Here is a 504,869-nt window from a genome sequence, read left to right on the forward strand (position 1 = left end):
TCGGCACATTCATCCTATATTTGCATTGAAAATTGACAATTGTGTGCAAGAATAAATTCATGTGTGTCTACCCTGTAATGGTTATGCAGCCCAATACCGCTTTATCGTATTTCCTGTTGTGCTAGTGAACTCTACACTCATAGAAAAATGTCTGCTAAAAACAGCAGTAGATGTCTGCTGTTATATTTTTGCACTTCATGGCCTAATAACCAACAAATTATAAACTTTTAGGTTATAAATTTTCCCCCAAGGCATATTTAAGAACCAAAAGTAGTTTTTGGTCAAACACTATAGATATTCATAAAATATTGTTTTAATTACATTAGGGGAGCTCCTATTTTGACATTTTTATTTGTATCAACCAAAATAAAACATGTTTTAGTGTAATCGAGCTTAAAAAAAACAGCAGGAAATGTTTGCTATTCCAGCAACCAGTTACTGCTGTCCCTACTAACAAATTTTTTGTGTGTATAAATAAACTTTTGAGAGAATTTATTTTCAATTTCAATAGTTGTACATTATTTTCCATTTGTTGTACTTCCGTGTACAATAGAGTGTCCTAAAAATAGCAATTTATCTTTTCCAAGTTCAAGGAATCAAACAAAAAAAAAAACAAATCAAAACAAATATGTCTCGTGAAATAGGAAACGCATCTATGCACCCAACAAAAAAAAGATTTTCCCGATTCAACACGAAGTTACCTTATCTAATTAATTCCTTTATTTAAAATGTCCTAAATCACAGAAATCGAATTAATCACATTTTTAACTGGGCATAGAAAAATTCTTGACAAAAAAAAAACTATCGCCTGATTTTAAAAGCAAATTGCATTTAATTTTAAATCAAAAACAATTAATTTTTGTTGATTGAAAAACTTCATTACGTCTTTAATCAGAAAAAAAGTAACCATTTTCAATCACTTTCTTGGTTTACAGCTTCCATTCGGATTAACACTTGACTGTTTGAAATACATATTTAATTGAAAGTGCAAAAAAAAAATGTTCATTACTTTTTCCCGACTGACTTAGTCTTGGGTATAGGGTTAAAAAGTTAATTGTATCAACTAATCTGTTAATAAAAAAACAATTCCGATCACCTTTTGATTGGAATTACTCTGGTGATATTCTCTTCCTGTGCGGGGTGTCCGTGATGGTACAACAAAAATTTTTCTATGACCCAATAAATTGACGATGATTACCGTCTCATTAATATTTCAAATGTTGAGCATGAATCGTCCCAACTAATTGACCCTTCATGTTTTCCACCTCGTACAGGTTCTTGCCGATGGGTTTCCGTATTCTACATTTCAGCCATTGTTTGCATAACTTAGAGTTAATGCCTTTCGCAAAGTTGCTCTGTACGAAGTTCTTTCTAAAAACTTCTTGACCAGCTTTGAAATTTATTTCCTTTGCCCTCTTATTGTAGCTTTTCACATTTCTATTGTACGCCTCATGCATCTTATCAGATATCCTCTTATGAATAATTTGCATTTTCGAAGATTTGGGTAGAATAGAAATGTCGCCATCACGCAATGCTCCTAACTTTCTTAAAATTTTATAAGCTTGGGCGTGGGTAATCATGTTATACCCAAATAGGGCAAAGTAGGGCGTTTCACCAGTTGATGCATGGACTGTAGAGCGTAGTGAGCACTCTATCTGGGATAAATTTTCATCCCATCTGTTCTGATTATCATTCAAAAACGTTCTAATGCTACTCAGGATCGACTGGTTCACCCTTTCGCTCGCATTTGACTGCGGTGAATGGATCGCAGTTCTCATGTGATGAATTCCATACAAGTTCATGAGTTCCTTGAAAGCTTCACTGGTGAATTGTTTTCCATTATCGGAATGCAATGTTTCAGGAACCCCGAACTTATGAAATACCTCAGCTGATAGAAATTTATTCACAGCATGCGTAGTAGCCTTAGGCATAGCCTTCAAAAGAACAAATTTTGTACGATGGTCCAAAACAATGAAAATGTGTGTGTTGCCACTTCGAGTCCTCGGATATGGACCCAAGAAGTCAACATACACTTTTTGAAAAGGGCGTTCAGTCTTGACTTCTTGTCCCATAGTAGGTCTTAGAATCTGTTTGCTGTGTTTATTTTCCTTGCAGCTTTGACAATTCAGAATAAACTCACGCACATCAGTGGTCAATGAAGGCCAATAAAAATATTCCCTAATGTTGTGAATTGTTTTTCCAATTCCTCCATGACATGTGTTATGTTGGTGCGAGTTCCTGATGACGCCATCAATGAGGCCCGTTGGTAGCCATATCCTCCAACATTCTTCTTCGTCATCAAGAGTACTTCTATTGAACCTCGTCCTTTTCAACACAATATCATCTTCCACCTTCAAATCGGGCAATCTTTCGCGGTTCTGCGTTATTGTGTCCTTCAATGCTTCATAATCTGGGCTATGGAATTCTGGCGAGTTGAAATCAATAACCATATTGGTTCCAAGGCTCAGCTCTTCCATATCCAGACGTGAGAGCATATCAGGTACCACATTTTTCGACCCTTTGCGATGTTCTATATTGAATTGATATCCTTGCAGCTTAAGACTCCAACGTGCAAGTCTTCCATTAAGGTCTTGCTGCTTCATCAGCCATCGCAGACTGGAATGGTCTGTGATGACTGTGAAGTCCATCAATTCAATATATTGGCGGAACTTTTCTATCGCTAAAACCACTGCAAGACATTCTTTTTCCGTAGTGGAATAATTTTTCTGTGCAGGGTTTAGTTTTTTCGAAAAATATTCAATTGGATGCTCTTCTCCATCATTGTCCCTTTGAAATAGCACTGCGCCAACACCAACATCAGAAGCGTCACATTGGACGAAAAATGGTTTGTCAAAGTCAGGGCTGATAAGTACTGGACTTGAGATCAATCTTTTCTTCAATCTTTCAAATGCTGCTATTGCATCAGGAGTAAAAACAAATTTTGTCGACTTTCTCAAAGTGTCGGTAATTGGGGCAGATAAGGTTGAAAAATCCGGGATAAACCGCCGGTACCAACCCACAGTTCCTAAAAATTTCCGAACATCCCTTGGTGTCCGCGGAGGATTAATTTTGGAAATTGCTTCCACTTTACTTGGGTCTGTCTTCAGCTTGCCATCTCCTACAATATAACCCAGATATCTGAGTTCTTTGTAACAGAACTTGGATTTCTGTAGATTTATTGTCAGGCCAGCTGAAGTCAAACGTCTACCCACAATAGTCAACATTTCAATATGTGATTCAAAATTCGGAGAAACTACAAGCAGGTCATCGAGATATACAAAAACTCGATCCTTCAGAATTGATGGGATGACCTTATCCATCAATCTGCACATGCGTTGGGCAGCATTGCACAGTCCAAAGGGCATTACCTTAAATTGATAATGAGGTCTCCCTTGGACTGTGAATGCTGTCTTCGGCCGGCTAGATTCCTCTAAAGGAATCTGCCAAAAGGCATCCTTTAAATCGATGGCAGAGATGAAGTAAGTGTCACCGAGTCTACTTAGCAAACCATCGATATTCGGCAGGGGATAAGCGTCCTTTTTAGTCACTTTGTTTAGTTCCCTTGCGTCTAAACAAAGTCGATTCTTATTGGGTTTTATGACAAGGGTAACCCTGTTATTCCAAGCTGCGCTGGTAGCTGGTTCAATAACATCAAGAGCTATCATCCTGTCAATTTCAGCATAGGTCAATTTCTGGACAGCAGGTGAGATTGGAAAATAACGCATTTTCCTTGGTTCAGAATCACCTGTGTCTATAATGTGAGTTTCCAAATTGGTTTTACCTAGACCATATTTGCTGAAACATCGAAATTCCAACTTGGCATTTTCGAGTTTAATCGCTTGTTCATAACTAAGATCATGAATTTTGGGTTCTTCATTTTCATGAACTGAAAGTTCATTGATCGTTGGTTTTCGAAATGATATTGAAATACCAAATTTTTCCCAAAAATCACATCCTAGTATCAACTGTTGAGACAAAGATGGAACCAAATAAAATGTCATTGTATGCATTTGATTATTGCATTTTATTTTGGCTCTTATTTTGCCTATTATGCTTTTTCCTCGTCCGTCTGCAGTATGTATGAATGATTTGAAATCAAAAATTTCACATTTCATGTCTTCGACATTTTTAAGACAATCTTTTCCTAGACAGGAAACAGTTGCACCACTATCCATTAGTCCTTTTATTGGAATGTCGTTGATTACAACATCCAAATAAGGTCTAATGTCATTCTCATTGGACAAACCTGAAATGGAGAGTAATTTTCGTTCAGTCTTTCTGTCAGCGTATCTATTTCTTGCCTTCATTATCCGCTTCGAAGGTCCTTGATCAAAATCCTTAAAAATTTCATCCCGTATTCTATTATAATTGGCCAACCTTTCTTCATAAGGGACCAAAGTTCTAAGTTTTGGAATACGATCAGCAATTGCGTTACTATCCCTAATATTGAATATTTCACTGTAACCCTTTTCATTTGTTACATCCGTGTCGTTATTTGTGGTAGATTCAGGTTTTGTAGAGATGTCGCCAGGGACAAACTCTTTGACATGCAATTGAATATTGCAGTCATGGTCACTTATTGGGGCTGTTTCACACTTGAACATGATGGCCCCGTCCTCATCATGCTCTTTGTGTTGTTTCCCGTACAACGAGGACAATTAGGCGAGATTACGTTCTCGAACCCACATCTGTAACAAAATAGTGAACGTTCGTTCGAGTCGCAATCTATAAACGTATGCCCTGGACGCTTGCAGTTCCAGCATACAATAGGTTTATTTGGAGGAGAGTTCATTTTCAAAGCCTCCAACTGAAAATCCTGTGTCATACCTTCTCGTTGTTGTGGTTGTGGTGCATCGTAGAAATAATCAGTTGAATATTCCAACTCATTTACTCTGCGGTGTTGCTGTGGATTCATTTGCCTACTCAAATTCCGTTTCGAAAGATTTCTTTCAGCCCGTCTGCATTCATCAAGAAGATGATTCATATCCATGATATACATGGGAAATATGAGCTGCGATAAACCGTCTTTGAGATTGTCTTTCACCATCTTGACGAGTTCATTCTCGGGAATAGAAACTCTCATTTGATTATTTAGAGATACAATTTCATTTAAGAAAGTGTCAGCACTTTCACCATAATGTTGTCTCCTTTCCATTATTCTTCGTTGTATCTCGAAGTCACTTTCGAAACGTTGGAATTTTCTTTTCAAATTGCATTTCAAATCATCCCATGTGCAATTTGGATTTTGTCGACGAAAATTCCAAAACCATTCGTAAGCGCTTCCAGATAACAAACGATGGAATCCTTTAAGTAAACTTGGCCACGGATAATTTGTGTCCTCCCGAAGAGTCTCAACTCTAAAAATAAAATCTTCAACGCTAACAGATTTATTAGTAGCATCAAAATGTATTCCCCATTTTTCGAGATCTAAATGACTTGGTGGAGCAACATTGAAAGCTGTTGCCGCAGCAAAATTCTGCTGTGGCTGTTGATAAAAACGTCCGTTGTGATAAAAATCATTATCTTGGCCATTTGTCGTTGGAAATTGATTCCCAACTGGCTGTCGTGGAAAATTGCGTCTTTGTCGTTGTGGTGCATTCCGATCCGCACGATAATTTTGTCGATGTCCCACCGAATTTGTTATCGGCTGTTCCTGGGCAGTAGAAAAATTCAATCCAGGAGTATTCGCTGTTGAATTACGAGTCCTGTTGGAATTACTAGGTTGAATAGGATCGGGATTTACTTCCCCTGTAGAAGATAATGCCCTCTCTGACCTAATAGTTTCCCTAACAATCTCGGGTATGATTCTCCGTAGATCCTCATTTATTTCCCTCATTGTCCTAGCTTGATTCGCACCTACTGACGCCGTAATATAGTCCCTTATCGAAATATTATCATCATTCCTAGGTGGACCATTACTCTCCTCGTTAGCCCTTCGCGCCTGAAATTCATTCCTGATCCCTATGGCTGTGATACTACTATAATCGGGTGAAGAAATAGTGTCATCCCCAAGAGATGAGTGAGTGCGAGGACCCAGAGTCATGTCAGGTTGTTCTGCTATGGCTGGAGTCGTAGTACTCGTAGTTAAAGTCGTTGTAGTCGTAGTTGTATTAGTATTTGTAGCTGTATTAGTAGTTGTAGTAGTATTGGTAGTTGCAGTTACAGTGGATGTAGTATTGCTAGCCATAGCAGCATTCCTGGAATTGGACCTTAATTCCATGGTTCAAAAAAAAAAAATCCGAATTGACAAAAAAAAAAATGCTAATTCCAAAATTTTTAATAAAGAAAAAAAAACTATTTCTGGCTCTTAGAGAAATGTTTTAAAATCTGTCTGAATATTAATCCAACTATCAGTGCAGATTTCCAAAAAAAAATTATTATCAAATATCCTCAATTTCCGTTTACTTCTCAAAACTCAACTGATTTAATATTAAAAAAAAAATCCCAAAAACTATTTTCAAAAATCAATTTAAAATTTTTCTAATAAATTTCAATTTTTTCTTTTTCAGAAAATTATTCAATCAAATTGGTTCGGTACTTTCTGTAGCTGCCTGCTGGAGAAGTCTGGAGATACAATATGTCAATTCGCAGATATTTTATATACATATTTTTTCATCTTAATTTAAATTTGATTTGTTAAATTTTTATTTATTATTTTATTTATGTAATTGGATCATTTTCGTTTAATTTATTTACTTTTATTTATTTATTTAGCTGCGTTAAATTTATTAAAAATTATCTTTATTTTTTCCATTTTTATTTATAAAAATAATATTTTGACTTATTTAATTCTTTATATATTTTAGTTTGTTTAATATTTGTGTTTATTTCTATTTGCTTTAGAGTTATTAATGTTTTTTTCCAATTTTGTTAATATATATTTATTTACTTAATTGTTTTCTGTTTTATTTGAAATTTTATTTAGTAAGATTATACTTTTTCCATTTTATTGATTTTTGTTTGATTTATTTTGGTTTTATTCATTTATTTCATTTTTGTGTTATTCTTTTGTTATATATATATATATATATATATATATATATATATATATATATATATATATATATATATATATATATATATATATATATATATATATATATATATATATATATATATATATATACACATACACATATACATATATATATATATATATATATATATATATATATATATATATACACACACATATATATATATATATATATATATACATATATATATATATATATATATATATATATTCTATTTATTTAAATTGTTATTTCTTTTTATTTTATTATGTTTATTTATTATTTAATTTATAGTTATGTTTTTATTTTGAAAATATTTAATGTATTACAATCTTCTCTGTTATATTTATTTATTTGTTTATGTTTCATTAGGATTTTAAATTTTATTTATTTATATTTAATTATTTAATTTATTCCTACCATTATTGGTTTGTTTAAATATTATATTGATTTACATTTAATTTAAAATTTATTAATATGATTATCTAGCGTCTATTTAAATTTTATTATTTCATATTTAAATTCGATTTTTGTTTAAATTTTATCCATTAAGATTGTTCTTTTTTTTTTTTTCTTATTGATTTTTGCTATTTTATCTCTTTTTCATCTATTCATTTCATTTTTGTTTTATGTAATTTGTACTTTAAATTTTTGTTCATATTATTTATAATAATTTATCATTTATTTATTATTATTATTTATATTAATTTATTTAGCTAGTCATTTATTTATCTCTTTGATTTTAATTATTTATTTTATTATTTAATTTATTTATACTTTTTCTTTTATTTTAAAAATATCTACTAATGTAATAAAATTTTCCAGTTTCCAAACAAACTCTCAACTCATGTTTTTGTTATTAAAATCAAATGTAAAGTCGCTTTGAAACATATATTTCTTTTATGAGTTTAGATTGTATTTCTTTTCTAGAATTTTGTCACAGAACATAAAACGAACACATACATGAAGTGAATCAAATCACAATTGGTTACTGAATAGCAAGAGTCGTCGCAAATTAACACGAATCTATTGATCCTTCGGATAATGACTTACGCTCTTTCCATTCAGAACCAAATGTGAATTGATTCTCCAAAGTGTGAAAAATCAAAAGAGACTTGTCGCAACTCAGGCATAGCAAAACGTAATTACTTTCCGGGACTTACATGTCCTTATAGATAATTCAACCTTTGGAATTCAGCCAGATTGTTTTTGATGATTCCATAGTTTGGAAGTCGAAACATATCTGCGTATTTACGTTGGGTATCAAAAAGTGATGTTTTCGGATCTTTTGAATACGAGACAAACAGACAAACACGGTTGAATGTGAAGATGAATCGCCTTCAAAAAATTCGAAGCCAAAACGAAAAGATTGACCCACGTTGCTGGGCGCCAAAATGTAATGGACAGGTTTTGTAAAAAAAAGCGGTGGCACTCTTGGCGTTTTGCTGCGGCTGTAGCTCGCCGGATATGGGGGGTTCTTCCGCTCTATCCATTCATTTAAGAATTTAAGTGCCTGGTGGAAACATTGTTTTTATAAAACGTTGAACAATGGACGGTTACACAAATTGAATTTGAAATTTAAAATAAAACGGACGGACGGACATTCTAGAAAAGAAAAAATACAAGTATTTTGGAATTTGATTATATCCACGAACTGACTTTGCAAACCAGATGCAATTGGTTTGCTGGGCTGCCCTCCCTCTTCATGGTCCCATATGACCATCCTGTGAGATTCTTTCTTGCCCCACTTTTATCAGAATCCCCCTTACAGTAACTCGCGGAACTTCTCTCACATTAGCTACATTCCCGAACCTTTCAGAAAGGAATCAACACATTGTGTTTCAAATTTAAATAAATTCACATATCATACATATATTCGAATGAAAGAAAAGGTAGGTATAAAAAGGTAATATATAGGTAAGTATATAAGGTTGTAAATAAATAAGGTAAGTATGTATATAAAGTAAGTCTAAGGTAAGTATATAAGGTTTGTAAAAATATAAAAAACACAATTAGATGGTGAGTATTCGAGGAGAAATAACCAAAATTTATTTTTTTTTTATAGTTTACCTCTACTCTTTTTAAGCTTTTTTAATTAAATTTTCAAGTTTTCGTTAATTCAGTTATGCTTTGCTAATTTTTAACTTTTTAATTATGATTATTTTTCCTCTCACAACAACAGACTAATTTGTTAACAATTCATAATTTACAATTCAGTTTTTCTCTTCCTCTTTTATGATTTGTACTTATTTTCAGTTTCTTTTTTTTTTTTTCGATTTTGTAATTTTTTAAATTACTATTAATTTTCTTTTAATGATATTCAAAGCCAATATTTTTTCTTGAAATACTTTTGAATCCAATGAATTTTCAGAATTTTGTTTTTTTCTCTTAGCAAATAATTGATTTTACTTGAGATATTTAGTTTGATTTTTGAATGTAATTAATTTTCAGAATTTTAATTCTTTTTTCAGTAAATAATTAATTTTGATTTCACGAAATGATAAATGATTCGTGATCAAATAGAATGGTTCTTGTTTTGTTTTATTTCAAATTTAATAGAGTATTAAAATCAATAACAACTTTTTAGGTAAGTTGAAGCAAATTCGTTTTTCTTTGGTAAGTATGAAATAGTTGAATTTCTCTTCTTAAACTTCTCTTCGAACTTGAGAATTAACATCAACCACGTTTTTTTAGGTTACCATGAATCTAATTGATTATGTAACAAATAATTTCAGACTTCTTTACTTTATAATTTGGTTCCTGGGCTAATTATTTGATTGTGCACCGAAACCAGGGATGGATTACGTCTACCACGAAGATTTCTCTTAATTTTTGTTCCTACTGGGTACTTGTACTCACTCATCTGTTTGGGAATACTTTCCTCTCCCCAGGCTACCATATGGAGGTGCAGTATTGCCAACCTCGGGATAATTGTGGTGCACCTACTGACGTACAGGTGTCTCGGGTCTCATTCGCACACTAACCACTAGATGCATCCGATGACCAATCTCATCCTGGAACTGCATTACCACAAAATCCTTGTACCCAAATAAAATAAAAAGAATTACTTATATGCCCCCACAGAAACAAATGTACGACGGATATAAGATTCTTACCCGAGTTTCTCAATATCACACAAAAAAAAAAAGATAATAATTTCGGTTTCACCAACCAAAAAACTGCCTATGGATTTTCCTCTAAATTTCCTTTAGCTAACCTAAATATACACGAAATATTAATAAAAATCCACTTTAAACCAATAAAACACGAACCGTGAGTACAAAACAACAAAAAAAAACCATATGTCAGAATTCACAAAAACTCTCTTTGTACAAAAATGGACCCGATCACTGCAGTTCACTATTGGCAATGAGCCAAACGTTTTTGCATTGTCATGACAATGTCATCGATCGGTCACGGTGTCCTTTAACAAGGTCATATCCAGTTCTGCCAAATTTAGCAAAACAAAAAGGGTTCATTTGATCCCTTCCAATGTCACCCATGAAATGTCAAAGGCTGGCACTAGATGGCGCTAGTCATTCAGAAGAGCATTACATGATATTACAATATCAGTAGTAAACACTCAACAGAAACTATATCCCGATTTCTTGATCATACATCATTCCACGATCAGTAACACACCAAAACAGTACCTGTAGTTCAATGCCCGAGCGTCACATCCCGTCCAAAGGTTCAAAACAGTACATTTCAAGTCGTTCACACTGTGTGTTTTATTGTCGACAGCCGTCTGGTAAATTCCTGTGAAATAAAAACATTAGTCTGACGTTTGCCGAACATATCTTTCACGCCGAATGCAGTCATCTGTTTCACCGTTGCCATATCGTCGCACATAATCCCAGGCAAGAAGAAGAACATAAATTATATTTCCTATAAATATGAATACAGTGGCCGTCACAAATCTTTTTTTTTTTGCAATATTGTTTCTAGATGTTTAATTGTTTCAGAAGTCTTCTTTTATTAATGCACTTTTTCTCTGGTCACGGTCGCCATGTAGTGTCACTCACTAAGTTAGAGTAGTCAAATGAAACGAACGAGTCCGATGATGAGTGAAGACTGAATTCATTTATTAAAGAAACATTATACGTAGGTAATTTACAAGAGAGTGATTATTGAACATATCTATTGGTACCAATGACAGTTAAAATGATATGATTTAGAGATGGCGCTATACCCTTGTGTCGTCCATATTCCTCGGATTCATGGATAAATGACACATTATCTGCCGGAAGTTTTAGATCCATTAGCATTCTCGGCGGGATTCCGAGCCTGGCTCGGCTTTCCTTTCGAGTCCGCTAATGGACTGGACGCACACAATTACCCTTCTCGGTCTATCTTTCCCCTGACCTGGGAACGAGAAGACGAGCTTGGCTCATTCATCTCGTTTATATTGCGATCCGCTTCAGCTTTGGCTAAATCGGTGCGTTCGGTAGGGCAAAAGTTCAATTTCGAAGAGTTACATTCTCTTAATATTAAGTTACCTTCAATGAGCTCCTTCTTGGTTAACTCTCATTTTTTTATAGTTTCATTTGCTTTGAGGAGGCGCCTCGAGTCATTTTCCGACATATCCTTCTTACCTGTTAATCTCTGCTTCACTTTAAAGGCCTCTTTGACCCTTAAGGTGGGTATTAAGTTCGAGTTTAGCCGCTAAAAACGTCATTTTTTCACGATTACTTTTCTTTAATAATCCATTTTAAGGAACACAAACTTTGTGAAAATTTGCTTTGGGCTTTTCCCCATCAAGTTATAATAAAATTTGCAACAAATATGTATAATTTCATGCATTTTTCTTACTGATTTAGTTTTCACTTTAGCGATTTTAGCGGCTAAACTCGAACTTAATACTCACCTTTAGAAAGAAGAAAGAGTCAGTGGAGGATATGTCATCCGATTTATCCCCAGACACTCCCACATCGCGCATCGCTTCCACCAGCGAACCAGCTTCGCTGATCGGGGTATTCGAAATTGCCTTCTGTTTTTCGTGCTCACCAACAAGAGCCTTTGCATTCCTGAGCCTCATGGCCTCCATCTCCATCAACTGATCCTTCTTCTCCAACCTACGAATACATAGTCTTGCATTTTTCAAGGATGCCCTCGAAAGTGTCGACGATGCATTCGAGGTTAAGTCGTCAGCAACGTAAACATCTGGTTTCACGTTAACGTTATCACTCATATTTCCTAAATCAATTTGCAAAGATTTCCTCTTAAAAAAATTATCTTAATGTCAAGAAAAAACATAGTAAAATACACATCTGTTACTACTGGCGCCATCTATTGGCGTGTGTATATCACTTACCATATTGATATAGAAAAACTACAGCGCCATCTGTCGGCGAGTATATGACAACCACCATCTTTACATATAAATACTATGCAATTTCCATCAGCATTGCCAGATTCAAGAACAGTAAGAGAAGAGATAGTGATCAGGTGATTAAAGTTGAGGAGAAAAACAATTTAAATCTTTCGGTGGTGTCAATAATGTTCATTTTGAATAATTTTTCTACCAGTTTATTATTTTTCGTTTGGAGTGTTGAAGTCCTATGAACTATCAAAATATATTGTGAATATTTGACGAAAGATTCCAAATGTAATGTAATAGACGCAATTGAATTTAAGAATAAAACCAGAAACATTAAGATTGAGGACAATGAAACTATGATTTCGTTCGACCTAATATCTCTTTTTCCAAGCATTCCGGTAAATTTTAGACGATATGTTCTGTATTTTGAATAAAAATGACGTTCAGGCTACTTTATTAGCTTTAAACGCATTTGATAGACAAACTCAATTTACGATGGAAACAGAAGAGGACAACAAGTTACCATACTTAGATACTATAATTCTAAGGCACACAAATGGAATAAAAATTAACTGGTATCAAAAACCAACAGCCACAGGACGATTGATAAATTTCAACTCCAAACATCCTAGACGAATCATAATGAATACGGCTACAAATTTTATAAGAAGAGTACACGATATTAGCGATGAAATATTTCATAAGGACAACGAGGATAAGATAAGGACTATATTACGATTAAATGATTTCCCGAATAAAACGATTGACGACCTAATTCAACATGTCAAAGAACGAAAACACACCAAACATGACGAAATTGAACCCAAAATTTACAAACCCTTGACATATATTCCCGGATTCACAGAAAGATTCAAATTATCAAATATGTTTAATAAGGACTAATTTCACATTTCACAAAGGAATCACAATAATGTAAATAAATTCTTCAGTAAAGGCCGGTATGCACCTCTAGCGAAATTTTCGGTAGCAAAAATTTATTTAAGTCTACAACAAAAAAACAGGGCTGTGTACAAAAATTTTAAACCAGCTAATCGCTTTTAAAAATTGTTAATATATGTTCCAAATATTCCTCAAATAAATTGTTTATTATTTACAGACCTTTTAAAACTTTTACGCACACAATGGTTGCAATAAATTAAATGTTTGCTGCCAAAATATGCTTTTGACAACCCTGTTATTTTCATTAGAGGTGCGTACCAGCTTACGAAATTGAACGCTACCGAAAATTTCGTTAGCATAAATAGCAATGCATTTCTTATGGGAATGAAAATTTTCGCTAGAGGTGCATACCGGCCTTAAGACAAAATCCAAAACCAAGAAAGATGATATGTCGAACGTAGTATATAGGATAAAATGCGATGGGAAAGAATCTGATACTTGCCGAAAAGTATATATTGGTACAACAAAAACTAAATTAAAAACTAGAATCTCAGGGCATAAATCTGATTAGAAAGCCACTGACAAGCCCTTAGAGCAAAAGCCGGCACTTGCAGCACATTGCACTCTAACAGGACATAAGCCAAATCTTAGGGACGTAGATATTTTGACGCAAGAAACCAACTATAAGAGGAGATTTACACTGGAGATGTTACATATTATAAATGTACCTCCAGAAAGACGGATGAATTTTAAGACTGATACAGACCATTGTGCACATATTTATAGAAATATTGTACAAAAATATAAAAATCAAATTAGCCTTTAGTGTAAATTTACTCGTTTGCCAATAAGTTCATTGTTCTTTACTTCTAAAAGTAATTATCAATATTTTTGGATTTTGATATATATTTTTGTTTATTACTGTGTAAAATGTTTTCTGTTATTTGTTTAAAGAAATTTCCCTGAAGACGAACATCGGAGATGTTTCGAAATATTGGATAATTTTAAATAAAAATACAACTCAAAACAACAACAACTGTTTTTATTCATATGACCTCAAGCTGAACTAAACAAATATAAGAATTTCGTGTTTTACTTGACCACAATGATTCTTTTACAACTATAGGCCGGTATGCACCTCTAGCGAAAAATTTCATTCCCATAAGAAATGCATTGCTATTTATGCTAACGAAATTTTCGGTAGCGTTCAATTTCGTAAGCTGGTACGCACCTCTAATGAAAATAACAGGGTTGTCAAAAGCATATTTTGGCAGCAAACATTTAATTTATTACAATCATTGTGTGCGTAAAAGTTTTAAAAGGTCTGTAAATAATAAACAATTTATTTGAGGAATATTTGGAACATATATTAACAATTTTTAAAAGCGATTAGCTGGTTTAAAATTTGTGTACACAGCCCTGTTTTTTTGTTGTAGACTTAAATAAATTTTCTGATAGTTTGAAGGGGCTCTTATTGGCGTCGTTCTATATTTATTGACAAAGACGCCTAATTATTGCACTCATGCGATACTTTTTTGTAGTAACTTGGCGTGGTACACCTTCTCATTATTGATGCCGCTTTTGCGAGGAGTTTTGGATATCGTATACGACTGTTTTCAACGTGGTGGGGATTCTCAGAAGCTCCGTCAAATTCAAAAAATCTTGACAGGGGAATCACATAAACGTGTGATATCCATAGTGTTGTCATCCAGCCACTTCGACAGTGTTTTTCCATTTGGGTTATCTGAACTATCATCACCCCATACCAAATTCCTTGAGTTCAAGTCACCGCCCAGGATCTGATTCGAATGTGTCTGTTACATGGAATGTAAAGCGAACCAAGTATTTGTTGTTTCCATGGTTAGACTATGAATCAATTTGTACTAAACATTATTTAATTCCAACACTATCATGCGTGTGTATTTGTATGAAACCGAACGACAAGCAGCAATATCGATTATGTCTTCGAGCGTAACTTATACGGCATTCTCACCAAGCATTTTTTGGGGTTTGTAACGTATTCCCTTTATAAGCACTTCAAAACGAGTCGTTTTCACCATTCAAGTTCAGAACACATGTTTCCTCAAAAACACGTCAATTTTTTAATGTAAACGGCCCTAATTTGGAATATGCTCTGACAGAACATATCCTTTTCAAGATATATGTCAAATTATTAAAATTAATTTAATAGAAAAAACGAATAAACAAAGGCTTTAAAAACATAGGGATGTGAAAATAATTTAAAAATTTTTTCCCTTTGCGATCGCGTTATTTATTTGAACAAACGGTACGTATATTATATTATATATTAGAGTAAATGGGAATTTCGAATTTCCATGGCAACGGTCAAACTAAAACATCTCAACTCGGAGTGAACGGTGAAATTTTTTGGAAAAACGAATGAGTAAAACGGGTCTGTGGAAACATAGCATTATAGTGTATCCAAAATTTAGGATATGTGCGACACGAACAGCTGATGACAGTGTTGCATATTTTTTTGGAGAAGTCCTGGATACTATTATTTTCTTTCTTTTAGTCCGTGACTGCTTAGGGTATCCTTAGAAAACAGTCTTAGGGCCAGTTTCTCATTGTCTTGTTATTATTTATCGTGTCGATAAAACAGCTGATCCCATACAAACATTTTACTAACAACAACAACTGTTTTTATTCATATGACCTCAAGCTGAACTAAACAAATATAAGAATTTCGTGTTTTACTTGACCACAATGATTCTTTTACAACTATAGGCCGGTATGCACCTCTAGCGAAAAATTTCATTCCCATAAGAAATGCATTGCTATTTATGCTAACGAAATTTTCGGTAGCGTTCAATTTCGTAAGCTGGTACGCACCTCTAATGAAAATAACAGGGTTGTCAAAAGCATATTTTGGCAGCAAACATTTAATTTATTACAATCATTGTGTGCGTAAAAGTTTTAAAAGGTCTGTAAATAATAAACAATTTATTTGAGGAATATTTGGAACATATATTAACAATTTTTAAAAGCGATTAGCTGGTTTAAAATTTGTGTACACAGCCCTGTTTTTTTGTTGTAGACTTAAATAAATTTTCTGATAGTTTGAAGGGGCTCTTATTGGCGTCGTTCTATATTTATTGACAAAGACGCCTAATTATTGCACTCATGCGATACTTTTTTGTAGTAACTTGGCGTGGTACACCTTCTCATTATTGATGCCGCTTTTGCGAGGAGTTTTGGATATCGTATACGACTGTTTTCAACGTGGTGGGGATTCTCAGAAGCTCCGTCAAATTCAAAAAATCTTGACAGGGGAATCACATAAACGTGTGATATCCATAGTGTTGTCATCCAGCCACTTCGACAGTGTTTTTCCATTTGGGTTATCTGAACTATCATCACCCCATACCAAATTCCTTGAGTTCAAGTCACCGCCCAGGATCTGATTCGAATGTGTCTGTTACATGGAATGTAAAGCGAACCAAGTATTTGTTGTTTCCATGGTTAGACTATGAATCAATTTGTACTAAACATTATTTAATTCCAACACTATCATGCGTGTGTATTTGTATGAAACCGAACGACAAGCAGCAATATCGATTATGTCTTCGAGCGTAACTTATACGGCATTCTCACCAAGCATTTTTTGGGGTTTGTAACGTATTCCCTTTATAAGCACTTCAAAACGAGTCGTTTTCACCATTCAAGTTCAGAACACATGTTTCCTCAAAAACACGTCAATTTTTTAATGTAAACGGCCCTAATTTGGAATATGCTCTGACAGAACATATCCTTTTCAAGATATATGTCAAATTATTAAAATTAATTTAATAGAAAAAACGAATAAACAAAGGCTTTAAAAACATAGGGATGTGAAAATAATTTAAAAATTTTTTCCCTTTGCGATCGCGTTATTTATTTGAACAAACGGTACGTATATTATATTATATATTAGAGTAAATGGGAATTTCGAATTTCCATGGCAACGGTCAAACTAAAACATCTCAACTCGGAGTGAACGGTGAAATTTTTTGGAAAAACGAATGAGTAAAACGGGTCTGTGGAAACATAGCATTATAGTGTATCCAAAATTTAGGATATGTGCGACACGAACAGCTGATGACAGTGTTGCATATTTTTTTGGAGAAGTCCTGGATACTATTATTTTCTTTCTTTTAGTCCGTGACTGCTTAGGGTATCCTTAGAAAACAGTCTTAGGGCCAGTTTCTCATTGTCTTGTTATTATTTATCGTGTCGATAAAACAGCTGATCCCATACAAACATTTTACTAACCGGAGGTCTATCCACCGGTTAAAATTAATCGGAGGATGAGAAACTGGCCATTAATGTTCATTTTTAATTTGACTCGAAATTGTTTGAAAAAATATTGAGTAGCGATGCATTTCAATTTGAGGGTAACAGTTGAGCAAATATTGAATGTGTGTTAAATTTTACTGTTGATGGTAATGTCTGTTTTTGTTGAGAACGAGATTTTCTCAACAATTTCTCAACTTGAATATTACCCTAATTCTTTGAAAATATGTTGAAATTTAGCATTTTTCAAACGTTTGTGTTTATTGTGTACCCCGTAAACACAGGATGAGCGTTTTTCAAATTCAACAACTTTCCAGTTTGAGGGTAAATATAATTTGCCAATATGTCAAAATGTTGACGAAATCTTTGAAAAGGTGTTGAAGATAATATGAGAAAACTTTGACAAAACACTACCCTAAAATGCAGCGAAAATACCATGTGGTTTTCAACACGTATTTGTGCAACGAAGTTCATGGTCAATTGGAAGAAATAAAAAAAAATTGGAAAATTTTAGACAAATAACTGAATTTACTCCAAATATTTTATAATAATAGGTAAGTGAAAATAAAAACTGAAATAAACCTTTAAAGAAGTCACTAAATGTAGATCTCTTTGCAGAAAACTAAAATTATGGATTCTACATCTTGCAAACATTAACAAGCTGACCATTGAAAAATGTGTGGCTTATCGACAAGAAAAAGGTTCCAGATACAACAGTTCCATAGATACAACAGTTGTCAAAGTAATCAGACGTGTATATAATGCGCTTTACAGACTATCAGTTATTCCGGACGGAATGTCGGTGTTTGTAAGGAATCGTACAGTGTGTCGGATCGATACGACTTGTCGGACTTAACTTATAATGTGCACAATATATGGGATATATTCGACACGAGCACTGTCGTCCGGAATAACTGATAGTCTGTAAAGCGCATAAAGCACTCTAATACGGTGTTCTCGCCAAGCATGTTTTGGGGTTTGAAATGTTTTCCCTTCAAAACGAGTCGTTTTCGCCATACTAAAAAACAAGTTCAAATCCAAGTTTTCCTCCAAAACACGTCAATTTTAGAATGTGAACCCACCTAATTTGGAATATACCCCGAATAACATACCCTATTCAAAATATATGTCAAAATATTGAAATAAGTTTCATAAAAAAAGAATAAACAAAGGCTTTTAAGAACATGGACATGTGAAAATAACATAAAAACTTGTTTCCCTTTGCGCTCGCGGTAATTATTTGGACATAGGTTGCATATATGGAATTTCGAGTAAATGTGAATTTCTAGTTTCAAGAAATAAACAAAGCAAACAAAAGCGCGGAAAACAGAGAAAGCAAAAAATGAAATTGTCAACAAGATAAAGAGAAACAAAACAAAAGAGAAGGAAACTTACGCAAACAAACTTAAAACAACAAATAGTGTACCTGTTATACTGAAACCAAAGAACAATCAGAACAGTGACATGACAGAGAGAGAGATGTGAGAGAGAAAATTATGCAAGTGAGAAGAATAGCAACGAGAAATGATGGAATTGTAGCAATCAGCTGTGAGAATGAAAACGATCGTAATGCTTTAACGGATGAAATAAATAAGAAGATGGGTGACGAATACGAGGTGCGAGCTCCCAAGATGAGGAATTCAAAGTTAATGATAGTTGGAATTAATAAAAGCTATTAAAACGCAAAATGATATTGAAGTTAAGGTTGAATTACACACCATGCGTCAATCCGTGCGTTGATGGAAAGGTTGATTTTTTCTGTTTGCGGCAGACTATTCGAGCTTTTGATTTCAAAGAGAAAATTCAACTCCTCAATCATCGGACGCATTGAACGCACGGTATGTAATTTTACCTTTAATCACCTGGAGTGTGTTAAGGTATACCAATCACATAAAAATCCAAGAGTGTATAACGCAATAGTTGAAACAGATGGGGAAGGATTTAATCAAATAATTCAAAGGAAAAAGTTAAATATTGAATGGGACAGATGTCCAGTATATGAAAGCTGCAATGTTCTGCGTTGTTTCAAATGTTGGGGATTTAAACATACCTCGAAATTCTGCAAAAATATTGAGCAAGCGTGTGCAAAGTGTGGAGAGAACGGTCATTCGTTTAGAGAATGCCACAGTAACTTAAGTAAATGCGTAAACTGTGAAAAGGTAAAGGAAAGACTGCATTTAACAGATATTAGCACCAATCATGACAGCAGAAGTAACGATTGTCCAATCTTAAAACGGAAAATGAAGTTTGAGGCGGAGAGAGTAGCATATTAGCAACCAATGATAAGGATATTGTTTCTGAATATTGGAGGATTATGTGCGAAATTTACAGAACTAGAAGTTATGTGTTTAGAAGCAAATTTGGATTTCATATGTTTATCGGAAACTCATTTAACTGCTGATATTGACAGCAACGAGTTATATTTAGAAAACATTAATTTACTGTGTTGTGACAGCATTTCTCGACGCACAGGAGGTGTTTGTATTTATTTTCACAAAAAATGGCAAGTTAGGATGATTGATACTAAATCAATAGAAAGAAAAATCTGGTGGATGAGGATCGAAGTTATTTATGAAGGAAAGAAATTGTATTTGGTGGTATTATTTAGATCCCCAAATCTTCAATATTCACAGAAGGTGGATTTCTTAAACTTTTTTGAAGAAGAAATAGAGAGTTTCCAGAGTAATAAAAATTACATAATTATGGGGGATTTCAATATCAACTGGTTTGAAGATAGTAACCATAAAAGAAAACTGAAAGAAATTATAACGGATAATTACTTCAAACAACTTATAAACGAGCCAACCCGAATAACGGATAATTCTTCGACTCTAATTGATTACACTATAACCAATATGAGGGCTGTTTTCTTTTAGCACTGGATGCAACTTTTGTATGGGCTATCCAGAACATCGTTGCACTGGTGTTCTATCCAGAACATCTCATCAGTGCAAGTTGCGCCGATGTTGCCAGATTATATTTTGATAAAGTGACGCTTCTTCGATTCACAATAGCAATTTATTGTGACTAAATTATCGAAAAACATGAAATTCAAAGTGGTACAGTGTCATAAATAATCGCAGCAGTAAATATTTATTACTATTTGAGCTCTTCATACATTAAAAATGCAAGATTTCACCTCTTTTCTGTGATTGCTTTTAACCAGCTGATGACAGTGTTGCATATTTGTGGAGATGTCCTGGATAAACGAGTACTCTGTTTTCTTTTAGTCCTTCACGGCTTAGGGTATCCAGTGCTAAAAGAAAACAGCCCTATGGATAAAATAATCGTTAAAAAATAGAAGCATGAAGGTTAGTGATCACGAGTCATTGCAAATTGATATACCTGTGGAAACTGAAACAAAGTATGCTGGGCGAAATATCATAAAAGTTGTACGTTATAGCAACTCTACTTTGAGGTGGCCGATTATGAATATCGAATTAGCTAAAGCTGACCAAAGACTTCCAATAAATGAATTTGCACACAGAAATAAATAAATGGTTCACAGTTTATTTTAAAGATGGAAAAAATAAGATTATATAACATAGCTTTATGGTTCAATAATGAATTTCACAGGGCCAACTGTCGTGTATTTAGAAATGAATACACCAATCATTTAAGAGTATGTAAAGGAAACTACACCCAAAAAATTTTGTTACGCAAAAATGCTTGCTAAAACAGCAGTTTTTGTTTGCTGAAAAAGGGACAGCAGTAGCATGTAGTTGTTTCAGCAAACATTCGTTAGTTGAAACTGCAAACATTTTTTACAGCTAAGGGTAGGTACTACCAGGGATCCGGAGCGGAGCGGAGCGGAGCGTGGAGCGGAGCGGAGCAAGCCCTTTTTTTGCCGGAGCGGGAGCGGAGCGGTTTCCAAATGAAAAACCGCTCCGCTCCGAATAAAATATTACTTGAATGAAATGTGTAACTTTGAAATTACACTGTGTAGGTAATTTCAAATTTAGCTAGTACTTAGCGTAGTGTGAGTAAACGTTTAAAATGTACGATATGTATTTTTGTACGTACGTACATTGGGGAAAACACAACGTGTTTTTTAGTAATTGTTTTCAAAAACGGCAAATGTCAAAATATATATCTAGTATGTGTTGTAAAAGTAACAACAGTACTTTCGATCAATTTCATCCCGTATTACTACAAAGATGTTTGCAATGAACGTCAAATAAATGCAATTAAACGATCTTATTTATATTTAATTTTTTAGTTTTCTACACTGAAAAAAATATTGTCGTGAAGTCAAAGATTCCATGTCCTTAGAATAAGAATGCAAATTTTGCTTAACATGGAAGACGCATTTCTCTAAAATAAAGTTTTTTATACCCATCACCATAGAATGGTGACGGGGGTATAATAAGTTTGTCATTCCGTTTGTAACACATCGAAATATCGATTTCCGACTATATAAAGTATATATATTCTTGATCAGGGAGAAATTCTAAGACGATATAACGATGTCCGTCTGTCCGTCTGTCTGTTGTAATCACGCTACAGTCTTCAATAATGAAGCAATCGTGCTGAAATTTTGCACAACCTCGTCTTTTGTCTGCAGGCGGGTCAAGTTCGAAGATGGGTTATATCGGTCCAGGTTTTGATATAGTCCCCATATAAACCGACCTCCCGATTTGGGGTCTTGGGCTTATATAAATCGTATTTTCTATCCAATTTGCCTGAAATTTGAAATCTGGAGGTATTTTATGACCGTAAATAGGTGTGCCAAAAATGGTGAGTATCGGTCCATGTTTTGGTATAGCCCCCATATAGACCGATCTCCCGATTTTACTTCTTGGGCTTATAGAAACCGCAGTTTTTATTCAATTTACCTGAAATTGGAAATCTAGAGGTATTGTAGGACCACAAATACGTGTGCCAAAAATTGTAAGTATCGGTCCATATTTTGGTATAGCCCCCATATAGACCGATCTCCCGATTTTACTTCTTGGGCTTATAGAAACCGCAGTTTTTATTCAATTTACCTGAAATTGGAAATCTAGAGGTATTGTAGGACCACAAATACGTGTGCCAAAAATTGTGAGTACCGGTCCATGTTTTGGTATGGTCCCCATATAAAACGACCTCCCGATTTGGGGTCTTGGGATTATAGAAAGCGTATTTTTTATCCAATTTGTCTGAAATTGGAAATCTAGGGGTATTTTCGGACCATAAAGAGGTGTGCTGAAAATGGTGAGTATCGGTCCATATTTTGGTATAGCCCCCATATAGACCGATTTCCCGATTTTACTTCTTGGGCTTCTAGAATCCGAAGTTTTTATCCTATTTGCCTGAAATTGGAAATCTAGAGGTATTTTCGGGTCATAAAGAGGTGTGCCGAAAACGGTGAGTAGCGGTCCATGTTTTAGTATATCCCCCATAAGAACGATCTCCCGATTTAACTCCTTGGGTTTCTAGAAACCGTAATTTTTATCTGATTTGCCTGAAATTGTAAATATTCTGGTATTTTAGGCTCGGTCCATTTGGTAATGCCTCCATATAGACCGACTTCACTTGAATTGCTTGAAACTCAATGTAAAATTTCCAGATTTTACTTCTACATATTTAAGATTTCAAATCAAGACGCTATTTTATAATTTTCTTGCACACTTACAAGAGATGTTAATGATTCCTCTAAAACTCAAACAAAAATGGTTCTTATAAATCCAGAATCTGATATAGTCCTCATAGATGAAATCTTTAAATTTATCTTCGGGAAGTGTCCTCAAGTCCTCAAGCCCTCCTAAAATTTCAAAGGAAACCCTAATATTTGGTTCATGGTGGTGGGTATTTAAGGTTCGGCCCGGCCGAACTTAGTGCTGTATATACTTGTTTTCTTGTCCAAAAGGCAATAAACTTTTGAATGAAGTTGTAATGTCCTTATAATTAAGTGATTTTACTTAAAAATGTGTATCATAACATGAAAGATAAAATTTTTGAGGTAAGGTCAACGTGGCTTTAATAATTAGAAAAATTCTTTAAAATTAATAAAATTGTCTTTAAATTTGTTTCCTTTTTGCATCTTGCCTACAAAGCAAAAAATCGTTAAAAAATAAGACATGTTTTTCAACACTTTATTTTAAAGACGCTTTTTACTTGAAACATAGCATAATTTCTACTGGAAGTCGAGTCTTAATATGGAAAAAAATAACTCGTTAACTCGTTTTTAAAGGATTTTGATAACAACTGACGAAAAAAATCTAAAAAAATGAAAAATTAACATATGCTTCCTAGAATGCTTCCTTTAATGAAGTCAAAATGGATTTAATATTTCTGAAAAAATCTTCAAAATTAATAAAATATTTCAACACATTGTTTTAAAGTCATTATACCCTAAACCACATAGTGGTTAGGGTATAATAAGTTTGATCTGCCATAAAATGTGTCTACAAGAAATATTGATTTTAGACCCCATAAAATATATACCGATCGACTCAGAATCACCTCCTGAGTCGATCTAGCGCTTGGCGTCCGTCCGTCCATCCGTCCGTCTGTCCATGTATTTGTTGTTCACAGGATTTCGGTCGCAATTATTAACCGATTTTGATGAAATTTGGTACAGGGAGTTTCTTTGGGCACAAGGACGAACGTTATTGAATTTGGAAGAAATCGGATCAAATTTAGATATAGCTCCCATATATGTGTATTGCCCGATTTCGACAAATGGGGCCACGTTGCACTTTTTTTACTAACCGATCGTCGTCAAATTTAGCACAAAATAATCTTCTGTATCACCCTTTAAGTCTGAAAATTTCATCGAAATCGGTTCAGATTTAGATATAGGTCCCATATATATGTATCGCCCGATTTTGTCAAATTAGGTCATAAAACCCTTATTTATCAACCGATCTTACTCAAAGTTGGCGAAATGTAATCTTCTATAGCACTAACTATATGTGCAAAAAATCATCGAAATCGGTTCAGATTTAGCTATAGCTCCCATATATGTACCGCCCGATTTTTCTAAATAAAATAAAACTCAATTGAACAAATAATACAATGTTTGTACTAAAATTTTCTCGAAGAGGAGCGGAGCGGAGCGTGGAGCGATTTTTTTTTCTCGGAGCGGAGCGAGGAGCGGAGCGGTTTTTTTTTTCTCCGGAGCGGGAGCGGAGCGGAGCGAAAAAAATGGACCGCTCCGGATCCCTGGGTACTACGTTCGGTTTTCGAGTTGAAAACCACTTTATTTTCGCGATTACTTTTCCTTATATAATCAAAATTATAAATGAAAACAAACTTATTCCTGTAGAGTCTTGCCGAAAACTAATGGAACAAGAAACTACACATCAATTGAGTTAATTTGTCTGCTTTATATTGAACTGTTTTAATAAAGTAACCACCAAAATTTCAACGCGAAAAGCGAACATAGTACTTACCTTAAAATAGCAAACAAATGCTGCTGAATTAGCAAACGTGTTTGCTAAAAGTTTTTGACAAACATCGCTGCTAAAGTAGCAAACTGCGTTAGTTGAAATAGCTAACATGTTTACTGCTATAACAACTACAAATGTTTGTTGTCCCAGCAACACAAATTGTCGTTTTTTAACGATATGTTGAAATGAAACCCGTAAATCATTTAATACTTTAACTTCTACATTTATTAAATGTGTGGAATAAATTGAATTCCATCAAAGTATTGGAAGTTGAGTTGGATTGTTGTCTAGGATTTATTTTCGTTTGTTTTTCTTCTTTGCTCTTATACACGCGGGTAAAACATAACAATTTTAAGACAGTCTGTAATGAAAAGTAAAAAAAAACAATTAGTAATTACACTAGTTTACACTAAAATTTACATTTGATGAGAGTTTGCTTTTTATGTGGTTTAATCTCCTGAATTCGAAAAAAGAGGTTAAAAATAAATTTTAATAAAGCAGTCTCTGAGATATCCTTATATTTTTATAAAGATATCTCAGAAACATGACATAACAAAAAATTTATTTTGTAAACTATTTTTATTTATAGGAATTGTATTGAACGATGTCATCAAATTGATTCATGTCATTATTAGGCTAAAATAGCAACGTTTTAATGTTAAACTGGTTTTAATTCTCACATTTAAGGTGAACTTTGCCAATTATGATAGATTCGGGTACAGTTTAGGTCAGTTATTGTGGCAGCCCGTTATTTCAGGTTCCCTTTGACTATTTAGTCCATTATGATACAGCAGTATTGAACTTCTTTCTTGTCACTGAGTGTTTTAATACTCACATTTAATGTGAACTTTGCCAATTAGGATAGATTCGGGTACAGTTTAGGTTAGTTATAGTGGCAGCCCGTTATTTCAGGTTCCCTTTGACTATTTAGTCCATTATGATACAGCAGTATTGAACTTCTTTCTTGTCAGTCAGTGCCACCCGATTCCATGCAGGAAGCTCAAAGACATGGAATCTCCTTCTTATAGCCGAGCCTGAACATCATTTCCCTTTGCGATGAAAATTTTAGAGTAGCTTTGAAGCACTCAGAAAGGTCACCAACATTACAGAGGAAGTAATCCACTGTTGCAAAACTTTATGGTGTTTGGTCGAAACTAGGATTGAATCCATAACCGTTTGTCTGCACAGCGGGTATGAACAATTGTACGACGGTTGCTCCCATATATCAATGTATAATAGTCATTTTCCAATCTAAAAATTATTAAAAACAAAAGTACTTTAAAAGGGATACAATATTATACAATACTTACCAATTATAATAAAAATAAAAAAAATTGGAAAATATATTCCAAAACAACACAAAATAATTTTTACATTTTCCCGGCTTGTCTCGTGTTTTCGTTTACAAGTGATGCTTTGACGGCGTTTGACATGTCGACGTTGACATTTGTCAAAACCAACAATAGGTCCGTTCGCGTACTTGTCTAGCAATAATTATACAATAAAAACTAGCAAGATAGTAAAAGTGGCAGAGATTTTATTTTTTTAATGGAAACATAGCTGCGCTGCTCCCTTTGTATTCGCGATTCAATAACATATGGAGGAGGTAAGAATAATTTTTGCTGCCACAGAATCCGGACTTTCATCGGAAAATCATCTTGACAAATGAGGCTCATTTCCACCTCAGCGTATATGTCAAAATGCAAAATTGTTTTATCTGAGGGTCCTCTATTCTCAATGTACGACTGTTTAGTTTGGTTAGTGGCCTGGCGGAGTTACTTGATTTTTTTACAAATGAACTTGTTTTATGGTTAGAGCTGGTTGGTGTTGAACTGGACAACGGTAACTTTTAACAGTTACGTGTCACACAAGCAACTCTTTTGCAGGAAACGTTTCTAGCTGGGCAATCCCCAAGATATTGCATTATTAATTACAGCCTCAACCATAGAATTCACATGAATATATTTGGTTGAAATTGTTTTTCATTATCAACTGCAACTGAAAAACAGCAGACAGCGTTTGCTATTAACAACAAACTTTTTTTCTATGAGTGTATATAAACAATAAAATAAACGAATGCAGCAATCAAAAGGATATGTGGAGAGCAATAAAGAAATTTGTTTAAAAAAAAAGAGGATGATTACGTACATGAAATCGAACTGAATGGGAGAATCGTTACACAAGATGTTAAAATAGCAGAAAAATTGAACTCATTCTTTATAAAAAGCATCGAAGATATTTCAAAATCTATACCATACGTTAAATATGAGAACAACATTAATGAAAACTTAAATTCTGTTTTCAAATTTAAGAATGTAACTCTGACTGATATAAAGAATACAATGAAAGCTATGAATAATAAAAAGGATTACAATTCCTTAAATATTAATATGCTATTGAGTAACATTGATTTGTTCGGAAAACATATATACAAGTTGATTAATGGTTCACTGTAGAAAGGATTTTTCCAAATTGTTTAAAAGAGGCATGTGTAGTACCTATAAAGAAGGTGCGAAATACAAAGAATCCAAATGAAATGCGACCGGTAAATATGCTACCTACATTAAGTAAATTAATAGAGAAAATTGTGCACAAACAAATGAATTCTTATTTTGAGAAGAATTTATTACTGTATGAGAAGCAATCGGGATTTAGAAGTAATCACAGCTGCGAAGCTCTTATAAATCTCGTAGTATCAATGTGGAAAATAGATATTGGAAGAAAAAACTTTATAGCTGATGTATTTCTTGATTTAAAGAGAGCACTCGAAATAATATATAGAGAGAATTTATTACTCAAACTAAAAAGCTATATATATGCTGGTTTACATCTTATTAAAATAAGAGATACCAAAAAACCAAATGTGGCGATCAATTTTCTAATCCGAAACTCAATAATTCAGGGGTCCCTCAAGGTGCGTTATTGTGTACCTTACTTTTCCTGATCTATATAAATGATTTGGAATCAGTGGTAAGGAATTCAAACGTTTACATGTTTACTGATGATACACTAATATATGCTGTTGGAAAACCCCTGAGGAATGTGTACGTAAACTGAACGAGGATTTAGCTAGAGTTGATAAGAGAAATTTATTCTAACACGTGATCCACCACGTTCCTAATTCAAATTGCCCACATATTAATAAGTTTTAACATATAATATATAATTTATGACACCAACAGGAAGGATATCAAATTATCTACGCAAAAGTGTTTAAAATAATATTTAAGGTATTTAAAGTATTGTTGTTTTGTTCTTATTTGTTGATACGTTTAATATTGTAGTATTGTAGTGTATTATATAATGTAGAGTATTATTATATATTTTATTTTGACGAAAATTAATAAATTATACAAAATTCATAGAATTTTGGCTTTGACTTTCAATATGAAGTGGGGATATCATTCATACAAATTTTGGGTGAAATGTATTTGCAACGATGTTAATTTTTAATTTGAATCGTATTGAAAATTGTTTAAGAAATTATTGAGTAGCGATGCATTTCAATTTGAGGATAAAGCTGAGTTCTATGTTCAGTTTTCAAGTTTAAAACCATCTAATTTTCACGGTTACTTTTTTTAATCAATTAATTTCGAAATATTAAATGGTTCGCAATCAATACATTGGATATTTTCCATCCATAATTTGAAGAGACTTGATAAAAATGTTATCATCTTCATATATATTTTTGCACTTTTAATTTAGTGTTTTGGTGAAAAACTCGAACATAGTACTCACCTTAACACTTGAGAAGTTATTGCTAAAGGCCGGTATGCACCTCTAGCGAAAAATGTCATTCCCATAAGAAATGCATTGCTATTTATGCTAACGAAATTTTCGGTAGCGTTCAATTTCGTAAGCTGGTACGCACCTCTAATGAAAATAACAGGGTTGTCAAAAGCATATTTTGGCAGCAAACATTTAATTTATTACAATCATTGTGTGCGTAAAAGTTTTAAAAGGTCTGTAAATAATAAACAATTTATTTGAGGAATATTTGGAACATATATTAACAATTTTTAAAAGCGATTAGCTGGTTTAAAATTTGTGTACACAGCCCTGTTTGTTTGTTGTAGACTTAAATAAATTTTTGCTACCGAAAATTTCGCTAGAGGTGCATACCGGCCTTAAAGGTGGGTATTAAGTTCCAGTTTATGCTTAGTACTAAGTTCGTTTCTTCGCAAAACGAATATCGTCATCTATCTCTGTAAATAGGGTCTCAAATCCAGGGATGTTAACTTGTTTATGCGAAATAATATGCCTGCCCATTTTTTCGTGCGAAAAATCCAGGGTTGTATAAATATGTGTCTGAAAATACTCAAAACAAAGATTTCGCGTTTATTCCGCGCTAACGTTTTTTATATGGAGTATAACAGCTGTTTGTTTTCGATGTAGTGGGGATTCTCAGAAGCGCCCCCAAATTCAAAAAATGTTGGCAGGGAAGTAGCAAGTTACATATTGCAGCGTCTATCAGCCAGTTTGTTTATTTTCGATGGAGACAGCGTGCCTGGAAAAATATTTGAAAAACGATCACTTTATTCTATTTGGAAAGTCGAAAATTGTTCACCATATACCTTTCATAATTTTAAGCGTAATATCTATGTTTTCAGAACTTTATTTTCGTTTTTATTTAAATAAAATATAACAAGCTGGTTGCGCTTGGCGTTTCACAAAAAATAAAATGGCTCTTCTAACAGTAGTGATGGCAAAATACTTTCATGTACATTTTGTACTTTTTGATATGCTTCCCCCATCACAGTTCGCGATGGTTGTGGTGACATTTACGAGTCTGTGGTAGCGATGAGGATGAAATGGAACTTTGAAATGCTGGCAGGTTTAAAACTCAACATCATTCTTTTATTAATGCAAAAAATTATGTTAAATGTGATGAGATAAACCGAAAAATGTTATATTTATATGAAATTATAAATGTTTAATCAAATCGATAAACATCTACACAATCGTGTTTTACTTGACCACAATGATTCTTCTACAATTACCTTAAAATGCACTTTTTCTGATAGTTTGCAGGGGTTCTTATTGGCGTCCTTCGAAATTGATCTAAATAGGCACCTAATAATTGCACTTATCAGAAACTTTTTCCTAGTAACTTGGCGTGGTACAACTTCTCAATAGTGACGACGCTTTTCCAACGAGTTTTTGATGTATATGATTGTTTTCGACGTAGTGGGGATTCTCAGAAGCGCCCCCAAATTCAAAAAATGTTGGCAGGGCTATAGTATGTGACCAAAAATCTGAATATTTATCGAATTGAGGCATAACAGCAAACAAAATGTTTGCTGATCGTATTTAGGAGCTTGTAAGTATATTACGATGCAAAAATATATCAAAACTACTTTTGGTTCTTAAATATGCTTTGGGGGAAAATTTATAACCTAAAAATTTTATAAATTGTTGTTCAATTGGACCTGAAGTACAAAAATATAACAGCAGACATCGACTGCTGTTTTTAGCAGACTTTTTTCTATGAGTGTATAATTTTATGCCTTTTTCTTACTGATTTAGTTTTCACTTTAGCGATTTTAGCGGCTAAACTCGAACTTAGTACCCACCTTAATGTGTTGAATTTTCCTGTTGAGGGTAATGTCTGTTTTTGTTGAGAACGCGATTTTCTCAACAATTTATCAACTTGTATATTACACTAATCCTTTGAAAAATGTTGAAATGTAGCATTTTTCAAAAGTTTGTGTTTATTTGGTAGTTGTTATTGCAAGTAGAAGAACGTCTGAACGACCCTTAATATTTGATTAAATACGCGTTGGAACAGTTCGATATATTGAAAGAAACGATATCTGCATAATTCAGTTATCGATAGGTAAAACTGGTAATCGACGCCGCCATCATATTATCTTGCAGGGACGATCCAAATACGAAAAAATTGCATTGCTGAGACGGTTGACATTCGTTAAAGAGGAATTAATTTCGTTTTAAAATTTGTGTGGGTTAAAAAAGGAAGTGCTTTTAAAAGTGGACATACAATTTACACAAAACACAGGTAATTTTTGTCATATCTTGTGTATCCAAAAAGGATATTTTCTGCTATCTCTGCCTAGGATATTAATACAAAAGTTTAGTAAAGAATTGTATTGTTAATCGGTCATACCGGTTTAATATAATTTTGAGTTAAATGCGTTGTTTGTTTGTCGTTTACATCATTTAAAATATTTATTTTGTTTGTGTTTGGAAGTGAATTGAACAAATTGTATTGAATGGTCCTGACACTAATTGTCTTCCTGTTGATTAGTTGAGTTTGGGTGTGCCTGCCGCAGTCACGACGACGCCTTTTCAAAAGCAGCGACTTCTGTAACACAGCTAGCCCTTTGTTTCTTTGTTCGCTTGTATCTGAGATAAATTCGAATAAGATAAAAATGGACATGCAATAAAATATATTTTTTAACAATATTAAAACAGAAATATTTGGATGTTCAACAATTTAAAAGATGTGGGAAATAAGGAACGAAAGTGGTTCTAATTCTGTCATTTCTTTCATTAGGACATCTTGCCAATCGAGCAAACGCTTAAATTTTATGCACATCTTAGAATTTTCCAAATTTTATAAAATATAATTGGCGAATATTAGTAATTTTTAATAATTATACTTGTCTCGCTGTAATGTTCCTATACGTGTAATGTGATTTTAATAAATGTCAATGTCCCCGGTAAAGGAAATCAGCATTCGGTTCCTATTGTGAAACAATCTTAAGATTAATAAAATAATTTAATTTTCAATAAATTGTAGTACGAAGACGAAATTAAGGCCTCCATAATTTATAAATTTTGTATAGCGATTCGCTAACAAATGTATAACATTTCACTCTTCCGGTTTACAAATTCTGAAAGCGCGAAATTTTCTTACCCCCCACCCCAATTAATTCAAACCACACCCTAAGAAATTTGTTAGCAGCCCGCTGTACAAGCGAAAGCAGTCACTGCTTGGTAATAGAGCAAGCTGACAATTTATAAAACACAAAATAAATAAATAGTTACTAATAATAATTAAGTGGTTATTGTAAATGAAGCAGTTTTTCGTAATTACAAGGAAAATAAAAATATTAAAACCAAACTTTCATTGCAATGTTGCTTATTCTTGGGCTAGTCCCATTAAAGCAGTATTAAAATCTGCCACAAAGAAAAATATTACTTTATTTATTTTTTATTCAGTCATCAATACAAAGGAATTCAAGCCTATTATACCTATATTATATTGAACATATGATACAAAAGCTAAAAAAACTAAATAAGTATTTCAGATTATTTATAATTTGGATAGCTCCCTAGTTAGATGAAATTCATACAAGATTAAAAAAAATAATAGATAAATGATCCCATGATACCAGCAAAACCTGATTAATAACGAATGCGCCTCCTCAAAATTAGACATACTGCTCGCAACATTATTATTATGATGATCGAAGCATAGATTCGAATCTAGGGTAATTCCAAGACATCTAAGACAAGGTTAGGTTAGGTTAGGTTAAAGTGGCAGCCCGATTAAGATTCAGGCTCACTTAGACTATTCAGTCCATTGTGATACCACATTAACTAAAAGTACCTATTACATATGGGCACTTCTAGTTTTAACCGTTGAACCTTCTCGATTATTTTCTTCTGTTGAACCAACCAGATTGTTCCAAAAACATTAGCAGACTGCTTAAGTTAACGTTTTCCAGGTCCGCTAGTAATCTGAAGCTATATGCCCCTAAAATTTGCTTACGCCTTACACAAAATGCAGGACACTCACACAAGAGGTGTTTTATTGATTCCTTTTCCTCCGCATCATGACAGCTCATACAATAGTCATTATACTTCGCACCAATAGTTTTTGCAAAATCGCCTATCAGGCAGCGACCCGTTATAGCAGATATCAGGAGTGATATCTGGCGTCTCGAGAACACTAGCATATCTAGTGTGCGGTTTAAGTTTAAATGGGGCCATATTTGCTTGGTGTCGTTACAACCCTTACAATTCTCCCTTCTCACGCAGTAAGAGCTTGCAGGTAGCCAGAGGCACACCAACAGATTCTAGTTCCCCTGGAATATGTAAGGTAGTTCCTAGCCTTGCTAGCTCATCTGCTTCGCAGTTCCCCGGTATGTTCCTGTGGCCAGGCACCCATATTAGGTGAATATTGTGCTGCTCAGCCATCTCATTGAGAGATTTGCGGCAGTCGATGGCCGTTTTCGAGTTGAGGAACACAGAGTCCAAGGATTTTATTGCAGGTTGACTGTCTGAGTATATATTAATGCCAATATTACTTGGAGCATTACTTCTCAGCCAATTCACCACTTCTGTTATTGCTAATATTTCAGCCTGAAAAACACTACAGTGGTCAGGTAATCTTTTCGCTATTCGAAGTTCCAGATCTTTAGAATATACTCCGATACCCACTTGGCCATCCAATTTGGAGCCATCAGTGTAGAAATCTATATATCTTTTATTCTCCGGGGTCCGTGTACACCACGCCTCACTGTTGGAAATTAGAGTCTCAAACTTTTTGTCGAAAAGTGGACTCGCCAAAGTGTAATCCACTACGTTAGGCACATCTGGCATTATTTTGAGGACCGAACTGTGACCGTAACTTTTTTCCGACCACAGCGATAGCTCGCGCAACCGCACAGCCGTTGTTGCAGCTGACTGTTTGGCCAAAATGTCTAAAGGCAATAGATGCAGTATGACATTAAGGGAGTTTGTTCCTGTCTTGCTGAATGCACCTGAGATACACAAGCACGCCATACGCTGAACTTTGTCTAAACTTGTCGGTTTCTGAAGTGCCGGCCACCAGACAACAACACCATATAGCGTTATAGGACTAACCACTGCCGTGTATAGCCGATGCACAATTTTTGGTTTTAGTCCCCACTTTTTCCCTATTGCCGTTGTGCACGAGTATAAAGCTACCGTATCATCCTCGCCCTTTCTTCTATATTAAGCTTAAAGTTCAGCTTCCTGTCCAAAGTAACGCCAAGGTATTTTGCACACTCACCAAAGGGAATTTCAATACCCCCAAAGGAAATGGGCTTAACCGTGGGAGTTTTGCGATCTTTGCAGTACATGACTAATTCTGTCTTTGCAGGATTTACCCAAAGACCATTGTCTTTCGCCCATTTCTCAGTCATCCGGAGAGCCCTCTGAATAACATCACTGATTGCGGATGGGAATTTCCCCCTGACTGCTAGCGCCACATCATCTGCGTATGCAACCACTTTTATCCTTTCTTTTTCTAGGATAATCAGAAGGTTATTTATAGCAACATTCCAAAGAAGAGGTGATAGAACTCCTCCTTGGGGAGTGCCTCTGTTCACATACCTTTGTATGTTTGCTTGTCCTAGTGTGGCTGAAATACGTTTCTTCATTAGCAGTTCGTCTAACAGCCTGAGTATACATGGATCAACATTCAGAGTTGTCAGTCCATTTAATGTCGAGCTCGGATGGACATTATTGAACGCCCCTTCGATTTCTAGAAACGCCACGATTGTGTATTCTTTGACAGATAGTGAGCTTTCAATAAAGCTGACTAGTTCATGTAGTGCGGTCTCAGTAGACCTGCCCTTCGAGTATGCATGCTGTCGTTTCGAGAACAAACTTGAATCGACGCTAGTTCTAAGATAAATATCTATCATCCTCTCCAGAGTCTTAAGTAGGAATGATGATAAGCAGATTGGTCGGAAATCCTTCGCATTCGAGTGAGAGGCTTTTCCCGCTTTAGGTATGAAAACGACTTTTGATTCTCTCCACTTTCGTGGAATATATGCTAAGTTGATACATCCTATATATATCGCCGACAACCAGGGGATAATTCTGTCAGCCACCGCTTTTAACTCCGCCGGAGTAATTCCATCAGGTCCGGGGGATTTGAATGATCCAAAGCTATTTAACGCCCATTTTATTCTAGATTCTGATACAATTTCCTCGATAGGAAATGACCGTTGAGCCACTGTGGCACCGCCAGTGCATGGTTCAACCGTCTGATTTCCGGGAAAATGTGTGTCCAATAGTACCTCCAGCGTCTCCTCACTGGACGTTGTCCAATTGCCCTCCGATGTTTTAATGAAACCTGGAGCGGAGCTCGTGGATGCTAGCACCTTCCGTAGTCTGGAAGCCTCGGACGTATTCTCAATGCTGCTGCAGTAATCATTCCAAGAGTTATGCTGAGCCTTTCTCAGTTCTCGCTTGTATCCTCTCAGATTCTTCTTGTAAGCGTCCCAATCCACAGGAGCTCTGGTGGACTTTGCTTTGTTAAAGAGCTTCCTGCACGATTTCCTCATATTACCTAACTCCGTAGACCACCATGGTGGTCGATTTTTCCCCCTTGGCTTCCCTTTAGGGCATGCAGCTTTCAGTGAAATGTTGAAGGCCTTAGTAATCCTCTCCACTGCGTGTTCGATAACTTGCACAGTGCTCATATTTGTGTCTGGTATTCCCGGTATCATCATATTGAACGATTCCCTATACCTATTCCAGTCAGCTTTCCTAACATTTGGCGGAAATATGGTCTTGGTGGTTTGAACATCAAATTTGAAACTGATGTAGCGATGATCTGAGAAGCTGTGTTCACTTAAAACATGCCACTCAGATATCATTTCATTCAGTTCTTGCGAGGCCAAGGTGATGTCCAAAACCTCTTGCCTGTTTTTAGTGACAAAGGTTGGGGCATCTCCCTTGTTGCAAACTACCAGATTAGTACGCAAAATAAACTCTATTAGCGACTCTCCCCTTGCATTAGTATCACTACTTCCCCATATACTATGATGCGCATTCGCATCGCATCCCATAATGAGTTTCGTCTTTGTTTTCAGTGACTCCTCAACTAAGGTCTTAACGGCAAATGGAGGCATCTCCCTGTCATGTCCCATATAGACCGAAGATACCCAATATTTGCATTTGGCTATTTCTAAATTGGCAACGACAGTGTCTGCATTGCACATTGAAGGAAGCAGAAACAAGTTAAGCTCGTTTTTAGCAATTATACAGGCTCGAATTACATCATTACCAGTATACTGCAATAGTTTGAACCCCGGAGTACTTAATTCACATATTTTGTTTCTATAAACATATGGTTCTTGAATAAGAACTATGTCTATGTCCCCTTTCATCAGGAGAACTTTTAAGGCAGCACATGCAGCCTTACAATGATGAAGATTTATCTGGAGGATTCGTAGGACCATCGAGATTTTCAACAACCGTCACATCAGCCGCTTCAATCGAGTCATCAAGAATGTCCTCTTCAGAGATATCGGTGACTCTCGCAATAACCATAGGTTCAACTTTGGTGAGTTCTGAGGCAGTAGAAGCCTCCTCACGCATACGGTATCTATCCATGTCTTCAACTTTGGTATCTCCCTCGACTTCGCAAGAGGATCCGCTTACTTCTGATTCAGACATTTCTGAATCCTTTAGCTGATCGTTTTTATACACCTTCATTTGGATATAATGAAAGCCATAACATACACGGCCCTGAGACTTTGCTAGATGTGGCAAAGACTGAGTGTTCAATATAAACACTGCATGCCGTCTTGGCCCATCCACTTCATCCAAACGGCCAACCTTCCAATCAGCTGTTGGAAGATCTGGATTGCATTGTTTCAGTCTATTTAAAATAGATTCAGGGTCAGGAGGGTTTGCAGGTATCCACGCATGTGCTCTTGGTCTAGCCGGTATGTCTTTCTTCTCGACTAACTCTAGAGCAGCTCCTTCCCAAACATCACCAATTAGTATCAGAGCAGCTTTAAAACATTCTATAGACCTCTGGTCCTCAAATGCGACTAGCTTAAATCGCCCTTGATACCAACCAGCCTCTTGGTGTCGAGGATCTGGGCCGGGAAACTTTTCCAGCACCTGTGAGTAGACGCCAGACAAAGCATTCTCAATTTCCCCCCATTTTTGCTTTGGAACCATACCGTCCAATGCTCCTTTATTTATGATAGCCATCACAAGGCTGTCTTTAGCAACTGAGGCAAACGATCGTTGATCCCTTTTGGAGGATGGCAGCTGATCCGGTGATCGTTCCCTTTTTCCAGCCTCAAGAATTCCTTGAGCCCATTTTAAGGAATCGCTTTGTTTAGCCGACAACGTGCTTGGGTCGACTGATCCTAATTTCTTTAGGATAAACAAAGCATTTCTGCGTTCCTTGAATCTCTTTCGTGAGGGATTACCTCCTTTTGATGCCGTTACCTTGGAAAAGGTTCGACTTGTCAAATTGTCGCCACCTGTCGACCCGTCTACAGGTCGACTAATTTCGACTAAGTTAATCCTTTGACTATATATTAATATAGAAGGGGTACATTACCACTACTACGAGGGTGGAAATAAATCGCTTTTGTCTTGGTGGGATTAATAACAAGGCCATCAGCTTCAAGGAGACTAAAAACGTAACTTAGATGCAAGTTGATGAAATATTCTGAAGTATTAGAAAAGTAGAAAAATGTCGTCAGCAAAGACAAAAGGTGTGCAAAAATCAGTTTTTATATGTGATATAATGTCATTAATAAACGCCAATAATATAGGACCCAAAACTGACCCTTGGGGAAAATTTTGTCAACATTTTATTTCTATAGAAAATTTTGTCAAAATTGTATTTCTTAGAAAATTTTGTCAAAATTTTATTTCTATAGAAAATTTTGTTAAAATTTTATTTCTATAGAAAATTTTGTTAAAATTTTATTTCTATAGTAAATTTCGTCAAAATTTTATTTCTATAGAAAATTTTGCCAAAATTTTATTTCCATAGAAAATTTTGCCAACATTTTATTTCCATAGAAAATTTTGCAAACATTTTATTTCCCTACAAAATTGTGTTAACATTTTATTTCCATAGAAAATTTAGTCAAAATTTTATTTCTATAGAAAATTTAGTCAAAATTTTATTTCTATAGAAAATTGAGTCAAAAGTTTATTTCTATAGAAAATTTATGAAGAAGTACCTCTTTGCAAAATCTACCACACAGAAAAAATATCACCAAAATATTTCCAAATAAAAAGTTAAATGAAGTTGAAAATTTTTTCAATTAATAAATTAATTGATACAATTAACTTTTTAATCAAATTCGGGAGACTAATTCAGTTAAAAAAAGTGCTGATTTTTTCTTTAATTTTTAATTAAAAATGTATTTCAAACAATCATTTGTTAATCCAAATAAAAACTCTAAGCCAAGTCAGAAAGTAATACAAATAGTTACTTTTTTAATTAATAAATTAATTGAGATTTGCAATCAGCATCAATTAAATTTTTAATTGAATCAATTAAAAAATTAATTGCTGAAAAAAATCAATTAATTTTTTAATCAAGAATTTTTTATATGCCCAATTAAAACTGTGATTGATACTATCATTTTCGTGGTTGAAGACATTTCAATTAAAAAATTTATTGGATCAATTAATTTGGTGATTGAATCAATCTACAAAACAGTAAAAAAATTTACCATTTTTGTAGTAGTATTCTACCAACTGTGGCATCCATGTGTGTACTTCGTCTCCTTCTGGGCGTTTCAAATATATACACATCTTTTGTTATCATTTCAATACTTTTTATTTTTTTATTTATTACTTTTCAATTAGTTAATACTTTTTATTTATAATTAATGGTATACTAAATAATTTGTACAATCATATTTCTACCACTAATATCCACATACTATAATTATAAGATTTAAAATCTTGTCGTATGTGAAAGCAAAACTAAATAAAATACAAATACACATCTTAGAATACTCTGTTCTTCAGTGTGACGGAAAAAAATCACACTTCACGTTTCACACTTGGGGACGAATGTTGTATAGAGTATATAGAGTTGAACCTTATCATTTACTGCGATTTTGAATTAATGAAGACTCTAATTTATTAATAAATAATGATAAAAAGCCACAAATTTAACAAATTCGAATTAGTTTTTCGGGATCCCGAAAAAGCCTGGGATTCAAAATAACAAATCCCGGGATTCGGGATTAGTCACGTCCCGGGATTTATTCCTAATGTGTATTCACTTTCCTCCTAGGAAATGCGTATGTTAATGTAATCCGAAGCTATGCCAATTAATTACGGAGAGAGAGTTTTTGCTGGGATTATTCAGACTCAGCGTTGCCAGAATTGTTTCACCAAAAACCGCTAGATTTGTCCAAAAAACTAGCCAAAAAAAGCTAAAAAATGTTAAAAAATAGCTAGAAAAAAAGCTAAATTTTTTTGTATCAAAAGTCACATTTTTGATTGAAATTTAACAAACTTAAAGGCTTTATTTCACTTAAAATGCATATTATTTTAATTGTATTCATTTTATTTCCATTTCTGTGAGACTGTAAGAAAATCTATGTCATATTAGCTCTGTTTGCGTACTCGATACATTTTGATTAATATCACAAATTTTTACTGGAAGTCCTTCATTTATATTTCCTAGTAAAAATTTTTTCCCGGTAAACTTGCAATTATCAGCTGGTTAATCAACAACAAGTCCAATGTCACATAGAACTGCATTAGAAAATATCAATATCTTTCGTTTTAACTGAATTAATGATAAATTCGTGAACGTGTACACTTCTACTAATATTACCCAAGAGAATAAAACACATTCTAACTGTCTTGCAAGTTTATACTGAATAACTTTTATTCGAAAATTTCCCATACAAACCTAGTGTCCAATTTTCGTAAATGTAAATCCATTCCATTAATAAATAGCAGATTTATTTTGATCCTATCACTACGAATTTTTTATTGCATTTTTTTTATGTTAAAAAAATAATACCACATTCAAAACTTTATTTCCTTAATTATTTCTATGTTCGAAGGATCAAAGATTTTGTACACTAATGATTTTGGTATTGATTCAGAGTCAAATTTGAATATATTCGTTTTTTCAGCTTTTTCTTCATGAGCTATCACAGTGCTTTAAAAACGTGCTAACGCAACTTAAATTTCCAAATTCAGACTCGGCTTTAAGTAGAAATTATTCTGTGTATACGTTTTTAAAATAAAATGTTAAAAAACCTCTTCTATTTTTGAACGCTATTTTGGTTTGTGGTCAAGATACAAAAACTCCACAAATTTAAAGACTATTTAATTAATTTTAAGGATTTTTTAGAATTGACCCTAGCCTTCTTTCATGAAAAGATACCCATTTTTACGTTGAATCACTTAACTATAAGGACAAAACCATTTTATCGGCTTTTGGACAAGGAAAACAGTTTATAACATATAAGAGAAATTCACAAATGCTATTATAACCAAAATTCGCGTTCGTATTTTAAAGACATGAAATCTTTGGCCTCATGACAATATTTTTTCAGTGTACAAAGCAATTCACATCTACTATTTTAATTTAGTAATATCATAATAACTTTAGAATACGTATTAAATATAATAACATAAAAAGGATAAACGAGTCAAATGCTATTATTCCTAATATTCCTAATAATTTACTGACAGTTTATATAAGGAATTTGTATGGTAATAGTAGATTTAAAGTTTACGATAACTTTTATGAATACGAGGAAAAAACTTTACAACAATGTGTATTTGCTGCAAAAATGCCCGCATAATGGCTGGAATAATTATTAAGGCTTCAATTGAGCTTTGAAATATGCGGAAAACCTTATTCTGGCAGCAAGACTTAGATAAAAACGAAGTTTTATCCATATTTCAATAGGAACATGTCGAAAATAAAAAAGCCAAAAATAGCTAAAAGGGTCATGAAAAAAAGCTAAATGCATTTTTTTCCCGCTAAACGTCTTCAAAAAAAGCCAAATCTAGCGGGAAAAGAGCTAAATTGGCAACGCTGTTCAGACTTTAGATTTATTTGGTAAAGTTTTTTATACCCACCACCATAGAATTGTGATGGGGGTATATTAAGTTTGCCATTTAGTTTTTAACATATCGAAATATCGACTATATAAAGTTTATATATTCTTGATCAGGGAGAAATTGTAAGACGATATAAGCATGTCCGTCTGGCCGTCTGTATGTTGTAATCACGCTACATCCTTCAATAATAGCGCTATCGTCCTGAAATATGGCACAGATTTGTCTTTTGTCTGCACGCATATAACAGATGGGATATATCGGTCCATATTTTGATATAGCTCCCATATGAACCGATCCCCCGATTTGGGGTCTTGAGCACACATATACACCGCAATTTTCATGCGATTTGTCTGAAATTGGAAATGTAGACAGATTTTAGGTTCAAAAACTAAATTATCGAGGTTCAAAAATAATCTAAATATTGGGCATATTAACCTTCGTAGCTTTAAGCTTGATAGCAATTCCTTTAAAATACATGAGCTAAGAGCTATAATGGAAACTAAGGATTTTGATGTTCTTGGTATAACGGAGACTTGGTTGAAACCCTGGATTGCAACGAATGCAATAAAGATTTCTAATTATATTTGCTATAGGAACGACCGTTTTGAGGGTGGCGTTGTATATATCGCCGCATGTAAAGCACAAGGTTGTATGCAGGAGTATCTCTCTTGGTGTTGAATTTAAATTTTGTGAATTGACTTTCAATAACAATTCCGTATTAGTGGGAGTAGTTTATTTGCCCCATGGTGATATTTTAGCCATGGAGGAACTTATTTCAGACTTGATGGTAAGTTACGACAATATTATCATCATGGGGGATTTTAACAACGATATGTTCGATGTTTCCAAGAGTGTTGTCGTTCGTAGTGTCTGCAGGAGGTTAAACCTTAGTGTTGTTCATAACTCTATTCCTACTCGTTATGATATAGTGCATGGATCGACTGACTTCGCTATTGGATATGTTTTTATTGTCCTGTCCAGCGTTACTTAAGTTTTCGGACCAATTCTCTTGCCCTGGAATTTCTGACCATTCATTCATTTTTTTATCGATTGAGATATCTTCTCATGTTCGTCAGTTTTATGAATTTCCTGACTATAGTGCTCTTTATCCCATTTCCTTGGAAAGTGCAATAGATTCATGTTTATTTGGTAGTATGTATTTTACGTCTGATGTTGATGTGCAATTGTCTGTGTTGAATGCTAATCTTCGTCAAATTCATGCTATAGTTCCTGTTAGAAGGTGCTTGGTGAAGGATGGAATTGATGATTGGTTCCATTGCGATGAAATACAGTATCATCTTTCACTAAGGGATATGGCCTTTAGGAATTATATGCAGGACAAAAGTTTGGTTAACTGGCAGTGCTATTGTCGTAGTCGGAACCGGGCGAAGCGTGTTATTAGGAGGATAAAAAGGGCGGAACATAATAAAAGGTTTGATAATAAATCCTCGCGGGAGATATGGGGAATTCTCAGGAAGAATGGTGTTTGTGATGATAATGACGATAATAGTGTTATTTGTGATGATGTTGAACGTCTGAATCGAGAATTTGTATATAATGAGTCTAATGATATAGTTGTCTCATGTGTTCCTCGTGATGTTTATGAAGGTTTTTCTTTTCGTACAGTGACTTTCCTGGGGATGACTGAGGCATTTAATATGATTAAGTCTAATGCTGTAGGTCACGATGAATTCAATTTACGTTTTTTGGCATTGTTTTTCGCCTTGTCGGTAAACACATTCTACACCTTGTCAACACATTACTGACAACGTCGAAGTATCCACGGGAATGGAGGATAGGCAAGGTAATTCCTATACCAAAGGGCAAATATGTGAATGAGTTTAGGCCGATCTCTATTATGCCGATTTTATCAAAAATGGTTGAGCATGAAAGTGCAAATTCTTGAGCATGTGGAGAAATTGTCTTTGTTGCATGACAGCCAATGTGGGTTCCGGCGTGGTCGTAGCACAACAGCTCTCCTTGTCGGGTTGACTGATAATGTAAGAGAGAGGGTTAGCAATGGGGGCTGTTGTGTTCTACTATCACTTGATTTGGAAAAGGCATTTGATAAAATCAATTATGGTATAATGATCGAGAAGCTACATGGTGAGTTTGGATTTTCTACGCCTGCTTGTAGACTGATGCTTTCTTATTTAAGTGATCGGACACAGTATGTAAGTTGTAGTGGTTCTGTGTCTAGCGTTTGTCCCGTCTATAGTGGTGTGCCGCAAGGTTCTGTTCTGGGGCCTTTATTGTTCATAATGTACATAAATGATTTGTTTAGTTGTATTAGTTCCAGGAATTACTTAACCTTTGCGTTTGCTGATGATGTCCAGATTTTGTTCAAGGGTGACCCAGTCTTTGTGGATGTTTTACAAAGCACCATTGACTTTGCAGTAAATGTTTTAGTTACCTGGTTGGGGAAAAATAAGCTTTCTATTAATGTCAATAAGACAAAGGCAATGTTCTTTGGTAAGATACCGTCCGATGCTATTAATGTTTCCATTTATAGTGTACCTCTAGATGTTGTAAGCAAAATTAAGTGTTTTGGGGTTTTACTTGATGGGGAACTGAGTTTTGAGGCACATGTAAACTCGTTAATTTCAAGTGTCAACTTTACTTTGAGGAAGTTGTACAATTTGGATTTTGGTTTGCCACGCAGTATAAAGGCTTGTGTGGTACATACCATTGTAATGCCTAGATTTTTGTATGGTCTTGAAGTGTTTTCTATTTCATCGTGTGTTGCGTTATGTGTTTGATGTTAAGTGGTATCAGCATATATCGCATTATGTTCTTGATTTTCTGGGTTGTACTTTTGAGGAGTATATTTGTGTGAGAAGTTTGTTGTTCTTTTATAGGGTCACTAAATCAGGTTCACCAAGATTTTTAGCAGATTTATTTACCTTCTCCAAATCGTCGAGGAATCTGCAGATTATGATTCCGAAACTAACATATGTATTAGAAAGATCATTCCAAGTGAGAATCGCCCGTACATACAACCGCCTACCTAAATCAATTCATTTCATTACATCGGTAAAAGTATTAGTACAAATATAATTAAATTCATTATCTTCAAGAGTAATTGCCATAAATTCTTTAATGTACACAATTGTTATTCATGCCCAATAATTTTTTAAATAAATTTTTAAATTTGTAGTTTTAGTTTTATTAATAATTTAATTGTTTTTTTTTGTTCAATTTTTTATTAGTTTTATAATTTAGTGTCATGTAATCAAAATTTTTGTTTGTACTTTTATTATCATTGTTATTATTTTTACTTTTAGAAATTTAGTAGTTTACATTAACGGTCTCATTACATTTTTTTAAGGTAAAATTGATTTGTCATTAGCATATAGAGATACGTTATAGATATCATATTTATTTAAGTTTTAATTATTATTATTAGTTTTTAAGAAATATTTGAAGTTTAACCAATAATATATTTTGTAACGAATAGGGCCTCTATGAGGCTATGTTACTAATAAAGTTGAAATAAAATAAATTAAAAAGAGGTTTGCCGAATAAAGGTGTGTATCGGTCCATGTTTTGGTATAGACCCATATAGACCGAGATCCCATTTTGGGTTATCCGATTTGGCAGAAATTCAAAAAAAGGTATTTTAGGTCCACAAAGAGTTGTGGCGAATATGATGTGTATTGGCACACGTTTTGGTATAGCCTCCATATAGACCGATCTCCCGATTTGATTTCTTGAGTGTCTTAGACACTCAATTTTTAGACCCCAATTTTTATCGGATTTGTCTGAAATTCAAAGTCTTGACATATTTTAGGTGCACAAAGAGTTATGCCGAATATTGTGTGTACCGGTCCATATTTTGGTATAGCCCCCATGGTTAGGTTAGGTTAAAGTGGCAGCCCGATTAAGTTTCAGGCTCACTTAAACAATTCAGTCCATTGTGATACCACCAGGGCTGTGGAGTCGGAGTCTGAAGATTTTGCTGGAGTCGGAGCCGGAGTCGTATAAATTTTGCTCGACTCTGACTCCGGCGAAACAAAATTAGAAAAACACTTCATATCTTTGTAACTAAATAAATATTTCGACAAATTAGATTCGATTGGGATTTTTAATCGAACAACGAAAAAATAAGTACTGGATTTCAGACCATTCAAAGTGTATTTATATAGGTAAAATTTCACGGTGATATAAAAAGAAAGTTTTACTAGAATATGGGCTGAATTGATCAATTGTAACAGGTTGGCTGATGAGTCCCTGGTCTAACAAAGGAAAACACATTTTTTTGTCAAAATTCATTTTTATTATTCAACATAGTTCCCTTCAAGAGCGATACAACGATTATAACGACCTTCCAATTTTTTTTTTTTGCCTCAAAATAGGCCTCAGTTTCGGCGATCACCTCTTCATTGCGATCATCCTTTTGAGGTCTGAGAACAAGAAAAAGTCGCTGGGGCATGAGGAGAATACGGTGGGTGGGGAAGCAATTCGAATACCAATTCATGAATTTTTGCCATCGTTCTCAATGACTTGTGGCACGGTGCGTTGTCTTGGTGGAACAACACTTCTTTCTGCTTCATATGGGGCCGTTTTGCCGCGATTCCGAGCTTCAAACGTTCCAATAACGCCATATAATAGTCGCTGTTGATGGTTTTTCCCTTCTCAAGATAATCGATAAAAATTATTCCATGCGCATCCCAAAAACAGATGCCATTACTTTGCCAGCGGACTTTTCTTTCCACGCTTCGGAGACGGTTCACCGGTCGCTGTCCACTCAGCCGACGGTCGATTGGACTCAGGAGTGTAGTGATGGAGCCATGTTTCATCCATTGTCACATCGACGGAAAAACTCGTGAGTATTACGAGTTAACAGCTGCAAACACCGCTCAGAATCATCAACACGTTGTTGTTTTTGGTCAAATGTGAGCTCGCGCGGTACCCATTTTGCACAGAGCTTCCGCATATCCAAATATTGATGAATGATATGAACAACACGTTCCTTTGATATCTTTAAGTCCACTGCTATCTCGATCAACTTCATTTTACGGTCATTCAAAATCATTTTGTGGATTTTTTTGATGTTTACTTCGGTAACCACCTCTTTCGGGCGTCCACTGCGTTCACCGTGCTCATTTCACCACGCTTGAATTTTGCATACCAATCAATTATTGTTGATTTCCCTGGGGCATAGTCCGGAAACACATTATCAAGCTAAGTTTTTGCTTCCACCGTATTTTTTCCCTTCAGAAAACAGTATTTTATCAAAACACGAAATTCCTTTTTTTCCATTTTTTTCACAATAACAAAAGTTGCTTCACAAAAGGCGCTCTATCTCACAAAGTAATTGACTTACAGACGTCAAATTTTGACACGAATCATTTGAAGGTTGGTACTATATAAAAATAATATGCATTTGATACTAGCGACGCCATCTATGTGTCAGACAGGGGACTTATCAGCCAACCTGTTATAGTCAATTTTTAACATATTAAACTATTGATCTTTAAACCTATATATGCTCTTGATAAAGGTACAATTTTAAGGCAATATAGCAGTAGAACCTAACGTTCTGAATTTTTGGCAGGCATGTCAAGTTCGAAGATGGTTCATACCGGACAATTTTGTGATATAGCGCCTACATATAAACCCATCTCCGATTTGTTTTAAGAAATTTTTCCCAGTCTAAAATTTTTATAAGATTTGTCAGAATTTTTTAGTTATTTGAGATCCATAAATAAATGCGGAAATTTCCTGTCGGTCAGATTTTGTTTATAGAGATAATTACTTGAAAAATCTCCATATACACACGATGTCCTTGGAAGCTGTAATTTTAAATTAAACCTCTGCCAACATACCATCTGAGGCGGTCTTTTGGGAGAAAGTTTGTTTCCTCTAAGCCACTCGAAATTCTTTACATTAAATTAATGGCATCTAATGTCCATAACTGATGGACCATTTATAAATCTAAGTTTCACCATTTTACTTCTATAGAAACAATATTCGTAACTGTCCAGCTATCCCTGTCATCAGTTGTTTGGTAGTGGTTATTTAAAATTCCGCCCTCCTAATTTATGACAGTTTATGTTTATTTTATATATCCAACACTATCTATCTATCTATCTGATTAGCCCGACATTTTGATTTTTGTGTATTTTTCTTTTTTATATAGATTTATTTTTTACAAAATGCCTATATAGACCATTTTACTTCTTAAACTTCTGGAAGCCTAATTATTTTTTGAAATTTTGCGTTTTTATAAATTCATATTCTGGAGATTGTTATCTACCCATATTTTTTGTGGTCTCTATATAGTCTTGTGTCGTATTTTAATTTATTGGCCTGAAATTAAAATGTAGAGTTCTTTACATCCCTAAAATGCTGAGAACGTCAAGTCGTATCAAAACTTAAAATTATAGTTCTTTTGGATATATAAACACATATGGCAAAATAGAATACTTATATCGGTCTATTTTTGGAACACTACATCTTAACCCTCTCATGCCCCATTTTTTTGCCAGCTGATTAAATTTTCAATGTTAACGACACAAAAGCAAGAAAACTAAACAAGAAAAAATTTTACGGTAAAATTCAGTATATGCTGCATAGCCTCTTGAACAGTTTCAACTAAGTTTTCTTTTTATTTTACTCATTTTTATTATCTTAAGGTGTGTTTTACCAAAAGCTTCCTTATTAAATGAAGCCCGCCTAAAGGCGGGATTGGGCATTAGAGGGTTAAAATTACAATTGGAATAATATTAAAATGAGATTTAGGTACACCACCTGGAGTCGGAGTCGAGGCTAATACGAAATGCTGGAGTCGGAGCCGGAGTCGAGCAAGATTGACTCGACTCCACAGCCGTGGATACCACATTAACTGAAAGTACCTATTACATATGGGCAATTTTGTAAAAAGTGCTGAGCTTCATGTGTGCTCCGGCACTCAAATAAAAAAGGGGGGTTTTCACCTCATTTTTTAGCAAAATTCAAACACTGTGTAAAACAAAGAAAATATGGAAATTTATCCATGTCGAAATATCAAGAAATATGTAACGGTTCACAAGAATAATAGAAGTAATTCTTACCATCAATTATGAGGGTATGGGGAGATGACAAACCCCATCAGCTACGCCTATGCTATTTATAAAATATATTTGAATATAAGCAAATACCGCCAGTCAATCATCAGATAGCATGAATGAACCTTACTATATAATGAACCTTACTGATAAGTCCCCGGTCTGACACATAGATGGCGTCGCTAGTATTAAATGCATGTTATTTTTATATAGTACCAACCTTCAAATGATTCGTGTCAAAATTTGACGTCAGTAAGTCAATTACTTTGTGAGATAGAGCGTCTTTTGTGAAACAACTTTTGTTATTGTGAAAAAATGGAAAAAAGGAATTTAGTGTTTTGATAAAATACTGAAGGGAAAAAATACGGTGGAAGCAACAACTTGGCTTGATAATGAGTTTCCGGACTCTGCCCCAGGGAAATCAACAATAATTGATTGGTATGCAAAATTCAAGCATGGTGAAATGAGCACGGATGACGGTGAACGCAGTGGACGCCCGAAAGACATGGTTACCGACGAAAACATCAAAAAAATCCACAAAATGATTTTGAATGACCGTAAAATGAAGTTGATCGAGATAGCAGAGGCCTTAAAGATATCAAAGGAACGTGTTGGTCATATCATTCATCAATATTTGGATATGCGGAAGCTCTGTGCAAAATGGGTGCCGTGCGAGCTCATATTTGACCAAAAACAACAACGTGTTGATGATTCTGAGCGGTGTTTGCATCTGTTAACTCGTAATACACCCGAGTTTTTCCGTCGATATGTGACAATGGATGAAACATGTCTCCATCACTACACTCCTGAGTCCAATCGACCTTCGGCTGAGTGGACAGCGACCGGTGAACCGTCTCCGAAGCGTGGAAAGAAAAGTCCGCTGGCAAAGTAATGGCCTCTGTTTTTTGGGATGCGCATGGAATAATTTTTATTGATTATCTTGAGAAGGGAAAAACCATCAACAGTGACTATTATATGGCGTTATTGGAGCGTTTATATGGCGTTATTGGAGCGTTTGAAGGTCGAAATCGCGGCAAAATGGCCCCATATGAAGAAGAAAAAAGTGTTGTTCCATCAAGACAACGCACCGTGCCACAAGTCATTGAGAACGATGGCAAAAATTCATGAAGTGGGCTTCAAATTGCTTCCCCACCCAACGTATTCTCCAGATCTGGCCCCAGCGACTTTTTCTTGTTCTCAGACCTCAAAAGGATGCTCGCAGGGAAAATATTATTTGGCTGCAATGAAGAGGTGATCGCCGAAACTGAGGCCTATTTTGAGGCAAAACCGAAGGAGTACTACCAAAATGGTATCAAAAAATTGGAAGGTCGTTATAATCGTTGTATCGCTCTTGAAGGGAACTATGTTGAATAATAAAAACGAATTTTGACAAAAAAAAATGTGTTTTTCTCTGTTAGACCGGCGACTTATCAGCCAACCTGTTATGTGTTTTGAAGAAAACCTGTTTTTGTATGAGGAAAACGACTTGTGTTAAGTCCGAGTGTATTCGGCTCAGTGTTGCCGCTAGTGAAAAATTGAGTCAAGTAGATTTTGGAAAAAAGTGGAGTAGATTGAATAAAATTGAAGTAGTCCGTCTGCTGAAATCACGCTAACTTCCGAACGAAAGAAGCTATCGACTTGAAACTTGGCACAAGTAGTTGTTATTGATGTAGGTTGGATGGTATTGCAAATGGTCCATATCGGTCCACTTTTACGTATAGCCCCCATATAAACGGACCCCAAATTTGGCTTGCGGGGACTCTAAGAGAAGAAAATTTCATCCGATTCAACTGAAACCATGCAAAAATTGGTCCACATCGATCCATAATTATATATAGCCCCCATATTAACTGATCCCCCGATTTGGCTTGCGGAGCCTCTAAGAGAACCAAATTTCATCCGATCCGGCTGAAATTTGGTACATGGTGTAAGTATATGGTCTCTAACAACTATGCAAAAATGGTCCACATCGGTTAATAATTCAATGATTAAAACCGCTATGTTCATCGTAATTAAAGGAATAGGAAAAACAATTAGATAATATGGGGAAAAATTTAAAAATTTGAAGCAGAACAAAAAGTGAAGCAGATTTTTGGAAGAAGGACTGACGAAGTAAATTTTGTGAAAATGAAGCAAAATACTTCGATTAAAGGTAGTAGCGGCAGCACTGATTCTGCTAGTTAGCGTTGTGTTTGGTTATTTGAGCGCGCGTCAAATAGAGGTTAAGCTACACTTGTAGTTTAGTAAATGCATGGTGAAAAGAAAAAACTATTTTACAGTTTTTCTTCTATTAGGGCTAAAACCGCTGACATCTGATGCACGTTTCTTGTTTTGTTTCACTGTCAAACATCTTAAGTTTGTTCTATAAATTAACTATGGCATATTTAGGAAGGTAGTTTCAATCTATAAGGTGATTACAATTTTTTAATTTGAGTAGAACTACACAGTCTCACATAAGTTTACATACCCTTGAGGTTTTTACCTTATAACTAAACATGTTTCTTGTTGTTGTTTATAATCCAGACTAAAAACATCTTCTTGAAAATGGACAAATACTTTGTTTTTCAAATTAATTTACAAAATCTAAAGCAAATATATGCATATTTTATTATATTTTAATAATTAAAGAAAATACAATTTCTTAAACCGTATATAAACTTGTGTAAGACTGTGTATGTCATTAACCAAATACCTACATGGTTAATGGTATAGGCGTAGCTAAAGGGGTTTATGGGTTTGTCATCTCCCTACCAAATAATCATAGTTTCTTCAAGCTATGATTATACGAGGGCGGTTCGGAAACTTCTTAGCCTATCAATGAAAGAGAATAGTTAGTTTTTAAAAAATATATCAAAATAATCTCCTGAAACTTCAATACACTTAGTCCAACGCTTTTCTAGCAATTCTATCCCTTGATTAAAATAGTTTTCCTCAAGGTCTTCAATATGGTGGTTTACAACTGTAATTGCATCTTCATTTGAGGTAAAACGCTTGCCAGCAAGGAACTTCTTTTTTTGTTTTGGGAACAAGTAATAGTCACTGGGAACTAAATCAGGAGAATAAGGTGGGTGGTCAAGCAACTCGTACTTTAATTTGTTGATTTTAGCCATTGTTAAAACACTCTTGTGCGCTGGTGCGTTGTCTTGATGAAAAAATATTTTTTTGTGTTGTAAGCCAGAACGTTTTTCTCGAATTTGTACATTTAATTGATCCAAAAGGTTGCAATAGTACTCTGAATTTATTGTTTTACCCTTTTGCAGATAGTCAATCAATAAAATAACTTTGAAGTCCCAAAAAACCGTTGCCATAACCTTACCAGCCGATTGAATTGTTTTTGCCTTCTTTGGAGTACTTCCTCCAGCTTCAGTCTATTGTTTGGATTGTTCTTTTGTCTCTGGAGTAGAGTTGTGGATCCATGTCTCATCAACAGTTATGAAACGAAGCTTAAAATAAATTTTATTTCGCTTAAAACGATCCAAACAAGCTTGAGAAATGTTCATTCTTATCTTTTGATCAACTGATAACAAATGCGGCACCCATCTTGCAGAAAGCTTTTTCATCTGTAGTTTTTCATGCAAAATTAAATGGACTCGATCATTTGAGATGCCTATGATATTAGCAATTTCACGCACTTTTATTCGTCGATCATTTAATACCATATCATACACTTTGGCTACAATTTGTTGTTGTTGCTGTTTTAGGACGTCCACTACGTGGTTCATCTACAATGCTTGTACGACCACGTTTAAATTCAGCAACCCAATTTTTTACTGTTGCATATGAAGGAGCACTTTCACCTAACACATTCACCATATCATTATTTCTTGTCCCGATAAACCTTTTTTATGTAAATATTTAATAACAGCACGCATTTCTAATTTTTCCATTGTAAACAAATTGCGGATGCGTCTTTTTTGAATACCTGTTTCTATATGAAGGAGTTGCCAGATCGAAACAAGTGTTACATGTGTTCATAACAGAGATGGAAGTTTCCAAAACACTTAACTTTTTTCTGTTTATACCGCGCTTTTTGTGCTAGGCTAAAAAGTTTCCGAGCTGCCCTCGTATATCATTGAATTACATATTCTGGTCCCTTCCCATCTACAAGCCTATAAAGACAAGCCCGCTTCAACTGACACATTAAAGCATTTATTCCTGAGGTTGTTCGCATCCCAAAATTGCGGAATTGAATGAGATTAACTGAAATGTGTTGAAAAGTGATAGATAATGTGCGATAAATTTATGGCGCATCAATTAGTAAATCATAATGTCTGCTTGTTTGTGCTTTGGTCGGCTATACTTGAATTCTCTTAAAAACTCACCCTTTATATTCGACCAAAAAATACATTCTTGATTTAAATGGCTTTTATAGAACGGTGTCAAGTGCTGTTGGTTTTCCAACCCGCTACTACCAAAATGTTTTCTTCCCCCTACCAAATAATCATAGTTTCTTCAAACCATGATTATATCATTGAATTGCATATTCTAGTCCCTTCCCATCTACAAGCATATACAGACAAGCCCGCTTCAATTGACACATTAAAGCATTTATTCGTGAGGTTGTTCGCATCCCAAAATTGCGGAATTGAACGTGATTAACTGAAATATGTGCGGTAAATTTATGGGGCATCAATTAGTAAATCATAATGTCTGCTTGTTTGTACTTTGGTTGGCTATACTTGAATTCTCTTAAAATTTATATTTTTGCAAAATTGGTAATGTGGGGTCAGTATTTTGAACCTGGAAGTTCCGTTTTTGAGTGGATGCGTATTTTTTTTGTAAAATTTTTAATCGTAACTGCATTCCCTATAAAATTCTACGCATTTTAGAAGAAAAAAATGTGTATCCAAGTGCTTTAGATTAAAAGTTGTAAAGTCAACAAGGTAGAATTTCAAAAAATATCGAATTTTGACCTTTTTTGAAAAAGGCACATACAGTAGCGTGCAGAACATACATAATATTTTTTTTTTCAATTCTAAACGAATAGAAAAGCAGCAATAAAGAAACTCAAAATAATTTTATTTTTCCTTTATTCCTTCTTCAATTCTAAATAAAAGAAAATACAAAAAAAAAAAACTCTAAACAAAAAGTAAAGAATTCAGAGGGATTAGGTTAGAATTAGGTTAAAGTGGCAGCCCGATTAAGTTTCAGGCTCACTTAGACTATTCCGTCCATTGTGATACCACATTTAACTAAAAGTACCTATTACATATGGGCACTTCTAGTTTTAACCACTGAACCTTCTCTATTATTTTCTTTTGTTGAACCAACCAGATTGTTCCAAAAACATTAACAGACTGCTTAAGTTAACGTTTTCCAGGTCCGCCAGTAATCTAAAGCTATATGCCCATAACATTTGCTTACGCCTTACACAAAATGCAGGACACTCACACAAGAGGTGTTTAATTGATTCCTTTTCCTCCGCATCATGACAGCTCATACAATAGTCATTATACTTCGCACCAATAGTTTTTGCAAATTCGCCTATCAGGCAGCGACCCGTTATAGCAGTTATCAGGAGTGATATCTGACGTCTTGAGAACACTAGCATATCTAGTGTGCGGTTCAAGGGCCATATTTGCTTGGTGTCGTTACAACCCTTTCTTCGAACGGTCCCATCGCCCACTTTCCCGCCCCTTCCGACCGTGAGGGCCTCGTCCCCATGACGTAGGGACAGCGTACACACCATGATCCGGACCATGGCGGGGTGGAGGCAGAGGGATTTGACCAGCTACAGAGAAGGACTCGTCAGCCGGATATATTAAAACACAAGATAAAATATTAGGTTATTCAATAAAACTTATGTATTAGTTATCCAAATATGCTAAAATTCTAGACTTCATCATCAATACTAAGGTTAGTATCAACTAGATGATAGATTGAATTAAAAATAATGCACATCCTACGAATAGGGTCCACAGAAGCATAATTCGAACGTTGAAAATCAATAAGAAACTGGTAATTCCTAGATGCCCTAAAAGGAACATTTATCCTAATCCTAGATATCAATTTCGAGCATGGAATATCCCCAATAACTAACCTATACATCATCATGGAGCTCAACATCGTCAGTCGGCTCCTAAGAGTAGGCAAATTAATTAGCCTCAATCTAGAAGTGTATGAAGGAAGAAGAAAACACTGTTCCAATGAAGATGTCTCAAAGCGAACAACAAGAACTGCTTCTGAACCGATTCTATCCTATCAATGTAAACTTCATATTGAGGACGGCCCTCTCACGCAGTAAGAGCTTTCAGGTTGCCAGAGACATACCAACAGATTTTAGTTCCCCTGGAATATGTAAGGTAGTTCCTAGCCTTGCTAACACATCTGCGTGATACTTCCCCGGTATGTTCCTATGGCCAGGCACCCATATTAGTTGAATATTGTACTGCTCAGCCATCTCGTTGAGAGATTTGCGGCAGTCGATGGCCGTTTTCGGAACACAGAGTCCAAGGATTTTATTGCAGGTTGACTGTCTGAGTATATATTAATGCCAACATTTTTTGGAACATTACTTCTCAGCCAATTCGCCACCTCTCTTATTGCTAATATTTCAGCCTGAAAAACACTACAGTGATTAGGTAATCTTTTCGCTATTCGAAGTTCCAGATCATTACAATATACTCTGAAACCCACTTGTCCATCCAATTTGGAGCCATCAGTGTAGAAATCTATATATCTTTTATTCCCCGGGGTCTGTGTACACCACGCCTCACTGTTGGGAATTAGAGTTTCAAACTTTTTGTCGAAAAGTGGTTTCGCCAGAGTGTAATCCATCCACTACATTAGGCACATCTGGCATTATTTCGAGGACCGAACTGTGACCGACCACAGCGATAGCTCGCGCAACCACACAGCCGTTGTTGCAGCTGACTGTTTTGCCAAAATGACTAAAGGCAATAGATGCAGCATGACATTAAGGGAATTTGTTCTTGTCTTGCTGAATGCGCCTGAGATACACAAGCACGCCATATGCTGAACTTTGTCTAAATTTGTCGGCTGGTGAAGTTCCGGCCACCAGACTACAACACCATATAGCATTATAGGTCTAACCACTGCCGTCTCTATTCAACCGTCGAACGGAACGGACGTGTTTTTTTAATAGCTGATAAAATCATCGTAATAAGTACCTACTACGAATTTCAAGTGTGGTGGGATATTAGGCCACCATGCAGAGAAATTAAAAGACATCCACTGGGTTGCTAACTTCAGGGCCCAGTGGACGGGTATCGACTGGAGTTATAAATTTGGGCAATGACCAAGAGTTAGGCCCAATTAGTCGACCTGTAGACGGGTCGACTGGTGGCGACAATTTGACAAGTCGAACCTTTTCCAAGGTAGCGGCATCAAAAGGAGGTAATCCATCACGAAAGAGATTCAAGGAACGCAGAAATGCTTTGTTTATCCTAAAGAAATTAGGATCAGTCGACCCAAGCACGTTGTCGGCTAAACAAAGCGATTCCTTAAAATCGGCTCAAGGAATTCTTGAGGCTGGAAAAAGGGAACGATCACCGGATGAGCTGCCATCCTCCAAAAGGGATCAACGATCGTTTGCCTCAGTTGCTAAAGAACGCCTTGTGATGGCTATCATAAATAAAGGTGCATTGGACGGTATGGTTCCAAAGCAAAAATGGGGGGAAATTGAGAATGATTTGTCTGGCGTCTACTCACAGGTGCTGGAAAAGTTTCCCGGCCCAGATCCTCGACACCAAGGCTGGTTGGTTGGTATCAAGGACGATTTAAGCTAGTCGCATTTGAGGACCAGAGGTCTATAGAATGTTTTAAAGCTGCTCTGATACTAATTGGTGAAGTTTGGGAAGGAGCTGCTCTAGAGTTAGTCGAGAAGAAAGACATACCGGCTAGACCTAGAGCACATGCGTGGATACCTGCAAACCCTCCTGACCCTGAATCTATTTTAAATAGACTGAAACAATGCAATCCAGATCTTCCAACAGCTGATTGGAAGGTTGGCCGTTTGGATGAAGTGGATGGACCAAGACGGCATGCAGTGTTTATATTGAACACTCAGTCTTTGCCACATCTAGCAAAATCTCAGGGCCGTGTATGTTATGGCTTTCATTATATCCAAATGAAGGTGTATAAAAACGATCAGCTAAAGGATTCAGGAATGGACAAGCCTCTGTCTGAATCAGAAGTAAGCGGATGCTCTTGCGAAGTCGAGGGAGATACCAAAGTTGAAGACATGGATAGATACCGTATGCGTGAGCAGGCTTCTACTGCCTCAGAACTCACCAAAGTTGAACCTATGGTTATTGCGAGAGTCACCGAGATCTCTGAAGAGGACATTCTTGATGACTCGATTGAAGCGGCTGATGTGACGGTTGTTGAAAATCTCGATGGTCCGACGGATCCTCCAGATAAATCTTCATCATTGTAAGGCTGCATGTGCTGCCTTAAAAGTTCTCCTGATGAAAGGGGACATAGACATAGTTCTTATTCAAGAACCATATGTTTATAGAAACAAAATATGTGAATTAAGTACTCCGGGGTTCAAACTATTGCAGTATACTGGTAATGATGTAATTCGAGCCTGCATGTGCCGTTAAGACCTTAGTTAAGGAGTCACTGAAAACAAAGACGAAACTCATTATGGGATGCGATGCGAATGCGCATCATATTATATGGGGAAGTAGTGATACTAATGCAAGGGGAGAGTCGCTAATAGAGTTTATTTTGCGTACTAATCTGGTAGTTTGCAAGAAGGGAGATGCCCCAACATTTGTCACTAAAAACAGGCAGGCGGTTTGGACATCACCTTGGCCTCGCAAGAACTGAATGAAATGATATCATCGCTACATCAGTTTCAAATTTGATGTTCATACCACCAAGACCATATTTCCGCCAAATGTTAGGAAAGCTGACTGGAATAGGTATAGGGAATCGTTCAATATGATGATACCGGAAATACCAGAGACAAATATGAGCACTGTGCAAGTTATCGAACACGCAGTGGAGAGGATTACTGAGGCCTTCAACATTTCACTGAAAGCTGCATGCCCTAAAGGGAAGCCAAAATCGACCACCATGGTGGTCTACAGAGTTAGGTAATATGAGGAAATCGTCCAGGAAGCTCTTTAACAAAGCAAAGTCCACCAGAGCTCCTGTGGATTGGGACGCTTACAAGAAGAATCTGAGAGGATACAAGCGAGAACTGTGAAAGACTCAGCATAACTGGTTTCCCTAGAAAAAGAAAGGATACAAGTGGTGGCATACGCAGATGATGTGGCGCTAGCAGTCAGGGGAAAATTCCCATCAACAGTTAGAGATATTATACAGAGAGCCCTCCGGATGACTGAGAAATGGGCGAAAGATAATGGTCTTGGGGTAAATCCTGCAAAGACAGAACTAGTCATGTACTGCAAAGATCGCAAAACTCCCACGGTTAGACCCATTTCCTTAGGGGGTATTGAAATTCCCTTTACGGAGTGTGCAAAATACCTTGGCGTTATTTTGGACAGGAAGCTGAACTTTAAGCTTAATATTGAAGAAAGGGCGAGGAAAGCAACGGTAGCTTTATACTCGTGCAAAAAGGCAATAGGGAAAAAGTGGGGACTAAAACCAAAAATTGTACATTGGCTATACACGGCAGTGGTTAGACCTATAATGCTATATGGTGTTGTAGTCTGGTGGCCGGCACTTCACCAGCCGACAAGTTTAGACAAAGTTCAGCGTATGGCGTGCTTGTGTATCTCAGGTGCATTCAGCAAGACAGGAACAAACTCCCTTAATGTCATACTGCATCTATTGCCTTTAGACATTTAGGCCAAGCAGTCAGCTGCAACAACGGCTGTGCGGTTGCGTGAGCTATCGCTGTGGTCGGAAAAAAGTTACGGTCACAGTTCGGTCCCCAAAATAATGCCAGATGTGCCTAACGTAGTGGATTACACTTTGGCGAGTCCACTTTTCGACAAAAAGTTTGAGACTCTAATTCCCAACAGTGAGGCGTGGTGTACACGGACTAGAGGTGTGCACGTGACACGAAATTGTCGTGACTCACGAACATTTTCGTGATTCGTGCGTGAGTCGTGAGTCACGCTCATGACAACAGCGTGAGTGTGCGTGAGCGTGATTAACAAACCAAAATGTCGTGCGTAAGCGTGAGTCACGAAAATAATATCTTCGTGAGTGTGCGTGAGTAAAGAATTACACTCACGAAAATATTCCTGCTCTCCAACATAAAACGCTTAAGAGTTAAATTCAATTAAAATTTTAGTGACACCTGGGATGTTAAGAGTTTAATAGCAATCTCGATTTTAATAATGCTCATGTTTTCAGACACTTCGGTAAGGTAAATTAATCATAAAATTATTCGTGAGTCACGATATTTTTCGTGAGTCACGATATTTTTCGTGAGTCACGGTATTTTTCATGAGTCACGACGTTTTCGTGCGTGAGTGTGCGTGAGTACAAATTTTCTTTTCGTGAGTGTGCGTGAGCGTGAGTCCTACAAAAAATATCGTGCGTGAGTATGATTTTTCAGTCGTGAGTGTGCGTGGGCGTGAGTAAACTATTACTCACGTGCACACCTCTAACACGGACCCCGGGGAATAAAGGATATATAGATTTCTACACTGATGGCTCCAAATTGGATGGCCAAGTGGGTTTCGGAGTATATTCTAAAGATCTGGAACTTCCAATAGCGAAAAGATTACCTGATCACTGCAGTGTTTTTCAGGCTGAAATATTAGCAATAAGAGAAGTGGTGAATGGGTTGAGAAGTAACGCTCCAAGCATTATTGGCATAAATATATAATCAGACAGTCAACCTACAATAAAATCCTTGGACTCGGTGTTCCTCAACTCGAAAACGGCCATCGATTGCCGCAAATCTCTCAATGAGATGGCTGAGCAGCACAATATTCACCTAATATGGGTGCCTGGCCATAGGAACATACCGGGGAACTGCGAAGCAGATGAGCTAGCAAGGCTAGGAACTACCTTACATATTCCAGGGGAACTAGAATCTGTTGGTATGCCTCTGGCTAACTGCAAGCTCTTACTGCTTGAGAAGGCTGTCATGATGGCAAATGTTCGATGGGAGAATTGTAAGGGTTGTAACGACACCAAGCAAATATGGCCCCATTTAAACTTAAACCGCACACTAGATATGCTAGTGTTCTCGAGACGCCAGATATCACCCCTGATATCTGCTATAACGGGTCGGTGCCTGATAGGCGATTTTGCAAAAACTATTGGTGCGAAGTATAATGACTATTGTATGAGCTGTCATTATGCGGAGGAAAAGGAATCAATAAAACACCTCTTGTGTGAGTGTCCTGCATTTTGTGTAAGGCGTAAGCAAATTTTAGGGGCATATAGCTTCAGATTACTGGCGGACCTGGAAAACGTTAACTTAAGCAGTCTGCTAATGTTTTTGGAACAATCTGGTTGGTTCAACAGAATAAAATAATCGAGAAGGTTCAACGGTTAAAACTAGAAGTGCCCATATTTAATAGGTACTTTTAGTTAGTGTGGTATCACAATGGACTGTATAGTCTAAGTGAGCCTGAATCTTAATCGGGCTATCACTTTAACCTAACCTAATAATAATTTTTTTCCACTTCCGATCCTTTTGGACAAGTGCACAAACATTTCTTCTAAAGCGCATCTTGGGATCCCCCAATGATTTTTTTTCTACTTCCAATGCAGTCCTTGTGGACAAGTATTAGAAAGAACGCAATCAGGCTATTTTAAGTGCAAATTTTGTACAGTTAAATAGAAATTAATAAAAAAAGTAAAAAATAATAAAAAAAAGTAAAAAATAATAAAAAAAAATAAATTTCATCCCTACTGGGATTTGAACCTGTCCCGTTTGACTTTTTCGCTTCCATGGAAGTTCTTTTGAGAAGGTTTTGCAAATTACGAGAATTTTTAATTTTTTTTGTTGATTTTTAATGAAAAAATATATACGAAAATATATGCCGAAACCCGGCAAAAAAATTTAGTATAGATCTGGCTGGGAGAGATAACTCAACCATGTTCCTTAATCTATATCTGTCCATAAAGCTCGAAAAATAATTGTATAATTAGATATAATGCATTTGGACGTCAATTGCCTGTTTCATTATCAGGCTAACATGAAATATAATAAGCAACGATGAGCCCGTCGTAAAACTAGGAAAAACACGACTAATGTACGCGTTAGAATTGTTGTTGTATCCTGGAAACCAGTTTCTGTTAATTGTCATATGTTGTAGTTGACTGTAGAAACAATAAGCATTGTTCGACTGTTCACCACTTAGGTGAATTCTAACAAATTAGCTTTCTAAAAATAAATTTCGTGTTGTTGCATTACTATGTAACAAAACGAAATAAAAATAAGATTAAGGGACTTGTAAGTTATATGAAAAGATGACGTACAGTGGGAGAAAAGATGATTCAATTTGTAAGAGGAAATTTCCCAAATGTTTTCTCCATAAGGAGTTAGCATAAAGGGCCCAAAATTGAGTTATCTCTCCCAGCCAGTTATCTTCATTCGCCCGAACCGAAACATGTACAGTCCAGGCGTGTATTGATTGGTATCTGGCGTTTTCTTTTCAATGGCTCTATTAACCATGTTCCTTAATCTATATCTGTCCATAAAGCTCGAAAAATAATTGTATAATTAGAAACAATTTCATTACTTTTTTGGCGACGCTTTTTTTGCTGGGTAATCTACTAATTACAGTATGTGAGTCTAGCTGATTGCTAGTTGACAAGATGATAGTAAACAAGGAATTTAAAAAATAATAATAATAGAAAAAATAAATAAGTATTTAATTAAAATAATTAATTAATTAAAACAAAATTTATGCACAAAAACCAAAAAAGTAAATAAATGAACAAAAAATTAAAAACAAAAATTTTAACAAAAATGTAAAGGTAAAAATAAATAAAATAAATTTTATAAAAGTTAAATTTAAAAACGTTTGTATAAGACGTAAGCGAATTTTAGGGCATATAGCTTTAGATTATTTGCGGACCTGGAAAACGTTAACTTAAGCAGTCTGTTAATGTTTTTGGAACAATCTGGTTTGTTTAACAGAAGGAAATAATCGGGAAGGTTCAGCGGTTAAAACTAGAAGTGCCCATATGTAATAGGTACTTTTAGTTAATGTGGTATCACAATGGACTGAATAATCTAAGTGAGCATGAGCTTAATCGGGCTGCCACTTTAACCTAATCTAATCTAGTATGTGGTATCTAACAACCATGCAAGAATTGGTCCATATCACTCCATAATTATATATAGTAGAGTGATCAAAAAACCGTAGATAAACAATAAAATGTTGGTTCCATTTGCTTTTTGTGAATATTTCTAAAATGTTATATTAAATACGATTTGCTTATATTTCATTGAAATATCTCTGAGATATCTTTAGAAAACCAACGTATTTTATTTGACATCTTGGACAAATACTATGTTGGAAGTGTTCAGAAACGAGTTGGAAGTGCACAGAAAATACATTCGGGATGTTTTCTTATTTCAGTTTATTTTGAAAATAAAAAATCGAAAACCTGTTTTTATGATATTAAATGGTCCACCGAAAATGGGAGTTTATACAAAACCGACAGTCGGTGCAAAACGAAAAACTTGTCCACCGGTTTTCACCGACCGGTTTTGATCACCCTAATATATAGACCTCATATAAACCGATTCCCAGATTTGATTTTGGAGCCTCTTGGAGGAGCAAATTTCATCCGATTCAGTTGAAATTTTGTATAAGTATATGTACACTAACAACCATGCAACAATTAGTTCATATCGGTCCATAATTATATATAGTCCCCATATAAACCGGTCCCCAGATTTGACCTCCTGAGCCTTTTGGAGAAGCAAAATTCACCCTATCAGGTTGAAATTTGGCTCGTGGTGTTAGTATATGGTCTTTAACAACCATGCCAAAATTGGTCCATATCGGTCCATAATCATATATAGCCCCCAAATAACCCGATCCCCGTATTTGGTTTTGGAGCCTCTTGGAGGAGCAACTTTCATCCGATTCAGTTGCAATTTGGTACACTATAGTTATATATAGCCCTCATATAAACCTATCCCCAATCACACAAAAATTGGTCCATATCGGTTCATAATTGTATAAAGGCCCCATATAAAGCGACCCCATATATCAATTGTGGCTCTCTAATTACCGCGCAAAAGTCTATATCGGTTAGTAATTATTTGTAGACTTACCTATATATATCTTTTTTGTCTAATATATACCACGTATGAACTAACTCACAATTTAGAAGACGATTTAAAGTAGTTTTAAAATACCTTGCCATCGGTAAGTATTACCACAACCCAAGTAGTTCGATTGTGGATGAGTCTTTCGTAGAAGTTTCTACGCAATCCATGGTGGAGGGTACATAAGATTCGGCCTGGCCGAACTTACGGCCGTATATACTTGTCATTATAATATCAAACTACTGAATTTTGAATACTGTAAAGTATGTTAGTTCTAAAAGAATGTTATTGTTGTTTTTATGCTAATAATGAACTAAAACACACCAAATTTCTTTAATTACAAATTTGAGGAAAATAATAGGCCGATGTTCGGCTTTGGCTTCGGCCCAAAAAACCCTGCTTCGGTACAGTAACAAACCAGCGCAGTATAATAAAGAGTAATTAATAAAACAATTTCTCCTATTCTAATATATCGCCAAATATAGCGGATATAACTAAACAGAATACGAGTTTATATGATTCCTACCAAGAGTAATCTGCCATCTCGTTTATTTTGGAAATGTCCGAAGGTACAATTATTCAATAAGCCGAACGAAATAGGCTTGAAAAATAAATGGCCTAATAAAAGCTATAAATAAGTAAATAAGTTGATTCGGCCAGTCCTTGTAATCGAGGTGTTTGCCTAAGGTTGATTTTGTAATGTAATCTAACTGAATAAGTTAAGAAAAGTGTACTTGATGACCCTACAAATTATTTAATTGAATTATGAAAAAATATATAGAAGCAAACTATGATCGAATAATGTTATTATAGAATATTCTTTTTTACATTTTAGGAATATAATGGGTAAAGCACAAAGTAAAAGGTCCGTCGATATCACTACGGAAGGAACGAAATCTATTGAGGAGAACCTTACTGAAAAAATGGAAAAAATTGAAGATGTGGACATGAATGGTGTAAACGTAGAGTCATCCGTTAAATCTCTTTCGGAGGTAACTTTAAATGAGCAATATAAATATTATAACTTTTTATATATTTTTTACAATGAAGAAAGATGCGACTCTTGAAAACGAAAAGGATTTGGCAACAGAGAAAACTTCGGACAGGGAGACATCTGGCGAGAATGCTAATGACATTAAATCAACTACATCAGACTCAAAACAAGTCGATGATAACACTGAAGAAATTTCTCCGCTGACTGACGAAAATTCAGTTAAAAAGTCGAAAAAAGAAAAGGTTAAAAAAAAGTGGTCGTTTCGCAGTATTTCGTTTGGTAAAAAGGATAAGCAAAAACCAGGCAAAAGTGAGGACGCCATTGAAAACACTTCTGCTGTAATTAATGGAACTAAAGATAAAGCATCAGCCGTAAATGTTTCTTATTTCGTCAATTTTATTGCAAATATTTAGATTTTCTTTGTTTCTAGGATGATGAAGAATCTTCCACTGAGCAACAGTGTGCAAGTAATACTGATGATGGAACGCCACAAGTGGAGAATCTACAAAACGGCGATGTCACTGAGATAGAAAGCCATTCTAATAAAAAAGATGAAAAATCAGGCGCTGTTAAACAAAGCGAAGATAACTCCAGCACGAATAGTACTAAAAATGATATTGTAACAGACGATGATTCAGCCCCTACAAAATCTCAGGAAGCTGAAAATTCTCCGCCAACTGGCATTTCTGATGATGATTTGCTAAAAAAAGAAAATCAATTTAGCCAAGATGAGTCAAATGCTACGGAGGAAGTAATAGAAGAAGTTGAAGTATCGAAAGAAATTGCGTCTGTTGAAGAAGAGAACAAAGACATCGCAAAAGATGTTCAAACATCATCTGTATCCACAAATGGTGCTGTTGACGAAACTAATATGAACGGTTGCAATGATATAAACGATCTTAACGAAAAAGATTCTACAGAACAAACTGAGGTAAAGATTGCCAGTGATAACAAAACAACAGATGAAACCCATGAAACTATTTCCCATTCTCCATCCAAAAATCTTTCCAAAGACCAGGTCCAATTTCAAAATTTGAATATATCGAGTTCAAAGCTACTAGAAGGGGTGGTGGAGTCCAATGCTCAAGATCATATTCCCTGTCTTTCAAATGAATCTGATAACGAAATTAATGAATTTGCGGTCCGGAAAGTTGAAGATGGATCTTCTCCTCCACCTCTTCCAATTTCCCCACCCCCCTCACAAGTCACTGTATTTGCCTTTACAAATAACGGGGAATTAGCTGACAATTCAATACAAAAGTCTGAACTCAATAATACTGAGTTAGAAGTGGTCAATTTAACAAATAGAAACTCTCCAAATTCTGTTAGTCCCATGGAAGAAACATGTAATACAGAAAAAGAGCAACAAGGGAATTATCAGACCTCAGAACAAAACAACTTGGAATCTTTACATTTGCTTAATAAGGAAGCAGATGAAAAATCTGCAGATGAATATACAGAAATTAAGGAGGAGATAATTAAACAGAGTTCAAAAACTGATTCGAATACGGATGACGAAAAATTTGTGGATGAGAAAAATGAAGTAAAAGGTTTTTCTGAGGAATCGGACAATTCCGTAAATGTTGTATCAGAAGTATTAGTTATGGAAACAAGGGACGAATCATTATTAATTCAAGACAGATGTGGGGAAATTACTTCTAACAAAGAGGATATGGCAAATAAAAATGTAAACATCACGCCAAATAACTCAGTCGAATCGTCCGCGACATCTCCAATGTTTACTTTGAATGATTATGGAGAATGTAAACTCTCTCCAGAGATTGTCAACGACAACGATAATGAAGAACTTAAGACCGATTCCTTAGTAGGAGAAGAACATAAGGTGAATAAAAGCATTGGTTAAAATATCCGCAACCTTCTAGTACTATGCTAACTAAAAGTGCGAAAAAGAGAAATAGATTTGATTATTTATACAAGTTTGCCATTAAACAATATTATATTTGACGATATTTGTCATTCGCATGTTAAATTATAAAAATAGTTTCAACTGACATTAGCTTTGCTGCTCCTACAAAAAATTACTTTTAATTAAAACGACTTACAAATGCATTTGGATAAATATTAGTATCAAATTTCGATGCTTTGATTTGTTTTAAACAACTAATAATTTCAATTTTGCTAATATTACAACTTTTATTTTCCTGCTTCATAAAAATTAAGTATGTCTTTCTCTTCGCAGATTGAGGAATGCTCTAATCCAATCGGTTTAAAGGAAAGTGCCACCACACCAGAAATAAAGGAGGATACTTCCGTGTCATGCGAATAATAAAGCTTACACCGATATAATATATATTTAAAATACATTTGAAACACATATATATTTTAATCATTTTGTACAACTTCATATCCCTAATCCAAGATTATATGCATAATAAAGTAAACACATAATTTCGAAGCAATTCATATCGTACTCGGACTGGGTGCTAATCACGGCATTCGATATCGAATTCATAATCGTATCGAAAAAATTGTCGATACGATTAAAAGTTTGGATCACGGCATTCGATCGAAATTTGATGCAATTTCTCCAGCGTTGCCAATGGTTTTTTTTCGGGAACGTGATCCCGGAATTTGCTATTTTTTCGCTCCCACTTTCCCGGGAATGAAGTCCGGGAATTCCCGGGAAACTTTCTTTACAATATTTTATAAATAATAGAGGGTTTTATATGGAACATGACAGTTGAAATCTAAAAGTGGATTTTGGAAGTGTAATGTGAATGACTACGGTACCAAGCAGTAGTAGTTGCCTTATGGGACATACCATAGTCGTGGGTTCTAGCCCAGATTCTAACGGGCTTAAAAAGAAGATTGCGCTTCCCAATTTATGATTGCCATATTTCTGTAAACCGACATTCTGATAGACTGAGTAAACCTTTATAAACAAAGGGACATTTTAACTTATGTGACACACGTTTGCAATTTCATATTTATTACAAGGAAGTTTTTATGAAATATTAAAATTCCAACTTTTATTATGATTGTCTTTATTTTCAAATCTATACCTCATTCACATTAGGCGAGAAATCCCTTTTTTATAAGGCAAATGACAGTTGAAATCTAGTTAAACCGGGAAATTCGAAAAAAATGCCCGCTTTCCCGGGAATAGAAAAAGTCTGGTTGCCAACAGCAAAAAACGAAGCAGAACAAAATGGAATGACAAAATTGAGTTAGCGGCACAAAACAGAATGTAGAGAAACACATGTTTTTGAAGATTTCAAAGTAAATTTATTGCATTATATCTTATGGACCCATATCTCTTTTTTACATTCCTCCCGAATTCCTTCCTAATTGGAGGATGAGATGAATATAAAACAATTCGGCGACAAATAAGGAATAAAAGTGCACACATTGTTATATGGTTATTTGCCAAGCTAGGATGCTCGCTCCGAACTCGACTATGACCAATTTTTGATTAACTTTTATTGGAGTTGCATTAGTCCTAAATATTCAAAATATGTTCATTTTATGTAAATTTACTACAAATTAGCAACAATTCGAACTAAAACTAATATATTTACTATTAATATATGGCGAAAACAATGTAAAAAACAAGTGAAAATGTTTTACGATTGCAATTTACCAATCGAAAAAAATTGTCGATCCAAAAAACTCGATATCGACTCCCGTGATCCGAAAAATTTAGATTTCGATCAAAAGTTCTCGATATCGAATGCCGTGATTAGCCCCCAGATGTGTTCTTCAATTTAAAACCAATATTTGAAATTTTCGGAATTCAATTAAAAACTATTTTCTTCTATTTTTAAATTATTAAAATTCGAAAGCAAATGTGATATATTTCCTATATCTAAAGTTTATTTTTTGTAAAGATTACTGCCACACATACTCCCCCAGAGGATTTTCCTAGAAAACCACTATTTGAATCGCACAGGTGGCCTTCGGTTTCGTGTATTTTTCGTCAAAGTTGGCTCTGGTGGTGTGGATTGTACATTCGGTACGGGGACAATTGCTGGGTCTTCAGAAATATCAGTAGGGCTGTTTTCTTTTTGCACTGGATATCCTAAGCAGTCACGGACTAAAAGAAAACAGAGTACTCGTTTATCCAGGACATCTCCAAAAAATATGCAACACTGTCATCATCTGTTTAAAAACAATCACAGAAAACAAGTGAATTCTTAAATTTTTAATGTATGAAATGCTCAAATAGTTATAAATATGTACTGCTGCGATTATTCATGACACTGTATCACTTTGAATTTCATGATATTCGATAAATTAGTCACAATAAACTGCTATTGAGAATCTAAAAAGCGTCCCAATAAACACAAGCATTGGTTAAATGCTTATATTCAATACGCTTTCAAACATTTTTTCAAAAAATTCACTTAAAATTCAATTTGAGAAATTGTTGAGAAAATCGCGTTCTCAACAAAAAAACGATGTTGACAGTAGAATGTTAGCAACAATTTCTCAACATAAACTTTTCAAACTAAATTTCATTTTAATGCTTCAAACCTATAGGTATATATTGGAAAATTTGCAAGGCCATTAGATTTAATGTTGAATGTGGGATTCACTATCAAATTGATATGGTGTTACATGTAGGTTAGGTTAGGTTAGGTGGCAGGCCGATGTATCAGGCTCACTTAGACTATTCAGTCCATTGTGATACCACAGTGGTGAACTTCTCTCTTATCACTGAGCCGAGTCCACATTGCAGTGAAACCACTTAGGGAAGCTTTGAAACCCTCAGAACCCTGCCAACATTTTTTGAATTTGGGGGCGCTTCTGAGAATCCCCACTACGTCGAAAACAGTCGTATACGATATCCAAAACTCCTCGGAAAAGCGCCGTCACTATTGAGAAGTTGTACCACGCCAAGTTACTACAAAAAAGTATCGCATGAGTGCAATTATTAGGAGCCCTTCTGGATACATTTAGAAGGACGCCAATAAGAGCCCCTTCAAACAATCAGACCAAGTGCATTTTAAGATAGTTGTAAAAGAATCATTGTGGTCAAGTAAAACACGATTGTTTATATGTTTATTAATTTTATGAAACATTTATAAATTCTCATAAATATAACATTTATACGACTATCACATCACATTTAACACATTTTTATGCATTAATAAGAGATTGATGTTGAGTTACAAGTTGTAAGTTAAATGTTGTAGCGTCTATCAGCCAATACTATTATTCCCAATGGAGGCAGCGTGTCCGGAAAAATATTTGAAAAACTATCACTTCCCAATAAACACAGGATGAGCGTTTTTCAAATGCAACAACTTTTCAGTTTGAGGGTAACTATAATTATCAACATAAATTCAACTTGACTTGAAACAGCTCATATTCAATACATCTTCAAATTGTTTGCGAATTACTTCCAATTTGCCAAAATGTTGACGAAATCTTTGAAAAGGGGTTGAAGATAATCGTGTCTGTTCTGGTACACACATGTACAATTTTCGTGTGGTGTCACACTTACAAGGTGTTCTAGCCAACACTATACACCGTTATAGACCTGGAAAATGTACACGAACATTTCTTTTGTGTAGGCTTAGTGTACAGCCATCGTATGCAAAGTTAGAAGTTTTTATAACAAATAAATAGCAGATTCTGAAACTTTAATATGTTTTTTTATGAATATTTGCAAATTTTATTGGGAAAGTTACTTATATATGGCAGAAACCACGATTTTAAAAATCCATCTAAAGTTTGAACCGAAATTTCCTCTGATTGGTGTATAAATTTTGGGGTTGTTTTAATCAGCTGATTTTCAGTCTGTTCGAAAGTATAATGTTGCCACAATTTTTAAAAGTTAACACAAAAACGTTTTAAGCAAAATTATCTTTGATTTTTGTGAATACTATCCGCTTTCCTAAACAAATCAAAGGTCTTTTTGAAAATGTAAGGTAATTAAATTATAACTTTTACAAAATCAATGGGCTAAGAAAAGTGAATTTTACCAAATTTATTGCATGAAAAATATGGCATCTTCAATTCTGCAAAGTGTTCTTGGTGCACAAATCACTGAGCAAATTAAAAAAAAACTAACGCCGCCAATATCTTTCTGCACATGGAGGCCGCCACGATAGAAAATTTGTTTTCAATATTATTTTAAATATTTAAGCAATACAAATGAGAAAAACCTTAACAGAATAGTTAATTATGCCCACAATAATTAAATTTCCTTTAATGTATGGATGTTAAAAACTGTTTGACCAAAACCAAAATAAAAACTTCTCCGCCGTCAAAAACAAAAACGAGAACGACACGGCGATCGTTTGTTCATGAGTAACATTGAGGAGGGATAGAAAAAAACAAATCAAAACAGAGGTAGAAATCGCCTTATTATTTGTTCTTGATAAATTGCTCTTGTCCTTACATTATTCACTGCTAACAAAAAACCGGCAGGCATTTTATGGCTTTGAATTACGCACTTACTTTTAATTTTTTATGTTTATACCGGCAAAATATGTTTTGTTTATAATTTCTGTCTGCAAATAATATGGCTTGCAGAAAAGATCAGCTGTCACATTTTTCGATTAAAAGTAAAAAAAAAAAGTGTTCACACGTGTGACTCAGAACAACTAACTTTGTGTGTGGTGTGTAGAAAGTGTATAGTGTGGTGCACAATGCGGTGTGACCCAGAACAGGCATGAATATGAGAAAACTTTGACAAAACACTACCCTAAAATGCAACGAAAAAACCATGTGGTTTTCAATACTTGTTTGTGCAACGAAGTTCGTGGTCAATTGAAAGAAATAAAAAACATTTTAGACAAAAAACTGAATTTACTCCAAATAGTTTCTAATAATGCGTAAGTGAAAATAAAAAAATGATATGAAACTTTAAGGGAGACACTAAATTATATCTCTTTGCCGAAAACTAAAATTATGGATTCTACGTTCTTTAAAACATTAAAAAGCTGACCGATGAAAAAATGTTGGACAAGTAACTGGAACTGCTTCAAATAGTTTATAATAATTGGTAAGTCAATATGAAAAATTAAATCAACACTTTAGAGAAGTCACTAAATTTAAATCTCATTGCAGAAAACTAAAATATTTGGATGCTGCATTCTTGGAAACATTAAGAGGTTGACCAATGAAAAATGATGGTGGCTTATCGAAAAGAGAAAGTTTCCATAAATCAAAGTACAATGAATTAAACTTGGTATTTATGCTTTTCCATATCAACTACTGGGTGATAATTCGCATCACGCCTATAGTTTAATTTACATCGCATCATCGGTTTAATTTGATATTTTGTGAATTGAAATTGCTGGAAATTTATTCTAACTCTCTAGTCATCAAGTTCCTTGCTAATTTCCCGAATTTTAATGAGTTTTACAAGAATTTTGTGACACCAACGTTCTTGAGGAATTTTGTGGGTTTCAATACATTTTGTGCCACGAAGTACGTGGTCAGTTATTTTTATTGACATAAAACTGAAATTAATCCAAAACGGTAATTATAATTGGTAAGTCAAAATAAAAAGTGAAATGAAAACGTAATGGAAATCACAAAACTCGATTGTTTTGCAGAAAACTAAAATCATTGGATATTATATTCTTGGAAGATGTTGACCGGTGAAAAAATGATGAAGGAAACAACAAAGAAAAGATTCCAGAAAACTTGCAAAGTGCAACCAATTAAAACAAAGTGCAACAGTTCCTAAATCAAGAACTTCTGGATGAAAATGTGCATTACATCAATTTACATTCCGTCATCAGTTTGATATTTTGTGAATTCCTCTTGATGGAATCTATTCTAACACGCAGGCCAGCAAGTTCCTCGATAGTAATTATTTGAAATTGTCAGCATAGTAATTAATAATTAATTAATTCATAGTTATGTGACACCAACATTATGGGGGAAATTATACATGAAAAATGTTTAAGTTATTTAAAGTTGTATTGATAGTTTTAGTTATTAATACCTTTAATAAGATAATTATGTTTTGATTGGTATTATAACATATTATTATTTTTTATATTGTTAATGTTATTTTTAATATTATTATATTTTTAACGAAAAAAATTAATAAAATGTACAAAATCACTAGAAATTTAGTGTTGACTTTCAGTAAGAACTGGGATTGACTTTCATGCAAATTGTGGTTAGAAAATATTCGCAGCAATATTAGTTTTTAATTTGTCCCACATTGAAAACTGTTTGAGAAATTATTGAGTAGCAATGCATTTCAATTTGAGGATTACAATTGAGAGATTATTGCTATTGTGTTGAATTTTACTGTTGAGGGTAATGTCTGTTTTTTGTTGAGAACGCGATTTTCTCAACAATTTCTCAACTTGAATATTACCCTACTCCTTTGAAAAAATGTTTGAAAAATTATTGCATTTTAGTATTTTTCAAACGTTTGTGTTTATTGGGTTTATTCCATTTGGAAAGTCAAAAATTGTTCACCATATACCTTTCACAATTTTAAGCGTAATATCTATGTTTTTAGAACTTTATTTTCGTTTTTATATAAATAAAATATAGCAAGCTGGTTGCGCTTGGCGTTTCACAAAAAATAAAATGGCTCTTCTAACAGTAGTGATGGCAAAATACTTTCATGTACATTTTGTACTTTTTGATATACTTCCCCCATCACAGTTCGCGATGGTTGTGGTGACATTTACGAGTCTGTGGTAGCGATGAGGATGAAATGGAACTTTGAAATGCTGGCAGGGAAGTGTCACCAGCATTACTGAGGTGGGTAATCCACCGCTGAAAAACTTTTTGGTGTTCGGTCGAAGTAGGAATCGAACCCACGACCTTATGTATGCAAGGCGGGCATGCTAACCATTGCACCACGGTGGCTCCCGTGTAAAAATACCCCAGTAAACACATACGTTTGAAAAATGCTAAATTTCAACAATTTTTCAAAAAATTAGGGTAATATTCAAGTTGCAAAATTGTTGAGAAAATTAACAGTGAAATTCAACACATTAGTAATAATATCTCAAGTGTTACCCTCAAATTGAAATGCATCGCTACTCAATAATTTGTCAAACAATTTTCGATGCGAGTCAAATTAAAAATTAACATCGTTGCAAATACTTTTCAACCTAAATTTTTATGAATGATATCCCCACTTCAAATTGAAAGTCAAAGCCAAAATTCTATGAATTTTGTATAATTTATTCATTTTCATCAAAATAAAATATATAATAATACACTACACTACAATACCAATTGATAAATTATAATCTTATAATCAACAAATAAGAACAAAAAAAAACAACAAAACTTTAAATATCTTAAACATTATTAGTAAACACTTTTGCATTGATAATTCGATTTCCTTCCTTTTGGTGTCATAAAACAGCATTAAAATGTATTAACATGCGGCCAATTTGAAATTAGGAACGTACTGGACCGCGTGTTAGAATTGATTTCTAGCAGAAGGAATTCACAAAATATCCATTTTAAACTGATAATACCATATGAATTAAACTGACGATGTGATGCACATTTTCATCCAGAAGTTGTTGATCTCAACAATTTGTTGTTTTTAACAATTTCAATTGGTTGAACTTGTAATGTTTCTGCAAACTTTTTCTTGTCGATAAGCCACTCATTTTTCATTGGTCAGCTCCTTAATGTTTGCAAGAATGTAGCATCCAAAGATTTTAGTTTTCTGCAAAGAGATTTAAATTTAGTGACTTCTCTAAAGTATTGATTTAATTTTTCATATTGACGTACCAATTATTATAAACTATTTGAAGCAGTTCCAGTTAATTGTCCACCATTTTTTCATCGGTCAGCTTTTTAATGTTTTCAAAAACGTAGAATCCATAATTTTAGTTTTCTGCAAAGAGATATACATTTAGTGACTTCCTTAAAGTTTTATTTCATTTTTTATTTTCACTTACCTATTTTTATAAACTATTTGGTTATTTGTCTAAAATTTTCCATTTTTATACCCTCAATCATAGGATGGGGGTATATTAACTTTGCCATTCCGTTTCTAACACATCGAAATATTGCTCTAAGACCCCATAAAGTATATATATTCTGGGTCGTGGTGAAATTCTGAGTCGATCTAAGCATGTCCGTCCGTCCGTCTGTTGAAATCACGCTAACTTCCGAACGAAACAAGCTATCGACTTGAAACTTGGCACAAGTAGTTGTTATCGATGTAGGTCGGATGGTATTGAAAATGGGCCATATCGGTCCACTTTTACGTATAGCCCCCATATAAAGGGACCTCAGATTTGGCTTGTGGAGCCTCTAACAGAAGCAGATTTCATCCGATCCGGCTGAAATTTGGTATATGGTGTTGGTATATGGTCTCTAACAACTATGCAAAAATTGGTCCACATCGGTCCATAATTATATATAGCCCCCATATAAACTGATCCCCAGATTTGGCTTGCGGAGCCTAAAAGAGAAGCAAAATTCATCCGCTCCGGCTGAAATTTGGTACATGATGTTGGTATATTGTCTCTAACAACCACGCAAAAATTGGTCCATATCGGTCCATAATTATATATAGCCCCCATATAAACCGATCCCCAGATTTGGCTTGTGGAGCCCCTAAGAGAAGCATATTTCATTCGATCCGGCTGAAATTTGGTACATGGTGTTAGTATATGGTCTCTAACAATCATGCAAAAATTGTTCCACATCGGTCCATAATTATATATAGCCCCCATATAAACCGATCCCCAGATTTGGCTTGCGGAGCCTCAAAGAGAAGCAAATTTCATCCGATCCGGCTGAAATTTGGTACATGATGTTAGGTTAGGTTAGGTTAAAGTGGCAGCCCGATTAAGATTCAGGCTCACTTAGACTATTCAGTCCATTGTGATACCACATTAACTAAAAGTACCTATTACATATTCCTTCCTTTTTCCTCCGCATCATGACAGCTCATACAATAGTCATTATACTTCGCACCAATAGTTTTTGCAAAATCGCCTATCAGGCAGCGACCCGTTATAGCAGATATCAGGAGTGATATCTGGCGTCTCGAGAACACTAGCATATCTAGTGTGCGGTTTAAGTTTAAATGGGGTCATATTTGCTTGGTGTCGTTACAACCCTTACAATTCTCCCATCGAACATTTGTCATCATGACAGCCTTCTCACGAAGTAAGAGCTTGCAGGTAGCCAGAGGCACACCAACAGATTCTAGTTCCCCTGGAATATGTCAGGTAGTTCCTAGCCTTGCTAGCTCATCTGCTTCGCAGTTCCCCGGTATGTTCCTGTGGCCAGGCACCCATATTAGGTGAATATTGTGCTGCTCAGCCATCTCATTGAGAGATTTGCGGCAATCGATGGTCGTTTTCGAGTTGAGGAACACAGAGTCCAAGGATTTTATTGCAGGTTGACTGTCTGAGTATATATTAATGCCAATATTGCTTGGAACATTACTTCTCAGCCAATTCCCCACCTCTCTTATTGCTAATATTTCAGCCTGAAAAACACTACAGTGATCAGGTAATCTTTTCGCTATTCGAAGTTCCAGATCTTTAGAATATACTCCGAAACCCACTTGTCCATCCAATTTGGAGCCATCAGTGTAGGAATCTATATATATTTTATTCCCCGGGGTCCGTGTACACCACGCCTCACTGTTGGGAATTAGAGTCTCAAACTTTTTGTCGAAAAGTGGACTCGCCAAAGTGTAATCCACTACGTTAGGCACATCTGGCATTATTTTGAGGACCGAACTGTGACCGTAACTTTTTTCCGACCACAGCGATAGCTCGCGCAACCGCACAGCCGTTGTTGCAGCTGACTGTTTGGCCAAAATGTCTAAAGGCAATAGATGCAGTATGACATTAAGGGAGTTTGTTCCTGTCTTGCTGAATGCACCTATATTTTTAGCTGCATAGAAAAATCTTATCGAAGATGTTGAAGAAAAGCTGGAGGTTTTATTTTGAAAAACGCTTACCTATAAAACTTGCACAAATCATAGAATACTAGTTGAAAAGCCCGTCAAACGACGGTCGAAAAAAAACAAATTATTTTTGTTCTCGCACCACAAATTTTATTTTTGGAAAATGTATTTCTGCTTTTTATGTGTGTTTGTTGTTCTTTTTGTGAACATGACTCGCTTTGTTTGGCCATAGCAACAACAACGAAACAGCCAAAAACACATGTGTAAATGAAATGGCGCAAAACCTCGAAAAGAACCTGCCTAATTCAGCGATGGAAGCAATAAAGAGATTTTTCCAAACGTGCATATTCTTTTAAAAATTTTGGTCACTTTGCCAGTTACTCAGGGATGGAAAATACAATATTTAAGAAAGTACAAAAAAGGTATTTTTTGAGCGGAAAGGTACTTTTTACTAAATTTCAACAAAAATTTCACTGGAAGATTATAGTCAAGAGACTGAATTTTAAAGAATATAAAATTTTGACAAAATTTTCTATAGAAATAAAATTTTGCAAAAATTTCCTATAGAAATAAAATTTTTACAAAATTTTCTATAAAAATAAAATTTTTCAAAAACTCTATATAAAAATAAAATGTTGACAACTATTTCTACCGAAATAAAAAATCGATAATATAGAATCGCATTCTTTTTTCGACTAAAACTTTCTTGAAGTTCAATAAAATCCTGTTTTTGACTATGTCTTTTACAAAATCGAGATTTTCTTCCCACATGAACATGTCTGTTTTGCCATATTTGTAAAAGACTATTAGCAAATAAGGTTGATAAAGACTTTCTCAAAATATTGAAATATTTTGTCAAAGCTATTGTACCATAAATCTGATATCGACTCAAAAATGTCTACACAAAAGGTACTAAATCATTCGCGGGGGTACTACGGTACTGACCGGGGTGAAAAAGGTTTGAAAAAAGTACTATAGTACTGCATTTTCTATCCCTGCAGTTACTACGTGCTCATCCGAACGTTCATTTTCAACAATGAAGAGATTAAAGACGTATCTTAGAAATTCGACTAGCGAGAGTAGACTCAAAGGATTGGCATTAATGTCGGTTCATCGCCGAATAAATGTGCCGACTGAAGAAGTCATTGATTTATTTGCTGCCCAAAAAGCCCGTCGGCTCAATTTAATATTATAACAAGTATATACAGCACTAAGTTCGGCCGGGTCGAATCTTAAATACCCACCACCATGAACCAAATATTAGGGTTTCCTTTGAAATTTCAGGAGGGCTTGAGGACTTGAGGATATTCCCGAAGATAAATTTAAAGATTTCACCTATGAGGACTATAACAGATTCTGGATTTATAAGAACCATTTTTGTATGAGTTTTAGAGGAATCATTAACATCTCTTGTAAGTGTGCAAGAAAATTATAAAATAAAGTCTTGATTTGAAATCTTAAATCTGTAGAAGTAAAATCTGGAAATTTTACATTGAGTTTCAAGCAATTTTCATGATCAGTGCGCCTTCTACATCCTCAAGAAGTGAAGTCGGTCTATATGGAGGCATTACCAAATGGATCGATAAAAACTTAATCCGATACACGTTTTTGTGAGCCTAAAATACCAGAATATTTACAATTTCAGGCAAATCAGATAAAAACTACGGTTTCTAGAAACCCTAGGAGTTAAATCGGGAGATCGTTCTTATGGGGGCTATACTAAAATATGGACCGATACTCACCGTTTTCGGCACACCTCTTTATGACCCGAAAATACCTCTAGATTTCCAATTTCAGGCAAATAGGATAAAAACTTCGGATTCTATAAGCCCAAGACCCCAAATCGGGAGGTCGTTTTATATGGGGACCATACCAAAACATGGACCGATACTCACAATTTTTGGCACACGTATTTTTTGGTCCTACGATACCTCTAGATTTCCAATTTCAGGTAAATTGAATAAAAACTGCGGTTTCTATAAGCCCAAGAAGTAAAATCGGGAGATCGGTCTATATGGGGACTATACCAAAACATGGACCGATATAGCCCATCTTCGAACTTGACCTGCCTGCAGACAAAAGACGAGTTTGTGCAAAATTTCAGTACGATTGCTTCATTATTGAAGACTGTAGCGTGATTACAACAGACAGGCAGACAGACAGACGGACATCGTTATATCGTCTTAGAATTTCTCCCTGATCAAGAATATATATACATTATATAGTCGGAAATCGATATTTCGATGTGTTACAAACGGAATGACAAACTTATACCCCCGTCACCATTCTATGGTGGTGGGTATAAAAATATTGTATACATACCTATGCATAAATAAACTTTTCTACACATGAGATTATATGAATATTTTCTTTTTAAAGTTGAACCCCCCCCCCCCACGAATTAAAATCCTGGCTACGGCCTTGTACACAAGCACGCCATACGCTGAACTTTGTCTAAACTTGTCGGCTGGTGAAGTGCCGGCCACCAGACTACAACACCATATAGCATTACAGGTCTAACCACTGCCGTGTATAGCCAATGTACAATTTTTGGTTTTAGTTCCCACTTTTTCCCTATTGCCTTTTTGCACGAGTATAAAGCTACCGTTGCTTTCCTCGCCCTTTCTTCACTATTAAGCTTAAAGTTCAGCTTCCTGTCCAAAATAACGCCAAGGTATTTTGCACACTCCCTAAAGGGAATTTCAATACCCCCTAACCGTGGGAGTTTTGCGATCTTTGCAGTACATGACTATTTCTGTCTTTGCAGGATTTACCCCAAGACCATTATCTTTCGCCCATTTCTCAGTCATACGGAGGGCTCTCTGTATAATATCTCTAACTGTTGATGGGAATTTTCCCCTGACTGCTAGCGCCACATCATCTGCGTATGCCAGCACTTGTATCCTTTCTTTTTCTAGGGAAACCAGAAGGTCGTTTATAGCAACATTCCAAAGAAGAGGTGATAGAACTCCGCCTTGAGGAGTGCCTCTGTTCACATACCTTTGTATGTTTGCTTGTCCTAGTGTGGCTGAAATGCGTCTCTTCCTTAGAAGTTCGTCTAACAGCCTAAGTATACCTGGATCAACATTCAGAGTTGTCAGTCCGTTTAATATCGAGCTCGGATGGACGTTATTGAACGCCCCTTCGATGTCTAGAAATGCCACGATTGTGTATTCTTTGACAGATAGTGAGCTTTCAATAAAGCTGACTAGTTCATGTAATGCGGTCTCAGTAGACCTGCCTTTCGAGTATGCATGTTGTCGTTTCGAGAGCAAACTTGAATCGACGCTAGTTATAAGATAAATATCTATCATCCTCTCCAGAGTCTTAAGTAGGAATGATGATAAGCTGATTGGTCGGAAATCCTTCGCATTCGAGTGAGAGGCTTTTCCCGCTTTAGGTATGAAAACGACTTTTGATTCTCTCCACTTTCGTGGAATATATGCTAAGTTGATACATCCTATATATATCGCCGACAACCAGGGGATAATTCTGTCAGCCACCGCTTGTAACTCCGCCGGAGTAATTCCATCAGGTCCGGGGGATTTGAATGATCCAAAGCTATTTAACGCCCATTTTATTCTAGATTCTGATACAATTTCCTCGATAGGAAACGACCGCTGAGCCACTGTGGCACCGCCAGTGCATGGTTCAACCGTCTGATTTCCGGGAAAATGTGTGTCCAATAGTACCTCCAGCGTCTCCTCACTGGACGTTGTCCAATTGCCCTCCGATGTTTTAATGAAACCTGGAGCGGAGCTCGTGGATGCTAGCACCTTCCGTAGTCTGGAAGCCTCGGACGTATTCTCAATGCTGCTGCAGTAATCATTCCAAGAGTTATGCTGAGCCTTTCTCAGTTCTCGCTTGTATCCTCTCAGATTCTTCTCGTAAGCGTCCCAATCCACAGGAGCTCTGGTGGACTTTGCTTTGTTAAAGAGCTTCCTGCACGATTTCCTCATATTACCTAACTCCGTAGACCACTATGGTGGTCGATTTTTCCCCCTTGGCTTCCCTTTAGGGCATGCAGCTTTCAGTGAAATGTTGAAGGCCTTAGTAATCCTCTCCACTGCGTGTTCGATAACTTGCACAGTGCTCATATTTGTCTCTGGTATTTCCGGTATCATCATATTGAACAATTCCCTGTACCTATTCCAGTCAGCTTTCCTAACATTTGGCGGAAATATGGTCTTGGTGGTATGAACATCAAATTTGAAACTGATGTAGCGATGATCTGAGAAGCTGTGTTCACTTAAAACGTGCCACTCAGATATCATTTCATTCAGTTCTTGCGAGGCCAAGGTGATATCCAAAACCTCTTGCCTGTTTTTAGTGACAAAGGTTGGGGCATCTCCCTTGTTGCAAACTACCAGATTAGTACGCAAAATAAACTCTATTAGCGACTCTCCCCTTGCATTAGTATCACTACTTCCCCATATACTATTGCGCATTCGCATCGCATCCCATAATGAGTTTCGTCTTTGTTTTCAGTGACTCCTCAACTAAGGTCTTAACGGCACATGGAGGCATCTTCCTGTCATGTCCCATATACACCGAAGATACCCAATATTTGCATTTGGCTATTTCTAAATTGGCAACGACAGTGTCTGCATTGCACATTGAAGGAAGCAGAAACAAGTTAAGCTCGTTTTTAGCAATTATACAGGCTCGAATTACATCATTACCAGTATACTGCAATAGTTTGAACCCCGGAGTACTTAATTCACATATTTTGTTTCTATAAACATATGGTTCTTGAATAAGAACTATGTCTATGTCCCCTTTCATCAGGAGAACTTTTAAGGCAGCACATGCAGCCTTACAATGATGAAGATTTATCTGGAGGATCCGTAGGACCATCGAGATTTTCAACAACCGTCACATCAGCCGCTTCAATCGAGTCATCAAGAATGTCCTCTTCAGAGATATCGGTGACTCTCGCAATAACCATAGGTTCAACTTTGGTGAGTTCTGAGGCAGTAGAAGCCTCCTCACGCATACGGTATCTATCCATGTCTTCAACTTTGGTATCTCCCTCGACTTCGCAAGAGGATCCGCTTACTTCTGATTCAGACATTTCTGAATCCTTTAGCTGATCGTTTTTATACACCTTCATTTGGATATAATGAAAGCCATAACATACACGGCCCTGAGACTTTGCTAGATGTGGCAAAGACTGAGTGTTCAATATAAACACTGCATGCCGTCTTGGCCCATCCACTTCATCCAAACGGCCAACCTTCCAATCAGCTGTTGGAAGATCTGGATTGCATTGTTTCAGTCTATTTAAAATAGATTCATATGGTCTCTAACAACCATGCAAAAATTGGTCCACATCGGTCCATAATTATATATAGACCCCATATAAACCGATCTCCAGATTTGGCTTGCGAAGCCTCAAAGAGAAGCAAATTGCATCCGATCCGGCTGAAATTTGGTACATGGTATTGGTATATGGTCTCTAACAACCGTGCAAAAATTGGTCCACATCGGTCCATAATTATATATAGCGCCCATATAAACCGATCCCCAGATTTGGGTTGCGGAGCCTCAAAAAGAAGCAAATTTCATCCGATCCGCCTGAAATTTGGTACATGATATTGGTATATGGTCTCTAACAACCATACAAAAATTGGTCCATATCGGTTCATAATTATGTACAGCCCCCATATAAACCGATCCCCAGATTTGGCTTGCGAAGTCTCCAAGAGAAGCAAATTTCATCCAATCCGGTTGTAATTTGGAACATGGTGTTAGTATATGATCTTTAACAGCCGTGCCAGAATTGGTCCATATCGGTCCATAATTATATATAGCCCCATATAAAACGTTCTCCAGAGCCTCCGGAGCCTCTTGGAGGACCAAATTTCATCCGATCCGGTTCAAATTAGGAACGTGGTGTTAGTATATGGTCTCTAACAACCCTACTAAAATTGGTCCAATCACACAAAAATTGGTCCATATCGGTTCATAATCATGGTTGCCACTAGAGCCAAAAATAATCTACCAAAATTTTATTTCTATAGAAAATTTTGTCAAAATTTTATTTCTAGAGAAAATTTTGTTAAAATTTTATTCGGTTCATAATAAAATTTTCATCATTGTCAAAATTTTATTTCTATAGAAAATTTTGTCAAAATATTGGATCGATCTTTTTTGATTTAATATATACCACGTATGGACTTACATACAATTTAGAAGATGGTGTTAGGAGGTTTTAAGATACCTTGCCATCGGCAAGCGTTACCGCAACTTAAGTAATTCGATTCTGGATGGCAGTGTTTATAAGAAGTTTCTACGCAATCCATGATGGAGGGTACATAAGCTTCGGCCTGGCCGAACTTACGGCCGTATATACTTGTTTTTATTTCTTGCAATTGACCACGAACTTCGTTGCACAAATAAGTATTGAAAACCACATGGTTTTTTCGTTGCATTTTAGGGTAGTGTTTTGTCAAAGTTTTCTCATATTATCTTCAACACCTTTTCAAAGATTTCGTCAACATTTTGGCAAATTGGAAGTAATTCGCAAACAATTTGAAGGTGTATTGAAGATGAGTTATTTCAAGTCAAGTTGAATTTATGTTGAAAATTATATTTACCCTCAAACTGAAAAGTTGTTGCATTTGAAAAACGCTCATACTGTGTTTATTGGGACTTATCCTTGTGTTTGTTGGTGTCACTTTATCAAAATGCAATCTGGTAACACCGACTCGACTTGCACCAGAGAGAATAAAAAGACAAGAGGACGAAACTGTGAAGCGAAACTGCGTCAATAGGTGTTTATTGGGACTTATCCTTGTGTTTGTTGGGGTCACTTTATCAAAATGCAATCTGGTAACACCGACTCGACTTGCACCAGAGAGAATAAAAAGACAAGAGGACGAAACTGTGAAGCGAAACTGCGTCAATAGGTGGCAGTCATGAGGAAAAATTTTCTAATATCATGCAGTTTTTGTTGGCGCTTCTCTCAAAATCATACAGTTTGCGTCGGCTTCACCCAGTTCAGTTCACCCAATTCAGTCTCTGGCTTTAAGAAACGTAAGGAAAATAGGATTTAGAACCTACTGTGTAGTAATATGTATTATTTATATAAATCATTTCATTCTATTAAATTTTTTGGCAGACAATTTGAAATTATAACAGCCGATGCCTTTATAAATAATTTATCAAAACAGCGCTTCGGCCGCAACGTCGGTAATACTAAAGCTGCAGGCATTGTGCGACATATATACGATGTTGACAGTAGAATGTTAGCAACAATTTCTCAACATAAACTTTTCAAACTAAATTTCATTTTAATGCTTCAAACCTATAGGTATATATTGGAAAATTTGCAAGGCCATTAGATTTAATGTTGAATGTGGGATTCACTATCAAATTGATATGGTGTTACATGTAGGTTAGGTTAGGTTAGGTGGCAGCCCGATGTATCAGGCTCACTTAGACTATTCAGTCCATTGTGATACCACAGTGGTGAACTTCTCTCTTATCACTGAGCCGAGTCCACATTGCAGTGAAACCACTTAGGGAAGCTTTGAAACCCTCAGAACCCTGCCAACATTTTTTGAATTTGGGGGCGCTTCTGAGAATCCCCACTACGTCGAAAACAGTCGTATACGATATCCAAAACTCCTCGGAAAAGCGCCGTCACTATTGAGAAGTTGTACCACGCCAAGTTACTACAAAAAAGTATCGCATGAGTGCAATTATTAGGAGCCCTTCTGGATACATTTAGAAGGACGCCAATAAGAGCCCCTTCAAACAATCAGACCAAGTGCATTTTAAGATAGTTGTAAAAGAATCATTGTGGTCAAGTAAAACACGATTGTTTAGAGCTTTATAAATCTTATTAAACATTTATAAATTCTCATAAATATAACATTTATACGACTATCACATCACATTTAATATATTTTTATGCATTAATAAAAGATTGATGTTGAGTTACAAGTTGCACGTTACATGTTGTAGCGTCTATCAGCCAGTGCTTTTATTCCCAATGGAGGCAGCGTGCCTGGAAAAATATTTGAAAAACTAGCACTTTATTCCATTTGGAAAGTCAAAAATTGTTCACCAATATATCTTTCACAATTTTAAGCGAAATAACTATGTTTTCAGCACTTCATTATCATTTTTATTTAAATAAATTATAAGAAGCTAGTTGTGCTTGGTGTTTGACAACATATAAAATGGCTCTTGTAACAAAAGTGATGGCAAAATACTTTCATGCGAATAGTGATGGCAAAATACTATCACAGTTGGCGATTATTGCAGTGTCACTTACGAGTCTGTGGTAGCGATGAGGATGAAATGAAACTTTGAAATGCTGGCAGGGATGTGACAACATACAGAAACTGGTTTTAAGGAGACAAACACAATTCTAAAGCGTACATAAGTTGTGTTTTTAACTATTTCTTAACATCGACATGGTAAATGGTATGACGCTACAAAATTTGCAAAACGGGGAACAGCATTTACTTGATAATAGTCCGCAATACATTGAATAAAGTTTATCCCATAGAAAAGAAGTTGCCTTCAGGTAAGTAGCGCACCGATTTATAAAAAAGGAATATTACAAAAGTTTCCATAAAAATTGCGGGCTTCATACACCAACAAACACAAATACTTTTTACGGCAAGCGAGCTTTTCTTATTGTATTAAAAATACAGGAAGAGTCTAAGTCGATCTGTATTTATATCTAGAGGCTTAAGGAAGTAATTTCTGGCAAGCATATTGAATTAGGTTCTGTAGTTTGACCACATAATTGAAACCTAATAACCATCTGTCATTGGTATACAAACATTACCTATAAAAAATTTTAAATTGTAATGTAAATTGATCTCACATATATGTAGATCAAAAGCCTTTGTTGTTAGCACCTTTTGTATTTATTTTAGTAATTTATTATGATTGTAAATCTTGTAATAAATTAATAAAATCTCAATATAATCTGCCCTTTCATTTGATATTGGAATTTGGTTAGGATAATACCCAATAAACACAGGATGAGCGTTTTTCAAATGCAACAACTTTTCAGTTTGAGGGTAAATATAATTTTCAACATAAATTCAACTTGACTTGAAATAGCTCATCTTCAATACATCTTCAAATTGTTTGCGAATTACTTCCAATTTGCCAAAATGTTGACAAAATCTTTGAAAAGATGTTGAAGATAATATGAGAAAACTTTGACAAAACACTACCCTAAAATGCAACGAAAAAAACATGTGGTTTTCAATACTTATTTGTGCAACGAAGTTCGTGGTCAATTGCAAGAAATAAAAAAATGGAAAATTTTAGACAAATAACCAAATAGTTTATAAAAATTGGTAAGTGAAAATAAAAAATGAAATAAAACTTTAAGAAAGTCACTAAATGTATATCTCTTTGCAGAAAACTAAAATTATGGATTCTACGTTCTTGAAAACATCAAAAATCTGACCAATGAAAAAATGGTGGACAATTAACTGGAACTGCTTCAAATAGTTTATAAAAATTGGTACGTCAATATGAAAAATTAAATCAACACTTTAGAGAAGTCACTAAATTTAAATCTCTTTGCAGAAAACTAAAATCTTTGGATGCTACATTCTTTCAAACAATAAGAAGCTGACCAATGAAAAATGAGTGGCTTATCGACAAGAAAAATTTTCCAGAAACATTACAAGTGCAACCAATTAAAATTGTTAAAAGCAACAAATTGTTGTAATGAAAAACTTCTGGATGAAAATGTGCATCACATCGTCAGTTTAATTCATATGCTATTATCAGTTTAAAATGGATATTTTGTGAACTGCTTCTGCTGGAAATCAATTCTAACACGCGGTCCAGTACGTTCCTAATTCCAAATTGGCCGCATGTTAATAAATTTTAATGCTTTACAGACTATCAGTTATTCCGGACGGAATGTCGGCGTTTGTTAGGAATCTTATAGTGTGTCGGATCGATACGACATGTCGGCGATGACTAAATTATCGGTAAATGTGTTATCGATCCCATAAACATACAGCTGTATCGATTATGCCTTCGGACTTAACTTATAATGTGCACAATATATGGGATATGTTCGACACGAGCACTTTGGTCCGGAATAACTGATAGAGTACTATGTTCAGTTTTCAAGCTGAAAACCAGCTTATTTTCACGGTTACTTTTTTTAATCAATTAATTTCGAAATATTAAATTGTTCACAATCAATACATTGGACCTTTTCCATCCATAATTTGAAGAGACTTGATGAAAATGTTATCGTCTTCATATATATTTTTGCACTTTTAATTTAGTGTTTTGGTGAAAAATTCGAACATAGTACTCACCTTTACATCAACAGCTGGTTTATTTACCAGTTTTGATAAAAGGTGTCGCGAGACGTTTGGCAAGGATTTCCTTGCATGTGGAAGCGTGTTGCGTCGATGTATGGATGACGTAAAAAGCGTTAATGGAGAAAGGGGACATCTGCGACGCTATGATGTCAGTTGTAGACTCGTTATGCCATGACTACACTCATAGAAAAAAGTCTGTTGTTAATAGCAAACACTGTCTGCTATTTTCAGCAAACAAAATGCTGCTGTTTTAGTACATTTTTTGCTAAAACAGCAAACAATCCGTTATTTTGGAACAGCAGACATACTGCAGAAAAGTCAGTAGTTTGCTGAAATTTTCTGCTGATCCGAATAAAATATAAAGTCTCTCCAGTCAAATGGACAATAGTAAAATGGTACACATTATAAAACTTCAAACGTTAAAAACAATTAGTATTTTTTGATTATGCAATAACATTTGTGAACAAGCAAAACTTTTTAGTAATTTACATTTTAAAGGCTATAGTGAAAACTAAATCAGTAAGAAAAATGCATGAAATTATACATATTTGAGAAATTGCTAGAGATTTTTTCCCAGTAAAATTTTGCAAACCATAGCATACGTTGCCAGCTGGTTATTGATAACAAACAAAGTACCAATACAACCCAATAAACACAGGATGAGCGTTTTTCAAATGCAACAACTTTTCAATTTGAGGGTAAATATAATTTTCAACATAAATTCAATTTGACTTGAAATAGCTCACCTTCAATACATCTTCAAATTATTTGCGAACTACTTCCAATTTGCCAAAACGTTGACGAAATCTTTGAAAAGGTGTTGAAGATAATATGAGAAAACTTTGACAAAATACTACCCTAAAATGCAACGAAAAAACCATGTGGTTTTCAATACTTATTTGTGCAACGAAATTCGTGGTCAATTGCAAGAAATAAAAAAATGGAAAATTTTAGACAAATAACCAACTAGTTTATAAAAATAGGTAAGTGAAAAAAAATGAAATAAAACTTTAAGGAAGTCACTAAATGTATATCTCTTTGCAGAAAACAAAAATTATGGATTCTACGTTCTTGAAAACATTAAAAAGCTGACCGATGAAAAAATGGTGGACAATTAACTGGAACTGCTTCAAATAGTTTATAATAATTTGTACGTCAATATGAAAATTTAAATCAACACTTTAGAGAAGTCACTAAATTTAAATCTCTTTGCAGAAAACTAAAATCTTTGGATACTACATTCTTGCAAACATTAAGAAGCTGACCAATGAAAAATGAGTGGCTTATCGACAAGAAAAAGTTTCCAGAAACATTACAAGTGCAACCAATTAAAATTGTTAAAAACAACAAATTGTTGAAAACAACAACTTCTGGATGATGCTATTATCAGTTTAAAATGGATATTTTGTGAATTCCTTCTCCTGGAAATCAATTCTAACATGCGGTCCAGTACGTTCCTAATTTCAAATTGCCCGCATGTTAATAAATTTTAATGACACCAAAAGGAAGGAAATCGAATTATCAATGCAAAAGTGTTTACTAATAATGTTTAAGATATTTAAAGTTTTGTTGTTTGTTGTTTTTTTGTTCTTATTTGTTGATATGTTTAATAATATTATTATTTATCAATTGGTATTGTAGTGTATTATGTAGTGTAGTGTATTATTACATATTTTATTTTGATGAAAATGAATAAATTATACAAAATTCTAGAATTTTGGCTTTGACTTTCAATTTGAAGTGGGGATATCATTCATACAAATTTAGGTTGAAAAGTATTTGCAACGATGTTAATTTTGAATTTGACTCGCATCGAAAATTGTTTGACAAATTATTGAGTAGCGATGCATTTCAATTTGAGGACAACACTTGAGATATTATTGCTAATGTGTTGAATTTCACTGTTGAGGGTAATGTCTGTTTTTTGTTGAGAACGCGATATTCTCAACAATTTCTCAACTTGAATATTACCCTAATCCTTTGAAAAAATGTTTGAAAAACTGTTGAAATTTAGCATTTTGCAAACGTTTGTGTTTATTGGGAATGTATATGTTCGGCAACTACGATTGGAAGTTAAATATACAGGATTCGTTTTTTTTTTGTTTTCAATATTTTAGCAGCTGAAATTATCAATTTGCAAATAGTTACTGGATACCGTTCGTGTACTTTTTAGCAATTTTAAGCAAAGAGTGTATAATTATTGGTGTTAGTATTTCAAACAGAATAATTTTATTGAAGAAAAATGTGTATCGATATACAAATTAGAAAAAACTATGCACTCTATGTTTTCATGTTACATTTTTACATAAAGTATTTAAAAGCAAAGTAGTATTTCAACACCCCCACTTGAAATGTATTTAGTATAATCCCAAACATTTGCAAAATTTATTAAGTTTCTCCTTGGAAAGAGGTTTTGTTAAAAAATCTGCAACCTGATCATCTGATGGAATTGGACAAAATATAACGTCATTCGATTTTCTCTTTTCCCGGATGAAATGATGTCGTATATCAATGTGCTTTGTTCTTGGGTGATAAGCTTCATTGGATGCTAGATGAACTGCACTTCTGTTGTCACAAAAAATAGTTGTGGGATTTAGATTATTGAAATCGGGGTGTAGTTCCTTCTGTAATGTTCGTATCCATATGACTTCTTGTGTAGCACTTGTTAAAGCCATGTATTCAGCCTCCGTTGTTGATAACGCTATAGTTTGTTGTCTCTTGCTTGCCCAAGATATTGCCCCATCTTGAATTATATTTATATATCCAGTTACTGACCTTCGATCTTCCAAGTCGTTTGCCCAATCAGAATCTGAATATGAAATAAGTTCATGATTGCCTTTAGATTTAAAATGTAGTTTATAATGTGAAGTTCCTTGCAAATAACGAAAAATACGTTTCACAGCATTCCAGTGAATTTTTGAAGGATTGTTGTTAAATTTACTTAAACAATTTACAGCCTGACTTATATCAGGACGAGTACATTGTGCAGCGAAAAGTAAGCTCCCAATGGCTTGTTGGTATGGGACATTTTTTACAGTTTCGTCTTCTTCATTTGTTTTTGATAGCCTTTGATTTATATCAAATGGGGTTGATACAGGATTACAATTTTCCATATTGTAGACATTTAGCATGTGCAAAATGTATTCTTCTTGGTCCAGACATATTGAATCCTTATTCTTGTTTATTCGCATGCCTAAACAACGTTTCGCTTCACCAAGAAATTTCATTTTAAAATTATTCATTAAGTTCAATTTTAATTCGTCACAAAATTGTTTATCGTTGCTGAAGAGTAACATGTCATCTACGTACAAAGCCATGTATGTTAATTTATTTCCATTCGCACGATAATAAATACATGGATCTTGAACAGACCGTAGCATACCAAATTTTTGAAGTGCTTCATTTAACTTATTGTTCCAAACATGACTTGCCTGTTTTAACCCATACAACGCTTTCTTCAGTTTTAGTATATAATTTTCGGGTACAATGACATTTTCTGGCGGTTTTATGTATACATCTTCCTTCAGTTCTCCTTGTAAAAATGCTGTCACTGCATCTAGTTGTTCGATATTTAGATAATATCTAGCAGCTAGAGCCATTAAGAATCGTATAGATGTATACCTTACAACGGGCGAATATGTTTCCTCATAGTCTATACCTTTCTTTTGCGTATAGCCTTTGGCGACCAATCTTGCTTTATAGCGTATTGAATCATCTGGCTCGATTTTCTTCTTGAAAATCCACTTAGTTTTTGTTATGTTGCAGTTATTAGGTTTTTGAACAGCTTCCCATGTTTGATTTTCTTCTAAAGATGATAGTTCACTTCGAATTGCACTTTCCCACTTTTCTTTATCCTCACAAGATAAAGCTTCTTCAATCGTGTTGGGTTCAGTGAATTGTGCTATACATCCAGACCAATTTATTTTGGGTTTTTCGGCCAATCTTTTGCTCTTTCGAATGGCATTCCCGCCCACATTTTCGGATGTGTTTTCGTTTCCTTTCGGTACAGCGACATTGTCCTGGATGGCAGCTTCAACTAAATCATCGCATAATTCCCCCACTTCATTGTTATTTATTGAGTTAAATGATAATGAGTCATCCGATGATGTCTCTGCATTAATTTGATTCACACCTGTGTTGAAAAAGTAATATTTTTCGCAATTGTCTCGAAGAAATGACGCCCCTTTTATGTTCTCATCAAAATGAACATCTCTACTTGTTATAATTTTTCTTGTCTCAATTATATATATGCGGTAACCTTTTGTATTAATACCGTATCCGACAAAAATTCCTCTCTCTGATTTCGAGTCCCATTTTTGACGTTTTTGTTTTGGCACAAGTGACATTGCTAAACAGCCAAATATTCTTAAATTACTCACGTTTGGCTTTTTTTACTCCATAGTTCTTGTGGGGTACATTTCAAAGTTTTGTGGGGTGATCTATTCATCAAATATACTGCCGTCTGAACAGCTTCTGCCCAAAACGTATTTGGAAGTTTTGCATCTTTTAACATTGATCTTGCTTTTTCGACTATTGTCCTATTTGCGCGTTCTGCCAAGCCATTTTGTTGAGGATTGTAAGCAACAGATTTCTCATGAATGATGCCATTTTTCTTTAGAAAATACTTCACATTTTTATTGATGTATTCAGATCCATTGTCACTCCGTAAAATTTTAATTTTTGCATTTGTCTGATTTTGCACCATCTGCACAAATTCGTTTGCATCAAAAATTTTGGCACCATTTTTGTCAAATATAACCCGATTTTCATTTTTGCGCAACTGGCTTACGGATAAAAGGTTTTCTGTAAGATCGGGCACATATAAAACATTTTTCACTGTTATGTCATATTCTCCAAATTTGCCATTTAGTTGTATTTTAACATCTCCTATCGATTTTACTTCTAGACAGTTTTCGCCTGCAGTTTTCACTTCTCCAGTGTAGGGTTTCATTGTTGTAAAGATGGTTTTTTCGCTTGTCATGTGGGCCGATGCACCACTATCTACAAACCAAGATTTCTTCCCGAATCTACCACTGAGAGCCATAAAAGATGTATTTTTCTTTACGTTCTTTTTCTTATTATTCGGACAATCAGCCTTATAATGACCCACTCCATTGCAATTAAAGCATCTCTTTTCAGAATTATAAGACTGCTGCTTCTTTTTATTGAAACCGTTCTTGCTTACCAACGCGTTATTATCTGCTAACGTTTCCATTCTAACATCTTGAAGCAACTTCATTTTTATGGCATCTGCGGTTATTTTATTTCCACAACTTCCTAGAGACATTATCATAGGCCTATATGTGCTGGGCAAACCTTTAAGTAGCAAACAACCCAGCCATTCATCGTCCACCACGAAACCAATGGAACCTAATTTTTGTGCCGTTGATACAATTTGAGATACATAGTCCTCTACAGAGCTACATTCTTCTAATTGAATTGAGCAAAGCTTTTGCAACAGTCCCACCTTTCGATCCAAACCAGAATCTTGAAACAAATCTGTTAAAATTTTCCAGACATCCTTAGCCTTTACACATTCTCGGACATACACATATAAAGATTTATCCAACGCAAGAATAATTTTACATCTGGTCATTTCTTGCTGTTTTTCGTCGCCTTCATCGCTGCTTACAAACTTCCATAATCCTTCGAGTTTCAATTGCGTCTCCATTGCAAAACTCCAAGTGAGCCAATTATCTGACCCAATCAGCTTTTCAAATTTCTCCACTTGACCGTTTTGCATTTTACATAAAGTATTTAAAAGCAAAGTAGTATTTCAACAATAATACACTCTTACTCTCTTGCTAGTTTTTACTGGATATTTTTTACTGGAAAAGTACGCGAACAGATCTATTGCTAGAAAAGTACGCAAACAGACCTAATGTTGGTTTTGACAAATGTCAACGTCGATATGTCAAACGCCTACGCCGTCAAAACATCACTTTTAAACAAAAACACGAGACAAGCCGGGAAACTAGAAAAATTATTTTGTGTTGTTTGTGTTATTTGGTAAGTATTGGATTGTATAATATTGTATTCCTTTTAAAGAATTTTGTTTTAAATAATTTTTAGATTGGAATATTGCTATTATATATTGATATATGGGAGCAACCGTCGTACAATGGTTCAAGCCCGTTTTGCATACAAACGGTTATGGATTCAATCCTAATTTCGACTAAACACTATAAAGTTTTGCAACGGTGGATAGGTGCATTACTCCCTCTAGAATGTTGGTGATATTTCTGAATATATCAAACTTACTCTAAATTTTTCATCGCAATGGGAAATGGTGTTCAGGCTCGGCTATTAAAAGGAGATTCCTTGTCTTTGAGCTTCCTGCATGGAATCGGGTGGCACTCAGTGACAAGAGAGAAGAGCAACACTGCTGTATCATAAGGGACTGAATAGTCAAAGTGGGCCTGAAATAACGGGCTGCCACTATAGCTAACCTAAACTGTATCCGAATGTTTCACAATTGACAAAGTTCACCTTAAATGTGAGTATTAAAACCAAGATAACATTACAACCTTGCTATTTTACTAAATACGGCCTTAAGAGAATAATGTATGCTTTTAGTTTTAACCATTTTAATTTTTGCTAAAGGTACCTATTTGAACTTTGATGACGTCATCCAATACAATACCTATAAATAAAAATAGTTTACAAAATAAAATTTTTGTGAGGTATATTTGATGTGAGGTGATTTTTTAATGTATTTCCATTTCCTGAATTCGAATATAGAAGTTAAATTTTTATATGCAACACGTTTTGAGAAATACCTACATTTTTAGTTTTTTTACTAGACGCGAGAATCATATCTCAAGCTAGAAATGTCCGCTTATATCGTTGAATCTGAGATAAGTTGTTCTAAATATATCGATAAAAATTGAGCACATTTTTATCGTGTTTTACAGTGATTCTGTGCCGGTGGAAAAATGCCAACAGTTGAAATAACGTCCGGTTTCACTTTATGCTTGTAATGGTGATACTTTAACGTAAGAATAAGATTGGAACGAAAATGACAACTTTATAAGCATATTTTTGAAAATGTGCCCTTTTTTAAATATATTTTGAACCACTAACTTATCACAGATCCATATTTGTTCGATATAATCGTACATTTTTAGCTCGAGAAATTATTTTTCTAATGAAAAAAGGACAAAAAATATGAGTACAGTTGAAGCTCGGTTTAACGAACGATATATTGTCAGGCCCTTTCGTTATTTAGAAATATTCGTTAAATCGAACGGGAATATTAAATGTTAACTTTTATTGAAAAACGTAGTTTTTTTACCAGATGAGTAAAAATTCAGATGAATGTGGCAAAATTAAACTACACAGGCATTTAAAAAAATATTACTTTAAATAATCCTTAAAAACTGATGAGCTTGATATACATATCTAGGTTAGGTTAGGTTGAAAAGAGGATCCAAGAGTTGCTGTCTCAGGAGAGCCTGTATACACCCATGAAAATACCTTCCTAGACGAATTCCCTGATTTGTTTCCAGTCCCCAGTTTCAAGATGGGCCAGGCATAACAATTACACTATTACTCTGTTGCTCCTGTCGGCATAGATGTACTCTCAACTCTAGATTACAGTTTCGGCCGAACACCAAGAAAGTATTTCAGCGGTAATTTATCCCTCTATGTAATTATGCTGATACTCCTGTGCATTTCATAGTTTCTCTTCAGCTATAAGAAGGAGGTTCTTTGTCATTGAGATAAATATACAATCGGGTAGCACTCATTAATAAGAGAAAAATTCACCACCTGCCCAACTGGCGATCCTACGAAAATTTGGTGCATATTACCATCTATAACAGGACTAGTACCAGTGCTCCAGTTTGTCGCAGGTTTTAGATTTGCATATAATTTATTGATTTATATTCTCTATTGATTTTAAAATCTTATTGGATCTAGACATTTACCAATGGGTCAGCATATTCCAAATTTTTTCCTTCCTTGTGCAATTGGGATGCGCAAAATAAGGGTTTGTCCCAGACTGGTTAATGAGGACCTGTCTAGTTCTACTAAGTTTTCCTAGGTCATGTCCTTTGGAATGAGTTCAAGCCGTGTCCTACAGTGTAGATGTACACCGTCAATGACAAACCCGTGTTAATGATCGGTCCCGTCCATCCGTTTCGACCAGGTCTGGGACTGGTCCATTCACATCAGGGAGTAGTCCTATACCGGTTCTCGGGTATATCCATTTTCCGTAGCGAAGCTGTCTCTCTATCTAACCTAGTTCTCCAGCCATTGAATTTGTGTTTCCAAACATTTGATGGAATCTAAATATTTTGGGAATGCCATACTTTGTGGACATTTCCGAAGGACTTAAGCCACTCTCACAATCGTGAAATATTGCTGGTTTTTAGTTGTCATTTTTCTTAAGATTAAAAGCGTTTTCGTTAAATCGAACGTAAATTTTGTTCAACCGTTCGTTATTTAGAATACTCAATGTTAGGAATTTGGACGTTCGTTAAATTGGATTTTCGCTAAATGGGATATTCGTTAAACAGAGCTTCGACTGTATATCTCAAAAACTGTTCCATTAAAAAAATTTTAACCACTATTTTCGAATTCACTTGATGAAAATACATAAAAAGCAACATCTATTCAAATGTAAATTGTAGTATAAACTAGTGTAGTTACTAATTGCTTTTTTCTACTTCTTTTCATTACAGATTGTTGTTTTATCCGCGTGTATAAGGCCAAAAAAGAAAAATAAACGTAAATAAATCTTGTACAACATTTCAACTCAACTTCCAATACTTCGATGGAATTAAATTTCTTTCACACATTTAATAAATGTAGACGATATTGTATTACATGATTTACGGGTTTCATTGCAACATATCGTTAAAAACGACCAATTTTGTTGCTGGGACAACAAACATTTGTAGTTGTTATAGCAGTAAAAATGTTAGCTATTTCAACTAACGCAGTTTGCTATTTCAGCAGCGATGTTTGTCAAAAACTTTTAGCAAACAAGTTTACTAATTCAGCAGCATTTGTTTGCTATTTTAGCTGTAAAAAATGTTTGCTGTTTCAACTAACGAATGTTTGCTGAAACAACTACATGCTACTGCTGTCCCTTTTTCAGCAAACAAAACCTGCTGTTTTAGCAAACATTTTTGCTATTATGAGTAACAAAATTTTTTGGGTGTAGGGAAATGAAAATAATTTTTGCAAATGTCAATTCAGTGGTATCACGACTAAAGAGAAACTGTCTTAAATTATTTTTAGATTGTCCTGATGTCATGCTTATGGCCGAACATATGCTGAATAAGCTGACACGTGTTTGATATGGGTGGGTATTCGATATATACTCAGATTATGCGCAATCGTGCAGGGGCTGCACGGCCGTGTTAGTTAGAGACTCGATTAGGAGCGAACAAATTGAAATAGATTTAGGTTCGATAAAGGGAACTTGTGTTAAGATACATAGAATGGAAGGTAACCATCTCTATGTTATCTAGCTATATTGTGCGCCAAATCTTGTTGCATCGAATTTGGACACAATCGCATCATTGGCATCAGCCAATGAAGTTGGCGTCGCGGCTGACCTCAATGCCAGAAACATAACTGAGGAGGAAGGACGACATGCGCTATTCAAGTACCTGGAGATCCCCGATCTTAGCTGAGATAGTACCGACCTGGTTTCTCTAGGAAGCCGTCTCTCATCGTCGCTGATTGGTGGTGGTCTTCCCCCAGTACAACGCTACACTTGTAGGAGTCAATTGCCCTGCCAACATTTTTTGAATTTGGGGGCGCTTCTGAGAATCCCCACTACGTCGAAAACAATCATATACGACATCAAAAACTCGTCGGAAAAGCGCCGTCACTATTGAGAAGTTGTAACACGCCAAGTTACTACGAAAAAGTTTCTCATCAGTGCAATTATTAGGACGCCAATAAGAACCCCTGCAAACTATCAGAAAAAGTGCATTTTAAGGTAATTGTAGAAGAATCATTGTGGTCAAGTAGAACACGATTGTGTAGATGTTTATTAATCTGATTAAACATTTATAATTTCTTATAAATATAACATTTTTCGGTTTATCTCATCACATTTAATATAATATTTTGCATTAATAAAAGAATGATGTTGAGTTTTAAGTAGCAAGTTATATATTGCAGCGTCTATCAGCCAGTTTGTTTATTTTCGATGGAGACAGCGTGCCTGGAAAAATTCTTGAAAAACGATCACTTTATTCTATTTGGAAAGTCGAAAATTGTTCACCATATACCTTTCACAATTTTAAGCGTAATATCTATGTTTTCAGAACTTTATTTTCGTTTTTATTTAAATAAAATATAACAAGCTGGTTGCACTTGGCGTGTCACAAAAAATAAAATGCCTCTTCTAACAGTAGTGATGGCAAATTACTTTCATGTACATTTTGTACTTTTTGATATGCTTCCCCCATCACAGTTCGCGATGGTTGTGGTGACATTTACGAGTCTGTGGTAGCGATGAGGATGAAATGGAACTTTGAAATGCTGGCAGGGATACCGCAAACACCATCTGGAGATTTACTTCTGATATATGCTGACGACATATTTATTGCGGCATCAGGAGCAAATGCAGCGGTTGTCAATGACAGATTGAATCATTACTTGGGAGAACTATTGCGTCGAAAGACGCTCAAATGGCCTGAGTGAGAAGGTGAAACTATTGATTTATCGACAAATCATTAGGCTAATCATCGCCAACGCCTTTCCTGTTAGAGGAGAAGATGGAATATGGCGGAGACCTTCTAGCCAATCTATCTACGAATCTGCAGGAATTGATAGGTTTGATGTATTTCTGATTAGAAATGCATTAAATTTTCTTGATAGGGCATCTTTTGTAGATAACCCGTTAGTCAGGGGTTGCTTGACAGGGACTTCTCTTTAGGGGTGAGAGGCTCGTTTTCTATAACAGACGCTATGGTACGCTAGACGTGGACGACACTGTTTACAGTTTAGCACAATAGTAGCTCTTAGGGAAATTGTAAATATTTTTGAATTTTTAGTTTTAAGGTGGGTATTAAGTTCGAGTTTAGCCGCTAAAATCGTCATTTTTCACAATTATTTTTCCTTAAAGGTGAGTATTAAGTTCGAGTTTAGCCGCTAAAAACGCTAAAGTGAAAACCAAATCAGTAAGAAAAATGCATGAAATTATACATATTTGTTGCAAATTTTATTATAACTTGATGGGGAAAAGCCCAAAGCAAATTTTCACAAAGTTTGTATTCCTTAAAATGGATTATTAAAGAAAAGTAATCGTGAAAAAATGACGTTTTTAGCGGCTAAACTCGAACTTAATACTCACCTTAAAGGTGAGTATTAAGTTCGAGTTTAGCCGCTAATTTTCACTCAAGTGAAAACTAAATGAGTAAAAAATGTCATAAAATTATACATATTCGTCGCAGATTTCATTATAACTTGATGGGGAATATCCCAAAGCAAATTTTCACAAAGTTTGTATTCCTTAAAATGGATTATTAAAGAAAAGTAATCGTGAAAAAATTACGATTTGTGCGGCTAACTCGAACTCAATACCCACCTTAATAATCCATTTTGAGGAATACAAACTTTGTAAAAATTTGCTTAAGACTATTCCCCATCAAGTTATAATAAAATTTGCAACAAATATGTATAATTTTATGCCTTTTTTGCTGATTTAATTTTCACTTTAAGGTAAGTACTATGTTCGCTTTTCGCGTTGACATTTTCGTAGTTACTTTATTAAAACAGTTCAATATATACCAGATAAATTAATTCAATTGATGCGCATTTTCTTGTTCCTCTACATTTCGACAAGACTTTACAGGAATAAGTTTGTTTTCATCTATAATTTTGATTATTTAAGGAAATGTAGTCGCGAAAATAATGTGGTTTTCAACTCGAAAACCGAACATAGTACACACCTTTAGCGGCTAAAATCGAACTTAGTACTCACCTTAAGTATTAGTGAAATAATAATAAAAATGTTATGGCCTCTGTTTTTAGTCATTCTTCAGCGATATAGTGTTTTATATAGAAAATTTGAAATAGTGACTAGCTTAAATAAACAGTTTAAACCGTATCCTGTATTATATAGATAAATTTAGAAAAGAATTATATATACGCTAAATATAGGTTAGGTTAAAGTGGCAGCCCGATTAAGATTCAGGCTCACTTGGACTATTCAGTCCATTGTGATACCACATTAACTAAAAGTACCTATTACATATGGGCACTTCTAGTTTTAACCGCTGAACCTTCTTGATTATTTTTCTTTGTTGAACCAACCAGATTGTTCCAAAAATATTAGCAGACTGCTTAAGTTAACGTTTTCCAGATCCGCCAGTAATCTGAAGCTATATGCTCCTAAAAGCTGCTTGCGCTTTACACAAAATGCAGGACACTCACACAAGAGGTGTTTAATTGATTCTTTTTCCTCCGCATCATGACAGCTCATACAATAGTCATTATACTTCGCGCCAATAGTTTTTGCAAAATCTCCTATCAGGCAGCGACCCGTTATAGCAGATATCAGGAGTGATATCTGACGTCTCGAGAACATTAGCATATCTAGTGTGCGGTTTAAGTTGAAATGGGGCCATATTTGCTTGGTGTCGTTACAACCCTTGCAATTCTCCCATCGAACATTTACCATCATAACAGCCTTCTCACGCAGCATGAGCTTGCAGGTAGCTAGGGGCATACCAACAAATTCTAGTTCCCCTGGAATATGTAAGGTAGTCCCTAGCCTTGCCAACTCATCCGCTTCGCAGTTCCCCGGTATGTTCCTATGGCCAGGCACCCATATTAGGTGAATATTATACTGCTCAGCCATCTCATTGAGAGATTTGCGGCAATCGATGGCCGTTTTCGAGTTGAGGAACACAGAGTCCAAGGATTTTATTGCAGGTTGGCTGTCTGAGTATATATTAATGCCCACATTTTTTGGAACATTACTTCTCAGCCAATTCGCCACCTCTCTTATTGCTAATATTTCAGCCTGAAAAACACTACAGTGATTAGGTAATCTTTTCGCTATTCGAAGTTCCAGATCATTAGAATATACTCCGAACCCCACTTGTCCATCCAATTTGGAGCCATCAGTGTAGAAATCTATATATTCTTTATTCCCCGGGGTCTGTGTGCACCACGCCTCACTGTTGGGGATTAGAGTCTCAAACTTTTTATCGAAAAGTGGACTCGCCAAAGTGTAATCCACTACGTAGGCACATCTGACATTATTTTGAGGACAGAACTGTGACCGTAACCATTTTCCGACCACAGCGATAGTTCGCGCAACCGCACAGCCGTTGTTGCAGCTGACTGTTTGGCCAAAATGTCTAAAGGCAATAGATGCAGCATGACATTAAGGGAATTTGTTCCTGTCTTGCTGAATGCGCCTGAAATACACAAACACGCCATACGCTGAACTTTATCTAAACCAGTCGGTTTCTGAAGTGCCGGCCACCAGACTACAACACCATATAGCATTATAGGTCTAACCACTGCCGTGTATAGCCAATGCACAATATTTGGTTTTAGTCCCCACTTTTTTCCTATTGCCTTTTTGCACGAGTACAAAGCTACAGTTGCCTTCCTCGCCCTTTCTTCAATATTAAGCTTAAAGTTCAGCTTCCTGTCCAAAATAACGCCAAGGTATTTTGCACAATCACCAAAGGGAATTTCAATACCCCCTAAGGAAATAGGCCTAACCGTGGGAGTTTTGCGATCTTTGCAGTACATGACTAATTCTGTCTTTGCAGGATTTACCCCAAGACCATTGTCTTTCGCCCATTGTTCAGTCATCCGGAGGGCCCTCTGAATAATATCTCTGATTGTGGATGGGAATTTTCCCCTGACTGCCAGAGCTACATCATCTGCGTATGCCACCACTTTTATCCTTTCTTTTTCTAGAGTAACCAGAAGGCTATTTATAGCAACATTCCAAAGAAGAGGTGATAGAACTCCTCCTTGGGGAGTGCCTCTGTTCACATACTTTTGTATGTTTGCTTGTCCTAGTGTGGCTGAAATACGTTTCTTCATTAGCAGTTCGTCTAACAGCCTGAGTATGCATGGATCAACATTCAGAGTTGTCAATCCATTTAATATCGAGCTCGGATGGACATTATTGAACGCCCCTTCGATGTCTAGAAACGCCACGATTGTGTATTCTTTGACAGATAGTGAGCTTTCAATAAAGCTGACTAGTTCATGTAGTGCGGTCTCAGTAGACCTGCCCTTCGAGTATGCATGCTGTCGTTTTAAGAACAAACTTGAATCGATGCTAGTTCTAAGATAAATATCTATCATCCTCTCCAGAGTCTTAAGTAGGAATGAGGATAAGCTGATTGGTCGGAAATCCTTCGCCCTCGAGTGAGAGGCTTTTCCCGCTTTAAGGTGGGTACTAAGTTCGAGTTTAGCCGCTAAAATCGCTAAAGTGAAAACTAAATCAGTAAGAAAAAGGCATAAAATTATACATATTTGTTGCAAATGTTTTCATAACTTGATGGGGAAAAGACCAAAGCAAATATTCACATAGTTTGTATTCCTTAAAATAGATTATTAAAGATAAGTAATCGTGAAAAAATGACGATTTTAGCGGCTAAACTCGAACTTAATACCCACCTTTAGGTATGAAAACGACTTTTGTTTCCCTCCACTTTCCTGGGATATATGATAAGTTGATACATCCTTTATATATCACCGACAACCAGGGGATAATTTTGTCAGTTACAGCTTGTAACTCCGCCGGAGTAATTCCATCAGGTCCAGGGGATTTGAATGGTCCAAAGCTATTTAGCGCCCATCTTATTCTAGTTTCCGATACAATTTCCTCGACAGGAAACGACTGGAAGCCTCGGACGTATTCTCAATACTGCTGCAGTAGTCATTCCAAGAGTTATGCTGAGCCTTTCTCAGTTCTCGCTTGTATCCTCTCAGATTCCTCTTGTAAGCGTCCCAGTCCTCAGGGGCTCTGGTGGACTTTGCCTTGTTAAAGAGCTTCCTGCAGGATTTCCTCATATTACTTAATTCCGTAGACCACCTTGGTGGTCAATGTTTCCCCCTTGGCTTTCCTCTAGGGCATGCAGCTTTCAGTGAGATGTTGAAGGCCTTAGTAATCCGCTCCACTGCGTGTTCGATATCTTGCACATTTCTCATATTTGTCTCTGTTATTTCCGGTATCATCATATTGAACGATTCCCTATACCTATTCCAGTCAGCTTTCCTAACATTTGGCGAAAATATGGTCTTGGTGATATGAACATCAAATTTGAAACTGATGTAGCGATGATCTGAGAAGCTGTGTTCACTTAAAACATGCCACTCAGATATCATTTCATTCAGTTCTTGCGAGGCCAAGGTGATGTCCAAAACCTCTTGCCTGTTTTTAGTGACAAAGGTTGGGGCATCTCCCTTGTTGCAAACTACCAGATTAGTACGCAAAATAAACTCTATTAGCGACTCTCCCCTTGCATTAGTATCACTACTTCCCCATATACTATGATGCGCATTCGCATCGCATCCCATAATGAGTTTCGTCTTTGTTTTCAGTGACTCCTCAACTAAGGTCTTAACGGCACATGGAGGCATCTCCCTGTCATGTCCCATATAGACCGAAGATACCCAATATTTGCATTTGGCTATTTCTAAATTGGCAACGACAGTATCTGCATTGCACATTGAAGGAAGCAGAAACAAGTTAAGCTCGTTTTTAGCAATTATACAGGCTCGAATTACATCATTACCAGTATACTGCAATAGTTTGAACCCCGGAGTACTTAATTCACATATTTTGTTTCTATAAACATATGGTTCTTGAATAAGAACTATGTCTATGTCCCCTTTCATCAGGAGAACTTTTAAGGCAGCACATGCAGCCTTACAATGATGAAGATTTATCTGGAGGATCCGTAGGACCATCGAGATTTTCAACAACCGTCACATCAGCCGCTTCAATCGAGTCATCAAGAATGTCCTCTTCAGAGATATCGGTGACTCTCGCAATAACCATAGGTTCGACTTTGGTGAGTTCTGAGGCAATAGAAGCCTCCTCACGCATACGGTATCTATCCATGTCTTCAACTTTGGTATCTCCCTCGACTTCGCAAGAGGATCCGCTTACTTCTGATTCAGACAGAGGCTTGTCCATTTCTGAATCCTTTAGCTGATCGTTTTTATACACCTTCATTTGGATATAATGAAAGCCATAACATACACGGCCCTGGGACTTTGTTAGATGTGGCAAAGACTGAGTGTTCAATATAAACACTGCATGCCGTCTTGGTCCATCCACTTCATCCAAACGGCCAACCTTCCAATCAGTTGTTGGAAGATCTGGATTGCATTGTTTCAGTCTATTTAAAATAGATTCAGGGTCAGGAGGGTTTGCAGGTATCCACGCATGTGCTCTTGGTCTAGCCGGTATGTCTTTCTTCTCGACTAACTCTAGAGCAGCTCCTTCCCAAACTTCACCAATTCGTATCAGAGCAGCTTTAAAACATTCTATAGACCTCTGGTCCTCAAATGCGACTAGCTTAAATCGTCCTTGATACCAACCAGCCTCTTGGTGTCGAGGATCTGGGCCGGGAAACTTTTCCAGCACCTGTGAGTAGACGCCAGACAAAGCATTCTCAATTTCCCCATTTTTGCTTTGGAACCATACCGTCCAATGCTCCTTTATTTATGATAGCCATCACAAGGCTGTCTTTAGCAACTGAGGCAAACGATCGTTGATCCCTTTTGGAGGATGGCAGCTCATCCGGTGATCGTTCCCTTTTTCCAGCCTCAAGAATTCCTTGAGCCCATTTTAAGGAATCGCTTTGTTTAGCCGACAACGTGCTTGGGTCGACTGATCCTAATTTCTTTAGGATAAACAAAGCATTTCTGCGTTCTTTGAATCTCTTTCGTGAGGGATTACCTCCTTTTGATGCCGTTACCTTGGAAAAGGTCCGACTTGTCAAATTGTCGCCACCTGTCGACCCGTCTACAGGTCGACTAATTGGGCCTAACTCTTGGTCATTGCCCAAATTTATAACTCCAGTCGATACCCGTCCACTGGGCCCTGAAGTTAGCAACCCAGTGGATGTCTTTGAATTTCTCTGCATGGTGGCCTAATAACCCACCACACTTGAAATTCGTAGTAGGTACTTATTACGATGATTTTATCCGCTATTAAAAAAAAAACACGTCCGTTCCGTTCGACGGTTGAAATAAAATATAAGTAACTATGTATGTATGTAGTTGTAAGGTTTCAGCTGTATTAGTTTAAGAAAATATTGACCAATAAAACCTAAATTTTGAAATTGAAAAAATTGTACGACTGTTTAGATTGGTTAGTGGTCTTGCGGAGTTACTGTCTTTTTTTCTCAAATGAAATTGTATCACCAATTAACTTGGGATTTTCTTTCTTCCTGTCGAACCATATGAAAGAACGTCTTAAACCCAGTATCGAATAAACACCTCAACGATAGAATCCGTGAGACTATCAAGGACAAAGGGCTACCCACTTTCCGATTTGGTTATGCAATATATTTGGATCATATTGTTTTTCTTTTTTCAACTGCATACTTTCTGCTTTATTATGAAATAAATATACGAATATTCACCCTTATTCCTGAAGTCGCCCTCGCCGTCGCTTTTTGTCGCTTTTCGTCAATCGCCACTAATTGGTATTCCGTTCGTCGATATATTCTGCTATCGAAGAAAATCGGTATTCCTCGTGTCGCTTTTTGTCGCCAACATCGTCGCAACATCGTCGCCTTTAAATTTACCAGCGAAGAGTTTTGTGTTTATTTTTGAAGAAGTTTTTTAGACTTTGTTAATCGAACAATTGAAAAATAAATGTAAAAAATGGAAATTGGTAAGAGGTAAAGTGACTAATCATCAACAATTACAAAAAAATGGAAAAAATCAGTATATATAGCAGTTATGGTCATCACATTCATATCATAGAAAAGAACACTGTATAATTAAAGTAAACGTGTTGATTTTCAATTCCGTTTATTTTTAAAAGAAATCCTTCAAGGCCAATGTATTTTATTTAGCACCAAACTTAGGTAACAATTGTGTCGAACTTTGAATGATCCTTGGACACATAATGTCAACGTCGTTCCAATTGTATATGCCGGATATTGTTATTGTCCTAATGTAGATATCTAAATCATTTCCCGAGTCAAATTTATCATATATTTTGGTTTTCCAAGTCAACATTGGATTACAAACAAACAGCATTTTAAACGCAAATAATTAAAATTCTGTTTGCACATCAGCTGATTGTTTTCTTTCACGATGATCCTTGTGCCATTGATCTCAGCGTCGTCGCCATTTTTGTAGTTTTGGAAGCATTAAATGTCCTCGAATATATATCCACATTTTTCCCGCGTCAAATTAAATATTTTTTCTTGATTTTGCGACTTAGAATTGCGTCAGAATAAAAATATTTTAAACGGAAAATTTAAAATTCTTTTTTGCACATCAGTTGATTTTTTTCTAGTGATATCGGCCTTTTATTACCGAGTATTGTAATTGGTACAAAAAGTAATCGTCGTCGTCGCCACTTCGCAGGAATACCAAATGAATGACGAGACGACTTAAAAGCGACAGACGACAAAAAGCGACGGCGAGAGCGACTTCAGGAATAAGAGTGATTCTCAAAAAATTATATTTTTTCGGACAGAAAATTCCTGCTCGTTTCAAAAATATAGTCCTTCTAGAATATCTTCATCGAGGTTTTGCACGCGACGTGAAAAAGGGTATTTATAGAACGGCAATATATATTTAGGCTAACCACATTTTCATAGAGGTTTGGTGTATAACAATCTCTGTAAAAACCCCGATCCCAATGTGGATCAGTTATTAAATAGGGTGACTTGTTCCTAAATGTTTTCAATGTTTAAAGTTATTTAATGTATGCCATTTGACTATTTTTTGCTTACTGCAATAGTAATTCTACTTTCAAAAAGGCTGCAGTGAATTTATAATTTTATTCGGATCAGCGGAAAATTTCAGCAAACTACTGACTTTTCAGCACTATGTCTGCTGTTCCAAGTTAACAGATTGTTTGCTGATTTAAGGCCGGTACTCTGGGGCCAAATCACCGCATTCGCCATCGAGTTCTGTTTCGTATAGAGAAACATTTCGATCGCATTAAATTTTTGGATCACCGCATTCGATCGTAATTTATTTTGTCTACTACTTTTTTTTACATTGCTGTAAACATATGGTAATAAGAAATTGAAAGAGAGTAGAATTTCAAAATAATGTTTTGTTATCAAATTATGTTATTTCTGAGATATTTATATTGTTTTTGTGTGTTAAAATATATGTGTAAAAATATATTATGAATCCAAGTGTTTTTTTTTCCTCGTTTTCGGATTCAGACGATGAGTACAAAGTGGCAATTATAAGGAAAAATATTCGTGACAAAAGCAGTCCTTTAGCATTGCCTGAAGTAGAGTAATAGTAAATTGTGTTTTTAACATCCATAGATTTAAAAGACGTTTTCATATGTCAAAAGAAGCTTTTAAATATGTTCTTGAAAAAATAGGTTTTTTTGAAGCGGCTACTGAGCATTCCATTCTTTGATCCGATTCCCTAAATGCAAGTAATATTATATTTTCTTAAATGTATTTTGCCAAAATGGAATAATAATTACATTTTCACCAACTTTTTTCTTTTTGTTTACCTTTTTTCTGCTCAAAAATCACTACATACTTCGTTTTCGATAGCATGCTACCTATCGTGCTCAACTTCGAGTAGAAACAATTCGATAACGACTGCGGTGATCCGCGTAAACTACATTACGAAGACGAAGTACTCGATTTCGACTGCGGTGATTTTGCCCCTGTTCGGTTTTCGCGTTGAAACTCCATACGAAACCAAAAAATGCGAAAAATTTGCGAAATTTTTTCCATTTGTGATACTTTGTTTTTTCGTGTTAAAAAACTGACGTTTATAGCACGGCGCCATTTGCAATGTGAATTAAGAAATAATTTATTTATTAAAAACTATTTGTGCGGGTTTATAAATCAAACACGGACCATATTTTTGTTCCGAAACTATACAAAGGATCAAAGGAATAGCAGATCAATTGCCCAAGGAAAAATAAAATGTTATTTTGTAAAAACAAGCAACAACCACCAACTTAATCCAATATCGCTCCCTGTAAAATAGCGCTCCAAGCTACCTAAAAAAACGCCGCTTTCTATGTGCGAAATAATGGTTTCCATAAAAATTTTTCGCAAGAATGAACATAGTACCGGCCTTTAGCAAACAACCCAATAAACACAAACGTTTGAAAAATGCTAAATTTCAACAATTTTTCAAACATTTTTTCAAAGGATTAGGGTAATATTCAAGTTGAGAAATTGTTGAGAAAATCGCGTTCTCAACAAAAAACAGACATTACCCTCAACAGTGAAATTCAACACATTAGCAATAATATCTCAAGTGTTATCCTCAAACTGAAATGCATCGCTACTCAATAATTTGTCAAACAATTTTCGATGCGAGTCAAATTCAAAATTAACATCGTTGAAAATACTTTTCAACCTAAATTTGTATTAATGATATCCCCACTTCAAATTGAAAGTCAAAGCCAAAATTCTATGAATTTTGTATAATTTATTCATTTTCATCAAAATAAAATATATAATAAAACACTACACTACATAATACACTACAATACCAATTGATAAATAATAATCTTATTAAACATATCAACAAATAAGAACAAAAAAACAAACAACAAAACTTTAAATATCTTAAACATTATTAGTAAACACTTTTGCATTGATAATTCGATTTCCTTCTTTTTGGTTCCTTCCTTTTATTAACATGCGGACAATTTGAAATTTGGAACGTACTGGACCGCGTGTTAGAATTGATTTCCAGCAGAAGGAATTCACAAAATATCCATTTTAAACTGATAATAGCATATGAATTAAACTGACGATGTGATGCACATTTTCATCCAGAAGTTGTTGATTTCAACAATTTGTTGTTTAACAATTTTAATTGGTTGCACTTGTAATGTTTCTGGAAACTCTTTCTTGTCGATAAGCCACTCATTTTTCATTGGTCAGCTTCTTATTGTTTGCAAGAATGTAGCGTCCAAAGATATTAGTTTTCTGCAAAGAGATTTAAATTTAGTGACTTCTTTAAAGTGTTGATTTAATTTTTCATATTGACGTACCAATTATTATAAACTATTTGAAGCAGTTCCAGTTAATTGTTCACCATTTTTTCATTGGTCAGCTTTTTAATGTTTTCAAGAACGTAGAATCCATAATTTTAGTTTTCTGCAAAGAGATATGCATTTAGTGACTTCCTTAAAGTTTTATTTCATTTTTTATTTTCACTTACCTATTTTTATAAACTATTTGGTTATTTGTCTAAAATTTTCCATTTTTTTTATTTCTTGCAATTGACCACGAACTTCGTTGCACAAATAAGTATTGAAAACCACATGGTTTTTTCGTTGCATTTTAGGGTAGTGTTTTGTCAAAGTTTTCTCATATTATCTTCAACACCTTTTCAAAGATTTCGTCAACATTTTGGCAAATTGTAAGTAATTCGCAAACAATTTGAAGATGTATTGAAGATGAGCTATTTCAAGTCAAGTTGAATTTATGTTGAAAATTATATTTACCCTCAAACTGAAAAGTTGTTGCATTTGAAAAACGCTCATCATGTGTTTATTGGGAAGCTGCTAAAACAGCAGTATTTTGTTTGCTGAAAAAAACAACAGACAGCGTTTGCTATTAACAGCAGTCTTTTTTCTATGAGTGCATGTTTTGCTATAGCCCCATATTTCCCCGACACGGATCCAGTCAAATTGACCTCGATGTGGGAGATGAAATAAAACTTTTTACCTAAACATCCAAAGATTACAAGCCCGTCTTCTTGATGTTACCAAAATATTATGTAATCTGACAAACTTAGCTTTGTAGAATTGTAGGCTTTTCCCGACGAGTACTTTGAAATTCCTAATTTTACGCTGCTTTCACCACTAGTTTCACCTCGCAATATTCAAAAGTCGAGGAAAAACGTGGTATTTTGAATCGGAAGCAATTTTGCAAAAAGAATGGAGCAAACGGTGAGCATACATTTCAGTACACTGTGCTAAAATTTAAAGAATCATACATTATGATAGTTTAATAAAAGTCATTCATACCCTGAACAACCCTTTCGGTCTATGATGTCTCAAGCCCATAGATGATTTAAAAAAATATAATAGGATCGTCCGAACTTTTTATTCTTGGTCATTTCTATGTCTGCAGAAAAGGAGCCAGTAGCCTGATTGAAAGACAACTACTAACGAAGAGATTTAACTCACTCGCAAATCAAAATGCTATCACAACAAAAAAAAAATGGAACGAATATTGTAGTACCAACAAGCAAAATGTGAAATGAAATGTAATCATAGTTACTATGACGGCATTTTTATAGGATTATAATAATGAGTGTTCAAATAATTTTCATTATAAATAAATATGAGTATATATTAACAAAAATCGAGGAATTTTTCAATAAGCTTCGGCCGGGACGAATTTAATTCTGCACTTATTAGTTTTTATTTAAAATATAAGCATTATCATATTCATACATACTTCGTTGTAATCTAAAAAGCATTAACACATATTCAATTACAAGTTTCAATGCCTTTTCTCAAAATCTTGCAAGACTGTCGTTTCGAACATGCATAAAATCAGCTACTTTTAAGCAACCACCATTTTTGCAGCAAGTGAAAAGGGAATCTTGGACAAATTATGGTATATTTTTAATTCTTGTTTTTAAAGGGCTTTCATGTTATTTTATCACCAAATATTTATCAAGCATATAGAAAACATATGAAAATAAAAGATTTGTTCTGGTTCCAAATCCTTATTTTTGGAATTGAAGAGATTCCCTAATAATTGGTGAAAAATATTCCCGTTTGGAGAGGGGAATAGTAGCTTACAGGCCAACGGGAAAAATTCCCCACTAGTCTTTCATGTGAACCCAGAACATACCCGAATGTGTATTCCTTCGATAAACTAGTTTGTTGTTGAGCTGTAAACCGAAAGGAATAGTTCAGTCTTCAAAATAAATATAAAAACGGACCTGTTTGGAAGTAGAACGCAATTGTGTGAAATTAGGAATATTATTAGCTTGAAAGATTGCAAGTAAACGATTTGAAATTTTAACTTACACTTGCACAAAGTGATTGTAACTGTTCTTCAAAAAAATGCACTAGGAATTATAAACACAATATTTGCCATTTATTTACGCATTTATTTATATTCACTTATCCTCTGGCTTTGTAAATACAAATGTTAAATTACATTTGCCACAGTAATGGCGATCTTCGTGAGCAGCCATGAAAACGCCAGCTCCACAATTCTCCCCAGGGCACTCGCGACGAAGACGGTGAATTTTACCATTTTCATCAACCTGATTTAGGAAAAAGAAGGAATTTAATATTTATTTTACTTTAAGACATATAATTCTAATAAACCCCTAGTATTCCGGTCGGTTTTAAATGCCAACATTTTGGAATAGGGGGTGAATATTCCCAGTCGCATCGAAATGCACAAGATTTACAAGACTCAAGAATTCCACCACAAACAATTTTTTTTTTAAATTCTTAGTGGATATTTCATCTCATCTTTGAAAAGTACCTTATAGTATTTAAGGACAGCAAGCTTGACCTTCTTCCTCTTATGTTTCATTTTCTTTGGAGTAGAGTAATTCTTCTTCTTGCGTTTTTTTGCTCCGCCTCGCAATCTCAAAACCAAATGAAGTGTCGATTCCTTCTGAATATTGTAATCGGAGAGTGTACGACCATCTTCAAGCTGTTTTCCCGCAAATATTAAACGTTGTTGGTCGGGTGGAATTCCCTCTTTGTCCTGAATCTTGGCCTTAACATTTTCGATTGTGTCCGAAGGCTCAACCTCAAGTGTAATGGTTTTACCCGTTAGGGTTTTGACAAATATCTGCATTTTGTCGTGCTTTCAGCCTGGAAGAAATAAAATTGTGATTTGTGAACTATTATGGTATTTCGAAGGAAGTTGTTCAAATGTTAATTAAAACAATATTGTATTATCTTTTTTTTCGTTTTGTTATCATTTTTATTGTATATGAAAGGCTCGCAAATTTAACTTGTTAAACTAAGAGCACGGCATTGATTACACCGTCATTTTCGGGATTGTTAGTAACTTGGGCGTATTTTCCCCAAACAACTCGTCCAGTCTGTGTCACTAGACCCAATTCCGATATGTTAACTTCTATTACAGTACCCTTAGTAATTACACCAAGAGACGTGTACATTGAAGAGTTTGGATTTTTCTTCACCCCAATAATGGGCAATTGAAATGTTGCCTTCAATTCAGGATGTGTTACATGAGCCGATTTCATACGAAGTGCCATGGGTCTCACAAACCGTTCAAATTTCGGAGGCTTGCGAGTAAAATTTTCACCAACAAATGTTACTTTTGTTACCATACGCTTCCATGATTTTCTTCTAGTTTTGCCAGTTTTTAAAATTTTAAAAACTTCCATATCAGATTGTGCGCGAATCTTCGGTATGGGAACGTCCCACTTCCCAGACTTCTCTTTTCGTTTCTGCTTTATCATATTTGAGAGTACTTTTGCACTCCCTTGTTGGCCTCTATCAAGAAGATAATGTGGAACAGCTCCTTCATCATTTTTAACTTGTTTAGAAATGGTTTTCTCCTTGTGAAGCAAGATTTTCTTCTTAATTTGAATTTTCTCATTTCGTCTTTCTTTGTTAAATATTTTAGCTTTGATACCTCGCAATTTTCTTGCTTTTTGTGACCGAATTTTAGGTAGACGAGCTTCTCGTTTTCTTTTGCGGTCTTCATAATCTAGCCGTCTCCCGTAAAGTTTTCGATGGCGTTCCATATATTCATTCTGAGGCATGATTATTTATCTATAAAATTAGAAACTCAAGAAGCATCAATTACTTCCTCATTGCCCAAAATCTATTATGGCAATATTGTAGATGCTATCTGTGAACCAAACAATGCTGGTTAAAACATACTTACAATAAATTTCAGCTGCTGACAAAACACTAAAATATAAAAACAAATTAAATGCAGACACAACCCACCTTCCAATCTCAAAACACGATGTAAAAAGGAAGGAAGTTAAGTGAGATGCAGTAATGTACCCTACCAAATACAAGAGGTTATGATTTTCACACCTATATGATGCAAGTAACCATGTTATCAAAAGCACAGTTTTAAGTAGTTTATTTGATTAGTGCAGATGGCGCCAACATAAAGAAAAACCCTTGAGGCCAGTAATTTGCCGTCCAGATTATAAGTTTATCCGGACGACAGCACTAGTGCACGGGTCGAACATATCACAGATATTGGCCATATTATAAGTTATGCCAGAACCCAACAAACACAAACGTTTGAAAAATAACTGATAATCTGTAAAGCGCATTACCCTCAACAGTAAAATTTTAATTTAAAATTAATTTTAGGGCTGTTTTCTTTTTGCACTGGATACAACATTTGTATGGGCTATCCAGAACATCGTTGCACTGGTGTTCTATCCAGAACATCTCATCAGTGCAAGTCGCGCCGATCTTGCCAGATTGTGTTTTGATAAATTGACGCTTCATCGATTCACAATAGCACTTTATTGTGACTAATTTATCGAAAAACATGTAATTCAAAGTGGTATAGTGTCATAAATAATCGCAGCTGTAAATATTTATTACTAATTGGAGCATTTCATACATTATAAATGCAAAATTTCACTTCTTTTCTGTGATTGTTTTTAAACAGCTGATGACAGTGTTGCATATTTTTGGGGGTGTCCTGGATAAACGAGTACTCTGTTTACTTTTAGTCCCAATAAACACAGGACGAGCGTTTTTCAAATGCAACAACTTTTCAGTTTGAGGGTAAATATAATTTTCAACATAAATTCAACTTGACTTGAAATAGCTCATCTTCAATACATCTTCAAATTGTGAGCGAATTACTTCCAATTTGCCAAAATGTTGACGAAATCTTTGAAATGGTGTTGAAGATAATATGAGAAAACTTTGACAAAACACTACCCTAAAATGGAAAATTTTTGATAAATAACCAAATAATTTATAAAAATAGGTAAGTGCAAATAAAAAATGAAATAAAACTTTAAGGAAGTCACGAAATGTATATCTCTGCAGAAAACTAAAATTATGGATTCTACGTTCTTGAAAAAATTAAAAAGCTGACCGATGAAAAAATGGTGGACAATTAACTGGAACTGCTTCAAATAGTTTATAATAATTGGTACGTCAATATGAAAAATTAAATCAACACTTTAGAGGAGTCACTAAATTTAAATCTCTTTGCAGAAAACTAAAATCTTTGGATGCCACATTCTTGCAAACATTAAGAAGCTGACCAATGAAAATGAGTGGCTTATCGACAAGAAAAAGTTTCCAGAAACATTACAAGTGCAACCAATTAAAATTGTTAAAAACAACAAATTGTTGAAATCAACAACTTCTGGATGAAAATGTGCATCACATCGTCAGTTTAATTCATATGCTATTATCAGTTTAAAATGGATATTTTGTGAACTGCTTCTGCTGGAAATCAATTCTAACACGCGGTCCAGCACGTTCCTAATTTCAAATTGCCCGCATGTTAATAAATTTTAATGCTGTTTTATGACACCAAAAGGAAGGAAAACGAATTATCAATGCAAAAGTGTTTACTAATAATGTTTAAGATATTTAAAGTCAATTGAAAGTCAAAGCTAAAATTCTATGAATTTTGTATAAATTATTTTCGTCAAAATAAAAGGCGCCAACATCCAAACTACATACCCGATGAGTTGTAGACGGCTCAATTTTCTTTGAGTAGTAGTAGGAACAAATAGGTCAAAGAAGGCGAAAGATATGCTCAAAATTGTAAGTGTACCTCCAAAAATTAAAAAAAAAAAGTTCAAAAATTTGTATCTCGAAAACCAATCGACAGAATATTTTTTAAAACTCATTTTCGTGTTTAGTAGGTCAAAATCAATGAGAAAAATTATGCTAGAACCAATTCACAAAACGACTGTTGGCTAGTGTTATTTTCCATAAAATTCAATCTGGCATCGCCGTTTATTTTGCAAATTTTTCTCATTGTTGATATTTGGTTTAGCTTAATATTTTTTTTAAATTAGCCCTCGTAGAGAGATATGTATTTGTATTTCTATATATCTGCAATAATTAGGTTTCGGGTTTCCTTTTAATGAGTGTTTCATTCCAAATATATGCGTTTGTTCGTTTTAGAATTTCCTTTAAACGGTCTATATGGCGGTTATAAAGAGAAATAGATCAATATAAACCATTTTTATCATATATTTGCACCAAAAAGCGTTAATCAATTTATCAATTATTAAGTTTTTCTCTATTTATGAATGCCTTTTTCCACAAAACGAAAGGTTTGTGCAAAGTGAGTGGAATTGACATTTCTGTTCGACAAAATGCGAACGAATTGAGCTAGAGAAATTTAGTGGTAACGTTACGTTTTCGTTCGCATTGATTTTCGTCTCACTTGTCGTTTAGATAGAGCTTAGAGAACCCGAAATCAGCTGATTTTCGTTTTGTATGCGAACGAACAGCAGAATTCGGATATCAGAAATAGAAAACCTCAAACATCAGCGTGTGCATGCTGTTTACAAAATTACTAAAATTACTTTTTTCATAAATCGAAGCAACTATCCAAAACCGCCTTCTTTTAATAAACAACAAACTGCTATTTCTAACATTTTTCGTTCAGCGTCAAAAAAAAAAAAAAAAAAAACATAAATCAACGAAAGGAACATTTTTTTGTATTCCTATGTGTAGATGTCAATCTGGGATCATGGTGGGAAACGAAGACCCACCCCCAATCAAAATATTAGGAGAAATGATGAAATGGACGGGAAACCAGTGCTGAAAAAGTTCAAAAGTTTAATTTCAAAAATGAAAATCCTGGCATTTTCGCAGACCAGCAAAAAGCAGGAACATCCAAAGTCACTGCGGTTGAATACAACTACAACATTTACGGAAATAATGAAATACTGTATCCGGATGATCATCCTGGGCCTTACTATGTATCAGTTGTGTCGGAAAACCAAATCAGCACTAGATCCTGAAATTGCGAAATGCAACTTTTTGAAAAATTAGAAAGAATTAATATTGCGGCAAATTACATATGTAAAAATATTGGTTTAAACACGTTTAGACTCGCCGTCAATAGCTGCAATGAAGCAAATCAATTTGCTAATAACACGAAATTGCAAACGATTGGTTTGAAAGCCTTCATTCCAGATCGATATGTACAACAATTCTATATTATTAAAAATGTACCTGTTGCGTATAGCGGTCAAAAAATTGCTTATGAGATAAAGAAACAAAATTATCTCTCAGTAATCTCTGTCTTTCGCTTTACATACAAAGATGAAAGAGGTGTTTCAAGTCCATCAGGACTATAAAAGTTGGTCTGGTACATAACAATATTATAAAAGAAATAGAAATGGCTCATGTTGAGCTATATATTCCTCCTCTACGCCTACTTACCACAGTACAAATTACTATGAGATCCTCGGGGAAAATGAATATCAGGTACAATTCCCGCCTTTAAACAAAATGGCATCTTCTAAATCAACAACGACATCTGAGGAAATAAACAAAAGAATCACAAAAACTAAATACAATAAAGCTGTAAAATTCACTCCAAAGAGAAATCTTCCTACTGCCAGTCCAATAGCAATAAATCCTACAAAACCAGCCTAAAGGGTGATACGGTCAAAATTTGGTCAATATAAACTTGACGTATTTCTTTCAATTTTGCATTTAAAAAACCTGAACACCCCTCATTTTGAAGGTGTGTGTGTGTAGAATGTTGCTCCAATTTCGATTTTGGAATTCACTCTTCAGTTGTCAAAATGCCGTCCAAGCAAGAAGAGCAGCGTATCAAAATTTTGCTCGCGCATCGCGAAAATCCGAGCTACTCGCACGCAAAGCTGGTAAAATCGCTAAAAGTTGCCAAATCAACCGTTACAAATGTAATTGAAGTGTTTGGGGAACGTTTGTCGACAGCCAGGAAGTCTGGATCGGGGGGAAATCGAAAACCGGAAGCCGCTGAGACGACAAAGAGAGTTGCCGGTAGTAGCGAAACCCTAACCTCTCTCTCCGAGATGCCGCAAATAAGCTGGGTGTATCGTCTACAACCGTGCATCGAGCCAAAAAACGAGCCGGACTATCGACTTACACGAAGGTAGTGACTCCAAATCGCGATGATAAACAAAATACGACGGCCAAAGCGCGATCCCGGAGGCTGTACACGACGATGCTGACGAAGTTTGACTGCGTGGTAATGGACGACGAAACCTACGTCAAAGCCGACTACAAGCAGCTTCCGGGACAGGAGTTTTATACGGCAAAAGGAAGGGGAAAGGTAGCAGATATTTTCAAGCACATAAAACTGTCAAAGTTCGCAAAGAAATATCTGGTTTGGCAAGCCATTTGTACCTGTAGCTTGAAAAACAGCATTTTCATAGCTTCCGGGACTGTCAACCAAGAAATTTATGTGAAAGAGTGTTTGAATAAACGTCTGCTGCTTTTCCTGAAGAAACACGGTTGTTCCGTACTATTTTGGCCGGATTTAGCATCTTGCCATTACGGTAAAAAGGCTATGGAGTGGTACGCCGCCAACAACGTGCAGGTGGTTCCCAAGGACAAGAACCCTCCCAACACGCCAGAGCTCCGCCCAATTGAGAAATACGGAACCTAAAGAAGACCAAAAAAACTGCTAAGGACGAGCAGCAGTTCAAGGCAAACTGGCTTTCTGCGGCGAAGAAGGTGGACAAGGTGGCTGTACAAAATCTGATGGCAGGTGTCAAGCGTGAGGCCCGACAATTCGGATTTGGAAAAGCGAAAGCCTAACTGAATATTTTTCCTGAATTTTATACTAATTGAACAAGAAATGTAATTTGATTTTTTAAATAAACGATTCCGCCGATTTACACGCGTTTTCCCTTGACCAAATTTTGACCGTATCACCCTTTACGAATATTCAAAATATATCCCGGTATTGGTATTTGAGAAAAATTTTAGCCTTTTTGCAATGCAAATGTCAATCTTAAAGTCTCTAAATAGCTCTGAAGGTTTGAACGTTCTTGACAACTTTCAAAAATGTTTCAGTGCGCCAAATACATACAATCAAAGCAAATTAACTTCTAGAACCTCACATGAACATACTGCAACATAACATACAAAGCTTAAACAAAAATAAAGACTTTCTTGATTTTTTCCCAAACAAGTTAAACATTCATATTTGTGTGCTAAGTGAAATCTTTAACTACGAAGACAGTGAAAATAGTTCTGGTCTATCAGGTTACAAAATCATAACAAAAAAACGCAAAGACAACTATGGTGGAGTTGCCATATGTTTCAAAAATCAAATCTCTTTTAAACAACTAAATTTCAAGTCCGAGCTGGACATTCTTGTATGCCAAACAAAAAATCTATCTACAAATTACACTATCGTTTCAGTTTATTTCCCACACTCGGTGAGCTCATCAAACCTCAAAAATGAACTAGAAAAATTATTTGTATTCCTGGAGGGGAACACAATTTTTTTTACATGTGTAGATTTTAATGCCCTGTCGGCTTTTTTCGGTGACTTTCGTGATTCGGTAGGAGGGACTATGATTAAAGATGTTTTTGAAAACTCAGAGTTCTAAATGGCGGCTCTTGGACCTTTAAAAAGTGCTTAACTGACAACTGTCCTGGCTCTGTTCTAGACCTGTCTTTTACAAACACAACGCTCAATTTAATGGAAGTCATCATTTCCCCATTTGCATAAGTGTTAACAAAGAAAATGAAATCAAACAAGTCTCTCTATCTAAACACAGACTTTCCAAAAATCTAAATGAAGCAATTCTTCCAAACAACATAGAAGATATCCAACAAGTCTTCCAAAACGAAATTAAAAAAGCGTCTTTCACAATCACGGACAAAAAAACGCCCAAAAATTGGTGGAACGAAACAACACAAAAGCTCTTCCGTCTCAGACAAGCAGCACAAAAGTCCTTTGATTTGGAGAAAAATAATGAAAATGCAACAAAACTTAGAAAGGACCTAAACAAGAATCCTACATCAAAATCCCTTTTTAAATTTGTACGTGGTTGCCGAAGCGGTTTATCTTCACGTTTTGGCACTAGGTGGTGCAACGAAAATAACAAGTTGTATTTAAATCACCTACAAACTCAAATTCAAAACAACTCGGTATCCAAACCTATAATTAAATCTGATGGCACAAAAAATGTTTTCACTATGAATGAATTTAATGACGTCTTAAGGTAGGTACTATTTTCGGTTTCCGCAGCGAAATCCCATACAAAACCAAAAATGCGAAAAACTACCGAAATATTTTTTCATTTGTGGTACTTTCAGCCTATTTCTGCTATCCGAATTCTAGTCTTCGTTCGCATACAAAACGAAAAACAGCTGATTTTGGTTTCTCTAAGGGGTATCTAAACGAAAATCGAAACGAAAGTCAATGCGAACGAAGACGTAACGTAAGCTCTAAAATTGGGTTTCTCTAACTCGATTCGTTCGCATTTTGACGAACTGAAATGTCAAAACCACTCACTTGGTAAAGACCTTTCGTTTTGTGGAAAAAGGCATTTATAAATAGGAAAAACTTAATAATTGATAAATTTATTAAAGCTTTTATTGTAAATATGTGATGAAAGTTAATTATAGCGATCTATTTTTTCTTTATAACCGCCATAGAGACCGTTTAAGGGAAAGTCTAACACGAGCAAACACATACATTTCGAATGAAACTCTCATTAAAAGGACAACTGAACTGTAATTATTGTAGAAATATGGAAATACAAATCCTTATCTCTCTACACGGGCTAATTTGTTAAAAAAATTATTAAGCTAAACCAAATATCAAAAGCGGGAAATGTTTGCCAAATGAACGGCGATGCCAGATTGAATTTTATGGCAGATTATTTTTAAAATGTATGGGCCTTTTTCAGGAAATTGAAATAATTGAGATCTGGTAATGCTAGCATTTGACAGTAACGTAAGCCATGCGAACGAACGAAAGGAAGTTAGAGAAACCCAAATCTAGACGAAAGTGAGTGACTGCCGTTCGTTCGCAATTGCTTTCGTTCGGATATCAGAAATAGGCTGTTTGTTTTTTTCGAGTTGAAAAACTGACGTAAAGCGCACAGTCCCTAATTAGATCGTGTTAAATCCTTCTATATGTTGAGATTAGTTAGTTTCAAAACATGGCTCCATTTGCAATGTGAATTAAGAAATAATTTATTTATTCAAATGATTTGTGTGAAATTACAATACAAATGTGGTTCGCATTGTTATTTAAAAATGCAATAAGATCGATTGACAAAATAAAAATAACTTGGGGTGGTGTTTTCGTAATAAAGCCACCATCTAGCCGCTCCCTACTACATGATAGAATAGAAATAATGTACATAACATGAAAAGTGTTAACAAAATAAAGTTATATTTAGTGAATTTCATTTTACAATCGTTTCTTTTTACTGGGTAGAACTTCCCTTAACCATTCTTTTGCGTTGAAAAATGAGAGTGTTGACAATAGATTTCGAAGGAAGAAAACAGCCATTTTGGAACTATTCCGCGTTTATTTCTCCGTAATTTAATTGACAACACCGCCAAACGTCATAATATTATTACATATGCATACCACAAAGAACCACAAATGAAAAAATATTTCGGTAGTTTTTCGCATTTTTGGTTTTGTATGGGATTTCGCTGCGGAAATCGAACATAGTACCTACCTTTCGACGGAATAACTTATGAAATGGTTAAAAATCTGACGGAAAATGTAAAACATAAACTTCTAAATGTACTAAACAATAAGTGGAGGATATGTGAGATAAATTATGAATAGCGCAAAATAAAGATTGTTACAATCCCCAAAAAGGTAAGGATTTGGACCCTGCCAGCATTTCAAAGTTCCATTTCATCCTCATCGCTACCACAGACTCGTAAATGTCACCACAACCATCGCGAACTGTGATGGGGGGAAGCATATCAAAAAGTACAAAATGTACATGAAAGTATTTTACCATCACTACTGTTAGAAGAGCCATTTTATTTTTTGTGAAACGCCAAGGGCAACCAGCTTGTTATATTTTATTTAAATAACAACGAAAATAAAGTTCTGAAAACATACACCCAGAAAACAAATTCGTTGCCTCAACCGAATTATTTGCCAACCGAAAGCAGGTGGTTCCATCAACTATCAATGATATCTGTCAGCACAACTAACATTTGGCAATTGTAACTACATGGTAGTATGTTGGATCAACTTTGCATTGGTTGTCGCAATTTCATATTAATTGTTTTGTTTGTTGGTGCAACCGCCCTCGATTTTCTTTACTATTATCCTAACCAAATTCCAATATCAAATGAAAGGGCAGATTATATTGAGATTTTATTAATTTATTACAAGATTTACAATCATAATAAACTACGAAAATAAATACAACAAAGGCTTTTGGGCTAAACTCTAGTTTAGCTATACCTCTCAGATTTTTTTCAAAACTTCACAGATGGTAGTACTCTTTGAGTTGATTACAACAACAACTTTTTTTCTTGGCGGTCGTAACCGGATAACCGGTTATTCGGTTCTAAATATATCCGGTTCTAGAGATCCGATTACTTTTGAAAGTACATCACTAGAAAGGTTTTGAAGAGACCTTTAAAATGATGTATGAACCGTTATATCAGCTTCATCCGTTCCAGCTGTACGGGTAAAAACTTGTATTTTTCGGAACCGGTTTTTTATAAATAAGCTTATATCTCAAAAACTGCTCCATATAAAAGTACTAAATAACGGATTGCATTGTGTAGCTAACACTTCTACCTTTCCGTCAAGGTCAAAGTCAAGCTGCTATCTTTACTATAACCGGTGATATTAACTATTATATATTCATATACGGGTTGAAAAATAAAAAAATTTTTCAAAAAAATCGCGCGATTTTTTTGAAAAAATTTTTGCTTGCGGCGCTTTCTTATTCCTACAATTAGACATATTACCAAGATCCTATCCATATCCGGTTTGAAAAGACAAAATGAAAATTTTTTTCAAAAAAATCGTGCGATTTGAACCTTTACATCGAGTGTTTTTGGATTAAAAGCCGGTTTTTAATCCAAAAACCGGTTCAAAAACACGTATTTTTTCATCTAAAACCTAAACTGATAACCGGATAAACTCGAGTTGTACCTCATTTGAAAGGTCATACCTTTGGCTTTCTAGTGATGTACATTTTAAAGTAATCGGTTCACTAAAACCGGTTTTATTAAGGATAAAAGCAAATTTTACGGTTACAATTAAATTTCAGATCAAATATATCCGGTTCTAACGGAGATATCGGCTTGCAAACGACTTTGACGGATAGGTAGAAGTGTTAGCTACACAATGCAATTAGTAATTTTGAACCTTTACATTGAGCGTTTTTGGATTAAAAGCAGGTTTTGTCAAAAAACCGGTTCAAAAACACGTATTTTTTCATCTAAAACCTAAACTGTACCTCATTTGAAAGGTCGTACCTTTTAAAGTAATCGGTTCACTAAAACCGGTTTTATTAACGATAAATTCAAATTTTACGGTTACAATTAAATTTCAGATCAAATATATCCGGTTCTAACGGAGATATCGGCTTGCAAATGACTTTGGCGATAGGTAGAAGTGTTAGCTACACAATGCAATTAGTAATATTGTACCTTTACATCGAGCGTTTTTGGATTAAAAGCCGGTTTTGTCAAAAAAACAGGTTCAAAAACACGTATTTTTTCATCTAAAACCTAAACTGATAAACTCAAGTTGTACCTCATTTGAAAGGTCGTACCTTTAGCTTTCTAGTGATGTATATTTTAAAGTAATCGGTTCACTAAAACCGGTTTTATTAACGATTATTTGCTTACACTTTAGGCTCGAATAACCGGTTAACCGGTTGCGACCGCCAACCGGTTACTTTTTATTTCGATGTCAAATTTAATTCTCTATCGACCCAAAAAAAAATTTTTTTTTACGAGGTATAGCTAAACTAGAGTTGCTCCCAGTGCTCGTGCCGAACATATCCCATATATTGTGCACATTATAAGTTAAGTCCGAAGGCATAATCGATACTGCTGCATGTTTATGGGATCGATAACACAATTACCGATTATTTAGTCATCGCCGACATGTCGCATCGATCCGACACACTGTAAGATTCTTTACAAACACCGACATTCCGTCCGGAATAACTGATAATCTGTAAAGCGCATTAAAAATGATCACAACCTTAAAATACGGCCTACATCCAGCAATAGCAACGAATATCGCCAAATCTCTAATTTTCTCCAAAACAGAATACTTAATCTCGTCGATGGCACATACTCCCAAATATCTTTGCAAAAAATATACGACTTTCCAAAATCAGATTATCAAGAGGAATCTTGGATTAACAAAAGCTGCTCACACTCATGTGGTATATGCGTTAGCAGGAGTCTTACCTCCACAACAGCGTGCTCAATATTTTTTTTAATATGTGGACACCATGCGTTGGTTAGTGTCCTGACCACCACTTTCAACATTGAAATCTAGAATTTGACTAGGAGCCGAGCTGATTTGGAACAAAATGTTCGTATTGATGTCAGCTATCATGTTCCTTTGTCCAACTTTTCTAGGTTTTTAATATGTGAACACTAGGCTGGATTTAGTGTCCTGGTCACCTAATTCCGATGGAAACCTTCAATGGGTGAACCCCGGAACAAGTTTTTTGAAAAATTTTTTTATGAAAATTATGTCCAACATGATTTCCTAACATTTGGAGAGGTTTTCCTTTCAAAAAATGTACAGCAATTCCGATGGAAACCTTTGCCGTCTCTGTGTCACCCTGTGAACAGACAAATTTTTTTGTTAAAGGCCGGTACGCACCTCTAGCGAAAAATTTCATTCCCATAAGAAATGCATTGCTATTTATGCTAACGAAATTTTCGGTAGCGTTCAATTTCGTAAGCTGGTACGCACCTCTAATGAAAATAACAGGGTTGTCAAAAGCATATTTTGGCAGCAAACATTTAATTTATTACAATCATTGTGTGCGTAAAAGTTTTAAAAGGTCTGTAAATAATAAACAATTTATTTGAAACATATATTAACAATTTTTAAAAGCGATTAGCTGGTTTAAAATTTGTGTACACATCCCTGTTTTTTTGTTGTAGACTTAAATAAATTTTCGGTAGCAAAAATTTATTTAAGTCTACAGGCCGGTATGCACCTCTAGCGAAAAATTCCATTCCCATAAGAAATGAATTGCTATTTATGCTAACGAAATTTTCGGTAGCATTCAATTTCGTAAGCTGATACGCACCTCTAATGAAAATAACAGGGTTGTCAAAAGCATATTTTGGCAGCAAACATTTAATTTATTACCATCATTGTGTGCGTAAAAGTTTTAAAAGGTCTGTAAATAATAAACAATTTATTTGAGGAATATTTGGAACATATATTAACAATTTTTAAAAGCGATTAGCTGGTTTAAGATTTGTGTACACAGCCCTGTGTTTTTGTTGTAGACTTAAGGCCGGTATGCACCTCTAGCGAAAGATTTCATTCCCATAAGAAATGCATTGCTATTTATGCTAACGAAATTTTCGGTAGCGTTCAATTTCGTAAGCTGGTACGCACCTCTAATGAAAATAGCAGGGTTGTCAAAAGCATATTTTGGCAGCAAACATATAATTTATTACAATCATTGTGTGCGTAAAAGTTTTAAAAGGTCTGTAAATAATAAACAATTTATTTGAGGAATATTTGGAACATATATTAACAATTTTTAAAAGCGATTAGCTGGTTTAAAATTTGTGTACACAGCCCTGTTTTTTTTGTTGTAGACTTAAATAAATATTTGCTACCGAAAATTTCGCTAGAGGTGCATACCGGCCTTTAAATAAATTTTTGCTACCGAAAATTTCGCTAGAGGTGCATACCGGCCTTACAACAAAAAAACAGGGCTGTGTACACAAATTTTAAACCAGCTAATCGCTTTTAAAAATTGTTAATATATGTTCCAAATATTCCTCAAATAAATTGTTTATTATTTACAGACCTTTTAAAACTTTTACGCACACAATGATTGTACTAATTAAATGTTTGCTGCCAAAATATGCTTTTGACAACCCTGTTATTTTTTATTAGAGGTGCGTACCAGCTTACGAAATTGAACGCTACCGAAAATTTCGTTAGCATAAATAGCAATGCATTTCTTATGGGAATGAAATTTTTCGCTAGAGGTGCATACCGGACTTAAGGCCGGTACTCTGTTTGTTGGTGTGAAAAAAGTTCCACTCAATCATTGTTTCGCGTTGAAAAATGATAGTGTTGACAATATATTTTGTAGAAAAAAAAACAGCCATTTTGGAACTTTTTCGCGTTTATTTCATCGAAATGTATTGACAACATCGCAAAATGTCACGAAATGATTACATATACATAGGCAACTAGTGGCTCGATTTACACACATACACGCATACATAATAATTAAATTGAAAAAGAAGAAGCAGAAGTTATTTTACAAATAACTTTGGATTTAAAAAATCTAATTTTACAATGCTTTACAATTTTATTTTTTGGACACAGCAATTAATTCTTGTGATTCCATTCATTGCTACCCCGGTACTATACATGTTGGTTAAAGTTCTAATGCTTGGTTGGTTGAAGTCAATTGATGTTCTCCTTTTGTTAACATTTTGTTTTGTGTGTATTATCCCGATGCCCAGTACAAATGAAACGATTGTAAAATATAATTCACAAAATAAAGCTTTTATTTGTTAACATTTTATACATTATTTATGTTCTACAAGCGGCTAGATCTTAGTTGCTAGTTTATTACGGAAATACAACTCCATGTTATACTTTGTTTTCTCAATCGATCAGATTACATTTTTAAATAATAATCCGATCCACTTTTGCATTATAAATTCACCAAAATCAGTTTAATAAATAAATTATTTCTTAATTCACATTGCAAATGGTGCCATGTTATGAAAATACTGACTGATCGATTTACGTCAGTTTTTCAACTCGAAAAAAAAACAAAGTATCACAAATGGAAAAAATTGGCTAGTTTTTCGCATTTTTTGGTTTTGTATGGAGTTTCAACGCGAAAACCGAACAGAGTACCAGCCTTTATCGAAAATTAGCGACGTCGATAACTTCACGGAGGTTCGATCTAAAGGTAAGTACTATGTTCGCTTTTCGCGTTGATATTGTTACGAATTTGATAATTATAGACATAAGTTTATTTAAATTAGTTTCCGTTAATTTAAAATTTCAAATTGTAACGATAAAATTTCTCTATCACTTGTTGGAATCATCTATTCATTTTCTAGTATTTTCCTGAATTTCTTTCATGTTCTTTTGTTTGCTTACCGAAATGTTAGTTCTTACTCTCTTTGCTTTGCTTTGTTATTCTGCATTCTCATTTCATTTCATCTCATTGTCTATTGTCATTGTTGTTGTAGTAATGCGAGCATATATCTATGTGAGTGTGTATGTGTTTGGCAGCCACCAGACGAATAACTTAATGGTCGTAGATACTTCTAGCATTGTCTAAGAATGTTCTGGCGTTGCCAGAATATTGTAGTGCTACCAGAATGTTCTCGTATTGCCACACCGTCATATATAAAAGCGCTCGCATGCGGCTAACGAGTCAGTCTTAATTAAAGCGTCAAACGAATAACTTCAGTGTGAACGAATTGTAAAGTGTGAAGTCATAGTAAATAAATTGTAGATTGTCGTTATTTAAAAGAACCGTGTTTTAATTGTCGGGTAATTAAAAACGCTTAAATATAAAAACGTAACAATTGGTGTCGGAAGTGAAATAACAAAAAAAAAATCTACAATGAAGTTTAATGAGCTTCGTGTGGAAGACTTAAAAAAGGAATTGAGCAAACTGGAGCTGCCGACAACAGGCAATAAGGCCCAGCTTCAAAAGCGTCTACTGGAAGAGTTCGAGCGGCGCAATATTGATATCGAAACACATGAGTTCGATTATAAGGAAGATCTTGACGAATCAGTAGTAGCCAGCGCCTTGGAAACTCCATCTGTAGCTCCTAATGTTGTTGATTACACATCGATGGTCAATATTTTGAGCAAAATGATGGAAGCTAATTCTAGAAAATTGGAAGAAAAATTCGACGAAAATTCAAAAAAGATGGACGAAAATTCTAGAATTCTAAATGAGAATATTCAACAAATTGCTGAAGGCATGGAAAAACGTGTGGACCATATCGAAAGCCAAATTGGGGAGCTGGATAAAAAGATTATTTCTGTGGATGAGAAAATTATGGTTCATGATGAGAGGTTTCTACACATTGAAAGAAAAATGTCAGAGCTGGAAATTAAAGGTGGACCAGTGCGCGTTATCGAGGGCTCGAAAACCAAACCTCCTGTTTTCGATGGCTCAACTTCATTTGATGTATTCAAATTCCAATTTGAAATGGTTGCTTCTAGAAATTTATGGAACGACAATGACAAAGCCATTGAACTTCTATTGGCATTAAAGGGCAACGCCGCTGATGTGATACAAAGCATTCCCGCTGCCTCTAGAAATAATTATAATGAAGTAATAGCGGCACTTCAACGTAAGTACGGCGGAGAACATAAGCAAGACATCTTCAGAATGGAATTAAGAGGAAGAGTCCAGAAGTCAAATGAGACTCTACAAGACTTTGCAACAGAGGTTGAGCGGTTGGTGCTTTTGGCATATCCAGGAGAGAGTCACCCACTTGTGGACCGCATCAAAATTGAGACCTTTGTGAATGGCATTCGGGACCCAGACATAAAATGTGCAACATATGCGTCACAAAAAGCTACATATGTGGAAACTGTAACATTTGCCCTTGCACAAGAGACAGCGAGAGTACTAGCACGTCCTCAAGTTCACAAAGTACGTAAGGTGGAGACTGAGAATGACGAATCAAATTCCGTGATTGATTCAGTGAAAGAAGCCGTTAAGCAGGCAATGCAAGAAATGAAGCAGGAGACAACAAAATCCAGAATGAAGTGCTATAACTGTGATAAGCCTGGACATGTTGCTCGGGAATGTAAAGCACGTCGTAAGCGATCAAGATCGAAATCGCCATCCCCATCAAACAATAGCCATAAGAAGGTGACCCCACAGTCAAGTGAGTCACCTTTAAACTAAATCGAGCTAGTTCAGCGGGGCAAGAGCTGGCTCCCACAGACGATGGCCCCACCATCTCCATAGCAATAGTTCAACAGAAAAATAACAATTTAACTATTGCGGGTGTTATTAATGGCGACAAGCGTACTTTGACGTTGGATACTGGTGCATCAAAGTCTATCATTAGATCTGATTTAGTAAAAGGAAAAGTTACACCACTGATTGGAGTCAAGCTACGCACGGCTACAGGGGAACCCGCAACCGTATATGGAAAGGTCACCGTAAAATTAACTATTGCTAACAAATCCGTTACTAATGATTTCATTGTGGCCGATATAGTAGACGAAGTTATAATTGGAGCGGATTTCATGATTGCTTTTGGTCTCAATTTGGATATGAAGCGCCGTGTAATGACATGGTGCGATGCCGAAATAACGGTAAACGTGGGATACGACGGGAATACACCTGTCAGACGTTTGACAACGAGCCAGTCAGAGTCTATACCACCGAATGCCGAAGCAATTATATGGGTTTCTATGAATGGAGATTGTGAAGTCGGCCAATTGTGGGTTGTTGAACCAGCAGAAAACAAAAGCAACAACATCTTGATAGCAAATGCCCTGGTAACAACGAACGAAGAGAGACTAATACCAGTTCGTGTCTTGAACTTGTCTGACAATCATGAGCAAATTGTAAAATTTTCTGATATTGGAAAATGTACACCAGCCGAGGCAATAGTCAATTTGGAAGGCAACTCATCAAAGACACATGGAGCAGTGAGAAAACATCTGGAAGGGTATTTCGAGGCTTGGACACGTCATCTATCGCCGTCAGAGAGAAATAAAGCCAAGCAATTGTTGTGGAAAAACGCCTCTGCTTTTGCTTCTGAAAAGGGAAATCAAGGAAGAACATCTGTAGTGAAACATGAAATTAAAACCGCAGAAGAAAGGCCCATAAAACAGGCACCACGAAGTGTTCCCCTGGCAAAAAGAGACGAAGTTCAAAAGCTCATAAAGGAAATGGCGGAGAGTGGAGTGATCGAGCCATCATCAAGTCCTTGGTGTTCCCCAGTTGTGCTGGTCAAAAAGAAAGATGGAAGTACCCGATTCTGCGTGGACTACAGAAAACTGAATGATGTCACCAAAAAGGACAGTTATCCGCTTCCACGCATTGATGACACGTTGGACACACTAGCCGGAACAACATGGTTTTCTACGCTTGATTTGCAGAGTGGATATTGGCAAGTAGAGATCGTCGAGAAAGACAAGGAAAAAACGGCTTTTGGCGTTAATGGCGGTCTCTGGCAATTCAATATAATGCCGTTCGGGCTCTGCAACGCTCCGGCTACCTTCGAAAGATTGATGGAGCGGGTACTGAAGGGGTTGCACTGGAAGTCGTGCTTGATATACTTGGACGACATCATAGTGATGGGCAAAACATTTGACGAGCACCTTAAGAACTTGAAAGACGTTATCCAGCAATTGTCAGCCGCTGGTCTACGCCTTAACGCAAAGAAATGCTCCCTTTTCCAGCGGGAAGTTAAATACCTGGGTCATCATGTGACTGCAGAGGGCATATCCACCGATGAAGACAAAATTCAAGCTGTCAGAGATTGGGCACGACCCCGAAATCTCCACGAATTAAGAAGTTTCCTTGGGTTATGTACATATTACCGACGATTCGTCCCAAACTTCGCCAGCATCGCCGCTAGTCTCCATAAATTGACGCAAAAAGGTCAGAAGTTCCAGTGGAGCGACGAACAGGAGGATTCATTCCAACATTTAAAAGAACTTTTATGTTCAGCTCCTGTTCTAGCGTATCCTATTCCGGGCGAAAAATTTGTTTTGGATACAGATGCTAGCGCGCATGGTATTGGAGGTGTGCTATCCCAACAGATAGACGGCAAGGAGAAGGTCATCGGATATTTCAGCCGAACGTTGTCCAAGCCCGAAAAGAACTACTGTGTAACGCGACGAGAGCTGCTAGCCGTCATAGAGAGTGTAAAACATTATCATAAATATTTGTATGGACAACACTTCTTGCTCAGGACTGATCACTCAGCTCTACGATGGTTGCTCCAATTCAAGAATCCGGAAGCTCAACTGGCACGTTGGATCGAGAGGCTCCAAAGCTATGATTTCAGTATCGAGCATAGAAAAGGTGGAAAACACGGTAACGCTGACGCTTTGTCACGTCGACCTTGCAGTATAGAATGTAAGCACTGCTCGAAAGCTGAACATAAGGAGGAGATTGTTGATATTCGGCTGTTACACATCGAATCTGGAGTGGACTGGCCAACAGAACAGCGTAAAGATCCCATTTTGAACAAAATTATTTCGGCAAAGGAAGAGAACGAGAAGCCCAGTAAGAAAGACATCGCAGCCGAAAGTCCACTTATGAAATCATACTGGGCTCAATGGGATAGTTTAGTTCTAGTCAATGGATCCCTGCAACGTAAATGGGAAAGCGAAGATGGCAAGAGCAGCCGAAATTTGATCATCGTTCCAGATTCCAAAATAAGAGACGTTTTGGCGGAGTTCCATAATGGTCCCAGTGGAGGTCATCTGGGAATAATCAAAACCGCCGAGAAAGTGAAGCAACGATTCTACTGGGTTGGATGCCAGAAATCAATTGCTGAATGGGTAGCCAATTGCGAGAAGTGCATGAAGGCGAAAGGTCCAACAAGGAAAAGTCGAGGTCCTATGCAAGAATATAGACCAGGAGCCCCGTTTGAAAGAATAGCAATGGACGTGGCAGGCCCTTTCCCAGTAAGTGATTCTGGAAACCGTTATGTCCTTGTGGTCATGGATTACTTCAGCAAATGGCCGGAGGTGTATGCAATTCCAAACCAAGAAGCAAAAACGATTGTGGATGTTGTCAACAAAAACTGGATATGTCGCTACGGTGTGCCGTCCGAGATTCACTCAGACCAGGGAAGAAATTTTGAATCGGCCATATTCAAAGAGATGTGTGAATCCCTTGGTATCAAGAAAACGAGGACTACACCATTACATCCACAATCCGATGGCATGGTAGAAAGATTTAATCGCACTCTGGAGGAACATCTTCGAAAAGTAGTGGACAACGGCCAGAGGGACTGGGACGAGCATATACCAAATTTTTTGCTGTCGTATAGATCTGCCATTCATGATTCCACCTCTCGAACACCTGCCAATGTTCTATTCGGAACTGAGTTGAAGTTGCCTGGAGATCTGATATTCGGCGCTAAACCTAATGAGCTCGCCATGGAAGAAAACAGAAACGACATCCCAAACACGTTCGGTGAAGTTCACGAATCAGTGCGCAACAAAATAAAAATGGTCAGCAACAGAATGAAGGCGAGATACGATCGTGCTGTAAATACTGAGGGCTTCCAAGAAGAAGAATTGGTTCTGCTATTTAACCCGCAACGAAAGAAAGGATTGTGTCCTAAACTGCAAACACAGTGGGAAGGCCCATACAAAGTCATCAAGAAGATCAATGATGTTGTATACCGGATTCAGAAGGACGACAGCCCTAGATCAAAGATGAAAGTTGTACATCTGGAACGATTGGCTCCTTACGGAACAGGTTCTGTGCCTGTTCGGGACGAACAGGCTTAAGCGGGAGGCAGTGTTACGAATTTGATAATTATAGACATAAGTTTATTTAAATTAGTTTCCGTTAATTTAAAATTTCAAATTGTAACGATAAAATTTCTCTATCACTTGTTGGAATCATCTATTCATTTTCTAGTATTTTCCTGAATTTCTTTCATGTTCTTTTGTTTGCTTACCGAAATGTTAGTTCTTACTCTCTTTGCTTTGCTTTGTTATTCTGCATTCTCATTTCATTTCATCTCATTGTCTATTGTCATTGTTGTTGTAGTAATGCGAGCATATATCTATGTGAGTGTGTATGTGTTTGGCAGCCACCAGACGAATAACTTAATGGTCGTAGATACTTCTAGCATTGTCTAAGAATGTTCTGGCGTTGCCAGAATATTGTAGTGCTACCAGAATGTTCTCGTATTGCCACACCGTCATATATAAAAGCGCTCGCATGCGGCTAACGAGTCAGTCTTAATTAAAGCGTCAAACGAATAACTTCAGTGTGAACGAATTGTAAAATGTGAAGTCATAGTAAATAAATTGTAGATTGTCGTTATTTAAAAGAACCGTGTTTTAATTGTCGGGTAATTAAAAACGCCTAAATATAAAAACGTAACAATATTTTCGCGGTTACTTTATTAAAACAGTTCAATATAAAGCAGATAAATTAACTCAATTGATGTGCAATTTCTTGCACTTTACATTCGGCAAGACTTTACAGGAATATGCCTGTTTTCATTTATAATTTTGATTATTTCAGGAAAAGTATTTGCGAAAATAAAGTGATTTTCAACTCGAAAACCGAACATAGTACACACCTTAATTAGGGATTGTGCGCTTTACGTCAGTTTTTCAACTCTAAAAAAAATGAAAATATATTTCGGTAGTTTTTCGCATATTTGGTTTTGTATGGTATTTCGCTGCGGAAACCGAACATAGTACCTATCTTGATACAAAAAATCGCACGTCGAACAAATCAAAAATATTACAAACAAGAGTACATTGTTTTTGTTTTATTGATTCTACCTTTTAAGTGTACCCTTTCGAAACCCGAGTACCGCCTTTTAATATAGAAAGGTAAGATTGGCAACACTGATTACTTGTCTTTTTTGTCTGTTAATCTTATTACTGTGTTGACGTGTATTGCTTTTTCTTTGCTGTTAAATATGTTTTCATGCGCTGCTTTGGTGAGAATATTTTTTATAGGAAGTTTGTTATCATCGGTGGTATGTCATGGTAGCCATGAAAAACCAAGTTTTAAATATTCTCGTGAAGCCAACGATGACGAGTTTTTGAAAAATAGAGTTGGAAGCTCCAAACCGGACAATCTAAATCTAGGTATTGAATCTATGTCCTTTTTGTTTATTTAATGGTAATGTTGGAATCTTTCGATAGATATGGTATGGATGTATTCCCTCTCTTCTACATTATTAGTAAGTGCTGCTCCATTTTTGTTGTTGTTTATTATACCTCTGGATAACAGCAAGGAAATGAGACCTCGATTGAAAATTATATTGGCATTTGCTTCGGGAGGACTTCTTGGCGACGCTTTTCTTCATTTAATTCCCCATGCTTCTCACTCACATACTCATCACAGCCACGGACACGACCACCAAGAACATGGTCATCACGAACATGACCACGAAGAACATGCTCACCACTCTCATGATATCACCATCGGGCTCTGGGTCCTGGCAGGTATTATCGTTTTTTTAACAGTGGAAAAGCTTGTAAGACATATGAAGGGAAATGGAGCGCATAATCATTGCCATACCAAGGATAAAAGTAAGGTTGTAGAAAAGAAGAGTAAGGATGTTGACATATCGGGCTACTTGAACCTAGCAGCAGATTTCGCACATAACTTTACCGATGGGCTTGCCATTGGTGCATCATACCTGGCTGGAAAAAATATTGGCATTGTTACTACTGTAACCATTCTTTTGCATGAAGTCCCGCACGAAATTGGCGATTTTGCAATACTTATTAAGTCTGGCTGTACAAGAAAAAAGGCAATTGGACTCCAACTGGTTACGGCTTTAGGAGCTCTATCGGGGAATGCATTGGCTTTAATCGGAATCCATGCTGGCTCCAGCGAGGCAGCGCCTTGGGTACTTCCTTTCACAGCTGGTGGCTTCATTTATATTGCTACAGTTAGCGTGCTGCCCGAACTGCTGGAAGAATCAACAAAACTTGCACAGTCCCTTAAAGAAATAACAGCTTTATTGTTAGGAGTTATACTAATGGCCATGATAGCGAATTTCGAATAAAAAACATGTTCCTATAATATGCAGTGACTCACAAAAGTATTCGTTTTTTATTTCTTGAAATCAAATGCATTTTTTGTAAACCGATTAACATTTGTATGAAATAGTTTTATTAAAATGTTTCCATGGACATACATAAAAGCAAAACGTAAACAAAAAATCATGAAATTAATTTCATTGTATTAATCATTAAATCAAAAAACTACAAAAAAATGTTCACAAAAGTATTCGTCGTAACAGTAATCACATAATGAGACAGTCGTCTCATACAATGTGTCGTCTTGGCATCGACTCTACTAATTTTCGACACGTTTCTTGGGAGATTTTACCCCATTCTTCGTGTAACACTTTTTTAATGGTTGTGTAAGTTGAAATTTGGTTTTGTCCGATCCACGATTCCAAATAAGACCCTAGGTTTTAATGGGGTTGGTACCTGGGGTTGGGAATTCGAGATAAAGACTTCTTGTTCCAACAAGTGAACGACCCCAAACACACGGCCTGGGACGTGAAAATGTGGTTTCTCGACAACACCAAATACCTCAAAACGCCACCGAAAAGTCCAGGTACCAACCCTATTGAAAACAAGGGGGCTAATCACGGTATTCGATATCGAAAAATTGCCGATACGATTAAAAGTTTGGATCATGGCATTCGATCGAAATTTGATGCAATTTCTCTAGCATTGCCAACAGCAAAAAATGAAGCAGAACAAAATGAAATGACAAAATTAAGTAAGAGTCACAAAATAGAATGTAGAAAAATACATATGTTTTTGGAAGATTTCAAAGTAAAAAGTAAATTGTATTGGATTATATCTTATCTCTTTTTACATTCCTCCGAATTCCTTCCTAATTGAAGGATGAGATGAATATAAAATAATTTGGCGACAAATAAGGAAAGTGCACATTGTTATTGGTGTAAGTACATGGGTTTGAAGTGGTGTGCACTGTTAGAAAGTCACCTTTTTACAGGATCAATGGACGATTTCGGCTGTCGAAGGAGGCGTTCCAATGGAATATTTCCTCATGTTCTGGTTTACGAATTCGCAAAATTTTCCTCAACCTGTATTTTCCGAACCACAAAGACACTAATATATTTACTATTCCTATATGGCGAAAACAATGTAAACAAGTAAGGAAAGTCTAAAGTCGGGCGGGGCCGACTATATTATACCCACTTGTAGATCTAAATTTTCGATACCATATCACATCCGTCAAATGTGTTGGAAGCTATATATAAAGGTTTGTCCCAAATACATACATTTAAATATCACTCGATCTGGACAGAATTTGATAAACTTCTACAAAATCTATAAACTCAAAATTTAAGTTGGCTAATGCACTAGGGTGGAACACAATTTTAGTAAAAAAATATGGGAAACATTTAAATCTGAAGCAATTTTAAGCAAACTTCGCAAAAGTTTATTTATGATATATCGCTCGATATATATGTATTAGAAGTTTAGGAAAATTAGAGTCATTTTAACAACTTTTCGACTAAGCAGTGGCGATTTTACAAGGAAAATGTTGGTCGAAATCAGAAAAACATATATATGGGAGCTAAATCTAAATCTGAACCGATGTCAACCAAATTTGGCACGCATAGCTACAATGCTAATTCTACTCCCTGTGCAAAATTTCAACTAAATCGGAGCTAAAAATTGGCCTCTGTGGTCATATGAGTGTAAATCGGGCGAAAGCTATATATGGGAGCTAAATCTAAATCTGAACCGATGTCAACCAAATTTGGCACGCATAGCTACAATGCTAATTCTACTCCCTATGCAAAATTTCAACTAAATCGGAGCTAAAAATTGGCCTCTGTGGTCATATGAGTGTAAATCGGCTGAGTGTATTAGTCTTCCTATGTATTGATGTTTGAAATTGAAATCGGGCGAAAGCTATGTATGTGAGATATATCTAAATCTGAACCGATTTCCACCAAATATGACACGCATAGCTATAATACTAATTCTACTCCCTGTGCAAAATTTCAACTAAATCGGAGCAAAAAATTGCCTCTGTGGGCAAATGAGTGTAAATCGGGCGAAAGCTATATATGGAAGCTATATGTAAATCTGAACCGATTTGGCTGATATTTTGCAAGTTTTTCGATACTCATAAAATATTCGGATGTACGGAATTTGAGGAAGATCGGTTGATATACACGCCAATTATAACCAGATCGGTGAAAAATATATATGGCGGCTATATCTAAATCTGAACCGATTTTTTCCAAAATCAATAGGGATCGAAACAGGACCCTATACCAAATTTTAGGACAATCGGACTAAAACTGCGAGCTGTACTTTGCACACAAAAATACATCAACAGACAGACAGACGGACATCGCTAAATCGACTCAGAATTTAATTCTAAGACGATCGGTATACTAAACGATGGGTCTCAGACTTTTCCTTCTTGGCGTTACATACAAATGCACAAACTTATTATACCCTGTACCACAGTGGTGGTGAAGGGTATAAAAACAAGTAAAAAATGTTTTACGATTGCAATTTACCAATCGAAAAAGTTGTCGATCAAAAAAAAAACTCGATATCGATCCGAAAAATTTAGATTTCAACCAAAAGTTACCGATATCGAATACCGTGATTAGCCCCCAGGGTCTCATTTGGAATCGTGGATCGGACAAAACCAAATTTCAAATTAGACAACCATTAAAAAAGTGTTGCACGAAGAATGGGGCAAAATCTTTCAAGAAACGTGTCGAAAATTAGTAGAGTCGATGTCAAGACGACTGGAAGCCATTTGCGCTAACAAAGGGCACCATACCAACTACTAAATAGAGATAAGAGACCTCCCATGGCAGACTAGGGTAGTTTTGGCCCAATTAAGATCTGGCAAGTGCAGCCGCCTCAATTCCTACTTATCGGTGATTGATAGCAGCGTAGCTGACGTTTGTCCAATTTGCAACCAAGGGCCACACGACACGCGTCATCTTTTCTCTTGCCCAGCCAAACCAACCCGACTTACCACCAGATCACTCTGGACACACCCCACCTTAGTCGCAGAGTTCCTTGATCTGCCAACAAGCTGATGTACCAAGCGTATAACATGAAATGGATGAGATCACAATAAACTGTTACAACAACAACAACTAAATAGAGTCTTCATACAATGTGATTACTGTTACGACGAATACTTTATTACAAGAAATTAATTTCATGATTTTTTGTTTACGTTTTGCTTTTATGTATGTCCTTGGAAACATTTTAATAAAACTATTTCCTAAAAATGTTTAATGGTTTACAAAAAAAAAAAAAAAATGCGTCTGAAAGTAGATACCTAGGTTAGGTTAAAGGCTGTAAGTCCAACAAACGTTGTTTTAAGTGCGGCAAAGACGGTTTATGTATGAATGTTGATTCATGCGGCACACCGAGGTGTATTCTCTGTAATGACACTGGGCATTCTGTGAATGAGAAGAAAATCTGTCCCCGATGGGAAGAAGAAAGGAAAATCAATAAAATCATACTATCAAAAAAATTTCGAGAGGCGAGGCAATGGATATGGTGAAGAGCAGAAACCAAGCCCGTTTTTAAATTTTGAGGGACAATGATGAGTTTCCCATATTACCGGCAAACTTACCATGAATAGAGATAATCATGTGAATAAAATCTTAACACCTCTTCCGTATAACACTGTTGCAAAAAACAAGAGTAAAACATCACCTGTCCGACTTCCCATTAGACAAAGTCCGAGAATGTTTGAGGAATCTGGTCCTGTAACACATTTTATTATGCCTGATAAAGATAGTGAAATGGAGAAACTGATGCAAGAAATTGTAAAATTTATGAAGGACTATTTTACAAGTGTTGGAAACAAGACTGGTATTGAATCTGTCCATCATTTTGCCAGCAGAGTCAACAGTTATGTCACCGACAATGATCATCACTCCAACATATTCCCCAAGGCAGTCAGTCAATTGGAAAAATAGAAAGAAAACCTATTAACTCTAAAATTCATTTTAATTTATCTATTCTATTGTTTTTAATTAAAAGAAAAATTAATATACCGGTTATGTACACGAAAACAGTTAAGATTTTACAGTACAATATTCAATAGGGTGGAATGAATTTTTTTTAATTTTAAGTTTCCGGCCTTCTCAAACATTGATCCATAGTAATGGAAATGTGCATGCAAAAGCTTCCTAAATCAATATCTTGAGGTAGCGCATTAGGTATGAAGGTTGATGAATAAGAAAAAATAGACTTACAAATAAACATTTTTTTGACATTATAATCGAATATTTTACTGAATTTATACATAAAACTACAAGTCCAATGAATTATTATATGAAATTACCATAAAAATAAAAGTTTAATGTTCAGTATAAGAAGTCCGAGTGTCTTATTTTTTGACGGAAATACTGAGATTTGATGTCAAAAACAGGTATTTCTTGCCTGGATTTTATTCTAGTACGAATGAAATCATCTCTAGCAACGGGCCCACAAACAGATGCCGAAGCCTCAGTTACAAGTTTAACACACCTTTCGACTGCTTGAGTGTGGCAAGGGTACTTTTCAATATCCAACAATTTACCTCCAGATGCAATTTTTGAAGTAATTTCCGAGTCGCTGTATTTCATTGTTACAGGAGGTTCTGTTATCTTCTCCTTCGACCATTCTATCAAATCATAATAATTTGTCGCATCTGTTTTAAGTTCTGGCAATTAGAATTCACGTACTTCCTTGCCTTTGGACTCTGTTCTTGCCTTTAAAACTCTCCGAAGAGCCAGCTCTCGTACATGCTGAACATCATCTTGCAACATAGCAAGCAATAGATTTTCTGGGTGTATGAATAAATCATTTCTTTGAATAGTATTTAAGACAATACTTTTTAAGTCATCTCGCAAATACAAGCATCTTTTGACCATATTAAAGATGTGAATCGGACCAAACTTACATGAGGATTTTGACTTGATAACAAACCAGTTTGGTGCGTAAACTTTCATGATAAAAGTGGCTAGTTCTTTCAAATTGTTAGTCGGTTTAGCTGTACCAATATACAACCGAAGAATTCTGTTAGCGCAAGTTTACCATCGAGAATCTGCTAGTTTTCCTGGGTCCCTGTAAGCTAAGTTTGGTGGAACTGTACCAGAAGAAATAGCAGAACACATTTAATAAAAGTATATTTGGTCGGTGCTCAACAAATCAATATTCAAATCCGTCAATTCGGTGGAGATGGGTTCGAATGCTTCTATTTTGAAGTCAAGACAATTATCAAGCTGTTTTCCTAACATGCCAGAAAAAGTATTGGGGCCTGTAGTAGTACCGTCGATACTGGAGAACAAATGGCGAAGTGGTAATTCATTTGCATGCAACAAGCACACAAACCATTGCAAAGGACGCTTCAGATGTTTTTCTAATAAAACAATGACTCCATTTTTCCGACCAGTATTAACTGCAGTACCATCGCATCCAATTGCCGCCAAAGAAAAACGGAAGTCATATTTATTTTCAAGAAACTCGAAAATACTTTTCTCAATATCAGCCGCTTTACCCGAACCAATAGAAAGATGACCGATGTATTCAGAATTGGGTTCTGATATGATTGAGATATGTTCTTCAACTCTAATCTTCCTTTGGGATATATTATCAGCCTTAGTTATAGTCAAAGTTTTGTCCTTACGGCCATCAAAATAAATAGCCGTTAAAGGTTCATGTTCTTTTATAGATTGCAATTCTGTACGAACCTTCTGCCGTTCTCTGCGTATTTTGCTTCTGTCTATTACTTTCACTGAGTCCTCAGTACTGATAAAATTTAAGTCATGTAAAGCAGCATTTGCAATTAATGCTGCAGATCGATCAGAAACACCAGTTCTATCATACGTTGTAGCAAGATTTTTCAGCTTATCTCTCATCTGTTGAGTTTTTGGAAGGGATGGTTTAGATACTACTACTTCTGTAGTGCGAAATTCATCATCCTCATCTGATGTTTCAGCAGAAGAACTGTCAGAGGTCCAAACTATAGCTGGGGCAGATGATGATATACTTGGAATGTTCCTGATTTCACGACGTCCTTTCCACTATTCAACTCTAACATCTCGTTTCTTATCCATAAGTAATGTTTGATCACATCACAAAATTTAGGTAACATATTGTCACTGAATTTGGTTGGATCACCAAATAAAGGACACCGCAAATCTTTACGCGTCTTAGGCATTTTTTTATTAAGTTTGACTTAACCCAGATAGCGCCACTGTTCGTTTAGAAGGACACCTGGCAATGGGAAATATGCGAGAGAAAAGCACCGTTATATTTACACAAAAGTACTCACTATTATATTTACACCAAAGAAGTCACTATTATCAAATAAAACACTAAGTAGTTTTTTTTTGATTATTATTTTTGGTCCGTTTATTAGTTTCAAAATTTTCCCATCTAATTAAGCTATCAGACCTAAGGTTGTTTTCCGCAAATAAAAAGACTTTTTTATTGCATTGTTCCCAACGTTTCGACAATTTTTGTTGTCTTCTTCAGGGGAGTTCGTCTATTAAATAAAAACATATTCTAATTTTGTACCTTAACAACACCATAACATATTTCCACTTACAATATTATTTTAACTTAAGTTACATTGAATTACAGTATACACGAAACATATAAAACAACATGAGACATAAATTAAAACTAATATCACAGCCGGGGCTTCAGTATTGCAACACTGTAAGCAGCACTTATGTTGTCAGTATCTTCTTTTAAGTTCATTGTTCGTCTTATATTTTGTTGTATGCTTAAGCTTTCAATTGATATTCGTTTTCTCTCTTTTCTCTTTGTCAAGTATTCTGCAGTTATCAAAGTCAGCTGTATGCCCAGTGTTCATTGTGTTGTGATAATGCTGTTCTTTCTTTACGTTTTTCTGTGTCCGTTTTGTGCTCTCCAATTCTTGTCTCCAGTGTTCTCTTCGTAGTTCCAATGTATATGCGATCACATTTCTCTTTATCACTACCTTTACAGCTGATTTCGTATACCACGTCATGTTGTTGTTCTTTTTGTATTGGTGTTTTAACTTTTGTAAAAACGGCGCTTAATGTATTGTGTGGCTTGAAAGCATAACATATGTTTTTTGTTGATATTGTTTCTCTCAAATTCGCGTTGTCAATTAATCCAGGGATGCATTTTACACCGTGAAAAATCTGTTCATTATTTTCATTTTGGTCGTTGTTGTTCTTTATTGTAAAATTATTGTTATCTTTGCTTATTTTCCTTTTGTTTCTTTTATTAAATGTTCAATTATTTCCCTTGGAAAACTATTGTTATTTAATATCTTATGGATTTCCTTGATATTTTTGTTGTGATAATTTTCGTCACTTAAGGTCAATATTCTATATATTAAGTTTTTAGCTGTGTTTAATATTTGGGATTTAGGTTGTGTGGCGTTGTAATTCATAATTCTCCCGGTTGATATTTCTTTAGCATACAAGTCGAATTTTATGTTCCCATCTATGTTATGTAATTTTTTGTCCAAATATGCAATTTTGTTATCGTTTTCTTTTTCAATGGTGAACTGAATTTTCGGATGGTATTGGTTGAAAGTATTTAATATTGTTTCAGCGTCGTCCTTATGTATTATTGCTAAATTATCATCTACAAACAACCTTAGGTCTGATAGCTTAATTAGATGGGAAAACTAAGTAGTTTGTCCTACTTCAAAGCACGAGTTATGTCTGTCCTTATTGATTAAACTTATGAGATAGGTATGTATTTATACACAAATGATCGACATCTTCTTCTGTTCTAGTGCCTCTTGTTTGGTTGTAGATGAGACGTATTTTCATGTGCTGTTGTGGGTGATCTGGATGTAGTAAATTAGGGGTTGCAAATGTGACGTCATTTAATGTTGTTCTGCTTTAGCCATTACTGTTGCTATGGGTGATGTAGAATCTACATCTAGTTTATTGATAGTTTTTAAGTAACACCAACATATTTATTCTACTATTCCAAAACTAAATATGTATTACAGTTTATTAGATAATACTTTATTTGTGTACGAAATAACACTTAGACGAAGTTAAAAACAGTATATCTAGAGGCAAAGTATGTAAGGATAACTATTTTATGAGGGTAAGCGTATAAGTAAAAATATTAGTTTTTAGAAACAATTTTTTCGATGCGCCACCTGAAGATAAAGTCGTAAGGCTTTGATATTTTGCATGAATTAAGCTTTTTTATAGGGTCATCGATTGGCAATACAGGAGATTTAAAAAAATTAAAAAATTTTTTGTTTGCCATTTTCACTCCACCCTAATATTCAATCCATCAAAACAAATGCTAAAAATATGGAATTTTACTTAAACAAATATGAGTACGACTTTGTGTGTTTATCTGAAACCTTCTGAGAGTGCGATTGTCTTTCTAAGACCAAACTTCTCAATTTTAATCACGTCAAGAAAACCAGACATGATGGCTTGATGGTGTCGCCATTGGTGTCAGAAAATACATAAAATATGTTAAAATTGATTATGAGACTACCTTTGACATTCTCATTATTATAACTACTAACCTATCTCAAAATTTGGTTATTGTTGCGATATATTTCCCCCCATCTATTGACAAATAAACTTTTGAACATCAACTTCGTATGCTGAATGCTTTTCTTGAAGAGTTTGAAAACATCTTCATTCTCGGAGATTTGAATGCAAGAAACATAGTTTGGTGCGACAGAATTACCAACGCTAAAGGAAACCGATTGAAACGTTTGGAGGATTCTCGTTTTGAGTGTCTAAATGTTGGGTCTATCACCTTCAAAAGATATTTGACTGAAGTTTCAGGTCCGGTTCTAGATGTGTCCTTTACAAATGCAAGATGATGTTTGGAGGTAGTCATCATTTCCCCATCTCCCTCGAGTTCAGTGTGGGGAATATTGGTTATGGTGCTTTTCTGTCCAAAAAAATGCTTTTACATTCTTTATCATCACTTGAACTCGAAGCTAATCCGCAAAATATTGAACAAGCCATTAGGGCTAAAATAAAAGCGGCCACGCACAAACTGAACAGAAAAACGTCTCCAAAATTTTGGTGGAATGCTGCGTTGGAAACTACGTACAGGAAATATGTAGCAGCTTTTAAGCGAAGGCTGTAAAAACAGTTCAAAATACATGTGGAATGAAGAGAATAATTTGAGTTATCTTCAATTCCTAAAAAATCAAGTGCCGGACTAGCGCGAATCGCACATCTTCCATGAACACTCCTCTTTTATCGGTTTTGACTTCGAAGAATTTTGTGAATGTCTAAATAAAAAGAACAAAAGATCAGCTGGAGGTCATGACGGCATAACTTACGAGATGATCAAGTCTTTAACTACTTTAGCTCAGAGGGCAATCCTCACAGTTATAAATAACGCCATTTTGGACAACAGCATACCGGATTCTTAGCGGATTGTTAAGATTATACCTCTTCCCAAACCTGGGAAAGATCTTAAGGAAGTAAAAAACTTTAGACCAATATCACTTGTTCAGGTTTTTCTAAATCTAGCCAATCTGATGATAAAGAAACATATTTTGGAATAGACTGAAAAAATTTATTTTCTACCATCGAGAAGTTTCGCATATAGAAGGCATAATTGCACATCGGTATGCATCAACCAATTCATCATTATCATTCAACCGTCGAACGGAACGGACGTGTTTTTAATAGCGGATAAAATCATCGTAATAAGTACCTACTACGAATTTCAAGTGTGGTGGGATATTAGGCCACCATGCAGAGAAATTCAAAGACATCCACTGGGTTGCTAACTTCAGGGCCCAGTGGACGGGTATCGACTGGAGTTATAAATTTGGGCAATGACCAAGAGTTAGGCCCAATTAGTCGACCTGTAGACGGGTCGACAGGTGGCGACACTTTGACAAGTTGTACCTTTTCCAAGGTAACGGCATCAAAAGGAGGTAATCCCTCACGAAAGAGATTCAAGGAACGCAGAAATACTTTGTTTATCCTTAAGAAATTAGGATCAGTCGACCCAAGCACGTTGTCGGCTAAACAAAGCGATTCCTTAAAATGGGCTCAAGGAATTCTTGAGGCTGGAAAAAGGGAACGATTACCGGATGAGCTGCCATCCTCCAAAAGGGATCAACGATCGTCTCAGTTGCTAAAGACAGCCTTGTGATGGCTATCATTAATAAAGGAGCATTGGACGGTATGGTTCCAAAGCAAAAATGGGGGGAAATTTAGAATCAAGGACGATTTAAGCTAGTCGCATTTGAGTACCAGAGGTCTATAGAATGTTTTAAAGCTGCTCTGATACTAATTGGTGAAGTTTGGGAAGGAGCTGCTCTTGAGTTAGTCGAGAAGAAAGACATACCGGCTAGACCTAGAGCACATGCGTGGATACCTGCAAACCCTCCTGACCCTGAATCTATTTTAAATAGACTGAAACAATGCAATCCAGATCTTCCAACAGCTGATTGGAAGGTTGGCCGTTTGGATGAAGTGGATGGACCAAGACGGCATGCAGTTTTTATATTGAACACTCAGCCTTTGCCACATCTAGCAAAGTCTCAGAAATAAGCGGATCCTCTTGCGAAGTCGAGGGAGATACCAAAGATGCAGACTTGGATAGACACCGTATTCAAGAGGAGGTTTCTACTGCCTCAAAACTCTCCAAACTTGAACCTATGGTTATTGCGAGAGTCACCGAGATCTCTGAAGGATATTCTTGATGACTCGATCGGAACGGCTGATGTGACGGTTGTTGAAAATCTCGATGGTCCTACGGATCCTCCAGATAAATCTTCATCATTGTAAGGCTGCATGTGCTGCCTTAAAAGTTCTCCTGATGAAAGGGGACATAGATATAGTTCTTATTCAAGAACCATATGTTCATAGAAACAAAATATGTGAATTAAGTACTCCGGGGTTCAAACTATTGCAGTATACTTGTAATGATGTAAATCGTTGCCAGTTTAGAAATAGCCAAATGCAAATATTGGGTATCTTCGGTCTACATGGGACATGGTAGGGAGATGCCTCCATGTGCCGTTAACACCTTAGTTGAGGAGTCATTGAAAACAAAGACAAAACTAATTATGGGATGCGATGCAAATGCACATCATAGTATATGGGGAAGTGGTGACATTAATACAAGAGGAGAGTCACTCCTAGAGTTTATTTTGCGTACTAATTTGGTAGTTTGCAATAAGGGAGATGCCCCAACCTTTGTTACTAAAAACAGGCAAGAGGTTTTGGACGTCACCTTGGCCTCGCAAGTACTGAATGAAATGATATCTGATTGGCAGGTTTTAAGTGAACATAGCTTTTCAGATCATAGCTACATCAGTTTCAAATTTGATGTTCATACCACAGAGACCATATTTCCGCCAAATGTTAGGAAAGCTGACTGGAATAGGTATAGGGAATCGTTTAATTTGATGATACCGGAAATACCAGAGACAAATATGAGCACTGTGCAAGTTATCGAACACGCAGTGGAGAGGATTCCTAAGGCCTTCAACATTTCACTGAAAGCTGCAAGCCCTAGAGGGAAGCCAAGGGGGAAAATCGACCATCATGGTGGTCTACGGAGTTAGGTAATATGAGGAAATCGTGCAGGAAGCTCTTTAACAAAGCAAAGTCCACCAGATCTTCTGTGGATTGGGACGCTTACAAGAAGAATCTGAGAGGATACAAGCGAGAACTGAGAAAGGCTCAGCATAACTCTTGGAATGATTACTGCAGCAGCATTGAGAATACGTCCGAGGCTTCCAGACTACGGAAGGTGCTAGCATCCACGAACTCCGCTCCAGGTTTCATTAAAACATCGGAGGGCAATTGGACAACGTCCAGTGTGGAGACGTTGGAGGTACTTTTGGACACACACTTCCCAGGAAATCAGACGGTTGAACCATGTACTGGCGGTGCCACAGTGGCTCAGCGGTCGTTTCCTATCGAGGAAATTGTATCGGAATCTAGAATAAAATGGGCGTTAAATAGCTTTGGATCATTCAAATCCCCCGGACCTGATGGAATTACTCCGGCGGAGTTACAAGCGGTTCACCAGCAAACAAGTTTAGACAAAGTTCAGCGTATGGCGTGCTTGTGTATCTCAGGTGCATTCAGCAAGACAGGAACAAATTCACTTAATGTCATACTGCATCTATTGCCTTTAGACATTTTGGCCAAACAGTCAGCTGCAACAACGGTTGCGCGAGCTATCGCTGTGGTCGGAAAAAAGTTACGGTCACAGTTCGGTCCTCAAAATAATGCCAGATGTGCCTAACGTAGTGGATTACACTTTGGCGAGACCACTTTTCAACAATAAGTTTGAGACTCTAATTCCCAACAGTGAGGCGTGGTGAACACAGGCCCCGGGGAATAAAAGATATATAGATTTCTACACTGATGGCTCCAAATTGGATGGCCAAGTGGGTTTCGGAGTATATTCTAAAGATCTGGAACTTCGAATTGCGAAAAGATTACCTGATCACTGTAGTGTTTTTCAGGCTGAAATATTAGCAATAAGAGAAGTGGTGAATTGGCTGAGAAGTAATGCTCCAAGCAATATTGGCATATATACTCAGACAGTCAACCTGCAATAAAATCCTTGGACTCTGTGTTCCTCAACTCGAAAACGGCCATCGACTGCCGCAAATCTCTCAATGAGATGGCTGAGCAGCACAATATTCAACTAATGTAGGTGCTTGGCCATAGGAACATACCGGGGAACATCGAAGCAGATGAGCTAGCAAGGCTAGGAACTACCTTACATATTCCAGGGGAACTAGAATCTGTTGGTATGCCTCTGGCTACCTGCAAGCTCTTACTGCGTGAGAAGGCTGTTATGATGGCAAATGTTCGATGGGAGAATTGCAAGGGTTGTAACGACACCAAGCAAATACGGCCCCATTTAAACCTAAACCGCACACTAGATATGCTAGTGTTCTCGAGGCGCCAGATATCGCTCCTGATATCTGCTATAACGGGTCGCTGTCTGATAGGCGATTTTGCAAAAACTATTGGTGCGAAGTATAATGACTATTGTATGAGCTGTCATGATGCGGAGGAAAAGGAATCAATAAAATACCTCTTGTGTGAGTGTCCCGCATTTTGTGTAAGGCGTAAGCAAATTTTAGGGGCATATAGCTTCAGATTACTGGCGGACCTGGAAAACGTTAACTTAAGCAGTCTGCTAATGTTTTTGGGACAATCTGGTTGGTTCAACAGAAGAAAATAATCGAGAAGGTTCAGCGGTTAAAACTAGAAGTGCCCATATGTAATAGGTACTTTTAGTTAATGTGGTATCACAATGGGCTGAATAGTCTAAGTGAGCCTTAATCTTAATCGGGCTGCCACTTTAACCTAACCTAACGAATTCATACATAACTGTGCGGTCATAAAAAAGAGAGGGTTTAAAGTTGTTATAATGTCCTTAGACATTGGGAATGCATATAACTGCGTAAGGATAGATATACTAGAAGAAGAGGAAGTGATGGTAACAAATGGCCTCCCACAGGGAAGCTGTCTGTCCCCCTTCCTCTTCAATATTTACACGAAAAACCTACATCAAGTTGAGGATGATAATACGATGATATTTTAATATGCCGATGACTTTATAATTGCTACTTTCCATAAAAACTTTGATACTGCCAGAATTATTCTGAAGGATAAGGTAATCTGAGATCTGTCGTTCAAGAAATTTATCTTTCAATCCAAGGAAATCAAATACGATGTATGTGGCCAAAAGAGGAAAGAAACGCATAGATTTGGATATTGATGGTGAATCAATAAAGCAGACGGGAGAGATCACTTTCTTTGGAAGAGTTCTCTCTAATTCCCTCTCACTTAGAGATCACTACAATAAGATTATGAAATCAATGGAACCCCGACTCAACTTGTTTAAGTACCTCACTTCAGTCACAGGTGGGCTAAGTCCCAACGTCGCACTCAACCCATACAAAAGTCTAGTCAGCTCAAAATTAGAGTATGCACGTTCTACAGGTGGAATTACATAACATGCGATCATGCGTGCGTACGTTGTATTCGAATGCGTTGACGAATACGACTCTTCAATTGAGTTAAACAGTATGCGTCGGAATACCAATGAATTTGCTGATTACATTCCTTGCCTCTGCGCTTTTTGTTATGTTTTTGTATTCCACACACTTTTTAAAGTATAGAACTTTATGTATTTTAAATTCAATCAATAATTTCTCGTCAATATTTTAAATTGTTTTTCGTTTCTTGATTTGTTTACATGTTGTTTAATGTTGTCAACGCACCCGACGCATTGAAAAGTTAAAAGTTCGTCAACTTTATGCGTCATATGCATACGTTACTTTTGTCGTGTAACTCAAACAATTGTAGTTATAACATTTTAACTTTTTTTTTGACAAAAGCATATAACGTACGCACGCATGACCGCATGGTATGTAATTCAACCTTACGACTTCTCATTGTCCTGATTATATCAACAAACGCATATCTTCTTTCCAAAACAATTTTCTTCGGAGATGCTTGGGATTACCAAAAACTACACCTGTCAATAACATGTATGCTCTCGCAAATGAGTTGCCCATGGACCAGAGGGGCATTTATCTTACAGCTAAGGAGATTGTCAATATTAAACATTTTAATCCTATAAGTAAATCCAGCATACAACTATGTGTACTATAAGTTTAAACTCCTTTTTGATCGACTAGAATGTGGAAAGAAATATGAAACATCAAAACTTTTTGTACGACCAAACGTCATCAAGGGCAAAAAAGGAATATCTAATGAACAAATTAAACAAACGTATTATAATGAATGTCATGAATATAACGGGACGGTTATACAATCATAGCTACCTAGCCTCAGTGACTACTGAATTTGCTGGTTGTGGCGTTCTGATAGTATCCCGGGATCATAATTTCCTTTTACGGATTGACGCACCCATGTCAGGTACCTTCGGCGAGCTGTAGGCCTTGAATAAAGCTGTGGATATCGCATGTGAGGATGAATACAGAAAGTGTGCAGTTTTCACCGATAGCCTTGCAGCGTGCAAAGTTTTATTTAATGGTGGAAATAACACTACATAGCTTCTGAAATACTTTTGAAGATAGACAGGTCAGATATTGATTCATTTCACATTATTTGGACACCTGGCCATAATGGCATTTCTTTCAATGAAAAAGTCGACCAACTCGCAAAATATGCTGCTGAAATCGGAGCACCCTTGAATGTTATGCTTTCAACCGATGAAATAATGAATAAATTGAAGCAACAACTTAGAGTTGCTTGGAATGAGCGATACAACTACGAATCTAGGCTACCTATTTCAACCGTTGAACTGAACGGACGTGTTTTCTAATAGCGGAGTATTTCATCGTAATAAGTACTTATTTCGAATTTCACGTGTGGTGGAAATAATAAGCCACCATGCAACGAAATTCAAAGTCATCCACTGGGTTGCTATCTTCAGGGCCCAGTGGACGGGTAATGACTGAAGTTATAAATTTGGGCAGCGACCAAGAGTCAGGTCCAATTAGTCGACCTGTAGACGGGTCGACTGGCGGTGACACTTTGGCAAGTCGAGCCTTTTCTAAGGTGACGACATCAAAAGGAGGCAATCCCTCTCGAAAGAGATTCCAGGAACGAAGAAATGTATAAGATATGCCTTCTACATTGAAACACACTTGATGACAGTTGCGTAGAGACTAATCTAACGATTATATTTATTTGATAACTAGAGTGATAAATTACAATAAGATATAAACATTTGCAATGGTTATCGATAATTTATCGCTAGTGATGATCATTATAAATCATAAGGTGTATTCACTACACCTCCGTTTTTCTAGAAAAGGTAAGAATTAAACGAGGGGTACCAAACTCGTTTAATTCTTGCCTTGTATAACTTAAATTACTACTCAAAATTATATGACTTATATAACAATTATATATCTAAGTCTCTCATCTTCTCCTTCTTACTAAAAAAGATTTATCTTTCATACTATATCTTAGGTTTTCTTAAACGATTTTTATGTACAATTTTATTTTTATTTTTTAATCTATCATAAACCGTTACATTAGAGCCGTCAATTTTCTTAACTAAATATGGCCCTTCATAGATACTTTTGAACTTATCATACGGTTGTTTTTCAATTAGTACACTATCATTAACATTTATATTAAGAGGTTTTGCATTTCGGTCATAATAGAATTTGTTTCTCATTTTATGTGATTTTTGTAGTCGAAATTTGACTTCCTTGCAATAGTTATCAATATTGTAAATTGGATCTAATGTTCCCTTTAGTATATCGTTGGGCAAGTTTACGGGCTTACCAAAAATTAGTTCGTATGGACAAAATTTGTTGTCAAAAACTGTGTTCGTTGTTGTGTTGTGGAAAAATGTAAAATACTTTAAATAGGTGTCCCAATCTGAAATGTTGTCGTCAATGTACGACCTAAGATATTCATTAAAAACGCGGTGATTTCGTTCGACAGTTCCCAACGTTTCATGGTGATACGCGGTGGAGAAATTCAAATCGATTTTGCATAGCTTACACAATTCACTAAAAACTTCATTTTTGAATTCGGTTCCCAAATCAGATCTAATAGATTTCATCGCTCCGTATACCAAAATAAAATTTTCGAATATCGATCTGGCCACTGTCCTAGCGGTCTTGTCTGGTATAGCAATTGTAACTAGATATTTAGTCAAGTCACACATTAGTGTAATAGCATACTTATTACCAAAGTTTGATTCCGTAATGGGTCCAATTGTGTCAATCACGACAATGTCAAATGGCTTCGTAGGAGTAGGTGTCACGAATAATTCCTCTTTGTTCCTTTGTCGCACTTTATTTACAGTACATTCACTACAATTTTTTATGAAGGAAGCAATGTCCTTAGTCATATTCTTCCAAAAATATTTAGTTCTTAATTTTGCATATAGCTTTTTACGCCCACAATGTCCTCCTAAGAGCGGATCATTGTGATAAATACGTAAAAGTTTGTCTCGTTTCTCCTTATCGAAAATAGTCTCTATCGGGTCAGTCAATATTACCTCCAAATTCTTCAAGATCTTGGCGCCATGATCTTTAAATTTTCGAATTGGACATAATCTGAATATAACATCATCCTTTGGCCACTCAACTTTATAAATATTGGAATCGATGGCTTGCCTTTCTAGCCTCAAAAGCATTTCGTCTAGATTAAATGTTTCGTTATCAATTTCAATGTTTACTGTGAGTATCGCCTTAAATCGTCTATATATTCTTATCTGTATTACAATTAACTTTCCATCTCTATATATATTTCGTGATCTAATTTTAGGTATTTTAGTATTAAAATCATGCGAAAATTTATCATATATTAGAAGCCTGTCTCTATCATTCTGTGAGGTATTGTCCATCGTTTCCCAATTCCTATCTTTTTTAGTCATTCCTCTAGTTATAGCTAATATTTCATGGTTCGCATTCTTCAATTGATCAATTGAGATTCGTGAGAGAGCGTCGGCAACCCTGTTGCACTTTCCCTTAAGGCCGGTATGCACCTCTAGCGAAAAATTTCATTCCCATAAGAAATGCATTGCTATTTATGCTAACGAAATTTTCGGTAGCGTTCGATTTCGTAAGCTGGTACGCACCTCTAATGAAAATAACAGGGTTGTCAAAAGCATATTTTGGAAGCAAACATTTAATTTATTACAATCATTGTGTGCGTAAAAGTATTAAAAGGTCTGTAAATAATAAACAATTTATTTGAGGAATATTTGGAACATATATTAACAATTTTTAAAAGCGATTAGCTGGTTTAAAATTTGTGTTCACAGCCCTGTTTTTTTGTTGTAGACTTAAATAAATTTTTGCTACCGAAAATTTCGCTAGAGGTGCATACCGGCCTTTAGTGTGTAAATATAACCATAGCGATAGGCGGTAGGCGAAACATTTTTGCCGCAACGGCAAATACAATAAGCTTGACGGCGAATAATTCCCTTTTTCACGTTTCCTAGCGTTTTTGTTGTCATTACAGCATGCTTTGACAATATTAAACAATGAAGTTGAATAAAAACATACAATGGCTTGTTATTTGTTGAGTTATTTCAAGAAAAAATAATCTACACGTGTCCAGGCAACAGCAATTCCTAGCGGTGAGTTAAAAAAATTGATAAGCGATGGCAACACTATACCAGTTTTCGCCAAGGAGTTAGAACAAGTTTTAATTTAGCGACACGCCGCTAGCCGTCACGGTATTCCGTCGCGGATTTTGGGCTTCCCATAAGAAATACACGTAAATAAGTGTTCGCCTACCGCCTATCGCTATGGTTATATTTACACACTTAATGTATTCTACAGTAAAATTATATTCGGATAACTCTAATCGAATCTTAGTTAATTTAGATGACGGGTCTTTTAAGTTGAACAGGTACTGTAAAGGTCTGTGATCAGAACGAACAATAAATTCTGTACCGTATATGTACGGTCTGAACTGGGTAATAGCAAAATGAATGGCTAAAAGCTCCTGTTCAATTGTCGGCTTTTTCTGTTCTGCCTTGTTAAAGGATTTTGAAGCAAAATAAATTGGTAAATCATTACCATCAAAGTTTTGGCTTAAAACCGCTCCACAACCAATTCTGGAAGCATCCACTGTAACTATGAATTTCTTTGAAAAATCTGGATATTGTAAAATATTTGGGGAAATTAAGAAAGATTTTATAGTATCAAAAGCATTCTGACATGTATCATTCCATTCAAAAATAGTTCTCTTCCGTGTGAGATAGTTTAGGGGAATTGCTATTGAAGCGAAATTACGTATAAATCTACGGTAATAGTTTGCGAAAGCTACAAACCGTTTGACATCGTCTTTGTTTTTGGGGACAGTGTAGTCTTGAATTGCTTGAATCTTTGAATCATCGGGTAAAAGTCCACGCGAGGTACATTTATGTCCTAAAAAAAGTATTTCTGGTTTAAAAAATTCGCACTTACGTGGATTTATCTTTAAATTGAATTTCCTAAATACATCGAAAACATTGCACAAATTTTTCAAATGATGTTGGATACTACATCCTACCACAATGATGTCATCGACATACAAAAACGCTTGGTTAGGAGAAAGACCAGAAAATGCAATCGACATCATGCGTGAAAAGGAATTCGGTGCTATATTTAAGCCAAATGGCAACACTTTCCAACGGTATGATCCACGATCCGTACTAAATGATGTTATGTCCCTCGACTCAACATGAAGTGGCACTTGATGAAAACCTGAGAACAAATCTATGATTGAAAAATATTTCGCTCTGCCCAGATTATCCAAAATATCCTCTATTCGAGGCAGAGGGAATCTGTCAGCAATTAGTTTTTTGTTAACGGCCCTGAAATCAACACACATTCTATAACTTTTTTGGTCTCCTACGCTTTTCTTTGGAACTAGTATCAATGGGCTGTTGTAATTTGATTGGCTGGGTTCTATCAAATCGTTATCCAACAATTTTTGGACCTGCTTTTCAATTTCAGCTTTTTGTGAATGTGGAAGACGATAATTCTTAACATAAACGGGTGTAGAGTCCGATAATCTCAACTTCTGTTCATAAAAATTATTAATTGTCATTTTGTCATTATCTAAAGCAAAAATATCCGCATATCTTATACACAATGACATAAGTTCTTCTTTCACATCGTCGGGCATCCTATCGTAAAGGATATCTTTTAAATTCTGTGTTCGGCTGGAATTAGATACTGTTTTATCTATAGAAAAAACATGAAAATTGTGAATGGGTTGAAACTTAATATCTCTTTTAGTCACGTATTTGTAGTCGTCGGTAACATTAACAATTCTCAGTACCGGCCTTTGCGAATTTACAATGCATTTAGCTACAAATACCCCCTCGTCAACTTGTTGCGTATCAACAAAAACAGTTTCGGATTGAGAACATATATTGAAAATACGAAACACCTCACATCTGGGTGGAATAACAACATTGTCGTCATTTTGAATACCATGAACGATGGGAATTACTAATCTTTTAAGTGCATTGCAAATAGATATTGTCATGGTTTCATAATTAATGGTACACTTATTGCTTTTCAGAAAATCTTTCCCCAGAATTCCGTCAGAAGGAATATTAAAATCGTCTGAGACCACGTGAAACCTCTGTTGAATCCAACAGTCCCGAACTATAAGATTTGTTCCTATTGTTCCTAATGTCGAAATAGAATTTGGTGTTATACCAGTTATATTAACAATTTCATCACTGTAAATTTCTAAATCAGGTCTTAAACAAGAAATCTTTATTATTGAAATGTCCGCCTGAGAATCGACTAGAAAACTACAGGGTCGGTTTGAGTGAGTAAACTCTAAACTAATAAAATCAGAGAAATTTAAAGTTAAGGCATACACGTAACGAACTTTTCTACCCTCTTCATCGGTCTTTAGTTCTGATTCGTCTCCCCCAACATTTCCTGCTGAGGGACGTCGGAGTTTAAAGTAAATGTCCTCGAATAACTATTATTCGACTGATTTCGACTATTCGGCCTACCTCTATTATATACTCGGCCCCTTCCACGATAGTTTGAAAATTGGTAGTTGCCAGATTCCGTGTTGCTATCCCTTTGACGGGCAAAACCTCTGCCACGGTAGTTGGAAGAACCTAGATAAAAACCGTATTGACCACTACGATTACCATTGTTGTAATAATTTCCACGATTATGACGATATCTAACAGCATTACTAGTGGTTCTAGATTGAAAAGCGAGAACTTGTCTCTCCTTGGACTCATTGCTATGTTCCACAACTAATTTCGCAACTACATCTTTCGGATCGGAGAATGATGTTGATGCCAAAATTGACTTCACCAAATCCGACTTTGTATTCAACCTACAAACGCTCACCATTTGCTCAACCGCCATTTCATGAGCTTTCGGTCTCGAAATACCTTCTATTATCAATGACCTTTCGAGAGCTTCTGCGAGCTCTTCAGCCTGTTTCGCAAATTCAGCATAATTCCCATTTTTCACCTGTAAAGATGCGAACTTGCCTTTGACCACTTTGGAATTATCAGGTTTTATTTTACATCGTAGGCATTTTTTAATTTCGTCAACGGTGGCAACGCTATCAGGTAACGCCTCACGAGCTCTCCCTTCCAATCTAGATTTAATAAACGTTATGAATGTCGGTATGAGAGAAGATTCTGTCAATTCATGTATGAGGTCGATTTTGTCTAAAAACGATTCCAAAGATAGGGGATTGCCATCATAGTTTTCTCTCATCATCGAAGCACACATACTTATAAATGTTTTCTTTTGTTCAATGGTCGCCATTTTGGAATTTAAATTTGATATTTCCCTATAGTCTTTAATACTCTCAATTAAATCTTTCTCTTCAGAACAACTGTCATCCTCACTATCAGAATCTGATTCTGTTATAATGGCTCTATCGATTTCCAAAAACTTTCCAATTTCAGTTTGGGGCACTTTAATCTTACAGTTTAATTTTCCAAAACACCTGACTAAAATTCCCCGACAGTGTATTAATCTTTTACAAATTACAATTTGTAAGTCATTCGAAACAGTTTTGTAATGTTCATTGGTATATGATATTATTGTATTATAGGCATTAATTAGTAATTCTATGTATTCGGTTCTTTTCGTTTCATTTGATGACACTGGTCGCCTTTGCAAAACTCTTTTCTTGATTATATCGAAATTCAAAATATTTTCTTTAAATATTTCTTCATCAAATTCCGACATCTGAGAGAAAAAAAAAATATTTCTTAAATATTCTTAAATTTGTATAATTAAATGATCTTAAGATTTTTTTTCTTATGAATTTAGATTATCATTTTCATTTCCATTGTTTTGTCCTTATTCCGCTTTATTTTTATTTCGCTTTCTTATATTTATATTCTTACACTCTATTACAAAAAAAAAATATTTTCCTGAAATAATTTTAGAATACTTTAGAATATTTAGAATACTTTTTACATGTAGTTTAGTCTTTTAAATATTTTAAGTTAACATTTTTATCTTTTTTAATCTAAGAAATTCTAAAGGTTAGAAAAGATTTTTAATGCATTTCAAAATACTCCAAAATAAATATATAGATGTTTTCTTCCTATGTAGAAATTATTTTTGTAATAATAATGAAATATATAGGTATTTACAATAATATTACAATAATTTGTTTTAATTTCCGAATATTAATAATACTATGATACAAGTTGTATTCTATTTTCTGAATTCGTTCTCTACTACATATACTCCAGTCTCCAAAACGCCAAGCTGCTGTCTATATTACATGAGTTAATCTATTTTGACTTTTTATTTTGACAATTATTGTTTGTTTTTATATCTGCTAACATCTCTACTGCTTAAGATCCAAACAACAAGAATGAGAGTAAGCAGCAAATTGAACAATGACAGCATGTTGAAAATTGTTGTTGTAAACATACTGCATTAAGTTCCACATCTTGAATATGCTGCATATTATAACGGTTCATTAATGCATTCTTCTTTACAATGTTCTAAATTTTTGCAATTTATTTCTTTATTATTTCTCACAATTTTATGTAGAATATTACTTTGTATGATTATCCGTTATAAAACGGTATTTTTCCTTTTACTTAGAAAATTTTCATAAAATTATGTTCCTCATTGAGTATTTTTAAACATTTATAAATATGTATTTTATTTTGTGTTTTACAATTTTCTTAATGTTTAATTAACAATATTTTATTCAATTTTCTTTTTTCCAAATTGTTTCGTATAGTCTTTAGTTTTATCACTTTTTGTCGAACAATAAACATTATTTCTTTATTGAAATGTCACAGTTATTTGTCGTTTTTTCGTATTTTTTCTGTTTTTAATTTAACAAATGGCACATTGTCTATTAATTTTTTTTAAAATAGCTTTCTTTCTTGCGCCTTTCTCGATTCAACTTCTTTTTATTTTTTCGGCACATTGTCACGGTCGCCATATAAGATATGCCTTCTACATTGAAACACACTTGATGACAGTTGCGTAGAGACTAATCTAACGATTATATTTATTTGATAACTAGAGTGATAAATTACAATAAGATATAAACATTTGCAATGGTTATCGATAATTTATCGCTAGTGATGATCATTATAAATCATAAGGTGTATTCACTACAAATGCTTTGTTTATCCTAAAGAAATTAGGATCAGTCGACCCAAGCACGTTGTCGGCTAAACAAAGCAATTCCTTATAATGGGCTCAAAGAATTCTTGAAGCTGGAAAAAGGGAACGATCACCGGATGAGCTGCCATCCTCTAAACGGGATCAAAGATCGTTTGCCTCAGTTGTGATGGCTATCATTAATAAAGGAGCATTGGACGGTATGATTCCAAGGCAAAAATGGGGGAAAATTGAGAACGCGATGTCTGGCGTCTACTCAGAGGTGCGAAAAAAGTTTCCCGGAACAAGTCCTCGACGGCAAGATGCTGGATAGTATCAAGGACGATATAAGTTAATAGCTTTTGCGGACCAGAGGTCTATGGATTGCTTTAATGCTGCATTGATGCTAATTGGTGAAGTTTGGGAAGGAGCCGCTTTGGGGTTAAGGTAGGTACTATGTTTATCGGCACGAAAAAAGTCCCTAAATCATTCTTTCGCGTTGAAAAATGAGAGTGTTGACAATAGATTTCGAAGGAAGAAAACAGCCATTTTGGAAATATTTCGCGTTTATTTCTCCGAAATTTAATTGACAACATCGCCAAACGTCATAAAAGTATTACATATGTATACGCAGCAGCTGATTAGATTGTTTACACACACGCATTCATGATAATTGTTTTGAAAAGTTTTTTCTACAGGTTTTTAAATTGTTTTGCAACCAAATCTCACACAGCACTGGACACTAATAATTGTTAAGAATAAAACGCCAGCCGCTCTACTCCTGGTGTCTTACCACATTCGGCAACAGCTTTAACGACATGTGGTACATTGTCGTTTTCTTCAGCTTTTCCAAATGGATACCGTCAATTTGTAACGCCCATCTAACAAACATATAATTCCGGTGTTATGCTAACTTTTACATCATGCGCAGCAATGGACTCATTCATCAACAAACTTAATTCGTTGGTGTCCACAATATCTACACAATCGCATTGCAATACCAGCGGACAAGAGTGTACTTATGCCCATGCTGTTGCCGCCTCACTAGCAATTTCAAATCCAGTGGTCGCCACAAAGGATAATAACGCCATTTCATTTGCCAATGTTGTTACCTCGGGGGGAACAACATCATAGGGTGACCAGTTACACCATACAATAGCTATAGTCAAAGTGAAACTTTTTGTTCAATCAACATAAGCCTATAACTCACGTTCAAGGGTAGTTCCTAAGCAAAAGTCACTGTTCCCGACTTATATTTCGCAAGATAATTCGTCACAAAGGGATGTTAGTGTTCTATACCAGGAACACTTCGTTGACTGAAATTAATACATTGAGATGCAAAGTGGCTGGTTTACTGAAGAATGTTTCTTGTTATACTCTCCCAATGTATAATTTTATAACTATTTCAGTCACGTTATAAAATTCAACTAGGGTTTTGAATCGATAAAATGCAAGATATATGCATAATTAATTTTTGCATTTTATTTTTGGAACATAACAATTTATTCCTGTGATTCCATTCGTAGCTACCATAGTACTGCAACATCAATCGCACTGCCTTCTTTATAATTACGATGCACGGCCAGCATTTGTGTTTATTATCCCTATACCCAGTAAAAAGAAACGATTGTAAAATGAAATTCACTAAATAGAACTTAATTTTGTTAACACTTTTCTATAAATTTCATGTTATGTACATTATTTCTATTCTATCGTGTAGTAGGGAGCCGCTAGATGGTGGCTTTATTAGTGCCTCTTGTTTGGTTGTAGATGAGACGTATTTTCATGTGCTGTTGTGGGTGATCTGGATGTAGTAAATTAGGGGTTGCAAATGTGACGTCATTTAATGTTGTTCTGCTTCAGCCATTACTGTTGCTATGGGTGATGTAGAATCTACATCTAGTTTATTGATAGTTTTTAAGTAACACCAACATATTTATTACAAAATATATACATAAAAAACGCGTGTAATGCTGTATTGCAGTGCAAAGTGCTATTCTACTATTCCAAAACTAAATATGTATTACAGTTTATAAGAAAATACTTTATTTGTGTACGAAATAACACTTAGACGAAGTTAAAAACAGTATATCTAGAGGCAAAGTATGTAAGGATAACTATTTTATGAGGGTAAGCGTATAAGTAAAAATATTAGTTTTTAGAAACAATTTTTTCGATGCGCCACCTGAAGATAAAGTCGTAAGGCTTTGATATTTTGCATGAATTAAGCTTTTTTATAGGGTCATCGATTGGCAATACAGGAGATTTAAAAAAATTAAAAAATTTTTTGTTTGCCATTTTCACTCCACCCTAATATTCAATCCATCAAAACAAATGCTAAAAATATGGAATTTTACTTAAACAAATATGAGTACGACTTTGTGTGTTTATCTGAAACCTTCTGAGAGTGCGATTGTCCTTCTAAGACCAAACTTCTCAATTTTAATCACGTCAAGAAAACCAGACATGATGGCTTGATGGTGTCGCCATTGGTGTCAGAAAATACATAAAATATGTTAAAATTGATTATGAGACTACCTTTGACATTCTCATTATTATAACTACTAACCTATCTCAAAATTTGGTTATTGTTGCGATATATTTTCCCCCATCTATTGACAAAGAAACTTTTGAACATCAACTTCGTATGCTGAATGCTTTTCTTGAAGAGTTTGAAAACATCTTCATTCTCGGAGATTTGAATGCAAGAAACATAGTTTGGGGCGACAGAATTACCAACGCTAAAGGAAACCGATTGAAACGTTTGGAGGATTCTCGTTTTGAGTGTCTAAATGTTGGGTCTATCACCTTCAAAAGATATTTGACTGAAGTTTCAGGTCCGGTTCTAGATGTGTCCTTTACAAATGCAAGATGATGTTTGGAGGTAGTCATCATTTCCCCATCTCCCTCGAGTTCAGTGTGGGGAATATTGGTTATGGTGCTTTTCTGTCCAAAAAAATGCTTTTACATTCTTTATCATCACTTGAACTCGAAGCTAATCCGCAAAATATTGAACAAGCCATTTGGGCTAAAATAAAAGCGGCCACGCACAAACTGAACAGAAAAACGTCTCCAAAATTTTGGTGGAATGCTGCGTTGGAAACTACGTACAGGAAATATGTAGCAGCTTTTAAGCGAAGGCTGTAAAAACAGTTCAAAATACATGTGGAATGAAGAGAATAATTTGAGTTATCTTCAATTCCTAAAAAATCAAGTGCCGGGAAGATCTGACTAGCGCGAATCGCACATCTTCCATGAACACTCCTCTTTTATCGGTTTTGACTTCGAAGAATTTTGTGAATGTCTAAATAAAAAGAACAAAAGATCAGCTGGAGGTCATGACGGCATAACTTACGAGATGATCAAGTCTTTAACTACTTTAGCTCAGAGGGCAATCCTCACAGTTATAAATAACGCCATTTTGGACAACAGCATACCGGATTCTTAGCGGATTGTTAAGATTATACCTCTTCCCAAACCTGGGAAAGATCTTAAGGAAGTAAAAAACTTTAGACCAATATCACTTGTTCAGGTTTTTCTAAATCTAGCCAATCTGATGATAAAGAAACATATTTTGGAATAGACGGAAAAAATTTATTTTCTACCATCGAGAAGTTTCGCATATAGAAGGCATAATTGCACATCGGTATGCATCAACCAATTCATCATTATCATTCAACCGTCGAACGGAACGGACGTGTTTTTAATAGCGGATAAAATCATCGTAATAAGTACCTACTACGAATTTCAAGTGTGGTGGGATATTAGGCCACCATGCAGAGAAATTCAAAGACATCCACTGGGTTGCTAACTTCAGGGCCCAGTGGACGGGTATCGACTGGAGTTATAAATTTGGGCAATGACCAAGAGTTAGGCCCAATTAGTCGACCTGTAGACGGGTCGACAGGTGGCGACACTTTGACAAGTTGTACCTTTTCCAAGGTAACGGCATCAAAAGGAGGTAATCCCTCACGAAAGAGATTCAAGGAACGCAGAAATACTTTGTTTATCCTTAAGAAATTAGGATCAGTCGACCCAAGCACGTTGTCGGCTAAACAAAGCGATTCCTTAAAATGGGCTCAAGGAATTCTTGAGGCTGGAAAAAGGGAACGATTACCGGATGAGCTGCCATCCTCCAAAAGGGATCAACGATCGTCTCAGTTGCTAAAGACAGCCTTGTGATGGCTATCATTAATAAAGGAGCATTGGACGGTATGGTTCCAAAGCAAAAATGGGGGGAAATTTAGAATCAAGGACGATTTAAGCTAGTCGCATTTGAGTACCAGAGGTCTATAGAATGTTTTAAAGCTGCTCTGATACTAATTGGTGAAGTTTGGGAAGGAGCTGCTCTTGAGTTAGTCGAGAAGAAAGACATACCGGCTAGACCTAGAGCACATGCGTGGATACCTGCAAACCCTCCTGACCCTGAATCTATTTTAAATAGACTGAAACAATGCAATCCAGATCTTCCAACAGCTGATTGGAAGGTTGGCCGTTTGGATGAAGTGGATGGACCAAGACGGCATGCAGTTTTTATATTGAACACTCAGCCTTTGCCACATCTAGCAAAGTCTCAGAAATAAGCGGATCCTCTTGCGAAGTCGAGGGAGATACCAAAGATGCAGACTTGGATAGACACCGTATTCAAGAGGAGGTTTCTACTGCCTCAAAACTCTCCAAACTTGAACCTATGGTTATTGCGAGAGTCACCGAGATCTCTGAAGGATATTCTTGATGACTCGATCGGAACGGCTGATGTGACGGTTGTTGAAAATCTCGATGGTCCTACGGATCCTCCAGATAAATCTTCATCATTGTAAGGCTGCATGTGCTGCCTTAAAAGTTCTCCTGATGAAAGGGGACATAGATATAGTTCTTATTCAAGAACCATATGTTCATAGAAACAAAATATGTGAATTAAGTACTCCGGGGTTCAAACTATTGCAGTATACTTGTAATGATGTAAATCGTTGCCAGTTTAGAAATAGCCAAATGCAAATATTGGGTATCTTCGGTCTACATGGGACATGGTAGGGAGATGCCTCCATGTGCCGTTAACACCTTAGTTGAGGAGTCATTGAAAACAAAGACAAAACTAATTATGGGATGCGATGCAAATGCACATCATAGTATATGGGGAAGTGGTGACATTAATACAAGAGGAGAGTCACTCCTAGAGTTTATTTTGCGTACTAATTTGGTAGTTTGCAATAAGGGAGATGCCCCAACCTTTGTTACTAAAAACAGGCAAGAGGTTTTGGACGTCACCTTGGCCTCGCAAGTACTGAATGAAATGATATCTGATTGGCAGGTTTTAAGTGAACATAGCTTTTCAGATCATAGCTACATCAGTTTCAAATTTGATGTTCATACCACAGAGACCATATTTCCGCCAAATGTTAGGAAAGCTGACTGGAATAGGTATAGGGAATCGTTTAATTTGATGATACCGGAAATACCAGAGACAAATATGAGCACTGTGCAAGTTATCGAACACGCAGTGGAGAGGATTCCTAAGGCCTTCAACATTTCACTGAAAGCTGCAAGCCCTAGAGGGAAGCCAAGGGGGAAAATCGACCATCATGGTGGTCTACGGAGTTAGGTAATATGAGGAAATCGTGCAGGAAGCTCTTTAACAAAGCAAAGTCCACCAGATCTTCTGTGGATTGGGACGCTTACAAGAAGAATCTGAGAGGATACAAGCGAGAACTGAGAAAGGCTCAGCATAACTCTTGGAATGATTACTGCAGCAGCATTGAGAATACGTCCGAGGCTTCCAGACTACGGAAGGTGCTAGCATCCACGAACTCCGCTCCAGGTTTCATTAAAACATCGGAGGGCAATTGGACAACGTCCAGTGTGGAGACGTTGGAGGTACTTTTGGACACACACTTCCCAGGAAATCAGACGGTTGAACCATGTACTGGCGGTGCCACAGTGGCTCAGCGGTCGTTTCCTATCGAGGAAATTGTATCGGAATCTAGAATAAAATGGGCGTTAAATAGCTTTGGATCATTCAAATCCCCCGGACCTGATGGAATTACTCCGGCGGAGTTACAAGCGGTTCACCAGCAAACAAGTTTAGACAAAGTTCAGCGTATGGCGTGCTTGTGTATCTCAGGTGCATTCAGCAAGACAGGAACAAATTCACTTAATGTCATACTGCATCTATTGCCTTTAGACATTTTGGCCAAACAGTCAGCTGCAACAACGGTTGCGCGAGCTATCGCTGTGGTCGGAAAAAAGTTACGGTCACAGTTCGGTCCTCAAAATAATGCCAGATGTGCCTAACGTAGTGGATTACACTTTGGCGAGACCACTTTTCAACAATAAGTTTGAGACTCTAATTCCCAACAGTGAGGCGTGGTGAACACAGGCCCCGGGGAATAAAAGATATATAGATTTCTACACTGATGGCTCCAAATTGGATGGCCAAGTGGGTTTCGGAGTATATTCTAAAGATCTGGAACTTCGAATTGCGAAAAGATTACCTGATCACTGTAGTGTTTTTCAGGCTGAAATATTAGCAATAAGAGAAGTGGTGAATTGGCTGAGAAGTAATGCTCCAAGCAATATTGGCATATATACTCAGACAGTCAACCTGCAATAAAATCCTTGGACTCTGTGTTCCTCAACTCGAAAACGGCCATCGACTGCCGCAAATCTCTCAATGAGATGGCTGAGCAGCACAATATTCAACTAATGTAGGTGCTTGGCCATAGGAACATACCGGGGAACATCGAAGCAGATGAGCTAGCAAGGCTAGGAACTACCTTACATATTCCAGGGGAACTAGAATCTGTTGGTATGCCTCTGGCTACCTGCAAGCTCTTACTGCGTGAGAAGGCTGTTATGATGGCAAATGTTCGATGGGAGAATTGCAAGGGTTGTAACGACACCAAGCAAATACGGCCCCATTTAAACCTAAACCGCACACTAGATATGCTAGTGTTCTCGAGGCGCCAGATATCGCTCCTGATATCTGCTATAACGGGTCGCTGTCTGATAGGCGATTTTGCAAAAACTATTGGTGCGAAGTATAATGACTATTGTATGAGCTGTCATGATGCGGAGGAAAAGGAATCAATAAAATACCTCTTGTGTGAGTGTCCCGCATTTTGTGTAAGGCGTAAGCAAATTTTAGGGGCATATAGCTTCAGATTACTGGCGGACCTGGAAAACGTTAACTTAAGCAGTCTGCTAATGTTTTTGGGACAATCTGGTTGGTTCAACAGAAGAAAATAATCGAGAAGGTTCAGCGGTTAAAACTAGAAGTGCCCATATGTAATAGGTACTTTTAGTTAATGTGGTATCACAATGGGCTGAATAGTCTAAGTGAGCCTTAATCTTAATCGGGCTGCCACTTTAACCTAACCTAACGAATTCATACATAACTGTGCGGTCATAAAAAAGAGAGGGTTTAAAGTTGTTATAATGTCCTTAGACATTGGGAATGCATATAACTGCGTAAGGATAGATATACTAGAAGAAGAGGAAGTGATGGTAACAAATGGCCTCCCACAGGGAAGCTGTCTGTCCCCCTTCCTCTTCAATATTTACACGAAAAACCTACATCAAGTTGAGGATGATAATACGATGATATTTTAATATGCCGATGACTTTATAATTGCTACTTTCCATAAAAACTTTGATACTGCCAGAATTATTCTGAAGGATAAGGTAATCTGAGATCTGTCGTTCAAGAAATTTATCTTTCAATCCAAGGAAATCAAATACGATGTATGTGGCCAAAAGAGGAAAGAAACGCATAGATTTGGATATTGATGGTGAATCAATAAAGCAGACGGGAGAGATCACTTTCTTTGGAAGAGTTCTCTCTAATTCCCTCTCACTTAGAGATCACTACAATAAGATTATGAAATCAATGGAACCCCGACTCAACTTGTTTAAGTACCTCACTTCAGTCACAGGTGGGCTAAGTCCCAACGTCGCACTCAACCCATACAAAAGTCTAGTCAGCTCAAAATTAGAGTATGCACGTTCTACAGGTGGAATTACATAACATGCGATCATGCGTGCGTACGTTGTATTCGAATGCGTTGACGAATACGACTCTTCAATTGAGTTAAACAGTATGCGTCGGAATACCAATGAATTTGCTGATTACATTCCTTGCCTCTGCGCTTTTTGTTATGTTTTTGTATTCCACACACTTTTTAAAGTATAGAACTTTATGTATTTTAAATTCAATCAATAATTTCTCGTCAATATTTTAAATTGTTTTTCGTTTCTTGATTTGTTTACATGTTGTTTAATGTTGTCAACGCACCCGACGCATTGAAAAGTTAAAAGTTCGTCAACTTTATGCGTCATATGCATACGTTACTTTTGTCGTGTAACTCAAACAATTGTAGTTATAACATTTTAACTTTTTTTTTGACAAAAGCATATAACGTACGCACGCATGACCGCATGGTATGTAATTCAACCTTACGACTTCTCATTGTCCTGATTATATCAACAAACGCATATCTTCTTTCCAAAACAATTTTCTTCGGAGATGCTTGGGATTACCAAAAACTACACCTGTCAATAACATGTATGCTCTCGCAAATGAGTTGCCCATGGACCAGAGGGGCATTTATCTTACAGCTAAGGAGATTGTCAATATTAAACATTTTAATCCTATAAGTAAATCCAGCATACAACTATGTGTACTATAAGTTTAAACTCCTTTTTGATCGACTAGAATGTGGAAAGAAATATGAAACATCAAAACTTTTTGTACGACCAAACGTCATCAAGGGCAAAAAAGGAATATCTAATGAACAAATTAAACAAACGTATTATAATGAATGTCATGAATATAACGGGACGGTTATACAATCATAGCTACCTAGCCTCAGTGACTACTGAATTTGCTGGTTGTGGCGTTCTGATAGTATCCCGGGATCATAATTTCCTTTTACGGATTGACGCACCCATGTCAGGTACCTTCGGCGAGCTGTAGGCCTTGAATAAAGCTGTGGATATCGCATGTGAGGATGAATACAGAAAGTGTGCAGTTTTCACCGATAGCCTTGCAGCGTGCAAAGTTTTATTTAATGGTGGAAATAACACTACATAGCTTCTGAAATACTTTTGAAGATAGACAGGTCAGATATTGATTCATTTCACATTATTTGGACACCTGGCCATAATGGCATTTCTTTCAATGAAAAAGTCGACCAACTCGCAAAATATGCTGCTGAAATCGGAGCACCCTTGAATGTTATGCTTTCAACCGATGAAATAATGAATAAATTGAAGCAACAACTTAGAGTTGCTTGGAATGAGCGATACAACTACGAATCTAGGCTACCTATTTCAACCGTTGAACTGAACGGACGTGTTTTCTAATAGCGGAGTATTTCATCGTAATAAGTACTTATTTCGAATTTCACGTGTGGTGGAAATAATAAGCCACCATGCAACGAAATTCAAAGTCATCCACTGGGTTGCTATCTTCAGGGCCCAGTGGACGGGTAATGACTGAAGTTATAAATTTGGGCAGCGACCAAGAGTCAGGTCCAATTAGTCGACCTGTAGACGGGTCGACTGGCGGTGACACTTTGGCAAGTCGAGCCTTTTCTAAGGTGACGACATCAAAAGGAGGCAATCCCTCTCGAAAGAGATTCCAGGAACGAAGAAATGTATAAGATATGCCTTCTACATTGAAACACACTTGATGACAGTTGCGTAGAGACTAATCTAACGATTATATTTATTTGATAACTAGAGTGATAAATTACAATAAGATATAAACATTTGCAATGGTTATCGATAATTTATCGCTAGTGATGATCATTATAAATCATAAGGTGTATTCACTACACCTCCGTTTTTCTAGAAAAGGTAAGAATTAAACGAGGGGTACCAAACTCGTTTAATTCTTGCCTTGTATAACTTAAATTACTACTCAAAATTATATGACTTATATAACAATTATATATCTAAGTCTCTCATCTTCTCCTTCTTACTAAAAAAGATTTATCTTTCATACTATATCTTAGGTTTTCTTAAACGATTTTTATGTACAATTTTATTTTTATTTTTTAATCTATCATAAACCGTTACATTAGAGCCGTCAATTTTCTTAACTAAATATGGCCCTTCATAGATACTTTTGAACTTATCATACGGTTGTTTTTCAATTAGTACACTATCATTAACATTTATATTAAGAGGTTTTGCATTTCGGTCATAATAGAATTTGTTTCTCATTTTATGTGATTTTTGTAGTCGAAATTTGACTTCCTTGCAATAGTTATCAATATTGTAAATTGGATCTAATGTTCCCTTTAGTATATCGTTGGGCAAGTTTACGGGCTTACCAAAAATTAGTTCGTATGGACAAAATTTGTTGTCAAAAACTGTGTTCGTTGTTGTGTTGTGGAAAAATGTAAAATACTTTAAATAGGTGTCCCAATCTGAAATGTTGTCGTCAATGTACGACCTAAGATATTCATTAAAAACGCGGTGATTTCGTTCGACAGTTCCCAACGTTTCATGGTGATACGCGGTGGAGAAATTCAAATCGATTTTGCATAGCTTACACAATTCACTAAAAACTTCATTTTTGAATTCGGTTCCCAAATCAGATCTAATAGATTTCATCGCTCCGTATACCAAAATAAAATTTTCGAATATCGATCTGGCCACTGTCCTAGCGGTCTTGTCTGGTATAGCAATTGTAACTAGATATTTAGTCAAGTCACACATTAGTGTAATAGCATACTTATTACCAAAGTTTGATTCCGTAATGGGTCCAATTGTGTCAATCACGACAATGTCAAATGGCTTCGTAGGAGTAGGTGTCACGAATAATTCCTCTTTGTTCCTTTGTCGCACTTTATTTACAGTACATTCACTACAATTTTTTATGAAGGAAGCAATGTCCTTAGTCATATTCTTCCAAAAATATTTAGTTCTTAATTTTGCATATAGCTTTTTACGCCCACAATGTCCTCCTAAGAGCGGATCATTGTGATAAATACGTAAAAGTTTGTCTCGTTTCTCCTTATCGAAAATAGTCTCTATCGGGTCAGTCAATATTACCTCCAAATTCTTCAAGATCTTGGCGCCATGATCTTTAAATTTTCGAATTGGACATAATCTGAATATAACATCATCCTTTGGCCACTCAACTTTATAAATATTGGAATCGATGGCTTGCCTTTCTAGCCTCAAAAGCATTTCGTCTAGATTAAATGTTTCGTTATCAATTTCAATGTTTACTGTGAGTATCGCCTTAAATCGTCTATATATTCTTATCTGTATTACAATTAACTTTCCATCTCTATATATATTTCGTGATCTAATTTTAGGTATTTTAGTATTAAAATCATGCGAAAATTTATCATATATTAGAAGCCTGTCTCTATCATTCTGTGAGGTATTGTCCATCGTTTCCCAATTCCTATCTTTTTTAGTCATTCCTCTAGTTATAGCTAATATTTCATGGTTCGCATTCTTCAATTGATCAATTGAGATTCGTGAGAGAGCGTCGGCAACCCTGTTGCACTTTCCCTTAAGGCCGGTATGCACCTCTAGCGAAAAATTTCATTCCCATAAGAAATGCATTGCTATTTATGCTAACGAAATTTTCGGTAGCGTTCGATTTCGTAAGCTGGTACGCACCTCTAATGAAAATAACAGGGTTGTCAAAAGCATATTTTGGAAGCAAACATTTAATTTATTACAATCATTGTGTGCGTAAAAGTATTAAAAGGTCTGTAAATAATAAACAATTTATTTGAGGAATATTTGGAACATATATTAACAATTTTTAAAAGCGATTAGCTGGTTTAAAATTTGTGTTCACAGCCCTGTTTTTTTGTTGTAGACTTAAATAAATTTTTGCTACCGAAAATTTCGCTAGAGGTGCATACCGGCCTTTAGTGTGTAAATATAACCATAGCGATAGGCGGTAGGCGAAACATTTTTGCCGCAACGGCAAATACAATAAGCTTGACGGCGAATAATTCCCTTTTTCACGTTTCCTAGCGTTTTTGTTGTCATTACAGCATGCTTTGACAATATTAAACAATGAAGTTGAATAAAAACATACAATGGCTTGTTATTTGTTGAGTTATTTCAAGAAAAAATAATCTACACGTGTCCAGGCAACAGCAATTCCTAGCGGTGAGTTAAAAAATTGATAAGCGATGGCAACACTATACCAGTTTTCGCCAAGGAGTTAGAATAAGTTTTAATTTAGCGACACGCCGCTAGCCGTCACGGTATTCCGTCGCGGATTTTGGGCTTCCCATAAGAAATACACGTAAATAAGTGTTCGCCTACCGCCTATCGCTATGGTTATATTTACACACTTAATGTATTCTACAGTAAAATTATATTCGGATAACTAATCGAATATTAGTTAATTTAGATGACGGGTCTTTTAAGTTGAACAGGTACTGTAAAGGTCTGTGATCAGAACGAACAATAAATTCTGTACCGTATATGTACGGTCTGAACTGGGTAATAGCAAAATGAATGGCTAAAAGCTCCTGTTCAATTGTCGGCTTTTTCTGTTCTGCCTTGTTAAAGGATTTTGAAGCAAAATAAATTGGTAAATCATTACCATCAAAGTTTTGGCTTAAAACCGCTCCACAACCAATTCTGGAAGCATCCACTGTAACTATGAATTTCTTTGAAAAATCTGGATATTGTAAAATATTTGGGGAAATTAAGAAAGATTTTATAGTATCAAAAGCATTCTGACATGTATCATTCCATTCAAAAATAGTTCTCTTCCGTGTGAGATAGTTTAGGGGAATTGCTATTGAAGCGAAATTACGTATAAATCTACGGTAATAGTTTGCGAAAGCTACAAACCGTTTGACATCGTCTTTGTTTTTGGGGACAGTGTAGTCTTGAATTGCTTGAATCTTTGAATCATCGGGTAAAAGTCCACGCGAGGTACATTTATGTCCTAAAAAAAGTATTTCTGGTTTAAAAAATTCGCACTTACGTGGATTTATCTTTAAATTGAATTTCCTAAATACATCGAAAACATTGCACAAATTTTTCAAATGATGTTGGATACTACATCCTACCACAATGATGTCATCGACATACAAAAACGCTTGGTTAGGAGAAAGACCAGAAAATGCAATCGACATCATGCGTGAAAAGGAATTCGGTGCTATATTTAAGCCAAATGGCAACACTTTCCAACGGTATGATCCACGATCCGTACTAAATGATGTTATGTCCCTCGACTCAACATGAAGTGGCACTTGATGAAAACCTGAGAACAAATCTATGATTGAAAAATATTTCGCTCTGCCCAGATTATCCAAAATATCCTCTATTCGAGGCAGAGGGAATCTGTCAGCAATTAGTTTTTTGTTAACGGCCCTGAAATCAACACACATTCTATAACTTTTTTGGTCTCCTACGCTTTTCTTTGGAACTAGTATCAATGGGCTGTTGTAATTTGATTGGCTGGGTTCTATCAAATCGTTATCCAACAATTTTTGGACCTGCTTTTCAATTTCAGCTTTTTGTGAATGTGGAAGACGATAATTCTTAACATAAACGGGTGTAGAGTCCGATAATCTCAACTTCTGTTCATAAAAATTATTAATTGTCATTTTGTCATTATCTAAAGCAAAAATATCCGCATATCTTATACACAATGACATAAGTTCTTCTTTCACATCGTCGGGCATCCTATCGTAAAGGATATCTTTTAAATTCTGTGTTCGGCTGGAATTAGATACTGTTTTATCTATAGAAAAAACATGAAAATTGTGAATGGGTTGAAACTTAATATCTCTTTTAGTCACGTATTTGTAGTCGTCGGTAACATTAACAATTCTCAGTACCGGCCTTTGCGAATTTACAATGCATTTAGCTACAAATACCCCCTCGTCAACTTGTTGCGTATCAACAAAAACAGTTTCGGATTGAGAACATATATTGAAAATACGAAACACCTCACATCTGGGTGGAATAACAACATTGTCGTCATTTTGAATACCATGAACGATGGGAATTACTAATCTTTTAAGTGCATTGCAAATAGATATTGTCATGGTTTCATAATTAATGGTACACTTATTGCTTTTCAGAAAATCTTTCCCCAGAATTCCGTCAGAAGGAATATTAAAATCGTCTGAGACCACGTGAAACCTCTGTTGAATCCAACAGTCCCGAACTATAAGATTTGTTCCTATTGTTCCTAATGTCGAAATAGAATTTGGTGTTATACCAGTTATATTAACAATTTCATCACTGTAAATTTCTAAATCAGGTCTTAAACAAGAAATCTTTATTATTGAAATGTCCGCCTGAGAATCGACTAGAAAACTACAGGGTCGGTTTGAGTGAGTAAACTCTAAACTAATAAAATCAGAGAAATTTAAAGTTAAGGCATACACGTAACGAACTTTTCTACCCTCTTCATCGGTCTTTAGTTCTGATTCGTCTCCCCCAACATTTCCTGCTGAGGGACGTCGGAGTTTAAAGTAAATGTCCTCGAATAACTATTATTCGACTGATTTCGACTATTCGGCCTACCTCTATTATATACTCGGCCCCTTCCACGATAGTTTGAAAATTGGTAGTTGCCAGATTCCGTGTTGCTATCCCTTTGACGGGCAAAACCTCTGCCACGGTAGTTGGAAGAACCTAGATAAAAACCGTATTGACCACTACGATTACCATTGTTGTAATAATTTCCACGATTATGACGATATCTAACAGCATTACTAGTGGTTCTAGATTGAAAAGCGAGAACTTGTCTCTCCTTGGACTCATTGCTATGTTCCACAACTAATTTCGCAACTACATCTTTCGGATCGGAGAATGATGTTGATGCCAAAATTGACTTCACCAAATCCGACTTTGTATTCAACCTACAAACGCTCACCATTTGCTCAACCGCCATTTCATGAGCTTTCGGTCTCGAAATACCTTCTATTATCAATGACCTTTCGAGAGCTTCTGCGAGCTCTTCAGCCTGTTTCGCAAATTCAGCATAATTCCCATTTTTCACCTGTAAAGATGCGAACTTGCCTTTGACCACTTTGGAATTATCAGGTTTTATTTTACATCGTAGGCATTTTTTAATTTCGTCAACGGTGGCAACGCTATCAGGTAACGCCTCACGAGCTCTCCCTTCCAATCTAGATTTAATAAACGTTATGAATGTCGGTATGAGAGAAGATTCTGTCAATTCATGTATGAGGTCGATTTTGTCTAAAAACGATTCCAAAGATAGGGGATTGCCATCATAGTTTTCTCTCATCATCGAAGCACACATACTTATAAATGTTTTCTTTTGTTCAATGGTCGCCATTTTGGAATTTAAATTTGATATTTCCCTATAGTCTTTAATACTCTCAATTAAATCTTTCTCTTCAGAACAACTGTCATCCTCACTATCAGAATCTGATTCTGTTATAATGGCTCTATCGATTTCCAAAAACTTTCCAATTTCAGTTTGGGGCACTTTAATCTTACAGTTTAATTTTCCAAAACACCTGACTAAAATTTCCCGACAGTGTATTAATCTTTTACAAATTACAATTTGTAAGTCATTCGAAACCGTTTTGTAATGTTCATTGGTATATGATATTATTGTATTATAGGCATTAATTAGTAATTCTATGTATTCGGTTCTTTTCGTTTCATTTGATGACACTGGTCGCCTTTGCAAAACTCTTTTCTTGATTATATCGAAATTCAAAATATTTTCTTTAAATATTTCTTCATCAAATTCCGACATCTGAGAGAAAAAAAAAATATTTCTTAAATATTCTTAAATTTGTATAATTAAATGATCTTAAGATTTTTTTTCTTATGAATTTAGATTATCATTTTCATTTCCATTGTTTTGTCCTTATTTCGCTTTATTTTTATTTCGCTTTCTTATATTTATATTCTTACACTCTATTACAAAAAAAAAAATATTTTCCTGAAATAATTTTAGAATTGTTGTTGTTTTTTTATTTCAGCTTAAAACCATACATTGACTAAACTACAAGAGTAGCTTAACCAACAGAGGAAAAGAATGTTTGTCAAATCTATTTGGGCAAAGCCCTATAGACTGCAAGATGGTTGGATGGACGCACGTTTCGGAATTACCACATTCCTCATCAGCATCCTCTACTTGCAGCAAAACTATCAACCAATTATCAGAATAAATTCAGGCAGTTTATTAAACCCAACAAAAACCACACTTGAACCCTCCGAAAAAAGGTTTTACATTGATAGCCGGCTTATGCCAAATAAATTCGAAACAAACATATCTCTTTTCCTATGCCACTGTCAAATCATCGATTTGAATTCACATGGCTGGGTTTATTTTGAGCGTGCCTCCTCTTCTTTTTCCATTTGTTTTGTTTTGTTATTGTTGGTTTTGTTCTTTAAGCATTGTTGTTGTTTTTTTATTTCAGCTTAAAACCATACATTGACTAAACTACAAGAGTAGCTTAACCAACAGAGGAAAAGAATGTTTGTCAAATCTATTTGGGCAAAGCCCTATAGACTGCAAGATGGTTGGATGGACGCACGTTTCGGAATTACCACATTCCTCATCAGCATCCTCTACTTGCAGCAAAACTATCAACCAATTATCAGAATAAATTCAGGCAGTTTATTAAACCCAACAAAAACCACACTTGAACCCTCCGAAAAAAGGTTTTACATTGATAGCCGGCTTATGCCAAATAAATTCGAAACAAACATATCTCTTTTCCTATGCCACTGTCAAATCATCGATTTGAATTCACATGGCTGGGTTTATTTTGAGCGTGCCTCCTCTTCTTTTTCCATTTGTTTTGTTTTGTTATTGTTGGTTTTGTTCTTTAAGCATTGTTGTTGTTTTTTTTTTTTTTTTATTTCAGCTTAAAACCATACATTGACTAAACTACAAGAGTAGCTTAACCAACAGAGGAAAAGAATGTTTGTCAAATCTATTTGGGCAAAGCCCTATAGACTGCAAGATGGTTGGATGGACGCACGTTTCGGAATTACCACATTCCTCATCAGCATCCTCTACTTGCAGCAAAACTATCAACCAATTATCAGAATAAATTCAGGCAGTTTATTAAACCCAACAAAAACCACACTTGAACCCTCCGAAAAAAGGTTTTACATTGATAGCCGGCTTATGCCAAATAAATTCGAAACAAACATATCTCTTTTCCTATGCCACTGTCAAATCATCGATTTGAATTCACATGGCTGGGTTTATTTTGAGCGTGCCTCCTCTTCTTTTTCCATTTGTTTTGTTTTGTTATTGTTGGTTTTGTTCTTTAAGCATTGTTGTTGTTTTTTTATTTCAGCTTAAAACCATACATTGACTAAACTACAAGAGTAGCTTAACCAACAGAGGAAAAGAATGTTTGTCAAATCTATTTGGGCAAAGCCCTATAGACTGCAAGATGGTTGGATGGACGCACGTTTCGGAATTACCACATTCCTCATCAGCATCCTCTACTTGCAGCAAAACTATCAACCAATTATCAGAATAAATTCAGGCAGTTTATTAAACCCAACAAAAACCACACTTGAACCCTCCGAAAAAAGGTTTTACATTGATAGCCGGCTTATGCCAAATAAATTCGAAACAAACATATCTCTTTTCCTATGCCACTGTCAAATCATCGATTTGAATTCACATGGCTGGGTTTATTTTGAGCGTGCCTCCTCTTCTTTTTCCATTTGTTTTGTTTTGTTATTGTTGGTTTTGTTCTTTAAGCATTGTTGTTGTTTTTTTATTTCAGCTTAAAACCATACATTGACTAAACTACAAGAGTAGCTTAACCAACAGAGGAAAAGAATGTTTGTCAAATCTATTTGGGCAAAGCCCTATAGACTGCAAGATGGTTGGATGGACGCACGTTTCGGAATTACCACATTCCTCATCAGCAGCCATGTGAATTCAAATCGATGATTTGACAGTGGCATAGGAAAAGAGATATGTTTGTTTCGAATTTATTTGGCATAAGCCGGCTATCAATGTAAAACCTTTTTTCGGAGGGTTCAAGTGTGGTTTTTGTTGGGTTTAATAAACTGCCTGAATTTATTCTGATAATTGGTTGATAGTTTTGCTGCAAGTAGAGGATGCTGATGAGGAATGTGGTAATTCCGAAACGTGCGTCCATCCAACCATCTTGCAGTCTATAGGGCTTTGCCCAAATAGATTTGACAAACATTCTTTTCCTCTGTTGGTTAAGCTACTCTTGTAGTTTAGTCAATGTATGGTTTTAAGCTGAAATAAAAAAACAACAACAATGCTTAAAGAACAAAACCAACAATAACAAAACAAAACAAATGGAAAAAGAAGAGGAGGCACGCTCAAAATAAACCCAGCCATGTGAATTCAAATCGATGATTTGACAGTGGCATAGGAAAAGAGATATGTTTGTTTCGAATTTATTTGGCATAAGCCGGCTATCAATGTAAAACCTTTTTTCGGAGGGTTCAAGTGTGGTTTTTGTTGGGTTTAATAAACTGCCTGAATTTATTCTGATAATTGGTTGATAGTTTTGCTGCAAGTAGAGGATGCTGATGAGGAATGTGGTAATTCCGAAACGTGCGTCCATCCAACCATCTTGCAGTCTATAGGGCTTTGCCCAAATAGATTTGACAAACATTCTTTTCCTCTGTTGGTTAAGCTACTCTTGTAGTTTAGTCAATGTATGGTTTTAAGCTGAAATAAAAAAACAACAACAATGCTTAAAGAACAAAACCAACAATAACAAAACAAAACAAATGGAAAAAGAAGAGGAGGCACGCTCAAAATAAACCCAGCCATGTGAATTCAAATCGATGATTTGACAGTGGCATAGGAAAAGAGATATGTTTGTTTCGAATTTATTTGGCATAAGCCGGCTATCAATGTAAAACCTTTTTTCGGAGGGTTCAAGTGTGGTTTTTGTTGGGTTTAATAAACTGCCTGAATTTATTCTGATAATTGGTTGATAGTTTTGCTGCAAGTAGAGGATGCTGATGAGGAATGTGGTAATTCCGAAACGTGCGTCCATCCAACCATCTTGCAGTCTATAGGGCTTTGCCCAAATAGATTTGACAAACATTCTTTTCCTCTGTTGGTTAAGCTACTCTTGTAGTTTAGTCAATGTATGGTTTTAAGCTGAAATAAAAAAACAACAACAATGCTTAAAGAACAAAACCAACAATAACAAAACAAAACAAATGGAAAAAGAAGAGGAGGCACGCTCAAAATAAACCCAGCCATGTGAATTCAAATCGATGATTTGACAGTGGCATAGGAAAAGAGATATGTTTGTTTCGAATTTATTTGGCATAAGCCGGCTATCAATGTAAAACCTTTTTTCGGAGGGTTCAAGTGTGGTTTTTGTTGGGTTTAATAAACTGCCTGAATTTATTCTGATAATTGGTTGATAGTTTTGCTGCAAGTAGAGGATGCTGATGAGGAATGTGGTAATTCCGAAACGTGCGTCCATCCAACCATCTTGCAGTCTATAGGGCTTTGCCCAAATAGATTTGACAAACATTCTTTTCCTCTGTTGGTTAAGCTACTCTTGTAGTTTAGTCAATGTATGGTTTTAAGCTGAAATAAAAAAACAACAACAATGCTTAAAGAACAAAACCAACAATAACAAAACAAAACAAATGGAATTTTAGAATACTTTAGAATATTTAGAATACTTTTTACATGTAGTTTAGTCTTTTAAATATTTTAAGTTAACATTTTTATCTTTTTTAATCTAAGAAATTCTAAAGGTTAGAAAAGATTTTTAATGCATTTCAAAATACTCCAAAATAAATATATAGATGTTTTCTTCCTATGTAGAAATTATTTTTGTAATAATAATGAAATATATAGGTATTTACAATAATATTACAATAATTTGTTTTAATTTCCGAATATTAATAATACTATGATACAAGTTGTATTCTATTTTCTGAATTCGTTCTCTACTACATATACTCCAGTCTCCAAAACGCCAAGCTGCTGTCTATATTACATGAGTTAATCTATTTTGACTTTTTATTTTGACAATTATTGTTTGTTTTAATATCTGCTAACATCTCTACTGCTTAAGATCCAAACAACAAGAATGAGAGTAAGCAGCAAATTGAACAATGACAGCATGTTGAAAATTGTTGTTGTAAACATACTGCATTAAGTTCCACATCTTGAATATGCTGCATATTATAACGGTTCATTAATGCATTCTTCTTTACAATGTTCTAAATTTTTGCAATTTATTTCTTTATTATTTCTCACAATTTTATGTAGAATATTATCGGCACTTTGTATGATTGTCCGTTATAAAACGGTATTTTTCCTTTTACTTAGAAAATTTTCATAAAATTATGTTCCTCATTGAGTATTTTTAAACATTTATAAATATGTATTTTATTTTGTGTTTTACAATTTTCTTAATGTTTAATTAACAATATTTTATTCAATTTTCTTTTTTCCAAATTGTTTCGTATAGTCTTTAGTTTTATCACTTTTTGTCGAACAATAAACATTATTTCTTTATTGAAATGTCACAGTTATTTGTCGTTTTTTCGTATTTTTTCTGTTTTTAATTTAACAAATGGCACATTGTCTATTAATTTTTTTTAAAATAGCTTTCTTTCTTGCGCCTTTCTCGATTCAACTTCTTTTTATTTTTTCGGCACATTGTCACGGTCGCCATATAAGATATGCCTTCTACATTGAAACACACTTGATGACAGTTGCGTAGAGACTAATCTAACGATTATATTTATTTGATAACTAGAGTGATAAATTACAATAAGATATAAACATTTGCAATGGTTATCGATAATTTATCGCTAGTGATGATCATTATAAATCATAAGGTGTATTCACTACAAATGCTTTGTTTATCCTAAAGAAATTAGGATCAGTCGACCCAAGCACGTTGTCGGCTAAACAAAGCAATTCCTTATAATGGGCTCAAAGAATTCTTGAAGCTGGAAAAAGGGAACGATCACCGGATGAGCTGCCATCCTCTAAACGGGATCAAAGATCGTTTGCCTCAGTTGTGATGGCTATCATTAATAAAGGAGCATTGGACGGTATGATTCCAAGGCAAAAATGGGGGAAAATTGAGAACGCGATGTCTGGCGTCTACTCAGAGGTGCGAAAAAAGTTTCCCGGAACAAGTCCTCGACGGCAAGATGCTGGATAGTATCAAGGACGATATAAGTTAATAGCTTTTGCGGACCAGAGGTCTATGGATTGCTTTAATGCTGCATTGATGCTAATTGGTGAAGTTTGGGAAGGAGCCGCTTTGGGGTTAAGGTAGGTACTATGTTTATCGGCACGAAAAAAGTCCCTAAATCATTCTTTCGCGTTGAAAAATGAGAGTGTTGACAATAGATTTCGAAGGAAGAAAACAGCCATTTTGGAAATATTTCGCGTTTATTTCTCCGAAATTTAATTGACAACATCGCCAAACGTCATAAAAGTATTACATATGTATACGCAGCAGCTGATTAGATTGTTTACACACACGCATTCATGATAATTGTTTTGAAAAGTTTTTTCTACCAGTTTTTAAATTGTTTTGCAACCAAACCTCACACAGCACTGGACACTAATAATTGTTAAGAATAAAACGCCAGCCGCTCTACTCCTGGTGTCTTACCACATTCGGCAACAGCTTTAACGACATGTGGTACATTGTCGTTTTCTTCAGCTTTTCCAAATGGATACCGTCAATTTGTAACGCCCATCTAACAAACATATAATTCCGGTGTTATGCTAACTTTTACATCATGCGCAGCAATGGACTCATTCATCAACAAACTTAATTCGTTGGTGTCCACAATATCTACACAATCGCATTGCAATACCAGCGGACAAGAGTGTACTTATGCCCATGCTGTTGCCGCCTCACTAGCAATTTCAAATCCAGTGGTCGCCACAAAGGATAATAACGCCATTTCATTTGCCAATGTTGTTACCTCGGGGGGAACAACATCATAGGGTGACCAGTTACACCATACAATAGCTATAGTCAAAGTGAAACTTTTTGTTCAATCAACATAAGCCTATAACTCACGTTCAAGGGTAGTTCCTAAGCAAAAGTCACTGTTCCCGACTTATATTTCGCAAGATAATTCGTCACAAAGGGATGTTAGTGTTCTATACCAGGAACACTTCGTTGACTGAAATTAATACATTGAGATGCAAAGTGGCTGGTTTACTGAAGAATGTTTCTTGTTATACTCTCCCAATGTATAATTTTATAACTATTTCAGTCACGTTATAAAATTCAACTAGGGTTTTGAATCGATAAAATGCAAGATATATGCATAATTAATTTTTGCATTTTATTTTTGGAACATAACAATTTATTCCTGTGATTCCATTCGTAGCTACCATAGTACTGCAACATCAATCGCACTGCCTTCTTTATAATTACGATGCACGGCCAGCATTTGTGTTTATTATCCCTATACCCAGTAAAAAGAAACGATTGTAAAATGAAATTCACTAAATAGAACTTAATTTTGTTAACACTTTTCTATAAATTTCATGTTATGTACATTATTTCTATTCTATCGTGTAGTAGGGAGCCGCTAGATGGTGGCTTTATTAGTGCCTCCTGTTTGGTTGTAGATGAGACGTATTTTCATGTGCTGTTGTGGGTGATCTGGATGTAGTAAATTAGGGGTTGCAAATGTGACGTCATTTAATGTTGTTCTGCTTCAGCCATTACTGTTGCTATGGGTGATGTAGAATCTACATCTAGTTTATTGATAGTTTTTAAGTAACACCAACATATTTATTACAAAATATATACATAAAAAACGCGTGTAATGCTGTATTGCAGTGCAAAGTGCTATTCTACTATTCCAAAACTAAATATGTATTACAGTTTATAAGAAAATACTTTATTTGTGTACGAAATAACACTTAGACGAAGTTAAAAACAGTATATCTAGAGGCAAAGTATGTAAGGATAACTATTTTATGAGGGTAAGCGTATAAGTAAAAATATTAGTTTTTAGAAACAATTTTTTCGATGCGCCACCTGAAGATAAAGTCGTAAGGCTTTGATATTTTGCATGAATTAAGCTTTTTTATAGGGTCATCGATTGGCAATACAGGAGATTTAAAAAAATTAAAAAATTTTTTGTTTGCCATTTTCACTCCACCCTAATATTCAATCCATCAAAACAAATGCTAAAAATATGGAATTTTACTTAAACAAATATGAGTACGACTTTGTGTGTTTATCTGAAACCTTCTGAGAGTGCGATTGTCTTTCTAAGACCAAACTTCTCAATTTTAATCACGTCAAGAAAACCAGACATGATGGCTTGATGGTGTCGCCATTGGTGTCAGAAAATACATAAAATATGTTAAAATTGATTATGAGACTACCTTTGACATTCTCATTATTATAACTACTAACCTATCTCAAAATTTGGTTATTGTTGCGATATATTTCCCCCCATCTATTGACAAAGAAACTTTTGAACATCAACTTCGTATGCTGAATGCTTTTCTTGAAGAGTTTGAAAACATCTTCATTCTCGGAGATTTGAATGCAAGAAACATAGTTTGGGGCGACAGAATTACCAACGCTAAAGGAAACCGATTGAAACGTTTGGAGGATTCTCGTTTTGAGTGTCTAAATGTTGGGTCTATCACCTTCAAAAGATATTTGACTGAAGTTTCAGGTCCGGTTCTAGATGTGTCCTTTACAAATGCAAGATGATGTTTGGAGGTAGTCATCATTTCCCCATCTCCCTCGAGTTCAGTGTGGGGAATATTGGTTATGGTGCTTTTCTGTCCAAAAAAATGCTTTTACATTCTTTATCATCACTTGAACTCGAAGCTAATCCGCAAAATATTGAACAAGCCATTTGGGCTAAAATAAAAGCGGCCACGCACAAACTGAACAGAAAAACGTCTCCAAAATTTTGGTGGAATGCTGCGTTGGAAACTACGTACAGGAAATATGTAGCAGCTTTTAAGCGAAGGCTGTAAAAACAGTTCAAAATACATGTGGAATGAAGAGAATAATTTGAGTTATCTTCAATTCCTAAAAAATCAAGTGCCGGGAAGATCTGACTAGCGCGAATCGCACATCTTCCATGAACACTCCTCTTTTATCGGTTTTGACTTCGAAGAATTTTGTGAATGTCTAAATAAAAAGAACAAAAGATCAGCTGGAGGTCATGACGGCATAACTTACGAGATGATCAAGTCTTTAACTACTTTAGCTCAGAGGGCAATCCTCACAGTTATAAATAACGCCATTTTGGACAACAGCATACCGGATTCTTAGCGGATTGTTAAGATTATACCTCTTCCCAAACCTGGGAAAGATCTTAAGGAAGTAAAAAACTTTAGACCAATATCACTTGTTCAGGGTTTTCTAAATCTAGCCAATCTGATGATAAAGAAACATATTTTGGAATAGACTGAAAAAATTTATTTTCTACCATCGAGAAGTTTCGCATATAGAAGGCATAATTGCACATCGGTATGCATCAACCAATTCATCATTATCATTCAACCGTCGAACGGAACGGACGTGTTTTTAATAGCGGATAAAATCATCGTAATAAGTACCTACTACGAATTTCAAGTGTGGTGGGATATTAGGCCACCATGCAGAGAAATTCAAAGACATCCACTGGGTTGCTAACTTCAGGGCCCAGTGGACGGGTATCGACTGGAGTTATAAATTTGGGCAATGACCAAGAGTTAGGCCCAATTAGTCGACCTGTAGACGGGTCGACAGGTGGCGACACTTTGACAAGTTGTACCTTTTCCAAGGTAACGGCATCAAAAGGAGGTAATCCCTCACGAAAGAGATTCAAGGAACGCAGAAATACTTTGTTTATCCTTAAGAAATTAGGATCAGTCGACCCAAGCACGTTGTCGGCTAAACAAAGCGATTCCTTAAAATGGGCTCAAGGAATTCTTGAGGCTGGAAAAAGGGAACGATTACCGGATGAGCTGCCATCCTCCAAAAGGGATCAACGATCGTCTCAGTTGCTAAAGACAGCCTTGTGATGGCTATCATTAATAAAGGAGCATTGGACGGTATGGTTCCAAAGCAAAAATGGGGGGAAATTTAGAATCAAGGACGATTTAAGCTAGTCGCATTTGAGTACCAGAGGTCTATAGAATGTTTTAAAGCTGCTCTGATACTAATTGGTGAAGTTTGGGAAGGAGCTGCTCTTGAGTTAGTCGAGAAGAAAGACATACCGGCTAGACCTAGAGCACATGCGTGGATACCTGCAAACCCTCCTGACCCTGAATCTATTTTAAATAGACTGAAACAATGCAATCCAGATCTTCCAACAGCTGATTGGAAGGTTGGCCGTTTGGATGAAGTGGATGGACCAAGACGGCATGCAGTTTTTATATTGAACACTCAGCCTTTGTCACATCTAGCAAAGTCTCAGAAATAAGCGGATCCTCTTGCGAAGTCGAGGGAGATACCAAAGATGCAGACTTGGATAGACACCGTATTCAAGAGGAGGTTTCTACTGCCTCAAAACTCTCCAAACTTGAACCTATGGTTATTGCGAGAGTCACCGAGATCTCTGAAGGATATTCTTGATGACTCGATCGGAACGGCTGATGTGACGGTTGTTGAAAATCTCGATGGTCCTACGGATCCTCCAGATAAATCTTCATCATTGTAAGGCTGCATGTGCTGCCTTAAAAGTTCTCCTGATGAAAGGGGACATAGATATAGTTCTTATTCAAGAACCATATGTTCATAGAAACCAAATATGTGAATTAAGTACTCCGGGGTTCAAACTATTGCAGTATACTTGTAATGATGTAAATCGTTGCCAGTTTAGAAATAGCCAAATGCAAATATTGGGTATCTTCGGTCTACATGGGACATGGTAGGGAGATGCCTCCATGTGCCGTTAACACCTTAGTTGAGGAGTCATTGAAAACAAAGACAAAACTAATTATGGGATGCGATGCAATGCACATCATAGTATATGGGGAAGTGGTGACATTAATACAAGAGGAGAGTCACTCCTAGAGTTTATTTTGCGTACTAATTTGGTAGTTTGCAATAAGGGAGATGCCCCAACCTTTGTTACTAAAAACAGGCAAGAGGTTTTGGACGTCACCTTGGCCTCGCAAGTACTGAATGAAATGATATCTGATTGGCAGGTTTTAAGTGAACATAGCTTTTCAGATCATAGCTACATCAGTTTCAAATTTGATGTTCATACCACAGAGACCATATTTCCGCCAAATGTTAGGAAAGCTGACTGGAATAGGTATAGGGAATCGTTTAATTTGATGATGCCGGAAATACCAGAGACAAATATGAGCACTGTGCAAGTTATCGAACACGCAGTGGAGAGGATTCCTAAGGCCTTCAACATTTCACTGAAAGCTGCAAGCCCTAGAGGGAAGCCAAGGGGGAAAATCGACCATCATGGTGGTCTACGGAGTTAGGTAATATGAGGAAATCGTGCAGGAAGCTCTTTAACAAAGCAAAGTCCACCAGATCTTCTGTGGATTGGGACGCTTACAAGAAGAATCTGAGAGGATACAAGCGAGAACTGAGAAAGGCTCAGCATAACTCTTGGAATGATTACTGCAGCAGCATTGAGAATACGTCCGAGGCTTCCAGACTACGGAAGGTGCTAGCATCCACGAACTCCGCTCCAGGTTTCATTAAAACATCGGAGGGCAATTGGACAACGTCCAGTGTGGAGACGTTGGAGGTACTTTTGGACACACACTTCCCAGGAAATCAGACGGTTGAACCATGTACTGGCGGTGCCACAGTGGCTCAGCGGTCGTTTCCTATCGAGGAAATTGTATCGGAATCTAGAATGAAATGGGCGTTAAATAGCTTTGGATCATTCAAATCCCCCGGACCTGATGGAATTACTCCGGCGGAGTTACAAGCGGTTCACCAGCAAACAAGTTTAGACAAAGTTCAGCGTATGGCGTGCTTGTGTATCTCAGGTGCATTCAGCAAGACAGGAACAAATTCACTTAATGTCATACTGCATCTATTGCCTTTAGACATTTTGGCCAAACAGTCAGCTGCAACAACGGTTGCGCGAGCTATCGCTGTGGTCGGAAAAAAGTTACGGTCACAGTTCGGTCCTCAAAATAATGCCAGATGTGCCTAACGTAGTGGATTACACTTTGGCGAGACCACTTTTCAACAATAAGTTTGAGACTCTAATTCCCAACAGTGAGGCGTGGTGTACACAGGCCCCGGGGAATAAAAGATATATAGATTTCTACACTGATGGCTCCAAATTGGATGGCCAAGTGGGTTTCGGAGTATATTCTAAAGATCTGGAACTTCGAATTGCGAAAAGATTACCTGATCACTGTAGTGTTTTTCAGGCTGAAATATTAGCAATAAGAGAAGTGGTGAATTGGCTGAGAAGTAATGCTCCAAGCAATATTGGCATATATACTCAGACAGTCAACCTGCAATAAAATCCTTGGACTCTGTGTTCCTCAACTCGAAAACGGCCATCGACTGCCGCAAATCTCTCAATGAGATGGCTGAGCAGCACAATATTCAACTAATGTAGGTGCTTGGCCATAGGAACATACCGGGGAACATCGAAGCAGATGAGCTAGCAAGGCTAGGAACTACCTTACATATTCCAGGGGAACTAGAATCTGTTGGTATGCCTCTGGCTACCTGCAAGCTCTTACTGCGTGAGAAGGCTGTTATGATGGCAAATGTTCGATGGGAGAATTGCAAGGGTTGTAACGACACCAAGCAAATACGGCCCCATTTAAACCTAAACCGCACACTAGATATGCTAGTGTTCTCGAGGCGCCAGATATCGCTCCTGATATCTGCTATAACGGGTCGCTGTCTGATAGGCGATTTTGCAAAAACTATTGGTGCGAAGTATAATGACTATTGTATGAGCTGTCATGATGCGGAGGAAAAGGAATCAATAAAATACCTCTTGTGTGAGTGTCCCGCATTTTGTGTAAGGCGTAAGCAAATTTTAGGGGCATATAGCTTCAGATTACTGGCGGACCTGGAAAACGTTAACTTAAGCAGTCTGCTAATGTTTTTGGGACAATCTGGTTGGTTCAACAGAAGAAAATAATCGAGAAGGTTCAGCGGTTAAAACTAGAAGAGCCCATATGTAATAGGTACTTTTAGTTAATGTGGTATCACAATGGGCTGAATAGTCTAAGTGAGCCTTAATCTTAATCGGGCTGCCACTTTAACCTAACCTAACGAATTCATACATAACTGTGCGGTCATAAAAAAGAGAGGGTTTAAAGTTGTTCTAATGTCCTTAGACATTGGGAATGCATATAACTGCGTAAGGATAGATATACTAGAAGAAGAGGAAGTGATGGTAACAAATGGCCTCCCACAGGGAAGCTGTCTGTCCCCCTTCCTCTTCAATATTTACACGAAAAACCTACATCAAGTTGAGGATGATAATACGATGATATTTTAATATGCCGATGACTTTATAATTGCTACTTTCCATAAAAACTTTGATACTGCCAGAATTATTCTGAAGGATAAGGTAATCTGAGATCTGTCGTTCAAGAAATTTATCTTTCAATCCAAGGAAATCAAATACGATGTATGTGGCCAAAAGAGGAAAGAAACGCATAGATTTGGATATTGATGGTGAATCAATAAAGCAGACGGGAGAGATCACTTTCTTTGGAAGAGTTCTCTCTAATTCCCTCTCACTTAGAGATCACTACAATAAGATTATGAAATCAATGGAACCCCGACTCAACTTGTTTAAGTACCTCACTTCAGTCACAGGTGGGCTAAGTCCCAACGTCGCACTCAACCCATACAAAAGTCTAGTCAGCTCAAAATTAGAGTATGCACGTTCTACAGGTGGAATTACATAACATGCGATCATGCGTGCGTACGTTGTATTCGAATTCGTTGACGAATACGACTCTTCAATTGAGTTAAACAGTATGCGTCGGAATACCAATGAATTTGCTGATTACATTCCTTGCCTCTGCGCTTTTTGTTATGTTTTTGTATTCCACACACTTTTTAAAGTATAGAACTTTATGTATTTTAAATTCAATCAATAATTTCTCGTCAATATTTTAAATTGTTTTTCGTTTCTTGATTTGTTTACATGTTGTTTAATGTTGTCAACGCACCCGACGCATTGAAAAGTTAAAAGTTCGTCAACTTTATGCGTCATATGCATACGTTACTTTTGTCGTGTAACTCAAACAATTGTAGTTATAACATTTTAACTTTTTTTTTGACAAAAGCATATAACGTACGCACGCATGACCGCATGGTATGTAATTCAACCTTACGACTTCTCATTGTCCTGATTATATCAACAAACGCATATCTTCTTTCCAAAACAATTTTCTTCGGAGATGCTTGGGATTACCAAAAACTACACCTGTCAATAACATGTATGCTCTCGCAAATGAGTTTCCCATGGACCAGAGGGGCATTTATCTTACAGCTAAGGAGATTGTCAATATTAAACATTTTAATCCTATAAGTAAATCCAGCATACAACTATGTGTACTATAAGTTTAAACTCCTTTTTGATCGACTAGAATGTGGAAAGAAATATGAAACATCAAAACTTTTTGTACGACCAAACGTCATCAAGGGCAAAAAAGGAATATCTAATGAACAAATTAAACAAACGTATTATAATGAATGTCATGAATATAACGGGACGGTTATACAATCATAGCTACCTAGCCTCAGTGACTACTGAATTTGCTGGTTGTGGCGTTCTGATAGTATCCCGGGATCATAATTTCCTTTTACGGATTGACGCACCCATGTCAGGTACCTTCGGCGAGCTGTAGGCCTTGAATAAAGCTGTGGATATCGCATGTGAGGATGAATACAGAAAGTGTGCAGTTTTCACCGATAGCCTTGCAGCGTGCAAAGTTTTATTTAATGGTGGAAATAACACTACATAGCTTCTGAAATACTTTTGAAGATAGACAGGTCAGATATTGATTCATTTCACATTATTTGGACACCTGGCCATAATGGCATTTCTTTCAATGAAAAAGTCGACCAACTCGCAAAATATGCTGCTGAAATCGGAGCACCCTTGAATGTTATGCTTTCAACCGATGAAATAATGAATAAATTGAAGCAACAACTTAGAGTTGCTTGGAATGAGCGATACAACTACGAATCTAGGCTACCTATTTCAACCGTTGAACTGAACGGACGTGTTTTCTAATAGCGGAGTATTTCATCGTAATAAGTACTTATTTCGAATTTCACGTGTGGGGGAAATAATAAGCCACCATGCAACGAAATTCAAAGTCATCCACTGGGTTGCTATCTTCAGGGCCCAGTGGACGGGTAATGACTGAAGTTATAAATTTGGGCAGCGACCAAGAGTCAGGTCCAATTAGTCGACCTGTAGACGGGTCGACTGGCGGTGACACTTTGGCAAGTCGAGCCTTTTCTAAGGTGACGACATCAAAAGGAGGCAATCCCTCTCGAAAGAGATTCCAGGAACGAAGAAATGCTTTGTTTATCCTAAAGAAATTAGGATCAGTCGACCCAAGCACGTTGTCGGCTAAACAAAGCAATTCCTTATAATGGGCTCAAAGAATTCTTGAAGCTGGAAAAAGGGAACGATCACCGGATGAGCTGCCATCCTCTAAACGGGATCAAAGATCGTTTGCCTCAGTTGTGATGGCTATCATTAATAAAGGAGCATTGGACGGTATGATTCCAAGGCAAAAATGGGGGAAAATTGAGAACGCGATGTCTGGCGTCTACTCAGAGGTGCGAAAAAAGTTTCCCGGAACAAGTCCTCGACGGCAAGATGCTGGATAGTATCAAGGACGATATAAGTTAATATCTTTTGCGGACCAGAGGTCTATGGATTGCTTTAATGCTGCATTGATGCTAATTGGTGAAGTTTGGGAAGGAGCCGCTTTGGGGTTAAGGTAGGTACTATGTTTATCGGCACGAAAAAAGTCCCTAAATCATTCTTTCGCGTTGAAAAATGAGAGTGTTGACAATAGATTTCGAAGGAAGAAAACAGCCATTTTGGAAATATTTCGCGTTTATTTCTCCGAAATTTAATTGACAACATCGCCAAACGTCATAAAAGTATTACATATGTATACGCAGCATCTGATTAGATTGTTTACACACACGCATTCATGATAATTGTTTTGAAAAGTTTTTTCTACCAGTTTTTAAATTGTTTTGCAACCAAACCTCACACAGCACTGGACACTAATAATTGTTAAGAATAAAACGCCAGCCGCTCTACTCCTGGTGTCTTACCACATTCGGCAACAGCTTTAACGACATGTGGTACATTGTCGTCTTCTTCAGCTTTTCCAAATGGATACCGTCAATTTGTAACGCCCATCTAACAAACATATAATTCCGGTGTTATGCTAACTTTTACATCATGCGCAGCAATGGACTCATTCATCAACAAACTTAATTCGTTGGTGTCCACAATATCTACACAATCGCATTGCAATACCAGCGGACAAGAGTGTACTTATGCCCATGCTGTTGCCGCCTCACTAGCAATTTAAAATCCAGTGGTCGCCACAAAGGATAATAACGCCATTTCATTTGCCAATGTTGTTACCTCGGGGGGAACAACATCATAGGGTGACCAGTTACACCATACAATAGCTATAGTCAAAGTGAAACTTTTTGTTCAATCAACATAAGCCTATAACTCACGTTCAAGGGTAGTTCCTAAGCAAAAGTCACTGTTCCCGACTTATATTTCGCAAGATAATTCGTCACAAAGGGATGTTAGTGTTCTATACCAGGAACACTTCGTTGACTGAAATTAATACATTGAGATGCAAAGTGGCTGGTTTACTGAAGAATGTTTCTTGTTATACTCTCCCAATGTATAATTTTATAACTATTTCAGTCACGTTATAAAATTCAACTAGGGTTTTGAATCGATAAAATGCAAGATATATGCATAATTAATTTTTGCATTTTATTTTTGGAACATAACAATTTATTCCTGTGATTCCATTCGTAGCTACCATAGTACTGCAACATCAATCGCACTGCCTTCTTTATAATTACGATGCACGGCCAGCATTTGTGTTTATTATCCCTATACCCAGTACAAAGAAACGATTGTAAAATGAAATTCACTAAATAGAACTTTATTTTGTTAACACTTTTCTATAAATTTCATGTTATGTACATTATTTCTATTCTATCGTGTAGTAGGGAGCCGCTAGATGGTGGCTTTATTACGAAAACACCACTCCAAGTTATTTTTATTTTGTCAATCGATCTTATTGCATTTTTAAATAACAATGCGAACCACATTTGTATTGTAATTTCACACAAATCATTTGAATAAATAAATTATTTCTTAATTCACATTGCAAATGGCGCCATGTTTTGAAACTAACTAATGTCAACATATGGAAGGATTTAACACGAGCTAATTAGGGACTGTGCGCTTTACGTCAGTTTTTCAACTCGAAAAAAAACAAAGTACCACAAATGAAAAAATATTTCGGTAGTTTTTCGCATTTTTGGTTTTGTATGGGATTTCGCTGCGGAAACCGAACATAGTACCTACCTTTAGTCGATAAAAAATACATACCGGCTAAACCTAGAGCACATGCATGGATACCGGCAAACCCTCCTGATCCTGAGTCAATACTAGAGAGACTAAAAGAATGTAACACAGATCTTCCAACCGCCGATTGGAAGGTTGGTCGTTTGGATGAGGTGGATGGACCAAGACGACATGCGGTGTTTATATTAAACATAGAGTCGCTGCCACATCTAGCCCAGACCCAAGGACGTGCAAGTTATGGCTTTCATGATATCCATATGAAGGTATTCAAAAGGGATCAGCCAAAGGATTCCGAAACGGACAAGCCTCCGGTAGAGTCAGCAGTGACAAAATCTCCTAGCGAAGCCGAAGGAGACATAAAAACTGCAGACATTGGCGAAAATCGTACGCGGGAAGTTTCTACAGGCTCAAACCTCACAAAAGCTGAACCGCGGATTGTTGCGAGAGTCACCGAGATCTGTGAAGAGGAAGCCCTTGATGACTCAATTGAAGCGGCTGATGTGACGGTGGTTGAAAATTTGGATGGTTCTACGGTTCCTCCAGATAAATCTTCACCATTGTAAGGCCGCTTGTGCTGCCTTAAAAGTTCTCCTGATGAAAGGAGATATAGATAGTTCTTATTCAAGAAACATACATATTGTTATGAATTTGATATTTCTAGATTTAATTTGATTTAAATTAGTTTCCGTTAATTTAAATTTCAAATTGTAAAGATAAAATTACGTCACAACTTCTTAGAGTCATTTCTTTATTTTCTAGTACTTCCTAAACATCTTTTGTGTTCTTAGTTTTCCAATCGTTCATTGTAGAAGTAACGCCTTTTGTTTTACTGTTATAATTATCGGTAATATGACCATAATCCCTTATGGCTGCACGACATCTACCAGATGGTAGAATGCACTAGCCAAGATGAGAATAAGCCTAAAAGTATGTGTCCCATATCACCTGTACAATAACGCCCCATAGAAAGTTCTAGATAGCCGAGACAATGAACATAAGTCGATAAATATGTGCGACGTCGCCCGTGCGACATCTACCAGGTAGTAGATTAATCTAGAAGGTTGTAGGCCAATTAGCGAGAACATTCGAAATCGTCATATCTCGGTATATAAACCCCTAGCGGAGAGAGCAGTCAAGTCAGTAGTAAGCTAAAGTTTATACAGTACCCATCGTAGAGCAAATAAGTGAAACCTGGAGGAGAGTTTGGCAACACTGTTACTGAACAGACGTATATTTTTGTGCGAGAATTTTTACCAAAGTTTATTTGATTTTTATACACAACAAACATCTTATCAGGCATCCTATTTGCATATAACTGCAGCTAAGATGCCTGGTACTTTGCTCCATGACATGAAATTTGATGTCACAGAGGTTGAGGTTTCAACTTCTCAGCATCATTCACCGGCCGTGACTAATGGCAACGCTGAAACAAAATCAACATTTAAATCAATGACCGCAAACGCCAGCGTCTTGAAAGTGCATTGTCACCAATAAACATTTCAATTCCCGATCTTTTAGACAGATTGACGAACCACAACCCCACTGACCAGAATAGATTTGGCATACTAGGTGTTCTGGCAGATATTGACATTGGCCGCGGTGAGCCAGAAAAGAATCATCAAACCCATCAGAGTACGGAGAACAAAAACAACACTAAAATAAAATGGTGTCCCCCAATTTTTCTTTATAATGTTAATATCGCCACTTTGGTTGATAAACTGAAAGCCACAATACCCACTTTTTCGTTTAAAGGGAAGAACATAAACAAAAATTAAAGTAAAATATATTTTTCTGACCCAGCCGTCCACACATCCATGATGTCAATTTTACGAGAGAAGAAGATACACTCCCACTCTTTCACACCGAGGGAACTTAAACAAACATCAGTTGTCCTAAGGGGATTGTTTGCCAATACTGCAATTGATGATATAAAATCAGGGCTGTCTTTGAAGGTACCAAACACAATTGCAGAAGTCACAAAATTTAAGACCCCTAGCTCAATCAAAAAAAATTTCGACATCGGCCTATTTTTGGTATCCCTGCTTCCTGGAAAGGACATCTCACATCTTTCCAATATCCGAGGTCTTTTAAATCAAGTTGTAAATTGGGAAGTTCCAAAGAAAAAGGAATCTGATATACAATGCCGTAGGTGCCATATTTTCGAAAAATTGCAATTCCCTTTACAGGTGCGTAAAATGTAATCTTGACCTTGAGCCAGGTCAGTGCCCCCGTACCAGAGAGGACCAGTCGGAACCATTCTGCAATAACTGTGGTGAAGCTGGTCACCCTGCAAATTGGAGAGGCTGTCTTACTTATAAAAAGTATGTTGCTATCCGTAAGCAACGAATTAACAAATCTTTAGTAGAAAAGGTCATTGCCACAAACAGAGTAAATCGTGCCATATCTTCTTTTTTAGTGTCTCCTGGGCGAACCTTTGCAAAACTTTTCCAACAACAACAACCCACTAAACAAAATACATCAAAAAGCATCATAGATGAATTCATGAACTTAGCTAGTTACGTCATGGAACCCGAAGAGCTTACATTGGAACAAGAAATAAGTATATTTTTATCAAATTACAAAAACATGTCAAAGTCTGATGCAAGAATTGAATTCAAGCGTATTTTTAATAAAATTAAGCATAACAATAATGATCCATAGATCCATTAAATTAATATCATTTAACGTAAGATCCCTTAATGATGCTAGTCGACAATTGGACCTGGCAGATTTGCTGTTCCATAATAGACATTGGCTTCATCCAGGAATGTCACCTGCGAAGAAATAGGAAAGTTAAAATCAATGGATATCAAATAGTCACCGATAAATCATCAGTCGGTACTGCAGTGGTCGTTAAAAATTGTATCAACTTTACTAGAGTTTACCTCAAAAATACTGGAATGAATACTTGCCTTATTCAAATTGACTTTATGACAGATTGTATCCGGAAGCGATATCTTTTTGGTTCTGTTTATATCCCGTGTAACCATCCTTCGCAAACATTGGTATCGGATCTTGAAAAACTGCTGCAATTTTGTAAGACTTTTGATGCCTTTGTCCTAGGGGGTGACTTAAACGCCAAAAATACATCATGGGGCGACTCCATCGAAAATTCAAATGGCACAACACTTTACTCTTGGCTTGGCAACAACGTACTTGATATCACACGCATTTGTGATACTACGCCATCTTACCCTAATGGCTGCTCATTTCTTGATCATTTTCTTGTCAGCACTCAGCTCACAGACGCTGCCAACCAAAACTACCAAATTCAGACTCTTCCAACTTTCTCAGACCATTTCCCGATCAAACTGGGTTTGCAACTTCAACAGCCCGGACCACTCATGAGATTTCCCAGAACTATAACTTCATACGCCACCACAAATTGGGGCAATTTTCGCCACGATTTTGATGACGCCGTTGACCGGTTAACACCTACAACAAATATCAATCTTCAAAATCATAAAATTGATTCACTATTATCAAATTTCAACTTATCTTTCAGCACTATCCATAAAAACCACTCATAGCAGACCGAAATTAAAGATGGAAAATTTCCTCTCTCCGAAAGGTCAAAAAATCTCTTCAGGCTGAAGTATTCATGGCAGAAGGAACTCAAAAAAATATTTCATCGGTCTCGAAACAGGATATCCAGTGAGTATAAAATCCTGTCAAAGCAAATCCAACTCCTAAAAATAATAATTAAAGAATCAGTAGCTATAGAACAAGCTAATAATTTCAGTAATACATTGAGTAAAATAAATCCTGGTCCCTCCGCCTTTAAGAACTTTTACCAAGTCACTGGGAAGAATAAGTTTCCCTTCTGTAACAAGATTAATCATAATGGAAATGATATCACCAATGCAAGTGATATAGCCGAGCACTTCAGAAATTATTATTCTGAAGTATTCCAAGAAACAATACCACAGCATCCTGTATCGGATCTTGATTCTAGAGTGACATCATGCACTGACCCCATTCCACGCCATTTATACTCCTTTGATGACCAATTCACGGCTATTTCCAACCCGGATACACACAATTTTACAAATCCTGAAAAGGTTAAAAACATTGTTTAATTCATAAACAATAAACAATCATCCGGCATGGATGGAATTTCAAATTTCATTCTTAAAAAATTACCTGAATCGGCAATTAATCTGATGGCGTATATTTTTAATAATTGCATAAATAACTGCTACTTTCCTAATGACTGGAAAAAGGCCAAAATATTACCAATTAAGAAAAAATCAGATAGCAGAACTTTGTCTGATTTCCGACCAATATCCCTATTATCCAACATTGGGAAAATGTTTGAAAACGTAACAAAAGAAAAACTTGAAAATAGTTTTCTTGTAGAGCCTATCTCCGATTTCCAATTTGGTTTCAAAAAGGCACACGGCACGCAACACGCTCTTCTTAAGTTCCACAATGATATCGTCGAAAATCTACGGGAAAAAAACTTTCACAGTAGCAATATCCTTGGATATTGAGAAGGCTTTTGGCTCTGCATGTCATAAAGGCATATTGTACAAACTTGCAGTGTTGGGAACACCACCTCACCTGGTTAAATTAATTGAAAGTTTTCTCACAAATCGCCAATTCTCAGTCTTCATCGAAAATGTATCATCCACAATGGGGTCCATCAATAGTGGGGTAGGGCAGGGCAGTGTTTTGGCTCCTTATCTTTTCAACATTTTGCTCAACGATTTTCCACATACAACAGCCGACTCTCAGGCTATTTTTTATGCAGACGATTGTTTGATATACGCACACAGTTTGTCGCCTATTGAGGCCTTACGAAAAGCTGAGCCCCATCTGCGTCTTATAAATGATTTCTATCAAACATGGGGTATCAAAGTAAATGCTGAAAAATCTCAAGCAATTTGCATCAGGAACGCTTTAGGAAAATGTCATAGGTCAGTAGTACCACAAAGCAAAACACTGGAACTCTTTCTGGAAGGCACTCCAATCCCATTCATGGAGTCCATTAAATATCTTGGGGTCAATTTTAACAACTTATTAAAATTCAACGACCACGCCCGGAATTCCCTGCAAAAGGCAAAACGTGTTTTAGGGTCATTTTCTTTTATCAATAGCAGACACTTACCACGGAAAACTAAGCTACTTCTGTATAAAGTAGCTATCAGACCGCTGCTCACCTACGGATTTCCAATTTGGTTCACTATCTCGCCGATAGTGTTCAAGCAATTGGAAATCTTCGAACGTAAAATAATAATAATAATAATTTCTGAAGTGCTCGGTTATATCACTTGCATTGGTGATATCATTTCCATTATGATTAATCTTGTTACAGAAGGGAAACTTATTCTTCCCAGTGACTTGGTAAATTTTCTTAAAGGCGGAGGGACCAGGATTTATTTTACTCAATGTATTACTGAAATTATTAGCTTGTTCTATAGCTACTGATTCTTTAATTATTATTTTTAGGAGTTGGATTTGCTTTGACAGGATTTTATACTCACTGGATATCCTGTTTCGAGACCGATGAAATATTTTTTTGAGTTCCTTCTGCCATGAATACTTCAGCCTGAAGAGATTTTTTGACCTTTCGGAGAGAGGAAATTTTCCATCTTTAATTTCGGTCTGCTATGAGTGGTTTTTATGGATAGTGCTGAAAGATAAGTTGAAATTTGATAATAGTGAATCAATTTTATGATTTTGAAGATTGATATTTGTTGTAGGTGTTAACCGGTCAACGGCGTCATCAAAATCGTGGCGAAAATTGCCCCGATTTGTGGTGGCGTATGAAGTTATAGTTCTGGGAAATCTCATGAGTGGTCCGGGCTGTTGAAGTTGCAAATCCAGTTTGATCGGGAAATGGTCAGAGAAAGTTGGAAGAGTCTGAATTTGGTAGTTTTGGTTGGCAGCGTCTGTGAGCTGAGTGCTGACAAGAAAATGATCAAGAAATGAGCAGCCATTAGGGTAAGATGGCGTAGTATCACAAATGCGTGTGATATCAAGTACGTTGTTGCCAAGCCAAGAGTAAAGTGTTGTGCCATTTGAATTTTCGATGGAGTCGCCCCATGATGTATTTTTGGCGTTTAAGTCACCCCCTAGGACAAAGGCATCAAAAGTCTTACAAAATTGCAGCAGTTTTTCAAGATCCGATACCAATGTTTGCGAAGGATGGTTACACGGGATATAAACAGAACCAAAAAGATATCGCTTCCGGATACAATCTGTCATAAAGTCAATTTGAATAAGGCAAGTATTCCAATACTGGAACGAACGCTGTTCGTCATTTCTTAACAGTCAAATTGTTATTTCGTTTTTAAGTTGTTTGTTATTTATACACACAAAAAAATTTTACGAAAATTTTTCCAATTAAAATTTTAATTGAGTTTTAAAAAATATTCAATTAAAAATTTAATTGATTCAACAAATTTTTTAATTGAAACAAAAATCAATCACAAAAATAATAGTATCAATTAATTTTTTAATTGGATCAATTAACTTTTTAATTGGCCTTCAATTAATTTTTTAATTGATACTATCATTTCTGTGATTGAAGACATTTCAATTAAAAATTAATTGGATCAACTAATTTCGTGATTGAATCAGAAAAATTTTTTTTTGTGTGTAGTTACATAGTTATTTATTTATTTATTTATCGGTAATATCCATTGTATTACCAGCAGTCGATATAGGCCGAGAGCAAGCCTATTCTCACTTTTGTTTTGCTACGTAATTTCCCTTTACGTCTACCAGTCATCATTGCAAGCAAGGAGCTAATGTGCATGACCATCGTGTATTAGAATAAGACAACAATAGTTCTAAGTATAACAACTACTCATTCGCATTCATTCATTGTACCATAAAAAGAAAAGAAGACTCAATAAAAAAAAAATTGAATTGAATTGAATAAGTGAAACCTGTCAGTTAAACAAATAAATTGTAGATTATCGTTATTTGAAAAGAACTGTGTTTTAATTATCGGGTTATTAAACACGCCTCAATATAAAAACGTAACAATTGGTGTCAGAAGTGAAATAACAAAAAACAATCTACAATGAAGTTTAATGAACTTCGAGTGGAAGACTTAAAAAAGGAATTGAGCTACTGGAAGAGTTCGAACGGCGAAAAATGGATATCGAGACGCATGAGTTTGATTATAAGGAAGACATTGACGAATCAATTCTCGCCAACACCAGTACTGTAGAAGCGCAATCTGTGTTATGGACTACATATAAATGCTGAATGTTTTGAGCAAAATGATTGAAGAGAATTCTAGAAAATTGGAAGAAAATTCTCTCAAAATGGAAGCGAATTCTAGAAAAATGCTGGAAGAGAATTCTAGAAAAAATATTGAGGAAAACTCCAGAAAGATGGACGAAAATTCTAGAATTCTAAATGAGAATCTTCAACAAATTGCTGTAGGCATGGAAAAACGTGTGTACCATATCGAAAGCCAAATTGGGGAGCTGGATAAGAAGATTATTTCTGTGAATGAGAAAATTATGGTTCATGATGAGAAGTTTCTACACATTTAAAGAAAAATGTCAGAGCTGGAAATTAAAGGTGGACCAGTGCGCGTTATCGAGGGCTCGAAAACCAAACCTCCTGTTTTCGATGGCTCAACTTCATTTGATGTATTCAAATTCCAATTCGAAATGGTTGCTTCTAGAAATTTATGGAACGACAATGACAAAGCAATTGAACTTCTATTGGCATTAAAGGGCAATGCCTCTGATATGATTCAAAGCATTACCGCTTCCTCTAGAAATAATTATAATGAAGTAATAGCGGCACTTCAACGTAAGTACGGCGGAGAACATAAGAAAAACATCTTCAGAATGGAATTAAGAGGAAGAGTCCAGAAGTCAAATGAGACTCTACAAGACTTTGCAACAGAGGCTGAGCGATTGGTGCTTTTGACATATCCAGGAGAAAGTCATCCACTTGTGGACCGAATCAAGATCGAGACCTTTGTGAATGGAATTAGAGACCCTGATATAAAATGTGCAACATATGCGTCACAAAAGGCTACATTCGCAGAAACAGTAACATTTGCACTTGCACAAGAAACTGAGAGATTGTTGGCACGACCTCAAATTCACAAGGTACGCAGAGTGGAGACCGAGCAGGATGAATCAAATTCCGTGATTGACTCAGTGAAAGAAGCCGTTAGGCAGGCAATGCAAGAAATGAAGCAGGAGACAACTAAATCCAGAATAAAGTGATATAATGTGATAAGCCTGGACATGTTGCTCGTGAATGTAAAGCACGTCGTAAGCGATCAAGATCGAAATCGCCTTCACCACCAAACAATATCCATATGTGGGTGAACCCACAGTCCAGTGATTCACATTTAAACTAAATCGAGCTAGTTCAGCGGGGCAAGAGCTGGCTCCCACATGTGATGGCCTTACAATCTCTATAGCAATAGTTCAACAGAAAAATAACAATTTGACTATTGCGGGTTGTATTAATGGATACAAGCGAACTTTGAAATCTATTATTAGATCCGATTTAGTAAGAGGAAAAGTTACACCTCTAATTGGGGTCATACTACGCATGGCTACAGGTGAACTCGCAACTGTATATGGAAAGGTTCCTGTAAAGTTAACCATTGCAAACAAATCCGTTAATTATGAATTCATTGTGGCCGATATAGTGGACAAAGTTATAATTGGAGCGGATTTTATGATTGCTTTTGGTCTCAACTTGGATATTAAGCGTCGTGTAATGGCCTGGTGCGATATCGAAATACCGTTAAACGTGGGATACAGTGAGAATACACCTGTCAGATGTTTGACAATGAGCCAGCCAGAGTCAATACCACCAAATGCCGAAACAATTGTATGGGTTTCTATGAATGGAGATTGTGAAGTCGGCAAATTGTGGGTTGTTGAACCAGCAGAAAATAAGAGCAACAACATCTTGATAGCAAATGCCCTGGTAATAACAAATGAAGAGGGATTTATACAAGTTCGAGTTTTGAATTTATCTGACCATCAAGAGCAAATTGGAAAATTTTCGGACATTGGCAAATGTACTCCTGCCGAAGCAATAGTCAACTTGGAAAGCAAATCGTCAAAGAAGCATAATGAAGTGATGAAACATCTGGAAGGCTATGTCGAAACTTGGACACGTCATCTATCATCGTCCGAGAAAAATAAAGCCAAGAAATTGTTATGGAAAAATGCCTCTGCCTTTGCCATTGAGAAGAAAAATCAAGGGAGAACGTCTGTGGTGAAGCATGAAATAAATACCACAGAAGAAAGACCCATAAAACAGGCACCACGAAGTGACCCTCTAGCAAAACGAGATGAGGTTCAAAAGCCCGTTAACGAAATGGCGGAAAGTGGTGTGATCGAACCATCATCAAGTCCTTGGTGCTCGCCAGTTGTGCTTGTCAAAAAGAAAGAAAATTGAATGATGTTACCAAAAAGGACAGTTATCCGCTTCCACGCATTGATGACATTGGCCGGAACAACATGGTTTTCCACGCTTGATTTGCAGAGTGGATATTGGCAAGTAGAGATCGCCGAGAAAGACAAAGAAAAGACAGCTTTTGGCGTTAATGGCGGTCTTTGGCAATTCAATGTAATGCGATTCGGGCTTTGCAATGCTCCGGCTACGTTCGAGCGATTGATGGAGAGGGTGCTAAAGGGGTTGCATTGGAAGTCCTGCTTGATATACCTAGACGATATCATAGTTATGGGCAAGACATTTGACGAGCACCTTAAGAACTTGAAGGATGTTATCCAGCAACTGCTAGCCGCTGGTCTACGACTTAAATCTAAGAAGTGCTCGCTTTTGCAGCGAGAAGTTAAGTACCTGGGTCATCATGTTACAGCAGAGGGCATATCCATCGATGAAAACAAAATTCAAGCAGTAGAAGATTGGCCACGTCCACGGAATCTCCACGAGTTGCGCAGCTTCCTTGGTTTATGTACATACTACAGGCGTTTCGTACCAAACTTCGCCAGTATCGCCGCAAGCCTCCATAAATTAACGCAAAAAGGTACGAAGTTCCAGTGGAGTGAAGAACAGGAAGAGTCATTTCATCATCTAAAAGAACTTTTATGTTCCACTCCTGTTCTAGCGTATCCTATTCCTGGCGAAAAATTTGTTTTGGATACAGATGCTAGTGCGTACGGAATTGGTGGTGTACTATCTCAACAGATTGATGGTAAAGAAAAGGTCATCGGATATTTTAGCCGAACGTTATCCAAGCCCGAGAAGAAATATTGCGTAACAAGAAGAGAGCTGCTTGCTGTCATAGAAAGCGTAAAGTATTACCACAAATACTTGCATGGACAGAATTTCTTGCTAAGAACTGACCATTCAGCTCTACGATGGTTGCTTAAATGCAAGAATCCGGAAGCTCAGCTGGCACGGTGGATAGAAAGACTCCAAAGCTATGATTTCAGTATCGAGCATAGGAAAGGTGGCAAACATGGCAACGCGGACGCCTTGTCACGTCGACCTTGTAATGTCGAATGCAAACACTGCTCGAAAGCTGAACATAAGGAAGAAATCGTTGATATCCGAATGTTGCACGTCGAATCTGGAGCGGACTGGCCAACAGAACAGCGCAAAGACCCAACCTTGAGAAAAATTATTTCGGCAAAGAAGGAAGATAAGAAACCTAGCAAGGAAGACATCGCAGCCGAAAGTCCACTAATGAAATCATTCTGGGCTCAATGGGGCAGTCTATGTCTGGTCAACGGAATCCTACAACGTAAGTGAGAAAGTGAAGATGGCAAGAATAGCCGCAACTTGATAATCGTGCCAGATTCCAAGGTAAAGGATGTTTTGACGGAATTCCACAATGGTCCTAGTGGTCACTTAGGAATAACCAAAACAGCCGAGAAAGTGAAGCAACGATTCTACTGTGTTGGATGCCAGAAATCAATTGCTGAATGGGTGGCAAATTGTGATAAGTGCATAAAGGCGAAAGGGCCAAGATGAAAAAGTAGAGGTCTTATACAAGAGTATAAGCCAGGAGCGCCTTTTAAAAGAAAAGCAATGGACGTTGCAGGCCCTTTCCCAGTAAGTGATTCTGGAAATCGATATGTCCTTGTGATCATGGACTACTTCAGCAAGTGGCCAGAAGTTTATGCCATTCCAAACCAAGAGGCGAAGACGATTGTAGACGTAGTCGACAAGAACTGGATATGTCGCTACGGTGTGCAGTCCGAGATACACTCAGACCAAGAAAGAAATTTTGAATCGGCCACATTCCAAGAGATGTGTGACTCCCTTGGTATCAAGAAAACAAGGACTACGCCATTGCATCCGCAGTCTGTTCCTATTAGGAACGGAATTGAAGTTGCCCGGAGATTTGATATTCGGCGCTACACCCAATGAGCTCGCCATGGAAGAAACCAGTAACGACATACCAAACACATTTGGTAAAGTTCAGGAATCAGCGCGAAACAAAATAAAAATGGTCAGCAACAGGATGATCGTGTAGCGAACACTGAGGGCTTTAAAGAAGGACAACTGGTTCTGCTATTCAACCCGCAACGAAAGAAAGGATTAAGTCCTAAACTACAAACGCAGTGGGAAGGGCCATATAAAGTCATCAAGAAGATCAATGATGTTGTATACCGCATTCAAAAGGACGACAGCCCAAGGTCAAAGATGAAAGTTGTTCCCCTGGAACGTTTGGCTCCTTACGGAATGGGTTCTGTGCCTATTCGGGGCGAACAGGCTTAAGCGGGAGGCAGTGTTACGAATTTGATATTTCTAGATTTAAGTTTATTTAAATTAGTTTCCGTTAATTTAAATTTCAAATTGTAACGATAAAATTACGTCATAACTTCTTAGAGTCATTTCTTTATTTTCTAGTACTTTCCTAAACATCTTTTGTGTTCTTAGTTTTCCAATCGTTCATTGTAGAAGTAACGCCTTTTGTTTTACTGTTATAATTATCGGTAATATGACCATAATCCCTTATGCCTGCACGACATCTACCAGATGGTAGAATGCACTAGCCATGATGAGAATAAGCCTAAAAGTATTTGTGCCATATAACCTGTACAATAACGCCCCATAGAAAGTTCTATATAGCCGAGACAATGAACATAAGTCGATAAATATGCGCGAGGTCGCCCGTGCGACATCTACCAGGTAGTAGATTAATCTAGAAGGTTGTAGGCCAATTAGCGCGAACATTCGAAATCGTCATATCTCGGTATATAAACCCCTAGCGGAGAGAGCAGTTAAGTCAGTAGTAAGCTAAAGTTTATACAATACACATCGTATAGCAAATAAGTGAATCCTGTCAGTTAAACAAATAAATTGTAGATTATCGTTATTTGAAAAGAACTGTGTTTTAATTATCGGGTTATTAAACACGCCTCAATATAAAAACCTAACAATATATAAGAACAAGATCTGTGAATTGAGCACTACGGGTTTCAAACTTTGGGTATCTTCGGTCTATATGGGACATGATAGGGAGATGCCACCATGTGCCGTTGAGGCCTTAGTTGAGGAGTCTCTAAAAACAAAGACAAAACTCACTATGGGAAGCGATGCAAATGCACATCAAAGTATTTGGGGAAGTAGTGATACTAATACAAGGGGAGAGTCGCTAATAGATTTTATTTTGCGTACTAACCTGGTAGTTTGCAATAAGGGAGATGCACCAACCTTCGTCACCAGAAACAGGCAAGAGGTTTTGGACGTCACTTTGACCTCTCCGGAACTGAATGATAAGATATCTGAATGAGGGAACATAGCTTCTCAGATCATCGCTACATCAGTTTCAGATTGGCTGTTCGTACTTCAAAGACCATATTTCCGCCAAATGTTAGGAAAGCTGATTGGAATAGGTATAGGGAATCGTTCAATTCGAAACGACACCATGCATACTCGAAGGGCAGGCCTACTGAGTCCGCATTGCATGAAGTAGTCAGCTTTATTGAAAGCTCACTATCTGTCAAAGAATACACAATCGTGGCGTTTCTAGACACAGAAGGGCACTTCAGAAACCGACTGGTTTTAGATAAAGTTCAGCGTATGGCATGGCAGAACGACTTTTCGACAAAAAGTTTGAAACTCTAATTCCCAACAGTGAGGCGTGGTGTACACAGACCCCGGGGAATAAAAGATATACAGATTTCTAAACTGATGGCTCCAAATTGGATGGACAAGTGGGATTCGGAGTATATTCTAAAGATCTGGAAATTCGAAGAGCGAAAAGATTAACTAATCACTGTAGTGTTTTTCAGGCTGAAATATTGGCAACAATATTGAATTGGCTGAGAAGTAATGTTCCAATAAATATTGGCATTAATATATACACAGACGGTCAACCTGCAATAAAATCCTTGGACTCTATGTCCTTTAGCTCGAAAACGGCCATAGACTGCCGCAAATCTCTCAACGAGATGACTGAGCAGTACAATATTCATCTAATATGGGTGCCTGGCCATAGGAACATACCGGGGAACTGCGAAGCGGATGTGTTAGCAAGGCTAGGTTAGGTTAGGTTAGGTTAAAGTGGCAGCCCGATTAAGATTCAGGCTCACTTAGCCTATTCAGTCCATTGTGATACCACACTTACTACAAGTACCTATTACATATGGGCACTTCTAGTTTTAACCGTTGAACCTTTTCGATTATTTTCTTCTGTTGAACCAACCAGATTGTTCCAAAAACATTAGCAGACTGCTTAAGTTAACGTTTTCCAGGCCCGGCAGTAATCTGAAGCTATATGCCCCTAAAATTTGCTTACGCCTTACACAAAATGCAGGACACTCACACAAGAGGTGTTTTATTGATTCCTTTTCCTCCGCATCATGACAGCTCATACAATAGTCATTATACTTCGCACCAATAGTTTTTGCAAAATCGCCTATCAGGCAGCGACCCGTTATAGCAGATATCAGGAGTGATATCTGGCGTCTCGAGAACACTAGCATATCTAGTGTGCGGTTTAAGTTTAAATGGGGCCATATTTGCTTGGTGTCGTTACAACCCTTACAATTCTCCCATCGAACATTTGCCATCATGACAGCCTTCTCACGCAGTAAGAGCTTGCAGGTAGCCAGAGGCATACCAACAGATTCTAGTTCCCCTGGAATATGTAAGGTAGTTCCTAGCCTTGCTAGCTCATCTGCTTCGCAGTTCCCCTGTCTGAGTATATATTAATGCCAATATTGCTTGGAGCATTACTTCTCAGCCAAATTCACCACTTCTCTTATTGCTAATATTTCAGCCTGAAAAACACTACAGTGATCAGGTAATCTTTTCGCTATTCGAAATTCCAGATCTTTAGAATATACTCCGAAACCCACTTGGCCATCCAATTTGGAGCCATCAGTGTAGAAATCTATATATCTTTTATTCCCCGGGGCCGTGTACACCACGCCTCACTGTTGGGAATTAGAGTCTCAAACTTTTTGTCGAAAAGTGGACTCGCCAAAGTGTAATCCACTACGTTAGGCACATCTGGCATTATTTTGAGGACCGAACTGTGACCGTAACTTTTTTCCGACCACAGCTAGAGCTCTCGCAACCGCACAGCCGTTGTTGCAGCTGACTGTTTGGCCAAAATGTCTAAAGGCAATAGATGCAGTATGACATTAAGGAAGTTTGTTCCTGTCTTGCTGAATGCACCTGAGATACACAAGCACGCCATACGCTAAACTTTGTCTAAACTTGTCGGCTGGTGAAGTGCCGGCCACCAGACTACAACACCATATAGCATTATAGGTCTAACCACTGCCGTATATAGTCAATGTACAATTTTTGGTTTTAGTACCCACTTCTTCCCTATTGCCTTTTTGCACGAGTATAAAGCTACCGTTGCTTTCCTCGCCCTTTCTTCAATACACTCCCTAAAGGGAATTTCAATACCCCCTAAGGAAATGGGTCTAACCGTGGGAGTTTTGCGATCTCTGCAGTACATGACTAGTTCTGTCTTTGCAGAATTTATCCCAATACCATTATCTTTCGCCCATTTCTCAGTCACCCGGAGGGCTCTCTGTATAATATATCTAACTGTTGATGGGAATTTCCCCCTGACTGCTAGCGCCACATCATCTGCGTATGCCACCTCTTGTATCCTTTCTTTTTCTAAGGAAACCAGAAGGTCGTTTATAGCAACATTCCAAAGAAGAGGTGATAGAACTCCTCCTTGAGGAGTGCCTCTGTTCACATACCTTTGTATGTTTGCTTGTCCTAGTGTGGCTGAAATGCGTCTCTTCCTTAGAAGTTCGTCCAACAGCCTAAGTATACCTGGGTCAACATTCAGAGTTGTTAGTCCATTTAATATCGAGCTCGGATGGACGTTATTGAACGCCCATTCGATGTCTAGAAATGCCACTATTGTGTATTCTTTTACAGATAGTGAGCTTTCAATAAAGCTGACTAGTTCATGTAATGCGGTCTCAGTAGACCTGCCCTTCGAGTATGCATGTTGTCGTTTCGAGAGCAAACTTGAATCGACGCTAGTTCTAAGAAAAAATATCTATCATCCACTCCAGAGTCTTAAGTAGGAATGATGATAAGCTGATTGGTCGGAAATCCTTCGCATTCGAGTGAGAGGCTTTTCCCGCTTCAGGTATGAAAACGACTTTTGATTCTCTCCACTTTCGTGGAATATATGCTAAATTGATACATCCTATATATATATCGCCGACAACCAGGGGATAATTCTGTCAGCCACCGCTTGTAACTCCGCCGGAGTAATTCCATCAGGTCCGGGGTTTTGAATGATCCAAAGCTATTTCCTCGATAGGAAACGAACGCTGAGCCTCTGTTAGACCGCCAGAACATGGTTCAACCGTCTGATTTCCAGGGGAGTGTGTGTCCAAAAGTACCTCCAACGTCTCCTCATTGGACGTTGTCCAATTTCCCTCCGATGTTTTAATGAAACCTGGAGCGGTGTTAGTGGAAGCTATTACCTTCCGTAGTCTGGAAGCCTCTAACGTATTCTCAATGCTGCTGCAGTAATCATTCCAAGAGTTATGCTGAGCCTTTCTCAGTTCTCGCTTGTATCCTCTCAGATTCTTCTTGTAAGCGTCCCAATCCACAGAAGCTCTGGTGGACTTTGCTTTGTTAAAGAGCTTCCTGCACGATTTCCTCATGTTACCTAACTCCGTAGACCACCATGGTGGTCGATTTTTCCCCTTGGCTTCCCTTTAGGGCATGCAGCTTTCAGTGAAATGTTGAAGGCCTTAGTAATCCTCTCCACTGCGTGTTCGATAACTTGCACAGTGCTCATATTTGTCTCTGGTATTTCCGGTATCATCATATTGAACGATTCCCTATACCTATTCCAGTCAGCTTTCCTAACATTTGGCGGAAATATGGTCTTGGTGGTATGAACATCAAATTTGAAACTGATGTAACGATGATCTGAGAAGCTGTGTTCACTTAAAACATGCCACTCAGATATCATTTCATTCAGTTCTTGCGAGGCCAAGGTGATGTCCAAAACCTCTTGCCTGTTTTAAGTGACAAAGGTTGGGGCATCTCCCTTGTTGCAAACTACCAGATTAGTACGCAAAAAAACTCTATTAGCGACTCTCCCCTTGCATTAGTATCACTACTTCCCCATATACTATGATGCGCATTCGCATCGCATCCCATAATGAGTTTCGTCTTTGTTTTCAGTGACTCCTCAACTAAGGTCTTAACGGCACATGGAGGCATCTCCCTGTCATGTCCCATATAGAACGAAGATACCCAATATTTGCATTTGGCTATTTCTAAATTGGCAACGACAGTGTCTGCATTGCACACTGAAGGAAGCAGAAACAAGTTGAGCTCGTTTTTAGCAATTATACAGGCTCGAATTACATCATTACCAGTATACTGCAATAGTTTGAACCCCGGAGTACTTAATTCACATATTTTGTTTCTATAAACATATAGTTCTTGAATAAGAACTATGTCTATGTCCCCTTTCATCAGGAGAACTTTTAAGGCAGCACATGCAGTGGCATAGACTGAGTGTTCAATATAATCACTGCATGCCGTCTTGGTCCATCCAAACGGCCAACCTTCCAATCAGCTGTTGGAAGATCTGGATTGCAATGTTTCAGTCTATTTAAAATAGATTCAGGGTCAGGAGGGTTTGCAGGTATCTACACATGTGCTCTAGGTCTAGCCGGTATGTCTTTCTTCTCAACTAACTCTAGAGCAGCTCCTTCCCAAACTTCACCAATTAGTATTAAGCAGCTTTAAAACATTCTATAGACCTCTGGTCCTCAAATGCGACTAGCTTAAATCGTCCTTGATACCAACCAGCCTCTTGGTGTCGAGGATCTGGGCCGGGAAACTTTTCCAGCACCTGTGAGTAGACGCCAGACAAAGCATTCTCAATTTCCCCCCATTTTTGCTTTGGAACCATACCGTCCAATGCTCCTTTATTTATGATAGCCATCACCAGGCTGTCGTTAGCAACTGAGGCAAACGATCGTTGATCGCTTTTGGAGGATGGCAGCTCATCCGGTGATCGTTCCCTTTTTCCAGTCTCTAGAATTCCTTGAGCCCATTTTAAGGAATCGCTTTGTTTAGCCGACAACGTGCTTGGGTCGACTGATCCTAATTTCTTTAGGATAAACAAAGCATTTCTGCGTTCCTTGAATCTCATTCGTGATGGATTACCTCCTTTTGATGCCGCTACCTTGGAAAGGTTCGACTTGTCAAATTGTCGCCACCAGTCGACCCGTCTACAGGTCGACTAATTGGGCCTAACTCTTGGTCATTTCCCAAATTTATTACTCCAGTCAATACCCGTCCACTGGGCCCTGAAGTTAGCAACCCAGTGGATGTCTTTGAATTTCTCTGCATGGTGGTCTAATATCCCACCACACTTGAAATTCGTAGTAGGTACTTATTACGATGATTTTATCCGCTATTAAAAAACGCTTCCGTTCCGTTCGACGGTTGAATAAAAGGCTAGGAACTATCTTACATATTCGAGGGGAACTAGAATCTGTTGGTATGCCTCTGACCACCTACAGGCTCTTACTGCGTGAGAAGGTTGTTATGATGGCAAATATTCGATGCAAGTTTATGCGATTCTTTAGGTCTAGGCCTATTGATGTTCGGTATAGTATACGGGGCTCGTTATTGGAAGAGGTAAATTCTTTTGTTGATCTTGGCATTGTTATGGATCGTAGGCTTAATTTTAGTGGTCATATTGATTCGATGGTAAGGCGTATGGGGTTCTAGGATTCATAAATCGTTGGACGAAGGAGTTTTCGGACCCTTATGTTACAAAGAGGCTTTTTACTGCCCTTGTTAGACCCATTCTAGAGTATGGTTCTATCGTGTGGGATCCTCAATATGAAGTTTACATTGATAGGATAGAATCGGTTTAGAAGCAGTTCTTGTTGTTCGCTTTGAGACATCTTCATTGGAACAGTGATTTTGTTCTTCCTTCATACACTTTTAGATTGAGGCTAATTAATTTGCCTACTCTTAGGAGCCGACGGACGACGTTGAGCTCCATGATGATGTATAGGTTAGTTAGTGCGAATATTCCATGCTCGGAATTGATATCTCGGATTAGGATAAATGTTCCTTTTAGGGCATCTAGGAATTACCAGTTTCTTTACATTGATTTTCTACGTTCGAATTATGCTTCTGTGGAGCCTATTCGTAGGATGTGCATTATTTTTAATTCAATTTATCATCTAGTTGACACTAACCTTAGTATTGATGATGAAGTCTAGAATTTTAGCATATTTGGATAACTAATACATAAGTTTTATTGAATAACCTAATATTTGATCTTGTGTTTTAATATATCCGGCTGATGAGTCCTTCTCTGTAGCTGGTCAAATCCCTCTGCCTCCACCCCGCCATGGTCCGGATCATGGTGTGTACGCTGTACCTACGTCATGGGGACGAGTCCCTCACGGTCGGAAGGGGCGGGAAAGTGGACAATGGTACCGTTCGTTCAAAAAAAAAAAAAGAATGCAAGGGTTGTAACGACACCAAGCAAATATGGCCCCATTTAAACTTGAACTGCACACTAGATATGCTAGTGGTCTCAAGACGTCAGATATCACTCCTGATATCTGCTATAACAGGTCGCTGCCTGATAGGCGAATTTGCAAAAACTATTGGTGCGAAGTATAATGACTATTGTATGAGCTGTCATGATGCGGAGGAAAAGGAATCAATTAAACACCTCTTGTGTGAGTGTCCTGCATTTTGTGTAAGGCGTAAGCAAATTTTAGGGGCATATAGCTTTAGATTACTGGCGTAATGGCAGTCTGTTAATGTTTTTGGAACAATCTGGTTGGTTCAACAAAAGAAAATAATAGAGAAGGTTCAGTGGTTAAAACTAGAAGTGCCCATATGTAATAGGTACTTTTAGTTAAATGTGGTATCACAATGAACTGAATAGTCTAAGTGAGCCTGAAATTTAATCGGGCTGCCACTTTAATCTAACCTAACCTAACGAATCTAGGCTTAAAGGAGACACATTTTTAAAATTTTTCCCAACTGTGCTGAAAAAACCGTGGTTTTACAATCACAATACGGACGCTTTCACAATTAAGACGATTAACCGGCTGTTTGTGGGCCATTCGTTTAATACACCCAGAAAACAAATTCATTGCTTCAACCGATTTATTTGCTAACCGGAAGCAGGTGGTTCCACCAACTATCAATGATATCTGTCAGCACAACTAACATTTGGCAATTGTAACTGCATGGTATGTATGTTGGATCAACTTTGCACTGGTTGTCGCAATCTCATATTAATTGTTTTGTTTGTTGGTGCAACCGCCCTCGATTTTCTTTATTATTACCCTAACCAAATTCCAATATTAAATGAAAAGACAGATTATATTGAGATTTTATTAATTGATTACAAGATTTACAATCATAATAAAATACGAAAATAAATACAAAAGGTGCTAACATCAAAGGCTTTTGCTCTATATGTGAGATCAATTTACAAAGGGATGAAATAATGTTTTTCAATTTTGTAGGGATACTTTTGTACACCAATGACAGATGGTTATTAGATTGTTATTATGTGGTCAAACTACAGAACCTAATTCAATATATACTTGCCAGAAATGTCCTTCCTAAGCCGCTAGATATAAATATAGATCGACTTAGAACCGCCGTTGTCCTATGTGCTTAATACAATAAAAAGCTCGCTTGCCGTAAAAAGTATTTGTGTTTGTTGGTGTATGAAGCCTGCAATTTTTATGGAAACTTTTATAATATTATGTTTTTACTAAGTCGATACCATACTTACCTTAAGCCAAATTCTAATTTACACTTGGTAATGCGAACATTATTATTCAATTTATTGCGGACTATTACAAAGTAAATTTAGTGACGCTGTTCCCCGTTTTGCAAATTTTGTAGCGTCATAATATCTAAATTGTCCATGTTGATATTACTATTTACTTGTTGCAACAACTACCTTACGCGCGTCCCATGATTGAACTAAAATTCGTTTAGTATACTCAACTTTGGGTTATACTAACCATTTGTTGATTCCCATGCTGTAGGTCGCACTATGCCGGTGGTTTGCTCAACAACATAAAAAAAATATTGTAACCAATTGAATAGTTATGGGAATTCCTATTTGATTTTGTGAACTTTTTTACAGTTGTATTGGATATATAATGGGAGAAATAATTAAAACATTGTTCTTGTAACAAAAAATAGGTTACTGTTATTATCTCCTTATTGTAATGATCGAATTGCAACCAACTATTTCTCTGGGTGTAAAGAATTTCTGAGGAAAATCGGTTGTACCTGAGACGGAACAAGTATTTTTGATTGCAAGCTGTATGCAGAATTGAGAACAGATTTTGAGATTTTTGTTAAATATATGAACCTGTATGATCTACTTATATCCAAGAATCCTACGGATTTGGAATAACTTGTAAATTTCATTAAGACTGCCAAGATTACGATATAAGTTTTGTATTTATGTTATAAAAATATTTGAGCTTTTGCCCTAGGCGTTGGAGTTTTTTGTTTTAAACACCATGATTAATAGTAAGGAAGTACCACACTGAAAACTAGTGAAACAAAAATCAATATTCTGTCACAACGCTTGAAGATGTAATTATTTCTGAATACCCTGGCAGTATGTGTGTTGTTAAACACCGCCAACAAACACAAAAATAAAAAAAGAATGATATCCCCACTTCAAATTGAAAGTCAAAGCCAAAATTCTATGAATTTTGTATAATTTATTCATTTTCATCAAAATAAAATATATAATAATACACTACACTAGATAATACACTACAATTTCAATTGATAAATAATAATCTTATTAAACATATCAACAAATAAGAAAAAAAACACACAACAAAACGTTAAATATCTTAAACATTATTTGTAAACACTTTTGCATTGATAATTCGATTTCCTTCCTGTTGGTGTCATAAAACAGCATTAAAATTTATTAATATGCGGGCAATTTGAAATTAGGAACATACTAGACCGCGGGTTAGAATTGATTTCCAGCAGAAGGAATTCACAAAATATCCATTTTAAACTGATAATAGCATATAAATTAAACTGACGATGTGATGCACATTTTCATCCAGAAGTTGTTGATTTTAACAATTTTAATTGGTTACACTTGTGATGTTTTCTTGTCGATAAGCCACTCATTTTTCATTGGTCAGCTTCTTAATGTTTGCAAGAATGTAGCATCCAAACATTTTAGTTTTCTGCAATGGGATTTAAATTTAGTGACTTCTCTAAAGTGCTGATTTAATTTTTCATATTGACGTACCAATTATTATAAACTATTTGAAGCAGTTCCAGTTAATTGTCCACCATTTTTTCATCGGTCAGCTTTTTAATATTTTCAAGAACGTAGAATCCATAATAATGACTTCCCTAAAATTTTATTTCATTTTGTATTTTCACTTACCTATTTTTATAAACTATTTGGTTATTTGTCTAAAGTTTTCCATTTTTTTATTTCTTGCAATTGACCACGAACTTTGTTGCACAAATAAGTATTGAAAACCACATGGTTTTTTCGTTGCATTTTAGGATAGTGTTTTGTAAAATTTTTCTCATATAATCTTCAACACCTTTTCAAAGACTTCGTCAATGTTTTGGCAAATTGGAAATAATTCGCAAACAATTTGAAGATGTATTGAAGATGAGCTATTTCAAGACAAGTTGAATTTATGTTGAAAATTATATTTACCCTCAAACTGAAAAGTTGTTGCATTTGAAAAACGTTCATCCTATGTTTATTGGGCAGTCATTGATCCCCATATACACGACATTGTGACAACACGGATGGTGCATGGACCGTGCGGTGCATTAAATCCATTATAGCCTTGCATGACTGATGGAAAGTGCACAAAACGATATACGCGACCGTTAGTTGCTGAAACAGGTACGGGGAGCGATGGATATCCAATTTATCGTCGGCATTCAAAAGAAGATAATGGTCGAACTATCAAAGTTAAAGTCAAAAATCAAGATATTAAGATCGGAAATGAATTCATTGTACCATATTGCCCGCTTCTATCATATTGCCCGCTTCTATCACGTTGAGAGTTGTCATTCGGCCAAATCAATCAAATATTTGTCCAAGTATGTCACAAAAGGCAGTGACATGGATATGTTTGGTATTGCGTCGGAAAATGCGAAAGACGAAATCAGTAATTTCCAAACGGGCAGACACTTTTTCACTACTAATGGATCATTGCGGCGATTATTTTCATTTCAAATTCATGAAGGATATTCCACAGTTGTACACTTAGCAGTGAATTTGGAAAATGGCCAAAGAGTTTACTTCACTGAGGCTAATGCGGAACAACGAGCTGAGAGACCACCATCGACAACATTGACTAGCTTCTTTGCAATGTGTGAAGCAGATCCATTCGCAGCGACGCTGATGTACGTTGAAATGACCAAGTATTACACTTGGAATCAATCAAGAAAGAAATTCTAACGACGCAAACAAGGAACCCCAGTTCCAGATTGGCCACAGGTGTTTTCCATTGATGCACTAGGTCGCATGTCCTAGAAATGATGAATGTTTTTATTTGCGACTGCTGTTGGTAAATGTTCCTGGACCAAAATCCTTAGCGCATTTGAAGACTGTGAATGGGCACCAATGTCAAACATATCGAGAAGCATGGGTTTGCTGGAGAACGATTCTCAATGGGATTTAACACTTGCGGATTCAGTTATTTCATCAAATGCGTACCAAATGCGAACGCTTTTCGCAATTATCATCACCACATGTTTTCCTTTACAACCAATTCAGTTATGGAACAAATACAAAGACGACATATGTGAAGATATTTTGTAACGCTTGCGCCTTCAAACGAGCAAACCTGATATCCAAATAACCAATGAAATCTACAATGAAGGATTGATTCTGATTGAGGATCAATGCTTGACTATTGCAAACAAGCTACTGATTGAAGTAGGAACGATTGCGCCAAATCGAGAGCTTCAATACAATGTTGGAAAACGTTTGTCATTTCATTGATTTTGCCCGCAATTCGATCAAGATGTGACATAGCTTTGGCGTTAGCATCATCTGGAATTGCGGCGACTCCTCTACATGGCGGTTGTACTGCAACTCAATTTAAACACAACCGATACTCCAACATGCAATACTTCCCGATCCAGTGCAATGGGAAAATTGTTGATGCAATGCAAGCTCCTTGTTTGGGCACAATGGCACATAAGAAATCACTTGAAGCACTTAACTTCACACTGAAGGATCTTCGGCGAAGTAACAACATCTTTGGCGGTTTGATGATATTGTTGGCAGGCGATTTCAGGCAGACGTTGCCAGTAATTCCCCGTGGAACGCCTGCAGATGAATTGAATGCTTGGTTGAAGGCATCACCTTTATAGAATGACGTAGAAACATTATCGCCAACCACTAATATGAGAGTTCAACTTCAGAAGGATCAAAGTGCTGCACAATTTTCCAAACAATTTTCCACCATATAACTTGCAACTCAAAGTTGGTACGTTTATTATTATATTGCGTAATTTGAAACCCCGCGACTTTGCAACGGAACTCGACTTTCGGTAAAAAGACTTATGACGAATTTGATTGAGGCAACCATTATTAACGGAAAGTACGCATGTGAAATAAAATTTCTAACAAAAATTTCTATACAAATAAAGTTTTGACACGAAAATTTGGTAACAAGAATTTCCATAGAAACAAAATATTAATAGAATTATCTATAGAAATAACATTAAAAACAAGAATTTTCCAACAAAATATTTGACAAATCTTCTATAGAAACAAAATTTTGAAAAAAAATCTATAGAAGGACAAATTTAAAAAAAAATTAGTAGAAGAAAATTAAAAAAATTTCCGATAGAAATTGTTAGGTTTGGTTGTAGAGGATGACATCAATTTTTGTGTTGAAATTGATGTCCACTTAGACCAGTTAGGTCCATTGTGATTCCTCGATGTGATCTTTCCATCTTCTTCCTTCCGATGCGGTCCGCTTTGTCCCAGAGCTTCCTCCTGCTCGTTCTATTTGAAAGAAATCTCAGAAAAACCAACCAGAGGCCCTGATGAATGCAAGTAGGTTCCTTAAGCTGCACTCACGCAGATCAGTGACAGCCTGAAAGAAAAAGGAGCCCAGTATCTTGTTTCTTGTAAAGGATAAAGCTGGACACTGGCATAGGAAGTAGTACGAGTCGTCCGTAACTTCCGGGTCCAGCCACTATCTACAGATATCATCGTCTTTAAGTCCTATTCTTATCATGTGTTTCCCAAGTGTGTTATGTCCTGTTATGATACCAATCAGTGGCCGCAATTCTTCTCTGTTCATCGACATCAAAATTTCGCAGTTCCTACGTTTCTTTTCGACCCATATCTACTTGGGTTGCTCGTAACCATCCGAGGAAACCCGGTGTCTTCGCCACAGTTCGTCATATTTGACCTCTATCCTGTAGTGATAAGAAGATAGTGGATGAAAAATAGATTCCGCTGCCCGTTCCTTCCTCCATCTTTGACCCGTCCGTATACATGTTCAGGGTTCCGAAGTGTATCCTCCTGTCTTCCCACTCCTCTATACTTGGTATAACGTATGTCGGTTTGTTATGATAAACATGCTCCGTGGCCATATGGTCCGTCTCTCTATACTGCCAGGCCAGAATCTCAGTATGCCTTCAGGCTGTCCTCTCCAGCGTGTTCAAGCTCTTAAATCTCAGAAGTGTCAGTTCCGCCGCCTACCTTACGTGTAAATCGAGTGGAATAAATCCCATCAGTACCTCCAAAGCGGCAGTGGCTATGGTCCTCATAGCGCCTGTCATATAAATAAGTGCAGTCCTATTTATCCTATTTATTCTCGATCCGTAGTATTCTCCATTTAGTTTAGTTTGGATTCCAAAAGAACTCCCAGGTACCTTGCTGTTTTCGAGAGGGCCAGCTTCGTGCCCTGGAATTCAGGCGACTTGTAACCGACAACCTTTCTCCTTCTGGTGAACAGTTCCAGCTCCGTCTTTCCAGGGTTCACCCCTAATCCGCATCCTAGTGTCCACTCCAAGAGATACTACAAAGGCCCGCTCAGCACATCCGAAATAGAGTCCAGGAATTTCCCCGATACTATTATCACAATGTCATCCGCGTATGCCACTACTGTTCAGCCCAATCAATACCTCGTTCACCACCAGTAGCCAAAGCAAAGGTGATATTACCCTATGGCAATCCTCTAGTGGTCCTAGCCCTCCTTGTGGAGTTCGCTAGCTCGACCACCATGTCCCTGCTTAGCAGCATCACCTCGAACCACTTTGTAACGAATTTCTCGACACCATTCTTCCCTAATGCCTGTACTACTTTATCAATTTTCATATAATTAAAAGCACCTTCAATGTCCAGAAACGCCGCCAATGTATATTCGCAATATGTCATGGATCTTTCTATGTGATGCACCACTGAGTGCAGGGCAGATTCTACAGATCTTCCCTTAATGTACGCATGCTGACAGATTGATAGTTTCATGCCTAGCTGGTTCCTTATATGGTTCCTTATATCCATCGTCTTTAGCAAGAAGGATGATAAACTTATTGGTCTAAAATACTTCGCCGTTCCATGTGATATCTTCCCCGCTTTAGGAATGAAGATTACATTAACCTTCCGCCAAACCCTTGGTATATATCCTAGACGCAATGAAGCTCTCATCAAATCCACATAAGATTCACCCAAGAGATCGAAAGACTCCTGAAGCATACATGGGTATACCCCGTCCAAGCCTGGAGATTTATATGGGTCGATCGCACATTTAACGCTCTCCATGGTCACCAAACCTAATATATCCTTCTTCGCTCCTCTGTGGTCCATAGAAATACGAATATCCGTTGTATCTCTGATCTCACCCACTGGGAAGTGCGTTTCCAATAACAGGTCTATAGTCTCATCCGGTGATTCAATCCATGTCCCATTGCTGTCCAATAGAAATAAACATTTTAACAAAAATTTTCATAGAAACAATGTTTAGACAAGATTTACGAAGAACATTTTTTAAACAATTTAATATAGATATCAATTGTTTATTGAAGCACAATTTGAAAATAAAATTTTCTACAGAAAATATATGACAACATTTTCTATAGCAAATATATAAAGACATTTTCGATAAAAACACAATGTTGTTAAAGTTTATAGAAACAATATGACTAAAGTTTATGCAGAAATAACATTTTGGTTAAATTTCTACAAGAAAACAACAAAAGTTTGTGGACAAAAAATTTTTTGACCAAAGAAGAAAACGAATTTCTATAAAACTTTTGACATACATGGAGGAAAAATTTTATATTAAAAAACATTTTGAAACAAAATTTTCTTGAAAAAATTGGTAAAATTTTTTAAAGAAAGAAACTTCGACAAAAAATTCTATAGGAACAAAATGATCTACAGAAGAAAAAAATCTATAGAAGCAAAATGTGACAAAGCTTTTTTTTTAATTTTTGGCCATATTTTTTATGGAATCACCAGTTTGACAAAGTTGCCTATAGAAACACAATTTTCATAAAACCTTCTATAAAAACACAATTTTGCTAAAATTGTCTATAGAAACAATTTTCAAAATATTTTATATTGAAAAAAATCTAAAGAAATTACAAAATTTTGACAACATTTTCTAAATAAATTAAAAATTTTTAAAAATTAAAATTGTGATAAAATGTTCTTAAGAAATAAAATTTTACCAACATTTTACCAACATTACATATTTCAACCGATGAACTGAACGGACGTGTTTTTTAATAGCGGATTATTTCATTGTAATAGGTCCCTATTACGAATTTTACGTGTGGTGGAAAATTAAACCACCAAGCAGCGAAATTCAAAGTCATCCACTGGGTTGCTAACTTCAGAGCCCAGTGGACGCGTATCGACTCAAGTCATAAATTTGGGCAGTGACCAAGAGTAAGGCCCAATTAGTCGACCAGTAGACGGGTCGACAGGTGGCGACACTTTGGCAAGTCGAACTTTTTCTAAGTTAACGACATTAAACGGAGGTAATCCCTCACGAAAGAGATTCAAAGAACACAGAAATGCTTTGTTTATCCTAAAGAAATTAGGATCTGCCGACCAAAGCACGTTGTCGGCTAAGCAAAGCGATTCCTTAAAATGGGCTCAAGGAATTCTTGAAGCTGGCAAAAGGGAGCGATCACCGGATGAACTGCCATCCTCTAAATCAAAGATTTTACCAACATTACATATTTCAACCGTCGAACTGAACGGACGTGTTTTTGAATAGCGGATTATTTCATTGTAATAGGTACCTATTACGAATTTTACGTGTGGTGGAAAATTAAACCACCAAGCAGCGAAATTCAAAGTCATCCACTGGGTTGCTAACTTCAGAGCCCAGTGGACGGGTATCGACTCAATTCATAAATTTGGGCAGTGACCAAGAGTAAGGCCCAATTAGTCGACCTGTAGACGGGTCGACAGGTGGCGACACTTTGGCAAGTCGAACCTTTTCTAAGGTAACGACATTAAACGGAGGTAATCCCTCACGAAAGAGATTCAAAGAACACAGAAATGTTCTTTGAGGTAACGACATTAAACGGAGGTAATCCCTCACGAAAGAGATTCAAAGAACACAGAAATGCTTTGTTTATCCTAAAGAAATTAGGATCTGCCGACCCAAGCACGTTGTCGGCTAAGCAAAGCGATTCCTTAAAATGGACTCAAGGAATTCTTGAAGCTGGCAAAAGGGAGCGATAACCGGATGAACTGCCATCCTCTAAATCAAAGATCGCTTGCCTCAGTTGCAAAAGACAGCCTGGTGATGGCTATCATTAACAAAGGAGCATTGGACGGTATGGTTCCAAAGCAAAAATGAGGGGAAATTGAGAACGCGATGTTTTAGTTTGATAGTAACCATGGAAACTAGAAATTCACATTTACACATATGCAACCTATGTCCAAATAATTACCGCGAGCGCAAAGGGAAAATTTTTTACGTTATTTTCACATGTCCATGTTCTTAAAAGCCTTTGTTTATTCTTTTTTTATGAAACTTACTTCAATATTTTGACATATATTTTGAATATGTATGTTATTCGGGGTATATTCCAAATTAGGTGGGTTCACATTCTAAAATTGACGTGTTTTGGATGAAAACTTGTGTTTTGAACTTGTTTTTTAGTATGGTGAAAACGACTCGTTTTGAAGTGCTTATAAAGGGAAAACATTTCAAACCCCAAAATATGCTTGGTAAGAACACCGTATAAACCTAGAGCACTTGGATGGATACCTACAAATCCTCCTGATCCTGAGTCAATACTAAACAGACTAAAGGCATGTAACACCGATTGGAAGGTTGGTCGTTTGGATGAGGTGGATGGACCAAGACGACATGCGGTGTTTATATTGAACATTGAGACGCTGCCATACCTAGCCCAGACCCAAGGACGTGTAAGTTATGGCTTTTATGATATCCATATGAAGGTATACAAAAGCAATCAGCCAAAGGATTCCGAAACGAACAAGCCTCCGGTAGAGTCAGAAGAAGAAAAACTTTGCGAAGCCGAAGGAGACATAAAAACTGCAGACATTGACGAACATCCTATGCGAGAAGTCCCTACAGGCTCAAACCTCACCAAAGCTGAAACGCTGTTGTTGCGAGTCACCGAGATCTGTGAAGAGGAAGCCCTTGATGACTCAATTGAAGCGGCTGATGTATCGGTGGTTGAAAATTTGGTGACTCCAGATAAATCTTCACCATTGTAAGGCCGTTTGTGCTGCCTTGAAAGTTCTCCTGATGAAAGGAGACATAGATATAGTTCTTACTCAAGAAACATACATATATAAGAACAAGATCTTTGAATTGAGCACTACGGGTTTCAAACTTTGCATAATACCGGTAAAGATATAAATCGAGCATGTATAATTGCTAAAAAAGAACTAAACTTGTTTCTGCTTCCTTCATTGACCAATGCAGACACTGTCGTAGCCAGTCTAGAGCTATCCAAATGCAAATACTGGGTATCTTCGGTCTACATGGGACATGATAGGGATATGTCTCCATGTGCCGTTAAGACCTTAGTTGAGGAGTCACTGAAAACAAAGACAAAACTCATTATGGGATGCGATGCAAATGCACATCATAGTATTTGGGGAAGTAGTGATACTAATGCAAGGGGAGAGTCGCTAATAGAGTTTATTTTGCGTAGTAACCTGGTCGTTTCCAATAAGGGAGATGCACCAACCTTCGCCACCAAAAAGAGGCAAGAGGTGTTGGACGTCACATTGGCCTCTCCGGAACTGAATGATAAGATATCTGAATGACATGTTTTGAGGGAACATAGCTTCTCAGATCATCGCTACATCAGTTTCAGATTGGCTTTCGTACTTCAAAGACCACATTTCCGCCAAATGTTAGGAAAGCTGATTGGAATAGGTATAGGGAATCGTTCGATATGATGATGCCGGAAATACCAGAGAGAAATATGAGCACTGTGCAAGATATCGAACACGCAGTGGAGAGGATTACTAAGGCCTTCAACATCTCACTAAAAGCTTGCCTTAGAGGGAAGCCAAGGGGGAAAAATCGACCACCATGGTGGTCTATGGAGTTATAAAATATGAGGAAATCCTACAAGCAGCTTTTTAACAAAGCAAAGTCCACCAGAGCTCCTGAGGATTTGGACGCTTACGAGAAGAATCTGAGAGGATACAAGCGAGAACTGAAAAAAGGCTAAGCATAACTCTTGGAATGATTACTGCAGCAGTATTAAGAATACGTCCGAGGCTTCTAGATTACGGAAGGTACTAGCATCCACTAACTCCGCTCCAGGTTTCATTAAAACATCGGAGGGCAATTGGACAACGTCCAGTGAGGAGACGCTGGAGGTACTATTGGACACACATTTTCCTGGAAATCAGACGGTTGAACCGTGTACTGGCGGTGCCACTGTGGCTCAACGGTCATTTCCTATCGAGGAAATTGTGTCGGAATCTAGAATAAAATGGGCGTTAAATAGCTTTGTACCATTCAAATCCCCCGGACCTGATGGAATTACTCACGCGGATTTACAAGCAGTGTCTGAAAGGATTATCCCCTGGTTGACGGTGATATATAAACGATGTGTAAACTTAGCATATATTCCAGAAATGTGGAGAGAAACAACAGTCGTCTTCATACCTAAAGCGGGAAAAGCCTCTCATTCGAGTGCGAAGGATTTCCGACCAATCAGCTTATCCTCATTCCTACTTAAGACTCTGGAGAGGATAATAGATATTTATCTCAGAACTATCGTGGATTCAAGTTTGCTCTGGAAACGACAGCATGCATAAAGGTATGTGAACAGAGACACTCCCCAAGGAGTTCTATCACCCTTTCTTTGGAATGTTGCTATAAACAACCTTTTGGTTTCCCAAGAAAATGAAAAGATAAAAGTGGTGGCATACGCAGACGATGTGGCTCTAGCAGTCAGGGGAAAATTCCCATTTACAATCAGAGATGTTATACAGAGAGCCCTCCGGATGACTGAGAATGGGCGAAAGAGAATGGTCTTGGAGTAAATCCTGCAAAGACAGAATTAGTCATATACTGCCAAGATCGCAAAACTCCCACGGTTAAGCCCATATCCTTAGGGGGTATTAAAATTCCCTTTGGTGAGTGTGCAAAGTACATTGGCGTTATTCTAGACATGAAGCTGAACTTTAAGCTTAATATTGAAGAAAGAGCGAGAAAAGCCACGATAGATTTGAACTCGTGCAAAAAGGCAATAGGAAAAAAGTAAAACCGAAAATTGTGTATTGGCTATACACGGTAGTGACTAGACCTATAATGCTATATGGTGTTGTAGTCTGGTGGCCGGCACTTCAGCAACCGAAAGGTTTAGATAAAGTTCAGCGTATGGCGTGCTTGTGTATCTCAGGCGCATTCAGTAAGAAAGGAACAGATTCCCTTAACGTGATGCTGCATCTATTGCCTTTAGACATTTTGGCCAAAGAGTCAGCTGCAACAATGGATGTGGTGTTCCGCGAGCTATCGCTGTGGTCGGAAAAAATGTACGGTCACAGTTCGGTCCTCAAAATAATGCTAGATGTGGCTAACGTAGTGGATTATACTCTGGCGAAACCACTTTTCGACAAAAAGTTTGAAACTCTAATTTCCAACAGTGAGGCGTGTGAGGGTGTGCACAGACCCAGGGGAATAAAAGATATATACATTTCTACACTGATGGCTCCAAATTGGATGGACAAATGGGTTTCGGAGTATATTCCAAAGATCTGGAACTTCGAATAGCGAAAATATTGCCTAATCACTGTAGTGTTTTCAGGCTGAAATATTAGCAATAAGAGAGGTGGCGAATTGGCTGAGAAGTAATGTTCCAAAAAATGTTGGCATTAATATATTCTCAGACAGTCAACCTGCAATAAAATCCTTGGACTCAGTGTTCCTTATTTCGACAACGGCCATCTACTGCCGCAAATCTCTAAACGAAATGGCTGAGCAGTACAATATTCACACTTAAAACTATTGGTGCGAAGTATAATGACTACTGTAAGAGTTGTCATGATGCGGAGGAAAATGTATCAATTAAACACCACTTGTGTGAGTGTACTGCATTTTGTGTAAGGCGTAAGAGAATTTTAGGGGCATATAGCTTTAGATTACTGGCGGGCCTGGAAAACGTTAACTTAAGCAGCCTGTTAATGTTTTTGGAACAATCTGGTTGGTTCAACAAAAGAAAATAATAGTGAAGGTTCAGTGGTTAAAACTAGAAGTGCCCATATGTAATAGGTACTTTTAGTTGAATTTGGTATCACAATGGACTGAATAGCCTAAGTGAGCCTGAAACTCAATCGGGCTGCCACTTTAACCTAACCTAACATTTTCTAAGGAAGGAATTATTCAACCGTCGAACGGAACGGACGTGTTTTTTTTAATAGCGGATAAACTCGTAATAGGTAAAATGGGATATTAAGCCACCATGCAGCGAAATTCAAAGTCATCCACTGGGTTGCTAACTTCAGGGTCCAGTGGAAGGGTATCGACTGGAGTTATAAATTTGGGCAATGATCAAAAGTTAGGCCCAATTAGTCGACCTGTAGACGGGTCAACAGGTGGCGACACTTTGACAAGTCGTACTTTTTCTAAGGTAACGACATCAAAAGGAGGTAATCCCTCACGAAAGAGTTTCAAGGAACGCAGAAATGCTTTGTTTATCCTAAACAAGTTAGGATCAGTCGACCCAAGCACGCTGTCGGCTAAACAAAGCGATTCCTTAAAATGGGCTCAAGGAATTCTTGAGGCTGGAAAAAGGGAACGATCACCGGATGAGCTGCCATCCTCCAAAAGGGATCAAAGATCGTTTGCCTCAGTTGCTAAACACAGACTTGTGATGGCTATCTTTAATAAAGGAGCATTGGACGGTATGGTTCCAAAGCAAAAATGGGGGGAAATTGAGAATGCTCTGTCTGTCGTCTACTCACAGGTGCTGGAAAAGTTTCCCGGTCCAGATCCTCGACACCAAGAGGCTGGTTGGTATCAAGGACGATTTAAGCTAGTCGCATTTGAGGACCAGAGGTCTATAGAATGTTTTAAAGCTGCTCTGATACTAATTGGTGAAGTTTGGGAAGGAGCTGCTCTAGAGTTAGTCGAGAAGAAAGACATACCGGCTAGACCTAGAGCACATGCGTGGATACCTGCAAACCCTTCTGACCCTGAATCTATTTTAAATAGGCTGAAACGATGCAATCCAGATCTTCCAACAGCTGATTGGAAGGTTGGCCGTTTGGATGAAGTGGATGGACCAAGACGGCATGCAGTGTTTATATTGAACACTCAGTCTTTGCCACATCTAGAAAAGTTCCAGGGCCGTGTATGTTATGGCTTTCATTATATCCAAATGAATGTATATAAAAACGATCAGCTAAAGGATTCAGAAATGGACAAGCCTCTGTCTGAATCAGAAGTAAGCGGATCCTCTTGCGAAGTCGAGGGAGATACCAAAGTCAAATACATGGATAGACACCGTATGCGAGAGGAGGTTTCTATTGCCTCAGAACTCACCAAAGTTGAACCTATGGTTATTGCGAGAGTCGCCGAGATCTCTGAAGAGGACATTCTTGATGACTCGATTGAAGCGGCTGATGTGACGGTTGTTGAAAATCTCGATAGTCCTACGGATCCTCCAGATAAACCTTCATCATGGTAAGGCTGCATTTGCTGCCTTAAAAGTTCTCCTGATGCAAGGGGACATAGATATAGTTCTTATTCAAGAACCATATGTTTATAGAAACAAAATATGTGAATTAGGTACTCCGGGTTTCAAACTATTGCAGTATGCTGGTAATGATGTAAATCGAGCCTGTATAATTGCTAAAAACGAGCTCAACTTGTTTCTGCTTCTTTCAATGTGCAATACAGAGACTGTCGTTGCCAGTTTAGAAATAGCCAAATGCAAATATTGGGTATCTTCGGTCTACATGGGACATGACAGGGAGATGCCTCCATGTGCCGTTAAGACCTTAGTGGAGGAGTCACTGAAAACAAAGACGAAACTCATTATGGGATGCGATGCGAATGCGCATCATAGTATATGGGGAAGTAGTGATACTAATGCAAGGGGAGAGTCGCTAATAGAGTTTATTTTGCGTACTATTCTGGTAGTTTGCAACTAGGGAGATGCCCCAACCTTTGTCACTAAAAACAGGCAAGATGTTTTGGACATCACCTTGGCCTCGCAAGAACTGAATGAAATGATATCTGAGTGGCAGGTTTTAAGTGAACACAGCTTCTCAGATCATCGCTACATCAGTTTCAAATTTGATGTTCATATCACCAAGACCATATTTCCGCCAAATGTTAGGAAAGCTGACTGGAATAGGTATAGGGAATCGTTCAATATGATGATACCGGAAATAACAGAGACAAATATGAGAAGTGTGCAAGATCTCGAACACGCAGTGGAGCGGATTACTAAGGCCTTCAACATCTCACTGAAAGCTGCATGCCCTAGAGGGAAGCCAATGGGGAAAAATCGACCACCATGGTGGTCTACAGAATTAAGTAATATGAGGAAATCCTGCAGGAAGCTCTTTAATAAGGCAAAGTCCACCAGAGCCCCTGAGGACTGGGACGCTTACAAGAAGAATCTGAGAGGATACAAGCGAGAACTGAGAAAGGCTCAGCATAACTCTTGGAACGTATTGAGAATACGTCCGAGGCTTCCAGACTACGGAAGGTTCTAGCATCCACCAACTCCGCTCCAGGTTTCATTAAAACATCGGAGGGCAATTGGACAACGTCCAGTGAGGAGACGCTGGAGGTACTATTGGACACACATTTTCCTGGAAATCAGACGGTTGAACCGTGTACTGGCGGTGCCACTGTGGCTCAGCGGTCATTTCCTATCGAGGAAATTGTGTCGGAATCTAGAATAAAATGGGCGTTAAATAGATTTGTACCATTCAAATCCCCCGGACTTGATGGATTACTCCCGCGGATTTACAAGCAGTGTCGGAAAGGATTATCCCCTGGTTGACGGTGATATATAAACGATGTGTAAACTTAGCATATATTCCAGAAAAGTGGAGAGAAACAACAGTCGTCTTCATACCTAAAGCGGGAAAAGCCTCTCATTCGAGTGCGAAGGATTTCCGACCAATCAGCTTATCCTCATTCCTACTTAAGACTCTGGAGAGGATAATAGATATTTATCTCAGAACTATCGTGGATTCAAGTTTGCTCTGGAAACGACAGCATGCATAAAGGTATGTGAACAGAGACACTCCCCAAGGAGTTCTATCACCCTTTCTTTGGAATGTTGCTATAAACAACCTTTTGGTTTCCCAAGAAAATGAAAAGATAAAAGTGGTGGCATACGCAGACGATGTGGCTCTAGCAGCCAGGGGAAAATTCCCATTTACAATCAGAGATGTTATACAGAGAGCCCTCCGGATGACTGAGAAATGGGCGAAAGAGAATGGTCTTGGAGTAAATCCTACAAAGACAGAATTAGTCATATACTGCCAAGATCGCAAAACTCCCACGGTTAAGCCCATATCCTTAGGGGGTATTAAAATTCCCTTTGGTGAGTGTGCAAAGTACCTTGGCGTTATTCTAGACATGAAGCTGAACTTTAAGCTTAATATTGAAGAAAGAGCGAGAAAAGCCACGATAGATTTGAACTCGTGCAAAAAGGCAATAGAAAAAAAGTAAAACCGAAAATTGTGTATTGGCTATACACGGTAGTGACTAGACCTATAATGCTATATGGTGTTGTAGTCTGGTGGCCGGCACTTCAGCAACCGAAAGGTTTAGATAAAGTTCAGCGTATGGCGTGCTTGTGTATCTCAGGCGCATTCAGTAAGAAAGTAACAGATTCCCTTAATGTGATGCTGCATCTATTGCCTTTAGACATTTTGGCCAAAGAGTCAGCTGCAACAATGGATGTGGTGTTCCGCGAGCTATCGCTGTGGTCGGAAAAAATGTACGGTCACAGTTCGGTCCTCAAAATAATGCTAGATGTGGCTAACGTAGTGGATTATACTCTGGCGAAACCACTTTTCGACAAAAAGTTTGAAACTCTAATTCCCAACAGTGAGGCGTGGTGTACACAGACCCAGGGGAATAAAAGATATATACATTTCTATACTGATGGCTCCAAATTGGATGGACAAATGGGTTTCGGAGTATATTCCAAAGATCTGGAACTTCGAATAGCGAAAATATTGCCTAATCACTGTAGTGTTTACAGGCTGAAATATTAGCAATAAGAGAGGTGGCGAATTGGCTGAGAAGTAATGTTCCAAAAAATGTTGGCATTAATATATTCTCAGACAGTCAACCTGCAATAAAATCCTTGGACTCAGTGTTCCTTATTTCGACAACGGCCATCTACTGCCGCAAATCTCTAAACGAAATGGCTGAGCAGTACAATATTCACACTTAAAACTATTGGTGCGAAGTATAATGACTACTGTAAGAGTTGTCATGATGCGGAGGAAAATGTATCAATTAAACACCACTTGAGTGAGTGTACTGCATTTTGTGTAAGGCGTAAGAGAATTTTAGGGGCATATAGCTTTAGATTAATGTTAATGTTTTTGGAACAATCTGGTTGGTTCAACAAAAGAAAATAATAGTGAAGGTTCAGTGGTTAAAACTAGAAGTGCCCATATGTAATAGGTACTTTTAGTTGAATTTGGTATCACAATGGACTAAATAGCCTAAGTGAGCCTGAAACTCAATCGGGCTGCCACTTTAACCTAACCTAACATTTTCTAAGGAAGGAATTATTCAACCGTCGAACGGAACGGACGTGTTTTTTTTAATAGCGGATAAACTCATCGTAATAGGTAAAATGGGATATTAAGCCACCATGCAGCGAAATTCAAAGTCATCCACTGGGTTGCTAACTTCAGGGTCCAGTGGACGGGTATCGATTGGAGTTATAAATTTGGGCAACGATCAAAAGTTAGGCCCAATTAGTCGACCTGTAGACGGGTCAACAGGTGGCGACACTTTGACAAGTCGTACTTTTTCTAAGGTAACGACATCAAAAGGAGATAATCCCTCACGAAAGAGTTTCAAGGAACGCAGAAATGCTTTGTTTATCCTAAACAAGTTAGGATCAGTCGACCCAAGCACGCTGTCGGCTAAACAAAGCGATTCCTTAAAATGGGCTCAAGGAATTCTTGAGGCTGGAAAAAGGGAACGATCACCGGATGAGCTGCCATCCTCCAAAAGGGATCAAAGATCGTTTGCCTCAGTTGCTAAAGACAGACTTGTGATGGCTATCATTAATAAAGGAGCATTGGACGGTATGGTTCCAAAGCAAAAATGGGGGGAAATTGAGAATGCTCTGTCTGTCGTCTACTCACAGGTGCTGGAAAAGTTTCCCGGTCCAGATCCTCGACACCAAGAGGCTGGTTGGTATCAAGGACGATTTAAGCTAGTCGCATTTGAGGACCAGAAGTCTATAGAATGTTTTAAAGCTGCTCTGATTCTAATTGGTGAAGTTTGGGAAGGAGCTGCTCTAGAGTTAGTCGAGAAGAAAGACATACCGGCTAGACCTAGAGCACATGCGTGGATACCTGCAAACCCTTCTGACCCTGAATCTATTTTAAATAGGCTGAAACGATGCAATCCAGATCTTCCAACAGCTGATTGGAAGGTTGGCCGTTTGGATGAAGTGGATGGACCAAGACGGCATGCAGTGTTTATATTGAACACTCAGTCTTTGCCACATCTAGAAAAGTTCCAGGGCCGTGTATGTTATGGCTTTCATTATATCCAAATGAATGTATATAAAAACGATCAGCTAAAGGATTCAGAAATGGACAAGCCTCTGTCTGAATCAGAAGTAAGCGGATCCTCTTGCGAAGTCGAGGGAGATACTAAAGTCAAAGACATGGATAGACACCGTATGCGAGAGGAGGTTTCTATTGCCTCAGAACTCACCAAAGTTGAACCTATGGTTATTGCGAGAGTCGCCGAGATCTCTGAAGAGGACATTCTTGATGACTCGATTGAAGCGGCTGATGTGACGGTTGTTGAAAATCTCGATAGTCCTACGGATCATCCAGATAAATCTTCATCATTGTAAGGCTGCATTTGCTGCCTTAAAAGTTCTCCTGATGCAAGGGGACATAGATATAGTTCTTATTCAAGAACCATATGTTTATAGAAACAAAATATGTGAATTAGGTACTCCGGGTTTCAAACTATTGCAGTATACTGGTAATGATGTAAATCGAGCCTGTATAATTGCTAAAAACGAGCTCAACTTGTTTCTGCTTCCTTCAATGTGCAATACAGAGACTGTCGTTGCCAGTTTAGAAATAGCCAAATGCAAATATTGGGTGTCTTCGGTCTACATGGGACATGACAGGGAGATGCCTCCATGTGCCGTTAAGACCTTAGTGGAGGAGTCACTGAAAACAAAGACGAAACTCATTATGGGATACGATGCGAATGCGCATCATAGTATATGGGGAAGTAGTGATACTAATGGAAGGGGAGAGTCGCTAATAGAGTTTATTTTGCGTACTATTCTGGTAGTTTGTAACTAGGGATATGCCCCAACCTTTGTCACTAAAAACAGGCAAGATGTTTTGGACATCACCTTGGCCTCGCAAGAACTGAATGAAATGATATCTGAGTGGCAGGTTTTAAGTGAACACAGCTTCTCAGATCATCGCTACATCAGTTTCAAATTTGATGTTCATATCACCAAGACCATATTTCCGCCAAATGTTAGGAAAGCTGACTGGAATAGGTATAGGGAATCGTTCAATATGATGATACCGGAAATAACAGAGACAAATATGAGAAATGTGCAAGATCTCGAACACGCAGTGGAGCGGATTACTAAGGCCTTCAACATCTCACTGAAAGCTGCATGCCCTAGAGGGAAGCCAATGGGGAAAAATCGACCACCATGGTGGTCTACAGAATTAAGTAATATGAGGAAATCCTGCAGGAAGCTCTTTAATAAGGCAAAGTCCACCAGAGCCCCTGAGGACTGGGACGCTTACAAGAAGAATCTGAGAGGATACAAGCGAGATCTGAGAAAGGCTCAGCATAACTCTTGGAACGTATTGAGAATACGTCCGAGGCTTCCAGACTACGGAAGGTTCTAGCATCCACCAACTCCGCTCCAGGTTTCATTAAAACATCGGAGGGCAATTGGACAACGTCCAGTGAGGAGACGCTGGAGGTACTATTGGACACACATTTTCCTGGAAATCAGACGGTTGAACCGTGTACTGGCGGTGCCACTGTGGCTCAGCGGTCATTTCCTATCGAGGAAATTGTGTCGGAATCTAGAATAAAATGGGCGTTAAATAGATTTGTACCATTCAAATCCCCCGGACTTGATGGATTACTCCCGCGGATTTACAAGCAGTGTCGGAAAGGATTATCCCCTGGTTGACGGTGATATATAAACGATGTGTAAACTTAGCATATATTCCAGAAAAGTGGAGAGAAACAACAGTCGTCTTCATACCTAAAGCGGGAAAAGCCTCTCATTCGAGTGCGAAGGATTTCCGACCAATCAGCTTATCCTCATTCCTACTTAAGACTCTGGAGAGGATAATAGATATTTATCTCAGAACTATCGTGGATTCAAGTTTGCTCTGGAAACGACAGCATGCATAAAGGTATGTGAACAGAGACACTCCCCAAGGAGTTCTATCACCCTTTCTTTGGAATGTTGCTATAAACAACCTTTTGGTTTCCCAAGAAAATGAAAAGATAAAAGTGGTGGCATACGCAGACGATGTGGCTCTAGCAGCCAGGGGAAAATTCCCATTTACAATCAGAGATGTTATACAGAGAGCCCTCCGGATGACTGAGAAATGGGCGAAAGAGAATGGTCTTGGAGTAAATCCTACAAAGACAGAATTAGTCATATACTGCCAAGATCGCAAAACTCCCACGGTTAAGCCCATATCCTTAGGGGGTATTAAAATTCCCTTTGGTGAGTGTGCAAAGTACCTTGGCGTTATTCTAGACATGAAGCTGAACTTTAAGCTTAATATTGAAGAAAGAGCGAGAAAAGCCACGATAGATTTGAACTCGTGCAAAAAGGCAATAGAAAAAAAGTAAAACCGAAAATTGTGTATTGGCTATACACGGTAGTGACTAGACCTATAATGCTATATGGTGTTGTAGTCTGGTGGCCGGCACTTCAGCAACCGAAAGGTTTAGATAAAGTTCAGCGTATGGCGTGCTTGTGTATCTCAGGCGCATTCAGTAAGAAAGTAACAGATTCCCTTAATGTGATGCTGCATCTATTGCCTTTAGACATTTTGGCCAAAGAGTCAGCTGCAACAATGGATGTGGTGTTCCGCGAGCTATCGCTGTGGTCGGAAAAAATGTACGGTCACAGTTCGGTCCTCAAAATAATGCTAGATGTGGCTAACGTAGTGGATTATACTCTGGCGAAACCACTTTTCGACAAAAAGTTTGAAACTCTAATTCCCAACAGTGAGGCGTGGTGTACACAGACCCAGGGGAATAAAAGATATATACATTTCTACACTGATGGCTCCAAATTGGATGGACAAATGGGTTTCGGAGTATATTCCAAAGATCTGGAACTTCGAATAGCGAAAATATTGCCTAATCACTGTAGTGTTTACAGGCTGAAATATTAGCAATAAGAGAGGTGGCGAATTGGCTGAGAAGTAATGTTCCAAAAAATGTTGGCATTAATATATTCTCAGACAGTCAACCTGCAATAAAATCCTTGGACTCAGTGTTCCTTATTTCGACAACGGCCATCTACTGCCGCAAATCTCTAAACGAAATGGCTGAGCAGTACAATATTCACACTTAAAACTATTGGTGCGAAGTATAATGACTACTGTAAGAGTTGTCATGATGCGGAGGAAAATGTATCAATTAAACACCACTTGAGTGAGTGTACTGCATTTTGTGTAAGGCGTAAGAGAATTTTAGGGGCATATAGCTTTAGATTAATGTTAATGTTTTTGGAACAATCTGGTTGGTTCAACAAAAGAAAATAATAGTGAAGGTTCAGTGGTTAAAACTAGAAGTGCCCATATGTAATAGGTACTTTTAGTTGAATTTGGTATCACAATGGACTAAATAGCCTAAGTGAGCCTGAAACTCAATCGGGCTGCCACTTTAACCTAACCTAACATTTTCTAAGGAAGGAATTATTCAACCGTCGAACGGAACGGACGTGTTTTTTTTAATAGCGGATAAACTCATCGTAATAGGTAAAATGGGATATTAAGCCACCATGCAGCGAAATTCAAAGTCATCCACTGGGTTGCTAACTTCAGGGTCCAGTGGACGGGTATCGATTGGAGTTATAAATTTGGGCAACGATCAAAAGTTAGGCCCAATTAGTCGACCTGTAGACGGGTCAACAGGTGGCGACACTTTGACAAGTCGTACTTTTTCTAAGGTAACGACATCAAAAGGAGATAATCCCTCACGAAAGAGTTTCAAGGAACGCAGAAATGCTTTGTTTATCCTAAACAAGTTAGGATCAGTCTACCCAAGCACGCTGTCGGCTAAACAAAGCGATTCCTTAAAATGGGCTCAAGGAATTCTTGAGGCTGGAAAAAGGGAACGATCACCGGATGAGCTGCCATCCTCCAAAAGGGATCAAAGATCGTTTGCCTCAGTTGCTAAAGACAGACTTGTGATGGCTATCATTAATAAAGGAGCATTGGACGGTATGGTTCCAAAGCAAAAATGGGGGGAAATTGAGAATGCTCTGTCTGTCGTCTACTCACAGGTGCTGGAAAAGTTTCCCGGTCCAGATCCTCGACACCAAGAGGCTGGTTGGTATCAAGGACGATTTAAGCTAGTCGCATTTGAGGACCAGAAGTCTATAGAATGTTTTAAAGCTGCTCTGATTCTAATTGGTGAAGTTTGGGAAGGAGCTGCTCTAGAGTTAGTCGAGAAGAAAGACATACCGGCTAGACCTAGAGCACATGCGTGGATACCTGCAAACCCTTCTGACCCTGAATCTATTTTAAATAGGCTGAAACGATGCAATCCAGATCTTCCAACAGCTGATTGGAAGGTTGGCCGTTTGGATGAAGTGGATGGACCAAGACGGCATGCAGTGTTTATATTGAACACTCAGTCTTTGCCACATCTAGAAAAGTTCCAGGGCCGTGTATGTTATGGCTTTCATTATATCCAAATGAATGTATATAAAAACGATCAGCTAAAGGATTCAGAAATGGACAAGCCTCTGTCTGAATCAGAAGTAAGCGGATCCTCTTGCGAAGTCGAGGGAGATACTAAAGTCAAAGACATGGATAGACACCGTATGCGAGAGGAGGTTTCTATTGCCTCAGAACTCACCAAAGTTGAACCTATGGTTATTGCGAGAGTCGCCGAGATCTCTGAAGAGGACATTCTTGATGACTCGATTGAAGCGGCTGATGTGACGGTTGTTGAAAATCTCGATAGTCCTACGGATCATCCAGATAAATCTTCATCATTGTAAGGCTGCATTTGCTGCCTTAAAAGTTCTCCTGATGCAAGGGGACATAGATATAGTTCTTATTCAAGAACCATATGTTTATAGAAACAAAATATGTGAATTAGGTACTCCGGGTTTCAAACTATTGCAGTATACTGGTAATGATGTAAATCGAGCCTGTATAATTGCTAAAAACGAGCTCAACTTGTTTCTGCTTCCTTCAATGTGCAATACAGAGACTGTCGTTGCCAGTTTAGAAATAGCCAAATGCAAATATTGGGTGTCTTCGGTCTACATGGGACATGACAGGGAGATGCCTCCATGTGCCGTTAAGACCTTAGTGGAGGAGTCACTGAAAACAAAGACGAAACTCATTATGGGATACGATGCGAATGCGCATCATAGTATATGGGGAAGTAGTGATACTAATGGAAGGGGAGAGTCGCTAATAGAGTTTATTTTGCGTACTATTCTGGTAGTTTGTAACTAGGGATATGCCCCAACCTTTGTCACTAAAAACAGGCAAGATGTTTTGGACATCACCTTGGCCTCGCAAGAACTGAATGAAATGATATCTGAGTGGCAGGTTTTAAGTGAACACAGCTTCTCAGATCATCGCTACATCAGTTTCAAATTTGATGTTCATATCACCAAGACCATATTTCCGCCAAATGTTAGGAAAGCTGACTGGAATAGGTATAGGGAATCGTTCAATATGATGATACCGGAAATAACAGAGACAAATATGAGAAATGTGCAAGATCTCGAACACGCAGTGGAGTGGATTACTAAGGTCTTCAACATCTCACTGAAAGCTGCATGCCCTAGAGGGAAGCCAATGGGGAAAAATCGACCACCATGGTGGTCTACAGAATTAAGTAATATGAGGAAATCCTGCAGGAAGCTCTTTAATAAGGCAAAGTCCACCAGAGCCCCTGAGGACTGGGACGCTTACAAGAAGAATCTGAGAGGATACAAGCGAGAACTGAGAAAGGCTCAGCATAACTCTTGGAACGTATTGAGAATACGTCCGAGGCTTCCAGACTACGGAAGGTTCTAGCATCCACCAACTCCGCTCCAGGTTTCATTAAAACATCGGAGGGCAACTGAACAACGTCCAGTGAGGAGACGCTGGAGGTACTATTGGACACACATTTTCCTGGAAATCAGACGGTTGAACCGTGTACTGGCGGTGCCACTGTGGCTCAGCGGTCATTTCCTATCGAGGAAATTGTGTCGGAATCTAGAATAAAATGGGCGTTAAATAGCTTTGTACCATTCAAATCCACCGGACCTGATGGAATTACTCCCGCGGATTTACACGCAGTGTCTGAAAGGATTATCCCCTGGTTGACGGTGATATATAAACGATGTATCAACTTATCATATATCCCAGGAAAGTGGAGGGAAACAAAAGTCGTTTTCATACCTAAAGCGGGAAAAGCCTCTCACTCGAGGGCGAAGGATTTCCGACCAATCAGCTTATCCTCATTCCTACTTAAGACTCTGGAGAGGATGATAGATATTTATCTTAGAACTAGCATCGATTCAAGTTTGTTCCCGAAACGACAGCATGCATACTCGAAGGGCAGGTCTACTGAGACCGCACTACATGAACTAGTCAGCTTTATTGAAAGCTCACTATCTATCAAAGAATACACAATCGTGGCGTTTCTAGACATCGAAGGGGCGTTCAATAATGTCCATCCGAGCTAGATATTAAATGGACTGACAACTCTGAATGTTGATCCATGTATACTCAGGCTGTTAGACGATCTGCTAATGAAGAGACGTATTTCAGCCACACTAGGACAAGCAAACATACAAAGGTATGTGAACAGAGGCACTCCCCACGGAGGAGTTCTATCACCTCTTCTTTGGAATGTTGCTATAAATAACCTTCTGGTTACTCTAGAAAAAAAAAGGATAAAAGTGGTGGCATACGCAGATGATGTGGCTATGGCAGTCAGGGGAAAATTCCCATCCACAATCAGAGATATTATTCAGAGGGCCCTCCGGATGACTGAGAAATGGGCGAAAGGCAATGGTCTTGGGGTAAATCCTGCAAAGACAGAATTAGTCATGTACTGCAAAGATCGCAAAACTCCCACGGTTAGGCCTATTTCCTTAGGGGGTATTGAAATTCCCTTTGGTGAGTGTGCAAAATAAATTGGCGTTATTTTGGACAGGAAGCTGAACTTTAAGCTTAATATTGAAGAAAGGGCGAGAAAAGCAACTGTAGCTTTGTACTCGTGCAAAAAGGCAATAGGGAAAAAGGGGGGACTAAAACCAAAAATTGTGCATTGGCTATACACGGAAGTGGTTAGATCTATAATGCTATATGGTGTTGTAGTCTGGTGGCCAGCACTTCAGAAACCGACTTGTTTAGATAAAGTTCAGCGTATGGCGTGTTTGTGTATTTCAGGCGCATTCAGCAAGACAGGAACAAATTCCCTTAATGTCATGCTGCATCTATTGCCTTTAGACATTTTGGCCAAACAGTCAGCTGCAACAACGGCTGTGCGGTTGCGCGAGCTATCGCTGTGGTCGGAAAAAAGTTACGGTCACAGTTCGGTCCTCAAAATAATGCCAGATGTGCCCAACGTAGTGGATTACACTTTGGCGAGTCCACTTTTCGACAAAAAGTTTGAGTTTGTAATCCACAACAGTGAGGCGTGCTGCACACAGACCCCATACCGCACACAGACCTCATACTGCGTGAGAAGGCTGTTATGATGGCAAATGTTCGATGGGAGAATTGCAAGGGTTGTAACGATACCAAGCAAATATGGCCCCATTTCAACTTAAACCGCACACTAGATATGCTAATGTTCTCGAGACGTCAGATATCACTCCTGATATCTGCTATAACGGGTCGCTGCCTTATAGGCGAGTTTGCAAAAACTATTGGCGCGAAGTATAATGACTATTGTATGAGCTGTCATGATGCGGAGGAAAAAGAATCAATTAAACACCTCTTGTGTGAGTGTCCTGCATTTTGTGTAAAGCGCAAGCAACTTTAAGGAGCATATAGCATCAGATTACTGGCGGATCTGGAAAACGTTAACTTGAGCAGTCTGCTAATGTTTTTAGAACAATCTGGTTGGTTCAGCGAAGAAAAATAATCGAGAAGGTTCAGCGGTTAAAACTAGAAGTGCCCATATGTAATAGGTACTTTTAGTTAATGTGGTATCACAATGGACTGAATAGTCTAATTGAGCCTGAATCTTAATCGGGCTGCCACTTTAACCTAACCTAACCTAACATTTTCTAAATAAATAACTTTTCCTCTGTTGGTTAAGCTACACTTGTAACTTAGTCAATGCATTGTGTTAAGCTGAGATCAAAAACAACAATAATGATTGAAGAGAAACCAACAATAACAAACAAAACGAATGAAGATAGAGGAAGCACGCCCAACTACATTCAAATCGATGATTTGTGTTTGGCAAAGGAAAAGAGATATGCTTGCAAATTTGTTTAGGCAGTAGCCAACTATCAAACCTTTTTTCGGAAGGTTCAAGAGTAGTTCACTTTGGGTTGAGTGAATTACCCGAATTTATTCCGATAATTGGTTGATAGTTTTGCTGCAAGTAGAGGATGCTGATGAGGAATGTGGTAATTCCGAAACAGCTGTACATCTAACCATTTTGCAGTCAATAGGGCTTTACCCAAATAAATTTGACAAGCATACTTTTCCTCTGTTGGTTAAGCTACACTTGTAGTTTAGTCAATGCACGGTTTTAAGTTGAGATCAATAAAAACAATAATAAATAATTAAATTAAAAAAAGTCTGAAAACCACAATTTTGGCAAAATTTTATAAAGAAATCAAATTTTGACAACATTTCTATATATAATTTAAAAACATTACATTTTCCATAAAATATACTTACGAAATAAAGTATTAACAAAATTTTCTATAAAAATAAAATTTTGACAAAATTTTCTAAAGAAATAAAATTTTGAATTTTTTTTAAGAAATAAAATATTGACGAAATTTTCTAAATAGAATGTTGAAAAACTTTTCCAAAGAAATAAAATTTTGACAATATTTTCTGCAGAAATACAATTTTGAAAAAAAAAATATAAAGTGTCCCTGGTGCTTTTCCTAGACGTTCTGGTTTTTTCTTTAAATCCGATTATAATGCGGTGTTTAAATCTGTTTAAGGATATATATTGAACAAATGACTCCTTAAAACTCTTCATTTTGCCGACATCGATAAGTTAACTTAATCCTATATATATTTTCACTTGGTAACACTGGAATGAGATGCTAGTTTGCTAAGTTATACTACGTTCGCACTAGGCATGAAATCTCGCTATTTAGAACCAAAATCTCTTTACAAATCTCAAGTGTTCGGACTGGCGAAATAACGAGATTTCGTAGATTTGAGGATTTAACAGCTGTTTGTTAAATCCTACAAACACAAACCCGTATGTGTACACGCACACACACGATCATCTACAATAAAAATTGGGACAGGGTTGCAAAAAGCGCATTTTTAGTACTAAAACCACAGTTGTACAAAGCAGTATAAGGGATTTTGAAAGATATTTGCCTATTGCAAATCTACTGAGATATAGGAGGATTTCGGCCAAAATCCTCGTTTACGAGGATTTCGTGTCTAGTGCGAAGGTAGTATAATATGAGCATAGCTTTTTAAATTTGGTTGTCTTTTGTACCATAATTCGAATGGTGTTAATTTAAGAGCTTTTGAAGGCAAACGATTTTGACGTATTTATTGCTTCAGCCCAATATTTAAGATCCAGGCCTGACTTAAATAGCATGCACCGCGCCATTTCCGTAAGACTTCTATTCGTTTTTTGGCTATGCCATTTTGTTCCGGGGTGTATGGGGCTGTTAACTGGTGACTTTTACCCTTGCTTTTCAAGAAGGCTTGCATTTCATTGCTGTAATATTCACCGCCTCGGTCTGTACGGAGTACTTTATTTTCCGGATTTATTTTCAGTGTTTGCTATGAACTCCTTAATTTTATCTATTGTTTCGCTTTTATTTTTAAGGAAATAAACTGTACAATAACGACTTTTATCATCGATAAGGGCAAGAAAGTAGCGACTTCCTGAAGGCGATACATTTTGCATAGGACCACATAAGTCGCTATGAGCTAAATCAAGAATATCATCCGATGTAGGTTTGATAGTTTTTTACTTGAATGAAAAATTTTCTTTTTGTTTTAATAATATGTAAATTCCAATAAATCAAACGTACTTGAAAAATAATACCAAGTGTTATTGAAGACAAGTAAAAGAGAAAAACATAAAACTAACACGATTTCCGCTGCAAAATCACAAAACCAAAAAATGCGAAAAACTAGCGAAATTTTTTCCACTTGTGGTACTTTGTTTTTTGTTTCGAGTTGAAAAACTGACTTAACCTTCGTAGTCAGTATTTTCATAACATGGCACAATTTGCAATGTAAAATAAGAAATAATTTATTTATTAAACCGATTTGTGTGACTTTATAAAACAAACATGGATCGCAGTATTATTTAAAAATGTAGACAGATCGACTGATAAAACAAAATATAGCGTGGAGTGGTATTCTCATAATAAATTAGCAACCACCATCTAGCCGCTCCCTACTACATGGTAGAATATAAATAGGGATGCCAGATTTTGAAGAGGCAAAAATACCACATTCAGCACCCAGAGAAATGATTGGTTGGAATTCGATTACGACGCCAATTTGATAGTGGTGACTTACAATTTTTAATTGTGTGGAATAATTGTTAGGTATTTCTTTTGTTAGATAGTTTATATAACCAATATAATAGCGGTGTGACCGAAAGTTGGTACACACGACCAAGTATTGGTCGTTATTTATATGTTGAAGTAAGCAACCATTTCAATCTATTGCACCCCGTTGTGCTAACTGACTTCTTTTGCCAATATGCTTCCATGCCCAACTGAAGGTCTGTTTAACAACTAAGTTGGTTGTGTTAACAGATTTGATAGTTATAAAGGGAATTGGATGCTATGGACTACATATACATATATAACAACAAATATATTGTGTTTTGCCTAATTAATTATCAACTTTAAATTCTTTAAATGTTAATTCAATATTTTGATGACTTTTACTCAAATTTAGAGAACATTCTGTCCATAAAGGATTGCTGTGAGTTATACATATACAGTGAATGGAAGACACAAACGGTCGTCTAACTTTTGTCCACATTTGGCAGGTGTCCAGTTAGAAAACCGTCCACGTTTGGTAGGTGCCGGTTTTCAGAGTGGCCAAGTCTGAGAGATTTTTTGTATACTTTTGACTTGTGTAACTGTATTCTTAAGAGGTAAGTAACTTAAACATCAATTTAAATTAATACAACAACAAATGTGACGACTTCCGATGTATCGACAACATTTCATGATCCATGCTTGAGTTCAGAGTCACGCTGAAAATCGATCCGGTAATTATAACTACCGCAACTGAAACATTTCCATTCAGTTCTAAGCTCTGTAGGTGTTTCGGATACATTGGCTTTACTTCTGCGACTCAAACCGAATGGTATATGTAATCATGCAAGGCGTGTACTTTTAGACAAATTTTGCCATCAGACCACGATCATGCCAAATTAGATATTAACGCAAAAATTTCGTTAGGTATTTTTTTCTTTCAGGCTTTAAAAGCAAAATAGTTTGAGAACTGTCCACCAATAAGATATATGAAATTGGAGATAACAAGTTTAGAAGAATTCTTATAGGCCGAGGACCTCCTTGGGCCTGAAAATTATGCAGATTGGCTTGCAAACATCGCAACTAGCTATTTCGTGAAGTAACTACATGGTAGTATGTTGGATCAACTTTGCATTGGTTGTCGCAATTTCATATTAATTGTTTTGTTTGTTTGTGCAACCGCCCTCGATTATCAAATGAAAGGGCAGCTTATATTGAGATTTTATTAATTTATTACAAGATTTACAATCCTAATAAACTACGAAAATAAATACAAAAGGTGCTAACAACAAAGGCTTTTGATCTACATATATGTGAGATCAATTTACATTACAATTTTTTATAGGTAATGTTTGTATACCAATGACATATGGTTATTATGTTGCAATTATGTGGTCAAACTACAGAACCTAATTCAATATATACATGCCAGAAATTTCTTCCTTAAGCCTCTAGATATAAATACAGATCGACTTAGATTCTTCCTGTATTCTTAATACAATAAAAAAGCTCGCTTGCCGTAAAAAGTATTTGTGTTTGTTGGTGTAGGAAGCCTGCAATTTTTATGGAAACTTTTGTAATATTCCTTTTTTATAAATCGGTTCGATACTTACCTGAAGGCAACTTCTTTTCTATGGGATAAACTTTATTCAATGTATTGCGGACTATTATCAAGTAAATGCTGTCCCCGTTTTGCAAATTTTGTAGTGTCATACCATTTACCATGTCGATGTTGATATAAATATTTATTTGTTGCAACAACTACCTTACGGCCGTCCTATAATTAAACTAAGATTCTATTAGTATACTCAACTTTTGGTTGTATCAACCATTTGTTGATTCCCATGATGTAGGTCTCACTATGCTAGTGGTTAGCTCAACAATTTTATGAAGCATAAAACCAAATTTATCGGCATTGGTTATTGTAACCAATTGAATGGTTAGGGGAATTTCGTTTTGATCCTGTGAACTTTTTTATGGTCGTGTTGAATGTATAATGGAGAAAATAATCAAAACATTGTTCTTGTAAATAAGTTACCGACATCATTTTCTCATTGTAATTATCGAATTGCAACCAACCATTTCTCTGGGTGTACAATACGACGTCGTTGACTATTCGGTTGATGGTTCGGTAGATGATTCGGTGGCGGTGATGGTGGTTTGCTGGTCAGCCGTCGGTGGCTGTCCGGTGTCGATGAGCGGTTGAGTTGGTTTGGTCGGCTGTCGGTGGTTTGCCGATGTTTATGATTCGAGTGATGGGGCGGTAGGTTGATGTTATGGGTGATGCGGCGATATGTTGACGATTCGGGTGATGCGGGATATGTTGATGATTCGGGTGATGCGGCGATTCAGTGTTGATAGTCTATGTCGATAATCCGGGTGATGTGGCTATTCGGTGTTGATTCGTTGTTAGGTTAGTAACAAAACTACAAACTACTTGCCGAACCTACTAGTGGAAGCAAGCTAATAGCCGGAGCTACTAGTGCGGAAGCAAGGTAATTGCCGAAACAATTAGTGCGGAAGCAAGCTCATCGTCAGGAAACGATTAGTGCGGAAGCAAGCTAAAAGCCGAAACTACTAGTGCGGAAGCAAGCTAATCGTTGGGAAACGATTAGTGCGGAAGCAAGATATTAGCCGAAGCTACTAGTGCGGAAGCTATCTAATAGCCGACGCTAATAGTGCGGAAGAAAGCTAATAGCCGAAGGTATTAGTGCGGAAGCAAGCTAATCGTCGGGAAACGATTAGTGCGGAAGCAAGCTAATAGCCGAAGCTACTAGTGCGGAAGCAAGCTAATAGCCGAAGCCATTAGTGCAGAAGCAAGCTAATAGCCGAAGCTACTAGTGTGGAAGCAAGCTAATCGCCGAAGCTCCTAGTGCGGAAGCAAGCTAATAGCCGAAGCTACTAGTGCGGAAGCAAGCTAATAGCCGAAGCTACTAGTGCGGAAGCAAGCTAATAGCCGAAGCTACTGGTGCGGAAGTAAGCTAGTAGCCGAAGCTTTTAGTGCGGAAGCTGTTGAGGAGGTCCTATGGGAAATGGAAAAAGGAAAAGTTCAATGCATATTACATTTTATAGTTTTCTCGACCCACCCTGAGATACTTTAGGACGTGAGCCATACGGGAGGCACAAATACTGTGGCACTTTTAATTTTGTGTGTTTTCAGAATTGACTCCATCCGAGTGAACTCCTCTCTGTCCGTCCATTTGTCACAGTAGATGTTTGCCCGTAAAATGAATGGTGCAGTTTTTCATATTTTTTTGGGGGTCATTACGGGCAACCCTGTTTTATTTACAATAAGTGTAGACAATGGATGCCGCGGACAAAAAGGGAATATATTGGTGTACTACCACAAAGATTGCGATGTTGATATATGTTGTCCCAAATGTGGCTATAAAACAGGAAATTTACATAGACGTGCCGCCCAACTTCAAAGGACAGAGTCATAAGTGCCGCACGTCAATATTGGGAACCACTGGCACGGAGGCCCCACGACACATATTTACAATGGTATGGTGATGTAGGACCATTGGGATGCATTTTTATGTGCAACGGAGGCTCAAGTATCCATGAATAACGATGGTTGGCGTTTGGAGCCCGATATTATGACGGATGGTATGCTTGGCTATGGGTGTGGAGTTTATGTGGTGCGAATAGTTCTTGGTAGTTTTTTTGTTTGATTAAAAGGGCCTATGAGGTGGCGGCCGGTTATGTACTGTTTATTTCTATATTGTAAGCAGCTTAGGCATATGGTTAGTTGAAGTGCGAATGACTTTTATGCCTGTATATTGCTGCGAATTATGTTTTGGTTGAATTCTATGAGTTTGCTTGCGGCGTGGTCTCTAGTTGGTGGTAGAGTGTCAGCTGCTTCAATAGGTGACATGTTAACAAATAGTAAGAGGGCGTTGTTACACCATAGCAAATTACTACGGTAGGGTTGCTAGGAAACCATGAATTCATTCATGAAATCCCACGAAGCATGGGGGATGAATACCATGAAACGTTTAATAGCAAAAATAAGTAAAAATGTAATAAAACAGAATTTAAACTTGGTTTTAGGAGAGAGAGAGAGAGACAGTTATTAGTATAAAATAGGGCGTAGATGCGTTTGACTGGAAGAAAACGAAGGGTATAAATAGCACATAAAGAGATAAAAGTTGCCATTTTTGCAAAGTGTAGTACAAGTGGTTATTTAAGACAATTGGCCGGTGATTTAAATATGAAGCTAGTAAAGTAATGTATGTGTGGAAAATAGTGTCGAGAACCAGTGAATTTATAATGTTTTAATTTTTACATAAACTATAGAATCAATTGTTGAAATCAGGAAACTGAGGGAAAGTTAATTCTGTTTATCTTGGAGTTGTATACAGTGTTAGTGGAATTAATAAAGTAAGTGATTCTAGTGATGGGAATCTAAAGGAATTTTAAGTTAATAAATTGTTTTTGCCAGGTCTGGAATAGCCTCCTGTATAATCGAGAGGCGCAAAACTTTTTACCCAAAAATCATTTTAACCCGGAGAAATCAAGTGGTGAAGACAAGTTTGAAGAAACTCCTTCATTGGTTGCCGTCATCCTGGAGAGATTAATCCTATAGCGCTAGTCCAGCGGGAGCAATTTCCTGAGTAAGAATCGGTGAATCACTACGGAAAATAAATATTTAATAATATATCAAGGTAGGAGTATCTATATAAAATGGGATGAATTAATATAAACCCACCAAAGCGACCAATTATACTTACCGGGGAATACCAAATAAAAAATGAAACAAATGCAAGAATTAACAAAGGTGTTTCAATTTAACAGTTTTAAGAACACTATGAGAGGGATAGAGAGAGCCCGGAAGTGAAGTCTTCTTTTTACAATCTATGAACATATTTATATATTCTATTACGAAAATTTGATCCGAACGACTATTATTGAATTTACATTTTTTATTAATATTTTATTATATGTATATATTTTTTCCTTGTTGTCCGTTTAAATGGACAGTTTTCATTGTCAGGAGCTGTACAAAGTCATAAACATAGTTTCATGAACTTTTTCTTTGAGGTTTATGGTTTTGAATTTTAACCCCCAACAATTCCACTTAACTGAGCTCAATTAGGTAGGAAAGTAGAGTAAAAGTAAATCCCAATTGGATTATGAAATTTAAGGCTTTGTGTGTTCTATATTCATATTCATTCAAAAGTATAAAACATATGTTTAGTTATAGTGAATTTTACACTTTCAATGTTTTTGTGTTTTATTAAATGATAAGGATTAATTTTTTGTGTTTATTTTAATTAGTGACATGAAAAATGAAAAATAAATATGTATCTTGAATTGAATATGTATAAAGAAATTATGTGCTAGTTCTTGATTTAATGAGGGGGAATATGTGAAGGTAAAAAGGAGTGACGTTAGGTTTGTGGGGTTCATAAAAAAATTGGTAAAACAAAGGTATCTGTGTACCACGGTTGGGAGGCAGAGTGGCCGCATTCAACGTATATGTCCCATTGTGTTTGTAAGAGTTTTTGTGTTTGTAAGAGTAAGTTCCTTTTTTCGTGTTATACCTCGGGCTAGGTTGCGGCGGGTTGAGGACCGTCCTGAGATAGGTTGAGTATGCCGGAGGGCCAAGCCTAGCGCTATATGGGATCATAATAGAAATGGCGCTCAATTTAGAATTAATGACTTCTATTATTAGAAGTGGAAGATGAAAGGTAAAAACCATCTAAGTACCTGGCAATAGAATCGAGTTTGTGCAATAGCCCAGATCGAATCTTGTTACAACTAAAAATGTCTTATTTGTATTGCAACCGGACTTATATGTTTAAGTTATTGATGTGCAATATTAAACATAGGTATTTTTAGAATTTATACTAGGTTTAAGATAATTTAGAGGGTATTGTTAGTTTGAGTGTAACAATGAATGTTTTGTGATCGGCCTGTGCAATGTTTCATTTTCTTTGTTCATGTTCAATCAAAATTGTTTTATTTTTGGAAAATTTGAGATATCGATATAGGTGTTAGCCGTTGTGAATAGTGATTCGCCAGAATATTTTTAAATTTTCCAAATTTATTACTTAATTGTTGTAAATTGTCTAGGATACATGCGTTGAAAGCTCGTAAGAGAACACTCTAAGGTTTTGTTAATTCTAATGTGTTTTGAACAATTATACACTATTGAAAAAAAAATTCTTAAATTCGGTTGAATGGTTTGTCTGATATTTGATATATTCTATCAATTCTGACTCGTGAAAGAATTATAGAAAAAAATACAAAAAATAGGATAACTTGATATTCACTCATGAAAATACTATCACATATTCCCCTCAAATATTATGATCATTAAATAACTTAATACAATTTTTGGTTTTATACATTTTGATGATATTTAAATTTTTAATAATTAAATTTTTTATAATTAAACAAATTATTACAGGAGAATAAATTACTTATAAATTATACACCGTGAAACAAAAAAAAAAATTTGGTATTTGATTAGTTGTGAGAAATTTGGGATGAATACAAGGTCCCGATCTAAGACCAAAAGAGATAGGCCAGAATCATTTGATCTTAACAATACCATTACCCATACAGACCCAAAGAGATCTAGGTTAGGTTAGGTGGTAGCCCGATATATCAGAAGGAGATCTAAGATGACAGATCTGGATAATCGAAGATCGAAGGGGGATAAATCTCTCGAGGATAAAATGAAGGCAATGATGTGTAGTGAGTTGACAGATGTTAGGAGCACAATAGAATAACTTGCTAGGACAGTAAAGGAATTGTCCGTTGCGGTAGGTCAAGTTCAGGCCTCTTCAAGGGCCTCATCAACTTCTAGCAATAATTCGATTTTCAATGGCAACTTAGGATTGGGTACTAATCCATCTTCTGACAGACCAGGATCTTCTATGCCATCAGTAAATAGCCATAGCTCGTATCAGAATTCTGTAATGCAAGATAAGATAAGAATTAGAGTAGACAAATTTGGAATAAATTTTGATGGAAACGTACAGAAATTAACTGTTGAAGAATTAATTTTTCGTCTTGAATGTTTACAGTCCCAATATGCTATTCCGTGGGAGGAAATTTTGCGCGATTTTCGTCTTTCGATTTCCGGACCAGCTTTAGAGTGGTTTTGGAATGCGCAAAAGTTAAAGCATTTTGAAAATTGGCCTCATCTGAAGGAAGCTTTATTGTGCCAATATAGGTCGTCCAAATCTGCTTTTGAGGCGATGAGGGAGTTAGTCGACAGGAAACAAATGCATAATGAACCAATTGACGTATATTTCCACAATATGGCTCAACTTCGTGCTAGATTGGTTCAACCCATAAGTGACCTAGATATGGTAAATATACTGAAAGTTAATGTAAGGGGGAATATAAAACTGGTCGTATACCCCATGTCAATTTCAACGGTCGAAATGCTTCGTACTGAATGCAAAGAAGCAGAGCGAAATTTTCCAAGGCGAGACACAAGAGCCGTCCACATGAATCCACCACATGTAAGATATGTGAACGAAACGTATGTAAATGATTATTGGGGAATGGGGAACGAAAGTCAGCCAGAGATGGATGAGGTGGCTGCAATTAGATTTAATCAACAACAAAATAGGCAATTAGTTTGTTGGTATTGCCGGGAGGTTGGCCATGCATTTATGATTGTCCTTCACCCGACAGAGCACTATTTCATTCAAATAGAGAATAGGATTTTGAAAGGGCTATTAGATACTGAGGCAAGTTTTAGTATAATAGGAAAAGGATCTAAGGAGTTTGTTGAGGTTTTGTCAGTCGACATTTTGCCCATTTTTAATAACGTTTCAACTGCCAGTGGTCATAATTATCGAATAATCGGAAAAATTTCGTGCGAAATAAAATATAAAGAAATGGTTAGGGAAATGAATTTATATCTTTGTCCCGATTTAGAACAAGAGATATATTTATGAATCGATTTTTGGCGAAGTTTTGAACTTGCACCAGAGATATTAGGGGTGGGCGAAATAAATGCAGAACAGATTTATAAGGATTTTTCCCAAAACAACTAGAATACAAAGTGAAGCTTCATGAATTGTCTGATGAGCAGAAGTCCAAACTTAAAGAAGCTATTGATATGTTTGATACTTTTGAGAGAAAAGGCTTAGGCTGTACCAGACTCGAGAAACACACAATAAAGTTAATAGATGGCGCTGAACCGGTAAAGGATCGGTATTATCCGATATCGCCACCCGTACCACAAATAACGTATGATGAAATTGATAGAATGCTTAAATTTGATGTAATTGAATTGAAGGAAAGTCCGTGGAGTAACCGGACCACTATTGTAAGGAAACCGGGAAAGAACCGATTTCGCCTTGCCGAAAGAAAACTTAATAAATTAACTGAAAAGGATGCCTATCGCCTTCAAAATATAGATGGGATTCTGAGCAGGATAGATGAAACGTATTACATTAGTAGTGTTGATCTGAAATTCGCATTCTGGCAAATCGAATTAGATGAGGAAAGTAAAAAGTATACGGCGTTTACAGTAGCCGGACGACCATTGTATCAATTTCGCGTGATGCCTTTTGGGCTTTGTAATGCGGCCCAAAGATTGTGCCGATTAATGGACAAGGTCGTCCCCAGTAGATTGAAGGAAAATGTATTCGTATACCTTGACGACTTGCTTGTGATTTCTTCCGATTTTAATGAACATATTGTCCTTTTGAAAGAAGTGGCCCAATGTTTGAGGAATGATTGCCTCACGATTGGTCTGGAAAAATCAAAATTTTGTTTCAGAGAACTTAAATACCTAGGTTTTATCATTGGTGACGGAATGTTAAGAACTGACCGCGATAAATTGGAGGCAATAAGGAAAATACCGATACCGAAAAATACACGGGAAGTTCGTAGATTTCTGGTTACTGTAGGGTGGTACCGTAGATTTATAAGAAATTTTGCTACTATATCTGCTCCTTTAACGGATACCCTCAAGAAAGTTAAAAAGTTTACCATGACTCCGGAGTCGATAAAAGCGTTCGTGAGTTTGAAGAAGGCACTATCTTCGGCCCCTGTTTCACGACACGCCGATTTTACTAAAAGGTTTTTTATTCAGTGCGATGCTTCAGAATATGGTATTGGGGCAGTTTTGTTTCAATTAAATGATCAAGGGGACGAGCATCCGATTGCATTTTATTCGCAGAAGTTGAATCAGTGTCAGCGAAATTACAGTGTGACGGAGAAGGAATGTCTTGCTGCGGTCATGGCAGTAAGAAAATTCCGACCATATGTGGAGCTAATGGACTTCACCGTCTTCACGGACCACGCGAGCCTACAATGGTTAATGAACCTTCAAGATTTGAGCGGAAGACTCGCCCGTTGGTCATTACAATTGCAGGCTTACCGTTTTGACATAGAACATCGGAAAGGGAGAGACAATATAGTGGCGGGCATGTTATCCAGATTGCCTAGTGTAGCTGAAATAGACATGAATCGAATTTTAGATTTTGATACCGATGAGTTTGATTGTGAAGAGTATCAGGAGCTCAGAAGGACGATAGAGGAAAACGGTGAGAAACTACCAGATTTGAAAGTGGATGACGGATTAGTTTTTAAGAGGATGTGCAATCGGAGTAATGAGGAACTGCAAGAACATGAGTGGAGACTTTGAGTTCCTCAGGGAATAACCCATGAGTTAATCCGAAAGGCACATGAACCAACGTCAGCTCATGGAGGAATTTCGAAGACGATACATCATCTTAGGCAAAAATTTTATTGGCCAAATATGGCATCACAGGTTCGACAATATATTTCGAATTGTGTAACATGAAAAGAAACCAAATCGGTAAACTGCCAGACAAGACCAACGATAAGCAATGAAGTATTAACTGAAAGACCATTTCAGAAAATATACGTTGATTAAATCATTAACGGATCAAGAAATTTTGAATTTGGACAAAACTGACCGGATGTCACTAATAAGGGAAAAAATTAAAACGAATATGCATAGGGCCTATGAAGTTAGCTCTAGACGATACAACCAAAGAGCTCGGTTGACAAAATTCCATCCCAGACAGGAAATCTTCCGGCGGAATCATATGCTAAGCGATTTTAGAAAAAATTTCCAAGATGATTGGGAACAATATGTATGAGTTGGAGGATTTGCAAGGGAGACCACTAGGCTTGGCCCATGCGAAAGATCTAAAGGTTTAGACATTTTCGTGTGAAATATTTCCCATTGAGGGAATTTCTCATTGAGATACAGTTTAGTGTGACATCTGATCATGAAAATAGAATCTGTGATACGATATAAATGTGCAATATAATCGCGGTGATATTAGGATAAACTACGTGCAATAAGGATTAAGTAAATGTTATTGTAAAGTCCTGCATGTTAGTAAGTGTCCTTGAATTATTTTGTTTTGATTATTTTTATCAATAATACCTACTCAGGGAGGAATTGTTAAGACTGATTCGTATAGTGAATGATTCTATGTCCCATTAACTGACGATCCTGAAAAAAGAAAATTGAATCAATCAGAAAGTAACTTCATTATCGTTAAGCGAATTGTTTTGACTTCTCTAATTTTGGTTTCAGTGTATTACGAACGATAGCCCGGCGTATGAGACGTCAGGGTGTGGGAGTTCCCCACGTTGACTCTTCGTAGAAGTGGATTAGTACGTTCCTGATTGTATATTAATTTCACACCGAAACGATGAACTGGAGGGAGTGCGACCTCTCGCACACCGTTCATTCTTTCGCCTGCTCAGAATACCCGGAGTTTTGTTGCGGAGGTCCTATGGGAAATGGAAAAACGAAAAGTTTAATGCATATCACATTTTATAGTTTTCTCGACCCACCCTGAGGTACTTTAGGACATTCGGACGTGAGCCATACGGGAGGCACAAATACTGTGGCACTTTTAATTTTATGTGTTTTCAGAATTGACTTCATCCGAGTCAACTCATCTCTGTCTGTCCATTTGTCACAGTAGATGTTTGCCCGTAATATGAATGGTGTAGTTTTTTTATGTGCAGCGGAGGCTCAAGTATCCATGAATAACGATGGTTGGCGTTTGAAGCCCGATATTATGACGGATGGTATGCTTGGCTATGGGTGTGGAGGTTATGTGGTGCGAATAGTTCTTGGTAGTTTTTTTGTTTGATTAAAAGGGCCTATGAAGTGGCGGCCGGCTATGTACTTTTTATTTCTATATTATAAGCAGCTTAGGCAGATGGTTAGTTGAAGTGCGAATGATTTTTATGCCTGAATATTGCTGCGAATTATGTTTTGGTTGAATTCTATGAGTTTGCTTGCGGCGTGGTCTCTGGTTGGTGGTAGAGTGTCAGCTGCTTCAATAGGTGACATGTTAACAAGTAGTAATAGGGCGTTGTTACACCGTAGCAAACTACTACGGTAGGGTTGCTAGGAAACCATGAAATCATTCATGAAATCCCACGAAGCATGGGGGATGAAGACAATGAAACGTTTAATAGCAAAAAGCAAAAATAAGTAAAAATGTAATAAAACAGAATTTAAACTTGGTTTTAAACCGAACACCAAAAAGTTTTTCAGCGGTGGATTATCCCACCTCAGCAATGCTGGTGACATTTCTGAAGGTTTCAAAGCTTCTCTAAGTGGTTTCACTGGAATGTGGAACGCCGTTCGGACTCGGCTATAAAAAGGAGGTCCCTTGTCATTGAGCTTAACATGGAATCGGGCAGCACTCAGTGATAAAAGAGAAGTTCACCAATGTGGTATCACAATGGACTGAATAGTCTAAGTGAGCCTGACTCATCGCGCTCCTACCTAACCTAACCTAGTCTAAAATAGGGCGTAGATGCGTTTGACGGGAAGAAAACGAAGGGTATGAATAGCACATAAAGAGATAAATGTTGCCATTTTTGCAAAGTGTAGTACAAGTGGTTATTTAAGACAATTGGCGGGTGATTTAAGTATAAATCTAGTAAAGTAATTTGTGTGTGGAAAATAGTGTCGAGAACTAGTGAATTTAAAATGTTTTGTTTTTTACATAAACTATAGAATCAATTGTTGAAATCAGGAAACTGAGGGAAAGTTAATTCTGTTTATCTTGGAGTTGTATACAGTGTTATTGGAATTAATAAAGTAAGTGATTCAAGTGATGGGAATCAAAAGGAAGGTATATATATGTATATATGTATATATATATATATATATATATATATATATATATATATATATATATATATATATATATATATATATATATATATATATATATATATATATATATATATATATATATATATATATATATATATATATATATATATATATATATATATATATATACTCGTCGTGTTCAATACCCTTCGGCTGTCGGGACTCCTTGCTCGTTGCCCAAAAATCCCGAGTTTATATTCTCCCACAGCCACGACGTACATGAGAATTAACATATACTCATAGCACGCAAAAATAAATGTTGTCCAAAGTCAGATTGTCTCATAAAGCATTTTCCCATACCCACCCAGACTGCATTGAATGACAGTGGGTATGTGGAGAGTGGAGCAGTGGGCATATGCATAGTGGCTATTCAAGATACACATATACCAAACAACGTGAAGCACAATTAAATAAATTCATGTAAGGACGATTACTTTTTGTATTTCGTTCCGTTACATTGTCCCCTCCTTTCGCAAAAGAAAGCGTGAGTTTTCTTTTTCTTTAAAATGAAACATATTGCGGTCGAGTTTGAGTCCTATGGACGCGCACTACCTTCGAGAGGTATCGTTTACATCCCGAAGGGAGCTCGGCGGGTGGTGGTTCCGGCAGCGGTTGTGACGGGGCTGATGAAATCGCCTGTCGTATTTTCGGCAGTTGTGGTTTCGAGGGTTGTGATTGCAATGTTCGGTTGCCTTAAGAAGACCACTGACTCGTCCAATAGTGGGACTGTATAGGGCTTCGTTCTCTTCGGTAGGAAGGAAGTCTCCCAATGCAAGAGTATTCAAGGAATGTTGTTTTGTAATCGGGTCGGAAACTGGGAGGCTTATGATTTCTTGTCCAAGGTAAGAGTGACATTCCTCTGACATAAAAAAATCCATTCCTAAAATGACGGGTTCGGCTAGAGTAGGTATTACGGCTGCCTTTAAACGTGTAGCCTTGTCGTTATAGATTATGTCGAGAAAAAATATGTCACCGCATGATACCACTCGCTGGTCGACCATTTGTATCTCTCTTCGTAGACATTCGGTCCTAAGCCCTTGGCTACATAAAAACCTTTTCATAATACCGGATATGTAGCTCGATGTAGCCCCTGTGTCAATCAGGGCATCAAACTGCTTGCCACAGAGGAACACTTTTACGAGGTATCGGTTAATCGGTGGCCTATCGACTCTTTTAGCTGGTCGCTTTTCGTGGCATTGGCAATCTATAGTTCGAAGACCCTCCTCACCGCAATAGGAGCAAAACAAAATCGTTCGGGGTTTGCACTGAATACGGAAATGACCCACTTCCTTACATCTCCAGCAGTGGTTCTGCCAATTGTAGCTGGCCGTATTTCCGATAATGAGGTTGTGTGAGGTTGTGTCTGTCGGGATTCATCTTATTTTAGTAACTCGAAATCGTCGGTTAATCCGATGAGTTCGTCCAGAGTGCGGAAATCCAATCATATGCAATATATAGTTCTTAGCTCTTTCCCGATTAAATTGATTACGGTTGTAAATTGACTGTTCAAGCTGTGTTGCATGCCTCTTTGATAGGAAAAATCTTTCTGTTTCTATTCGAAAACCCGCCCAGGTGGAGATATCCCGCCCCCTTAAACACGGAACCACTTTAGGGCATTTCTTTGCAATATCATAAGGAGGGCTGGCAACAACCCTTCTTTTGAGAGGCGATAACATTCGGATAATTCTTCCATCCTTTCCAGGAATTTCAATAAATCGCCCTCTCCAGCATATTTTAGATCCCACTTTTGAACAATACTCATAACCTCGTGGTCAGGAGGTTTGCTTATTTATCCGGAAGCTCTGGGCGTGTGTTTGGGGTACGTCGAGTGGCAATGGTTGTACAACTTCGTTCTCTTCGGCCCTGATTTCCGCTTCGAGATCGCGTACACCCATAGAAAAAAATCGATATGGTACGTTGTTGATAGTTAGCCAACACCGTATGGTACAATATCAATAACAAACGGTACAGGCGGTGCGCAAAGCTTGAAAGTACCATACTGTATTAAGAAAGTACCAATATGGTATTAAACACAAAGCCTAAGCGCTATTAATATTTATACCATAAAGGTATTGATGTATAAACAGTGCGGTATTACCAAATAATACCAAAACGGTATTGGGTTTTAATACAAACACAGTATTAATTATGGCAATAAATATTTAGTTTAATAAAACACAAGTAAAAATCTTTATTTCTTTAATTCATTTAATGTAAAGTTTTTCTACCAATTCAGTTCCATGTCACACCTCAGGCACTGCATTCCACAAGTCTGTTGAGGTATATGGATGGGTTTGGTATGTCACTTGCGCATCTAATTAAAGAACATTCGCATTAATAAACATTAATATTGCTAAAAAATATTATACTTACATATATTTCGCTATATTCACAGAACTAATTTTTTCTGTAGCCATGTTATCCCAAAATATAGTTCTTTACAACCCATATGAAAAAATAAACTACCAAGGCTACCAATTACAATTGGTCGCAACGGCTACATATCATATCTTATGCTGATGTGATTGTTAATACCATAGGTTAGGTTAGGTTAGGTTATGTGGCAGCCCGATGTATCAGGCTCACTTAGACTATTCAGTCCATTGTGATACCACATTCGTGAACTTCTCTCTTATCACTGAGTGCTGCCCGATTCCATGTTAAGCTCAATGACAAGGGACCTCCTTTTTATAGCCGAGTGCGAACGGCGTTCCACATTCCAGTGAAACCACTTAGAGAAGCTGTGAAACCCTCAGAAATGTCACCAGCATTACTGAGGTGGGATAATACACCGCTGAAAAACTTTTTGGTGTTCGGTCGTAGCAGGAATCGAACCCACGACCTTGTGTATGCAAGGCGGGCATGCTAACCATTGCACTACGGTGGCTCCCTATTGTTAATACTATGTTCATTCTTGCGAAAAATTTTTATGGAAACCATTATTTCGCACATAGAAAGCGGCGTTTTTTTAGGTAGCTTGGAGCGCTATTTTACAGGGAGTGATATTGGATTAAGTTGGTGGTTGTTGCTTGTTTTTACAAAATAACATTTTATTTTTCCTTGGGCAATTGATCTGCTATTCCTTTGATCCTTTGTATAGTTTCGGAACAAAAATATGGTCCGTGTTTGATTTATAAACCCGCACAAATAGTTTTTAATAAATAAATTATTTCTTAATTCACATTGCAAATGGCGCCGTGCTATAAACGTCAGTTTTTCAACACGAATTTTTTGGTTTTGTATGGAGTTTCAACGCGAAAACCGAACAGAGTACCGGCCTTAAAATGTGACAATTACAACCAGAAAAACAGAAGTTGAGAAGAAAAAACTGGTGTACGTTGGCATAATAACGGGATTGTCACAAACGGGAACAAAAATGTAAGCTGGTGACAGGAACATTCGAATCCATCAGATTATAGGAATTGGTGAGACAACAATCAGGAAACAGTAAATCAGGAAGCAGTAAATTGAAGAGACAAATAGAACGGTAGAGGCAGGAACAATTTGCTGACAGATGATATAGGTTAGCATGATGGGGATGATGGGGAGTCGGTGATTTATTATGTACCTTCTTAGTAAAGATGCCGGCGGATCGGTTGTTGACGATTTGGTTCGGCTGAAGTCGTTGATACGGTGTCGGTGATTGTTCGGCGACGGTGATTCGGTTGATGGTTCGGGATTGTCGTTGACTATTCGGTTGATGATTCGATGGTGGTGGTTTGTTGGTCAGCCGTCGGTGGCTGTCCGGTGTCGATGAGTCGGTTGTGTTGGTTTGGACGGCTGTAGGTGGTTGGCCGATGTTTATGATTCGAGTGATGCGGCGGTAGGTTGATGTTTCGGGTCATGCGGCGATATGTTGATGATTCGGGTGATGCAGGATATGTTGATGATTCGGGTGATGCGGCGATTCAGTGTTGATAGTGTATGTTGATAATCCGGGTGATGTGGCGATTCGGTTTGATTGTTGATTCGTTGTTAGATTAGTTACAAACTATTTGCCGAACCTACTAGTGGAAGCAAGCTAATAGCCGGAGCTATTAGTGCGGAAGCAAGCTAACCGTCGGGAAACGATTAGTGCGGAAGCAAGCTAATAACCGAAGCTACTAGTGCGGAAGCAAGCTAATAGCCGAAACTACTAGTGCGGAAGTAAGCTAATAGGCGAAGCTATTAGTGCGGATGCAAGCTAATCGTCGGGAAACGATTAGCGCGGAAGCAAGCTAATAGCCGAAGCTACTAGTGCGGAAGCAAGCTAATAGCCGAAGCTATTAGTGAGGAAGCAAGCTAATCGTCGGGAAACTATTAGTGCGGAAGCAAGCTAATTTCCGAAACAATTAGTGCGGAAGCAAGCTAAATTCCGAAACACTTAGTGCGGTGGTAGAGTTCCTGTCGCTTAGTGTGAACTGACTGCGGTCGTGCCACTCGTCGTGTTCTATACCCTTCGGCTGTCGGGATTCCTTGCTCGTTGCCCAAAAACCCCGAGTTTATATTCTCCCACAGCCACGACGTAGACGAGAATTAACATATACTCATAGCACGCAAAAATAAATGTTGTCCAAAGTCAGATTGCCTCATAAAACATTTTTCCCATACCCACCCAGACTGCATTGAATGACAGTGGGTATGTGGAGAGTGGAGCAGTGGGCATATGCATAGTGGCCACAGGAAATACATATATACCAAACAACGTGAAGCACAATTAAATAAATTCATGTAAGGACGAATACGTTTTGTATTTCGTTCCGTTACAAAACATTTAATTTATTGAAATATAATTCATTTAAATATAACAAAAAAGTTCGTAACATAAACATAAATTAACCCACTTTCAATAAAAAATTAATTTCTATGTTCCATAAAATAAAATGAAACATTGTAAAATTAGGTTTTTAAAACCATAGTTATTTGTAAAATAAATGGCCCTGCTTCTTCTTTTTCAAATCAATTAGCATGTATGCGTGTGTGTGTAAACAAGCGAGCCAGTAGTTACTGTAATGATTGTGAACAGGACTAGTATTAAGTAAACGTCAATGAAATATAGGATGTAAACAATTGCGAATAACGGGTGTAAGTATGAAGGATAAGAAATAGATGTAAATGTTATATTTATAAGAATTTATAAATGTTTAATAAAATTAATAATCATCTAAACAATCGGGTTTTACTTGACCACAATGATTCTTTTACAACTATCTTAAAATTCAATTTTTCTGATTGTTTGAAGGGGCTCTTATTGGCGTCGTTCTAAATTTATTAAAAAAGGCACCTAATAATTGCACTCATGCGATACTTTTTTGTAGTAACTTGGCGTAGTACAACTTCTCAATAGTGACGGCGCTTTTCCGAGGAGTTTTGGATATCGTATACGACTGTTTTCGACGTGGTGGGGATTCTCAGAAGCGCCCCCAAATTCAAAAAATGTTGGCAGGGTAATATATTAATAAAACATGTCTTTTATTGAAGAAAAAATGCCTATATAAATAAATAAAACTGTATTTAAAAACGAAGGTAAGCAGTTCTAATTTAAGGCCGGTACTCTGTTCGGTTTTCGCGTTGAAACTCCATACAAAACCAAAAAATGCGAAAAATTTGCGAAATTTATTCCATTTGTGATACTTTGTTTTTTCGTGTTGAAAAACTGACGTTTATAGCACGGCGCCATTTGCAATGTGAATTAAGAAATAATTTATTTATTAAAAACTATTTGTGCGGGTTTATAAATCAAACACGGACCATATTTTTGTTCCGAAACTATACAAAGGATCAAAGGAATAGCAGATCAATTGTCCAAGGAAAAATAAAATGTTATTTTGTAAAAACAAGCAACAACCACCAACTTAATCCAATATCGCTCCCTGTATAATAGCGCTCCAAGCTACCTAAAAAAACGCCGCTTTCTATGTGCGAAATAATGGTTTCCATAAAAATGTTTCGCAAGAATGAACATAGTACCGGCCTTTAGAAGTAAAAGGCTTACCACAAATATGTAAGATATGTCCAAATGAATGAAAAAAGTTCAATAAAATCAATCCATATATGAATTCAATTCAGTTACATTTTTTCATTCTGTAGTATAGTGGTACATAAATATAGGAAACTGCCAACTAATATATTGTTACGTTTTTATATTTAGGCGTTTTTAATTACCCGACAATTAAAACACAGTTCTTTTAAATAACGACAATCTACAATTTATTTACTATGACTTCACACTTTACGATTCGTTCACACTGAAGTTATTCGTTTGACGCTTTAATTAAGACTGACTCGTTAGCCACATGCGAGCGCTTTTATATATGACGGTGTGGCAATACGAGAACATTCTGGTAGCACTACAATATTCTGGCAACGCCAGAACATTCTTAGACAATGCTAGAACCCAATAAACACAAACGTTTGAAAATTGCTAAATTTCAACAATTTTTCAAACATTTTCTCAAAGGATTAGGGTAATATTCAAGTTGAGAAATTGTTGAGAAAATCGCGTTCTCAACAAAAAACAGACATTACCCTCAACAGTAAAATTCAACACATTAACAATAATATCTCAAGTGCTATCCTCAAATTGAAATGCATCGCTACTCAATAACTTGTCAAACAATTTTCGATGCGAGTCAAATTCAAAATTAACATCGTTGCAAATACTTTTCAATCTAAATTTGTATGGATGATATCCCCAATTCAAATAGAAAGTCAAAGCCAAAATTCTATGAATTTTGTATAATTTATTCATTTTCATCAAAATAAAATATATAAAATATATACCAATTGATAAATAATAATCTTATTAAACATATCAACAAATAAGAACCAAAAAAAAACAAACAACAAAACTTTAAATATCTTAAACATTGTTAGTAAACACTTTTGCATTGATAATTCGATTTCCTTCCTTTTGGTGTCATAAAACAGCATTAAAATTTATTAACCTGCGGGCAATTTGAAAATAGGAACGTACTGGACCGCGTGTTAGAATTGATTTCCAGCAGAACGAATTCACAAAATATCCATTTTAAACTGATAATAGCATATGAATTAAACTGACGATGTGATGCACATTTTCATCCAGAAGTTGTTGATTGGTTGCACTTGTAATGTTTCTGGAAACTTTTTCTTGTCGATAAGCCACTCATTTTTCATTGGTCAGCTTCTTAATGTTTGCAAGAATATAGCATCCAAAGATTTTAGTTTTCTGCAAAGAGATTTAAATTTAGTGACTTCTCTAAAATGTTGATTTAATTTTTCATATTGACGTACCAATTATTATAAACTATTTGAAGCAGTTCCAGTTAATTGTCCACCATTTTTTCATCGGTCAGCTTTTTATTGTTTTCAAGAACGTGGAATCCATAATTTTAGTTTTCTACAAAGAGATATACATTTAGTGACTTCCTTAAAGTTTTATTTCATTTTTTCTTACCTATTTTTATAAACTATTTGGTTATTTGTCTTTTTCCATTTTTTTTAATTTCTTGCAATTGACCACGAACTTCGTTGCACAAATAAGTATTGAAAACCACATGGTTTTTTCGTTGCATTTTAGGGTAGTGTTTTGTCAAAGTTTTCTCATATTATCTTCAACACCTTTTCAAAGATTTCGTCAACATTTTGGCAAATTGGAAGTAATTCGCAAACAATTTGAAGATGTATTGAAGATGAGCTCTTTCAAATCAAGTTGAATTTATGTTGAAAATTACATTTACCCTCAAACTGAAAAGTTGTTGCATTTGAAAAACGCTCATCCTGTGTTTATTGGGAAGTATCTACGACCATTAAGTTATTCGTCTGGTGGCTGCCAAACACATACACACTCACATAGATATATGCTCGCATTACTACAACAACAATGACAATAGACAATGAGATGAAATGAAATGAGAATGCAGAATAACAAAGCAAAGCAAAGAGAGTAAGAACTAACATTTCGGTAAGCAAACAAAAGAACATAAAAGAAATTCAGGAAAATACTAGAAAATGAATAGATGATTCCAACAAGTGATAGAGAAATTTTATCGTTACAATTTGAAATTTTAAATTAACGGAAACTAATTTAAATAAACTTATGTCTATAATTATCAAATTCGTAACACTGCCTCCCGCTTAAGCCTGTTCGTCCCGAACAGGCACAGAACCTGTTCCGTAAGGAGCCAATCGTTCCAGATGTACAACTTTCATCTTTGATCTAGGGCTGTCGTCCTTCTGAATCCGGTATACAACATCATTGATCTTCTTGATGACTTTGTATGGACCTTCCCACTGTGTTTGCAGTTTAGGACACAATCCTTTCTTTCGTTGCGGGTTAAATAGCAGAACCAATTCTTCTTCTTGGAAGCCCTCAGTATTTACAGCACGATCGTATCTCGCCTTCATTCTGTTGCTGACCATTTTTATTTTGTTGCGCACTGATTCGTGAACTTCACCGAAAGTGTTTGGGATGTCGTTTCTGTTTTCTTCCATGGCGAGCTCATTAGGTTTAGCGCCGAATATCAGATCTCCAGGCAACTTCAACTCAGTTCCGAATAGAACATTGGCCGGTGTTCGAGAGGTGGAATCATGAATGGCAGATCTATACGACAGCAAAAACTTTGGTATATGCTCGTCCCAGTCCCTCTGGCCGTTGTCCACTACTTTTCGAAGATGTTCCTCCAGAGTGCGATTAAATCTTTCTACCATGCCATCGGATTGTGGATGTAATGGTGTAGTCCTCGTTTTCTTGATACCAAGGGATTCACACATCTCTTTGAATATGGCCGATTCAAAATTTCTTCCCTGGTCTGAGTGAATCTCGGACGGCACACCGTAGCGACATATCCAGTTTTTGTTGACCACATCCACAATCGTTTTTGCCTCTTGGTTTGGAATTGCATACACCTCCGGCCATTTGCTGAAGTAATCCATGACCACAAGGACATAACGGTTTCCAGAATCACTTACTGGGAAAGGGCCTGCCACGTCCATTGCTATTCTTTCAAACGGGGCTCCTGGTCTATACTCTTGCATAGGACCTCGACTTTTCCTTGTTGGACCTTTCACCTTCATGCACTTCTCGCAATTGGCTACCCATTCAGCAATTGATTTCTGGCATCCAACCCAGTAGAATCGTTGCTTCACTTTCTCGGCTGTTTTGGTTATTCCCAGATGACCTCCACTGGGACCATTATGGAACTCCGCCAAAACGTCTCTTATTTTGGAATCCGGTACGATGATCAAATTTCGGCTGCTCTTGCCATCTTCGCTTTCCCATTTACGTTGCAGGGATCCATTGACTAGAACTAAACTATCCCATTGAGCCCAGTATGATTTCATAAGTGGACTTTCGGCTGCGATGTCTTTCTTACTGGGCTTCTTGTTCTCTTCCTTTGCCGAAATAATTTTGTTCAAAATGGGATCTTTACGCTGTTCTGTTGGCCAGTCCACTGCAGATTCGATGTGTAACAGCCGAATATCAACAATCTCCTCCTTATGTTCAGCTTTCGAGCAGTGCTTGCATTCTATATTGCAAGGTCGACGTGACAAAGCGTCAGCGTTACCGTGTTTTCCACCTTTTCTATGCTCGATACTGAAATCATAGCTTTGGAGCCTCTCGATCCAACGTGCCAGTTGAGCTTCCGGATTCTTGAATTGGAGCAACCATCGTAGAGCTGAGTGATCAGTCCTGAGCAAGAAGTGTTGTCCATACAAATATTTATGATAATGTTTTACACTCTCTATGACGGCTAGCAGCTCTCGTCGCGTTACACAGTAGTTCTTTTCGGGCTTGGACAACGTTCGGCTGAAATATCCGATGACCTTCTCCTTGCCGTCTATCTGTTGGGATAGCACACCTCCAATACCATGCGCGCTAGCATCTGTATCCAAAACAAATTTTTCGCCCGGAATAGGATACGCTAGAACAGGAGCTGAACATAAAAGTTCTTTTAAATGTTGGAATGAATCCTCCTGTTCGTCGCTCCACTGGAACTTCTGACCTTTTTGCGTCAATTTATGGAGACTAGCGGCGATGCTGGCGAAGTTTGGGACGAATCGTCGGTAATATGTACATAACCCAAGGAAACTTCTTAATTCGTGGAGATTTCGGGGTCGTGCCCAATCTCTGACAGCTTGGATTTTGTCTTCATCGGTGGATATGCCCTCTGCAGTCACATGATGACCCAGGTATTTAACTTCCCGCTGGAAAAGGGAGCATTTCTTTGCGTTAAGGCGTAGACCAGCGGCTGACAATTGCTGGATAACGTCTTTCAAGTTCTTAAGGTGCTCGTCAAACGTTTTGCCCATCACTATGATGTCGTCCAAGTATATAAAGCACGACTTCCAGTGCAACCCCTTCAGTACCCGCTCCATCAATCTTTCGAAGGTAGCCGGAGCGTTGCAGAGCCCGAACGGCATTACATTGAATTGCCAGAGACCGCCATTAACGCCAAAAGCCGTTTTTTCCTTGTCTTTCTCGGCGATCTCTACTTGCCAATATCCACTCTGCAAATCAAGCGTAGAAAACCATGTTGTTCCGGCTAGTGTGTCCAACGTGTCATCAATGCGTGGAAGCGGATAACTGTCCTTTTTGGTGACATCATGCAGTTTTCTGTAGTCCACGCAGAATCGGCTACTTCCATCTTTCTTTTTGACCAGCACAACTGGGGAACACCAAGGACTTGATGATGGCTCGATCACTCCACTCTCCGCCATTTCCTTTATGAGCTTTTGAACTTCGTCTCTTTTTGCCAGGGGAACACTTCGTGGTGCCTGTTTTATGGGCCTTTCTTCTGCGGTTTTAATTTCATGTTTCACTACAGATATTCTTCCTTGATTTCCCTTTTCAGAAGCAAAAGCAGAGGCGTTTTTCCACAACAATTGCTTGGCTTTATTTCTCTCTGACGGCGATAGATGACGTGTCCAAGCCTCGAAATACCCTTCTAGATGTTTTCTCAATGCTCCATGTGTCTTTGATGAGTTGCCTTCCAAATTGACTATTGCCTCGGCTGGTGTACATTTTCCAATATCAGAAAATTGTACAATTTGCTCATGATTGTCAGACAAGTTCAAGACACGAACTGGTATTAGTCTCTCTTCGTTCGTTGTTACCAGGGCATTTGCTATCAAGATGTTGTTGCTTTTGTTTTCTGCTGGTTCAACAACCCACAATTGGCCGACTTCACAATCTCCATTCATAGAAACCCATATAATTGCTTCGGCATTCGGTGGTATAGACTCTGACTGGCTCGTTGTCAAACGTCTGACAGGTGTATTCCCGTCGTATCCCACGTTTACCGTTATTTCGGCATCGCACCATGTCATTACACGACGCTTCATATCCAAATTGAGACCAAAAGCAATCATGAAATCCGCTCCAATTATAACTTCGTCTACTATATCGGCCACAATGAAATCATAAGTAACGGATTTGTTAGCAATAGTTAATTTTACGGTGACCTTTCCATATAGGGTTGCGGGTTCCCCTGTAGCCGTGCGTAGCTTGACTCCAATCAGTGGTGTAACTTTTCCTTTTACTAAATCAGATCTAATGATAGACTTTGATGCACCAGTATCCAACGTCAAAGTACGCTTGTCGCCATTAATAACACCCGCAATAGTTAAATTGTTATTTTTCTGTTGAACTATTGCTATGGAGATGGTGGGGCCATCGTCTGTGGGAGCCAGCTCTTGCCCCGCTGAACTAGCTCGATTTAGTTTAAAGGTGACTCACTTGACTGTGGGGTCACCTTCTTATGGCTATTGTTTGATGGGGATGGCGATTTCGATCTTGATCGCTTACGACGTGCTTTACATTCCCGAGCAACATGTCCAGGCTTATCACAGTTATAGCACTTCATTCTGGATTTTGTTGTCTCCTGCTTCATTTCTTGCATTGCCTGCTTAACGGCTTCTTTCACTGAATCAATCACGGAATTTGATTCGTCATTCTCAGTCTTACGTACTTTGTGAACTTGAGGACGTGCTAGTACTCTCGCTGTCTCTTGTGCAAGGGCAAATGTTACAGTTTCCACATATGTAGCTTTTTGTGACGCATATGTTGCACATTTTATATCTGGGTCTCGAATGCCATTTACAAAGGTCTCAATTTTGATGCGGTCCACGAGTGGGTGACTCTCTCCTGGATATGCCAAAAGCACCAACCGCTCAACCTCTGTTGCAAAGTCTTGTAGAGTCTCATTTGATTTCTGGATTCTCCCTCTTAATTCCATTCTGAAGATGTCTTGCTTATGTTCTCCGCCGTACTTACGTTGAAGTGCCGCTATTACTTCATTATAATTATTTCTAGAGGCAGCGGGAATGCTTTGTATCACATCAGCGGCGTTGCCCTTTAATGCCAATAGAAGTTCAATGGCTTTGTCATTGTCGTTCCATAAATTTCTAGAAGCAACCATTTCAAATTGGAATTTGAATACATCAAATGAAGTTGAGCCATCGAAAACAGGAGGTTTGGTTTTCGAGCCCTCGATAACGCGCACTGGTCCACCTTTAATTTCCAGCTCTGACATTTTTCTTTCAATGTGTAGAAACCTCTCATCATGAACCATAATTTTCTCATCCACAGAAATAATCTTCTTATCCAGCTCCCCAATTTGGCTTTCGATATGGTCCACACGTTTTTCCATGCCTTCAGCAATTTGTTGAATATTCTCATTTAGAATTCTAGAATTTTCGTCCATCTTTTTTGAATTTTCGTCGAATTTTTCTTCCAATTTTCTAGAATTAGCTTCCATCATTTTGCTCAAAATATTGACCATCGATGTGTAATCAACAACATTAGAAGCTACAGATGGAGTTTCCAGGGCGCTGGCTACTACTGATTCGTCAAGATCTTCCTTATAATCGAACTCATGTGTTTCGATATCAATATTGCGCCGCTCGAACTCTTCCAGTAGACGCTTTTGAAGCTGGGCCTTATTGCCTGTTGTCGGCAGCTCCAGTTTGCTCAATTCCTTTTTTAAGTCTTCCACACGAAGCTCATTAAACTTCATTGTAGATTTTTTTTCGTTATTTCACTTCCGACACCAATTGTTACGTTTTTATATTTAGGCGTTTTTAATTACCCGACAATTAAAACACAGTTCTTTTAAATAACGACAATCTACAATTTATTTACTATGACTTCACACTTTACGATTCGTTCACACTGAAGTTATTCGTTTGACGCTTTAATTAAGACTGACTCGTTAGCCGCATGCGAGCGCTTTTATATATGACGGTGTGGCAATACGAGAACATTCTGGTAGCACTACAATATTCTGGCAACGCCAGAACATTCTTAGACAATGCTAGAAGTATCTACGACCATTAAGTTATTCGTCTGGTGGCTGCCAAACACATACACACTCACATAGATATATGCTCGCATTACTACAACAACAATGACAATAGACAATGAGATGAAATGAAATGAGAATGCAGAATAACAAAGCAAAGCAAAGAGAGTAAGAACTAACATTTCGGTAAGCAAACAAAAGAACATAAAAGAAATTCAGGAAAATACTAGAAAATGAATAGATGATTCCAACAAGTGATAGAGAAATTTTATCGTTACAATTTGAAATTTTAAATTAACGGAAACTAATTTAAATAAACTTATGTCTATAATTATCAAATTCGTAACAATATGTAATATATTCTACCTAATTTCTACAAAAATCACATCGTTCAAACAAATATAAATGTCTTTGGCGCTATACGAAGTTCAACTTTCTTCACAATGAGTTCATTTTAACTTAAAGAAGTGGTCACTTTTTTCTGGGTGAATAAAAAATTGAAAAAATTTCTATAGAAATAAAATTTGGTAGATTATTTTTGGCTCGAGTGGCAACCATGATTATGAATCGATATGGATTCCACTTTAACCTAACATAACTACAAACCGATACGGACCAGTTTTGGTATGGTTGTTAGCGGCCATATACTAACACCACGTTCCAAATTTGAACCGGATCGGATGAATTTTATGGGGGCTATATATAATTATGACCTGATATGTACCAATTTTTGCGGAGTTGTTAGAGACAATATACCAACACCATGTACCAATCAGCCGGATCGGATGAAATTTGCTACTCTTTGAGGCTCCGCAAGCCAAATTTGGCGTGATTTCAACAGACGGACGGACGGACATGCTTAGATCGACTCAGAATTTCACCACGACCCCGCGAAGAAGACGATATCAAGTCATTCATCAAAGGAATCGGTACAGAAGCTTGCGTGGGCTGTTCAGCTACAATACCTGGAACAGGATTACAAGCAATAGGAGCAGTCACAGCCGTTCGGGACATACCCCCAAACGTTGATGGCCCACACCAAATTTCGGCAGACCTGAACCATTCCCAACAACCTTAGTACGACCCTCCTTCGACACGACTTCTTGGAAGACCTCTTCCGTTTCGCCCCCGATACAGGAGAGGCAACAAATGACGAAAGATCCGGAAACCTATCAAACAACGTCGAACATTTAACAAAGTTCGAATACAGCTCCCAGTTATCACGCGACATCGTAGTCACCTCAGACGAAGGCTCCCTAAAAAAGTTATAGAACGCCACACTAATCTTCCTACATCTCACACAACACAATCTAAGACCGTTGTTACCAACGTACAACTCATCTACCACCCTTGCAGCAAGTCCAGCATATTTCGAATGCCAGTGCCCATTACAAAGCCAGCATACAATAACAATATCATCATCAGAAACAATTTTACAATCCTCATTCGAGCATACCATGGTGATTTCAGTAACAAAATAAAATTAAATTGAAATCCAAATACAAATTATAAAACAAACTATAACAAAAATCAAATGAAAATTTCCCACTGCCTCACTATACTAAGATGGCACAAAACAAAAACACACGTATGCGTGTACACATACGGGTTTGTGTTTGTATTGATATATTTACAAACAGCTGTTAAATCCTAAAATCTACGAAATCTCGTTATTTTGCCAGTCCGAACACTTGAGATTTGTAAAGAGATTTTGGTTCTAAAGGCCGGTATGCACCTCTAGCGAAATTTTCGGTAGCAAAAATTTATTTAAGTCTACAACAAAAAAACAGGGCTGTGTACAACAAATTTTAAACCAGCTAATCGCTTTTAAAAATTGTTAATATATGTTCCAAATATTCCTCAAATAAATTTTTTATTATTTACAGACCTTTTAAAACTTGTACGCACACAATGATTGTAATAAATTAAATGTTTGCTGCCAAAATATGCTTTTGACAACCCTGTTATTTTCATTAGAGGTGCGTACCAGCTTACGAAATTGAACGCTACCGAAAATTTCGTTAGCATAAATAGCAATGCATTTGTTATGGGAATGAAATTTTTCGCTAGAGGTGCATACCGGCCTTAATTAGTGAAATTTCGTGTCTAGTGCGAACGTAGTATAACTTAACAAACAGAAAAACAAATCATTGAAAAATGGCGGGAATTTCGCAAAACTAGCATCTCATTCCAGTGTTACCAAGTGAAAATATATAAAGGATTAAGTTACGCTATCGCTGTCGGCAAAATGAAGAGTTTTAACCCTGGATAGTCGTCCTTATTTTTTGTACACTAGCGTCATCCTTCGTCATTTTGAGTACGGCTTATTTCAAGATGCTTTAATTTGCATTGTGAGCAAAAATGTGTACCAAAATTGAATTTATTTTCTTATTCATTTTGTTTTTAATTAGTATACTACAAAAATTCGTAAAATATTTGCATTCGTATAAATTAAATTATTTCCCAATCGACTAAAATGCATTTTACATCGAAAATGAAATTACACGTCGTCATTTTGACGAAGGTTAGGTTGGGTTAGGTTAAAGTGGCAGCCCGATTAAATTTCAGGCTCATATGGGCACTTCTAGTCTTAACCACTGAACCTTCTCTATTATTTACTTTTGTTGAACCAACCAGATTGCTCCAAAAACATAAACAAACTGCTTAGGTTAACGTTTTCCAGGTCCGCCAGTAATCTAAACCTATGTGCTTCTAAAATTCGCTTACGCCTTACACAAAAAGCAGGACACTCACACAAGACGTGTTTAATTGATTCATTTTCCTCCACATCATGACAGCTTATACAATAGTCATTATACTTCGCACCTATAGGCAGGCAGCGACCCGTTATAGCAGATATTTGAAGTGATATCTGACATCTTGAGAACATTGGCATATCTAGTGTGCGGTTTAAGTTTAAATGGGGCCATATTTGCTTGGTGTCGTTACAACCCTTGCAATTCTCCCATTGAACATTTGACATCATGACAGCCTTCTCACGCAGTAAGAGCTTGCAGGTAGGCAAAGACATACCTAGCCTTGCTAACTCATCTGCTTCGCAATTCCCCGGTATGTTCCTATGGCCAGGCACCCAAATTAGGTGAATATTGTACTGCTCAGCCATCTCGTTGAGAGATTTGCCCCAGTAGATGGCCGTTGTCGAGATAAGGAACACTGAGTCCAAGGATTTTATTGCAGGTTGACTGTCTGAGTATATATTAAAGCCAACATTTTTTGGAACATTACTTCTCAGCCAATTCAACTATAACTAAACATATTTTTTATACTTTTGAATGAATATGAATACAGAACCTACAAAGCCTTAAAATTTCATAATCCAATTGGGATTTACTTTTACTCTACTTTCCTACCTATTTGAGCTCAGTTAAGTGGAATTGTTGGGGGTTAGAATTCAAAACCATAACTTTCAAAGAAAAAGTTCATGAAACTATGTTTATGACTTTGTACAGCTCCTCACAATGAAAACTAACCATTTAAAAAAAATGTAAATTCAATAATAGTCGTTCGGATCAAATTTTCGTAATAGAATATATACATATATTTATAGATTGTAAAAAGAAGACTTCACTTCCGGGCTCTCTCTATCCCTCTCATAGTGTTCTTAAACTGTTAAATTGAAACACCCTTGGATTTTTATTTAGGCATCATCTTTCTGGGATTCTGGGGATTTTTAATGCAAAGTGAGTTTACACCATCGGACGGATTTTATGCTTAGTAATTCTTGCAGTTGTTTCTTTTATTATTTGGTATTCCCCGGTAAGTATAATTGGTCGCTTTGGTGGGTTTATATTAATTCATTCCATTTTATATAGATACTCCTACCTTGATATATTATTAAATATTTATTTTCCGTGGTGATTCACCGATTCTTACTCAGGAAATTGCTCCCGCTGAACTAGCACTATAGGATTAATCTCTCCAGGATGACGGCAACCACTGAAGGAGTTTCTTTAAACTTGTCTTCACCACTTGGGTGAAAAAAAATTTCTGGGTAAAAAGTTTTGCGCCTCCTCCTGACAGGAGGCTATTCCAAACCTTGCAAAAACAATTTATTAACTTCAAATTCCTTTAGATTCCCATCACTTGAATCACTTACTTTATTAATTCCAATAACACTGTGTACAACTCCAAGATAAACAGAATTAACTTTCCCTCAGTTTCCTGATTTCAACAATTGATTCTATAGTTTATGTAAAAATTAAAACATTTTAAATTCACTGGTTCTCGACACTATTTTCCACACATACATTACTTTACTAGCTTCATATTTAAATCACCGGCCAATTGTCTTAAATAACCACTTGTACTACACTTTACAAAAATTGCATCTTTTATCTCTTTATGTGCTATTTATATCCTTCGTTTCCTTCCAGTCAAACGCATCTACGCCCTATTTTAGACTAATAACTGTCTCTCTCTCTCCCCTAAAACCAAGTTTAAATTCTGTTTTATTACATTTTTACTTATTTTTGCCTTTTGCTATTAAACGTTTCATTGTCTTCATCCCCCATGCTTCGTGGGATTTCATGAATGAATTCATGGTTTCCTAGCAACCCTACCGTAGTAATTTGCTACGGTGTAACAAAGCCCTCTTACTACTTGTTAAAATGTCACCTATTGAAGCAGGTGACACTCTACCACCAACCACAGACCACGCCGCAAGCAAACTCATAGAATTCAACCAAAAAATAATTCGCAGCAATATTAAGGCATAAAAGTCATTCGCACTTCAACTAACCATCTGCCTAAGCTGTTTACAATATAGAAATAAAAAGTACATAACCGGCCGCCACCTCATAGGCCCTTTTAATCAAACAAAAAAACTACCAATAACTATTCGCACCACATAACCTCCACACCCATAGCCAAGCATACCATCCGTCATAATATCGGGCTCCAAACGCCAACCATCGTTATTCATGGATAGCCTCCGCTGCACATAAAAATGCATCCCAATGGTCCTACATCACCATTATAGCCACATTTGGGACAACATATATCAACATCACAATCTTTGTGGCAGCAGACTAATATATTCCCTTTTTGTCCGCGGCATCCATTATTGTAAATAAAACAGGGTTAGTACGGGCAACCCTGTTTGCTACCTATTAGTTTGCTTCCGCACTAGTAGCTTCGGCTATTAGCTTGCTTCCGCACTAGTAGCTTCGGCTATTAGCTTGCTTCCGCACTAGGAGCTTCGGGTATTAGCTTGCTTCCGCACTAATCGTTTCCCGACGATTAGCTTGCTTCCGCACTAATACCTTCGGCTATTAGCTAGCTTCTGCACTAGTAGCGTCGGCTATTAGATTGCTTCCGCACTAATCGTTTCTCGACGATTAGCTTGCTTCCGCACAAATAGCTTTGGCTATTAGCTTGCTTCCGCACTAGTTGTTTCGGCAATTAGCTTGCTTCCGCACTAATCGTTTCCCGACAATTGGCTTGCTTCCGCACTAATAGCTCCGGCTATTAGCTTACTTCCACTAGTAGGTTCGACAAGTAGTTTGTAGTTTTGTTACTAACCTAAAAACAAATCAACAATCAACACCGAATCGCCACATCACCCGGATTATCGACATACACTATCAACACTGAATCGCCGCATCACCCGAAACATCAACCTATCGCCGCATCACTCGAATCATAAATATTGGCCAACCACCGACAGCCGACCAAACCAACACAACCGACTAATCGACACCGGACAGCCACCGACGGCTGACCAGCAAACCACCATCACCACCACCGAATCATCTACCGAACCATCAACCGAATAGTAAATGACGTCGAATTGTCAACGACAATCCCGAACCATCAACCGAATCACCAACCGATCGTCGCCGAACAATCACCGACACCGTATCAACGACTTTAGCCGAACCAAATCGTCAACAACCGATCCGCCGGCATCTTTACTAAGAAGGTACATAATAAATCACCACATCGGTCCATAATTATATATAGCCCCCATATAAACCGATCCCCCGATTTGGCTTGAGGAGCCTCTACGAGAAGCAAATTTCATCCAATCCGGCTGAAGTTTGGTACATGGTGTTAGTATATGGTCTCTAACAACCACTCAAAAATTGGTTCACATCGGCCCATAATTATATATAGCCCCCATGTAAACCGATCCCCCGATTTGGCTCTAAGAGAAGCAAATTTCATCAGATCCAGCTGAAATTTGGTATATGGTGTAAGTATATGGTATCTAATGACCATGCAAAAATAATTATATATAGCCCCCATATAAACCGATCACCAGATTTGACCTCCGGAGCCTCTTGGAAGACCAAAATTCATCTGATTCAGTTGGTATTTGGTACGTGGTGTTAATATATGGCCTCAAACATCCATGCAAAAATTGGTCGAAATCGGCCCATAATTATATATAGGCCCCATATAAACCGATCCCCAGATTTGACCTCCGGAGCCCTTGGAAGAGCAAAATTCATCCGATACGGTTGAAATTTGTTACGTGATGTTAGTATATGGTATCCACCAACAATGCAGGAATTGGTTCATATCAGTTCATAATTATATACAGCGCCCATATAAACCGATCCCCAGATTTGACCTCCTGTGCCTTTTGGAGAAGCAAAATTCATCCGATATGGTTTAAATTTGGTACGTTGTGGGGGTATATGATATTTAACAACCATGCCAAAAGTGGTCCATATCAGTCCATAATCAAATATAGCCCATATAGACCGATCCCGAGATTTGGTTTTGGAGCCTCTTGGAGGAGCAAATTTCATCCGAGTCAGTTGAAATTTGGTACATTGTGCTAGTATATGGCCGTTAACAACCATACCTAACTAGATGCATATCGGTCTATAGTTATATATAGCCCTCAGATAAATCGATCCCCAATTACACAAAAATTGGTCCATATCAAGTTCATAATACTATATAGCCCTCATATAAGCGACCCCCATATTTCAATTTCCATGTCGATTCGTAATTATTTGTAGTCTTACATATACATAACTTTTTTGTCTAATTATACCACGTATGGACTAACTTAGAGAACGATGTTAAGATGTTTTAAGATACCACAACCCAAGTAATTCGATTGGGGATGACAGTCTTTCGTAGAAGTTTCTACGCAATCCATGGTGGAGGGTACATACGATTCAGACTGGCCGAACTTTCGGCCGTATATACTTGCCCAATAAACACAGGATGAGCGTTTTTCAAATGCAACACCTTTTCAGTTTGAGGGTAAATATCCTTTTCAACATAAATTCAACTTGACTTGAAACAGCTCATCTTCAATACATCTTCAAATTGTTTGCGAATTACAACCAATTTGGCAAAATGTTGACGAAAACTTTGAAAATGTGTTGAAGATAATTGGAGAAAACTTTGACAAAACACTACCCTGAAATGCAACGAAAAAACCACATGGTTTTCAATACTACTTTGAACAACAAAGTTCGTGGAAGAAATACAAAAATGTGGAAATTTTTTAATAATCAATTGAAATTGCTTATAATAATTGGTAAGTAAAACTAAAACACGAAATGAAAACTTTAAGGAAGTCACTTAACTCAAATCTCTTTGCAGACAACTAAAATATTTGGATGCTGATTCTTGGACTCATTAAGAGGCTGGCCGATGAAAAATGATAGTGGCTTATCGAGAAGAGAAAGTTTCCATAAATCAAAGTGCAACCAAAAAAACTCGGTATTTATGCTTATCCATATCAACAACTACTGGATGATAATTCGCATCACATCGATAGTTTAATTTACATCGCATCATCGGTTTAATTTGTTATTTTGTGAATTGAAATTGCTGGAAATTTATTCCAATTATCTGGTCATCAAGTTCCTGAAAATTGCCAGTATTTTAATAACAATTTTGTAACACCAACGTTCTTGAGGAAATCACGAAGTACGTGGTCAGTTGGAAGAAATACAAATTGGTAAGTCAAAATAGAAAGTGAAATGAAAACATAATGGAAATCACAAAACTCGATTGTTTTGCAGAAAACTAAAATCATTGGATGATATATTCTTGGAAGATGTTGGCCGATGAAAAACCGATGAAGGGAACAACAAAGAAAAGTTTTCAAAAAAAAAAAAGTGCAACAATTCCTATATCAAGAACTTCTGGATGAAAATGTGCATTACATCAATTTACATCCCGTCATCAGTTTGATATTTTGTGATTTCCTCTGCTGGAATCTATTCTAACACACAAGTCAGCAAGTTCCTCGATAGTAATTATTTCAAATTGCCAGCATATTATTTAATAGTTATTTGACACCAACATTATGGAGGAAATGGAAATATACATGTAAAATGTTTAAGATATTTAAAGTTGTATTCATAGTTTTATTTATTAATACGTTTAATAAGATAATTACATTTTGATGGGTATTATATTATTATTTTTATATATTATTAATGTTATTTTTAAGATTATTATATTTGTTAACGAAAAAAATAATAAAATTTACAAAATCTCTAGAAATTTAGTATTGACTTTCAGTTAGAACTAGGATTGACTTTCATACAAATTGTGGTTTGAAAGTATTCGCAACAATGCTAATTTTTTATTTTTATCACATTGAAAACTGTTTGAGAAATTATTGAGTAGCGATGCATTTCAATTTGAGGATTACAATTGAGAAATTACTGCTATTGTGTTGAATTTTACTGTTGAGGGTAATGTCTGTTTTTTGTTGAGAACGCGATTTTCTCAACAATTTCTCAACTTGAATATTACCCTAATCCTTTGAAAAAATGTTTGAAAAATTATTGAATTTTAGTATTTTTCAAACGTTTGTGTTTATTGGGTTGTTATAAGCTGAATGAGCTCTTTTTGCCTCTTCAAAATCTGGCATCCCTGTTTATATTATACCGTGTAGTAGGGAGCGGCTAGATGGTGGTTGCTAATTTATTACGAAAATACCACTCCACGCTATATTTTGTTTTATCAGTCGATCTGATTACATTTTTAAATAATACTGCAATCCACGTTTGTATTATAAAGTCACACAAATCGGTTTAATAAATAAATTATTTCTTATTTCACATCGCAAATTGTGCCATGTTATGAAAATACTGACAACGAAGGTTACGTCAGTTTTTCAACTCGAAAAAAAAAGTACCACAAATGGAAAAAATTTCGCTAGTTTTTCGCATTTTTTGGTTTTTTGATTTTGCAGCGGAAATCGTGTTAGTTTTATGTTTACTTGTCTCTTTTACTTGTCTTCAATAACACTTGGCATTTTTTATCAAGTACGTTTGATTTATTGAAATATGAATATTATTAAAACAAAAAGAAAAATGTTCATTCAAAAGCCTAGTACTAAGATCACGTTTTCGCACGAAAAACTGTTATACTCCATATAAAAAACATTAGCGCGGAATAAATGCGAAATCTTTGTTTTGCGAATTTTTAAACAACCCTGGATTTTTCGCACGAAAAAATAGGCAGGCATATTATTTCGAACTTAGTACTAAGCAAAATAAAAAACTATCAAACCTACATCGGATGATATTCTTGATTTAGTTCATAGCGACTTGTGTGGTCCTATGCAAAATGTTTCGCCTTCAGGGAGTTTGACGTTATCATTACCATTATCGATGATAAAAGTCGTTATTGTACAGTTTATACCATTAAAAATAAAAGCGGAACAATAGATAAAATTAAGGAGTGCATAGCATACACTGAAAATAAATTCGGAAAATGTTTTAAAGTTCTCCGTACAGACCGAGGCAGTGAATATTACAGAAATGAAATGCAAGCCTTCTTGAAAAGCAAAGGTATAAGTCACTAGTTATTTACAAAACCGTTTGCCTTCAAAAGCTCTTAAATTAACCCCATTCGAATTATGATACAAAAGAAAACCAAATTTAAAGTACGTAAAACAATTCGGATTATATTGCTATGCTCATATTAATAAGCAAAATCGACGTAAGCTTGAACCAGTATCAAAGAAATACATTTTTGTGGGATACAGTGAAAAATCAAAGGCATACCGATTATTGAACCCAGAAAATGATAAAATTATCATTTCGTGGAAAATATTAAAATAATTTCGTGGAAAATATTAAAACATTAGAAAACTCTGAACTTAATTATGGAAATTTCGCCCAGTTACCAATGTTTGTATAAAAATGTAATGGCAATTGTTGATGACACACCACAAATAAATAACGGTAATCACAATGATCTTACTACTGAAGAAAACACTATCTCAACAGAAGATACCAGCTTTAGGGGATTTGAAAATGAAGAAACATATAATAATGAAAATGAAAATATTATTGAAATGCAGACAATATCTTCCAGATCCATAAAAGGAATTCCACCAAAACGATACGCAAATATGATATCACGGATGAACCTACAACATACAAGGAAGCCATTGAAAGCCCTTATAATAGTAATTGGATATTAGCAATGCAAAGCGAAATTAATTCGAAGTATGCAAATAATACTTGGGAATTGGTTAATTTGCCGAAAGGTAAAAAGTATGTAGGATCCAAATGATTTTTCAAGATAAAACCAACTATTGATGGAAATAAGCGATTCAAAGCGCGTTTGGTTGCGAAGGGGTACTCCCAGAAAGTTGGTGAGGATTATGACGAAATATTTGCTCCTGTTGGAAAAATTATTACGTTACGTACTTTCCCAGTGGTGTTTGTCTACAAGACATCCTAAAGGAATCTTGCACGACCATTTTAAATCCTTGAAGACATGCTGTGGACACTTCATCCAAATCGTTGACGACATTTTCACACAAATGTCGCAAAATGCCTTTACGACTTTCCAAGCGACAAAGTGAACGATCATGTCCTTCACGACAATATCGCTTACAATTTCGTGTACTTTGTCGTCAATGATACTGTGGTAGACACAGTCATCTACGGTTTCGTTGATGACAATGTAAAAGACAGTTTCTTTTACAATCTCATCAATGACACATTAGGAGACACAGTCATCTGCAGCTTCGTTGATGAATCAGTGGGAGACAGAACCTCCATGTTTTCATCAATGACAATATTAAAGTTATTTTTCCTGGTGTTATAGGAAAATTTTTCAAAAAAAAAAAAAGATAAGATTCAGAAAAATACAAGAAATCTTTATTTTAATTGAAAGTACGGTCGATATAATTTAATATCTGATGATTAATTCGGTGCAAATGTTGACCACGACAGCGCTTCAAATAGTCCATCGGCTTAGTCAAATTTTGGCATACTCTTTGCAATATTTTGGTCGGTATCTCACGAATAAAAACTTCAATGTTGTCTTCCTATACGTCAATACAAGCGTGGTTTTCCGGTCCCGAACGTGAAACAAAATGTTCAGTTATGTTTTACCACATCTGAAAAATATAGAATATTTAAAACAACTATTAGATTTTTTGATTCAAACTTTTGTGATACAGGAAAACTATAATCGATTTGCAATATTTGGGTCTCATGCGTTCAACGATCAAAACATAAATGATTAATTTATATTGCAATTCTCTTTTATTCTTCTTTTTTTGTTTATATCCCGTTAACTTTCGTTAAAACAAAATAGAACAAAATTGTTTCCACGGCGATACGCTGGGTGCCGGCAACGAACATGTCGATCATGACATTTGCACAGTCAATCGATTATCTAGTCGACAATAAATATTTTTTCTTAAACCCTGTAATTTTGAAGAAAAAGAGAGAAATGGTTGTCTAGGATACTATGCAAGGCACTGGCAGTGAACATGTCGTTGACGACATTTGAACAGTACATGGATTAAATTGTCGACAAACAAATGTGTTATAGACAACATATAAGACCATGTCGATGAAATTGTCTACAGAAGGCATATTATGTGCAATATTTTCTTCAAGACATCTTTGAAGACAAATCCATTGTAGACAAATTTCCCACTGGGTTATTAGCAATTCCCAATAAACACAGGATGAGCGTTTTTCAAATGCAACAACTTTTCAGTTTGAGGGTAAATATAATTTTCAACATAAATTCAACTTGACTTGAAATGGCTCATCTTCAATACATCTTCAAACTGTTTGCGAATTACTTCCAATTTGCCGAAATGTTGACGAAATCTTTGAAAAAGTGTTGAAGATAATATGAGAAAACTTTGACAAAACACTACCCTAAAATGCAATGAAAAAACCATGTGGTTTTCAATACTTATTTGTGCAACGAAGTTCGTGCCCAATAAACACAAACGTTTGAAAAATGCTAAATTTCAACAATTTTTCAAACATTTTTTCAAAGGATTAGGGTAATATTCAAGTTGAGAAATTGTTGAGAAAATCGCGTTCTCAACAAAAAACAGACATTACCCTCAACAGTGAAATTCAACACATTAGCAATAATATCTCAAGTGTTCTCCTCAAATTGAAATACATCGCTACTCAATAATTTCTCAAACAGTTTTCAACAGTGAGAAAAATAAAAAATTAGCATTGTTGCGAATACTTTCAAACCACAATTTGTATGAAATTCAATCCTAGTTCTAACTGAAAGTCAATACTAAATTTCTAGGGATTTTGTAAATTTTATTATTTTTTCGTTAACAAATATAATAATCTTAAAAATAACATTAATAATATATAAAAATAATAATATAATACCGATCAAAATGTAATTATCTTATTAAACGTATTAATAAATAAAAATATGAATACAACTTTAAATATCTTAAACATTTTTACATGTATAATTCCATTTCCTCCATAATGTTGGTGTCAAATAACTATTAATTAATATGCTGGCAATTTGAAATAATTACTATCGAGGAACTTGCTGGCTTGTGTGTTAGAATAGATTCCAGCAAGAGGAAATCACTAAACCTGATGACGGGATGTAAATTGATGTAATGCACATTTTCATCCAGAAGTTCTTGATATAGGAATTGTTGCACTTTGTTTTAGTTGGTTGCACTTTGTAAGTTTTCTGAAAACTTTTCTTTGTTGTTTCCTTCATTGGTTTTTCTTCGGCCAACATCTTCCAAGAATATACCATCCAATGATTTTAGTTTTCTGCAAAACAATCGAGTTTTGTGATTTCCATTATGTTTTCATTTCACTTTTTATTTTGACTTACCAATTTGTATTTCGTATTTCTTCCAACTGACCACGTACTTCGTGATTTCCTCAAGAACGTTGGAGTTACAAAATTGTTGTTATTAAAATACTGGCAATTTTCAGGAACTTGATGACCAGATAATTGGAATAAATTTCCAGCAATTTCAATTCACAAAATAACAAATTAAACCGATGATGCGATGTAAATTAAACTATCGATGTGATGCGAATTATCATCCAGTAGTTGTTGATATGGAAAAGCATAAATACCAAGTTTGTTTGGTTGCACTTTGATTTATGGAAACTTTCTCTTCTCGATAAGCCACTACCATTGTTCATCGGCCAGCCTCTTAATGAGTCCAAGAACCAGCATCCAAATATTTTAGTCTTCTGCAAAGAGATTTGAGTTTAGTGACTTCCTTAAAGTTTTCATTTCGTGTTTTAGTTTTACTTACCAATTATTATAAGCAATTTCAATTGATTATTAAAAACTTTCCACATTTTTGTATTTCTTCTACGAACTTTGTTGTCCAAAGTAGTATTGAAAACCATGTGGTTTTTTCGTTGCATTTCAGGGTTGTGTTTTGTCAAAGTTTTCTCCAATTATCTTCAACACATTTTCAAAGTTTTCGTCAACATTTTGCCAAATTGGTTGTAATTCGTAAACAACTTGAAGATGTATTGAAGATGAGCTTTTTCAAGTCAAGTTCAATTTATGTTGAAAATTATATTTACCCTCAAACTGAAGAGGTGTTGCATTTGAAAAACGCTCATCCTGTGTTTATTGGGTGGTCAATTGCAAGAAATTAAAAAATGGAAAATTTTAGACAAATAACCAAATAGTTTATAAAAATAGGTAAGTGAAAATTAAAAAATGAAATAAAACTTTAAGGAAATCACTAAATGTATATCACCTTGCAGAAAACTAAAATTATGGATTCTAGGTTCTTGAAAACATTAAAAAGCTGACCGATGAAAAAATTGTGGACAATTAACTGGAACTGCTTCAAATAGTTTATAATAATTGGTACGTCAATATGAAGGTTAGGTTAGGTTAGGTTATGTGGCAGCCCGATGTATCAGGCTCACTTAGACTATTCAGTCCATTGTGATACCACAGTGGTGAACTTCTCTCTTATCACTGAGTGCTGCCCGATTCCATGTTAAGCTCAATGACCAGGGACCTCCTTTTTATAGCCGAGTCCGAACGGCGTTCCACATTGCAGTGAAACCACTTAGAGAAGGTTTGAAACCCTCAGAAATGTCACCAGCATTACTGAGGTGGGATAATCCACCGCTGAAAAACTTTTTGTTGTTCGGTCGTAGCAGGAATCGAACCCACGACCTTGTGTATGCGAGGCGGGCATGCTAACCATTGCAACACGGTGGCTCCCTACGTCAATATGAAAAATTAAATCAACACTTTAGAGAAGTCACTAAATGTAAATCTCTTTGCAGAAAACTAAAATCTTTGGATGCTACATTCTTGCAAACATTAAGAAGCTGACCAATGAAAAATGAGTGGCTTATCGACAAGAAAAAGTTTCCAGAAACATTACAACCAATTAAAATTGTTAAAAACAACAAATTGGAATGAACAACTTCTGGATGAAAATGTGCATCACATCGTCAGTTTAATTCATATGCTATTAATAAATTAAAATGGATATTTTGTGAATTCCTTCTGCTGGAAATCAATTCTAACACGCGGTCCAGTACGTTCCTAATTTCAAATTGCCCGCATGTTAATAAATTTTAATGCTGTTTTATGACACCAAAAGGATGGAAATCGAATTATCAATGCAAAAGTGTTTACTAATAATGTTTAAGATATTTAAAGTTTTGTTGTTTGTTTTTGTTCTTATTTGTTGATATGTTTAATAAGATTATTATTTATCAATTGGTATTGTAGTGTATTATGTAGTGTAGTGTATTATTATATATTTTATTTTGATGAAAATGAATAAATTATACAAAATTCATAGAATTTTGGCTTTGACTTTCAATTTGAAGTGGGTATATCATTCATACAAATTTAAGGTGGGTACTATGTTTGTTGGCACGAAAAAAAATTCACTTAACCATTCTTTCGCGTTGAAAAATGCGAGTGTTGACAATACATTTCGAACGAAGAAAACAGCTATTTTGGAGCTATTCCGCGTTTATTTCTCCGCAATTTAATTGACAACATCGCCAAATGTCATACTATTTTTACTTATACATACGCAGCAGCTGATTGTTTACATACACGCATTCATGATAATTGTTTTGAAAAGTGTTTTTCTACCAGTTTTTGGATTGTTTTGCAAAAAAATCTCATACAGCACTGGACACTAATAATTGTTAAGAATAAAGCTCCAGCCGCTCTACTCCTGGTGTCTTACCACATTCTGCAACAGCTTTTACAACATGTGGTACATTGTCTTCTTCAGCTTTTCCAAATGGATACCGTCAATTTGTAACGCACATCAAAAAAACATATAATTCCGGTGTTATGCAATCTTTTACATCATCCGCAGCAATGGGTTCATAATTCGTTCAGCAACAAACTTAATTCGTTGGTGTCCACAATATCTACATAATCGCATTGCATTAACAGTGGACAAGAGTGTACTTATGCACATGCTGTTGCCGCCTCACTAGCAATTTCAACTCCAGTGGTCACCACCACAGTTCCCACAAAGGATAATAACGCCATTTCATTTGCCAATGTTGTTACATCGGGGGGAACAACCAACTTAAGCCCATAACTCAAGTTCAAGGGTAGTTCCTAAGCCAAAGTCACTGTTCCCGACTTATATTTCGTCACAAAGGGATGTTAGTGTTCTATACCAGACTCTTCGTTGACTGAAATTAATACATTGAGAAGCAATTGGCTGGTTTACTGAAGGATGTTATACTCTCCCAATGTATAAGTTCCAATAACTATTTCAGTCACGTTATGAAATTCAACCAGTGTTTTGAATTGATAAAATGCAAGAATGCCGCTATCGTTTCATTCCAGTATATCGCAATCATTTTGGACAAATGATGAATACAAGAAAAATAAAAATTATTTAATTATTTGCTATAAACATTTATTTTGGATATAACTTTGTTCAGAAAAATTTACTAATTTTATATTAAAAAGTATAAAACGTATAAGAACACCCAATTACCTATACCCCGGTATATAAAAATAAGACAAGTTCGATTATAATTTTATTATGATTTTTTATTAATTTGTACATTTATACACTAATTAAAGACCCTAGAACACAATGTTTTCTTTTCTGGATTATCAGCTTTCTTTCATTAATATTGTTATATTTAAAAATTTTTAATTATCATTTCTCATGTTGTTTCCATTAAAAATTAAAATTGCATTAACATTTCTTTTGTTCAGTTCTCATTCATTTACGCCTCTTACACACAAAAAACGAGCTCGCTTAACAAATAGAAAAGGGAGCAATTACGAGGAGCGGTAAAATAATAAAAAAAAATACAATCCATTTCTTTGTAAAAAATGGGTGTTGAATGTAGAAGCACTGGGTTTACAGAGATAAGACGAAATCGTTTTTAAGCATATTTTAAAAAAGAAATCTTCATCGATTACATCTGCAGTATTATGACAATTAACTTCTTCTACTTCTTCGTGTTCTGTGCAAACATTATGTTGCATAACATTAGTCAATTCTAAATTAGCAGGGGATGATGATAAATGGTGGCCTGGTTGTATCTCTACAATATGACGCTGATGGAATGCTATTGTTGCTGATGGCTGAAGCGATGATGGTACTGTTGTAATAGGCGGAGTTTCCAACGGGCATCGGTCGCCGATTGGAAACTCCTGGAAGACATTCCTTAAGGCCGGTATGCACCTCTAGCGAAAAATTTCATTCCCATAAGAAATGCATTGCTATTTATGCTAACGAAATTTTCGGTAGCGTTCAATTTCGTAAGCTGGTACGCACCTCTAATGAAAATAACAGGGTTGTCAAAAGCATATTTTGGCAGCAAACATTTAATTTATTACAATCATTGTGTGCGTAAAAGTTTTAAAAGGTCTGTAAATAATAAACAATTTATTTGAAGAATATTTGGAACATATATTAACAATTTTTAAAAGCGATTAGCTGGTTTAAAATTTGTGTACACAGCCCTGTTTTTTTTTGTTGTAGACTTAAATAAATTTTTGCTACCGAAAATTTCGCTAGAGGTGCATACCGGCCTTTAGGGGTAAAATTTGACCCAGCCACTTCTTCGCCAGCAAAATCCAATTTAACAACATCACCTGGTAAACATTCCTCCACATCAACTTCATTCTCTGCCGTATTTATACGGTTCAATGTCATTGTAATATCTGGACCAGACTTAAGTCCCACGGTAGCTCCTGCTAAAGCCATTGTAATGGTGGGAACAACAACATTCGATCCAGCTGCTGGTGATACTATTGTGGATGATTGTGAAACCACCATTGCATTAGTATTGCATTTGTATTACTAACGGCAGCAACAGTCGATATTGCATTTGAAGAATTAGTAATAGTGGCTAATGTTGGAGTATTTGCTGCCACCCCAATGGGACCACTCACTACTTGGGCGGCCGTTGTATTTGGTTGTTGCAATACAATATTTGCGGTCACAGCCACTGTGGTCGTGGCAGGTGTTGTGGGTGCTATGTTGGAGTTGTTCACTGTAGCTGATGTAGTCAGAGATGTGAGGGCAGATGCTACTGTGGCAGAAACGGCTACAGAACCAGATGCTGTTATATATGTTATATACATATAGCACTCCGTTATTTTTATTTCGTCAACCGAATTGCATTTTTAAATAACAACGCGAACCACTTTTGTATTCTAATTTAACACAAATCATTTGAATAAATCAATTATTTCTTAATTCACATTACAAATGGCGCCATGTTTTGAAACTAACTAATCTCAACATATGGAAGGATTTAAAGCCGACCTAATTAGGGACTATGCACTTTATGTCAGTTTTTCAACTCGAAAAAAAAAAAACAAAGTACCATAAATGAAAAAATATTTCGGTAGTTTTTCGCATTTTTGGTTTTGTATGGGATTTCGCTTCGGAAACCGAACATAGTACCTACCTTTAGGTTGAAAAGTATTTGCAACGATGTTAATTTTGAAGTTGACTCGCATCGAAAATTGTTTGACAAATTATTGAGTAGCGGTGCATTTCAATTTGAGGATAACACTTGAGATATTATTGCTAATATGTTGAATTTCACTGTTGACGGTAATGTCTGTTTTTTGTTGAGAACGCGATTTTCTCAACAATTTTTCAACTTGAATATTACCCAATCCTCTGAAAAAATGTTTGAAAAATTGTTTAAATTTAGCATTTTTCAAACATTTGTGTTTATTGGGTTGCCTCATACAATGACATGTTTGTACGTCATATTGATATTAAAATGGAGTTTCTTAATGGCGAAATTGATAATGAAGTCTATATAAAACAAGCAGAAGGTTTTGTGGAAGAGGGAAAAGAAAATTTGGTATGCAAACTGAATCGGAGCAAATATGGACTTAAGCAGTCAGCAAGATGTTGGAGTGAACGAATTAATGAAGTAATTATAAAATTCGGATTCAGAAGGGGAGATGTTGACAATTGTCTATACATAAAAGAGGAAAATAACAATTACATTTATATTTTAATATACGTTGATGATATAATTATTGCATCCAAGTATGAACGTGAAATAGAATATGTTATAAAGAATATTGGGAAGTATTTTGATTTAAATGATCTTGGATCGTTAAAACTTTATCTTGGCATAAATTTTACCAGAAATAGAGATGGAATATTTTACATGGATCAAATGACGTATATTGAAAAGAAGAAACACAATATAGAAGACGCAAGGGACTCTAATATTCCTTTGGATCCAGGATACTTCAAGATAAGTTGTGATACCAGATTTTAAAACAATTACCAATACAGAAAGGCAGTTGGATCACCTCTTTACCTTGAAAGCAATTCTAGACCAGATATAGCTTCAGCGATTTCAATTTTATCAAGAAAAGTGAGTAATGCCAGCAAAACAGATTGGAATGAAGTCAAAAGAATAATGAGGTATCTAAAGGCAACTAAAAGCTTAAAGCTGCATGTTGGATTGAAGGAGCAATTGACATGGATAGGATATACTGATGCTGATTGGGCTGGCGATAATACAGATCGAAAATCTACGAGTGGATGTATGTATTTAAACTAGGATCGGCCACCATACATTTTGCTGCTAGAAAACAATCCCTTGTTACGCCTTCATCTACAGAATCGGAGTTAAGGTAGAATTACATACCATGCATTCAATGCGTCCGATGATTGAAGAGTTGAAATTTCTCTTTGAAATCATAAGCTCGAATAGTCTTCCGCAAACAGAAAAAATCAACCCTTCCATCAACGCACGGATTGACGCATGGTGTGTAATTCAACCTTAATTCAACCTTTAGTTGCATTAACAGAAGCCAGTCAAGAAGCTACGTGGCTAATCAACATAATACATGATTTTGGAATTCCATCGACTCCCACACTGTATGTAGATAATCAAAGCAGCTTAAAAATGCTGGAATTAGAAAAGATTAATTCAAGATCGAAACACATAGAAGTTAAATGTTACTATGCAAGAGATCTGAAGCAATCAGGAAATATAATTTACGAATACATATCGACAGAGAATATGCTAGCAGATATATTTACTAAACCATCGTCGAAAATTAAATTTAGAAGAAATCTAGGTTTAATCGACTAAAAACAAAAAAAAAAAAAAAAAAACAAACTATGAAAGTGTACATGGGACAGAATTATTGAAAAAGTTAAACTATTGAGAATATAATGTATAGAGTGACTTCTTAAACGTATTAGCGTTGTGAGTAAATTGTATTGATGCAGGCAAAGAGTTCCATAGACGGCATGCAGAGAGAAAGAAGTGCCATTCAGAAATTAAAAGTTGTTAGTTAGTTTTATGTTTTTCTCTTTTACTTGTCTTCAATAACACTTGGTATTTTTTATCATGTACGTTTGATTTAAGGCCGGTATGCACCTCTAGCGAAAAATTTCATTCCCATAAGAAATGCATTGCTATTTATGCTAACGGAATTTTCGGTAGCGTTCAATTTCGTAAGCTGGTACGCACCTCTAATGAAAATAACAGGGTTGTCAAAAGCATATTTTGGCAGCAAACATTTAATTTATTACAATCATTGTGTGCGTAAAAGTTTTAAAAGGTCTGTAAATAATAAACAATTTATTTGAGGAATATTTGGAACATATATTAACAATTTTTTAAAGCGATTAGCTGGTTTAAAATTTGTGTACACAGCCCTGTTTTTTTGTTGTAGACTTAAATAAATTTTTGCTACCGAAAATTTCGCTAGAGGTTCATACCGGCCTTTATTTGAATTTGAATATTATTAAAACAAAAAGAAAATTTTTCATTCAAATAAACAACTATCAAACCTATCGGTTCAATTTTTGTCTTAAGGCCGGTATGCACCTCTAGCGAAAAATTTCATTCCCATAAGAAATGCATTGCTATTTATGCTAACGAAATTTTCGGTAGCGTTCAATTTCGTAAGCTGGTACGCACCTCTAATGAAAATAACAGGGTTGTCAAAAGCATATTTTGGCAGTAAACGTTTAAAAAAAACTTTTACGCACACAATGATTGTAATAAATTAAATGTTTGCTGCCAAAATCTGATTTTGACAACCCTGTTATTTTCATTAGAGGTGCGTACCAGCTTTCGAAATTGAACGCTACCGAAAATTTCGTTAGCATAAATAGCAATGCATTTCTTATGGGAATGAAATTTTTCGCTAGAGGTGCATACCGGCCTTTAACAATAGTTTTCAATAAATCGAACATAGTACCAGCCTTTATGGTATATTTTTTGACAATTTTTTCTTTGTGTGTCAGCGAACATACCTGTTATATAAGTGCACAATTTTTCCCCTTACACGACTAAGGGCTAAGTCACCCTGTGTTGCTGTGTATAATTTGATATGGCAACTGTGATTGAACACGCCAGAATAATAAAACAAATATTTAGTCGAATCCGTGTTTTTTGAATAAAAAGTATTAGCAAACAATTAAATAAAATCGTCCCGCATGCACTTGTATCTGTTGAATAGATGGAACTCGATAGAAAAAGGTACCGAGATAGTGTGAAGTACAGAAATGTATGTATTATATGCAACTCGGGATTATATACAGTGCCCGGTTAAAAATGGATATGTAACTTCACTTTGTTGTTAAGACCAATGCAATATAATTTGTGAATTAGTGTTTTGAGCAATGGTGAAAAATTGAAATTTCTACGGAAATGGTTTTATTGGCGGTAAAATTAGTTTTATTTTATATGGTCATATTTGTTGTTCTGGGCAGTGTTAAAATATAAATTTAAAATAAAATATAAATTTTTTAATACGAAGTAATTTTAAATTTCTAAAGTAATTTACCAAAAAAATTGAGCTAATATAGATAGTATCTTCCAAAAAAGAAAGAAAAAAAAAAAAACAAAAAACAAAATGCTATCCGGTCGCTTCAGTAAGGGTTATTCTTAAAATTTTATCACGTTTTTTATGTATAGCATATTTGCAAGACAGCATAAAATTGGAAATTTGTCACGCAAGGTTTGGTTACATAGAGTGGCTGTATGTTACATATACATTAAGGATAATAAGCTCATTGCAGCTTGATTCTATATTAAGTTCAATAATTACGGACCTCGGATTCATTTGTAGCCGAATTCAAATCCTGTTACACTATGTGTGAAACCAATCGGGTTTCAAACTATCATAGAGTAGTACGTTATCTATATTCGCTTGGACGGTTCGATCATGTCTCGGACTATGTTCGACGCTTCTTAGGATGTTCCTTCTCAGAATTTGTTGATTTAAGATCGCTGTTGTTATTTTACAAGCTTTTTAAGACACAAACTCTTCTTTTTCAACTTGTCACGTCGCAATCAATTGATTATTCCAACTGCCAGTCGATACATGAATAAATCATTTCATGTGAGAATTGGTAGACTATAATATTCTACCGAATACATTGAAGCATTTTGATCTATCCTACAACACGTACCGAAAGAACCTTCTTCAATATTTTACATCAGCTTGATGAAAAAAGATAAAGATAATTGACTTAAGATGCAAATGCAAATATAATGCAAATATTGTTTAATGAGTATTCTCCTGACTCGCGAATAAAACATATATTTTAATTTCAATGGGATCCAAGAACATTATCAAATTTTGTACATGCGAGGATATAATAATAAAAAGAAAAAACAAAACAAAAAAATGTATATATAACGTTATTGATATAAGATTGCTGGTTCAATTTTTCATATGAGATTGTTGTTTTTTATTAATTGATGCTTTATATTTTCATATAATATCATATGGGGCCGTTTTACAGCGATTTCGACCTTCAAACTCTACAATAACGTGTTGGTCATATCATTGATGTATGATATGACCAACACGTTCCTTTGATATCTTTAAGGCCTCTGATATCTCGATCAACTTCATTTTACGGTCATTCAAAATCATTTTGTGGATTTTTTTGATGTTTTCGTCGGTAATAACCTCTTTCGGGCGTCCACTGCTTTCACCGTCCTCCGTGCTCTTTTCACCACGCTTGAATTTTGCATACCAATCAATTATAGTTGATTTCCCTGGGGCAGAGTCCGGAAACTCATTTTCAAGCCAAGTTTTTGCTTCCACCGTATTTTTTCCCTTCAGAAATCAGTATTTTATCAAAACACGAAATTCCTTTTTTTAATTTTTTTCATGTGTGTGAAGATAAATTCGAATTTGAAATTTGTAGCAAAAACTTAGCCGAGACACAAACCAGCACCAAAAATATTTTTCAAATTCGAATTTGGGATTTCAAATTCGAATTTGGATTTTTGGTATTTGGCTTATTATTTAAAAACTAAGCCGCGTGCGATATAGAGACTAGGCTCATTGGAAAGGGCTTGAGCTCAGCTTTCATAAGCACAAAAGTCTTCATTAGAAAAGTATTTGTGAAAAGCGAAAATTTTAAAACAAAATTTTCATCAAATTTTTACAACGGGCCCACTGTGCCAAAACTAAGCCGCGTGCGATATAGAGACTAGGCTCATTGGAAAGGGCTTGAGCTCAGCTTTCATAATCACAAAAGTCTTCATTAGAAAAGTATTTGTGAAAAGCGAAAATTTGAAAACAAAATTTTGATCAAATTTGAAAACAAAATTGTGATCAAATCTTCAAATTTCCGCTTTTCACAAATACTTTTCTAATGAAGACTTATGTGATTGTGAAAGCTGAGCTCAAGCCCTTTCCAATGAGCCTAGTCTCTATATCGCACGCGGCTTAGTTTTGGCACAGTGGGTCCGTTGTAAAAATTTGTTGAAAATTTTGTTTTCAAATTTTCGCTTTTCACAAATACTTTTCTAATGAAGACTTTTGTGATTATGAAAGCTGAGCTCAAGCCCTTTCCAATGAGCCTACTCTCTACACCGCACGCGGCTTAGTTTTGGCACAGTGGGCTCGGTTGTAAAAATTTCTTGAAAAAGCATTTTCAAATTTCCGCTTTTCACAAATACTTTTCTAATGAAGACTTTTGTGGAAGTGAAAGCTGAGCTCAAGCCCTTTCCAATGAGCCTAGTCTCTATACCGCACGCAGCTTAGTTTTGGCACAGTGGGCTCCGTTGTAAAAATTTGTTGAAAAAGCATTTTCAAATTGTCGCTTTTCACAAATACTTTTCTAATGAAGACTTTTGTGTTTATGAAAGCTGAGCTCAAGCCCTTTCCAATGAGCCTAGTCTCTATATCGCACGCGGCTTAGTGTTGGCACAGTGGGCTCCGTTGTAAAAATTTGTTGAAAATTTTGTTTTCAAATTTTCGCTTTTCACAAATACTTTTCTAATGAAGACTTTTGTGATTATGAAAGCTGAGCTCAAGCCCTTTCCAATGAGCCTACTCTCTATATCGCACGCGGCTCAGTTTTGGCCCAGTGGGCTCCGTTGTAAAAATTTGTTGAAAAAGCATTTTCAAATTTTCGCTTTTCACAAATACTTTTCTAATGAAGACTTTCGTGATTATGAAAGCTGAGCTCAATCCCTTTCCAATGAGCCGAGTCTCTACACCGCACGCGGCTTAGTTTTGGCACAGTGGGCTCCGTTGTAAAAATTTGCTGAAAAACATTTTCAAATTTCCGCTTTTCACAAATACTTTTCTAATGAAGACTTTTGTGGAAATGAAAGCTGAGCTCAAGCCCTTTCCAATGAGCCTAGTCTCTATATCGCACGCGGCTTAGTTTTGGCACAGTGGGCTTCGTTGTAAAAATTTGTTGAAAAAGCATTTTCAAATTTTCGCTTTTCACAAATACTTTTCTAATGAAGACTTTTGTGCTTATGAAAGCTGAGCTCAAGCCCTTTCCAATGAGCCTAGTGTCTATATCGCACGCGGCTTAGTTTTGGCACAGTGGGCTCGGTTGTAAAAATTTCTTGAAAAAGCATTTTCAAATTTCCGCTTTTCACAAATACTTTTCTAATGAAGACTTTTGTGATTATGAAAGCTGAGCTCAAGCCCTTTCCAATGAGCATAGTCTCTATATCGCACGCGGCTTAGTTTTGGCACAGTGGGCTCGGTTGGAAAAAATTCTTGAAAAAGCATTTTCAAATTTTCGCTTTTCACAAATACTTTTCTAATGAAGACTTTTCTGATTATGAAAGCTGAGCTCAAGCCCTTTCCAATGAGCCTAGTCTCTATATCGCACGCGGCTTAGTTTTGGCACAGTGGGCTCGGTTGTAATAATTTCTTGAAAAAGCATTTTCAAATTTCCGCTTTTCACAAATACTTTTCTAATGAAGACTTTTGTGGAAGTGAAAGCTGAGCTCAAGCCCTTTCCAATGAGCCTACTCTCTATATCGCACGCGGCTTAGTTTTGGCACAGTGGGCTCGGTTGTAAAAAATTCTTGAAAAAGCATTTTCAAATTTTCGCTTTTCACAAATACTTTTCTAATGAAGACTTTTGTGGAAGTGAAAGCTGAGCTCAAGCCCTTTCCAATGAGCCTAGTCTCTATATCGCACGCGGCTTAGTTTTGGCACAGTGGGCTCCGTTTTAAAAATTTGTTGAAAAAGCATTTTCAAATTTTCGCTTTTCACAAATACTTTTCTAATGAAGACTTTTGTGATTATGAAAGCTGAGCTCAAGCCCTTTCCAATGAGCCTAGTCTCTATACCGCACGCAGCTTAGTTTTGGCACAGTGGGCTCCGTTGTAAAAATTTGTTGAAAAAGCATTTTCAAATTTTCGCTTTTCACAAATATTTTTCTAATGAAGACTTTTGTGATTATGAAAGCTGAGCTCAAGCCCTTTCCAATGAGCCTAGTCTCTATATCGCACGCGGCTTAGTTTTGGCACAGTGGGCCCGTTGTAAAAATTTGTTGAAAATTTTGTTTTCAAATTTTCGCTTTTCACAAATACTTTTCTAATGAAGACTTTTATGATTATGAAAGCTGAGCTCAAGCCCTTTCCAATGAGCCTACTCTCTATATCGCACGCGGCTTAGTTTTTAAATAATAAGTCAAATACTAAAAATCCAAATTCGAATTTGAAATCCTAAATTCGAATTTAAAAATATTTTTGGTGCTGGTTTGTGTCTCGGCTAAGTTTTTGCTGCAAATTTCAAATTCGAATTTATCTTCACACACATGGAAATCTATTTCTTGGCATTTTCGCCATCAGTTTTAGATCTACCGAGTAATTTTATACGTTTTTCTGCACGAATGCTGTTTTGGGTAGCGCGGTCGTAGTGCTTATTTTTTATCAATATTTCACAAAAAGTTTTCAAAAGTGCTATTTATTTAGCAATTAATATGAAGCTATGAAAATATTTTATGCATTTACTTACTAAAATTTTTCTCCTTAAATCACTACTATACATATAAATATTTTAATTTGGCGATCATATGTTGATCAGTTAGTATCAAACGTGGGAGCCACCGTGGTGCAATGGTTAGCATGCCCGCCTTGCATACACAAGGTCGTGGGTTCGATTCCTGCTTCGACCGAACACCAAAAAGTTTTTCAATGGTGGATTATCCCACCTCAGTAATGCTGGTGACATTTCTGAGGGTTTCAAACCTTCTCTAAGTGGTTTCACTGCAATGTGGAACGCCGTTCAGACTCGGCTATAAAAAGGAGGTCCCTTGTCATTGAGCTTAACATGGAATCGGGTAGCACTCAGTGATAAGAGAGAAGTTCACCAATGTGGTATCACAATGGACTGAATAGTCTAAGTGAGTCTTATACATCGGGCTGCCACCTAACCTAACCTAGTATCAAAACGTGGTTTAGAATTATAAGCAAACGTAAAGTACGGTATCCAATTATCATCTTTACTGAAATTTAGAAAGACGTTTTTACTGAGTTCCATGTTTCGTGATGATATGAAAGCCATCCCAGTTTTGACCGAACAGCAAAACGTTTGTCAGCCACGTTTTACCCCCTCTCAGTAAAGCTGGCAAATCTTCAGTAAAGCTTCCCTAATTGTTTTCAACTTAATATGAAACACTGGATGCTGCTTTAAAATGCTCCTTATCGTTGAGCTACATATGGAATCGGGCAGCCTCGTTGAGAAACTTACTCGGGCAGCCTCAGTTGAGGTTCATCAACTGAGTTTCAAAGTGGCCTGAATAGTCTAAGGGCGTTTTCGTTTCGCAAAAAATATTTTGCCCTGGTGTTACACTACTTTTTTCCTCATGGTATTTTCCCTCAAATTAAAGTGTCATTCCAAAGTTATTGTTAATTCATACAGGATCCAAAATCTATGACAATGTCCTTCATATTTGGCAATCAATTTCGAGAATGTTGCACATTTTTCTCCAATCGAAATCGCCATAAGTGAGTATGACATAACGGGATGCCACTAAACCTAACTTAACGTTTAGAGTACCAAATATGCACTCTGTATTCAATGGACGACATATTTCAGACATCAACTGTTTTGTGAATATTTTGCCTTTATCTAATTATAGAATTTTGAAATTCTCAAAAAAAAAAAAAAAAAGATCAGTGCTTTTTGCAATGTTAAAATGTACATCCATCGTAATTATCCCTTTCATACGCACAATCTTTAATTCATTTTTGATATATTTTTCCATATTTGTGGCGAGTTGTGATAATCTGCTATTATTGTCAATTTTGTACTTGCACAGTTTTTTCTCAATAATATACAATTTCTCCATGAATATAAAACAAATTTGATACTACTTTTATTTTTAATTAATTTATTTTAATTAATAATATTCATAGCTAATCCCTGTATGTAGATTATCGCTGTATATTACAAAAAAGACTGCCATCATTTATCTCAATAATAGATTTTATTTATTTATTTACAAAATTAGACTTACAGTATAATATAAGAATAATATTGGAATAGTAGCATTGGCTACAGAGGCCATCAGCTAACTAACATAAAATTAATTGTAATTGTTTTATATGATCACATTAGATTGCGAAATGAAAATCAATATTTTGTTAATGTTTTCCTCATTAGTGGGTTTTAGCAATGCCTGTATTATTTAGTGTATTCATTTTTAAGTTTACTAGTTTCCGACAGGATTCTAATATATGTTCAATACTCGCTGCATCTCCACAGTTAGGGCAGTTATTGTCTTTATCTTTATTAATTAGGTGTTAATGCGTAGTAATACAGTGTCCCACACGAAGTCTGGAAAAAATACGGTTTTTTATTCTTGTCTATGTTAGTGGGGTATAATAGATTTTATTTTTTTATAAATGCTGTATAAATTTGAATTTTTGATATATTTTGTGGGTAAAGTGCGGAATTATTTCCCTTATTGTATTATATTGACAATGTTCGGGTCATTGTCACATAAATCCTAACGAATACGTGTTATCTTATATAATGAAAGATAATATCGTTATACGGTTGTTTTTTTCAGCTTTTGAATTAGACAATAATGTTGAATTTACCAAATCTATAATAAAATCGCCAAACATCCCAATTTCTCAAATCAACAGAAAACTATAAATATTTCACAACGAGAATCCTTCTAGCCATGCATTTATTATTTCCTATAGGTAGTTGAATGTAATCTGTGTCATATTTGGTTCTATTGGTGGCAGCAGCGTTGCCAGAATTGTTTCACCAAAAACCGCTAGATTTGTCCAAAAAACTAGCCAAAAAAAGCTAAAAAATGTTAAAAAATAGCTAGAAAAAAAGCTAAACTTTTTTATATAAAAAGTCCCATTTTTGATTGAAATTTAACAAACTTAAAGGCTTTATTTCAATTAAAATGCATATTATTTTAATTGTATTCATTTTATTTCCATTGTAAGAGACTGTAAGAAAATCTAAGTCATATTAGCTCTGTTTGCGTACAAATTTTTACTGGAAGTCCTTCATTTATATTTCCTAGTAAAAACTTTTTTTCCCGGTAAACTTGCAATTATCAGCTAGTTATTCATCCACAAGTCCAATGTCACATAGAACTTCATTAGAAAATATCATTATATTTCGTTTTAACTGAATTAATGATAAATTCGTGATCGTGTACACTTCTCCTAATATTACCCAAGAGAATAAAACCCATTCTAACTGTCTTGCAAGTTTATACTGAATAACTTTTATTCGAAAATTTCCCATACAAACCTATTGTTGTCCAATTTTCGTAAATGTAAATCCATTCCATTAGTAAATAGCAGATTTGTTTTGATCCTATCACTACGAATTTTTTTATTGCATTTTTTGATGTTAAAAAAAATAATACCACATTCAAAACTTTATTTCCTTAATTATTTCTATGTTCGGTTCCAAAGATTTTGAACACTAATGATTTTTGTATTGATTCCGTGTCAATTTTGAATTTATTCGCTTTTTCAGCTTTTTCATCATGAGCTATCACAGTGCTTTAAAAACGTGTTAACGATAACTTAAATTTCCAAATTCAGACTCGAATTTAAGTAGAAATTATTCTGTGTATACGTTTTTAAAATAAAATGTTGAAAAACCTCTTCTATTTTTTAACGCTATTTTGGTTTGTGGTCAAGATGATAAAACTCCACAAATTTAAAGACCATTTAATTAATTTTAAGAATTTTTTAGAATTGACCCTAGCCTTCTTTCATGAAAAGATACCCATTTTTAAGTTGAATCACTTAACTATAAGGACAAAACGATTTTATCGGCTTTTGGACAAGGAAAGCAGTTTACATAAGAGAAATGCACAAATGCTATTATAACCAAAATTCGCGTTCGTATTTTAAAGACATGAAATCTTTGGCCTCACGACAATATTTTTTCAGTGTACAAAGCAATTCACATCTACTATTTTAATTTAGTAATATAATAACTTTAGAATACGTATTATAATAACATAAAAAGGATAAACGAGTCAAATGCTTTTATTCCTAATAATTTACTGACAGTTTATATAAGGAATTTGTATAGTAATAGTAGATTTAAAGTTCACGATAACTTTTATGAATACGAGGAAAAGACTTTACCACAAGGTGTATTTGCTGCAAAAATGCCCGCATAATGGCTGGAATAATTATTAAGGCTTCAATTGATCTTTGAAATATGTGGAAAACCTTATTCTGGCAGCAAGACTTTGATAAAAACGAAGTTTTAACCCTATTTCAATTGGAACATGTCGAAACTAAAAAAGCCAAAAATAGCTAAAAGGGTCATGAAAAAAAGCCAAAAAAAAGCTAAAAGCTAAATGCATTTTTTTTCCCGCTAAACGTCTTCAAAAAAAGCCAAATCTAGCGGGAAAAAAGCTAAATTGGCAACGCTGGGTGGCAGCTCCATTTCTTCAAGTAAATCATTTATTTGCTTAACCCAAAAACACGTCCTTCTGCATGATTATTTGTGTAAATCTACAAGGGATTCTATCTTCGCCATATTTGAATAGAGTTCTGCTAATATAGTCCAAATGCAGCCTCAGATTATACAAATGGCCTTCCCCAAGTCCGGTTTCGATAGCTAAGGCGTAATTTGGTGTTGTTGTTGTTGTTGTAGCCCCTGGGAATTTTGTATGAAAAAGTAGACAAACAAAGGAAAGACTAAACAAACAATTATTAGGGATTAGACATTGAAGCGTCAACATCCAGCTCGAGGAAGCTAGCTGCCTCTACTGGATGTGTCCAGAGTGAAGTTGGTGTCAGGTCTGTCGGCTTAGCAGGACACTCGAAGAGATGCCTCGTGATATGAGGCGAATGTCCACAATTCGGACAAACATCCTGGATTGCTGGGTTCAGAAGGGAGAGGTAACTGTTCAAGTACTTGGAGATCCCCGATCTTAGCTGAGATAGCACCGACCTGTTTTCTCTAGGAAGCCGTCTCTCATCGTCACTGACTGGTCGTGGTCTCCCCCCCCAGTACAACGCTGCACTGGTATGAGTTAGTTGCCTTCTGTACCGCTGCCGTGTGCACTGCCCTCAGTGCCGTCCTTATTCCCTCATCACTGTCATCGCCGATCACATGTTCTATTGACTGATCCTTTCTGAAATCGAACCGAATGGGCCTGCCTCTTTCGGTCGTTGTCCTCCTAGATGTGGCATGGTTTGGGTGGTTCACACTCCTGCACTTTATCAGATGCTGTTGGGTGAGGAGGGTGCAGTGTTGCCTCACCGATAGCATTTCGGCCTCATGTTGCAGATGCTGTTCTGGGGTTTTAGAGTGACATCCTGTTGCAATCCACAACGCAGTATTTTGTACCGTCTGAAGATTTCTCCATTGGGTATTGCTAATACTGGGAGTCCAAACGGGGCTGCGTAATCGATAAGGGGACGACCAATACACTGGTAAGTCTGTTGTATCGTCCACCCAGGTGCTACCTGCCAATGCCTCCAGGTGCTACCTGCCAATGCCTTCAGGATCTTGTTTCTGCTTCCAACCTTCTTAGCTACCATTTCCGCATGGTTGTTGTTGTTGTAACAGTTTTTAATGTAGTTTCATCCATTTTGTTCTGTGCTTGTGTAGTTCAGCTGGTAGCCAGATCAAGGAACTCTGCGACAAGGATGGGGTGTGTCCAGAGTGATCTGGTAGTGAGACGGGTAGGCTTAGCTGGGCAAGCAAAAAGGTGACGGTGTCATATGGCCCTTGATTACAGATGGGACACACGTCAGCTACGCTGCTATCAATCACTGATAAGTATGTATTGAGGCGGCTGCACTTGCCTGATTTTAGTTGGGCCAAAACTACCCTTGTCTGCCGTGGGAGGTCTCTCTTCTCGGGGCTATGGGCGGCGGTCGGACTCCGAGAACAGGATTAACCTTGTAGCTTCTCACCGCTTCAGCTACAGTATCCTCATGAATCCTGTTCAGGCCTGTCTGGTATGCTGACTGATCTAGAGGCTCTCTTTTGTAACGCTGGATCTCGGGCTCTAGAAGGTGAAGATCAACCCTTACATTCTGGGTGGAGGTTGTCTATCCACAAGATGGTGATTCAGATGACAACGTCGATGGAAACGCAAGAAGTACTGCTTTGACAACATGTAATTGTGTCGACGCACTCGGATGATGGTCTCCGCATAAAGGTGATCCAGGAGTGTACTGCGGAGACATCCTGTTGCGGTTCTAAGGGCAGCGTTCTGATAGGTCTGTATGTTATTCCACTGCGTATCGCTCATTTGATATGTCCACACTGGTGCTGCATAGTTTATCACTGACAGGCAAATTACCTTATATGTAGTTAACAAGGTTTCTTTGTCCGCACCCCAAGTGCTGCCGGCAAGCGACTTGAGGTCCTTGTTTCTACCGCGGAGCTTATCACAAATTGCAGTGGCATGGGCGGACGACTTAAAAAGGCTGTCGAATGTGACCCCAAGAATCTTGGGGTAATCTGTTGGAATTGTTTCGCCATCGACTCTGAAATTCAACTGCCTGCGTACTTTCGCCGTCCATGTAGTGAATAGTGTGGCTGAGGATTTGGTGGGAGATATCCTCAAATTTCTTGCAGTGAAATAACTGGTAAGATCAGCGAGGTAGACATTCAATCGATCGCAAATGTCATCAACAATGGGCCCGGATGCCATGATTGTGCAATCGTCCGCATATGACACAATCTCGACGCCGTCAGGAGGGGGTGGAATCGAGGACAGGTAGAGGTTAAACAGAGCCGGAGATATCACCCCGCCCTGGGGAACTCCCTGTTTAACTCTACGAGGTTTAGACTTCTTGTCCCTGAATTCCACGTACGACTGGCGTCCACACATATAATTCAGAACCCAACGCTTCGTTCCTGCTGGTAGGGACGTATTCTCGATGTCCTCGAATAATGTGGCATAGTAAGTCCCCTATTGATATGTGTCGAAATGGCATGTAAGGCTGTAGTCGTACTGTGTACCTTACGGAATCTATGTTGATGGTGGGCAGCTGGAAAATTCTCCACAAGGCTGGGGTTCAGAAGGGATATCGGTCTGTACGATTCTCCTTTACACGAATCTGTGTCGTGCTCTAACCAAGTGTTCCGCTTATGCTCGTCGACTATCTTACTAATCTCTAGATTTGGTTCTCTGATTCTAGGATCAGCAGGGTTAGTACGACGGCGTTCATCACGAATGTCAGGTGGGTTTGCAGGTATCCATGCATGTTCTCTAGGTTTAGCCTGTATGGAGACATACAGGCTAAACCTAGAGAACATGCATGGATACCTGCAAACCCACCTGATACTGAGTCAATACTAAACATACTAAAGGAATGTAACCCAGATCTTCCAACCGCCGATTGGAAGGTTCGTCGCTTGGATGAGGTGGATGGACCAAGACATGCCGTGTTTATATTAAACATAGAGTCGCTGCCACATCTAGCCCAGACCCAAGGACGCGTAAGTTATGGCTTTCATGATATCCATATGAAGGTATACAAAAGCGATCAGCCAAAGGATTCCGAAACGGACAAGCCTCCGGTAGTGTCAGCAGTGAAAAAATCTCCTAGCGAAGCCGAAGGAGACATAAAACCTGCAGACTATGGCGAAAATCATATGTGGGAAGTCTCTACAGGCTCAAGCCTCACCAAAGCTGAACCGCGGATTGTTGCGAGAGTCACCGAGATCTGTGAAGAGGAAGCCCTTGATGACTCAATTGAAGCGGCTGATGTGACGGTGGTTGAAAATTTGAATGGTTCTACGGTTCCTCCAGATAAATCTTCACCATTGTAAGGCCGCTTGTGCTGCCTTAAAAGTTCTCCTGATGAAAGGAGACATAGATATAGATCTTATTCAAGAACCATACATATATAAGAACAAGATCTGTGAATTAAGCACTCCGGAGTTCAAACTTTTGCATAATACCGGTAACGATATAAATCGAACATGTATAATTGCTAAAAACGTACTAAACTTTTTTCTGCTTCCTTCATTGAGCAATGCAGACACTGTCGTAGCCAGTCTAGAGATATCCACATGCAAATATTGGGTATCTTCGGTCTACATGGGACATGATAGGGAGATGCCACCCTGTGCCGTTAAGACCTTAGTTGAGGAGTCACTAAAAACAAAGACAAAACTCATTATGGGATGCGATGCAAATGCACATCATAGTATTTGGGGAAGTAGTGATACTAATACAAGGGGAGAGTCGCTAATAGAGTTTGTTTTGCGTACTAACCTGGTAGTTTGCAATAACCTTCGTCACCAGGAACAGACAAGAGGTTTTGGACGTAACGTTGACCTCTCCGGAACTGAATGATAAGATATCTGAGTGGCTACATCAGTTTCAGATTGGCTGTTCGTACTTCAAAGACCATATTTCCGCCAAATGTTAGGAAAGCTGATTGGAATAGGTATAGGGAATCGTTCAATTTGATGATACCGGAAATGCCGGAGACAAATATGAGCACTGTGCAAGATATCGAACACGCAGTGGAGCGGATTACTAAGGCCTTTAACATTTCACTGAAAGCTGCTTGCCCTAGAGGAAAGCCAAGGGGAAAAAATCGGCCGCCATGGTGGACTACGGAGTTAAGTAATATGAGGAAATCCTGCAGGAAGCTCTTTAACAAAGCAAAGTCCACAAGAGCTCCGGAGGATTGGGACATTTACAAGATGAATCTGAGAGCATATAAACGAGAACTGAGAAGGTCTCAACAAAACTCTTGGGATGATTACTGTAGCTGTATTGAGAATACGCCAGAGGCTTCCAGACTACGGGAGGTACTAGCATCCACTAACACCGCTCCAGGTTTCATTAAAACATCGGAGGGAAATTGGACAACGTCCAGTGAGGAGACGTTGGAGGTACTTTTGGACACACACTTCCCTGGAAATCAGACGGTTGAACCATGTTCCGGCGGTGTAACAGAGGCTCAGCGATCATTTCCTATCGAGGAAATTGTGTCGGAATCTAGAATAAAATGGGCTTTAAATAGCTTTGGACCATTCAAATCCCCCGGACCTGATGGAATTACTCCGGCTGAGTTACAGGCAGTTGCTGAAAGAATTATCCCCTGGTTGACGGTGATATATAAACGATGTGTAAACTTAGCATATATTCCAGAAAAGTGGAGGGAAACAAAAGTCGTCTTCATACCTGAAGCAGGAAAAGCCTCTCACTCGAGTGCGAAGGATTTCCGACCAATCAGCTTTTCCTCATTCCTACTTAAGACCCTGGAGAGGATGATAGACATGTATCTTAGAACTAGCGTGGATTCAAGTTTGCTCTCGAAACGACAGCATGCATACTCGAAGGACAGATCTACTGAGACCGCATTGCATGAACTAGTCAGCTTTATTGAAAGCTCACTATCTGTCAAAGAATACACAATCGTGGCGTTTCTAGACATCGAAGGGGCGTTCAATAATGTCCATCTGAGCTCGATATTAAATGGACTGACAACTCTGAATGTTGATCCATGTATACTTAGGCTGTTAGACGAACTTCTAATAAAGAGACGTATTTCAGCCACACTAGGGGAAGCAAACATACAAAGGTATGTGAACAGGGGCACTCCCCAAGGAGGAGTTCTATCACCTCTTCTTTGGAATGTTGCTATAAACAATCTTCTGGTTTCTCTAGAAAAAGAAAGGATAAAAGTGGTGGCATACGCAGATGATGTGGCGCTAGCAGTCAGGGGAAAATTCCCATCCACAATCAGAGATATTATACAGAGAGCTCTCCGGATGACTGAGAAATGGGCGAAAGATAATGGTCTTGGTGTAAATCCAGCAAAGACAGAACTAGTCATGTACTGCAAAGATCGTAAAACTCCCACGGTTAGGCCCATTTCCTTAGGGGGTACTGAAATTCCCTTTGGTGAGTGTGCAAAATACCTTGGCGTTATTTTGGACAGGAAGCTGAATTTTAGGCTTAATATTGAAGAGAGGGCGAGAAAAGCCACGGTAGCTTTGTACTCGTGCAAAAAGGCAATAGAGAAAAAGTGGGGACTAAGACCAAAAATTGTGCATTGGCGATACACGGCTGTGGTTAGACCTATAATGCTATATGGTGTTGTAGTCTGGTGGCCGGCACTTCAAAAACCGACTTGTTTAGATAAAGTTCAGCGTATGGCGAGCTTATGTATCTCAGGCGCATTTAGTAAGACAGGAACAGACTCCCTTAATGTCAGGCTACATCTATTGCCTTTAGACATTTTGGCCAAACAGTCAGCTGCAACAACGGCTGTGCGGTTGCGCGAGCTATCGCTGTGGTCGGAAAAAATGTACGGTCATAGTTCGGTCCTCAAAGTAATGCCAGATGTGCCTAACGTAGTGGATTACACCCTGGCAAAACCACTTTTCGACAAAAAGTTTGAAACTCTAATTCCCAACAGTGAGGCGTGGTGTACACAGACCCCGGGGAATAAAAGATATATAAATTTCTATACTGATGGCTCAAAATTGAATGGACAAGTGGGGTTCGGAGTATATTCTAAAGATCTGGAAATTCGAATAGCGAAAAGATTACCTAATCACTGTAGTGTTTTTCAGGCTGAAATATTGGCAATAAGAGAGGTGGTGAATTGGCTGAGAAGTAATGTTCCAACAAATATTGGCATTAATATATTCAGACAGTCAACCTGCAATAAAATCCTTGGACTCTGTGTTCCTTAACTCAAAAACGGCCATAGACTGCCGCAAATCTCTCAACGAGATGGCTGAGCAGTACAATATTCACCTAATATGGGTGCCTGGTCATAGGAACATACCGGGGAACTGTGAAGCAGATGTGTTAGCAAGGCTAGGAACTACCAGGGGAACTAGAATCTGTTGGTATGCCTCTGGCCACCTGCAAGCTCTTACTGCGTGAGAAGGCTGTTATGATGGCCAATATTCGATGGGAAAATTGCAAGGGTTATAACGACACCAAGCAAATATGGCCCCATTTAAACTTAAACCGCACACTAGATATGCTAGTGTTCTCAAGGCGTCAGATAGCACTCCTAATATCTGCTATAACGGGTCGCTGCCTGATAGGCGAATTTGCAAAAACTATAGGTGCGAAGTATCATGACTATTGTATAAGCTGTCATGACGTGGAGGAAAAGGAATTAATTAAACACCTCTTGTATGAGTGTCCTGCTTTTTGTGTAAGGCGTAAGCGAATTTTAGGAGCATATAGCTGTAGATTACTGGCTGACCTGGAAAACGTTAACTTAAGCAGTTTGTTAATGTTTTTGGAGCAATGTGGTTGGTTCCACAAAAGTAAATAATAGAGAAGGTTCAGTGGTTAAGACTAGAAGTGCCCGTATGTAATAGGTACTTTTAGTTAAATGTGGTATCACAATGGACTGAATAGTCTAAGTGAGCCTGAAATTTAATCGGACTGCCACTTTAACCTAACCTAACCTAACCTAGTCTCCTGCGACGCTTATTCTTTTCCGATTCATAAAGTCCACGATTTCGCTAATATTACCTCGGAGCCCGTTGCAATTAATTTGCAAAAACGATGCACTATCCGGAACTGGAACAACAATATTGGCTGTAAGATGCTGCGGCGGAGAATATTGTTGTACGGAGATGTCGGGGGGGTCGCATAGTCAGACAACCCACTGCTGCTATCGCTGGTACAGCATCCTGCCACGTAGTCAGTATGATTATACTCCCGCAGCGATGTTAAGCTGGAGCAGTTCCGGTAATGAAACCTTTCCAAGCACCGGTTACACCTGACCTAAACCGAACGGTAGTGGATCAGGTTTCGGCAGACTGAACACTACCATGGTCCGGGGTTCTCCTCTATCCCAGCTCGGACCAACAGCAAACGGAGAAGACTCCCCGGGATGCACCTTCTCCAACACAAAAAGACGGACGAAACAACAGGTACAATCATGTGGCAGCCGCTGGCCAATGGATGGGGTCCATCGGGTCAATCCGGTACACAGAACCCGTCGCCGTGGGATTGTAATTTGGTGTAGATTCCGACAATTGCAAGACTTTTTTTTAGGAAATAGTTGTAGTTTATCAACTTCTGCGAAATTTTCATATTCCCAAACTCGAGCTGCTTAGGTTTGATCGATAGACAGACTGATAAAGGTTCTACTTTTGTATCAAACTAATGTTGTCCTTTTGTATAAAGTTTTTCCTAGTTTTTATAGCACTTTTATTCCTATTTTGTATGTGCTTCAAAAATTTCATCTGAGGGGTTATGATCACGCCCAGATATTTGTATTCAGATATTATTTCAATTTGCTTTCCACAAAATGTCCAACAACTTGTTCTGAAAGATCACGATGTCATCTGCATACAACAAAACTCTAATGTTTATATCACTTATTGTAATGCCACCATGTAATGGCATTCATGTACAGTGCAAATAACAATGGGGAAAGAAGACAACCTTGCCTAACACCTGAATTAGTCTCGAAGTAATCGTACAGTTCTACTTCTGTCCAAACAGCCGAATGTGTATTCCGGTAGATATTTTCAATCATTCGCACACACTTTAAAGACAGACCTAGTTGGTGCAGTTTATAAAACAAAAGATTTCGTGAAATCATGTCGAAAGCAGCTCTGACTGAAGTCGACAAACAAAGCGTATATTTTTTCTTCTCAGCCCTTCTTATATTTTCCAACGATGCTAAAGTGTACAAGTTTTCTGCCATGGAATAGATTTCGCCGTTTTTGCTAGCTTCGTTTTACGTAATATTTCGTTTGGTGATTGAAAGACGAAGAAAATTTTTTATTTTGTTTTATATTTCAAAAGATTTTCCCATTGCACTGGATCGATTTGGCGCAATCATTCCTACTTCAATCAGTAGCTTCTTTGCAATAGTCAAACATTGATCCTCTATCAGAATCAATCCTTCATTGTAGATTTCATCGGTTATTTTGATGTCAGGATTATTCGTTTGAATGCGCAAGAGATGCAAAATATCTTCACATTTGTCGGCTTTGTAAAACATGTAGTGATGATAATTGCGAACAGCGTTCGTATTTGGTACGCATTTGATGAACTAACTGAATCCGCAAGTGTTAAATCCCAATGATTTGTAATGATACTCGTTTTCCAGCAAACCCAATAGTTGACATGCTTCTCGATATGTTTGGCATTGGTGTCCATTCACAGATTTCAAATGAGCGAAAGATTTTGGCCCACGTACATTTACCAACAGCAGTCGCAAATAAAAACATTCATCATTTCTAGGATGAACAGTATACATGGGACCTAGTGTATCAGTGGAAAACATCAGTGGGCGATCTAGAACGGGTTCCTTGTTTCTTTGTTGATTGATTCCAAGTGTAATACTTGGGTATTTCAACGTATATCAGCGTCGCTTCGAATGAATATGCTTCACACATTCCAAAGAAGCTAGTAATGTTGTCGATGGTGGTCTCGCAGCTCAGAATATCATCACGCAAATGTATATAGTCCTCAGATCGTAGCTTTACCTGATTGAATCGGATGAACGTTCGGTCTCGACTTTGACATACATATCGACAGCGAATTTCTGGAATAGCCGAGATTTTTATTCGTTTATACGCCTGAAAATGCAAAATTAAATGAATAGTTAATGGAAACAAATAATAATAATTACCCAGAAAAAAGCGTTGCCAAAAACGTAGTGAAAAGTTCTTTTTGGATCAGGAAGTGGTGTCAAATTGACGCCGAAGCGATGAATTTAACATGGTCTTGTCATCGGACGGATGTCCACTATTTCAACAATCGTTGCACTGAATTTGCATCACTTCTTAAGGTGTGATGCGAATTCAGTGTTTCGTATGTGAATTAACAAATTTTGTGATATTTTGACAAATAAATAATTTTTCAAAATTTTTTATGATTTTTACTGATTATAACGCTTGTCTGGAACGTTTGACATCAAATATTTTCAAAAATTCGCAATTTTTCTAGAAAGAAATTAAACACTTTTTCGGACGAAACAACACGTACGGGTGTATTACGAGTTAACAGCTGCAAACACCGCTCAGAATCATCAACACGTTGTTGTTTTTGGTCAAATGTGAGCTCGCGCGGCACCCATTTTGCACAGAGCTTTCGCATATCCAAATATTGATTAATGATATGACCAACACGTTCCTTTGATATCTTTAAGGCCTCTGCTATCTCTATCAACTTCATTTTATGGTCATTCAAAATCATTTTGTGGATTTTTTTGATGTTTTTTTTTTTTTTTTTTTTTTTTATTTAATCCATTATAATCGAGCCAATATTGGCCATATACGATTATTATATTAAAAGTGTAATGATATTTAGTTCATTCATAAATTTCATATTACAAAAAAATATACATACATGTAACAATAATTATTCAATAATCATAAAAAAATATTTTGTTAGTCTATTAAGAAAATATGGTACTATATTGTATGTGACTTTATTGATTGAAGTGGTCCATTAGTTTTTTCCTAAGAAGAGGGTTCGAGAAGTCAAATGCCTTTAAGGAAACCGGAAGAGAGTTCCATAACCTACAAATCCTTACAATAAATGACCGCTCATATATTAACGATGATATTCTCGGCAAAATAATTACTTGATTTCGGGTTAACCTGGAAAAACGAAATGATTGAGCAATATCGAGTGGTGACTGGGTGACGATAATACGATTGAAACATAGTAGATTCCTGATCTTAACAAAGTCCTCAAAGGAACATTGTAGGAATTCCTGAGCAAATGGCGAAACATGATCCCTCATCCTGAGGCCGTAAACATATCTAATAATCCTATTAAAAACAACATGCAGCTTCCTCAGAATGCCTAGACCTGTGCCACAGTATACCTCCAAGCAATACAAAATGTGAGACATTAATAAAGCATGCGAAATCCGTACTTTGACGGGTGTAGGTAAATAACAATCAAGGTTGTATAAACCGCGTAAGGTGCCGCAAATTTTGGAAGAAATCTTTGATATGTGTTCCTCAAACTTTAAGTCACAGTCAAGGTAGACTCCTAAGCACCTTATACTCTGTACAAATTGTACAAGAACACCACTAAAGCGAATATCAAGTCGATAAGGAATGGATCCGAAATTGAGAGCTCTGGTCTTATCCGGGTTAAAGTGAAGGCGATTGACGGATGCCCACTGGGCCACACGAGACAAGGTATTATTAATAATAGCCTCATAAGAGCTCAAGTCAACTCTATCACCTGTAAAGAGTAAATTAATGTCATCCGCGAAAAGATAAATCCTGCAAACATTGGAATCCGCAACCTGGACAAAATCATTTACATAAATTAGAAAAAGTAAAGGCCCAAGAATTGAACCTTGAGGAATGCCACTAACACATTCCAAAATACTCGACTGCCTACCTCCCAGACTTACAAATTGTCGCCTTGCTGACAGATACGAAAATATCAAATTAGACGATGTTAGAGAAAACCCAAACTGATGAACAAGTTTATCTACCAAAATGTGATGGCACACAGTGTCAAAGGCCTTACTCAAATCCAACGCCACCATAGTGGACATTCTATTACTGTTCAAATTTTCCCTTATCTGCTCCGTAAGCGACAATAGTAACGAACAAGTACTACCACCTTCGCGAAAGCCAAAATGCCGATTACTTAACAATCCTTCACCATTCAAGTGACTCAAAATCTGGTCCTTCATGATTATCTCCAATAACTTAGAAAGTGCACACTGAATACTAATGGGCCTGTAGTCTTCTACCGAATTTCCCCCTTTACCTTTTCCAATGGGCGTTACACGTGCAACCTTCCAGTTATCCGGGTAGATGGATGTAGTGAGAATCATGTTAGCCAAAGCGTGAATATAGGGTTCAATATAATTATAAACAACCTTTAAAAATTTCAATGGTATCAAGTCAGGACCAACTGCATTCGATTTCAAGCGCGTAAAGGCCGTCCTAAGTTCAACAAGGTCAATACATCTAAACGTGAACCCACTATAAGGATATAAATCAAACCTAGGTGTATCTTCAATTGCTGCCGATTGGAGGGAGACAAAGTAACTATTCAAAGCATCCGGGTCGTGTTCTACGGCAGTGCCGTTCCTGTTAGCAAGGTTCTTATTAATAGTAGACCACATCTCCTTAGTAGTAGAGTTCAATAGTTTCTCAGACCAAAACCTTCTCTTATGTCTCCGCAAAACTGACTTAACCTTATTCCTGTATTTGCAGTATACTCTCCAATTAACCGGCGTCTTGTCCTCAATAAAGGCCCTAAAAGACAAATCCCTTAAACGACGCATCTCCTTAACATCAGGATAATTGCAAAAGTTTGTACTCTCCTTAGCCCGAATTCTTTTTACAGGGACCTGGTCATGAAGCCTATTAAGAAGAGTATTAAGAATCTCAAGCTGGTAATTCACATCGTTAGTGTAATAAATCTCATTCCACGAATCCTGACATAACACACTGTTAACTGCATCGGAATCAATAGAACTGTAGTCCTTATATTCGATCATCCCATTGCGGCCTCGTACAGATATATCAAAACTAAGGAAAATAAACGCGTGATGAGAAATATAGGGTACACTACACTGACCAGAACATTTTATCAAATCATTATTACTAACTAGCGCGAAATCAATCAATGAAGTAGTATTATGAACTTGGTCATAATGCGTAGGCAACATATTATGATAATAGGTAAGATCACAACTACCACACAGTGATCTAATGGAGGCAGACCTTCTAACATCAAACATGTTAGTGTTGAAATCACCCAACACTACCATGTTCTCGTGCATACACCTAAGATCACCAAGTAGAACATCCAGCCCATCCAGATTACCATGCGGAGCATATATCACTCCCAACACCACTTTACTGCTATTCCCGCCAATCTCTACAAATAATGCCTCATAACTTGACGGATCAGAGTGCCTAAATATCTCCTTAGCTACAATTCCATTCCGAATATAAAATGCCACCCCTCCACCTCTCATGCTCAACCGGTCATTCCGTATGACAAAATAATTGTGAATACCAATAGAGCCATCCGAAATGTGTGGCTTAAGCCAAGTCTCCGAAATCGCCACTATATCAAAAAAGGATTCACTTAATAACAACTTAATCTCATCAAATTTCGATGTTCTGTAACTCGGGCTTAAGCTCTGAACATTAATATGACCAACTTTCAAACAATTACCTGACTGGACGCAAAAATTTCTTAATAAATGGTTGTCACTGACAATAGGACCCAGATTTTCCATCAAGACCAAAAAAAATAAAATAATTATTATAATTTGAAATATAACTAACAACTATGTATAATAAAATATAATTAACAATAAGTACAATAGAATTACAATATGCAATAATTTCAACAAACGATGATATTCAATAGTGCAGCTCAACAAATACTGATTAGCAAAAAATTCATTAGAAAAAGTTTTGAATTCCCTGTCTCAATATCATTAAAAGTTGTGTCACCAGTACACAACTAAAATGATAAGCTTATAGGTAGAATATTTAAAAAGAATTACTAACAAATTCAGACTATCATATTATATCGTAAAATATATTGCTCTACGAGCCTGGAATTTAAAAAATAAATTCTGTATTCTGTTTAACATAATTAAACAGAACAGAATTAAAGATCTTTGTGAAATACTCAATTAAATAAGATTTTTAATACCTTAACTCAAGTACTACATAATGCGGTTTCTATAGATATCCGCTTCCTGTTTAAAATGTAAGTAGAACTGGTCATATCTGAAAGTTTTCTCATTCCCATCCTCAAAAGTGATTTTGACTTTAGCTACATCCGAATTCAGCATACGAAATTTCTTAAAAGTCTTTGATTTCCGAAGTTTACGACATATAAACGCAAGTTTGGCAGCTCTCACCGTCAAATGATCATTGAGAAAAATTCTTTTTTGTATATCAGTCGAGGCAATGTCTGTGAGATGCAGTGACCCTTTTTTAAAATAGTTGCTCATGATAAGATCTCTCTTAATAACCGAATTCATTCTCAATAAAACAGAGTGGCCTTTATTTATGAAAAAGCATGAATCGATGTCAGCTTCTACCACATTCACACCAAGAAACTGCATCATTTTCAATACGATATCCATCAAGTTAGGCTGATTCTTCTCCAGCCCGTTTATCACAATATCTTTCCGATTCAAACGCTTTTGCAGCATTTCATTTTGATCTTCCAAGATCTCAAACTTTTTAATTGTAGTTGTTTCAATTTTTTCGATTTTGGTTATGCATTCATTGATGTCATTCCTAAGCTCCTTGACTTGAGAAGCTAATTCAACCTCGACTTTGGCAAGAATTGAATCAAATTTAAGTTGTATATCTTCCATTCCTTTCCGCAACTCATCAAGTATAGCGTCATTGCCCCTTTTAGGACTTCCAAGGCAATTAGGACAACTGTATCCGAGCATGCCTTTGCTTTTAGAGATTACATTAATTTCATCAATAGTTATGCCAGCACAATTTGCATGGAACCATTTAAGACATACGGTACAACAAACACTCGCTTGAGACTTGCAAATATTTTTCCCACAAGAAGACAGTGCACACGCATCAGTTGGAGCCATGTTTACAGCAGAAGCAATACAGCATATAAATAATAAACAGCCCCAATGTGTTATTTTGAGGTTAAGTAACTGATAATTTTAGACAACTTTTTTCAGGCGTGGAACTTGGGAAAGTCCACTGAATTCCTTTGCATCGAAGTTAAGAAAGCCGTTCTTTGTATTTCACAACTGGTTGTAGATCTTTTTCTACTGTCTTTATTGCATATAATCACAATTTGTTTAGCCGGTCACTAATTTGTTTATCTGATCATTACGACGTTGCCAGGTCGGTAACCACCTCTTTCGGGCGTCCACGGCGTTCACCGTCCTCCGTGCTCGTTTTACCACGCTTGAATTTTGCATACAAATCAATTATTGTTGATTTCCCTGGGGCAGAGTCCGGAAACTCATTATCAAGCCAAGTTTTTGCTTCCACCGTATTTTTTCCCTTCAGAAAACAGTATTTTATCAAAACACGAAATTCCTTTTCCATTTTTTTCACAATAACAAAAGTTGCTTCACAAAAGACGCTCTATCTCACAAACTAATTGACTTACAGACGTCAAATTTTGACACGAATCATTTGAAGGTTGGTACTATATAAAAATAATATCCATTTAATACAAGCGACGCTATCTATATGTCAGACCGGGGACTTATCAGCCAACCTGTTAAGCTGGATAGGATTGGAGTGTTTAGTACACTTTTAGCTTGCATTTCGTCGTATCTTGAGTGCCGTACGCAGATTGGGTATTTTGCTGATTGCTATTCGAGGTGCTTTGATGTCCCATCAGGTGTGCCTCAGGGTAGTCATTTGGGGCAGTGATTTTGTTCTTCCTCCTTACACTTCTAGATTGGGGCTGATTCATTTGCCTACTCTTAGGAATTACCAGTTTCTTTTCACTGATTCTCAACGTTCGAATTATGCTTCTGTGGAGCGCATTCGTAGGATGTGCATTAATTTTAATTCAATATCATCTAATTGACACTAACTTAAGTATTGATATGATGTAGTCCAGGATTTTAGCATATTTGGATAACTATTATTGTTGGTTTTGATTTCAGCTTAAAACCATGCATTGACTAAACTACAAGTGTAGCTTAACCAACAGAGGAAAAGTATGCTTGTCAAATTTATTTGGACAAAGCCCTATAGACTGCAAGATGGTTGGATGTACAGCTGTTTCGGAATTACCACATTCCTCATCAGCATCCTCTACTTGCAGCAAAACTATCAACCAATTATCACAATAAATTCGGGTAATTTACTCAACCCAAAGTGAACTACACTTGAGTCGGCTACTGCCAAAACAAATTTGCAAGCATATCTCTTTTCCTTTGCCAAACAGAAATCATCGATTTGAATGTAGTTGGCTGGGTTTGTTTTTGAGCGTGCTCCCTCTATCTTCGTTCGTTTTGTTTTTTATTGTTTTTTTGATTTCAGCTTAAAACCATGCATTGACTAAACTACAAGTGTAGCTTAACCCACAGAGGAAAATTATGCTTGTCAAATTTATTTGGGCAAATCCCTATAGACTGCAAGATGGTTGGATGTACATTCCCTCAGAATGGTTTTAAGCTGAAATCAAAAACAATAATAATGATTGAAGAATAAATCAACAATAGCAAACAAAACGAATATTTGGATAACTAATACATTTGTTTTGTTGAATAATCTAGTATTTGGTCTTGTGATGCAATATATCCGGCTGATGAGTCCTTCTCTGTAGCTGGTTATATCCCTCTGCCTCCACCCCGCCATGGTCTGGATCATGGTGTGTATGATGTCCCTACGTTATGGGGACGAAGTCCTCACGGTCGGAAGGGGCGGGAAAGTTGGCGATGGGACCGTTTGAAAAATAAAAACAACTTTCTCACGCAATAAGAACTTGGAGGTAGCCAGAGGCATACCATCATAACAGCCTTCCCATGCAGTAAGAGCTTGCAGGTAGCCAGAGGCATACCAACAGATTCTAGTTCCACTCGAATATTTAAGGTAGTCCCTAGCCTTGCTAACTCATCCGCTTTGCAGTTCTCCGGTATGTTCCTATGGCCAGGCACCCATATTAGGTGAATATTGTACTGCTCACAATCTCGTTGAGATTTTTTATTAAAACATAATATTTATACATATAAATAATTCATTTGTATATTGACGCCGATAGGCATTATAGAGGCTTGCTGGCATATTAATACACTGAATATAAAGTATTTGAGAATATACTACATATAATTAATATTGCAAGATTATATTTGGAAGCGAATCGTCTGTAGATACTATCTTAAGTCTTCAGTAAGAGAGTTTAGATAATTCTTTAGGCTATGTTTGAAAACATTAAGACTTCTGGACTCTTATATAATATGTGGAAGGTTATTATATTCGCGACTAACAGAAAATTCAATGCGTTGTTTGGTTGTCTCTGTGCGGCATAATACAATTCTTAGTTGTCGATTATTGCGGGTATTAAAAGCGTTTTGATTCCTAAAAAAAATATTGTATGGTATCCGATATCATACAAACATTTATAGACATAAAGTAGTAATTGTAGTGTGTACGTCCCATGCACTGGAAGCTCAGATGGAAAAATATTCTGGAATAGATTCAAGGGATCTGTTTTGAAGACGTTGTAAGGATTTTAAAGCTGTACTGTGTACATAATTGACAGATAGTTTAAATGACTTTGAATTAAACTTTGATGGAGAAGAAACTTGGTCTGCCGATTAAACTTATATTTAAATTTATATAACAATCCAATTGCAGGTGATATCTTAGTCTTTGAATGGTGAATATGAGCATCCCATGAAAGATTTGATGGCAAATGTAGCCCCAGATATTTTAATGAATGAACTTCCTCTATATCGACACCTCCAATATTCAGGCTGAATTGGGAAGTAAATCTTCCAAGTGGTCGAAAGCGCATAACTTTGGTCTTTGACTCATTTACAAATAATTTATTTATTCGCATGTATTCCAGTACAAGAGAGTCATCTCTTTCTATATAACATTTTAACGAAGTTTCAGACTTATATGGATAAAAAATACAAATGCCGTCCGCGTAAATAAATAACTTTCCCGATAGTTCCAGATTTGCCAGATCGTTTATAGAAGAAATAGATGAGGACCAAGTACACTTCTTTGGGGTACTCCGTGAGCAACTGGAATCAGATCACTCTTAATTTCTTTAATCTGGACAAATTGTCTACGATTCATCAAGTATGATTTAAATAACTCGAGTTCATGACCACAAATGCCGGAAAATAAAGTTTACTTGCCATAACGCTATGAGCGATCATGTCAAATGCCTGAGTTAGATCGAAAAATATTCCAGCTACTCCACTATATCCATCATCAAGTAACTCACATATTTTTCCATTTCAACGGAACGGACGTGTTTTTCAATAGCGGATAAACTCATCGTAATAGGTACCTACTAAGAATTTCAAGTGTGGTGGGATATTAAGCCACCATGCAGCGAAATTCCAAGTCATCCACTGGGTTGCTAACTTCAGGGCCCAGTGGACGGGTATCGACTGGAGTTATAAATCTGGGCACTGACCAAGAGTTAGGCCCAATTAGTCGACCTGTAGACGGGCCGACAGGTGGCGACACTCTGACAAGTCGAACTTTTTCTAAGGTAACGACATCAAAAGGAGGTAATCCCTCACGATAGAGATTCAAGGAACGCAGAAATGCTTTGTTTATCCTAAAGAAGTTAGGATCAGTCGACCCAAGCACGCTGTCGGCTAAACAAAGCGATTTCTTAAAATGGGCTCAAGGAATTCTTGAGACTGCAAAAAGGGAACGATCGCCGGAAGAGCTGCCGTCCTCCAAAAGGGATCAAAGATCGTTAGCCTCAGTTGCTAAAGACAGCCTTGTGATGGCTATCATTAATAAAGGAGAATTGAACGGTATGGTTCCAAAGCAAAAATGGGGGGAAATTGAGAATGCTCTATCTGTCGTCTACTCACAGGTGCTGGAAAAGTTTCCCGGACCAGATCCTCGACACCAAGAGGCTGGTTGGTATCAAGGACAATTTAAGCTAGTCGCATTTGAGGACCAGACGTCTATAGAATGTTTTAAAGCTGCTCTGATACTAATTGGTGAAGTTTGGGAAGGAGCTGCTCTAGAGTTAGTCGAGAAGAAAGACATACCGGCTAGACCTCGAGCACATGCGTGGATACCTGCAAACCCTTCTGACCCTGAATCTATTTTAAATAGGCTGAAACGATGCTATCCACATCTTCCAACAGCTGATTGGAAGGTTGGCCGTTTGGTTGGACCAAGACGGCATGCAGTGTTTATATTGAACACTCAGTCTTTGCCATATCTAGCAAAGTCTCAGGGCCGTGTATGATCTGGGTTTCATTACATCCAAATGAAGGTGTATAAAAACGATCAGCTAAAGGATTCAGAAATGGACAAGCCTCTGTCTGAATCAGAAGTAAGCGGATCCTCTTGCGAAGTCGAGGGAGATACCAAAGTTGAAGACATGGATAGATACCGTATGCGTGAAGAGGTTTCTACTGCCTCAGAACTCACCAAAGTTGAACCTATGGTTATTGCGAGAGTCACCGAGATTTCTGAAGAGGACATTCTTGATGACTCGATTGAAGCGGCTGATGTGACGGTTGTTGAAAATCTTGATGGTCCTACGGATCCTCCAAATAAATCTTCACCGTTGTAAGGCTGCATGTGCTGCCTTAAAAGTTCTCCTAATGAAAGGGGACATAGACATAGTTCTTACTCAAGAACCATATGTTTATAGAAACAAAGTATGTGAATTAAGTACTCCGGGGTTCAAACTATTGCAGTATACTGGTAATGATGTAAATCGAGCCTGTATAATTGCTAAAAACGAGCTTAACTTGTTTCTGCTTCCTTCAATGTGCAATGCAGACACTGTCGTTGCCAATTTAGAAATAGCCAAATGCAAATATTGGGTATCTTCGGTCTACATGAGACATGACAGGGAGATGCCTCCATGTGTCGTTAAGACCTTAGTTGAGGAGTCACTGAAAACAAAGACGAAACTCATTATGGGATGCGATGCGAATGCGCATCATAGTATATGGGGAAGTAGTGATACTAATGCAAGGGGAGAGTCGCTAATAGAGTTTATTTTGCGTACTAATCTGGTAGTTTGAAACAAGGGAGATGCCCCAACCTTTGTCACTAAAAACAGGCAAGAGGTTTTGGACATCACCTTGGCCTCGCAAGAACTGAATGAAATGATATCTGAGTGGCAGGTTTTAAGTTAACATAGCTTCTCAGATCATCGCTACATCAGTTTCAAATTTGATGTTCATACCACCAAGACCATATTTCCGCCAAATGTTAGGAAAGCTGACTGGAATAGGTATAGGGAATCGTTCATTATGATGATACCGGAAATAACAGAGACACATATGAGAAATGTGCAAGATATCGAACACGCAGTGGAGCGGATTACTACTAAGGCCTTCAACATCTCACTGAAAGCTGCATGCCCTAGAGGGAAGCCAAGGGGGAAATCGACCACCATGGTAGTCTACGGAATTAAGTAATATGAGGAAATCCTGCAGGAAGCTCTTTAACAAGGCAAAGTCCACTAGAGCCCCTGAGGATTGGGACGCTTACAAGAAGAATCTGAGAGGATACAAGCGAGAACTGAGAAATGCTCAGCATAACTCTTGGAATGATTACTGCGGCAGTATTGAGAATACGTCCGAGGCTTCCAGACTACGGAAGGTTCTAGTATCCACTAACTCCGCTCCAGGTTTCATTAAAACATCGGAGGGTAATTGGACAACTTCCAGTGAGGAGACGCTGGAGCTACTATTGGACACACATTTTCCTGGAAATCAGTCGGTTGAACCAGGTTCTGGCGGTGCCACAGTGGCTCAGCAGTCGTTTCCTATCGAGGAAATTGGACCGGAATCTAGAATAAGATGGGCGTTAAATAGCTTTGGACCATTCAAATCCCCCGGACCTGATGGAATTACACCGGCGGAGTTACAAGCAGTGACTGACAAAATTATCCCCTGGTTGTCGGCGATATATAAAGGATGTATCAACTTATCATATATCCCAGGAAAGTGGAGGGAAACAAAAGTCGTTTTCATACCTAAAGCGGGAAAAGCCTCTCACTCGAAAGCGAAGGATTTCCGACCAATCAGCTTATCCTCATTCCTACTTAAGACTCTGGAGAGGATGATAGATATTTATCTTAGAACTAGCATCGATTCAACTTTGTTCTCGAAACAACAGCATGCATACTCGAAGGGCAGGTGTACTGAGACCGCATTACATGAACTAATCAGCTTTATTGAAAGCTCACTATCTGTCAAAGAATACACAATCGGGGCGTTTTTAGACATCGAAGGGGCGTTCAATAATGTCCATCCGAGCTCGATATTAAATGGACTGACAACTCTGAATGTTGATCCATGTATACTTAGGCTATTAGACGAACTTCTAATGAAGAGACGTATTTCAGCCACACTAGGACAAGCAAACATACAAAGGTATGTGAACAGGGGCACTCCCCAAGGAGGAGTCCTATCACCTCTTTGGAATGTTGCTATAAATAACCTTCTGGTTACCCTAGAAAAAGAAAGGATAAAAGTGGTGGCATGCGCAGATGATGTGGGTCTAGCAGTAAGGTAAAATTCCCATCCACAATCAGAGATATTATTCAGAGGGCCCTACGGATGACTGAGAAATGGGCGAAAGATGGTCTTGGGGTAAATCCTGCAAAGACAGAACTAGTCATGTACTGCAAAGATCGCAAAACTCCCACGGTTAGGCCCATTTCCTTAGGGGGTATTGAAATTCCCTTTGGTGAGTGTGCAAAATACCTTGGCGTTATTTTGGACAGGAAGCTGAACTTTAAGCTTAATATTGAAGAAAGGGCGAGAAAAGCAACGGTAGCTTTGTACTCGTGCAAAAAAGCAATAGGAAACAAGTATATACGGCCGTAAGTTCGGCCAGGCCGAATCTTATGTACCCTCCACCATGGATTGCGTAGGAACTTCTACTAAAGGCTGTCATCCACAATCGAATTACTTGGGTTGCGATAACACTTGCCGATGGCAAGGTATCGTAAAACTTTTTAACACTGTCTTCTAAATTGTAAGTTAGTCCATAAGGGGTATATATTAAACAAAAAAAAAAAGCCGATTAAACACGTATATAATTCAGTTTGACAAAATTTTCTATAGAAATAAAATTTTGACAAAATTTTCTATAGAAATAAAAACTTGACAAAATTTTCTATAGAAATAAAATGTTGACAAAATTTTCTATGGAAGTAAAATGTTGACAAAATTTTCTATAGCAATAAAATTTTGACAAAATTTTCTATAGAAATAAAATGTTGACAAAATTTTCTACAGAAATAAATTTTTTACAAAATTTTCTATAGAAATAAAATTTTGACAAAATTTTCTATGGAAATAAAATGTTGACAAACATTGCTATAGAAATAAACTTTTTACAAAACTTTCTATAGAAATGAAATTTTGACAAAACTTTCTATAGTAATAAAATTTGACAATTTTTACATGGCTGTTAGAGGCCATATACTAACGAAATGTACCAAATTTCAACCGCATCGGATGACTTTTGCTCCTCCAAGAGGCTCCGGAGGTCAAATCTGGGGATCGGTTTATATGGGAGCTATATATAATTATGGACCGATATGGACCAATTTTTGCATGGTTGTTAGAGACCATATACTAACACCACGTACTAAATTTCAATTGGATCGGATGAATTTTGCTCATCCAAGAGGCTCCAGAGTTCAAATCTGGGGATCGGTTTATATGGGAGCTATATATAATTATGGACCGATATGGACCAATTTTTGCATGCTCGTTAGAGACCGTATACTAACATCAGGAACCCAATTTCAAATGGATCGGATGAATTTTGCCCCTCCAAGAGGCTCCGGAGGTCAAATCTGGGGATCGGTTTATATGGGAGCTATATATAATTATGGACCGATATGGACCAGTTTTTGCATGGTTGTTAGAGACCATATACTAACACCACGTACCAAATTTCAATCGGGTAGGATGAAGTTTGCTCCTCCAAGAGGCTCCGGAGGTCAAATCTGGGGATCGGTTTATATGAGAGCTATATATATTTATGGACCGATATGGACCAATTTTTGCATGGTTGTTAGAGACCGTATACTAACATCAGGTACCAAATTTCAACTGGATCGGATGAATTTTGCCCCTCCAAGAGGCTCCGGAGGTCAAATCTGGGGATCGGTTTATATGGGGGCTATATATAATTATGGACCGATATGGACCAATTTTTGCATGGTTGTTAGAGACCGTATACTTAGACCACGTACCAAATTTCAAGCGGATCGGATGAATTTTGCTGCTCCGGAAGGCTCCGCAAGCCAAATTTGGGGATCGGTTTATATGGGGGCTATACGTAAACGTGGGCCGATATGGCCCATTTTCAATTCCATCCGACCTACATCAATAACAACTACTTGTGCCAAGTTTCAAGTCGATAGCTAGTTTCGTTCGGAAGTTAGCGTGATTTCCACAGACGGACGGACAGCCGGACAGACGGACAGACGGACGGACGGACATGCTTAGATCGACTCAGAATTTCACCACGACCCAGAATATATATACTTTATGGGGTCTTAGAGCAATATTTCGATGTGTTACAAACGGAATGACAAAGTTAATATACCCCCATCCTATGGTGGAGGGTATAAAAAGTGGGGACTAAAACCAAAAATTGTGCATTGGCTATACATGGCAGTGGTTAGACCTATAATGCTGTATGGTGTTGTAGGCCGGCACTTCAGAAACCGACTTGTTTAGATAAAGTTCAGCGTATGGCGTGTTTGTGTATTTCAGGCGCATTCAGCAAGACAGGAACAAATTCCCTTAATGTCATGCTGCATCTATTGCCTTTAGACATTTTGGCCAAACAGTCAGCTGCAACTGACTGTTGCGCGAGCTATCGTTGTGGTCGGAAAAAAGTTACGGTCACAGTTCGGTCCTCAAAATAATGCCAGATGTTCCTAACGTAGTAGAATATGTTGGTATGCCCCTGGCTACCTGCAAGCTCATGCTGCGTGAGAAAGCTATTATGATGGCAAATGTTCGATGGGAGAATTGCAAGGGCTGTAACGACAACAAGCAAATATGGCCCCATTTAAACTTAAACCGCACACTAGATATGCTAGTGTTCTCGAGACGTCAGATATCACTCCTGATATCTGCTATGACGGGTCGCTGCCTAAAAGGCGATTTTGCAAAAACTATAGGCGCGAAGTATAATGACTATTGTATGAGCTGTCATGATGCGGAGGAAAAGTAATCAATTGAATTGCATTTTGTGTAAAGCGCAAGCAACTTTTAGGAGCATATAGCTTCATATTACTAGCGGTTCTGGAAAATGTTAACTTAAACAGTCTGCTAATGTTTTTGGAACAATCTGGTTGGTTCAACAAAGAAAAATAATCAAGAAGGTTCAGCGGTTAAAACTAGAAGTGCCCATATGTAATAGATACTTTTAGTTAATGTGGTATCACAATGGACTGAATAGTCTAAGTGAGCCTGAATCTTAATCGGGCTGCCAACCTAACCTAACCTAACTCACATATGTAATTGATTATGTTGATTGTAGCTTCTTCTGTCCTACATCCTTTCCGAAATCCATATTGATAAGGATAAAGCAAAACATTTCCGTTAATATATTCACACAATTATCTGTGAATAACTTTTTCAAATATGATGTTGATGACTGGCAGAACTGACGAAAATTATGTACCATTGTTGATGTGTTCTCCTTTGGAACCGGTATAATTTTGTGTATCTTTAAAACGTCAGGATATTCGCCGAAGCGTATAATACTATCAACTAAATGAGTGACTATAGTCTCACTACATTCCTTTATTACTTTTGTAGAAATTTTGTCATATCCACAACTTTTCCCGATTGGCAATGACGATATTATGGCGGTTACTTCATCAATTGATGTGGGAGATATTCTAAATTGGATTGGGTACCTGCGCATGGTTCTCATAAAATCGAAGTTTTCCGACAGCGAAGCGTCAATAGTATTCCTGTGCTATTGACGTGTTCCTGTACTGACTGAGAAAATTGTAAATTCAATCGTTCAGCCTTTTCACGGTCATCCACAATTATATCTCCATTAGCATCTCTTACCAATAATTGTCGGTCGAAAGTCCTGCCAAGTATACCATTTAGAAACCTCCATGTTTTCTTAGGATCATTTTGAAAACCTTTTAAACTGCTTTGATAATAATTACTCATTGAATCGTTGCACGATTTCTTGATTATTTTGCTAATTCCCTTTAATTGTTCCCTTATGTTTTCATTACCAGGCGGTTTCCTCTTCTTTTTAGTAGACAATGATTATATACAATTAACTTACGAAAATTTCCGTTAATCCATGGAGTAAGTTTATCCCTCAAATTATCATATATTTTATAGAAGTGCATGCATTAGAAACGAAATTGATTGATCCAATTATTTTTTTTTTATTGAAATGTCTTCAATCACAGAGATGATAGTATCACTTAAGAACTTAAGTGAAGGTCAATTAAAAAATTAATTGATTCTATGTTTGTGATTGATTTTTGTTTCAATGAAAAAATGTGTGAAATCAATTACATTTTTCATTGAATTTTTTTTTAAACTCAATTAAAATTATAATTGGAAAAATTTTCGTAAAGCATAAGCCATTTCGGATAAATAATGATGTGCCACCGTACCCATCCGATCGACAACAATGTATTATCTTATACCCCGAGAAATTATATATTTGAGTAATGTTAAACCACGTTTCTTGCACAGCAATAATTGCAGGTAGAAAAGAAAATTTTGAAATAAAAGCTTTAAATTTGCAGAATATAGAAACGGACGAAATGCTTCTCATATTTACAGATAAAATTTTAAATGAATCTGGATTCAAAAACTGCTATTATTAATTCATTTATATTCCCATAGTAATATTTATTTATCATAATTTAATTTAAATGTAACAAAAGGATTTAAATGCCAAATGATATCAGTTAGAGGGTGATCCATATTCATTGTCAGAGAGTTCTTCAACGTAGTTTTCCTACCGTGAACGATGTAGCTGTTCTCGATACGTTGATGCTTCAGAAAGAATCTTAAAGGGTGATACGGTCAAAATTTGGTCAAGGGAAAACGCGTGTAAATCGGTGAAATCGTTTATTTAAAAAATCAAATTAAATTTCTTTTTCAAGTTCAATTAGTATAAAATTCAGGAAAAATATTCAGTTAGGCTTTCGCTTTTCCAAATCCGAATTGCCGGGCCTCACGCCTCATCAGATTTTGTACAGCCACCTTGTCCACCTTCTTCGCCGCAGAAAGCCAGTTTGCCTTGAACTGCTGCTCGTCCTTAGCAGTTTTTTTGGTCTTCTTTAGGTTCCGCTTGACAATATCCCAGTATTTCTCAATTGGGCGGAGCTCTGGCGTGTTGGGAGGGTTCTTGTCCTTGGGAACCACCTGCACGTTGTTGGCGGCGTACCACTCCATGGCCTTTTTACCGTAATTGCAAGATGCCAAATCCGGCCAAAACAGTACTGAACAACCGTGTTTCTTCAGGAAAGGCAGCAGACATTTATTCAAATACTCTTTCACGTAAATTTCTTGGTTGACAGTCCCGGAAGCTATGAAAATGCTGCTTTTCAAGATGGCTTGCCAAACCAGATATTTCTTTGCGAACTTTGACAGTTTTATGTGCTTGAAAATATCTGCTGCCTTTCCCCTTCCTTTTGCCGTATAAAACTCCTGTCCCGGAAGCTGCTTGTAGTCGGCTTTGACGTAGGTTTCGTCGTCCATTACCACGCAGTCAAACTTCGTCAGCATCGTCGTGTACAGCCTCCGGGATCGCGCTTTGGCCGTCGTATTTTGTTTATCATCGCGATTTGGAGTCACTACCTTCTTGAAAGCCGATAGTCCGGCTCGTTTTTTGGCTCGATGCACGGTTGTAGACGATACACCCAGCTTATTTGCGGCATCTCGGAGAGAGGTTAGGGTTTCGCTTGAAACTACCGGCAACTCTCTTTGTCGTCTCAGCGGCTTCCGGTTTTCGATTTCCCCCCGATCCAGACTTCCTGGCTGTCGACAAACGTTCCCCAAAAACTTTAATTACATTTGTAACGGTTGATCTGGCAACTTTTAGCGATTTTACCAGCTTTGCGTGCGAGTAGCTCGGATTTTCGCGATACGCGAGCAAAATTTTGATACGTTGCTCTTCTTGCTTGGACGGTATTTTTAAAACTGAAGAGTGAATTCCAAAATCAAAATAGGAGCAACATTCTACACACACACACCTTCAAAATAAGGGGTGTTCAGGTTTGTTAAATGCAAAATTGAAAGAAATACGTCAAGTTTATATTGACCAAATTTTGACCGTATCACCCTTTATCGATATCATCCTCGTTTCTTAAAATTCTAGGCCTTGATAGTTCACTTCTCCTGGCATAAACTTTATTTCCGATTGTATAAATGGCACGATATCCAACTTTTTTTTAATGATTGGGCATATTTCAACAAGTTTAATGTCTCCCGAATAGGGTTGCCAGATTGGAAAAAGTTGGCTGGATTTAAAAAAAAATTGGATTTCGTAAATCCCCATATATGAGGAATAAAACTATTTATTAAAATATTTAAATAAATAACAAAAACACTACAAAATATTTATAATTCTGTTTTTTCATAAACATAAATGAAATAAATTTAATTAAATTTAAAAAAATTATAACATATTTTTAATTTAAACTTTTCTTACAAACTAAATTTACATAAAAAGGCAAAACAAAAGGGTGGTAATTCTAATTTTTTTATTTTTCAGTAAAGACAAAAAACTGTAGTAAAAAAGTATTAACTCTGAAGACAAGAAAAGAGACGTAACTTTTTAATGAAAGAAAAGTAAAAAATGGGAGAATTTTGCTGTGTATCGTTTTTTAATGAAAAGTGAAAGTTACTACGCTTTCTCTCTCTCTCTCTCTCTCTCTGGGTGTAATTGAATGCTGGTTAAAAGTAATTAACACTCAAAAATCACCTTATTGAGAATGAAAACGATAAATAACTAAACGTACAGTCTTTTCTATTGAAATATTTTCTCAAAAGTATATTTAGATGGAAATATTGAATAGCTTGTAACTGGACATGACATAGAAAATCTGGAAATTCCAGCCCATTCCAGTCCATCTGGCAACCCTACTCCCGACTAAGGTAATCGTTTACAAAAATTGTATTTGTTTCATACTTCTCCTTCAACTTTGGTTTAATGGCCATTAACTCGGATTTAGCTTTCTTTGAATTAAACTTCACTACTAGTGGCTGACTGTTTGAATTCCTTTTCTTTAGATAGAATGCATCTGCAATACCCTGTGGATTTAACTCAAGACCAACGTTAGTTGAGAGTTTCATTACGGCCTCTGCTGCAGATTCATTCTCATTCACTTTCATACCAGTAAGCACACAATCATTTTGTACTCTCTAATCATTCATATATTTAATAGTTGCCTTCATTACATGTACGAGGGCAGTTCGGAAACTTCTTAGCCTAGCACAAAAAGTGCGGTATAAACAGAAAAAAGTCAAGTGTTTTGGAAACGTTCATCTCTGTTATGAACACATGTTAAATTTTGTTTCGATCTGGCAACTCCTTCATATAGAAACAGGTGTTCAAAAAAGACGCATCCGCAATTTTTTTACAATGGAAAAATTAGAAATGCATGCTGTCATTAACCCTGGAAAGTCATCCTTATTTTTTGTACACTAACGTCATCCTTCGTCATTTTGACTACGGCTTATTTCAAGACGCTATAATTTACATCGTGAGCAAAAATGAGAACCAAAATTGACATTATTTTCTTATTCAATTTGTGTTTAATTAGTATAAAATAAAAATTCACAAAATAGTTCAATTAGTATAACTAAAATTTATGATTTCCCAATCGACTAAAATGCATTTTAAATCGAAAATGAAATTACGCGTTGAATTTTGACGAACGATGACTGTCCAGGGTTAAATATTTACATAAAAAAGGTTTATCGGGATAAGAAATTCATAATGATATTGTGAATGTGTTAGGTGAAAGTGCTCCTTCATATGCAAAAGGAAAAATTGGGTTGCTGAATTTAAACGTGGTCGTACAAGCATTGAAGATAAACCACGTAGTGGACGTCCAAAAACAGCAACAACAACAGGAATTGTAGCCAAAGTGCATGATATGGTATTAAATGAATAAAAGTGCGTGAAATTGCTAATATCATGGGCATCTCAAATGATCGAGTCCATTTAATTTTTCATGAAGAACTACAGATGAAAAAGCTTTCTGCAAGATGGGTGCCGCATTTGTTAACAGTCGATTAAAAACGCATAAGCATGAACATTTCTCAAGCTTGTTTGGATCGTTTTAAGCGAAATAAAATGGATTTTAAGCGTCGTTTCATAACTGTTGATGAGACATGGATCCACCACTATACTCCAGAGACAAAAGAATAATCCAAACAGTGGACTGAAGCTGGAGGAAGTGCCCCAAAGAAGGCAATAACAATTCAATCGGCTGGTAAGGTTATGGCAACGGTTTTTTGGGACTTCAAAGGTATTTGATTGATTGACTATCTGCAAAAGGGTAAAACAATAAATTCAGAGTACTATTGAAACCTTTTGGATCAATTAAATGTACAAATTCGACAAAAACGTCCTGGTTACAACACAAAAAAATAATTTTTCATCAAGACAACGCACCAGCGCTCAAGAGTGTTTTAACAATGGCTAAAATCAACGAATTAAAGTACGAGTTGCCTGACCACCCACCTTATTCTCCTGATTTAGCTCCCAGTGACTTTTACTTGTTCCCAAATCCAAAAAAAAAAATCCTTGCTGGCAAGCGTTTTACCTCAAATGAAGATGCAATTACAGTTGTAAACCACTATTTTGATGACCTTGAGGTAAACTATTTTAATCAAGGGATAAAATTGCTAGCGTTGGACTAAGTGTATTGAAGTTTCAGGAGATTATATTGAAAAATAAAAATATTTTTGAAAAACTAACTATTCTCTTTCATTGATAGGCTAATAAGTTTCCGAACCGCCCTCGTATATATTGTTTTGGTTCCCTTCTTATACATAAGGTTCTTCCGAACAATAAATTTTATCCACATACATAATCTTGCATCCACATGGGTGCATTTCTTTGTCTAGATGGTCGGGCTGAAGAACCAACATCATGAGAAACAAACGCGAATTTTCGGTAGTATTGTGTGGAATATCTAGATTACGGTTACCTATAACGCTTTCTTCTATTACATAGTCTTCATTTGGATTATAGAAATCCTCGGAAATATGGAAATGCTCCGTTTTATGACTTGGAGAGAAACTAAATGTTTTCTATTTTTTCCTTATTTATCTCTTTCGGATTCCACGAGGTACGATCGGATGAAATCTCTTGCCTTGTGTCGTTTATTATAATTTTTTATTTGACTATTTTTAATTGTATTTTCCATTTCCAAAACTTTCTTATCATTTTCACACAATTGAGGCATCATTAGTACTAATGATTTTATTTTCGGCCCATCATTAATTCCGCCGGAGAGAATCCATTCGCTAAAGATGTATTCTATTCTATTCTATTCTATTCTATTCTATTCTATTCTATTCTATTCTATTCTATTCTATTCTATTCTATTCTATTCTATTCTATTCTATTCTATTCTATTCTATTCTATTCTATTCTATTCTATTCTATTCTATTCTATTCTATTCTATTCTATTCTATTCTATTCTATTCTATTCTATTCTATTATATTCTATTCTATTCTATTCTATTCTATTCTATTCTATTCTATTCTATTCTATTCTATTCTATTCTATTCTATTCTATTCTATTCTATTCTATTCTATTCTATTCTATTCTATTCTATTCTATTCTATTCTATTCTATTCTATTCTATTCTATTCTATTCTATTCTATTCTATTCTATTCTATTCTATTCTATTCTATTCTATTCTATTCTATTCTATTCTATTCTATTCTATTCTATTCTATTCTATTCTATTCTATTCTATTCTATTCTATTCTATTCTATTCTATTCTATTCTATTCTATTCTATTCTATTCTATTCTATTCTATTCTATTCTATTCTATTCTATTCTATTCTATTCTATTCTATTCTATTCTATTCTATTCTATTCTATTCTATTCTATTCTATTCTATTCTATTCTATTCTATTCTATTCTATTCTATTCTATTCTATTCTATTCTATTCTATTCTATTCTATTCTATTCTATTCTATTCTATTCTATTCTATTCTATTCTATTCTATTCTATTCTATTCTATTCTATTCTATTCTATTCTATTCTATTCTATTCTATTCTATTCTATTCTATTCTATTCTATTCTATTCTATTCTATTCTATTCTATTCTATTCTATTCTATTCTATTCTATTCTATTCTATTCTATTCTATTCTATTCTATTCTATTCTATTCTATTCTATTCTATTCTATTCTATTCTATTCTATTCTATTCTATTCTATTCTATTCTATTCTATTCTATTCTATTCTATTCTATTCTATTCTATTCTATTCTATTCTATTCTATTCTATTCTATTCAAAAGACTCTCGTAGATATCGTCAGATTTTTTTAAATAATTGTTTGGCGGGTTTAACCGCGGCTACTTGTAATATGTTTAAAATGATATTCGTCAGCTAATTTAAACTTTGATTGGAATGGTGGACCATTGTCACTTCTACATATAGTGCAAATAGCGAAACGTGAAAAAAGGTCTTTAACCTTACAGATTATGTCATATTCTGTCATGGACGAAAGAGGGAAAAATTCAAAGTATAGCGAATAATAGTCCGTTACTATAAGATACCACTTGTCGTATTTAAAAAGGTCCAAACCAATCTTTCCCATTGGTCGGGTTGGAAGTTCCTCAGATCGAAACGTCTCACACTGATTATTTTTTTCCTGTATGCATTTTGAGCAATTTCGAACAATTTCTTCAAATTGTTTGCTAATACGGTGTTCTCACCAAGCTTTGAAATGTTTTCCCTTTATAAGCACTTCAAAACTAGTCGTTTTCGCCATACCAAAAAACAAGTTTTCCTCCAAAACACGTCAATTTTAGAATGTGAACCCACCTAATTTGGAATATACCCCGAATAGCATACCCTATTCAAAATATATGTCAAAATATTGAAATAAGTTTCATAGAAAAAAAGAATAAACAAAGGCTTTTAAGAACATGGACATGTGAAATTAACATAAAAAAATTCCCTTTGCGCTCACAGTAATTATTTGGACATAGGTTGTATATATGTGAATTTCGAGTAAATGTGAATTTCTAGTTTCCATGGTAACTGTCAAACTAAAACATCTCAACCCGGTGTGAACGGTGAAATTTTGGAAAAACGAATGAGGAAAACGAGTCGGTGGGAACATAGCATAAGACCTAACCACCACACTGAGTTTTGAGTCAGTCGACGACATTTGGTAATACCCTGATGGCCCATGCAACTCTGGCAGTATAATAACAATTGTTCCCTTTACTAACAAATTTTTTTTCAAATGAAATATCATACTGGTAGTATGAAATATGGTACTGGTAGTAGGGTAACAAAGATGCTGGCAATTTATCCCGACTGGGCCAGCCATCCGAAGAATACTGAACTAAGCTTTTACAAACCGGATCGTTTTTCTGAGCATCTATGATCTTTGCTATATAATAGTCTCTAACGGAAACGTTATGAACTACAAATCGAACAAAAGCTTCTGTCTCTGTTTCCAACTCCTGAGGTTCATTGGCCCTGGACTGCGGGACACGGCATCAGCCACTTTCAGATCTTTTCCTGGCACATATTTCACCGGGTAATCATATATCTTAAGTCGCATTCCAAAGTGCTGCAGTCTCGGTGTCAACGAATCGAGATTCTTCACTGTAATATTTCAAGTAGCGGCTTATTGTCAGTTTCAAAGATGACATGAACTCCTGTTATATACTCAGACAATTCCTCCGCAGCCCATGTGATTCCTAATGCCTCATGCTCGATTTGTGCATAATGTTTTTCTGCCTTCGTCATGGTTCCAGAAATATATGACACCAATTGTTTATTACTTTGGTCATGTTCCTGGAAAAGGCATGCTCCTATGCCAAAACATGATGCCTCTGAGCTAACACTTATTTTCTGTGATGGGTCGTAAAATGCCAAAATTAGTGTTTTTGTCAAGCTCCTCTTTATTTCCAAAAAACCTTTTCTTGTATTTCGTCCCAAACAAAATCGACATTGCCTCCCGTGTAAAAATTGGGGGATCTGATTTGATATGGTTAGATCTGAGCCAAGATATGGTCAGATCTGAGCAGATCTGAAAAATGGTTATATTTGGTCAGATCTAAATACTATGAAATTGGATCTGATCAGATCTCAAAAATGATCAGATCTAATTTGATATAATTGAATATTATTTGATACATTTGTATCTTTCGAGATCTTTCAACAGCATAGGATACCTGCTCATAATAAAAGCCCATAATTTGTATATAATATGAGATCAATTATTTTATTTAGTAATACAAAAAGTATATGCATTACATACACTCAAAAAATTTTGATATAAATTGAATTCCATCAAAGCCAATTAAGGACGTATTGACAGTTGAGTTGGAGTGTTTCCAAGGGTTTTTTCCTTTGTTTTTTCTTTAAGTCAATCTGTAATGAAATTTTGTAAATAGAATTAGGAATTAAATTGAACTATGTAAGCAAGTACACGCAGAGAAGGAATATGATCACCTCAAACATGTTTCAAGAGCAAAATGTTATTTTTGTATGGTGACCATGTAACATGTTTGTCACTAAAATGTTATTTTCTCGTCAAATATAAACTGCTTGCCGAAATCAGATGCATGATTTCCGAGAAAATAACATGGTTGCGAAAACCATGTTACATGGTCAACACCCAAAAATATCATTGTGCTCTTAAAACATGTTTGAGGTGATCATATTCCTTCTCTGGGAGTATAAGGATTGCTTTGGATCATTCTTCTTTATTTATTTATTTATTCATTATAATACAAAAGCCTATTGGCCAATAACGTTGCAATAAAATTAAAATAAAATTTGCTAAAAAGGTTATAATTTTATGTTGCTTTTAATACTCACATTTAATGAGAATTCGTGAATTCACAGTGATCAACATATCGAGTGATGCCCGATTCAATGTTTAGCTCAATAACATGGGACAGCTTTCTTATAATCGAGTCCGAGCGGCATATCACGTTGCGTTGAGAAAATTTAGAGAATCTTTGAAGCAGTAAGAAATATCACCAGCATTACTGTGAGGAGATAATCCACCGCCGAGATAATTTTTGGTCGGAACTGGGATTGAACGCATGACCTTTTGAACGCAAGGCGGGCATGGTAACCAGTACCACCGTGGTTTCCTTTTTCCTAATCTAGAAAGTATTAAAACATAAATATGAAAATGACTACGAAGGAAATAATAAATACAATCTACTTACCTACATAATATCCGCAATAAAAGAAACTACACTTAACAAATTAAAACAATTATATTGTATTTCTTAACTTTCTCGCTTTTCTAGTGTTTAGTGATGCTCCCGACGGCGTTTACATTTGACATAATGACATTGGGATTTTTGTTGAAACTGATGGGCCGTTCACTCTAAAGGCCGAATTGGTGTGTCGAATTTAATGGAAACATGAAGGACTTTTATAATGTATAGAACCCATTTATTAGAAAATATCGATGTCTCCATTCCAAAGTACGCTAAGTCTAAAAAGTGAATTGTACAGGAAACAAGTTCAAAGTTTTTTTTTTGGAATTTCTCAAATGCCCTATAAGATATAAATTCAGTTTTTTTTTCGGTCTTAAAATCATGTTTATTGTGGATTTTTTAGTATGTACATGGCTAAAAATGATAATCATCTTGACTAATGATTTCATTAACCTTCGGTGCCTGCGTCAATAAGCAAAATTGTCCTATCTGAAGCTCAGAAAACCAAGGAGGTATTGTTGAGAAGCCCCTACATCCTCAAGGTTCGACTGTTTGGTTATCTGGACAACGTTCGCTTTTAACAATTATGTGCCACACAAGCAACCAAACCGTTGCTATTTTACAGAAACGTTTCCGGAAACCAAGATATTGCGATTAAAAAATAAATAAATAAAAGTTATTTTCCATCTGCAACTTTGTGTATATATTATGTATTGATTTTTTTTATATAAAGAGGTGTATTTCATGTATTTTTAACGTGTTCATGATTTTTTATTATTTTTTGGACCGTATTTAACCCCATATATAGTCAGATATGATGTTTTATATAACATATCTTATTGGATATAGTGCTATACATGGTCCTATCCAAGCATATATTATTAGATATGGGAGATATAATTAGATGTTACACTATATATGACGAGATCTGCGATTATATCTAACCAGATCTAGCGCCATTTATAGCATATCTGAGCAGATCTAATTATATCTGAACAGATCCAATTAGATAAAATTTGATATTATTAGATAGGATTGGATCCTCCAATTTTTACACGGGCTGTTAAAATATTGATAAAATATTGATTGCCTGTATTCTATCTGGATCGACAGATATTCCCCTCACAGACAGAACACAATCCAAAGATGTAACTTCATCAACACCGAAACAAGACTTACCTTTGTTAATAGTCACACCTTCCCTATCTAACAGGTTGGCCGATAAGGCCCCGGTCTGACATATATATAGCGTCGCTAGTATTAAATGCATATTATTTTTATATAATACCAACCTTGAAATGATTCGTGTCAAAATTTGACGTCTGTAAGTCAATTAGTTTGTGAGATATATCGTCTTTTGTGAAGCAACTTTTGTTATTGTGAAAAAAATGAAAGGAATTTCGTGTTTTGATAAAATACTGATTTCTGAAGGGAAAAAATACGGTGGAAGCAAAAACTTGGCTTGATAATGAGTTTCCGGACTCTGCCCCAGGGAAATCAACAATAATTGATTTGTATGCAAAATTCAAGCGTGGTGAAATGAGCACGGAGGACGGTGAACGCAGTGGACGCCCGAAAGAGGTGGTTACCGACGAAAGCATCAACAAAATCCACAAAATGATTTTGAATGACCGTAAAATGAAGTTGATCGAGATAGCAGAGGCCTTAAAGATATCAAAGGAACGTGTTGGTCATATCATTCATCAATAGTTGGATATGCGGAAGCTCTGTGCAAAATGGGTGCCGCTCGAGCTCACATTTGACCAAAAACAACAACGTGTTGATGTGACAATGGATGAAACATGGCTCCATCACTACACTCCTGATTCCAATCGACAGTCGGCTGAGTGGACCGACCGGTGAACCGTCTCCGAAGCGTGGAAAGACTCAAAAGTCCGCTGGCAAAGTAATGGCCTCTGTTTTTTGGGATGCGCATGGAATAATTTTTATCGATTATCTTGAGAAGGGAAAAACCATCAACAGTGACTATTATATGGAGTTTTTGGAGCGTTTGAAGGTTGAAATCGCGGCAAAACGACCCCATATGAAGAAGAAAAAAGTGTTGTTCCACCAAGACAACGCACCGTGCCACAAGTCATTGAGAACGATGGGAAAAATTCATGAATTGGGCTTCGAATTGCTTCCCCACCTACCCTATTCTCCAGAGCTGGCCCCCAACGACTTTTTTTGTTCTTAGACCTCAAAAGGATGCTCGCAGGGAAAAAAATTGGCTGCAATGAAGAGGTGATCGCCGAAACTGAGGCCTATTTTGAGGCAAAACCGAAGGAGTACTACCAAAATGGTATCAAAAAATTGGAAGGTCGTTATAATCGTTGTATCGCTCTTGAAGGGAACTATGTTGAATAATAAAAACGAATTTTGACAAAAAAAATGTGTTTTTCTTTGTTAGACCGGGGACTTATCAGCCAACCTGTTAAACATTGCAAAACATTTTCAAGTGCAGCATCATGTCCCGAAGACAAAGATATCATCCATATGTGTGATCAAATTCTCTACACCTTGAAGTATGTTGTTAAATCTTGATACAAAATATTCAGAAGCAAATGATATGCCAAATGGCAATCTTTTGAAAATAAATCATCCAAAGGCTCCAATAAAACAAGTATGTATGACTATCGCGCCTATGTTTAATTTGGTAAAAACCCTTATTTTCATAAATTTTGGAAAAATATTTGGAATCTTTTATATGCTTATATCAGTTTACATTGAAAATAAAAAATGGAAACCCGGTTTTTTGTGTTATTAAAAACAACGGGTCTAACTGTCCACCGAAATTGGGATTTTATACAAAACCGACAATCAGTGCACAATGAAAAACCGATCCACCGGTTTTGATCAGTATACACCCTCAAACAAAATCGCTTCTGTAACATATACCCCAAACACATTTTGCTTCAAACATTTATATTTTCAGGATTGGTCCAAACAAAATATTGTTTGTATTGTTCAAACATAGTATGTTTCACCTTAGGGCATACACTGGTAGAAAAAAATTTTAATGAAATTTTCTTTGTGGGGATATATTTTTAAGGCGCCAATTGGTTACTTCCATTATTTTACTTGCAGCATACTCTCTAGTTCTCTCTTTCGAAACACATATATGTTTATAGGCTATTTCTAAATTAATATATGTTTACATCTAAAACTGTTTGCAAATATAATAACAAACATTTTATGTCCCAAATATAATATGTCCTAACATATTAACATATATGTTCCAAACATATTATGGTAGTTTATGAACATTATATGCTTGCACTTTAAAATATTGTGTTAAAAATTTTGAGTTCCAAACATATAATTTGTACACCCTAACATATGAAAAACAGTATTTTTCGTCCGTATAGTTCAGAGCAGAGCTGTGGAGCCGGAGTCGGAGTCGGAGTCTGAAGATTTTGCTGGAGTCGGAGTCGTAAAAATTTTGCTCGACTCCGACTCCGGCTAAACCAAATTTTTTAAAATACTTCACACTTTTGTAACTAAGCAAGTTTTTACGCAAATTAGTTTCCATTGCGTTATTCATTCGGTCAATGTACAGCATGATTGTAAATGAAAATCAACTTTCAATTACGGCTATCTTTTTATGTTTCCTAGAATGTTAGACTAGCAGATGGGCTGGATTGATCCATTTTAATGCCCATATCAATTTATGTTATTTGAAATATTTCGAACGATCGAAATTATTTTTTTTTTAATTTTATTTTAAGGCCATGTACATATGTGGAATATTGACAGAAATTGTTTTCAAAGTTGTTTTTTATAGAAAATTTTGTCAAAATGTTATATCTATAAAAAGTTTTGTCAACATTTTATTTCTATAGCAAATTTTGTCAAAATTTTATTTCTATAAAAAATTTATTGAAAATTTTATTACTATAGAAATATTTTTTTCTATAGAAAATTTGATCAAAATTTTATTTCTATAGAAATTGAGTCAAAATTTTGTTTCTATAGAATATTTTGCAAAATTTTATTTCTATAGAAAATATTGCCAAAATTTTATAGTAACAGATTTTTTTATTAGAAAATTTGGTCAAAATTTTATTTCTATAGAAAATTTAGTCAAAATTTTATTTCTGTAGAAAATTTGGTCGAAATTTTGTTTCTGTAGAATATTTTGCAGAATTTTATTTACTACACAAAAATTTTTCTAAAATTTTATTTTTATTGATAATTTTTTCAAAATTTTATTTCTATAAGAAAAAATTTTCAAATTTTATTTCTATAGAAAATTTTCTCAAAATTTTTTTTCTTACTGTTGCTCACTCCTATAAAAATGTATTCAAAATTTTATTACTATAGAAATATTTTTATCTATATAAAATTTGGTCAACATTTTATTTCTATAGAAGATTTAGTCAAAATTTTGTTTCTATAGGATATTTTGCAAAATTTTATTTCTATAGAAAATTTTGCAAAATTTTGTTTGCTACACATTTTTTTTTTTGTAATTGTATTTCAATTGATAATTTTTTCAAACTTTTATTTCTATCAAAAATTTTGCCAAATTTTATTTCTATAAAAATTTTATTCAAAATTGTATTTCTATATATTTGGTCAACATTTGATTTCTATAGAAAATTTTGCCAAAATTTTATTTCTATAGAAAATTTAGTCAAATTTTGTTTCTGTAGAAAATTTTTTTTTACTACACAAAAATTTTTCTAAAATTGTATGCTCACTGATACTCACTGCTTAGTCGAAAACTTGTAGAAATGACTCAAATTTTCAAATTTTTCAATGAATGAATCATAACTGCATTTTTGCGAAATTGTCTCAACAATTATAAATATTTCCCAAATATTGCCCAAGATTTTGTAGAAGTCTGATTTGAGATTTTATCAAAATGTAGATCTAAATACAAAGTTGTGTAGAGTATATTATAATCGACCCGCCCGACTTTAGACTTTCCTTGCATTTTTATTTTTTGTTAAAATTGTTTTACGTCCCATAACGTTAGATTTAAATTTTAAGTACATAGATTTTGTAGAAGTATATACAATTTTGTCTAAATCGATTCACATTCAAATTCATGCCTATGGGAATATAAACCTTTATATAGCTCGCAACAAATTTAAAGGATTTGAGATAGTATCAATAAATTTGGTCCACAAATACTGTTGCTATCTTCTCATATTATGATGGGTATTTATATCATTATTTTATTTATTAAACATTGCCCTAAATTTTAAATATAGAGTTCAATTGGCATTTAAAGTGAAATTAAGACCTTTTTTTGCACACATAAATAAATACGATACTTTTTATCGATCCACTTACGGTACCTCCACAATAGAACTTCAAATTAGTGGTATTAAAATGAGATTTAGTTATATTACCCGGAGTCGACTCCGGAGTCGGAGTCGGAGTCGAGCTGATGAAAAATGCTGGAGTCGGAGTCGGAGTCGAGTAAAACTGGCTCGACTCCACAGCCCTGGTTCAGAGCTTTCCAAATGGGGTGGCGCGCCCCCAGGGGGGCGCAGCGTCATTTTTTGTTGAGCAGGTTTTGTATAATTAAATTTGTTAAAACAACACTAATTTTTAAGTTCAACAAAACATCAATAATATACTACAAAAGAGCATACCATTCGTATATTTCGAAATGTTCATTTATAAGCACAGTGAGAAAAGAATAGAAGTTACATGCAATTCTATAATTTGTTGTAGGTTTTCCATTATTAGTCGTTCACTTTATTTGCAACGGCTAAATTTCTTGCTAAAATATCAGAACCAGTACCCACTTTTGTATTCACACATTTTAAAAATTTTGAAGCCAATTTCGTCACTTTTAGACATAAAGTCAAAATATCTGTTGAAACCGAAATTGATACATTTTTTGGGGGGCGCGAAGCAAATTGGGTTGGGAAACTCTGGTATAGTTACTATTGAAGTCGCCAATAATTATAATATTAAAGCACCCCTATTATAAGGCACAAAATATAACAATCGAAATCAATATTTCGTTACGTATCATTTATTCTGAATGACACACGCACATCTTTTAGGCATAGAAGATATTAAGTTATTAATTATTTCCGGAGATATTGCTTCCCAGGTTTTTTTCACGGCTTCAAAAAAGTCGTCTTTGGTTGTGCAATTTTCTCGCTTAATTTTTGAGTTTGAGATCTGGGGATTGAATCCGCGATTTTCGTGATTGAAATCGAATTTTTTTTTGTTTGTACCCTCAGTAAAGTATATACCATAATTATGTAACTTCCTCAGTCCCAAGGCTACTCTCGCTATAGGAAAGAGATATGTTGCCCAAAATCCAAATTTCCATCAATTGTAATACCAAAGCATTAGATAGACTGAAGAAGTTGAATAACTTCACCACATATTCTAATTTGCGGATAACCTATCCGTTATTGCGATAGCTCGACTGAAACATAATTGCCGTAGTTTATAGGAATAAACTGCATCAAGTACAGACTTTATTTACCCCTTCAAACTATCCGGGCCTTCACAGAGTTCGTATCAAAATTTTTTCTATTAAAATTTTCCATATCAAACCTATTATAGTGAAATCTACGACATTTCCTTATGAGTGATTTCAATTTGTTTCTATCAGGGATCCGGAGCATACCATTTTTTTTCGGTCGGAAAAAAAATTTTCGCTCCGCTCCGCTCCCGCTCCTTCTTAGAGAAAATTATTTATTTATTTATCTATTTATAATCAAAAAATATGAAAAAAGGAGCAACTGTACTTTACACACCAAATCGCTTAAATTTCAAGTATATTACGTAATTTGGTGTGTTGATTCCAACAAAATAAAAAATTTGGCCCGGAGGTACCCGGGTCTTGAGAAATAATCTCGTAAAGGACTTTCAAAATTTTGCTATATCTTAGACATTTATGGTTCAATCTGAACACACTGGGATAACTCGAAAGTAGTGACATGGGTGGACAGATTTCGGCCGGGGGTATTTGACCGCCGTTGTCGATGCTATCTCAGTCGTCCAAGGTTCGCACTTCTGATCTATTCTGAACCTTACTATCTGAACACATTTAAACAACCTTGATACTAGAGAGTTTAAAACCTCAACTTTCTCATACACGTTATTCGTAAAATAAAAATAAGAAAAGTAAAAACGTTCAATATAACTCGGAAGACTAACGGTCATTTTCATGTAGCTCCGTTAGACTTTAACTGTCAGTTAACAGAAAAAAAACAATTATGACTGCTTGTTTGGTCCGTATACCTTATTCCACCAATGAATTTTTTACTGACTTGGCTAGTATCTCTAATCGAATTTTGAATACTGAATGTTCAAATGGGTAAATAAAAAAACGTTCCCTCGCGAATGTTAATCTGGTTTTAGAGCTGGGTATTCAATTTCGAGGATTTCAGAACCTCTTCAGGAGTGAGGGAAGGATGTCTATTACCACCTTAGTCTTCACGATTCAACCGTCGAACTGAACGGACGTGTTTTTAATAGCGGATTATTTCATTGTAATAAGTACTTATTACGAATTTCAAGTGCGGTGGTAAATTAAGCCACCATCCAGTTATAAATTTGGGCAATTACCAAGAGTTAAAAAAGTTGTTAAAAAAGATTTGCATCTAAAAAAATGTACCAACAAACTATCAAAAAGTGGCAGAAAAAATTTGTTTTGTTACATTTAAAATGAATTTCAGGAAAAATATTAATTTCTCATCGTCCATTTTACCGAAAACAACACAATACTACATTTTTAATGAAATATATTTTCACGCTAATCGCATTTTTCATCGATGACGCTTGTTTTTTGATAAGTTGATACGACAACGACAACGTAAAGTTTTGTTTTTTCTGAATCTTACGACACACGTTGTGCAAACGTTGGGTAATCCTTAGTATGGGCTGTCGTATATCAAAAACAAACAGATGACACGCCACGCTACGCTTACGACCCGTTTTTGGATGCATAACCAGGTCTTTAGGCCCAATTAGTCGACCTGTAGGCGGGTAGAAGCTCGACCGAAGCGGGGGTTTTTGGCCGAAGCCGATGTTCGGCAAAAAAAGCAATAATCGGCCGAAGCCGATTATTTTCCTCATTAAAGACATTTGGTGTGTTTTAGTTCAATATTAGAATATTTTTTCAACAAATACATAATATAGCAATAAAAGGTAATTCAGTCCAGTAGTTTGATATTATAATGACAAAAAAGTATTTTTTATATTTTTTACGTTTTATTTCTACTGACTGAGACAAATTCAACACTTGGACAATTCAATACGAAATAAATTATTCAAAACGCTTCGGCTTCGGTTAATCGGACTATTGAAATGCTTTGTTTATCCTAAAGAAATTAGGATCTGTTGACCCAGCCAAAAGATCAAAGATCGTTTGTCTCATTTGCAAAAGACATCCTTGTGATGGCTATCATTAACACAGAAGCATTGGACGGACCAAGATGGTAATATGGTATCAAGGACGATTTAAGTTAATCGCATTTGCGGACCAGAAATCTATGGATTGCTTTAAAGCTGCTTTGATGCTAATTGGTGAATTTTGTGATGGAGCCACTTTGGAGTTAGTCGAGAAAAAAAAAATTCTTTCTTGTAAAGAAAGATAAACTCATCGTAATAGGTATCTATTAAGAATTTCAAGTGTGGTGGGATACTAAGCCACCATGCAGCGAAATTCAAAGTCATCCACTGGGTTGCTACCTTCAGGGCCCAGTGGACTGGAGTTATAAATCTGGGCAATGACCAAGAGTTAGGCCCAATTAGTCGACGTGTAGACGGGTCGACAGGTGGCGACACTCTGACAAGTCGAACTTTTTCTAAGGTAACGACATCAAAAGGAGGTAATCCCTCACGAGAGAGATTTAAGGAACGCAGAAATGCTTTGTTTATCCTGAAGAAGTTAGGATCAGTCGACCCAAGCACGCTGTCGGCTAAACAAAGCGATTCCTTAAAATGGGCTCAAGGAATTCTTGAGACTGGAAAAAGGGAACGATCGCCGGATGAGCTGCCATCCTCCAAAAGGGATCAAAGATCGTTTGCCTCAGTTGCTAAAGACAGCCTTGTGATGGCTATCATTAATAAAGGAGCATTGAACGGTATGGTTCCAAAGCAAAAATGGGGGGGGGAAATTGAGAATGCTCTATCTGTCGTCTACTCACAGGTGCTGGAAAAGTTTCCCGAACCAGATCCTCGACACCAAGAGGCTGGTTGGTATCAAGGACGATTTAAGGACCAGAGGTCTATAGAATGTTTTAAAGTTCTCCTGATGAAAGGGGACATAGACATAGTTCTTATTCAAGAACCATATGTTTATAGAAACAAAATATGTGAATTAAGTACTCCGGGGTTCAAACTATTGCAGTATACTGGTAATGATGTAAATCGAGCCTGTATAATTGCTAAAAACGAGCTTAACTTGTTTCTGCTTCATTCAATGTGCAATGCAGACACTGTCGTTGCCAATTTAGAAATAGCCAAATGCAAATATTGGGTATCTTCGGTCTACATGGGACATGATGCCTCCATGTGCCGTTAAGACCTTAGTTGAGGAGTCACTGAAACCAAAGACGAAACTCATTATGGGATGCGATGCGAATGCGCATCATAGTACATGGGGAAGTAGTGATACTAATGCAAGGGGAGAGTCGCTAATAGAGTTTATTTTGCGTACTAATCTGGTACTTTGAAACAAGGGACATTTGTCACTAAAAACAGGCAAGAGGTTTTGGACATCACCTTGGCCTCGCAAGAACTGAATGAAATGATATCTGAGTGGCAGGTATTAAGTGAACACAGCTTCTCAGATCATCGCTACATCGTTTCAAATTTGATGTTCATACCACCAAGACTATATTTCCGCCAAATGTTAGGAAAGCTGACTGGAATAGGTATAGGGAATCGTTCAATATGATGATAACGGAAATAACAGAGACACATATGAGAAATGTGCAAGATATCGAACACGCAGTGGAGCGGATTACTACTAAGGCCTTCAACATCTCACTGAAAGCTGCATGCCCTAGAGGGAAGCCAAGGGGGAAAATCGACCACCATGGTGGTCTACGGAATTAAGTAATATGAGGAAATCCTGCAGGAAGCTCTTTAACAAGGCAAAGTCCACTAGAGCCCCTGAGGATTGGGACGCTTACAAGAAGAATCTGAGAGGATACAAGCGAGAACTGAGAAATGCTCCGCATAACTCTTGGAATGATTACTGCGGCAGTATTGAGAATACCACCAACTCCGCTCCAGGTTTCATTAAAACATCGGAGGGCAATTGGACAACGTCCAGTGAGGAGACGCTGGAGCTACTATTGGACACACACTTCTCTGGAAATAAGACGGTTGAACCATGTTCTGGCGGTGTAACAGAGGCTCAGCGATCGTTTCCTATCGAGGAAATTGTATCGGAATCTAGAATAAGATGGGCGTTAAATAGCTTTGGACCATTCAAATCCCCCGGACCTGATGGAATTACTCCGGCGGAGTTACAAGCAGTGACTGACAAAATTATCCCCTGGTTGTCGGCGATATATAAAGGATGTATCAACTTATCATATATCCCAGGAAAGTGGAGGGTAACAAAAGTCGTTTTCATACCTAAAGCGGGAAAAGCCTCTCACTCGAGGGCGAAGGATTTCCGACCAATCAGCTTATCCTCATTCCTACTTAAGACTATGGAGAGTCTTAAGTAGGAATGACAGGTCTACTGAGACCGCATTACATGAACTAGTCAGCTTTATTGAAAGCTCACTATCTGTCAAAGAATACACAATCGTGTCGTTTCTAGACATCGAAGGGGCGTTCAATAATGTACATCCGAGCTCGATATTAAATTGACTGACAACTCTGAATGTTGATCCATGTATACTCAGGGTGTTAGACGAACTGCTAATGAAGAGACGTATTTCAGCCACACTAGGACAAGCAACCATACAAAGGTATGTGAACAGAGGCTCTCCCCAAGGAGGAGTTCTATCACCTCTTCTTTGGAATGTTGCTATAAATAACTTTCTGGTTACCCTAGAAAAAGAAAGGATAAAAGTGGTGGCATACGCAGATGATGTGGCTCTGGCAGTCAGGGGAAAATTCCCATCCACAATCAGAGATATTATACAGAGAGCTCTTCGGATGACTGAGAAATGGGCGAAAGGCAACGGTTTTGGGGTAAATCCTGCATAGACAGAACTAGTCATGTACTGCAAAGATCACAAAACTCCCACGGTTAGGCCCATTTCCTTAGGAGGTATTGAAATTCCCTTTGGTGAGTGTGCAAAATACCTTGGCGTTATTTTGGACAGGAAGCTGAACTTTAAGCTTAATATTGAAGAAAGGGCGAGAAAAGCAACGGTAGCTTTGTACTCATGCAAAAAGGCAATAGGAAAAAAGTGGGACTAAAACCAAAAATTGTGCATTGGCTATACACGGCAGTGGTTAGATCTATAATGCTATATGGTGTTGTAGTCTGGTTGCCGGCACTTCACCAGCCAACAAGTTTCGACAAATTTCAGCGTATGGCGTGTTTGTGTATCTCAGGCGCATTCAGCAAGACAGGAACAAATTCCCTTAATGCCATGCTGCATCTATTGCCTTTAAACATTTTGGCCAAACAGTCAGCTGCAACAACGGCTGTGTGGTTGCGCGAGCTATCGCTGTGGTCGGAAAAAAAATACGGTCACAGTTCGGTCCTCACAATAATGCCAGATGTGCCTAACGTAGTGGATTACACTTTGGCGAGTCCACTTTTCGACAAAAAGTTTGAGACTCTAGTCCCCAACAGTGAGGCGTGGTGCACACAGACCCCGGGGAATAAAGAATATTTAGATTTGTACATTGATGGCTCCAAATTCGATGGACAAGTGGGAATGACCTGGAAATTCGAATAGCGAAAAGATTACCTAATCACTGTAGTGTTTTCAGGCTGAAATATTAGCAATAAGAGAGGCGGCGAATTGGCTGAGAAGTAATGTTCCAAAAAATGTGGGCATTAATATATACTCAGACAGTCAACCTGCAATAAAATCCTTGGACTCTGTGTTCCTCAACTCGAAAACAGCCATCGACTGCCGCAAATCTCTCAGTGAGATGGCTGAGCAGTACAATATATATAAAAAATATGGGTGCCTGGACATAGGAACATACCGGGGAACTGCGAAGCGGATGGGTTGGCAAGGAGGGACTACCTTACATATTCCAGGGGAACTAGAATCTGTTGGTATGTCCTGGCTACCTGCAAGCTCATGCTGCCTGAGAAGGCTGTTATGATGGCAAATGTTCGATGGGAGAATTGCAAGGGCTGTAACGACACCAAGCAAATATGGCCCCATTTAAACTTAAACCGCAGACTAGATATGCTAGTGTTCTCGAGACGTCAGATATCACTCCTGATATCTGCTATAACGGGTCGCTGCCTGATAGGCGATTTTGCAAAAACTATAGGCGCGAAGTATAATGACTATTGTATGAGCTGTCATGATGCGGAGGAAAAGGAATCAATTAAACACCTCTTGTGTGAGTGTCCTGCATTTTGTGTAAAGCGCAAGCAACTTTTAGGAGCATATAGCTTCAGATTACTGGTGGATCTGGAAAACGTTAACTTAAGCAGTCTGCTAATGTTTTTGGAACAAACTGGTTGGTTCAACAAAGAAAAATAATCAAGAAGGTTCAGCGGTTAAAACTAGAAGTGCCCATATGTAATAGGTACTTTTAGTTAATGTGGTATCACAATGGACTTCATAGTCTAAGTGAGCCTGAATCTTAATCGGGCTGTCACTTTAACTTAACCTAACCTAACTTAACCTAAACCGAGATTTAGCTTGCAGAGCCTCAAAGAGAAGCAAATTTCATCCGATCCGGTTGAAATTTGGAACATGGTATTAGTATATGCCAGAATTGGTCCGTATCGGTCCATAATTATATATAGCTCTCATATAAACCGTTCTCCAGATTTGACCTCCCGACCCCCTTGGAGGAGCAAAATTCATCCGATCCGGTTCAAATTTGGAATGTGGTGTTAGTATATGGCCGCTAACAACCATACCAAAACTGGTCCATATCGGTTTATAGTTTGGTTTAAGTTTCAGACTCACTTATACTATTCAGTCCATTGTTATAACAGGTTGGCTGATAAGTCCCCGGTCTGACACATAGATGGCGTCGCTAGTATTAAATGCATATTATTTTTATATAGTACCAACCTTCAAATGATTCGTGTAAAAATTTAATGTCTGTAAGAAAATTAGTTTGTGAGATAGAGCGTCTTTTGTGAAGCAACTTTTGTTATTGTGAAAAAAATGAAAGGAATTTCGTGTTTTGATAAAATACTGTTTTCTGAAGGGAAAAAATACGGTGGAAGCAAAAACTTGGCTTGATAATGAGTTTCCGGACTCTGCCGCAGGGAAATCAACAATAATTGATTGGTATGCAAAGTTCAAGCGTGGTGAAATGAGCACGGAGGACGGTGAACGCAGTGGACGCCCGAAAGAGGTGGTTACCGACGAAAACATCAAGAAAATCCACAAAATGATTTTGAATGACCGTAAAATGAAGTTGATCGATATAGCAAGGCCTTAAAGATATCAAAGGAACGTGTTGGTCATATCATTCATCAATAGTTGGATATGCGGAAGCTCTGTGCAAAATGGGTGCCGCTCGAGCTCACATTTGACCAAAAACAACAACGTGTTGATGTGACAATGGATGAAACATGGCTCCATCACTACACTCCTGATTCCAATCGACAGTCGGCTGAGTGGACCGACCGGTGAACCGTCTCCGAAGCGTGGAAAGACTCAAAAGTCCGCTGGCAAAGTAATGGCCTCTGTTTTTTGGGATGCGCATGGAATAATTTTTATCGATTATCTTGAGAAGGGAAAAACCATCAACAGTGACTATTATATGGCGTTATTGGAGCGTTTGAAGGTCGAAATCGTGGCAAAACGGCCCCATATGAAGAAGGAAAAAGTGTTGTTCCACCAACACAACGCACCGTGCCACAAGTTATTAAGAACGATGGAAAAAAGTCATGAATTGGGCTTCGAATTGCTACCCCACCCACCGTATTCTCCAGATCTGGCCCCAGCGACTTTTTCTTGTTCTCAGACCTCAAAAGGATGCTGGCAGGCAAAAAATTTGGCTGCAATGAAGAGGTGATCGCCGAAACTGAGGCATATTTTGAGGCAAAACCGAAGGAGTACTACTAAAATGGTATCAAAAATTGGAAGATCGTTATAATCGTTGTATCGCTCTTGAAGGGAACTATGTTGAATAATAAAAACGTATTTTGACAAAAAAATGTGTTTTTCTTTGTTAGACCGGGGACTTATTAGATTAGTTAGATCTCTTTTCGTTCTTTCTTTTTTTTTTTTTTTTTTGGTTGAATCAATTAATATTTTAATTGGAAATGTGACAAATATCAATCATTTATTTAATTGGTTTTTATTCGGATTTGATTAACTAATTAATTGAATCAATTAACATATTAATTGAATCCGTTTCCAAATTCAATTAAGTGTTTGATTGAAACACTTGGGTGAATTTTTTTTTTGTGTAGCAATCAATCAATTAATTTATTAATTGAAAAATTTTTCAACTGTGTAAAAAAACCTGTTTTGTTGCAAATTTTCCAAATACCATATAAGAAAACTGCAGAAATATACCAGCAGATTTCATACCTACGAATATTATGTAAATTTATCGGCATCTTAAACTTCCTTTTGTTATTTTAATGAAACATGCGTTGAAAATTAGCACTAGATATTAAATAGAAGAGTTCCATTAGATTAGTGATGTGTTTTTAACAGCAAACGAAAACAAACAAAACAAACCGTTTCCAATTGTTTCCTTTCGTACAATCCACATATCCAAAACGAAACGAAACCCAAGATAACGGCACTTGCCTTTCGTTTTGTAAACTGAAAAGTACTGCGGTGTTTAGTAAAATATAGAAAACAAACAGTACACATTGAATGCAAACGTTTCATGAAGTCGTTACACACAAAAACAAATTTTCTGGTTCAATCACGAAATTAATTGACCCAATTAATTTTTTAATTGAAATGTCTTCAATCACAGAAATGATAGTATCAATTAAAAAATTAATTGAAGGTCAATTAAAAAAATTAATTGATCCAATTAAAAAATTAATTGATACTATTAATTTTTGTTTCAATTAAAAAAATTGTTGAATCAATTAAATTTTTAATTGAATATTTTTTAAAACTCAATTAAAATTTTAATTGGAAAAATTTTCGTGACATTTTTTCTGTGTACAAGAAGAAAAAACTTGAATGTTATTTATTTTTGTCTTGCATTATTTATTCAATTTATTCCTGGAACAATAACACCTTTTATGTTGGTAAATAAGATTTTTTTAAACATTTTTATCATCGTTTCGCTCAGCAAACGTTTGCAAACGTTTTATTCCCATTTCGTTACCGAACGAAACAACTTGGCGCCGCAAATCCGAAGAGCATAAAAGCAATCGTTTCGTTTCGTCTCTTTTTCTTCTGAAATGTTTGTTTTGTTTTTGTCTGCGTACAAAACGATTGACGAAAATTGAAAAGTTTGTGACTTCAAATTATACGTACCTCAATCGTTTCGTTTGTTTTCGTACACTGGTGTTTACACCCAGAAAAAAGTGCCTTCGAAACTAAAGGAAAAAATGTTTATCAATTTAGTTTAGCCATTTTATTTCCATTAGGTAAAATTTTATTTTATTTATTTGAAATTTATTTATCAGTTTTTATTCAGTAATACTAAGCCTACATGGCCTAAATACATTTGTATTACAAAGTTTTTTATAATCTGAATAGAAGTGGATGTAGTAAATTTAAATACAACTATAAATTATATAAAAAATAAACTAAAAGTATAATCTAATAATTTAATCATGATCGGCTCCCCAGCCATATGTACTGAAAGAAAGATATAAAAACAATAAATCCCATTAGCAATCATGTACCAGCAACACTACGAATCGGAAAAGTGTCTGAAAACTTTAATACGAAACACATTATTCGAGTGTGAGAAAATGCGCAGTTCAGCAGGTAAGGCATTCCAACATCTGGCCAAACGAACAAAAAATGACCTTTCAAAAACAGATTTGTGAATAAGTGGTATAATAATCTGGGTATTCCTACTGGAACGTGAAAAGCTAAACCAATTGTAAAGAGGGACAGGTACACCCCCTTTAACAATCTTGTAGAAAAGAAAAATGCTCTTCCAATCAAGAAATTGCTCAAAATTAACTCCTAAGAAGTCCTTTGTAAACCCCGATATATGTTCCCTCGAGCGCAGGTTATAGACAAATCGAACAACAGAGTTAAGCAAACGCTTCAATCTACTAATGTTGCAGTCCAATGTCCCGGATACTATTTCTAGTCCATAAAGCAACTGTGGTAACAAAAAAGAATGAGCTAGTCTACGTTTAACCCATACAGGTAAATAAATGGAAAGCGAATACAACCTACGCAGTATTCTATAAACTCGAGAGTAAACCATATCAATATGCTCATTAAAACTCAAATTCCTATCCAATATCTCTCCTAAGCACTTATATCGATCCATAAATTCAACGTTAGAAACCCCGAGGAAAACATTTAACTCATGAGAACAAGAACCAAATAAAATAGCCTTCGTCTTAGTTGGATTAATCATAAGATTATTTCTAGATGACTAATTCAGGGTTTGGTTCAAGCATAAATTGATATTATGTTCCAAAAGTGGAATAAATTCACGGGAGCCACTAAAATAGAGGAATACATCATCTGCATACAGAAACACTATACACAGATTAGGATCAAGATATCGAAAAAAATCATTAATATACAGAATAAAAAGGAGAGGCCCTGTGGAACTCCCATTTTCAATGAACGCATAGATGATGAGTCACCATTGAGCACTACAAACTGAAATCTATTTTGCATGTAAGACATCAAAAGCTTACAGGCAGACTTAGAAAATCCAAACTCACTCCTAAGTTTACAAACCATGGTAGCATGACATATCGAATCAAAAGCTTTAGACAAGTCAAGGGAAATTAAAGCACCAATCCTATTATCGTTAAGGTCTTTCCTCACAGTCTCAGTAATATGCAGCAACAGAGATGTGGTACTATGACCACAACGAAAAGCATACTGAGATTCAAAGAGTTTACCCCTAGTATAATACAGAATCTGATCTTTCAAAATGTGTTCAAAAACCTTCGAAAGAATCGGAAGAATGGAAATCGGGCGGAAATCCTCAGGACCGCTAATAGTAGAACATTTAGGAATGGGCACGACTCGAACAGTTTTCCATACATCAGGAAATACAGATGTCATAATTATTGCATTGAATATGTTAAGAATCAAATCAGCCACATAAGGATATATGAGTTTCAAAAATTTAATAGAAATATTGTCCACACCAACCGATTTAGATTTGATTCTACTCAAAGCAATAATAATATCATCTTCACTAACATAATCTAACGAATAATCAAAAGGCAAGTCATGAAACGAATCAAAATCAACATTCTCAGGCACGTTGTCAGAAAAACTAGATGTAAAAAAGTTATTTATCTCATCAACATTACCACTATAATCAACCTCATCACCACCCATGCATCCAGAATTACGAAGTAAACGCCAAAACGATTTGGAATCCAAAGTTCTAAAAGTATTAAGAAAATGTCTACGTCTACATTTACGAATAGCCGCCTTAGCCTTATTCCGATACTTTTTGTATATATTCCAATTCTCCTGAGTTCCATTCAGCTGAAATGCCTTGAAAGACAAGTCTCTCAGAGATTGGGCCAATCTAATTTCTCTCGTCTCCATCCAACTGTCCTCATCAGGTCGAAAATTACGACGCACAACATGCACAAAAGTAAAAAGATCTTGAAATAGCTGAGAAACAAGACAACACATAAGATTAACGTCAGAAGTCGAATAGAAAGATGTGTAATCGAACTGTGACAAACACAACAAAATACTATCCCATTTCACATTATTATAGTCATAAAATTCAATAACCTCAACAGTAGAAGTAACAAGAATATCAAAACAGGCAAAGATCAAAGCATGATGAGATACACCAGGGAGTTGAACCTGACTAGATCTGCGGACAATAAGACCATCACTCACCAAGAAAAAATTAATTAAAGACGTGGAAAGATTAGGAATATCAAAATGAGTAGGCCTAGAGTTGTGCAACACAGACAAATCCATTCTAGAACAAATAGTACGTATCTGATTAGCTCTTGAAAAGTTGAACAAATTACAATTAAAGTCACCAGATATGATTACATTTGAGTAATTAAGAAGAAAATTACAATGAAGTTCCTCAAATGACACAATATCCCCCACTGGTGGCAAGTAAACAACTCCTAACAATATCTTAGAACTACCTGAATAAAGTTCCAAGAACAGCGACTCACATTTTCCTAACACAGAAATTCTAAAGACCACTTTATGTCTAATCCTGGTCGAAATATAAATACACACACCACCACCCCTGGGCCCACGTCGATCATTTCTATAAAATTTAAATCCCTTAACATCCAGAGCCTTAGTGGAAACCTCAGGCTTGAGCCACGTCTCCGAAATACAAAAAGCATCAAATTGGGAGGATAACAAGAAAGACCTCAATTCATCAAATTTCGATGAGTTAGACGATGGCCTTATGCTCTGACAGTTAAGATGACCTACTTTAAAAATGCCTTGGGTACTGTCCAAAAGTGAATGAACGTACATGTTATTGCTAATAACAGGACCTAAATTAGTATTAAAAGACATCATAAGAAGTAATAATAAAAATGGCGGGGAACCAATCAAAAAGAAAATAACACACTTGAAAAATATCCTGAGGCGAAAGTTTAATTTTATAAACATCACCCAAAGCTAGAACAACAGCCTCCAAATTATCCAAATTTTCAGGCAAACCACCAATAATGATATCTGCACGATTAAGTCTACGGTGAAGCACATAGTTCTCAGCCTTCAGTTCAGCATTGGACGGCGATAGTTCATCAATGCGCCTTTTGCAATCTAATATGTCAGTCTTCATTTCACTCAAGGATGAAAGCTTAGATGTAATATCAACTAGAGCTGTCTTAATAGATTTTGATTTATCTTTATACTCAATTAAGAAGCGATCAAACTTTTCATTAAAGCCACAGCAAGGTTCATCAACAGCAGTTTGACATACTTCACCATTGTCAAGCTTGGTTATACAAGATGAGCAAATAAATGTAAAAGCTTTGATAGCTTTTATCGCTGATAAATCTTTTTCAGTAAGATTGGCACACGAAGCATGAATCCAAGAAGAGCAAATTCTGCATTGAATACTTCCATTTTTTGCCACAGTCCCATTGCAGGATCCACAAATAATTTTCGAAGAACCGCCCGGCATATTTGATGTAAACAAACAACAACAGGCAGGCCAACAAAGAACAGAAAGCACAAAGCAGGATAGAAAAATAAGACAGTTATTGCAATTCAGCAATAAGCCCACACAACGATAATGATATTATGTAACCGGGCTGCACTCCAAGAATAAATTTTAATTGATTTTCAGCAAAATAATTGTAACTTTGGTTCAATTTCATGCGATCAGAACAGCTTACAACCAAATAAATAAGCGTCAAACAATGTAATCAGCTGCCAACACAATATAGCAAGGTAAAATGCGATTAGTGATCAGATGCTAGGATAAACACAACTATTCAGGCATAGCGTTGCCACCTAGTTGTGTGAAATAATAAAATTTAGTTGTTTCAGTAAAAAAATCCTAAATTGAAAGCAGTTAGGAATAGTTCATTAACTAGAATAAGGCATGAAATTTTAGTAATACTGTTTTCTTCGCTGGGTATAAGAATTTACTACTGAACAAGAAAATTTTATTCACTGATAACAAAGCATTCGTAAAAATAAAAAAACCGAACTACAACCAAGATTCCTCAAATTTATAAATTTCTTATAAAATGATAATTCTGACTTCCTTTATTATAGAAAGCTTATCATACATACGAATAACACTTAGCATAGAAAAATATTTTAGTTCATTCGAACTAAGAAGTATTTAATCCATTCAAAACTTAAGGAAACACACTTGTTAAAATATAGGAAATTTTTCTATATTTCTTTTATCGATACCTGTCATCGATGTAATCGATATGTTTACGCGTGGGTTGTTTTTTTAGTTGGAATCGCGTTGTTATGGTATAAGGAGAGATTGTTAAAAAATAATATAGTAGAATGACATTATAAATAACAAATAAAATATATATAATATTTGTAATTAGTGAGAAAATTGTTCGTTTTTTCAAAATTATTGAACATAAATAACCAACAATAAGTCTATCAATGTTCGTGATGGTGTATAAAGAAAGCAAACAGCAACAGAAAAACAACCCCTTCATCGTCTTCATTTTAGAATCTTCAATTATCAAGTAACATTCATACAGTGACGCTCACCTTTTGTGAAAAAATTGGTTTATGATTTTTTATATTTGTAGGTATTGAAATTGTCAAAGCAGGACAAAATCGTTACGCATCATCTTATTAAAAGTGAAAGGAACAAGAAGAAGAAAACCATTACGTTTCACAGTTGGTAACATTACATGGAAATTGGAAATAGAGGAATAATAAACTAATATTTCAAGGACAGTCGATGCTGTTGATTCTTAATAAATATATTTAATATATCAACAAAACATGTCTTTTATTGAGGAAAAATTGCCTATATAAATAAATAAAACTCTGTTTAAAAACTAAGGTAAGCAGTTCTAATTTTCAAGTAAAAGGTTTACCACAACTATGTAACATTTATTCAAATGAATGAAAAAAGTTCAATAAAATCATTCCATATATGAATTAAATTCAGTTAAATTTTTTCATTCTGTAGTATAGTGGTGCATAAATATGGGAAAATGTTAAGTAATATATGGAATGCATTCTACCTAATTTCTACGAAATTCACATCGTTCAAACAAATAAAAATGTCTTTGGCGCTATACGGAGTTCAACTTTCTTCACAATGAGTTCATTTTAACTTAATGAAGCGGTCACTTTTTTCTGGGTGTAATAACAACAGATTGGAATACAATCCGGTTTGATTAATACCAATATCGATAACATATTGACTAATTAGTCAATATGTTATCGGTAGTTTCAAGCGAAACCCAAACCTCTCTCTCCGAGATGCCGCAAATAAGCTGGGTGTATCGTCTACAACCGTGCATCGAGCCAAAAAACGAGCCGGACTATCGACTTACAAGAAGGTAGTGACTCCAAATCGCGATGATAAACAAAATACGACGGCCAAAGCGCGATCCCGGAGGCTGTACACGACGATGTTTGACTGCGTGGTAATGGACGACGAAACCTACGCCAACGCCGACTACAAGCAGCTTCCGGGACAGGAGTTTTATACGGCAAAAGGAAGGGGAAAGGTAGCAGATATTTTCAAGCACATAAAACTGTCAAAGTTCGCAAAGAAATATCTGGTTTGGCAAGCCATCTGTACCTGTGGCTTGAAAAGCAGCATTTTCATAGCTTCCGGGACTGTCAACCAAGAAATTTACGTGAAAGAGTGTTTGAATAAACGTCTGCTGCCTTTCCTGAAGAAACACGGTTGTTCCTTACTGTTTTGGCCGGATTTGGCATCTTGCCATTACGGTAAAAAGGCCATGGAGTGGTACGACGCCAACAACGTGCAGGTGGTTCCCAAGGACAAGAACCCTCCCAAAACGCCAAAGCTCCGCCCAATTGAGAAATACTGGGCTATTGTCAAGCGGAACCTAAAAAAGACCAAAAAAACTGCTAAGGACGAGCAGCAGTTCAAGGCAAACTGGCTTTCTGCGGCGAAGAAGGTGGACAAGGTGGCTGTACAAAATCTGATGGCAGGTGTCAAGCGTGAGGCCCGGCAATTCGGATTTGGAAAAGCGAAAGCCAAACTGAATATTTTTCCTGAATTTTATACTAATTGAACTTGAAAAAGAAATTTCATTTGATTTTTTAAATAAACGATTTCACCGATTTACACGCGTTTCCCCTTGACCAAATTTTGACCGTATCACCCTTTATATAAATTAATTTAACATGGAAAATTATGTTTCGCCACAAAATCATTAAAATGTTGAGACTTTATTTTTATTAAGATCAACCGGTTATAATTCGTTCTTTATCATTACGATGAAAATTACTAGATAACATATAACGACGTGTGTTGCCAGCTGATTACTAAAAACGCATGATTACTATATACCTACATTTATATATTTATTTGTTTCGATTTCCTAATACAAAAGATATATATCTTATAATGAGTATTAGAAGGTTTAAAGTGCACGTTAATGATTTTTTATGAATAAGGCCGTTAATAAATAAACCTCAAGTAATCTTTAAACTTGTTTGCAGATAGATATCGACGTAAGCAGCTCAAGTTTGGGGATATGCATGGTTCAAAGAATTAGATTAATACCAGAGTTACTTCCTAAAAAGAATTTTGTACTACATTCTCTCATTAGAGAGATACAAAGTAAATAATCGGTTTTACACACAAATCTGTATTCGAACTTTATTTTCGATACAAACTTCAAATATGAAAACACAGGATTGTCACAGTTTTTTTATACCCTCCACCATAGGAGTATATTAACTTTGTCATTCCGTTTGTAACACATCGAAATATTGCTCTAAGACCCCATAAAGAATATATATTCTGGGTCGTGGTGAAATTCTGAGTCGATCTAAGCATGTCCGTCTGTTGAAATCACGCTAACTTCCGAAAGAAACAAGCTATCGACTTGAAACTTGGCACAAGTAGTTGTTATTGATGTAGGTCGGATGGTATTGCAAATGGGTCATATCGGTCTTTTACGTATAGCCCCCATATAAACGGACCCCCAAATTTGGCTTGCGGAGCCTCAAAGAGAAGCAAATTTCATATCGGTCCATAATTATATATAGCCCCCATATAAACCGATCTCCAGATTTGACCTCCGGAGCCCCTTGGAGGAGCAAAATTCATCCGATCCGGTTCAAATTTGGGACGTGGTATTAGTATATGGCCGCTAACAACCTAACCAAAACTGGTCCATATCGGTTTATAGTTAGGTTAGGTTAAAGTGGCAGCCCGATTAAGTTTCAGACTCAACTTAGACTATTCAGTCCCTTGTTATATATAGCCCATCCCCAATCACACATAAATTGGTCCATATCGATTCATAATCATGGTTGCCACTCGAGCCAAAAATAATCTACCAACATTTTATTTCTGTAGAAAGTTTTGTTAAAATTTTATTTCTATAGAAAATTTTGTTAAAATTTCATTTCTATAGAAAATTATGCCAACATTTTATTTCTACAGTAAATTTTGTCAAAATTTTATTTCTATAAAAAATTTTGTCAAAATTTTATTTCTATAGAAAATTTTATTAAAATTTTATTTCTATAGAAAATTTTGTCAAAATTTTATTTCGTTCGTTCAGCTTAAGCTGAAATCAAAAATCAACAACAATGATTAAAGAAAAAAACCAACAATAACAAAACAAAACGAATGAAAAAAGAGGAAGCACGCTCAAAATAAACCCAGCCAACTGCACTCAAATCGATGATTTGAAGGTGGCAAAGAAAAAGAGATATGTTTGTACGAATTTATTTCGGCAAAAGCCGGCTATCATATAAAACCTTTTTTTCGGAAGGTTCAAGTGTGTTTTACTTTTGGGTTTAGTGAACTGCCTCAATTTATTCTGATAATTGGTTGATAGTTTTGCTGCAAGTAAAGGATGCTGATGAGGAATGTGGTAATACCGAAACGTGCGTCTATCCAACCATCTTGCAGTCTATAGGGCTTTGTCCAAATAAATTTGACAAACATTCTTTTCCTCTGTTAAACTACACTTGTAGTTTAGTCAATGCATGGTTTAAGCTGAAATCAAAAGAACAACAACAATGATTAAAGAAAAAAAAACAACAATAACAAAACAAAAAATGCTATTTCTATAGAAAATTTTGTCAAACTGAATTATATACGTATTTAATCGGTCTTTTTTAATTTAATATATACCACGTATGGACTTACTTACAATTTACAAGACGGTATTAGGAGGTTTTAAGATACCTTGCCATCGGCAAGCATTACGGCAACCCAAGTTATAATAAAATTTGCAACAAATATGTATAATTTTATACCTTTTTAGTGATTTAGTTTTCACTTTAGCGGCTAAACTCGAACTTAGTACTCACCTTAAGTTACGATGTGAAAACACTTACTAAAGCGGTAGTAGATACTACAGATTTCTTAACCCTGATAAAATATCAGTTTTAATGAGCCGAAGAAATGTGTATGGTAATAGTAGGTTTAAAGTTTACGTTAACTTTTATGAATATGGGGGAAAACTTGGGGAAAGTTTATATAATTAGTTAAAATAAGAATTCTGCTATGTTCAAAACATTTGCAACTAATACACATATTCATGCCTGTTCTGGGTCTCACCGCAGTGTACAGCGTTGCCGTTACTCCAACCGTTTCAAGAGCGTAGTTGTGTGCGCTATGAATGAATGTTCTCATGCAAGGCTAATTAAGACTCACTTTTGGCCCTTCGTTATCAGCATCTGTTATCCAAACCATGTAACTTAAGCCTTAATTCTGCTGCTCACACCATTTAAGATATTTTTTTTTGCAAATTGAAGGCGCTCTAAGCTATTTTTCTTAGAAAATTTTTTGAACATTTTCGTATGATCGTACTCCGACTTCTAAAACTCTATGTCTGATCGGTATGGTTGATATATCCATTTGAAATGCATTTTTTGTTTCTTTTAATGTTATCCTATCATTTTTAATGCCATTAAAGAAGAAAATAATACAGGGTGTTAGGTAGTTGCAAATGTTTTTAACCGATGGAGACACATGATTACTTACCCTTCGGGAATTCCAATATTTTACTACAGGGCTGTAAACTATAAAGTTATTATTATGGGAGATTTACCTAGATTATATTCATTGTCGCAAATGCTTTGAACTGCACTGTATATACTTCCATTAAATGCAAATGGTCTCTCTGCAATAAGAATGAAGTAGAAAACCTAAAACATTTAATCACCTCTTGTCCAATATAAAGAGAAGTTTGAATGTTAAATTTTGCAAAATCATCTAGAATCTGGAAGAAAATTACCTTGATAGCAGTTTAAATTGAGAGTTTGAGAATGGATGGGGAAAATTATATTTTTTGTACTTTAGAATATCAATCTTGTATTTTATTTATTTGTATTCACACACAACACGATATAAAACCGTTTTATTTACAGTGTGTGATTTGTAAAGTACAATCATTTCATACACAAACATATTATGAATGAAAACTTAAACAATTTAATGATAACTGGTAAATGAAAAGGAACCGTCTTAATTATAATTTTTAAAGTGACAGACAACATTATGTTGTTGTCATAAATTCGAAATTATATTGTTTTATTAAATTAAGGTTCATTTTATAATTTTATTAATAGACTGTACCATATTCACGAATGTGATCAAAATAAAATAATAAAAATAAATAAATAAAAAACATAAATTATCTTGAATAATGAAAAATGAAAGTGATGAAAACATTACGATATTTCAACAATTTCTTCTGTTATTTTAGTTATTCCTTAACTTTTAAAAGCAAAATATTCTTGCATTTTAACGAGTTATTCATTTTGAAATGTAAAAAATTGGACGAAATATTGCTTATTTCGAATCGGAGCGATGTAGTAAAAAATCTCACTCCACATTCCTATTATGCGTACTATTTCATTGTGCGCCACATTTAATTGTCTCCATACATTACAAGACTTATTTTATTTACGTTTTTTTTATTCCAGATACATAGGTGGAAAGACGCCTCCTACAAGGTTAAGTGATAGACGACGACAACAAACCCTTCCATCATCAATCACTTCACCCCGCGGTTATTTATCTAGATTTGAACCTAGGGACTTTGAACGATTGCGATTGTCTTATAAAGTGGCAGCAGTTGATCAAAGAAGATCTCGCAGTTGTCGTGTTATGAACATGGGTCAAAAAATAAGTGGCAGTGTTAAGACTGTGAACCGTAACGACTCGCAAACTCCGTTTAAACCAATCATACCTAGGGAATTAGCTGTCGATTTTGTTAATCCAGCTCGGATAGATATACTTTTAGACATGCCTCCCCCAAGCAAAGAAATACAATTAAGGCATTCATGGAATTCCGACGACAGGTCACTGAACATTTTTGTTAAAGAAGAGGATAAACTCACATTCCATAGACACCCAGTAGCACAAAGTACTGATTGTATTCGAGGAAAAATTGGAATGACTAAAGGTCTTCATATTTGGGAGATATACTGGCCGACTAGGCAGAGGGGGACACATGCTGTTGTTGGTGTGGCTACATCAGAAGCGCCATTACATTCTGTTGGGTATCAAAGTTTGGTTGGATCTACTGATCAGAGCTGGGGGTGGGATTTAGGAAGGAATAAATTATATCATGATTCCAAAAATCGTGCAGGAGTTACATATCCAAAAATATTAAAGAATGACGAAGCCTTTTTGGTCCCTGACAAGTTTTTGGTTGCACTTGACATGGATGAGGGGACCTTGAGCTTTATTATTGATCATCAATATCTTGGGGTTGCGTTTAAGGGACTAAAAGGAAAGAAGTTATATCCAGTTGTGTCTGCCGTATGGGGTCATTGTGAAGTTACAATACGCTACCTTGGAGGACTTGACCGTAAGTGAACAATTTTTTATATAAGAAATCAACTATATATTAGTATATATCATATAAGTCTGATATCATTCCTTTATTTAATAATACAAAAAGTATATGCATTACGTACACTCAAAAAATTTATAAATTGAATTACATCAAAGCCAATTAAAGAGGTATTGACAGTTGAGTTGGAGTGTTGTCCAGGGTTTTTTCGTTTCTTTTTTCTTTAAGGCAATCAACAATGAAATTTAGTAAATAGTTTTAGGAATTAAATTGAACTATGTAAGCAAGTATAAGTATTGCTTTGGATCATTCTTCTTTAAGATGCTAAAAAGGTTATAATTTTATGTGCTTTAATACTCACATTTAAAGAGATTTCGTGAATTCACAGTGATCGATATGTTGATCACTGTGAATTCACGATTCAATGTTTATCTCAATAACATGGGACCTTTTTCTTATAATCGAGTCCGAACTGCATTTCACGTTGCGTTGAGAAAACTTAAAGGATCTTTGAAGCACTAAGAAATGTCACCAGCATTACTGTGAGGAGATAATCCACCGCCGTGATAATTTTTGGTCGGAACTGGGATTGAACGCATGACCTTTTGAATGCAAGGCGGGCATGGTAACCAGTATCACCGTGGTTTCCTTTTTCCTAATCTAGAAAATATTAAAACAATATATGAAAAGGACTACGAAGGAAATAATAAATACAATCTAATTACCAACATAATCTACGCAATAAAAGAAACTACACTTTACAAAAGGAACACAATTAAAACAATTATATGAAATAATGGCATTGGGGTTTTTTTTTTTGAAACTGATGGGCAGTTCACACTAAAGGCCGAAATCGTTTGTAGAATTTAATGGAAACATGAAGGACTTTTATAATGTATAGAACCCATTTATTAGAACATATGATAGAGGAAAAAAAGAAGAATCTTTTGTTATTTGAAATTTAACAAGTATAATTTACGCAATGATTAAAAGTAAAACGCATTAAATTAAATTTACTATATATAAATAAATTTACTATATAAATAAAATAAAATAATCATTGTTGTAGTCACAGAATCCAGAATTCCATCGGGAAATCATCTTAACTAATGATTTTATGGACCTTAGGTGCCTGCGTCAATAAGCAAAATTGTCCTATCTGAAGCTCAGAAAACCAAGGAGGCCCCTTCATCCTCAAGGTACGACTGTTTGGATATCTGGACAACGTTTGCTTTTAACAATTACGTGCTACACAAGCATCCAAACCGTTGCTATTTTGCAGGAATGATATTGCGTTTAAGAAATGTTTTAATTAAAATGTAAATTACTATCTCCGCCAATTACTTCGGAATGTACTACACGCTCACAAAAAATCGCTTCTGTAACATATACCCCCAAACATATTTTGCTTCAAGCATATATATTTTTGGGTATTGCCCAAACATTTATATGTTTGATCTCTTCCAATATATAATATGTTTGAAAGCATATTGGTCTAAACAATATATGTTTGGGTAGTCTAAGTTCCAAACATTTTGTATTTTTGCATCCAAATTCAATAATGTTGTCTTCCAAAAAACAATATGTTATTATGTGACCATATAATATGTTTGGAAGCAGTTTGCACCCAAAAATATTATATGCTTAAAAAAAATTCTCCAAAACAATATTTTGCTCAAAATTTTATTTATTTATTTATATATTTACAATCATAATGAATTATGAAAATAAACAGGTAATATAGGTTAACAACATAGGTTTTCGACCTGAATGCTCAAAATTTTGTTTCTGCCCAATTGTATATTCCCCGACATCTTTCTCACTTCCACGAGATTTTTTAGTTCTTAGCACCTTTTTCTGTAATACAAACATTGTAGAAGAAATTAATCAATTTTATGATTTTTTTTATTTTAATTTTACCTTTTGCCGGACGGGGACTCGAACAGCGGACCACACAGTTTGTAAGGATCAAAGAAGTAGCTGATCAATTGCCCAAGGAAAAATAAAATGTTAATTTTGTAATAACAAGCAACAACCACCAACTTAATTCAATATCGCTCCCTGTTAAATAGCGCTCCAAGCTACTAAACACATATATGTTAATAGGCTATTTCTAAATTAATATATGTTTGCATTCAAGCATATTATATTTACAAACATTTTATGTCCCAAACATAATATGTTCTAACATATTAACATATATGTCCCAAACATGTTATGCTAGTTTATGAACATTATATGCTTGCACTCAAAAATATTGTGTTTAAAAATTTGTGTTCCAAACATATAAAGTTTATAGCCAAACATATGAAAAACAGTCTTTTTCAACCGTGTACACAAGTTCGTTAAATAGATAAAAGTTATTTTCCATCTGTAACTTTGTGTATATATTACGATAGTTTTTTATATAAAGAGGTGTATTTCAAGTAGTTTTAACGTGTTCATGTTTTTTTATACCCTCCATCATAGGATGGGGGTATATTAACTTTGTCATTCCGTTTGTAACACATCGAAATATTGCTCTAGTATATATATTCTGGGTCGTGGTGAAATTCTGAGTCGATCTAAGCATGTCCGTCCGTCTGTTGAAATCACGCTAACTTCCGAACGAAACAAGCTATCGATTTGAAACTTGGCACAAGTAGTTGTTATCGATGTAGGTCGGATGGTATTGAAAATGGGCCATATCGGTCCACTTTTACGTATAGCCCCCATATAAAGGGACCCTCAGATTTGGCTTGTGGAGCCTCTAACAGAAGGATATTTCATCCGATCCGGCTGAAATTTGGTATATGGTGTTGGTATATGGTCTCTAACAACCATGCAAAAATTGGACCACATCGGTCCATAATTATATATAGCCCCCATATATACCGATCCCCAGATTTGGCTTGCGGAGCCTAAAAGAGAAGCAAATTTCATTCGATCCGGCTGAAATTTGGTACATGGTGTTGGTATATGGTCTCTAACAACCATGCAAAAATTGGTTCACATCGGTCCATAATTATATATAGCCCCCATATAAACTGATCCCCAGATTTGGCTTGCGGAGCCTCAAAGAGAAGAAAATTTCATCCGATCCGGCTGAAATTTGGTACATGGTGTTGGCATATGGTCTCTAACAATCATGCAAAAATTGGTCCACATCGGTCCATAATTATATATAGACCCTATATAAACCGATCTCCAGATTTGGCTTGCGAAGCCTCAAAGAGAAGCAAATTGCATCCGATCCGGCTGAAATTTGGTACATGGTATTGGTATATGGTCTCTAACAACCGTGCAAGAATTGGTCCACATCGGTCCATAATTATATATAGCGCCCACATAAATCGATCCCCAGATTTGGGTTGCGGAGCCGGTTGTAATTTGGAACATGGTGTTAGTATATGATCTTTAATATCGGTCCATATCCATATCGGTCCATAATTATATATAGCCCCCATATAAAACGTTCTCCAGATGTGACCTCCGGAGCCTCTTGGAGGAGCATAATTCATCCGATCCGGTTCAAATTAGGAACGTGGTGTTAGTATATGGTCGCTAACAACCATACCAAAATTGGTCCAATCACACAAAAATTGGTCCATATCGGTTCATAATCATGGTTGCCACTCGAGCCAAAAATAATCTACCAAGATTTTATTTCTATAGAAAATTTTGTCAAAAGTTTATTTCTATAGAAAATTTTGTTAAAATTTTATTTCTGTACAAAATTTTGTCAAAATGTTATGTCTACTTTGTCAAACTGAATTATATACGTATTGGATCGATCTTTTTTGATTTAATATATACCACGTATGGACTTACATAAAATTTAGAAGATGGTGTTAGGAGGTTTTAAGATACCTTGCCATCGGCAAGCGTTGCCGCAACTTAAGTAATTCGATTGTGGATGGCAGTGTTTAGAAGAAGTTTCTACGCAATCCATGATGGAGGGTACATAAGCTTCGGCCTGGCCGAACTTACGGCCGTATATAAAGGGTGATTCTTGTGAGGTTAGGATTTTCATGCATTAGTATTTGACAGATCACGTGGGATTTCAGACATGGTGTCAAAGAGAAAGATGCTCAGTATGCTTTGACATTTCATCATGAATAGACTTACGATCTGCCACAACGTCGAATTTTCAGTGAATGGGCCCTAGAAAAGTTGGCAGAAAATCCGCTTTTTTATCGACAAATTTTGTTCAGCGATGAGGCTCATTTCTGGTTGAATGGCTACGTAAATAAGCGAAATTGCCGCATTTGGAGTGAAGAGCAACCAGAAGCCGTTCAAGAACTGCCCATGCATCCCGAAAAATGCACTGTTTGGTGTGGTTTGTACGCTGGTGGAATCATTGGACCGTATTTTTTCAAAGATGCTGTTGGACGCAACGTTACGGTGAATGGCGATCGCTATCGTTCGATGCTAACAAACTTTTTGTTGCCAAAAATGGAAGAACTGAACTTGGTTGACATGTGGTTTCAACAAGATGGCGCTACATGCCACACAGCTCGCGATTCTATGGCCATTTTGAGGTAAAACTTCGGAGAACAATTCATCTCAAGAAATGGACCGGTAAGTTGGCCACCAAGATCATGCGATTTGACGCCTTTAGACTATTTTTTGTGGGGCTACGTCAAGTCTAAAGTCTACAGAAATAAGCCAGCAACTATTCCAGCTTTGGAAGACAACATTTCCGAAGAAATTCGGGCTATTCCGGCCGAAATGCTCGAAAAAGTTGCCCAAAATTGGACTTTCCGAATGGACCACCTAAGACGCAGCCGCGGTCAACATTTAAATGAAATTATCTTCAAAAAGTAAATGTCATGGACCAATCTAACGTTTCAAATAAAGAACCGATGAGATTTTGCAAATTTTATGCGTTTTTTTTTTTTTTTAAAGTTATCAAGCTCTTAACAAATCACCCTTTACTTGTTTTTATTATATTTTGGACCGCATTTACCCATATATACCCATATATAGCCAGATATGGTGTTATATATACCATATCTTATTAGATATAGGAGATATAATTAGATATTACACTATATATGATGAGATCTGCGATTATATCTAACCAGATCTAGCGCCATATATAGCATATCTGTGCAGATCTAATTATGTCTGAACCAATATCTAAACGGATCCAAATAGATAAAATTTTATAATGTTAGATATGATTGGATCCTCCAAATTTTACACGGGCAGATAGAATTCTGAAGGAATTAGGTCTGACGAGATTTCAAATTTGGCCAACATCTAATTATATCTAAATTGATATAATTAGATGTTAATATATCTAATTATATATAATTAGATATAGATATTAGATTAGATATTAAACACTGTTCTTCAAAAGCTTTAGTTGTCAATCCAAATAAAGGAGTGGTTGATAGTACCGCTATACTTAGAAATATTTTAAAGTGTTACGCTGTTAAATCATATATCGTTACCTTAATATAGAAAGGCCCCAACTCATAATTTTTTGAAATCGTGTTTTTTTTCGATTCTGATAGAGCACCGTCAGATACCGTCCGTAAAAAAATTTACGGAGATGCGTTGAAAAATAGCGAAGTTATAAGTTAATAATGTAAAGCCTCATAAACTCATATCCACACAATATGTACAAAAAAGCCTAACTCAATTATTACTGCAAAAACACATAGTAGGCATAGATTTTCTGATTTTGTTTATATTGCTTTTGTGTTATGTATGTCTGTGAGCGGTTATTGCTGTTGTTGTTGTAACAGTTTTTAATGTGGTCTCATCCATTTTGTTCTATGCTTGTGTAGTTCAACTTCTAGCCAGATCAAGGAACTCTGCGACAAGGATGTCCAGAGTGATCTGGTGGTGAGACGGGTAGGCTTAGCTGGGCAAGCAAAAAGGTGACGAGTGTCATGTGGCCCTTGATTGCAGATGGGACACACGTCAGCTACGCTGCTATCAATCACTGATAAGTATAAATTGAGGCGGCTGCACTTGCCTGATCTTAGTTGGGCCAAAACTACCTTGGTCTGCCGTGGGAGGTCTCTCTCCTCCGGTGCTGTGGGCGGCGGTCGGACTCCGAGAACTGGATTAACTTTGTAGCTTCTCACCGCTTCAGCTACAGTATCCTCATGAATCCTGTTCAGACCTGTCTGGTATGCTGCCTGATCTAGAAGCTCTCTTTTGTAACGCTGGATCTCGGGCTCTAGAAGGTGAAGATCAACCCTTAGATTCCTGGGTGGAGGTTGTCTATCCACAAGATGGTGATTCGGATGACAACTTCGATGACAACCCAAGAGGTACTGCCTTGACAACATGTACCTAATTGTGTCGACGCACTGGGATGATCTTGGTCTCCGTATAAAGGTGATCCAGGGGTGTACTGCGTAGACACAATCTCGACGCCGTCAGGAGGGGGTGGAATCGAGGACAGGTAGTGGTTAAACAGTGCCGGAGATATCACCCCGCCCTGGGGAACTCCCTGTTTAACTCTACGGGGTTTTGACTTCTTGTCCCTGAATTCCACGTACGACTGGCGTCCACACATATAATTTAGAACCCAACGCTTCGTTCCTGTCGGTAGAGACGTATTCTCGATGTCCTCAAATAGTGTGGCATGGTTGACCGTATCGAATGCTTTCGATAGGTCAAGCGTCACCAGGACCGTCCTATGACACGGCTTGGGCTGATTAAGTCCCCATTGATATGTGTCGAAATGGCATGTAAGGCTGTCGTACTGTGTACCTTACGGAATCCATGTTGATGGTGGGCAGCTAGAAAATTCTCCACAAGGCTGGGGAGGAGTGGTGCCTCAAGTGTCTTGGCTACTGGCGAGAGAAGGGATATCGGTCTGTACGATTCACTTTTATGGACAATTACCTTATAAAACCTAAGTTTATATTCTCTTAAAATATAAACTGTTTTATCAATTCCAACATTTGCTTTACTTAAATATGAATTGATATGTTATTTTGTTTTCTTTTAAGTTGTGCAAGAAAAAGCCCTAACTCATGTTTTTCAAAAATTCAAACCCAAAAAGCCCTAAGTCATACAAATTAATTAAAAATGTAAATATTAAAAAAAATTATTATAATTTTGAATTTGTCTGATGTTAATAATAAAAACTGCATGTTAAATGTTTTTGTATCTGGTGTGTTTCTTATTTTATTAAGTTTGTTCCTCCTCCTGTAAACTTCGTTTTTCATGAGTTAGGGCCTTTGTATATTAAGGTAACGATATGTACTTTTTTTTCAAAAGCATCGCATTTTATACAGATTTCAAAAGTGAATGTATTTCATACAACTGCTTTCACATTTGATTTAACAAATTTACTCTTACTTTGAAACCAACTATTATAGAACTAGTATTTCTTTTTACGTGGTACCAACTAGAGGTCTGCATCGAATAACTTTTCACTACATGTATGCAATTCGCTGTCGAATATAGTACATACACTGTCTTTCTCTCAGAGCGCAAGTAGTGAAGTGAAGAGAACACTTGCTTGTCAAATACCACCAAGTACTTATCTGAAACAATATGTGTTCCGAAAAAAAGGAACAATAAAAATGTAAGTACTTGAGAAAAAGTACAACATGGATTCTCTTCACTTCACGTGGTACCACAAGTATTTCTCAGTTATGTGCGAAGCAAAACTTTCCATTATTATTAATCATAGATATGTATGTATGTCACATATTTCATATATTTATGTATGTCGCACACTTACCTTAACGTTTGCCGTTCTTTATAACAAACCAAAACATATATTATGGAGAGTAGCTATTATTTTTGTATTTCTGAAACTGCACGTGGTACATGGAGTACTCTATGAAGTTTTGTTCTCGCAACATACTCGACGTTATCACTCTGAGTACACTTCAATAAGAGAGAAAGAGGAATATGTGTTTGTTGGTAGTGAATACATCAGAGTAGCAACAAGAAGTTACTCGTGGCTTTTGGTGTTCATCAAAATGTGTACCAATAATTTTGCGACTCTCTCGAATAGATGTACTCATGTAGCAAGTACACGTGTACTCTGCATTTACAAATGGAATTGTGCAGACCTCTAGTACCAACTGTTGAAACAAATATGTGGCATTTAGTTCAAGCATTTATATGTTGTCACAAAAACTTTTTTATTTACAGGTTAACAAAAACGAAAAGTACGAGGGCGGTTCGGAAACTTCTTAGCCTATCAATGAAAGAGAATAGTTAGTTTTTCAAAAATATTTTTTATTTTTCAATATAATCTCCTAAAACTTCAATACACTTAGTCCAACGCTTTTCTAGCAATTCTATCTCTTGATTAAAATAGTTTTCCTCAAGGTCTTCAAAATAGTGGTTTTAGGTAAAACGCTTGTCAGCAACGATTTTTTTAGAACATGTACAAGTCACTGGGAGCTACATTAGGAGAATAAGGTGGGTGGTCAGCAACTTGTACTTTAATTCGTTGATTTTAGCCATTGTTAAAACACTCTGTGCGCTGGTGCGTTGTCTTGATGAAAAAATATTTTTTTGTGTTGTACGAGGGCAGTAAGGAGGCTTCTTAGCCTAGCACAAAAAGCGCGGTATAGGTTTATCGCGACAAGAAATTTATAATGATATTGTGAATGTGTTAGGTGAAAGTGCTCCTTTATATGCAACAGTAAAAATTGGGTTGCTGAGTTTAAACGTGGTCGTACAAGCATTGAAGATGAACCACGTAGTGGACGTCCAAAAACAGGAACAACAACAGAAATTGTAGCCAAAGTGCATGATATGGAATTAAATGATCGACGAATAAAAGTGCGTGAAATTGCTAATATCATGAGCATCTCAAATGATTGAGTCCATTTAATTTTGCATGAAGAACTACAGATGAAAAAGCTTTCTGCAATATGTGTGCCGCATTTGTTAACAGTCGATCAAAAACGCATAAGAATGAACATTTCTCAAGCTTGTTTGGATCGTTTTAAGCGAAATAAAATGGATTTTAAGCGTCGTTTCATAATTGTTGATGGGACATGGATCCACCACTATACTCCAGAGACAAAAGAACAATCCAAACATTGCACTATGGGGCCAACGACGGATTTTGAGGCAAAAACTACAAAAATTCACTTATCGGTTTAAAATTTGGAGCACATGTTGTGCATAACTTCAGAAGAGCTCTTAGAAATTTTCAGATAGATCCGCCCACTGAAACATTTAATATTTATACCCTGCACTAGATTGTGGTTTTGTATTCAATGTGTAGGTCGCAATTTTTGACCAATTGAATTTAAATTTTGCACACGTATGTGTATTGGGTCAGGATAGAGCTCTATTGATTTTGGAGGGAATCGGTTAAGATTTAGATATAGCTCACATATATATCTTACGCCTGATACGCACATATAAGGCCCAAGAAGCCATAGTTTCATCCCAATTTTCTTCAAATTTTGCACAAAGGGTACAATTGATAGTATTTGCAAGTGTGCTAAATTCGATTTACACAAATGTGACCACAGAGACCAAAGTTTTACTCCGATTTACGTGAAATTTTGCACAGGGAGCAGAACTAACATTCTAGCAATACATCTAAATTTGGTGGAAATCGGTTCAGATGTAGATATAGCTTTCATATATATCGTTCACCTTATATGCAATTTATTGGTCCCAGAGGCCAGAGTTTCACCCTAATTTGCTTCAAATTGCACACAAAGATGGCTCTATTGAAAAGACCTCTTATTCTGTGAATCCTCGAGTCCTTCTTTGCATGATCAAGTCTTTATTATAACATTTATTTCTATTTAGTGAAGCATTTCCCGCAAACAGCCAATTAGACGCCTCTGCTCTTTGTGTTTCTTCCATTTTTGTTAGGCTCGAGCGAAAATATTATATGTTTTCTTAATTATTGATGTCATGCAAGCTTACTTTGAATTCCTTGAAAATTTGGAATACGACACCAAAGGAATTCCGACCTTTTTGCAGTCAAAATGTTACGAGTTCAATTTTTTATTTTATTTTTAGAAACACTGAATTTTTTTAAATTTTTTAATTATAAGCCGGACGCTGCCGGAATTAAACTTTAAACCACATGAAAGTACAATAACCTTTCTTCCCATACCCAAATGTCGGTGAATACGCATGAATACAGAAAGTACCATTCCACGAAACACAAACATTACATGAAAATTATAAAACAAAAACTTACCACTTTAACACAACACATTTCTTTTCGCACAAACACAAACTAATTTTTAATATTTTTTATATTATTTTACGCACTTGTAGTACTATTTTCCATTTTACACAATGTTCGCTTATTAGTTTATTTTTTACAGCCAATTATGTACAATGTGTTTTTTTGACTAGCGATTCAAAATGTAAACTATCTAAAAACAGCCAACTTTGCCAGCTTGTTTTAAAAGCAATAAGTTGCCATATGTTTCTAATATATGTATTTCGAGCTACTGGGATTTCTGAAACAGAATGACGTTATCGGTTTTTCCAATTTAAACTACCGAAAAACTGACTTTTTGCCGCAGAATCCGGTCATTTGCCCCATAGTGCAATGAACTAAAGCCCCAAAGAAGGCAAAAACAATTCAATCGGCTGGTAAGGTTATGGTAACGGTTTTTTGGGACTTCAAAGGTATTTTATTGTCTGACTATCTGCAAAAAAAACAAATTCAGACTACTATTGCAACCTTTTGGATCAATTAAATGTATAAATTCGAGAAAAACGTCCTGGCTTACAACACAAAAAATAATTTTTCATCAAGACAACGCACCAGCGCACAAGAGTGTTTTAACAATGACTAAAATCATAGATGCCCTAAAAGAAACATTTATCCTAATCCTAGATATCAATTCAGAGCATGGAATATCCATACAAACTAGCTATACATCATCATGGAGCTCAACATCGTCCGTCTGCTCCTAAGAGTAGGCAAATGAATCAGCCTCAATCTAGAAGTGTAAGGAGGAAGAACAAAATCACTGTTCCAATGAAGATAAAAAGACCTCGGATTGCAATGAATGTCATTCCTAACCTTACCAATGTAACGAACATAACACGCCCTTGATTCCATACTATAAATAGACCTAGCGACAGAGTACCGAGCATAATCAAAATCAGATTCCGTCCCCTTATAACGTCTAAAACATGTATTCCTATCATTCCTGAGTCTCGTCAACGCAGGAGAACACCATGGCTGATTCCTAGGGAAATCCACCCGTCGCCTAGGAACAGTCCGAGACACAAAACCCTGTAGAAATTATCAACAGTCACATCGAGATCGGACAAACGATCACACCTACAAACAGAGCCCCAGTCAACACCCGAAAGAAGCGAATTCAACACATCGAAATTCGTCTTCTTAAAATATAGTGAAAATACCTCGTCCCGCGCAGCAACCATTTGAGACCCATGAGCAACATCCAAGAGGGAAAGAGAGAAATCAGGGTGATACCTATCCTCGGGCTAAAAAACGGTATCACATCTGGACAATTCAAAATTATAAGGATCGCCTATGAAAACCAAATCAAGAATCTTCCCAAAGAAATTCAAAACTTCATTGATCTGACCAAAAAAAGATTCAAAAAAGTCACCCATTCCGATCCACCAGAAGTGGTCCGTGGAGTCAACGTCTCCGCATAAGGCAAGGTGAGCCAAGACACCATAGGCAAATTAAAATCGCGCAAAACCACGATACTGTCCGAATCACTCATTGCAGACATAATAATATTTATTGCCACAAAATGACGCTCATAGATAGAATATTCCGAAGCCGGAGAAATATATGAGCATGTGACGAATAACCTAAATCCCAGAACATCTACCCTTACCGCAAGGAATTCAATATCATCAACATCGTCCAGAACAATTCGCTCAGAGGGGAAGGTGCCAAGGACACCAATCAGTACACCACCATCAAACCTACCCATACGATCCTTCCTGAACACCAAGTAACGACCACAAAGAATCTCAGAATCATATACCGTTGGCCTTAGCCAAGTCTCAGTCATAACCAAAACCGCAAACTCAAAATCAAAACTATCAATATACAGCCTCGATAATTTCGTATTCAGCTCTCTAACATTCAGATAAACAATAGAAAAAGAGCAACTCAGTTCTTTGGAGATGGAGGAGGCCTGCTAGGTAATCTAGGTAAGTTATCCGACCGATCAACAAACTCCTTAACGAGTGCCCTAGGAGGCCAAAAATCACGATTACACAGCGTATCGAAGAGATCAGCATCAACAATAATCTTAAATGAAGACCTATTCTCAGAGAACTGAGACTTCAACCTAATAGTTCTAAAACCCGATATACCATTGACCCTGGACCGAATATAACAATCAATATCTAACTACCCTCTTTGAAGCATTCATATTGACTTTCCTCGAGCTTTTCCCATTCGACTGAGGCTGAGGGCAATCCGACAAAGTAGGCGTCGCGAAACTTAGGAGGGACAAACCTGAATCAACCCCATGACCCCGCGAAGAAGACGATATCGAGTCAGCCACCAAAGGAATCGGCACAGGAGCTTGCGTGGGCTGTTCATCTACAATACCTGGAACAGGATGACAAGCAATAGGAGCAGTCATAGCCGTTCGGGGCAGTGATGATACGGCACCACCTTCCGACGTACCGGAAACACTAGGCATCGCATCCTTCGTACCCCTTACACCTGCGGACACACCCCCAACCGTTGATGATCCCATACCAGATTTCGGCAGCCCCGAACCAGTCCCAACAACCTTAGTATGACCCTCCTTCGGCGACGACTTCTTGGAAGACCTCTTCCCGTTTCGTTCCCGATACAGGAGAGTCAACAAATGACGAAAGATCCAGAAACCTATCAAACAACGTCCAAAATTTAACAAAGTTCGAATACAACTCCCAGATGTCACGTGTCATCGTAGTCACTTCAGACGTAGCCTCCCTAAAAAAGTTATAGAACTCCACACTAATCTTCCTACATCTCACACAACACCATCTAAGACCGTTGTTACCAACGTACAACTCATCTACTACCCTTGCAGCAAGTCCAGCACATTTCGAATGTCAGTGCCCATTACAAAGCCAGCATACAATAACAATCTCATCATCAGAAGCAATTTTACAATCCTAATTCGAGCATACCATGGTGAATTCAGTAACAAAATAAAATTAAATTGAAAACCAAATACAAATTATAAAACAAACTGTAACAAAAATCAAATGATAATATCCCACTGCCTCAATATACTAAGATGTCACAAAACTAAAAACGCCAAAACACAAATCAACAATACAAGTATTGACAACACCGCTTGATAAGAATGTATGTGTATCCACAGCCACTGCGAAAATTACATGCACAAAAAAACAGCTGGTACTAGAAAGCAAAGCACACATGTTGTTATTGTAAACTAACAAAAACTAGCAGATAAATAATCCAATGAGAATAAGTGCAATATAGGTTAATTACACGGAGAATCAACCAACATTGAACTATTTCAACAAACTAATCACTTATCTGAATAATTTAAAATACACCGGTACAAATTGAACTTTTCTTTCCATATAAAGGGTGATTCTTTTGAGGTTAGGATTTTCATGCATTAGTATTTGACAGATCACGTGGGATTTCAGACATGGTGTCAAAGAGAAAGATGCTCAGTATGCTTTGACATTTCATCATGAATAGACTTACTAACGAGCAACGCTTGCAAATCATTGAATTTTATTACCAAAATCAGTGTTCGGTTCGAAATGTGTTTATCGACAAATTTTGTTCAGCGATGAGGCTCATTTCTGGTTGAATGGCTACGTAAATAAGCAAAATTGCCGCATTTGGAGTGAAGAGCAACCATAAGCCGTTCAAGAACTGCCCATGCATCCCGAAAAATGCACTGTTTGGTGTGGTTTGTACGCTGGTGGAATCATTGGACCGTATTTTTTCAAAGATGCTGTTGGACGCAACGTTACGGTGAATGGCGATCGCTATCGTTCGATGCTAACAAACTTTTTGTTGCCAAAAATGGAAGAACTGAACTTGGTTGACATGTGGTTTCAACAAGATGGCGCTACATGCCACACAGCTCGCGATTCTATGGCCATTTTGAGGGAAAACTTCGGAGAACAATTCATCTCAAGAAATGGACCGGTAAGTTGGCCACCAAGATCATGCGATTTGACGCCTTTAGACTATTTTTTGTGGGGCTACGTCAAGTCTAAAGTCTACAGAAATAAGCCAGCAACTATTCCAGCTTTGGAAGACAACATTTCCGAAGAAATTCGGGCTATTCCGGCCGAAATGCTCGAAAAAGTTGCCCAAAATTGGACTTTCCGAATGGACCACCTAAGACGCAGCCGCGGTCAACATTTAAATGAAATTATCTTCAAAAAGTAAATGTCATGGACCAATCTAACGTTTCAAATAAAGAACCGATGAGATTTTGCAAATTTTATGCGTTTTTTTTTTAAAAAAAGTTATCAAGCTCTTAACAAATCACCCTTTATTTTATCAAATAATGGTAATAATGCTATATAGAATTGTCCATTCGGCGGCCGATATAGAATTGTCCATTCGGCGGCGTACAATTATCCATTATAAAATCAATTTGAAGTTTTCCGAATTGTAATGAGATTAGTTGTACAACCAATCTTACAATCAAATTTACATAGCATTCAAATTTTAAGTTAAATGTTTGCAAAATTATTACAGCAACTTGATACTGATGGAATTTGGGTGGAAAGTTAAACATTTTGATATAAATCAATATTTTTGATTAATTGGCTGATAAGTTTGAGTCGAGATGAGTCGACATATTCGGCGGCGGCGTCGACTGCCAATAACTGGTCGACGGCTTCATTCTCTGGTCGTAGATTATTCTAGCGTTGTCAAAGAATATTTTTGCGTTGCCAGAATGTTCCAAATCGTCATATGTGGCCATATAAGCACCACACACAGTGTACTGCCAAGTCAGCCGTAAATCTAATACGCCTTGCAGGCTATAAGTTTGTGTGGACGACAGTGCTCGTGTCGAACAGCCCTGCCAGCATTTCAAAGTTCCATTTCATCCTCATCGCTACCAGAGACTCGTAAGTGATACTACAACAATCGCCAACTGTGATGGGGGAAGCTCATCAAAATGTACATGAAAGTATTATTATGCCATCTCTACTTTTACAAGAGCCATTTTATATTTTGTGAAACTACAACCGCAACTAGCTTGTTATAATTTATTAAAAAAAACTGAAAACATAGTTATTACGCTTAAAATTGTGAAAGGTACATTGGTGAACAATTTTCGAATTTTCAAATGGATTAAAGTGATAGTTTTTCAGATATTTTTTCAGACACGCTGCATCCATCAAGAATAAACACTAATAGACGATGAAGCATCTACCGAATAGTAGAATATCAACTTATAAATCAACATAATTCGTATTTAAGGCATTATGTTCAATGTGTTTTTATTCGTATAAATGTTATACCTGGAATAATTTATAAATTGTTATTCAAATTAATAAACATCTAAACAATCGTATTTTACTTGACCACAATGATTCTTTTACAACTATCTTAAAATTCACTTTTTCTAATAGTTTGAAGGGACTCTTATTGGCGTCGTTCTAAATTAATCTAAAAAGAACCTCTTTGGCTACTCGAAATGAAAACTCTGAAAATATAAGATATAAATATACAGCAGAATTGTCAGGTTATTTAAAGATATATTTGCAAATAATACATATACTTACCAATAATGCAAACCAACGCTATATGGCATGATTAGTGCGAAGCCCCAAGTACCATACTACGAATAATTGCACGGGAATATATGCGGTTCACAATGCAAATCATTCACAAATTCTTATTCTATCTTTGGGTATTGGATAATACTACCTTCTACCGCAACTTCGGATATAACATTGGCTACACATCTTCACGTTGCTCCTCGGTATCCTTAATCTTTTCCTGGACTACCACAATTTCATCCTCTTAGAAAAGAGACAATATTAAATATATAATAATAGGAATCAAGCAATAAACTTACCACATCACTGCTTCTCATACTCCTTGATCGTCCTCGAAAAATAAGAAGACAATAAATATTTATATAAATAAAAAATAAAAATATCGAACTGTCACAACAAAAATAAAAATATCGAACTGTCACAACCCGTGTAAAAATTGGTGGATCTGACTAGTTGTTATTAGATCTACCGCCATATCTTATTAGATACAGTAGTATATCTAGGCAGATCTGGTCAGATCCAAAAAATTGTGTTATCTGATCAGATCTAATTCTAAAGGAATTCCAGGTCTCAAATATAGCCCACATCTAATTATATCTAATCTGATTATATATAATTTGTGACGATCTACCGAAAGGTTCCTTCATCTTTTGAACTTGGCTACCTTGTGGCCCTGGCCGTGCTCAGTCTGGGGCAGTTCTTGTCCATCAGAGAAAGGATATGATTGGTCAACATAAAAGAAAAATTATAAAGGTAGCTACGGAAAAAGTGAAAGAATATAGTATAGAAGGTACCAGTGAAATTTTAGGGTAGCATATGATGTAATTTTGCTACCCCTTTTCTGTACCCGCCCACCTTGCTGACGTCTTTGATGATATTATGGTCAGCCCAATATTGGATATCTTTTACTTAGCCTTCATCACCTTTCGATAATTGGATAATGTTTAGTAAGGCATTATAAATTTAAAGTAACATATATTTTATATTAGAAAGTGTCTTACACTCGCGAAGCAAAGGATAAACTAATATAGTATATTGGTTAGAAACAAGTAATGAGAGTTTCAATTCAATTTAGAGGAAATCAATTTTTTAAACAAAGAGGGAAAATATAAATTAAACAATAAATTAATTAAATAATAATTATTAGTGAAGAATAGAAACTAAGTATAATTATCGTTAAGAATGTTGGTAAGGTAAAATAAAAGTTGAGCTTGTACAATTTGGAAGGTAAACAGAATTATTGGAACTTACAGACAGACATCCTCCTTATCCACAGGCCTGTTGATGGGGATTCTGGTCCATTATAATGCTATGGTATAGGAACATTAATTGGCCTCCAAAATGCTTAGCTCAATCAGGGTAAAGTGTGATGATTAAAACTAGTTTGATTAAAATATATCAATGTTTATGAAAAGACGGCAAATTGAGGCTATACTGAGATATTCATAAATTGACGTAAGATAGCTTGCGACCTTAGTATTCTGCTTCACAGTTAGAGATTCCCATTTTCATTAGCTAACATTATCAAATAACTTTTTTTCTTGACTTTTCTTTTTCAGCCCATGTTACTAGATCAAAATTATTATTTTTTTTTTTTTTGTTATTGAACAAGTGGCACTCGCCCGTAAAATTGTAACACAACTTACAAATATACACCACTTACAAAAAAAAAAAATGTTGCGTCCATCCATATGTCTTTCATGTGATATATGCCTGTGCTTTCCAGAGTCACAGTCCTTTACTTTACAATAACAATTACCGATTTTCCTTATAAGTACTGCCTTCACGCCAATTAAATCTGTTAGGGAGTGAGCTTTGTATAAAATTGCATCTTATGACTTCCTGTCCAATCTCAAGATATCTATTCCGTGCTCTCAAATTATATACTCTTTCATTTTTCTCATATGCTTTCCGAACTTTCTCCTGAATAAAATCTCGTAATAAGGTAAATTTATCTGTTCTTTGTAACTGTAAATCTGTGTCCTCGAGACACTTCAACCTTCGCATTAGTTCATAGTCCTTTCCATGTAAAATCATTCCTTGGCCGAACAATATCCTATGTGGCGATTCACCTGTCGTTTGATGTATGCTATTTCTTAGAGCACAGTTAATACTACTAAGATACATATCCCATGGCTTTTGGTCGTCTTTTACAAAAGACCTAAGTGCAGCATTTATGGAGCGATTTACCCTCTCACTCGCGTTAGACTGTGGACTATATACAGCTGTAAATTGGTGTCATACCATATTCTGTTGGAAGAGACTTGAACTCTCTACTTCGAAATTGAGTCCCATTATCGATTACTATTACCTCGGGAACACCATAACAATTAAAAATCTCGTCTCGTAGGAAAGAAATTATAGGTCCTGAGGCTAATGTTATGAAAATGCCTATGCCTATGGGACCGCGGAAACGGTCCCAGAAAATCAAGATATAGCCTTTGGAAAGGTCTATCGGTTTCCGCCATCTGCCCCATCGGTGGTTTTAGAGTGGAAGTAGGATATTTAGATGTTTTACAAATCTCACAGCTGAGGATATATTTCTTTACATCTGTCACAAGCCGCGGCCTCTACGTATCCTCTCGATTGTCTTCGCAATACGACCATGTGCAGCATTTGGGATATCGTGATCTGTTTTTATTACCTTCTCTCGAAGTTCACTGGGTACCAGCAGCTTCCAAACATCCTCATTCATGCTTTCTGAAGGACACTTGACTCTTTTATAAATGAACTTACCAACAATCTTGAAATCAGCAAACTGGGACTCGGAAACCTGCTCTCGCCATGTTTTATATTCCTCCCCCAAAAAGGCATTAGAATCTAGATCTATAGCTGGCCTACCCTCTTCCACTATCTCCGACACCTGTCCTTCAAACGCTCGAGATAATGCATCAGGGACGACGTTTTCCTTGCCCCTTCGATGTTCAATGTTAAACTCGAAAGCTTGAAGCCACCGTGGTGCAATGGTTAGCATGCCCGCCTTGCATACACAAGGTCGTGGGTTCAATTCCTGTTTCGACCAAACACCAAAAAATTTGTTCAGCGGTGGATTATCCTACCTCAGTAATGCTGGTGACATTTCTGAGGGTTTCAAAGATTCTCTAAGTGGTTTCACTGCAATGTGCGAACAGCGACTCGGCTATAAAAAGGAGGTCCCTTGTCATTGAGCTTAGCATGGAATCGAGCAGCACTCAGTGATAAGAGAGAAGTTCACCAATGTGGTATCACAATGGACTGAATAGTCTAAGTGAGCCTGATACAACGGGCTGCCACCTAACCTAACCTTGAAGCTTCAATGCCCATCTTGCCAACCTCCCAGTCAAATCGGATTGCCTCATTAGCCATTTGAGACTGGCATGATCCGTCACCTCCTTGAATTCATGGCCTTCAATGTAGGCCCTAAATTTTTGTATGGCTAACACCACGGTTAAGCATTCCAGTTCAGTAACTGTGTAATTCTTTTGTGTCTTTGTCAATTTTTGTGACATGTACGCTATAGGGCGTTCGATGGCATCGTTGTCTTCTTGAGCTAATACTGCTCCAACTCCAACCGAACTTGCATCGCACTGCACAATAAAAGTTTTAGAAAAATCAGCGTGTGCTAACACTGGTGCACTACACAACTTCCGTTTTAAGAGTTTGAACGACTTTTGGGCATCTTCTGACCATACAAATGATTTCAGAAGTTCTGTAAGTGGAAAAGTCATCTATGAAGCGCCGATACCAACTAACCATACCCATGAACTGTCTTACACCTTTCACTGATGATGGAACTGGAAAATCAGATATGGCATTAACTTTATCGGGGTCTACACTTAAAAATCCTTCTCCGACAATATAACCCAGATACTTCACTCGTTTTATTGCAAAGCTGCTCTTTTTAATGTTAATAGTTAACCCGGCCTTTCGGAATCGATTTGCTACTTCCTGCAGATGATGTAAATGTTCCTCAAAATCCTGGGACATTATTAGTAGGTCGTCTAAATAAACGAATACATGGGATTTCATGTAATATGGTATAACAATGTCCATTAGACGACACATTGTCTGCGGCGCATTACATATTTCATCACCGTTGTCGAAACCGCACGTATTTCATACATGTGGAAAAAGTCATAATTTATATGAACTGAATTTCCATGAGTCAAATATTGAAAAAAACTATTTTCAATTTCAATTGTATTAATACAATACAAAGCCAAATGAGGCCAATAATAGTGTACAGCCACTAAAAAATCTTAAATCTATATAGAAATATAAGAACAAAAGTAAATTCCCAAGCATTGGAGAAATGCTTTATATTCAATACGCATTCAAACATTTTTTCAAAGAATTAGATTAGAATTCAATTTGAGAAATTGTTGAGAAAATCGAGTTCTCAACAAAAAACAGACATTACCCACAACAGTAGAACTCAACACGTTAGCAACAATTTCTCAACATATTAGCAACAACTTTTCAAATTAAATTTCGTTTTAATACTTCAAACCTATTGGAAAATTTGTTGAAAGCATGCAATTTGCAAAGCCATTTGAATTAATGTTGAATATGGGATTCACTATCAAATTGATGTGGCGTTACCTATGGAAAATGCTCATCCTTGTGTTTGTTGGGTTCAGATCACATTAACAGAAAAAATTTATTTATACAGTGCACTCGCGGTAACATGAACACCGCCTAACGTGAACACCGCATAACGTGAGCACGCTTTTGCTGACACAACTATTCCGCAACGCTGAAAAACATGAAATTTGACGTTAAAGGCAGATTCACAATGCCAAATACAATTTCAAATACACCTATGGAATTTTTTAGTGACCTAGTTTGGCTTTGTTTGTGAATTTTAATTATTAATTTAAATTGCTTTATAATTCCATTCCCACTGATATTTTTCCGATCTCTTTTTGTTAAATTTTTCCATGGAATTAAATTAAGTATTTAATATTACTAATAATAAAAATAAAAGACTATCACTCTAGAACGTGTAAAACTCCCGAATATGGCGATGTTTTGTTCTGAAATTCGCTGAAGTTCTCTAACGAGAACATTTTCGCTAACTTGACCTCTTGGTTTTAATTAGTTCACGCCGTTCGGACTCGGCTATAAAAAGGAGGTCCCTCGTCATTGAGCTTAACATGGAATCGGGCAGCACTCAGTGATAAGAGAGAAGTTCACCAATTTGGTATCACAATGGACTGAATAGTCTAAGTGAGCCTGATACATCGGGCTGCCACCTAACCTAACCTAATTATTTCACGTTACCGCGAGTGCACTGTATATTTTTATATATATTTATTTATATGGCTAAATGTTCGAAACATTAACTATATATACTATTTGATAAGACCATTGCTTACTATAAGCGTTACCAAGCAATTATTCATTCTGGATTCTAAGCAACAACTCATTCCTGAACTGAACAACGGTGAAGTTGAAATTCCTAAGCGCTATCGGCAAGGCATTCCACATCCTAGCTATGGACACCACAAAAGACCTCTCGAAAATGGCATAATGAATAGATGGTATAATAATCTGCGGGTTCCATACTGAATGTGAAAACACAAATCTAGTTATCAGATCGGATGGCAACGATCTCTTTACAGCCTTGTAAAAGAATATAACTCTCCGAAGCGAAATATAATCGTCACCACTACATCCCAGAAATTCCTTCACCTTTCCACTCATATGTTCGTACCATTTGACCCCAAATACATATCTAATTATCCTATTCACAACAAGCCTAATTCTATATTTATCAAAATTCTGAGTGCGCACGATACTAATTAAAATTAAATAATTAATTAATAAAAAATTACAATGTATAATGGTCCTTATTATACAGGAAAACAAAAACAACTAATTACAGAATACGCTCAATTCATAAAAATGCTCAAGGAATATATGGCCAAATAAGTTGTTTTTTATATATTGCAATGAATTGTATTATTTTAAATGTTTTTGATGTTAATCGAACTAATCGAATACAACATAAAAAAAGAAAACATTTGTTACACATATTGTTTCTAGTACTAGCACAGTTGAAATAGTTAAACTTTGTGATATAGAAGAAATTGATTATATTATGCAAAATGAAAACTATGTATGTCAAATGCCAAATAATTTAAAAGTGATAGTATAGTAATATGTGAAAAGTAAAAAAATCTATTGCTATAATAAGGTTTTCTGATAAGGTGGGTATTAAGTTCGAGTTTAGCCGCTAAAATCATCATTCGCGATTACTTTTCTTTTATAATCCACTTTAAGGAATACAAACTTTGTGAAAATTAGCTTTGGCCTATTCCCCATCAAGTTATAATAAAATTTACAACAAATATTTATAATTTTATGCCTTTTTTACTGATTTAGTTTTCACTTTAGCTATTTTAGCGGCTAAACTCGAACTTAATACTCAAATTGCTCAATTAATGTGGGTAATAAACCCATATTCGTGAAAATCGGTCAATATTATTATGTAAGAGTTACATGTAAGTCTAAATACGATCGGATAATACATAAAAATATTACACTGGAGTAGCATGGGTTAATAAATAAGAGTATTATGGAATAATTTGGGAATATCGAGCGATGTATGTATATGGGAGCTATATCTAAATCTGAACTGATTTCAATGAAATTCTGCACACATAAAGGGTGGTAAATTAGATTACCTTGTGCTAACTTTGACGACGATCTGTTAGTAAAAAAGTGCAAAGCGACCCCATTTATCGAAATCGGGCGATACATATATATGAGAGCTATATCTAATTTGATCCGATTTCTTCCGCGAAGCAAATTCGGTTGGGAAGCTCTGGTTTAGGGTATAAAAAAGATTTCTTAAAACTGTCACAATATATAAAGATTGTTTAGATGTGTTGTGATGTGCGACCGTTAGCGAATTTCAGAACAAAACATAGCATTATTCGGGAGATGTACACGTTCTGGCGTGATAGTCTTTTATTTTTGTTATTAGTAATATTATGAAAAAATTAAAAAAAAAAATCGGAAAAATATCAGTGGGTATGGAATTATAAAACAATTTAAATTAATAATTAAAATTCACGAAAAAAACCAAACTAGATCAAATTTCATGTTTTTCAGCGTTACGGAGTAGTTGGTTTAAGAAAAAGCGTGTTCACGTTACCGCGAGTGCACTGTAATTAAATATGATCAGAGCCACCGATTTTTACACGGGCGTGTAAAAATTGGTGGATCTGGCCAGATATTATTAGATCTTCTGTCATATTTGATTAGATATAATATTATATGTGGGCAGTTCTATAGTTCAGTTCTCCTTTATATCCTCTCAGATTTATTTTGCAAACATCCTAATCCTCCGGAGCTCTGGTGCAGGTTTTCCTCATATTACTTAACTCCGTAGACCACCATGGCGGCCGATTTCCTACACACCGTTAGTTATGAGGACAGCAGGGTACGCAGCGTGAATTTTGGGGAAGCGTCCCCAAAACTAACGCTAGATACACGGATGAAAAAGACTGTTTTTCATATGTTTGGCTATAAACATTATATGTTTGGAACAGAAATTTTTAAACACAATATTTTTGAGTGCAAGCATATAATGTTCATAAACTAGCATAACATGTTTGGGACATATATGTTAATATGTTAGAACATATTATGTTTGGGACATAAAATGTTTGTAAATATAATATGCTTGGATGCAAACATATATTAATTTAGAAATAGCCTATAAACATATATGTGTTTAGTAGCTTGGAGCGCTATTTAACAGGGAGCGATATCGAATTAAGTTGGTGGTTGTTGCTTGTTATTACAAAATTAACATTTTATTTTTCCTTGGGCAAATGATCAGCTACTTCTTTGATCCTTACAAACTGTGTGGTCCGCTGTTCGAATCCCCGTCCGGCAAAAGGTAAAATTAAAATAAAAAAAATGAATAATTTCTTCTACAATGTTTGTATTACAGAAAAAGGTGCTAAGAACTAAAAAATGTCGTGGAAGTGAGAAAGATGTGGGGGAATATACAATTAGGCAGAAACAAAATTTTGAGCATTCAGGTCGAAAACCTATGTTGTTAGCACCTATATTACCTGTTTATTTTCATAATTCATTATGATTGTAAATATATAAATAAATAAATAAAATTTTGAGCACAATATTGTTTGGGAGAATTTTTTTAAGCATATAATATTTTTGGGTGCAAAATGCTTCCAAACATATTATATGTTCACAAAATAACATATTGTTTTTTGGAAGACAACATTATTGAATTTGGATGCAAAAATACAAAATGTTTGGAACTTAGACTACCCAAACATATATTGTTTAGACCAATATGCTTTCAAACATATTATATATTGGAAGATATCAAACATATAAATGTTTGGGCAATACCCAAAAATGTATATGCTTGAAGCAAAATATGTTTGGGAGTATATGTTACAGAAGCGATTTTTTATGAGGGTGTATATGTCATACAGGATTACCACCATCTCCTTTATAATTTACAATTTTTTATCAACGCCGTTCCCAATGCAATCCTGGCTATGATGTTCTTCTTTACGCATGAAAAGTCTTAAAATAATATTAAGACGTTGTTACGGAAACTCCGACGGTGGTGCAATGTGCTAAGGCGACTGTTAATGCGGGTGGAGCACAAAATCCAGGTTCGAGTCACGGCACACACAATTATTTTTACCAAAAATCATTAGTTTAAAGACAAATGTCCATATGTAAAATAATTTATTGACAGTTTATCGAAGGAATTTATATGGTAAAAGTAGGCTTGAAGTTTTCTTTAACCCTCTATCACTCATGAACTCCGATTTGTATGATTTTTTGTATTGGAGATGATAACAAAAAAATAAAATACACGTATATTTTAATTTTAATTTATTTTTATTATTTGAAGAGAAACTCCCACAAATTGGGTGTGTTGCCATATGTCACCAAAAACAAAAACAACGTAAAAATTGTTCAAAAAGAACATTCTACAATAAAGCTCAAACACTTACCTCTCCAATTAAACAAGATTACACACAAAACACAAGCAATTTTTCGTAAATGCCAATAGTCAATAAAGAAATGTCAATTTCCAGCAAGTAGTGCCACCTAATTGTTCTATTTTTGCAAGTTTATTAGCTCAATATGTAAACCACGGGATACAGTGCGTGATTGAGCTAAAGAAGTTATTTCTATTAATTTTGAGGCATTCGGACGGTATGTTGCCTACAGTCTACACTATGATACAGAGGGTTAACGTTTTTGCATATGGGGGTTAATCTTTGGAACCAGCATTAAATTTCGTCAAAATCCAGCCAATTTATCTCGTTCTTTCACACTTAAAAAAGTGGTTCTAATATTTCGAAAAAATTAGTTAATTTTTTGTTAGTGAAATTAGTAGGTTTTAAGAAAGATTCGATGACTTTAATATTTTTTTGCGCACGTTAGTTAAATTATCTAAAACAGAGGAAAAAATTATACAGAAATGAAGCATAAAGATTAGCTAAATTCGTGTCTCCCATAAAATAGTTCAGAATTTATTAACATTGTTAATTTTACGAAATATGCACCCATCTTTAAATACCTATAACAAAAGACATTTTTGTAATTTTGAACTCCAATTTGTTCTTCAAACTACGAACTATTTTTAATGAGTGAAAAGTAATATTTTGATCTAATAAATTTATTTATTATATGTCGCAAACATGTTATGCTACCCAACAACAAAAGAGTGCCCAAACAAGTAGTAAACATGTTATTTTTGGATCCTGAAGTGGTATTAAATTTGCACAGAAGCGATGATGTTAACATGGGCTTGTCATAGGACACTATTTGTAGAATGGATTTAGCACTTTTTTCAAAAAATTTTAAATAATTTGTACCATTTTATTAATTCTTACTCTTTTCCTAAACAATTTGAAACAAAAAAGTTAAAATTAATCCTTAAAAATATGAAAAAAAATTAATTAAAATAACTTCCTGTGTAGGACATCTTTGGTCGGGCATTTTAGGAAGTGAATTTAAAGCTGTGCGTTTTGAACAACTTCGAAACTTGTTGCTGGGTAGTCTATATGAACATTATATGGTCGCACTTAAAAGTAATATGTTAAATATATATGTTAAATATTTACACCGATATATGTAAACAGTCCATGTACAAATAAAAGAACACTAATAGTTCAAAAAAACTAAAAAGCAATCATTATTTTAACAATACGCACCGTTAGTAGCATTACAAAGGCTGAAATATTAGTAAACTCTATATTATGCAAGTTCAGTGCATCGGCTGTTGAAATGGTCCATCCTATGACAATCCCATGTTAAATACATAGCTTCTGCGCCAATTTCACACCACTTCTGGATCCAAAAATAACATTTTCAATACTTTTTGGGACACTTTTTTGCTGGGGTTTGAAGATGGCCATAAAATGTTAGTATGTCCTGTTTACTTTACAAAAAAATTGCGGACGTAATTAAGTGAAAGATATTTTGAAGGGTCTCGCAATTAACACACAAATTTTTTGATTCTTTGAAATGACGTATTGTTTGTGAATAAAGATCCAATTATTTTTGCAATTACTTTACGATTCCTAAAGTCCATTTTGACGTTTTGTAAGCAAAATTTCATTGAAAAAAAAAAAACAGTGAACAGTGAAAAAAGTGAACCAGGAAGAAAACTTTCGGTTTATTTTAGAAAATTGTGAATATTGAAATTTTAACTAAACAGTATTACAAACGCTGACCTCACGCCGATATCACAAGAATAAGTAAATGTTTTTCGACAAATTCAAGAAAATTGATTAAACATATTAAATTTAAAAAATTTTGTAGTTTGAAGGAAAAATTGGTGTTCAAAATTGCAAGAATGCCTTTAGTACCATAAGTTTAAGTTGATCGCAATTGTAGTAAAATTTACAAATTTAAAGAAATAATGAACTATTATGTGAGAAGTACGAATTTAGAAAATTTTTACGCTTAATTTTATCGCGTTTTTTAGTTCATTCAACTGACGTACACCCTAAAAAAATCGCTTCTTTAATATATGTTCCAAACATATTTTGCAGGAAGCACATATATTATTGGATACTGCCGAAACATTAATATGTTTGTTTTATGTGAACATATTATATGTTTGGAAGCATTTTGAACCCAAAAATATTGTATGCTTGGAAGAATTTTTTCCAAAGACGATTGTTCTCATTCCCTAACATACTCGTAATTTTCACTTCCACGAAATATTTTAGTTCTTGGCACCTTTTTCTGTAATACAAATAATGTTGAAGAAATTATTCACTTTTATACATTTTTTAAATTTTACCTTTCGCCTGCACGGAGAATCGAACCGAGGACCATACAGTTTGTAAGCCAACACACTATCCACTGGGCTACGTAGCTGTTATAGTCACCAGCAGATAAATATCGTTATAAGTTACATTTATATAGCATAGTTTGCAGCGCCCACGAGCCCATGCAAACATTACATTATTTAACAGAAACATACATTTGTTTGCCACGTGGAGCAGTGGTTAGCATGTCTGCCTTGCATGCAAAGGGTCGTGGGTTCAATCCCTGCTCCGACCGAACACTTTTTTTTAATTTACACATTTATATTTATACTATAATAAATTTTTATAATGAAACTTCGAAATGTGGGTTATTAAAGATTTATAGTCAGTAACAGTGCTTGATATAAACGAAATTGACTGATTTTTGGATAAAATATTATTTTTTTATTACAAAAATAACAATTTTGTAACAAAAAACTGGTTTTGGTACAAAACTTTAAAATTTGGAAGGAATTCAAAAACTCTAACAAAAGAAGAACGTGGAGTCGAATATAAACATACATAAATAATTTTATAATATAAACATAAATTTAGTTAGGCGTGAACAGTTTTTTACTAGGATTTAACACCATCGCTCTAAAATGCCTTTTATTTTTTTAATAATTCATTTTAAAGAAAATAAACTTTTTAGATCGTTTTAGCTGCAAAACTCGAACTTAATGCCCGCTTTTATATTTGATGGTGTCCGTCACCTCGTGGACTACTTATTAATAAATAGGAACTAAACTTTGTTTTTATACATTTTACTGTGTAATTTTTCACTATTTCCTCCTTATTTTATTTTACTGACTCAACTCTAAAAAGAGTATAGTACCCTTTCGTTATTTTTATGAAGACCCCTGATTTCTTTTAACGAACCAAGAAAAAAATTGTGCCCATAATGCCAAAATGATAAACAAAACACATGTCCACACATACATAAAATGCTGCTCTCAAGGCGAAAACATATGGTGTTTGTTTTTCAAATGTCTATTCTCTTGGCTCCGAATGTCTATTCTCTTTATTCAAATTAAATAATATTTAGACTTAAGCATATCAAACTTTTGGCCTTATCATAAAACAGTTTTCCGAAACAACATACACAGAAATTGTTCTCTTTTCATTCTTTCGCTGTGTTATATTGATATCTTTTGTCAACCCTCCCGATTTCCATCTCTATTTCTTTCTCTATACTCTCTCTGTCGCTTTGAATAAAATATCACAACATATGTATGTTTAGTCGAAATTTGTAAATTTATATATGTTTGCATTCACACATATGATTTTTATGAAACATTCATGCCCCAAACATAATATATTCTAACATATTAATATAGATGTCCCAAACATTTAGTGTTAGTTTAGGAACATTATATGTTTGCACTTAAATATATTGTGTTTTAAAATTGTGCCAGAAACACATTTTGTTTATATCGGAACATATGAAAAACATATTTTTCTAACAGTGTACGCATTTCCATTAAGTAAAATAAGGTTAAATTGGCTTTAGTGAAATATAGTGTCCACTTAATTTTAAATGTAGGGAATGTTGTAGTCGATCTTACTCAGTTCACCCTCAAGAAAATATTGTCTTGAGGCCAATGATTTCATGTCCTTCAAATCGTTACCTTAATATACAAAGGCCCTAACTCATGAAAAACGAAGTTTACAGGAGGGGGAAAAAACTTAAAATAAGAAACACACCAGATACAAAAACATTTAAAATGCTGTTTTTATTATTAACATCAGACAAATTCAAAATTATAATATTTTTTTTAATATTTATATTTTTAATTAATTTGTATGACTTAGGGCTTTTTGAGTTTGAATTTTTGAAAAAAAAAAATGAGTTGGGGCTTTTTCGTGCACAACTTAAAAGAAAACAAAATAACATATCAATTCATATTTAAGTAAAGCAAATGTTGGAATTGATAAAACAGTTTATATTTTAAGAGAAGGTATAAGGTAATTGTTCATAAAAGTGAATCGTACACACAAAAGTTTTTTTTCTGATTCAATCACGAAATTAATTGATCCAATTAATTTTTAATTGAAATGTCTTCAATCACAGAAATGATAATATCAATTAAAAAATTAATTGAAGGTCAATTAAAAAGTTAATTGATCCAATTAAAAAATTAATTGATACTATTATTTTTGTGATTGATTTTTGTTTCAATTAAAAAATTTGTTGAATCAATTAAATTTTTAATTGAATATTTTTTAAAACTCAATTAAAATTTTTTTGTGTGTACAGACCGATATCCCTTCTCTCGCCAGTAGCCAAGACATTTGAGGCACTACTCCTCCCCAGCCTTGTGGAGAATTTTCTAGCTGCCCACCATCAACATGGATTCCGTAAGGTACGCAGTACGACGACAGCCTTACATGCCATTTCGACACATATCAATTGGGGACTTAATCAGCCCACGCCGTGTCATAGGACGGTCCTGGTGGCGCTTGACCTATCGAAAGCATTCGATGCCACACTATTTGAGGACATCGAGAATACGTCCCTACCGGCAGGAACGAAGCATTGGGTTCTGAATTATATGTGTGGACGCCAGTCGTACGTGGAATTCAGAGACAAGAAGTCAAAACCCCGTAGAGTTAAACAGTGAGTTCCCCAGAGCGGGGTGATATCTCCGGCACTGTTTAACCTCTACCTGTCCTCGATTCCACCCCCTCCTGACGGCGTCGAGGTTATGTCTACGCAGTACACCACTGGATCACCTTTATGCGGAGACCAAGATCATCCCAGTGCGTCGTCACAATTAGGTACATGTTGTCAAGGCAGTACCTCTTGGGTTGCCATCGAAATAAAATTTTGACAAAACTTTCTATAGTAATAATAGTTTATTTTAGAAATAAAATTTTGTCAAACTTTTCTATAGAAATAAAATGTTGACAAAACTTTCTATAATAATAAAATGTTGACAAAATTTTCTATAGAAATAAAATTTTGACAAACTTTTCTATAGTAATAAAATTTTGACAAAACTTTCTATAGAAATAAAATATTGATAAAATTTTCTATAGAAATAAAATTTTGACAAAATTTTCTATAGAAATAAAATTTGTTGTTGTTTTTTTTATTTCAGCTTAAAACCATGCACTGACTAAACTACAAGTGTAGCTTAACCAACAGAGGAAAAGAATGCTTGGCATAAGCCGGCTATCATGTAAAACCTTTTTTCGGAAAGTTCAAGTGTGGTTCATTGTTGGGTTTAATGAACTGCCTGAATTTATTCTGATAATTGGTTGATAGTTTTGCTGCAAGTAGAGGATGCTGATTAGGAATGTGGTAATTCCGAAACGTGCGTCCATCCAACCATCTTGCAGTCTATAGGGCTTTGCCCAAATAAATTTGACAAACATTCTTTTCCTCTGTTGGTTAAGCTACACTTGATGTTTAGTCAATGCATGGTTTTAAGCTGAAATAAAAAAAAAAACAATAACAATGATTAAAGAACACAACCAACAATAACAAAACAAAAAGAAATAAAATTTTGACAAAATTTTCTATAGAAATAACATTTTTACAAAATTTCTATAGAAATAAAGTTTAGGTAGATTATTTTTGGCGATCGGCTATATATAACTAAAGACCGATATGGACCAAGTGTTGCATGGCTGTTTGCGGCCATATACTAACGCCATGTACCAAATTTTAACCCAATCGGATGAATTTTGCTCCTCCAAGAGGTTCCGGAGATCAAATCTGGGGATCGATTTATATGGGGGCTATATGTTATTATAGACCGATATGGACCAATTTTGGCATGGTTGTTAGAGACCATATGCTAACAGCACGTACCAAATTTCAACCGGATCGGATGAATTTTGCCCCTCCAAGAGGCACCGGAGGTCAAATCTGGGGATCGGTTTATATGGGGCTATATATAATTATGGACCGATATAGACCAATCTTTGCATGGTTGTTAGAGACCATATACTAACACGAATCGAATGAATTTTGCTCCTCGATAGCATGTTCCGTTCGGAAGTTAGCGTGATTTGAACAAACGGACGGACATGCTTAGATCGACTCAGAATTTCACCACGACCCAGAATATATATACTTTACGGGGTCTTAGAACAATATTTCGATGTGTTACAAACGGAGTAACAAAGTTATGGGTTATGTGGGTATACATCCTATGGTGGAGGGAATAAAAATGTTCTGACTTCCACGAGGTTTATTTAGTTCTTAGCACCTATTTCTGTAATACAAACTATGTAAAAAACAGTCTATTAGATATTTTTTGTTTGGACGGAGATTCGAACTGCGGTCCATAAAGTTGGTTACCGAACCCACTACCCACTCAGCTATGCAGCTCTTATTCCCATCGCCGTTCAATTAGTACAATACCTATCAATGTCCAAGCAACACATACAGTCAATCAGTTCTATTTCTAGACGAGATTGCTGGCCACGCGCACAGCCGAAGACATTTTGGTAATACGTATTACTAAAATGACTTCGGCTGTGTGCGAAGACAATGCTCGTTAGAGGAATTAAAAAACAAAACCAAAAAGAAACGTTGCCTAATTTCATTTATAGACAAAGTACTGCGAGCTTAAAAGTTGGCAATTTTATGTACTTAAGCGGGTAAATTTTCGAAGTAAAACTTTGGCCATCGTGTTCATACACTCAAAAAAAGTGAACTCTCTATTTCACTAAAGCCAATTTAACTTTATTTTAGTTCATGGAATTATTATGTTTAGAGAAAGTTTCCTTTAAAGACTGATATGGTCTAAATTTGGTCAATATAAACATGACGTATTTCTTTCAATTTTGCATTTAAAAAACCTGAACACCCCTCATTTTGAAGGTGTGTGTGTGTAGAATGTTGCTCCTATTTTGATTTTGGAATTCACTCTTCAGTTGTCAAATCAACCGTTACAAATGTAATTAAAGTGTTTGGGGAACGTTTGTCGACAGCCAGGAAGTCTGGAACGGGGGGAAATCGAAAACCGGAAGCCGCTGAGACGACAAAGAGAGTTGCCGGTAGTTTCAAGCGAAACCCTAACCTCTCTCTCCGAGATGCCGCAAATAAGCTGGGTGTATCGTCTACAACCGTGCATCGAGCCAAAAAACGAGCCGGACTATCGACTTACAAGAAGGTAGTGACTCCAAATCGCGATGATAAACAAAATACGACGGCCAAAGCGCGATCCCGGAGGCTGTACACGACGATGCTGACGAAGTTTGACTGCGTAGTAATGGACGACGAAACCTACGTCAAAGCCGACTGCAAGCAGCTTCCGGGACAGGAGTTTTATACGGCAAAAGGAAGGGGAAAGGTAGCAGATATTTTCAAGCACATAAAACTGTCAAAGTTCGCAAAGAAATATCTGGTTTGGCAAGCTTGAAAAGCAGCTTCCGGGACTGTCAACCAAGAAATTAACGTGAAAGAGTGTTTGAATAAACGTCTGCTGCCTTTCCTGAAGAAACATGGTTGTTCCTTACTGTTTTGGCCGGATTTGGCATCTTGTCATTACGGTAAAAAGGCCATGGAGTGGTTCGCCGCCAACAACGTGCAGGTGGTTCCCAAGGACAAGAACCCTCCCAACACGCCAGAGCTCCGCCCAATTGAGAAATACTGGGCTATTGTCAAGCGGAACCTAAAGAAGACCAAAAAAACTGCTAAGGACGAGCAGCAGTTCAAGGCAAACTGGCTTTCTGCGGCGAAGAAGGTGGACAAGGTGGCTGTACAAAATCTGATGGTGTCAAGCGTGAGGCCCGGCAATTCGGATTTGGAAAAGCGAAAGCCTAACTGAATATTTTTCCTGAATTTTATACTAATTGAACTTGAAAAAGAAATTTAATTTGATTTTTTAAATAAACGATTTCACCGATTTACACGCGTTTTCCCTTGACCAAATTTTGACCGTATCACCCTTTACTCTAATAAGTTTTTGCGTACGTTAGTTAAATTAACTAAAAATGGGAAAAAATTATACACAAACTAAGCATAAAGATTTAATAAATTCGCATTTCTAACAAACTAGTTCATTATTTCTTTAAATTTGCAACTTTTACTAAACTTCGTATGTCAATAAAGACATTCTTCCATTTTTGAACATTTTGAACAAAATTTTCTTGAAAAAAATTAATTATGTCTAATAAATTTTCTTGAATTTGTCGAAAATTATGTACTTATTTTTGTGATATCGGCGTGATGCCAGCGATTGTAATATTGTTTAGTTAAATTTTTCTACAAATATTAAAAATTTTCTTAAATTAACCAAAAGTTTTCTTCCTGGTGGATACGCTGTTATTTCGGTGTATGAATCTAATTTAGAGAATTTTGAGAGAAAGGTATAAAACTTCGGGCTTTGTGGTTATAACAGTGTCAATCAGACGAAAGATATATATGAGAGCTATATTTAAATTTGAACCGATTTCAACCATCATCATTGGCATGAATGGATAGAATACAATCTTCTTCTCTCTGTGTAAAATTTCAATGAATCGGAGTGAAAATATCTTACACTGGAGGGATGTTTACCAACATAAAAAAAAATTAGGTAAATCAAATTGAAACGTTGGCCTTTGTGGTCATATAGGTGTAAATCGGGCGAAATATACATATTGGATATAGAAACTTAACGATGCTACCTATTGCGGGTTTTGTGCAAAATTTGACGTAAATCAGGGCCAGAGTTTTAGGCTTTAGGAGCCGAGCGAACTATAACTTTGAGTACAAAATTGTGTGAGCAAACAGACGGATATAGCTGATAAGTCCCCGGTCTAACAAAGAAAAACACATTTTTTTGTCAAAATTCGTTTTTATTATTCAACATAGTTCCCTTCAAGAGCGATTTTCCATTTTGGTAGTACTCCTTAATACCATTTTGGTAGTACTCCTTCGGTTTTGCCTCAAAATAGGCCTCAGTTTCGGCGATCACCTCTTCATTGCAGCCAAATTTTTTCCCTGCGAGCATCCTTTTGAGATCTGAGAACAAGAAAAAGTCGATGGGGCCAGATCTGGAGAATACGGTGGGTGGGGAAGCAATTCGAAGCCCAATTCATGAATTTTTGCCATCGTTCTCAATGACTTGTGGCACGGTGCGTTGTCTTGGTGGAACAACACTTTTTTCTTCTTCATATGGGGCCGTTTTACCGCGATCTCCACCTTCAAACGCTCCAATAACGCCATATAATAGCCACTGTGGTTGGTTTTTCCCTTCTCAAGATAATCGATAAAAATTATTCCATGCGCATCCCAAAAAACAGTGGCCATTACTTTGCCAGCGGACTTTTGAGTTGTTACACGCTTCGGAGACGGTTCACCGGTCGCTGTCCACTTAGCCGACTGTCGATTGGACTCAGGAGTGTAGTGATGGAGCCATGTTTCATCCATTGTCACATATCGACGGAAAAACTCGGGTGTATTACGAGTTAACAGCTGCAAACACCGCTCAGAATCATCAACACGTTGATTTTGGTCAAATGTGATCTCGCGCGGCACCCATTTTGCACAGAGCTTCCGCATATCCAAATATTGATGAATGATATGACCAACACGTTCCTTTGATATCTTTAAGGCCTCTGATATCTCGATCAACCTCATTTTACGGTCATTCGAAATCATTTTGTGGATTTTGTTGATGCTTTCGTCGGTAACCACCTCTTTCGGGCGTCCACTGCGTTCACCGTCCTCCGTGCTCATTTCACCACGCTTGAATTTTGCATACCAATCAATTATTGTTGATTTCCCTGGGGCAGAGTCCAGAAACTCATTATCAAGCCAAGTTTTTGCTTCCACCGTATTTTTTCCCTTCAGAAAACAGTATTTTATCAAAACACGAAATTCCTTTTTTACCATTTTTTTTCACAATAACAAAAGTTGCTTCACAAAAGACGCTCTGTCTCACAAACTAATTGACTTACAGACGTCAAATTTTGACAAGAATCATTTGAAGGTTGGTACTATATAAAAATAATATGCATTTCATACTAGCGACACCATCTATGTGTCAGACCGGGGACTTATCAGCCAACCTGTTAGATCGACTCAGGAGCAATATTTTCAATCTTGTTTCTTTCTGGGTGTACTAACCTATAATACTGTGTTCCACAATGCTATAAAGGTTATAATAATAATTTACTCCGGAACGAAGCTTTATACAATCGAAATTTCTTATATTTATGAAGTATTATCTTTATTTACTTTTATTACTTTTAAAGAAATTCTCTTTCCATATTTTTTCTTTTCTTTCTGCATATAAATTGGATTTGGTATCCGTCGCACAAAATCTTCCAAAATATACCCCCATGTTCCATTATTCGGAATAGAAAATCCCAAAATATTCTTTCAGTGATATTTGTTTAATCCTAAAATAAATCAACTTAAAATTTAGCATAATAAAATTGGACTTAAGTTTATAAGTATTTCAAATTTCTAGTTAAGAGAATTAAAAATTCTTGCGATTTGCGATTCCGGATAGCGAAACATGGGGGATAATATATGAATCCAAATAAAAGTTAATAAAAAATCTTCTAAGATGCAATTATTTAAAGGATTTTCAAAATGATTCTTTCCCCCAAACGAAATTTTAGTTTGGATATACCAATTTAGAAAATCTGTATGCTTCATTTTTGTATAATTTTGCCTCTTTTTAACGTACATAACAATTTATTAAAGTCGAGAAACTTTCTCAAAACTTAATAATTCCATGACCTAAAATAGAATTAAATTGGTTGGCTTTAGTGTCATATAGCTTCACACTTTTTTGAGTGTACATTTTCATACCAAAAAATTATAAAATTTAATGAAAAATGCTGCCGCACTTACCAAAATTAGAAAAACAACGGAACAATTTTAACAGATCGATATCTCAATATTAGAGATTTTATATAACAGTGTTTCTTTTTAAATTGAATACAAAATGCAGCAATTTCTACCAAAAATTTCCAAAGTACCCATTTTTCTACAAACGACATTTTATTCAAATTGATTTGATATTTTTCTGAAATAATATAATTGATATTGATGCTACACGCAAAAACTAATTCATTCCTCCCAATGGAAATTTAGGCAAACAAAAATCATTTCCGATTTTTGTATAAGAAAGTTTGATTAGAAGAACACACTGAAAAAACAGTGAACCCACCAGAAAGAAAACTTTTGGTTAATTTTAGAAAATTTTGAATATCTTTAGAAAATTTTAACTAAACAATATTACAATCGCTGGCATCACGCCGATATCACAAAAATAAGTAAATAATTTTCGACAAATTCAAGAAAATTTATTAGACATAAATAATTTTTTTCACTGGCTAAAGAAAATTTTGTAGTTTGAAGGAAAAAAATGGAGTTCAAAATTGCAAGAATGTCTTTAGTGGCATACGAAGTTCATGATGAACGCATTTGTAGTAAAATTTACAAATTTAAAGAAATAATGAACTATTTGGTGAGAAATACGAATTTAGTAAATCTTTATGCATAATTTGTGTATAATTTTTTCCCATTTGTTAATTCATTAAACTAACGTTCGCAAAAAATTATTCGAGTAAAGGAAACTTTTCCCATACGTAATAATTCCATGAACTAAAATAAAGTTAAATTAGCTTTAGTGAAATAGAGAGTTCACTTGTTTTTGAGTGCAGTATATACTTTTTGTGATGAACGTTTATGTTTTTACAGGATGCGGAAACAATTTCATAAAGACTAACTCAAAAAAAATTCTCACTTCCACGAGGTTTATTTAGTTCTTAGCACCTGTTTCTGTAATACGAACAGCGTAAAAAAAGTCTATTAAATCTTATATATTTTTAAAAATTATATTGCTTTACGGAGATTCGAACCGCGGACCATAAAGTTGGTAGCCAAACACAATACCCACTGAGCTATGCAGCTCTTATTTTTATCGACGTTATATTAGGGAGCCACCGTGGTGCAATGGTTACCATGCCCGCCTTGCATACACAAGGTCGTGGGTTCGATTCCTGCTACGACCGAACACCAAAAAGTTTTTCAGCGGTGAATTATCCCACCTCAGTAATGCTGGTGACATTTCTGAGGGTTTCAAAGCTTCTCTAAGTGGTTTCACTGGAATGTGGAACGCCGTTCGGACTCGGCTATATAAAGGAGGTCCCGTGTCATTGAGCTTAACATGGAATCGGGCAGCACTCAGTGATAAGAGAGAAGTTCACCACTGTGGTATCACAATGGACTGAATAGTCTAAGTGAGCCTGATACATCGGGCTGTCACATAACCTAACCTAACCTATATTATCACAATAACTATAAACACGCAAGCAACACATACAGTCAATCAGTTCTACTTAACAGGTTGGCTGATAAGTCCCCGGTCTGACACATAGATTGCGTCGCTAGTATTAAATGCATATTATTTGTATATAGTACCAACCTTCAAATGATTCGTGTCAAAATTTGACGTCTGTAAGTCAATTAGTTTGTGAGATAGAGCGTCTTTTGTGAAGCAACTTTTGTTATTGTGAAAAAAATGGAAAAAAAAGGAATTTCGTGTTTTTTTTTAACAATAATTGATTGGTATGCAAAATTCAAGCGTGGTGAAATGAGCACGGAGGACGGTGAACGCAGTGGACGCCCGAAAGAGGTGGTTACCGACGAAAACATCAAAAAAATCCACAAAAGGATTTTGAATGACCGTAAAATGAAGTTGATCGAGATAGCAGAGGCCTCAAAGATATCAAAGGAACGTGTTGGTCATATCATTCATCAATATTTGGATATGCGGAGGCTCTGTGCGAAATGGGGCCGCGCGAGCTCACATTTGACCAAAAACAACAACGTGTTGATGATTCTGAGCGGTGTTTGCAGCTGTTAACTCGTAATACACCCGAGTTTTCCCGTCGATATGTGACAATGGATGAAACATGGCTCCATCACTACACTCCTGAGTCCAATCGACAGTCGGCTGAATGGACAGCGACCGGTCTCCGAAGCGTGGCAAGACTCAAAAGTCCGCTGTCAAAGTAATAGCCTCTGTTTTTTGGGATGCGCATTGGATAATTTTTATCGATTATCTTGAGAAGGGAAAAACCATCAACAGTGACAATTATATGGCGTTATTGGAGCGTTTGAAGGCAGAAATCGCGGCAAAACGGTCCCATATGAGGAAGAAAAAAGTGTTGTTCCACTAAGACAACGCACCGTGGGCTTCGAATTGCTTCCCCACCCACCGTATTCTCCAGATCTGGCCCCCAGTTACTTTTTCTTGTTCTCAGACCTCAAAAGGATACTCGCAGGGAAAAATGTGGCTTCAATGAAGAGGTGATCGGCGAACCTGAGGCCTATTTTGAGGCAAAACCGAAGGAGTACTACCAAAATGGTATCAAAAAATTGGAAGGTCGTTATAATCGTTGTATCGCTCTTGAAGGGAACTATGTTGAATAATAAAAACGAATTTTGACAAAAAAAAATGTGTTTTTCCTTGTTAGACCGGGGACTTAGCCAACCTGTTATAGACGAGATTGCTGAGCACGCACACAGCCGAAGACATTTTGGCAATACGAGAATTGTCAAAGATCAAACATCTTTCATTGATCGTTAATTTCGGGGACATTGTAAGTTCATGGATACTTTTAATAAAACCTCACTTTTTAAATCAAAGCTTCTTACAATGGGTCTGTTAGCATACATACAAGAGGGTAAAACTTGAGTTAGTAATTTTAATTTTATTTATTTGTAAAAATTGGCAGAAATGTACGCGAACGCTTTCCTGTTCCAATTTACAAAGAACTAATTCTCACCTTCTAAACCAACACTCAAAAAAAGTGAACTATCTATTTCACTAAAGCCAATTTAACTTTATTTTAGTGCATGCAATTATTATGTTTGAAGAAAGTTTCCTTTAATAATTTTTTGTGTACGTTTGTTAAATTAACTAAAACCGAGGAACAAATATACACAAATGAAGTATAAAGATTAACTAAATTCGTGTCTTCCACAAAATAGTTCATTATTTCTTTAAATTTGAAAATTGTACTACAAATGCGCCCATCTTGAACATCGTATATCAATAAAGACATTCTTGCAATTTTGAACTACATTTTTTCCCTTCAAATTACAATATTTTCATTTCATTTTTTTTTTTTTCATTTCATTTCATTTATTTCATTAGTACTCAAAAAGCCCTACAGGCCTAAGAGTTAATTCAGAGTAAGATAGGAAATTATGACCATTTACAATAATAATATGTTGCTTAATTTACTGTTAAAAACTATAATCTTAAAGCTAACTTATATCATATTGCACCAACCTATCAAATTTTATTTGGCTTTTGATAATAATAAATAAGAAAAACATTCATGAACAAGTTAAAAAAATTAATTGTGTCTAATAAATTTTCTTGAATTTGTCGAAAATTTTTTACTTATTTTTGTAATATCGGCTTGATACCAACGTTTGTAATACTTAGTTAAATTTGTCTATAAATATTCAAAATTTTCTAAAATTAACCGAAAGTTTTGTTCCTGGTGGGTTCTCTGTTTTTTCAGTGAACAAAAATATATATCACAGTTTTACTACACATCTAATTGATACTGTCAAATATAATACAAATAAGATGAATTTATGCAAGGACTGGCTGACATTCCGAATTTTTCGGGAACCTGAAAAACATAATGCCTATTAATTTTGCGACTTTTTAGGTTTCTTTATTATTCATTCAGTGTAATCGACCACTAGATGTCCAACCCAACAAATTTAGTCAATAAACATTTATGGTATACCTCGCGTAAGAATTTATTATACACACTGAAAACAAACATGATAACATGAACGAAAATTTTTTGGGCTAAGGTCAACTTGATTTTAATAATCCAGAATAATTCTTTAAAAATAATGATATTTTTGATCACAAACCAAAAAATATGTTAAAAAATAAGACATGTTTTCAGCATTTTATTTTAAAGACGTTCTTTATTTATGCTATGTGCATAATTTCTACTGGAAGTCGAGTCTGAATGTGGAAATTAAAGTTGTTGTCAACATGTTTTTAAAGGACTTTGACAGCATATGAAAAAAAAGCTAAAAAACGAAAAATTAAAATTTGCATCAAGTACTCAAAACCTAAATTTAAAAGAGAATTATGTCTTAGGTTAGGTTAGGTTAGGTTAAAGTGGCAGCCCGATTAAGATTCAGGCTCACTTAGACTATTCAGTCCATTGTGATACCACATTAACTAAAAGTACCTATTACATATGGGCACTTCTAGTTTTAACCGCTGAACCTTCTTGATTATTTTTCTTTGTTGAACCAACCAGATTGTTCCAAAAACATTAGCAGACTGCTTAAGTTAACGTTTTCCAGATCCGCCAGTAATCTGAAGCTATATGCTCCTAAAAGTTGCTTGCGCTTTACACAAAATGCAGGACACTCACACAAGAGGTGTTTAATTGATTCTTTTTCCTCCGCATCATGACAGCTCATACAATAGTCATTATACTTCGCGCCAATAGTTTTTGCAAAATCGCCTATCAGGCAGCGACCCGTTATAGCAGATATCAGGAGTGATATCTGACGTCTCGAGAACATTAGCATATCTAGTGTGCGGTTTAAGTTGAAATGGGGCCATATTTGCTTGGTGTCGTTACAACCCTTGCAATTCTCCCATCGAACATTTGCCATCCTAACAGCTTTCTCACGCAGCATGAGCTTGCAGTTAGCTAGGGGCATACCAACAAATTCCAGTTCCCCTGGAATATGTAAGGTAGTCCCTAGCCTTGCCAACTCATCCGCTTCGCAGTTCCCCGGTATGTTCCTATGGCCAGGCACCCATATTAGGTGAATATTGTACTGCTCAGCCATCTCATTGAGAGATTTGCGGCAGTCGATGGCCGTTTTCGAGTTGAGGAACACAGAGTCCAAGGATTTTATTGCAGGTTGACTGTCTGAGTATATATTAATGCCAATATTTGTTGGAACATTACTTCTCAGCCAATTCGCCACCTCTCTTATTGCTAATATTTCAGCCTGAAAAACACTACAGTGATTAGGTAATCTTTTCGCTATTCGAATTTCCAGATCTTTAGAATATACTCCGAACCCCACTTGTCCATTCAATTTGGAGCCATCAGTATAGAAATCTATATATCTTTTATTCCCCGGGGTCTGTGTACACCACGCCTCACTGTTGGGAATTAGAGTTTCAAACTTTTTGTCGAAAAGTGGTTTTGCCAGGGTATAATCCACTACGTTAGGCACATCAGGCATTATTTTGAGGACCGAACTATGACCGTACATTTTTTCCGACCACAGCGATAGCTCGCGCAACCGCACAGCCGTTGTTGCAGCTGACTGTTTGGCCAAAATGTCTAAAGGCAATAGATGCAGCATGACATTAAGGGAGTCTGTTCCTGTCTTACTAAATGCGCCTGAGATACATAAGCTCGCCATACGCTGAACTTTATCTAAACAAGTCGGTTTCTGAAGTGCCGGCCACCAGACTACAACACCATATAGCATTATAGGTCTAACTACTGCAGTGTATAGCCAATGCACAATTTTTGGTTTTAGTCCCCACTTTTTCCCTATTGCCTTTTTGCACGAGTACAAAGCTACCGTGGCTGACTAGTTCATGCAATGCGGTCTCAGTAGACCTGCCCTTCGAGTATGCATGCTGTCGTTTCGAGAGCAAACTTGAATCCACGCTAGTTCTAAGATACATGTCTATCATCCTCTCCAGGGTCTTAAGTAGGAATGAGGATAAGGTGATTGGTCGGAAATCTTTCGCACTCGAGTGAGAGGCTTTTCCTGCTTTAGGTATGAAGACGACTTTTGTTTCCCTCCACTTATCTGGAATATATGCTAAGTTTACACATCGTTTATATATCACCGTCAACCAGGGGATAATTATGTCTTAAAAATATTTTTACTTGAATTCCCCGCTTCTTTGGCTCAGAATCAATACAAAAATCATTAGAGTAAATATATAATCTTTGGAATGGTGTATGCCTTTTTTAGTAGACATTATTAATACACTAGTTTTTTCATTCATTAATAATAATACATTATTTTTTCATTCTCTCTGTGAACTTTTATTCAATAACACTGAAATAACACAAAGCTAAGGACAAAATTCTTTAAAATAATGACATTTTAATTTAAAGAAAGTTTATAATCAAACATTTTTTTCATTAAATTTAGAACACAAATCTCTCTCTGTTGAAGTTGTAGATCTTTGAAGTAAGGCAAATGTTCTATTTTAAGGAACAAGAAAAACAATTTAATTTAAAGAAATCGTCTTTAAACCAACTGACATATTGAATTTTTAAATTTAAGATAAAAACGCGTCAAATATAGGCTAAGACTTATTTTAAGGATTTGCATCTTTGGTTTAAATTTTTTTTTCGCATTAAGAAAACAGTTTTTACTTTGAAGTAGTTAGCATAATTCGGATTTTGAAACTGGAATTTGTTTGTACATGAATACCTTTAATAATATATCGCAAACAGGGTATACAAATTCGATAAATGAGATCTGTATCCAATTTTAATTTCATTGATCCTAGATTTAAAGCCAGGAAAGTCCATAAAAATGTCTTTATTTTAAAGAATCCGCATCTTCGGCTCGGAATCAATACCAAAATCCTTAAAGGAAGGTCAAAATCAAGTAAACTTTTTTTTGAGCGAAAGACGTTTGAAATATTTTTTGTATATCGTGTGTGTTCTTTGTTTTCGATTCCTGGATATCCTCGAACATTTCCTTTAGTTTCGAAGGCACTTTTCATGGGTGTATGAACTTGCTTGATAGAAAAAAAAAATAAATAACCCTAGAAGTAAGCTGATTTTCGACGCAGAAACCGTACATTAAATATGATCAGGTCAATGACCAAATCTATTCTAACACGCGGTCCAGCACGTTTCTAATTTCAAATTGCCTGAATATTAATTGATTTTAATGCAGTTTTATGACACCAACAGGAAGGAAATCGAATAATCTATGCAAAAGTGTTTACAAATAATGTTTAAGATATTGAAACTTATTTGTAGATATGTTAATAAGATTATTATTTTTCAATTAGTATTGTAGTTTATTATGTAGCGTAGTGTATTATTATATATTTTATTTAGACGAAAATGAATAAATTATACAAAATTCATAGAATTTTGGCATTGACTTTCAATTAATGGGGATATCATTTATACAAATTTTGGTTGAAAAGTATTTGCAACAATTTTTTGAGAAAAAATTGTTTGAGTTTTGTTTTTCGGTTGAGAATGTGATTTTCTCAACTTGAATATTACCCTAATCCTTTGAAAAAATGTTTGAAAAATTGTTGAAATTTTGCATTTTTGAAACGTTTGTGTTTGTTGGGTATTGTAAGGCGCTTTGTTTTAAACAGGGAGGTTTTATTAAAAGTATCCCTGAACTTTCAATGTCCCCGAATTTAACGGCCAATGCAAGATGTTTGATCTTTGACATTCCTCGTACTGCCAAAATGTCTTCGGATGTGTGCGCGCGAAGCAAGCTCGTCTATAAATTGACTGCATGTGTTGCATGGGCGTTGATAGTTATTGTTAGTATTTAAACGTCGAGAAAGATAAGAGCTCAGTGGGTAGTGTGTTCGACTACAAACTTTATGGTCCGCGGTTCGAATCTCCGTCTAAACGAAACGTAAAATTTGCAAAATTTATTTATATAAGATCGAAAATTTTTTTTTAAATTGTTTGTATGTCATTATTGAAAGGTGCTACAGCATATAAATACGTGAAAGTGGAAGTGTTTGTTACATCTCTGAGAGGATTCACGTAGCTCATATTAGAATAAAACTAATTCCATTTTTATCACGCAGACACTTTACTGAAGGCTTGACGAATCGTATTGCAAAATGGTTCCGATACCAAGTACCCATATGATCAGCGTTAATTTATTGAACACTTTCTCAACCTTTCGTTAATTCCAAGGACATTATGGAAATATGAGTATTGCGATCTTGCGTTTAGTTCTGGGACAGTTGTTAAATTCAAAGCCATGTGAAATATTGTTTCTTTGACGGCGTCATGTGTGGAAAACTTCATAAACATGGCAACCCTCGAACATTTTGTAGGACCCTCACACTCACCTATTTTTTCAACTTCATATCTATCGTGATTAAATTTTGTTACAACTTTTTAAGGACCTAAATATTTTCCTCTTAACTTCATTCCATTAGCATATTGTGTACGTCTAATCGCAACTAAATCGCCTAATCTATATTGTTTAGCTGGTATTCTATTCTTATCGAAACTTTTCTTATTTTCCCTCTGAATTTTAGAAATATACGCTCTCACTTCTTCGCGAAGCATATCTCTTTCGTCGTTCAGCTCTTCGATAGAGAGCTGCTCTAAAGTACTTGCCAATTGAATACTCTCTATTGTCTTCTTTTCGATTAACGTGGGCACGATTACACGATTTATTCTTTCCACTTGCCCGTTACCCCTAGGTACCCCTGTGACAATTAATAAATGTTGAATACCCTCCTATCTACAATAATCTTCAAATTCACCTGAGGTAAACGCTCTTCCTCTATCGGTAATAACGCGATCAGGATTACCAAACACAACTTATTGTTTCCGTAATTTGTCCACCACTTCGTGACTGGTTGTGCTTTTCGTTGGATAAAGCCAAACGAATTTAGAAGACGCATCGATTACCACTAGTATATGGTTATACATCTTATTTGTATTCTCCATTGGTCCCACATGGTCCAAATGATAAATCGCAAATGGTCGGTCCGATTTGTCTGTTGGGAACAATAAACTCTCTTTCTTCCCTGACTTTGGCTCAGTTATTATGCACTCCACACAACTTTTCACAACAGTCTCAACTTTGCCGTCTAGTTTTGGAATATAAATCTGTTTCTCAACTAAATCTTTCGTTTTCCTAGAAGCAAAGCGACATTGGCGATGATCGTTATTATTTCCTCTTCCATCGATTGTGGTATTACAATTAATTCTTTTACGGGGTCTTTGCATACAATTCCATACTTGAGAAAATAGTCCTTGTAATTATCTGCTTCAATCGTCAGTCATTTGTGCCTCTCTTATACGGTGTTTTAAAGGATCTTGAATCATCAGACATGACATACGACTGAGAGCGTCTACATGTCGCATTTTAGTCCCTGAGCGATGCTCTATGCCATAATCAAAGTCCTGTAGGAAAATTGCCCATCGAGATACTCTGAGAGGAACGTCAGATTTGCGCATGGTCATAGCGAACACATTGCAATCAGTCACTATCTTGAACTTAATGCCTATGAGATATATCCTCCACTTCTTTAATGCCTCAACTATCGCTAAAACCCCTAGTTCATACGAATGGTATTTTTCTTCTGTCGGAGAAGTCTTTCTGTTCATATACTCAACTGGATGAAATTGCATATCTTCAGAATCCCTTTGCAGAAGTACCGCCCATAACCATACATACTCGCATCTGTGTGTATTTCCGTTTCAGCATTCGGATTATATAGTCTCAACACGGATTCGTTAGTAAGAGCGTTTTTAAGTTGTTGTAACGCTAACAGCTCCTGATCACCCATTCTAAATTTCATATTCTTTCTCAGCAGATCTGACAGTGGTTTAGCTACCAAAGCGTAATCCCTAATAAAGCGTCTGAAAAATGATGTCAACCCCAAAAATCTTTGTAACGATTTAATATTTCTTGGGACAGGGAAATTTTTAATGGCTGAAACCTTTTCTTCCGTCGGGAAAATTGACGAATTCTCAATTCTGTAGCCTAAAAAATTAATACTCTTCTTAAAAATTGGCATTTGCTCCATTTAATTACAAGGCCGTTTGATGACGCTACCTTTAAACATTTTTCTAATATTTCCATTCCCTCTTTTTCGTCCTTGGACGGAATCACAATGTCGTCCATGTAGCCCGGACTGTCCGCAATGGACTGGTCCCCATAAAAGTCAACACCCTCCCTCCGGATCTTCGATGGCCTAGTCGAAGACTTACGTTTCATCCTAACAAAATCATAAAAAGACCTTGGGTTACAATGAAGGTCACTTCTAACCTTATCAATGTAACGAACATAACACGCTCTTGATTCCATATTATAAATAGACCTAGCGACAGAGTACCGAGCATAATCAAAATCAGATCCCGTCCTCTTATAACGTCTAAAACATATATTCCTATCATTCCTGAATCTCGTCAACTCAGGAGAACACCATGGCTGATTCCTAGGGAGATCCACCCTTCGCTTAGGAACAATCCGAGACACAAAACTGTCCAAAAGCTTGTAGAAATTATCAACAGCCACATCGAAATCGGAGAGAAAGCAGGGTGATACCTATCCTCGGGATAAGAAACAGGGTCACATCTGGACAAATCAAAAAATTAAGGATCGCCTTCAAATACCAAATCAAGAATCTTACCAAAGAAATTCAAAACTCCATTCAAAACTCCAAGAAATTCTGACCCAAGCCAGCATCAAGAAAAAGATTCAAAAAAGTCGTCAACAATTCCGATCCACCAGAAGTTGTCAGTGGAGTCAACGACTCCGTACCAGGCAAGCTGAGCCAAGACACCATAGGCAAATTGAAATCGCCCAAAACCACGATCCTGTCCGAATCACTCATTCCAGACTTAATACTATTTATTGCCACAAAATGACGCTCATAGATAGAATATTCGGAAGCCATCGGAATATATGAGCATGTGACGAATAACCTACAGCCCAGAACATCTACCCTTACCGCAAGGAATTCAATATCATCAACATAGTCCAGAACAATTCGCTCAGAGGGGAAGGTGTCAAGGACACCAATTATAACTCCACCACCAATCCTACCCATACGATCGTTCCTGAACACCAAGTAACGACCACAAGAATCTCAGAATCATATACCGATGGCCTGAGCCAAGTCTCAGTCATAACCAAAACCGCAAACTCAAAACCAACACTATCAATATACAACCTCGATAATTTCGTATTCAGCCCTCTGACATTCTGATAAGCAATAGAAAAAGAGCCACTCATTTTTTTTGGAGATGGTGGAGGCTCGCTATGTAATCCAGCTAAGTTATCCGACCGATCAATAAACTACTTAACGAATGCCCTAGGATTACACAGTGTATTGAAGAGATCAGCATCAATAATAATTTAAGTGAAGACCTATTCTCAGAGAACTGAGACTTCAACCTAATAGTTCTAAGACCCGATATACCATCGACCCTACCCTTATATAACAATCAATGTCCTCAGCCGTCGTTTCCGGGAAAAAACGAGAAACAAAAACTACCCTCTTTGAAGCAGCCATATTGGGCTTTTCCCCCTTCGGTTGAGGCTGGGGGCAATCCGACAAAGTAGGCGTCACGAAACTTATGAGAGACAAACCTGAATCAACCCCACGACCCCGCAAAGACGAAAGCGGAATAGTGCAATGTAAAAGCCAAACCTCCACTTCTTGTGCTATCCTTACGTTGCACCATCACAATGACGCAAGCTGCGGGTAGCATTTAGCTGTGTCTCTTGGACCGCCATGACCCTGATTCATACGCTCTACAATCTCACTGATCTTACATCGGAGCCCGTTGCACTTTCCGGAACTGGTACAACAATATTCAGCGTCAGATGCTGCGGCGGGGAATATTGATGAGCATAAGAAGTCGGGAGGTCAAGTAGTGTGACGACCCACTGCTGCTGTAGTTGGCACATCATACTTCCACATAGCCAGTATACTGCCGTAGTAGTGTTAGGGCGGAACAGTTCCAGGAGTGCACCCACTCCAGGCACCGGTTACACCTAACCGAAAAGCAAACAGAGAATGCTGCCCGGGATGCACCTCTTCCAACACAAAAAGACGGACGAAACACACGTACACTGATGTGGCAGCCGATGAGCTGGGGCTGACGGGTCAGTCCGTTGCAGAGAACGCGCTGCCATATTATCGTTGCTATATGGTGTTGTAGTTTTGTGATCGGCACTTCAGCAGTCTACAAGTTTATATGAAGTTCAGCGACTGACGTGTATCTCAAGCGCAGGAACTGATTCCATTAATGTCATGTTGCATCTATTGCCTTAGACATATTGACCAAACATTCAACTGCAACGACGGCTGTACGATTGCGAGAGCTATCGCTGTGGTCGGAGAAGAGCCCGGTCTCATTTCGATCCTTAAAATAATTCCACATATATTAAGAACAGAAATATTATCTTTGGTAAATTTATTATACAGTTTTTGTACTTTTTTAAACAAACCATCCCAGCAAAAGAAGCGTCGCCAAAAAAGTAGTGAAAATGTTCTTTTTGGATCCGGAAGTGGTGCCAAATTGACGCAGAAGCGATGAATTTAACATGATATTTTGACAAATAAACAATTTTTAAAATTTTTTATGATTTTTTAATGCATTATAACGCTTGTCTGGAATGTTTGACATCAAATATTTTAAAAAATTCGCAATTTTCTACAAATATTTTAAATTTTCCATTAAAAATATTAAAACAGCCAGTTATAAAAAATTAACTCAAATGGAATTCATGTGCAGTTAAAATAAAGAACATCTTTGGGAGGACATTTTTGGAAGTGCTTTTAAAGTTGTGCCTTTAGAAGAACTTACAATTGTTTTTGCTGGCATTTTGATATTTTAGCAAACAGCGATTATTTTCCTTTTTTCAGCAGACTTTAAATCTTTCTACTATGTCTACAAACTAATTTCTTTGAGTGAATATATAAATCATAGTACTCTTAAATATTGTGTTTCATATTCTGTTTGGATTGCAAACCTACAAAAAAATTCATGTTATTAGATTTGTGTGCTTTAATTGAGTATTTGTTTTTTCTTTTACAGCGGAACCTTTACCATTAATGGATTTATGTAGAAGAGCTATTCGCCAAGAACTTGGTCGGGTACATTTAGACGAGCGAGTCCAGCAACTTCATCTCCCTCATTCTATGAAAACATATTTGCTGTATCAAAATCGCAGATAATATTTTTATTTTAGTATTCTAAATAAGATTTTACATAACCGACTCTTCAAGTATACTTATTAATTAATACTCAAATTATTATTATTTTTGGTGTAATATACAAACAACTAAGTTTAAGGATATATAAGTTTAGCTTTGTAAATTGATATTGTATACAGATATATTATTTTAAATTGAAATAGTTTAAGCTAAGTTATCATTCAGTGTTTGCAGTAATGTGTCGATATCACGAAGATCAATAAATACTATAGACAACTTAAACGCTAATAACATTTCTATGTTCGATAAAACCATTAATAAATACATAAAAATAAGGCAGAAATTTACTTCCATATAATGATTTGTTGGGTTGGTTTTAAGGTTGCAAAAAATTTCCATATGTGATCCGGAATTAGTCCAAATTTGGATCTTCTCCAGTTAATTTTACGTGGGTTTATAATACGTTGGAAGTATAGCGTTTTCGAATACTTTGGACTACTTGAATGAAACAATGTAAAAATTAAAAAATAATATGTTTCGCCACCATATGAGGACACCTGTTTAAAGTCAAACAACTATGAGCCACACGTCATTTTTGTAATTTTAAATACACGTGTGACATCTTTATACTGCATCTGATCTATAAACAAAGACACTTGGTCGCATTTGATAAACAAGTGTCATATTCTTGTTATTATTCGGATAACTTTCGTAAAATACTTTCAATAGTTTTATGCTTGATCTAAAATCTATAATTCTCATCATTCCTAGGTCTTCCATCCCGAGGCCTTGATAAAGGCAAGTATATCCTTCAGGTTGCAGTTTCGTACATCCGTTATATCATGAAAGAAAAAGGAGCCCAGTATCTTAACAATTTGGCTGATAAGTCCCCGGTCTAACAAAGAAAAATACTTTTTTTTTGTCAAAATTCGTTTTTATTATTCAACATAGTTCCCTTCAAGAACGATACAGCGATTATAACGACCTTCCAATTTTTTGATACCATTTTGGTAGTACTCCTTCGGTTTTGCCTCAAAATAGGCCTCAGTTTCGGCGATCACCTCTTCATTGCAGCCAAATTTTTTCCCTGCGAGCATCCTTTTGAGGTCTGAGAACAAGAAAAAGTCGCTGGGGGCAAGATCTGGAGAATACGGTGGGTGGGGAAGCAATTCGAAGCCCAATTCATGAATTTTTGCCATAGTTCTCAATGACTTGTGGCACGGTGCGTTGTCTTGGTGGAACAACACTTTTTTCTTCTTCATATGAAGCCATTTTGCCGCGATTTCGACCTTCAAACGCTCCAATAACGCCATATAATTGTCACTGTTGATGGTTTTTCCCTTCTCAAGATAATCGATAAAAATTATTCCATGCGCATCCCAAAAAACAGAGGCCATTACTTTGCCAGCGGACTTTTGATCCATTGTCACATACCGGCGGAAAAACTCGGGTGTATTACGAGTTAACAGCTGCAAACACCACTCAGAATCATCAACACGTTGTTGTTTTTGGTCAAATGTGAGCTCACGCGGCACCCATTTTGCACACAGAGCTTCCGCATATCCAAATATTGATGAATGATATGACCAACACGTTCCTTTGATACCTTTAAGGCCTCTGCTATCTCGATCAACTTCATTTTACGGTCATTCAAAATCATTTTGTGGATTTTTTGATGTTTTCGTCGGTAACCACCTCTTTCGGGCGTCCACTGCGTTCACCGTCCTCCGTGCTCATTTCACCACGCTTGAATTTTGCATACCAATCAATTATTGTTGATTTCCCTGGGGCAGTGTCCGGAAACTCATCAAGCCAAGTTTTTGCTTCCACCGTATTTTTTTCCCTTCAGAAAACAGTATTTTATCAAAACACGAAATTCCTTTTTTTCCATTTTTTCACAATAACAAAAGTTGCTTCACAAAAGACGCTCTATCTCACAAACTAGTTGACTTACAGATGTCAAATTTTGACACGAATCATTTGAAGGTTGGTACTATATAAAAATATGCATTTAATACTAGCGACACCATCTATGTGTCAGACCGGGGACTTATCAGCCAACCTGTTATTTCTTCTAATGCTTAGTACTAAGTTCGTTTCTGCGAAAAATTAATATCTTCATCTATCTCCGCAAGTAGTGTCTCAAACCCAGGGACTTATTTATGCGAAATAATATACCTGCCTATTTTTTCGTGCGAATAATCCAGGGTTGTATAAATATGTGTTTGAAAATGCTCAAAACAAAGATTTCGCATTTATTCCGCGCTAACGTTTTTTTATATGGAGTGTAACAGTTTTTCGTGCGAAAACGTGATCTTAGTACTAGGCTTAAAGAATAATGCTGGACACTGGCACAGAAAATGGTATGAGTCTTCTGTTGCCTCTGGGTCCAGACATCATCTACAAATATCGTCAGTCATTAAGCCAATCCTTACCATATAGAATATATTCGGGTATGTTCTGGATTTTCCTTCTCATAGATTTCACCTTTCACTTTGATTTCCCCCAAAAAATGCCGAAAAATGAAAATCTGCAAAGTTGTTTACGTTGCCGTCATAAACTAAGTATTTTTCAAAGTTTTTGGAAAAAATACAATATGCCTGCTTCTTTTTTGTTAATGGTATACGAAGAAACTCATTTTCTGAAACACGGATTCAAAGCCAATTATCTTATGATGACTTTTGTAAGAGTTCAGAGCCGAGCTACTAATTTGAAGATTTAAGACGACGCGCAAAAACTTTTAAGGCCGAAACACAATGAAAAAAGCTGGCGTATAATTTAGCTTTTTTCTTTGCTTTAAAGCGGCTTTATTTTTTTCAACATATGAAGAAAAGCGCAACGCTCCCTTCATAAACATAACAAATTCATATTTTCAATTACAAACCTGGAAGCAACAAGTGGTTTTAACGTCCAAAACAAAACAGTCTAACAAATCCCAAAAAGTTGAAAAATTTTAAACTTTTTTTGACGCTTCGGCCAAGTTTACATTTACTGTGTGCCGTCTCATATAATTACGTGTGCTTCAACTTTTTTCAAAGCAAAGAATAAAGTGAAGAATAAAGCGGCTAGTTCATTGTGTGTCGGTCTTTAACGCCGTTAGAAATAATCTTTATGTTCGCACTAAAATCGATTACAAATGAAATTAATTAATTTTCATCAAATTACAAATTCAAAATTGCCGAATATTTTGTATTTTAAGGCCGGTACTATGTTGTTGCGGAGGAAATGACGTGAGAGCTGTAAAAGACTAAAGGAAGGAAACATTAGGGGACCTGGCGGGATTGCGGCCGAGGATAACGTCTACCACAATGGGCTGATGTTATCTATCCGGTTGAGTACGATCTGAGTGTCTGGTAGTTTTACCTTCCATTAGGACGTACCTTCAATAGCACTTCAGTGGTATCTATGTCGGATGGGCAAACATGGGGTAGCATTGCGATTCCGAAAGGGTCATTAAATGTGCTTGTGGGCCGGCATCATTAACTTTTAAATTTCGGGCAACATGTCCGCCTTTTCTTGTAGAACCAGTATCCTTATGTGGTAATGCAAATGATGAAATTTGCCCATAGGTGAAAATGAACTGATAATGTAACCCAAAGAAATATTTCCAACGTACAAATTGTCTTCACGTTGATGAAATGTGTTATGCAAATAAAATATTTCTTTGGTGACACAAATCGTTCCAATTTCTCGAAAGGGCAAATGTATGGACGTTGGAGGTCGTGAGGCGACTGGTGTATATCCACAGGGCAAGGCGGGAACGGATTTAGCTTGAATTATTAAATTTTAATAAATTTCATGTTGTGGCCCTTGGCTCTCGTTTTGTTGGTGACAATGCTTCTTTTGTTTTGTATGTTTTTGTTAGAGAAGTCAGTTGACGCAGGGTTGTTTTTTGTGGTAGTCATCAAGTAGTACTAAGAAGCATTTAGGGATGGCAATACCGACTGACAACGTTTATGAATATGCGTAGAATTTAAATGTCGTAAATTCTTTCATGGGTCCACGGTACCGATAGGCGGCAAAGACGCAATGAAATGAATAAGATATAGGTTCAAATGAAATAGGATGATGGCAATATGGCTACTAGCGGGAAAGTACCGCATGATAAGGGGAAAATATGGATTTTGGAAACTTTCCAGACGAGATGAGAGAGATTATAAAAGGTACCAGGAATAGGAGAAGAAGCCATCAGTAATAAAGCATAGTGGGGTTGAGTGTACAGCCAGCGTAGTGTATTTAAAAGTTTGAAAAAAACAGAAAAGTAAAACGTTTGCACAGGTTCGTAAAGAGTAAAGAAAAGTGAGAATTTGTGTTTTTGTTTTTGTGAAAAGATTTGTAATTTTTATTTAAATCTAGAATTGGCACAGAATTCACTGGAGGAACATCAGGGCCAAGTAATCAAGGCTTTCGGGGAAAATCTCAAATAGGAGAAAAGGATTTCTTTGTTGATGTGAGTACTTGTTGATGTGAGTACATTGTGTCTGATAAGTGGAATGTTTTTATAGGAAAATCTTTGGAAAATAAATCTACCGCGAGGCAGAGGATAAAATACATCAGGATTTGGTACAGAGGACCAGTTCCTTCAGCTGCTGTAAGGTAGGAAAATAGTTCCAAGATTTTTTTTTGTATAAACCATCGTTTTGTTGAATGCTGCGTCAAGTGGTCTGAACCGCCCTAAGGAAACGACCACTTCGAAATAGCCAGTTCGAGCTACCCTGTGTAGTGTAGCTCAACACCCACAATTGAGATTCTCTTATTTTGGAGTCACCTGGTTGGGGCAATATAAGCCAATTGCAACAGGTGGCGGTGCAAACGATAAATTGTCCATGCTAAAATTGCGCTGTGGGGTTGATGGCCCGAAATAAAATTAAAAGCTCCACTGAAATTTACATTACTGTTTATGAACAGAGTGTACGGTGACGAGAGTGTGTTGCCAAAGCAAGGCGAATAAGTGGAGACCAATATATATTTATTAGCCAAAAATCGGTTTTAGGCGCAACTATAAGTAAAAGAAAGAAAGACAAAAATCCATCTCCGGTTTTGGTGAATCAAAGCAATTGAAACTTTTAAGCCCTTAGTTTTTAAGTTTATGTAGTATTACATGTTTATTTTAGTTTTGTTTGGTTCTATATATATATTTTGATTATCTTATTTATTTTTTTATGTTTTTTTTACTATTATTCGTGTAAAGAATCCCCCAAAGAGTGCAATTTAAAATTAGTTTCCCATTTCTCTCGTAGAAAATATACTTTCCTAACGAGCTCATTAGGGTAGGTTGAGGGAAAAGTTTCTGGGATTTAAATATATAATTTTTTTTTGTGTACTCGGGGTGGAAATACTATTTGAGGGTTCTGAATAAGTTAGGGAAAAGTTAGGTTTTAATTTTTTTGTGAGTATTATTTCATCTTTTTTTTATACCTTTTGTTTTGTTTCCAAATATTTCGTTGGTAGATAAAAAAAAAAAACTATAAATCTCATATTATCGATATTTTTTATTTAGTCTATAAGTTTTAAAGAAATAAAATTATAATGATTATATACTGAAATGTGTAGACTTAACATGACTGGTTAAAAGTGGTTGTATAAGGGTGGTTAGTATGGCAGAATAGGGGTACTAGCGGTTGGGTCATCAGGGGTCATAAGAGAAATTGTTATCCAGGGAGTGTATATGACCATGGTTGGGTGGGCAATTGGAGGATTCCATCTTCCTTTATCTCGGGGTGATGTTCGGTAGAGTAAATGCAGTCCGTTTATTTTTATTGGTACGGTCGTTAGGCTGGAGTCGGGATGTACTCACACCAAAGGGAGTCCGGTTGAGTTAGCTGGCCAAAACAAGCATCTCCAGCGCCAAGCGGCTCGTAACAATATGGCGCCCAAACGAAAGCTTACAGCTCCGGCTGAAAAAGAGGAAAATTAGTAATTAGTGTATGTCATCGAAGCACTAAGAAGAACTACTAAAGAGGAAATAGCCCAGAAATAGGACAAGGAACAAGCTAAGTAGTAACAGGAGTACATTGCTGCGAAGATATTCTGAACCGTTGCATGTAGTGAATGTGTAAGTCTGCTGTTAGAATGTCTAGCGTAGTGTCAGGATAGTTAGTGTTAGGATGTTCTTTGTGTCTGAATTCAAGGTAGTTTATCATAGCTTTGGCGTTTTAGTATGAATGTCCACCAAATGTATGATAAATGTGCCATTGTTTGTTTTGTATCATCTAAGTCGAGTATGCCATATGAAGCAATATGCTGAGGTTGATAGCCATTCTGTATTAGAAAGTGATAGGCAATGTTGTATCACCCATGAAGTTATATTGTCCGGGAGTTGTCGGAGACAGTCCAAGTGTCATATGGACAGAAGTTCATGATCTGTTTGTTTTTATTTTTTTTTCGATACATCACCCAGGGAATTCTTGAAAAGAAAAAAAAAAATATAGTTAATATCAAATACCCAGTGAGATACCCAGTCATGCTAACCACCCTTTATGTATATGAATTGAAACAAAAGATTTAGGAAACGAACGTACAAGTGAATTTTGGCCGGAATTGTTTGTGAAGAAAAGGTTTGAGGAAGTTCGGATCTGTGGGTGAATATAAAAAGCGCGAGAGTAGGATATGAGTGTAGAGACTAGGTTAGGTTAGGTTATGTGGCAGCCCGATGTATCAGGCTCACTTAGACTATTCAGTCCATTGTGATACCACAGTGGTGAACTTCTCTCTTATCACTGAGTGCTGCCCGATTCCATGTTAAGCTCAATGACAAGGGACCTCCTTTTTATAGCCGAGTCCGAACGGCGTTACACATTGCAGTGAAACCACTTAGAGAAGCTTTGTAACCCTCAGAAATGTCACCATCATTACTGAGGTGGGATAATCCACCGCTGAAAAACTTTTTGGTGTTCGGTCGTAGAAGGAATCGAACCCACGACCTTGTGTATGCAAGGCGGGCATGCTAACCATTGCACCACGGTGGCGTGTAGAGACTAGGTCCAAAGCTAAAAGAAAGAGAGCATTTTCGTCGTATTTGAATGATTCGACGCGAGTAGTTTACCCACAGAAGAAAAGGAGATTTTTTAAAAAGGATAGAGGAAATATGGAGAATGAAATGTCTAACACCAGTCACATACATGACCTATCGAGTACCATAATGAATCCAGGAGTGTCTACCGCTGTCCCAAACGTTCAATTTCACCAGGAGGCTGCCGCGCGGGGTAATAATGGAGCTTCGCAGGAAAATTTGGCACCAGATGTAAGGCAAATGGTGCAAGGTGAAGCCTTGGCCATACAGAGGGGTTTGGAGGACGAAGTTAGGAGAATGGTTCAGGATGAAATGGGAGATGTGCGTAGATCAATTCAGGAATTGACAGCCGCAATGAAGGAACTTGGTAGGCAAAATGGGACAGTGTCGCGGTCGAATGCAGCTCCTGTAAACCATCAGGACGAGAGTAGACAGTATCTACAGGGCATGAATTTACCTGGGAATCCAATGAGTACCGCTAGTATTTCGAATCCATCTCGGCCTTCAGGTAGTGTGCCAAGCGTTGGTTTTAATGGAATTTTGAATGGTTCGAATAGTGCTCCTGAAAATGGACAAATAAAGATTAGGATTGACAAGTTTGGTTTGATTTTTACAGGAAATACCTCACAAATAAGCATAGAGGATTTTGTCTTTAGGTTGGAATGCCTGCAGAGTCAGTATGCCATCCCTTGGGAAGAGATTGTACGGCATCATCTTGGACGGAATTACGACAGGCACTGTTTGACCAATATCAAACGGTCAGGTCCACGTTTGAGTTACTTCGGGAATTATCGGACCGGAAGCAACAACCGGGGGAGTCAGTGGATGCATTTTTCCACGTTATGAGCCAATTGCGTTCTCGGTTGCTGCAGCCAATCCAAGAAGATGATATGGTGAAAATTTTGAAGCGTAATGTGAGGGAAAGCTTAGGCCGAATTGTGTATCCCATGATGATCTCGACCGTAGAACAGCTCCGTATGGAGTGCAATGAGGCTGAGAGAAATTTTCCTAAGCGGGAGATCCTATCAGCACCACCAACGCGTCCGGTGAAATATGTGAGTGAAGTTCATGTGGAGGACGAGTTTGACGAGGATGATGTAGATTTAGGAAGTGGTAACGACGTGGCGGAGATAGGCATGAATCCATTTAGAGCTCAATCTATTAACGGGTGCTGGAATTGTCGTGTAGTTGGACATCATTTTAGGAATTGCCCGTCACAGAAACGTACGTTATTCTGCTATAAGTGCGGCAAACAGAATGTGACGACACCCGCGTGTCCAATATGTCAGCTGTCGGGAAACTCGAGACGGGGTGTAGGGGTAGCAGGGACCCATCGCCAAACCGAGAATCCTGTCAGGGACTTGAAGTAGAGGTTGAAGGAGCGAAAATGAATTTTCCTGCCGGGATGAGGCACTATATACCTGTAGAAATAAGAGAGAGAAATTATTATAAGATTAGGAAAGAAATTTTTAGTAATAATGATAGCAATAAGGTTTCAAGTAGAATTAGGAAGATTAGGGAAAAATTTGCGCAGAAGAGGAAGACTAGAAAAATGATCATTGAGGCGATAAGAAGAACAGAAGTTTTGGAATCAGATCCTAGGGTTTATGTAGAAGTAATAATTAAAGGATATGAAGTAAAAGGATTACTCGATTCGGGAGCTTCTGTAAGTCTTCTTGGAAAGGGATGTAGAGAATTTATTAGCCAATTAGATTTAGATATTTCACCCGTATTAGCAAATATAAAAACAGCCAGTGGTCGTCAGCATCGAGTATTAGGGAAAGTTTCGTTGCCAGTGAAATATAAAGATAAGGAAAATATTATTACTATGTACATGTGTCCCGACCTAGAACAGGCCTAATATTTAGGAATAGATTTCTGGCGGGTTTTCGAATTGGCCCCAGATGTAGTAGGGATTGAGGAAATTGATATGGAAATCATTGACAAGGATTTCGGCATTAGTAAGGACACAGTGTACAAGATGAAACCACATGAACTGACAAAGGAACAGAGAAACAGATTAGACAAAGTTATTCAGGAGTTTGATTCTTTAGAAGAAAAAGGCCTGGGGAGAACTTCAATGGAAACCCATTCAATTAAATTAGTAGAGGGGGCTGTCCCAGTGAAAGACCGATATTATCCGATCTCACCGGCGGTACAACAGATAGTATACAATGAGATAGATATTATGTTGAAACTCGGGGTTATAGAGGAAAGTGATAGCCCATGGTCGAATCGTACTACTGTTGTAAGGAAACCAGGCAAGAATCGTTTCTGTCTGGACTCCCGCAAATTGAATAAACTGACGGTCAAGGACGCGTATCCTCTCCAGAACATAGATGGGATTTTAAGTAGAATTGATGAGACACACTATATAAGTAGCGTAGATTTGAAATATGCCTTCTGGCAAATACCCTTGGATGAGGATAGTAAGTCATATACGGCTTTTACTGTAGCAGGACGCCCGCTGTATCAGTTTAATGTTATGCCCTTCGGCCTTTGTAATGCGGCTCAGCGTCTCTGTCGTCTTATGGACAAGGTTGTCCCACCGGTTCTGAAGGAAAACGTTTTTATTTACCTTGATGACCTTTTGGTTATATCTAGCACGTTTGATGAACATATCCGAATTTTAGGGAAAGTTGCCGACTGTTTGAAAAGGGCTGGGCTGACAATAGGTTTAAAAAAATCCCAGTTTTGTTTTCAGGAGTTGAAGTATTTGGGATTCATAATAGGAGGAGGCAATTTGAAGACTGACCCGGAGAAAGTTCAAGCCATAAGGGATATTGGGTTGCCACGGAATCCGAGGGAAGTTAGACGATTCTTGGAAACCGCTGGATGGTATAGGCGGTTCATTAAGGATTTTGCCACAATAGCTGCGCCACTTACGGATACCCTGAAGAAGTCAAAAAAATTCGAGATTACTAGCGAGGCCAAGGAATCATTCGAAAAATTGAAAAAGGCATTGACTACAGCACCAGTTTTACGTCATGCGGATTTTTCGAAGCGATTCGTCATTCAATGTGACGCATCAGATTATGGTATAGGGGCTGTTTTGTACCAAACGAATGATAAGCAGGAAGAACACCCTATAGCCTTTTATTCACAAAAGTTGAATTCATGTCAGAGGAAATATACTGTCACAGAAAAAGAATGCTTGGCAGCGGTAATGGCCATCAACAAATTTAGACCGTATGTTGAACTGATGCCATTCACTGTCATCACGGATCATGCTAGTCTAAAATGGCTAATGGGCTTAAAAGACTTGAACGGGAGATTGGCTAGATGGTCATTACAACTCCAAGCATTCGATTTCCAAATTGAGCACAGAAAGGGGAGCGATAATATTGTAGCAGACATGTTATCCAGGGTTCCTTGCCACCAAGTTGAGGCGATAGATAATGACGAATTGATGCGGGATTATACTGATGAATTTGAGGGTGAAGACTATAAGGAGCTAATCGAGACCATTACTCAAAATTCCGAAAGGTTGGCCGATCTGAAAGTGTCTGATGGGAAAGTTTATAAAAGAATGGAATTCGATTCGATACAATACAGACGGGAATGATGATGTATGGCGATTGTGGATACCGAATAATTTGAGCACGGAGATGATAGAAAAGTCCCATGTGGGTACTATGAATGCTCATGGGGGGATAGCAAAAACATTGGAACGATTGAGAAGGTTTTATTACTGGCCAGGAATGAGACACGATGTCACAGAGTATATAAGAAAATGCCAGGTCTGTAAGGAATGTAAGTCATCAAATCGACACATGATGCCTGAAATAGGACAGGAGGTTATAACTGATCGCCCATTTCAGAAATTATATATTGATTTCCTTGGTAAATGTCCCAGATCGAAAAATCATTTTTCGAAATTTTTATTTCTGAAGGCGATGAAAGATGCCACTACGAATAATGTTATAGAGTTCTTAACTACGGAAGTATTTCACAAATTTGGAGTACCAGAGGTAATCCATAGTGATAATGGGTCCCAATTTGTGGCGAAAGGGTTTGAGAGGATGTTGGAGGCTTATGGCATTAAACACGTGAAAACGGCTGTGTGTTCCCCGCAGTCTAATGCATCCGAAAGGGCAAATCAGTCAGTTCTGACAGCTATTAGAACGTACCTCAAGGAGGACCATCGAGATTGGGATGCATATCTGTCAGAAGTGGAATGCGCCTTGAGGAATTCGGTGCATTCGGCAACGGGGTTAACACCATTTTTCGCTCTTTTTGGTTTTCACATGTTTACGAACGGCGCTGATTACAAATTAGCCCGTAAATTGGGGTCACTTACGGACCATCAGATCACCGCTGGGAAACATAGTGACAGGATGGATGCATTACGAGAGAAGATTAAAGGTAACATGCATCAGGCGTATGTGCGAAGCGCTGCTAGGTATAACCAGAGAGCGAGGATTTTGAAATTGGTCCCTGGACAGGAGGTATACCGAAAGAACAGGATTCTAAGTGATTTTGGGAAAAATAGGAATTCTAAGTTTTGTCGGAAGTTTATAAGATGTCGGATTATAAGGCCGATAGGAAATAACATGTACGAGATAGAGTCACTTGACGGCAAGCCAGTGGGCGTATATCATAGCAAGAATATAAAACTGTAACTCGTAGTTGGAATAACTGTGATACTGAGTGCAATAATAGTATAGTAAACGCAATAGTTTTTTTTTTTCAGTGTATGTCCTATTAGATAGTCGCATAAGTATACTGTAGTGATATTTATTGTTTTTTTTATAGATAGTAGGCTGTGTTTGTAGTTTAGTTTTCTTTTTATTGGTCTCCTTTCTGACTTCTTCAAACAAAAAAACTGAAAACTTACATCGATGACATGATAGCTTATAACTAATGACAGCTTACTATACAACGATAACGAAAACTTACAATTACTTACAGCTAGTTAGTCTAACGTTACAAGCTAAAGGGAAGGTTTACACTAAAGCATACTACAATTCGGCCTTCCTGACTAAAAGGATCCCCCGATCCGTATCCGTAACTAAGCATCACTATTACTCACGAGTTACCTTTATCTTTGTGAAACCAACGTTTAATGTTTTGAACAGCCCATACACCTTTATAGGGTCGTTGGGTCTGTTGGAATCCATCTACATCCTCTACGACATACCTATCGTTTCTTAGAACTTTCGATATTTTATAAGGACCCTTAAATTTGGGGATTAACTTTCTTGCAACACCAGCATTACTGTCAAAGTTCCTTATCATTATATAGTCGCCTTCTCTATAGGTAGCTGCATTTCTACGTTTCTGGTTAACTAAGTCTGTATTGTATTTTTGAGCTTTTATTTCGTTTTCTCTAGCTCTCTTTCTAATATTTGCAACATCTCTGTACTTTTCCTCCATAATATTTTCCCTCACCTTGTCTAAAATTTTCCCTTTCTGATTGACCCCAAACAACATAACACTTGGATGTTCATTTATAGTTCTATTAGTTGTATTATTTAGAGTAAACTCGACTGTATTTAGAATTTCGTCCCAAGTTGAAGTATTGTGCGGGTCTCTTAGTTTCGAAATCATCGGACCTAAACTCCGGTTTATTCTTTCAACTTGTCCATTCGCCTGCGGAGACCCTGTTGCGATACAGATATGCCTAACGTCATTTTCTTCCATAAAACTTGTAAATTCATTGGAAGTGAAACTTGTACCCCTATCCGAAACTATATATTTCGGTTTGCTATAATATCTAAAATATTCCTTAAGTGCTTTAATTACTTCCTTTGTAGCTGTTGTCCTAGTTGGATATAACTTCACAAATTTAGAACACGCATCTACTATGAGAAAAATATGTTTTCTTGTATCGTTGCCGTGTATAGGGCCATAATGATCTATGTGTAACATTTCAAAAGGTTTGTCAGGTTTTGGAATATTATGTAAGAATCCCTCTTTTTTACCACTTTTATCAGAAAATGCTATGCATTTTAAACAGTTTTCCACAAGTCTCTTTACTTTAATCTTAAGTTGCGGAAACCAATGACTTTTCTCTATCAACTCCGTAACTTTGTTAATACCGACATGACCCATCTCATCATGGTACCTGTATAATACAAGGAACATAAAATTTCAATTTATCTTTCTGTAACTTTTTGTACACAATATCGTTTCTCATCTCGTAAAGTTTATGCTCTTTATCTTGTAACGTCTCTTTCAAACGTCGTATATTTGGGTCCCTGTTTTGACATATCACCAAATTCTCTTCGAATGTGTTTGTTTCGATCAACATTATTTCCTGACATCTACTCAAAGCATCGACATGTTGCATGCGTTTCCCCGAACGATGCTCAACAGTGTAATCAAAGTTTTGCATCTCCAATGCCCATCTAGCTATTCTTGGATTTAATTCTTTCTTATTCAATGTTAACATTAATGAATTGCAGTCCGTAATAATCTTAAAATTTCTGCCGTGTAAATATACACGAAATCGCCTTAATGCGTATATAATGGCCAGAGTCTCAAGTTCATAGCTATGAAATCTCGATTCGGACTCTGTGGATCTTTTGGAGATGGGAAATGCCATTTCCCATCTCCCTTTTTCTGTATCAAAATTGCCCCAAACCCTAACGCACAAGGATCAAACAATGCTAATACTGGGGATTCTAAAAGTTTACATTTCAACGTTTCAAAAGCCTGTAATTCGATGTTCCCTATCTCGAATTTTTTATCTTTCTTCGTTAGATCATATAAAGGTTTTGCTATTAGTGAAAAATCTTTAATAAATCTTCTAAAATAAGAGCATAAACCCAAAAAGCTCCGCATTTTGTGAACTTTGTCCGGAAGGGGAAAATTTCTAATAACTTCTAAACCTTTTTCATCTGCTCGAATGCCTGATGCATCAATAGTATATCCAAGATACCTAATACTACTTCTTAAAAATTCACATTTGTCAAGACGCAACTCTAATTTGTTATTCACCACCCTTTTCATTACTTCTTCAAAGATTTCTAAATGTTCATGGACACTTTCTGTAGCTATCATAATATCATCTAAGTATATAATTACTTTCCCTTGTCTTACCAAGTCCGAAAAAACTTTGTTTATAAACATTTGAAAAACTGACGGTGCATTTTTAAGACCAATGTGTAATAAACGACGTGTATTTCACCGACTCTTCGCTCATGTGAACGTGAAAAAACCCATTTCTAAGATCTAACTTTGTAAAAACAATTTTGTTGTTCATTGTCTCCAACAAATCATCAATCAATGGAATCGGATAATTATTTTTCCCTGTAAATTTGTTCAAGTTCCTGTAATCGACGCACATTCTAAGCTCACCGGTTTTCTTTTTAACCAAAACGATTGGGGACGTAAACTCGGATTCACTAGCTTGAATCACTCCTTTTTCTAAAAGATCATCTAATATTTCCTGTAAGGCTTGTTTTTCACTGTAAGAAAGTCTGCGAGGTGGACAATTAAATGGTTTAATATTCTCAACGCTCAATTTCATTTCAACCCTTGTATCTGGTTCAAGTGGACGCTGCATATTTAAATATGTTTTCCTAAAAATCTCCTCTGTATTGTTCCTAACATTTTGTGGTACACCATATTCAAACCTAAAATCAATTTCCTCCATACCGGAACATATTTCAATTGGCATAATCATTTTATCAAAGTCTGTATTATCATAGCTACGTATTTCCGTTGGCATACTTTCTTCGCCGATAAGAATTTTTGCATTTGACTTCGATAAAAAAATCTCTTCCCAGTAAAATCGAATGCTTCATAGATTCTTCATTAACCACGATCAATTCAATTTCAAAAACATTTTTATTTAATTCAATAAAACATAAACATTTTCCTTCAATTTGTAATGGTGAGTGATTTAGACCATAAAATGAAGAAGATTGAAAATCAAAAATTTTAAATTCATTTGGAACAACATCTCTTCTAATTAGGCTGACCGGGCTTCCAGAGTCTATCAGGCATTCTAAAGAAAACTTAAAATTAAAATTACGGTCTACACTAAAATTAAAATATCTTACATAATTATTTTCTTCCTCCGACATCTTCTTCTTTTTGTTGAGCTCGCAGCCAGAAACTGTATGACCTGTTGCCCCACACGCATAACATGTACCAGGCAGCCGCCTTGGTTTATTGCAGTCAGCAGCATAGTGGCCTATGCTGTTGCAGTTGTAGCAGCGTACTCCAGCCACAGTAGTAGTCGACTCGATTTTTTGTTGTCCACTCGATGTCTGTTTGGGCAGTTTAACATTTGCCAACGACTTCAGCAAATCTGTGGTGGTTCTATGCTGTTGCATTGATGCTTGCGTCTTAATCTGTATATTTGAAATTCCGTCGACCAAATATTCCAACAATTCATCCTCCTCAAGTTGCAATTTACTTGCTAGCATGATTTTTTCGTCGTAGTACTCGTTAAATGTTTCTCCAAAGCGCCACTTACGCTGCTCAAACTTGCGTCGAGTCTCTAGCTTTGACTCCTTCGTACCAAACGTCACACAAAAATTTTGCAACAATTCATCTATGTGTTCCTCTGGTGCGTTGCGCCTCGTATGCAACCACAATTGTGCTTTTCCAACTAATTTTGTTGCAAACAGCGCACGGAATACATAATCGTTGAGTCTGTATGTTTTCTTAATATCTTTCAACTGTGTTACCCAAAAATTACCATCTGACGTACCGTCAAATTCTGCTATGAAATTACTGAGCAAACTAAGAGAAACACCTTCAAAAGAAACTTCATTTTGTTGACCCATCATTTTTAACATTTGATTTTCTTTACGCAGTACATCGTGCTCTCGTTTCAGTATTTCAATTTCTCTTTTAAGTAGAGCTATTTCTTTTTCTCTTAAAATTGCCTCTGCTGCTGATAGCATACCACTGCCGACGGCGTCGACAGGCTCGATCACACAAGTGTGAGGGTTGATGGCTTCAGTTGTTTCTAGCATTTCATTTGTTTGTGTGTTTGCTTTGGGTTGGTTTGAATTTTGTTCATCACATTTTGCTTTGATCGATGAACCGTTCTCAGCCATAAAATTGTTGTTGTCTGAATATTTTCATCGCCTTCTTTGGTGTCGGTATGATTTTGTTCGATTTTTGAACTACCGTTACCCGGCATATATTCGTTGTTGTTCACCACATTTTCGTTGCCATCATTTCGATGTACCTGTATATTTTCCATCCACTGTTGTTGTTGTTGTGTGACAATACCTAGGCTTTCGATTAAATTTTCCTCTACGCATTTTATAACATTATTAACTTCATCCTCAGCTACATCTTTTAAGCGTAGGATAAGCTGTCTTTTTGTGCCCTCAGAGGAAATGTTCAACTTTGTACACACCAACTACAACGCTGCAATGGAAGTTTGTCCAGACACTCCATTTTATTCAACAATTATTTCTTTTTCTTTTTTACTGTCGAGTGTTCACTTTCTTTATTATAGGTAGGCCCACTTCTGAAATTCTGTAGTGATATTTATTGTTTTTTTATAGATAGTAGGCTGTGTTTGTAGTTTAGTTTTCTTTTTATTGGTCTCCTTTCTGACTTCTTCAAACAAAAAAACTGAAAACTTACATCGATGACATGATAGCTTATAACTAATGACAGCTTACTATACAACGATAACGATAACTTACAATTACTTACAGCTAGTTAGTCTAACGTTACAAGCTAAAGGGAAGGTTTACACTAAAGCATACTACAATACAGATACAGCCATCTACAGGCGAACGTTTCCAATTTTTTTGTTATATGTCTGCTAAGCTGTGATATTTACCTCCTATTTACTGTCTATGTGATTATGTTTTTTTATATTTATATTCGGACTCTATAGCATAGCGACACCGAGCAATATTTTAATAGAATTCAGGGGATATCTGAGTTCATTCGTCCTTCCGAGTTTTTTTGGGGTGAGCATTATTTTGCAATTTTGTTAAATAACTACAAGAAATAGGTTTAATAAACTTTCTTCAGTGTTACAAAAGAACAGACGTGTATGTTACAGTCTGTTTGAGATGAGATTTGTGAAAGTAATCCAGATTGTCTTTCATTTTGAAATCACTATAATTTTCTAGTTTTTTTTTTAAGTGTAGGATTTTTTTTATACCCTCCACCATAGGATGGGGGTATATTAACTTTGTCATTCCGTTTGTAACACATCGAAATATTGCTCTAAGACCCCATAAAGTATATATATTCTGGGTCGTGGTGAAATTCTGAGTCGATCTAAGCATGTCCGTCCGTCCGTCCGTCCGTCTGTCCGTCTGTCCGGCTGTCCGTCCGTCTGTGGAAATCACGCTAACTTCCGAACGAAACAAGCTATCGACTTGAAACTTGGCACAAATAGTTGTTATTGATGTAGGTCGGATGGTATTGAAAATGGGCCATATCGGACCACGTTTACGTATAGCCCCCATATAAACCGATCCCCAAATTTGGCTTGGGGAGCCTCCCGGAGCAGCAAAATTCATCCGATCCGGTTGAAATTTGGTACGTGGTCTTAGTATACGGTCTCTAACAACCATGCACAAATTGGTCCATATCGGTCCATAATTATATATAGCCCCCATATAAACCGATCCCCAGATTTAACCTCCGGAGCCTCTTGGAGGGGCAAAATTCATCCGATCCGATTGAAATTTGGTACCTGATGTTAGTATATGGTATCTAACAACCATGCAAAAATTGGTCCATATCGGTCCATAATTATATATAGCCCCCATATAAACCGATCCCCATATTTGATCTCCGGAGACTTTTGGAGGGGCAAAATTCATCCGATCCGGTTGAAATTTGGTACCTGATGTTAGTATACGGCCTCTAACAACCATGCAAAAATTGGTCCATATCGGTCCATAATTATATATAGCTCCCATATAAACCGATCCCCAGATTTGACCACCGGAGCCTCTTGGAGGAGCAAAATTCATCCGATCCGGTTGAAATTTAGTACGTGGTCTTAGTATACGGTTTTTACCAATCATGCAAAAATTGGTCCATATCGGTCCATAATTATATATAGCCCCCATATAAACCGATCCCCAGATTTGACCTCCGGAGCCTCTTGGAAGAGCAAAATTCATCCGATCCAGTTGAAATTTGGTACATGGTGTTAGTATATGGTCTCTAACAACCATGCAAAAATTGGTCCATATCGGTCCATAATTATATATAGTTCCCATATAAACCGTCCCCAGATTTGACGTCCGGAGGAGCAAAAGTCATCCGATACGGTTGAAATTTGGTACATTTTGTCAATATATGGCCTCTAACAGCCATGTAAAAATTGGTCCATATCGGTCTTTAGTTATTACTGCCGATGACTTATTACATAAAAATTGATCCATATCGCCAAAAATAATCTACCAAAACTTTATTTCCATAGAAAATTTTGTCAAATTTTATTACTATAGAAAGTTTTGTCAAAATTTCATTTCTATAGAAAGTTTTGTCAAAAGTTTATTTCTATACAAATGTTTGTCAAAACTTTATTTCCATAGAAAATTTTGTCAAAATTTTATTTCTATAGAAAATTTTGTAATCTACCAAAACTTTATTTCCATAGAAAATTTTGTCAAATGTTATTGCTATAGAAAGTTTTGTTAAAATTTCATTTCTATAGAAAGTTTTGTCAAAAGTTTATTTCTATAGAAATGTTTGTCAAAATTTTATTTCTATAGAAAATTTTGTAAAAAAAATATTTCTGTAGAAAATTTGTCAACATTTTATTTCTATACAAAATTTTGTCAAAATTTCATTTCTATACAAAATTTTGTCAACATTTTATTTCTATAGAAATTTTTGTCAAAATTGTATTGCTATAGAAAATTTTGTCAACATTTTACTTCCACAGAAAATTTTGTCAACATTTTATTTCTATAGAAAATTTTGTCAAGTTTTTATTTCTATAGAAAATTTTGTCAAATTTTTATTTCTATAGAAAATTTTGTCAAAATTTTATTTCTATAGAAAATTTTGTCAAACTAGATTATATACGTATTTAATCGGCCTTTTTTTGTTTAATATATACCCCGTATGGGCTAACTTACAATTTAGAAAACAGTGTTAAAAAGTTTTACGATACCTTGCCATCGGCAAGTGTTATCGCAACCCAAGTAATTCGATTGTGGATGACAGCCTTTAGTAGAAGTCCCTACTCAATCCATGGTGGAGGGTACATAATTTCGGCCTGGCCGAACTTACGGCCGTATATACTTGTTTTATTCTAATTTTTTATTTGAGTTCCAGATATATATATTTTTTTTTTGAAATTCGGCTTATATGGGAAGTTTAGATTCATGAAATTTTTTTTCTAAAAGTTTGTCCTCATGTTTAACCGAATTCGCGATAGTTCCGTGTGGTGCTTCTAATATTACTCAAGGTGTAACAAGGGAACAAGTACTTACAACTTTAGGTACGAATGATCGGCTGGCGGTGTTCATTATATATTCTCTAGGGACCTTTTTGTGTCCGGAAGATGAATCCTAGGTTTTAGGTGGCGGGGGACCTGGGAAAAAAAAAGAAATACACACAAAGTATCGTGATCTACGAATATTGATGACAATACTTCCCTAATATAGCAATGCCCGGCTGGATCTCAGGGCGTGGGAGTTCCCCACGTTGGGAAAGACTAAATACTCTGTACAGAAGGTTAGCAGAATATGGTGATGGAATGGTATTTTCTTAGTTAGGTTCCTAATTTTTCTTTTCGGTGTAAGCCGCACACCAGTCTCGGCCAGAACTAGTTCACCAACCCTGGAGTTTTGTTGCGGAGGAAATGACGTGAGAGCTGTAAAAGACTAAAGGAAGGAAACATTAGGGGACCTGGCGGGATTGCGGCCGAGGATAACGTCTACCACAATGGGCTGATGTTATCTATCCGGTTGAGTACGATCTGAGTGTCTGGTAGTTTTACCTTCCATTAGGACGTACCTTCAATAGCACTTCAGTGGTATCTATGTCGGATGGGCAAACATGGGGTAGCATTGCGATTCCGAAAGGGTCATTAAATGTGCTTGTGGGCCTTTGTTGATGTGAGTACTTGTGAGAAGAAAGGAAGAAAAAGTGCATTGTGTCTGATAAGTGGAATGTTTTTATAGGAAAATCTTTGGAAAATAAATCTACCGCGAGGCAGAGGATAAAATACATCAGGATTTGGTACAGAGGACCAGTTCCTTCAGCTGCTGTAAGGTAGGAAAATAGTTCCAAGATTTTTTTTGTATAAACCATCGTTTTGTTGAATGCTGCGTCAAGTGGTCTGAACCGCCCTAAGGAAACGACCACTTCGAAATAGCCAGTTCGAGCTACCCTGTGTAGTGTAGCTCAACACCCACAATTGAGATTCTCTTATTTTGGAGTCACCTGGTTGGGGCAATATAAGCCAATTGCAACAGGTGGCGGTGCAAACGATAAATTGTCCATGCTAAAATTGCGCTGTGGGGTTGATGGCCCGAAATAAAATTAAAAGCTCCACTGAAATTTACATTACTGTTTATTAACAGAGTGTACGGTGACGAGAGTGTGTTGCCAAAGCAAGGCGAATAAGTGGAGACCAATATATATTTATTAGCCAAAAATCGGTTTTAGGCGCAACTATAAGTAAAAGAAAGAAAGACAAAAATCCATCTCCGGTTTTGGTGAATCAAAGCAATTGAAACTTTTAAGACCTTAGTTTTTAAGTTTATGTAGTATTACATGTTTATTTTAGTTTTGTTTGGTTCTATATATATATATATATTTTGATTATCTTATTTATTTTTTTTTATGTTTTGTTTTATTATTATTATTCGTGTAAAGAATCCTCCAAAGAGTGCAATTTAAAATTAGTTTCCCATTTCTCTCGTAGAAAATATACTTTCCTAACGAGCTCATTAGGGTAGGTTGAGGGAAAAGTTTCTGGGATTTAAATATATATTTTTTTTTTGTGTACTCGTGGTTTATAGCGGGTTGGAAATACTATTTGAGGGTTCTGAGTAAGTTAGGGAAAAGTTAGGTTTTAATTTTTTTTGTGAGTATAATTTCATCTTTTTTTTATACCTTTTGTTTTGTTTCCAAATATTTCGTTGGTAGATAAAAAAAAAAAACTATAAATCTCATATTATAGATATTTTTTATTTAGTCTATAAGTTTTAAAGAAATAAAATTATAATGATTATATACTGAAATGTGTAGACTTAACATGACTGGTTAAAAGTGGTTGTATAAGGGTGGTTAGTATGGCAGAATAGGGGTACTAGCGGTTGGGTCATCAGGGGTCATAAGAGAAATTGTTATCCAGGGCGTGTATATGACCATGGTTGGGTGGGCAATTGGAGGATTCCATCTTCCTTCATCTCGGGGTGATGTTCGGTAGAGTAAATGCAGTCCGTTTATTTTTATTGGTACGGTCGTTAGGCTGGAGTCGGGATGTACTCACACCAAAGGGAGTCCGGTTGAGTTAGCTGGCCAAAACAAGCATCTCCAGCGCCAAGCGGCTCGTAACAATGTTCATTCTTGCGAAAAAATTTTATGGAAACCATTATTTCGCACATAGAAAGCGGCGTTTTTTTAGGTAGCTTGGAGCGCTATTTTACAGGGAGCGATATTGGATTAAGTTGGTGGTTGTTGCTTGTTTTTACAAAATAACATTTTATTTTTCCTTGGGCAATTGATCTGCTATTCCTTTGATCCTTTGTATAGTTTCGGAACAAAAATATGGTCCGTGTTTGTTTTATAAACACGCACAAATAGTTTTTAATAAATAAATTATTTCTTAATTCACATTGCAAATGGCGCCGTGCTATAAACGTCAGTTTTTCAACACGAAAAAACAAAGTATCACAAATGGAAAAAATTTCGCAAATTTTTCGCATTTTTTGGTTTTGTATGGAGTTTCAACGCGAAAACCGAACAGAGTACCGGCCTTTATGCTTTTTTACTAAATAAAACAAATAATTTTGTAAAGTAAAATGTTTTTCTACCGACGGCGAGAACTCTTAACGCAGTTTATTATACTTGACTGACTCTTGCGTGTGACGCTTTGCAGAAGTAATGTTGCCCAATCGTTTATGGCAATTCTGGGATCCAAAATATTGTTTTCATTTATTTTTATTTTATTTTATTTATTTATTTATTTATTTATTTATTGAACATATATAATACAAAAAGCCGTATGGCCAAAAAAACTGCATATAAATCCTGAGCAACAATATGTAATATTCAATGATAATAAATCTTACTCTAAATAATAATAAAAACTTATATAATAATACAAAAATAATTCAATTTAATTTAATTTAATTTAATTTAATGGTCCCCAACCATAAAAACAAAGTAAAATATGATAAACAAACCGTTAATTATAAAACTGATAATTACGAAGTCCAGTTCAGGTAGTGGCAATCACACATTAATAAGACCATTCAATATAATGATTATAATAAGATGTAAACCATCAGAAAATTGCGAATGACTATATAGCAAACCTAAGGATAGGAATAATTATAAAAATGATACAAGATTTTACGACGAAACACATTATTACTATGGGAGAAAATACGTAGGTCAAAAGGCAGAAAATTCCAACACCTGGCAACCCTGACAACAAATGACCTCATAAACACCGAACTACGAATGAGTGGCACACAAATCTGCGGATTGCGTGTCGGCCTACTAAACACAAAAGTCCTACACAGTTCATGAGGTCTACCATCCCTAACTATTTTATAAAAGGTATATAGCAAACGATATCTCACAAAGTCCTCAATACTACATCCCAAGAAGTCCTTCACATGGCCAGATATGTGTTCATACCTTCGAACCCTATACACAAAACGGACAATGGAATTCACAAGTCTTTTTATAGAGAACATATACCTTTCAATCGTGCCAGAGTACACTTCGAGACCATACATAACCTGAGACATCAGCATACTATAAGCTATCCCACGTCTCACGGATCTGGGCAAGTAAATATTAGTTGAGTACAACCTTCTCAAACCACTCCACACACGACCACATACAGCATCAATGTGATGTCTAAAATTAAGAGAAGAATCAAACACCACACCAAGACATTTGTGTCTGTCCACAAACTGAATATTTTCACCTCCTAGAGACACAATTAAATCGGGAAAACTATGGTCCGAAGAGCCAAACATAATCGCCTTAGACTTCGATGAGTTTATGGATAGAAAATTATCATTAGTCCATGACAATACACACCGCAAAGTTCTATTCATAGTTTCCTCTAATAAATCAGGGGCCGAACGATCACCACTAAAAACAAGAAAAACATCATCTGCATAAATGAAGGACTCACAATCGCAAGAACGTAACAGCCTCTGAAGCCCATCTACATACAAAACAAATAAAAGAGGCCCCAAGACCGAGCCCTGAGGAACCCCAGAGTGAAGTTCGAGCATGGACGACGATAAACCATTGGACGTAACAAATTGGGTTCTACCCTTTAAATATGAAAAAATAAGCATACATGCAGATATGGAAAATTTAAAATGGTTAATAAGTGTGGAGATCATTCGCCCATAATTTACCGAATTGAACGCCTTAGATAAATCAAGGGAAATCAAAGTACACAACTTATTCACATTAAGTTTCTCACGAATAGCATCAGTCATCCGAAGAAGCAAAGTTGTTGTATTGTACCCCTGACGAAACGCATACTGATCGTCACTAAAACGCACAGTTCCACTTCCAAGTATCTGATCCTTTATCAAATGTTCCATAACTTTGGACAAGGCAGGTAGGATAGAAATAGGTCTGTAATCGCTCAGACTTTCCACCTTCCGTGACTTAGGCAGAGCAACTACACGCGCCGGCTTCCACGAAGAAGGAAAGACAGAAGTCATAAAAATTGAATTTATAACATGTACTATAACATTAGACACATACGGAAAAACCATCTTAATGAAGTGAATTGGAATATTGTCAACGCCAACCGACTTTGACTTAATCTTCTGTAAAGCCACCAAGACTTCCCATTCATCCACACATCTAAAAGAAAAAGAGTCAAGAGCGTCTTGACAACCAGCAAAATCAAAATCCAAAACTGGTGGCGCATTGCCAACAAAAAATGAATTTAGAGATTCAACGTCAATGTCATCCATATACACCTCGTCAGCAACACATCCTGATGACCTCAAAATCCTCCAAACCTCCCTCGGAGACTTATTCCTAAAAAGCTTCGCAAAGTGCCTTCTTTTATGCCTACGAATAACGGATTTAGATCTATTTCTCAATTTGCAAAAGGATCTCCAATTATCCGGAGAACGGTCCAATTTGAAAGTAGAGAAAGCCAGATCTCTCATCGATAGAGCATAGACAATCTCACTCGAATCCATCCACGTGTCACTCCCAACACTAACTGTCCTCCTCAACACAGGTACAAAAGAGAGCAGGTCATCAAGGAGATTACATAGAAAAGTACATTTGGAATCAACATCAAAAACGTCGTAGACTAGAGACAAATCGCATTCCGCAAGATATAAGCTCATACCTCCCCAGTCCACACGATTAAAATCCCGATATTCAATAGTTTCACGTATACGGTCAACATTCATATGGAAAGATCCAAATATCAAAGCATGATCGGATAAAGCAGGAGACTGCACCTGATCATGATAAGTTGTCGTCCATCCAGTACTACTCACAAGGAAAACATCAAGCAACGAAGTGGAATTCCTGGACACGTTGAAATGCGTAGGTCTAGAATTATGCACGATTGACAGATTGCAACGTGTACAAAATGAACGCATAATATTTGACTTGATCGGATCGAATAGATTACAGTTAAAATCCCCAACCAGTATTATGTTAGAGTATTCAGAGAGTATACCATGGTGGGCATGAGTCCAAATCACCATGCGGCAAATATACAACACCCAACACTAGTTTAGACCCATTTAGACTCACCTCAATAAATAAGGATTCATAAGAAAAGTCAGACATCTTAAACACTACCCTTGCCTTTATCTTTCTCGAAACGTAAAAACAAACACCGCCTCCCCTAGAACAGCGATCATTGCGTAAAATCTTGTAACCACTAATAGCCACTGCATTATCTGCAATATTCATATTAAGCCAGGACTCAGAAACTGCAAAAATATCAAGAATGCGCTCCCTCATTAGCAGCCTAATCTCATCCATCTTATTGGCAATACTCCGACAATTCCAGTGACCCATTAGAAATTGACCCCTAAAAGGTTCAAGCACCGCTTTCAAGTAAGTATTCCCACTAACCACTGGACCCAAGTTATCATTAAGTGACATGGAGAAAATCAGATTGTTTTATGGTAGGGAACCATGTGTAATTAAAAAGTAAAGAATGTAAAATAATCATTAAGTACAGCAATAAATTCATATATAAGTACAATTCTATCAGTTGGCCAAGCCCGAGAGATCAAGTAAGTATACAATATAAGAAAAAAAAAAAAAATAATTTAAGTACAATGAATCTAGAATATAGAAGTACAAAAGAAAAGATGATGGCATAAAGTGAGAGAAATATAGATACATAGTATAGCATAGTAAAGTATAGAAATATATACAAAGTATAAACACTTATATTAAGAGACTATAGAAAGAGAAAAAAACAAGAGTGACATACTCAAATTAAGGGAATAGAGAAGTACAAAAGTAGGAGAAATGATTCAATAAATCTCACAGAGTACAATAAGAGAAGGATAAAGAAAAATTTAGTTCTTTAAGTATCTAGTTTCTTTTTTTTAACATACCAAAAAAAAACGAAATAAAAAAATATGAAAAACATATCAGGAACCATGATTTTTCATAAGCAGCCTTTCACACTCCTCGAAATCATATTTGACTTCAGAACCATCCAACAATGTCAGTTCAGCATAAGGTTTATCAGCATTCTTCACTCTAAACTTGTTGACCTTCTTATCCTTTCTAAGCCGCATACAAAGAGCATTCAATTTACCAGCAATCGGTGGATAATGTTCATTGAGAAAAACACGACTCCTAAGCAGGTTGGCAGACGGATCAGATAAAATATCAGAAACCATAAGTGGCGATATTTTGATGGATCTGAAATACCCATTTAGAATGGCATCACGCACCAAAAAAGAGCTAAGTTTCACTAATACTGCTTTTCCATTATTTATATACTGAACATTACAAATAAGCTACGGTGAAACTATTACCTTGAAGTGTTTGCCTAGGTCACTGACCATTTTTAGAAGTTGCTCATTCGCCAAACCATTAGGCAAGCCTTTGATGATAATGTCCCCTCGGTTCATCTTTTTAAAAATGACGTAGTTTTGGATTTCAAAATATTCATTCTTTTTTGTAGTATTAGACTCCACACGCTTAATAGAATTACTACATTCCAAGATGTCCACTTTCATATCTTTTATGCAAGATGTCATTTCTTGTTTGAACTCTGCAACCAATTCAGATAATATTTGCTTCATCATAAAACGAGTGTCATTATCTTTTTTTTAATAAATCATCCAATTTAGAATGAAGAAGAGCTACCTCATCATGTAATGATTTATCATTAGTTCCAGTGGCACCACTCAAACAGCTACAACAAACAAAAGACAGGCTCTTGTGTTCTTTTAACGCAGCAATTCCACCATCGCCAATATCAACACACTCGACATGAAACCAGCGGTTGCATATTTTGCAGAGAATTCCACCTGATGTCTTTGTAACATTAATATTACAGGAACCACATTGATTTTTCGACGGCATCTTAACTTTTTCCCTTTTTTATTTTTTTCAACCAAAAATGGCGGCCTATTGGAATTCAGCAATGCACATATACTCGCAGCCACAGAAACAAGAACAAGCAAACCGCACCAACCAATCCAACAGCATCAGTTGAAGGCAAAATTTACAGCAATTCTTTATGATTTAGGAAAAAACTTCAATTTGCTGGTACAGGAATAATGTTAAACTCCAAAATTTTCAAAAGACAGTACTCAGACTCTAAACCATTAGCTTGCAAAAAATGAAAAATTAATGACGGCCAGCTGATACAAAATAAACGCGTCTACTCAGGCATAGGGTTGCCAAGTTGATCATTTATTTTATTTGCTTCAAAAAGTAGTTTGTTTTTATTTAAAATGTAAGACTAATCGTATTCATACAAAATTCGTTGATAATTAACAAGCAATAACATATTTTTTCGCAATTAAAAAAAATTCAATGCGCTTTCTCAAAATCTTGAAACACCGTCATTTCGAACTTACATAAAATCAGCTGCTTTAAAACAACCACCAATTTTTAGCAACAAGAGGAAGGAAAATCTTGGTCAATTTGTGATACATTTTTAAATTTTGTTTTTAAAAAGGCTTTCGTGCTATTTCATCATCCAATACTTACGAAGCATTTAGAAAACATATGACAGATTTGAAATAAATGATTTACTTCGGTTTTAAAACATTCGTTTTGCAAATATGAAAGATTCCTCTAAAAAAATTTCTGTGCAAAGTTTTCCCATCTGTGAGGTAAAAAGTTGCATGCAGAATAATCCCTACGGGAACAATCCCCCGCAAGTCTTTCATGTGAACATACACGATTTTTCGACAAGATTGTCATGTCGTCACATAAAATTCGTTAAAAAATCGTCACACATAAAACAGCCGAAGACAAACATTTAGGGCCATTTTCACGTGGCTTTAACTGCCAGTTAACAGAAAGTAAATTGCAAATATATTTTCCCCGGTTAGCTTTAACTGAAAAATTGTCAGCATTTAAGTTCTTAACTGGTATATGGAATATATGACAGATACAGTGCTGTTCAAAACATTTGCAACTAGCCCTACCATGAACTTAATCTAGGTATATCTCCCATAATAATAACTTTATTGTTTATATTCCACTTAAAAAATAATCATTATGGAGTGGTATTTCCAAATTCTTATTGGGAAGAAGAATGGGGTTGTTATTGAAAATTTATATTTCACGAAAGGTAAAGAGTCGTATGTTTCGACCTGGGGCCAAATCACTGCATTCGTCATCGAGTTCTCTTTCGTATAGAGAAACATTTCGATCGCATTAAATATTTGGATCACCGCATTCGATCGTACACTCATAGGAAAAAGTCTGCTAAAAACAGCAGTCGATGTTTGCTGTTATATTTTTGTACTGCAGGGCCTAATGAACAACAATTTATAAAATGTTTAGGTTATAAATGTTTCCTCAAAGCATATTTAAGAACCAAAAGTAATTTTTGTATATTTTTGCACAGTAATATACTTACAAGCTCCTAAATACGATCAGCAAACATTTTGTTTGCTGTTAGCCTCAATCCGATAAATATTCAGATTTTTTGCCAAATACTATACATATTCATAAAATATTGTTTTAATTATATTGGGTTAGCTCCTAAGTTGAAATTTTTACTTGTTTTAGCCAAAATAAAACATGTTTTAGTGTAATCGAGCTTAACAAATAGCAACAAATGTTTGCTATTTCAGCAAACAGTGATTGCTGTCCCTTTTTCAGCAGACTTTTCTGCTGTCCCTACTAACAAATTTCTTTGGGTGTAATTTATTTTGTCTACTACTTTTCTTGCATTGCTGTAAACATATGGTAATAAGAAATTGGAAAAGAGTAGAATTTCAAAATAATTTTTTGTTATGAAATAATGTTATATCCGAGATATTTATATTGTTTTTGTGTGTTAAAATATATTATGAATCCAAGTGTTTTTTGGTTTCCTCGTCTTCGGATTCAGAGGATGAGTACAAAGTGGCATTAATAAGGAAAAATATTCGTGACAAAAACAGTCCTTTAACATTGCCTGAAGTAGAGTAAGTGATTCTATTTTGAAGTGAGTGCTTTTAACTAATTGTGTTTTTAACATCCATAGATTTAAAAGACGTTTTCATCTGTCAAAAGAAGCTTTTAAATATGTTCTTGAAAAAATAAGTTTTTTTGAAGCGGCTACAGAGCATTCCTTTCTTTGATCCGTTTCTCTAAATGCAAGTAATATTATATTTTCTTAAATGTATTTTGCCAAAATAGAATAATAATTACATTTTCGTGCACTTAATTTATTTTTATTTGCATTTTATTGCTATGTCAATACTTGTCGTATACGCGTTTGGTTCGATAAACGAAAAGTATGAAACTAACACCGTAAGTGGTTTGATCTCCTCAGTAGACAATTTCCTACCTTCCTAAAGGCATAAATATTTTTTTAAGGAAAAATATTCGTGACAAAAGCAATCCTTTAGCACTGCCTGAAGTACAGTGATTCTATTTTGAAGTGAGTGCTTTTAACTAATTGTGTTTTAAATATCCATAGATTTAAAAGACGTTTTCATCTGTCAAAAGAAGTTTTCTCTAAATGCAAGTAATATTATATTTTCTTAAATATATTTTGCCAAAATAGAATAATTACATTTTCACTAACTTTTTATGCCCTCCACCATAGGATGGGGTGTATATTAACTTTGTCATTCCGTTTGTAACACATCGAAATATTGCTCTAAGACCCCATAAAGTATATATATTCTGGGTCGTGGTGAAATTCTGAGTCGATCTAAGCTTGTCCGTCCGTCCGCCTGTTGAAATCACGCTAACTTCCGAACGAAAAGAGCTGTCGACTTGAAACTTGACACAAGTAGTTGTTATTGATGTAGGTAAGGTTAGGTGAAAGTGGCAGCCCGATTAAGATTCAGGCTCACTTAGACTATTCAGTCCATTGTGATACCACATTAACTAAAAGTACCTATTACATGTGGGCACTTCTAGTTTTAATCGCTGAACCTTCTTGATTATTTTTCTTTGTTGAACCAACCATTTGTTCCAAAAACATTAGCAGACTGCTTAAGTTAACTTTTTCCAGATCCGCCAGTAATCTGAAGCTATATGCTCCTAAAAGTTGCTTGCGCTTTACACGAAATGCAGGACACTCACACAAGACGTGTTTAATTGATTCCTTTTCCTCCGCATCATGACAGCTCATACAATAGTCATTATACTTCGCGCCTATAGTTTTTGCAAAATCTCCTATCAGGTAGCGACCCGTTATAGCAGATATCAGGAGTGATATCTGACGTCTCGAGAACACTAGCATATCTAGTGTGCGGTTTAAGTTAAAAGAGGCCATATTTGCTTGGTGTCATTACAGCCCTTGCAATTCTTCCATCGAACATTTGCCATCATAACAGCCTTCTCACGCTGCATGAACTTGCAGATAGCCAGGGGCATACCAACAGATTGTAGTTCCCTGGAATATGTAAGGTAGTCTCTAGCCTTGCCAACTCATCCGCTTCGCAGTTCCCCGGTATGTTCCTATGGCCAGGCACCCATATTAGGTGTATACTGTACTGCTCAGCTATCTCATTGAGAGATTTGCGGCAGTTGATGGCTGTTTTCGAGTTGAGGAATACAGAGTCCAAGGATTTTATTGCAAGTTGACTGTCTGAGTATATATTAATGCCCACATTTTTTGGAACATTACTTCTCAGCCAATTCGCCACCTCTCTTATTGCTAACATTTCAGCCTGAAAAACACTACAGTGATTAGATAATCTTTTCGCTATTCGAAGTTCCAGATCATTAGAATATACTCCGAAACCCTATTGTCCATCCAATTTGGAGCCTCAAACTTTTTGTCCAAAAGTGGACTCACCAAAGTGTAATCCACTACTTTAGGCACATCTGGCATTATTTTGAGGACCGAACTGTGACCGTAACTTTTTTCCGACCACAGCGATGGCTCGCGCAACCGCACAGCCGTTGTTGCAGCTGACTGTTTGGCCAAAATGTCTAAAGACAATGGATGCAGCATGACATTAAGGGAATTTTTTCCTGTCTTGCTGAATGCGCCTGAAATACACAAGCATGCTATACGCTGAACTTTGTCTAAACTTGTCGGCTGGTGAAGTGCCGGCCACCAGACTACAACACCATATAGCATTATAGGTCTAACCACTGTCGTGTATAGCCAATGCACAATTTTTGGTGTTAGTCCCCACTTTTTTCCTATTGCCTTTTTGCACGAGTACAAAGCTACCATTGCTTTTCTCGCCCTTTCTTCACTATTAAGTTTACAGTTCCACTTTTATCCTGTCTTTTTCTAGGGTAACCAGAAGGTTATTTATAGCAACATTCCAAAGAAGAGGTAATAGAACTCCTCCTTGGGGAGTGCCTCTGTTCACATACCTTTGTATGTTTGCTTGTCCTAGTGTGGCTGAAATACGTCTCTTCATTAGAAGTTCGTCTAACAGCCTAAGTATACATGGATCAACATTCAGAGTTGACAGTCCATTTAATATAGAGCTCGGATGGACATTATTGAACGCCCCTTCGATGTCTAGAAACACCACGATTGTGTATTCTTTGACAGATAGTGAGCTTTCAATAAAGCTGACTAGTTCATGTAATGCGGTGCCCTTCGAGTATGCATGCTGTCGTTTCGAGAGCAAACTTGAATCGATGCTAGTTCTAAGATAAATATCTATCATCCTCTCCAGAGTATTAAGTAGGAATGAGGATAAGCTGATTGGTCGGAAATCCTTCGCCCTCGAGTGAGAGGCTTTTCCCGCTTTAGGTATGAAAACGACTTTTGTTTCCCTCCACTTTTCTGGGATATATGATAAGTTTATATATCGCCGACAACCAGGGGATAATTTTGTCAGTCACTGCTTGTAACTCCGCCGAAGTAATTCCATCAGGTCCGGGGGATTTGAATGGTCCAAAGCTATTTAACGCTCATCTTATTCTAGATTCCGATACAATTTCCTCGATAGGAAACGACCGCCGAGCCACTGTGGCACCGCCAGAACCTGGTTCAACCGTCTGATTTCCAGGAAAATGTGTGTCCAATAGTAGCTCCAGCGTCTCCTCACTGGACGTTGTCCAATTGCCCTCCGATGTTTTAATGAAACCTGGAGCGGAGTTGGTGGTATTCTCAATACTGCCGCAGTAATCATTCCAAGAGTTATGCGGAGCATTTCTCAGTTCTCGCTTGTATCCTCTCAGATTCTTCTTGTATGCGTCCCAATCCTCAGGGGCTCTAGTGGACTTTGCCTAGTTAAAGAGCTTCCAGCAGGATTTCCTCATATTACTTAATTCCGTAGACCACAATGGTGGTCGATTTTCCCCCCTTGGCATCCCTCTAGGGCATGCAGCTTTCAGTGAGATGTTGAAGGCCTTTGTAATCCGCTCCACTGCGTGTTCGATATCTTGCACAGTGCTCATATTTGTCTCTGTTATTTCCGGTATCATCATATTGAACGATTCCCTATACCTATCACAGTCAGCTTTCCTAACATTTGGCAGAAATATGGTCTTGGTGGTATGAACATCAAATTTGAAACTGATGTAGCGATGATCTGAGAAGCTGTGTTCACTTAAAACATGCCACACAGATATCATTTCATTCAGTTCTTGCGAGGCTAAGGTGATGTCCAAAACCTCTTGCCATAAAGAGTTTCGTTTTTGTTTTCAGTGACTCATCAACTAAGGTCTTAATGACACACGGAGGCATCTCCCTGTCATGTCCCATGTAGACCGAAGTTACCCAATATTTGCATTTGGCTATTTCGAAATTGGTAACGACAGTGTCTGCATTGCACATTGAAGGGAGCAGAAACAAGATAAGCTCGTTTTTAGCAATTATACAGGCTCGATTTACATCATTACCAATATACTGCAATAGTTTTAACCCCGGAGTACTTAATTCACAAATTTTGTTTCTATAAACATATGGTTCTTGAATAAGAACTATGTCTATGTTCCCTTTCATCAGAACTTTTAAGGCAGCACATGCAGCCTTACAATGATGAAGATTTATCTGGAGGATCCGTAGGACCATCGAGATTTTCAACAACCGTCACATCAGCCGCTTCAATTGAGTCATCAAGAATGTCCTCTTCAGAGATCTCGGTGACTCTCGCAATAACCATAAGTTCAACTTTGGTGAGTTCTGAGGCAGTAGAAACCACCTCACGCATACTGTATATATCCATGTCTTCAACTTTGGTATCTCCCTCGACTTCGCAAGAGGATCCGCTTACTTCTGATTCAGACAGAGGCTTGTCCATTTCTGAATCCTTTAGCTGATCGTTTTTATATACCTTCATTGGGATATAATGAAAGCCATAACATACACGGCCCGGAGACTTTGCTAGATGTGGCAAAGACTGATTGTTCAATATAAACACTGCATGCCGTCTTGGTCCATCCACTTCATGCAAACGGCCAACCTTCCAATCAGCTGTTGGAAGATCTGGATTGCATCGTTTCAGCCTATTTAAAATAGATTCAGGGTCAGAAGGGTTTGCAGGTATCCACTCATGTGTTCTAGGTCTAGCCGGTATGTCTTTCTTCTCGACAAACTCTAGAGCAGCTCCTTCCCAAACTTCACCAATTATTATCAGAGCAGCTTTAAAACATTCTATAGACCTCTGTTCCTCAAATGCGGCTGAATTACTTTCAATTTGCCAAAATGTTGACGAAATCTTTGAAAAGGTGTTGAGGATAATATGAGAAAACTTTGACAAAACACTACCCTAAAATGCAACGAAAAAACCATGTGGTTTATAATAGTTCTTTGTGCAACGAAGTTCGTGGTCACTTGGAAGAAATAAAAAAATTGGAAAATTTTAGACAAATAACTGAATCTACTCTAAATAGTTTATAATAATAGGTAAGTGACAATAAAAAATGAAATTAAATTTTAAGGAAGTCACTGAATGTATATCTCTTTGCCGAAAAATGAAATTATGGATTGTACGTTCTTGAAAACATTAAAAAGCTGACCGATGAAAAAATGTTGACAATTAACTGGAACTGCTTCAAATAGTTTATAATAATTGGTAAGTCAATATGAAAAATTAAATCGACATTTTAGAGAAGTCACTAAATTTAATTTTTTTTTGCAGAAAACTAAAATCTTTGGATGGTACATTCTTGCAAATTAAGAAGCTGGCCGATGCAAAATGAGTGACTTATCGACAAGAAAAAGTATCCAGAAACATTTCAAAGAGCAACCAATTAAAATTGTTAAAAACTTGATATTATTCCATATCATTAACATCTGGATGAATATCTGCATCACATCGTCAGTTTAATTTACATCCTATTATCAGTTTAAAATGGATATTATGTGCATTTCTTCTGCTGGAAATGTATTCTAACACGCGGTCCAGCACGTTCCAAATTTCAAACTGTCCGCATATTAATTAATTTTAATCTAGTTTTATGACACCAACAGGAAGGAAATCGAATTATCTATGCAGAAGTGTTTACAAATAATGTTTACGATATTTAAAGTTTTGTTGTTTTGTTCTTATTTGTGGATACGTTTAATAAGATATTTATTTTTCAATTAGTATTGTAGTGTATTATTATATATTTTATTTTGACGAAAATTAATAAATTATACAAAATTCATAGAATTTTGGCTTTGACTTTCAATTAGAAGTGGGGATATCATTTATCAAATTTTGGTTGAAAAGTATTTGCAACAATGTTAATTTTTAATTTGACTCGCATCGAAAATTCTTTGAGAAATTATTGAGTAGCGATGCATTTCAATTTGAGGATAACACTAGAGAAATTATTGCTAATGGGTTGAATTTTACTGTTGAGGGTAATGTCTGTTTTTTGTTGAGAACGCGACTTTCTCAACAATTTCTCAACTTGAATATTACACTAATCCTTTGAAAAATTTTTTGAAAAGTTGTTGAAATTTAGAATTTTTCAAACGTTTGTGTTTATTAGGTACATACTTCGTTTTCGATAGCATACTACCTATCGTGTTCAACTTCGAGTAGAAACAATTTGATAACGACTGCGGTGATCCGGGTAAACTATACTACGATGACGAAGTACTCGATTTCGACTGCGGTGATTTGGCCCCTGTTCAAAACATTTGCAACTATCAAGCACCCTGTAATATGATCTTCTTTAACCCTGGTCAGTCATCCTTCGGCAAAATGACGACGCGGAATTTAATTTTCGATTTAAAATGCGTTTTAGTCGATTGGGAAATCATAAATTTAAGTTATACTAATTGAACTATTTTATGAATTTTGGTTTTATACTAATTAAAAACAAATTGAATATGAAAATAAACTCAATTTTGGTTCTCATTTTTGCTTACGATGTAAATTATAGCGTCTTGAAATAAGCCGTAGTCAAAATGACGAAGAATGACGTTAGTGTACAAAAAATAAGGATGACGTCCCAGGGTTAAGGGCATTATTTTTTTATATTTTTTACCTGTAATAGTTATAAGAGCCTACAAGACGATGGATTAAACGTACCAAAGGCAATAAACTTTAGGAAGATAGGAAATTGGCTTGCGTCATACCAAATGTTGCATTTACCATGTTAGTTCCATACATGTTTGTAATTTTTTATTTGTTTTCGTTTTTATTTTTTAAATGAAAAACTTAATTTTCTTAATGAAACAATGTTAAAATTTAGGAAACAACAAAAAATTACATTTCCCCTGTGGGTGCCAAGGGCCTATGTTTCCTGAGTGTCCAATGATTCGCAGGCCGTTAGGTATTTAAAGGGTGATACGGTCAAAATTTGGTCAATATAAACTTGACGTATTTCTTTCAATTTTGCATTTAAAAACCCTGAACAGCCCTCATTTTGAAGGTGTGTGTGTAGAATGCTCCTATTTTAATTTTGGAATTCACTCTTCAGTTGTCAAAATGCCGTCCAAGCAAGAAGAGCAGCGTATCAAAATTTTGCTCGCGCATCGCGAAAATCCGAGCTACTCGCACGCAAAGCTGGCAAAATCGCTAAAAGTTGCCAAATCAACCGTTACAAATGTAATTAAAGTGTTTGGGGAACGTTTGTCGACAGCCAGGAAGCCGCTGAGACGACAAAGAGAGTTGCCGGTAGTTTCAAGCGAAACCCTAACCTCTCTCTCCGAGATGCCGCAAATTAGCTGGGTGTATCGTCTACAACCGTGCATCGAGCCAAAAAACGAGCCGGACTATCGACTTACAAGAAGGTAGTGACTCCAAATCGCGATGATAAACAAAATACGATGGCCAAAGCGCGATCCCGGGGGCTGTACACGACTATGGATCTATGAATCGAAAATCGATTAATCGAATTTTGGCATGAAAATCTAAAAAAGTCGAAATCGATTATTAAGCTAAAAATAATCGCAAAATCTATTTTAGATTTTCAACTAATTTTTAGTTTTGATCACCAAAAATTTAGTTTAAATTTTGAACTAGAAAAATAAAAATTCTGATTTTATTAAATAAAATATCAAATTGGTGGAAATGAATCCTTTGTGTTTTCACTTTCCTTGAATTTATAGTGTAATTATTTGGGGAAATAAAAATTAATGATTGGCACATGTTAAAAATTTTATGTTGAACATTTTAATTTTTAAACAAATTTAAAAATTAACATGTTTGACTGGAACTAATTTTTTGCTTTTATTAACAACTATTGTTAATAATACTCACAAAAAGACAAATAGATTTCATAAAATCGTATATTTTTTAGAATCATTATTTCTATGAAAATCGATTATGAAAAATCGAATATTCGAATTTTCATTGGTAAAGATAATCGAAAATCGATTTTTGATTAAAAGTCAATAATCGAAATGTCGAAAAATCGATTATTGGTTTGTACTATAGATCCCTATACACGACGATGCTGACGAAGTTTGACTGCGTGGTAATGGACGACGAAACCTACGTCAAAGCCGACTACAAGCAGCTTCCGGGACAGGAGTTTTATACGGCAAAAGGAAGGGGAAAGGTAGCAGATATTTTCAAGCACATAAAACTGTCAAAGTTCGCAAAGAAATATCTGGTTTGGCAAGCCATCTGTGCCTGTGGCTTAAAAAGCAGCATTTTTATAGCTTCCGGGACTGTCAACCAAGAAATTTACGTGAAAGAGTGTTTGAATAAACTTCTGCTGCCTTTCCTGAAGAAACACGGTTGTTCCGTACTGTTTTGGCCGGATTTGGCATCTTGCCATTACGGTAAAAAGGCCATGGAGTGGTACGCCGCCAACAACGTGCAGGTGGTTCCCAAGGACAAGAACCCTCCCAACACGCCAGAACTCCGCCCAATTGAGAAATAATGGGCTATTGTCAAGCGGAACCTAAAGAAAACCAAAAAAACTGCTAAGGACGAGCAGCAGTTCAAGGCAAACTGGCTTTCTGCGGCGAAGAAGGTGGACAAGGTGGCTGTACAAAATCTGATGGCAGGTGTCAAGCGTGAGGCCCGGCAATTCGGATTTGGAAAAGCGAAAGCCAAACTGAATATTTTTCCTGAATTTTATACTAATTGAACTTGAAAAAGAAATTTAATTTGATTTTTTAAATAAACGGTTTCACCGATTTACACGCGTTTTCCCTTGACCAAATTTTGACCGTATCACCCTTTAATTGTAGCCAATATTTTATTGTTTATTCTAATCAGATTCGAGTCTATAAAATTATGACAACTAACTAACAATATTTTCTATGTCTATCTGTTACAAAATAAAAATATTTGAATTTAAATTCTAAATAAGAAAACAAAGTAGCTACAATTCTCCCCCTCCAGGAGAATGTATACCTAGTAAGTTAAACATTACGCTTTTTTTCTTCTTGCCATTCCCTTCGCACCTTCCTGAGTTGGGACTCTCCATAAATGCGGGCTTTAGTCTATCAATGGAAATGGTGCGAACTGCACCGTTAATGTCAATTTTGAAGTATTTTTCCCGTTTTTCTAAGACTCGGTATGGACCTTCGTATGGGAATTGTAATGACCGCTTCTGTTCGACACGCACAAATACGTAATCGCAAGTAGTGAGATCAGCAGGAATGTACACATTTTCATTGCCCTTTTTGTGATGAGATAAGCTTGAGTTCACATTCCTGAAATGTGCTCGTAATTTGTTTACAAAATCTGATGTAGCCTCGCACTAACTTGGAACTATTATTTCCCCTGGCAGTCGTAATGTCTGTCCATATACCATCTCGGCTGGTGATGCTCCAATATCTTCTTTAACTACTGATCTGAATCCGAGCAATATCATTGGGAGAATATTGTACCAATTATTCCTCTCCCCACTTGCTGAAATAGATGCCTTCAATTGTCTGTGAAATCTTTCTACCATACCATTGGCCTGAGGATGATACGCCGTTGTTGTTTTCTTGTGACACCCTAACATTTGAGTTAACTCGGAGAAAAGTTTCGACGTGAATTGTGAACCTCGATCGCTAGTTATATACGTAGGAACACCAAAACGTCTTATATAGTTTACCACAAAACATTTAGCTACTGTCGATGCAGATATATCTTTCATCGGATAAGCTTCTGGCCACCGAGAAAATCTGTCTATAATTGTGAGAATATATTGATGTCCACTAGAAGGTGGTAACGGTAATTGTGAGAATATATTGATGTCCACTAGAAGGTGGTAACGGTCCAACGATATCTATATGTACATTAGATAGAGTCACGGCCTAAAGGAAAAAAAGTTGATGCGGCACCCCCAGTTTTGTAGCATATTCGAAGACAATTTCAGGACACCAAGACTTTATTTTTTTCGTGCACCCTACGATCCCCCGAAATACAATTTATTGTGCTGTGTCGTCATTTGAAGTCCGATCGAAAAGAAACGCATATCGTTGTTCGTGGATGATCAGGGGCTATATTTCGTGCACTGGTCATTTTTGACTCTGACGTCAAATTTGATTTTTAATTTTTTTATTTCGCTTCGTATACCCCTATGGTGCCCATTCCCGATAACCATTATAAAGATCTTAACAAAATATTAAACTTTTGCTTTTGAAGTATTTACTTATATTCATAAAAAAAAAGTTACAGAGATTTTAAAAAGTCAATAGGTCACAAAAATATGGACAGACTTAAAAGATCATGTAGCGAAAGTGATTGTTAGAATTTTAAAACAGTAGGCTCTCAAACTGTTCTAGCAAAAACACATGCACTTTGCATAACGCAGAAAATGCCGTAGTGCAAACATCGAGTATGTATTCAAAGGTACCGTTAGAAATTGACAGATAAACAGGTTTTGTGTTCTAAATGCCTTATAAATTAATTTCGTAGATGTGAATAACGATGTGCATGTGGTTTCGATCGGACATCATGACAACACAGCAAAAACTATTTGGTGGTGTGTAGGGTGACCTATTGACTTTTTAAAATCTCTGTAACTTTTTTGTTTATGAATATAAGTAAATACTTCAAAAACAAAAGTTTCATATTTTGTTAAGATCTTTATAATGGTTATCAGAAATGGGCATCATAGGGGTACACGAAGCGAAATAAAAAAATTAAAAATCAAATTTGACGTCGGAGTCAAAAATGACCAATGCCCGAAATATAGCCCTTGATCAACCATGAACAACGACATGCGTTTCTTTTCGATCGGACTTCAAATGACGACACAGCACAATAAATTGTATTTCGGGGGGTCATAAGGTGCACGGAAAAAAAAATTTTGGTGTTCTGAAATTGTCTTCGAATATGCTACAAAACTGGGGGTGAGCATCAACTTTTTTTCGTGACTCTATCATAAGCGTAGGAAGGCCTCTGGGGAGGGGGCTTAGACCCCCCCAGAATAATTTTAGCCCCCCCAGAATTTGAAAACCTATTTACGATTTTACATTTTTCTAAAAATTAAACAAGTATATACAACCGCACAAAGTTCCGCTAAAGACTTTCATGCACAATCGAATTAATTTAGTTGTGGTAGCAGTTACCGATGGCAATGTTTCAAATCTGATATTTATAAAATAAATCTGTGGTTGAACTTTTGATTTAGTTGAATAACTAAAGCTCCTTTATTATTTTGTTTAGTCTGGTTTAGTCAATTTAATTAAAAAAAATAGTAATTGATACTATTCTTTCATAAATTAATATCTTAATAATGCTGCAAAAAAGCATAGCCAAAAATAAGTGAATATCTTCTTTTTGGGTCCGGAAGTGGAGCAAAATTGGCGGAGAAGCGATGAATGTAAAGGGTGTGAAGTTAAAGTTTTTTTTTAAAGTTGTTTTTAGCCAAGACACAAACCACCAGAAACATTTTTTTTTAATTTTCACTTTTCAGCGAAAATTCGCACAAAATCAAACGAATTTCATCTTGATTTGTTGCTGTTTGACTAAAAGCAATAAAATATGAACACATTTTGTTACTTATTTTATATTTAGACCTTTAAACTATAGGGAGTTAAAACCCAAAAATACGACTAAACTGTTCAAAGCTGATTTTGGCTATTTCTGATAGACGATAATGAACCAAAGGGGGTACACGTTGGTTACCCCAACTGAGGAGCGTACCCCAATGAAAAGCCCATGGGCGTACGTAACCTGTGAGAGGAGAAATCAGGGGGGGGTTCAAATCAACTTTATGTCTATTTTTGAACGCATTATGAATACAATTTCTTTTAAATTTTAAAACCAGTAGGCAGCCCAGACTGAGTAGAAAGCTACAGTTGCATTTCCATAACCGTAGCGTATTAAAATTTTAAAAGGGGGGCTAAGTAATTTTAGTAAAAATTTCGATATGGATTTTCGCCTATTTACACCCCACGACAACGAACTAAAGTGGGTATACGTAGGTAGCTGCGCTCTTGGAGCATCCCCCAGTGAAAGCCCTATGGGCGTAGCTCATCTGTGAAAGGAGAAAAGTCAAAGGGGGTAAAAGTACTTTTTGTTACAATTTCAACTATTTTCAACACTGATTTTCGCCTATTTAGACCCCACAACAACGAACTAAAGTGGGTATACGTAGGTAGCTGCGCTCTTGGAGCATCCCCCAGTGAAATCCCCATGGGCATACCTAATCTGTGAACGGAGGAAAGTCAAGGAGCGCTAAAATATTTTTTCAGTACTCTATAGCGGCAAATTTTTTTTAACAAAGGTTTCATATGTGTACCAGTAATATTCGTTTTCGCTTAGTCATGATTTTATCGAATCTATATATTATTATCCTTGAATCATTTATTTAAAAAATTTAAATATTTATTGTTGAAAGTTTAATATTTCTACTCGATCATTTTTGCTAACAAAGTTCGCGAACAGAACTATTGTCACTAGAGTTCATACACGGTGTAGATGCCAAGTAAGAAGAAGATTATTAAAATTGCGCGCTTTTGATACTGCGTGTAGTTTAATATAACTTTAAACGTGAAAGACAAGGATGGCAATATAGAGTACCATGACGCCCTTTTTTGTTTTGAAACATTTCAATATATCCAATGTGCAAAACAAGGACGGAGGTATAATTATAGCATTTTGCCGCCCTTTACCAACATTTTAATGCGAATGCCAACCCAGTAGAATAAATATACTTTATCTTTGCTAATGAAGCTAATATTGTAATATTGTTTATGTAGTTGTTTTGTATAGGACTTCTATTATGATTCAACAAAATTTCATTAGCAAAATAAGATATGCATTTTTTATGGGCAATGGTAATTTCGCACGACATTCGACAAATCTGTGGCGTCTGAACGGCACACAGTAAATATTTGATTTCCAAAATTTTGTCTCGTTTAGTTGGCACCACTTTTCATATGATTGTAACCTAGGGCACAAACATGTAAAGATAATCGAATTCTATTGCAAAACACCAAAAAGCCCAAAAATATATATATTTATTTCATGTATTCTACATAAAAAGCCAAAAATACAAGTAATTGAATTTTATATGCAGAATTATTAGCACGCGCACATCGTTATACGGAGGCAAACATGTATATGAAGAAGCGTTCACATTACAAGATTATTTGTACAAAATTTTGGAAATACCATGTGCATTATACCGCGTCCAGATAATAAGTTTATCAGGACGCAATGTTGTTGTACAGAATGACTAAAAAATCGAAAATGTTGAAATTGTAAGAAAAAGTACTTTTACCCCCTTTGACTTTTCTCCGTTCACAGATGAGCTACGGCCATTGGGCTTTCACTGGGGGATGCTCCAAGAGTGCAGCTACCTACGTATGCCCACTTTAGTTCGTTGTCGTGGGGTGTAACTAGGCGAAAATCAGTGTTGAAATTGTGACAAATATAACATTTACCCCCATTGTGTTTTCTCCTCTCACAGATGAGCTACGCCCATGGGGCTTTCACTGGGGGATGCTCCAAGAGTGCAGCTACCGATGTGTACCCACTTTAGTTCGTTGTCGTGGGTTGTAAATAGGTGAAAATCGGCGTTGAAAATAGTTGAAATTGTAACAAAAAGTACTTTTACCCCTTTTGACTTTTCTCCGTTCACAGATGAGCTACGCTCATGGGGCTTTCACTGGGGGATGTTCCAAGAGTGCAGCTACCTGCGTATACCCACTTTAGTTCGTTGTCGTGGGGTGTAAATAGGCGAAAATCCATATCGCAATTTTTACTAAAATTACTTAGCCCCCCTTTTAAAATTTTAATACGCTACGTTTATGGAAATGCAACTATAGCTTTCTACTCAGTCTGGGCTGTCTACTGGTTTTAAAATTTAAAAGAAATTGTATTCATAATGCGTTCAAAAATAGACATAAAGTTGATTTGATTTGGAAGTGCTTTTAAAGTTGTGACATTAGAACAACTCCCATTTTTTTGCTGGGAAAAGTGTGGAACTACTTTTAGTTGCTTTATTATAAATTAATTGTCGAGTTATTTTGATGCCTATATTGTTATTCATTTTTATGAAATAAAACATTAATTGAACCTATAAGTTCAGTCTATAAATTTTCAGCTAGGGGGGCTATAGCCCCCCCCTAGGAAAATTGTCTAGCTACGCTAATGGACTCTATCTAATGTACATGTTCGAATCTGTCCATAGGAACCTTAATTCTTTCTACTTGGGATTTAGTATGTCTATGAATTTTTGATCTTTGGCATGAAAGGCAATTCTTCGCCCACGTAATTATTTCTTTACGCATGTTTGGCCAGAAATAGCGACGAGAAATACATTTTCCTAGTGGCTCTAACTCCTGGATGAGAAATCGAATGTAATTTTCTAAACACCTCTTCTCGCATGTTATGCGGAACATATGGTCTAGGTGTATTCATTGAAGTTTCACACCACAGATCCACTTCTGAATTCCCAATCTTATATAACTTCAAATTTAAATGTTTGTCATCGTTATGTCGAATTGCTATAAGCTCTTTATCACGACCTTGTTCTACATGCAACCGATTCAAATTGAGATCCTCCCTTTCCATCGATTCCAGTCTGTAGCTTCTGGATAGGGCATCAGCCACTACATTTGATTCTCCTCGAACGTACAGAATATCACTCGTGAATTGAGCTATGTATTCTAAATGCCTAGTTTGTCTTGGACTCCTTTCTGTTTTAGAATCAAGTGCGAAATTTTAAGGGTTTATTATATGTATATATGGTGAATTTTCTGCCTTCTAAGATATATCGGAAATGTTTGATATTCAAATAAATTGCTAACAGTTCACGGTCAAACGTGCTATACTTAGATTCTGACTTTGTCAATTTCTTGGAAAAGAAAGCCAACGGTTCAATCCGATTTCCGATTACTGTTGCAGTACTCCACCTATTGCAATCTCTGATGCATCTACAGTTAAAGTTAAGGGGGTGTCTTCATTAGAGTGGTTCAACAACACATTATCCGCAAAGCAAGACTTAATTCTATCGAACGCTGAAGTGGCAGTATCATTCCAATTTATCAGATTCTTTTTTCGCTTTTGCGATTCTGTCATTAGTTCTTGTAGAGGGTGTGCGAGCTCCGCCAATCTGGGGATGTATCTATGATAGTAGTTTACCATACCCATAAATTTCTGTAACATCTTAAGGGAGGTTCACCTATGGCTGAAACTTTAGACTCGGCTGGTCTAATTCCGGCCTGGGGTATATTGTGACCTAAGAAATCTATGTTTGCATTTCCGAAAGAACATATCCCTGGCTTTATATTTAGTCCATATTCATAACCGCTGGAAAACTATGTCCAAGTGCATTAAATGTTCTTCTTCAGATTTGCTGGCAATTAAAACATCATCCACATATGCAAAAACAAAATCGAATTCCCCTAGTACTTCATTTATAAACCTCTGAAAGATCTGAGAAGCGTTTCTGAGTCCGAAAGGCATCCGTAAAAATTCAAACATACCGAAAGGGGTAGTTATGGCGGTTTTATGAATATCTTCTTCTGCCATCAGAATTTGGTGATACGCCTGGACTAAATCAACTTTGGAAAAAATTGTTGTGCCTCTTAAGTTGTAATTGAAATCATGTAAATGCGGTAAAGGATACCTATCAGGTACAGTTACAACGTTCAGTCTTCTGAAATCTCCACACGGTCGCCAATCGTCTGGTTCCTTTTTAGGACCCAAATGCAAGGGCGAAGCAACATATGAATTTGATGGTCAACAAATGTCAGACTTTACTAGAAACTCAAATTCTTTCTTTGCAACTTTGTATTTGAAAGGATCCAATCTTCTTGGTTTCAAGAACGGAAGCGGTCCTGTCGTAGTAAGTCTGTGTACTGTTGAATATTTAACGGGTCTTGAATAGTCGGGTTCCGAAATCAGTGTAGGATATTTCCTTAGCAGTTCAATGTATTTGTTTTCTCTCGCGAATGTCTTTGGTAGTGAGATATTACACAGTTGACCAAAGGTTCTACTGGACAATTTAGTGAGGGGATCCAACAAAGCATTATTCTTTACGTCAATTAGAAGGCCGTATTTGTGTAAAAAGTCCGCGCCGATGATTGGTTTTTCGATCTTAGCAATAGTAAATACAAATGGAAATTCTCGGCGGAGTCCCAAGTTCACCTGAAGAAGTTTTCTACCGTACGTCACTATGCTGGAGACATTAGCTGCTGAGAGAACAATATCTGATGTTTTTTGGGAGGATTTAAAAATGAATGCTGGTAACACAGAAATATCAGCACAGCTGTCTATTAGAAAATGTAATTTATTTGATCTGTCGTATATGAATAGGCGACGTGTTGCTAATCCTATTTACCTATTGTCAGTCGCCTCGACAATGGGTTTTACTCGTTTGTTTGGTTCTGACGAGTTACGAAAAAACACGGCTGTTCACATTTCCTAGCACTTTCTCCATATCTATAATGGAACTTGCAGAGCCATCCTCGGCTGCGGGAGCGTGATATTCCTCTATTAAGCCTGAAACTACGAGGTTGTCGCTGAGTGTCTTCCCAATTCCATCTCATAGCACTTACTTCTAGCGAATGGTTTTTAAACCCTTCACACAGATTGTTTGTGGCTTGGGCCAAAGTATTAACCATTTTTTCAAGATTGTTTGAATTGGCGTTACCTGAATTTGTTTGCTCTTGCATAACTTCCCACAAGTTATCTGCTAATTTCGTTAATTGGTCTGAATTCGATAAATTTGATGCAGTCAAAGCAACGCTTAATTTTTTGGGTAACTTCCTGATCCAAAGTTTTGTTAAAAAATCGGGTCCAAAATTGGTACCTGCTAGCAACGATAGTGACCTAAAAAATTCGGATGGCTTACGATCCCCTATCTCCGTATTTGACAAAATTTTATCTAGTCTCTTATGTTCACTAATTGTGTGACGCTCTATCAAAATTTGTTTAATTCTTTCGTATCTATCACCAGAAGGCGGATTTTGAATAAAATCCAAAACAGTCATTACAACTTCTCGAGGTAATGCTGTCACAATGTGTTCATATTTTGCATTGGACTGCGTGATCCCCGTATTTGCGAACTGTATTTCTGAGTGAATGAACCACGCCTCCGTACAACTTGTCCAAAATTGGGGCAGTTTCACCGATGCCGCAGAGAATTGAAGTATCCCAGGTGTCGTGGTTTGTTGGGAAAGCAATTGATCGTGGAAATCCCTTGGATTTCCATTAGGTATGTCTTCCTTTGAACTCATACCGGAGGAGAAGTTTACAAGGAATAAGAATATTATATCTAATTATGAGGAACGAATTCTATTCTAAATCTTAATCTAGTGTATGAATTATTTTATGATAAGTTGGTTCAATGTTGTATTATTAACTTACAACTGCAACACTTTCACTGTCCTCCAGTTATCCTTGTGAATTTTCTAATTCAACTTATCCGTGTCTATGCGATTTTTTTTTGAGATTCTAATATCTTTCAAATCGGACTTCTTGATTTCCGTGGACCGTTTTGCAACAATGGAGTCGTCCACAGTCCGTGATGAAATTCCGATGAATACATTTTGAGTTGATTTGTTACTCAGGATTCAATTTGGTTTGGCTATGGTCTAACAATTGATGACTTGCATATGTAGAATTCCTCTGACGACATTTAGGGTCAATATCGAAAGTGAATTCATTTCCCTCAAGGAAGTCGCTTGACTTCGGACTAGCAAAATTGGCAGGATCGCCAGTTGTGGGTGCCAAGGGCATATGTTTCCTGAGTGTCCAATGATTCGTAAGCCGTTAGGTATTTAATTGTAGCCCCTATTTTATTGTTTATTCTAATCAGATTCGAGTCTATAAAATTATGACAACTAACTGACTAACAATATTTTCTATGTCTATCTGTGACAAAATAAAAATATTTGAATTTAAATTCTAAATAAGAAAACAAAGTAGCTACACCCCTTTATGGAAATTTATTTCGTGCACTTAATTTCTTTTTATTTGCATTGTCAATACTTGTCGTATACGCGTTTGGTTCGATAAACGAAAAGTATGAAACTAACACCGTAAATGGTTTGATCTCCTCAGTAGCCAATTTTCTATCTTCCTAAAGTTTATTGTCTTTGAAACATACAAAAATGGCATTGTAGGATTATCGTTCAGTTCATTGCCTAAGTTGGTCATAAATTGATTGCCATAGGCCTTGATGCCCTATTTTTTTTAACAATTCGATAAAATGAGCGGCAATGTGCATAATCAGCGTAATAAAAAGCAAAATATCGATGATTTTAAAGTTGGAGTATCTCAAAAATGAATTTCGGAAAAGTACAATGTCCAAAAACCAACTGCGTCTCGAGTTATAAACAGTGGGTGCACCAAACCTGTACACTGCGGTAGAAGAAAACCTAAGACTACCCCAAAAGAAGATCATATAATCAAAAGAACTATGCAACAATTCAAACAAATATCATCTAAAGTCAAAAATTTAATTCAACTGGGTATATACACCAAAACGATCAGATGAGGAGCATTACAAGTCGGAGTGCGATTATACAAAAATGTCAAAAATCACTTAATTCCAAGAAAACTAGGTTAGCGCGCCTTCAATTTTCATAAAAGTACTACGAATAAAAGTATAACTTGCATTGTTCTGATGGTAGAAGTTTAGTACGAAGGTCCCAAGGAAAGTCTTAATCCAAGAAATGCAATAAGTTCCATCAATCATGGTGGGGGCAATATTATGGTGTGGGGGTGTTTTTCTGGATAAGTTATTGGCCCGATTTATGGAATCGAGGGTATTATGCTGCCGGAAGTCTACAAAAACAATTTGCTCCATGTGCTATTGCCATAAGCATTCCGCGAAATGCCGTCTGCATGGATTATTCAGCGCGATTATGACCTCCAGCACACGTGTAAGGTGGTAAAACAATGGATTTCCGATGAAAAATTTCGGGTGCTTGACTGGTCTGCTCTGTCGCCTAATGTAAATGTCATAAAATAACCTTTGTGTTATATTTTTATACCCTCCACCATAGGATGGGGGTATATTAACTTTGTCATTCCGTTTGTAACACATCGAAATATTGCTCTAAGACCCCATAAAGTATATATATTCTGGGTCGTGGTGAAATTCTGAGTCGATCTAAGCATGTCCGTCCGTCCGTCTGTCCGGCTGTCCGTCCGTCTGTGGAAATCACGCTAACTTCCGAACGAAACAAGCTATCGACTTGAAACTTGGCACAAGTAGTTGTTATTGATGTAGGTCGGATGGTATTGAAAATGGGCCATATCGGACCACGTTTACGTATAGCCCCCATATAAACCGATCCCCAAATTTGGCTTGGGGAGCCTCCCGGAGCAGCAAAATTCATCCGATCCGGTTGAAATTTGGTACGTGGTCTTAGTATACGGTCTCTAACAACCATGCACAAATTGGTCCATATCGGTCCATAATTATATATAGCCCCCATATAAACCGATCCCCAGATTTAACCTCCGGAGCCTCTTGGAGGAGCAAAATTCATCCGATCCGGTTGAAATTTAGTACGTGGTCTTAGTATACGGTTTTTAACAATCATGCAAAAATTGGTCCATATCGGTCCATAATTATATATAGCCCCCATATAAACCGATCCCCAGATTTGACCTCCGGAGCCTCTTGGAAGAGCAAAATTCATCCGATCCAGTTGAAATTTGGTACATGGTGTTAGTATATGGTCTCTAACAACCATGCAAAAATTGGTCCATATCGGTCCATAATTATATATAGTTCCCATATAAACCGTCCCCAGATTTGACGTCCGGAGGAGCAAAAGTCATCCGATACGGTTGAAATTTGGTACATTTTGTCAATATATGGCCTCTAACAGCCATGTAAAAATTGGTCCATATCGGTCTTTAGTTATTACTGCCGATGACTTATTACACAAAAATTGGTCCATATCGCCAAAAATAATCTACCAAAACTTTATTTCCATAGAAAATTTTGTCAAATTTTATTACTATAGAAAGTTTTGTCAAAATTTCATTTCTATAGAAAGTTTTGTCAAAAGTTTATTTCTATACAAATGTTTGTCAAAACTTTATTTCCATAGAAAATTTTGTCAAAATTTTATTTCTATAGAAAATTTTGTAATCTACCAAAACTTTATTTCCATAGAAAATTTTGTCAAATGTTATTGCTATAGAAAGTTTTGTTAAAATTTCATTTCTATAGAAAGTTTTGTCAAAAGTTTATTTCTATAGAAATGTTTGTCAAAATTTTATTTCTATAGAAAATTTTGTAAAAAAATTATTTCTGTAGAAAATTTGTCAACATTTTATTTCTATACAAAATTTTGTCAAAATTTCATTTCTATACAAAATTTTGTCAACATTTTATTTCTATAGAAATTTTTGTCAAAATTGTATTGCTATAGAAAATTTTGTCAACATTTTACTTCCACAGAAAATTTTGTCAACATTTTATTTCTATAGAAAATTTTGTCAAGTTTTTATTTCTATAGAAAATTTTGTCAAATTTTTATTTCTATAGAAAATTTTGTCAAAATTTTATTTCTATAGAAAATTTTGTCAAGGTTTCATTTCTATAGAAAATTTTGTCAAACTAGATTATATACGTATTTAATCGGCCTTTTTTTGTTTAATATATACCCCGTATGGGCTAACTTACAATTTAGAAAACAGTGTTAAAAAGTTTTACGATACCTTGCCATCGGCAAGTGTTATCGCAACCCAAGTAATTCGATTGTGGATGACAGCCTTTAGTAGAAGTCCCTACACAATCCATGGTGGAGGGTACATAAGATTCGGCCTGGCCGAACTTACGGCCGTATATACTTGTTATTTCTCAAAACAGTTCTGAAAATAATTTCACAACAAATATATAGTTGACATATGAGTGGAATGCAATAATATATATGGCAGTTGCCAGATGAATATATAAGATTTCTTCCCTCACATCTATCTAGTCGAAACCCAATCGATGAGGGACCCGTCTTATTCTGCTCGATCTTCGAGGTGTAGCAATGTTTACATTATCGGAGACCTCGTTAACTTCAACGTCACTATAGCTTCCAGTCGCGGTCGGAGCATCGAAACCATAAAAGTCCGACTGTGGTGTCGAGAAAGACCCGTAGGAACTGGACATGTTCGTACCAATAGGCGACGATGGTTGAGACTGCTGTGTTGTATTATGTGGCAACGTTTGCAGAACATTATCTGCGTCTAGATATAACTCTCGTATCTCTATCCCCCTGCAAGGTCTCGTTTGAGTCGATCCGATTTCTAATTTGATCTATATGTCGCTTTACCACCTTGCCATTATGCAAAATCTCATAATGCAAATCTCCCATCTTGTTGAGAATTATTCCTTTCACCCACATGTCCATCTTCGCATTATTGGATAAGAAGAAAACATTTTGTAGGAGTTCCAGTGATCGCAAAGTAGGCTTAGGTTAGGTTAAAGTGGCAGCCCGATTAAGATTCAGGCTCACTTAGACTATTCAGTCCATTGTGATACCACATTAACTAAAAGTACCTATTACATATGGGCACTTCTAGTTTTAACCGTTGAACCTTCTCGATTATTTTCTTCTGTTGAACCAACCAGATTATTCTAAAAACATTAGCAGACTGCTTAAGTTAACGTTTTCCAGGTCCGCCAGTAATCTGAAGCTATATGCTCCTAAAATTTGCTTACGCCTTACACAAAATGCACGACACTCACACAAGAGTTGTTTTATTGATTCCTTTTCCTCCGCATCATGACAGCTCATACAATAGTCATTATACTTCGCACCAGTAGCTTTTGCAAAATCGCCTATCAGGCAGCGACCCGTTATAGCAGATATCAGGAGTGATATCTGGCGTCTCGAGAACACTAGAATATCTAGTGTGCGGTTTAAGTTTAAATGGGGCCATATTTGCTTGGTGTCGTTACAACCCTTACAATTCTCCCATCGAAACATTTGTCATCATGACAACAGATCCTAGTTCCCCTGGAATATGTAAGGTAGTTCCTATCCTTGCTAGCTCATCTGTTTCGCAGTTCCCCGGTATGTTCCTATGGCCAGGCACCCATATTAGGTGAATATTGTGCTGCTCAGCCATCTCATTGAGAGATTTGCGGCAGTCGATGGCCGTTTTCGAGTTGAGGAACACAGAGTCCAAGGATTTTATTGCAGGTTGACTGTCCGAGTATATATTAATGCCAATATTTCTTGGAGCATTACTTCTCAGCCAATTCACCACTTCTCTTATTGCTAATATTTCAGCCTGAAAAACACTACAGAGATCAGGCAATCTTTTCGCTATTCGAAGTTCCAGATCTTTAGAATATACTCCGAAACCCACTTGGCCATCCCATTTGGAGCCATCAGTGTAGAAATCTATATATCTTTTATTACCTGGGGTCCGTGTACACCACGCCTCACTCTTGGAAATTAGAGTCTCAAACTTTTTGTCGAAAAGTGGACTCGCCAAATTGTAATCCACTACGTTAGGCACATCTGGCATTATTTTGAGAACCGAACTGTGACCGTAACTTTTTCCGACCACAGCGATAGCTCGCGCAACCGCATAGCAGTTGTTGCAGCTGACTGTTTGGCCAAAATGTCTAAAGGCAATAGATGCAGTATGATATTAAGGGAGTTTGTTCCTGTCTTGCTGAATGCACCTGAGATACACAAGCACGCCTTACGCTGAACTTTGTCTAAACTTGTCGGCTGGTGAAGTGCCGGCCACTAGACTACAACACCATATAGCATTATAGGTCTAACCACTGCCGTGTATAGCCAATGTACAATTTTTGGTTTTAGTCCCCACTTTTTCCCTATTGCCTTTTTGCACGAGTATAAAGCTACCGTTGCTTTCCTCGACCTTTCTTCAATATTAAGCTTAAAGTTCAGCTTCCTGTCCAAAATAACGCCAAGGCATTTTGCACACTCCCTAAAGGGAATTTCAATACCCCCTAAGGAAATGGGCCTAACCGTGGGAGTTTTGCGATCTTTGCAGTACATGACTAGTTCTGTCTTTGCAGGATTTACCCCAAGACCATTGTCTTTCGCCCATTTCTCAGTCATCCGTAGGGCCCTCTGAATAATATCTCTAACTGTTGATGGGAATTTTCCCCTGACTGCTAGACCCACATCATCTGCGTATGCCACCACTTTTATCATTTCTTTTTCTAGGGTAACCAGAAGGTCGTTTATAGCAGCATTCCAAAGAAGAGGTGATAGGACTCCTCCTTATGGAGTGCCTCTGTTCACATACCTTTGTATGTTTGCTTGTCCTAGTGTGGCTGAAATGCGTCTCTTCCTTAGAAGTTCGTCTAACAGCCTAAGTATACCTGGATCAACATTCAGAGTTGTCAGTCCATTTAATATCGAGCTCGGATGAACGTTATTGAACGCCCCTTCGATGTCTAGAAACGCCACGATTGTGTATTCTTTGACAGATAGTGAGCTTTCAATAAAGCTGACTAGTTCATGTAGTGCGGTTTCAATAGACCTGCCCTTCGAGTATGCATGTTGTCGTTTCGAGAGCAAACTTGAATCGACGCTAGTTCTAAGATAAATATCTATCATCCTCTCCAGAGTCTTAAGTAGGAATGATGATAAGCTGATTGGTCGGAAATCCTTCGCATTCGAGTGAGAGGCTTTTCCCGCTTTAGGTATGAAAACGACTTTTGATTCCCTCCACTTTCTTGAAATATATGTTAAATTGATACATACTATATATATCGCCGACAACCAGGGGATAATTCTGTCAGCCACCGCTTGTAACTCCGCCGGAGTAATTCCATAAGGCCGGGGGATTTGAATGATCCAAAGCTATTTAACGCCCATTTTATTCTAGATTCTGATACAATTTCCTCGATAGGAAACGACCGCTGAGCCACTGTGGCACCGCCAGTGCATGGTTCAACCGTCTGATTTCCGGGAAAATGTGTGTCCAATAGTACCTCCAGCGTCTCCTCACTGGACGTTGTCCAATTGCCCTCCGATGTTTTAATGAAACCTGGAGCGGAGCTCGTGGATGCTAGCACCTTCCGTAGTCTGGAAGCCTCGGACGTATTCTCAATGCTGCTGCAGTAATCATTCCAAGAGTTATGCTGAGCCTTTCTCAATTCTCGCTTGTATCCTCTCAGATTCTTCTTGTAAGCTTCCCAATCCACAGCAGCTCTGGTGGACTTTGCTTTGTTAAGGAGCTTCCTGCACGATTTCCTCATATTACCTAACTCCGTAGACCACCATGGTGGTCGATTTTTCCCCCTTGGCTTCCCTCTAGGGCATGCAGCTTTCTGTGAAATGTTGAAGGCATTAGTAATCCTCTCCACTGCGTGTTCGATAACTTGCACAGTGCTCATATTTGTCTCTGGTATTTCCGGTATCATCATATTGAACGATTCCCTAGGTTAGGTTAGGTTATGTGGCAGCCCGATGTATCATGCTCACTTAGACTATTCAGTCCATTGTGATACCACAGTGGTGAACTTCTCTCTTATCACTGAGTGCTGCCCGATTGCATGTTAAGCTCAATGACAAGGGACCTCCTTTTTATAGCCGAGTCCGAACGGCGTTCCACATTCCAGTGAAACCACTTAGAGAAGCTTTGAAACCCTCAGAAATGTCACCAGCATTACTGAGGTGGGATAATCCACCGCTGAAAAACTTTTTGGTGTTCGGTCGTAGCAGGAATCGAACCCACGACCATGTGTATGCAAGGCGGGCATGCTAACCATTGCACCACGGTTGCTCCCTGTACCTATTCCAGTCAGCTTTCCTAACATTTGGCGGAAATATAGTCTTGGTGGTATGAACATCAAATTTGAAACTGATGTAGCGATGATCTGAGAAGCTGTGTTCACTTAAAACCTGCCACTCAGATATCATTTCATTCAGTTCTTGCGAGGCCAAGGTGATGTCTAAAACCTCTTGCCTGTTTTTAGTGACAAAGGTTGGGGCATCTCCCTTGTTGCAAACTACCAGATTAGTACGCAAAATAAACTCTATTAGCGACTCTCCCCTTGCACTAGTGTCACTACTTCCCCATATAATATGATGCGCATTCGCATCGCATCCCATAATGAGTTTCGTCTTTGTTTTCAGTGACTCCTCAACTAAGGTCTTAACGGCACATGGAGGCATCTCCCTGTCATGTCCCATATAGACCGAAGATACCCAATATTTGCATTTGGCTATTTCTAAATTGGCAACGACAGTGTTTGCATTGCACATTGAAGGAAGCAGAAACAAGTTAAGCTCGTGTTTAGCAATTATACAGGCTCGAATTACATCATTACCAGTATACTGGAATAGTTTGAACCCCGGAGTACTTAATTCACATATTTTGTTTCTGTAAACATATGGTTCTTGAATAAGAACTATGTCCCCTTTCATCAGGAGAACTTTTAAGGCAGCACATGCAGCCTTACAATGATGAAGATTTATCTGGAGGATCCGTAGGACCATCGAGATTTTCAACAACCGTCACATCAGCCGCTTCAATCGAGTCATCAAGAATGTCCTCTTCAGAGATCTCGGTGACTCTCGCAATATCCATAGGTTCACCTTTGGTGAGTTCTGAGGCAGTAGAAGCCTCCTCACGCATACGGTATCTATCCATGTCTTCAACTTTGGTATCTCCCTCGACTTCGCAAGAGGATCCGCTTACTTCTGATTCAGACAGAGGCTTGTCCATTTCTGAATCCTTTAGCTGATCGTTTTTATACACCTTCATGTGGATATAATGAAAGCCATAACATTCACGGCCCTGAGACTTTCCTAGATGTGGCAAAGACTGAGTGTTCAATATAAACACTGCATGCCGTCTTGGTCTATCCATCCAAACGACCAACCTTCCAATCAGCTTTTGGAAGATCTGGATTGCACTGTTTCAGTCTATTTAAAATAGATTCAGGGTCAGGAGGGTTTGCAGGTATCCACGCATGTGCTCTTGGTCTAGCCGGTATGTCTTTCTTCTCGACTAACTCTAGAGCAGCTCCTTCCCAAACTTCACCAATTAGTATCAGAGCAGCTTTAAAACATTCTATAGACCTCTGGTCCTCAAATGCGACTAGCTTAAATCGTCCTTGATACCAACCAGCCTCTTGGTGTCGAGGATCTGGGCCGGGAAACTTTTCCAGCACCTGTGAGTAGACGCCAGACAAAGCATTCTCAATTTCCCCCCATTTTTGCTTTGGAACCATACCGTCCAATGCTCCTTTATTTATGATAGCCATCACAAGGCTGTCTTTAGCAACTGAGGCAAACGATCGTTGATCCCTTTTGGAGGATGGCAGCTCATCCGGTGATCGTTCCCTTTTTCCAGCCTCAAGAATTCCTTGAGCCCATTTTAAGGAATCGCTTTGTTTAGCCGACAACGTGCTTGGGTCGACTGATCCTAATTTCTTTAGGATAAACAAAGCATTTCTGCGTTCCTTGAATCTCTTTCGTGAGGGATTACCTCCTTTTGATGCCGCTAACTTGGAAAAGGGCCCTGAAGTTAGCAACCCAGTGGATGTCTTTGAATTTCTTTGCATGGTGGCCTAATATCCCACCACACTTGAAATTCGTAGTAGGTACTTATTACGATGATTTTATCCGCTATTAAAATACACGTCCGTTCCGTTCGACGGTTGAATAGAAAAAAAAATGTCGAAATGTGTCCGTATGACACTACCAAAAACAAAAGTGAAGGCGGGATACCAGTTGCGGAGTGAGGAGCGAATCGATACGGCTGTAGAAAGAGACTAAGATGCCTTGCAGTTCCCCTTTGGTAGAATTTAGGGACTTAAGTGCATTCTTCACTGTTTGAACCGATCTCCCGGCTTGCCCGTTCGTGGCGGTATGGAACGGCGCGCTGAATCTTTGATATCTAACACGAGGAAAACAGGTCCCATTATCAGAAACTACATAACTTCCATAACAGGAAAATAACTCGTCAAGTAATTTGATTTTAGCCACCGATGTACATGATGATGTTACCTTGACATCTATCCACATGCGTATGTTATAATAAGCATCATCGACCCCAAGAATGGACCGGCATAATCAAGATGGATGCGATCCCATTGTCCAGTTGGTTACTGCCAATGATGTTGATTAAATTTCTTTGCTTCATTTGCGTATTTAGCACAGTCCTCGCAAGCCTTTGCGGTTTTCTCTACATCGGCATCTATGCCCGGCCAGTATATAAAGGATCTGGCTATTCTCTTCATTTTCACAACGCCCAGTGTTCAAAACAAATATGCTTTGAACATGGAATATCACTATCGCTAATATTCCTGATAATAAAATATGTCCCTAAAATGATATGAAGGGCACTTTAGCCATTATCCACTTGAGATAACGTATGTTAAGTGCATCTAGTTGTCTTAGGGTGGTCTATTATCAGTGCCTTGCGTGTGTTGTGTTTTATGATCTTATTTCATAAGAAGATCCTAATGAAACGCAGCGGCATATGTGTGTTTATGAAGAGAGCTAGAAGAATGATAACAGATTGTTGTTATCTTGTTCTAGAGTAGGTTAAGATTTTCAATATTCTAGATATAAGTTTTAGTCAATAAAGTAATTAGTATTCATTTGGAACTCAACGAGAAAAGATTGATTCGAGATTTCAAATGGAACTCACTTTGGTTCATATTACAAACTGAGATTTCTCCCATAAGAGGCAAGAAACTCAGTTGAACCAAAAATTAAAAATTAATCCTTGAGGAATACAATTCAAGGGGAAAGGCGTTTTCACGGCCAAACTGTGAATAAGGCGTATTCCAAGGCCAAACATTGGAATTTAATTAAAAGCGTATGTCGCGGCTTAGACAGCGACAAAATAAAATAACAAAATATATTAAATAAAATTTTAATATAAAAACAGCTCACCTAAAATAGAAATATCTAGTGTAAAAGCGTAATTCGTAATTCAAACTAAAAAAAAAACACACACACAGTCTCCATACCAGATCAAAAACAAAGATGAACTTTGTGTTGAAGATGGAGAGAATAAAATATCTTATTCGTAAGGCATTAACAAAAATGCTGCAATGGGAGATACAAGATGACCAAGCTTTGCTCCAAAATGCAAAAACATATTTGGAAGTATGGATGAAGGAGTTAGATAATCTGTACTGGCAGCTTATTTTTGATCACGATGGACCCCTCGTTAATCTAACCAGAGTATTCGATGAGGTGGAAGAGCTATACGAGGAGAATAGATACGCTCTATTGTTGAAACTTGACTTGGGAGAGGCAACAAATGTAACTGCTCAATTTGGAATAATAAGAGAGATGTTGAAAGCAACCGAAGAGCACAATGTAGCTGAAATTTTGGAAAGCGCATCAATCTCATTTGCGCCGGCAGCTCCTCACTTCGGAGGAAATGGGGCGAGTGTGTCAGCCCAATCGTATACATCCGAAAAAGCAACGCCTAATGGAATTTCCTCGAATTGGGAGGAATTCATAAAGCAGTTTAAAGTTGCAGATAAAAAGGAATCAACGCCTCATATAACTCCCTCGAATTGGGAGAAATTCACGAAACAGTTTGAAGTCGAAGCTAAGAAGGATACAGAGGACGAAGGCAAGAAGGAAATATCAGATGAAGACGCCATAATTAACAATCTACAATCAGTTGAAAATGATGTAGTAGGTTATGAAGAAACATATACACAAAAGGATGAACAGCTTGACGTTGGTGTCCTAATAAATGTTGATGTTGAAGATGTTGAAGCAGAAACGAGAATTGAAGATATCGCAAAAGTCAAAACAATTGCCGAAGAAGAATTTCCTGCTAAAAATGGTTCCGATATTCTCATCATAAAAGACGACAAAGCAGAGGACAACATACTTGCTTACGCTACCGCAGCCGACGAAGTTATTGAGGAGATTGCGACCAAGCTGGACATTAATAAGAAAAAGCAAATCGCGTTCCGAAACTTGCACTTGTCTCTGTTATGTTGGGCACCACACCCGTAACATTGTGGGCGATTAAATTTTTCCTCACTTTTCACACTTCTCTCCTGAGCCACTCTTGGCTTCATCCCTTTATATTTGAAGCATTCGTACCAACCCTGTTGGTATTGCCCTCACTCTCAGACACCGAAAACGTAGTTGTAGCATTTCTCATCTCCATTGCCGTTCGATGGCCTCGTTAAAATTTGACGGCTCTTTAGCTATGATCTCGTCGCATATTTCACGGGCACTCTAACCAAAAAGAAGTTGCTCCTTAATTTATACTTTCCGCATTCGTACGTGAGATCGTCAGATATTTTAGGGCTAATCAAAATCTTCAAAGCCTCATTGAGTTCAGTGCCCATATAGACTAAAACATATATCTTATAATCCTCCTCAGCAATTTAACTCAGTCCTAAAGACCATTCGCATCTAGTAAAATCGTCCAAAAGGGATGCCGTGTCCGATGGTTTAAACGGAGGAATTGAGACTGGTGGTGTCACTGCTGTGCGGACAGTCCCGACTCCTTGTGAAATATTTGCCGCTGCATCTGCGGCCGCTTACACTGCCGTGCTTTGCAATGCATCTTTTAGTAATGTTGCCAATGCTTCCAAATATGCCGCTACAAGAGGCATCTTTTAACCACTTCTGACACCAATTTGTTTTATATCAGAATTAGAAGAATGTATTTTTACTAGATCAATTCAATAAAAATGGCTTTTATTTCTCAAAACAGTTCTGATAATAATTTCACAACAAATATATATTTGCCAGATGAATGGAATACAATAATATATATGGCAGTTGCCAGATGAATATATAACACTTTGGAAAGTCCTAACACGAACAATTGTTATTAAATATTTGCAAAGGCTTATGGTCTCTATTTGAACCTGAACCACAGGTTATCATTGACCGTTTAATGACCGTTTAATGAAGAAACGCAGAAGTAATCAAACGGCATGGCTATAGTATCAACTATTAAAATTTATCGTTAAATGTTACAAAAACTTTAATTGTTTCTAAACATATGTGCCACATATTAGTTGCAAATGTTTTGAACAGGCGAAAACTCTTATTTTTAAATAATTTTATAAATTATCAAAAATTGTTTGTCGATAGTTCCCTTATTCACTTAAATCTTTAAAATTGACATAATTAGTTGGATTTTAATATTTTTATTTTCATTATAATTACGGTTCAAATGTTTTGAACAGCACTGTATGTCCATCGCACGGTTTAAAAGTTCGATAGCTTAATGAACATTTGGGGTAAATAGTTTTTGGACAAGAGAATACCTTGTAAAGTTGAAGTTTCAATTAAAAAAATTTTACTTTTAATTTGCCTGCTTTGAAACTCCTGTCTACATTGAAGACGAATATGGCTGAGAGCAAGCTAGATACAAATTGTCATAGTATTGAGATCAAAAATGCCTGTTTACAATATGTTACATATTATGGAATATCGTCAACAACTACGTTAACCATGTTCCTTAATCTATATCTGTCCATAAAGCTAGAAAAATAAATGTATAATTAGATATGATGCATTTGGACGTCAATTGCCTGTTTCGGTATCAGGCTAACATGAAATATAATAAGCAACGATGAGCCCGTCGTAAAACTAGGAAAAACACGACTAATGTACGCGTTAGAATTGTTGTTGTATTCTGGAAACCAGTTTCTGTAAGTTGTCACATGTTGTTGTAGTTGACTGTAGAAACAATAACCATTGTTCGACTGTTCACCACTTAGATGAATTCTAACAAATTAGCTTTCTAAAAATAAATTTCGTGTTGTTGCATTACTATGTAACAAAACGAAATAAAAATCAGATTAAGGGACTTGTAAGTTATATGAAAAGATGATGTACAGTGGGAGAAAAGATGATTCAATTTGTAAGAGGAAAAATTCCCAAATGTTTTCTCCATAAGGAGTTAGCATAAAGGGCCCAAAATTGAGTTATATCTCCCAGCCAGATCTACACTAAAGGCTGTGGAAAGGTTCATTCGCCCGAACCGAAACATTTACAGTCCAGGCGTGTATAGATTTGTATCTGGCGTTTTCTTTTCAATGCACACACCTTCATCCGATGGTCCAAATTTTCGATAACGCTGAGGCATAATGGAGGTTCTATGCCGTTAATGTGCCGAATTATCTCATCCTTTAGCTCTTGAATTGTTGCTGGCTTATCGACGTACACCTTTTCTTTCAAATAACCCCAAAGAAAAAAGTCCAACGGTGTCAAATCACATGATCTTGGCGGCCAATTTACATCGCCATTACGTGAGATAACACGGCCATTGAATTTGTTCCGCAAAAGAGCCATTGCTTCGTTAACTGTGTGGCAAGTGGCACCGTCCTGCTGAAACCACATATCGTCCGCATCCATATCTTCCAATTCGGGCCATAAAAAGTTCGTTATCATCTCACGATAGCGAACACTATTCACAGTAACTGCCTGACCGGCCTCATTTTGGAAAAAATACGGCCCGATTATGCCGCCAGCCCATAAACCGCACCAAACAGTCACTCTTTGTGGGTGCATTGGTTTTTCGACAATCACTCTTGGATTCTCATTCGCCCAAATGCGGCAATTCTGTTTATTGACGAATCCACTGAGGTGAAAATGTGCCTCATCACTGCACTCTTAGAAAAATATGTTTTTCATATGTTCCGATATAAACAAAATGTGTTTCGGGCACAATTTTAAAACACAATATATTTAAGTGCAAACATGTAATGTTCCTAAACTAACACTAAATGTTTGGGACATATATGTTAATATATTAGAATATATTATGTTTGGGGCATGAATTTTTCATAAAAATCATATGTGTGAATGCAAACATATATAAATTTACAAATTTCGACTAAACATACATATGTTGTGATATTTTATTCAAAGCGACAGAGAGAGTTGAGAGTTGGAAACCGGGAGAGTTGACAAAAGATATCAACATAACACAGCGAAAGAATCAAAAGAGAACAATTTCTGTGAAACCGCTTGTATGTTGTTTCGGAAAACTGTTTTATGATAAGGCCAAACTTTTGATATGCTTAAGTCTAAATATTATTTAATTTGAATAAAGAGAATGGACATTCGAAACCAAGAGAATAGACAATTGAAAGACAAACAGCATATGTTTTCGCCTTGAGAGCAGCATTTTATGTATGTGTGGACATGTGTTTTGTTTATCATTTTGGCATTATGGGCACAATTTTTTTCTTGGTTCGTGAAAAGAAATCAGGGGTCTTCATAAAAATAACGAAAGGGTACTATACACTTTTTAGAGTTGGGACAGTAAAATGAAATGAGGAAATAGTGAAAAATTACACAGTAAAATGTACAAAAACAAAGTTTAGTTCCTTTTTATTAATAGGTTAGGTTAGGTTAGGTTAAAGTGGCAGCCCAATTAAGATTCAGGCTCACTTAGACTATTCAGTCCATTGTGATAACACATTAACTAAAAGTACCTATTACATATTGGCACTTCTAGATTTAACCGTTTAACCTTCTCGATTATTTTCTTCTGTTGAACCAACCAGATTGTTCCAAAAACATTAGCAGACTGCTTAAGTTAACGTTTTCCAGGTCCGCCAGTAATCTGAAGCTATATGCCCTAAAATTTGCTTACGCATTACACAAAATGCAGGAGACTCACACAAGAGTTGTTTTATTGATTCCTTTTCCTCCGCATCATGACAGCTCATACAATAGTCATTATACTTCGCACCAGTAGTTTTTGCAAAATCGCCTATCAGGCAGCGATCCGTTATAGCAGATATCAGGAGTGATATCTGGCGTCTCGAGAACACTAGCATATCTAGTGGGCGGTTTAAGTTTAAATGGGGCCATATTTGCTTGGTGTCGTTACAACCCTTACAATTCTCCCATCGAACATTTGCCATCATGACAGCCTTCTCACGCAGTAAGAGCTTGCAGGTAGCCAGAGGCATACCAACAGATTCTAGTTCCCCTGGAATATGTAAGGTAGTTCCTAGCCTTGCTAGCTCATCTGCTTCGCAGTTCCCAGGTATGTTCCTATGGCCAGGCACCCATATTAGGTGAATATTGTGCTGCTCAGCTATCTCATTGAGAGATTTGCGGCAGTCGATGACCGTTTTCGAGTTGAGGAACACAGAGTCCAAGGATTTTATTGCAGGTTGACTGTCTGAGTATATATTAATGCCAATATTGCTTGGCGCATTACTTCTGAGCGAATTCACCACTTCTCTTATTGCTAATATTTCAGCCTGAAAAACACTACAGTGATCAGGTAATCTTTTCGCTATTCGAAGTTCCAGATCTTTAGAATATACTCCGAAACCCACTTGGCCATCCAATTTGGAGCCATCAGTGTAGAAATCTATATATCTTTTCTTTCCCGGGGTCCGTGTACACCACGCCTCACTGTTGGGAATTAGAGTCTCAAACTTTTTGTCGAAAAGTGGACTCGCCAAAGTGTAATCCACTACGTTAGGCACATCTGACATTATTTTGAGGACCGAACTGTGACCGTAACTTTTTTCCGACCACAGCGATAGCTCGCGCAACCGCACAGCCGTTGTTGCAGCTGACTGTTTGGCCAAAATGTCTAAAGGCAATAGATGCAGTATGACATTAAGGGAGTTTGTTCCTGTCTTGCTGAATGCACCTGAGATACACAAGCACGCCTTACGCTAAACTTTGTCTAAACTTGTCGGCTGGTGAAGTGCCGGCCACCAGACCACAACACCATATAGCATTATAGGTCTAACCACTGCCGTGTATAGCCAATGTACAATTTTTGGTTTTAGTCCCCACTTTTTCCCTATTGCCTTTTTGCACGAGTATAAAGCTACCGTTGCTTTCCTCGCCCTTTCTTCAATATTAAGTTTAAAGTTCAGCTTCCTGTCCAAAATAACGCCAAGGTATTTTGCACACTCCCTAAAGGGAATTTCAATACCCCCTAAGGAAATGGGCCTAACCGTGGGAGTTTTGCGATCTTTGCAGTACATGACTAGTTCTGTCTTTGCAGGATTTACCCCAAGACCATTATCTTTCGCCCATTTCTCAGTCATCCGGAGGGCTCTCTGTATAATATCTCTAACTGTTGATGGGAATTTTCCCCTGACTGCTAGCGCCACATCATCTGCATATGCCACCACTTGTATCCTTTCTTTTTCTAGGGAAACCAGAAGGTCGTTTATAGCAACATTCCAAAGAAGAGGTGATAGAACTCCTCGTTGAGGAGTGCCTCTGTTCACATACCTTTGTATGTTTGCTTGTCCTAGTGTGGCTGAAATGCGTCTCTTCCTTAGAAGTTCGTTTAACAGCCTAAGTATACCTGGAACAACATTCAGAGTTGTCAGTCCATTTAATATCGCGCTCGGATGGACGTTATTGAACGCCCCTTCGATGTCTAGAAACGCCACGATTGTGTATTCTTTGACAGATAGTGAGCTTTCAATAAAGCTGACTAGTTCATGTAGTGCGGTTTCAGTAGACCTGCCCTTCGAGTATGCATGTTGTCGTTTCGAGAGCAAACTTGAATCGACGCTAGTTCTAAGATAAATATCTATCATCCTCTCCAGAGTCTTAAGTAGGAATGATGATAAGCTGATTGGTCGGAAATCCTTAACATTCGAGTGAGAGGCTTTTCCCCCTTTAGGTATGAAAACGACTTTTGATTCTCTCCACTTTCGTGGAATATATGCTAAATTGATACAAATCTGATATAATTTCCTCGATAGGAAACGACCGCTGAGCCACTGTGGCACCGCCAGTGCATGGTTCAACCGTTTGATTTCCGGGAAAATGTGTGTCCAATAGTACCTCCAGCGTCTCCTCGCTGGACGTTGTCCAATTGCACTCCGATGTTTTAATGAAACCTGGAGCGGAGCTCGTGGATGCTAGCACCTTCCGTAGTCTGGAAGCCTCGGACGTATTCTCAATGCTGCTGCAGTAATCATTCCAAGAGTTATGCTGAGCCTTTCTCAGTTCTCGCTTGTATCCTCTCAGATTCTTCTTGTAAGCTTCCCAATCCACAGGAGCTCTGGTGGACTTTGCTTTGTTAAAGAGCTTCCTGCACGATTTCCTCATATTACCTAACTCCGTAGACCACCACGGTGGTCGATTTTTCCCCCTTGGCTTCCCTTTAGGGCATGCAACTTTCAGTGAAATGTTGAAGGCCTTAGTAATCCTCTCCACTGCGTGTTCGATAACTTGCACAGTGCTCATATTTGTCTCTGGTATTTCCGGTATCATCATATTGAACGATTCCCTATACCTATTGCAGTCAGCTCTCCTAACATTTGGCGGAAATATGGTCTTGATGGTATGAACATCAAATTTGAAACTGATGTAGCGATGATCTTAGAAGCTGTGTTCACTTAGATATCATTTCATTCAGTTCTTGCGAGGCCAAGGTGATGTCTAAAACCTCTTGCCTGTTTTTAGTGACAAAGGTTGGGGCATCTCCCTTGTTGCAAACTACCAGATTAGTACGCAAAATAAACTCTATTAGCGACTCTCCCCTTGCACTAGTATCACTACTTCCCCATATAATATGATGCGCATTCGCATCGCATCCCATAATGAGTTTCGTCTTTGTTTTCAGTGACTCCTCAACTAAGGCCTTAATGGCACATGGAGGCATCTCCCTCATGTCCCATATAGACCGAAGATACCCAATATTTGCATTTGGCTATTTCTAAATTGGCAACGACAGTGTCTGCATTGCACGTTGAAGGAAGCAGAAACAAGTTAAGCTCGTTTTTAGCAATTATACAGGCTCGAATTACATCATTACCAGTATACTGCAATAGTTTGAACCCCGGAGTACTTAATTCACATATTTTGTTTCTATAAACATATGGTTCTTGAATAAGAACTATGTCTATGTCCCCTTTCATCAGGAGAACTTTTAAGGCAGCACATGCAGCCTTACAATGATGAAGATTTATCTGGAGGATCCGTAGGACCATCGAGATTTTCACATCAGCCGCTTCAATTGAGTCATCAAGAATGTCCTCTTCAGAGATCTCGGTGACTCTCGCAATATCCATAGGTTCACCTTTGGTGAGTTCTGAGGCAGTAGAAGCCTCCTCACGCATACGGTATCTATCCATGTCTTCAACTTTGGTATCTCCCTCGACTTCGCAAGAGGATCCGCTTACTTCTGATTCAGACAGAGGTTGTCCATTTCTGAATCCTTTAGCTGATCATTTGGATATAATGAAAGCCATAACATACACGGCCCTGAGACTTTGCTAGATTTGGCAAAGACTGAGTGTTCAATATAAACACTGCATGCCGTCTTGGTCCATCCACTTCATCCTAACGGCCAACCTTCCAATCAGCTGTTGGAAGATCTGGATTGCATTGTTTCAGTCTATTTAAAATAGATTCAGGGTCAGGAGGGTTTGCAGGTATCCACGCATGTGCTCTAGGTCTAGCCGGTATGTCTTTCTTCTCGACTAACTCTAGAGCAGCTCCTTCCCAAACTTCACCAATTAGTATCAGAGCAGCTTTAAAACATGCTGTAGACCTCTGGTCCTCAAATGCGACTAGCTTAAATCATCCTTGATACCAACCAGCCTCTTGGTGTCGAGGATCTTGGCCGGGAAACTTTTCCAGCACCTGTGAGTAGACGCCAGACAAAGCATTCTCAAACGATCGTTGATCCCTTTTAGAGGATGGCAGCTCATCCGGTGATTGTTCCGTTTTTCCAGCCTCAAGAATTCCTTGAGCCCATTTTAAGGAATCGCTTTGTTTAGCCGACAACGTGCTTGGGTCGACTGATCCTAATTTCTTTAGGATAAACAAAGCATTTCTGCGTTCCTTGAATCTTTTTCGTGAGGGATTACCTCCTTTTGATGCCGCTACCTTGGAAAAGGTTCGACTTGTCAAATTGTCGCCACCTGTCGACCCGTCTACAGGTCGACTAATTGGGCTTAATTCTTGGTCATTGCCCAAATTTATAACTCCTGTCGATACCCGTCCACTGGGCCCTGAAGTTAGCAACCCAGTGGATGTCTTTGAATTTCTCTGCATGGTGGCCTAATACCCACCACACTTGAAATTCGTAGTAGGTACTTATTACGATGATTTTATCCGCTATTAAAAAACACGTCAGTTCCGTTCGACGGTTGAGTAGAAATGAGTAGTCCATGAGGAGTTGACGGGTACCTTCAAATATAAAAGCGGGCATTAAGTACGAGTTTTGCAGCTAAAACAATTTAAAAAGTTTATTTTCTTTAAAATGAATTATTAAAGAAAAATAAAAGGCATTTTAGAGCGATGGTGTTTAATGCTATTAAAAAACTGTTCACGCCTAAATAAATCTATGTTTATATTATAAAATTATTTATGTATGTTTATACTCGACTCCACGTTCTTCTTTTGTTAGAGTTTTTGAATTCCTTCCAAATTTTAAAGTTTTGTACCAAAAACAGTCTTTTGTTACAAAATTGTTTTTTTTGCAATAAAAAAATAATATTTTATCCAAAAATCAGTCAATTTCGTTTATATCAAGCACTGTTACTGACTATAAATCTTTAATAATCCACATTTCGAAGTTTCATTATAGAAATTTTATATAGTATAAATATAAATATGTAAATTAAAAAAAAGTGTTCGGTCGGAGCAGGGATTGAACCCACGACCCTTTGCATGCAAGGCAGACATGCTAACCACTGCTCCACGTGGCAAACAAATGTATGTTTCTGTTAAATAATATTATGTTTGCATGGGCTCGTGGGCGCTGCAAACTATGCTATATAAATGTAACTTATAACGATAATTATCTACTGGTGACCATAACAGCTACGTAGCCCAGTGGATAGTGTGTTGGCTTACAAACTGTCTGGTCCCCCGTTCGATTCTCCGTGCAGGCGAAAGGTAAAATTTAAAAAATTTATAAAAGTAAATAATTTTATTTATTTATTTATTTGAATGAAATGTCAGGCTGGTACAACAAGAATTTATTCTTATAAATGACAGTACCAACTTTATAATGATATTAAGTTTAAGACATTTTTTAACAAGTTTATAAACTTTTTTAACAAGACGGATTAACTTATGCATAAAACTTATAAATTTCTCTCTTGAAGTGACTGGCATTGCTTAATATTTGTAGTCCAGGGGGTAAAGAGTTCCAAAGACGAATGGTAAAAATGAAGAATTGTCGCTCCGATACTAGAGATTTGAAGCGTGGTAAGATTAATTTCTTTCCTCTATTTGACCTAGAAAAACGTAAGCGGGTGAAGATGTATTGCGGCACTTTCGTGTAAATAATCTTATGAAGCATTGTCAGGCATTTGGCTTTAAGTAAGTTATCGAAGGATATATTGAATATTTGGTAAGAAAACGCTGATATACTATCGCGACGGTTTTTATTGTAAACATATCTGGCGATATTGTTATATGCAACATTAAGTTTTGAGCGGTCATTGAAATCGCAGTTTGCAAATACTTCACATCCGTACATTAAAGCCGGGGCCAAGTATGCTTTTGCAAGTAACATTTTAAAGTTAAAAGTTATTCCCAAGTTGCTTGATGACAGCACCCGTTCAATCGCTGAGTTGTCGATTCGGATGTGATCGCTTAATACAATTTCATTGGCATGTGATCTTGAGATTAACATAAATTTGGTTTTCGATGAATTTAGAACCAGACCATTGTTGTTTGCCCACTTTTGAATGCTTTCGAGGTCTACATTTATATCATTTATTAGTGTTGGTAATCCCTGTAGAGACGAACTTGCAAGCAATTGTACGTCATCAGCGTACATTTGAGGACTACATGTGTTAATAACATCAAGCAAATCATTTATGTAAATGGTGAATAGTGTAGATCCAAGAACTGATCCTTGGGGAACCCCTCTTGACACGTGCAATAAGTCAGATTGTTTTCCATTGACAACTACCATTTGCGTACGGGAGGAGAGATATGACTTAATTAACTTACATGCAGTGTTGGTAAAGTAATATAGTTTTTGTAATTTTATCGTTAATATTTTGTGAACAACAGTATCAAAAGCTTTGCCGTGATCCAGTAGTATTAGAAAAGAAACCATATTTTCATCTAAGTTTTGACGAATTTCGTCAGCAACATCGATAATAGTGGTGATACAACTCATATTTTTCCTGAAGCCAGATTGTCTCTCTGTAATAAGTTTTTCTTTCTCTAAGAATATAGAGATTTGGGAGTTCATAATGTGCTCCAGAACCTTTGATAAAAATGGAAGTATAGCGATTGGTCTATAGTCCTTATTAGATTTCGGAACTGGTATGATTTTTGCTAATTTCCATCTTTCTGGGAAAACAGATTTGGTTAAGCAGGTATTAAATATGTATGTAAAATATGGCAATAGGTTGGGGATGAATAATTTCAAGAAAACAGGGTTTAGTTCATCAGCACCAATAGCATTTGATTTGATAGAAAGTAAACACTTTAGTACTTCATCATTGTCGACACAGCGAAAAGAAAAGGATCTTTCGATTGGAACAGTTTGTAGATTGTGATATACATTTGAAATGTTTTCAGATATCCCAGTTTTTACAAATTTCTCATTCAGTTCATTTAGGGGCAGATCAATATTAATAGTATTCTGTTTATTGCCAATTCCAATGTTACGGATATGCTTCCATTTTGACTTGCTGTCCACAGCAGACTTAAATTTTTCACTATAGTACTTGTGTTTTTCGAAGTCTATAGCCGTTACTACCGCCTTTCTAGCTGCCTTAAATTTGGCATGTAATTCAGGGGTTTTGAATGTTTTCCATCTATTGTATGCAGAATCTCTAAATGCAATCAGTCGCTTTATCTCAGAATTAAACCAAGGTTGATTGTTAGATCTTGAAAACGTATTTACTTCCGGAACGCTGTTGTCATACGCAGCACAGAGGTTTCTCTCAAGGAAAGAAACCTGTTCATTAACATCTTCTAAGAAGTAGATTTCATTCCAGTTAACATTATCAATTTGTTGATGTAAAAGCGGTATATTAGCCTTTTTGAAGTTTCGAAATGTTTGCTTTGACGATACGTTGTTGATTGCAACATCAAATGAAAGAAACAGCAAATCATGTTTAGAAAACCCTGGAGCACTTATTTGATCATATAAAATAACTTTGCCTTCATCAGACGTAAAGAAGACATCTATTAAACTGTTATTAGAGTTGGTAAAATGAGTGGGTATACTTGTATTTGTAGGTTTTAATCCATGAACTAGCATTAAGTCAGAGAGAGTATTAACTTTAAATAGGTTACAGTTTAAATCTCCGGCAATAATAATGTCGTTATACTCTAGAGAGAAGTCTTCAATTACTTCGAATAATGGTTGTAGGTCTACTCGGCTATTGGGACATACCGTCCCACACCCAAGTAGAAGTTTGCCATTACTTTTTGTGGTCAGTTCAGCAAATATATATTTCATTTTTGATTCAGTGTTTGATCTAAGTTTTAGTGAAATACTAAGATCAGTTTTAATAAAGATGGCAACATCGCCAGCATGTGAATGTCGGTCAGCTCGCAGTATCCTGTATCCTGGGAGTGAATAAATACTGTCGGTTACATCAGGATGAAACCATGTCTCGGAGACACAAATAATATGAGTTCCAGAGTTCGAAAAGACTCTGCGAAATTCATCCATCTTATTGTTAAGACTTTGTGCATTTAAATGAACAATTTTAAGTCCTTGGCATCTTTTCACAATTATATTCAGCATACACATTAAATTGTCTTTGGAACTATGTGAATTTATGTTACTCATTGGTTATTATGTTAGCAATGCCCATATGATATGCAATATTTGTATTAGAGAGAAATGTAATTATACGAAATTATTACAATTTTAAATATATATAATAGAAATATAAATATATTTAATGGGTTTGTTTCTTTAAAGAAATATAATAAATACATTTTTAATAAATATAATAATATATAAGTTTTTAATAAAGGATAGAGGGATTTTAATTTATATTTTGCAAAAAGTTGAGTTTCATGTAAGTTGTTCATTAGTTTCATGTTGAACATTATTGGGGCGAAAAAAAGAGTTCAATGCATCAATGTGACTTATGCAGCACGGTTTATCATTCTTCTTCTGTTTGATATAAATCAGTCCGTGAAAGGAGTAAGAAGTATCTATTAGTTTCTGTTTTTTCATTTGTAGTGCTCTTTGGAGGATACGATAATTATCAAGAGTTAAATTCTCGTTGACATATACTGTGCGATTGGAATCAAACCCGAAATGTTGAAGTTGAAGTGAAGTTTTGTTATTTCGTTTAAACAATGCAATAGATTTGAGAATGTAATTTCTGTCACGCGGCGAAAATAAACTGACGATTATTGTGGTGTCCAATTTATTACTTTGTTTTTTATCAGTTGTTCTATATATAGCTTTAATTGGGGGTGTTGGTATTTTTAAGTTGTTACATAAGTTATCAAATATTGAATATAAATTCTCATCATTATAGTGCGGAATGCTATTTATTCGTAAATCACAAGCAACTAATAATTTTTTTTGTTAAATTACTTGATTTTAATTCACTTATGTCATTTTGCATTTTATTTATTAAATCATTTTCTTCGTTAATCATTTTTAATTTCAAGTGTTCTATTTCCCTTTTCATGTCTTCAATTATGATTGTGACTGTTTCAAGTTTGTTGACGCGTTCTGAGAGTTCTTTTATATCACTTTTATAAGAGTCCATCCTCTTGTCCATTTCAGTTAAGATATTTTTTAAGAGACCATTTACACTCTCGTTAATCATGTTTGTGAATGTATTAGTTAAAGTTGCAGTTTGTTTCTCGAAACGTTTATCTATTAGCATTAACATACGCTGAGGGGACTCGCTCACGCTGCGGAGAGGAGTACTGCTGCTGTTGCTGTGCTGAAGATCTCTCACTCGTTTTGGCGCCATAAGTAACATATCATCATTCTCATTGGCAATGTTAATAGCTTGTGTGCAGTTGAGGCTGGTATCTGTCATTGTTTTTGTTGGCAAAAACAGAGAGTAATATTGATGTTAATATTTAAGCTGTTTCTTTTTTGTTGTTGTAATATTCTTTTCGTGTTGTTTCAAATGCTTTGATTACTGTTTATGTTTTGCGTTTCAAGCTTTAATTTTATAAGTTGATTTTTGTTTTTCACTATGGTAACAACACTTATAGCTGTTTGAAAAAATCGATTTTTGTGCAATCTGGCGGTATTTAAGTCCAAATAAAAACGTTTTTAACCAGAGCAAACAAGAACACGTCTGTACGATACGATAGCCAATAGATTTCTTCAACATTATTTGTATAGGTAGGTACTATGTTTATTGGCACGAAAAAAAGTCCCTAAATCATTCTTTCGCGTTGAAAAATGAGAGTGTTGACAATAGATTTCGAAGGAAGAAAACAGCCATTTTGGAAATATTTCGCGTTTATTTCTCCGAAATTTAATTGACAACATCGCCAAACGTCATAAAATTATTACATATGTATACGCAGCAGCTGATTAGATTGTTTACACACACGCATTCATGATAATTGTTTTGAAAAGTTTTTTCTACCAGTTTTTAAATTGTTTTGCAACCAAACCTCACACAGCACTGGACACTAATAATTGTTAAGAATAAAACGCCAGCCGCTCTACTCCTGGTGTCTTACCACATTCGGCAACAGCTTTAACGACATGTGGAACATTGTCGTCTTCTTCAGCTTTTCCAAATGGATACCGTCAATTTGTAACGCCCATCTAACAAACATATAATTCCGGTGTTATGCTAACTTTTACATCATGCGCAGCAATGGACTCATTCATCAACAAACTTAATTCGTTGGTGTCCACAATATCTACACAATCGCATTGCAATACCAGCGGACAAGAGTGTACTTATGCCCATGCTGTTGCCGCCTCACTAGCAATTTCAAATCCAGTGGTCACCACCACGGTTCCCACAAAGGATAATAACGCCATTTCATTTGCCAATGTTGTTACCTCGGGGGCAACAACATCAGGGGGTGACCAGTTAAAACACGTACACCATACAATAGCTATAGTCAAAGTGAAACTTTTTGTTCAATCAACATAAGCCTATAACTCACGTTCAAGGGTGGTTCCTAAGCAAAAGTCACTGTTCCCGACTTATATTTCGCAAGATAATTCGTCACAAAGGGATGTTAGTGTTCTATACCAGGAACTCTTCGTTGACTGAAATTAATACATTGAGATGCAAAGTGGCTGGTTTACTGAAGAATGTTACTTGTTATACTCTCCCAATGTATAATTTTATAACTATTTCAGTCACGTTATAAAATTCAACCAGTGTATTGAATCGATAAAATGCAAGATATATGCACAATTAATTTTTGCATTTTATTTTTGGAACATAGCACATACATAATTACGATGCACGGCCAGCATTTGTGTTTATTATCCTTATACCCAGTAAAAAGAAACGATTGTAAAATGAAATTCTCTAAATAGAACTTTATTTTGTTAACATTTTTCTATAAATTTCATGTTATGTACATTATTTCTATTCTATCATGTAGTAGGGAGCCGTTAGATGGTGGCTTTATTACGAAAACACCACTCCAAGTTATTTTTATTTTGTCAATCGATCTTATTGCATTTTTAAATAACAATGCGAACCACATTTGTATTGTAATTTCACACAAATCATTTGAATAAATAAATTATTTCTTAATTCACATTCCAAATGGCGCCATGTTTTGAAACTAACTAATCTCAACATATGGAAGGATTTAACACGATCTAATTAGGGACTGTGCGCTTTACGTCAGTTTTTCAACTCGAAAAAACAAAGTACCACAAATGAAAAAATATTTCGGTAGTTTTTCGCATTTTTGGTTTTGTATGGGATTTCGCTGCGGAAACCGAACATAGTACCTACCTTATTACAGAAAAAGGTTCCAAGAACTAAAATATTTCGTGGAAGTGAAAATTACGAGTATGTTAGGCAATGAGCACAATCGTCTTTGTTAAAAATTCTTCCAAGCATATAATATTTTTGGGCTCAAAATGCTTCCAAACATATAATATGTTCACATAAAACAAACATATTAATGTTTCGGCAGTATCCAATAATATATGTGCTTCCTGCAAAATATGTTTGGAACATATGTTAAAGAAGCGAATTTTTTTAAGGGTGTGAACATGATTTTCTTCGAAAATTGATCACACACTGTTGCCATTTCTTGGAACCATTCTGCCCATTCACGACGTCCATGGTTCAAATTGAGTAAGTCTGAAATAGAGAAATGTCAAATAAAATTCGGAAAAAAAACTTGGCGTTTAGGTGTGGTTCACATTCAACATCGGCCCTTACAATTTAACCACCCGGTATATGTAATCATTTTATGACATTTTGCGATGTTGTCAATACATTTCGATGAAATAAACGCGAAAAAGTTCCAACATGGCTGTTTTTTCCTTTAAAATATATTGTCAACACTATCATTTTTCAACGCGAAATAATGATTGAGGGGAACTTTTTTGGCACCTATAAATAGAGTACCAGCCTATTGCAAGCAGCAACATACACTGACACATACCCTGCCAACATTTTTTGAATTTGACGACGCTTCTGAGAATCCCCACCACGTCGAAAACAATCGTATACGACATCAAAAACTCGCCGGAAAAGCGCCGTCACTATTGAGAAGTTGTACCACGCCAAGTTACTACAAAAAAGTATCGCATGAGTGCAATTATTAGGTGCCTTTTCTAATAAATTTAGAACGACGCCAATAAGAACCCCTTCAAACAATCAGACAAAGAGCATTTTAAGATAGTTGTAAAAGAATCATTGAGGTCAAGTAAAACACGATTGTTTAGATGTTTATTAATTTTATTAAACATTTATAAATTCTCATAAATATAACATTTATACGACTATCACATATTTAATATATTTTTATGCATTAATAAAAGATTGATGGTGAGTTACAAGTTGCAACAGTTACAAGTTGTAACTTACATGTTGTAGCGTCAGCCAGTGCTTTTATTCCCAATGAAGGCAACGTGTCTGGAAAAATATTTGAAAAACTATCACTTTATTCCATTTGGAAAGTCATAAATTGTTCCCCAATATACCTTTAAGCGAAATAACTATCTTTTTAGCACTTCATTATCATTTTTATTTAAATAAATTATAAGAAGCTAGTTGTGCTTGGTGTTTCACAAAATATAAAATGGCTCTTGTAACAATAGTGATGGCAAAATACTTTCATGCGAATAGTGATGGCAAAATACTATCACAGTTGACGATTGTTGCAGTGTCACTTACGAGTCTGTGGTAGCGATGTGGATGAAATGGAACTTTGAAATGCTGGCAGGGTATACATATTTGTTGCAGATTCCATTGTAACTGAATGGATAGATTAGGTTAGATTAGGAGAAAGTGGCAGCCCGATTAAGATTCAGGCTCACTTAGACTATTCAATCCATTGTGATACCACATTAAGTAAAAGTACCTATTACATATGGGCACTTCTAGTTTTAACCGCTGAACCTTCTTGATTATTTTTCTTTGTTGAACCATCCAGATCCGCAAGTAATCTGAAGCTATATGCTCCTAAAAGTTGCTTGCGCTTTACACAAAATGCAGGACACTCACACAAGAGGTGTTTAATTGATTCTTTTTCCTCCGCATCATGACAGCTCATACAATAGTCATTATACCTCTCGCCAATAGATTTTGCAAAATCGCCTATCAGGCAGCGACCCGTTATAGCAGATATCAGGAGTGATATCTGACGTCTCGAGAACATTAGCATATCTAGTGTGCGGTTTAAGTTGAAATGGGGCCATATTTGCTTGGTGTCGTTACAACCCTTACAATTCTCCCATTGAATATTGTACTGCTCAGCCATCTAATTGAGAAATTTGCGGCAGTCGATGGCCGTTTTCGAGTTGAGGAACACAGAGTCCAAGGATTTTATTGCAAGTTGACTGTCTGAGTATATATTAATGCCCACATTTTTTGGAACATTACTTCTCAGCCAATTCGTCACCTCTCTTATTGCTAATATTTCAGCCTAAAAAACACTACAGTGATTAGATAATCTTTTCGCTATTCGAAGTTCCAGATCATTAGAATATACTCCAAACCCCACTTGTCCATCCAATTTGGAGCCATCAGTGTAGAATGGATGATGACTTTGTATTCATTAAAATGGATTATTAAAGAAAATTAATCGTGAAAAATTACGATTTTAGCGGCTAAAGGTGGGTATTCAGTTCGAGTTTAGCCGCTAAAATCGCCACTTTTTCACGATTACTTTTCTTAATTAATCAACCTTAAGGAATACAAACTTTGTGAAAATTTGCTTTGGGGTATTCCCCATCAAGTTATAATAAAATTTGCAACAAATATGTATAATTTTATGCAGATTTTTTACTGATTTAGTTTTCACTTTAGCGATTTTAGCGGCTAAACTCGAACTTAATACCCACCTTTAAGGTGAAAACTAAATCAGTAAAAAATGCATAAAATTATACATATTTGTTGTTAATAAGAGACGTGGGCTTCGTTGAACGTTTAAAGATGAAATGAACTTTTATATCAAAAACTAACATTAGGGCTGTTTTCTTTTAGCACTGGATATGCTAAGCCCTTAAGAACTAAAATAAAACATAGTACTCGTTTATCCAGGACATCTCCAAAAATATGCAACACTGTCATCAGCTGTTTAAAAACAATCACAGAAAAGAAGTGAAATCTTGCATTTTTAATGTATGAAATGCTTCAATTAGTAATAAATATTTACTGCTGCGATTATTATACAGTGTCATAGTATCACTTTGAATTTCATGTTTTTCGATAAAATAGCCACAATAAATTGCTATTGTGAATCGAAGAAGCGTCACTTTATCCAAATACAATCTGGCAACATCGGCGCGACTTGCACTGATGAGATGTTCTGGATAGAACACCAGTGCAACGATGTTCTGGATAGCCCATACAAATGTTGCATCCAGTGCAAAAAGAAAACAGCCCTATTATATTAAATATTCATTCACAATAGGTAAAACACAAATGGTTATTCGATACTCGGTTACAATACTTTCCCTGAATAAACATTGTGAAAATAAACTAAAAATTATTTCAAGGCTTAAGCTGAGTACTATGTTTAGTTTTCAAGCTGAAAATCAGATTGTTTTCACGGTTACTTTTTTAAATTAATTAAATTATAAATATTAAATGGCTCACAATCAATTCCTTAGATGTTTTCCATTCATTATTTCACAAAACTGTATAAAAATATAATGGTCTTCATACAGATTTTTGTACTTTTAATTTTGTGTTTTGGTGAAAAATACGATCATAGTACTCACCTTTGAAAACTAATTCTACATAAAAACATTCATTTAATGTAATCCAAAACAATGGGTAAATTACTTATATTTATCAGAACTGACAGCTTTAGTAAAAATATATGCAAGCATCTTATTCGTTTCCAAGTATATCAGCTGTATCCCGCCACTTTCCAGCTTTTCACGAATGCACTTAATTCGTATATATATAATTCTTATATATACATATATAAATATGTAGCCTGTTGTCGATCGTCTGTCATCATAATTTCCGGCCCAATCAGCGTCACAGTAACTAATCAAATCTTGAGATGATCTTTGGTTCACTAAACCTTTGTTTATCGTGCCCTTTAAGTAACGCATTACAAGTTTGGCCGCAGTCCAGTGCGCTTTACTTGGGTTATTATTGAAACGGCTCAATACATTCACAATGTATGAAATCTCAGGCCTAGTGTTTTGAGCCGCGTATAATAGGCATCCTACAGCTTCCATATATGGCACAGTTCTCATTTCCTCTTTCTCCACATCCGTAGATGGACACATTTCAAGGGATAGTTTCTGGTTGATGTCTACTGGCGATGATACTGGATTGCAATCTTCCATAAAAAAACGTTTCAAAACGTCTTTAATAGGGCTGTTTTCTTTTAACACTGGATGCAGCATTTGTATGGGCTATCCAGAACATCGTTGCACTGGTGTTCTATCCAGAGCATCTCATCAGTGCAAGTCGAGTCGGTGTTACCAGATTGCATTTTGATAAAGTGACGCTTTTATGATTCACAATAGCAGTTTATTGTGACTAATTTATCGAATATCATGAAATTCAAAGTGATACAGTGTCATGAATAATCACAGCAGTACATATTTATAACTATTTGAGCATTTCATACATTAAACATTTAAGATTTCACTTGTTTTCTGTGATTGTTTTTAAACAGCTGATGACAGTGTTGCATATTTTTTGGAGATGTCCTGGATAAACGAGTACTCTGTTTTCTTTTAGTCCGTGACTGCTTAGGGTATCCAGTGCAAAAAGAAAACAGCCCTAATGTAATTCGATTGATCGATTTTTATCGAATTTCTTGAATTCTCATACCCAAAACCGAATATGCCTCTCCCATATCCTTCATCTGAAACTCTTTGGATAGTGATTTTTTAAAACTGGTTGTAGTATTGATTATAGTAAACATATTATAGTAAACACATTGATCTACTTCACTTCTTTTTAGGCCGGATTCAACGAGAACCTTATTCAAGGTATTATTCCATACACGACTGGCTTGTTTCAATCCATAAAGAGCTTTATTCAAAACACAAACACGATTGCTACCATCATTGTATCCATCTGGTTGTTCCATTACAATTTCTTCATGTAATTCACCATTAAGAAATGCTGTTACGGCATCAAGCTGATGAATTTACCTGGCTGACAATGCAATGATAAAGCGTATGGATGTTTTATCGTAGTCGATTCCACGTTGTTGACTGCATCCTTTAACTACAAGTCGTGCCTTATGACGAATTTTCTTACCATTTGCATCGTACTTTGTTTTGAATACCCATTTGTATTTTATGGGTCGTCGTCCTCGACTGTTTTCTGCTAGAGACCAAGTATTACTCTGGACCAAGGATTTCATTTCACTGACCATCGCTGAACGCCATTCCACAGCATCATCCGATTCCATTGCTTCTTTAACAGAGGGTCATTCGCAACATAACTTGTAACACAAAAATTATATTCGGCTGGACGTTTCATTGCCAATCTCTCCGAACGACGAATCTCATTAACTTCCTCTTTTGTGCCACGGACGTCGATGTCTTCTCCAATAGCATCTTCAAAACTCAAGCTTTCCTCTGAATTGATGTCATATTCTACTTTAAGACTATCTATCGACGCGTTTATACCATTGCCTCCCTGGGGAATTGAATTTCCGACCATTGGTTCATTTAAGGGTGGCACTTCTTCTACATCATTGGGTCGTGATGGTGCACATCTTGAGTTGGTGATTCTATATGTACTTCCCCCTCAGAATCAACAACCGCTTCTTGAATATCATCTACAAGATTCGGATATCTGTTAGTAACATTTTTATTCTCTGTACATACCTGATTTTCCATAAATACAACATCTCTGCTTATAATGATTTTCTTAGTAAGCGGGTCAAAAAGGCGATAACTGGTTGGCTGATACGTCCCTGGTCAGACACATAGATGACGTCGCTAGTATTAAATGCATATTACTTTTATATAGTACCGAGCTTCAAACGATTCGTGCCAAAAGTTATGTATGCGCATAAGTTGTGTTAGTGATATACGCCGTCTTCAAGAAGATCTAAATAGTCTTGCAGATTGGTGTTCTTCCAATTTCCTGACGATTAATGTCGGGAAATGTCGCAAGATCTCATTCTATAAATGTAAAAATCCAGTTTTCTATGACTATAAACTCAATGGATATAGTATTGAGAGAGTTGAGGAGGTTAAAGATTTGGGTGTTATATTTGATTTCAAATTTACGTTTGTTAGTCATATAAATACTATTATACCAAAAGCGTACTCCTTACTCGCTTTTATTAAGAGAAATTGTAAACATTTCAGGGATCCATATTCACTGAAATTAGTACATACAGCATTGGTACGATTTGATATATGTATAATTTTTAAGTTTTTTGTCTGTAAGGAATTCTTGTAATCCGCTGACAAAGTAATGGCCTCTGTTTTTTGGGATGCGCATGGAATAATTTTTTTCGATTATCATGAGAAGGGAAAAACCATCAACAGTGACTATTATATGGCGTTTGAAGGTTGAAATCGCGGCAAAACGGCCCCATATGAAGAAGAAAAAAGTGTTGTTCCACCAAGACAACGCACCGTACCACAAGTCATTGAGAACGATGGCAAAAATTCAAGAATTGGGCTTCGAACTGCTTCCCCACCCAACGTATTCTCCAAATCTGGCCCCCAGCGACTTTTTCTTGTTCTCAGACCTCAAAAGGATGCCTATTTTGAGGCAAAACCGAAGGGGTACTACAAAAATGGTATCATAAAATTGGAACGTCGTTATAATCGTTGCATCGCTCTTGAAGGGAACTATATTGAATAATAAGAACGAATTTTGACAAGAAAAGGTGTTTTTCTTTGTTAGACCGGGGACTTATCAGCCAACCTGTTATGCCTTGCTCTCATTGCTGTATCCAACGAAAATGCATCACGTAGACTTTGCATCAAGCTGGGAACGTTTTACTTTGGGTACGTGTACAAATGCCTTGCAACCAAAAACAGACTGTGTCTTTTTCCGGTGCGTAATTCCTCTGGGCTCACATCATTTTTTCTACATGGAGTTCTATTAATCAAATAAGCTGCTGTAACTGCCGCTTCGGCCCAAAACTTTTCATCCAAACAAGAATCAATCGTCATGCAACGCACACGCAGTTTTCTGATGCACTATCCCACACATATCCAAGTGCTTCCGAAAATCTTCGCTTAAATATTCAGTGTCATTGTCGGTGCGGAAAACTTTAATTTTCTTCGAACATTGATTTTCCACCATTAATTGAAATTTTTTAAACTCCTCGAAAACTTCAGATTTCCTCTTAATGGGGACTAGAAAAACCTTTCGAGAGTAATCATCGATAAATGTAACAATGAATCGAGACCCGGAAAAAGATTTTGTTTTGAATGGTCCCATTACATCCGAGTGAATTAATCCGAGGACTTCAGTTGCTCGATTACCACATTCCTTGAAGGAGCTTCTTACATGTTTCCCTATTATACATATATCACGTTTGTCAAAATTGTTCGTCAAATTATGATAATGGACGTCACTGATTTAATATAAATTTGCTTCACATATATGACCAAGGCGTCGATGCCATATTTCAGTGTTATTACTCACAGTGAGTGCTTTCTGCATTTTGCCCTCTGTTGTACAGTCCAGCCTGTACAAATTTTTTCTTGAAGTCGCTGTTGCTAAGATTTTGTTGTCGCTTCCCAAAATTCTGCATTTACTTTTCTCGAAAATAACTGTTTTTCCAGTAGATGTTAGTTGGCGTACAGACAATAAATTCGCACATAATTGTGGCACACATTCTACGTCCTTTATAGTTGTCTCGCTCTCGTAACCAGCTAATAGAACATTTGCATCACCGATACACTCTACAGCAATTTTGTTGTTGTTTGCAACGGTAACCACTTTACCATGTGACGCCCGAATCAACATACCAGTCGTCGGCGTCAACGTCCTTAGAAGAAAAAAATGAAGCAAACATAACTTTATCGTCTGATACTTTTGCTTTCTTTTTTGCGTCAGCATTTTCTCGAAAATTTTTCTTTCCCTTATTGGTACAATTCTTGACAAAATGGTCTTCCTTACCACAACCATGACTCTTGAACTTTTTCTCATTTTGCAACTTTGCGTTCGAAAAATATGCATTAGCGTCTTGTAGGAGCAAAATTTTCACAATATCCACGGTTAATTTTGACTTCAAGTTTTCGACGGCCAATACCAAAGATTGAAATTCCTCCGGCAATCCAGCCAACATAAGGGATGCTACCAGCTCGTCGTCTGTGTTCAAACCAGTCTGTTTGATCTTTATGGACGTCATTGCCATCTTATTGATGTAATCCTCCATTGAATCAAAATCACCAAGTTTCAATTGAACAAGTTGTTTCAATAGCTCTACTTTTCTAGTGAGGCCGCTGTCTTCATAAGCCCGTACCAATGCATTCCAGGCGTCTTTTGCTGTTTCCGAGTCAGCAATATGTGCAAAGTTGCTTGGTTCTATCATTAACGTAATCTCTGCCAATGTCCGTTCATTGAACTCCTTATCAGCATCCTTCGACTGCGAATTGATCCCCGTCTCAACGATCTTCCAACAATTTTTCAAAACTAGATACGACTTGGCGCTGCGCTTCCATGTATCAAAGTTCTCGCGCCCACGTAATTTCTCAAATGGAAATGAAAAATTCGTCGCCATCCTTAGCTTTTCTTAGATTGTATAAATTGTTAAGTATCTCCTCAAAAGAATTCACTTTTCGCGTGAATCAAAGGCCCATAACCTGTTGTTAATAAGAGACGTGTGCTTCGTTGAACGTTTAAAGATGAAGTGAACTTTTATTTCAAAAACTAACATTACATTAAATATTCATTCACAATAGGTAAAATACAAATGGTTATTCGATACTCGGTTACAATAATATTTGTTACAGGTGGGTGTTAAGTTCGAGTTTAAGGTGGGTACTATGTTTGTTGGCACGAAAAAAACTTCACCTAACCATTCTTTCGCGTTGAAAAATGAGAGTGTTGACAATAGGTTTCGAACGAAGAAAACAGCTATTTTGGAACTATTCTGCGTTTATTTCTCAGCAATTTAATTGACAACATCGCCAAACGTCATAATATTTTTACGTATACATACGCAGCAGCTGATTGTTTACATACACGCATTCATAATAATTTTTTTGAAGTGTTTTTCTACCAGTTTTTGAATTGTTTTGAACCAAATCTCACAAAGCACTGGACAATAATAATCCAAATGGATTCCGTCAATTTGTTATGCAAACTTTTACATCCGAAGCAATTGACAATCCGTTCAGCAACAAACTTAATTCAGCAACAAAACAATTGATGAAAAACGCTACTCGTTCATTGGAATATGCCGAAAAGAAGACACATAAGGAACAAAATCATCATAGTTTGAATAAAGTCGAATATCTTAAAATCGTCGTTGTCACACCACCATGGAAAGACAAATGCGTGTGAGAATTTTCAAGCAAAATTTAAAAATCATACAGGATTTGGATGCAAATGAGCGGTAGTGCCAAATATTGTATCACTGAATTTGCTGATTTGACCAGTACCGAATATAAACAACGTACCGGCATGTGGCAACGAGATGAGGGTAATGCTGCTTTAACCCCTAAAACTGAAATTCCAGACATTGAATTGCCCAAAGAATTCGATTGGAGAGAAAAGTTCAATGTGGCTCTTGCTGGGCTTTTAGTGTTACCGGCAATGTCGAAGATTTGCATGATGTCAGGACTGATAAACTGGAACAATATTCCGAGCAGGAATTATTATATTGTGATACAACAGATTCAGCTTGTAATGGTGGTTTGCCCGATAATGCTTATGATGCCATTGAGAAAATTGGAGGTTTAGGACTTGAACTTGAAATGAATTTCCCTATCATGCACGCAAAGAACAATGCCGCTTCAATACATCGAAAATCCATGTTAAAGTAAAAGGTCATGTTGATTTACCCAAAAACTCATACATGTGGTGGCTGTCTGTACAACTCTTTGAAAGGTTTTTGTGCAGCCATCATGGAAATACAAACCATACCATTTCTCATACTTAATACTACCACTCCATACCCAATAAATTTTCATCTAGTTTTTTTTTCTCACATATATATTTTTTTGTTACTTCCTTATTATTTTTTGTCAAACGAAAGTATAGTGTATAATGTAAAGTTCATATTCAAATTCAATAAACTTAAGCCCATAACTCACGTTCAAGGGTAGTTCCTAAGCCAAAGTCACTGTTCCCGACTTATAATTCGTCACAAAGGGATGTTAAGAGTTCTATACCAGAGAATATCTCAGTCACGTAATTAAATTGAATTGATAAAATGCAAGATATATGGACAATGAATGTCGCTGAGTGAAATTTAAAAGCAACAATTAAATTAAATCGATTCATTCCAGCCTATCGCACTGATCAACATCAGTCCAAAATGATTGCAAGCATGAGTGCAATACATGAAAATTATTTTGCTATTCAAATAAAAACAAGTTAGAAAAGTCTAAAGTCGGGCGGGCCGACTATATATGCACCACTTTGTGATCTACATTTTCGATACCATCTGAAATCCTCCAAATTTGTTGGGTGATATATATATATAAAGGTTTATGTTCCCATATACATACTTTTAAATCTGAACCGACCATATAAAGGGTGATTCTTTTGAGGTTAGGATTTTCATGCATTAGTATTTGACAGATCACGTGGGATTTCAGACATGGTGTCAAAGAGAAAGATGCTCAGTATGCTTTGACATTTCATCATGAATAGACTTACTAACGAGCAACGCTTGCAAATCATTGAATTTTATTACCAAAATCAGTGGCAGAAAATCCGCTTTTTTATCGACAAATTTTGTTCAGCGATGAGGCTCATTTCTGGTTGAATGGCTACGTAAATAAGCAAAATTGCCGCATTTGGAGTGAAGAGCAACCAGAAGCCGTTCAAGAACTGCCCATGCATCCCGAAAAATGCACTGTTTGGTGTGGTTTGTACGCTGGTGGAATCATTGGACCGTATTTTTTCAAAGATGCTGTTGGACGCAACGTTACGGTGAATGGCGATCGCTATCGTTCGATGCTAACAAACTTTTTGTTGCCAAAAATGGAAGAACTGAACTTGGTTGACATGTGGTTTCAACAAGATGGCGCTACATGCCACACAGCTCGCGATTCTATGGCCATTTTGAGGGAAAACTTCGGAGAACAATTCATCACAAGAAATGGACCGGTAAGTTGGCCACCAAGATCATGCGATTTGACGCCTTTAGACTATTTTTTGTGGGGCTACGTCAAGTCTAAAGTCTACAGAAATAAGCCAGCAACTATTCCAGCTTTGGAAGACAACATTTCCGAAGAAATTCGGGCTATTCCGGCCGAAATGCTCGAAAAAGTTGCCCAAAATTGGACTTTCCGAATGGACCACCTAAGACGCAGCCGCGGTCAACATTTAAATGAAATTATCTTCAAAAAGTAAATGTCATGGACCAATCTAACGTTTCAAATAAAGAACCGATGAGATTTTGCAAATTTTATGCGTTTTTTTTTTTTAAAAGTTATGAAGCTCTTAACAAATCACCCTTTATTTAAGACTTCTTAGAAATTTTTTGACTTAAAATTTAAGTCGGTTAAATCGGTTAACGCCCCATGGCGATAGATATTTATTAGAAATAAAGTTCAATTCGAGTCATTTTTACAAGTTTTCGACTAACAGTGACGATTTTACAATGTATTTTGATCATTTTTCTCGAAATCAGAAAAAATATATATGGGAGCTATATCTAAATCTGAACCGATTTCAACCAAATTTGGCACGCATAGCAACAAAGCTAATTCTACTCCCTGTACAAAATTTCAACAAAATTCGAGTAAAAACTTGGCTTCTTTGGTCATATGAGTCTAAATCGGGCGAAAGATATATATGGGAGCTATATCTAAATCTGAACTAATTGTTTTCCTAGTGCAAAATTTTAAGCAAATTGCGCTAAAACTATGGCTTCTGTGATCATATAGGTCCAAATCGGGACTTAAATCTGAATCGATTTCAATAAAATTTAGCACACTTGACTTTACTGCTAATTGTAATCCTAGTGCAAAATTTCAACCAAATCAGGGTAAATCTCAGGCGTCTGGGACCATATAAGTGCATATCGGAAGAATGATATATATGGGAGCTATATCCAAATCTGAACCGATTTCAATAAAATTTGGCACACTAGACTATACTACACTGAAAAAACAGTGAACCCACCAGGAAAGATAACTTTCAATTAATTTTAGAAAATTTGGAACTTTTTTAGAAAATTTTAACTAAACGGTATTACAAGCGCTGGCATCACTCCGATATGGCAAAAATAAGTAAATATTTTTCGACAAATTCAAGAAAATTTATTAGACATAACTAAATTTTTTCAGTAGTTAAAGAAAATTTTGTAGTTTTAAGAGAAATCTTGGAGTTCAAAATTGCAAGAATGTCTTTAGTGACATACGAAGTTCATGATGGACACATTTTTGGTAAAATTTACAAATTTAAAGAAATAATGAACTATTTTGTAAGAAATACGAAATTAGGAAATCTTTGTGCTTTATTTGTGTATAACTTTTTCCCGTTTTTTAGTTCATTTAACTAACACACGCAAAAAATTATTTGACTAAAATAAACTTTTTCCAAACATAATGATTCTATGAACTAATATAAAGTTAATATGGCTTTAGTGAAATAGAGGGTTCACTTTTTTTTTGAGTGTACTAATTGTTCTCCTAGTGCAAAATTTCAACCAAATTGGGGTAAAACTTTGGCTTCTGGCCCCATCTGATCCAAAACACATAATTGTGTCAAATTTGAAGTCAATTGGGCTTAAATTGCGACCTAGGCTTTGATTACAAAAATGTGTTCACAGACAGACGGACATGGCTATATCGACTCAGGAACCCACCCTGAGCATTTTTGCCAAAGACACCATGTGTCTATCTCGTCTCCTTCTGGGTATTGCAAACATATGCACTAAATTATAAAACCCTGTATAGGGTATAACATTTTATTTATGTGGCATAAACATTTACCATTTATTTTTGGTATAACTTTGTTCAGAACAACTAATTTTATTTTTGGAACATAGCAAATTATTCTTGTGATTCCATTCGTTGCAACCATAGTACTGCATCATCAATAGCACTGCCTCCTTTATATTTACCATGAAATGACAGCATAATTTGTGTTTATTATCCCGATGCCCAGTAAAAAGAAACGATTGTAAAATGAACTTCGCTAAAGAGCTAAAAGAGCTTTAGGGTAGGTACTATGTTCGGTTTTCGAGTTGAAAACCACTTTATTTTCGCGATTACTTTTCCTTAAATAATCAAATTTATAAATAAAAACAAACTTATTCCTGTAAATTCTTGCCGAAATCTAGAGGAACAAGAAACCACGCATCAATTTTGTTGATTTGTCTGCTTTATATTGAACTGTTTTAATAAAGTAACCACGAAAATTTCAACGCGAAAAGCGAACATAGTACTTACCTTTATTTGTTAACATTTTTCTATAAATTTCATGTTATAAGGCCGGTACTCTGTTTGTTGGTGCGAAAAAAGTTCCACTCAATCATTGTTTCGCGTTGAAAAATGATAGTGTTGACAATATATTTTGAGGGGAAAAACAGCAATTTTGGGACTTTTTTGCGTTTATTTCGTCGAAATGTATTGACAACATCGCAGACTGTCACGAAAATATTACATATACACAGGCAACTAGTGGCTCGATTTACACACACACGCATACAAAATAAATAATTTGAAAAAGAAGAAGCAGGCGAAGTTATTTTACAAATATCTTTGGAATTAAACAACTAATTTTACAGTGCTGCATTTTATTTTTTGGAACATAGCAATTAATTCTTGTGATTCCATTCATTGCTACCTCGGTACTATACATGTTGAAGTGCTAATGCTTGTTTTGGAACATCAATTGCTGTGCCTCCTTTTGTTTAAATTATGTTTTGTGTTTATTATCCCGATGCCCAGTACAAATGAAACGATTGTAAAATATAATTCACCAAATAAAGCTTGTATTTTTTTAACATTTGTGTTTAAATTTCATGTTATATATGTACATTATTTATATTCTACCATATAGTAGGGAGCGGCTAGATATTGTTGCTAGTTTATTATGGAAATACAACTCCATGGTATACTTTGTTTTATCAATCATCAGATTACATTTTTAAATAATAATCAGATCCACTTTTGTGTTATAAATTCACAAAAATCAGTTTAATAAATAAATTATTTCTTAATTCACATTGCAAATGGCGCCATGTTATGAAAATACTGACTACGCGAGTTACGTCAGTTTTTCAACTCGAAAAAAACAAAGTACCACAAATGGAAAAAATTTCGCTAGTTTTTCGCATGTTTTGGTTTTGTATGGAGTTTCAACGCGAAAACCGAACAGAGTACCGGCCTATATACATTATTTCTATTCAATCATGTAGTTGGGGGCGGCTAGATGGTGGTTGCTAATTTATTATGAAAATACCACTCCATGTTTATTCCGTCAATCGATCGTATAACAATTTTAAATAACAACGCGAACCACTTTTGCATTATAATTTAACACAAATCATTTGAATAAATAAATTATTTCTTAATTCGCATTACAAATGGCGCCATGTTTTCAAACTAACTAATCTCAACATATGGAAGGATTTAACACGACCTAATTAGGGACTATGCGCTTTATGTCAGTTTTTCAACTCGAAAAAAACAAAGTACCACAAACGAAAAAATATTTCGGTAGTTTTTCGCATTTTTGGTTTTGTATGGGATTTCGCTGCGGAAACCGAACATAGTACCTACCTTACGGCCGGTACTATGTTCATTCTTGCGAAAAATTTTTATGGAAACCATTATTTCGCACATAGAAAGCGGCGTTTTTTTAGGTAGCTTGGAGCGCTGTTTTACAGGGAGCGATATTGGATTAAGTTGGTGGTTGTTGCTTGTTTTTACAAAATAACATTTTATTTTTCCTTGGGCAATTGATCTGCTATTCCTTTGATCCTTTGTATAGTTTCGGAACAAAAATATGGTCCGTGTTTGATTTATAAACCCGCACAAATAGTTTTTAATAAATAAATTATTTCTTAATTCACATTGCAAATGGCGCCGTGCTATAAACGTCAGTTTTTCAACACGAAAAAACAAAGTATCACAAATGGAAAAAATTTCGCAAATTTTTCGCATTTTTTGGTTTTGTATGGAGTTTCAACGCGAAAACCGAACAGAGTACCGGCCTATACCTGGTAATTTTGTAGGTAAAGGCCGGTACTCTGTTCGGTTTTCGCGTTGAAACTCCATACAAAACCAAAAAATGCGAAAAATTTGCGAAATTTTTTCCATTTGTGATACTTTGTTTTTTCGTGTTGAAAAACTGACGTTTATAGCACGGCGCCATTTGCAATGTGAATTAAGAAATAATTTATTTATTAAAAACTATTTGTGCGGGTTTATAAATCAAACACGGACCATATTTTTGTTCCGAAACTATACAAAGGATCAAAGGAATAGCAGATCAATTGCCCAAGGAAAAATAAAATGTTATTTTGTAAAAACAAGCAACACCACCAACTTAATCCAATATCGCTCCCTGTAAAATAGCGCTCCAAGCTACCTAAAAAAACGCCGCTTTCTAAGTGCGAAATAATGGTTTCCATAAAAATTTTTCGCAAGAATGAACATAGTACCGGCCTTAAGCCGTTTAAAAAAATAATAATCACTTATTAATTGGCATCGCTCCGGATTACATTTACATACGCATATCCTAGGAGGAAAGTACTTCTCCCCAAGCATACTTTCGGCCATGAAATAAGTAGTGCTTTTAAAGCATATAATAACCTAATATGTAATCACTTATTCGTAGATATACCAAATCTTGTAAAATAGCCACTTATTGTCTCAGGCAACCAAATCTCGAAGGAAAAAATATTCATCAATTTAAATTAGCCATTTTAGTTGCATTAAGCTAAATTACACTAGTTTACACTGAAAATGTACACTGATGAGAGTCGATTTTTTATGTATTTTGATCTGCTGAATTCGAAAAAATATGTTTAAATTTTTTATGGAACAGTTTTTGAGATATCCTGTTATTTTTATTTTTTTCGCTCTTTTCTCTCTAAACAAATTATACCTCGAATTAAAAATGTCCGATTATATCGTTGTTGGTTCTTAAATGAAAGGTATTAAGATGACAAATAATCGTGTATAATTGGATCTGTGATAAGTTAAGTGGTTCAAAAATTTTCGATGCGTAAAGCCAAATTTTCAAAAAATTTACAAAGGACCTTTTCCGCCAGAAAATTATAAACCGTTGAAAAAACGTGTGGAAGAGAAGTTCATGATCGTATAAATGATACTCTAACGTAAGTAATAAGATCAACTAGAAGAAAAACGACCGAAAAATGTCGTTCCATAAAAAAAAAATTTGAAATTTTTTTCGAATTCAGCAGATCAAAATACATGAGAAAAGTTGCCTTTCTTTAAGTGTACATGATTTTTTTAATTTTTTGTAAACTAGTGTAATTGTGTGAAATAATAAAATTTACTTGCTTCAGTAAAAAAATCCTAAATTGAAAGCATTTAGGAATAGTTCGTTAACTAGAATAAGGCATGGCATTTTACTAAGTGTGTAAATATAACCATAGCGATAGGCTGTAGGCGAAACATTTGTGCAGCAACGGCAAATACAATAAGCTTGACGGCGAATAATTCCCTTTTTGCACGTTTCCTAGCGTTTTTGTTGTCAATACAGCATGCTTTGACAATATTAAACAATGAAGTTGAATAAAAACATACAATGGCTTGTTATTTGTTGAGTTATTTCAAGAAAAAATAATCTACACGTGTCCAGGCAACAGCAATTCCTAGTGGTGAGTTAAAAAAATTGATAAGCGATGGCAACACTATACCAGTTTTCGCCAAGGAGTTAGAATAACAGCCTATTTCTGATATCCGAACGAAAGCAATTGCGAACGAACGGCAGTCACTCACTTTCGTCTAGATTTGGGTTTCTCTAACTTCCTTTCGTTCGTTCGCATGGCTTACGTTACTGTCAAATGCTAATATTACCAGATCTCATTTATTTCAATTACTTAAAAAAGGTCCATACATTTTAAAAATTATTTTCCATAAAATTCAATCTGGCATCGCCGTTTATTTTGCAAAATTTTCTCATTGTAGATATTTGGTTTAGCTCAATATTTTTTTTAAGAAATTAGCCCTCGTAGAGAGATATGTATTTGTATTTCTATATATCTGCAATAATTAGGTTTCGGTTTTCCTTTTAATGAGTGTTTAATTCCAAATATGTGTGTTTGTTCGTTTTAGAATTTCCTTTAATCGGGCTATATGGCGGCTATGAAGAGAAATAGATCGATATAAACCACTTTTATCATATATTTGAACCAAAAAGCGTTAATCAATTTATCAATTATTAAGTTTTTCTCTATTTATGAATGCCTTTTTCCTCAAAACGAAAGGTTTGTGCAATGTGAGTGGATTTGACTTTTCTGTTCGACAAAATGCGAACGAATGGAGTTAGAGAAACCCAATTTTAGTGGTAACGTTACGTTTTCGTTCGCATTGATTTTCGTCTCACTTGTCGTTTAGGTAGAGGTTAGAGAAACCGAAATCAGCTGATTTTCGTTTTGTATGCGAACGAACAGCAGAATTCGGATATCAGAAATAGGCTGTAAGTTTTAATTTAGCGACACGCCGCTAGCGTCACGGTATTCCGTCGCGGATTTTGGGCTTCCCATAAGAAATACACGTAAGTAAGTGTTCGCCTACCGCCTATCGCTATGGTTATATTTACACACTAATACTGTTTTCTTCGCGGGGTATAAGAATTTACTACTGAACAAGAAAAATTTATTCACTGCACCCAGAGAAATGGTTGGTTGCAATTCGATCGTTACAATGAGGAAATGATGTCAGTAACTTATTTTTTGTTACAAGAACAATGTTTTGATTATTTTCCCTTTTATACATCCAACACGACCATAAAAAAGTTCACAGGATCAAAACGAAATTCCCATAACCTTTCAATTGGTTACAATAAACAATGCCGATAAATTTGGTTTTATGCTGCATAAAATTGTTGAGCTAACCACCAGCATAGTGAGACCTACATCATGCGAATCAACAAATGGTTGGTACAACGTAAAGTTGAGTATACTAATAGAATCTTAGTTCAATTATAGGACGGGCGTAAGGTAGTTGTTGCAACAAATAAATATTTATATCAACATCGACATGGTAAATGGTATGACGCTACAAAATTTGCAAAACGGGGAACAGCATTTTCTTGATAATAGTCCGCCATACATTGAATAAAGTTTATCCCATAGAAAAGAAGTTGCCTTCAGGTAAGTATCGCACCGATTTATAAAAAGGAATATTACAAAAGTTTCCATAAAAATTGCAGGCTTCATACACCAACAAACACAAATACTTTTTACGGCAAGCGAGCTTTTTTTTTATTGTATGAAGCATAGAGGAGGATTTATATCTAGAGGCTTAAGGAAGAAATTTCTGGCAAGTATATATTGAATTAGGTTCTGTAGTTTGACCACATAATTGCAACCTAATAACCATCATTGGTATACAAACATTACCTATAAAAAATTGTAAGTTGTAATGTAAATTGATCTCACATATATGTAGATCAATAGCCTTGTTGTTAGCACTTTTTGTATTTATTTTCGTAGTTTATTATGATTGTAAATCTTGTAATAAATTAATAAAATCTCAATATAATCTGCCCTTTCATTTAATATTGAAATTTGGTTAGGATAATAATAAAGAAAATCGAGAGCGGTTGCACCAACAAACAAAACAATTAATATGAGATTGCGACAACAAATGCAAAGTTGATCCAACATAAAGGGTGATTCTTTTGAGGTTAGGATTTTCATGCATTAGTATTTGACAGATCACGTGGGATTTCAGACATGGTGTCAAAGAGAAAGATGCTCAGTATGCTTTGACATTTCATCATGAATAGACTTACGATCTGCCACAACGTCGAATTTTCAGTGAATGGGCCCTAGAATAGTTGGCAGAAAATCCGCTTTTTTATCGACAAATTTTGTTCAGCGATGAGGCTCATTTCTGGTTGAATGGCTACGTAAATAAGCAAAATTGCCGCATTTGGAGTGAAGAGCAACCAGAAGCCGTTCAAGAACTGCCCATGCATCCCGAAAAATGCACTGTTTGGTGTGGTTTGTACGCTGGTGGAATCATTGGACCGTATTTTTTCAAAGATGCTGTTGGACGCAACGTTACGGTGAATGGCGATCGCTATCGTTCGATGCTAACAAACTTTTTGTTGCCAAAAATGGAAGAACTGAACTTGGTTGACATGTGGTTTCAACAAGATGGCGCTACATGCCACACAGCTCGCGATTCTATGGCCATTTTGAGGGAAAACTTCGGAGAACAATTCATCTCAAGAAATGGACCGGTAAGTTGGCCACCAAGATCATGCGATTTGACGCCTTTAGACTATTTTTTGTGGGGCTACGTCAAGTCTAAAGTCTACAGAAATAAGCCAGCAACTATTCCAGCTTTGGAAGACAACATTTCCGAAGAAATTCGGGCTATTCCGGCCGAAATGCTCGAAAAAGTTGCCCAAAATTGGACTTTCCGAATGGACCACCTAAGACGCAGCCGCGGTCAACATTTAAATGAAATTATCTTCAAATAGTAAATGTCATGGACCAATCTAACGTTTCAAATAAAGAACCGATGAGATTTTGCAAATTTTATGCGTTTTTTTTTTTTAAAAAGTTATCAAGCTCTTAACAAATCACCCTTTACTACCATGCAGTTACAATTGCCAAATGTTAGTTGTGCTGACAGATATCATTGACAGTTGACGGAACCACCTGCTTTCGGTTGGCAAATAATTCGGTTGAGGCAACGAATCTGTTTTCTGGGTGTGATAACAAAGCATTCGTAAAAATGAACAAAAACCAAACTAAAACTAAAACCAAATTTAGTAAAATTTCATATAAAATGATAACTCTGACCTCCTTTATTATAGAAAGCTTATCATACGTACGAATAACACTTAGCATAGAAAAATATTTCAGCTCATTCGTACTAAGAAGTATTCAATCCTTTCAATTCTATTTTATTAAGCCAACTGCCTAAAAATTTGTGGATAACAATTCGAAAATTATTAGGCATTATTTTATTTTTGTCATTACAAGTAAGTCATTATAACTCACCGCAATTTAATGCAACGTGTAATGACAGCTTTACTCCTGGTAATGCCAATTGTAATGAGAAGTGGTTACCTAATTTTTGCTGGGGTAGTACCAGGGTAGCAATGAATGGAATCACAAGAATTAATTGCTATGTTTCAAAAAATAAAATGCAGCATTGTAAAATTAGATTTTTTAAATCCAAAGTTATTTGTAAAATAACTTCTGCTTCTTCTTTTTCCATTTAATTATTATGTATGCGTGTGTGTGTGTGTAAATCGAGCCACTAGTTGCATATGAATATGTAATCATTTCGTGACATTTTGCGATGTTGTCAATACATTTCGATTAAATAAGCGCGAAAAAGTTCCAAAATGGCTGTTATTTCCTTCAAAATATATTATCAACACTATAATTTTTCAACGCGAAACAATGATTGAGGGGAACTTTTTTCGCACCAACAAACAGAGTACCGGCCTTTAATGAGAGTTTTTGCTGGGATAGTACATCATTGCAACATCAATTACTGTGCTTCTTTTGTTAACATTTTGTTTTGTGTTTATTATCCCGATGCCCGGTACAAATGAAACGATTGTAAAATATAATTCACCAAATAAAGCTTTTATTTTGTTAACATTTGTGTTTAAATTTCATGTTTTAAGGCCGGTACTCTGTTCGGTTTTCGCGTTGAAACTCCATACAAAACCAAAACATGCGAAAAACTAGAGAAATTTTTTCCATTTGTGGTACTTTGTTTTTTTCGAGTTGAAAAACTGACGTAACTCGCGTAGTCAGTATTTTCATAACATGGCGCCATTTGCAATGTGAATTAAGAAATAATTTATTTATTAAACTGATTTTTGTGAATTTATAACACAAAAGTGGATCTGATTATTATTTAAAAATGTAATCTGATGATTGATAAAACAAAGTATAACATGGAGTTGTATTTCCATAATAAATTGGCAACAATATCAAGCCGCTCCCTACTATATGGTAGAATATAAATAATGTACATATATAACATGAAATTTAAACACAAATGTTAACAAAATAAAAGCTTTATTTGGTGAATTATATTTTACAATCGTTTCATTTGTACTGGGCATCGGGATAATAAACACAAAACATAATTTAAACAAAAGGAGGCACAGCAATTGATGTTCCAAAAACAAGCATTAGCACTTCAACCAACATGTATAGTACCGAGGTAGCAATGAATGGAATCACCAGAATTAATTGCTATGTTCCAAAAAATAAAATGCAGCACTGTAAAATTAGTTGTTTAATTCCAAAGATATTTGTAAAATAACTTCGCCTGCTTCTTCTTTTTCAAATTATTTATTTTGTATGCGTGTGTGTGTAAATCGAGCCACTAGTTGCGTATGTATATGTAATTATTTCGTGACAGTCTGCGATGTTGTCAATACATTTCGACGAAATAAACGCAAAAAAGTCCCAAAATGGCTGTTTTCCCCCTCAAAATATATTGTCAACACTATCATTTTTCAACGCGAAACAATGATTGAGTGGAACTTTTTTCGCACCAACAAACAAATTACCGGCCTTTATACATTATTTATGTTCTACAAAATAGTAGCGAGCGGCTAGATCTTGGTTGCTAGTTTATTACGGAAATGCAACTCCATGTTAAGGCCGGTACTCTGTTCGGTTTTCGCGTTGAAACTCCATACAAAACCAAAAAATGCGAAAAATTTGCGAAATTTTTTCCATTTGTGATACTTTGTTTTTTCGTGTTGAAAAACTGACGTTTATAGCACGGCGCCATTTGCAATGTAAATTAAGAAATAATTTATTTATTAAAAACTATTTGTGCGGGTTTATAAATCAAACACGGACCATATTTTTGTTCCGAAACTATACAAAGGATCAAAGGAATAGCAGATCAATTGCCCAAGGAAAAATAAAATGTTATTTTGTAAAAACAAGCAACACCACCAACTTAATCCAATATCGCTCCCTATAAAATAGCGCTCCAAGCTACCTAAAAAAACGCAGCTTTCTATGTGCGAAATAATGGTTTCCTTAAAATTTTTTCGCAAGAATGAACATAGTACCGGCCTTTATACTTTGTTTTATCAATCGATCAGATTACATTTTTAAATAATAATCCGATCCACTTTTGCATTATAAATTCACAAAAATCAATTTAATAAATAAATTATTTCTTAATTCACATTGCAAATGGCGCCATGTTATGAAAATACTGACTTATCGATTTACGTCAGTTTTTCAACCCGAAAAAAAAAACAAAGTATCACAAAGGAAAAAATTTCGCTAGTTTTTCGCATTTTTTGGTTTTGTATGGAGTTTCGAAAACAGAACAGAGTACTGGCCTTTAAGGTGAGTACTATGTTCGAGTTTTTCATCAAAACACTAAATTAAAAGTGCAAAAATATATATGAAGACGATAACATTTTTATCTAGTCTCTTTAAATTATGGATGGAAAAGGTCCAATGTATTGATTGCGAACAATTTAATATTTCGAAATTAATTGATTAAAAAAAGTAACCGTGAAAATAAGCTGGTTTTCAGCTTGAAAACTGAACATAGTACTCAGCTATAGCGTCTAAAGGTGGGTACTATGTTTGGTTTTCGAGTTGAAAACCACTTTATTTTCGCGATTACTTTTCCTCAAATAATCAAAATTATAAATGAAAACAAAATTATTCCTGTAAAGTCTTGTCGAAATCTAGAGAAACAAGAAACAGCGCATCAATTGAGTTAATTTATCTGCTTTATATTGAACTGTTTTAATAAAGTAACCGCGAACATTTCAACTCGAAAAACGAACATAGTACTTACCTTAAAGGCCGGTACTATGTTCATTCTTGCGAAAAATTTTTATGGAAATCATTATTTCGCACATAGAAAGCGGCGTTTTTTTAGGTAGCTTGGAGCGCTATTTTACAGGGAGCGATATTGGATTAAGTTGGTGGTTGTTGCTTGTTTTTACAAAATAACATTTTATTTTTCCTTGGGCAATTGATCTGCTATTCCTTTGATCCTTTGTATAGTTTCGGAACAAAAATATGGTCCGTGTTTGATTTATAAACCCGCACAAATAGTTTTTAATAAATAAATTATTTCTTAATTCACATTGCAAATGGCGCCGTGCTATAAACGTCAGTTTTTCAACACGAAAAAAACAAAGTATTACAAATGGAAAAAATTTCGCAAATTTTTCGCATTTTTTGGTTTTGTATGGAGTTTCAACGCGAAAACCGAACAGAGTACCGGCCTTAATGCTTAGTACTAAGTTCGTTTCTGCGAAAAACGAATATCTTCATCTATAGGTGAGTACTATGTTTGGTTTTCGAGTTGAAAATCACTTTATTTTCGCGATTACTTTTTTTGAAATAATCAAAATTATGAATCAAGCAAACATATTCCTATAATGTCTTGCCAAAATTTAGAGGAACAAGAAACTGTGCATCAATTGAGTTAATTTGTCTGCTTTATATTGAACTGTTTTAATAAAGTAACCACGAAAATTTCAACTCGAAAAGCGAACATAGTACTTACCTTATCTACGTAAATACACCCAGATAAATGGTTGGTTGCAATTCGATAATTACAATGAGGAAATGATGTCAGTAACTTATTTTTTGTTACAAGAACAATGTTTTGATTATTTTCCCCATTATACATTCAACACGACCATAAAAAAGTTCACAGGATCAAAACGAAATTCCCATAACCATTCAATTGGTTACAATAACCAATGCCGATAAATTTGATTTTATGCTGCATAAAATTGTTGAGCTAACCACCAGCATAGTGAGACCTACATCATGGGAATCAACAAATGGTTGGTACAACCAAAACTTGAGTATACTAATAGAATCTTAGTTCAATTATAGGACGGGCGTAAGGTAGTTGTTGCAACAAATAAATATTTATATCAACATCGACATGGTAAATGGTATGACGCTACAAAATTTGCAAAACGGGGAACAGCATAATAGTCCGCAATACATTGAATAAAGTTGATCCCATAGAAAAGAAGTTGCCTTCAGGTAAGTATCGCACCGATTTATAAAAAAGGAGTATTACAAAAGTTTCCATAAAAATTGCAGGCTTCATACACCAACAAACACAAATACTTTTTACGGCAAGCGAGCTTTTTTATTGTATTAAGAATACAGGAAGAGTCTAAGTCGATCTGTATTTATATCTAGAGACTTAAGGAGGAAATTTCTGGCAAGTATATATTGAATTAGGTTCTGTAGTTTGACCACATAATTGCAACCTAATAAGCATTTGTCATTGGTATACAAACATTACCTATAAAAAATTGTAAATTGTAATGTAAATTGATCTCACATATATGTAGATCCAAAGCCTTTGTTGTTAGCACCTTTTGTATTTATTTTCGTAGTTTATTATGATTGTAAATCTTGTAATAAATTAATAAAATCTCAATATAATCTGCCCTTTCATTTGATATTAGAATTTGGTTAGGATAATAGTAAAGAAAATCGATAGCGGTTGCACCAACAAACAAAACAATTAATATGAAATTGCGACAACCAATGCAAAGGTGATCCAACATACTACCATGTAGTTACAATTGCCAAATGTTAGTTGTGCTGACAGATATCATTGATAGTTGATGGAACCACCTGCTTTCGGTTGGCAAATAATTCGGTTGAGGCAACGAATTTGTTTCCTGGGTGTAGGGTCTCAAACCCAGGGATGATAACTTATTTATGCGAAATAATATGCCTGCCTATTTTTTCGTGCGAAAATCCAGGGTTGTATAAATATGTGTCTGAAAATGCTCAAAACAAAGATTTCGCTTTATTCCGCGCTAACGTTTTTTATATGGAGTATAACAGTTTTTCGTGCGAAAACGTTATCTTAGTACTAGTCTTAACGTTTTTTTATGGAGTATAACAGTTTTTCGTGCGAAAACGTGATCTTAGTACTAGGCTTAAACTCGAACTTAATACCCACCTTAAAGGTGGGTACTAAGTTTCGAGTTTAGCGGCTAAAGGCCGGTACTCTGTTTGTTGGTGCGAAAAAAGTTCCACTCAATCATTGTTTCGCGTTGGAAAATGATAGTGTTGACAATATAATTTGAAGGAAAAAAACATCCATTTTGGAACTTTTTCGCGTTAATTTCATCGAAATGTATTGACAACATCGCAAAATGTCACGAAATTATTACATATACACAGGCAACTAGTGGCTCGATTTACACACACACGCATACAAAATAAATAATTTGAAAAAGAAGAAGCAGGCGAAGTTATTTTACAAATATCTTTGGAATTATAAAAATAAATTTTACAGTGCTGCATTTTATTTTTTAGAACATAGCAATTAATTCTTGTGATTCCATTCATTGCTACCTCGGTACTATACATGTTGGTTGAAGTGCTAATGCTTGTTTTGAAACATCAATTGCAGTGCCTCCTTTTGTTTAAATTATGTTTTGTGTTTATTATCCCGATGCCCAGTACAAATGAAACGATTGTAAAATATAATTCACCAAATAAAGCTTTTATTTTGTTAACATTTGTGTTTAAATTTCATGTTATATATGTACATTATTTATATTCTATCATATAGTAGGGAGCGGCTAGACATTGTTGCTAGTTTATTATGGAAATACAACTCCATGTTATACTTTGTTTTATCAATCATCAGACTACATTTTTAAATAATAATCAGATCCACTTTTGTGTTATAAATTCACAAAAATCAGTTTAATAAATAAATTATTTCTTAATTCACATTGCAAATGGCGCCATGTTATGAAAATACTGACTACGCGAGTTACGTCAGTTTTTCAACTCGAAAATAAAATAAAGTACCACAAATGGAAAAAATTTCGCTAGTTTTCATTTATTTGATTTGATTCAAAAAGTAATTTGTTTTTATTTTAAATGTAAGACTAATCGTCTTCATACAAAATTCGTTAACAATTAAAGGTGGGTACTATGTTCCGTTTTCGAGTTGAAAATCACTTTATTTTCGCGACTACTTTTCATGAAATAATCAAAATTATAAATGAAAACAAACATATTCCTGTAAAGTCTTGCCGAAAAGTAGAAGAACAAGAAACTGCGTATCAATTGAGTTAATTTATCTGCTTTATATTGAAGTATTTTAATAAAGTAACCGCGAAAATTTCAACTCGAAAAGCGAACATAGTACTTACCTTAACAAGCAATATCATTATTTTTCTCAATTATAAAAGTTTCAATGCGCTTTCTCAAACTCTTGCAACACCGTCATTTCGAACTTAAGGTGTGTACTATGTTCGGTTTCGAATTGAAAATCACTTTATTTTCGCGATTACTTTTCCTGAAATAAACAAAATTATAAATGAAAACAGACATATTCCTGTAAAGTCTTGCCGAAATATATAGGAACAAGAAATTGCACGTCAATCGAGTTAATTTATCTGCTTCATATTGAACTGTTTTAATAAAGTAACCGCGAAAATTTCAACGCGAAAAGCGAACATAGTACTTACCTTTACACAAAATCAGCTGCTTTTAAGCAATCACCATTTTTTTGCAACAAGTGAGAGGGGAATCTTGGACAATTTGTGATACATTTTTAAATTTTGTTTTTAAGAGGTCTTTTGTGCTATTTTATCATCAAATACTTATGAAGCACATAGAAAACATATGATAGATTCAAAATAAATAATTTACTTTGGTTTTAAATCCTTCGTTTTGCAAATATAGACGAATGCAATAAAAAAATTGTCCGTGCAAAGTTCTCCCATCTGTGAGGTGAAAAGTTGCATGCAGAACAACCCCTACGGGAACAATTCACTGCAAGTCGTTCATGTGAAACCCAGAACATACACGATAGTACTCACCTTTGGTTTTCACTTTAGTGAAAAAATGACGATTTTAGCGGCTAAAGGTAAGTACTATGTTCGCTTTTCGCGTTGAAATTTTCGTGGTTACTTTATTAAAACAGTTCAATATAAAGCAGACAAATTAACTCAATTGATGCGTAGTTTCTTGTTCCTCTAGATTTCGGCAAGACTTTACAGGAATAAGTTTGTTTTCATTTATAATTTTGGTTATTTAAGGAAAAGTAATCGCGAAAAAAAAGTTGTTTTCAACTCGAAAACCGAACATAGTACCTACCCTAAACTCGAACCTAATACCCACCTTTTAGTGAAAATTAGCGGCTAAATTCGACCTTAATACCCACCTTTAAGCGGTGTTTATTTAGGAAACTGCACAAAAAAACGAAATACCTATGTTGACTTTGTAAAAAAAGTGAAAACTAATTAGCCGCTAAAGGTGAGTATTATGTTCGGTTTTCGAGTTGAAAATCACATTGTTTTCGTGATTACTTTTCCTGAAATAATCAAAATTAAAATTGAAATCAAACATATTCTCAAAATGTCTTGCCGAAATCTAGAGGATTAATTTATCTGCTTTATATTGAACCGTTGTAATAAAGTAACCGCGAAAATTTCAACTCGAAAACCGAACATAGTACTTACCTTAAAGTGAAAGCTGAACCAGCAATCAAGAGGCATAAAATTATACATATTTGTTGCAAAATTTATTATAACTTGTTGGGGAATAGCCCAAAGCTAATTTTGACAAAGTTTGTATTCCTTAAAATGGATTATTAAAGAAAAGTAATCGTGAAAAAATAGAACTTATTACAAATCCTGTAACATTTGTACAATATATCCTGTGTGTCTGAACGGCCCATGTATCTCTAATCGTAGCTATAAATGAAAACAAATTATTAAGGGTTGAATATCGAGGGTGGGTTAGTGGTAGTTTAGTATACAAAATTGAATGTCTCGTTTATAGGGTGTAAATAAATTAATCCACATTAACAGAAAATGTTTTTGATACTACTTACAATTTATACTTTTGTACCAGATGGGATTTCAGCGAAGGATATTAAAATGAAATATATGTAAATACGCAAGGATATATGTATATAAATACGATGCCTACGTATGTTTATTAAACCATAAATATTTTATAGGATGATTGGTGAATCTAACAAAGGATATGTCAACAGTGAGGTATGAGTACAACATTTTCAAACGTCGTGTTGAAATTATAGTGTATTTTCTTACTCTTAGATACCTCCGGGAATATGTCAGTACTACAATGGAACAATATGCAAAGATTTTCTGCAAGGATACGTATTTATACCACCAAACCTTTCTATAGAGGAACTGGAAGAGAGGTTAAAGTCAGCATATGGAGTTATCAAAGATTCGAAGTAAGTAGTCGAATAGAATAGCAATTGTAAATAGTGCTATTTTTGACTTCGCTTCTTGAAAACATATATGCGAACATTGCGGTAAAACCTTTGCTCAGAACACAACTCTAAGACACCATTAATATTGGTACATGAGGATCAATCTTCCGAACCGTTTTTTTTTATAGGTATTTTTTGAACCGTTTTTTGGTAGGTGTTGTACAAATTCCTGGCTCGGTCTTCTGAAAGTAGACTGTATGCGATTTTATCGAAGCTCGGAAAATGTAAAAATGCCAAGTAAATTAAACAAAGACAGGTTTCAGATTTAAAGTATGTAACAGGTTTCTTTCAAGGATCGCTGGTTGAAGTGCTAAACCGAAGTGAACTAATTAAATTATGGTAACTTATGAGCAAATATTACGAGAGAGAGTATCATTCAGTTGGAGTGAGATAACTAGGCTTAAAATATTAAAAACAACAGTTCTTGCTTGAAGAGTTAAAGTGGAGTAAAGATGCTAAATTCATTAATTGGAAGTAATTCAAGTTATTAATGATAAATTTTAAATAAAATTAGAGAATAGAAATTGACTGTTAAAACTGGGTTTAACAGTTGTTTTTCCGAACCGTTTTTTGGTAGGTTTTTTTTTCGAACCATTTTTTTTTTTTTACCGATAAATAACTTCGTTGTATACCAACTTCGTTGTATACCATCTTTCAAGACACATATCTCAAGATACAAGGTCTTCCTCCTACAATCGTTTATGTGATTAGAATCTGATAAACAAACTGCGTAAATCTTATCAAATTAGTATCCCTTCTTAAAGAAGGAATATTTTATTTCCCGCTTTTCATTGACTCATATTTAGATCATAACGTTCCGAATGTAGCATTAGAGTTACAAGTTAAGTCTCTATTTAAAATCAAAACAGATCAGTACTAGGTCGAAGTTTGTAGCACATAAATTCGTAAATTTTTAAAAACTATACGATAATTTCGCTATACGGTCGAATTTTCAACTATCGACATTCTATTTTTCATTTTTAAAGAGTATAAGAATCAACTATCGAAATCACCACTGTGGTATCACAATGGACTGAATAGTCTAAGTGAGCCTGATACATCGGGCTGCCACATAACCTAACCTAACCTAACCTAACTATCGAAATTGAAAAAAGTCTTTTCTTGAAAAGGTCGAATTTTGTTCTTAAATCTTAAGCAACAAAAATTGCTCGTATATCCTATTTTCTTCGTCTAACAGGTATTTTATATATTTATCCAGACTGTGTAAAAAACAATATTTTTCAAGTAAGTTTAATCATCAGTATCTGATTTGACAAGGACTTGTAAACTACCCAACATAGGTCCACAATTTCTAACCGAAACTGAGCTGTGCTATTTATTGAACCGAAAACGGTTTTAATATCTATGACGGAAGAAAGAAAGAAGATTATGCAGCCGCAAATATAATAAGGTGTACATTAAAGGATAATCAAATTAAACAATTGATTAAGGCCCACATTCAAAACAAAACATACTCTCTAGAAAAGTCTGCCAAAAACTGCTGTTGGATTTTCAGGTTCTGGCGGTTCTGCTCCGTAATGGGGAAACCATTGATAAATCTCAGAGCGCGGCTACGACACGCGATACTGCAACAATCGAAACTAAAACTCCGATCAGTATTCATGAAAAAGAGGAGAACACTATTTCCGATAACTGGGAAAAGATAGTCGAGCAAAAACTAACATAATTTGCAAAGTATCAGTTCAAATAATTGGTTCATTTAACAAACAATTGCATACACTCATAGAAAAAAGTCTGCTAAAAACAGCAGTTGATGTCTGCTGTTATATTTTTGTACATCAGGGTCTAACGAACAACAAATTATAAAATTTTTAGGTTATAAATTTTTTTCCCAAAGCCTATTTAAGAACCAAAAGTAGTTTTTGGTATATTTTTGCACTGTAATATAAAATGCGATCAGCAAACTTTTTGTTTGCTGTTATGCCTCAATTTGATAAATATTCGGATTTTTTGGCAAATACTATAATCATAATATATAAAATATTGTTTTAATTGCGTTGACATTTTTATTTTTTCATCCAAACTAAAACACGTTTTAGTGTAATCGCAGCATAAAAAATAGTAGACAATGTTTGCAACCAGGGCCTGCTTTCCTTTTGTCAGCAGAGTTTTTACTGTTATAGCAGACTTTTCTGCTGTTTCTGTTAACAAATTTCTGTGGGTGTAGTAAAGGAAGGTAACAAAAAAAGTGGTCATTTTAAATTTTCGCTTGCGAAAAACGTACTTAATACCGATGTCAACATACTCGTAGGATTAAATATGTCAAAGGATTATGTCAAAGAATACACACAATAGAACATGAGCCTTTAGCCACAACCAAGCAATAACTCGTTACCAAATAATCTTGGTGGTAACTTAGCCCAAAATTCGTAAGCAATTACTTCTTTGTTTTTGTAAGAACATGTTATATTAGTGTCAGCCCATGAGAAGTGTGTGTAGTGTAGGGATTTTGACCTTTCATCGATATAACGAAAGGTTATGCCAATCTATTATATTGTGCCAAAATGAAAATAAAATCCCACTGTTTTTGTAATTTCAAAAATAAAAATTTCAGAAATTACAACTAAAATGAAATTTTGTTTACTTTGGGAGGACAAGTTATATGAGCGTGAGGCCAGAAGAAGAAGTTTCAGAAAATTTTTTGAATTACTTAAAATACTAAATATCTCATAAACTACTTAATATATGTGATAATATAATATATAACATATGTTCCAAACATATTTTGCAGGAAGCACATATATTATTGGATACTGCCAAAACATGATTATGTTCGTTTTATGTGAACATATTATATGTTTGGAAGCACTATGAACCCAAAAATATTATATGCTTGAAACAATTTTCTCCCAAAGAAGATTGTGCTCATTCCCTCATATAATTTTCACTTCCACGAAATCTTTTAGTTCTTGGCACAATTCTCTATAATACAAATGTTGAAGAAATTATTGAATTTTATAATTTTTTTTTTAAATTTTACCTTTCGCTTGGACGGAGAATCGAACCGAGAACCATACAGTTTGTAAGCCAACACACTATCCTCTGGGCTACGTAGCTGTTATGGTCATCAATAGACAATTATCGTTATAAGTTATATTTATATAGCATAAAAAACAAAACATTATTTAACAGAAACACATTTGTTTGCCATGTTGAGCAATGGTTAGCATGTCCGCCTTGCATGCAAAGGGTCGTGGTTTCAATCCCTGCTATATTAAATTTTATTAAATGAAACTTCGAAATGTAGGATATTAAAGATTTACAGCCAGAAAAGTACAGTGCTTGATAAAACGAAATGGACTGAGCTTTTCGATAAAATATTATTTTTTTTATTGCAAAAATAACAATTTTGTAACAAAAACCTGATTTTGGTATAAAAGCTTGAAATTGTAGAAGGAATTCAAAAACTAACAAAAGTAGAACGTGGAATCGAGTATAAACATACATAAATAATTTTATAATATAAACATAAATTTATTTCGGCGTGAGCAGTTTCTGACTAGCATTTAACACCATTGGTCTTAATTTCATTTGTATACCCTCCACTATAGGATGGGGGGTATATTAACTTTGTTTGTACATGGTGTTGGTATATTGTCTCTAACAGCCCCGCAAAAATTGGTACACATCAGGTCATAATTATAAAGGGTGATTCTTTTGAGGTTAGGATTTTCATGCATTAGTATTTGACAGATCACGTGGGATTTCAGACATGGTGTCAAAGAGAAAGATGCTCAGTATGCTTTGACATTTCATCATGAATAGACTTACGATCTGCCACAACGTCGAATTTTCAGTGAATGGGCCCTAGAAAAGTTGGCAGAAAATCCGCTTTTTTATCGACAAATTTTGTTCAGCGATGAGGCTCATTTCTGGTTGAATGGCTACGTAAATAAGCAAAATTGCCGCATTTGGAGTGAAGAGCAACCAGAAGCCGTTCAAGAACTGCCCATGCATCCCGAAAAATGCACTGTTTGGTGTGGTTTGTACGCTGGTGGAATCATTGGACCGTATTTTTTCAAAGATGCTGTTGGACGCAACGTTACGGTGAATGGCGATCGCTATCGTTCGATGCTAACAAACTTTTTGTTGCCAAAAATGGAAGAACTGAACTTGGTTGACATGTGGTTTCAACAAGATGGCGCTACATGCCACACAGCTCGCGATTCTATGGCCATTTTGAGAGAAAACTTCGGAGAACAATTCATCTCAAGAAATGGACCGGTAGGTTGGCCACCAAGATCATGCGATTTGACGCCTTTAGACTATTTTTTGTGGGGCTACGTCAAGTCTAAAGTCTACAGAAATAAGCCAGCAACTATTCCAGCTTTGACAACAACATTTCCGAAGAAATTCGGGCTATTCCGGCCGAAATGCTCGAAAAAGTTGCCCAAAATTGGACTTTCCGAATGGACCACCTAAGACGCAACCGCGGTCAACATTTAAATGAAATTATCTTCAAAAAGTAAATGTCATGGACCAATCTAACGTTTCAAATAAAGAACCGATGAGATTTTGCAAATTTTATGCGTTTTTTTTTTTAAAAAAGTTATCAAGCTCTTAACAAATCACCCTTTATATAGCCCCCATATAAGCCGTTCTCCAGATTTGACCTCCGGGATATATATATATATATATATATATATATATATATATATATATATATATATATTATATATATATATATATATATATATATATATATATATATATATATATATATTATATATATATATATATATATATATATATATATATATATATATATATATATATATATATATATATAT

The 504,869-nt window shown here is 36.4% G+C and overlaps 9 protein-coding genes, 18 long non-coding RNA genes and 1 pseudogene across 36 annotated transcripts in view; 12 read left to right on the forward strand and 16 right to left on the reverse strand.

Moving 5' to 3' along the window:
• Positions 1–4,569: 4,569 nt before the first annotated feature.
• LOC142225820 (uncharacterized) lies at positions 4,570–6,512 on the reverse strand. Its single transcript, XM_075295633.1, has one exon. The coding sequence runs from the start codon at positions 6,218–6,220 to the stop codon at positions 4,577–4,579; it is 1,644 nt and encodes a 547-aa protein (XP_075151748.1). The 5' UTR covers positions 6,221–6,512; the 3' UTR covers positions 4,570–4,576.
• Positions 6,513–8,781: 2,269 nt separating this feature from the next.
• Positions 8,782–10,926, reverse strand: LOC142225821 (uncharacterized). Its single transcript, XR_012719440.1, has 2 exons — positions 10,289–10,926; positions 8,782–10,233 (listed from the first exon to the last, which is right to left on the reverse strand). It is a non-coding gene; the product is annotated as an uncharacterized LOC142225821 (long non-coding RNA).
• A 1,824-nt stretch (positions 10,927–12,750) lies between these two features.
• Positions 12,751–13,239, forward strand: LOC142224829 (uncharacterized). The gene has a single exon (XM_075294612.1). It carries the CDS (start codon positions 12,751–12,753, stop codon positions 13,237–13,239), a length of 489 nt encoding a protein of 162 aa, XP_075150727.1.
• An 11,868-nt stretch (positions 13,240–25,107) lies between these two features.
• Positions 25,108–26,313, reverse strand: LOC142223376 (uncharacterized). Of its 2 annotated transcripts, none has more exons than XR_012718705.1 (3): positions 26,216–26,313; positions 25,741–26,156; positions 25,108–25,266 (listed from the first exon to the last, which is right to left on the reverse strand). It is a non-coding gene; the product is annotated as an uncharacterized LOC142223376 (long non-coding RNA). The 2 variants fall into 2 exon arrangements; XR_012718704.1 differs by having other exon boundaries at positions 25,586–26,156.
• A 4,450-nt stretch (positions 26,314–30,763) lies between these two features.
• LOC142225824 (uncharacterized) lies at positions 30,764–65,360 on the forward strand. Of its 3 annotated transcripts, XM_075295636.1 has the most exons (6): positions 30,764–30,921; positions 62,782–62,938; positions 62,997–63,311; positions 63,371–63,871; positions 63,959–64,783; positions 65,141–65,360. In XM_075295636.1, the coding sequence occupies exons 2-6, from the start codon at positions 62,789–62,791 to the stop codon at positions 65,225–65,227; spliced, it is 1,878 nt and encodes a 625-aa protein (XP_075151751.1). In that variant the 5' UTR covers positions 30,764–30,921; positions 62,782–62,788; the 3' UTR covers positions 65,228–65,360. The 3 variants fall into 3 exon arrangements, with proteins under 3 accessions (XP_075151751.1, XP_075151749.1, XP_075151750.1); XM_075295634.1 differs by having other exon boundaries at positions 63,371–64,783; XM_075295635.1 differs by having other exon boundaries at positions 30,775–30,921; positions 62,760–62,938; positions 63,371–64,783.
• Positions 65,361–66,309: 949 nt separating this feature from the next.
• Positions 66,310–71,734, reverse strand: LOC142225826 (uncharacterized). Its single transcript, XR_012719442.1, has 2 exons — positions 71,360–71,734; positions 66,310–67,059 (listed from the first exon to the last, which is right to left on the reverse strand). It is a non-coding gene; the product is annotated as an uncharacterized LOC142225826 (long non-coding RNA).
• On the reverse strand, positions 67,930–68,683 carry LOC142225827 (uncharacterized). The gene is made up of 2 exons (XR_012719443.1): positions 68,595–68,683; positions 67,930–68,538 (listed from the first exon to the last, which is right to left on the reverse strand). It is a non-coding gene; the product is annotated as an uncharacterized LOC142225827 (long non-coding RNA).
• LOC142225825 (uncharacterized) lies at positions 69,096–70,993 on the forward strand. The gene is made up of 3 exons (XR_012719441.1): positions 69,096–69,913; positions 69,979–70,405; positions 70,470–70,993. It is a non-coding gene; the product is annotated as an uncharacterized LOC142225825 (long non-coding RNA).
• A 317-nt stretch (positions 71,735–72,051) lies between the features above and the next one.
• On the reverse strand, positions 72,052–73,606 carry LOC142223378 (uncharacterized). Its single transcript, XR_012718706.1, has 3 exons — positions 72,807–73,606; positions 72,637–72,742; positions 72,052–72,571 (listed from the first exon to the last, which is right to left on the reverse strand). It is a non-coding gene; the product is annotated as an uncharacterized LOC142223378 (long non-coding RNA).
• Positions 73,607–91,011: 17,405 nt separating this feature from the next.
• Positions 91,012–93,934, forward strand: LOC142223380 (uncharacterized). The gene is made up of 3 exons (XR_012718707.1): positions 91,012–91,110; positions 91,174–91,597; positions 93,786–93,934. It is a non-coding gene; the product is annotated as an uncharacterized LOC142223380 (long non-coding RNA).
• Positions 93,935–95,074: 1,140 nt separating this feature from the next.
• LOC142223381 (uncharacterized) lies at positions 95,075–95,598 on the reverse strand. Its single transcript, XR_012718708.1, has 2 exons — positions 95,352–95,598; positions 95,075–95,284 (listed from the first exon to the last, which is right to left on the reverse strand). It is a non-coding gene; the product is annotated as an uncharacterized LOC142223381 (long non-coding RNA).
• Positions 95,599–105,529: 9,931 nt separating this feature from the next.
• Positions 105,530–107,606, forward strand: LOC142225830 (uncharacterized). The gene is made up of 2 exons (XR_012719444.1): positions 105,530–107,188; positions 107,246–107,606. It is a non-coding gene; the product is annotated as an uncharacterized LOC142225830 (long non-coding RNA).
• A 739-nt stretch (positions 107,607–108,345) lies between these two features.
• On the reverse strand, positions 108,346–110,331 carry RpS27A (ribosomal protein S27A). Of its 2 annotated transcripts, none has more exons than XM_075295640.1 (3): positions 110,204–110,331; positions 108,753–109,090; positions 108,346–108,525 (listed from the first exon to the last, which is right to left on the reverse strand). In XM_075295640.1, the coding sequence occupies exons 2-3, from the start codon at positions 109,071–109,073 to the stop codon at positions 108,376–108,378; spliced, it is 471 nt and encodes a 156-aa protein (XP_075151755.1). In that variant the 5' UTR covers positions 109,074–109,090; positions 110,204–110,331; the 3' UTR covers positions 108,346–108,375. The 2 variants fall into 2 exon arrangements, with proteins under 2 accessions (XP_075151755.1, XP_075151756.1); XM_075295641.1 differs by having other exon boundaries at positions 110,139–110,240.
• Positions 109,169–110,277, reverse strand: Ip259 (NSA2 ribosome biogenesis factor-like IP259). 2 transcript variants are annotated; one of them, XM_075295638.1, is made up of 2 exons: positions 110,139–110,277; positions 109,169–110,023 (listed from the first exon to the last, which is right to left on the reverse strand). In XM_075295638.1, the coding sequence occupies exon 2, from the start codon at positions 110,011–110,013 to the stop codon at positions 109,237–109,239; it is 777 nt and encodes a 258-aa protein (XP_075151753.1). In that variant the 5' UTR covers positions 110,014–110,023; positions 110,139–110,277; the 3' UTR covers positions 109,169–109,236. The 2 variants fall into 2 exon arrangements, with proteins under 2 accessions (XP_075151753.1, XP_075151754.1); XM_075295639.1 differs by having other exon boundaries at positions 110,204–110,263.
• A 19,663-nt stretch (positions 110,332–129,994) lies between the features above and the next one.
• Catsup (zinc transporter catecholamines up) lies at positions 129,995–131,206 on the forward strand. The gene is made up of 2 exons (XM_075295642.1): positions 129,995–130,241; positions 130,299–131,206. The coding sequence occupies exons 1-2, from the start codon at positions 130,070–130,072 to the stop codon at positions 131,168–131,170; spliced, it is 1,044 nt and encodes a 347-aa protein (XP_075151757.1). The 5' UTR covers positions 129,995–130,069; the 3' UTR covers positions 131,171–131,206.
• A 108,847-nt stretch (positions 131,207–240,053) lies between these two features.
• On the reverse strand, positions 240,054–246,132 carry LOC142225832 (uncharacterized). Its single transcript, XR_012719445.1, has 5 exons — positions 245,671–246,132; positions 245,259–245,607; positions 242,235–242,418; positions 241,849–242,174; positions 240,054–241,782 (listed from the first exon to the last, which is right to left on the reverse strand). It is a non-coding gene; the product is annotated as an uncharacterized LOC142225832 (long non-coding RNA).
• A 7,773-nt stretch (positions 246,133–253,905) lies between these two features.
• Positions 253,906–486,794, reverse strand: LOC142223388 (uncharacterized). The gene is made up of 2 exons (XR_012718711.1): positions 486,366–486,794; positions 253,906–254,029 (listed from the first exon to the last, which is right to left on the reverse strand). It is a non-coding gene; the product is annotated as an uncharacterized LOC142223388 (long non-coding RNA).
• On the reverse strand, positions 254,094–254,664 carry LOC142223383 (uncharacterized). The gene is made up of 3 exons (XR_012718709.1): positions 254,433–254,664; positions 254,270–254,375; positions 254,094–254,204 (listed from the first exon to the last, which is right to left on the reverse strand). It is a non-coding gene; the product is annotated as an uncharacterized LOC142223383 (long non-coding RNA).
• LOC142223385 (uncharacterized) lies at positions 264,833–268,573 on the forward strand. Its single transcript, XR_012718710.1, has 3 exons — positions 264,833–267,799; positions 267,865–268,225; positions 268,290–268,573. It is a non-coding gene; the product is annotated as an uncharacterized LOC142223385 (long non-coding RNA).
• On the reverse strand, positions 272,805–273,951 carry LOC142225833 (uncharacterized). The gene is made up of 3 exons (XR_012719446.1): positions 273,809–273,951; positions 273,373–273,743; positions 272,805–273,308 (listed from the first exon to the last, which is right to left on the reverse strand). It is a non-coding gene; the product is annotated as an uncharacterized LOC142225833 (long non-coding RNA).
• Positions 274,055–275,267, forward strand: LOC142225834 (uncharacterized). Its single transcript, XR_012719447.1, has 3 exons — positions 274,055–274,209; positions 274,275–274,380; positions 274,812–275,267. It is a non-coding gene; the product is annotated as an uncharacterized LOC142225834 (long non-coding RNA).
• On the forward strand, positions 281,352–399,748 carry gus (splA/ryanodine receptor domain and SOCS box containing gustavus). Of its 3 annotated transcripts, none has more exons than XM_075295644.1 (3): positions 281,352–281,510; positions 349,645–350,534; positions 399,287–399,748. In XM_075295644.1, exons 1-3 carry the CDS (start codon positions 281,491–281,493, stop codon positions 399,424–399,426), a joined length of 1,050 nt encoding a protein of 349 aa, XP_075151759.1. In that variant the 5' UTR covers positions 281,352–281,490; the 3' UTR covers positions 399,427–399,748. The 3 variants fall into 3 exon arrangements, with proteins under 3 accessions (XP_075151759.1, XP_075151760.1, XP_075151761.1); XM_075295645.1 differs by having other exon boundaries at positions 281,379–281,538; XM_075295646.1 differs by lacking the exon at positions 281,352–281,510 and adding an exon at positions 281,548–281,696.
• On the reverse strand, positions 365,893–402,924 carry LOC142225836 (uncharacterized). The gene is made up of 5 exons (XR_012719448.1): positions 402,786–402,924; positions 401,841–402,652; positions 366,500–366,531; positions 366,204–366,443; positions 365,893–366,124 (listed from the first exon to the last, which is right to left on the reverse strand). It is a non-coding gene; the product is annotated as an uncharacterized LOC142225836 (long non-coding RNA).
• LOC142225837 (uncharacterized) lies at positions 403,244–404,593 on the forward strand. Its single transcript, XR_012719449.1, has 3 exons — positions 403,244–403,683; positions 403,762–403,855; positions 403,911–404,593. It is a non-coding gene; the product is annotated as an uncharacterized LOC142225837 (long non-coding RNA).
• Positions 404,880–416,100, reverse strand: LOC142225838 (uncharacterized). 2 transcript variants are annotated; one of them, XM_075295647.1, is made up of 4 exons: positions 414,427–416,100; positions 407,041–407,838; positions 406,875–406,979; positions 404,880–405,302 (listed from the first exon to the last, which is right to left on the reverse strand). In XM_075295647.1, exons 1-2 carry the CDS (start codon positions 415,432–415,434, stop codon positions 407,647–407,649), a joined length of 1,200 nt encoding a protein of 399 aa, XP_075151762.1. In that variant the 5' UTR covers positions 415,435–416,100; the 3' UTR covers positions 404,880–405,302; positions 406,875–406,979; positions 407,041–407,646. The 2 variants fall into 2 exon arrangements, with proteins under 2 accessions (XP_075151762.1, XP_075151763.1); XM_075295648.1 differs by lacking the exons at positions 404,880–405,302; positions 406,875–406,979; positions 407,041–407,838 and adding an exon at positions 414,193–414,371.
• LOC142225839 (uncharacterized) lies at positions 418,972–419,424 on the reverse strand. The gene is made up of 2 exons (XR_012719450.1): positions 419,333–419,424; positions 418,972–419,199 (listed from the first exon to the last, which is right to left on the reverse strand). It is a non-coding gene; the product is annotated as an uncharacterized LOC142225839 (long non-coding RNA).
• Positions 480,450–481,738, forward strand: LOC142223387 (cathepsin F-like; annotated as a pseudogene).
• A 12,566-nt stretch (positions 486,795–499,360) lies between the features above and the next one.
• Ror (Tyrosine-protein kinase transmembrane receptor Ror) overlaps positions 499,361–504,869 on the forward strand; it is a 64,081-nt gene continuing 58,572 nt past the window's right edge. Inside the window, exons 1-3 of one of the 2 annotated variants that reach the window (XM_075295650.1) lie at positions 499,361–499,380; positions 499,777–499,816; positions 499,877–500,019. In XM_075295650.1, the coding sequence (XP_075151765.1) occupies positions 499,778–499,816; positions 499,877–500,019 (182 nt within the window). In that variant the 5' untranslated portion in view covers positions 499,361–499,380; position 499,777. Of the gene's footprint in view, positions 499,381–499,518; positions 499,705–499,776; positions 499,817–499,876; positions 500,020–504,869 lie in introns of those variants that run through there. The other variant, XM_075295649.1, reaches the window with a different exon arrangement.

Source organism: Haematobia irritans, chromosome 2, assembly GCF_050003625.1.
Source record: "Haematobia irritans isolate KBUSLIRL chromosome 2, ASM5000362v1, whole genome shotgun sequence".
Lineage (NCBI taxonomy): Eukaryota > Metazoa > Arthropoda > Insecta > Diptera > Muscidae > Haematobia > Haematobia irritans.

Coding starts and splice junctions, on each gene's coding strand:
- LOC142225820 (XM_075295633.1), bottom strand. CDS start 6,220: ATGGAATTAAGGTCCAATTCCAGGAATGCTGCTATGGCTAGCAATACT.
- LOC142224829 (XM_075294612.1), top strand. CDS start 12,751: ATGTTCTGTATTTTGAATAAAAATGACGTTCAGGCTACTTTATTAGCT.
- LOC142225824 (XM_075295634.1), top strand. CDS start 62,789: ATGGGTAAAGCACAAAGTAAAAGGTCCGTCGATATCACTACGGAAGGA. Junction 62,939..62,996: donor CCGTTAAATCTCTTTCGGAG/GTAACTTTAAAT, acceptor TTTACAATGAAG/AAAGATGCGACTCTTGAAAA. Junction 63,312..63,370: donor CTAAAGATAAAGCATCAGCC/GTAAATGTTTCT, acceptor CTTTGTTTCTAG/GATGATGAAGAATCTTCCAC.
- RpS27A (XM_075295640.1), bottom strand. CDS start 109,073: ATGCAGATATTTGTCAAAACCCTAACGGGTAAAACCATTACACTTGAG. Junction 108,526..108,752: donor CTGTCCTTAAATACTATAAG/GTACTTTTCAAA, acceptor TTCCTAAATCAG/GTTGATGAAAATGGTAAAAT.
- Ip259 (XM_075295638.1), bottom strand. CDS start 110,013: ATGCCTCAGAATGAATATATGGAACGCCATCGAAAACTTTACGGGAGA.
- Catsup (XM_075295642.1), top strand. CDS start 130,070: ATGTTTTCATGCGCTGCTTTGGTGAGAATATTTTTTATAGGAAGTTTG. Junction 130,242..130,298: donor ACCGGACAATCTAAATCTAG/GTATTGAATCTA, acceptor ATCTTTCGATAG/ATATGGTATGGATGTATTCC.
- gus (XM_075295644.1), top strand. CDS start 281,491: ATGGAACTCGATAGAAAAAG. Junction 281,511..349,644: donor ATGGAACTCGATAGAAAAAG/GTACCGAGATAG, acceptor TTTTTATTCCAG/ATACATAGGTGGAAAGACGC. Junction 350,535..399,286: donor CTACCTTGGAGGACTTGACC/GTAAGTGAACAA, acceptor TTTCTTTTACAG/CGGAACCTTTACCATTAATG.
- LOC142225838 (XM_075295647.1), bottom strand. CDS start 415,434: ATGGCTGAGAACGGTTCATCGATCAAAGCAAAATGTGATGAACAAAAT. Junction 407,839..414,426: donor CGGAGGAAGAAAATAATTAT/GTAAGATATTTT, acceptor TTATTTCTACAG/GTATATAGTGCCTCATCCCG.